We start from the raw sequence: 522,681 nt of genomic DNA, 5'->3' as shown, positions 1-522,681 counted from the left end.
CCCCGCGCGGCCCGGCCCCGCGGCGAGAGGACACGGGCTGTCCCCGCGCCGCGGCCCCGCAGCCGCCCCGGAGCGGGGGTGGGCTGGCGGCGGCGCGGGGAGGACTGGCGGCGACGCGGACGGCTGCCTTACCTCGGAGCGGAGCGCGGAGCGGGGGTACACCCGCTTCTCCCAGGCGGGCGGAGGCGGCTCCGCACAGCGCCGGCTTGTCACCTCTCCCGCCGCGACCGCGACGGCGGCGGCTCCTCGCGTAGGGGCGGTCCGGCCCCTCCCTGCCGGGCGGAGCCCGGCCCGCCTCCGGGACGGGCCAGAGCGTTTCCTCCGCAGAACAACGGGGGCAGCGGCGGGCGGGCGGTGCTGCAGAGCAGCCAAAATCCTGGGTTTGCGTCGTGTTGTTCGGCTTCCTTTTGACTGCTGGAGCTATGGCGTGTCACCGGTTACCGTGGACGGTTTTCTGGAGGAAACAAACGCGTGTCTTGGCTTCCAGGGCTTATTCTTCCCGCATTTTGACCCGAATTCGTGAGCAGTTTCTGTTCCTGTGAAGTGTCGTTCACAGGAAAAATGGGCTCTCCTCCCCTCGCCCGCAGCAGCCAGCGCAGGGCCCCGATACCCCTCTGCCCCCGTTCTCCCACAGGCCGCTGTCCCTGGAGCAAAGGTTGGCGCCTTTCCCTGAAAAACATGGAATATTCCCCATCCAGAAAGAGGGGCAGCTGCAGAGATTCCCGGTTTGCCTCCAGCCCATCAAACTGTGCTTGTGCTCCTGCGCCAGGTGAAGCTGAAGGTGCGGTGGTTCAGAGGAGCTGTCGGAGCACTGCCCGCTCCTGGCGGGCGTTCCCGGCGACCCCTGGCCCCCAGCGAACCCCTGCCCTGAGTGCTGGCAGGGCTGCAGCCTCCTCTGGCAAACCCCACAACTCATTTCCAGACACCTCAGGTCTCTGAACAGGGTCTCCAGAAAGCCAGGCAACATCCAGGGGTGAGGCCACAGCTGCCCCATCCTCGATGGATCTTAGCTGCTGCAGCATCCCAATGTAAGGATGGTGGAGCAGGAAATAAATCAGAAAGCAGCTGCGCTTCAATTTCAACTAAATTCATTTAGACTGTCCCTGAGGTCTTTCACAAGGATCAGTACCTGAACTGCTACTGAAAAATGTGTTACATTTTGAGAAGAAAAGTAACCCTTTCAACTTAGCCACATCCTTTTGCGGTTAGGAGGCTGAGAAAAAGAGGCAAAAAGAAAAATCTGGGGGTTTTAATTTTTTTTTTTTAATATTTAAGTAATGAGCAGAGTGACAAATTATTATTTTAAGGCTAATAGGAAACCAGTTCTAACCAGTCTGTTCAAGGCGACCCCATGGTTAAATGTGTTTGAATATACCCAATGAAATTATGGTAATATTGTTCTACTTTGAAAGGGAAATAGAATAAATAAACACAAAGCCAAGCTAGAGCCTAGCTGAGGATGCCACCAGGTAGAGTAAGCACCCTCCCCCACTTTGTAGTAGGAGATAATGGCTTTGAAAAGGGTGAAAAATAAAATTTAAAACTCTGCCGCTGCTCCAGCATAACCCAGTGCTGAATATGGTAGCCCCTAGGTGACCAGAAGCAGCAACAGCAACATCTCTATTCCTCCCCGTCTTTTGTATGATTTTGATCTTGGTGAATGGCAATTTTGTGAAAGAAAATAAATGAGATTGTAACAATTTTTTTTCCTTGGCACATTGTTTTTAATCTTCATTAAATGAGAGAAAGCAGAACTAAAGAAGTTGTTAAATATGCAAAATGCCTCAACAGGAAGTTCCATCAATGAGAGTTTAGTGCACAGCTGATACCATAAAACACAGGATCTCCTGAGGCCTTCTATTAAGCATCTGTGCCCAGAAGCAGAATTAAATATATTTCAGGCCAAACCCAACACGGGTTTTTACCCTGCTTTTAAAAACCACCCATGAGGAGCTATTCTTCAGGCAACTTGATGTGCCCATCAACTGGCTTTGAGTAAGCCCCTCTTTCTGCAAATTAACTTGATTAAATTCTGTCTTCCTCTTTTGACTGTGGAGGATGTCTGATGTTAACCTGTTTGTGGCAATCTTTTACATATACATCTAAAGCTATAATGAATTATATTTTCCCTTCTGATTTTACTTTTTTATTCAATTTGCCACATTTTCCCAAACTTGTATCATGTTGCTCTCCTCCAGTCATTTGAATGAAACATCCACAATAGGACACTGTAGACCAGCCAAGCCTCAGAAGTAATGAAGAAAGTAGAATAATTAATGGTGACTTTCTTATAGAATTTTTTGCCAATAAATCCCTCAATGTGATTTGTTTTGTTGCAATGGCAATTTCATGCTGACTCATTGAGTAGTGGGTCAGTGCCAAGAGCACCCTTTCTTCACCAGCTCTTCCCTGTATGAATTTCATGCCTTCCTTAGTGCCTAGCCAGCACTTTCCCCCATCTTGTTCATTTTGCATACAAAATTGAGAGCATTTTTTAGTAGCAATAGTTTATCAATGTACATTCTGAAGTGGCTTATTGATCTTGCAGTATGGATCATTAATTTTGCATTTTTCTTTAAAAGATTATTTCTCAATCAGCTTAATGAGGCTTAGTCAATATTATCCTACTTGGAAAGGTGCAGCCTAGAAAACTGATGAGAAGACAAGACAAAGTTAAATACCATTAACTCTTTAATATTTGCAGGGATTTTTTTCGGCCTTATTTGTATTATTAATTTTTACTACAAATGTACCACAAGGACTAAAGGGGTTTTACCGTTTAAACAAGATGTTTGACTAGAACTATTCATATTTTATAAAATTATAAAATGATATTCAGACATTATGCTGTATTTTGCCGAAACTTGTCAGCTTATCTGTCAAATCTTTTAACAGAACACAAGATCCGTGTTTCTAAGCTCCATTCTCGCCTTCCCTGCTGCACCAGGGGGCTTGCCCTGGAGCTGTCCACTAGCCATGGAATCCAGGAGAGTCCTACGAGCTAGCCCACAGAAGGAACCAGCACATGTCCATTTTCCACCAGCAGCCATCCCCCGCCCAGTAGTGCCCTCATGTGTCTCCACACGTGAATTTCAAACACTGGGATTCCAGGAATTCATTTGACTTATGTGTCACTAGAAACCCGGCATACACAATCTCTCTGTGCCATGCAGCGCCTTTCTCTCTAGCTTAAAATCGGTTTGGGAATTTCCTACTAGGGAAGGATGTATGGAGTGAAATAACTTGAGTCCATACCGGCGTAATCTGTATTTTTATTTGCTTTTGTATAAAAATGGCTACCAAGAAAATCCAACAGTCATTTTCATACCATGGCAAAATCCTAGATTCAGATATGAATTCTCCTTGCCCCTTTATTTTCAAGGCCGCCAGTAAAAAGAAACTTTACAAATTACCCTTTTTTTCTATCTATGTATTCATGTACTGCAGGAAGGGAAAGTTGGCATGGTTTCACTGACATTATGCCTGTCTCCACAAGTTAAGATTAATTTGCTGTTTCAAAGGCCATCAAGCCAGTTCAAGCCTATGTCATTTTTTTAAAGCATAGAAAAATTCAGCTTGAGTATCAAGTTTTCCTCTGTGTGGGCACCAATATATGTACATACAGAGGCTATTAGTATTCATAGCTAGGGCCATAACTCATTATTTTCCCTATTTTTTTAATAGTAAGGAGAAAACATGAACTCATGCAAGTTAATTGTACACATATTTTATTATTAAATGCTGGAGCAAAAGATTACCATAAACAACTCACACAAAGTTTGTGCAATGCTATTATCCAAAGAAACAAAGTATGCAAGCTTTTTTTCATGTATGCAACATTAAATTTGTTCCTATGACAATTGCAGCATCTGCCCCATCTGTTCAGGATGCTCTTGGGAAATAACACTTCAAATATACTCACAATGCATTTATTAGGAAGTTTTGCAGTCTTTCATTATTTCAGGACTCAAGACCATATTGAATCAATAGATTACAGATATACCATGTGCCATGTGCTATCAAATTTTCTCAAGGCACAGCCACAGAGAGCCAGCCCAGTGACACTGTTCTCATCCTCAGCAATCACAGCAGAAGCTGTCTTACCCCACAACAGACTGAGCTTTGCATGCTATGCTCAAAGAAATGGAGAAGCTGAAGTTGACCAAAGGCCTGGTAGGGGTTGGCTTCTTCTTTAATCTGTAGTGGTGCCAAATTGCCAGATGATCCTAAGAGGAAACCATTGCCCTGTTCTTCAAAGGATGGCAGAATAGCCCTTACTTGGAAGCAAATTATTTCCCATTTATAGATTCATTGAATTCTTTGCCACTTAATTCACTGTGAAGAAAAGCTGTAAAAGACAAGTATCTGAGAAGAAAGTTTCTCCATATAATTGCAGAAAATAAGTGCTTCCCACCAATATTCCAGCTCATTTCTAGTGTGTCAGAGTAACCCTCTACCCACAAAGTACAATTGGGCTACTGTGCAGCAGAAAGAAGTCTTTCCTTACTGTGACAGCCAACCAGCTGAAGCCCAGACATACAAGATTTTAATACATTCATTGTTTTAATGAAGAGCTGTAAATGAAATGAACATGCTCAGAGCAATACAGTGCTCATGTCCTTCAGCAGGACTGCAGAGGGACATCTCCGTACTACCTACACATGACTCTTCTCTGACTCTGACTCTTCTAACTCGACCCTGTGATCAAGTCACACTTTGTGTTGCATTGCATGCACATGGCTAGACTTTCTTCTACGCCCCTTAAAGCTGGCCACATTTTTTCTGCCTAGTACGCACAGTTATTCCCTGGTCTTGGAACATGGTGGTGTGAGTTTGCATGCTCAGTATTGTCTGAAGGTGTGTCATGCAATGATGCCATGTGGTAGATAGTCATTAAACAGTGCAAAGGAAAGCAGACTGCCAGTGCTGAGCCTGTACTCTTGCCCTGTGCAGTTTACTTCCATATATGTAACATTGTGGAGTTTTCTGATCCCAAGCTTCGTACTCTATACATACAGCTAGTGTTGTCAGACCCCATGTGTAATTAATTGTATTTAGCCATTTTAATTTGACTTTTTTTTGTTGGATTGTGGCTCTCAGTGAGATGATTCAGACTCACTGGCAAAAGCAGTACGTGCTTTGCAGTATTTACTACCATCTGCAAACTTTGCCATAATATTTTATGTTGTCTAGATCATTGATAAAAGTATTAAGCACAAAAATAAGTTTCTGGGGGAAAAATCATTACAATAGCTTCTTTTGTTTATGTCTTTTCATTAGCAATAACATCTGGAGATCAAACAGCAAGTCAGTTTTTAATCTCTGTAATGTTAATTTCATATAATGGAACTTCTTTTAAATCAAAGTGTTATTGCTGTATTGACTGGGAAGCTTTGAAGGGATCAATGGCTGTCATATGAACACAGTTGTCTGCAGCACTTGGAATCACACAGTTTTCAAAACAAAGGAGGAAACACAGACACAAACTCCCCAGTAGAAGAACTATAGTAACTACTTTCGTGAATGCTGTGTTGACAGATCTTTGTTGTATTTTGACCTCTAATTTTTGCTAATAAGATCCAAAATTAGCAATCTCTTGCTGTGGTTAAGAATAACACTGTTAGTTATCAACAAGTCCTTTCAAACTTTTCAAATCTGATGCAACTTTAACAATTCTTCTGGAATTGCCCATGACCTGGGAAAATGCCTTATTAGCAGCTGAAGACAGGTTCTGTAAGTTTAATTTCAGCAGAACTTGGCCTGCTAGCTTTCTTAAAAGGTGATTTTTTTCTCCCTCTATCTCACATGGCTACGTAATCCCTTTGTTTCAAATACCAGAAAACTGTTGTATTGCTCACCTATCGTATTTCATGTGTACTTGAGGTAAGATCCTTCCTTGCTTTTCTTTCTAATATTTATGTAAAATGCCCTTTTTACTGCATTTAATCCGGTTGCCTGCTACTGTAACTTTTTCTTTTCTTGCTACTTTTAATCCCTGCGATTAATTACTTTGTTTCCCCACCTGAGTCTTTACAAATTGATTTTCTATTTTCTCATTTCCTCATTTAATTTTTTAACCAGGGTGGCTTTCTGCCCAGTAAAGGCTTTACATGCTAATGATATCTTGTCGATCTACATATCCAAGTGGCTATCTTTGAACGACTGGCAGTTTCTCTTAACGCTTTCTACTTCAAAGCCCTGTTCTCTGTCCTTTATGCTGGCAATTAGTCTAAGCTTTGGGTAATTAGCTGTTTTAGAGTTTCACAGATGAATATTGGTTGCTACCACTGCCTGTTTAGGCAAATGGAGTGTAATCAGATTCTAATGAGAAATACATAAACAACAGGGTAATTTTTAGAGTGACAATTAACTATACTTTGTCAAGAGAAGGTCTTATAATGACTCATTCCCTTTGGGAGGAAGGATACTGCATTAAGCAGATTTTAAGAGAAAATAATCCTCCTTAAATGTCATCACTTTTGAGTTTTTTGGGGGGGGGTTTTTGTTGTTGTTTTGTTTTGCTTTGGTGTTTTGTTTTTCCCATGCAAACTATCCAGCAAACATTCCCTGGTTAGAATTAACCAATTGTATTTATTTTCCATCTAGGTGCCTTAAATGTTTAGTATAAAACATATTGTCATTTGCTAAGATTCAAATGGTTTGACAACTCATATATAGGAGAACATATTTCAGGTGTTCTTTACCTTATAGCTTTTTACAGCCAGCAGAGACAACAGCAATAATCCAACCAGGCGTGCATTAAAATAGGACTTACACCCAGGTCACATTCACCTAAATTCAGGGCATCAAGAAATCAGACATAGTCCTATGGCCATGACGCTGTATAAAATGGCAGAAGTTAGTGCTGCAAGTTCTCTGCTGAAGAAGTTGTATTTTTAAAATAATATCTTTTTATTTTTATACAACACTTCATTGTGTATCTGTTTCACCACATGCCTTTTAAAATACCATTTTTGTACCTAAATGTAACCAAACCATTTAACTTTTTAAAATGACAGCTCACATATTTTTCAACATTGTTAGTTCTTGCCAGAGAAGTTTTCTTAGACCCATTAGAAAGGTTGCTAAAGTTCATACTTTACAGTTTCACCTACATCTATTTAATAATTTACAGGCTGGGAATTGCAACACTGAATTCTGTTTCAACAAAGCACTTAACTTTAAGGATTTGTTTAAGTTTATCGCTATTTCTCAGACCACTTAAGTATGTCTTGAAGTTCCAGTGGAGCCTTGGTATGTTTAAATGGTTTGCTGAATAGAGATGAATTTAAGAACACATATTTGTTTTATGGGGCTTTTTGTAGGTGTGGGTTTTTTTTTTTTTCTGGAATAGAGATTTATTCTTCAATTTAGTTTACATTTTTCAGCATTTCTCCTATTAAATGTCTAAGAATAATAGCTGTCTAAGAACTTTGATTTTAAAGTTGTCCAGGAAAAATAGGCAAATGTTTTTATAATTTATCATTTGAACTAGAGAATGAATCCAGATATCCAGTGCCTTATAAACGATAGCAATTTAAAAAAATTTGCAAATGACTCTTATAGGGATATGCTCAATGAATACGTAACAGATCCCTAGAGCTACTGGCACAACTTCACAGGAGTTATGTCAGAATTTTTTACCTATACAGTGTTCTGCAAATGAATAAAGTTTAAATAATTAATTTCCTTCTACATGCAATGCATTGACAAGCATAGGTGCCCTCCTATCTACTGGAGCCTCAGTTATGGTGTGAAAAAACATGTGAGAGTTTCTGGAAGCAAGAAGGTACAAAACGAACATAATCATGGAATCATTTAGGTTTCAAAGAGACCTTTAAGATCCTTAAGTCCACCTGTTAACCCAACACTTCCAAGTCCACCAATAAACCACGAACCTAAGCATCATATCTACAGTCTTTTAAATACCAGCAGGGATGGTGACTCAACCATTCCCATGGGCAGCCTGTTCCAATGCTTAACACCCCTTTCCATGAAGAGATTTTTAATATCCAATCTAAACCTCCCCTGGCACACCTTGAGATCACAAATTTCATCTTGTCCTGTTGCTGATTTCCTGGGAGACCAATCCCAGCCTGGCTACTCCTTCCTTTCAGGTGGTTACAGAGTGTGATAAGGTCTCCCCTGAACCTCCTTTTTTCCAACTAAAGAACCACAGCTCCCTCAGCTGCTCTTCACAGGACCTGTGCTCTAAACCCTTCACCAGCTTCATGGCCCTTCTCTGGTCACATTTCAGCTCCTCAGTGTTTGTTTTTAGTGATGGGCCCAGAACTGAACACAGAATTGGAGGTGTGGCCTCACCAGTGCTGGGTACAGAGGGATTATCACTGCACCTGTCTAAGCCAGGAGCAGCAGGTTTTTTTTCCAGGAGAATGCTGTAGGAAGCAGTATCAAAGGCTTTACTAGAGTACAGGCAAACAACATCCACGGCCTTTCTCTTACCCACCAGATGGATCACCTTGTCATAGGATGAGATCAGGCTGGTCAAGGATGACCTACCCTTCATGAACCCATGCTGGCTGGGCCTGGTCCCTTGGCTGCCCCACACGTGCTGCATGCAGCCCATGGTACTCAGCATGGTCTGCCCCATGACCTTCCCCAATATCCACGTCATGCTGGCAGCTCTGTAGTTCCCTGGCTCCTCCTTCCAGCCTTTCTTACAGCTGGTTGTCACACTGTTTAGCCTGCAGTCAACTGGAACCTCTCCAGCTAGCCAGGACTGATGATACAGGATGGGAAGTGGTTCAGTGATGATACAGGATGGGAATTCTGCCAATTCCCTCGATACCCTAGGGTGCATGCCATTGTGGCCATAGATTCGTGTGTCTCTAAGTGGTACAGCTTGTCACTGACCATTTTCCCTTGGCTTATGGGGGCTTCATTCTGCTTCTCGTCTTCCAGCTCAGAGGGCTGCCCAGAGAACAACTGCTCTTACTACTAAAGACTGAGGCAAAAAAAGCATTAAGCACCTCAGGCTTTTCCTCATCCTTAGTCACTATGTTTCCCTTCACATCCAATAAAGAATGGAGATTCTCCTTAGCCCTCGTTTTGTTGCTAATGCATTTATAGAAACATTTTCTATTATCTTTTGTGGCAGTAACCAGATTAAGTTCTAGTTGGGTTCTAGGTCTTCTAATTTTCTGCCCTGCATAACCTCATGACCTGACTTAATGAAGTAAGTAATGTAAATTCTGACATGAAAAATGACTGTTGAAAACAAGAGGCAGCTAACCCATTTAAATGTTTTAATCCAATAAAATAAAATAAAATAAAATAAAATAAAATAAAATACAGCAGTAGTTTCCCAGCTGCAATGAAGCAGACTCACAGCCAGGTGATTTTGAGTGCCCCAGTTCCAATTACCATCTGAACTGGATATTAAAAATCTATCTGCAATCACAGAGAAAAGGTTTGTAGTGACCAGTTAGGAGCTGCAGATGAGACAACCACATTGGGTGACCCTGGCAGAACATGGAACTGGAACTAAGCAACTATTTGAGCAGCACCAGAAGAGTTTTTATTTCCAAATCAGTAGAGCAATACAAAGTGAAGCAGCAGATGGGAAAGTGATACATGCTCTCGCATCTCCATAATTCACCACTAAAGTACAATTCATATAAATGCTTTCATGTGGATGAATTCAACACTGCACTGTGAAGAAGAAGCACATCTCTGGGTTAACTTATAGAGTATCTGTCAGTAAACAGGGAAATCTTGTACTTGATTTCACATCTTGTACAGATGTTACATATGGAGTAAAAATCTGATTTAGCAACATCCTATTTCTAATTGTGATTTGGCTAGTCTGGATCAAATTTACAGCATGTAGGGTACAAACAGTACCTTAAGTATGTTGAATGTATGCCCTGACACTTAATTGTCCTTGTCTATTTTGTTTTACAAATCTGAAGAGCATTTTATCTTTGGCTCTTCTCCCATATATTTTGTTGAGTGTCCTTTTTTTTTAACCAACATAGTGCAAAGGAACTTAGCAGTGGAAGTTCTCTACTTACCTGTGTTATACTCTTGTTCATGCTAAAAAATTTTAAAATAGCCTTATTGAAAAAAAAACCCCAACAAACAACAAAGAAAAGAAAAAAACCCCCCCCCCCCCAAACAAACAAACAAACAAAAAAATGCAGCTGTGAAACTTGTTACTCCTGAAGCATTACGGAAACATGGTACTTCACCATGACAAGTTGAGTTGTGGTTTGTGATGCTAGGTTATATTGTCTTAGATACAACAAAAAATATACAGTATAAATTCATTTGACTTAATCTTATTGATAAATCACCCATCTTTAAAGGAATTTTTATTTTATAGAACAACATATCTTAAGGGAGCTAGGTAGGGTTGAAATTATATAAGACTATTTCTGTAAGTTCTCATTGGATTTAAAACTGGATTGCAAATCCAGCTGCAGCTAAAAATTGCAACCATGTGAATTCTAAGTAATAACAAAGGTCATCAGAATTTAGCCCTCCTTATTGTGTTGTTTCACCAACCATTAGAAAATGTCCCATTGCTGTGGCACTTGAGATCTCTGAAAGCAAATTCAATCCACTGGAATGATAATACAAAATAAGAGTGGCACCACAGGAAAAATGAGTTAGGGAAAATGGATACAAAATCACTGGATAATAAAAGAAAGCCCTGTGTATGAATTGAGGGGGTTGTTACACAACTCTTTCTGTTACTGATCTTTCTAATAAATTTGGAAAACTGACGATTACATGGAATTACTAACTTGGGGGAAATCTGAGTTTTGGGCCTCATTTTCTCATTGCCAAAACCAATACTGATACTTTTTTACTCCCAAGGAAAACTATCACTGTCTTTTTAAATACTCAATGTCATCTTTTTGCTGCATGATCAATACTTCACAGCACTTACTTCCTCAAAGTGCAAAGCAAGTGCTATGAATTAAATATAATGTTAAAGTTTAGTAGGCTAAGGATTATAGTCATTTAAGACAATGCTATCTAGTCAGAAATTAAAGTGAATCCTCTTGTTTGTGTTATTGATTAGAACTATGTGTGTTCTCTTCTAAGGCTTCTACACCCACCTACATGGGTTTTGTCTGTTTTAATAGGGACTAACACCAATCCTATACCGTCTGATTTCTTCTACACTTTCCCTGCCTGAACCACCATAGAGTTTGTACTCACTTCCTAGCAATACTGCAATACAAACAAAGACTTGTGCCTTAATAATCTCTACATAAGTTTCTTCTTTGTACTGAATATATATGAAAAGATTGTCTGTCATACCATCCTTTCTCTTCCCTGTCTTTTGATATGGATGCACATGTCTATACTAAAGGATTTTCCTACTTGGTCCCATCGAGCCTGCAATAAATACAGCAAATACTAGTGGTAAATATTACTGGCTTTCTCTCTTAGGTATAGGTTTCCTGAGATGGTGCCTCACATGTCAGGAAGAAAAGGCAGCAATGGCACATTTCCCTTGAGGACAAGACATAGAAGCTGTTTGGCTCATATCCAAACAGCCTTGGCACACACACCACAGGTATATATTCTCAGTGCATTGGGCTGCCTGGGTTGAAGAGAGGTCTAAGCAAAAGGAAGACTTTATTTCTAGGCCTGCAACGAAGCTAACAAGCAATATACTAAGCCAGAGCCAGAAAGCACAGATACAATGAGGGATTTGAGAAAACATGTATTCTCCAGGGGAAAGATTAATGTGAGTGACAGAGGCTCTGGAAAGAAAACAGTTTTATCCAGATCTTCATACATGCTGGGCTGTCTTAAGGATTAATACTGGTTTGTCCCTTTCCTGTATCTGAAGAGGGCCACCCCTGTAGTTAGATGAGACAAAAATGTGTATAGGTTGTTTGCTAAAAAAAATAATTTCTAAGCCTCATTTTACTCAATTTGCTAATGATTTTCAGCTTGCTTTCAGAAGACATTTTTCTCATTCTTATCATGATTACCATGACAATGAGAAGTTGACCAAGATGATACAGAACCATCTGATTGCAGTCAAAGGGAGTCAAAAGTATTTACTTTCTGCATCACACAAAAGCTTATCTTTGTGATTCTTCAGGAATTTCTTGGCCGGCTATATTTTTCATTCCAGCTCTCAAGATCAGAATTTTATATCCCTTTTTCCCCATAGCAGTCTGTACAAGATCATCAGTGCTATTTCATCCATGTATTTAAATCCCCACCTAAAATATTTCCTCTGGTAATATTTTTAATAATATTGAAAGCAGCATCCATTTAGTTGTGTGCTCCTACTCTTGCAGATAGCGCAGAAAACCTTTACACACAGTTTGCAGCTGTGTACTAGCACTGCAATGCTTCCAGAAGATCCTTCTATGTTCAGTACATACACACATAGAGAGAGAGTCTGATTCATATTCTTAGTCCTTTAGGATGATGTTTTTTCTGACAAATAGAGAAGTGGATATTTACAATCATTTCAGGTTCCTAAAGAGACATGGAAATGAAGCCTGTTGTACAAGTTCCCATTTCTCATCAGATAGATCCAGACAAAAACCAACAGAGAAAGGGAGAGATTTGGACACAGTATTTTATTATGCTGGAATTCCTTACGAGAGGAATGGTGATACTACAGTCTTCTTCAAATTGTCTTCTGAAGCATGTGAAATGGCAATGAGCAGCGACTGATATTACACTTGCATTATTTACAACCCTCTGAAAGGCAGATTTAAATTATTCTTTTAGTTACTATGGTAATCTAGGAGACCTTTGCAGCTTCCAGCTTTCTGAGTAAGGAATGAACTGTTGCTTCAAAACACTTTCAATATTCCTACAGAAGATTATTTATGATGCTTTTTTTTTTTTTTTTTTTAATCTTTCCCTTTTATATTTGTTTGGTTGGTAACACATTAGATTTCTGGCATCTGGAGTGATGACTTCAACATAATAATTCTGCCACCAGACCTGTAGACAACATGGGTTAAAGACTTTTATCTTCTTGTATTAGGATGTAAACCTAGAATTGCCTCATGTCAAATCATAAAAGTACTCCCGATTAATAAAATATGAGGCAAAAATTTGGAATGTATTCTATTATGATGTTGTATGGACTTTTTCTCCCCATTTTCCTATTTTTTTAAAGTCTTTATTGGAGGATTTGCATGGAAGATAAGATCTAAGCTACTCTTACAGATATACTTCCTATGTTGGAACTTATGAAAAATGTTTACAACTACTACCCTTGACCTTCACTGGAGAGTACTAAAAATTGATAAACTGCTTTAAAATATTACTCTGTTATTCAATTTTCATGCAGCCTCTGTGCAAATAAATAATTTATTTGTTTCAAAAAAGGAGCTGTGAAAAGTGGGAGACTGGAAGAACCGTGAGACCTTAACTCAGAGAGAAGGTGCGATGCCGAGTATTTCGGTACTGCAGGTTTGTGTGCGTCCTCACCGTTCTGCCCACACCTCAGATGAAAGCATCAGCAGGATAAGAAGGTATTTCCTGTCTCTATGCTCCTCTACCTGCCTACTGTCCAGATACCTGAGTTCCTTGTTAGGCATGGTGGAAGTGGGTTGGAGTTTTGTGGTAAAACACAAATCAGTGTTGACATCACAAGCTGACATCACCTGTATCAGGGAATGGTCATCCCGGTGATAACAGCTTTCAGACATTACTGATGTGGGTTTGATTTTAACCACAGATAAAAGGATTAGCTTGAAACTTGTTTTCAAGTTTATTCTTTCAATGTCAGTGAATATAATTTGCATTCCTTTCATACTAGGCATAATTCTAGTGTTGATTAGAAATTATGGTTTCAATTAAAACATATACTTTTAAATCTTCTGCTGTTGCATTTTTTTCCAAGTTTGTAAAGGTAGAGGCTGCTAAACATTCAAGAAGCTTGAGTGGGTTTTGCATTCAAATCACTTGCTTTGTCTGAACTCCTCTATATACCACTTGGAAAAATTCACAAAAATATAACTTTCAAGTTTGTGTGAACAATCATGTTGCAGTGGTAGCTACAATTTCAGGACTCCTGATAGCTTGAGTTGCTTCCCTGGAATTTAAATCCATTACTTATGCAGCATCAAAATGTAAGTAAAATTCATATTGATACAACTCACGTTACTTCCCGGAGAAAGGCATTGAAATAAAAATTTGGATTTCTCCACCTCATTATGGCCCACTCTTCAATTTCAAACTGCTGTAACTGCTCTTTCAAGAGAAAGCATATGGAATGACACCAGATTTTGAGTTGGACATAAATTGTACACATCTTGTTGATCTGAAGGAAATGTTGAACAAGTGAGCAAATATAATTAGAAAATTAATTAGGCTGTGTCTATGCTGAGATTTTGACTTGAACCCTTAAAGCAGTTTTGAATCAAATTCCCTAGTCGGTCACACTTGCTGCACATTGTTGCATAAAAGGAATGGGGCTTGTATATACAAACTGTATTTCCTTCAGAGGAGCTAAATCTCAAGCCCCACACCAGGTGCTCCCCAAATGTGCTCCATCCTCACGTGGGGGTCCAAACCACAGTGCCCAAGCCTAACATCAGACAGTTTCTAACCACGTGTATGCCAGAGACATTTGGTCCAGAGCACCCCTTCAGACCTACTCGGAGTGGAAACTTCAGACCACGTTTATTGAAGACGTAGGAGGCTCAGCACCTAACAGTAGGTCCATTGATCTGCCCCTAATGCATCATGGTGCTGGCTGACACACACATGGTCTCCCTTCTCTCTGCACGTGCAGGCCTGCTGCAGCCAGAGGAGGGGATGTCTCTGCGTGCCTTTGCAGAGCATTGTGCAAGCCGTGTGCTGGGGCTCTTGCCATGGTTGGCTGCACCACAGCTATTAAACCTTGCCCTGGGACGTGCTGATCACTGCTTTAGCCCTGCTACAGGGCTGCTGTGTGCTCAGCGTGCAGGCCAGCTCATGCCTGCCCACCAAAGCCTGCGTGCCCATCCCCAGGGCACTGTTCCACACGTGCTGGATGTGATTCTGCACGGAGCTTCCTTAAGAGCAGGAAGAGCACCCAAGGATGCCGCTCCCAGGCTTGGGGCCTGTTCCTTTTCCCCTCGGAGGAATGTTCTAATGATGGCATGTGAAATTATACAACGCTATCAGATTTCAGCCAAATCGGACCATAGGTCACGTACAACACAGAGATGTCTGGAAAACAGATGCTCCTTGTAGCTTTGGTTATCTAAATGTATGTGGTCAATTGCCTTTCTCTTGTTAATGAACAGAAATCTTGGGAAGCCTTCACACAAGAGGTCAAAACAGAGGTCCGAAGATGTTTTGCAAACACACTTAAAAATGCAACAGCTCTGAAGCTACAATGAATACTTGACACAAAGATTTGTCTCCGTCAATATGCATAATGTTCTCCTTATTGTTGTTGATGAGATATTCAGAATAAAATTCTGAGGCTTATTTTTAAGCCTATTTGTGGATTACTTCCAGCAAGTCGGTTTTACAAAACAATCCTAACAAAAAGCACACGGTGTAGCTCTTTATAGCAGTATATTTCCTATTCCTCTTTTTTTATAGCTACTTTATAGTCCGCCCATCTTATCACATAAAACGAAAAACACTTTCATTACTGAGAACTGACTTTCATATGAAATAGCATAACTCAATACTTTTCTGCGAGGTAGAAAAATTAATCCTCCCTTATTAAAAAGAAAAACTGTTTTCATTTTACTCTTTTCTCTTTATCAGCCAAAGAAAAGATGAACAGAATTCAAACATATGTTCAATATTTCAGCTAAAAATCTACAAGTGTGTTTGAAAAAAAATCGATCTTCAAACAGGCCAGAAGACAGTTTCTTTCTTGTGACACAAGTTTGAAGGACACTTGCCAGACACTTACACACCCACTTCCTCAGCCAGAAAATCTTTTAGTAACTAGAAATTACAGTTCAAGCATACATCTAAGTGCTAAGTACTAATGCCCAATATTAAATGCTCAGCCATCTCTGCAGCCACAAAGAAAAAGAGCTTTGCTTTCTCTTTTTCTGTCTTGCAGTTACTTCAGCTGCTTGCCTGCACTCATCTTTTCCTTTCTTATCAGACATAGAGACATTGTAAGACTAATATCTATAACAGCTTGTTCAAAAAATAGCTTTTTTCCTGCAGGGTACAGAGGACTGGATGGCCAAGCAGTAAAATTTGCTACTGTGAGATCTGTTCCTACAAACTAAATGAGGGAGAAGGGAAAAAAGATTACTAATCTTCTTAAAAAAGATAAATTCTGAACAAAACCTTGAAATACTTCCCAGCATTTCACAGAGTTCCATTTTCGTAAAATTGATCTTACTGCTTAAGACTTCAAGAAAATAAAAGGAAAAAAATCTTAAGTTAGTAACTCCTGACTTTCCCAGCCCAAGATAAGTCATGGTCAGTGTGCTAGAGATCTTGCTGGTTTTCAAAATTACTTAAATCAGCCAAAATAGTCCCGTTGGAATCAAGAAAAAATTAACACCATCTAGTCCTAATGTGACCTCAGCTGGAGTCCAGCGGACAGCTCTGCCTGACTATGCTTAAGAGAGAAGGGCTGAAATTCCAGCAGTTGCAAATGATATTCAGATAATCCAAGGAAAGGAGAGCTTGTTTTACAAGAGTAAACTAAAAGGCCTTGGATTGCTTAGTCTAGCAAAAGGGTGAGAGTCGGGGAATGTGATTCATATCATGTGCCTGGACTTGTTCCAAGCTGTGTGGATTCTGAGCAGCAGGCCAGAACACACGAGCTCGTTGGTTAACGGGAAGGCTGAACAGATCAAAGTCATGCTGGAGTCTCTCCAACAGTGGCCTGCTGATGTGCTTGCCTGCCTAGCAAAGCTTTTAGCTCCTTAAAACTCACGAAAACTTCACCTTTCAATCCCTTGGACAAATTCAGCTGAACTGTAGTCATTGCTTCAGAAGATACTGACTTTAGAGAGGACTGAAACAGAGCGACTGACAGGCACAGACAGAATCAATAGTTTCTTAGGAAAGCAGCTATGGACACCTCATTAAAAATGTATAGTGACAGTAAACATATCTAAAACAAGGAAACAATGGGGAGACAGAGAGGTGAGGGGAAACAAGAGATATTTGCATACACTGAATAAGCCAGGAGAGAAAACAGCTCATTTATGTCGTTGATCAGCAGGAGCAGTGTGTTACCTTTTGAGTTTCTCCTTTAAACAAATGTAGACTGCAAGTAGGAACCTCTACATAAAAGATACAATAAGCAGCATACTGCATTATTATTTAAGATTACAGCAATCACAGTTTAAGGAATTGCATTGCTGGAAAAAAAAATCAGCAGTGTGGTTAGTGAATCTGCAACACAGTTTGCCTATAATAAAAATGCTACATTTTAGCATTTAAACACTTATTTTATGAAAGCTGGTTCACCAAGGTACCTAAAAAGCAAAAGAGAGGGGTGTCTCTGAAGACCTCTACCCCTTAACTTCTTAAAGAACCTTATTTTGGGAATGGTTATTCAACTGACATCCAAAATTGAGCTACAAGTCAGTTATCCAAGATACATGAATTGAACATGATACTTACAGTGAAGTATCTTCTCAAGTCCTATATTTTTTTTAATCAATACCTTATGAGCTGTAAGAAAGCATTTAGTAGGAAACCATAAGAGTATGCACCATAAGAAAGCATTTCCTTTCTTTTTACACATGCACTGTGAACAACACAATATCCTGGTCCCCAGCATTGTAAAGTGTAGATCCTTCCCACATACATTCAGCATTTTAACATCCCACTGAAACTTTTATATCTTGTTAAGGAGATGACTTGAAAGGATGAATGATCAAATAGATTTAAATAGCTGCTGTCATTCATGAGTTTACATAAGACAATGTTGAGGTTTTCTCCCTTACATGTAATGAGGGAATTAAACTCTTTTTGCAGTCAGATTTATTTACAGGAAGCAAGAAAAAAGTTTAACCTGCTGTAGAGTTCCAGACTTGAAGGACTTGTAGTCAAGAATTAAAATATATTTGAAATACTGAAACACTATTATGTTATGCTTATGGATTTTAACCAGCAAGAGACATTGGTGACACTTTCTGTGAGTGTCCAACTTTTATTTAGCACTAGGTGTCAGTTGCAGTCAGTACTACAGATGTCAGTACAGGAAGATTTTCTCAGGGGGATGAAGGCAATGGGAAATAGTAAAAGAAGACTTAGTGAGAGGTGGAGGGAGTCCTGTACCACCTGCAAGAGGAGGATTGCCAGGTGGCTTCTACATCATTTCTGTGGAGCATGGCTTCTGAGAAATACACACACAGCAGAGAACTGGGGGAAAAAAGGGTGCAGGGGATCCCAGGTCATGCATGGTCAAGTACAAGGAGGATTGTTTTGACATCACTCAGCAGGGTGATGTGTGCAGCACTCCAGGTGGCTCAGAGACACCTTCCTCCAAATTGCTGAAGATGGCAGCTTTGCCTTCCCATTGCCAAAGGCAGTGCATGGCAAACAAACTGAAATCCAGATGCTGGAACTCTCTCTTGTCTTCTGGATTTCTACCAGTGAACACAAGCATAACAATGAACATACCATGATCCTCTGAAAAACATGTCCCTGTGAAGAAACCACATGGAGATGCAGAATTGCAGTTTGACAGTTTTTACAAAGGTGGGGACTTCTTTTCAACAAAAGCCTAACTCCTTAACAAGAACCAAAAAAAACCCAAAAAAACCCCAAAAACAAAAAACAAACAAAAAAAAATCCGAAAACAAACAAACAAACAAACAAAAGTAAAGAAAAAAATTAAAAAATTAAGACCCCCAACAGTATATTCTAGGCTGTTTTGCAGTCTAGTTCTCCACAGAAAGCCTGTCTAATCTAGCAATTTCCTCACAGTGACTCCAGGCCAGTAACTGAAAATTATCAGGAAGACCAGCACACAGCCATAAAGCCCCACTGAACTGGACCACTGCTCAAGATCAGGTCTACCCAGCACCATAATTACAGCAAAGTTTTTCAGGTGAACACAATGTGTTTCAAAGAGAATGATCTATTTAATATTTACAATATTCCAGCACTTATTCGAGACATTAGAGACTGCACAGCTAAGCACAGTCTGGGCAGATGGACTGAATGATTCAATGTAATGAAATCCTTTCATTTCCAGCATCTGTAACAATGTCTCCATTTGGCATTTGTGACAATGATCTTTGCTTGCTGTATTTTGGATTAGTTCTCCAACTGATATCCTTTCCAAGTATTAGCAGACAGAATAATAATAGCTCATCGTTGTAGATGGCAGCAGGCATAAACAGTAGGAGACACTAATTATCACCTTTTTGGTGTGCAGCAGCAGAGACCACCATTAACAGAAAAAATCCCAAGGATAACCCTTCACTATCAAACCTTCTTTTCCTACCAAAAGGTGACTTAAAAAAAAAAAGAAAAAGGTTGAGATTATGCCAAATTTGATTTTTTTTTGTTTATTTTTAATGCAGTACAGAGGCATTATGGAAAACTATTTTTTGATCCTCCAACTGGCAGATTACATTTGAAATTATGATTTGTTGTATGTGGATAACAAAAGGAGATATGCCACTGGAAAGCAAGCACAGGAAGAAGGAAGGGACTTAGATGAAGTGTCTGCCTATATGTTGGTAGTGACAAGACTAGAGTAAACTAAGACAAAAGGACAGATGTCACAAAATCTAAAATTCTCCTTACACCTCTGTCAAAACCTAATTTTTTGATGTAGCCACATTATCTTTTGCTTGGTGTGACAGTAGACTAATATCAACTCTTTGTTGCCTCCATTGCAGCTTCTTATTTTCATTATTACATTAATAAATCTGCATTTTATGCTACAAGTACTTGGGGCATTATTGCAGGGAAGACTTTCAAAAGTGTAGAAATTTGTGGTATCAAACCAGTTCATAGCAATTGAAGAAGTGTAACATTCATCATAAGCATAAGGTTCTCTATCTGTGTCATGCCTCCCAACTTTATTACTCTTAGACAATTTTTGTCAGGGTTTTAGAAAAGGTAATAGAAAGATCATGTTAGCCCTGAAGTTCCCCTTGGAAAGACATAGTTTAGGGAGTCTTCTCTCAAAAGGAGATGTGATTTAAGGTGAGGCTATAAGAATATACTAGAAACATTTTTAAATGTTTGGGATATAATTGAACTTAAATCATGTAATGCTACTTTACTCGGGAGATCTTTCAATGCCAAATCTGCATCTTGAGGTAATCAAGCAATAATTCTGCTTTATCAGTTTCATCTATTTTAGGTTTTCTATTTGTAATCCTGAAATTGACCAGAGGTGTTGGAAATAAAGGCTGCATAGCAGCCATTTGGGAAAGAGTATGCATTAAAACCAAAATCTTTTATCCCAAAGAAGATTTGACACTGATCCAACTGACCTGTCGCAGCATAAACACATTGCTGCTATACCACGTCAGCTTCTGCAAAACTGACCTGTGTGATTTATTGGCCTGTGTGTTTGTAATCTCATCCTCCGGGTTTTCAAGGCTAATGATTCTTCATCTGCCTCTTGCTGGAAGTTCCTAATAGCCTTGGCTATGTATCTGATGTTTGATATATACCAAACCAATCCAATTTGATTTTTAATGAAGCACCCCAGCTCTGCTTTTCAACAGTATCTCATACCAAAAGTTGGATGAAAGCTCTTGAAATCTCCCTTCTGATGAGATTCCAGGAAGGAGAATTCTGGGAATTCACACAGCACAACAAAGCCACCTGTGGCAGGTGAGGTGTTCAGCATGGGTATCCTCCGGCTGTTTGTTGATTACAGATACTTCTGCATAAAGCATGTTCTACCACAATTTGCCATTCTTGAAGAAGGCTGCAAGTCACAGATTGCTTGGCAGTTTAAGAAAGCACTGCCACTGAAAGAAGGGGTCCCCCATCTCCTCCACTATCCGAGCCTCATTCCCACTGTGAGCACAGCTGCTTCCATGGCTCCGTGCTTGGTGTGATGGGACATGGGGACAGGACATGGGGACAGGACATGGGCTCTGGCTCTGTGTCCGCCTGCAGCCGGGCCCGTAACCCAGCCTGGCTCATGGTGTAACTGCACAAACACGCACAGCTCCATAAAGCAGCAAGCGAGCAGCTGGGGACCAGTGAAAGCTTATTTGGGCTTAAAGAGTTCCTCAAATTACAGACTTGGCTATGAGCCACACTCTGTGATGGCTAGGAAGGCTTGTCAGGTCCTGAAAAGACCCCCAGGAACATCAGAGGGACTTACCCTAGTGAGGCAAACAAATAACATAATGTCCGATTAAGCTCAATGTCGCTGGATAACATGTGTGAAGGGAAACTTGAAGTTATTTGGAATCCTTATTCAGGAATGACACCTGTTTACTACTAGAGACAGCTCTAGTGAAAGCCTTTCTTCAGTATGCAACCATATTCAGAGTCAAAACCTGCCCTTATATTGCCTGTGCAACTGAGAAAAAACACACACAAAAAATTACTATGTAGCCATTATATTAAAAGAAAACAGGTTGCAGCAGTACTTTCACCATCTGCCAACAGAATGCAGTACAAAACAGAGGTTGTGGGTATTGAGAGGAAGGCAACAGGACTGATTACGAGTGGAGAAAACCCATGCATGGGTAGATTGAAGTGATTGGGAGAGTTCATTTCACAAGGCAGACATTTAAAAGAGAACACGATAATAGCAGTTAAAGTAAGGAATGATACAAGCAAGATAGATAAAAACCTTTGTTGAGACAGCTCTGTTCCCTGGCTCAACACAGGACTATGGAGACATTCAGTGAAATTGTAAGGTAGCAAATTAAAAGCTGATAAAAACCTAACACCCTTAAGCACAATATGTAATTAGAAGATGTGGTGCTGATGCAGACTGTGGGGTGCATGAGGTAATTTGAGGTTTCCTACCCTTCAGTGAAAGAATAAGCTACTTAGGGTGCAGAGTAAGGTAAAAACCCACGAAGTTACACAGTTCCTATGGAGCAATGACTGCCACCAGCTGCTGCCAGAGAGGAGCTTGCCGTCTGTCCCGACTTGTAACCATCTACCTCTTGTCTGCTTGAGGGGCTTGCATTTTGACAGAGAACAAGGCTTGCATCTTCTTAGTTCTGTGAGAGATGTCTACTCAAAGTCAAGTACATTCACGTTATGGGATTCAATGCATCCAGGCACAGAATTGTGTAGAAAGGGATTTCCTAAGAGTTGACTACCAAGGGACTTTTGCTGCCCACAGAGGAGATACATAATCACAGAATGTGTCAGTTCTGCTTCAGGACAGATAAAGGGTTATGTCTAAAGGTTTAGGCCAAGTTAGTGTACCCAGCTCTGGGTATGGAGCTGAAGTGACAGCCCCCATTTTCCTGCTGTTGGGCAAGCAGTGAAGACCAATACATGAAGTCATCAAAACAAATCACCTTGGAAAACAAGATTTAAGTCTGTATTTGTCATAATTAAATTTGAAAAATCAGTGCATGAAACACTTTGTGGCATGGACAACACACACATACACATTTCAAAGCAGACTGCTGACATTATCCTGTAGACAAATGACACAACAATGCTGGACGCAGCTGCACTTCACCCATTGGTTTGGGATAGAGACCTCACAGACTCATCAACACCGTGTGTCCATCCATGAGCTGGGCTTTTCAGATCTCATGGATACTCCCCTGGGGATGGTCAGTGAGATGGCAGGACAGGGTGGTTTGTGCACTGCTTGTCCACCACTCCTGCCTGTGGCACCTTTCCCCTTTGAGGGAAAGGAGAACAGAAATCTCTATAATTTTAGTCATGAATCTACTCTATTTTGGAGGCTGGAAGTGAGACCCAGAGAAGTAGTAGGAGCAGCAGTAAATCTATTTTGGTTTCTCTCACTTTAAATTTCTGTCCCATCAGCACGGTGCATAGCCTTTCATATATGGCAATCTCCTCTCTTCTTTAGACGAGTTTTTCATATTAAATAATGTTTGGGGGTTTTTTTTCTGTTACATTTCTCTGATGATTTGGCTTAGGAAGGCATACGGTTTACTCCGTCTCATTATGGTCAAATTTTTGCCTTCCTGTGATATGATTTTGAATACATATTTTTTGACTTCTACCTTCCATCCTCCATGTGAGGAACAGAGCAGCCCTGTAGTAATTTTTATATATAGGACATGCAAGGTGGACACATGCTCTTGTAGTACTTAGACATTTTTAACAGGGCTTCAGTAGGGCTGAAAACACTTGAGGATCTGGACTTAGTTATTAGCACAGCCTCAGCCAGATCACGTTACCTTAGTTTGCAGTAGTTTGTCAACATTCTGTGAGAGCATAAGACAAGACAATCATCTTTAACAAAGTCCTTGCAATTTGATACAGAGCACAGCAACTGTCCAGAGAAGGTTAGGACCTACTTGTTGGAGAGCTCACCAAATAATTTTTTTACTATCAGGGTAAGAAATTTTATTAAATGAACCAGAAAACAATCTAAATTGATGAGGATAATCAATTTTTCTACGGAGATCTGTGGAGCTATTTGTACAAACCAGGCACCTGCCTGAAAGTCTGCAGATGACTGTGGAAGAGTACATTCTTGGGATTTTATGATGACAAAGCTTTGCTAAGACAGGTACTGATATTGTCATTATAGCATTTGATGAATGGCAAATCCTTCTAAATTATCTTCTCCCCTGAGTGTTGAAACTTAATCTCACGATGATGTTTTGATAAAACAGTCTTGTGTTCACAGACTAGTAAGGGGAAGAGTTACACCCAGACTGCCAGTATTTGGTACACAAGTTGATAGAACAACTGTAGAATTGGCACCCTGAAGCTGTCAGACCTCACACTTGTAAGAGAAGATACATCTTGCTTGGTACTAATGGTGTCTGCGCCAAGGACTGTTAAAGTGTCTTGAGTTCGTGGAAATGTTGGCAGTAGCACTGAACAAGATCTTTATATTTACAGCAGTACTAAATCCAAATGACCTATTCAGAAATGTAGAGGTCATCACATTCATTTTGTAACAGCTTTTGTTAAGTGATATTAGCTATAAAAAAGCGCTCAAAATTGATGTTATTTTAGGCATGTTTCTCTCTGAGGAAAGCTGAAGACCATTTTGGCTCCTAATCTCAATGTATGTCCTGTCATTTTTATGAAGGAGAGCTACAATAAGCCAGTGAAGTCAAGCAGAAAATACTGGACGTAAGTGAGAAAGATAAAAAGAAATCCACTATTTCTCCACATGGCTCAAATAAAGTGAAACTGTTAGGTAGTTGGAAAAAAACAGGCTGTGTGTTTTGCCAGCAGAAGCACAAGGTTCAGGGTTTACCAAGAAAACCAAAGCAGAGACAAACTGCCTAACTTTGCAATGTCAACACAACTTACATTCAATAATTAAGTGTGAGACTGACCTAATGAGACAGGCAATAACCATATTTCAGGTTCAGTGGTTCTCAATAACCGCACTGGAAGAATACAGCCGAGACTGGATTCAAGAAGGTTATTTTTAGAAGCAGTAATACTAGTGCATTGATTAGAAATAAGATCCTTTTCTCAGGTAATAAGTGTTTTAACCAAGAAGTGCAATTTCCCAATGTTTTGAGTCATGACGATGTGACAGAAGTCAGGACCAAAATCTTATATAGGGACATATCTCTGTTAAGCAAAAAGAAGAGATTAACTTCTTTCCTGCTTGAGGGAAGAGAAAAAAGATATTTACTGTATTTACTATGTCATAACAAAACTGACTGCAAGACTGTATTTTCTACAGTACAATTGAAAACCCACTGTCTGCTCCTTTGGACAGGGAAAAAAAAAAAAAAAGAGAAAGAGGTTTAGGTCTCACTGAAAACTTGGTAAAAAAGCCAATAGCATGATCAATATTTTTGATAAGACATTAAAACTAGATATGTTTGTATCCTTGGTTTGTTGAACTTAAGATGAGGTTCAAATTAATCCATTGGAGTTTTGTGAACTGCTGTTTATATGCATTCATCAGTAGAAACATTTATGGCAACTAGAACAGATAAAAATTGGGTATTGCAACAGCAATACATGTAAGAAATAAATTCAGTTGACCCCAATGGATGTAAAATATCTCTGGGTTTTTACTAGTGCACAGTGGGATACAAAAAAGCATTCCTGCTGGTATGCTAAACTGTTCTGTGATCAATAAAACGGTTTCAGAACATGAGACTGGATAAATAAAACTGTCCCTACAATTAATGTCTTCTCTTCTCCCAGAGTATTGCACTGCTCTTCTCTGCCTCTGAACTTCTGTGCTCCCATTGCACCACTGTGGCCATCTCACATTTTTATCATCTGCTATTTTGTTCTGCCTTCTCCCTTGTCGTTGTTTTGTAGTGTGTCAGGGACACAGGAGGAGGGAAATAGTGCTGTGGTTTTATTAAATGGCTACAACTGGGGGTGAAAACCCAAACCCACTAACCAAAACAAGCATCTCAGCTCTTATCGGTGACCCATTGTGAGAGCAATAGAGAGGAAGGAGACCTTGAGCTATTAACAGTGTGGTAATTCTGTACATCTACTTGTTCCAGCTGTGCAGCTCATCAAGATCCAAAGGACTTTTGATACAAAATCCTAAGTCTGACAAGAACTCTTACTGGGCAAAATGACATTTGCCAACCAAAATATTCATGTCTTTCCTTCCCTCTTGCTGTTCTACTGACACTCCTTTGCCGGTCGTGTTTTCTCACCTGTGGGCGAGTGAGTGGGTTCGTGAGTGGGTTCATGAGTGTGCCCCTGTACTTGGCACATCCACTCCTGACAGCAATACCCTTTCATGACATTTTACTTTTGGACTTTTGAAAACAGAATCCATTGAAAATTCACAGATTATCAGACCGCTGTCATCTTCAAAACAGCTGATTTCCTGGAGTTAAATACATTTAACTCCATTAAATGCAGTTCCTTTGAAAATTGTCTTACATATATTTAAATGACCGACCCTGAATATGACATGAAAGTGTTTACTAACCTCTGAACCAACAGCCAATAAAGAGCTGCAAGTACAGCTAATTTGCTACTGAAAGTAGTTTGTCAGTTGCTAGGAGGAGGTCTTTGAAGGTTAAAGAGGTATATTTAAAGGAATTCAAGTAAATTCCTGATTGCTGGGATAGTTCGGGAAGTCCTGGACATGGCAAAAACTAACATGCTGCTTACTTAGTTTTACTGAGTGAAAGACACCTGAGGTTAATTCTTCCTTTTCTATGCATTAATTTTTATAATTATGGTATCACAGAAGGAGATTTTGTGGGGAGTATATGTTGAGAGAGATGTTATTTTGAAAAGATTTGTATCTGGCCAACTGGGAGCAAGGGTAGGGGAACAGGGAAGCTTCTGTCAGAGAGATTTCCAACAGAACTCAATGAATGGATGACAAAAAAATATAACTGTACAAGACAGAAAATATGATAGTATTGTAAGCTAGACAATACTGTAGTATATTATGTAGTTCCTTTAACCAATGGAATATAAAAAAAAAAAACAAATAAAAACTCTGGGTTTTTCTTCTGAGACTCTGTGTTGCTGAGCACAAATGGTGATTCACTTTTCCTACAGGAGCGACAGTCGGTGGTGATGTACGTAATTGTGCATACAGTGTACTCAAGTGCATAAACAATCCCTGTCTCCTCTCCACAGGCACATTGTCTCCACGTTTTCCTATTCTGCTGAGTGTACAGCATGGCAATTGTTACACAAGTTCTAAAGAGAAAAAGATTTGAAGTAAACCATGCCAGACCAGATATTGATTTGCTTCAGTGTGGAGCAAAAATATGTGTCTTCATCACTTACTATAGAGAATGGGTGAAGGAAGCCTCATTCTTCCCTCTGTTTGAAGATGTACTTTGGTTTGCTGAAAGAGAGGGAAAGTTTGTCCTAGATCTCCTGCAAATTATTGAGCTCAACACCTAAGTAATTTCCTCCATGTACCAAACTCAAAGCAGTTTAGTATCTGCTTGAAGGCATCTAAATGAAGCACCCCCACTGAAAGCTTAGCTCCCCATGGTCCCTATAGGGAAAGTGGAGGGAGACAGCCCTCTAGAGGTGTGTGTTTTGCCCTATTGAGATATGAATTCCTTTCTGGAAATACATTATGGAAAACATCAACAATCAGTATTGTCATTAAAGTATTTCAGTAAAGTAACTAAAATGAGATGGCATGAACTTTTCCCAAACAGAAAATCCCTTCCTGAGATTTCTGTTATCCAGGACTTTGAACTGTTGTTGTCAGGTGTCTTCAGTCACTGCTCAGGATCCTTTTAGAACTTAGTGCAGGTGGAGGATGTACCCACACCTTCCCTAACATGCCATTCTCACCTGCACCTCAAGGACTCCTGAAGCGAGCACAACAAAGAAGCTTTCATGCCCAGGTCAGGGTGATGTGTGAACAAAGCAACCAAGGCTCTTTGCAAGGTTTTCCAGGGCAAGGGGAGGGGAACAGTGATATTAAAAGGTATATTGTTCTGGAATGCTTTTGTGTATTCCATACTCTCTGTGAGCAGATCTTCAAAGGCTCCCAGTTGATGCTGGAGTACCTGAACTTCTACCAAAACCTAACTTAAAGTTAGAAGCTTGATTGTCTCTGTACATCATGGCCTAATGACACTATGTTCAGGGACAAGAAAAGCTTATTATCTATTTATGAAAGGCCATGTTTACAGGCTTGTAAATAATGCAGATAAATTTTATTTAATAACAACAATAAATTTTAGTTCTGCATCCTGTATCAACAGTAAGTGGCTGATGTTTGGTATTGCTGGTGCAAACAGTGGTTCCCACAGAACAAAATAGATCCTAAAAGGCCAAATTAATTTGAGGTTCATCTTGCCCTAAGGGAGTTGCAAAAGATGGCAATACTGTGACTTAGAACCGCAGAGAGACTGAAAAGGAAGAGAAATAATGCTGCTTGTAAATCATACCTCAAAACTGTGTAAGTTTTCCCCTTCTGTATCAGCGTGACTTGAAAGCACAAATGATTTTTACTGAGAGTTAGGCTGCATGGTGCATATGGCATCCTAAAAAATATAACCTGTTGTCTTAAAGCTTTGATAAAGTAATAAAAGCCCTGAAGAATCATATGAGCACAAAACGTTGCCACAGAATTTCTTGGTCTGGGAAGGAAACAGTGATTTGGGGTATTGCCATGGCCTGACTGTACAGGAGTCAGTGCCGAGTGCTGCAGAGGAGCTGCTCTGATGCAGCTCTGAGCCAAGTTCATGGAAAACATTTCACTGTCTTCAGTGAAAACTGGACTCAGGTCTTGATTCTGTGATAAAAGGATAGTCTTTCTCACCCATGGTAAAAAGGCAGGCTGAGTTTTTCCCTTTTGTGGTTTTTCACTTTGGAGATGCCCTTGCAAGCTTTTATCTATTCTAGGAGTCCCATGAGACAAGAACATTCATGTTGATTTCATGGAATGGACTGAGAAGTTTCAAGAGGGTTTCTGAGAAGCACTTTATGCCTCTGGCTAAAATCTGAAGTACAAATCTACAAGAGAATAGAGAATTAGGCTAAGAAAAACACACAAAACAGAAAAGAAAACAAAAGAATTATACAAGAGATGAAAACATGGCAACAGCAACAAAACCACATTTATCTCTGAAGCCATAAGCTATTACATTTTATTCTCTGTAGAGGGAAGAAAAAATTAGAATTCTACTTAGGTAACTACAATGGAAAGTCACGGAAGTAAGGGATTGAAAACAGATACTGATGGATCTAAATATTCACTTTTCAAGGTAGGGATTAGAAAGCTCATCCTGTAATGCTCTCAGAAAACTTCTTACCTAATGTCACCATCATTTTAAAAGGAACCTCATTACATGTTTGTTACTTGAGGAAAAAAATGTAGATAAAGTTTAAACAAAACTAGAAAAAAAGAGCAAAGGATAGACCCTGATTTTTATCTAATCACTCTTTTCTGAAGGTTTCCATCATACCAACATCTGAGCATTCATGCATGGCAGCCAGACCTTCAAAATATCCATAGAAGATGCTAGAGTTTCTCTTATTTGCTCTTAGAGGACATTATAATTTCTTATCACAAATTGTTTCGGACTGGAATTTAGCCTCTTCCACATGAGTTCTTTTTTCACTTTCCACTGTGGACTATATTAGTATCTGGAGAGTGCACTGGAAGGAAAAGTAGTAGGATAAAAATGAATGGTGTTTATTTTTTCTTTGATTAGATCAAACAGCAAACAGTGTGAATTTGGGTAGATAAAGGACCTGTTGTTCCATTTTTGGGTGAGATTAACTGCTACATAACATAAAAGCTTGCACAGTGGTCTAGAAAACTGCAATCAGACTAAAAAGATAATAAAATGTTTTGGACAGAAATACAAACAATGGTGAATAATGAATATCTAGCCATCTATAATTCTGACAAAGGTTTTTCTTTGAGGCTATGTGTTAGAATTACATGCACATACACATGCTCAAAATACTGCAGAACTCAGCATGATTTATGCACTTGATAAAATGTCTCATAGTAGCCCAAAAATAGAATTGCACCAGGTGCACAACAAACAGACATGCTACTTTTAAAAAACTCAAGTAAGCCAACTGGAGTGGGAGCCAATGAGAGCAGATGATCAACATATTTATTTTGAAAGCAGCCAGAATGCCTCAACCTTCCTCAGTCACAACTATCTAAACTAAGTCATGGCAGATTCAGCTAATCCCTGTTATGACTCTGTTATCAGGTGAGAGTAAGAGTAATTTTCACTCAGGCCAGCTTTCTTATTTCTCATGACTCTTATGATTGTTTACTTTTACTGTCCATGGTCAGATGAACCTGAGGCTTCTTGAAGTCATGACCTAAGTTCATACAATTCGATGTCCAAATAAAAACATGGAGAAGTAGACAAACACAGCTCCAATAGCCCCAGGCTCCATAAATACAGCGAAATAAGCCAGTGACACAAAGAAGTGAGTTGATACAAAGTCCAAGGTAAGGGGACATAATTGCTCTGGTAGGGCTAAAAGAAAGGAATTACACCTCCTACTAATACAGAATTGTCTTTGAATGAGGTAGACTCTACTGTGAATTAAAACTGGACATCCTTTCTCACTAACTTTTCCTAAGCAAGGGAAAATATCTTTGAATACTTGTATTAAAATTTTAGATTTTAATTTAAATGTTTGAGAAGTAGAAAGATAGAGTAATTTTAACTTATCAGAGAGATATGTGCATTTTTTTAAAGAAATAATCTGGGTAGTAATTTTTTTTTTTAAATCATAGAATTATAGAATCCTAGAGCCATAGAATGGTTTGAGTTGGAAAGAGCCTTAAAGACCATCTATTCCAACACCCCTGCCATAGGCAGGACACCTTTCATAAGACCAGGCTACTCAGAGCACCATCCAGCCTGGCCTTGAACACTGCCAAGGACGGGGAGTCCACAACTTCTCTGGGCAACCTGTTCCAGGCCCTCACTGCCCTTATATAAAGAATTTCTCCCTAATAGCTAATCTAAACCTACCCTCCTTCATTGTAATGCAAACATCCATATGATATCTAAGTATGGGCAATGGTAGAAAGGAGGGGAACAGAATAAGCACAGATTTGGTGATAAACAGCAGTTTTCCAGAATGTAATTCTAGTGTCAGACTAACTAAGAGTCAGCCAAGTAGAAATTCTGCTGTAGTAAAGTTATCATTACTAAAAGTTTGAAGGCAGAAAGTAAATGTCCTGTCTGATAGTTGTAAGGACAATGTATTATTTGATCAAATTGATATCTTGACTTTTCAAATTTATGGATGGTGAAAGCAATTGTTGAAAAATTAGATGTGTGGACGTACTTTGTAGTGAAGACAAATTAATACAGGATCAGAGAGGAGAGTCAGATAGGAAGAGAAAATACCAGAACAAGAAAAACAAATCTGGACTTGACAGAGGAAAAGCAGAAATCAAAGGGTTTATGTGAGCAGAGAAAAAAGCTAGGGGAGTGTGACAGGGAGGTGAAGTACAGGAGTCAGACAGCAGAGGAGGAAGCTTCGTGGAAACACCTTAACCATGACACAGTGATTTTACCTTGAGAAAAGGTTGGTGGGTGTAGGGAGACAAGGTAAGGAAACCAGAAAGAAATCAGAAGTGCAAGGCAGGTACAAGGAGACTGGCAGTGCAGAATGTGGCCACTGTAGACTTCAAAAGGAAGCTGTTGATGTGGATTTCAGTGGATGTGTTGTGTTTGCTATGAGAAAGGTATCAAAATGGAGACCCATTTAACAATGTAGATCCCTCCTGGAACTCTGGTAGTGTACTTTTGTTGATTAGCATTTTAATGACTCATAATAAAATATAATATGCGGATGTAATCTGTGCACAAATGCTTGAGGAAATGAAAGACTGACTAACAACCACTGCATAATTTCAACACGGAGAAGTTATTGCCCAATTCAGATGTCAAAACTATGCAAATAGAAATGCCTTGGTCCTACTAGGTTAATGTTCAATTTGTTTTATTACCATTTCAAACATAAAGTAACACAGGCAATAATATTTCTGATTTGGATATTTAACCTTTATTCCAGTAATTTCTCTTCTGGATGAAATGAAGCTGAGAGCTAAAGCAATCTAATTGAGAACAAGGTTTGTCACCTAAGTTCCGTGATTATGCAAGCACCTTCACATAATAAGTCTGACAATACTTTCCCTTAAATCAATATTTCCAGGACAAAAAGGTCTGTGGTAGACCTTCAATTCCTAATTTATTGAACATAGCAATTCTCGAGTCCTGAGCTCCCTTAGAACAATAGATAGCAAAGCTGAGAACCGCTATTACTTCAGTAAAAACCAGTGAATTTGTTCAAACCTAAGCTATATCTAACCACAGCCACAGGGTCCCCTGCTGAAGGTATGTCATGTAAACTCCTAAGAAGAACAAAAACATCTTTAAAAAAAAAAAAGAACTTTAAAAATTAATCATTTTCCTGCCCCTCAAAATATTTGATTTGCATGCTTCATCAGAGTAGAAATGGATTTTGAAATCAGTTTTCCATCTAGTTGGCAAAGGTTTTGTCTTAAATGACTTTCCTTGCAGAATGGTATTTAATGTTCCCATGAATAGCATGAAGAGAAGGGAATACAAAGTACCGAATCAGGGAAGAGATAGTTAAGTAAATAGGGAATTTAAGACAAGGAACCATTAAGCACACTCCTATTAGTTCAGGAGTGAGTCCTTTTCAAGGACAAGGGAAAAACAAAATGTACAATGCAGCTCTATGGCAGTAGGTTTAACATTTTAATAGCTGGCATGCTGCCTGTATCTGATGCACTTGTTCAAATAGGCAGATGCTGGATTGGATAAATGGAAGGGCATGTAAGGACAGGGAGTCTAGCTCCTTGCTGCATTTATTATCGCAATAACTCACCGACTACAGAATGTGGGAAGAAAGTTCCCTGGATGTTAAGAGAGGCTTTACACTGACAACTGAGGTGGAGGCTGGTGCTGTGATTAATGGACACTAGAGTCGCAGAACAACTGAAATTATTCCAAGTCCAACTCAACCACTGCTTCCAGCACTTACTGGTAGAAAAGTCTCTTTCCCCCTGCTATCAGTTCAAATACCTTTTTTTTTTTTTTTTGACTGGTTATGATGGATGGCATGGCTCACTAGAGGCACCAGATCACCATATTGCTGGTAAAGTCTGATAATCAGTAAACTGATGACAAGACAGCTCACAATTTTAGAGCAGAAAGATGTCAGGTTTTTCACCTTTTTTATTATGTTTTAGCGCTGACATTAAATTTTCTCTTACCCAAGCCACTGGGGATATGATTTTACTGCAAAAAATAGAAGACTCTATTTCTTTGGACACGATCCTTCACACAATTCTGAGCGGATTTGAAAAGAAAAGCTAATTTTTAACCAGCGTGCATTCTTCTAGTCCTTGACGGTACCCCACACATTTTATGTACCCAAGATGCTCTTGTTACTAAAAACTGCGGCGAGATGGAAGCGCTGGCCGTGTCACCTGGTTGCTAAGGCACGGCGCTGCGGCTCAGGGGCTGCAGAGCCCCTGCTCGCTCCAGGGTGAGCGCCAGTCGCGGGCGGGGGCGACGCCAGCCCCGGGGCACGCCGAGCAGCTTCCCGGGAGCCACATCCCCCGCCATCTGCCGCTGCCATGACCGACGTCACAGGTGTCCGTGAGTCAGCACTGCAGTCCGTCCTGCTCGGCGCAGGGAGAGGCTGAACCAAAAACTCCCGCAAGGAAACAGCGCAGCGGCCGACCGGGCTGGGATGCGCGCAGGGATGCTCCCGCCGGCTGGCGACGCCAATTGAAAAGGGAAGAAAATGTTGATTGGCTCGTGCAGCCCTGGATTTTGGTGGGGTGTTCAAATACCTTTTGGTGGTTTTTTGTTTTTCTTTTTTTTCTTTTTTTTTTTTTTCTTTTTCTTTCCGTTGAGTAATGACTGCTCTCTGCTACTTGATAGCCAAGGCTGGCAGCGCTATGGCAACCGGGCTGCGGGAAGGGCGGAGGGGAAAAGTCGCTTAGCAACTGGAAGCTTTAGGCAGGCAAGGCTGGTTTAAAACACAGCAGTTTAAAAAAAAAAAAAAAAAAAAAAAAAAAAAGCCACAAAAAATCCTCTCCTCAAAACAAACCCGCAGTTGCTACTAGAGATGACTAAAATACAGATCTGAGGAGTTCAGAATTTAGAAGAAAATAAAAGAAAAAAAGTGCATGACAAAGCCAATGAAAAAGGAGATAACAGCTTGGAGGGTGGTGGTGAGGGGGGGAAGTAGAGATATTTTACACTGATCATCCTAGATACAAGCTTCATCAATGCAAACAACAGCCCTAAACCAGCACAGGATGTCAGATGTTTATATTCTTCTGCAAAGCAGAACTCCACAGGCATCACTTTCTTGGCCCCCCAGGCTTTGGCCGAGCATGCAGAGGGGCTGGGTGCATCCCTAAGCCTGTGTATAGCCCCCGGGCACGGCTCCCGTAGACTCCTGGCACACCCAGCCCACTGCCAGCGGGGCCACCACTACTTGGGGAGGTGGAGGGAGCAGCAGCCTGTCTAGTCTTACCCTCTCTGGCTGTTATTTATAGGCTTCCTCTGGCATGATAAGGGCTCTACGGTCAAGAAAAAAAAGTAATATGAGAGGTTATCCAATGCACCAATTCAGATTTTTAGTAATAATTTTTTCTGAGATGTTTTTCCAGTGCTCCAGGCACCCTGGCACTTCATTAATAATGCAGTAAAATCCCAGCAACATTACATTAATCACCCTGGTGGGAACCCAGCCAGTCAGGCACCTCTTTTTCAGCCCTCCATCCTCAGCCTTCTCTGAGCACTGTCTCAAACAGAAGTCTTTCACTGCATGCTTGGAAAGCTGCCCAATTTGAGCTATTTTGGACTAACAAAGGGACAATTTCATCCAAAGACACAGAAACCCCACAGAGCTACTGCCCTCCCCCTCTCCAGTTCAATGGGGGTTGGGTGTTTCTGCTGACCAGAATTGGCCAGGCAGGAAAACATAAAAGGAGAGGCTGCCTTGGTCTAACCTTCCCCTTTAAAGTCTGCTTGGAGGCCAGTGGGAAGCCAACTCACATCTGCAGGTATGCAGAGCCACAGACTCCTCCAGGAGTGCGGGGCCCAGCAGCTGAGCTGCGACATTTGGCGTTGTTTTGTTAATGCAGAGAAACCAGCTTACCATTGGAAAAACCTGATCAGGCAAAAAAATCAAAACAGACACCGCAAATGTGTCAGTCCGGTCAAATATCAGCGTGGACAAGCCACAGGCAGGTTGGCAGGTAGATCTGGATGGCAGAGGTGTTTTCCCAGCCAAGTAACCCAAGCAGCAGCCAGCACGAAGACTCTGCCCGAGCTCCCGGCCACTCTTGCCCCTGGCCTGTCCCTGCAGCCTGTCCACTGCTGGCTGTCCCTCTGCTCCCTCGGACCTGATGGCCAGCAGCTCTCTGGCCGCAGCCCTGCCACCTCCCGGGCTCCAGGGCTCCTGAACCGGTGTTTTTAGGGCTCACAATGCTGCGGCATTTTTGTGTTCGCGTTTACCGGCTGCATTGTCTCCCCAGCAGATAATGCTGACTAAATTGATACTTTACAAAGGCACAAAGGAGTCAGCTTGTGACTGATACACAATACTGGTTAACAAGACACATACAATGGTGGTATTAGTGGGAGGAAAGAAAAGCTCAACTTTCTGTCAGTCATAGGTTTATTAGAAAGTAAAGAGTTGTTAGCATGCAGGAAAAGCTCTTTACATGCATGAAAATGGTGCCAGTTTTGAAAAAGGGAAGTAAAGGAAAAATTAATCTTGCTTTAATGCTGGTGGAGGAACTAACTCAAACTCTCTTCCCTCAAGAAGCAGGGAACTTTCTTAATAGAATTAAGGATTCTATTAAGAATTAATAAATTAACTCTTGTTAATAGAATTCTGAATTGTGTACACCAAAATAACAAGATTAATTGTAGAAAATGGATTTGTAAAGAATTTTAAAAACTTAATGGAAAGCTCACACAGTCTTGTACATCTATATGGAAAAACAGCAATCAATGAAAATCATTTTTTTTTTTCTTTTCTTGTATATACTTTGTCCAGAGATGGATACTGTCAATCTGAAGTTTCCTGAGAAATGTCATAGATTATTGTAACACCAATGACCAACAAAAGCTTCTAGATTTACAAGAAATAAATAATGTGAAAAGTGCATTATCTTTTCCATTTGTTTCTTCTAAATTTTGGTTTTTTTTTTTGAAGATCAGGGAGTTCTTGAAGCCAGGGGATATGAGAAGAAAGTATATAAAATGCTTTAAATCCTCCAGTCACACACAGAAAATAGAGGCTGGAAATTTTTCATTTAAAAAAAAAATAAATTCAGTGATTCTTGGGTTTAAAAGTCCAAGAGACATACCAGCATGCTCTAGCAGCTAGGTGTTGATTTCATTTTTTCCTTTCCAACAGCTTTGTGCTCATCAGATGGGCTGTCAGAGTCTCCAGCACAGCCTGCGAATCCTGCTCCTTTATTGCTGCACAAGTTGTACAAACCTTATTGCAATTCTGTTTTTCTTGGAGCAGAAATGGCAAAATGTAATCCACCACCTCTCATGGTCTTACAAATCAAATAGACATTGATTTTAACCATGGCCTATGGAAGAAAGTACCACACTCAGAGCAGGATAGAAAAATCCTGTGAATATGTAGATTCACTCATCTCTTTGCACTCTCACTTAGCCTTCCAAATGAAAAAAGTCCCAAAATTAGAAAAGCCCTGGTATTAAAACATGTAATTCACATGGATATTGTGAAGTGCACAGGCACTGCCATTTACTGGGCTGCTGGCTGCCACTGACACCAATGAGATACTGGACTCAGCTAGGTAAGCTGCAGGTGTTAGGTTTGCCTGGCTTTGTCATAAACAGCAGCAAATAATATATGTGTTGGCAAGGACAGGCAAAACAATCATTTTTTTGTTAAATGGTAACTTTTGGCCAAAGATAGTGGTATGATCTAATTTTAGCATAATGCTTACTATTTGTTTGCAGTATCAATATTCTCAATTATATAAGCCCTTAGAGGACAGATGAAAACAAAAACATGGAATAGTGATATGTGCCACTGAAGGTTGTTGTAATAGATGCAAAACAAGCTATACTTGCTCAGGCCACCTATTTTCTTTGTTAAATTTTGAGTATATAATCTCTAAAGTTTAATGGTCTTCAATAGAAGTTTCTTGCACTACAAGAAGTCCGACCCTTTTCTCCTTCTATATGCAGGGACACTGTTATTATGGTTATCATGGCTGGGAAAGCCTGTGAAGAAAAATGTATTGCCCTAGTACCATCTAGTGGAGGGAGTGCTGGAGAGAGATTTAAATGGAAGGAGAAGAAAAAAGGGCAATTATTTGAGGTGGGAGCTAAGCTCATCAGGGCCGTGACAGCTGTGGGGGAAAGAAGATGAGAAATAGTCCTCTTCTAATAGAGATTAGTAAATTATCTAGGACTGAAACACCTTTAAATGATACAGACCATCAAGCTTAAGAATATTTTGAAATTATACCCTGTTTTTCTGAAGAAATCTAAAGGCAAACAACATGTCAGTGATACCACCTGCTTCCTATTTGACAGGAACCATCTGGACAGCGAACACTCTAAAGCCAAGGAAGTCATTGCAGTCTGCAAGGCAGAATAGAGAGCTGTAATTTAAATGCCCGAATGTCACCTGCAATGTGAAGGATTACATGTGGCCCAAGGGCACAAAATGGAAAGTGTGCCTGTAGCTGTAAGCCTTGCGTTAGAGGAAACAATGAGTAAACATGTAATGTAGGGACTTGAATGGGCTACTCCTCACCCTTTTTCTGTTTGCAATGACCCCTAGACAACAAAGAAAGACCTTCCAGAGATTAAACTAACTTAGAGGTGGCACAAGCAAAGTAAAAGTAGTGAAGAGCCCGGAGGATGCACCTCATGATATCGTTCACAACCTGGACAGCAGTGAAGTAAACAGCCTACGCACACATCGACTGACTTCTGGCTGCTGGCTGCTAATCTGACTCTGCTTTCCCTAATCTTCCTTCTCAGTGCCCCATCATCCCTTCTCCTCCTTATTTCCTTCTACCCATCCATTTGGTTCCTAAAAATTAAATTAAAATTTTTAAAAAGTAAAGAAACAAACAAGCAAAAGCAAACAGAAAGAGCACTAGAAGAGTTAAGTCCCACATCCCATTGCAGCAGGGTAGAGCTCTGCACAAGTAAGAATAAGATTCAATGGAAAGAACAGGTCATTAAGACAAAAACAGGGAAAACATTGGAAATGAAAGTGTGTAATTTGCTTCTGGAAGGTGGAGCACTGAGTGAGGCAGAATGAAAAGAGGATGAGTTCAGTGTTGCTGGACTAGCTGGCAACACTCCCACCTTCAGACTGAGTGCTAATTTTTAAACTATGTAAAATGTCTCCTGGGGCCAGAGAGCATATCTGAAAATGAGACCCAGGGGGTGGAGAGCAGGCTTCAGTGATGGGCACTGAGTGCAGAAGTGCCTCAAGGTGGTACTGGGGCAAACAAACAGCCCTTTATTTGTATTCCCTAAATTCCCTGAAGCAGGCTGATCAAGAAAAGATTTATCAGTGACAAAAAGAGGAGGGAATCACTATCAGGAAGCAAGGTGATGGTGTTCACTTCAGTCTTGGTCCATAGCTGTATCTTGGTTATGGTTAGCATGATACGTCCAAGATATTTTGGAATCAAACTTTACCTCACACTTTCATCAGGAGATGCAGTAGAAGATCTTTCCCATGTCATTTTCCCAAAGATATAAGTATGAGAGTGTTATCTCCATAGCAATGGCCCACAATCATGCCACTGAGACAGGCAGCCCTACCTGACACCTACAGCACTCCCTCAGAGAACTGTAACTCAGCCTCCACCTCCTTCAGCACCAAGGAGGAGCCTTTGGCATCCAGCTCTGTACTGGAAGACACTGAGGGACCAGCCCAAGTCAACATCCCCTGTACTCTTGGTTGTCCATAGAGATGCTAAAACCCCAGTGTGGTTATCTAGAATGCTTGTTGCACAAGCATTAGTCTCACACCTAAAATGTGGGCCTTTGTGTGAGAAGATCCTACTAGGTCCAACTCAGAATATTCTATGATTCTATGATTTTATGATTATAGGATTCAGCTAGACTGCTTTCTCTGCAAAACTTTAGCCTAGAGGAGCTGGCATGGCCATGGCATCAACGCTACCAACTGCAGCCCTGCAATATCCCTGGGGCTAAGACTGCCACTGAAAGAGAGGAGGGCGTTCAAGTCAGCACATGCAGAGGGAAGAGAGGTAAAAAGCAGGAAGAGCCCATCTGTCTCTGCCATGTGATGAGTCCCATGGTACTTCCCTGCTGTGTCTGTAGGCTGTACTGCCAAGTGAATGGAGAGCCTTGTGCTATTTCCAGTGTCTTGCTGGGAAAAGGAGACGACATTCAAGATCAATAATAGAGCTTTGGCTTGGTTTGCTGAGGAACTTGCTGGCAATGTGCTGTGCTGTTCATTGGAAATATCTGGGAATGCAACCAAAACCCCTTTGCTCCCTGGGAATTGCCTTTACTGGTCTGGAAATGGCTGCAGAATGTCCTGCACAAGTAGTTTACTTCCTTCTCCTAACACAAGTGACTGCCTTTGGCGGGAGGGAATCAATGTTCCTGCAGGATTCTGAAGTCCCAGGTAGCTCTGCCCAGAGCTGGTATAAAAGGTTTCTCCCCAGTCTTGGTGTTTTGCCTGCCTCAAGAAAGGAGCAGTGCCTTCTTTGTCCCAGACAGCATCCAAGAGTCTCCTCAGTCAAACCTGTTTCTTCAGAATCCTGTCCTACACGTGCCAACCTCTAACCAGAGCAGCACCTGGAAGGCCAATATTTGGCCACTTCCTCAGCTTCCTGGACACCAAAACAGACACTAAATCTGGGGCTGAGCTGTGGAGGGTAGTGGACCTCTGTAAACTGCACTATACTCCCAGCTGAAGTCAATGGGAGATGGACTGGGCTGCTGAGCTCCTGGCTCTCACCAGGGCCTGGGCTCACCTGGGCAAACTAACACACTCCAGGGCACAAAGTGTGACTTCTTCTATCCTACACAAGTTCCTAATGCTATCCCAGCAGGTTTTATAGCCCCACAGGTGCCATACACACAAGCAGCTTCATGTTACACAGCCACCACCTCGGCACGCTGCAACACGGGTTATAAATTCCTGCACATGTCTTGAATTGTTCAAAATCACATCAAAAGAAGCATTTTCCATTGGACCACCTAGGCACCACATGGGATGAGATAAGTCACAGGGACAGGAGCTGTGCAGCATGGATCAGTCTGTGCTTACCCACTCAGCCTCAGTACTGAGGATTAAGTCCTGGCTCTCTTCTATTTAGCAGTGTAGCCACAGGGCCTAAGTAACCTTCTTCAGTCCTATCACAGCTAGAGTTGTAATAACATAATCCTATTATTCTAAATATAGCTCAGGCTCCAGGGATCACTGTGAAATTCAGCCATCTTCCATAGGTATACTTCCAGACCATCTGAAGGAAAAGATGGCTGGGTTCAGCCTTTCTGAAGAATAATTTCAGGTTGGTTTAGATCCATACTGTGCATCAACAAATACAGTCTAGGCAAAATATCACATTTATGGAGGTGTGGCATTAATTTATTCCATTATCTTTTATATTTGAGGTGATTGCAGGTTGTTTTTTATTTCTTCTCTCAAAAGTACAGTGTGGCATGCATATGGCTGGGGTACTGCATTTGGAATTACCAAAATGATAAAATTAATTTATTAGGCTTTTCAAGAGCTCTTAATCTGTAATAGTAAATGAAACATCATAGATCCAACAGTTACATGTTAGCAGTCAAAGTGAAGTTAATTCATAAAATAAGGGCCGAAAGACTTGGTCAGACACCTATTTACCTTAAGAAAGAGCTAAAATATAGATTAATGCTGCTTGAAGAAGATGTCAGATTGATATCATGAAATGTCCATAACCAATAGAAAAAACCTACTCAGTTAAATGGATGCCATCTGTGTATTCTGGCATTTGGTAACACAAACCGCTTTTGATACATTTGGACTCAGAAGCAAAACTCGATCTGATGAACCTTCCAGAAATCATAAAAGACTATGAATTCACAGTTTTCAGCAACTCACATTTCATGCTTGTAACTCAAACTTTGTTTCCATGACTTTATGACAGGAACAAGAAGTAAGACTATCTTTGCAGCAGCCAGCAAATGTCTTTGTCATTGACAAGGATTCAGGAAAGAAACAGGAGAAGGTGCCTACAAGAGGCTCAGAGCCAGAATACAGCACAGCAGGCAGCTCTGATATGGATCCAGCCTGCTATGGGCTGCCCTGGGTCTGGGTCAGCTCTGTTACTTGGGACTGGACAGTAGCACTGGGGCATAAAAAACCATTTCTTTCATCACAGTTTTTTGCATTTGGAACATAAGCATCTACTGACTTGATTCAGCCATGAATCAAAAGTATATTGATGTGATCTATGTTATGGGAACACTAGTTTAATTTATATGCCAGCTTAAATCTCTGTGCTTACCTCACTGATTGATTTTTCTTAAGTCTTTTATAGCTTCTTTTGCCAAATAGAGACATGGAAAAACTTTCTTAAGGCATATTTGTTTAGAAAAAAATAGTGGTGGTGTATAATTTTGTGAAGGCAGATTCTATTGGAAGGTGATACTCTTCACAACTTTAGTTATTGCAAAATAATAGAATCCTAGAAATGCTATCCCAAACATTGCTGGAGTGCAATTGCTTTTAGAGGAAGGCTGGTGATTATTTACACAAATCTAGCAACAATATGTAATAGTTTTGTATTTGGCAGACAACCAAGGAAATGCCACCAGTGTTTGAATTTACCCATTGCCTGTCTTAACCCAATGTGATCCAGAATGCTGAAGTTAATAAAGCTACTCTGTAGGGGAAAAAAAAAAAACATTTTAAAAATTGGGATTTGACATAAAGAGAAGTCAGGAATCTGGATTTCCTTGCTCTCCAGCTGTGTGCTTTTCAGGAGCACTGCAACTTTCCTCAAATGAACACAGAGGACCAAGAACTGGCAGTGCCTACAACCAACCATCATTTCAGCGCTGTCTGAATCAGGGGGCACTTCCTCCCTTCAGGCTGGTGGGAGTTTGGTGGTGCTGGGAGGTGGCAGACTCTGCCATGACCAAGCATGATCTGCAGAGCAGTGGAAGTCAGATTTCCAGTAGTGAAAGAAGAAGTGTCTGTCTCAGGCACCTAGGCATGGGTGGGATGTGTTACATTCACAGGTGCTTTTTGTAAACCACAAATTAGTCGATTTTTTTTTTTCAAAGCACAAGAGAAAACATTTTAGAAATATACAGTGTTGATTTTCAGTGTTTTCAGAGTAAAAAAGGAATTACTAGCTCCACAGAGGAAATTAGGCACTGGAGTGCTCTGTTTTCCACTGAATAGCTAACATAAAATGCTTTAACATTCATTGTAGATGAACTGGGATCCAGGCTGCTATTATACCATAGAACTGCCAAGGAAGAAACTGGCTTCAGCTTCTGAGAAATGAGTGCAAGTTGTAGCATCATGAATGACGCATCAAAAGAGCCTGCAGTGAAAGCCTGATTTATGGCAACTCAGTGTTAACAACAGAAATCATCTTCCTGCTTGGCATTCAGATATGTTGGAAAGCCCTAAGCAATATGGGTAATGTGTCCAAAAGTCTGTAAACATCAGATATTTGAGTCAGTAAATGATAAAAAGGATTTTACAAGATATTTTGTGACAGTATTGGCTGCCCTAAAACTTCTTAAAATTCCATGTTGTGTATCTGTGCTGAGTAAGCCACATAGTAATTTATGAACTTAGCAGTGAAGTCTTAAGTATATAGTGACATAGTAGTTGTGCTTTATTTTATGTATGATAATGAAACATTCATCTTACACAATAAACTGTCCTTCAAAGCAGTAAGCCTTGGTCCTGGATGCTTTGTATTGGTTTGGGTTTTTTTTCCATTGAATTTGCTGAGAAGTCTGCTGGACACTGCAAAGGCAGAAGGCCAGACATCGTAATTACCCTTCTGCCAGTTGAAAGAATTTTATGGGGATATTGAAAATATGAAATGCTTTGTTGAATAGCTGGCACTAATGTCTTCTTTTTAGGAGCTTAGAGAGAGTGTGGCAGCTCCTTTTCATTGTTTGTGGAGAACTTTAGCCAAAGAAGGACTTCATAAACAACTGCCTTGAACAGGATTTGGTAGGTGCAACACTATTTAAAAGCTAATTTAAATGTAATGTAGATCTCTACACACTCAAAAGGGCTGTTTGCCTTCTTACCTTCTGGTTTCCAAAGACAGTCTTTGTCAAAATATACATACAACACATTTTAAAAGAACAGCTGAGCTGGGTTGTTCTTCGTCTAAAAATTAAAGGGCCCCACCATCATCATCATAAATGATTCATTACCTTTGAGGTTTGGCAGGCTTTTAAGGTCACCTCTCTTTAAATTTGAAAATGCTTGCTCACATTCAAGTCTTCCTGCCAGGAGGACTCAATTCATTAACTTGCCTTATATGGATGGCTATTTCACTGTTACTTTAACTGAACTTTTATGCTGGCTGCCTGCTGTGTCCTGAGTGCTGTGAGCATTTCAGAAAGTAGGTACATGCTGTGAAGGCAGCCCTCTCTGTAAATAATGTTCCAATTAATAAGACAATTATACAGCACTGCAGTACTTTATTGGTGTTCTCTGTTACTGCAGCCTTGGTCAGAGCACAATAGTGAAGAGACCATCAACATTTTCTTACAAGCCCCTCTCCAGAAGCTTAGACTTAGAAATTCATACCACTCTGGAAATTCAATGTAGCCAAGAAGCAGAAAGGCATGGATTTTACAGTGTTCTGATATAAAACTCTTTATAGATTATATGAGTAAAATTAAAATGGTCGATAGGCATTTGGTTTAGTGTTTTTTTTTGGTTTTTTTTTTTTTTTTTTTAAACATGAAATGCTTTCTACTTTATGGGCTGTGAGAATAAAAGCAGACTGGAAATGTATCTTCAGTTACATTTTAAAATGTTTACTATGACTCTCCAAAGGCATTTTAAACTGAAATTTTATAGGTCATTAGTCTGTTATATAAATGGGTCCTGGAACAAATGTAGATTGAAATTTCTAAAGTCCAGGCACAACCTATAAAGACCTGGGTAGAATTTAGTTGCCCAGCACAAAAGATCCTGCATTCTCCTGCTGAGCCATCAGTGTTCCTCTGGCTGAAGCCTGTGGTCTACAGCTGCTTTGCTCTTTTCATTTAAAGTTTCCCAAATACCTCAGTTTATATTTCTGGTCACAGAAAGCATTCCTCTCTAAAGCATTTGGTACCAATGTCATGTCTCAGCCCAAAAGAGATGCAAGAAGTAGCATCTCTTTTCCCCTCTGGGCCCCAACACTGTAAGGAAGCCTCAGACTTTGCCCTCCCAAGTAACACCTAAAAATGTCAGTACTGTATTATTTTGAAATGTGTGAGAAGGAGATGCTGCCAGTTTTCCATATGACAGCTTTCTCATAAAATAGTTAGAGAAGTAATGGAAAAAGGAGTATGTCTAGGGTGAGACCAAGAAATAAATGGGAAAAAGAAAGAAGAAAGAGCAGAACTTATAGCCCTGTGGCAAAATCATGCAGAGTAGGTGAAAGCTTTGGGTCTCTGTACCAAATACAGATACAATCTTCCATTCACCTGTAAGTGAATTTATTGGTATAGACACATATATAATCTGGGAAAATGTTCTGAGAATCCTATACAGTGCATTTCAGATGTGATCAACACAAAAAATATTAGTTTAAGTAACATCAGTATCATTTTTCCATGCTTCTGTTGCAGTTAATTCAGTCACTATGAACATTTGAATTCCATAAGGTGTAGAATTCTTTTTTTGTGTATTTGTGGAAAGTCCAGTGCATTGGAGGTCTAATACTCCATTTGGATCCTTCAAGTCTGTCATAATATTTAATAAGTATCAGGTTTGCCCATCTTGTGCACACATGTGCATTTTTCAGATTATCAGGAAATCATGCTCCTTTTCTGCCCTTATCAGCTCTCACAGTTTTACTGCAGATTATTTACTGTGGCTTAGGTTTCACAGTATTAAATTTAGAACACACACTTCAGAGGTTTTTCTAATCTATTTGATCTAAAATCCACTGCAGAAATACCTGTTCTCAGCACCATTTATCTGACAGGTTGAAGCTGTCCTTTAAGCTGACCATCAGCCAACCCACTTGAATTTGTACTATTGTTGTCAAAGGATGAGGAAAAAAAAAGTTGTTCGTGTGCCTGTGATCACTTTTCAGGAGCCCTCCAAGGTCAGCTACTAAAATCCCCTCCAAATTCCTCCGGACTCAGTTTAGGTGCCAGTGGTGAGGGGATCTACACCTAAGCTGTTAACTTGTATTCAATTGTACCCCAAAATGGTTTCGTCAGTTGGTAAAGTCACTGGTGTTTCAAGATCAAGTGAAATAACTTACTATTTGTTTTATATTGTGGTGTACCCAAAACTGCTCACAGTACTCAAGGTGAGGCTGCACCACTGTTGAGTAGGTATAAATAAAAGTTTCCCTTAGGCTTTCTGGACATGCAGATGTCCCCTTTGTTGGGTGCCCAACAAAGCAAAGACAGTGCACTGGTTTCTGTAGGGCCAGACCCAGAGGAAAAGCAATTGCAGAGAGGAGAAAGAGGCAGCATGATGCAGCGGGAGACACAAATAGACCTTGGTAAAATGATCTTTCTCTGCTGGAAACATTCCTCTTCTAATATATTGCCTCTTACTACTGTTGGTGCAAACGTAGGGAATGGAAGCTTCTGGAGGAACCCAGGTTTCCTCGTGGGAAAGCGTGGAGGCGGCTGTTGTGGGAGAATTTCCATGTGTGTATGGCTGTGGGGAAGAGGGTGATGAGGAGGGGGTTGTACCCATGAGCCAGGCTATCCTGCAGGTCTGCGTGAGATGTTCTTGCTCGAGAGTTTAGGTGAAAAAAGTTGTGACAGCTAAAGGAGGTTGGGCAAGGAGGCACGAGTGAGCCAGCTTCCACCACTGACCCCTTTTCCACCAGGAACCACTGGAGAGCTGTCACACCAAAAGCCCTGATGTCCTGCAGACTGGGCACTCATGACTAATGGGGTTTCTCCACGGCAGCCAGGGCTCAGACACTGCACTGGCTGCCAACCATCACATCATGCAGCAATTTTACAGCGGGGTGTCATGCACAGAGCCCAGTGCCTGTTATGGAGGTGGATGTGGCTGGAAGTGCTGAGCAGAATGGCTATTTTTGTGCTGCCACTGTTACACAGCTGAACAGCTGGTTCTGTGCTCTGACAGTCACTGAGGGAAGTCCAGCATGTCTTGCGAGAAAGGAGTAAACAATGAAATCTGCATGAGAGGTTGTAATGCCCAAATAGGCCATCAAGTTCCTTTAGTTTCTTTTGGTAGTTTATAAGAGAAGCAATAGAAGCAGAAGAAACAGTAGGAAAAACAAAAGTTATACATCTACTTTACAAAAATATATGTCTGTATTTTAAATCTCTTACTCTTAGGTTTCTCCAGGCACAGAGAAACCTTTTTGGGGGTTTGCCTGTGACATTACTTTTTCTTTTCAAAGTTGTAGTATTTTTCTGGAAGCACTTACTCTAAAATCCATAAGTTCTTACAAGCTTTCTAAAGGAAATCCCAGTCTTCCGATGAATTTTGTGGAGAGAGTCTGTTATAGTTGGTGCCGTGTGTGATTACTCTGCAGACTTTCCTTTGCTGTACAACCCAAGGACTTTGCCAAGAAATCAGGCCAAAATGATTACAACAAATTTATTTATAACAACCAGAAAAATTAAGTCTTATCAAGTGATAGCATTATCTTGTGGTAATAGACAAACTCTTCTTTGTTTGAAAAAGCTAAATTGTGTATAAAAAAATTCAGGCTGACAACTAAAGCATAACAGTTGATATATGGAAGATGATTTGGTTTCCAAGGTTTAGTGTATTTATTGCTGCTCTGAAAGCTCAGACAGACCTTTAACATGCCTAACCAGTGGGCCAACATGTAAGATGCTTGCAAGCCTCATAATGTTTCCAGCAGCTCCATTTCAGGCTGTTGAAAACCTTTAGTAATGCACCACAATAACTGGTTAAAAGGAAAACATACTGTTCAAACAAATCTCCATTAAACTGTCATCTTTATTTTTGTACTTCTTTTATTGCTGTTAAGGGGATTTGCGTGATTGCTTCTCCTTTATTTATTTTTTTTTGTCTCTCCATTAGGAAGAGGTAGCAAGTGACTCCCTAAACAGAGTTTTTCATGGTTTGAATTGTACACAAATTGAGCAAGCACTGTACACAGAACATGGAAACAGCACACAGCAGTGCTCCTTTTGTCCAATTAAGCAATGTGGAGTCTTAAAGCAAATTGAACTACAGCACTTCACATACATATGTTATGATAACTTGTATTGTACAAAAACTTAGGTCTGCTTCCTGCTCACAAGCAAATAGCCTTCACCTGGGCCAAATACACTGCAAAGATTCTGACCCATGCATAAATAACATATAAATATCAAAGTGGAAGGGTAGTAAGTTTATTAGATTGAGATACAAATAATGAACGGTATCACAATGAAGTTTTTATTGAAACCATAAATGAAAATGAAGTAACAGAAAAATTCTGAGCAGGCCATCAGAGGAGTATTTTTATAAAGGCCAGGGGAAGAGCCCCTTCCTGGGGTAAAAGCCTTCCTGGGGTTCCCATTGCCTCCTCCTCACAGGGCCAGGAGTGAAGCCTTAGGCAGACCCTCTGGAAAAAGTCAGCCAGGCCCCACAGGAGGGATGCTCATGGTAGGGGTGGGGGCATCCAGGTGGTGCTGAGAGGAGAAGAGGGAGAATTTGGCTGGTGAGAGAGGGAGGAAACCCAACCCTACTCCCAGGTGTCCATCAAAGGGCAAGTGGAGACACAGTCACTGGGGACAGCAAGGAAAATGTCACTGCCAAGTAATGAAACAGAATTTTCCCACAAAGCACCACATAAAGGTGGCTAAGCACTGAAGATGTTTGCCCAGGAAAGTGGAGGATCCTTGGAGATTTCCCAAATGAGACCAGTGCTCATTATTGCTGTTCTCTGACAAAGTGGGTACCCCGGCAGCTCCCCTGCCCTTCACTGTGTGCTGTCACAGAGCCCTGTGAGCTCAGAGATGTTCTGCCTTTGTTCGGACACATTGTTTAAAAATCCTCCCTGGGAAATGCTTCCAGCTGGCCTTACCGCCCATGCCTCCGCTGGGCCTGCTGAGTGTGGAGTCCTACAGTGAAGGTCAGAATATCCTTTAAACTGCACAGTATCCACCAACCTTTCCCTCCTGCCAAGTCACTTGCTCGTGACTGCAGGGGAAAACAAATGCGCGCCCTTGGCAGCTGTGCGGCTTTCGCTGTGCCACGGCACTTAATGACATGCGGAGCATCGGATGCAACAAGATTTTCTTCCCACCCTCTGCTTTTTTTGGTAGCTCTTTTGCAATTGTCTTCCCAGTCTTAGCACTCATTTCACTTCTTGTCTCAGTTTCGGAAATCTTTAGTGCGGCACCAACTCCACTTTTTTGCTTTCCTGTCTGGAACATGAGATTAAGTTTTTAACAGATAAATTATTTGTGTCATACTTGCAACTCCGAGTCCAGTGTCTAATTGTTTCTTTTAACAGAAGCAAAGTCTAAGTAGCTCCAGGGCAGTTTTCCACCATAAGGCCTTGGTGAAAAAATTGTCAGTGCTTTCCATCTAGGCTTGGTAAATGAGGTTGACAATCAAAACCAGATGAGAATATCTTTTTGGTAAACAATTTTTTTACCTTCAAAATAGTGCAGTATCAGCAGCCCACTGAAAAGTGTTTTAAACCATGACACATAAAGTTCTCACAGTGTAAGAATGGTATTAAACCATAATATTGGGAATGCCAGTTGCCACTGAAGAGTATGGTCAACTATTCAAAAAGTTGTTTTAAAGCACTGACTGAAAATGCCCAGTTGTCAGCATTAAAAGGTCATATACTCACTCCTTTAAAGACAGAAAATAACCGAAGAGTTAATTCCCTTCTAGCTGCACCTTTGTAATTGTTCCTCAATTTTTGTAACATTTTATTGACTTTCATTGACAATGCCAGTCTTGGTCCCTGTTGAAAGGCAACCCATTTCTGTTTAATCAAAAATGTTAATTGATCCTTGAACAGGGAAAATACCAGGGATAAATCCTGTCTTCTGACAAAAATATACACATATATTGTACACACATATCTATTTATAAAATAAATATGCATTTATATGTATAAAAAAATATACACATATTTATTTTCTAAACAATTATTTAGGCAAAGTCAGAGGGGAAACATACTGAAATTTGACCAGAGTATAGCCAAGAAGAAGTCTTTTGACATTTTGGTGCACATTTTACTTTATAGTGATGAACCTTTGAAAAAAAAGATTTTTTTTTTTTCAACACCATAATATATTTTGCTTTGTGTAGCCCTAAGGCTGCAGTGCATATGTGCATGAAGCTCAGAGGCTCACTGTATAACTTCAGCAGTCACACTCTCAGCAAGGTATGGAGCAGACTTTGGTAGATGACAGCAGGTAAAGCAAGTCTGACTGCAAACATAAGAAAAAGTTCTTGCATTCATATCACTGGGAGCATAAACAGTTGCAAAGAGAGAGGAAAAAGCCCTTTCCAGCAATTATTTTACTGTCCATATGTATTGCTGTGGGAGTTTTCCTTTTGAGCTTTTAGCAGTGAATTTTATTGTGGGAACTATTATTGTTAGTTTTGGGTAATATTTTTTAGAGAAAGCAGTCAACATAGCAAAAATGCTGGGTTTATTTTTTCCCCATCCCAAAACCACTTTCCCCAGGTTTTTTATCTGGCATTAGAATCAGGTTGGAGTGGGTAGCTGTGGTCATAAGCATTGCAGACAAGTTTCTGCCAACCCCTGAGTGGGTGGCCAGCAAACTACAGAGCTCACCTGGGAAATGAGGTAACAGGGTTTAACTTCTTATATGGACAACAAGGTTTTAAACCTGAATATCCTGCTTCTCATGAGCATACTGTACCCTCCATGTTATAAGAAATAGAGGATGAAGTGGGGGAAACACCCTCAAACTTTCTTGCTGATGGCACAAGACCTTGAGTAACTGAGCCCAGCACTTGAGGGCAAGCTTCACTGACACTCTTGCTGTGACCTGCTGTTGAATGGAAAATTACTGTAAGTGGGAGATGGCACAGCCCAGCTGTTTTCATTAGTCTTCACTGCTATGTCCTAAAAGAGAGACACAAAGCTCAGGAATATTGCCTTTCAGCATGGCAAATATGTGTATAGCTACTGTATGGCATCCATAGAGGCATTACAGTCCTGCATAATAGTTCCATTTCAAGAGATGTAAAAAAGGAAACCCTTACATAATGTTTCATAATCACATATTTCATTCAAAATATGTCTGTAAAGCCCAATTTTCCTGTCCTACCAAACTTCTGCTCACAGTAAGGAAAAGCATGAGGCCAGCATAAGTCTCCCACATCTTTTGTTTGCCTGACAGGCATGTGGCTGTGCAATGAGCTGATAATCAAAGGCTTTACATAAGAACAGCCATAATTTTTCTGATCCCTTCATAAAACATATAAGCCTTAAAGAAATAATTCAAGTTTGAGTCTATGCTTCCAAAGGACGTTTGTGGGTGTTTTGGTTTTTTAGGTTTTTGTTTTCTTTGTTGTTTTTTTTTTAAAAGGATGAAAACATTACCACCTAGTGGCAAGGCTTCAGAACATAGCAAACCTAATGTGAAATCTTGGATCAAAAAATACGTATCCTGAGCTTCTGTGCTCAACAGGAAAAGAACAAGATGAAAAATAATTATGAATAAAAACAGGAAGGGGAAAACTGGGCCTAAATATGTCAGCATAGGGGTGAATTTCTGAAATCCTCAAGTTGAATCCTGTGGCTTGACAGCGGCAACCGGTACATGCTGGTTGTAAAATTTCATCCCACCTGAACTGGACAAACACTGCATATCATGCAATGAACAAATAAATGTGAGATGAACCCTACAATTAGGAAGCTGACCACACATTGTGCTTTTGCACATGGACTATTCAGACCAGGTAAATTAGCCTACATGTGATATAAAGAAGAGCTGGTGCTGGTGAGAGGAGCTCCCAATGTGAAGCAGCAATCTCAGAAAGAAGAAGTGAGTCTGGAAAAACAGCAGCATGTATCTGGCCTGAAGGCATAACCCAGCAGTGGGGAAGATGTAGGACACCATGGATAGCTTGCAGCCCATAATGCCTGAGGCTGTTAATGAAGAGCAGCAGCACAGCAGAACCAACCTGACTTTCTGCTGGGTTGTCCTCAGTCAGTGCCTTGTCCCTGCTGAGACGGATGGTGACACTTGGTGACCACAGTGCTGGGGTCAGCCAGGGAGCAGGTGGCTCAGAAAGCAGAGTAAATCTCTCGTTTCTTAAATAAGCCCCAGTTAATCCAGAGCCACTGCAGGTTGCTGTTCAATGTGTCTCACCCATGAGAGCACCCTATTTCCAAATCATCCTTTTCAACTAACTACTATTGCCAATTACTATGGCAATTATGGTTGAATTAATGAGCTTTCCCTTTATATTATCTAAACCTTTTGTTTAATTAGATTTATACACGTGCCAACAATTTTACTTTTTTTTTTTTTTTGTTACATACTACCACGATTTTGCACAATCTGTGATTAGGTGGATGCAACTCACTGAAAGAAGGTGTACATTGACTTCCTCTGGAGAAATTCAAGAACTGCCAGGCTGACATACAGTCCTGACAGGGTTATTAATGGCACTGCTAATTTGATAAATCTGGCATTTTTCAAAGATTCTTCTATAAACAAGCATTTAATGCTTGACTGATATCTCTGTTGGAGTGGGTATAGAGTGAGATTCGGAAGGAATGAAATCTGTGGCAGATGAGTATTTGTGAAATATCTCGCCTTCAGCATCTCTCTCAAATGATGTCCCAGTTGTGTAATTCTTCTATTCTGCTTTTCTCTTGAAATTGTATATCCACAGAAGACATTAATTATAAAGAAAATTGGTGTCTCTTTTTGCAAACACCTTCTGGTTCTAGTAGCAAAACTCTTGGGATCCAGACACAAATGGAAGCGTTTGTGTAATTATTATATCAAAATAAAGGACTTTTTTTTTTTTTTTTTTTTTTTTTTTCTTTTTTTTTTTTTTTTCTGTCAGGAAAATTATCTTATGTGAAAAACCCTTTGAAAGGCCACTATTTGAGAGAGGAACTGATTTTTATAGGAGATCACAGCCAGATCTTTAGAGGAAGTCAGAAATTACTGTGGTTTCCCCACATTGTTAAAAAGCAAGTTTACTGTGATGTACAGTGAGAGTTGTCCTCACCATGAAAGCAACTAATATTTCTTTTCAGGGAACCTGGTTCTTAACTTACTGGGAAAAAAAGGCAAATAGTACAGGTACTCCCACAGATTGCCATTTTGCAGGCATTTTTCCTGTGCCTGGGCACTGCTCTGTTCTCCCAATGGACTGGTCTCAAAGAGACTCTGAACATGTTATTAAAACATAAGTGCGATGTACTGACACTCTCGATTGCAGCAACTTGTCTGCAGCCTTTTGAAAGCTGCAGCCCTCAGTGCTTGGGGGACAACTGTGATAAAGTGGTTGCACAGCTTCTAGAGAGCTGCTGAGCAGAAAGGAAAGCAGGCCTTGCCTGCATGGCTTGGGCTGGCAGCCTTCACACTCTCAGGCACTGTCACAGAATTTGTTCTTCACAAGTAAGATGGATGGCCAAGAAATTCTCCTTTAGCCCCTCAGTACCCAAATTTACTATTAAGTTTCCACGGATTAACGTATCAAAATGGTGACTTTTGGACCAGATTGGCATAATTTACCAGGCTCCCAAAACACATTTCAAAGACTGAGCTAAAACAAACCAATGAAACAAAACAAAACAAAAAAAAAACCTGTACCAAAAGCACACCAGTAATACACATTTCATTAGGAATTCCATATACCTTTCTTTAGGGACTAAGGACAAGGAGTAGTTAAAATATCTTGTTTAGGAAGGAGAAGGCTCTGAGCGTGCTTTATTGCAGCCTTTGAATACTTACAGAGGGCTTATAAGAAGGCTGTAGGGGGGCTTTTTACAGTGGTAGGACGAGGGGCAACGGCTTTAAACTGAAGGAGGGTAGTTTAGATTAGATATACAGAATAAATTCTTTACTGTGAGGGTGATGAATCACTGGAACAGGCTGCCCAGAGAAACTGTGGCTGTCCCATCCCTCAAGTATTCAAGGCCAGGCTGAATGGAGCTCTGAGCAACCTTGTCTGGTTCAAAGTGTCCCTGCCCACAGCAGGGGCAGAGGTGGAACTAGCTGATCTCTGCGAGTCCTTTCCAATCCAAGCACATTCTATGATTCTACAAAAGTTATCATTTTCTATGTAGGCATTTTAAAATCTCAAAATAAAGTTTTGACTTAGTAGCAATTATGGTCAGCAGTCACTCTTCCCTCACAGCTATACACTCTTAACTAAGGATACCGCATTTCAGTAGAGAAACCAAGAGGTTGCTCAGGGAAGCTGTGGATGCCCCATCCCTGGAAACATTCAAGGTCAGTTTGAATGGGGCTTTAAGTAACCTGATCTAGCTGAAGATGTCCCTGCTCATTGCAGGGGCTTGGATTAGATGACCTTTAAAGGTCCCTTCCAATCCAAACTGTTCCGTAATTCTATATGTTAGGCAAGGGTGACATCTACTGTCCGTCAGCACCAGCAGCCCAGAGCGGATGCAGTGCTGTCCCACTGGCCACAATCCTCACTGAGAGGGACCGATGGAATGTCTTAGCTCATTTCCACCCTCAGGTTTTCAGATTGTGTTATCAGCTAAAATGAATGAGAGACAGTATTTTAGTAAATATTATTCAATCAGACAAACTTCTGGTTGATGAACAAAAATGGAATTTGTAGCTGTAATTCCCAAGGCGCACGTGACCAAAGCAGTATGACTAGCAACTCAAAACTGATTGATCAAGAAAGTGGAAGCTCTCAGTAACTGGGGGTGTGTAACCAGAGAGCCAAATCCTCTCTCATTTTGAAGAGGAATCTGCAAGGTGTGAGAATCTGGGCTGTGCAATCAAACTTAAATTAAATACATTGAAGCATTTTGATACTGACAACAGATACAATCTAATCTGTGAGCAGATCCCAAGTCCTCTCCATATGGACATGTGTGTGACCTTTGCCCTGTCCTACACTGAAATACCACAGTGCAGACTTGAAAAAAAATTCCAGTTATAAACAAACCTGACAATTTGCTTATCAGAAATAAGATTAAACAGTAGAAATATTTTTCACACCCCAAGTCAAGTCAAATCAGTAATTTCAGGATACAATTTTCTATCTAAATACAGGCTACTTTCTGCATGTGAATGCTCAACATAACCAAGCACACAGACATGTACACAGCCATACATATCCAGCTCTTAGGCATTAAGAAAAAATATAAAGGACTGCATAATATTGAGGACTAATAAAATAGAAAAATTAAGCTCTTTCAGCTGAAAATTTTGGTTTGGCAGCCTCATGAGAAATAGGGAGTGAACAGACAAGCCTGTCTGGTAAACAGACCTCTCTAGCTGTGGAAAGGATTAAATGTAACACAGGGTAGCTTTTCTATAAGGTCTGTCTTTCTGGAAGCAGTAGGACACTTAGATACTTCTCATTCTTGAAATGATGGCTTAGTCTTACCCTTGACTTTTACAGCTTGCAGACTTTATAGGAGCAAAAGGTCCTGGAGTCAAGCAGGTTGTCAGGGGCATCAGGAGGCCTCCAGTGCAATTGCCTGCTCCCAACAGGGTTGGCACTAATTTCAGAGCAGGTTTCTCAGGACTGTGTCCAGCTGGGATTTGTAAATCTCCAGGGATGGCACCTGCACAACCTCTGCGGGTGGCCTGTTCTACTCCTTGGATGTCTTGAGGGAGAAAAGATTTCTTACCGTGATCTCCAAATGGTTCCAAGAATATTTGACTGAATGGCATTTTTGGTTTTTGGCCACAAAAAGGCAATGATAGAGGCAATAAGGGAAGACACAGGCATTTTGAAACACCCTTGGGCCTGTGGGCCAGCTGAGCATGCAAGGTGAAGACTACACAGATACCAAGAATATGCAGACACTGGGAGACTGGCCAAACACTGCTTGGGATGAAGAAATGTTTCACAAGAGGTGATTATTATGCCTAGATCTGCACCCTCATTTACTCTCCCACTGAACATACTCAGCGTTTGGTAACTGTGCTGGATGAGGATGTCATATGCAAGACTTTTATTCTTGTCTTCCAGTGAAAGAACAGAAAGGCAAAGGCAGTCCATGGAAATTTTAGCTTTTTGCCTGAGCTAATCTTCCCACAGCATAAGATCTTCAAGAAAGAAAAATAAAACACACCAAAGAATAACATTTTCTATCTTGTTGTACAAGGCCTCACAAATATTTTTGGCATTCTTCAATGATTTTGTTGTTTTGCTCCAAGAAACATTTACAAAACATGTGGAGAAATAAATTGGGAACAAACTTATGTTCTGGAATATCAACATCTGACTTGCAGAGGTGCCATGCTGGGTGTGGATCCATCCAGCATGCACCCATCTACCCTGTCCTGCAGTCACAGTGATACTTCCATGGGGGTAAAGATGTTACATCAAGAGCAAGAAATCGAGGTGCTGGCATCCACCACGTTTTAGCAGTCAGAGTTTCCCACTGAGTGCAGGAAGGAAGTGTTCGGCACAGGAAGGGGAATGAATAGCCGGAAGAACGCATGGTGTAGGTGCCTCGGTGGTGGAAACTGCTAAGCTGCCAATGCTCACAGGACATCTGCACCCTGGGAATTTTATGCAGAATCAAAGGAAAAGGAAAGCTTTTGCCAAAGGAAAAACTGTGGGTGTGAATGAAAATGCATGAGTGTGTTTTGTGCATGTTTTAAGTTGCCTTGATGACAACTGGTGAATGCATTTCAACGGTAGGCCCTTAAAATCTCTCAACTGCAGGTGTAAAACCTCTCTGCTGGGAAAAGAGGGGGGCAACATAGCAGGAAGGAAGCCTATGTCCAATGAAGTCAGATGATATTTATTGGGGGCATCAAGGGCAATTAGCATCTGACCCCCACTGATGCCCATAACACTTCTGAGAACCTCATATCAGTCAATGTGAAATCTGGCAATCTGACAGATAACATCTTTGAAGTCTTCATTTAAAAGGGACCCAAAACATAATGACAGAGTAATTTCAAAGTCATTCTTTGCACAGCATGAAAATTGTTCAAAATTGTTTACAGAGAGATTACACAATGTATCACATGGTATTTGTGTAAAAATACATGCTAAGGAACATTTAAATTTTAGCAAAGAATTTGAAATGACTAAATTATTTAAGAAAACCTCTTTCCAAGGAGAAAAAAGCAACCAGGTTTTGCTGGGAATGACAGCAGGAGGATCCTACTTTTTTTTTCTGACAGAAGAAGGCAACCTCTAGCAACTGAATCACCTTAAGGTATTTATATTTTGGCAGCAAGCTGGAGACCACATAGCCCAGCATAGTTACATCTGAAAAGCAGAAGAGACACTCTGACAAGGGCTATTCTATGGAGGATTTCCTTCCTGAATTTGTGTGACAGCAGTCGCTTGGCTGCATAACTTCACTTTTCTTTATGACAAAAGTGGGCAGCACAACACATTCATTCTTCTGTTGTTGCTGATGCAGCATCAGCATGGGTTATTTTGTGATTCTTAGACCCTACTAATTGCAATTTTTTTTTCTGCTTTTCGTAATCTGGGTGATGGTTTCCTAGGCCAGTACATCTCTTTATATTCCCATCTCCCACCAGTAAGAGGCGGAGAAGAATATTTTTTCAATTTTTAAAGGGAATAAGGATACAAGGATCTCTCCTCCCATCTCTCCCCCATGGCAGGGCAGAAAGTGCCCAGCATCATCACCTGGGGCTCCAGAAACAGTAAGAAGGAATATCTTTGTGATGAGTGGATGAAGAGACAGAAACAGTAAAGATTCACTGATTGCTGCAAGAGAATGTTATGTCTTGGAAGGGTGGAGTGTGAAGAACAGTGCACCCTTGACACCTCAGCAGAATCCTGAGGTAGCTTGGGCAGAGCTGGCTGGTGCATGCACACTGGGGGTGCCTGGGGTGTCTGTGAGTCCGGTACTGCAGGCACAGACATGGCTCCAGCCAGAGATGTGGAAACCCAGCAGGGAAGCTGGAGGACCTAGAGTTCCACCTCACAAAGCCAGTGGCAGGATGAAGAACAGGTGGAAAAGGTCAGATGCTATCCCAGAATGCCTAAGAGACAAAACAATTGGAAAGAAGTGTGAAAAGAGATTGCATTATTAAATTTAAATATTTCCACAAACAAAAACCAGCAATTGCTAAATGGTCTTCTCTCTCCTTATAGCAGTGACACATATGAAGAACTTGAAAGACTGAAAGTACAAACTAGAGAGTCGTACTAAAGTCTGAACATGATTTCAGCTGTGGGCATGATTTGCCATTAGAACAAAATATCAAAGAAATAAGAAGATTCTCTCTCTCTCTCTCTCTCTCTCTCTTCAAATCAAAATGGTCCTCCTAGTAATAACTAATAAAAAACCCCATGCTTAATACAAGTTATGGGAATTCAGAGCTAAAATTCTATGGCCTTGAGTGTACATGGTCTTGGGGATACAGCCTTTTAAAATGTATTTTCTAGAGACTTTTAGATTGTATTTTTAGAGCCTTTTAGAATGTATTTTCTAGAGCCTTTAAACCCTATGAATCTGTCCTGCAAAGTTGTCTGACAATATAATCTCATGTTTCTCTGTGACTGTACTAATACTTATGCAAAAGACACTCAACACTGGTTCAAAAATTCCAAAGATAAAGTACCATATTACTACAGGCAATTGTTTTCGTAGCTACCCACCCCCACAAAGAATTACTTGTTCTTCACTGCCACCCTGGAGTGGCATATCTTAAGCTACACTGATGCCAGGAATCTCTTCCAATGAATAGGATCATAGCTATTGCCTGTTTTTGTTTAAATATGCTCTCAAATAAACTAATTAATCTCTAAAGCCTCAATGTCTTGCAAGGCATGTCACAACATCTCCCAGTACTCCATTTATTCCTGAAGCTCTTTTCCAGCTATTCACAACTTTTCAAAATCTTTTCCTGCACTACAAACACTAAATCTGAGATGAAGAATTCAAGTAATGATGCCACTCTAATATAATTTGAATTGTAATGCCAGAACAATATCCAATCTTATTCCAAAATACCACACAAGAGCAGAAAACTTTTCTTAGACAATTAATTGAAAGATAATAAAAAAACCCTCTATCTCCTATATATTGACAAGAATTCATAAATAAAATGCAGAAACTCCTTCATCCAGGTACATAGGGATAAGCGGGACTCCTGACTTCACACACTTGGTCTCTCCATGACTCCCCATATGCCCTTTGTAGCATGTACAATTTCCATGATGCAGAGTACTGAAATTAATACCATCTGGCACCCAGACACATGGTAAACAGTGATTTCAACTCTTTCTGTAGACAATGGTGGTTCATATCAGCTATTACTCAGGAATTTAGAAATCCAAAAGTAATGCTCATTCTCAAGGTGATGTTACATCATTTACACGAGAAAGAGTTAAGGAGAATAGATTGTTTATGACAAATAAGCTGAAAATGGCATGTGAAAATTGCAAATACTGAAAGCATCAGGTAAACAGGACAGTTATGCAGCCATTCAAAAAGTTATATTTATTAAATAGTTTGAGCCTGATTCATCATTACATTATGCAGTACATAATTGTTCATATCTCCAGGTTCACATCTCTTATCATCATGAGAAAGTAAATGATGCCTTCAAATGAGATCTGAGATGAAGTTCAGTGTTGGAAAGCATTCAAGTTTATTTCAGCCTCATCTAAACATTTCTCTCTCAAGATAATAACTTTCCTACCTGTTCACAGAAGTTTGCAAATATTTAATCAAAATCAAATCTGGAATGCTTATGCTTTTGAAAGTGCTTCATTTCCAAAAAAAAAGAGAGGTCTGGAACCAGCTTAAAGATCACTGCTCTGAAACAAGGTGGAAGTCCACGCAGACCAGTCAGCACAAGTCAAAACATTTTGAAGAGAAGATCAAGCAAAACATGCAAATATTGGCACTACAGGAGATCTCTGCAATCATAAAATCATAGGATTATTTGTATTGGAAGGAACCTTTAGAGATCATCTAGTTCCAAACACCATGTCATGAGGTCACCTCCCACTCAACCAGATCCCCATTCAACCTAGATTTGACCACTTCCAGGGATGGGGCATCCACAGCTTCTCTAGGCAACCTGTTCCAGTGTCTCACCACTCTCATAGTAAAGGACTTCTCCCTTAGATTTAATCTAAACCCTTCCCCTTTCAGTTAAAAGCCATTCTCCTTGTGCTATCACTACCTGTCATAATAGGGTCACAGCAGGGTCATTGTAGCACGAACTACACACTGGAAAACGGACTCATCCCATGAAAGCTTCAATGTCCACACTGTGGTTACCCTGGAACATCTAGGTGGGCCATGCTCCCTCCAATTCACTCTTCACAGGACATGAAACCCCTGCTGTAAGACACCCAAGAATAAGCACTTCCAACTCCAAAGGAAGAGGAGATTTGTGCCAGACCCTTCTTGAGAGCTGGTCATCACATTCAAGGAAGTGCTGGTCTTTCTCCTGCTTTATTGCCTAGTTATTTGGGGACTGTAAAATGCTCCAGATCACAGTGCAGGCTGGGTGTTTTTATTAACCATAATGAAAAGGAGCACATAGTTTGACATAGGCTTCTTCATTCATATAATCATGGAATAGTTAAGATTGGAAAAGACCTCCAAGATCACCGAGTCCAACCTTTGATTGAGCACCACCATGTTGACTAACTTAACACTAAGTGCCATGCCCAGTTGTTTATTGAACATCTTAACACTAAGTGCCATGCCCAGTTGTTTATTGAACATCTCTAGGGACAGTAACTCCTGCACCTCCCTGGGCAGCCCATTCCAACATCTAATCACCCCTTCAGTGAAGAAATTCTTCCTGATGCCCAACCTGAACCCTCCCTGTACAGCTTGAAGCCATTTCCTCTTGTCCTAGCGCTGGTTGCCTGGGAGAAGAGGCTGACCCCCACCTTGCTACAGGCACTTGTAAAGCACAAGTTGTAGAGGGTGATAAAGTCCCCCCTTAGCCTCCTTTTCTCCAGACTAAACACACCCAGCTTCTTCAGTTACTCCTCACATGATTTAATATCTAGACCCCTCTGAGTAAGGTTCATGTTCCTTCTCTGGACACACTCCAGCTCCTCAATGTCTTCCTTGTAGTAAGGGGCCCAGAGCTGAAGGCAGCACTTGAGGTGCAGCCTCGGCAGTGCTGAGTACAGAGGAACAATCACTGCTCTGCTCCTGCCGCCACTCTGTTGCTGACACAGGCCAGGATGCCATTTGCCTTCTGGGCCAATGGCATGTTCTGGATCATGGTCAGCTGGCTCTTGACCAGCCTCCCCAGATCCTTTTCTGCCAGGCAGTTTCCCAGCCACTCTTCTCCAAACCTGGAGTGCTGTGTGGGATTGTTGTGGCCCAAGCGCAAGACCTGGAACTTGGCCTCACTGAACCTTCTAAATTTTACTTCAGTCCATCAATCTAGACTCTCAAAATCTCTCTTCAAAACCTTTCCTCTGGCCTCTGGACAAGTCAGCAGTAAATGAAAGAGTCACGTAACATGATCAGGGTAGTTATCTATCATTCATGCAATCATTTTCTCCATCAAAACCTGTCTCCACCTGGGTTACCCTCACAATCACATGGTCTTAAATATCTCTCTCAGACACAAGACCCATCTGAGCCCTGGTTTCACAGTCCTTGCTCTTCTCAGTGTCCATGCAGAGGGACAACAGGTCCCACCGGCCTCCCAGTTTGGAGAGGTTTGCTGTCCCTGAGAGGCAAGGGTTTGGTCTGAGCTCTCAGCATCCACCAAGCTCTCTGCAGAGAAGTTCCTGCCAGTTCAAAATCCTGCTGTTTCTACATCCTTCCCCCCATCTCCCACCTCTGCTGTGCTCTGGGACTCAGAGGATGGGAATCCCTTCAGACAGGTGCTGAGTTGGTGCTGCCTCTCACTGCCTGAGTGCTGCTGGCTTGCATGCCTCACTGAGGGCTGGAAGCAAACCACTCCAGCCAAACTGGGCAGGTCACAGGCAATCCCAACAGATTCTGAGAGTGAGACAGGGTAGGTCCCTAAGTCCCAAACAGGTGTTGGAGGCCAGAAGGCAGGACAGGTGACACCAGCATAACCCTGTTACTGGGGACTTGGCAGCTAGTCTGCAGGTAGGTGAGAGGGGGCAGAGCTCTCCCACTTAGCACCATGGAGCCCATGCTGTCCTCACCTGGCAGAAACCTGGGAACAGAGTCAGAATGTTCCCACAGCTTGCCTGATAGCCCATGGGGGCTTTACCAGCCAGTGTCACTGCACAGATCCATGGAATTTAGAGGCAAACTGCCAGCTGGGGTAAAGTATTTAAGAAACCATCTGTGAAGAGGAGAAAAGACAACACTAGGGGTTTATAAGTAAAATGCATCTTTAGATTTAGAGGTAGAAACTTGGAGGCAGGGGCAAAGTGGAGATGAATAAAGGGTTACAAGATGATGGAAGTATGACACAAATTAAACTTACCTGAGATGCACCCAACACTTGAGTTAAATCCACATGCTCTTTCTGCATGAAAATATCTCCTGAATTATAAACGGTAAGGAGGGCTCGCATCCCGATCCCTAAGTATATAATTTGTGTCTTTTAAATCTAAGTCAGTTGAAGAGTTGAACACTGTGAGCCAAATTCTATTTAATTTATGCAGCTACACATCTGTGTGAAATATAGTCCAATTACAGGCACTAGGTTACTTTGCCATGGCTGCAGCCATTTGGCTTTTATTTCCAGCAGGCTGTAATTAAATTATCGCAATGCAGAAGCAGACAAGTTTCCCTTATACGTGACTGCAATTAAAGACATGCAATCACAACATTTTTTAAAGTGACTCCAATCAATTGGTTACAGTAAAGAATACCATGTAATAAAGCGGTGACTCCACCATTAAGACTGAAAGAGGGTTTCTATTTCAATAATCTAGTTCCCTTCCAGTACGAGTTCTGCTTTTGGATAATTTGTTTAAAGTTCATTATGTGTCTACAGCATATATCATTTGCCCTCAGCTTGGGCTGCAGAAGTGCCATTATGGCCAATTACTTAGTGTGATAAAATCTGCCACAGTACAAACTGTTCCTTAATTAGATTTAAGTTTTGTCTAAATTCTATTTGTAATTCAGACAGCAAAATAACAAGGCCAGCAGCAATGACTCACTGTCTTCTTCCTTTGGCCCCTGTTGTAACCTGTTGTAACCTTTGGGCAGTTCAGAACTGACACCCCACACCCACATGCTTTTCTTGCAATGCTTGTGCCCATTTTGGTGTTTCCATAGCCAGTGCAGGGCTTGGGGGTGTGGTCTGGCCTCTGGGGGAGTTCCTTGACCTGCATCCAGCCATGACACAGAGCACATGGATAGTGAAGGCTCCAAAAGCCCCTGAAGTCAAGTGGCTGCCAGTGGGGACCACGCAGTTGAGTGTCACTGATGTGCTTTTTGGTGATCACAGGCATTTCCCCTCTGGCCTCTATGGTTTGCTACAACAGCATGCTGGTTGGTGGCGAGCAAGCTGCTGACAGGATGAATTCTCACAAAACCACAAAGAGAGCGGTGTAGGGAGCAGCTCCCAGCCATGTTGGCTCCCTAGCGGTGCACTGTGAACAGCGGGATGGGCACAGCCCTGGTGCTCCCAGTGTGTGAGAGCACAGCACAGCTTGTGCAGGGTGCAGCTGCTGCTGCCAGCCTGGTTAACCATTAGCCACAGCAGAGGCTTCAGTTTTGTTTGGAATGATGGCATTGCTGCACAACTGTGAAGTAGAACCACTGGATTTATCCAAACTGCTCCTGCACTATCCCTAGCCATGACAAGAGGTTTAAAACAGTTTTGCTCTTTAAAAACCATTGCCAGTGTTTGGCATACATCTTTTCAGGCTCCAGATTCAGTTTTCAAAGTATTTTAAATATGTTTGGACTGAATGTTCTATACAAATTTGAATCCAAATCCTGCAACCTTTTTCTGTGCGACCTCACAAGTGAGGGTAGAAGCTACAGCAAGAAAATTCAGAGTGAAACAAGAAACAGAAGCAGTGATTCAGTAGGATCCATTTAAACAGATCCAGGCCACAGTAATCTGAGGACAGGCATCATCCTATAAGAAGCTGCATTTCTCTGGAAAAAAATTGTGCTAGATGTATTAATTTTGTTCCAGCAGAACATTTGCTCCATTTTAGAAGAGGGCACTTCTTCACAGAAAATATATTTACTGAATGTCATGTTAACAGTTATTTGTTATGTGCATCAGTGACCATCTATTTTCTGCTGCAGAGACTGTGTACCAGGCTGTCTTTACATTCCCTGAATCCTGCTCAAGTCCCATATTGTATCTTGCAATTGGCTGCTTTACAAAATTAGATGAATTTATTTTGATGTTTCAGAAAATTTCTATCTAAGATAGAAATTTTGTCAAAGCAAAACACCATTTAAAATTTTTACAGGGATAGAAATTTACGTAGCAGCTAATGACATGCCTAAAAATAACTTATTTCTTGGCAACATCAATCTTGTTATTGAACTAAAATAATGAAATATTCCTCTATCAGTGGTTTCTAAGAAGCAAGAAGAAGAATGTAAAAATATTAACCAACCCCAGTAGGAAAAAGAATGTGAAAACATGTTGACATCCACCTTGGGTTTTTTTTTTTTTTTTTTTTTTTTTTTGGGGTTTTTTTTTTGGGGTTTTTTTTTTTTTTTTTTTTTTTTTTTGGGGTTTTTTTTTTGGGGTTTTTTTTTTTTTTTTTTTTTTTTTTTAATTTAACTTAACCAACAAGGCTGCAAATGCCTTTTATGGAACAGTTATGTTCTGGAAATAACCCTCTATACTTTTGGTCAGTAGCACAATACAACCAATCTGTCCTTCTTCTCCATTTGACCCCTGATGAGAGCAGAAAGTGAACATTGTGTACCAGGGGACACACATCAAACACTGTGGGCTTGGGAATCCCTTATATTACAGCTTCATTGTGCCTGTGTTGGCCCTTTCCTGAAATATGCATTTTAAAACAAAATATGGTGTATCTAGATATGATAAAAGGCTTCTAGATCAATTCTTATCAACAGAGCAAGCTTTCCTTATTTATAAAAGTCACTTTAATAGGAGCACTGATGAGCAGCTGAAAGACCTGATTATAAGTTGTTTTTAATGAGATGTGAGGGATCTTATCTGTCAGTGAACACTAAACATTACTCTTTTCCTTAACAGCTAGGGAGAAAAAATGAACACAACAAATGACAACTTAGCCAACTTCATCAGCCAGCAAGACACTGAAGGTGATTTTCCCAAATGCACTGTGTGGAAGTTGGTGTGAAGACTTTGTACCTCCACATTATGTATAACTTGATCTTCCTGAGAAGTTTCATTGTTTGTGTTTGCAGCTTCAAAATGAGACCTTGAAAGAGGAACACCATAATCAGGCTGAACCTGGCACTCACAGACCTGCTCTACCTCACTGGTCTTCCCTTCCTGATGCACTACTGTGCCACTGGGGAACACTCAATTTTTGGTGAATTCATGTGCAAGTTCATCTGCTTCAGCTTCCACTCCAAATTGTACAGCAGCATCCTGTTCCTCACCTGCTTCAGTGCCTTCTGCTATGTAGTGATGGTTCACACGATGAAGTTCTTCCACATCCAGAGGAAGAGGTGGACAGCAGTGGCTTGCACAACCGTGTGGTTGATGGCACTGGAAGCTGTCAGCCCTGTCAATTTATTTTTCTCTTCAAAAGGGAGACAAAACAGAGGAGACACAAAACATAAGGTCCTCATGCCTCAACCTTACCAGCTCTGCAAACCTGGGCACAATCAGGGGGCTGCTGACCAGTCTGGCCTTCTTCTTGCCCTTGCTCACAGTGACTCTGTGCTATGTGCTCATCATTGCACTTTGGCCACTGGCCCCACACATGGGCTTGCTACAAACAGAAGGATCTAAGTCTTGCTGTTGTTCTCTCGGTGGTACTTCCTTCTCTTCCATGTCTTTTGGGTGGCTCTGTTGTCTAAGATTGGAAGAAAAAGCTTTCATTAAAAAGCTTTCATTAAAAGACTGCTCTCCATGTTATCAATTCAAATATTGTTTGGAAAGTTTTTCTTCCAATCTTAGGCAACAGCTCAGGTTAACTACATCTGTGTCCAGTCAGCTGTCACATGGAGAATAAATCCACTCTGCCCACTGTGTCTCTTGGCTACTGGCTCCACTCAACACATGCGGCAGGCAACCTATTGCTTTATGTCGTGGTGGGAGACAACTTCCAGCAAGTCATGCTCTTTCCTTCAAGGTGTAAGTGGAACAAATACATCCAGGAGCAAGTAGTCCAGGAGAAAAAACTACATGACCAAGTCAGAAATCACATTAAAGTTGTGAGGGAGTCCCTTGAAGCAAATTGCAGAAAAACCAGGATGCCTTTGGTGCTCTAAGCTCCTAAGACAGTTGTGTTGGTATGAAAGCAAGAATTGCATCTGACTTTGCCCTCTCCCTGCAGCAGAGGACTTGTCAAAAACCTTTCTTGGAAGCAGTTTTATATACACCTCTCCTAGCAACCAAAGAAAGAGGAGGGAAAAGACAAGACTATAAGCCACCTCAAAGGCAAAATATAAAACCATCCAGCCAGACTGTTCCCGAAGACATTTGGGAAACACAGGGTTCTCTAGCTCTGGGCTTTGCTATTGATTACAGAAACATAGAGAGCTTAGTCTGGACATGAGAACAACTTCCACTGATTTCAGTGTTGTCACTGATGTAGTGCTTTGTTTATTACAGCCTAAGTAAAACACAGCAGATATTGTCACCGTTGCTGAAACCACTGAATTGCACACCTAGACTGCTCCTAGATAAATCAGATGTTTTCAGATTGGATGGAAGTTCAATGAACTTCATCATAGGGCACTGAGCAATTTAAAAGAAATCTCTTGGCCTAGTGGAGGATGGAAAGAATAGGAGAGGAGGACATACATGGTGACTATGAGGCTATATAAGTAAATATATATATATATATATATATATATATATATATTAAAAAATATATATAATACTTATATAGACTTATTTATATAGGAATAGATTATTTATATATTCTTATAGATATATTCCTATATATATATATACTTATGTATATAGGAATATAAATATATAAGAAAAGGAGAGGAAGACATACATGGTGATGACTACAAGGCTATATAATTTTGTATGTGTGTATCTATATCTATATATATATATATGTAAAAATGGGGAAAAATTAATGAAATCATATTAGTGTACAGAAAATTATTATAGACAAGTACCAGTCTGCTGTATGAATCTATCAGCTGTCCCAGACCATTCTGATTTCCTACTACAACAAATTAACAGGCTCGTACATGAAGGACAGGATGATGTCACATATCTTAACTCCAGAAGAAGTTTTGGCTGAGATGACTCTCTTGTGTATAAGCTAAGGAAACAGTCTGGAGGAAACTACTTTCACTTGTTCCTGAGTTCATGCTCAGAGTCAAGAAATTAGTGATTTACTGTCACAATAAGGGGAGTCACAGAGTGGGGATTTGACCAGTCTGTCCTGGGTTCAGGAGTATTTAGTGTTTTCAGTATCAAATTGGATAGTGAAATAAAGTCTGGTTCTTCTATTTATATATTTACTTGAAGCTGAGAGGACAAAATTAAGCTGAAAAATTACAGCTATGATCTGCAGAGACACAGACTGCTACTAAACAGTGACAGGTGCAAAGTTCTGTGTTTAAGTAGAAATAATGAATTGTGCAAGCACAAATGGAAAAAAAAGGAAACCATTATTTAGGTAACAGTTTTGTAGAGAGAGATTTGTGGTTACTGTGAATCATAGCCTGGACAGGACCTGACTGTTTCAGTGGGCTGACAGCGTCTGCTGTGGCAAAAAGAGCAGATGTATAAATAAAAAATAGTATTTATGATGCCTTGTGGATATTTAAAATACTTTATTAAAGGACCATCCGTCAGATATGTCTTTCAGAAGCACTGCCACAGACCTTTTGAGGTGTTTTCTAGTTCTTCTGCACTGTTGTCAAAGGCCAAATTTTACAGTTTACCAGTAGGTAGTGATCAGTCTTGGTCAAGCTACCTGGTTTCACATATGCATGGTTAATTCAACCTCAAAAGCTACACAACACAAGGTGATTCACACAAAGTAAATATTTTCTGACATAGATTCATAACATCCCAACTCTCCAACATGGGTAAAAAGTACAAACACACTGCATAAATTCTCTTCTTCCACATCAGTGGAAAAACAAGATGTGCCTACCACTTACACACATACATCTGAAGGAGTGGATTAAAATTATCTTTTTTGCTCTGTCAGAGCATTTTTAATTCTTGTTCTCAGAAGCTCTTCCCTCTCAAGCCCAAGACAAGCTTATCACACACAAGCAGAAGCTCTTCAGTATAACTACATGTTCAATATAAAATGAAGCAGCTGAAGGTAAAAATTGTGAAATTGAAGTGTTCAAGGCTTTCCATCTCTAACAGCAAGAGTGACAGTCTCACAGTTTCAGTGACTTGGAGAGGTGCTACTTTTTTGTCCCCTCCTCTCTCTCCTTAATAAAGATGTTGTTTGGTTGCCCTCATCCTATCTCACTTGCTTATCCACCACATCTCTAATTTATTTTGGGCTAAACTAGCTGTTTTTAAAGTGCCAAGGTAGATTAGGGAATGGTCCTGGAGCTGTGGTTCACTGGTAGACAAAAACCACCAGGGGAAGGACAGTCATGTCTCCCAGTATCATGGCTGGGTCTGGAAAAGGAGAAAAGTTCAACCTCAGTAGACACTTTTAAAGGATTCAAGGACTGCTTAGGTGCTCTGCAGGACTGAGAGATCATTATCTCATGCAACTCATTCCTTTTGCTTACTGTGAAGCTTGATAGCTTCTATTTTTAGCTGCTGTTAAGTTTACTGCTGAAACAAGGATAAGTGCTTCAATTGCAGCAAATAGGAGACACTTCTCAGGCTCTGTACACAGTGTGACAATATAGCTACATAAATTACTGCACTATTGCAGGATAATTCACACCACAGCTATGCTCCAGTGAGCAAGCTTCTATCAGAAGTCTCTGGTAGGTTTGTCTGCAAGGACAGGCACACCAGCTCAAGCACCTACCAGCAGGCTGCTCTCTGCCTGGGACTGCAGAGGGACCAAGAGAATAACTCTGCAGGGCAAACCTCCCAAGGGAATGTCAACTCTGATGACATTAAAGGTGAAACTTGGGAGCTGCCAACTGTTTCTGTGACAAGACAAACCTTATTCCTCACAGTGACTCATGTACTGTCACAGATTGCAGCAGAGATATTTTCTACCTTTCTTTGTAGGTAGGCAATCAACAATTTTTTCCCTTTTCTCCCCAATTCATGTGTTCTCAAAAGAAATTAAAGCAAAAAGGCCTTCCTCATATTCAAACGTCCCAGAGAGCAAAAATACTGACAGTAATGTCCTGCATAAAAGAGAATTCACAAAATCTGTACTAATCTGGCTGCTCTGCAGAACACCTAAGGAGAGAGTTGTGTAGAGGACTGCACGTAGCATCAAAATGAATAACTAGGTAAAGAGCTAGTGGAGAGAAAGGTTAAAACAGCTTGGAAATGGTCTACTTTCACAATGCTGTGTTGGATATTGCTGTGACAGAAGGCTTCAATTTTGTCCTGATTTAATAGTATATGTATGTATATATATATATATATATATATGTATGTATATGTGTATATATCTATATCTATATCTATCTATATCTATACCTATACCTATATCTATATCATCTATTTTATATCTATCTATCTATCTATCTATCTGGGGTGTTGCTGCAGCAGCTGTGCAGTGTAACTGCCCAGAGCCATGATCCACCACAAGTGGTGCAGGGCAGTGCCCACCACTGAGTCATTTAGGCCTCACATAGATGCTGCCATTTTGCTGATAAGGCTAAGTGAGCAAAATGAACTTTGAATGACTGCTTCCATCTGCTAAGATGTTCTGCTGTGAAAATGCAGGTTGAGTGAACCTAAACTTTAAAGCAGCAAATGACTTTTTTTGAGCACATCACTGTTTGAGTCCTACCAGCTCTGAACTCAGTTTGCTTTTCCCTGCCAGCAGAAAAGGAGTAGAGATGTAAAGGAAAATACTTTGTGTGTTCCCTTATGTTTTGTGACAGTAGAGGTATTCAACACTGCCAGCTAATGCCACTTCAATGTAAGTGCCCCAGAATTGAGTCAAGAAGGGGGAAAACCCATTCATACTAAAGAAAATGTATTTCAAGGCCTGTTTTTTAAATAGCACCTGGAAAAGAGCAGTACTTCTGACTAAGGTGTCTTTCTGGCTTGATGCCCTAGCCCACAGAGTGCTGTGATAGAGGACAGAGTGAGTTGGATGCCTCCTAAAGCAGGAGAAAAAATTGCATTCTCACTTTCAGTCAGAGCTGTATTTTGGAGAAAAGGAGAATGGGATAATTAAAGTTGGTAAACCAAGGTGCATATCTTTCCAAAACAAAATTTAAAGCTGAAATGCTGATTTTTTAAATACACAGAGGAAAAATGATTTTTCAGAGCTGCTGTAGGCAAGTATAAGGCACAGTACGTTTGATTCATCCTTGCTGGAACCTTAAAAGGCACTTGAATTATAAGGTGTTATCTTCTAAGATTACTCCTTGGTTTCTTTACTCCCCCAAAAGGCTGATATCACTGATTTCTGAACCAAAAGAGAGATGGTTGCCTGGAAGCTATAGTACCAGTGATGCTTTCCACTCTTAAAAGAAAAACAAAAATTCTGAGTTTCTGTTTTGTTTATTTAAAAAAAAGTGTGGTTTCAAATTAGTTTATTAATTTCCTTCTATTTTGTAAAATAGTGCAAGAAGATGAGATGAAGCAGAAAGAAATGCAACTTTGCACACAGATGTCTAATTACTAAATGCTAATAAAGCAAGCAAGAAAATATAGTTCCTTGAGAAATCTTCCTTTATGTGTTTTCTTTTTTTTTAAACACAGTTGTATTTCCAGGATGATCCCTGCTACCCAGGCCAGCAAACCTGACAGCAGGTTACTCCATCTTTCTCTTCGCTACATCCAGCTTAAGACACATTCAGTTGCTTTAGACCCATCAGCTTTCTGGAAAAGTGATTAGGAAGTTGATTTTGTCCCCTTTAACAGTTCTGCTGAAACCTTTGTTGTTCCCATTTGCCCCTGAATGGCACAAGATGAGTGGCTGAATCCCAGGACCTTTCCAAGACAGCTCCTGTGCATCTGGCAGAATTGGTGTTTTCTTGGCAGATCTATGACAAAGTGTTTTGGTACTACCATGAGAACACCCTGTGATATTCACACATCACTCCTCTAATTTTCAAGGATTTTCATGGTGCCAGCTACTGTGCAAAGTGATGCCCTGGACCTGCAGCTGGCAGGGATAGAAAACACCTTCTCTGTAGGTGCCTCAGAGGGTATCCAAGGTAAAAACTCTGCTCTGGTTACAGATCTGTAAAGCTGGCCAAAAAAAAAAAAAAAAAAAAAAAGGAGGTGGCTTGGCACAAAGCAGGAAAGCATTATGGGTGGATTTATTTCCAGCCCCAAATGATCCCAAAGGGACAATTTTCTACGGAGTGAGCCAGGCTGGCCTGTCACTTATGGCCTCAGCAATGAAGAAGACCTGGCAGACAGTGGCACACAAATGCACTGTGCAACAATTTCAAGCATAAATCTTTTTAGAAATTCTCTTTTCCCTTCAATTCATGGCGTTTTTTATCAACAGAAAGTTATCTTAACAGACAAGGCAGCAGCACCTGCCTAGAGGAGTTTCCTCACATTACCTTTCTGCAAGTAAGCTGCTCTGAGATGTTTATATATCATCCCTATTTTACAGGTGATGAAACTGAAGCACAGGGGAGTTAAGTGACTTGCCTCCAGTCACAAAGCAAATTAGCAGCCAAGTGGGGAACAGACCAGTTCTCAGCCCAGAGCTTTTACAAAGTGCATTTTTGGCTTAGGGAAAGATTTTCAAGGGAGTCTTGATTGCTCAGTGGTGGCACTTCAGTAATAGAAGTTGAGTTAGAGCAGTGTCTGCACCGCCCAGGCCCTGCTTCATCCCCAACATCATATTCTGTATCTGTGGAAAGAGCTATTTTCTTTCAGAAAAGGTTTCAGGGAACCAGCTCATCAAAGTTGATTGACTACCACTGTGTGTGACCTTAGCCAAGAGCCAGTGATTAATAGCTGTATTCATCCTTTATAGGTTTCTATAAAGAATTTTCTAATTTGCAGGTTAACACAAAATATTAGCAGTATACAGGGAAACCTTTCTGGCTGAAATGTAGGTAGCAGTTTTGTAGAGAGAGCATGGCACCACGGGTTGGGAGGTTGTTCTTTGTGGGGTCCTAAGGTGAGAAATAGATTCCATAACTTCCCAGCTGCCTTCACCCAAGGGAAGGGTACCACTGCTGTCCATGCACGTGTTCCAGCTCTGGGAGAGCACAGGGTCCAGCTACAATTCCTCAGAGCTGGGCCAGGCTCTCTCCCTGGAGACACTGATCCAAATCCAGCAACCCGTCTTCTGCCTTCAGAACTTTTCTTCTACTGGGAGAAGAGCAAATGGAATTAAGATGTAGATTTATAATATGTCTTCTAAATTTCCATCCTTACTTTGACTCAGTATGAGTAATACAGCCACACTTGCTTATCAGAGCTAGATACCTGTCAATGAACACCAGTGAAAGATGAATCTGTCCCTCTGCCACAACAAAATTCCAGCAAACACAGTCCCCATTCTTTCTGCCAAAATGCAAACCTGCATCTCACTGGGGGAAGAGAAAGACAGGAATGGGGCATTGACTTTGCCGGGAACACTACGAAGATTGGCCGTGCAGTAATTCCAGGCTGTGCCCAAGGGACTCCACCCTTCTGTACTTCTGCAGCTGGGATCTGCAGGTGTAATAATTCAAATTCCCACTAGAGGGTAGACAAAACTTTTCCAGTAAAAGGATCGCTCTGGAAAAGCATGGAGTATGCAGGAAAGCAGTGTCTGATTTGGAAAAGCAAATCTGTGCTTGAGAAGCAGCAAAGAGTAGGAAAAGGAAGAATATATTTATACCATCTGCAAGAGCAAGGTGGGAGCATTGTTCCAAATTTCTCTAAAGAAACATAATCTCTGCTTTATACTTTTAAATCAAATACAGCTGGAGTGGCTATGTTGTTATAAATACGTAAGCTGTAAAACAGATTTACAGAAAATACAGATTTGTGATTTTCAGAAATACAGCTGGTTTTACCCCTACAGATGTCTTACAAACACTGATAGCGGCCAACTAAGAATTTCAAATATTTAGAAAGGATAAATACAGGGAATTAGAGTTTATCCACTTTGGGAGTGAATTCAGCCCCTCCTGATGGCCTAGCCAGAAATATCAAATGGTGTATTTCTCTCTCTCATTACTGACAGTCTACTGTTGCAGATAGGGATGTCTCGGGATCTCCTCTGGTCAAGGTGACCCTGAGATGTGTTAAAAGTCTCTTTTCCCCAACCCAGCTGTCGAAGAAGGAGTCAGAAGTCTTCAGCTGTCGTTCTCAAGGTTGTTTATTATTTCTTATCTAAAATATTTTTTGTCTGTCCTGCAGGTCAGTCTGATGCACACTGCCCTCTCACGGGGCTGGTGGTGTCTTTTATATTACAAACTACGTATTAGATATTTTGATACAGTTATTTTCCAATACCCATCACCTATGTTAGACAGTGACTTTCTCCTCTGCACCAATCCCAAAGCGCCACCATCACCCAGAAGATGGAGGCTAGGAAGAAGAAGGAAGAAGGACAGGACAATGCTCAAATCCCTCCATCTTTTCCCCTAGACCCCCATAGTAAAATTCTTCAAAACTCCACCTTTCACCCTGTGACAACTACTGTTATGCTTGTGTTTTCTCCTCACACATTTCTCCACTGCTGAAATGCAGCCAGGTTTCTCTGAACCTCTCTGCTGGAGGGGAAGCATGGCTGCAGGCACCAACACATCTTCCTCTTCCTGCTCTCCCTGAAAGAGCAGCTTCTTTCCTGGTGAGATCAGCTGTCTCAGGGAGCTCCCTGCACTGCAGACAAAGGCACTGTGAAAAGGTATCCTCACCACATATCTGACCACTCCAAAGCAAGTTTTCCCACTGATTCAACAAGCCAATTCTAGAGAAGTTAAAGCAATTCAGAGTTTATTTTCTGTGTTTATTTATTTAGTTTCAGATCAACAAAGATGTCCTAAGACCCCGAAATGTCACCTCTGTGAGCTAAACGAATTTTTTGAATGCTAAGCAAAGATTTGCTTCAATATTCTGAAACATAACTTGTTTGTGTTGGCAGAGGTAAGAACCAAAAAAGAAGAAGAAGGTCCAGCGAAGCAGCAGGGCTCTCAGAGCCATTCCTGCAGCTGGGACTCCTCCCACAGCTAGGATAATTAAAGGCTGAAGTAACTGGACTTCAGAAGACCAGCATGACAGTGTTTGCTGTTACAAGCACTGCATTTATCTCATCTGCCCCCTAAATAGGTGTGGGCTTTTGAAAGGAAAATCTCTGTTTCCCTTCTCTTCTGGATGTGTCCCGTGTGGTCCCACATAATCTGGCGGGCGGCAACAATTCTCTCTCTGGCTACATGAGCTGCTGAAACTGGGTGCCACTACAGGCAGCAGTCTCATCATTTGTCACATCAAAGGGCTAAACAGGAGATGTGCCCCAAGTAGGATTACATTTGTGGCCCTAGAGAGCTAAAGAGAGGAGCCCTTTGGGCATCCAGACAGGTTTTCACTGCAATAAGGCGCATGAATCCATGGCAAAGATTTTCACAGCGCAGTATTGGGAGCAAAGGAAGAAGTATTAATCCTGAAATACAGCCATGCCAAATGAGGTTAAATGATATATTCTCTATCTGACTTGTACTGTAAGGTGTGAATGATGGGTCTGAGGCATGCTGACATGGTCTAAGGAGAGGTATCTGGAATCTGAAGTAGGGCTGCATTTGGTTTCATATTCCCTGTGGTTATCAATACCTCTACCACCTGTCCTTGCCATGATAGCTGCAAGAATTACTTCAAATGATGCACATCTCATGCAAAAATCTCCTGTATTCATCACTCTGAAAAAATAAAGAATATTTTACTGAAGAAAGAGTTATTGCTATACAAAAGTCTGTGATATGAGGTGAAAAGTAAAAAATCCCTCTTTCAGGGAGTCAAGAAGCTGGATTTGGTAAAGAGCAGATGGATCTCAGCAGCTGTGCCCTTTCACCAAGTAGTTGCCTCAGGGTGGCAGTTGATCTTAAATTTTGGACAAAATTTCCTTTTCTTATGTGAATTAAAGATATCAAAAGAGAGAGAGATATTACCTTTATTGTGGGATCCTCTTTTCTCTTTTTTTTGTGAGGATTTTGTAGCTATTGAAGGCTCTTCAATTGGCTTACAAAGCTAAAACCACACACCTGGCCTCAGCTGTAGAGCAAGTCTTCTGTTCCTGTCTTCCTGGGGTCCATGAAATGCACCATCTCATCAACAAAAGTTTCCACACCATTGCTCCCAAGCAGACATGCGAGGGTGAAATGCATCACCAAGTAGCATTTATAAAGTGATTCCATAGGATTTTCTACAATTATAACAGTGACTTAGTTATATATTCACAATACTCACAACACCCGTATCATAATCAATTCACACACATACACACAGGCAAAGGGACACCTATATCTGTGCATGTAAAAGTACCCATCCAAATTTCCCCTTGGAAAATACAGGGAAATACAACAAATCCCTGAGTGTTTCTCCACAGACAGGGATTGCACCCTGAGGAGAAGGTGTGTGGGGGTGTATCAGCCTAGGCCTTGTTGCCAACAAGGAGCAGCTGAGGCAGCTGTGGTTGTTTCACCTGGAGGAAAGGAGGCTCAGTTTCTACAATTCCCTGAAAAGAGGGTGTAGTGAGGTGGGGGTCAGCCTCTTCTCCCATGTAACAAGTGATAGAAGGAGAGGAAATGGCCTCAAGTTGTGCCAGGAGAGGCTTTGACTGGATGCTGGGAAAAATTCCTTCTCCAAAAGGGTTGTCAAGCTCTGGAACAGGCTGCACAGGGGAGTGGTGGAATCACCATTCTTGGAGGTATTTAAAATATATGTATAGGTGTCACTTAGCGACATGGTTTAGTGATGGACTTGGCAATGCCTGGTAAACTGTTGGACTTTATGATCTTAAAGGTCTTTTCCAACCTAAATGATTCTGAGATTGTCCTCCACCTAGGCTGGCAGAGGCAACATGATACTTTGCGCCTACTTACCAAAGTGATCAGCAATCACTCCTTGCTGTCCTGGAGACTTCAGCTCAGTCCAGCTGCTGCCATGGTAATGCTGAAAGTTATCTGTGCATATGTACTAGGGGAGTGTATTAGGAAAGAAATTACCCTGCCCAAGATGAGAGGTTCATTTGACCCCTGAATTAGGATTGACTGTCTCAGTATCCAGTTTATTTGGGAAGAAATCAGACATGTTGATTTCAGCTAATCAAGTAATTTTTGTCAGAATGCTTCTTCCCTGCAAACTGTTGAATCAACAGAATCAAAAAGTTTCATGTGGATGTCTTTAGTCTATTAAAGAAGTTCATAGAACAGAGGTAGGCAGAACAGAGGGAAGCCCCCCCAGCTGACCAAGCAACCCCAGACAGAGAGCAGGGCAACTGATGAAGGACAGGTCTGCTGCTTCCTCCATCAGGATGGTCCAGCTCCTTTCTTGGGATGGAGCAGGCTTCCATCTGAAATGCTCTGTAAGAGGGCAGAACAGACACAAAACTTGGTAATTTTGAGAAGCAAAATTTGCTCCTTTTCTCAGATTTTTGCACAAAAGCTAGCACTACTGGGAGCTGTGGCTAAGCTACTACTCCAGGCACTGATAATACTGATGTGAGTTTATAGCAGAGAAGTGCAAGGCTCAGCTCTAGGATATTTACCATGACAAAATTTTCCATCCAAGTCCAGATTATGCAGTGAGCTCACCCTTATTATATTCACTAGCAATTTGGGCAATGGAGTAGAAAGTATACCCTTTAAGCACACCGATGACAAGTGAGGGGACTCCAGGCTTTCTGGTAGACAGCATTAGATTCAAAGCAATTTACAGAACATGGAGAAATGGTCTAGAATAAAACAGAATGCAAAACAATGAGGACAAATGCAGAATTTATGTTTGGGGATTAATCAAAACTCTACAAACTGGACTATGCTTAGGCTGCAATACTGCAGTAAAGAATCAAAAGGCTGCTCAGGACACAAGCTGAACATCAGTCAGATGTCCTCTGCTGTTGTGAGAAGGGCAAAGAGCAGAATGGGGTGTAGAAATAAGACACAGGCTTCCAGGTAGGATGATTAACCCTACTGCTTTTGTAATGTGTCTCCTGGGGCAGCATGTCTGCTCCAATACTGCACTTTGAGAAGGAGGGGCACCTGCTGGACAAGGAGCAGAAGAGAAGTTCAGAAAAATTAAAAAAATAAAATTTTGTGAGATTGAGTGTTGCTCAATCTAGGAGAAGGGCCACTAAAGGAAAAGTGATGGTGATCACACACCTGACCTGTGTCTGGAAAACAGAGTGGCCCCAGCTAGGATCAGGAAGGTGCCCGGCATGAGACAACTCATCCTTTGGGCACAGAGAAGCAGAGTAGTAGTTTGGTAGAGAGAGAAACTCAAAAAACATTGGAAAAGCACCTGCTGGGACTGACAAGGATATAACCCTATCTGGGGCAGCAGATGGATTGCATGTCTTGGGTTTTCTTCTACCCCATCTCCTGAAATGCCATGGGAAATACCCCTTTGAATCATGACAGAGGATTTCAGGAGAGACCATCATCCTCCTGCATGCACCAAGAAAGCCCCTCAGAGAGGGGAGATGTCTGTGCTCAGGCCTTTGCAGGGACTGTGCCATGAAAGACAATGGATTAGGTGCTGCTGAAGTGGGTTAAACTGACTTAAGAAATCAGTGGCAATGCACACCAGTTTAGACCTCCTTAGAATACAATGTGCAAAACCTGATAAAAGTCTGGTTAGAGATCCTTTCCTCGGCTCCCTGAAAGCCATCAGACATGGCAACATGAAGCAGGAGAGTTGTATGTTGGCAAAATGCAGAGGAGTGGGTAAAAAGCCTTACCCCAAACAGCCTGAACATGCAGAGCATTGAAATTTTTATATCCTTTAACACAATGTATCATTTCATTTTATCAGCAACTACTAAGCAGTTCCCTTTTAAAAAATCAGAAGCCAAAGTCAAGCACAGAGAGCTTTTTCTGTCTTTTCTTGTGTCATCTTCTGTCCCATGGTGATGTGATTTCTTCCATTTCTCTATTATTGAAAACCTCGATAAATACAATAGAATGATATTCACATTTAACAAGGTGCTGATGTTTTAGCTGAATCTTGTGCCCTGATGGAGACAAATATGATACATCAGCTTACAGCAGAGCCTCCCAGCTGACCCAGGTGTGGTGAGTAAGCCCAGTGCTCTGGTAATTCAAGTCCTGCACAGCTCAGAGGGAGATCCTGAAGCATTTGGTGAAAGGTGGCATAGAAAGGCAAAGCAAGAGAAAGTCTCTGCAGAGAATAGCACCTCCCTTCCATGTATTTGATTTAGAGAAGAACAAAATAGTCAGGAAAAAAAAAAAAAACCAGGTTAAAAAAAAAAAAAGAATGAAAAGCATGAATTCCACAGGTTCAGTTTGCATGAATTATCTCTTTGAAGGCTATTTTAGCAATCTGCACCTCCAACCAGTCTGAATTGTTGGAGAGCCAGTTAATGGCCTGGGGATAATAATAAACATCATTTAAAGAGCACAAGACTCTTTCAAATGCAGGGAAACTGCATGTCTCTCAGGATGAGGCTGGCAGAGCTGCCTCTGCAAGGAGGAACCAGAGGGAGCTGCCTTCCTGCTGACAGAGCAGCTTCCATATCATGAGGGATGGAATAGGAAGTGCTTGGGATGAGGAGCCTGAATACCTTCTCTGTTGTACAGCTCTCTGCCTGATAAAAAGGGAATTTGCTCTGAAAAATACAAGACCTTTGGCTCTGTGGTTAAGTGATGGTTAAGGCATTTCCTTGTGGATTTCTGCTTCTGTCTCTTTTGTCAACGAACATCCTCATTTCAATTTGAGTGAAAATTACTTCTGCTTACTGCTTTGTAATATCAAAATTCTACCTGATAATTTCAGGTACCTGTTTACCTTACCAGAAACAAGTGCTAAACAACTGCAACAACTAATTCAGTGGTACGTAACTTCAGTATGAAGCAAATAAATTACAATTTTGAAATATGAAATGGCTGAGTTCCCTTCCCTGTCCTGTTTGTGCTCCTCTTGGCACCAGCCCCACTGGAAAAGGCTCATTTCCAAAGCACAAGTGTAATTTCCAGAGGTGGGAACTGAAGGGGTTAGGGCTGCAGGTAGGAGCAGACACGGGTGGTGCTGGTAGCAGGACCAGCCAGGGTCCTTCTGCCAAGATCCAGGCAGGGCTTGTGAGGGATACTTGCCAGTATCTGCCTAATAAGAAGGCTCATCTTTGGCTGTGTACATGAAATTCATGTGTTGAGGGCTGTGATGCTACAAGTCACTTTCTGAAGACAAAACCTTATTACAGTGACCAAAGGCAAAGGGCAGACTTTTCTTCACGTGCCACAGCATCCTGCAAACTAATTACAAGAGCAACGGCACCACAAGAGAATATATCTTCAGTGACTGAAAACTTGCTTATACACTGGAAGCCACATCATCAGCATTCTTTGCTGAATCCTCTACTGGCCCATTACCGAACACCAAGGAGCCTGCTTTGTCTTGGAACTGAATAAAACCCAACAAAATAACGAGGCAGCAAATTGGTCCTCTCTGTTTTCAGTCCCACTGAACTGGGTCATTTTCAGGAAACAGGCTATTGCCTGAAACAATTATGGCTGTTGTCACATCTCCAATGAGTTTAGTTTGGTTTTTAGTGTCTGCTGGGAAAACTTTAACTGGTGCAGCTGCTGTGTTTAGGGCCACTTCATAGCTGGGTGCTCCTGTGGGGCTTTTTATTCGCCGGTTTATGCTCTTGGCAATGCTGCACCAGAGTACCTGAGCACATGCTGGCTTTGAGCAGATAAATTGTCCCATTGTCTTTCCTCTCCCTATTTCCCATGGGGCAACACACCTTCTGAAAGTTTAGCCTTCATGTAAGGGCTGCAGTAGATTTTATCTTCTATGCTCTGTAGTCGATGAGCACCAATTCACTTTGAGGACTAATATTAGGCATAAAAGAGTGTCTCAGATCCATATGGGCTATTTTTGGGACTCTATTGAACTACTTCTGCTCAGCCGATGTGGCAGCAGCACTGCTTATATTCCAGATTATATATGTAATTTTTCTAAGGTAAAATATCCCTTTCCAAAAGTTTTCATTAACAGTCTCTATTTCCTAAATAATTAGATGACAGCATTTAACTGTGATTAATTTAGAGTTACAGTGCATTTAGGGATTAAAAAATGCTGCCCTTACCATTCTGTCTCAGGGAAAAAATACGAAGGGAGAACTGGAGGTGATTTCCCCATGTGATGAAGACACACGATATCATTCTCGACAGAACAGAGCATCTCCCAGTGGGTGGTCTGATAACAATGGTAATTAGGTATTCAATCACACACAGAGTAAGATCAGCCCAACAAATGCATGTCTGCTAAGGGAAATAACTCATGCAAAGATTATGTGTTTGCTGAATCAAAAGTAAAACGTATAATGAAAGCTCTTAAGACTCTGGAGCCTAACCCTTGCCAAAAAAAATGCCTGTTCTCTTGCATAATTATTAACCAGAGCCATTTCTACTGCACCACATTGGGTGCTGTCATGCCTGAAGGTCTAATTCTGAAAGGAGTCTTTCAGTCATGCCTGTGGATTTTAGGTCAGGTTTTGTGAAATGAGGATGGCCCCTGTGCTGTTTGTGGACCCTCATGCCTGCAAAGCCTAATTACAGTTAAGTTCAGCAGAGATGTTGAGACAAAAAGCCCTGCTATAGCCTCTTCCACCCCAATGCCCACAAAAGGCAATAGCCAGCCCATCTGGAGGAGAGAGACATTGTCTGGAACCAGCCACAAGGCAAGATAAAAATACTGGGCATTGTTCTCCACTTCTGTATTTCAGACTGGAAGTTTTTGAAGGAGGTTGCGTGGCCCAGGAGGGCAAACCCATCAGTCATCCTGTGCATCCTGTTCACCCTGCCATCACAGAAGGAAGAATACAGTATGAAAAAATGATCCTATTTGTGACATCACTCTCTGATAACTGGCTTTGCCTGTAGAAAAAAGTCTCAAGAGGAAACATTAATCCTGCCACCAACTCATTCCAGTTTCCTTTCTATACAGCGACTAAGAGCCACATTAATACATTCACATGAACTCCATAGAATTTTGTTATGTCTGGGAAAATGTCAGCCCCTCTGACTAATTAATCCAGCCTCCCTGGAAGGCTGTTGAAACACAAAGTGAGTGCTGTCCCTTTGGAAACATTGCTGGAGACCAGCTTCAGCTGGTGACAGATTGCTGGGGACAGTGAGTGAAACACAACTTCACAGCAGGAACCCATGCACAGCTTCAGTGCCAGCCCCAGCCAACCTACCTCTGCTGTTGTCCTCTTGCCCCCAGCCAGTCCCCACCGCTGCTCACACAAGCCCTGGAGCACACACACCCACAGAAAGAGCCATCACCTGTCACAACAGGGCCATAAAGCCAACACAAGATTAAGAAAACTGGTTTGGCCTCAGCCAGCTCATTTATCCAGCACATCCCATGATTGCACAAGCACTGGGGTCATTGAAAACAGTGTGGTTTAGGATGTCAGGAGGAAGGTGGTGCTGCCAGCTCTTTGACTGCAGCATGCAATTAGAGTCACTTAAGCTGACTGTGGAACTACAGGGTATTTTGATTTCCCTCCAATGCTTGTAGAGGGGAGAAGGGTGAGGGCAGTGTTAAAGTACAAAAAGCCCCTTGTTTTTGTGAAGGATCACAATGGTCTACCAGTGGGCCAACTTAAGAGGTCCATGGACATGAATTGGAGAAATGGCTGGTAAAGAGAAAAGGTCCACAAACTGAGGAGTTGAAAGTCACACTGTAGAATCATCCCTTATCCATCTAGATCCCACATGAGGCCAGATAAGCCATTTAAACATGTGGTCCTTGTTAGTTTATTCTCAATGTCCCTAGTGCCTGACAGGAGTCCTGGGGCCAATGTTTCCAAAGGTCTCTGTGCAATGAGGAGCAGCTGTAGCCCTGGTGAAAAATACAGGAGGATGCAGGGATGCAGGGGTGCAGTAGCCACAAGGTCCTCCAGCTGATGATGGGACAAGATTTGGGCAAGCTAAGGAGCATATCTCCATCTCCATGCAGAGCAGCTCTGTATGAATTGACCTTATATTAGTCACCATCTCCCAAGATTGGTCTGAACACATGTGTTTTATTTTCTGCTCTTCTCCTGTCCAGAGTTAGAAATGCAGAGGTGACCCCAGGGTCTGCTTGAGACCCCAGCACACCAAATCCCTGTCAGGTCTGGGTCATGGCACCAGGAAAGCCCATTTCTGTTTTACCTCAGGCACTGCCAGTGCCAAGGAAGAATAAAAACCAGCCAGTGCTGCACAGGTTCCCATTGCTCAGGGGTATAATGGATTAAGTAGTGAATGCATTAAATGATCCCTAACTATAATTAGCTCCCTCTGTGCTTGTAACGCTACAGCCTCATACAAATGGTTTCTAATGACACATGCAGTGCCTAGGAACAGGGTAATAGCTATTTAAACAGTTGCTGATCCTTGAGCTGGTACATGACAGTGTATTTTACAATTATTGAGAAACTTTGGACATTTTTTAAAAGTGCTGTGGGCATTGACCTAGAGAAAAGCTTGGTTAGACGAGAGCAGAGAGGGTGCCCTTTCTCTAATGGTAACAGATAGATAATGATCTAGGTGTCAGACATTACTGCTGCCCCAGTCTTGATTGTCCCCGTTACCACTCTTCCCTGCAGTATGATTTACAAAACAGATAGCCAGCTCCCAAATCCTGCCCAGTACAGGAGAGCCAAGACACTCCTCTGAAAAATGCTCCTATATGTACATACATACATAATGTTCAGGCATGAAAGCTTGCTCATTTAATACTGCACTGTAAACTCATCAGTAAGAAAAGACTCATCAAATGTACCAAGACAGAAAGGCTGCTGGCCTCACTGGGCAGCTGGAGCTTCTGTGCATGGACCAGGTTGCTAGCTCAAGGGCTGAAGACTGCAGTTTCAAAATTCAAGATGCAATGACTGTTTTTAAATAATAATAATAATCTCTTTTGATCTTGTTCCTCGAGCTAAGGATAATAATGAGATTATTTATTCAAGAACAGTCTTTTGGCTCGAGAAGCACAGAAAATTGCAGATCTTGTGAATTATGAAGCCCAAAAGCAAAAGCTCAAAACAAGTTTACAATTTCAGCTACTCCAGTAATAACCAGCCAACACACTGTTGATATTTTATTCACCAAAAATAAGCAGAAAGAATGCCGCATTTTCTGAAAAGCACATCATGCCAAAAGAAACATTCATTTATTTCATCAGATGAAATTTGTACTCCATTAGAAATTTGATTTTAGTGAAGACATTGTGTCATAACACCTTTCACCTGACCTTGAAATGACAACATGCCTTATTCACTTTGGCACTCAGGTTTCACTTCACAGGAAATGGAGAATAAATTTCATCTTTCCTAAGCACAAGCACTCACACATACCTGCTAATTTAAATGTGATTTGCTGCTATTTGAATACTACAGGTCTGCCTCAGCACACAGAGCTGCTGCCAGCAAAGCCTGATCTGCCCACTGAAGGCAAGACAGGGTGAATGACAGAGGGCTAAAGAGGAGTCCTCCAGCCACCCAGTTCTAAGAGCTGACACTTGAGCCAGTAACTGAGGTTTTCTGCCAGTTTCCTAATTCACATGGAGCCTCAGTCAGACAGGGAGTGAATGTACATGGCTGCAAAGCCATACTAAAACCTGCTTCACTGCAAGGAAGACATAAATACATTTCATTTGAGCTCTTTACTCAAAGCAATATCAGAGGGAGAAGCAGAATTGCGGGTTTCGAGGTAAGCAGTATTTCTCCATTTTCAATTTGGAGGGTTCAAGATTGTGGTGAAGAACCGATCAGCAGTGCAAGAAAGCCAAACTGGGGATAAATCAAATATTCTAGTAATTTGTCTTACATGATATGAAATATACTGGAGATGCATAAATGTGGGTGACAGTGGTATCATTGAGCAGCAGAAAAGAGAGAAAACATGCACACCCCTAGCTTTTGTGATTGTAAATCTGGACTGGTTTAAAACAAGCTTGACAGCCTTTCCCTAGTACATTTTTTACTACAAAGCTTCTATACCAGATCCAACATTCATGTTATAAAGTATTACCATTTTAACTAAATTGTGGGGAAACTGTTCAGATATCACTCTGAAGTGCATCTGAGTAACAAAGAGATAATCATCTTGCTGACTTGTTATGATCAAATAATGCCCGTTGTGTCCCATCTTTAATGAGTGGGTTTGTCAGAGGAAATTGGTCATGTTCTACCAGTTATTGGCATAAGGAAGAGTCATTCAAGTAACATGTTGAACACTGTGAACTGAATCACATTTTCCAAGACTGAATAAGGTACAATTCTGTCTTTTTTCCAGGTTTAGTGGGTTTTTTTTTGGTTTTTGGTTTGGTTTGGTTTGGTTTTTTCTAATGTGTTGATTTCACCCTGGATGTTTCATGTGGCACTGGTTAAGTTTAAAGATGGTGTTTCTGGGACAAGAGAGAGGATCTAGGCTTGATAGTACCCCGTCTAGCACTTTATCAACTTTCTTTAGCATATTTTCTCACATGGAATTGGTTTGAATCCGGAAGAGTGGTGCTCACCTGAAGTTCTGGAGACACACAGTGGCACAGCTCTTACCTCACTTGAGATATCCAAGGCTGAGCTAGTCACCCTGGGCTACCTTTTGTATCAGTGGAAAGAAATAGGAATGCCAAAAGAGTAAATAATTTGTCTTAGAAACCTCAGTTTTGGGTAGATACATTATGTCTTGGAGGAACTTACTTCTGTCCTTTGATGATAAAATAAGGCTTAGGAGGACTGGCTCCAATTTAAGCATTTAACTTTCTGAAACCTGAAGTTAGATGATTTTCATTTTTTCAGGTAAAAACACTACCAAGAAATGTTATGTCTTTAACTCTCTGTGGGGAGATCCAAATCGGCTATGTCAGACAAGAAATCATTTCAGAGACAAGTCTACCTAGCTCCAATTGGCATAGAATGGGAAGCAAGCTTTCCCTCTGTGCTTTCCATTTTCCTCTGCCTTTGAGAAACAGTCTTTAATAAAGTAAATCAATTTTATGCCACTATGGAGCTTGGTTAAAAAAAAAAAAACAAAAAAAACCCAAAAAAACCCCCTCCAAAATAAAATAACGCCTCTCCCCCAAAAAACAACCCTCCAAACAACCAAAAACCAAAATATTTATAATAGTTTTATACTCTGATGACTCCAAGAGAGTAAAATCATGTTCAGGGAACAATCTGTCAGGTTATAGGAGCATCAGGTCCTGAGATCTGTAACTAAACCTAACATTGTTTGGCTTTCATGAAAGCAGAATGACATCTCTGTTCCTCGAGCACAAAACACTGATTAGCTCAGATCAGTGAAGATAATATATGGATATGGTTCTACTTTCTGAAAGGTTAAGACTGGTTCACTTGCAAAATCTAAACCCAAACTCTCTCTAGCTCTCTAAATGTGTGCTTCCTACCCCTGAAGATTTGCAGATAAGCACTAATTGTCTTCTTCAATGAAGGAGGCTAAACAAAGAAAGAGTAAAATTAATAATTATCAAAATTAAATGTAAAAGAGAGGAAAGAGTGAAATTAAACATTTCAATGGTGTTATCTAGGTCAGACTAGGTACATTAGCAAATCTTCATTTCCTCTCACTACTGTGCCCTCTCAAATATACATTTTCCCCAGCAACAAAAGGTTTAACTGACAAAATTTGTTCCAACAAACAAATTAAAAGTAAACATCTGATTTTTGTCTTAAGGAGACTCTGCAAACATGGCATTTGAACACACCAACAATTTTACTGCTCAGCCCAGCCCTGCAGACCGACTGACAAGCTGCAAGAATGAAGATTTCTTACAGGTGAAATTGTATGTCTCTGTCCTTTACAGCCTAATCTTCCTGGTGTGCTTCCCAGGAAACATTGCAACAATTTTTGTTTACTGTGTTAAGATGAGGCCCTGGAAAAGCAGCACTATCATTATGTTAAACCTGGCTATCACTGACCTACTCTATGTAGTCACACTTCCTTTCTTTATACACTACTACGCTAATGGAAACGACTGGATTTTTGGAGACTTCATGTGCAGGTTTATTCAGTTTTGTTTCTACTTCAACATGTACAGTGGTATTATCTTCCTCAGCTGCTTCAGCATCTTCCGCTTTTTGGTAGTTGTGCGCCCAATGAAATCCCTTTTTCTTCGGAAGCGGAGATGGGCAGTGGTGACTTGCGCAGTCATTTGGATGGTTTCCCTGGTGGCCCTCAGCCCCCTGGCCATCCTGATTGTCCCAAGTAACAGGCAGAACAAGACCGTCTGCCCAGACCTGGTTGCTGCTGATGACTTCGTCACAAGTCGCTGGTACAACTGGGGACTGACTGTGTTTGCCTTCCTCTTGCCTTTGCTCACGGTGACTCTGTGCTACGTGCTCATCTTTTGCATCTTGGCCACTGGGCTCCACACACAGGCTGGCTACAAACAAAAGGCTCGCAGACTCACTGTTCTCCTCTTGCTGGTCTTCTACGTGTGCTTCCTCCCCTTCCATGTCATTAAGGGGATTCATCTGGAGCTCCGAGTGCAGCCACTTAGCTGCCACTTGAAAAAAGCTATCCTTTTAATGTTTATTATAACTAAACCTTTATCAGCGCTAAATACTTTTGGAAATTTGCTGTTCTATGTAGTGTCAGGAGATAACTTCCAGCAGGTGATACTCTCGCTCTTCAAGTTTTGGACAAAAAAGAGTTTGAAGTAGAAGAAATTGATGCAATTTAACATTTATGGAGGAAGGATTGAAACCTGCCCTCAACCAGCCAAGCACAATCTCCCTGCCATTAGAGTACTCAGGATAACCCAGCCAGTGCCAAAGGAGAGTTAATCTGTTCTGGGTTACAAACTGATCATCAAAGGAGAAAATTTATGATTAAAAATAAAAAGTTTTAAATAAAATACTAATAAATAAAATGTGAAATTTCTCAGAAATGTGTCTGCAGTTGCTTCCTAAATCCATGGTAGCTCTTTTGGAAAATGGCCCATTCTGGAAAAAAATACTACTCTATTAGTGCCAGATAGAGATTCAGGATGGAAGTAATGCTAAATTAATTTTATTAACTTAAAATATAAGTGTAGTCTGAGCTAGAGACCTGTCTGACTTTCTTCTTAAGTCATGGAGAGTGGTAAGACCCTCTGGAGATCAAAACCTGTCTTAGGCCTGTAAGAGGTTCATCCCACCTCCCTGGAGACATTGACAGGGTAGGAGTATGCATATAGCTAATCACCTTGTCCTCCTTTTATAATTTTCCATTATAATGGAAAGAAATAAGTAGTTTTAGAGTGTGATTCATTGCATTATTCTTGATGTCTGCATTTGGACAAGGTGAATCCTGACCTAGAAGAGCCTGTTTCTCCCCACTGACTGCAAAAGGTAAGTAGATCAGACACAGACTCAAATGTTCATGCCTGCTTTTAAAGAGCTGAGGCACAGCTCTAGTACTGACTGGGATGGATCACTCTCCAGAGGTTGCCAAAAGTGCAGCTTACACAGTAAGACTCCGTTCAGTGCCTTTAGTGATTGCCTGAAGAGTGATGGTGGGGTAATACAAGATGACTCTTACAAGGATTTCCCACACTACTAATACAGAATCTGTGGAACAACAGAGCAGTTTTTCTTGGAAGGGACCTTTAAAGGCCACAGAGTTTGTCCCCCTGCAATGAGCAGGGACATCAACTAGACCAGGCTGCTCAGAGCCATGTCCAGCCTGATCTTGAAAGTTTTCAGGAGTGGGACATCCACCCCCTCTCTGGGCAACCTGTGACAGTGTCATACCATCCTGATTGTAAACAATTCCTTCCTCATATCGAGTCTGAAATGGCCCTATTATAGTTTTAAACCATTACTCCTTTTCCTATGGGTAAAGTCCCTATTGAAAGTATCTCCTGATTTTTCTTATAAGCCCCCTTTAAGCATTGAAAGGCTGCAATCAGATCACCTTGAACTTTCTCTGCCACAGACTGAACAATCCCAACTTTCTCAGCCTTTCCCCATATGAGAGGTGCTCCAGCTCTCTGATTATCTTCATGGCCTACCTCTGGATGCTATCCAGCACTGGGGCTCCAGACCTGGACACAGCACTCCAGGTCTCATGAGAGTGGAGCAGAGGGGCAGAATCCTCTGCTGGCCACACTTCTTTTGATGCAGTCCAGGATATGGCTGGCTGTGAGCCTGCACTCCTGGCTTGTTTTTCATTCACCACTACACCAAATCCTTTTCCACAGTTCATAGGAAATCAAAATAATTTTTGCCCGTTACATTATTCAGTGAAGCTCTTCTTGGACCAAGTAAGGAACAGCTTTAAGTAATAGCATATATTACAGGCAATATGGGCTGTCTCAGGGGGAAAAAATAGACTTGTAGAAAAGCGTGAGTCCAATACTTGAAGATATACCTAGAGAGGTCCCAGTACCAGCTGAAGTACCCTGGCCAACAGCAATACAAAAATATTAGCAATATAATATTCAGAGCCCAAAAGTATGATCACAGAGTGAATCCTACAACACATTTTTATAACAGCCTTATTTCATGTTTCATTACTTTTGCTCTCTTCCCCAAAATATCCATTAATCAGTGGGAATACGTGCTGCCTCAAGCTTCTCATGCAACCCTTCTCCTTATGCAACCCCTGTATGCAGCTCTATGGGCTGTTCTTCAAGTGACCACCAGACCAAGACCCCTAGAGCACCACCCCCGTTAAGCACATGTCTGAGTGACTGGCAAACAGCCCGTGACTCCCCTGTGGCATAGGGAGCCCATTTCCTGCCTATCCCACAGCCAGCTTGGGAAGAACGAGAGCAAACACAAAGCAGCAGGCTTGCTGAGGGAGTGAGAGGAAATAAAACATCCCTGACATAGGAAGGAGCAAGATGGGGAAAGGAGCAGCAGCATTTCTCTGGGCTAGGGCAGAAGATGCCTGTGAAGAAAATATTCTGATAGAAATCAGAGGAGGAAGCCATTTTGCTCCCAAAATAGGCCATTGTATTTTAATCCACCCTTAGCTATTCATCAAGGTGACTTCAAAAACTTCTGCACAGCACAGCATGATTTCCCCTGAGACCACTGTCCAGCCTCAAATTGTGGATGCGGTCTTATGGTGAAGAGGGAAGCTAGCCATTAGAGGTGTTTCATGATGCAACCATCCAAAAGATGTAAAGAAAATGTCTCCCACAACACATGCTGCATTGATTTTGACAGTCTTCCAGGGGCAGCTCCTCCTTCTCCACTACACTTGCAGTGCTGCTCTCAAGCACCTGCTCCTGAGACACCAGACATAGCAGACACACCTTGAGAAGGCAACGATGAACATGACATTTTAGTTAGTTTTTAATTTTAAGTTATTCTATCCAAAAAAACCACCACTTTTGGGGTTTTTTTTAAGTAAAATCAGGCTTATACATTATTTTTAACCCTCTACTCCATATCAACACCAAGTTTTATTAACTCAAATGAAGTCCTACTTAATATCTACAGCATGGAGTCTGGTTCTTTTGGTGTTTGAGATAGAAAAGGAACTGCCTCTGCTTTTGTAACAATATGTTGGTAGGTTTTGCTTTCAACTTTAAATGAAGCTCTGTATTAGCTCCTCTTCAGCTCTACTTAATGTTTTCTGGATCAATTACTCAGCACACTCATTTGTTCATACATCCAGGCTATGTACTCTTTTTATAAATGAAAGGTGCCTAGAATATTTTTCAGGGATGGGGCATCCACAACTTTGTGAACCTTTTTATACAAACAAGGGAGAAACCATTTCAAAGAGAAACCCAGGTGCTGCCTTCAGCATGACAGTGGCAGATTGCTGCCATATCTTGATGCTCAGATTTTTGGCATACCCTGATAGCAACATGGGTCTCCAGGACCTTGCAACAGTGCCACTGAAGAAGAGAACAAGGCTAGTTTTGTAAGGTATATAAACTGCATTCAATCCCTATCTCTGAGGAGACAAAAATGTCCATTTTAAGAATTCTTAAAGAGCCCAGCAGATAGTCCAAGTCTACCTAATAAAATGCCCTGTATTTCCCAATGACTTGTGGAGGGGGGCGGGAGGGCAGAAGGGACAATGAAATGGGGAGGGGAGGAAAACCCATATCAACTTTGATGATGCTCTCATCTTGTCTGAATGAGTATGATACAAACACACACACACACACTTTCCTTTTGCTTCTTTAATATAGTTTTCGTATTTCTCTGGCAGCTTATGCTCTGGGATACTTCTGCAGACCCCACAAAGGCAGGACAAATGGGTCCACCTGCCCAGCACAGCTGCGGGGAGGGAAGGCCCTGCACACAAAGACTTTGTAGACCAATCCACAAAAACCAAGTTAGACGGTTACACTTGGTTTAGAATTGTCACCACACAAGGAAGGACATACAAAATGCTCTGTAGTCCTGCATCAGAAGTGGAGGACAAGAAGCTTATGCCACTTTATCAGCTGTGTCCATTCCCAAGGAGTAAACCTGAACCTCAGTTAAACACACCATTATACAAGCACTGTATTGAAAAACTATGACTGCCAGTAACCTTTCTTGTTGTACGTGTACAAATCCAATGCAAATAACCCCCTAGAATTTCCCCACAGATCCAACAGCGGATTTCCACTTCATAAAACTACCTACCCAAACATCAGCCTCAGTGGCTGCTCAGGGGTTTGCATATGCAAACCCTGAGGGATAGAGGCATGATGGCTTAACTAAAGAAAGCACATGCACTAGGTTGAGAACATTAGCCACAGGCATTAGCACAAATTGGCCACAGGCATTGGTAGAGGCATTCATCCATTAGCCACAAATTATGCTGACATTTTGAATCTCTTGTCTAAAGCCTTCCCAAATTCCTGTGATGTGTTAGGCCAGGCTGACAGGGATGGTGACAACACCAAAATAAAATATTAGAAGAGTTTGGGTTGAAATGGACCTTTAGAGGCCATCTAATCTAACCTGCCTTGAGCAGGGACACCTCCCAAGTTGCAGCCTCTTATGCTGGGAGCCCCAGAGGTGAATCCAACACTCCAGGTGGGGTCTCACTGGGATGGAGTGGAGGGGGAGAATCACCTCCTTGTCCTGCTAGCCACAGTTGCTTGGTGCAGCCCATGATATATTTGGGTTTCTGGACTGCCAGCTCACATTTCCAGGACATGTCTAGCCTCTCAGTAACCAGTACCCCGAATCTTTCTTCTCAGCAGGGCTGCTCTCAATATCTTAATCCCCTAGCCTGTGTTGATACTGGAGACTGCCTCAACCCAGGTGTAGCATCTCGCACTTCGCCCTGTTGAAACTCTTGAACTTCCCATGGACCCACTTCTTGAGACTGTAAATAAATCATGTTTTTGTATAGTAGCAGAAAATGAGCATGTGAGGGATTTCTAAATTTTATGTAATTCCACTGGGGAGGTACACTGGATCCACCAATCACACCAGGTTGCAGCATTTATTCTCACTGCTGCATATCGCAACCACAACAGAAAGTTTTGCTCCTAAGTTTTGCTTCAAAGTTTTGATCTTCAGAAGAGACTTGAGCAGGCCTTAAGAAAGCAGTCTGTTTTGCTCTCTCTTCTGACCAGCTGGGCAGTTTCTCACCAGAGATACGAAAACATGGGAGAAACAGGCCAAACGGCTGCGTTTGTACCATCATGATTCTCTTCCATTACCCACAGAGGCGCTGAACTGAGTGCATCAGCAGACATGATCTGGCCATCCCCAAGGCTGCAGGGCTGACAACTAGTGCAAACACAGAGGAACAAAATTTCTACAAGAACCACCACTGCAAACCAAAACTCCTTGTCCTGAGCAAATGCAGGTGTCTGGTTTTCAGAATGGCTCTGGTACCTTGGCCCCAGAGAGGGGGTCGAGACATGTTCCTATGACTTGCTTTTCATGTCCCCTTGATCCAGATGCAAAGACAACATCCCTCCTTCCCTGCCCAGGTACAGCTGCGTGTTGGAGATCAGGGCCTGGACTTGAGGCACAGAGATGCTGTTGTTTTGGGAAGGTTGTAGAAAACATTTGGGAATATTTTGGGAGCATTGTGGAAAGTGGACATGTAGAGCTAGGAAGGGTGGCATGTAGAGAGATGTGCCAGAACTCACCACTCCTGGTAATGTCCCCTTGGAGAAAGATGTAGAGGCTTCCTCTTACCTGCCCTTCCTTTTATGTGTGATGGAGAAACAAGCCCATAGCAGGGAAATGTTTTCTTTCTCACTCCTACCTCAAAAAGAAGCCCAACAACAGCGAAATCTTTTCCTTACATGAATTGAAATGTGCATATGGAAAACCAGGGCTAATTTATGCCATTGGGGGTCCTCTCTGGAAGGGGCTGATACTGCTGTGCAGCTGAGCTGTGGCTGGGGACATCCTGATGCTGTGGTTTGAGCACAAGAGGGAGGGACAGTTTGCTGTGAGCCCAGGATAAAAAACCAGAATGGTGCTGCTGATTCACCAATAAATCAGAGCCAGACAAGCACAAAGACTCGTTCTGATCCTGCAGCTGAATGACCCTCCCATTTAGCCACAGAGAGTCACTGCATCTCCCCCTAATTATTTCCCCTGCCACATTTTATCCTCTTAGAGTTACAAGCTCTTTGGGGCAGATGTCTTAGCGAGTATTTGCACAGCAGGACCTGAATCCCGAATGGGCCCTCCTGGCATTGTGAAAATTCAATCAAGGGCTTGAGCCATAAAAATGTAAACGATGTAGCTACTTATCATTTGTGCGTTTAGAGACACATAAACACACGTATGCAGATACAAATGCATGGGGAAGCAGTGCCTAATGCAAAAATAGAACTCTTTTAAAGCAACAGCACTATGTTGTGCCTGAGACTCTTCCTCTTCATTTTACTTGTCCCTTTTCTCTCTTGTAGAATAAAAGTAGTGTGACACTGAGGACAGAAGTCAGCTGAAGAGAAATCCCTTTTCAGGACAAAAAGCAACTGCTAAAAAAGTAGTCGCAGCAATGCACAAAATCTCCTCAAGCAGTTTAGAAATGTTTTGTGATTTTCAGATATAATTTTCTGCTGTATACAAATCAGTAAGATTTCACTGCTAATTTGAGGACCATTCTCTAAAAATGCTTATTATTTATACCTAATATCAATAGCACCTAAAGCTATATAACTTTTTTTTTTTTTTTCTTTTTTTTTTTTCCCATGGAAAATAGCTGTATTTTACTGTATATAATACTCTGTAGTAAAATGGATTTGAGGATTTGGATATGTGTTCAAGGGCAGGCTACTCAAGTCTGGGGTATTTTCTTGTGTAAATTTTGCTCTTAATATATTGGTATTTCAAGATTATTTAAATTGATTATCATTATTGCTCCACTGCAAAATTGAGTGTGTCTTACCATCCCAGCAGTTTAGGCTTATTCACGTATGTAGAACACAAAGAATAGTCTTATCTGACCTGCTTAAATATATAATTTACATTACATAGAGCTGCATTGCTCCCTTAAGGTGACTATTTTTGACCTATGTACTATAAAGGATGTGTTTTTTTCTCCTCTGGGGGAAAAAAAAATTGTCTTTTATCCCTTTTGTTTTATTTTAAATTTTCTCCTTTTTTTTCAGTAGTCATTCTGGTTAAAATGTCCTCAACCAGCTCCAGATAACATAAAGGCCTAGCTCTGAGATAGCTGTCAGGAGTGATTTTATAGTCAGTTGGCAGAATTGAGAGCTTGGAGGGACCAATTATCCCCCACCAGGTGGGTCAGATGAACTGTGCCTTAGAAGTGCCGGCACAGGGAATCAATGGTGTCCCTGCTTCTGATTTCAATGCTGAGGCTTTGGGACAATGACAGTGGTCCACTGTGTCTCATCTGTAGGCTGATTGTTATTTCTTATAAAAGGTTTGGCAAAAAGAAAAGGGGTAGGTTTTGATATTGTGACAATTTTTAGAAGTATTTTTGCAGGGCATTACACTGAATTTTTAAAATGTTCTCTGGATCATCATCTTCAGGTAACCTAGTTTAAGAAGTCTGGATTATATTCAAGTGTCTGGCTAAGTGAGAGGATACAGTTACACAGAAAACAGTAAAGAACATACTGTATTTGCCCTCAATATGTATTCTATATATTGAAAGAATATATAATGGAACACATAGAACCAGAAGAAACAAAAATAAATGTAAAAACTTTCAAGGATGAGACAGCTCAAATATGTGGTACATGACACTTGGGGTACCCCAGGCTCTGTCCCCATCCCCAGCCCTCAGGGCACATCCCACTACCTTCCTGCACACATCCACAGGGAATTCACACCATTTAAAGGGTTGTAAGCCAGGTGCTGATAGGACTCTGCTGCATGGGAAAGTAAGGTCAGGCCAAGGCAGGGGACTGTCCTAGGATTTGGATTTGGACACCAAGGAAGAACAAGAACAGAATTGGTAGGGATGACTGGAGCCCTTTCTACAGCTGAAGAGAAAGAGCCTGCTGAGTTACAAGGGGAAAAAAGCTGGAGAAAAAAATAAAAAGGGCTTACAGGATTTGAAAATGTGAAAAGCTATTTTAAAAATTAATAAACAGACAGAGGGATATACAAAGAAAGAAAATAAAGACTCCTGTGTGTCAATACAGGTGCACATACACACACACACACATACACACACAGAGTGAAGCTGTTCAGAGGGTTATGTTGCCCTGTGTCCTGTTTGTGCACATTTGAGATGTCACTGCTCTGTATCCCTCCAAACTTTTTGAATTTGCTGGAGAACTTTTCTGAATGGCCCTTAGAGTAGCTTGTCCCAAAAGGATTTTTCATTAGACACCTTTAAATTGCCATAGCTCTGAGATGGGACACACTGTGACTGACACACTAAATGGGTAATTAAAAAAAATATTAACAAAACTCAGAAATACAATTTATGGTAGATTCCTCCCTGTAATGTAACCAAACTATTAAATTTCTTCATGAAAGTTCTGAAGCACATAATTTTCAGTACTGAAATTGAGGGGCTGCCAAGTGCCTGAGAAATATGGGTGGCAGGGAGATTAAAGTGAATGGCAGCCCTCAGGATGACAGCTGCTGGAGAGATATCTTCACCACCTGTGAAACCTGCTCCTGCTCTGACAAGCATTAATGCTCATTCCTAATACTTAGTAATCTCTAAGCTACATGTATAGTTAAAAACTGACACAGCTGAAAATTTGTCTCAACTGTACCCAAGCAATGCCTGCATCAAAGGCTAGAGCATAAAAATATCCTCCCTGTACACGATGATAATTGTTTACATAATAGCTTAACCAAACATTGTGAGAGGAATGGGGAGGACAGAGCTATAGAGGGGATGTCTGTGGCTTATTCCTTGTGTCCTGACTCTTTCACTGTCTTGTGGATCCAGCTGTTTTTTCATACTGTCCATTCAATATTATCTTGGTCCTCTACAATTTATGAAGACATACCTACCAACCACAGCAACAAATTAGGAGATTAGAGAGTTCCTTATCTACCCACAGGATCCATGTTTAAATAAGCTGCCCTAGCTTCTCACAATCTAAGTTTATTCAGACACTCATAAGGGTTCATAAATACAGGTTATTCTGACAATTTTTCCCAACTTTTAGAGTGTTGTTTCCTTAAGAGAATTGTGCTCTTCTTCCATGCTGGGTACTCTTGAGAGATCACTGGACAGAGTCCTCTCTAGTTCAGCCCAGCAGATCATGGGATACCTTGCAATGACACAAGGAAATCCATCTGCTGAGGATGGGACCTTGTTGCAACCTAGGGCACAGGGAATATTTCTCTCCCTGTCCTCACAGGTCCTGATTCCCAGGAGAACACTACTTTTAAACTTTGTCCATGAGGAAAACTTCCAAGACTTTGGGATGAATTGGAATCTATGAGTGTGTGAAATAGATAGTAGTATAGTTTATCACAGGACAAAAAACTTAGAGTTTTGGGTTTTTTAGTATGGAAGTAGATAGAAGACAAGATGGAGGACTTTGGGTGTTGTCTGAGCTCCTTCTTGTTCTTCATCTACTCCATTTTCTACTGTGTTGGTAGCACAGAGTGATTGGTCAGAAAGAGCCACAGTGCAGATGTTGCATGAACAGACAAATAAGTATTAATTTTAAAAAATGCTCTAAAAATTAAAAATAATTTTTAAAAAACCTTAAACCTGTATATCTTGTAACTTTTTAGTAGTAACTTTCTCTTTATACACTAAATCTAACATGTAAACAACATACTAAACTATTAATAAAAAAAATCCCAACAACCTAGAAGCAAACAAAAAAACATCCCATTCATCACTCAGTTCTAACACAAAACTTTTAAAAAGTCTCCCCATCAAGAGAACTTCAAAAAGGAGTTTCCACAGGACCTAAAATGTGCCTGCAGCTCAGAGGATGGAAAATCAGTGGCCAAAACATGACATCTCTCTATCAGCAAGAGCAGAAAGGCAGGTACTCTTGACAGCAGAGGGAGGAAGGACTCTCTTCTTATCCTACCCACAGCTCTGACCCACACTTTGAGCTCATCCACTGGGACCTACCTCAGTCAGTGCAAGGAGGCAGGCATGCCCACAGGGACTTGTTTCCTCCTAAGCCAGCTGGCATGAGGCACCTATGGAATCTCTTATCCAGGCACCTGGATGTCCATTTACATATCTGTGCATGGACAACACTGGGGAATCATGGAATGATTGGGTTAGAAGGGACTTTCCAAGATCACCCCCTTTCACTAGCCCAGGTTGCTCAAAGGCCCATACAGTCTGGCTGTGAACACTTCCAGAGATGGAGCATCTGAACACTTCCTGGGATGGAGCATCCACAGCTTCTCGGGGCAACCTCTGCCAATGTATTATACATACAGGTGACGTGTATACAAACATCACGCTCAAAACACACTGAAAAGCCCAGACCTTGATCTCACTTTGGTGAGGCCAAGAGTGTTTCAGCCTGAGTATTTCTTCCAAACAGCCCTATGTCACAGTCCATGCAGGGGGACAGGGTCTGAACTGCCATCCTGTCATGGCTAGGTGCTGTGCTGTGACAGTCACCAGTCATCTCCCTACCAGCTTCATCATCTCTCCCTTCCCTGCAAAATTCATGTACTGGAAACCTCTTCTTTTTCCCCAGAGCTCTTTACTTTCAGATTTGCCTTCATCTTGCTTGCATACCTGTGCGATCCATTTTATTTTCCTTTTAAGATGAAGATTTTTTTATTATCCAGCTTTCATTTCCAAGGCACTGGTCATTTGTCACAAAGTATGCACGTCTATAAATATTGCCACACCGCTGTCACCCTCACTTGTGTGGCAGTGGGTTTTCTGACACAGACCAATGGCACTGGAGCTGACTGGGACCACCACTGGCAGCTCTTGCCTCACCAGTGAGACGGCGTATTTGAGTATAACTACTGACCTGTTGACAAGGTCAGAGGAAGGAGAACCAGAGCAGTGATGAGTGCCAACACAGGATAGTTCCCAGTTACTGCCAGCATCCTTGCTCATCCGTTTAAGTAGCTCCACCAGGGCTTGTTCCTCCACATGCTTTGCAGTCACCAGCAGCGCTGGTTATCAGATGTGCTTCTCAGATGTGTGGGAAGCATCATGCCAGAAGCAGCCCTCAGAGCAAGAGAGTTTATTTACCTTATTCTAGGCAGATAAATGTTTTGTTGAATGTGGCTGCAGCTGTCATAGGATAATTAATGCACATGTCTTCTACCCATGACTTCTTTGAATAAATATCTGCGCCTGTCCCAAACATGGCACGTCAGTTACATAGATTTGTCACCAAGAGATAAATTAATCCTGCCCTCAAATTTATGATTCATGTGCTACCGTAGAAAACCAAATGCTATGTTTAATTAGCTCCTGGACTAATTACTTAATTTTATTTTAAAAAAAATCCTCTAAAGCATTCCTAGCCAAGTATTTGTGAGACTACTGCTGGTCTGAAAGGTACTAATGAGCCACCAGCAGAAGATAAAGTCAACAGCAGATCGAGCACCTGGGCAAGCAGCATCCCTCCAGGACAACACTGCAGTACAATGGCCAGTGATGTTTATCAGATTGATGACTTTGAGATACACAGTTAAATAATGACTAAATGCCCTACTTTTACTGAATGCTTCTTTTTTATCAGCATCAAAAGGACCTAAGAGGTGTTGGGACTTAGTAAGCCTCAACTTTTAAGTAGTCCAAAGCAAAAATTACTCTAGAACCAAGACTGCATGCTCAAACCAGGGATGAAAATCTAAGTGTATTAGAAGTGGTAATGTTTATCTGGTATTTTTTAATTAATTCTACTTTTAATTAGTATTTCGGTGCTCTGCAAACTCCCAAAATTGTTCCCTGCAGGCTCTTTTTGAAGTGTTTGGCATCTCTGATGAGAGTTACACATTTTCTCTCCTCTGACCTGAATCTTTAGGTTGAAATTATGAGTGCTGTCTCTATAGTGGCTGGAGGGCAACCCTCCAAACAGCTCCAAATTCACCTGATTCCAGAAGCTGGGGCTGAGAAGCAATCAGCAAACCTCTGGTTCCCAGGATCCCATTAAGCCTAGAGGGAGTATCTTCACCCAGGTCCGTGTAGAGGTGACAAGTGTCAAGAGACAGACCCTACACCAATGGCTTGCAGAAAAGCAGAAAACATCCTCCACCAATGCTGTGAAATCAGCTGGCCCTAAGATACAAATGCCATCTGTGCAATGCTTAAGGTAAGCTGCCATTCATAGATCTAATCCCAGCCAGCTCCTATCAGAGCACAAACCCTCCCAGCAGAGCTGCACACAGCCTCAGAGCAAGACTGGGACCAGAACAGCTCTCAGCAGTGTATTTCTTGCACTCTGTAGCATACATTAACTGGCTAGGAGAGTCAGTGGATTCATGTGTCCACAGTAAAAGCCTGGTTTCACTCCTAGCTTGTTAGCTGGGATCACTTCTTGTCAAGTAATAAACATCACTCTAATTAAAAACCCTGGGCCCAGTCCTGAGCTGCACCACAGCCTAATTGAGGACTGCAAGCACCCACCAGGTAGTGTTTATTTGCCACATAATGCTTATTCCTACACCTGCACATTTATATTAGAACCCTATTATTTAAATTGTAAAAGTTTGTTTAAATCCCTTTCAGAAGCAAGCAGTACAACAAAGCAGAGCAGAGCAAAAAAAGCCCTGTATGTAAGCAGCCTGAACCTGCACAGTGCAAGAGCTAGAGCACTTCAATCCTGTGGTGTGTTCACCTACAGACTGGACTCTGGCAGTTGTGAATAACCTTCAGCTCTTTGGGCCTGTGGAAATTATATAGTTTGTGACTAACCCAGAGCCAGAGGATTTCTAGTGAAGGTGCAGTCCCTCTTTGAAAGATGAGAAATAGCACCAAGAAATTACTGCCATAACTAATAAGCAAGCAATAAAATATCCCCCTATCCAGCTCCTTCTGCCATTCTGCTCCTCACTGTCATTCCCATCATCTCCTTATCATCTTTCTTCCCACATCACAGATATTTTGAATATTTATTTAGCCTGTGGAGAATTGGAGCATAACAACATGATAAGGAATACCACTACTTTTTTGGTCAGTAATTCAGTTCCTTGAATCATCAGGATAAACTACATGGCCTTGAAGAGTGTTCATCCACATGAGAATTGGATTACAGTCTCATAAAACAGCACAGTGCTCCTATTATCACCCAAATAAAGCTGCCATAATTCTGGAACAAATAGGTGGAAGTAGTCAGCCACCAAGTATCCAGTGCTGAAGTGAAGAATAATAAGCTGACATACAGTTCTCAAGAAATTTCTCACAAGGAGGCAGATTTAAAGCCCTGAACACCAGGCTTTTTATGCACACGAAAACACACACTCATCTTTTATATCACTGTCTTATCTAAGGCGCTGAGGGCTTAGAGACAGGATCCAGGTGCAATGCTTTCTGAATAGCTAATGATGACAAAGCATCCACTACATTATCCTCTCTCACAAGAGGGTACCTGACAAGTTTCTCAGCATTTATAAGCCAGGAAAGGAGCTGGTTTTGTTGCAGCTGCCCAAGATTTTACCTGGCTCAATACAAAATCCTGGTTGATTAAAAACATCTCACTGCAGGTTTTTGCAACTTATGGCTGAAAAATGAGCTGGTGAAAGATAGGTTCTTCCACAGTGTCAGCTGGACCCTGTTCTCAGTAGCTGAGCCACTAAAAAAGTAATTTTAACTTCTTCATGTGTCTATAAATGGGGACAAGCCCATTTTTCCAAACATCTTCACAGAAATACCTAATGACAGTGGTTTGTAAGTGTGATGTGCTGTCACTATTCTTTGTCATCTGGATATGGTGATGGAACTTACTATGGGATTCACCCCACAGTAAGCATGGGGGACCATGCATTTACAAAAGAAGGATGGACAACCCATTTAAAAGGGATTTTAGCCAAAAGATCAGACCCTTCTCTTTTCTAGAAAGTGCTCACACAGCTGTTTCACAAGGATCATTAGGAAAGATGTACCTTCAGGACCAGGTCATGATAGTAAAACATAATTTAAGACCTAGTCATCCCTCACAAGGACAGCCTTGGCCAGTGCACAGGCACCAGTAGGGCACACATCCATTTCTGCCTCCCCTCTGCCCTCTCCCTGCTCCCAGCCCTTTGTTCCTGCTGCTTGCCTTGTGCCAGTGAGGGACAGATCCCCTGTGGGCCATCTTCCCTCACATAATTGCAGAAAACTACCTCAGAAAGAACCTCAATTTGTGTAGTTTCCTGCTGGTAGAGCCAATTGAAGCAGCTCAGCCAGGAGTTCAAAAAAAAGCCAAACCTGTACAAGCTGATAGAGCACAGAAGGAAAGAACCAGACAGACAGAGGAGCAGGGAATGGACTAAAGTTTCCCCCTATCAACCTCAAAAAGCAATGAAGAGCCATGAAATTGGCCCATCTGCCTGCAGAGAGGGATGTGAATGAGCTCATACAATCCCCAGGCAAAGAATGAGCCTTTCTGCTGTACACAAGGAGGCAGTGTCAATCCTACAAGCAGCATTTTTGGGATTTGTACCAGCTGGTGGTATCTGCTATGGATGCCCACACTTCGAATGGATGCTAAAGGTTTCAAAACACAGCTACAGGAGCAAATGTACTGAGAAACCCGTGATGTTCAACTTGTTTGGCTTAACAAAGAAGGGGCTATGTTGTGCTAGTCTGATGTTAGGTGTATCTTCATGATGAAATCAGTGCCAATAGAAAATTCTTTAATCCAAAGAACAAATGCATATCAAGCACAGCCTCTGGGCAGGGAGCAGAAACTGTATTAATTGAGATTCAAAATGAGATGCACAGACACACTCGATTCCCCAGTACTCAAGGTGTTTAAATCAAGGCTGGATGCCTTTTTAAAGGCCATGTCATAGCTTAAGAAGGAGTTACAGGCCTAGTGCAGCAATCTCTTGATACAGTTTTATGGCGTGTTAACACACAGTCCCTTCTTGCCTTTAAAATTTCTGGAGGACCAAAATCAACAACAAAAGTTGAGTCTGTTTTTGCACCGTGTCCCCTGCAGCACGCAGGATTCCTACAAACCAACCTCCACTTGCTCCAGTGTGCACCCAGCTCTGCTCCCCAGCAGAGTGAGGAAATTGCTTACAAGAGTAAATAATATGGTGGTAAATCCAAGGAGCTGCCTGGACAACCGTGTACGCTGGTGCCACTGCTGTGATGGGAAACACAAGCACAGATTGGGTCAGACCTCTCTGCCCTTGTCTCAGCAGGCATCCTGTGCTCTAACAGCAGCACCCTGTTCCTCCAGCTTCCCAACATTCTCACCTCTTGCTGGTTTTCTGCCCTCACTCAGGGCCTTTTTGGTGTTCAGCTATGGAAGAATTCCCTGTTCGAAGTCTGAGCTGCTGGGGTTTGCCCCATGAGACACACGCTGTGGGTCCACATGCACCATGATGCTGGGTCTCTGTGTGTGTGAGACATGGGGGGTGGAAAACTCTGGGTATGGACAAGGCCAGTGCTGCCAAACCATGAATGCTAGGACATGGAAACCACACCGCAGAGTCCTTCTTGCAAGGTGCACATCACGCAGGAGTCAATTGTATCTGTCTTTCCCAGCATATGCAAGCATTTCCCCATACTCCAGCCAGGATGGTGACTGAGTTTCAGTGCTTTGCAGTCCTCTCAAGTCTCTCCAGCTGGCATACGTGAGGTCTGATCCTACTGTCAGTGCTAAAGCAGTATTTGAGGTGCTGGAGCAAGCAGAGGCAGCCTGCTGTGTGGTCACTGTGTGCTCTGAGGTGTAAGATTGCTGGCCCCGTACAAGCTCCTGCTCAGCAGTCTCCAGCTGCCAAAGGGAATATGAAAGAGTTGAAGCAACCTTGGAAGACAAGCACCCTAATAGTGTGCCCCATTCTACACATGCTTTCTCTTCCCTGAAGCAAAAGGGGGGGCCAGCAGAAGGCACTCCCCAGTCTAGAGGCCACCCTGCCCTCCACATCCATTGCAACAATGCCCAAGTGACAGGGTTTATTCACAGAACTCCAGTCATACTTCTCGTCCTTATCCCCATCCTATTTTAGGACCTGAAGTGCTCAGCTTACCCTTGCAGCTTTTAACACAGCCATAAGCAGCTCCAGCAGCAAGATGTTTTTTCTTAATCATGTCTGCTTCTTTTGCTTGATGGAGGAGGCTGTGGAAGCAGTGTGGGGTGTTATGACATCCAGTGGTCACTCAGGTACATCACTGCTTCTTCCCAACATCCCTCTCCCCAAATTAGGGCCACAAAAAGGTGCAGGGGTGAACACATCTCCCTTTGTGCTGGAGCAAGGTGAACGCACAGTCAGCTTCCAACAATAATGCCATACTCCAGGCAAACAAACCTCAGCTCATTCCAAAACCTGTTTGTTCCTAAGCATACTTAGCCAGCAAAGTGATAACTTGCTAAGCAAAAGCTATCCATGAATCATACCTCAGGAGGCAGAGATACTTTCTGAGAACACCAACAAGAGCAGACTGATGTGCCCTGTGAATACACAGATTCTGAAAGGTTTCTCTCCTATTTTCTCTCTGTCTAGCTCCAGCAGAAGTGGATGGACAAAAGCAGCAGGGTACTAGGAGGGCTGAGGAGCACCAGTAAGCAGGACCCAATAAAGCTGCTTGCAGAGCAACATGAGTGACTGATCTTTTAGGTTTCCATGGCTAATTCTGGGGAAGGCATCAGCTCTTAATTGAGCATAAATGGAAGAAGAGCAATCAGAAAGCAAACTTAGGAGCAATGGTATCAGAATATATTTAGTTTTCCCCAAGGAGAGACAGTGACATAACCAGAATTATTACTCACTGTTTTGCAGAGGAACTGTTCTTCCAGAGCCTGTGAGGTGGTGGTTGCTTTCTCAAGTGCTGAACTCACTCCACTCCCACTCATGTCAGCAGATTGCCTCACAGGTAATTTAAGTATTTTAACCCAAACTACCTTTTCCCCCCTTCATGAGTGTTCTTGCCAGCGAGTCTTCCTGAAAAGCACAGCAAGAACAAGATTGCTCAGGTTTACAACACACTGGGAAAACTTGAAGTAGGAGCAACAAGGCAGCTGCTCCCCACCCAACTTTGCAGTAAGGACCTGCCCTCTGAGGAGACATTAATTTCTCAACTCCTGAGGGATGATGGGGACTTCAAAACCTCTTTCTGGGACTGAAATAATAATTATTTTGTGATCAGTCTTAGCATAAGATCTTCGTATGTGTTTCGTGAGAAGACAGATACTAAAGAACAATGTAATTTCACAAAGATGTGGAGAAATATCAAAAGATAAATCTTTTTGAAGCTGGGCATTGCTCAGCCTGAAAGCCTAAAGCACTTCCTCCTCTGGTAGAGGTGGCTGCTGGGGCATGCATTTGTCATGAGATCTCCATTGAATTGGACATGATCCTGGTTGGAGGGACTCCTGGACCCCAACAAAGGCACAACACCTGATCTAGCAGTCCCTTCAGCAGCTGTTCTTTTGGTTTGGGCTCTCCTTCAGCCTGGTGCACCAGACTGCAGGCAACCCCACTGGTTTGTGAGTGGCTTGGACATCTTTGCCTCAGCAGCAGCTGCCTCTGACAAGCCAGGGAACAAGGTGAATGGCCAGGGGGAGGTGGGAAGAAGCTTCTGCTGTTCAATTTTAATCTGCAATTGCAAGGCTGCCAGACTCTGTCCCAGTTTAGGCAGATTGACTCCCACCTTTAACAAGAGGAGGTGAGGAAATGCCTCTTAAGCTGTCTCTCATCTGTGTCTGGCTGTGACTGCTTTTGGCCCATTGCATTGCAAAGTCAGATGTTAAAGGTGATTTATGCTAACATGTCAGATATTGCATGGAGAAAGCCTGGAATCAATGGCTGGATGGCTACCACAGAAAACTGAGGGGCTTGAGAAGCTGTCCCTGTTCTGGTGTGAAGTTCCTCCTTCCTCCTGTCAGTGTGAATACTCATCTTCTGTTTCAGCACAGCAACAACAAAAAAGTGTTCATTTAAACTCTGTGAGGGTGGCCAGGAGAAGAGCCTTTGCACAATTAGGCACGGCTCAGAGACAGTCTAAGTGCTTTAGTGCCTCTTGGCTGCTGGTAGCTTCTTCCCAGCTGAGACACAGGGTCTGACTATCTGTTAATTTGGATACAGGAATTACAGGCTGAGAGCTATGCTGGGCCAGATCCCAGCCTCCATGTGTAATGTCAGTATAGCTATAGCTGCATTTCTGGCATTTGTGGTTTTATGTATGTAATCTGCTTTTATGCACTTTTATTTCCATACAATTTTATGCAGTTTATTTCCATCAGGGCTCTCTTAGTAACATTTGTCCAGATGAGAGCTCCTGGTATTCCTCCAAATCCTAGGACACCAACATCTGAGCTCAAATTAAAAGTTGGTGAGGGGTCACTTTTATTTTGCTCACTTTGGAAACAATATTTTTTTTAAAAAAATCTCTGTCAGGAGAAGTGCTAGAAGAACTTGGGAGGAAAAGTTGTGGTATAAAAAAGCACATCATGACACTTAAAAGTTCACCTCAGTCACATTAAATGAGGGAATGTTTTAGGGTTTGGCCCCTCAGCATTAAGCTGTGGATGAGACCCCAAGCGCATGGCAGGAGCCAGCAGCAGCATATTGCTGGGATAAGCAGGGGATCAGGCAGCAGGGACCTGCAGTCACCTCACCACAGGCAACAGCATCCCCTCACCAAGCAGCCCACGTGTGTCCTTTGAAGATACCTTGTAAGCCAGTTTTCTTCTGGCATGTTATCTTCCTCTGTGATGACGTGCCTGTTTATCAAAAGCATAGACTGTTTCCTAAATCCTTTCTAGCTCACTGCAAACAGCTTCACCTGATGTCTCAGCCCTTCACCCACTGCTTCCATGTGATTTTTCCCTTTCCAGCTTCTGCTCAGCCCCCTCCTGCCCAGGACATAAAGGCTTGTTGTCGTCTTTGCATTTAAGCAAGCTTTTGCTAAGAAGAGGTATCTGAGGCATGCATATACTGTTTTTTAATCCTTTACCTCCCACACATCCCTCTTTTCTTAAACCAAGCTGTTAATAAGAATACAGATTACTGCAGCCAGAATTTATAGTAAGAATTTGCAGTAGCAAAATATAAATTTGAAAAAGTGGCAGCAGCATGATCAAACCTCAGCTCTGCTCATAAACATCTCTACAGTGTATATTTTCCACAGTTTGCCTACCACAGCTTATAGCCATAGATATAGTTTCAAATGAGTAGGCCTGTTTTTAAGGATTTCCTGCCTGACAACCATCAGAGACAACATTTCATATCTCAGTGTCATTAAGTCTGCAGTAACTGTGAGGTCCCAATGTGATTATCATATGTAAATGGAAAAAAAAAAAAGAAGAAAAAATAGGCAAACAGCCTCGAGAATCCTGCTGAAAATGGAGAATGCAATTCTCCACATCCTACAGATTCACTTCAGGGAGGAATTGAGCAACTGGGTGTCCCCCTGAAATGACAAGCATAAAATGAAAAGACTGAAAAACTGCCTCTCCTTCTTTGTCAAGAAGAAAATTTTAATCCAGGTTTGAAAGATGTGGTCTGGTTGCCCTTGACTGCTTGTGGGAGAGGCCACAGCCTCACTGGGGGCATGGGGTGGGTGTGAGAGAGCACAGAGCTGCCTGACAAGCAGGCAGGCACACACAGAAGCGGGAACAGCCTGCAGGCAGTGTCAGGCCAGGTCAGGTTTAGGACATGGAGCTGGTAGCAGGGCAAGCTGAGTTGGTGCTCGATTGCTTTATGAACCCCCAGTCAGTTCTTTGTCCCTTCAGCTCCTGTTCAGGTGTCTCTCACTCCCCTTTTGCCCACCCTTTTCCAGCGCAGACTCATGGTGGCACAAATCCCACCAACAGCAGTCAGGTGTGCCCAGGCACTGCCAGGATGCTCCCAAGGCTCTGTGGACCTCCAGTCACTGTGCCAGAAGGGTTCAGGGTCAGCTGCAGCTGCTCAGGGCTTGGCCAGAGGAAAAGCACTCCACCATTACCGCACGTCTCTCTGAAGGGGTCTTAACCTTCCTCATTCTCCTCCTGTCCTGCCAGGCAGTGGCACAGCAGGAAGCCCGTCACTGCAGGCAGTGCCAGCCTCAGGGCACGGAGGGGTTCTGCACAGCACCGTGGTGGTCTGCACACTCAGCCATCCTCTTGTGCCGAAATCTCATCTGGGATCACCTCAGGTCAACCTTTTCTGCTCACCCCAATGGTGAGTGGGAGCCACATACCCCTGTGTGTACTGTGTCCCTGACAGCTCCTGCACAGCTGGAACCACACTGCACTTTCCTCTTATCTTAATGTAAAATAGCACAGAAAGGATCTTTTAACAATACTTTACCATGGCTATGTTTCTAAAGGTACCTTTCTGAGTCCGTAGCTTACATATGTGTTACCCAGTACCCACCTGCCTCTCGCCTTTGACCAAACCTCATAATGGCTGCTGGTTTTGAAATGCTCTTGCATCTCTCCACTGCCCACAAGTCATGTCCCTGCCTTCTCTTGTATGAAGTTGTAGCAAAGGTTTGTAGGCATTTTTCTTTGCAAATTCTTTACAGTTTGCACCCAGCATAAAACCTGACAATTAGGCACATTTTAAAGGTGTAGTTTAGCCTAAGTACATTAGTCTCAGATGATTGCAGTACTACTTCTTCAAAAAGCAGTAACCCATCACCAAAAAGGCTTCTCCATTAGTAGCACTTATGCTAGTTGTGCATATTTAATATAAAATTGCCCATGAGTAAAATGGCCATTACATCTCTCAATTAAATTGACATACACAGGTTGTGCAGGTCTCACATCACCTTTGTGCCTTCATTCACTGCTCCTACAAACCTCCATAACACAGAGCCTCTCCTGATGGTTTTCCCTGCAAGGGACAACAGGGAAGGACATCCCAACGCCCCCTGATTTCTACACCATGTGGTATTCAGTGCATTTGCCCCTGTTCAGATTGGGAAATGAATCACGGCCAATGCAAGTGACAGCAAAGGAAAGTAAAAACTTATTAGTCATGTTTCCTGGAGAGGGTGAGTTTCACACTGCAGTCTCACACTTCATAGCTAAAAAAGCACGAGGCATCACAACACAGTCATTATTTAAAGATCTGTTTCAGTCAGTGGATGGCAATGCTTGTAGAGGCAGGGGAGACAAAGCAAGTTACATTCCTGCAAGGGGCGCGGACCACAGTGTTTAGACAGCCTGTGACACTAAAAATTGACAGCCTGCCAATGGATGCTGCCACACCTGCAGTCTCTGCAGACATGGGGGGCGGGCTGATGGCTCTCATGGGGCTCAGACAGGGCACAGTCTGCAGAGTGAGTCCCTGGGGTGCAGAGGAGCAAATGGAGAGCATGCCTGACGCTCTCAGCTATGCCAAGGGACTGCGATCACAGAGACTTCTAAACTTTCCTGCTTTATCACCTGCTCTAAGGAAATCTGAACTCCTCAAATACAGCAGCCCTACTATGATCTAGTCAAAGTAATTTTTCTGCTGGTCAGATTCCTGGCAGCTGAATGAAGCTTTGTACTCTCTTCTTATCAAACTCTTTAATGGGGTTTTGACCCAGACTCCTCGATCACTGCAGCTCTTTGTATCTGTTGCTGCAGAAACTCCAGGAAAGAGTGGAAATCTTTGCCCTCAATTGCTGTCCTCTTCAGAATAGGCACCTGTTCAGTGTAATGAACACACATTAGGGCTTTTTATCACAAATTATTGACTGCTCCTACAAATCTGTTCAAGGTCTTGGGCAAATGCTTCTGGTGTCTCCCAGCCTGCTGCTGCCAGACTGGGCAAACAAATGAGGTATTTTCTAGTGGAGAATGCAGCTGGCTACATCTGCACAAGTGGCCCAAACTGAGGTGTTCTTATTTGTTAACGTTCTCCTCAGCAAAGTTTTGACTTGGCTTTCCCTCAGACTCTGCCTGGGGATAGTTTAGGGGCTGGCACATTACAGGGAAGGCTCCTAACAAGTTGTGCAGGCAAGCTTAGCCTGGTTTGGGAGGAGGGAGCAGTGTCTGGTAATGCAACCATGAGCTGGTAACCCTGCCTCCCACAGGACTGAAGTGCAAGTCATGGCACAGGCACTACAGGCATTATTTATGCCCACCCATCCTTCTCTTCTGTCACCATCTCAGGTCCTTCAGCAATGAAATTTCAGCCTTGGACACAATGTTTTCCTCAGAGGAACTGTCGATCAAGCTTTCAGCCCCGAGTCTGAAGCTCAAATAAGTAGGGAAGGCAGCTATCCCTCAGCTTGCCAGAAATTACGAATAAAATATGCAACCATGTCTACTTACCATCATTTCAGCAGTGGGCTAATGAACTGAACAGCCAGGCCAGGCATAACCACATTCAGGCTGCTGGCTCTAGGGAAGGCCTTTTCAGCCCTTGGGTGATGTATATTCAACAACAACATAGCCTCTGTGTGCTTGTGTTGACCAACACACTGACTGCCTAACCACACAATATCCTAGGTTTTAACTTGCTATTCTGTTGCTATCCCCTGCACAGTTTTCCTTCAGGCTTTTCCTTCTTCAGACTTCAGGTTCCTAAAACCACCGTGTTTCTTATTCCTTAAGGCAGATCCTACTAAATACAGTATCTAAAGAATTCAACTTGCTATAGTTCTCCCAGAAACATTCTTGATATTCATTGCTTGCTTGGCAGATGGCATGAATTTGATTGCTGATTTACAGAGCTTAAAACCAGTGTGGTATACCAAGACAGTTGGAGAACAGGACACAAGGTCTCATTTCCAGTTTAAGTGAAAGAAATAATTAAATACTCTGTTTTATTATAGCAGTTCCTATAAGGCCTCTTTTATGCTAAATAACAGCTTCTGTATTAACTCAGAAAAGGTTTTGGAGGTCCTAAACTTTATGTGGCTTCCACTTCAACAAATCAGAAACTGGAGTGAGCGATGTAAATTAAAAAAAAAAAAAAAAAACCAAATCCTAACCACATCTTACGTTACCATCCTGTCCTCGTCCCCACAACCATTTCTACCTACCACAAACTCCTCCAAATCCCACAGCCTTGTCCCCACAAAGTCTTCCTTCCAAGCACCCAATCAGCAGAATCATTAGATGATGGACCTCTCCAAGCAGGATATACAGTTCCATTGCACTAGACCTGCCTGGCCAAGACTAGCTCTTGACCTTTCTCAGTACCAATGACAGATTTGTGTCTTCCTTTATTTTGTGGGTGGCTTAGGCTCAGCCAGCAGTGGGTTACAGAGCTATGGTCTCAAGCGTGTTTTTTGTGCCTCAACAGGGACCCAGAGATGGCGATTGCAACAGATAGCTCCACACAGTAAATCTTCACCTAAGGTAAAGTTGCAAAGCAAAGTGCACAAGACAAAATGATTCAGACCTCAGTGTGTGGTAGAGGAGGGGAATCAAGCCTCTTCATATTCAGGATGATTCTCATGGAAAAAGCTGATGTTTTCATCCTTGTTTTTGAGGTCTGTCTCATGTTAAACGGATCCACCTGCAGGCCTAGTGCTTAAGGCACCAAAAAAATGCTGAAGTGTGAGAGCTGCATACCAAACACTGACCTTGAAAGAGCAGCTTGAGTGAAAGAGAACATGTCTCTGGGTGCTAGGTAATTGATTTAACTTTAAGCAAACCAAGATTAAATGCAAGATCTCTGTGGCAAAAAGAACGTGAGGTCAAACCCAAAAACCCCTCCACACGGTGACGAATTGAAGAAGGGCAATCCAAACAAACCTGGAGATCTCAGCCAACTACTCTCCCTTGGAAGGAAACTTCTTCCTTGTTGAGATGTGCATATAAGAGGCTGTGATCTCCTTCACATTCTCCCAGCCCAGCTGAAATTGGGGCAGAGGAGGCTGCTTACCTGCTATTCATCCTTCTCGTCCACCCTCAGTTCAATTCTGCCCTCAGTTGAACTGATGGGCATGCCAGGCTCTTAGGAAGAAAGATCAGTAGGCTCAAACTTCCTTGGACCACAAGAATTTACAGGCTACATTTATGTATTTTAATGTCACTTCCACTTTTATCATGTATGCATAGAGAGGTGCAGAGCATCCACGCACTTTTGCACAAGACTGGCACAAGAGCACGGGGAATGAAGCACCCTGGTGTGGCTGAGATGCCCCACTGGTGCTGGATGCCCAGGCAGAGGGAAGGTAGAGGCTCTGAACACTGTACACCTACGAAATAGCTTTTCAGACCAGCTCTTTCAGGGTTCAATATTATGAGTCCCACTGAAGGCCTCTGTGCTCCCCACCACCCCCTAACTCAGCACTCTAAGTGCCACTTAGGAGTGTAGTGTCAGCTTTAGGCATTTCCTTGTGAATATCAGCAAACCTGTTGTGTCAGTGGCTGGTAGTTATGGAAATATTCTGTATTTGACCAATACTACCCTGGCCATTGGCCTTTCCACAAGGTCCACTCCTCTGTGTTTAGGGCAAAAAAATCTACAAGGGCACCAAGTGACTCATCTCTCAGTCACACAACTACATCCATTAAAAATCCTACAACTGAAATAATGATTTTCATCTCCTTTAAAAATGAGATTTATTGAGGGGAAAATATAAAAGGTAAAAGACTCTCTCCTGTGGCATCTTTCTAAAGAAAGTGTGTAAACTTTACTTCAGCTGAAGGCTTTACGTTGTTCCTCTTGTCTCAGACAATCCAGCAGGGACAGGACTTGTTGCCCCTGGGAAGCTTGTGTCCACCTCAGTGGCAGGAGAAGGGAAAACCGCGATTGTTTCTCTTAAGCCTGGCATCAGTAAGAAGCCTGGAGGTCTTAGGAAAGCCAAGCTTAGTGAGCCTCTTCCTCTGGGTGTGGCTGCTCACAGCTGGCACTGATCCCACCAGCCCAAACCTTAGAGCTGGTCTGCCAGAGAATGTGTTTTGTTTTCCCATTACCTTGTGGCCATGGCCGTGATGACAAACAAATGTCTTTTTCTGTGCCAGGTTAGTTTCCCTCTGGCAGGAGATATTGTGGCCATGAGCCACCCAGACTGCTGTAATCGTTCCTGAAGAGTGACAGCCCACCTGAAATTCCCCACCACATGCAATGTTCCTCTCCCCCCAGCCCACTGCATGGCAAAGGGGCTGTTAATGGCCCCTCTATATACACAACAGCAAAACATTAGCATTACCCAAACAGAAAAGATAAACTCTGGGAGTTTGCCAAAGACTTAATTAATAAGCTAAACTTCTTTCCCTCCTCACTGAGATCTTAGTGTTGTCAGAAGGGCATCAAGGATTTATCTTTGTTTATTGGAATTAATTTATTTCTTCCCCCAAATGACAACTGCAGTTTGGTTAAAGCAGTCGGTCTCACACTAATTTATTTGTTCTGTGAATAACTTTCAGTACCCACAGAAGTTATCAAATTAAAAATTGTCAGTTTCTATAATGGTCTGACCTTTTCAATCTGACAAAGTTCAAAGTGTGGCTCAACAGGTTCCAAAGGACAGCTGCTAAGAGCAGCTGCCCACACTGGAGCATCAATGTAAATGTTCCAGCAGGTAAATAGTCACTGGGAGGGCTTGAGAAAATATCTTGCTAGGTGAGCAAGAAGAAAAAGTGCTATGTGTAGAATGAATTAAAAAGGATATAGCATTTTAGTGATGTATCCTAGGGAAAAGACAGAGCTCAGGTATCTTTCTAATCAAACTCAGACACTGAAAGGTAATCTATCTCCATACTCTCAATTCAAACAAGGGGAATAACTAAAAAGCCAAGCTTGCTTGAACAGAAGCTATTAACCCTGTATTGCCTGCCTTTCCTTTTTAGCAAATGTCTATTACCAGATATCTTTACCAAGTTTAGACTTCATCAACACTGAGAGCCATTGTGACACAGTCCATGCAACTGTACCCTTGGAGACTGTGAGCTTGCTGCAAGATGCTGCTTGAAAAGGCAGCCACAGTGTTCCCTCTCCCCCTGCTCCCTCATGTCAGCTACTTCAGCATCCACAGAGGGAGTGGGGGTCAGCTTCAGCCCCTTCTCCTGGTCACCCAGTGTTTGCCATCTGTACAATGGGTACATGGCTGCTGGCTATGGGTCAGAGGCAGGGAGGGCAGAGAAACCTGGCCTCCTCTCTGCTAGAGGGGTTCAAGAATGATTTAAATAGACCCCAATGACCTGATCCTGTTTCATCTGACATATGTGAGCAACTGTATGCAGTGCCAAGGCTTACATGGGGGCAGTGCTGGGTTTTAGCCAGACACAGACATGGTAAATCAATGCAGGGAAGGATGGGGACTAGCCAAAGCAGTGTGTCAGGATGGACACCTTGGGCTGTTTGCTGTCATTAGCTCTAACATGGAATTGCTGGAAGGGTCTGGGGTTTTGTTTCTCTGTTTGTTTGCAGTCATTGAAAGCACCATATGGGATTCCTGTGACTCCCAGAAACACGTGACCTCTGATGTAAACTTACCAACACATGGTGGTGTATACTTTACTAATGGTCTTCCCACTAATGATGCAGATTTAAAGCAATAGCTGACAAGTCCTTGTCCAGAGGAACTGTTAAAGCTCTCACAAGTTAAAGTTTGGTCTCTCACAGAGACCAAATCTAGGGAGGAATTAATGCCAAAGCTCCTGATTCCCTGACATAGCTGAAGCAATGGTGGAGTTAATGCACATGGATCTTTGGGATTTATCTCAAATCTGTGATGAGCAGGGGAAAAAAAATAATGGTGTCTCTCTTGCCTTTTCAAAGTCCTTGATAAATTCCTCAGGGAATAAAGGTTTTCTTCTGGCCTCCTGGCACGACAGTTACCATAGAGTTTAAACAGTAATTGCTCCATGGGATGCTCTGCATCAACAGAGAACAGCTTTCGTCCCTTGGATTTCATTTTTTAATCAGAGATTCAGCCATTTTACTAATATATAAGAGGCAAAGTTGAAAGCTAAATGACAATGCACTCCACTTACATTATTTCTTACAGCAGTGGGGGTCTTTGCTGTTTTAAGTATTTGAACACAGATTTTGGGAATTTTAACAATGCTTGCCAGAAAAGAGGGAGGGCAATGAGAGGAGAGAATGAGCAGACAGCTTACTGGTTAATTACAGCTTAGAAAATGTCATGCCTGGTCCCTGAGATTACTTTGCTTTGATTACTGTACTTCAAGACTGCATCACTGGCTCTACAGACATCTCAGAAAACATTTTACCAGCGGAGTTAGGAAGCCAATAATTGATGTCACCAGGCCTCCAGCCATTCCTGCTGCCTACCTGGCATTTTTCCTCCATGTGGTTTAGGGTTCAGAGTACAGTTACCTTTTGTTTACTGCAAATGCTTCCTTCATGAACACTGATTCTGCCTGCCACCTGTGCATTTGACCTGGTAATGCAAGCCCCTCTTGGCTTCCCTCCTCCCCACCTTATATCACTGTAACTTCCTTCCAAAAGCAGGTCCAGACCCCTTTTTTTCCCTCTGCTGGGCTTGTTTGCCTTTGATGAACTGTAAAGTCAAAGCAGAACGTGGGTGGCTTACAGGGAGGGTCTGTGGTAATTACAGGCTTTTGAATGATACATGGTCCAAAGAAGTTCTTAGTGTGCAGGTGAGAACATGGGAAATGTCCATGGGATGCAATTTTCTCTCCAATAATGAAGTTGCATGGGGACAGATGTTGTCAGATGTGGTCTAGACTTGGGAGGCTTTGCTTTAACTAGGTTTTACTTTCATTCTGACTTTTCAGTAATACTTTGGAGTGTACTCCAAAAAACCTTGAAGGTATTCCCTTGATGGATGGTGCACAGGTGTGGCCGCAGCTCTATTCACAGAGAGCAGCAGGCACAACTTCCCCAGGATTTTTCCTGGACAAGGCAGTGAGAAATCTCAGAGAAGAAGAAAAACAATTCTTCTCTCTACTTGCTGCATCTGTTGTTTCGCACATGTGGAATGTGTTATGGAGATTGTTTACAGAAAGGGATTTGTTAATTGGCCACTGGTGATGGTTGTATGGATTGGTTGACCAATTAGGTCAAAGCTGTGTCGTGACTGTCTGAAAGGATCATGGGTTTTTCTTTAGATTAATATAGTATAGTTTAGCATGTATAGCATAGTGTTAGTATGTAATATAATATTTTACAGCTTAATAAAGCAATTATTCAGCCTTCTGAAATCACTGGAGTCATTGCATGTTATTCCCCAGCTGGGGAATGCCCTGCAACAATACACAGGCATGTATGACTTTTTTTTCCATACTGTATTCCTCACCTGACTCCTCACAGACGCCTCCCCATGGAGAGGCAAGAAGGTTCCCTGGGTTTCAGACAAGGTTGTCTTCCTTACAGCTAATTGACAGACTTGAATTTACTGTCCACTGAAAGGAAAGTCAGATATATTGTTGCAGACCTTAAGCCATCATCAGCTTGAGGTTCCTTACCTGGAGGTTTAGCAAGAGCCAAAGTTCTGCACTAGATGCATGAAGAAATTCAAAATTCCTACTGCACGGAAGAGCCACCTTTGACCCTCCAACCCAACTCCAGAGACACGCCATACTGATAGGCAGGCAGCTTTTAAAAGAGAAATGCCTGCTTTAGGAGAGAGTGTATTGATATTCACCACATTCTTATAGCCTGGGCATGGGAATGCACCTCCTCATAGTGCTGTATTATTTATAGGTTAGCCCAAACACCAGGATATTGAAGTAAGGCTACAAGACTTTTTCAGTTTCAGAAACAGCTCATAAATAAGAAGTTAAGTCTTATATTTTAAGAAGAAACACTAAAGTTCCTGTCCCTGAGGTTTACAGGAAAAAGCTGAAAAATATATGCTGCGCAATGCTGCCAAAATCTATTAATCTGACTCTTCCCCGGCTCTATTGTACCTCTATTGTAAACCAACTTGATCCCATGACTGTCCTGCCAGCAGAGGGGAACCAGGTGGCTGCTGCCTCTGCAGTGGAAAGGGTAAAGCAAGGGGAATGATTTACCCAAAATGTCTGAGTCCTGCTGCAACAGCTCCTTCCTCCAGCCTTCTCCTGCTCATCTCCATTTCCTGCCACTCTCCAGCACCTGACTGCAAGGAGAAAGGCATCCACCTGTCTTTCTTCTGCTATTTTCCTCCTCCTAATCTGTCAGTTTATGAAACCATGTTCTGCTCAGGATGAAGGCTTGCTTCCAACAAATGAGGAACTGGAGTTATTTACTTCATAATGGCTTTGGTATCCTTGAGCACCAACCCTGGGTTAGCTGCATGCTCCTAAGGAAAACACAGCACAGACCCAGACCAGGCTGTAGCAAGGTATTGTGGCTGATCCCATTTTTTATGGCTTCTAGAGTGGATACCTTCTCACTTATGTATCCTACTGCAGACACCAGAGAACTAACCAAACCTCAATTCTTGCACCCTATTGAAATATAAGCATTAAACCATTATAATTATACCTTTGTAGTACCTGTTAGGATGGTAAGTTTGATTTTTGAGCTTCCAAACGAAAACAAAATTAATGAGATTTTGCAGCAGTAAAAATGCCTCCCCCCTTATTGACAATCTCTGCATGTAGCTCGGCCTTGCTTCCTACTGCGTGCAAATAATAATGTGGCTATTGCTGCATTTTTGCTATAATTTCTAAAGGCAGCTGGAGCAAATGAAATCAGAAAAGGAAGTTTATGGTACTTCACATTTTTCTGTGTAAGGTTTCATGCTGTGTTATACACTGTTCATCACTTTCTCCATACTTTATTTGCTGTGAGATATCTGAAATTCTTTGTCTTATCTGATCTATGATTTAAGATTCTGACCTTTTCATCTCTCTGTAATTTCACTGCCAACTCACTCAATATGCCTTTGTTTATAACCTTACAGCAGGGAGACCAAGACAAGATGGGAGTTGCTTATGCACTGGAAAGACAGAAATTTCCATTTGCTAAAAATTTGTGTGTGAAAGAGGGAAGCAGAGATCCAATTTCAAAAGTTTTTAAAGAATCTGGAAATACAGATGAGAAAGAGGATTAGACACCCTTTCAAACAGGACTTCCTGCTAAAAGAACAAATGCAAAAGCAATACCTTTCTCTTAATGCCGACCTGTGTGAAAAGCAATTTCAACACTAATAAAACCTGATTTTTCAGCTCCATGGTGAGAGCAGCAGAATGGCAGCACACATCCCAGCACTTTCATCAGAATGGTTGGGGAGGCAAATGAAGCCTTTATATCTGCTACTGAGATGTCATATCAGCTTGCCTCGAGTTCTGCTCCCCCGCTGCCAAGGCAGGTTGCAGAACGAGCTCTAGGGATGCTAATTTGTGCTGCAGAATAGCTGCTAAATTATTCAGGGTACTCAAGACAAGGGCTGAGTGTGAATAGCAGAAGACCCTGATGATATGGAGTGACGGCAATAAAATGACAAATGAAATTCAGCGTAGATAAATTTAAAGTGAGGCACCTGCGGGGAAAAACCCAATTTTGACTTCCCATACACTGTGCTGAGTTCTGAGTTGACTACTGATACTTGGGAATGAGATCTAGCCATTGGAATATATAATTTTATGGACATGTCATATTTGTGCTCAGAACTACTCAGAAAAATCCAAAGCTAAATTCTAGGAAATATTATGAAAATAAAAGTAAACAACACTTAAAACACCACTTGTATTCACCTCATATGAATCCTTGGTGTATTGAGTACTGTGGGCAGCTGTGGTCACTCCATCTCCAAAGAAAGATGTAGCAGAATGAGAAATGCAGCAGGCAAGCTCAATCAGGATAACCAAAGACATGGAGACTTACTGAACAGTCTTATGCTCTAATACCTGCTCTGGACAGAGGGGAGGGAGATACAAAATACAGAGACTCACAAAATCAGTAGCTGCATGAAGAGGAGCAGAGACTTGTTGCTCAGTATTTCTCCAAATTTAGCAGCTAGGTGTGCTTCAATGAACCTAGAAGGTGTCCAACCTGAAGGAACCAAAAAGTTGGTTTTTTTATAGTAGTAGTAGTTTTTCTATTGTGTTCATGAAACTTTCACCATAGTTAAACTAAATGGTACTAGTTGTTAATATTTAAATCCAAGGAGCAACTGAGTAAATTCAAAGAAGAAAAAAAGTCCAAGAAAAGCCCTCTAAATTCCAAGATGCTAAATTTGGTCAAGAAGTCTTTGACCTAAAAATGATTGGCAGCTAGGAGACAGATTGTCATATATAAAAATACATATATATATATATATATATATATATATATATATATATATATATTTAGACAGACATGCTTTCCTGCATATCTATACATATATTTACAAGAAGCCACTCAGGCCTCTGTCAGAGAGAGGATGTGGGTCTCCTTGGCCATAGATGAACTCCTCCAGAAACTGTTTTTAAAGTAAATCTTTATTGTTTGGGTGATGGGATGATATTGGCAGATGCAGATGAGCAAGGCAGATTTCTCAGCTACAAAAGTCACTGTAAGCTTTAGTTCATCCAGTGATCATGGTATCATAGCAGATGAATTAGAGCCTACAGATATAACTAATCTGCTTTAGATTTGTTTAGTTTACCTTCCTTTGTAGTATACAGAAATAAAAAGACAGACTAGTATGTCTAGGTTTAAGTAGGTGTTTCAGGAAATGAATCAGCCTCTACTAGTGTCTATATTTCCTAAGTCTGGGACAATTATTAGTCAACAAGAGAGCACATTTTGCCCAGGAGTACCAGAAATACATATTTCCTACATATTAATTTCTTCAAATAGTTATTCTATTTTGTGATTTATTTAAATAGATTTAGATGTAGCATAAACAATGTCGACTGATAAATCCTGGTTGGAGTTTATAAATAAAGATGCATCTTTGAAACAAAATCTGGCAAAGACAAGCCTGTCTCTGACCTAGGAGAAATTTAAATTCAGCTCACGTTCTGCTGAGCTAGCTGCCCAGTTGATCCAAATAGAAGATTTGATCTGGTGTGATAGACACACACACAAGAACTCCACTGCTCCCTCAGACCATACCTGGGTTGTGCAGCATTAAAGTCTTCCCAAACTTCTGTATTGGTAGTGTTTATTTTGCTGAAGTTCAACAAGGCCAGGTGTAAGGGTCTACATCCGGACTGGGGCAATCCCAACCACAAATACAGGTTGGGCAGAAAATGGATGAGAACAAGCCCTGAGGGAAGGACTTGGGGGTGGCTGATGGATGAAAAGCTCAAAATGAGCCAGCAATGTGCTCACAAAGCCATCCATATCCTGGGCTGCATGAAAGCAGTGTGGCCAGCAGGATCTGATTCTGCCTCTCTACTCACTCTAATGAGATCCCAGCTGGAGAGCTGCATCCAGTTTTGGGGTCCCCAACACAAGAAGGGTGTGGACCTGCTGGAGCAGATCCAGAGGAAGGACCAGCTAAGCAGATTTTCCTGAAGACCTTCACATCCTTGCTTGCCCTTTGCAGTGGTTGTCTCTTTGGGTCCCTGATGCTCACAAGCTGCCCTGTCTCCCTCCTCCCCTTATTTAGTATTTCTTTGCTACCTCACTCATTACAGTGACTGTTGTCATCACCTTCGTACAGAGGGTTCCCAGATCTTCTCTCAGTCCTTAAATCTCCCCCTCTGATCTTTGTTTCATCTTCAAATGTTTCTAAACCTATCCACTTGGAAGCTTCAATGCTATTCCATTTCAAGCGCAGTCTTTTTGAAAGTGAAATGCTGCTCCATCATTCAGTTGACGTTCTACCTTCTCAAAAGTATATTTGGGGATTGTTTTCCCCTCTATGAACAGAGATGGAAAAGACACATTTCTGGGATGAGACTCTTCTAAGCTGTCATAACCATCATAAATGTCCAAAGCAGGCCAGATGCTCATGCCTGATGAAAGTACATTTGCTCCCATCACCCACAGGGAGGTCCCCAGGGTTTGCCTGAGGGCATTGGCTCCAGCTGACCTCTACTTCTGTAAAAGGAATCTCATTCAATGTGTGTCACAGTGAAATGAGCTGCTTACCCAGTGGAAAAATTCCTGCAGTAGCTTCCAAGTCTGAGAAGGGCAGCCTTCACTGCTGTCCTCTCACTGCTACACATTTACATCACTCTGGGCTCTCCCAGGATGGTGAGATTTATAGGTCACTGACTTACCTCCATATTATCTAATCTCTCTTGCTCATGCTCTGAACTTTATTCGGAATGTGAGCAGCATACTCACAAATTTCTTAGCAAATGTTGAAAGGTGTCACACCTTTGGTAGAGTCTAGAGGTAAAACAGAAATAAATGTGAATGAAATCTTAAAAATCCCAGCCTTTCTCCAGTCATATGTAATACTGGGCAGCAATGCTGAGTCTCACTCTTGCTTTTAACTGTGACATAAACTACATAACTGCACAATATTCTGATGTACTTCTTGAAATGTAACCATGTATGTGGCAAAAAATTACCTCTCTCCTGGTAGCAAAATCAATTTCTCCTTTGGCTACATAGTAGAATTTATCAGCAATATAGACATTTATTTCACTTATTATCTTGCTGCTCCTGCTTTATAACTGCTTTCACTAAAGTGCAGGACCCAGAAATACAGCAACATTCATTTTCCTCCTCCATCTCTCACACTACCCTTCAGCATACGCAATTTTGTGCTCAGAACTGGTGAAGATGATGGACTTTCAGTTTGCAGACCACTTGTCTCAAGTGACACCCCCAAATGCTACAAACACTGCGAGAGAAGTTTAGGCTCCTAACCATAACTCTCAAGGAGAGACACTGTTGGTTGGACATTTGCAAGTGTCTGAGATATCTGCACAGGGTTTACATATGGGACAAAGCCTCTGTTCTGAGATCTGTATTCTTCTGCAGCAGCAGCTGAGGGTCAGATGGACAACTTCAGAGCACCATAAGCAGCACTGGATTATTCTGTTTAGCAGCCTGTATTGCTCCTCAGGAGTATGAACTCTCCATGCCATCTTGCCTTTCCCATCAGGATCCAGCCTTTGGCCCCACTCAGCCAGCAGCTTCTGGGAGTCTGGTTTCAAACCACAGTGTGAGTTTATGGAGGCTGACATCTGTCTCCCAGGAACTAAGTTAGTTTCACATCAAGAACCAAGCAAGCAGTGAGATACCATCACCACAATTTAGAGAATTCTGGAGGTTACAAAGCCACCCAACACTTTTGTTTCCTCAAAGTGATATGAGTGGCAGGAAAATTGATAGTTGCAGTAGGGATTTCATGGGTGACACCAAAAGGGGCAGTAAAACATTATCTAACACAATCCTGCTGCAAAGCATATGTATAATTGTAAGTTACTTTTTCCTAATTATTAATTCAGAGCCTTTTCCTCATCCACTGTGTGAGTCACCTTTTCATAAAAGGAGATCAGGTTGGTCAGACAGGACCTGCCTTTCAGAAACCTGTGCTGGTTGGGCCTCATGCCTTGGTTGTCCTGTACATCTGTGAAATAGCACTGGAGCTGATCTGCCCCTTGTCCTTCCCTGGCACTGAGGTCAGGCTGACAGGTCTGTACATCCCTCTTCCAGCCTTCCTTATAGTTGGATGTCACAGCTGTCAACTTCAAGTCAACTGGGACCTCCCTGGTTAGTCAGGACTGCAGATAAATTATGTAACGTGGTTCAGTGAGTCCTTCTGCCAGCTCCCTCAGTACATTCAGGTGGATCCCACCCAGCCCCACAGACCTTTGTGTATCTGAGAGTGTAGCAGCTTGCTGACTATTGACCCTTGGATTATGGGGCAACCTTCTGTTCCTGGTCCCTATCTCCCAGTTCAGGGGGCTGGATATCCTGAGAACAACTGGTCTTAAGTACCTCAGCCTTTTCCACATCCTTTGTCACTGTCCTCACCCACATCCAATAAAGGATGGAGATTCTCCTTAGCCCTCCTTTTACTGATGATGTATTTAGAGAAACATTTTTATTGTATTTTATGGCAGCTGCCATATTAGGTTCTAGCTAGGCTCTCACCCTTCTAGTTTTCTTCCTGTGTAACCTCCCAATATCCTTGTAGTCCTCCTGAGTCACCTGCCTTTTTTTCTAAAGGTCTCTACCCCGAGTTCCAGTCAAAGCTCTCTGTTCAGATAGGTTGGGGTTCTTCCCTGCTGGGTTGTCTTTCAGTACATGGGGACTGTCTGCTCCTGTGCCTTTAGAACCTCCTTCTTAAAGATTGTCCAGCTTTCCTGGACTCCTTTGCCTTTCAGGACTGTTTCCCAAGGGACTTTGTCAACCAGGCTCCAAAGCAGCCCAAATTCTGCCCTCCTGGCTCAAGGTAACAGCTCTGTTGACTCACATCTTACTTCCTCAAGAATTGGGAACTCTATCACTTCTTGATCGTTGTGCCCAAGACAGTCTCCAGCCATCACATCACCCACCAGTCCTTCTCTGTCCAAACAACAGCTCCAGTGAGGCCCTGCTTTGGCTGCCCACCAGACATATCAGGAAATTCTCCTCCACACACTCCAGGAACTTGCTTCCTCTCCACTGCATTGTATTTCCAGAAGACCTCTGCTATGTTCAAGTCCACCATAAGAGCAAATGCTAACAAATGTGAGTCTTCCCCCGGCTGCTTATGGAACATTTTATCTGCCTCTTCAGCCTGGTTGGCTGGTTTGTAACAGACTCCCACCAAGATATTGTTGGCCTTTCCCATGAGTCTTACTCATAAACACTCTTTTCATCACTGTCAACAAACTCTGGAGAGTCAGAACACTCCCTACCATACAGGGCTACCCCACAGCTTTCATGTAGGTAGACTTCAAGAGCAAACCAGCAGTACGAGGCTGACAGTGCAACAACACACTTCAGCTTCTCATTATTCCCCACAGAGCTCAGGAGATTATCCTGACAGTTTGGACTGCTCCTCAGCGCTGTTGGAGCAGAAATGAAGTCCAATTGGAAGCAAAAGATTTGGTATCAGGGCCTAATATAATTAAATAATAAATTCTAGCAATATGATTTTCCTCCATGTACATTTTGTTAAAAACACACAGTAGATTTTTACTATGATGTGAAACATTTTCAGTCATTTTCATGGCTATGTAGATAAGATAGAATCTTTAGTGATTCAAAAACACAATCAATGTTTATTTGTTCTCATAAGTAATTCATGGACCCAACAATATTCAACAAAACTTCATTTTTAACAGATCTCTTAATGAGCATCATTTTACAGAAAATCACCAACAAATAAATATATGAAAACAATTGCTTTTGACATCACAATGGTTAAACACATTAAATAATTCATTAAATTGTGCTTTACGTCAATGAAAATCCCTAGGTCTACAAACTATCGTTTAAATAGGAATGGAAGTATATATGATTACTCACAATACAATCTCCCAGTAGCAGAATTCACAAACATTATTGCACATAAACAGAAGGAAAATTCCTAAAGAATAAAGTAATTTACAACCTAATAATTTATTTTTTCATCTTAAAGATGGCAACTGATGTGAGTTCTTTTTTTTTTTTCTTCTCTTCCAACATTTATTTGAAATTACAGAGCAAGTGATATGGCCAAGAGGAAAGTCAAGGACATTGCAGGCATGGAACCCATTTCCCTCCACAAAATTTAGACAAAGAAAGTATTATAGGAACCAAACTGAAAGAAGTGCTACAGTGAAAATTTGGTACCTTTTTCAAGCGTGCTTTTTTCCCCCCCACATATACAGAGGATACAGCCATCAACTCCAGCTGAATGACTTTATTGTGGCTGTTCATCTTTCACATAGTATTCCCCACCAGTCTGGAAACACTATAATCCTTATCCCAGACAAAAAAAAAAAAAAAAAAATCCATATGTATCAGGGAAACAGCAACAGAGGGAAGAAAAAGTGAGATATGAATAAACAGAAGTGCTCGTAACTGATACAAGAGTGCAGGTGGGAAACAAGATCCCACTAGGGCAGAAGGAAGCATGTGCTGACAAGAAGACCAACTTAAGAAACCTCCTGATTTAGTTATGGATGTCAGATGTGAAATATCTCCAGACACAAAGGTAATGTGACCTGCCTCTGGTTGAATGGGTATGATGCAGTTAGGAAGTGTGGCTTTGGATCTGACTTCCATCGCTTTTTTTTTTTTTTCTGCATTTCTGTTTTTACTGAACAGCAAGTAACTGTTGCATATTGGATAGAATCCCTAGCAAGGCTATGACAGCCTCACTATTAACACAAAGCAGTGGAAAATACTCAACATTAGAAACACTGGGGTTTTTTTCTCTTGATGATGAAAAAGGTTTTTACTGTCAGCACTGGTGAGCGGGGAAAAGAGGACAAATTTTCATTCCTTAATAAGGCCATAAGGCCACACGGTGAGTGCTTGGACTAGACATCAAATTATCAGGAACAAGTTCTAATGACACAACATGTTTCTTTGCCCACTCCAAGCCTACGGTGAATTATAACTGGAAAAGGCAGTGCTGGGAATGTGATGGGAGAGATTAGCAAGTACATCTCCATTACAAAAGAATGAGATTTGTTTCAGCACCACGGTAGCAGAAGCCAAATTGCCTTGCTTAAGCAACAAAATAATGCCAGGAAGATGGACAGAAATCCTATAGCATTGTTGCTCACGAAGCTTTAGAAAGAAACATGCTGCTCCCTGATCTTATATGGGCCAATGTAATTATGGTTTATGCTGTCAGAGCAATGAAAACCTGGAATAACAGAGATATGAAGCAGAACCTTTATTTTGCTTTTGCATTACATTACTTCAGGCACAGTGCCCAAGAGGAAAAAAGCTGCAGGCCTGTGTCTTAGAAGTCAGCCTGAAGGTGTTTCCAAACTGCTTTATTTGTCATGTGTAAGGAAACTCTGCTAAGAAAAACAGGATTGTTGGTGCAGTGAGTTTGCTGGATCTGCAGCTGGAGCTGGGGAAGGAGGCGCCAGGTCCTTCAGGCACAGAGCTCTGGGTAAGGTCTTAGCTGCTGACTGCCCACCCCTCCCAAAAAAACCCTGAAACAACAAAAGAAGCAAACCTACACCTGCACAACCAGGGCTGTTACACAGGCTCCAGAGGAAAAAAATTCCAACAAACCAACTTCAATTTTAACTAAATCCCAAGAGTTAAGGCAAATTCCATTAACATAGATGCCACAGCACATTAACAGATCTTCAGGACCCTAATCTTGACTCCTGGGAAATGACTGATGAAAAAGGTTAGGCATCACATTAAGATGTTGCCAAACTATTCAAGCTAATATAAACTACCTAGAAAACATCTTCGGTTTTCCTCATTAGGCTTTGTTTTGTCTCAGGCAGAGGGAACAGTCTGGAGAACAGTTGGTGTGCTTAGACAGCTGAAACTGATACTTACAGTCACTGGTGAGGCTCTGGGGAAGTATTTCTGAGCGCAGTCTCCTCTCCCTTGAAAAGAAAAACACTGCATTTTCTAAATGAAAAATGGGGTCCCAGTTGCCGTGAGCAGCAAGGAGAAGTGGCCTGCTGAGCAAAGAGGTATGTGAGGAAGGGACAACTTTTTTTGCATTTTGGAGGAAGAGGAAAGAATGTCCTACAGAACAAAAGATAAGTTGGAATTTATCTTACTTCCTTGCTTACCTTGCTTCTTAATGTGAATTTGGCCTTGCATCTTTCCTTCCACATGGCTGGTTTCTCCCCTGCCCTTCAGGGTCTCCCCAGCACTCTGAGCTACCTGTGCTCATGGGAACAAGAAGGTCATTGGCAAATCCTGGAGACTGAGCATCAGGTGCCAAAAGCATCATTCCTTCCCCTCTCATGCTGTTTGGTCTCCAGCAAGATGTGGCAATGGGCACAGGAATGGGGAGATGCAACAGTTCCCATCATCCTTGAGCCACAAACCAGAAAGCTCCTTCCCTCCACAGGGCCAGGGCCAGCCCAGCCTAGAGCCCTGGTGCCAGCAGCCAAGATGTCAGATCACTGTGAATTACCTGCACTATGCTAAAGGTGCAATAGTGCCAATGAGCCTTAGCTCTTCACGGACCCACTGTCCTGCAGCCAGGACACACAGAGCGAGCTTCAGACCTCAGCTGTAAAGATTTCAATTTAAGTCTTGGAAGGTTGGTGTCCATACTGGAGCGAAGTGTCAGAGCGCCTCTTCCAGGCAATGGGGATCCATCCAAGCAGCACTGTCCAGGAACCCAGGGAGCTCCTCAATCTTCCCTAAGGCAGACATCCCATGCTCAGACTGAGAACAACAATCTTCCTTTTCCCTTCTGAATGTGGAAGTGGGAGAAGATGTACACAAACCATGAGTGGAAGAGGTATTAGGGACCAAACCCTACCACTACTCACCCCCAAGTAACACACTGACAATCAGACGCAAAGCAGCATATTGTTAATGAACTACATTGATAATGAGGCATCATCCTGGTAGCCCTCTTCACTTCTTAATGCTATTATGATATTTCATGTTCAATGTATTACTGTATGCATTAACTTTCAACAGGATCATTAGACTCTATTTTTGATATTCTGCATAGATAAGTAGCAATAGCATTGTCAGAAGAAGAGATACAGCATGCACAAAAAAAAAAATCCAACTTGGAAATGAAAGGACAAATTTTAAAATTGAGCCTCTTTTTTCTGTAACACATTATTTTTTCAACCAACTGGATAGAAACCTTGAATTTTGAAAACAGGTGAGAAATGTGCATCCACATCATGTACTCCAGTACTTCTAATTAGCAAATCCATAAGGTAAAAGCCATTCATGCATGCAATAATATACTTTCAGCATCTTGATTTAGCAGCCATGTTGAGGCACTTAGAGAAATTTCCTCCTAACGCTTTACATTTATGCCAGAAGAAGAAGGAAAAAAACTCTCAGAAGATCTATGGTGCACAGGATCCTCTTTTTAAAATTTCACTATTACGAATGGAATAACATAAAATCTTGGAATGAGCAGATGCAGTTTAGCCACAAGTATGGAACACATGGAGGAAGAACCCATTGAATCATTTTCTAGACAAGGAAGAAAAACAGATACAGATCTCTCATCATGAAAACAATAAATTTACAAAGAATCCTCATATAGAGTAATAAATATCAAGACTTTCCACATATCCATTATGTATCCTATAAAAATGAAAGCTGATTTTTTTTTCTAGCCACTACTGTAGTTAGAGAGAAAACCAATTTAAACTGTATGCACTCAGCATCAATGTATTTTAACAGACAATATAATAAACCTGCCTACCTTCACAGACAATGTATCTCCAGGCTTTTATATCAAATCTGGAAAATGTCACACTAATATTTAAGCTGTTCCTTCTCTCTTTCCTCTTCCCTGGAGTTTGCTTGACCCCTTTTGTGAATGTGAAGGCAGATTTCATTGCCCCCAGCCAGATAATCTCTGGGATGTGTGTTCAGCTGCCACGTGGACCTCATTTCTCAAAGCTCTCCTTTGCCACACACACTTAGAAAGATGGTTCCTACCTGGCTGGGCTTGGTACCCTCAGCACCTGCAGGGAAATAAGCCAACACCTCCACCACCTCACCTATAATCCAACTCTCACTGCTGGCCTTTGGAACAGAGCAAGAAGTGCCCCAATCCAACACTTCCTCTGTCTTTTTTAATCCCCTCATCAAATTCTTCCCTTATTCAAAACACAGCATGTAGAAGTTTGAAGGGCAATGTGTGCACCTTCTCCATTTCGTTCACTAGAAAGTTATGCACTACAGTTGTAATGAACAGTACGAAATAAACCAGCTTTCCCGTCACAAAAAAACCAGTCAGGTATTTTTCCCCAATGTATCATTCATGTCTGCACAAGTTTTAGTAGCTCAGATTGTACAGGGTACATCTGTTAATGCAAAGAATCTCTCTCTCTCTCTTCAACCCGTCCTCATAGCTTAGGCCTTTGAAGGAAGTCTTTTCTGGCAGGAATCTTATTCTACTGCCATTTAATAACACTAATCAATACCCATTGAGAAAAAAATACATTCTCACTGGCAGAAACCAAGAAAAACTGAGACAAGGAGGGGGAGTTGTTAGACGAGGTCTCATTTACCAAAGCAGTAGGTCTCCCTTGGCTAATTCCCAGGTAGCCACGTTGCACAATCTGATCCTCTCATTGGTTAGGCAAGAAGGAGCAGCATCACCACCTTGCAACCTGACTATTATAATCTTCAGTAACAGCTACTTCTGCTGCCTCTTCCCTTGGCCACTGGTGAGCTCTCTGCTCCCGCAGCAGTCGCCGCTCCTCTCGCCTCTTTAGCCGGTTCTTCTGATGCTCCTCTTGCTTGGAGTACTGGAAGCGCTGCAGGAACAGGTCCTTTGCGTATTCATACAGCTGCATGTCCAAGAAATTCAGCTCCTCTATCCGCTGCCGCACATCCTCGCCGATGTCCACATTCGAGGCCCGCGTAACGTTGAATTGGGTGAACGGGGAAATGAACTTTAGGTTGAATGTCCTCTCAAAGAGATACTGTGTTTTCCTCTGAAATTCCGTCAGCCCGAAGAAGGCCATGTTTTTCAGATTGTTCTTGGCGCTTTGGAGAAGAATCATATTTCTCTCACTCTCATTCATGAAAGTCAGGTTGTAGCAGCCCACCAGGCTGAGGTCTGCCAGCATGCGCACCTGGCGGTTGCTGGCCAAGTTGTAGCTACAATCCATGAATTCCTGTAAGCTGACTCCAGACCAGTCATCTCCTTCGTAACAGGTAGGCAGCTCGTCTGGTGTTGGGCTTCTTCCATCGCACATATGAAGGGAAGTTTTCCATGTCGCACCCCTCTGGACGTGTTTCCATTCACTCAAGTACCGTGACACTGGATCCCTCAACATGGTGATGTAATAGAAATTCCTGAAATATATAATTAAACACAGGTTTAAGATTTCAGTAGATTTTCCTATTTATTCTCCAATAAAACTATTACCCAACACTGGCACCACACCCTTCATTTTTTCCAGTGCAATGTAGGCACTTCAGGTGACTCTTTCAGAGACAGTAAAATCTTCATAAATACTGTGAATAAAATACAAGATAAATTGGGAGAGAGAGAGAGATATGAAAGGAAATAAGCAGTTATCAGAGAAACGGAATTACTTTGACCTATCAAGTGTTTAGTGATAGTTACTTTACATAGAAACCAATTAACTGAAGTGTGCTCCCCTCCACATTGAAGTATTAACCACCAGCAATATCAGAAACTGTGTGAAAAGTGATTGAAAAAATCCTGCACTTCTCTTCTGGACTGAGACATGCACGTCTCACAAGATGCAGGGGTTGATAATCCCTACAGCACTTGGGCATAACCTAAGAAAAGCTTAAGCAATTTCATGTGGATGGTGTAAGTGCTAAAAATAACACCACGTGGAAGAATGGCATGAGCCACCTACTTAAGAAAAACCCTATTATTAAGTGGGTTGGAGTGAAGATAATAAGAAACCAAAAATCCATTCACATGACTTAATTTTAGACAAGTGCTTGATTGAAATTAGTTATAATCGTGTAGAACAAAAGCATTTGTTGCTGTAAGGATTATTATTATTCAATCTCACCTGTCAAGAATACAAAAGAGACACCAAGATATATTGATCTGAAATAGAGAAAATAACTATGGAGCTCACATTGTCAGTTCATCCTTTTGCTATTAAATTCAGGTTGTATGTCTTATTTATGGCAATCTGAAAGGGACTGCAATTAAATACATATCAAGGAAACTTTCACAGATTGAGTTTGTTTTTTTTTTTTTTACTGAGGGATGTTTTACTCAATAATAACTCACCTGAATTATAAGGTGATATCATAAACACAAAGCAGAACAGAAATACTTATGATTTCTCTCAGCTAGAATAACCAGAAGAAGATTCATGACTAAAATTAACACATGATCTGGTACAAAAATAGGCTCATGAGTTTGCATGACTCATCTTACTGCAAACTACACATTAATAAGTCATGAGCCCTAAGATTTCTTAAGAAAAGTCTGATCTCAGTACTTTTTCTTCAGCCTGGAGAAGGATGAAGAGAGTAAGCAGGAAGCAGACAAGGATGAAGGAAGTATGCAGGAAGCAAGCTTGCTGAAGACAAGCTACCTGTAAACAAACCAACGTTTTGGAAGTGTCATTTCACACAAGAGCTAACTCCAGCAAAATAAAAAATCTCAAAAATTTTAACATCCTCCAAGACAATTACTTTGCTTTTTCAGTTATCACCCACTTCCTGTCACTAATGATTTACCATCTCCACAAAACTTAGGTTTATTTCCCCACATACTGCTAAATATGCAGATATATTTCCAAGTGCAGGCAAAGCAAAGGGAAACAGGTCTGAATACTTCATTCTTATTCATTCTGAATTTTCCACCTACAGGACCTAGAATATATTTTCCAGAATAAGGTTATGAGACCAAACTATGGACTGTGTTCTGCTGCAGGGTAATTTCCTGAGCTACTATCTAATGCAAACAGCTGTTTCAATACTTATTTCACAGCAGAAGTTTTACAGGTGGATGGATTTAAACTAGGGAGTGTAATGGATGTATTTTCACTATCACTTGCACTGGAAGCCAAGATTTCTGTCAGCATCAGATGACACTTTGAAGGATGATATTTCCAGAATCATTTGGAGCTTGGGTCTTCTGACTGCTGCTCACACATGGCCACATTGCACATCAGCTGTTTTGGTCCCTTTCAGTTACTTACACTGCCCACATCAACAGGAACCCAAGAATCACACAACCCTTCACAGACAAGTATTTCTAAAATCCCTCTTCTCCTGCAGAGCAGGAAGTACCAGACATCCTCCTGTGTGCTCTGCAGGATTGTTCCACTATGAAAAAGCAGTCTTTGGGCACTTCAGGCACAGCTTTCTCTTTTCAGATTGGATGCTTATCTCATCTTGGCTCTACACTGCATGTATGAGAGCACATTAAAAACTACTTTTCATTTTACAAGGAAGAAAGGGGACCCATTTCACAGGTGCTGTGCAGATAAAACAGCCCAACTCTCAAACACCCGTTAGCTCTGAGCATAAGAAACTGTTGTTGCAACATCCAGCAGGCACTGAGAGGGTTGTGACCAAAAATGGCTGAAACTCCAAGGGAACAGAGATGGAAAAAAATGGACAAAGACTCAGAGGCAGCTGGAAACATCTACATCAACAAAGATGGGGCATTGGCTCAGTCTTTGTATTGCTGCCCCTCCTCTCTTTCAGGTAATTTTGGGTGTTAATATGTGGTAACAGACAGATTTAAAAGTTGCTCTTGACAGTTATTTATACCTCTAATAATAGTTCTGTCCTTCCTCACTCATCTCCAGCAGTCCCAGTCAGGTATGACTCAGAGCAGCAACAATTAACAAAAACACCTCCTTTGCATCAATCATTTCCCTTTCATCCCTGGATATGTAAATGTGTTTGATGTGCAATAAACAGGAGTACAAAGCAAATGCATGGAAATGAGAACAGTACATCTTTGGTTAACATCTGCAGCTTCCCTTCTGCATACCGGGCCACAAACCTTCACCAGCCTGCTGCTGCTCCTCCTTGCGAGTACCTAACTTCTGCAGCTGTTTTCACTGCCCAGATAAATCTGCCACTCATTTCTGCAGCTTCCAGAGAGTTGACTTCTTGTGTTATCCAAGAATAACACAATGGATGGATTACATCTGGCAGACAACCTTTAACAGCAGCTGGACACACATTTAGTTTCTGAGGGGCTGATAACTTATGCCACATTCGCAGTTTACAACCTTCTGATTAACCTTCTGGCTGTGACCCTCTGTCACCCTTTTAATCAATCTGAGGTTGGAAGACATTAAGATTTCTTCCAGCTTATCCTGGACACTGTCCAGATGACACTGTTGTGTGCTACCCCTGGACTGGGGGGATGCTACACTGAAGTTGTGCACCAACTTTTCTTTCATGGAAAAGGGTGTCACGTCTCTAGAATAATGATACACGTAAACACATGAAAACCATAGGCATTTGTTTCAGTTGTAAAATTATATAAATTATAAAATTTTCTTAGGAAATGGTTTTCAAACTGTTTTCAAATGTTGACATTTATGGAGTAATTATAGAAACATTTTGGAGCCCTCAGTGCCTCATACACAAGCATTCAATCACACTGGGAGCAGCCGAGGAGTCAGCTCATAATAAAGACAAGAAGCAGGTTAAAAATACGAAACAAGATATAGCCTTTCTTCACTGCTCAGTAAAATAGCATAAAGTTAGCTAAACACTGAATATGCTTGAGTACAGATGTGCTCTTGTTCTTAGTGGTGTAAATGACCCTCTTGCATCACCCATACTCACACTTATGGCTGTGTTAAACTCAGTGGCTACCCACTGTGGGAAATACTGAGCAAAGAATTAAGTAATGACTTCTATTACCCTGTTTGTCAAAGCAAACTCATCACAGACTTCTTGGATTCATTTTTATAGACTCTCATCATCGATTACTGAAACAACTGGCACAGATACCCTCAGTGCTTAAAGGTTAGCCAAAAAGAATATACTGGTATGTCAGGGAGAAGATATTTTTCAGAAAATATTCCAAGTTAATTAAAACCCATACAAACTGTATCTATAAATTTATGTAATCAATATCTATATCAGCATGTGCATGTAAACATTTACACTGAAATCTGGCCATAACCTGCATTTGTCAATGACAGAGAAATGACAATAAATGCCTAAGTGTGTGTTTGCCAATGTATCCTGTGATTGTCTGTATAAACACACAGACATGTAAGAACAGTCTAGACTGAATTTCAAACACCAGCCCACTAGTTGCAGTGTTAGCTCCTCCTTAAAGGAAACTTTATGCAGCTTCCCCAGATTAAGCAATCTCCTTTTGAGCATGAGGTACTGAAACTAATGTGTTCTTGAAGTTGTCATTATGGGATAGTTGATTTTTTGGACAAGTGATGGTTACGGCAAGGGTCTGATGATCCATGCAAGGGCTCAAACAAGCACCAGTGTGAAGTGTGAGCTGCACACTATTGTTTACACTGGAATTATGAAGTACTTGGTAATTCCTAAGGCTCTAGTCCTACTTGCATGAAATCCAATCTCTTCATTAGCATTAGGCAAAGAAAAACTTTAATTAAAAGAACAGATAAAATGAGCTTCCAGTTATAACCTAAGAACATGTATTTCTTCCACATTATAAGGTATTTTAATATAAATACTCTAATCTTACATTAATCCTTCAATAGTATTGCTCTGGTTTAGAAATTAATTTCAGAGGAGCAGAGTCTGCCATAAGCAGAGGTGATCCCAAACCGGGGCACTTTGCCTCTTCTATCACCATGGAACAGATGTCCCAGCTCAGGGAGATTTACTAAATACGTGAAGGATCATCGCACACTGAGAACAGAAACATCCTGTGGGGCCTCCTGGGGAAGAAGGATGAATGGCATCTTCATAAAAGGAGAACAGTGTGCTCACGGCAGCGGATGCAGAGACAGAAAAGTATTTGAGGTGGAGAAAAAGAGTCTCCAGAGATTATTTTGGAAAACACTAGCAGACAGAAGAAAGAAAAACCCAAGTGACTGAAAAAATCCAGGTGCATCATAAAACTATCCACATTCTGCTTCTTCCTGGTAGAAAGGAAAATAAAAGCCCTGGTCAAGTTTATGTCCCAAGTGGAGATAAGAAATCAGAAGCTTTAATTGTGGAAGTGAGTGTGATCCTGAGGAAAGGTCTGAAATACCCACCAAAAGCCATCCTGTCAGCACACTTCTGCTACCAACAGAGGTTGTGGCAAGATGAAGGCTTAAGAAGGATCAGCATTATGTGAACACAAGCCTTATACTTCCCAGTTTTATCTTGAAGCCCAAATTCCCACAGGCAGAAACAGAGTTAGCCCACAATCAGTAATCTCTCTTTGGGCAAAGTATTGTCAGTATGGGTAATGGCAAAAGGAAGAGGGTAAACAAATGAAACAAAGGTAAGTATAATGCAGCACTTGTACAGTTAGGGAATGAGAACATGCAACAGGAATGATGGGGGAAGGCAGAAAGCAAAGAAACATTGTCAGGCTGATCTGAACTGGTCAAAGTCAGTGAAATGCAGATGCATCAGCTTGAGGCTGGCAGCATTTCTGTGTGGAGTGTCTCTGCATTCATGGTGTGTTTAATTTACAGATAAACTGCCCAAAATAACAAGAACAGGCTGTATACTTATCCAGAACAATGGCACTGTAACGAAAATCTATGAAACAGTGCACAAAATATATGCATGTCCATCTGGCTGCAGGAAACATCACACAGCTTATCCACCAAGCCAGACAGATAAACCCAAGCTGTGCCACAAACTTTTGCAAAGATGATGCAGCAGGAGCACATAGGCTTCTTAAGCTTAGTGTCTGTCACAGGATGCTAGACACTGTGATGGAATGGTTTTCTAAGAAATCCTTTACATAAGTTTGTGAGCTTAATACTATTATCTGTCCATTCAGGTTTTCATGGGTTTCTTTACAAGACTATTACTGAAAGAACAGCCACCACCATTAAAAAGTGAAGGTTTATCTGCTCTTACCACATGCATCACCTGCTCAGCATGCAGCAAAAGCACTTAATTAGCTGTTTTCTCAGAGGATCTGAGCACTCACCACTTCTGCAGTTTTTATCTGGGATGATGAGCGCTTTACTTAAAACAGTGGCTGTAATATTCTATAGACACTTACTCCACATTAAAGGAGATCTTAGCATAGTTAAATAAAAGAAAAATAAAAAAGCCCTACTTTAATTTTGAGGTATAAAACTACAAAATTTTAGATGTGTCTCATTATTCCTCTGAGGTTTTGTTCCATGGCTCTGAATCCAACTGGAGTAAAAACTGGTCATTGTTTCCTATTTCTGAGTTGGCCACAAATCTCTGCTGTTAAACTTATCCTTTTCATTACCCCAGTGGCATAAAGACCAGCTAAATCCATACAACATGCCTGCTCAGAGAAGGGACTGGATGCTGCTTGCAGGGTAGGACAGCTAATTGCAGTGGTCCACATGTGAGCTGTGCATCGAGGCAAGCTCTGAAAGCAGCAGGGAGCTGCCCAGCACAGGCAGTGATGTGTGTCTGGCCATGGCAGGGGCCACCTCTGGCATGAGCTGCATCCCTTTAGAGGCTCCCTCTGCATCACACCGTGTACCTTGGCCTCAGAGGGAGCTTAATTGCTGGCCTGGAGGTGCCTGTGCTGTACAGCTGTCTCTGTCTGCAAGGTGAACCCTGCACTTGGAGCCAAAGGGTCCTTGACTGAAGGGATGGATTCACAGAATGCAAAGTTCAGGCCAACACCAAAACCCAACCACTAACATAACATTTTGTAATGAGGGAGAAATAACCACAGAGAACCTCCATTTCACAACTCTTTGTACCTATAACACATCTACCAGTCATGGTATAATATCTTTTTAAACATGCTTAGAGAGTTGGAACATTCCCCACAGTAATACAAAGTTTTTAAGCAAGTTCTGTATTGTTTCATACAAACCTCCGATCCAGCAGTTAGAAAAGCAGTCCATTATAACTTTGTTGTCCTTGCTGACACATCAGTATATCAGTGTGACAGAGGGAGGGCTGGGAGTCAGACAGCTGGGATTGTATTTCTGGTTCTGGTAAGAAAAGGAGGTCGCTAGGGAAGTAATTTGTGGTGACACAGACTGTTACAGGCAAGAGAAATGTGGTGATTGGGCACTGGGAAGCACTTAAGAAATGTGAAATCTTATATTTCCTTGCATGTTAGGAGGAATACTCCCTGTCACTAACTTCAGCTTCTTTTACAGTAATTCACTGCTTTCATCACAAAACTCCCAATTTTTCTGTTTAGCTATTGCAAGCCTTTTTTTTTTTTTTTAATATCCTCTGAAATATCAGATTAAATTCTGTATCCATGCCATCAGAAAAACCTCAGGAAAGCTTTATAGCACTGGTGTTTTTTTTGGTTTTTTTTTTTTTTTTTTTTTTGCACAGTTGTTGATCAGAAGATTAGTGTCCTACACCTGATTAAAGAATGACAGATGACAAGGAGTGTCTTCAGAGATCACTCACTCTTTGACATCAAACAACTTTTAACAGTAGTGATTTAGGGTAATCCAGAAGGGTAAAAGAAAGGGAGTGAACCTTTGGCAGCACAAATGCTACACATACAACATTAGGAATTTTTCCACCTAAAGAGTTCAATTTTTCTTGATGTGAAGCTAGAACAAATTCAATAATGGCATAGAGCCATGCAAAGATATGAAAAGAATGAGATAGTAGGTAAGCTATTTTAACACAACACTGGTTCATAGATTCATATATTACAGAAAAAAAGATTATTTTCAAAATCCAGCACTACATCTGTACTGAAAACAATGGTAAAAACTGCATTTATGGAGACCCTAATTTTTATTTTTGTTCTTAAATACTTCAGGAATTAAGACAACTGGCCTCAGACTAGGCAAAACGACAATTTATTTTTAAAATGTTGTCTGCTTTTAGACCCAGGATATGTGATTTTGTACTTTTTTAAAGTAATGAATAATCATGACAATAATAATCACATTCTTGACATATCACATTGCCACAAGCCCTTCAAAATTATCAGTGAAAGTGTATCTTGGGACCTACTGCTGCAAAAGGATGGTGGGAGGGCTTAGAATTTTTTTCTTGGCATAGAAGGATATAAGTTTGTGAGGATACAGACTTTAATGATGTATTTCAAAGATGTGACGAAGACATGAGGTGGAGATCAAACAGCAGCCTTTCAGCACCAAAGAGGCCAGTGAGAAGACAAAGCAAGGCTTTTCACTCTTGTGCATGGTGGGATAGCTAATGAGGGACAATAGTCATAAACGGAAAAAGGTGAGAATAAAAGGAAAACAATTTTCATTATCAGAATAATTAAGCATTGGAAAGCTTTGTCAGTAGCAGCTCTGCATCCTCCACCCTCGGAGATTTTGAAGATCCAACTGGACAGAGCTCTGAGCAACCCCGACTATGCTCAGTGGTGGCCCTGCTCTGAGCAGGACGTTGGACTTCTCCTGAAGTCATTTCCCAGCCCTGGGGCTCTGGGATTCTGAATGACAGCAGAAAGTCTGCTGTCACCAAATGCACAGTCCTGTCAGACAACACAGAAAATATGAACCAACTCAACAATTAAATTATCCCCTTCTCCCTTGTTCTGTCCTGGCCACCCTAGGAACAGTACAGAGGATTTTTAGTCTCTTTTAAGAGACTGTGAGGTTTTTAATAAGATTTTAACTAGGCCTATAACACTCCAAATCAGCACACCCTGAATTATTGAGCATCTTCATGAGTACTTATTTCAGTGACATGTTATTCAATATAGACCCTCCAGAAACTGGAGAGGACAGTGCAGCCACTACATGTTCCTAAAGAAACTAATTCTGTTCACAAGTATCAAGTCTGGATCTTGAGCAGCTCCCAGGCTAATGAAATTATGTAGTTACCCATGGTTTTGACCCCAGTATTTTAGAAAATGCACATGAACAGCATAGGAGTATGTGTGAGTTCTCTGAGCTAATATAGGTTTTTCCTGGGTGTCGCCTTCAGGATTTAGGCATACATTTTCAAACACAGAGCATAAATTTGGGCATTTTACTCTATATTTAAACATGTAGGGAAGCTCAGCCTCACTGGCAGTGAAGAAAATAAGAGTAGTATGAGTAGATACAAACAAATTTGCTGATTTATTTAGGAAAAAAAGCTCTCAGAGACACCTCAGTGCCCTACCTACCCTTCCAGCACAGATAACAGCACTCAATTATCCCTTTCCTAACCACTTTTGAAATATCTTTTTCATGCCGTTGCTCCTACTGAAAATATCTTGTGAAGGTTGCTTCTTACAGTTAGGAACACAAGTCTTATTCCCAGAAAAACCTGGTCTTGGTCTACTTAGATCCAGTTGTTCTTGAGTTAACACTGCAAATACAAAAAGGAGATCTAGAAATGTAACATCAGAGAAGGAGAAATAGCATTAGAGCTGAAGATCAGAGAGCAATCACACCTCTCAACTTTCAATTTACAAAGCTGAACTACTTTTTATTGTCTCCTCTGATAAGAAAAGTCCTAAGTGACCAAACTGCAGTCCCCAAAACCCTTGGGTCATGCTTAGATCCTTTTACTGAGTTTTCCAACATTTCAGCTTTTCATGCTAGCTTTTGATAGGGGACTTACAAAAGTAAGGAGCTCCTGAGATTTGTTCCAGGTTTTGATCATCACAGCAGTCCTTTCCTGGCATTTGAACTTGCACACTTCAAATTTCACTATACATGGCTAGAACTGAGCAAATTTCACACAAGGCTTTAGAGGTGCCTTTTACAATAAACATTTCTCACCTCCCCTGGCAATGTATTCTCTGATACACCCTCACATTGCATTTTGGTTTTCATGGGGCCACATGACTCTGGAAACTCATACTCACTGTGTCACTGGCTCAGATGGTCCCTACCCATGGCAGGGGGGTTGGAACTTGATGGTCTTTAAGGTCTCTCCCAATCCAAACCATCCTGTGATTGTATGAAAATGAACACTCCCCATTTTGGCTGGTAAGCACTCAGTTGATAGAAGACAGCTGTTTCTGCCAGCTTCAGATGCAGGAACCACGCACTCTGCACTACCAAACTTCATTTCCCCTACTTTTATTAAATCCTCAAATGTCATTAAGCAAATTCCATGAATATACTTAAGATTTTAGTGCCAGCGTCGTTAATGGAAACATAATATAGGGTCAGAGTTAAGACTAGCCCTGGAAATTCATGGATAACTTCCCTTTAAGTACCTCTTTCAGCATATCCTGTTTTGCTACCAGCTTCTTGTTCACCAGAAAATTCTTATGCTCAGCTTCATGCTTTCTGCCTTGTATAATAACTTTGCACATGTTGGTCTATTAAATACTTTATTAAAGGTAAATTTCCATTCTGCTATCAGAGATGGATGCTGGATTTACATGTCACAGCCCAGAGGCTGGTGGCCCCAGCTCTTTGGTGCATGCAAGAACACAGAGGTTGGTTAAAGATAAGGAAATGACAATTTGTTTCAGGGTGAAGTGGTCTGGAATAGAAATGACTAGATGAAGTGATTTGGTGGAAAAACAAACAAGCTTGATACAAATTGTAAATCATTTCTTGATGAGACACAAATCCAACAAAGTTCCCTCCAGTGATTTTTGTTCTTTGCCTAAATTATATCAAGCTCAGTTGTTTTAAATATTCCTTAAATTGCTGAAAGGAGTGAAGTAGCAAGAACCTTGCTGAAAGAAATACAAATACAAAATGCAATAATAATTCAAACAATGAGAATTGCATTGTTCTGTCAAGCACATGCACAAAACAATCCTTGTACCTCTTAAGAAACAGGGTGTGAGCACACACAGGAGAAAATACCATTCAAAAGCAATAATGTGCAGTGTCTTACAAGATTCTTTAAAGATATGCAAGGCATTTGCGCGCAGGAAAATAAGAAATCTTTTGTGGACAAGACTGGGAAAGGAGGAATTCATTGCTCACATCACCCCCATCCCCCATACTGTGCACAGGTGATCGTTGTGTCTCAAAAGGACCGAGTAAATCCGAGGTACACATGACCTCTTTACTCAAAATTGTTTCTTTTTTCTCTGCCTCTGCCAGGCCACTGCACAGAATGGAACATGAAATAAGGGTGCATTTGCACTGCTGTCCTACCCACCTCCTCCCTGAGCTGCCTCTAGCCCCAGCCTGGGGAGGAAGCTCTGAACTTGCCTTTCTCAGGAGGATGTTACAAGTGCAGGGGAAATGAGCTAAGGGGATGGCCCACAGCAGGAAGTGGCAGCAGAAAATGAGAGCTGGCCAGGGAAAAGAAAGGTGATGACAGACAGGGGCCAAGAGAAGAGAAAACCTGAAGACTTGTGCCTGCTGCACAAGGGACCTACAGTTTGAGCTTGTTTTGCCAATATAGCCTTAAAGGGTTACAGAAACCTGTTTGGGAAGAGACTCTCTGATACCTAGAGTCATGGGTAACAGCTTAGCATAACAGAATTCATAAAATATCCCTCATGCACACAGAACAAACCACAAAACCCTCCTCACAACCAGCACCTGCCAAAAAGGTTAGAGGAAGTCCCTGTTTCAGAAGGACTCTCATGGGGTGAGCACTCCTCCAGCTCCAGTGCAAAAAGGTGGGGACACAGAACTCCTGCCTATCCAACAACTCAAACAACATAAGGCCTTTCATAATGGTTCTAAAGGAAAAAAATCCCTGCATATTTTCATGAAGAATTATGAGAGATCTGTTATCACAAGGGTCCTGGCTGCCTGCAGGAATACATTTGGTTGGTAAAATTCAGTTTCAAAGAGCCCCTGAAAAAACAAATCAAATGTAGCCAGATCCTTAAATCTTCTGATATTTACATTTCTTTAGTCAGAATTTGTTAGGTCTAAAGTAAAGCAAAATTAGTTATTTTAAATACAACTACAATGTTTACTTTCATCCTCTTCCTGTTTTTTGAAGGAGCTCTTGCTATCCCATTTTATTCTCTGGCTTGGTAACACAGCAGCACCAGTGTTCCTTTGTAACTGGCTTCACTGGAAACCAGTTTGTGCCACAAGTGTAACAAGGCTCCCTCCCCAGCTGAGCTTTCTCCGATTTCAGCTAAGAGCTCAGTTGCAGGCACTCTTTTCCAAGTCTGGAATGCTCAGATAAAAGTTCTGTGGGATTTTTCACTGCAATGCATTTTGAATCAGTACAGTAATTTTCCTCAATTAATAAAGTAATTAACAATTAAAAGGGCTCAGTAACTGAAATCCCTTTGAAAGTATACACTCATTTATTCTCTCTAAACTTTGCCTCAAATCTTTATTAATTCTGACGTCAAGCAAAATGACCATAAATTATAAATGATCATCACAAAATCCAGGCATCACAATTATTTTCTTGTCCTACATGCTGAGTTTTTAAAGCCTCCCATAAGGTAAACAACATGGTAATACAGATATAAAAGAATTTCAGGTGATTTTACCAATGAATACATTATAAGAGAAGTGTTCCCTATTTGTACATTGAAATAGTTCACAAAACCTAGGGAAATTACTGAGCTGTAAAACAAAAATGCTATTTTTTTTTCTCCTAAAATTCCTCTTTTTGTAATGCAACTGCATGATTTTACCTGTAAGCCAATAAACAAGAAGATGACAGGGTATTTCAATTGAATACTTACATGACAGATGGCTGACTTTCCATTTTACTTTGTGTTTTACTAAAATACTTCATAGCATCTGAGCAAACCCCTAAATATTTGGTGTGAATATATAACTCTAAGGAAACCTAGAAATGTTCGGTATTAATAATATAACTCAAATATAAGCAAAATTGCCATTTTCCTTCTCCATTGATCTAATAGGTATCTTTGCACGTATATAAATACATGTACACACATACATAAAATCTCCACAAGGGGGCCATCTAATCTTCCCCAAATCTTCGCAAAACCTTAACTTGCTTTCCAAAAACTGATGTCATAAAGCTTTTGTCTACAGATACTATGGTATCTTAGGAAAAAAGCTTTTTACCAACTAGAAGAGACTTTGTGATAGAATTTCATACAACAAAACCTGTAGTTCGAAAGGGAATCACTCTTTATGCACAATTCCCACTATATACTTGGCATGCAAAGAACTTAGATCAAGCTTTTCCAAGCTCACTATTTGCAATACCCAGCCAGAATGAGACCTTTTACACACACACACAGACACAGAGCCAGCTCACATGCCAGGGCTAGGCAGCCTCCAGGATGCAGCCTGGTTCTGTGTTTTATTGTAATTTGTAGGCAAAGCCCAAAGTCAGCGACCATGAGTGATTTCAGCCCTGTAACAACGCATCCGTAGGCACCACAGTTAAGGTACAAATGGTGTTAAAGTTATTTGCACTGTCCTTTCAACTCCCTGCAGACATGAAAAACAAATCTTGTTTGTCATACCTTGTTATCTGCTTTAATATTCTGAATGTCTTACAGACACAGTGTTATAAGTCCTCATCTTCTTAACTCAGCTGTAGCTCCGTGATGTTTTTATTATTTACCATACCTTTGACCTTGGAGTACCTAGAAGAAATGGGACTATCTCCTTCTTCTTAAATCTGACCTCAAATCTTAATTAAGCAGGCTTAGTCACACATGCCAGGCTATGGACTGCACTGTATCATCAGTTGTGGATGTTATGCTCTGAGAAAGAAGCTAGTAAGATGAAATAAAGAAGTCTAGGCTTCTAAACAACTTCTATGAAGGATTCTTTACCTTTCAGAAAAACTAGATAGAGATTATATGAATTCAGTCCTGCAGATACAGCACAAACCCACCAATCTGCTGATTCAATCAAATGAATCTCCGCATCTTGATCTGCAGCACAAACTTTAAGCAAAGTTTCCACGATTTCTCAGTGATAGTGCTGTATGATACAGTCATGTTTAACCCTTGTCCATGACAGAGTTCAGGCTGCTCCAAAACTTATGCATTCACATAAAATAAAACACATAAGAACCTGATGGGTCTCCATAAGAACACTGGCTCAAGCAAGTCATCATGGACTTGTGGCTCTGTAACTTTCCTGTGGCTCTGTAACTTTCCTCTGAAATGGACAAATCCTAATCAATGATGCACGTCTGTACAGTGGCAAAAAAGCACTTGCCAGTCCCTTCAGGCCATGAACTGACTACTTGAAGCATGACATTTGATTAGCCTTATTATCTCAACCCATTTATACATAAATGTTTTCAGGGCCCATGAAGCCATCCAGCCTTTATTAAAATCCAGCCACATTCTCTGAATTGATGTTCCCTTCTCTTCCTTCTTCATTTTTGTCTGTAAAGACAAGAAGGAATGTATTTTTATTTTTATTTTCTTTCCTTTCTTTTTTTTTTTTAACCTGTGGGTTATCATCTTCACAATTTTATTATTGTTAAATAAACTTCTCCTCATAGATAAGTGCAGCAGACTATTGCCATACATGCTTACATATGCAAATAGCTCAGGCTTTCTAGTCTTTCCCCACAGAGCTATTTGACACTGAGACTCAACATGATCTAGCATCTTTCTGCACTAAAGGCCAGGGGAATCGTGTGTGGGACTTCATTTCCAAAACTATTTCTCATGGAAATTAATGAACATCTGTGCAGATGCTGTATGTGAAATCAGACAGCAGACAAAGCCTATCTGAAACTGAACTTAAGGTCTAGAAATACCTAATGGTAATCATGTTTATCTTTAGATTTCTTCCTTTCCTTTGAAGAGTCAAAGTGCTCTTCAGGTCACAAAATTTTCTTGCTCTAAAAGGAGTGGGATGATGACAGGGTTATGAAAGCTATTTTAGCATAAACAAGGAGCAAAGTTGCTGATGTGTAGCCTAAGTAACACAAAGATTGAACATGAAACATTCATTAGGATTTCTTTAAAGACTCTGCAATTTCAACAGAAATTGCTTTCTGCTTCATATGGAATATTACTGTCAATACAAGTATAGAAGTGACGTAAACAGAAAAGCAAAATTCAGGTTAAATATTAAATATTATCATGAATATTTTTCTACAGTTTTAATGCCTTCAATATTTCTGTCTTTTATCTAATAGAGATTACATAGTCTTGGTCAATCTTATTTGTGATACATATATTGAATATTACATAATTTAACATCAATTAACACCTGTGAATTTAAAAAAGAAATCTTATCAGAGTTGAGTAACTGAAGATGTGCTGCCTTCCTAGAAAAATTAGCTAAATAAGAGAAAAGGTTGCAAACTAAAAACTAATCTGGTTATCTGGTTGGTTTTGTTTTGTTTTTTTTTTCTTAGAAGATGTTCAGTTTCATTGGGCTTTTTCTAAAGCAACATTTTTGTTTATAACTGTATAATTTTTAATATATAGTAAAACTATATATCCCAGTAGTCTCACCAAGTGCTGTTTAGCACTTACACCCCTGCTCTCCCTCTGGGGATAGAAGCCACTCTATGTTCAGGCTAAAGAACAGCCCAGCCTGGATGAAAATGAAGTTTGCATGCACACAGACCTTTATTCATGACACTGTAATTTGCTCCATGGCCTTAATAAATACACCAGCATTAAGTATTCTCATACAAACCACAACTCTAAAAATGACTCCCTTCAGACACTTTTTCCAGTTGTTTCCAGTTACACTGCTTTTTCTACAAGGAACAACAACTAGTACAGGCTGGGTTTTATCATGGAAAACCCACACTTCCTAGCTTCTCTCTCATTCTTTGGCACCACTTTGTTTCTTTTTCCCTCTATTTCTGCTCTTTGTTTTCCCTCATTATTTGTGTCCTCACACAGCAGTAGCATGACTTTATGCCTGACAGAGCTGCAAAGGAAACAGAGCATTTCCCTGTACCACAGACTGTGGGCTGATACAGAAGAAATTCAGCCTTCTCCTAGCTAAGTTGAAGTTTAAGCCCATTTGCTCCTGCACCAAGTTTCTCTATACAAGGAGCTGGCTGCAGGGAAAATATGAGTGGCAGTGGGAAGGTGTCACTCAAAGCCCCTGCCACCCACAGAGCTGAGGTGCTGCTTGTTGGGGCGGCACAGGGGCTGTGCAGCTGGCTCAGAGGGCAGGCTGAAAGCTGGAGCGTGGGGGACAGCTCTCACCTGCAAGTGTGTTGCTTTAGCTGTGTGGTTGCTTCCCCACAGGCCATTTTCAGGTACTGCCCTCATCTGTGCCCGTCCTCTACAAGCTAACTTTTTTTAATTGAGATTTTTTAATTTTAGCTCTTTGAAATTGGAACTGCCTCATTTTTGCAACCCAGGCACAGAGACTCTCTGAGGACTCAGTTTAGATCCCTGGGCATTAGGTATATTACTGTTAGCTCAGGCTTCCTTAACGAATCTGAGAGCCAAAAATTATTTTGAAAACCTTGGTAAGCAGTCCTTTCCCTTCCGCAGGTTTACCCCTGTTATTTAGAGTTATATATTGGCATAACCCCATCATTCAGCATATGGCAAGTGGCATCAGTGTAACTTTCAATGCCAGATATCCTAAGGCACATATAATACTACAGTATTGCAATTGTTATTTTAACCTAACCTGGACTTAGCATTGCTTCCTAAAAAGGCCTTAAGACAATAATGTTCTATAAAAACAGCTGAATTAAAAATATCATGTTAAAAAGGTGTTGAAGAAGCGACTTGACATTTCAGATAAACCCACCAACAGCTGTTAAATACAGAGAAATCTTCAATAAGTAAGAAATTCTCAAGCTTTCAATTTTTCAACCAGGGGAGTATATTCAGGGGTATCATTACATGCTTACCTCATTCTTATACTCCTTGGACTCTCCATTTTTGCATTTTTGGAGGCAAGGTGTTAGTTTAGCTGGACCCTTGGTCTGACTCAGCTTAGCCATCCCTGTGCTACTTCAAGCCACCCATATAACCTAACTTTTTTCCCCGACATTGTGAGAGAAGTATCTCATGTTGATGAGTTAAGTCAAAGTAGCAAAAAAAAAAAAAAAAAAAAAAAAAAAAAAAAAAAAAAAATCTGTACTGTTTTAGTCTTATGCATAAGGAAGAATCTGGATGTCATGCTTGCCATAGAAAATGTTCTCTCACCTTCAACAAGAAATCTGTTTTCTGTTTTCTTAAAAATGGATGTGGGTGTTACAAATGGCAGTTCTTTACCATTTTTAAAAATGAACACTTTCCATTCATTTAAGAAGAGACTATCAGAAAATATATTATTACCAAGGGTTGGTAGGAGGCAACATCAAACAGCATGTCAGCTCTGAAAGAGAAATGAACCATGGAAACAGACTGAATGCAGGAACCGACCGCTGAGGTTCAGCACAGAGGACAGGAGCATCCCATTGAGGCCACGGCACAGAAAGGCAGCTGAGGCTTTCAGGTGGGCTGGGAAATGGCTCAGCCCCTCCTGACTACTCCACTGCTGCTCCGTTCCAGGTCTGCGTGTGGCTAGGCAGCCTGGCACTGCAAATGTCACCCATGGCAAACCTGGGCAGCACGAACTAGCTAAAGCACATACCAGCCTCCACTGGCTTTATGTGTCCACATGTGATATGTGATGGACACAGGCAGACGCAGAACAAACCAGCCTGGTATGGCACAAAACCAATTTGCTGACTCCTTCTGAACTGAATTGGCACAGCGGTTTTATGTCAGAGGAGCAATTTACATCATTGTTCAACTCTGCTTTTGAGCACATACTAGAATATCTAAAGCCGGTTCAACTGTATGGTCAAAACAAAAAAAAAAATTGTGGCCTCTGTACCTAACCTGTTACAGCCATGCAGGAGTTACTCTGGATTTATGAGTGTGCAAGCACACCAGGGTGATCTGCTTCGTTCTGCTGCCCTGGGCACTTCTGTGTCTGTCTCAGCTTACCAAACCTCTGCAAGTCTTTCCATGTAGTACACATTTCCTTCTGCCAGTCTGCTAGAACTATATGAATGAAAGTAATTGACACAACTAAATTACTAAATTCCTTAAATGTTGAATATCACACATAATATTTAAAGAGTACAACATATTTAATTACAGAAGTGTATCAATTCTATGATAAAAGTAATGTATAAAAGCCTCCAGTACAAGGTGAAATATTGTCTAGGGAGTTGGAAAATGCCAGAAAGAATATTATTTGTGCAGCTTTTATTTTGCCACTATAACACCCTACTTATTTGCAATGAAAATTATTATTTTTCCATAGAACTCCTGCTTTGTTCAGTGCACTGAACAGGCAGTGCTCAGTAAGATGCCTGTTCAATATTTCTTTTTATGATCATGTGAAAGCCCATAGTTCAGTGTTTTATTTACAGCAGATTGCACAGACTCTGCTCAGGCACAGAATATCACATCTCCTCATTGCTTTTACTATCACAATCATCCTTGCACTATGCTGTACTTTATTTCTTTTTGATCAGTATTTTCTACAACTCCTATTAAAGTCATATCCTTGCACTTTTGCACACCAAGTTTTGATTTCTTTTGGGACAAAAGGAAACATAATCAAAGACTGGGGAAAAATTCCTTCTTGTGTACAGGAAATACACAGTTGCAATGATCTCATAAGAATGGGAAAGGCAAGCTTGAGTCTCTTAGGCTATAAAAGAAAATGAAGAAACATCCCTCAGTTCCTACACACCACAACCAGCTTTTGACAAAAGCAGACCCGACTGTTATTTGGTGTGGCACTCACATCCACACGTACCGTGTGTGCCACAAGGATCCTGAAGGATCCCACTTGTGCTCCCCAAGAGGGATGCAGGGGAGGCTGGGAGGAGACACAGCCAGGACAGGTGACCCCAACTGATCAAAGGGATATTCCAGACCACAGAACATCAAGATCAGTATGTGAAGTGGAGAAAGGAGGAAGGAAGAGGTGTTTGGAGTGATGGTGTTTGTCTTCCCAAGTCCCCATTAGAGGTGATGGGGCCCTGCCCTCCTGGGATGGCTGAACATCTGTCCACCTGCAGAGAACAGTGAATTAATTCCTTGTTTTGTTTTGCTTGTGTGCATGAGTTGTGCTTTCCCTGTTTACCTTTGTCTCAACCCATGGGTTCTCTTGCTTATACCTTTCTGATTTACTCCCCGAACCCACTGGTGGGGGAGTGAGTGAACAGCTGCATGGGGCCTGGTTGATAGCTGGGGTTAAATCATGACACTCACTTTTCCTTTGGAAATGGCTGTCTCATATTCTTCATGGCATCTTTCAGGCAGTACAAATCTTAATGAGGAAATGACTGACATTAATAAGGCAGTAATGTGTTTTCATAGCCTTCACTTAGTGGCAGATGCTTAGAATAACTAAGACACAGATAATGGACAATTAACAGAAAGAGGATTTGGTTTTGTCCACCTATTTCTCCTGAAGAAATATATTCCTGAATGCAAAAACTGTATTCAAATACTTGCTAAGGAAAAAAATATCTAATACACAAGGAATATTTGAAACACCCAAAAATAATACAAAGTTTTCCTTTTTTTAATCCAGAGGACATATGGATGAAATAGGTATTGTCAGTCAGCCAACAAGTAACATGAATATCCTTCAAAAACATACTTCTAGGCTACACAGAAAACTTTATTTTAAATTCAGCCTAGCACTTTATACTCACTAACGGGCACAACTTCATAGCAAAGTTACTTAAAGACAAAAATAACAGCTCAATTAGATGGGGACCAGTTGGCCATCTTGTCGCCATTACCACCTTGTACAAAGTTAAAGGCGTGTCTGTGCACTTTGCTGAACAAGGACAGCCTTTAACTGCCTTGCTGAGCCAGGACATCAATTATTTGTGGACATTAAAAAAGGTATTATCTAATCCATTATGTAGAGAGACAGTTGTTAGCACAGTAAATTAGCTGGATGATAGGTAGACTATACATGCTCGGAATTAAAGCAATCACAGTGTTACTTTCTCTGACAGGGGTTTATTCACTCAAAGAGCAAGTAAATTACGTAAATATGAGCAAACAAATAATTGTCAGAGTAATATCTCAATTCTGGAGATGTTTTGGATTCATTTGAGTTTGAAACCTGACTGCTTCAGGCCTCAAAAATCTGCAAGAAGACATTATACCTCACAGGAGCAGAGAAACAAAGGTTACAGGAGACCAACTTCTGTCCAAACACTTGCAAGAGCCCAGGCTGAAATGCAGAGGTGAAAGGATAGGTAACCCCAGTGAGGCACTGTGTGCCTGACTCACCAAACAGCATCTGTGCAAAGGTAAACCAGGAGAGGGCAAGCCAGTGTACTTTCAAAAAGACAGACTTCTTCAGTTTAATTTTTCAGAGAAAATCAATATTTTTGACCTTGAAGATACTGAAATATGTCCAAAATAAAATCATGTGACTCTCTGGGATACAGTATCCATGATTATAAATAACATGATATCTGATATTTGAATTCTTCTTTTTCAATGACTGGAGATATCATCTTTTTTTTCCAGGCAGTCAAGTTTTTGGAGATTCTTTGGATACAATGGTCTCCTGGTCTTTGAAGTCTGTAGGATACTACTGAACTCTTGACATTCTCTTTCTTTCTTGAACTCCAGTAAATTGAAATACAGATTTTTGTGAGATCTCTTCTGAGATCTACAGACTCTGTTGGTCAAAGTTCCTCTCAGTTTTCCCACTAGTGAGCTCAGAATTACCATGCCTGTATTTTGCTGTGAACCACTGAAATAACTGATCTCTGTAAATGATTTTTGCTTTAAATGTCCTTGCTCTGGAATCTTGTGAGTGCACTCTGTCAGTGCACTATGAAGTAGCACAGATCTCCATGGTTTGAGAACAGCTGTGTCCAGTCTTCCTTACTCTTTTGACATTTTAATTTAATTTAATTATGTGGATGAAAAGCTTCCTCTGGGGAGTCTGGCACTGGGAATAGAAAACAGGCACCATACATTCAAACACAGATATTCTTTATCTCTTATCTCTAAAATGTCAGCCTCCCCTATTTCTAATCTATATTGTAGGATGAAAATGGTTAGTGTAAACACATTCAAAGTGTAAACACATCCTCCATTTAACATACAGCCATTTGACTCCTCCTGACACCTACTCTTTCTCATAGGACTTCTAGGGTAAGACCTACTCAACCTGCTGTCTGTCACTGTGAAATTCTGAGTCTCAGGCAGTTTATCTGCAGTAAGCAGAGAAAAGCAGGTTCTTTCAGAGATGATTTATCCTCTCCTAAGACAGCTGTCTTCAAGACATGGAATGAGTTTGTCTCTGAAGGTGTGTTCCAGTTGAGCTCTACAGAGTTATATTCACTTTTGCTGGCAACCCCCTGCCACAGCCACCATCACAATTCTTGATGTCAATGATGTCAGATCAAGTGCAACTCAGTGACTGGCAGGCAGCACACGGAATGACGCCTGCACTTAGCAGATACTTCTTTCCTTACAGCAAATGGTGAACAGCATGGCAGCCATTCATAGTCTTTGATGGCCAGCTGGAAAGACATTTCTCCCAGTTAACATACATTATATTACATACGTTATATTACTGGAAAAATTACTCAGTTGCATCACTTTTACAAAATGCTGAGTTTTAAAAGATGTCTCTCTGAGTGCTGCTTGTGGTGATTCATTGTTGGACTGAGTTCCCCAGCTTTGTAAGTGTGGCTGCACAGCAGTCCACTGAGCCATTGGTTTATTGCCTTATCATTCAAAATAAATGATGGCCAAATTAATTTTTCAAACTTTTGTGTCAGAGCTTTTGCCAAGACCTGCTCATGGCTGTCACTTGGCAGAGGACATTACGATGCCGTTTGGCATGTGCTTGGTAGGTGTGGAGTTACTCAGGTCCTTCTGCTTCCAATGAGAACAAAGAGCATTGAGGGCTTCCCTTGAGAAATGCAGTAATCGGTTGCCTGGGCTTAGGGTTTGATGAGTGATAGCAATTTTGTCCATAAATTATAAGCTCAGACTCCATGAGTTTTATAAACAGGATGGAAATCAGGCTTTTAAACGGGTGTCTAAGATCTCAGTAGAAGACGACTGGCTTCTCACACAGTGGATAATTGCAGGGATTTCAGTCACCACAGTTCAGGTATTAAAGGACTGCAGTAAATGATACAAATTGCTGTAAAATCCAATATTGTCCCATAAAATAATGAAAAAAATGCTAACATTTCTCAGCTGTTGACATGGTTATACAGACTGGTAATTAAACAATAGGGGAAAAATTGAAATTAACATCAAGTCTGGAAATACTGCAAGGAGGAATTGATAACGGGTGCCATTTTGATCACTCTTATTAGATGAATTGTTATCCAGTATAATATACAATGATTAAATGCTTTAAGAGAAAAGGTATCAAGTGAACTAATTATCACAATGACAGTAATTTGGAAGATACTAGTTAACTTCATGAAAACAATATAAAGATACTTGACAGAAATTAGTAAAAAAAAAAAAGTATAGAAATACTACAGAACAATGTATTCTGAAACAGTATTTTATGGACAGGAAACATTTTAGGCCTTAAAAATATCCACATTGGATAGGGCCCTTAGCAACCTGACCTAGTGCATGGTATCCCTGCTAATGGCAGCAAGGTTGAAAAGGTATCTTTAGAGGAATCCTTGCAACTCAAATCATTCCACGAAGATTCTGTGAATATGGAATGAGAAATGCTTTTTACATTTATATTTTGGCAGAAAAAGGGAATTTTGCCACTCCACACCCAGAAATATCCCATTGTATGGTACAACTTTTCTGACTTAAGCCTATTAATGTCTCACCTAATTACAAGATTTTGGGATAAGAAAAAATACCAAAAAAATTGAGGATATGGCAGTTTTGATAGGACAAGAATAAATCTGTGTAGCTGGGCTACATTAACTCTTGCTTCTTGAATTTTGAAGACAATGAAATTCAGCTACTGCAGTTTTCTCAGGACCATGCCCAGTTGGATTTTGAGTGAGCGTTCCTGCAGATGGAGACTCCACAACCTCCCTGGGCAGCCTGCACCTGTGCTCAGTCACTCTCACAGTGAAAAAGTGCTTCCTGATGTTCAGGAAACACCTCCCGTGTTTCAATTTCTGCCCATTGCATCTGGTCCTGTTCCTGGGCACCACTGAGCAGAGCCTGGCTCTGTCCTCTTTGCATCCTCCCATTCACAGAATCACAGAATCACTAGGCTGGAAGAGACCTTCAAGATCATTGAGTTCAACCCAAGCCCCAACACCTCAACTAAACCATGGCACCAAGTCCCACATCCAGTCTTTTTTTAAACACATCCAGGGATAGTGACTCCACCACCTCCCTGGGCAGACCATTCCGGTACTTTATCACTCTTTCAGTGAAAAACTTTTTCCTAATATCTAACCTATATTTCCCTTGGCACAGCTTGAGACTGTGTCCTCTGATTTTGTCAGTTGCTGCCTGGAGAAAGAGACCAACCCCCACCTGACCACATCCACCCTTCAGGAAGTTGTACAGAGCGATAAGGTCACCTCTGAGTCTCCTTTTCTCCAGGCTAAACACCCCCAGCTCCCTCAGTCATTCCTCACAGGCCTTGTGTTCCAAGCCCTTCACCAGCCTTGCTGCCCTCCTCTGGATGCGCTCAAGCCTCTCAAGGTCCTTCCCAAACTGAGGGGCCCAGAACTGGACACAGGACTCCAGGTGTGCCCTCACCAGTGCCGAGCAGAGGGGCAGAATGACCTCCCTGCTCCTGCTGCCCACACTATTCCTGATACAGGCCAGGATGCCCTTGGCCTTCTTGGTCACCAGGGCACACTGCTGGCTCATGTCCAGCCGGCTGTCACCAGCACCCCAAGGTCCCTTTCTGCCTGGACACAGTGCAGCCACACCGCCCCCAGCCTATAACACTGCAGGGGGTTATTGTGGCCAAAATGCAGGACTCAGCACTTGGACTTACTAAACTTTATCTTGTTAGACTCTGCCCATCCATCCAACCATTCCAGGTCTCTCTGCAGAGCCCTCCTGCCTTCCAAAAGATTGACACATGCTCCCAGCTTAGTGTTGTCCACAAACTTGCTAACGAAAGACTCAATCCCCTCATCCATGTTGTCAGTAAAAATATAGAACAGAAGTGGCCCCAGCACAGACCCCTGAGGACACCAGTGGGGACTGGCCCCAGCGGGCTGCAGCACTGCTCACCAGCACTCTCTGGGCCCGGCCATCCAGCCAGTTCTGAGCCCAGCATCCAGCCAGTTCTGAGCCCAGCAGAGTGCTCCTGTCCAAGCCATGGGCTGCCAGCTTTCCCTGGAGTATGCTGTGGAAAATACCTTGCTGAGGTCCAAATAGACAACATCCACAGCCTTTCCTGCATCCATCAGGCGGGTCACCTTCAGGTATTGTATGTGTTGGAAAAATCACTCCTGAGTCTTCACTGATCCAAGGCCAAACAGTCTCAGCTTTCTCAGCTTCTTCTCATACACCCAGTGCTCCAAAACTTAATCATCTTAGTGATCCTTCACTAAACTTGTTCCAGTACGCCCATGTCTTATACTGGGGTGTTGAGAGCTGGATACACCACCACACCACAAATGTGGTCCCACCTATGCTGAGCAGAGGAGAAGAATCACCTTCTTTCTTAATATCAGTGGTTGTGGAATAGGGTCCCTTAAAAATGATGCAATTTAAAACTTTATAGTTTAAAGCTCACAAACAAAGCAGTGAAAGAAATCCATTAGGGAAAAGTAAATGGCTAAACAGTAAGGAGAGACATGACAATAATTTATAACCCTTGTAAATTAAACAGGAAAAAAAAGATACCTCGATAGTGGCAGCAGTATTTGCTCTGAAAAATTATGGCAACTGCACTAACTTAAGCCACTTGGATTTGTATTAAGTATAACCAGATCTAAAGCACCGGGAATAGACACTGGCAGTAGCAGAGGGAAAAACAATGTTAGAAAATGCAATATGTCTCTTCCATTTTTAACTTCTAGGAACATGTGTTGCTTCCTTTCTGAATGCTAGCAGATGTCAGCACCCTGCAGACTGGTTTCTCAGTGGAGGAGAAATCAGAGTGGATATACTCTAAAGGCAAATTGAGTAATTTACATTTAGACACTCATCCTGGAGCGGAGATTGTCATAAATAACACACAGGCGATCCCTTCTTTCAAGACACTCAGCCAAACTCCAGTGCCCTGTTCCCAGGGAGCAACTTCAATCAAAGACACCGGCCGAAAGCAAACTCTGCGGCCTCTCACACAGAGATGGCCTCATCAGAAAGGTGTATTAAAATGTCAGCAGGAAAGAGATGCCAATCTCTGCCTTTCCTAGCACACAATGACATTTTGAAAGCAGTGCCACCTGGTGACACCTGCCAAACAACACTCTGCTGCTCAGCGGAGCATACACCGCCTCAGAAATACCTCAGAGGAGGGGCTGGAATTGACTGAAACCAAAAAGAAGAAAAAAAGAAGTGGCTTTTTTATTTATTTCCTTCTATAATTCCTTGTCTAGTTTCCACATGCAAAAATCTTTTCTCTTTTTCTGAATAGTGGTGAGAGCAGGGGATGGTTTAATCACTGTCATCAGCTCCTGCCTGCTGGCACTGTAATTTATCTCAGCAGAGTGCAGCCCTCCGCTGTGATAAGCTGCCGTGCTACCACAAGTTATGAATCCTCACTACACAGTGAGGCTGACCCATAGCCAACAGTACCAGGCTTGGTACAGAGCAGGTTTTGAAGCACGGGGAAGCTGATGCCAGACTGATCACACAGCCTTTAAATGCTGCAAACACCCAACACAATCGGGAGCAGCATCTCCTCCTCACAAGGCCAACGCAAGTTTTGTTATGCTGGCCACCATGAGAGCCAGCCTGCCGCGTCAGGAATGGGGCCCCAGACAAATTTGTACACTGGGGTTTAGTTAGACAAGGTGAGTCAGCTTTCTTCTGGTTTGTTTTTTTTTTTTTCAGTTTCAGTTCCACATCAAACTATAAACTGTAAGTATAAGGGAGCCAAGAACCTGCAGGCTGAGAGGCAAGCCAAAGCAATACCTTCTCCATAAGCATCTCAAAATATGGCAGGGCTGTTACACAAAGCAAAAACCTATTGCTTTAAACTGTCATATCCTTCAGCTGCTGTAAATGTAGTCTTTTATCTGTCCTCTGGATCTATTTTTACCTGCCTATTCCCAAGTACCAAAATTCAGCCAGCAAAGAGAAATCTGTTGCTGCTGAAGGTCTGTGCAACCCTAATTCCCCTTAGGTCTTGCTATGCATGCCATCCTCTGTGTCCACTGAATGATTGACATTAATTACTTCAATCACAGCATGTACACTAGCTCTGTAAAAAAGGAAGAGGATTAAAGCAGGAGCAAGTGGAGGAAATTTTCTGTGGGAGGATGCAACACCTCCAGACTCAATAGCAACTTCTGCTGGCACAGTGTGTGCTGCTAAAACCGATGCCCACGCTGTGACCTACCCGGACACTTGTAAGCATCCAAACCATCACGGTGTTTAAGTCCAAAGAATGGACGTGTCATGCCATCCAAGTAGGAATGAAAAGAAAAGAAGCTTGCAAATGCTTCGTGTTGAAGTGTTATTTTTCTTCCTTTTCTCACTTGCAAATCAAAAGACCTGATCACAAAAAGATTAGGAGGGGTCTCTGAAACACAGAACACCCAGTACACACGCATATAATAAAAACAAAAGAAAAGGGAAATCACTTGTCAAATTTCCTCAGACTTCTGGGTGTTTTTTGAGAAACAAATGTTCATTGAATTTATGGGAGGTGGTTTGATATATTCAATCATCTAGTTGCTGAAGACGAGGGCAAGCCAACAGAAGCCAAAGCACCATAATGAGAGGTTCAAAGCTCTTTAGCCATTTTCTTGTTTCTCTTTAAAATGGGGATTTTTCTTCCTATTTAAAGAGCGATTAAAACAAAGAGAGAGCTAGTGTCAATTCATGCTCTGGATCTAAATATTTTAAAAGCCAAGCAATAACACTGAAAATATCTGGATGCATATATTCCACCATGAGTCATTATATTTTAATATAATTTCGGCGTCTGGCAATTCACCAAGTGCATCACTATCCACCCTGTGAGATAATTAAGTTTAAAAGTCTTAACAAATGTAAAATAACACATAATGAAACAATCTAAAAGCTATGCATTCACATTTTCTTTGGAATATTTTCTGATTACCCTCTTGCAAATTGTCAGCTACCCAGTGATAGTAAAATTGTTTGAATAATTTTAAGAGAAAAATCAAACACATTAACTTTTAATAGTATTTTATGAGACTCATAATTCTTTGGGATGTAATAACCTCTTATCCTACTGCGATTAGTCACTGGGATCCATCATGCTGGTCCCCTGGTTACTCAAGACAATCTAAATTTTGAGTAATACTGGAAAAGGTAATAGAGATCCAAAATTAATATGATCCTTTGTGCTTATAATGTTATCCCTAATGGAAGTGGGTTTTTTATAAGAATTAAAATTTATCAAGGAACAAATTGTGAAGATCCAGAAGATGGCATAATTTGTAGGAGATAACACTTTGATGGGACTCTGGTACAAGGATTTAATAATTATCTTGAATAACCTCTGTCCTAATGACAGAGGTTATTCAAGATAACCTCTATTGTCAAGGCCAGCAGCAAGAGGCAGGAGGACAGTAATCCCTCAGCTTGATGGAGTGCAGGGAAATCTCCTAGTAGCGTTAGCCAGCCCAGAGCTCACCAAGCCCACCGTCCTAGGCTGTGGCTGGTACTCCATGTCTCATCAGGAAAAAAACCCAAACACCTACCATAGAAAACCACCATATTCCTCTTCCATTCTTGTCATCAGAACTGTTTGCAGCCCTGCTTATCAATTTAATGCCTTGACTAATTTCACCCCAAAATAATGTTTGTTTACATAAATCTATTCACCATGGTAAAACAGCTCGCGCTTGAGTGTTTCAAACGTTACCCTATTAATGGGAGACACGGTGGCAAGAGTAGATGTCCTGTTGAAAATTAGCACATTCTCCAATTGCCTGTGTTAGTCCTGCCTGTCGGTAAGTGGTGATTAACACCCCGCTGGCTGCAGCTGTACTTCTGAATATAGCTTCTCTGAGTAGGAGGATGCACAGAGAGTACCTCATTACTATGTCTTTAAAGCTGTAAAGCAAGGAATAATGCAAAATAAATCCTTTAAACTAAAGGTCATAGACTAGAATATGTTGGCACGAACACCTGCTCGCACTTTCTAAAGAAAAAATCACAAAGACAAGTGATTTATCTACTTTTATTTCATTCCCTTTCATTGCAGGTACGCAGAGGCCACACAACTGGATGTTAATAATTCTCAGCCACAGCAGTATGTTTTTATATAATGCCAGAAGAAAAGCTTAGGAGTTTAGCTAACAGGCTGCCTTGCTGGCTGAGACAGTAGAGCTGGCATTAGCTATTTCTTCTCCTTGCCCCAAGCTTTTTGTTCACTACAGATTGCAGGAGAACAGACCAGTCATCCGGGTCCCTCCACGCTTCCAACTGAAAACTTCCAGTTCAAGCCCACTTTGTGTGCACATTCAATCTGTTAACTGATAGGTAAAACCTGGCTGTATTGCTAAGTTACAAATTCTAATAACTGCAGACTTATATGAGAGAAAATTACTGCCTGACAATGTAGAGAAATCTGCAGGGTCACCTTCTCAATAGATTTTGGTTTCCTTGTGGATAATGCTTCTGACCAGGGAGGATGTCGGTGGCTACCCTCAATCTTTATCTTTCGCTCACCCAAACTCAGAAGCTGTGCAGTCACACAGACAAGGATAGGCAACACTGCCAGGTGTGAAATCTAACAGTGTTTTGGTGTGGTCCCATCAACTCCCCTTCCAGGTGGAGATCAACCCTTTGCCTTTGCCAGACACACCCTGGGCTCTGCAGGGTGCTGCAGGGGCCCAGCCCCAGCACGTGGAGGGGGCATTGCCAGGCTGAGAGCAGGCACCCAGTCCTTTTCCAGGAGAATCCAGCACTCCTTGGAAAATCTAGTCCCACACATGAACAGCAAATGTATCTAAAAATATAACGACAAATGAGTTAGGAAGTCTTCTTGCCCTATTACCTGCTGTGGGCATGCTGAAATGGATGCATCTTCCACCACCACTCCCTTTGTCACATAGGTCTTGGGCAGATGTCAAGGAAGAAAAATAAAAATAAAGAGAAGAAAGAAAATATGACTTTTCCTGGTGAAAGAGTCTGATTCGGAAGTACTTGAATGGGAAAGGTTTTTATGCAACTGAGCCTTTGCAAAGCAAAGCAATGTGATCCCAATCTCCCACTGCTTCAGAAACAGAGCACAGCACCCCTTCAGATCACAAATGCATTGTCAGGCAATAATTTTCTCTCATATAAATCTGCACTTACTAGCTTTGCACCTTAGCAATTTTTTTTACGTGTCATTTTATGGATTGAAAGTGAGAACAAATAGACAGACATGCATTAACTGTCCCCAGAAAACACCACCTCTCACTGCACAGAATTATCCTCCCAGGCACAGGGTTCACCCATGCCCAGACTGGCCAAGCAGACTGAAGAGAACCTTTTCAGGAGAGAATTGGAAAAACATTCACTTTGTGTTTCAGTGACTGAAAGAAACAGTATGTTGGAGACTGAGCAAGAGCTCTGAGAGCTCTGCAGAGCTGTGAGATGATGTCTAAAGTCCTGGCTGGTGTACTGTACTATTTAGAAGTTGAGGACAGATTTTCTCTGGTTCCCCGTTGTCTTGCTGCTCAACCAAAAAGATGTCAATGATACCAGTCCTGACAGCCTCTGTGATCAACCAACATCTACCTTCTACTCCAAAACACTTTACAGTATTATTATAATTTCAGAAACGATCACGTTTCTATAAAATTCAGAAAGCACTGCTGAACACAGAACCTGTGCCTTCTGTTGTTTCTGAGCTGGCTTGTTCAAAAAGCAGGAACAGGGAGTCCTGCTGGGACTAGGGATTATCCTTTGTAAAATCTTGGTTTGAATACCCCCACTGAGATGAAAGCTCTCCCTTTCCACAGCAAATGAAAAAACATCCTGCTGGACCCTGAAAGACCAGCTTCTTCCATCTCCCAAAGTTCCACTGGTACTGCATGATGAACAGCCAGCAAAAGTCAAATTCAAGTAAGACTCTGGTATGGGCTGAAAGAAAATAGGCAGAGCTTTCAAGAATTCAAAGTTCCTGTGGAATTTGGAAGCTGCGTGTGGGACACCACACCTTAATTCAGTAGGTTTATTGGCAGATCCTGGAACCCTCAAGATCTGAGAAGCCAAGGGCACCGAGTATAAGTGGAGAATGGCAGACAACTCTCTACTGCCCACCCAGCATCGGTGCTCCCTGTGTGTGCTGCCTCCAGGGCCTCAAGTGAACGAGCTCTGCCTTCCCCTCATGTGAAACACGATGAAAAAGGTCAAGGATATGATGGAACGAACCACCTAGGCATACAGCCTGTCCTGGCAACCCACTGGGTGTGTGGTATAATTCAGCTTTCTAAAGTGGCATTTAATATTTGCATTTCCCTCTAATACACATGGGATTACCTGACAAGTCACATTGCACTACATATTCACCACTGCCCATCAGGACAATTAAATTGCCACCTAATGGGGAGAAGATCACAAATTACAGGGAACAAACCTGATGTAAGAGTCAAGCCTGGACTATTGAACATTTTATTTGTCTTTTTACTTATTTAAAAAGAGATAAGAATAGTCATGAAACATGTGCCAAACTGCAAAAATTTAGCACAGCTTTCCCTCAACATGTCATTTACAGAAAGAAGCACAGAAAAAAAATCATTATTAGAAGAACTAAACATATTTCCAGAATTATAAGAAATAGAATATTTTTTTCTTTTGAATACTTGGGACACACTCACTCTGGTGGTGTCAGAAGGCTTTAGATTAGACTGATAATGTAAATATGCCAAACTTGCCCACCTTTAGAGATGCAGTACAACTAAGATTAAGAAACACGTCACCAAGAAAAGCTTACGTACCAGAGTCTGCAGATTTGCAACGGGGATTGGTAAGGAATTCTTGGGGAAAAAGTCCTTATGGAAGAAAAAAATGAGAGAAGTTCAGAAGAGAGAGTCCTGATTGCAGCAGTTCTTATTTAAACCCAGGAAGTATTTGGGGGGTGACACCCTCTGCTTCCCAGCATTGTTTTAAATCTGGTGATACCACAGGCATCTCTGGTTGTCTCCAAACAATTGAGTTTACCTTCACTGAAGACCTCTGTCCCCTGGAATGCAGAAATCTAAAGGAAGATCTAAAATATCTATGATTTTCCATTTTTTTTGGCTGAAATGGTGACTAGAGAAAGCCCTCAGGCATCAGCAAACAACTTCCCTTTGGAAAAGCTGCCCAGTGAGATGCCAGAACCAAATGTGAGCCTCAGTCACCCATCATTAGGGTAATCCTGTAGGGTAATGCAACCAGTGAGGAACCAGCAGCGAGGAGGTGCCACTCCAGCCTGAGCCACTCTGGCACAGACTCTGGGGAGATCCTGTTGCACTTTTTAATATATATTAAGCACAATTGTACTGTCTTTGATACCATGAAGAATTATTGTTCTTCCTTATTGTAAGGAAGGCATGGCTTGCCATGAGCCACCAAAGTCATTATGGAGATTACGCCTGCCTGAAGATGAGATAAAGAACTTAAATCACACCTGAACCATGGCATAACTGGATTTTCTCAATAATGAGAAAAATGTTTAATTAATCATATATTTTTTTACTTTTCAAAGATTATGTCTTTTTTTTTTTTTTTTTTTTTTTAAGGCCTATGATTACATTTTTTAATTTAAAAAGGGGAAAGGAGTACAATTTTTTGAATGTTTCCATAATTTCACCTAGACCCCAAAGTAATTAATTCAGTAAGTTACTTGGGAGTATCAATACAGACTGTCAAAACCAGTTTAACCTTTTTAAAATCTTCCTGATATTTTCACAGTCATTAACTACAACACAACAGTAAGCTTCTGGGAGCTCCACACTTAGCTACCTTTCATGGATAAGAAAGGTTTTATTTAAATATTCATACTAAATACATTCTCTCATGAAAGAGTATGTCTCAAAGCTACATTAATGCAAAATATGCACAAATAAATGCATCTGTGTGATTTGTGGTAGCTTTTTGATGCATTAGAATGAAGACAACAAAAACTATGAAAAAATCTGATATTTTTCTTAAAAAGAGGTGCTTCCAGAATACATGCATAGTTAGTATTCTCCATATGCACAGCACTCAACTAAAAGATTTTCAGAAACATCCTCATTCTGTGTCATGGCAAGAAAAAATACAAAACATATTGGTTATTGAACGGCTGGCATGAATTTCTACTGCATATAAAGAAGCATTAAATTTCATCATGTGAGTTACCCAGCTGCCTTAACAAGAAAAAGTGCAAAGGATCACATTTTCTTAATTCTGCAGTATGGATTCTTCATGAAGCCATTCTGCACAATATTTATTTATTCATGCCATATGAAACACAAAACTTCTCAAACAGAAGGAAAGGAAAGCACCATTCAGAAATAATTATGGTCCACAAAGTTTAAACTGTTCTTTAATCAGATTTTATATAAACATAGAACATTTAGAATAGATGCTTACGAACTGTTTGAAACATTTCGTGCCTGGGACTGAATGCCATTCCTGCTAGGGATTGCCTTCAGGAACACACCTCCAGGAGCACACCTTCAGGAACACACCTGCTACCTTCTTGCTGTGACAGAAAGGGTCAGCCCAATCAATCCAGGAGATCGATACAGCTGTAATCCTAATGTTTGTTTTGAAGCACGCCCTGCTATTTGAGAACAAATACAAACAGAAAACATAACTTTCAAGCAATTCATTGTATAGAAGGGGCAAGCCACTCTCTCACTACTCCCTAACTAAATTTCAGAAGCTTCACTCTGTCACAACAGTACGTTCATGAGCACTACCAGAGATGCAAGAAAACAAAGAGAAGCTGTGTACAAGTTCAGCGCTGGCTGCTGGGCCAGTGCAGCAAGCAGGTCTTTGGGGAAAAGCCTGAAGGGAGAGGGAAGCACTCAGTAGCAGCTTGGTGCCGTGTAATTCATCACTGCACAGCCACAGGCTACAACATATGGTGCTCTCAGTGAAGCACCCGAAGGCAGCTTGGTAGGGCTCTATGAAGATCAATGATACACCAAAGAATACCATTAAAAGACACATTCATCTTTCTCCAATCAATAACAGCCTTAAAATGATCTCCGTGACACACTATTCTTACAAGCATTGCTGCTGGGCTTCTTCAGCTCACTTGTCATCCTCTGGCTAAGTCTTATTACTGCCAGCTACTCCACATGCTCCCCTTAGAGGAGGAATTTGGCTTCCCCTGAAACTTAACAGACAGCATGAGGAAATATAAAAGTGACATCAAGTTCAATGAAGATACTGAAATGCATTCAGTCTCTTCAACAGCCTCTGATAGAAATGGTGCATGTGGCAAGCGACTTTTTTGTGTTTCTATTAGATCAAAAAGTTTACTATTATACACCCTTCATAGATTTTAGCAAGCCATTGCCAAGGGGATTCAGAATTAATCAAATGTATCTCAGATCTGAATAAAAAGCAATTAAAAACAAAGACAGAGCTGACTAAAAATGCAAAGCATAATTTATCTTCATGCACAAGCAAAGGATTGTGTGAATATGTGTTCTCTCCATCAACAGGAATTCTCTCCCTCCTGGGATGGGCTTTATCTTCTGCATGGAAAACCAAGGCTCAGTCCCTGGTGCAAGGATGTACTTAAGTAGTACCTCGAGGATGCCAGAGTCCCATAAGTTTCTTGACCAGGCTGGCTGGTGTCCCAACTCCTGAACAAATGGAAACTGCTAGTGGCCTGTGTCCTTGCAGTTCAGCTGCCCTTAGGGTACCTCCTCGAGCACCCTGCAACCTCCTGGAACACAACAGGACAGGTCTCCCTCTGGTCAGAGGAGCACAGAGAAGGGAAATACTTTCCTTGCTTTTTGGAAAAATAGATAGGCAGTTTCCTTTTCCACACAGAAGCATGCCTGTGGGTCCTCAACCTTCCCACCAGGAAATAGTCTTTCTAGGAAATTCAGTATTTACTCCCTGAAAAAACAAATACTATGGTTTTGCCTTGGCCGAGAGAAAACAGGTGCTGCTATTTGCCAGGGGCATGGGGCTAACACATGAGTTAACACATCCTACAGGAATTCCTTTTACTTTTGTTGATCAAGATACTAAGTCAAGACACCTTAAGCATTAATGTCAGAGTGACATTGCTCATCTGCTTTAAAATGAGCTTGGTCAGCGTGATTAAGCAGGGTTTACCTTCACAATCTTGGGGGCAGTAACTCAGAAGCCATTTAGGAAAGGCCTCCCACAGACAACATCCAGCAGTAACTCTGAGAAACTTCCCTCACCCATGCCACACACTTGTCCCTAAATTCACCACATCTGATTTACTGCTCTTTAGAACCATGTGGAGCACACATAGGAAGCCCCTCGCTTTCCTACCTAGCTGGAGTTTAGTTCTGCCTCATTAAAAACATCACTGTAGCTATATAAATGAGATTTCATTAGCTTCTTGACAGATATTCATTTGGTAGAGGTCACAGTCATGACAATATATGACTGTTTCTCCTGGACCTAAAACACAGCTCTGCCCAGCTATAAAGTTAGATTTGAACCTACTGTGCTGGGAAATCCAAAACACAGGCATATGTTTGAATTTAGAACTGCACTTGAGGAAAATTCTAGTATGGACTGAGCTGAGAGGCTACACCCCCAGAGCATGCAGAATTAGTAGCATTGCAACTGAGGCTTTGCCCAACATGATTCTCCCATCTGATGCCAAAACTTGCAACTGTGAAAAGGTTTATATATACTTAAGAAACAATTACAGCTAGTGATGCAAAAATAATTCCCACACCAGAAATATTTCAGAAATTAGGAGAAAATATAACTCGATTTTGATTATAATTAGGTTTCCTGTGGTTAGTTAAATGCTTTCTCATTTACCCTTTCATTCTAGTAGGGCAATCAGTCACCTGGTTCTTTATGAAATGTGCACCATGGTGTACAGGCAAAACTGGCTGGAGACAGTCTCAGGACCAGATTCTGCAAATGTGATGCCCCAGGCAGGAAATAGGCATGGGGCACATACACATTAGAAAAAAAAAAAAAATAGTAATTAAGCAACAAAGCTTAGCTCCACTTACTTTATTGCTTAAAACTAATGTAGTTATTATACTGAGCAACAGGACTTTTAATTTCTAATTACTGTATTTATTTTCCTAAACAGATTTCAAAATTGTTGCAAAAACCTGGATAAATGTTTCGCATGAGCAATTAAATATTAAGACTAAATAAACCATATTCATCAGACAGTTGTGTTAAACTATGCAATTATTTAGGAAAACCAAAAATGAATGAATAGTTTGCATTTCTAGCCTTCAGGAAAGAATCACTTTTGGAGTTTCTTATTAAAAGTGTGAGGATTTTTCCTGTCTTGTAAAATTCAGACTTGAGCTAGTTTAGAGAGCTGCTGGCAAACCAAATCCATATTTGTGGTAAATGTGAAAACTCTAAAGAATGTTCATTCAGCAGTTAAAATAAACTGCTTTTGGGAATAAGACTTGAATAAAAGAATAAAATCTCATTGAGATTTTATTTGCCTTTGAAGGGAAAGGAAATTTGGCAGGAAGTTGAAACAGAACATAATGAAAAAAATTAACTTCTCCAAATCTTTCTGTATTTGGTTCCATCCCATTTTATCTTCTCTGCTTTGCAGGATGAATAAATAAAAGATATTTCCACTTTTAAAGAAACAGATTTAGAGTAGTTTTAGTAAGTACCCCATTTACTACAAGGAGGTAATTAAGATGGGTCTGTGTGATTAGGTGCTTTGCATAGGCTCCCACTGAATCCACCAGCAACTCATTAGTGCTGCTCTAATTCCAAGACCATTGTCTGCATTCCCATTTAAACACTGTATTTCACCTGTATTGAAAATAAAGTTTAATACATGCTTTGGGTTTTGCTGTAGTTTTTTTTTTTTTACTGGAAGTTGCACAGAGACGGTAGGGGAGCATCTACCCTCAGCTGCTGCTACAGCTTCCATTTTGCAGCTCAGTTCTAAGAACCTCTTCCTGTGCTGTTCTTAACTGCAAGCATCCAAATAACATTTTAACTAGAAGTGTTTCCTAGATCACGACATTGATCTTTCATTGTGGTTTATCACTTTGAGACTGGAAACAAATGAAACCTTTTTTTTAACCTTTAACTATTAGCTGGCATGAGAACAGCTTCAAAAAATCATGCCAACTATCCCCTAGATAATTGTATGTATTTGTGCATCCACATGTGTTCATTTCAATGTATTATCAGTATTAACAAGCTGTTCCCTCTATTGAGTACAGGGAATACAAGCAATACTCTAAATGTTGATGTTGTCACATCTAATTGCCCAAAATAGACCTGACAATATTCCAGGGAAAACCACTGCAGGTATCACTACACCTGCTCACTGAGGGAAGGCTAATGAAGAGTCAAAACAGAGCACGGAATGCCAGAAAACACCAATGTTCCCACCTAAGGTTTAAATAACATGGACTTTATCAAAAACTAGTGCTTGCAAAATTTTGACTTTATAGATATTCCCCTCTCAGCTGCATATGAAGCAGTGGCTCCATGTAAGCACAAGTGAGCAGCTTGCCTGGTGCTTGCAATGATTTTTTATTGCAAGCAATTTTCCCTTTGCACTGCAATATCTTCCAGAAAGGGAAAATTTTATTGGAAGGCTTACATGACAAAGCCACTCATACCCTAGAAATCCAGACATGTTTTACAACTAACAGTTTTGTAAAAAAAGAGGCAATTTTAGAGCCAGAAACCCATGAGTACAAACATTCACAGACAATTTATAATTCTGTACCATAAATAGCTGGTCCATAATTCATTGATGAAGAGTTAATGAGAATATTTGTAACTAATACCCATAAGAAAGATAAGGGCTGGTATAATGTGGTTTATACTTTCTTACAATACTTTTCAAGGACAGCAGGGAAAGGCTCCTGACAGCAAAAAGCAACAAGAAATATTGCACTGACCTACCAATTTCCTACAATCCCATCAAAGTAATCCATGTGTAGAGACATTAAAGAACAATTTGTCCCAACTGACAATTTCCAAATAACTAGATGCCTTTTAATTGCTGGCATCATTAACCTTAATAGTATAATTGTATAGCTCCAAATAATAATAGCAATAGTAATATAATTTCCTCTCACTTCCAAATTGTTCAGCAAAAACGTGATGCACAGAATAAATTCTAAGAAGGAAGAGAAATGGAAAAAAGTTTCTAACAGATAAGAACAGGAACTTTATCAGTTTTATCTGTCAGCTCACAAGCTTTAAGGAATATCTTCACATAAACTTCCTTAGACAAGTAATAAATATTAATAATTGCCAACCGCCTACAGGTTTTAAGTGACCTTTTCAAACAACATGTCAGCACTCCCTATTCTGAGGACACACTGTGGAGCACTGTATAAAACCAGAGTTGTCTTGAATGATTAATTCCAGGGGAAACACAGGTTTCAGCAACGCTACCTGCTACAGTAACCTCTGCTGGAGACTTGCTGACATAGTCCTTCATTGACAAGTTTAACTATGCATACAAAAAAAAGGAGGGATGTTCTCTCCCTAAACAGACCAAAAGGCTTTTCCTACCTAGGCTGGAGCTCCTGAGACACTCAGGGCTGGATACTGGTCACTGCAAGTTGTCTCTGCATTCAAAATGGAAGGAAAAACATATCTAAAAGGCAATTCAGATTTAATGTTCTCAGTGACCCTCTGGGGGTAATAGGTGGTTAGTCTGTACCTAGCTGGTGGTGAGATGCACTTGGATTAAAATGATCTACCATGCTTTATAGCATGAAAGGCAAATTCCTTTTGTCAGATAAATCTGACAAATAATTGTAAATAGCTGGTATTATAAATAATTATAAATTATTTTATTATAAATATCTATTCTAGTGGCTTTGGCACAGTCAAGTTTGTGGAAAGGGAAGGGCCCAATAGATCACTTCATTCTGCTTTGGGGAGCATAATGTAGCAAATGTCTAATTCAGCACATGAACCTCTGGGTAAGGAGAGCTGGCCTTCAAGGGGAGGCAGCTGCTCAGTGTCTCAATACGTCCATAAGTGCTGTTTATGCAGTTCTCCCTGTCAGTGAAAACCACAATTAGGTAACCTGAATATTAATCTTTGAGAGAAAACATCACTAGAAAGCAAGGAATGAGGAAGAACAGCCTCCTGGATAATGCATGAGGCTTGCCCTCATCTGTGTTCCTATTTTGGCCATTGTTACACTCTTCCAGTTGTCCTTTGCCAGCCTTTTCATCATCTTTTGACTCCTTCCTCGCACATAAAACAGGAATAATAATTCTCAGCTCCTTTAGGTAGTGCTTTGAGACCCATTGATAAAAAGCTAATCACTACAATGAGGTTTCTACTGTAATTATAATTGTCCTGAAAGGCATTGAAGTATACGAAGAGAATAGTCCTTACATTTTGAACTGTAAAATATGCTTGGCTAAAATAATTATTTAATCAAAGTGTCATTTCCTAAATGTTAAAAATTCAACAAAGCGGGAAGATAACAAAATTTCTGATTCTTGTACCTTCAGTTCTGCGTTAAGTACACTGATTTTTCAGAGAGGAGCCACATCCAACAGCAGTGAACACTTCCTTTTGAATCTATATTCTGGATGAGCAGTACTGTTATACTATAATATATATTTTATATATATATATATATATATATACTGTTAAACCATACTGATGCCTGAATGTATTTCCAGGGAAGAGTGCAGGGCTTGAAGCTCTCATCAATTCCTATAAAATCCTTATACTGTTGTTTCTGAGTTTGGTCTGGCCCATGCTGGGGTTTCTGTGTCTACCCCTTCTGCTGCACTACAGCAGGTAACAGCTAATCTCCACAAGCCTTTCTCCCCTGCAGTATAATGTGATCAGTAAAACCTAGATAGGCACTGCTCTACCTCCAGATAGGATATTTGATTTCTTGGCACAAAGTCAGTCAGCTTCAAAGTCAGCCACAGACATACTTAATGCCCTAAACAGAAAAGTTATGGAGTGGTTGGAGGACAGGTGTATGCACAACCTCCAGTACTTTTTAAATTTAGCCCTTCTGTTGAATATTGCATTTTCTTCCCCACTCTATGTTCAGAATTGATGCTTATATCACACCATATCATATTGTGGGACAGATCTATCAAAAAATCAAAAGGATTTGATTCTTGTCATAGCATACACACATAGGTACTCTGACTTAAAAATGAAGACAAAACAAAACTAAAACTTGATTAACAGATGTTTCCAGAAAGGCTCAGCTCAAGCAAAGCTATCTCCAGTGCACTATGAATATTCTTGTCAAAAGGGACATTTAAACATTGTGGCTCTCTAGAGCAGCCTTGCTGAGATCCATGTGGCAGGAGTGTTATGCATGATACTCTCAACAGAACAGTTGAAAGCTTGAGATATTCCATAGACAACCTGTAGCAATCTTGTCATCAGTCATCTCCAAATTTTATCCAAACCACTCTCATAAACTGTTATTTAATATGACTTTGTCTGCAGAGGTTTCTAGGAGAGCTCCTGCTTCTAAACAGGCAAAGGAAAAAAGAGCTGTTGTTAATCTTTCATGCTAAGAAAACAAGATTCAGCTAAAAAAATAAAATTAGTAAATCAGTTCAGTGTAGTGAAACACAGCCAAGCCTGCTGCCTATTTTTTTTTTTCATTTTGTTAATGCCAATTTTTGTCTTTCTCTTGTATTTTTGTAAATACCAAATTATTCTCTTTTTAGTTGCATGGTTTAGGTATACTATTAGGACATGGACATTGGGGTATAAATGTTCCTCTGTAAAACACTCTGTAAATCTGGGGCAGATTGTGTTTTTGCTTTGCCACTAAAAACCTCTTTTGTCTTAATCTTCTCTGTAGACAGCCTTAAGGCTGTGTATGAGAAGAAAATCATCAAAGAGAAGCATGCAGATTGTCTCTTATAAAATGCTGATATCAGCAGAGCACAGGCTTTTTGTACACAGAGGTGATATTTTCATCCATTAATGCCTCAACCAAGTATTAGTGGTTTTTCTCACCTGTAAAATTGTGTCTTATTTTTAGGCTGCAGACTAGCAGCCTACATACTGGGAGATGGCTGTCTATACTGTATTTGCTACATGCTGCATAGCAAAAGAGTTGACATTTCCTGGGAACAAGCCACCACACTCACAGAGCTTCATGTTACATTTGATATTCAGGGATGTTCTTCATTACTTTGTGACAGCTGTTGCCAAGTTTTGCTTCAGAATGCACTGTAAGAGTGAAAGCATACCGAGATCAAAGGTAAGCTTTATAAAAAAAGACTGCTGTAAAAAAGTTAGAAGAGGAAAAAGTTTGCTACTAAAATCACATAACACTGCAGAACCAGATAACTTAAACAAGCTCATTTCCCTTGAGATGAAGACGAACTAGAAAACTGACTACATGGGACCTCTGAACTGAAAAAGATTCTTCATTCTGCATGTGATCAGTCAGAAACAACTATGTAGGGATAGTCATGATCAAAAATATCTGCTTTGTGCAAATGAAGGTTGTACCATATGTTAAAAACACATTTTTGACACTTACAATGAACAATGAGCAATTCTTCTGTTGATATACTTCAAGAAGCTGCTAAAGACTATAACTTTAAAAGGGAGGTGATAAACAAGATTAAACATTGAGGAAAAAATATATAGACTTCCAGGAGCTCTCTCTTAATTTGATAAAAGGTCAGGAAGTTTCTCTCCAAATAGGAACAGCTTCTCTCCAAATCACAGCAACAGATGATTTGACTGGGGCAAGAGTGATCTCAAGAGCCATGCCTTTTTCCTTTGGGTCTTCTGTTTGCTCAATAAAGCCAGGAAGAGTTGTTCCACATGCCTCTTCAGACAGGCCTAAATAATTGTGCCCTTCTGCAAAGCTCTCATGAGGAATCAGCTGCAATTCATGAGACCAAGGCACTCATAGTAGTTCAATTGGTGTGTTACTGACTGATATTGCTCTTGATTTTTGCCATTATAACTAGAGTTTTCCAACTTCTTTTCTCCTTTGGCACATTTACCAGTTTATAGATACATGCATACACATTTAAACACTTGTGAAGAAGTACAGTTTAGATTTTGATACTTAGTGGATCAAAGCATTCTGCAAGGACAAGGTAGGTTGGCTGTAGGCTTCCTTGCTTAAGCCATCCAGATGGCCACGTAATCCAGCTGGATTGTTCCTATGTGACACAGAAAGAGAGGACTGATAAAATGAATATGAAAAATGATGATGAAAGAAGAGTTAAAGGGGAAAAAAAGGCTGACTGCTTCAGGCTGTGCCCAAGAAGAAGCTATTACACCCATTTGCCTGCAATCACTTAGAGTGCTAAACTGCACAGCTGTGATGTGGCTTGGTGGTCTCGTTCTCTGCTGGCATTGTCTGGAACTTCAGGGAAGGTAGTGGGCCAGTAAATAGTAAACAGCTCATAGTCCCTGAAGGGTACTATGATCTTTTTGAAGGAAGTATCTGTCTATTCCTATGGAAATACTGGAATATAATTTCCCAAAAGACATATTAACTACTTATGTCCAGCTTGCTGTATTCAGCCAAAAGTTTATTATATTCAGCTCACAAGTTCCTTCTCACCCTCTCAACAAAATATACCTACTTCCCCCGAGGCGTTTCATAAACAAGCTATTTGCACCAAAACTCAATGTCCCTTCTAAGTAAGTCTCAGCAAAATACCAGTCGACTCTCAAAATCAGTGAAGCCCCATCAAATGCAGTCAGCATGGAGGAATCTCAGTGGTCTTCAACAACACTAGAAGAGGTTTCTTTCTTTAAAGAGGCAGCAGGTCACCAACACGGTAAATTCTAGAACTTAACAAGAATGAATTTGCACTGAAAATTATAGCTCAAGTAGCAGTCAGACTCCTTAAGAAAAATGCTAGTAGGTCTAACAGCATGCATAAAAATTTCTCTGTCCAACATTCAAAGGATTCCTATAAAAGCATCTGCCAACCCCTGGAGCTCAGATCATTTAGAGAAATAATGTAAGTGAACATCCTCCCTTTAAATTCAGTTTACACATTCACTCCAGTCTTCTGCTTCTATTTCCTGACAGGAAATATATCTAAGCCAAGAGGAAAGAATTCAGTTTTATGGGACAGTGTGATCTTATTTGGTTTAAAAGCTTCTGATCTATAACATGATAACAAAACACACAATGTGGTTCCTGTTTACTTAATGCACTTTTTTTTCCCCCAGGAATTCTGGTAGTGTCATAAATATGACTTCTTGCTTCTATTCCTTTAGAGATATTTCCATTTTTCAGTAATTCTAACAGAACTAAATTGTTAACATAAATTTTGCCTTCTTTCCACTAATGTTACCAATCAAACCTATGGGATAGTAAGCAGTGTCAATGCTGTTGTGAAAATTTTTCCTCTAATAACTCAGTGTGGATGGCACTTTTGTCTTTTGAAAGAGGCCGAAAAATACACTGTTCAGGGAAGAAATATCTGGCACCTCTGCATATCAGACACAAGCTCTCATTCTGTTTTTATGGCCACTGCCAGCTTGACAGGTAGAGCAGAGGGCCAGCCACCTCCTCTACACCTTCCCCCACTGCGGGGGTCACCAGGTTGCCCTGGCCACCAAGCTGCAGCGGGGAGGACGGGGCTGCTTGGGATGCACAGGTGAGAGAGACACTGTGCTTTTTAGAGCATTTGCACTCAATCCCTCTTTGGTGTCTACTGTCCGTTGTGAAACTGGCTCAGGAAAAGACACATGTCTGCCTGGTGTCCTGTCAGATGTGAATCTTCATCAGGAAATCTCTATGGTTATGGATTATCTTGTCCACTGTCCTTCTGGAGGTAACTTTGCCTCAGGTGGTCCAAGACCTGGCCACCAGCACCAACATACATGTGAATTCCCCAAGAGTACCTTGAACTTTGATCCTTCTGATGGCTCAGTGAAAAAGGAATAAGCCCTACTTTTTCCCCTGTAAAGCCATTGGATTGTCAATCACTGGAACAGACTGCCCAGGGCAGTGGTTCAGTTATCATTGCTGGAAGTATTTAAAAGATATGTAGCTGTGGTGCTTAGGGACATGCTTCACTGGTGCTGGCTCTTCCTGTTTCTTCCCTCATCCTTCCCTGCAACTGGAAGGACAGAAGGGAGCCTATGCTCCTGATCTCTTATCCAATTGTCCCAACACCCTGAGTTCTCTCTTGATCACCATTGGGATTCTTGTTGCAATTTCATCGCTGCCAACCTGAAAAACCAGTAATGGACAATGATCTGAAGGCTGTATCAGGGTGAAAATCTTTCTCTTCATATCTTCAATGCAAGCCAAAAAGGAGGCAGCAGACTTCCCTAAGAAATGGGTCCAGGCTGCACACTGGGGCCCTCAGGAGACAGTCTCCTATGACAGTGACCTGTCTTTTCTGCTTTATGGAAGCAGTTTTGATGACTTAACCTCAGTGGCACCACCATGCTTGGATGAACCACTGCCCTCACCATTGCTTAGTTCCACTTGCACAACCTTGTACCTGTGATTTTGGGGTGATGTGGGGGAGTTGCAGGGGAGATGTGCCTGCTGTGCTGGACTTGTTGACCTTAGAGGTTTACCCAGCCTAAATGTCTGTGATTCTAAGTCCAGCTGTGCAATTTTATGATTCTTGAGTGCACTTAGCACCACCTGAGTTACACCTTGGCAGAAGCACCTGGATGGATGCTGTGCTCCCAGCACTCCAAAGGAGCAAAGGAAGGCTGAATGGCAGCAGCATGTGAATGACAGAGTTTAGGACCACTAAGGAACCACATCAAAACTACTGGGAGGAAGTCTAGGTATCCTCAACAGAAATTCCGTAAGTGGTGTCACAATGCCACTGTTTTCATTTGGAGAGCAAAGACAATAGAAGAAGTAAGAACAACTACAGTTTGTCTTTTTTCAATCTGACTAGAGGCCACACTGCTTCTACATTTGCTTTTCCTAAGTTTTAGACAAAGTAGTGTGTAATGTCTGAAAGCTGCATAAGAGTTCTTATCTACTTGGTTGAAAATAAAAAAATAAAAAAAAAGTTACTATACAGAACTGGCAATTTTTTATTGACCTTTCTCTAGGAAGGAAAATAATTTTTAACACCTCTCCAAAATATTAAGATAGTTTTCCACCTTTCTATCATAGGCAAAAATCCTTAACTCCTGTGTCAGTGTGCTCAAACCTAGGCACACTTGAGGCTCCTACAGCTCCTATAGCGATCCAGTGTCTTATCTAAAAGGTTTGCTTCTCCACAGCAGATACACTCCTTACAATAGGTATCATTACCTAAGACTATACTTACTTCTCAGTCTTACACAATATTTTTAGCAGAAGTTCAGACACTCATTTTCATTGATTGTGCTACAACTACAAATTCATGCTGCTTTCTGTGAATTCCTCCATTCCAAAAAAACCAGTAGGAATTAAGATCCAACTGTGGATGGGGCAGAGGGAGACTGGAGTGTGTTCCTCCAAAAGAGTTTAATTGCCTGGAAGAGGTCACAAGGAGAAATGGCTTTTCCTCCAGCTCACAGGTTCAAATACCACCAGCGAAGTGGTGAGAATGCAAAGCTTAAAATTCTCATTTAGTTCCCTACATGAAGTCTTCTTATCCTTGACTTGTGAAGAGCAAGATGAATTTCACTGATGGAGAATTTCAGGACAGTGCTTGATACATACTGACTTTATAATTAAAAATATACAACTGAAGGAAAGATGGTCATAAAATGTTGCCTAGGGCTACATCTAATACATGATGTTGTTTTAGTTTCCTCCTTACATTATATTTTTATCATCAGCCCAGGGAGTTCATTAAATCTGTAAAGCTGTTGGAGGTTATCTGACAGCAGATTGTATTACTAGAGAGAACTATCGATCCAGGGTACTCAGTCTCATTACAGCACACTTCCATAAAGCTTGCAAGAGGCAGCAATCTGTTGCTTCTGCACTGACTACAGTTATTTCTCATGGATGGAATAATGAAATGTTTTCTGATGTATAATCATGACAGATTTTATCTGGAATGAGTAAAACAAGTAAAAGTCACTCATAAAATATAGCATGGCTGGAATCAGAGGAAGTAAACTCGTCTGCTCTTCCATCAGATTGACAAATAACTAACATATTGTGCAGCTCCTTGTATGTGACATTAAATCTCAATCAGTTATTTTCCTACTGTGAAATTAAAATGGAATTATTTATCTGGAATATCAAAAAGGGCACTGCATCATGAACTCCAGTCTTGTTTTGATGCACTATCTTTCCCCATAAAGACTAAAAAATGCCAATTGAACTCCCTTATCATTGAAAATTCAATATATGAAACCTTTAGCAGCACAGGAAATTACCACTTGAATTTTTAAAGCAATTATTAAATAGGGTTTACATCAAAACCTAATGTTTGTAACTGGGATTCATTAGCTTGAAATTTGTGAGGAGGAACTCAACTTAAGCAAAACTGCAACCCAAAGGACTCAGAGAAACCCCTTCAGCAGGTTTTACATAATGAAATACCAAATTATATATACCAGTTTATGTTACTATATTGACAGCTGGCAGTACTATATTCTGCTAAAGCAGTGATATGGTAATTTCAGTACTCTCAATTTAATCAAATTTCAGTATCTGGGGCTGAAGTTTTCAAAGACTAATACATGCACTTTTTTTTTTTTCTTTCTCCAGGAAAGTCAGTGTTAAAAAAAATTTTAAAAAAATCTCTGTATCACCCAGTTGAAATGTAAGAATTTACAATCACTTTATGGAACAGCCTGAACATGATTATGCTTTGGAATAGCAAAACACAGCTTAGCTGCTACCCGAGTGCCAGGAGCACATGCACACTGAGGTGTTACCCAAATGTGGCCATATTGCATCACTCCCATAAAAGAGCTCATACATGTTGATCCATGCAGGACTTCCCTCCTTAGGAAGGGAAGGGCAGTGGCAGAAAAAGGTCAAGAAAAGCCTGGGAGCACACTCCCATGGAGAATTTAAGATTTAGGGACCTCTCAGCAGTGCTCTGCTGGCAGGAGAGAGAGCTGGGTGAGAAACTCACAGTTCCTCAGCCTGGCTGCTGCTCTGCTCTCTCTGCCAAGAGTTACCTGCTGCCTCCCAAACTGCAGAGGTCTGCTCCGTGCTGTGGGTGTGAAGGAGTCTCCTGCTCGGGACTTGTGTGAGATAGCTCACATTAAATGCTGTATCTTGGCACCTCGCTCCACCTTCTCCCTACCCACGACCCAGCACACTTTAAAATATTTAAATTAAAAAGGCAAAGATGGCACAGTACAACTGGTAAATGAAGAATTCTGTATGCAACCGCTCATCCACCTCGTAACAAAGTTTTTGTCATTATGCACTATCTCAGTATAATTACAAAATAGGCTTGTGTCAGGGTAAATATGCTCCAGATTCTGGATTATAAATCATATACATGAAAGAAGGAAATTAAAACAACATGAAACTGCTTTACTTCTGGCAATCCTTGACTTCCACATGCTTAATTTGACACAGGAACACTCTTCTGAAAACAGGGTTTTTTTGCATGTCTAGCTCTTATACTATTACCATATATATTGTACTTTCATTGCATCCTCTAAATGTCTGTTTGGTATTCAAGTGCTGCTTATAAATAAATGAAAAAATGTAATTTAACCTGGAAAACAATACCCTACAGACAGACTGTATGAAAGGAGTAAAAATGCAGAATGTGAGCTTGTGGCATCAACAAGCAGGAAGGAACAGGAACCGTGTACCAGGGCTAGGGTTTGAACTTCAGTCACATCACTTCTTATGGTTAGAACACACAAAACCTTCCCTCTGCTTTCACTGGGGGGAGCCCACAATAGAGACCTTCCAAGCAGAGTTCCTCCATCCAGTTACTCTGCTTTATGAAATGCACAGAGGTAATAATCTGAGACCTTTTCACCTCTATCAATTTTTTTACAGCAGATTCACTGAAGAAAAACAGTCAGACAGATATGGTACAATCACATAACCGAGAAAGGACTTTGCTAAAGTGCTGTTGAGAGAACAGAACATAACCAGCAATCAATAACCCAAGCACTACAATTTGACAAGCGAAAGACAAGAAAATCTGAGATGAAAGACAGCTTGTTGAAGAGACTGCACATATATGATGTACAGCATGGTCAGTTCTATAATTAGAGAAGCGTAGAAACCTCTTTTATAAAGGTGTCCTTAGATGTTACCAAATAATTTCACAAACGGCTTCCTGATGCTTTTGCACAGGGTGGTTTCGGAGTTTAGATCACTATATCAGAGCCTTATTTCTGAAAACTTGACCTCAAACTCAGTGGCTGCTTCCCACTGGACTTTAAAATTGGCTGAAGCACAACAAAAATTCTATCAGGTCTGCTACTGCAATAAAGCAAAAGCATGTTATACAGTAGATTTCTTTTTGCCATAAAAAGTGTCCATTCCTTCCATAAACTCTGGACTGCCACATTTAGTTTTTATTTTCTTCTTTGGAATGTAGTGTCTTTGTTTATTAGAGACCCCACAAAAGATAGGAAAGTGCCCTTCTCCAACAATTAATGAATGACACGGTGTCTCTGTTCTCTGAAAACTGGCAAGTAAGTTGAACTGAATGAAGAAGTGTCTCAGACAATGCAGCAGAAATATGAAATATAGCATTGGGTTGGATAAATAAAGCAACAGTTAGAAGAATGATAACGTTCCCTCTAACTATCCCATGGGTGGGAACAATATCAGAACATCATATAGCATTCTGCCATTTTCCTTTTACAAGAATTAAATAGAAGTGGAGAACCTATGTAACACTTCACTGAGAGCTGGGAAAAGTTGTTATGGTGAAGGACTTCAGAAGTTAAAACTCTTTCATTTTCAAAATAAGACCAAGAAGAGATTTGATTACAGCAAAGCTCTACCTTTTCAGGGAGAAAACGCCAATATTAAAGGCCTATTTAACCTAACGGGGAATGACTTAACAAGAACCAATGACTAGAAGCTGAAGCTAGATAAATTTAAATGAGTATTAATGCCTCTACTTCTAGCAGAGAACCTTTGAAACAAACTACCAGAGGAAGTGTCAGTCACTCCATTTATTGAAATTTCAGATGAAGGCTGTATGACTTTCTGGAAAATATCCTTCGGTCAAACAGGTCAGGGTTCCACAAGCAAAGCTTTTCCTTAGGAGTGAAATTGACTTCTTGAATGCCAGCATTACAGCTGTCACATCCACATCCACTCACATACGCATACACATCAACACCTTCACTTTTGTAAGACTCCAGCTCTTTCCAAAGTAAGAAAAGCTTCAGTATACTCTATTAAGAGACTAAAGAAGCCAAGGCTAAATTGCTCATTTTCCCTTCTCTTTCCACATTAAAAGTGAGGCAGGATATAGCTCCCATTTAGCATTGTCCCTCGGAGGGGATATTACTGCACTCCCAATACAAAGAGCACATGTTCTTAGTGGATCACCTACTGCTCTTTGATACCAGCCCCATTCAGCCACACACCTTACTAATGGATAATTAAGCCCTCTTTACAACAGTTGGAAAGCTACTCAGTGGTCTCAGTCACACAAACTGTCCCACTGCATAAATCCTGACTGATGTCTCCAAATGGGCACTCCTCTCCACTTGGAAGAGGCTGGGCGTGGTTCAGGAATAATGGCAGTGCCCACCAGGGTGATGGTAAAATGTCTCATCAGTGTGCAGCCTCACTCCTCCAATCTGCCACAACACCCAGAAGGACAGAGCAGCAGTCATATGTTAAGTCATGTGTTTTCAAAAGTGTTTCATTAAATAATGTACAGAAGGTTTCCACAGTGGTGTTTTGACGTACCACTGTATCACAGAAAATGACGCTGCAATACATTTATGTGTGTTTCTTTACAGGATGGTTAACTGATTTTTATATTAGAAGAAGGCAGCATCTTACTTTAGGTGCATATTTTATTACACTATCATTGTAACCTCACTGGGAAGAGTCTCCACATTTTGCTAGATAATGCTTAGAAATTGCTAAGTAACACAAACCGGATAGGTCACTGTACTGCAGCCATAGTCAGCTTTCCATCTGACCCATCCTGATCCTGAGCCCAGAAAAGCTCTTCCACCTTCTTTCCCCTGCTCTTGAATTATAGAATCACAGAAAGGTTTGGGTTGGAAGGGACCTTGAAGATCATCCAGTTGCAACCTCCCTGCCACGGGCAGGAACACCTTCCACTAAACCAGATTGCTCAGGCCTTGAACACTGCCAGCGATGAGACATGCACAAATTCTGTGGGCAAGCTGTTCCAGTGTCTCACCACCCTATTCCACCCCAAAGTCATCCTTTTCTCACTTAGCGAGGTTTGATCTGTGAAAAGTTCACGTGAGGGAAAGAAAACTGTGAGATGACCCACTGCTGTTTATTCTTGCTATCTGCTGTTTACTTGGGTGATTTTTACAGTAAATTGGTATAAAACTGGCAATGGAGATTTCACCACCAGCCACATCTCTTCTCTCCTACAAGACACTGCACACAGCTCACAAAGTTGTGATGAGCCAGCCCAAGTGTATTTATTTCAAAGACATCCATTCACTGCTTGATTTTCTACTGCTGGCTGTGTTGCAGTTTAAAAAGTGCACCCTTCTCATGAACTATTTCTGACTTCAGTGATATCCCCTGTTATTTCAAAGGGAGAGTATTGTCATTCTACAAATCATACAAAATATTTTTATTTTACTCACTGCAAAATGTCAACTCCACAGTTTTCTATGATTCCAAAAAAAACCTCTAAGTTTCTCTTTGTTTTATGCTCATCTTAGTGGGGATGCTTTCCTCTGTTTTGGCTCAGGCTTTTCAAATAAACTGTGGCAGGCAATTTTGCCAGGGTTAAAAAAAACACTTACCTGATCTGTCACAGGCAGTCTTAAAGACAGATAAGCTAAGTCTGTCTAAGTAGTGCCTCCCACCCAAATATTTAAATAGCAAGTTGTTTAATATGCTGTAATAAAAACCTGCCGGATCCTGACAGCTCCAAATTTTGCAAAGTAGAATGCAGCTGATGGAAAAATAAGGACTAGGCCAAAATGTTCTGTCATTCCAGCATCAAATGACTGCACTACAGTTTTTACATGACCCCCATAACCCAGAAATAGAAATGCAAACTCTAACTTCCCTTGTGACAGAGGTGACTCATTGTATCTCCAAAAAGCAAATTATAAAGTATCTTCTCCCAGGTTTGAGTAAGTTTTCTAGGTGTTGCATTTAGAAACACTTCATATATTCTTTGAGGTATTTATGACCACAGCGGTATTTCCTGCGTGTATAAAAGGGAATACTGCTGGCATGAATACCAAAATTGAATATTTAAGTGTATTCATTTACAAAGCCTTCTTCAGCTTGGCTAAAACATCAAAACACTGCTTGCCTTGTTGCTAAAACTAATTTCTTTCAAATTTTCTGAGTATAACCAAAGAGTCAGTTCCCAGTGCCCCTCTCTTAAACGACCAGAAACTCTGATCAGTGGGTAAGGGACAGCCCACCAAAAGAGCTCCTTTCCCAGCCACAGATCCAGCCTGAAGCAAACCCAGAAAAATATTTCTCTGGGATCCCACCACCTCCTGCAAAGCTACAGCTTGAATAGTGTGTTCATTGAACATTCCCTAATAGGAGAACTCTACTCAAAAATTACAGCGTAAAAATTTCAAATTATTTTTGTGAGTCTGCCAGTTTTAAAGAGGTGCTTAAAAGAGATGTGAGACTCCCCAGTATGCAGAATTCTTGTATCCTGCTGGCTCACAGTCCTACATGACTACCCCAGCATATGCATGGTCTTTCACTAGGCATTATCTTAAATTACCTAAAAACATAAGTATCTCACCTACAATCAAAAGATGTCCTGAATGACCATTTCTGTATCTGTAGGAACAGTTCCTACTGATCATGGGCAAGTGTCTTCTCTAGGTACAATCTGTAACTGCAAAAGAGCAAAGAGACTTCCTCAAAAACTGCTCAGCCCAGCACGACTGATAGGGAAGAGTGTGTATTTAGCAGAGTAGGGTAGCAGATTAATTTCTGTCCTCTCAAACCTTTTACCAAAATGATAAAAAAAAAAAATCTTACCTGAAAGATTGGTGTCATCACCTCAATTCAGAAACAGTGGAACAAACCCAGGAGATGTCAAGGCATCTAAGAGCTTGTGTTACATGTTTTTATTCATTAAGCATTCTTCCTAGTTATACTATCTGAAAATACAGTAAGGATATAAAAATATGCATTCTGTCCATCTAAGTGTAAGCCAGGCCAGAAGCCAGGTTCTCAGATTTATAATCCTGCCATCACTGAAATAAACTGACAACAGAATACACAAACAAAAAAAAAATCATAGTTTTCATTATACCTCCTCACCTTCAAAGTGCACCCTTTACAATGAGGTGCATTAAAAAGGAGAGAATGCTCTGCTCTTTTTTAAGTACTAAAGCCCAGGAAAAAACCCATCAAGATTTAGAGGAACCACTGATAAATAAATTATAATACGACACTACAATTTTTAGGATGCATGGGTTTTTTATTAAAATCAGCCTTTGAGCACCAAAATGAGAAATCACAGGAAATTAGACCTGTGTTTCTGCTGCACTGCTATGGCTCTGAAAATACAGGGTCCCTGCTGATTTACAGCACTGGCACTGTCGATTCCACCACCTGACTACTTACAGGCTTTGCTGCTGGTTTGAAATAGTGCTGAACTTTGGCCAGTGCAGGAGTTTGATTACAGAGGCAATGTCTCCTGGTCCTCTTCATTATGCTGATAAAACAGCAGCCAGCACTTCACATTGTGCCGAGCTTCTACTTTAATTACAGGATTTTTACTAAAGCTTGTCTTTTGGTGTCACTTCAGGAAATGTGGAGTCTGCAGTGTAATGTAAAAACAACTAATTGATTCTGTACCACTGTGCCTGCATCACTACTTGCAATAGATTATGGCTCCTGATATGTAAAGTGTGGAGAAGTAATATAGTGATATCCACTTGCTATGTAAGTAAATATTCGGTATGAAGAAAGGCCTTTTCCTGAATGGTAATGCAAACACTGAATTAATTTATTTTATTGTTTTAGATAAAACTTTTTATTAAATATACAGAAGTTTTATATGGAGAACACTTAGAAAAATGGCTATCTATAGATGGTGACAGATTGCTCAAGTTTAAAAACTGAGTCAAATGCTGAATTTAATCAATATGTGATTGTGATGGCAAAGTCAGATTCATGAACATTATTAGAAGCAGACCTGCTAGGAATAAAAAAACCCAATTTCTAACTAGAAACCTCATATGAATGCTGATCTTTCCAACTTTATCAGAGATCAGAAAGAAATAAAAACACAGCACTGCACTAAATTCTCTCATGGACCACTGCATTCTTACAAAGTATTAATGAAGGTCACAGGCTACGGGACATTACAAAGAGTTCAAAAATTAAGTGGTTTCTGCTTTCTTTTCAGGCATCTGTCATTTTCAGGAATTATTTTTCATTTCCCTCATCATGTCCCCATGGGGTAACCTTGCTTACCTGGGACATCTACAGACACACCCACCAACAGCCAAAGCAGTGGTTACAAACTGGCCTTCAGGGTTACAAGCCATATGACAAATTTGGATGCCTAATGACACCATTTTGGAAGCAATGAATTGTGCCCTAGAAGTTTCTAAGAGGCCAGACAAATAACTGGAGCAGATATCTGCAATTACAGAATCACAGAATATTCTGAGTGGGAAGGACCTGCAAGGATCCTCTAGTCCATCTCCTACATGAATGGCCCATACAGGATCAAACCCACAACCCTGGCATCATTAGAACCATGCTCTGACCAACTGAGCTGATCTCAGGGTCACACAAATCCCACCCTCAGCGTCACTGCACCTGCTCAAGCCTAGAGACTTGGATGCACATTTTTCCTACAAAGAGGACCAACATTTTCAGGTATAAGCACAGAGGCACCTTCCCAACTGTACTACTTCCAATATAACACAGTTAAGTGGCCTGCCACAGCAAAATACACTTCCCAACCAGGAGGCACCTCCATGTGACAGAGAGAGTGTCTTTCTCCTCTGATGTAAATGCCTTGCAGCAAACAGGAGCTTGAGCTCCCTTACCCTCAGGTTGAACAGCATAATCTCCTTACTGCTTTACAAGCAGTACCACGCACCAAACCTAGGGTAGCCCTGCATGTGCTACTGCGGCTCAACACTTGCTGATGGATTTATTCAGCCACCATTCCCCACTCCATGGGGGATCACCATCACCTCAGCCAACATTTCTAGGATGAAAAACCAATCTGTCCCAGAAAATTACTCTTCTAAGTACACTTTCTACAAATGACTGGTTCTGTTTTCAAAAGTGACCGGCCATACAGATAATGAATGTCCTGATGTCAATAGCAACACTCAGCACCAGACTATAAATAAGTGAGGTCTAATTCAGTCCTCTCTTTCCTAAGTGTAACCCAAGTCTACCCAGTTACTACTGTGAGTAAAGCTGCAATTGTTCAAGAAGCCTTCTGCAAAATTATTTCTTTGCAGAGAGAGACTGGTAAGTGGCCATTTAAAAACTAAGCAAAGCAAAACAAAAACCCAAACAAAAATTGGATATATTTTTGCAGAATTTTTTGGGAAATGAAAAAAGTAAAAAATAATTAAAAGGTGAAAGGCAGCACTTCACTTCTCCTCACCCCTGCAGCTTGTCCTATGCTTCAGTGGGCTCAGTAGAGGCTGCTGCATCACCAGCATGCAGCATGCTGGATCATCACTTGAATGGGAGCCAGCCAGCCATGGCAAGGATAGACTCATGGGCACTAAGCAGAACAGAAAGTCAGTTTTGAGGTAATTACATGTTGAATGCCCTTCTTAACCCGCAGCTGTTGGGGGCATTCAGCACATATGGTTAAGGTTGATGAAATTTTTCAAGTCACTGAAGTTTATAAGGTTACCTTGGCAGGCCACCCAGCTTGAATTTTTTTTTTGCTAGAGTACGAAACAGCAGAGAGTGAGAGCATACTGTTTACTGATTGTAGAAGGGGAATGCAGTCATGCTGTGTCAGAAACTGCTCAAGGACCAAAACTGAACCAAAACTCCTCAGTGCTCCAGGGAAAATGACTGAGGGAGAAGACAGACAGGAATAATTATCCATTGCCTCCTATAAAGCACCTTATCACTGTCTTGGCTCTTTCCATCCCTCTCCCCCAACCTCAAAAGAGAGGGAAGCATTAAAAAAGAAAGATGCTACTTCCCTCTCCGGCTGCTGCATTCCTGTCGATGTGGGTACCTCCTGCAGTGAGTAGGGGAACTTCTTAGAGTGCTCAGACTAATTTTCAGCTCAGGGAGGAATTCTGACAATATTTTTTTGAAGGAAAAATCCTTGAGAAAGATCACTGGGGTTTTTTTTGTTGTTTTTTTTTCCCCCAAAGAAACACATTCACAGGAATGGATTGACTCACACAGTTGAGGCCACTTGCCATCCCCCTTAGATTTTTGTCACATATTTTATGATCCCAGGTGTGTGGCTTCAAATATAACTGAAGTGTTTTGCCTTAGAAAGACATTATTACTTACAATAGACTGAAATAATTTGGAGTTCTTCTTTCTAGTCAGCTCTTGGGACCATTCCCCACTGTCACAGAACTGAACCCTTGTCTTTATGAGGACCCAGGCACTGAAGAGCTGTCAAGAATAAATAAGGTTTTTTGGCCTTGGATGCTGCCAGGAGAATTCCCCCCTTACTTACCAATTCCTCTTCTGTTATTCTCTGTTAATAGAGGGGCCTCAGTCACAGCCTCCAACTAAAGTAGCCATGACCCTGCTCCAAAAAATTCACTCTCAAAAAGAAAATACATTCTACAAATTTTCTTGCTTTTTCTTTTGAGTCAGTCTTTAAAACTGTGTTTGTCATGTGTCTACAAGCAGGTTTTAAAAACAGACATGTACAACATTATATGAGGCAGTAAGACATCCGCTGAACAGTACACAAAGTCAGAAGTCATCTAATTTGGAGGATCTGAAATGATCTTTCCTAACAAAAGGATGAGCTTCTTTTAATTTTTCACTCTGTAGGAAGGCTCCAGTGTTCAGCCCTGTACAATACAAGTTCAGTGTTATTACAGAGTATTTCCATGCAAATCACTGTGGAATTGCATTGGCATTTTCAGATAACTAACCATGATAAATGTGTTGCAAGCTGCTTTACAGTTTTTTAGTGAGTAAAAGTGTAGATCTGTATGACTCAGAAGAGGCATGCTTTGGACATGGAAAATTTGTGTTAAAGCAACTGTAGCAGTAGGACAACCTTACTGAGTCCTTGCTACTAAGATTTCTTCAAGACCTGACAGAAGAAGATGTAAATAGACCTGCTTTTTGGAAATCTTATACCTTTTATCTAGAAATTAGTTGCAAATCCTTGACTGAGTTTAGTTTTGAAATACAAAGGTGTAAAGTGAAAAACAGCAATCTGCAATTAAAAGATCTGGTCCAGGTACATAAAATCATCTCTAGAATCCAGGATTATTGCAGGAGTTCAAGGAAAAAAGAGGCTACGCATATGCATGGAACTGATATTGTGGAATATTCAGTCAAGACTCAAACACATTCATCTTTAGTGCAGCTGATCCCAGCGAAGAGTTACAGGGCATTACAGACACTTAAAACAGCCACATACTGGCCAGATGCCTGCTAAAATTGATAACTGAAGTATAGTTAAACTGATATGTATGCATACTGTAATCTCAAATACCTATGTGTTTGGTGTAACATTGAACTTGAAAATTAAGTGAAGCTTTAAGCATGGCAGGTGAAAAATTACCCATATAATTTTTCCTTTTGAAAAACCAGACTAATTTGCAGTGCTAATCAGTCTTGCAACAGAGGAAGAATAGAAGCCAGGCATAATGGGCAAAGGCAATCAACAGTCTCAGCCATCTGAAGGGAGGTAAAAAGATCTTCAACTTTAGGGATAGAGATTGAGTTACAATTTCTGCACATGGAAAACATTCAGCTATGATAGATGTACGTCATCTCTACGGGATAATGAGCTGAGTCCCCAGGTATTAACCAGGAAGTAAATGGGAATCACCTTATCTTAATATTTCCTATGTAAAGATTATTACAAACCACTCACCCTATACCATGATTTTCAAGAAAGCAGGCTAATGTATATACTGTATATAATGTATATACTGGATGATGGAGGTTAACAACTCTGGTGATTCTGCTGTCAGTTGCTTTATTGCTGGTCTGTACTTTTAAGGAAGAAGGCAACAGCAAGTCACTGCTGGGACAGAAGTCACAGCGGTTTCAAGAGACCAGGTAAAGTCCCAGGTAAAGTCCATTCAAAGCCCTTTCTTCCACAACAGGTACAAGAGCTGTGTGCTAGGGTAGTTTAGATTACTACCCAAGAGTAATGATGGTGCTCACCAGCCATGTGCCTTAACACCACATCCTAGTACACGCTGTAAGGTCCATATCAGACGGCACCATACAAACAGACTAGCTGGGGCTCCTGGAAATATTTAGAGAGTAGATTACCAGTAAGGGGTTGCAATTACTGCATATAAAAAAGAGTACCTAAAAGTTCAACCAACTACATAGTCGAGCTTACTTCAAGTGAATCAATAGGGTTTCCTGACTCAAATGCTACAAATAGTTATGAGGGACCTGCTCCACCCTCTGCACCCAGTAGAAGAAGTCTCATGACTGGAAGAGCTCGTTGACAGGTTTGTTGCTGCAACCCCTCCAAAGGATTTGGGATCTACCTTATTGTGTTTTGCTGCTGAAAGCGTCTCTGTTGAAAAAGGAAGAAGATGCCTTATAAGTGAGTGAGTCAACAGGATTGGAAGAAGTTAGCCAATGATTTTGTCTGAGAGGGATCACGTCAGAAATATCAAAAACACAATGGATAGAAACTGGAAAGTCAGAATTTCATTCAGACAAACTGGAGACAAACAGACTAATGGAGCAGGCAAGCTTCATGGTTCAAACCTCTGTGACTTCTGTAGCGCCATCACTCAGTGTTGAGATACTAATGCCCAAATGCTGTGCTCATGGAAAAGTCGGACTACAGCGAGTACTGATTTCTGCCAAAGAAACAGTTAACACCAAAGCACACACAGTTTTAGTTTAAGTTCTCCTGCTGTCTACAGGAGCTAATTGCAATCACAGGCTTCTTCCTTTCCCAAAGCACTAGCAATAGGTGATGGCAACATTTGTCATAATTATCCTTTCTCAAGAAGCACAAACCAAATAAAATCACCACAACACTGGCTGTCTTGAAAAGGTATCGGGATGATTTATTTATATAGAGACTAAGATGAAGTATAGCCCACACTCACAATATAGTCATATTCACTAATCACACTGGGACACCACCAGCACCTTCTCCTTTGAAGAACTGGGCAGAAAGAAACCAAAGGAAAAAGGCAGGCTGAAAATCCCTCCCTGCAGTGATCTTATGTAGGGGCACTATATTTGTGTTGTGTATGAGGAGCTTCAGCAGACCCATATGTTGTTACTATTCCTTTAGCCATCCTTTAAGTGTTCAAACTTCACTGCTAGTGTGGGAAGTGTGTGACAGATACACAGTTAGTATCTCCAGTAATGATACAAATGAATGACATTCTATTCAAACAGCTTAGACAACGGTAATAAAAATAAAAAAGCACATTAAAAAATAAAAGGGAATGTGTGTGTCAAATAAACTACCTGGAGGTTTGAAAGATGGAGGGACAATTTAAAGTGTGCTATTAGAGTAGCAGAATTGAAGTGAATGTCAGGCAAGTTTGAGGCTAACATGCTCATTTTTCCTTTGATTGCAGCATTTCACAGTATTTAGCATGTGATGGAGAGCTTTCACTTATTTATGGAAAGAAAAGTAGAGTACAAATTATTAATAGCTCATCTCATTCACTAAGTGTTAAAAAGTAGCAGGAGGAGTGAGTGCAAAGGCTGCTTAGAAAGCTCTCATTTAGGAAGTTTAAAAGGAAGTCCCACATTCAGTCCAAGCTAATAAAATACCTTTGAAAGATAATACAGCTTAGTGGCACCACTTCAGGGCAATCTCTTAGAAGCATTCCAGTGATACAAAAGGAACTAAGGCAGCGTTCCAGCCAGTGCTCTGCCATTTCAGTGGCTGTCAATAGCATCCTAGATTTTCAGCCCACCATGTAAGAGTTCTCAAAATTGATTCCCAAGACAAACCACCCAGAGGAAATATTCACCTGCTTTTCCTGAACCAGAGTTGGAATCTTCAAGTAGCCTGAAAACTGGCAAAACTAGTAAAGACATGAGGCTGGCACAAGGAAGAGCCAACTGGGAAATAAAAACCAAACAAAACCAATCCAACCAAAAAAACACCTCAAAACCAAAGTAAAGGTATGTCTCTGTAAGATACATATCCCAGGGAGTTCCCTGGGAAGCCTAAACACTGGAGCAAAAACGCACGTGTATTTCCTCTTCCACTGCCCAGAGGGACAAATTCCACAACTGTAAGTCTCCAGAATCAGGCCAGCACCACCCATCTGCGTGCCATTCCTGAGAAAACTTGTTAGGTTAGGAACTGGATGTGAGTTCTGGTGGAGATGCCTCAGTCAGTAATTCATTGCACCTCCCGTACTTAAACTATTCCTGACAGATGTTTGTCCAACCAATTCCTAAAGAGCTCTACCAGCTCCATTGCTTTCTTCATTATTTGTACTCTTAAAAAGTTTTCCGAGTATAACCTGCAGCTGGCACAAAATACCAATTCCTTACCCCGGACAGAAACTAAGTTTGTTGAAAACCTCCACAGGTGCACTTAGTTATCTGTGTTTTCTTGTATTTTTAGAAGCACACCTACTGCTAAGCTTGTGTAAACTAAAATGAGCAATAAGTAACCATGACTTACATTTTAAGACTCTCTAAATAACAACTCAGACTGCCAAAGAACCTCAAGTCACACTTTAACTAACTGTATAGAAAAATCACTTCATCCACAAGCAATAAGCAGACACCACTGAGAAAAAAAGCACCATCTGCTTAGCAGAACTCCATGACACTACACAAGAGTTTATGACAAAAAGTGAAATGCCAGGAGGACAGCAAACTGATTTTTAAAAGTTCTGCATCTATTACTCAATAGCTCTTCTCCCAGTATGTAATTCTAGTAACACCTGCTCTCCTCTGTGTCTAACATCTCAACATTTTACTCCTTTTAGCTCTGTCAATCCATGAGATTTATGGCAGTGTGTGGTGTCCCACCACTAAGCAGAAGGGAGTACCCAAGATTCATAGATGCCCGTGGTGGAAAAGAAATTACAAAAGTCAGAGAGTCCATGAAAACTTAAGAAGTTTTATTAGTAAATTATACATGCGGCATGGAAATTGGTATAAGCTGGTCCCCCCTAGTATAAACACACAGATGTGGATTTTGAATATGGGGTAGAGTGAAAGAGAAAAAGAGAAGAAAGAGGGAGGGAGGGGGGGGGGGAGGGAGGGAAGGAAGGAAGGAAGGAAGGAAGGAAGGAAGGAAGGAAGGAAGGAGGGAAGGAAGGGAGGAAGGAAGGAAGGAAGGAGGGAAGGAAGGGAGGAAGGAAGGAAGGAAGGAGGGAAGGAAGGGAGGAAGGAAGGAAGGAAGGAGGGAAGGAAGGGAGGAAGGAAGGAAGGAAGGAGGGAAGGAAGGGAGGAAGGAAGGAAGGAAGGAAGATCTTGTGAAATATGAGTGAGTTTTAGTATCATCAGTTTCAGAAGAATTGATGGCTTGGGTCATGAAGGCTGCATCTTCAGCAGAACTCGGCAAAAGCATGCAAACTAAAACAAAATTTGTATCAGGGGCTTCAGTTTAGAGTTTCAGAAAGCTGAACTGAACCAGGTCTGGTTTGACCAAATATAAAGTTGTACCAATAAAATAAGGATAATAAATTCAGCTTGTACATATGTTATTCTATATACATCTGGAAATTTCTCTTAGAAGGATGAAAACGAAATTGTGTAAGACGCTTTCATAAAAATTAGCAGTCATACTGGAAAGACATACTGGTTCACATATACCCATAACTGAAAGAGCTGTATCAGTCCAGAAATTTGTCCTTAGATAACAGTATGTAAGAAGATGCTTTTTTTTTTTTACTCCACACAAATAATGCTTCATAGTTCTTACAACTAAGCACAGTTCCAGCAGGAAAGATTGAGAAAAAGTCATGCAACATTTTTACACCACAGTGGTTAAGGCCACTGTTGCAAAGTCAAATCCTTTCCCTGTCTAGTTCAGAGTAAGGACATAACCTAAATCTTCTCCATCCTCTTCCTGTTCATAGCTGTCATTCTAGGGCAGCTCACCATAGCCTTCCTGCTGAAATTGTCTTATTTTATAAGACCAGTTGAGAGTTTGTATATGCAGAAAGGACTTTGACTGTAAATAGATAGAATGTAGGAGAACAGAGATAGTGGTTAAGGTAATCTCACCCCTAAGGAGTTACAGCTGCACTAATTATCAAGAATTAAGAACAAGCCTGCCCATAATAGGCCACAGCTGGATCCAATTAGGAGGGGTATTGTAAAAGAGTAGGTTAGCTAGTTGAGATGTAAAATGGACTTTGTTGGCTGTGCTGAGAAGTTGGAGTCAGTGCTGTGAGGGGCTGCCCATGAGAAATCACCAAGAAGGTATGAAACCTTTGTAACAAGATGGCAACATTGACCTTTAGGCAAATGGACTATTCATTTAGAATCTGCAACTGTCAAATTGATACACCAAAGAATTTAATAAGCAGTGAAAGAGTCTGGCCAGTCTCCCACTGTATGGAAGACCAGAGGTAGGAAGACCTGACTAATGAATTCATGCACTTACATGGTGAGGACATCAGGTACCATGCTATTACACAAACCATGGATTGCTTCTCCTGTTTTGCTCTCAACAGTTTGTTTCTCTAAGGTATTATTGGAACTGCTATTTTCACTTGAAAACAGTAATTTTTGATGAGCAAACATTTTCTTGTAAATCACTTTCCAGCATATTCTCAGTCTCGTTTTAGATGGATACCTGTCACATTCTGAACAACCTTTACACCCTCAGACATTTTCCCATCTAAATGCTAACTAGAGGTGATACTGCCTACTTAGAAAAGTCATATGAAGTCATAGCCCACATTACTTTAACAGCAATAAAAGGGCAAGTAAATGAGGAGCTGTGCTATTAAACATGATGAAAATAATAAATGTTGTAGTGCTTGCAAATGGGCTGGGGAGTATTTTGAAGTGCAAGCATTTTTCTTCCCAGTCTAGAACAGAGCTTGGTAATGAGGAGCAAGGTGCCAGAAGCAGACACATTGCTCTGAGACACGCTGGAATTGGTGGATCTTTCCAGCCTGCTTACTGCAGATTAGGCAAAGAGAGTAATGAACTCTCTGCAGTGCACTCGGGCTGAAAAAACTACCACCTACTAGAGGACAAGGAAGATTTCAAGGAGAGACTGGCACTTTACAAGGAAGGACCTGGGATTTTGTTATACCGATAACTTTTATAGGAATGGCTGAAAGTGGGTATCAAGGTCTTTTATAGTCAGGCAATAAAAAACCAGAACTATGTGAGAAAATCTTCCGCCGTAGCTGAAAAAATGTATCTGAAGCCAGGGGGGAAAAAAAATCAAACCTTTTAAAAACAGAATGAAAAAATGGCTATTTTCTTCTTGGGGATTTATATATCTTTTTAACAAAAAGAGAAAGAAGAAGCCCTCTCAATTTTCCAACTCTCCTTGTTCAGGTACATCCTTATGGTGCAGATTCATCCTCCTACAATAGACTCAGCATCAGGTTAATCAAGTATTGTTTACATCCTGGCCTTGCCTTCCTGGCATTACTCTGGGCTAATCCACTTAGGTCCCAGCTATCTATCTGCTGGCCTCAATCTGCCCCTCCAGCTCTTTCTCAAAGCAGGAGATGGAACCTCTTCTACATAAACTCAGGCTAATCCCACACTGATCATGGGAGCTCTGGTAGGTGGAGAGGAGGAGGTTTTCCGTCCTCCCACCTTTAAAATATGGACTGATACAGATTACAGGTAATGAATCCCTGAAGGACGACAGGTCTAACTATTCCCTGATAACCTGCTGTTAGGCTTTCCCAGTGGGGAACACACCTTGGGCAGAGGCAGTTTGCTCCCTGGCTGAAGGAAAAGAATATGCCAGACACAAAATAAAGGCCAATCTATATACCATTCATCCATTTAAATAACACTGGGAAGGAAAAGGCCCCAACAAACCCAAAACATTTAGCTGCAATAGTGCAAGATTATGTGCAGGCAATCCCTAACCTTGATAAAGTCAGCACAGGAGGAGAGGAGCATTCACTTGCACTGAAAATAACCATCAGCTGGTACTCTCTGTACTGTTTGCTACAGTTACTTTCAACTAATTTACTTAGAAACCATAATCACCCATCTTGTCATGGCAGACATTAATTAACTACAACATTTAGAGAATTATAACAGTCAGCCAAGTGTCTCAGTTTTGACAAGCAGTGCAGCCAAGGTAAAGCCAACTGATGCAAGCCACTGGATTTCCTTCAGAAGAAAGTCAAAGGGGGTGAAATATACTTCAGGAAGATCCACAAATGAATACAACCCCCAGCACAAGGAGCAAAGCATGCATCACTGACACTGCCCTCAGCTGCAGCACACTTCATTATTAAAGAAAACCAAGGCACTGCAAGCCTTAATTTCCCTCCAAGAAAAGGAACATGGAAGAGTGAGACTGACACAAGCAGCTTAGCATACTCTGGGTAATTAAGTCACAGCATTCTCTAGGGTGCTGTGATTCAGATGCCATAACTTTGAAACACTGGAACTTCAGCAGAGAAAAAGACAATTCAGTTTGACTTTTAATTTGCTGTTATGCAATGATTAGTTTATTCTAGAGTTAAATTTTTATGATTATAGTTTCTGCCTTCTCAGTCTTCACTCCCTTTCAGAACATATATGTTCTCTGTTTTCCTGTTGGTTACATCAGTTTTCAAGAAAATTACATTGATATTCCATATGCTTTGGTTTTTTTCTAACATGACAGGTTTTTTAGTTTCTTCTTCAAATTGATTTGATGAATGGTGGCTTTGTAATCCCTTTCTCAATAATTGCTCACATTAATGGAACTCCCTCCACTCCTCCTAAGCTCATTCATACATCCTGGTCATGCTATTTCTTCAACTCTGGCTTTGTCACTGTTGTGAACTTGATTGTTGGGTACAAAACCAAAGCCTTTTCTGGCTTTCTGGAGGGGTAAGGCTATACAAACAGATAATATGAGGCAGTGTGTTCCAAGACTACAGAGCTTTGAATGTGTTAATCTAAAATTTAAGAGCCATCTTGCCTTGTGGCATCTTTGGACCCTTCACCTCAACCCCTTTACTTACTTTAGCTGAAAGAAGCTTCACTTCCTATTAGCTTTGATCCACTTCGTAACAAATCAGAATTAATGCAGGCTAAGGAAGCCAGAAAAAATCAGAAATGAATTTCCAGCATCCCGACATATAGCCTTCAGGGAACTTATCTGGCTTGGTCTCTAAGTCTGCTACAAGCTGCTAAGACTTCAGTGGACAAAATGTAGTGACCGTAACTAAAAGGAAACAACTGAAAGAACTCAAAAACCCTGATGTGATTTAGGTTTAAACAAGGACATAGACATTGGGAAAGGATTTGATTTGTGGTAAACATGAAAAGAAATAAAACTAAGTGTGTGTGTTGCTATTTCACGACCCACTGTGCAAACATTGCTGTAGGCATGGTGGGTTTTATTGCTCATTAGTAAATAATCAAGTTAAAAATAAGATGGTTGGGAAACTGCTGATTGATGAGGAATAAAATAACATGACATAAACATCTGTCTCCCAGACTAATATGTGTTAGTAGAGGAAGACATTGCTAAGGCACTTCAATGCTCAATGCCCTGATGAGATAGTGATTACATTGTGAACAGTGTAATGCAACTACAGCTGCCATTCCCTTCCCCACACGGGGAACGTTACAGAAATGTGGGTCTGGATTGTTTACTTCCACAATGTCTTTAATCTCCTAAGCCTTCCACAGGGCACAAACTTTCCTTCCACATAAAACTCTGCCCCCAAGCAACAAAGCTCTTAGACTTTTGCTTGGAGCATGAATCCCTCCTTTAGTGGAAAACACTTTCCCAGCTACAGACAGTGACAGCTGACATGCCCTCTCACCTCAGGCATGTCCAAATCTACTCTGTCAAAACCACAGATAGATCTGTGCAACAAAGAGCTTTTAAAGCTTAGGCATTTAAGAAAAATATCCCACACAGGTATCCCTATTTCATTAAAAAAAATTTTCTGGCAGAGAAAGAGCAATACACAGACTCTTCCACCAAGGCATCTTCTTCAGTGGTTTCTTCTATTAGGTTTCACACCTACAGAACTAAAATCACTACAAATTTTACTAGTGAACACCATTTTTTCAATTTCTACCGAACTCAATTTCTGTCCTCCAAAGAGGACAGAAATATAATTTCTCCTGGGTGCCACCCACACCCTGCTCCTTTGGTCTGCCTTCACATTGAGAAGAAAAAATCAATGCAATGACCATCGCTCTACATTTTTAAACCCATAAAGATCACAAACAAATAAAAAATAGACTCTTTTCCCAATTAAACAATAAAATAGCAAGCAAGTATCTAGCACTGCTGAACAGCCTGTCCTCAGAGGTCAAACAGTATTTTGGGTTTTCCACACATGGAGAAATAAATATGAATAAAACTACAAAGCTGAATAAATACATGGCGTAAGAGATGCAAGCAATTTTCAAGATGTCAGCATTTACCTCACATCATAATACACTTATTCAGATTTTAATAGGCTGATTTCAGCCTATTTTAGTGTTACTAGCAAAAAGATACAGATTTTGTATTTAAAGAATCTACCTGCTTTCCCTGGCCACACAACTAAAAATTTATTTATGTAAAAATTAGATTAAAAATACCACTTATTATAAAAAATATTAAAACTTGGCTCAAAAATAATCAGCTTGATTTTCATTTTACATTTTAGTTAAAGAATCAGTAAGGGAATGAAACAGAAGCAGTATTTTCAGAATACAGAATATAATGTCATACGACACAATGCTCCACCTGAAAAACAAATGCACACACAGCAAAAACTCTCTGAAAAGAATATAAATTAAGATTGCTGACAGATAATGAGTGAAAACAGTATGAAACAAGGATAGATAAAGAAAAGTCCAGAATGGTGCTGATGTCTTGGATTTATGTAACATCCTCATTAACAATTTAAAAACAATAAACAGTTCACTAAGCTTTAAATTGATGTATTAAACGGGGAGTAGGAAGCAGCTAGAACAGGAAGACTGAAAAGAATGGGCAGAAAACACTGCCTAGGCAGAACACAAGGGATAAACATCTGTGACAAATAGGCAAGACTGGTATACCAAAAGAGACAGAGACCACAAGACTGGGAATGAAGGCAGAGACAGGCAGAGAACAGCAAACTAAGATTAATCTGCTATGCAACACAGCTGTGGCAAAGGCACAGCAAGGCTGCCAGTTTGCACAGACCATGAAGTCTGCAGCCAAACCCAGGTCTGGCAGACCACCAGCACAAATGGCTGCTCCTTCCCCATGCCTGCTTGCCTTCTGTGAGCACCACCAGCACAAAGGTTTTACAGCACTCACCACACACACACTGAGCCTGCGGCGCGCGCACCGACACGAGCACTGCATCACGTCGGGTCTGGTGGCCGTTCCCAGGGGGGCTTCAAGGTCAGCTTCAAGGACAGCTCCCCTCCTGTGGTACAGGAGGCCTTGTAACACATTTCTAGTGGGGATGTCCAGCCAAGGAGATGAAGCTACACCTAACCTAAAGCAGTGCTCCCAAAAGACATATATCGAAAATAGGATGAGCAATATGGAATGCAATCAGAGCTGATGAAAACGCCTCCAATTATGTAATTTAAATTACTTAGGAATATTTGCTGGGAAGTAATGTTGCATAAAGAAACTAATTGAAGAGATGACTTAAAAAGTTTCTTTTTCAGTTTTCATCTGTCAATAGGCAAAAAATTTCTCAGGCTGACTGGGACCTCTGCTGCAGCCAAGAACATCTGCAGGAATTATATAAATCCCTTGCAACTATGCAGAAAATTAAACTAGAAGATCCCAATAATTGCAAGTGATAAGGCATCTAAAATCCAGAGTGTGTTTTTATCAAATAGAAGAGTTGCTAGCTATACTTCCTCTGTACAAGCTGAGACTTCAAATGGAGTCTCTTCACCAATAGTTTGGGAAGCTGAACCTCCTGTAATTTGAGAGAAAAACCAGAAAAGGTTTTCAAGAGCCACAGAAAGGAAGTTCCTCCTACTCCTACTGACACTGTGGAAGTTCTTCCCTCAACTGTCCCACTGGTTGATTTCCTAAACTTTGAACATTTTTATATATATGAAGAAGCTTTGTCTACATTTGCTAGAAGTAGTATAGTAGTACTTTAGGGAGACAAAAGAATTAGAAGATCTTGGCCACACAAGATGGAGTCTTGCAATGGTCACACCCTTTTGTTCTAATGAGTCTTTCACAATTCACTGTTTTCACATTTTATGTTGCTGCATCTTGTTGTTGTAGTTGAAGTCCTAGTTTCTGTATTGTGTGAATTACATATCTTTTTTCCCTGTTCCACACTTTATCATGCAGACAAAAGAAATACATTTCTGTCTCTTTTGAGATTATCTTCTCAAGGTCAGTTTCCCAACTGCTCCTGCTGCCAGTCAGCCCAGAATGCACTAATGTACAATGTCGAACTCTGAGCATGATTATCATCCCACTGTATCATAATTTCCGTAATGAAGTCAGAGTAAAAACTCTCTTACCAGCTGCCTCAAAATTAAGAGATGTGGAAGGTCTCAAATCAACTGCCTAAGTTCATAAATTGATTACCACTCTCTTTAAAACTGTATTTACTAAAGCAAAAGTACTGAAATCTCAGGAACCCTATTGTCAGCATGCTTCCCTTTTGAGATCGCCATTTCCCCCCAGTGAATAAAGTCAAACCACCAGAAACTGAGAGAGTTCTTCTGTTAGTGGTGGTTGTGCAGATGCTCTGTATTAATAGAGTCAGTTGCCCCAAGGAATTAGCCATCTATATTCATGAACTAAATGAAACCGTATTCATTGAGCACATGATGACAGCACAGTTGAAGAACAGGTCAGTTCTTGTATTCAGGACTAAATCTTTGCTTTCTATTCCAGATGAAGGATATTTTCTATGGGTTGAATATTCCACCCAGACTCTTTTCTCCTTCACCAGAAGACTGAAGCCAGTCTTCTCCGTAACTGTGATTTTAACTAGAGTCACTAGATAGAAGTATGGTTCATGGTGACACACAAGAGTACAATGAGAACTGATTTAGGGAACTGGTTTAATGATGTACTAGTCATTAGTAAGGCAAAATGCAAATAGCAGGTACTTTTGGAACCTATATTAGATGTCTTTCATATCTTAAACGGTATCTTAAAGCCAGGCTACTTTATTGTGGCTATGTTATCAACAAGGGGTTCAGCAGTTGGTCCATTCATAGATCCATTTGAAGTCAGTGAGGTGTTCAGTACACAGTGAAGGAGAAAAATAAAAATGAACACGTACAGAACTGACCTGAAATAAAATTTCTTCATAAAGAAATGAAACAGCACTGTATGGTCAGGTGCTAAGTACGGTCTTTTATTAATTCTCTTTTTAAGGTGTTTACTTCCATTTTTATCTTTGCACTACATCTTTCCCCCTCTTCAATGACTCTACTGTGACACACATGAAACAGCTCCTGCTGTGAAAGGGGTTCAAAGCTTCCCTTTACTCTGAATGTTCACTTCATGAAATCACCTTAAAACCAACTGGAGAGACCAACCAAAGGAAGAGCAAGAACAGATATGTCATTTCCAGCACGCAGAGATACAGTCATCAGATGTTGCAGTCATGTATTCAGCCTTGAAATCGAGGCACTTCTGAATGTATTCATGAGTACATGCACCAATTGGTCCAAAAGATTTCCTTGGTCTGGATAAGCTCCAGGACTTGGCCTTTCTCTGGCTCCTCTGGTATATCTCTTTGGAGCAGGATCCCATCCTATGATTACGTTGCAAAAAATGAACCCATACGTTATTTTCAGGAAATTTTCTGCCCTCCCATTCCCTCTACCCAATAATTCTGACAAACACACCTTGCTTCTTGAATGTGAACACCTTTGTCTCTCTTGACTGAAAGTATAACATCTGTAGTGTCCTATAAAGCTCATTGTATACACAGACCTGGTGCAGGAAGCCGAAACATATATCACTATTTCCCACTTCCCTTGCTGCTTGGGAGCATTTACTGACAGATGCAAGCTCCTTCTGTATCTCCAAGGCATGGTGGGGATTGCTCCCACCTTCTGGCCAGGACACCACTCTCCTCCTTACCCCTTTGACACAACCCTGCCCAGGGAAGAACTGCTCCTGTTTCATTCTCTCTTGCTCAGATCTTCTTATCATTCTCTGTGAGTCTGAAGCACTCATATTCCCAGATATGAGTTCTCTTGTTCTGCAACTAGATATTTACACTGCTCCCAATCCCTACTTTGTGTATCCTAACATGATCACTGCTTATTCATCATTAACATCTCCTCACTATTCCTCATTTACCAGTACATGGGCTAGAACTGGCAGGGAATCCACACAGACCAAGGCACTCTGTGGAAAAGTCCTTTCCAGGATGCGAGACTTTTGCACAGCTGGTATCTCAGTGGTCATGGCTGTAAATACAGAGGGTGCAAGATGGTACAAAATAATATCTGTGGCATTACATCAAGAAATACAAAAGACTTCTCTGTTCCCTCAGCCCACAGAAACACTGTGTTCTATTTCCACATCACAGTTTTTTCCACATCTCTGGAGACAACATGGCCCCTTTTTTCCTTTCAAGGTCTCAGCCCAGCATCATACACATGCTAATACAGAAATTAAACATTTGTTGAGTAGCTTTAGATAAGTTTAGCAAACAAGAAAATAAAGTAACTAGACTTACCCCAAGGAAATTAATATTAGAATTGTTTGCAACCTTGGCACTGAAGTTTTAAACAAAATAAAGTACAAGTAAGTCCTCCAGCAATGACTGTGCCTGCCAGGTATGTAGGGAATATACCTTTTCACTCTGGATTTACAGTTTCCCATTTGATATTTAGATAACTGTATAACATTATTCATTATTAAGGCTGGATTCAAATCAGTAACCTTCAGAAGGGAAGTTACATATCCCATTTGTTACTCAGTTCTCCAGATAAGTGCTTCTGCCTCAAACTCAAAGCTTTGATGACAGAGAAGCACTGTTCACTGAGGTGTTGCTAATGCATTCCTGAGTCTGGCTAATTACACACAATCAACTGATTCTCAAACATCAGGATGCCAAATATTGCCTTAAATCACTACCACTTGATGGGAAACTTTCTATTGCTTGAAGAGGTGAAAACAGTTGAGTTAGTAATGAAAATAAAATCCAACATTTTGAGACCAACCTCCTAAAGGCAGCTACACAGAAATTAAGGCCTTTAACCCTCCTCCTGTTGCACAGAAAATAACTTCAGCTATTTTTTTTCTTTCTTACAAAATCGAATAAATATAAGCCTTAAAAAAACCCACACAAAGTATTTATATGTGTTCAGTAAAAGTATTGTTAAAACTCTCACCTGACTAAATTGTATGACAACACACTGGAAAACAACGATGCTAGCTCTTTCTCCCAGGAACGTGATTCCACACAGAATTCCACATGCACCATGGAACAGAATCAGCCTTCTGCAGATAATCTACCAGGACTGTAATCTAAAATCAGCTGCTACCTTCACTCTGGATCAACTAATTTCACTTTTATCTGGAGTTCTCTAATATTTGAATTAGCTCAAATATTGCTGATTAAGGCACCCTGAAACATCAGGATAATTAACAGAGGAATCCGGATGTGGAAGACTGTTTCTGTGTTTGTAAATCCCTGCAGATGTGCAATAGCAACAGACATAGCAAGATGACAAGGCCAAGGAAAACAGCAGCTAATAAAACAGACCAAGATGAAACTATTGATACAATAAATCCTACAACAGCAATAAATCAAACAACTCAGCTTTGTTTCCCAGGCTAAAAGTATAATTTAATTAGGTGCTACAAATCTAGATAACTAGCACTTGACCTATATCTGTCAATATGGTCTAATGGTGACAAACATGGAAAGAATTCATGTACCTGGAGTGAGGCATGCCAGGCTTTGACCACCCTCTCTCCAGGCACACACCTGCCCCGTGCCCTGTCACCCAAGACACAGCAGTGCCATTCCCTGCTTTGCCACCAGGCTCTTGGTTGTGCTCCTCATCAAGGGGTTTAGCTATCTATACTGGGACTTCTGAGTAGGTCAATTACCTGTGCCTGAGTCAGGTCTTTAAAACACCCACATCTTCATGTTTTATGCTGTTAACACAAAATACACCCAGCATTGTACCCCAGAATTTTTTGGGGGATGAGTAACCTGACCAGTGTCCTTCACAGTTATGACTGTTCACTCATTTCTAATCAACCTTTAATAAAGCTCTATTTTGAAACACTTCATTTCATAATAAAAAAAAAGGAGGGTGGAAAAAGAACCCCTAAACCCAAACAAGCCAATTTTCCATCAGTTTGGACATCCTTAGACTAAAATCAAGATTGCACCATTCACGTGTTTATAGAGAACATTTGTATAAGGCTCCTGGAAAGGATGAAGGAGGATCTTTCAATGGTTTGAAGCACACAGTTAAACCTGAAAAGGGTGAGAATTCAAGATACAGCCTGAACTGCAGCACTTGAGCTCCTTAGTTTAAGGAATTGCTTTGCACTGTGATCTCCTGTGTAACTCTCCCAACATCTGTTAAACAGAAGTCAGGCACCAAGATCACAGGTGTTGATCTAGGGAAACATAATACCCCCAAGAACTAAGGCTTTCTAGTTACAATGCAAATGCACACCACCATCATCCATTCGTGTGCAGGACTTCCAAATATTTTTCCCGATTCTCCTGAAATCAAACAAAAATGCAGCACTGGCTACCATTCCTACGTGAAGCAGAGATACCCCCTTGGAAAACAGGCATCTATATATTGACAAACTGTCATCTCTGATGAAGTCAGGAGTAAAGTGCTCTTAAATCAACCTTGGAAGATAAAACTTTTAATGGTAGCTTTGCATTGCTGTAACTGGAAATGGATCTGCGGCTTTGTATTTGAAAGGCCAAATCCTTCTACTCCTTTGTTCCCTTTTTTTATTTTCCCTTCTCTTTTCCTTTCCCCTTTTTCCAAATTAACATTTGGAACACTTGAAAATGCTAATTGAGTTTCACTTCATTCAGACAGGAAATAATGACCTCAAGATAATAAGACAAGTTAATAGTCCCCTGCAGGTAAATTAACACAAGACCAAATGCTTGAAGACCTTGAGGATCACAACTGTTAAACTTAAGTATGCATTCAAAGCAACCCTGAGCACCTAACAAAGCAGGTCACAGATCATCAATCAGAGCTGCTGAAAAAAAACTCTTCAAAGAAAGAAGTGCAGAACACATGAAGGTAATGTCTTTTCAACATCTCCTTTAACACAGCCAACTGAAAGATGCTGTTAAGTAAATACATAAAAAACCCACAACCTGCAAGCTCAATGTGTATGAAAAGGTGTGCTCAATGAAGTAATTAACTCATCCCCAAAATCAAAAAGATGTATTTCAGTAGGTCATGCATCAGAAGCAGATATGTTTCCATTGCAATAACATCGTATTTTCTTTTTGTAATCACTTTATAGGGTACAAAATATTAATTTGATTACAGCATATCCATGAAGATGAAATGCTTACAGAAATCATAATGCTGCTTGAAGTCACAAAACAAACATTTCACAGCCCATAAAGTGAAAAGTGCTATGAAAGTGCCCGAAGCACAATAGTCACTCCACAAATCACCTTCATGTCAGAATAGACAAATTTGTGTAACCTAAAAACACTCATAGAAAAATATCCTCTCTCTTTAAAATACAGCTGTTGACAAATAAATGGGTAATTTTCATAAACTACTCAAGTTTAAATTCATAGCCCTCTATTATAATAGCACCAATTTGTTTTGCAAGTTAAAATATGTTGCTGGATCATGTAGAAATTAAAAAAAAAATAACACTGGTTAAAAAACGTAAATTATTATGAGAAATCCAGAATCTGCGCGTTCAATGCAGTTTCAAAGATAGCACTGTATCTTATAATCCTTTAGGATGCTAAATTATCTTAGTGTTTAGAAAGGAGAAAAGCTGTTATTTACAATCTTCTATTTTTAATTTGAAGTTTTTCCCTTAATTACTTTTTGTTTCAGCACAACTAGCAGGTGTCAAGAGCATATTTTCTTTCCTTGCACGAGTTCATCTACAGTTAAGACACCAGCTCTGAATTGAAAAACCTGAAAAGCTCATTTTCCTCTCCCAACACATGAATATGAATTATCTGGGAAGAAGGAGGATCTGGCAAATTGAAAATCTGCAGGACATGCACAGATACTCATGGGTGCCCAACAGTACAGGTAGGCAGCAGAGACCTTTCTGACAGAACATTGTCTCCACTGAAGAACTGCTGCAAACAAAACCCTGACCCTTTATCTGCTGGGACACACTGCTGAAGTCTTTGCATTGATAGCTGATGAGATATCCAGAAAACCCAGTCCAACAGAGACTAGAAACAATAATGACACTCACTAAATCTGTTGCTTCGAACTGGAAACCTGACATTGACAGAACTACGGTAATAAAGATATAATAAATGCAATCACTATAAATGTGATGTAAAATTCTAGCTTTTCCTGTAAAGCACTTATTTCCATTCAAATGGGAAGGGCACAAGTTATGAGAGAAATAACAAGCAAACATGAAATATATCAAACAACATTATCTGTGTAATAAAAATTAAAGAGAATAATTTGATTGGAGCTTGCTGATGATTAAACCACTTGAATTAATGTTCTGCATAAACAGCATGCTGGGTTTGCAAGGCGAGGCCTCAAAAATGAATGTGAAGATTGTTTCAATTAGAAAAAACTATATATCAGTGGGTTTTCCTGTTCTTTGCTCCTTCTTCTGGAAACAAATGCAAAATAAGATTAAAAAAACCCCACATTTAAAACATACTTGTTTATTTTATCACTACTGTCATTACATTAGGCTGTCATTAGAGACTTTAAACCTTCTGTTTAAACCGGTTCACCCTTTTCATTTCTGTGCTATTCCCTAAGTGGCTCAGTTTGCTTTTTCAATGATTTTGCGTTTTATCCTTTCTGAAGATTACAAAAAGCACACTCCAAAGAATTTTCTATACAGTTTTGTCAGTAGTGGTTACATGCATCATAGCAGTACTTTCCCAAACAGCACTGATACTGTCTCGTGGTTTCTGAACAAAGCTTTTCAATCAAAAGGCTGCATCATCCATGTTCAGGATGGCCCCTGAGGAACCTGAAAGGGCTTCCAGAGAGACTACACGCAACTGCACACAGGTCATAGTTACAATGACTGGCCCACAGCAAAGAGAAAAAGGTGCTCTGGAAAAGAGTTGATATTTATCCCAACATTTTGCTGCCAGTGCCCCAATCTCACATGAAAAAACAGAGCACCTGCATACGTGCAAATGCATCCCACACCATTACAGCAGCAGTGGTGCTAGTCCATGCATCATTCCAACCTAAACAGCTCAGTTGCTTTCTCCATAGTGTCATTCTAATTTTCAATAAAAAATTATTCCCCTAAGCCCTGTGCAACATCTCATGGATCTGTTGCCTTCAAACTAAAGAAGAGTTCAGACTTTTATGAGAAGTACTGTGGTGGACACCAGTTTTTAGAACCAACAGGGGATTAGGTTTAACCTGAACAAAACACTTAGGTAACTGGACCACAATTGGAATAATACAGATCAACCTAACTAGGTGTCTCTTCTGCTAAACTAAATGTATATATTGATTCTCTTTCAATCAGTTTAATAAAGTTAACTTAGAGTAGGTCTCACTCACCTCACAATGGAGGCCTCCAATTAGTCTGAGAAACCTAAATCCTTGTGTTTTCCAGACTTTGTGGCATTACCCGAAAACTACTTAATTCTACCTCACTCTCTAAAAATGAATCCAAAAAGATCTGTGTAATATTTACGGAATGTTATGCTACCATATAAAGCACTTTCTATAAGTGCCCTCGTACAGAGATAGGGTTAAAAAAACTCAGTTTCATAACTTTTACACAATTCAACTCCAGATGTGGCATTAATTTTTTCATCCAGAGGGATCACAGTTGGAGTTGCTCTGATTTGCTTATTTATACCGAGGAAACACAGGTGCTGCAGTGTCTTGTTTAGGCAAAGAGGAGAGAAAATGGTACAGCATTTCCACATGAAGTTCTGAGGAAATATGCATGACTGAACCCAAATTTAATACAGATTCATATTGTCCTTGTTTAGATGCACATATGTAATAGCCAGATTTAATAATGTCAGAGATCTGCTCACAGAATTTCAATGCTCAGTGGGCTTAGTCAAGTTGAAAAACTCATAAGTCTGCGGGAAAATATTAGGCATTGTTCAACTAAAATCTTACATGACAATGACTGAAACAAGGTCATGAAAAAGGCAGTTAATTTTAGTATTTCCTTATGTAGTTTGTCACTTCATCTTTCACAGTTATAAATATTCATGGGAGAGCAGAAATAAAAAAATGTTGAAAGGATTTTTTGTTTACTAAAAAACATAAATTTGCCTTCTTACTGTGAACTCTCACCTTCATCCGACTACCAGTAGCTTTGGCTACTCACTTTTTAAATTGGTTTTTTAAAAAAAATTTTAACCCTTCCCCTTACATTCTTCTCGTCTGGAGAAGAAATGGAAATTACCATCTCTTTTGGTTCCTTCTTTAACAGCAAGTGTTCTGTTGTTATGCACATGCATTACTAAATATGACTACTTTGACGTGAATTTATGAAGACTGACTTCTGTTTTTAGTGCCTATGTCTCTACCTACATTCTGTCCTGCTCATCTGTTGCCTAGTCAAAATTGTCTGAACTTGAGCCAGTTTGTACATTGCTTTATAATGCATGCCTGAGTGAGACCTTAAACTTTAACTCATATTCTAAGACATTATTCCTTGCAGAACTGAATAAAAATATTCTTAAAAGGAACAGTATTGGGTAAAAAATTATCCTACTGCCACACAAACAAAATGTCCAGGGACCAGACACACACTGGGCTTTTTCCCACAGATCTGCAAACACATTTCGTCCTGTAGGTGTGATGGTCCCAACTAGAAGTCATCAGCAAATTTTGAGAATGTTTGTGTTTCTTGGTAAACTTTCAGATTATAACCCTCACTGGAGCAAGGAGTGCAAAGCGAAACCAGGTGGCACTGGGAGATATTTGGGAAGAGAAGACATGGAGCATTTCAGATCCCTTGTGCATCAGTCTGCATCACCACCTCACAATTTTTCTCAGGTCTGATGAATCAACCTGAGGCATGAAAGGACAGGACTTAGAGAAGACAAATATTCTTCATTTAGCTTGTTTTCAAGTTGGCCAACTGAAGTCCAGGTAGACAGCACTCATTTTTTTTAAATACACATACAGTAGGTATGTTTGCCTTTTCTCTCATTAAGACAGTATGAGGCTGTCACTCCTAGTGACAATCAGCAGTTTCCTGAAGACTTGAACTTTCTGCACACACTGGAAATACATTTAATTCATAGTTTTACATCAGTCTTTACATCAACTTCTTCAATCTTTAGAAAAGCAAGTAATAATATTCTTTTAAGAAACAGGGCTGAATCCAACTCACACTAATTATGTGTGTCACTTAGTCATGTGGACTACAGCAGAGGAGTAGGGAGCAATCTCTCAGACCACCATTCTTACACTTCTTCTTCAGAGCAAGTAAGTCCCTCTGGAAGTATAACTGGAATATCTTCTTGGCTCTATTAATGCACAAGAAATTTGTGCATTTTGAGAGGGAGACTAAGCCTGCTCAATTTGTGCAATTACTGTGAGAGAACAGGGTACCAGCCTGAAAATGGAACCTTCAGTCAATCAGATCCAAGAATGGATTTTGCTTTTATCAGTAATGGTGCAGTTTATGTCCATATTCTGAGGAACCCTGAGCTGGGAAGATGAGTTCAGCATCCTCCCCACCCATTAAACCAGCTTTCTTGTTGCCGGCTTTCTCACTCAGCCCAACTTTCACAGCACAAAAGGTGACAGCTCTGCTGAGGACACCTCAAGACTAATTCGTTACCAGGGAATCGGTCAGGCCAATTCCCTTACCAGGAGATTAGGTCATCCATCTCCAGGCTGATCAGCAACCAGAACCTGTGTTCCCCACTCCCTAGCCAACAATAAAAAAACAGCCTCCCACCAAAATCCATTTCAGATCTGCCCATATCTCGTTTTCTGGACATCTCTTGAAGATTTATACACTACTTTTCTAAATCCATCTGGCAACACATGCAGGGCCTGAATCTTCCCTAGGCCACTGGAGTTAAGCATTTAGGGACCTTAGTGAATATGCAACAAGTTCAAGAATGCAATTAGCTATCTCCTGAAATTCATCAGACTGGGTGTCTGTCTGAGCTTAAACTCTAGGTATTGAAATCTTAACACTGGGTTTTGGAGTCTAATCTCATCCATGGTCATCTACAAATCACAAGAGCTGCCGCATAAACAGCTCACGATCCAGGCCTCAGCTGAATTTCTAGAAAAGCGGAAATTATCTGAAATCTATGGCTTCAAACAGCCTATGTAACCCTGAACTAGCTGTATATACAAAGTGTGGGAAGCAAAATCAATAAATAACTCAAAAGGTCACCTAGTCATGAGTATGCACAAATTCCTTCCTGACAGAGGTGCTTACCAACTTTTAGCACTGCCTATGGAAACTACGGCAGTTCATCCATTGCAGCATTTCATTACCCTCACCATAAGATAGTCCTAATATCTAACATGATTTTTTTTTGTTTTGGTAGTGAAGTTTGTGATTTTGCCATCCAGTCCTTTTCCCCATGTAGCAGCATTTATGCATAAATACTATGTTTTAATACAAAGATTTCCTCAATTCATTGAACATCTCTTAAGTTTCCAGGTATCACTGACAACAAAATGATAAATCTCTGCTTCATAAAGTGTAATAGCTGCTTCATTAACTCAGATAGAATAATTATAGTCATTTGAACAAACCTGAATTACACCCATCCAACTAAGCAAACCAGCATGATCCAGAAAGTTCCCAATTTCAATTAGCTGTTATTTCCTATGCCTGAAAGTACTGTGACCATACTCACATAGTATTTGAGGGCTGCTGTTCAGTTCTCCGGACCAGTAACTACATTATAAAAAACATCTTAGAATATGGAAGTCTCCTAGAAGAGACTAAAGGACTGAGGGTTGTTGGACAACTCATACTTTTGCTGGTTTGTTTGAATTAAAATTGAAGGTTTGGAAAGAGAACCTGCCATTTTCCCTAAGCCTGACTGAATATTCAATGATTGTGCAGAAGGCAAAGCTTTCAGGACAGAAATATTCTCTAAGCCAGGGGAAAGCAAGCAAAATGCGAAAATGCTGTTTTCTCTCATTAGCATGGCCTTAACTAGCCTTAACTAATCAGGGCTTCTGATCATTACATTTTCTCACTTATTTTGAATAAATAAAACATACCTTATGTAAAAAAGTATACCTCTGCATCTTGAGTCTTGAGTGCATCTGCCTTTAATTGTCAGTAAAGTGTAAAATTTTTAAAAAATGCAGTAATGAAGGAATGTCTATAAATCTAATCAACTATGACCCATTGCTCACCACTTTCCAACAGCTAGGGAAAAAGGAATTGAGCTGTAAAATTTGTTCTGGGCAGGAACTTGGCATCTGCTATCAAGTCAGAGTCCAGAGAAAATTAGCATCATGAATTTCAAATACATTGGCTTATCTCACGTAACTCAAAGCCCAGAGATTTGATTTAAATAATAACGGGCTAAGTCCTGCCAGACAGTCAGACCCATGCATGGGACAGGAAGGATTCTGGCAAAGAGAGAAAAGGGGGTAGAAAAGTCCCAAAAGATTTTGCTTTTGTAGGGTGAACTGTTTCACATCTATTTTCCAATGCTAGAAGCAGATGTAAATACCATTTAATCCATTTCTCTGTCTCTCCTATCAAGTACTATTTAATAAAAAGCATTTGAGCACTGCATTCATCAATCTCATCCTTTTTGATTGCACAGTTTCAGACACTGTGATAGATGAAGGCCTTTTGATGGCTCTCTAAAAATGCTATTTTAATTTTTATTTAGGACTCACCAGCAAACAGCAATCCTGTTCTCTCAAAACCATCTCCCAGCTTTAGAAGATATGCTTGAAGCTAAAGGACTGGAAAGGTTAGATTCCTCATATTTGATAGACCAATTTTATCATAAATAAGTAGCAAAATGGAGAGAAATACTGGAATTTCTCATTAATAATTTATCCAAAACTACAGACAAGTTTACTTTTGTTTAAGAAGAAAATATCTGCTACGGTAACAAAGTGTGTTTCATAACATTGTAAGATCAAAGCATTCACAGAATTTACAGTAAAAGGAGAAGGTGAAATACCTTCTCATCAGTATTCTGCAGCACTTTGTTATCCGAAATGCTCTTTTCAAAACACTTCTATCAGTCATCAGAGATTATACTCTTTAGGGGAGAACAGAATTAATGTGGCATTTGCCTTACCTCTCTTCAAGCTAACTCATGCTAGAGCAATTCCGACGTCTTCTGTGTCAACTTGTACACCTGCCATTGGCTCAGTATCAGAAGAAAACACTCCTCACTTCTACACAGCGGAAAAACATTTTGGTTTCCACATTTTCAAGGAGCAGTCAGAAGCATTTCATCAAACCTGCGAAAGGGCTGGGATTTCCAGAGTGGGCCAGGTTCTTCCGTGACACAAGCCAGATATGAAAGATTGCTCAGCACTCAGCAGCTCAGGAGAAGATGCAAAAGTAGATTAAGTACTTAGCCTATGGTTTTACTCATATTAGATACTGTTTCGGTAATTGAGTTTGTAGAGTCCTCACCTATTTTCAGTGGTGACACCTTCCCCATAATGTGTGTTGCCTTCTTCCTAACCTGGAAATGAAACTCAAGATAATTTTAATAAGGAGGTAATATAAAAGGGGATCTTTATTTGAAGGCCTTCAGAGGCAGTTATGGAAATATGTCCACAAAATCCTACCCCTCCCGGGGGTGAGTACATTTTTAAAGGTTTTAGGAAATTAACATAATTGATAAAAACCACTAATTAGGAGGACAAGTGGTGATGCAATTCTCCCCCAGGTCAAGCCCCTTCTCTGGAGCCCCCCTTCACCACTAGTTGTACTTTGTCCTTGAAGAGTTGTTCTTGGCCCTGGTTCCCAGGAAGAACCAAGACAGGACAGGGGCCTTGTACCTCCTGGGGCTTGGAGCTCTGAAATTTGTTTTGTATTTCTGCTTAAGGAAAGGCCATGGAAAAGTACTGGGAAAATGAGTTACTAATACAATAGACTACAGAGCTACAAATATATGTTTGAAAAACCTAAAAAACACATAAAAGAAAAAAAGGCAAAACCCAAACCGGCATCATGTGTATATAATTGCAATGATTTTGACAGAATAATTCATAATTGAAATTTCCTGTAACCTCATTTTCCCTGTACAGCACCATTTGAGGAACATGAGAGCAGTTTGAAGACAGCCTCCTTATCTACAGTATCTGTCTACTGCCTGTCCTGATCTGGGGAAGACGTCACTCAGTCTTTTGCAAGAACAATTGGTAAGATGAGTCAAAGACGAAGGCAGGACTTGGAGAGGGCAATTTCATCCATAGCAAAGATGTAATGTTTTACTTATATTTGGACAGCCACTCCAAATAATCTCTAAGTCCCAAACAGCTCTTTCTATTCATACATGTTTTAGGTGCTGTGATTTCAGAGATCGTTCAGTATGTGGTGCGTACTTTGCAAAGCAAACACCAACACATAATTATCTCCCATAATTATTTAAATACTTCTCAAACAATTTCTTTTCTGAATTACATTACTGTGCAACTGGAACCATTACAAATGATCATATTGTTTAATTAGCCAGTTTCTCCTAATTTCTTCTACATTTCAGATTTTTAATTAACATTTCATAGCTCTTAAACTGAGTGTAATTACTAACAGCTCACATGAACTCCAAACTAAAGTTAAATATTTTAATAAACTGCTATTCTGAAAACTGTAAGGAAATTTAATATTTAATAATTAAGCATTTGTTTGGCTAAAATCCTTACCTATTCCAAATTAAGAATTAGTTCAACAGTCAACAAAAAAAATGAAATAAAATGCCCAAGCACACAGCAGTCTCTGTTTCAGAAACTAAAATAACAACATATTAAAAAAAAAAGTGTATGCTGCATCTCATATAAAAAAATGCATGTTCTCATTTTCAGTTTCTAAAAGAGATGGAAGGCAGAGTTTTGACTTGGGTGAAGATAAAGGTGATAGAGAAGTCTAAAAAGGCCAAATTAATGGTGGGGAGCTACCATTTTGGAAGAAGGCAAGGCATTGATTTGTACACTGAATCAGTGAAAATGCTTAGAGTACAATCCAAGGTTTGGGAGGTATAGCAGGAGATGTTCCTAAAGATAAAGATATTAGAGAACTAAATAATTTAGATGTGATAGACATTAATGGGAAATTATTAAGAAAATCAAGAAAGCAAACTCAGCAAGGCTGAGGGGAAAGCAAAAGAATTTTGCTATTTTTAGGAAAATGCTATTTTAAGGAAAGGATTAAGTGTAAAGGGCAATCACCTTGAAAAGTGGAATTCAACCTACCCAGGGAATAGGTTGAAAAGGTCTCCTGGGAGAGGAGCAGAAAGGATGGAAGTGTTCTGGAGAACTAAAAGAATTTTATTAAATACAAAAGCAAAGAGCTAAGCTATTGCAGAGGAAGGGTACATAGCACAGTGAGAAAACAATATGACTGCTTTTAGAACTCTTCAGCAACCTCAGATTAAAAAACACTATACAGAAAGCTTAAATAAGGACACCTATTTATGGAAAAGGACACAGGAACAGCACCAGCATGTAGGAGTAACACTGCAAAGGTTATGACACAGGACAAGTTACAGTTTGTAAGGGACATAAGAGGCAACAAAAAAGGTTAATAGAAGGAATAGACAGTGAAACACTTCATTTCTAGAATGGGAAAAGAGAACACACAATGAATAAAGCAGGGAAATCTTAAGTATTCAACACCTACCTTCTTTCAGTCATTTATTCTCCCCCACTCCAAATTAATTAATCCCACTTTAACAGTTGAACAGGATTGTGAAGGAACAACCTGGGAATTACTGAGTAGTAGTTATCTGAGTCAGGTTATGTGAAATGCCCCCTACACTCCTTTAGGAAGTAGGTGAGAATGTCTCTGAACCTAATCCACCTCAAAATATTGTCAACAAGAATTTGTTTAAAGGCAAAAAAGGATTTGGACTGAAATTCCTTCTTTAAGTAGTTCAGAGCAGGAATTTCTCCCAAAGTCTCCCTTTTTTGGTAACACTCCTATAGCAGAGTATTACATGAGAGCCTAAAATAGTGTCTTTAATGTTTTGTTGGAGCTGTTCCCTCTTGCACAGTGAGCTTTACCAGCAAATGAAACAGACAGCAAGAAGAAAAATACTCTCTATTTTAGATGGCTGGGTCCAAGTCCTTGTCTCTTATCCATAGTGAAAGCATGCCAGTAGGAAAGGCAGAAGATGAGATCTAGTGCTTAGGTGTATTTCAGATTTGGAAAATTTCTGTTTGTGCCCTTGAGATAGAGAGAGGAACTGAATAAAGTTCTCTCACATCAAGGGTGAATGCCCTAATCACCAAATTAGTTATGGGATTAACAAATAGAAAACTTCCAATTAAGCCTTGGATTTTTTCCAGCCACAATTATTTGATGCATTCAAATGCTTCTGAGACTTTAAATCACACTGTTCAGCAAATTTGCAGTTTCTTAGTAAATATAAACATACAGCCCTAATGAATATTGCCTGAAGGTGAACAGAGAAGGAAAGAAAACTTATAATTAGTTGAGCCAGAATACAATTTTCTGACAAAGTGTTCAGCTGGCAGTTATGGCCTTCATCCCTGCCACCCCACTTTCCCCTGGCTTCCTCTAGTGGACCTGTTCTGCTTCCAGAGGAAGCCTCCAGATTGGAAAGCACTTTGCTTCCTGCATGGCATGGCAGAACTGCAGAGCAGCAGCAGCTACTTCACTGTAATATCATTTACATTGCATAAATATGGAAAATCAAACTGTATTACTTCCTAAGAAATGCTTTTAAGCTCCATATGTTCCTAGCACTGTTCTCGCTCACCTGTCTCCCTTCTCACCCTCACATTTTTAAAAATAACACCAAGTTATTATTCAGTCTTTGTGATAGAAGGCATATGCAGAGCACTAATTAGCAACAAAGGGTGAGAACACTGTATTAGCGAAGTTTTGAAAATATTTCTTATTCACACTCATTACCTCACTTTTATCAGGCTCACATCTGAGTCAGGAATTTCACCCAAACTGCTGTTCAAGGAGCAATGCAATAGCCAGATGGCAATGGCAGCATCCATATCATCTTCATATTCAGTGCTCACTGAGAAGGAGAGGAATGAAGCCACATTTAATCCTCAGAAAAGGTCTGGGGAAAGCAGTGCAACTGTTCATCAGCTTTGGGCTTCATCACCATTCCTCCTGACTGCAAACCATCAATGTACTGCAGGGGATTGCAGCCAAACATTCCAGAACTGCCAGTCTGTCTGTCCATTTTCGGTGTCTATAAAATATGTTATCAAAGCCATCTCCACATCCTTTCCATAAGGAGACTAGGAATTGATAGATTTTGGTGGAATTAGCTTTCCTTCACCTTTCTCATAGTTTTGCGTAAGGAAACCGCTGTTGCCAAGCTATCATTTTAAACTGCTAAATTTGTGTGTCAGGAATATTTCATTTTTTCCTTATGGTTTAAGTCAATTATCCTAAATGTTTCTGCTATGTGCCAGTTATGTTTTGCTGTTTGAAAGTGAAACCTAAACTACCAAATATCTTATTTTTCACTGTAGGACAAAACCATGTTTGTGGTAAGAGACACAAAGTTCTGTGAGTAACAGTCTAAAGTTTTAAATCCTTGTTTGTCATCTGGGGTAAATGTACAACTGAGATTCTCTGAAAAGCATCTTCAGTATCCATCAGGCTCTAAGAAGTTTTCTCCCAAACAGGGAATTTTGGCTTAAGAAAGCACAGGTTTAGGTATTTGCTTCCAGTTAGAGCATGATGGGGTGCACCATTCTACATGCATTTTACACTCAGCAACCCCACAAAGACTCTTCCAAAAATGAAAGTATTTACATTATTGACACAGGAATGAGCAATAGGCACACAACAGAATCAAGCCAAACCTGAGGAGCACGAGTGACAACTCACTAAATAGCTCAGCCCCATACTGTATATGCTGAATTACTTGAATTGCAGCTCAATTTCACACAGCATGTGATAGAAAGAGGAGTTCAAACAGAAGAGTGAATATCTGCTTCTAAAAGACAAAAAAAAAAAAAGATATTAATACTCACGTAGGACTAGATATATTTAAGAATTTCTAAAGGAATTTCAATATAGTTCAATTGTATTTGTTCATAAGCAGCAGCACAATACAGGCAGCCTGTGATTAATATCACCTACAGAAAATGAAAGGCTTGCAGAGAGCTGTAATAGTGGTTAATACAATAGAGACAGAAATTTGTTTTAATGAAAGTTACTCTCAGCCTTCAACTAGCTTGAGAGGCCAAAAACCCCTCTCAGGATCTGTATTGTCAAACTTGCAGGCTTCATTTTAGGTGCCTAGAAAAGCACTCCTCAAGGAAGTGGGAAAGAGGCAGGTGTCCCTGAAGGCTTCCAGAAGGAAAACCTCTCTGCCCAACTTTCAGCCTTTTTGTCATCAGACAGGTTCACCCTAACATATTTTAAAAGATTCATCTCTAATCCCAGTAGTTAATGCTGTATTATTAAACACTTCACTTTAATTATGAAGTAAGTATTTGTCAATCTTCTTTGCTTTCATTCTGGATGTGATTACCCTTCCAGGTCTCTGCTGCCAAAAGTTAATGGCTTGATTTCAGAGGTTGGTAGATGCTATTTTACTGTAGAGTATCTGCCCAGGCAACAACCTACCACCGATAATAGAAGAAAAATATAGGAATCAGCCACAGAAAAGTTGCAAGAAAAACATGATATGCTGGGGAAAAATAGTAAATTTAAAATGTATGATTTTTCTCTCATTGTACATATATATCTGCAGATTACCTTGATCAGTAAACATTTACTAAAGCTGAGAGAAACAGAACAAGCAAACATTCTTGGCTGGCCTCAGTTATTGTAACCAAAATAGACCAAGTTACAGAAAAATGTATTTTTAATTTCATCTTGACAGAGAAAGAAAATGAGGTTCATCTGTGTGGTTCCTAAAGTTCTTCCAAACCAAAAAAGCTGTGTAAGAGTTATTATTAGTTACATAAATCTTGGAAGCTTGTGGCAATCCAGACTGTGATCACTGATGACTGCAGAGCAGAAATCACAGTAAAATTTTAGCAACAAAGTGGTTTATCTACCTGAAGCAATAATAGCTACCCTACACTCCCCCTGATAACTTCAGCTTCCACTTGTCTGACCTGTTTTAGTTCCTTGTTTCCATCATCATAAGATTTCATTTGACCTGTGGGCTCAAACAAACAATTCAGTGGGGGGTTTTTTGGTTGTTGTTGTTGTTGTGGATTTTTTTTTGCCTTTGTTTTGGTTTTGGTTTTTTTTTTTTTTTTTTTTTTGTTTGTTTGTTTGTTTGTTTGTTTGGGTTTTTTTCCTTTTTTTTTTTACAGAAAAGCCCATTCATCTTTACAGAAGCCCATTGATCTTCACCATATATATTGCTTCTCTCTCAGAAGCCTCTGTTTCTCCACTCTCCCTTTCCAGGCATCACCAGCCCTCCTCTTCATCCTTCTCTAGTTACCTTCTGGCATCCAGCTTGTATGGGATACATAGTGCCATGGGAATGAAGTTTCAGCAGAATTCAAGACCTTGTCATGCCTCTCCTGACAAAGCTGTTTTCAGTTGTCTCCTTCCTTTCCTTTATGTAGCCCATGCTGCTGATCCCTGTGTCTGGATCATTCCAGTATTTCCTTCCCCTGCACCTGTTTTTACTCTACAAGACACCTTTGCTAAATACTGAAAAGTATCCCCAATGATATTCACCACCACTGATTCATCCACTCTTCCTTTAGCTCAGTCACCCTCTACTTCCTTTTAATACCTTCACTTTAACTCCAAGAAATCTCACACTGACAGTCATTGGGACCTTTTCGATGTTCAGGATTTTTTTCCTCAAAATTCCAAAGCATTTTGTGTCCTTGCTTCTCTCTCCACATCTAATATTTCTGATTTATTTGAAAAATACCAAATGAAAACTTATTTTGGCCATTTTCTTTTTTTTCAGTCCTACCTTCCATGGAGAGAAATGAGCCAACCTGGCTCTGCCATGTCTCACATCTCTCTCTCCTATAAAACCTGTGCTTCCCACCTGTCTTATCAGCTGGGATTCATCTCACCCCACTGTTGACACATCTGCACTGTAAATGTCTACAGTGCAGCCTGTTAGACACAGATGGTAATTTTTTTTGCCTTTACATCAACAGGGAAAAACATCCCCTTTAGTCCACAATTCACCTTCCACCAAGTCACTTTTTAAAAGAGGACAAATGAGCTGTGCCCCAAAAGTCTCTGCTTTTCTGCATCACCCACAACAGGAACCTCAACAATGAAGTCAGACAGATGTAGCTTGTTAAAATTAAACAACATAACAAACCCCCAGCTCTCATCCATATCTGTCCTACAGGTGCCCATGCAAGTTCAGCATGACTCAGAAGCTTGTCATGCCTCCTTCCATGTTTCTTCTGATCACCACCACAGTGCAGATCCTGGTCCTGCAACTTGTACATCGGACTTTGATGTTTTTAAAACTCTTTCTTTTCATCAGGATATCCCTATGTCCTGCACATGTTTCCAACTCAAATCAAAATTGCTCTTTAAATCTCTTCCCATGGTTCTCCATTGCCTCCAGCCTCCCAAAGCCAGGCCAATGGGAAATTGTTGTGCAAATGTTGTTTATCACATCACCGTTTAGAACACTGCATGGTATCAGTAACTGTAACAATACTGTACTGCTCTATTCCTTCTTCTCCTGAAATAACTTATTCTCTCATCTCAAATTCAAATCACTAATTCTTAAGGACAGAGATATTTCCATTCTGCATTCACCTATCTTGCAATGGGATACTGTATCATGACTATGCCTTTGAGGTATTATAAATATAAGTAAATAACAAATACAATAACACAATTACATTGGTTTTGCTTACAGCTATGCAATTTTTCTTGGGCATTAAGCAAAAGAAAAATGAGACCTAGCAAATGCTTCTGTGGAACTTCCTCAAATTAGAATATTTCCTTTATTAGAAATGCCACATAACAAATAAGAGAAGAGTAATAGGAAAACATTAGCAGATTTATAAAATGACCAAAAAGCACAGATATAATTGGATCTAGTTTATTTCTAATTTGTAGGGCTCAGAATACTTCTGTAATTTTCTTTCCTGTGTTTTCCTGATTTGGTTTTGGTTTCTTCATTTTGCTGTAGCTCACAGACTTAAAATTGACAGCACTAAAAAAATAAGGCAAGACTACAAAGTTGTTTTCACAGATTTATCCAGCTGTAGGAAAAAAATTACAAGAATGTCCTACTTACTTTGATATTCTGAAACTGTAAACCTTCCCAGGTTTTCAAAAGTAAGGTTTCAAGAGCAATTCTTTCTGTTTGTAACAGGTTATTTAGTTACTCCAATCTGTCAGTAAAAATCAGAAACTGCCCTTTTGGGTGGCAGGCAAAAAACTATGCAAGGTCACCCCTGCAACCTGAAGTTTTTAAAGATCTCTTAAGCTATTTTACAGTTCTGTTTATAAACATTTACAATAATAAGATTTTTACTACCCCAAAATAAAATCATTATCTTAATGCTGAAAAAGCACGAAGATATAAATGGTGCAGTCTTTAATACCTAAAGTATCATTGCCATACTTAACCACATAGCTACTAGGTTATATATGTACCTATGCTTGCAAGCAAGGCAGAGCTCATTTGCACCTCTTTAATTTGATGACTTTTTCTTTTCTTTAATTGTTGTTGATTGAAATCAGTGTCTTAATGTTGGACAGCTCTGTCTTTTGTTTACTGCAAGTGATAAAGGCAACCAGTGGCAGTATTTTTTCTCAGCACTATAAAACAACACAAAATACCACTTTCCAGTTCTTCATTTTTTCATGCTACATAAAATACAGCTGGAAATTCACTTAAATTCCAGTACTGCAGTTCATATGCAGACAACAGGCAGCTTCTGGCAAGAGAGTAAAGCTTTAACATGTAAGATAATCCTGTGTTGGTTATGGGATATAAGGGTTTTGTGCTAAGGCGTGTTCCCTATGAATTGGCACTTGCTCTGTGAGCTGCTGAGTTAGACACTGGCCTAACTCTGTGTGCAGACTGCATCAGCTTGACCAAAATTTTTGGTTTGTCAATAGGAAAACTAGACAAAACCTGTACATTAAGAAGTAAGAATTGTTCTGAACGTGTTTTTTGTGATAGTCTCTGTGTCACATTCAGCAAGGGGAGTTATAGTTTCCTAAGATGTCTAATATTCTTCTCACATTTCCTCTCCCAAGTAGTTACTGCACTCCTTTAAATGACTTCTGAGAAAACTCAGAAAATATAGTGCAATTTATCCAACCTACATTTCACAAACTTAAAAAGGAATAAAAATGTTGTTAAAGCTGCATAAATGACAACTTAATCCCACATCAGGTAGAGGTAAACATAGCAAGAAGCCAAATTAAATGCCATCTCTTTTTCTGTTTTTCTCCTTGGACTGCCACACACCAAACATTTCATATGATCTATGAGGTTTCCAGGATAATAAAGCAAAAAGATACATTTGTATAATTCTTTTTGTATTTACAGCAAGACAAATTGTCTTGTTTTGAAACACCAGGGCTGATTGGAGTTGTACAACAGGGTATAAAATTGTCATTGCAGCAGTCTATGCTTGCATATAGTCAAATATCATACTGACAGTACAAGAGGAGTTCATTGTGCTTTGAAAGAATTGTATCTGTACATTGTTGTCTGAACCAAACCCCTGAAATCTTGCCTTACACTTCTAATTTTCTAATTTTACTCTGTTTGCAATGTGTAGAGATTGATCCAAGATGCGAATGCAAATCTGGAAAAATACCAGAAAGTTATTTTTACCTATGTTGTGCTGGCTCTACTAAGTTGTTTTGATATTTACACAAAACATGTTTTCTGTTTGCAATTTTTCTTCTGTTTATTCTGTGAAAAACTAAAGCGATAGCCACCAATGTTTTCAATGGTGGTGCCCAAAACTATCCTTCCATATTTAAGCTTATGGCCTCCATTAAAACCAGACATATTTTAGAAGACATTGGGAACTAAAGTGTTTTCAGCAATTTGATCATTATCTGAAAATCTTGCATCTTACAGACCTAATAAGACTGGATGCCTACACATGGCACAGTTTACACAGTTCACTGTGTAAACTGCACTCACAACTGCTCCCCCTCACCCTGAGCTCTGGGGCCCTCACCAAAGCCCAAGACCAAGTAGCATCAGCCCCTTCTGCCACCTTGTGCAGTTGTGAGTGGGACCAGCTCCCTTCACGAGCAGCACAGGGAGACAGCTGGGGCAGATCCAAGGCTCCACAGAGCTCAGTGCCAGGAGGCCACAACTGCGGAAGGTTGGAGTGCAAGCATGGATAAACTCCTAGCATGCACCAACTTTTGATTCATGCACTTTCTAGTCCAAAGGGGACTTTCTAGTCCAAACTTTCAATGTGAGTGGATTTTTCTTTCATTAATTTGCTCAATGCCTTCTTGAACCTCTAAAAACTTAGAGCATCCATTCATTGTCACCCGAGGGGAAAACGTTCTGCAGCTCAAATAAATGTTGCATGCAGAGGTATTTCTCTGATAGAGTTCTGCTCATTTTTGTCATCTATCTCTAGAATTACTATTGACAAGATTTCCTCATCCTATCCAAAGCACTCTCTAAAATGAAAAAGACTGTCTATTTCTAAAAAACTCCACTTCCCTGAAGTGAGAGTCATGAACAGGAACTTATCATTCCTTCCCAATGCAAAGCAATGCAAATCTAATAGGAGTAACTAGGAAAACTTCCCAGCTTGCTTGGTGAAGGTGATGCCCCAGGTTTCAGCTTTTATATTTTTCAGATTCTGTGCTGCTTTGGTGTGTGGGTCTGGGCCTCAAGTAAGAGGATAGTAAGCTCTCTTCATGGAGAAGGTAGACAAAACAATTCCTTCTCTAGCAGGGGACCAAGGACAACCAATCCAGATCTCAGGTCCAAGAGCATAAACAATGGTGGACTGAAGAGAGAAAAACAAGAAGGATGGGAATTCATGGGCTAAAGCTGCAGTTGGACAATTAACTCCGTTATGCTAATGGACCAAAACTTATACAAGTGTGAGACCCTGTGACTGGTCATCCAGTTTTTTATGACCATTTTGAGTTCTCCTGGGTTATAGCCCTGACTGGGCACTTGTGTTGCCCAAGGTGGATCCACTGAGGACTCCTAATAAATACCTGCTTTGTTCTTCAGCTCCGTCCAGTCTCTGTTCAAGGTCAGCCTTCACAAGGCATCAAAGGCACAGAATGCCCTTCAACATCTGTACTCCATAAGGAATTTGAGCACATAAAACTTCGTAAGAGGGTCAGCCCTCTGGTATATAAACCACTGCTTTCATTTTATATTGTCTGTAAACTTACTAAGGGTGCATCCTGTCCCATCAGCCAGGTCACTAATGAAGATGTTAAGCAGTAGTGGTCCCGTTGTCCAGCCTTGGAGCACACCACTGGTTACTGGTCTCTGGTTGGACTTTGTGCAACTGATCACAACAACCTTTTGAGTTTGTCAGTTCAGCCAGTTTCCAGCACACCTCAGCATTCACTCACCTAGAAAATTAAATCTCCAACAGACAATAACATAAACATTCTCTGGTAAACTGAGTTGGACAGAAGAACCCAGAACGTTTTGGTGCAAAGTGCATCACTTTGTAAGTCAAATACTTCAGCCAAGGCTCGTTCACTTTCAGCTGCAAGGTGCCTGCTGTGAGGAAGACAGTGGGATACCCAGTGCCATAGGCATTCTCCATGATGTTCAGACTCCCACTGTACATGAAAGCACACTAATGACGCTAGTCTTATCTTAGCTTTCCTTCTCTGAGATAAAAGAAAAGGTCCTTAAGTGGGATGTAATATGTCCTAATACAGTACTGAGGCTTTTATCAGTAGCATATAAAAATTCTGATTCCCTTAAGCAGATTATTCTATGGCCATGTGGATTTTCTGGGACATACTGGCCATTGTGATGTCTGACAGGCATCATGTTCTTCACAACTTCACTGGGAGCGACAGAGCTTACAGCAGGTCCTGAAGGATGGTCTTCAAGGTTCAGCTGCTTTGCAGCAAGCAAGCCTGCCATCATGGTGTCTCCCTCTGTCCAAAACTCACACAATTTTTATAGAGCCTGACTGGGCCATTGGTCAGTCCGATGTAAAACATGAAAAGTATTCCACAGGCCTAGGGGTCTGACACCTGCTGCTTAGAGCTCTGCTGAACCTGCAGGATCCACACGGTGGTACAGGACCCACAAACTGGCACATCACGCTGTCCATGTGTCACACATCCATCTTGTGGTGGAAAGACTACAGCACCAGCATTTTACAATTAGCCACACAAATTCAGAGGCTACGTAAAAATGGGATCTAGAAGTTTTTAATCTGTTTAGTGTGTCTATGCTTTAATTTTTTTCAGTGAAAATGGGATTTCAGTTAAGGAAAGAAATCAATAGCAGCTCTGCCTTTGAGCCTTGTTTGTGAGGGCTAAGTGACCCTTGAGCCCAGTAATCCATAAAGGGCCTGTTCCCCATTCTTTTCTGTTTCTCATTTCATACCTTCGATCCTCCCAAAATCTTCTTTCCCCAGGCACTTAGGTCCATGATTAATTTGGATATTTCACACTTTGCTGTGTGTGTAAGGTTTACTTGCAATCATAAATGAACTAGGCTATAAATAAAGTCATCACTGTACACTGATTCATAGAGCTCCTTTCTTTTTCAGGTTGGTTTTTTTTCATATATCTTAAGCAGCTGTACTACAAAATGGCAGCCTCAATTAAAACAGGATGAAGAGACATAGGGCTAACTTCACCTTGTCTAGTTATTTGCCACCAAACAAAATGAATATAAAATTGCCACTATTTTGTTATAATACAATTTCAAAACTTTTGCACCCACAAGTCTTGAGCAGCATAATTTCCAGCTATAATCTTACAATTAATCTTTAAAAACAAACCCATCATTATGTTTTGCCCTTAATAAAGCCACATAAAAAAGAAATAAAGGCACGTAAAATGCAGATTCTTAACCAAAGTTATCTATTGCCTGGTTTCCAAATTAAACAGTTGCAAATGCTGAGATAACTACAAATATCTCTCTTCCTCATTGTTTCAATTCAAAGCAATTCCTGAAGAGCTGCAAGTTCACTTCTGTTTTTCCAGGGATCACTAAGTTTCAGAAAATCCTGGAGTAGCAAAGGATCCCAAAATATTTGCAGAGGACAAAGCAGTCCGGCATTAGACTGCTGTCTGCTGATGGAGCATAAAAGCCACACAGGTGAGAAGTAGCTGATTGTTTGAGAAGAGGTTGGAAAAGGATGATATTCATCATGTCAGGTGAAATATACTACATCTTATAGAATATTATATTATAATATAATATATAATAAAATATATTGTCTTTCCCTGAAAATCAAAGCTGAAAAATGTATGGGAAAAAGACTCCAATATGAAATGAAGGCCCACAGAAAAATGTACTAGGAGGAAGAAGCAAGGGGAAAAAGAATGTTCTGTTTAAAAGACCCCAGGTAGTATACTGCCATCACATAAAAAATTCAATTTTCTGTGTTTGATTAAAAAGCAGGTTTGTGTAAATCTCTCATCAGAAACCAGAAATTAATCATTTAACAGACGATTCTACATACTCGTAGGTGGAGGGCATTTCCTTTATTTTCTTTTTTGCCAAGAGAGATTAAAGATGACATGGGAGGAGGATGTCAGCACTGCTGCTTCTGCACAGGCTCAGTTCAGGAATCACTTTGGAAACTACAAAGAGTTGGTGGTATCCTGAGTTTCCTTAGCAGAAATCAATGGCATGTCCTACTTAAAGTTCTCAGCTCTGGTGAAATATCCTGTATGAAATATCCTTCCCTCAGTAAGTGTCCTGGTGTATCTCCATAATGAAGCACTGCCTGTGCAGGAAGGCGAATGCAATGCTCACTGCAGAAATAATGCTTAATTTTTCCACATTCAGAATGGGCTTATTCAATGTCTACACTAAGCCTAATGAACCACTAATTCCAGCTTGGAGGTCCATTAGGAAGTAAAGCCTTTGCACACAGACAAAAAAGTAAAGTTATGCCCCTCATTCAGGGAGGTAGATGGGAAATGAGGAAACTGCAGGGAAAAGCAAGAAAACAGAACTTTTTCTTAAGTCAGGAAAATATAAAAGAAGCAAAAAATTTCAAAAGATCTTTTAGATCAACTTTCTTCTGTTAATAAAGATTCAGGAGAACTTCAATAAAACAAGTAAGTCCTACACACCTTCTGGAAACCCTCTGCAGTTATAAGTTACAATGATGAAAAAAAAGGTGAAATGAGGTTAGTGTAGACCTGGTTCCATCCTGCCATCCTGGACAGACATTACCATAATTATTTATGACATATTCCAAGAACACTCTAGGAAAAATTACTTTAAAATTAATTTTAATGTACCTTTAGATACAAAAGATTCACATCATAAAGACAAATTGACATCCCAGGTTAAAAATGCTCTTCTAAGGTAAAACCCAAATGCATGTCTCTTTATGTCCTGTTCAGCATTCAGCATTATTTTTTAGGGGGAGTGGGGATGGGTTTGTTTTGGTTTGTTTTTTTCCCTCTTAAATACAGTCATCCAATCTAAAGCTTTAATGTAAAACTTACATGGATGTTTATAATTGCACTGAAAATAAAACAGATAGAGCCATTTAGCTCAGTCGAGCATGAGGAAAGATGGCTGGGGGTAAACCAGCAGTCCCAGCTTTCCTGGAGCACTGACAGGCACATCAAACACTAAGGGTTCAACTTCCCCTTTATACATGACATTGTGCCATTAAAATCTGCACAAAAAGCTATTTGCAGTCTATAAGGAAACCATAAGGTTTCTTTCAAAGTTTTTTTAAATATTATTTTAAAAGTGTTTCTCTGCAAGTTCAATAATTCATGGCACTGCTCACAGAACTGGTCCAACACAGAAGGCTTGTCATCAATCTGATTTAACATGAGCCTGTAGCGGCCAAAGAGAACTAAATCTTGACACATTTCATTTTTACACACTGAATTGTCCAATTACATTCTATCTACTAAAATAAACCCCAACACAAAGTCATATCTCCACTGATAATCATTCCTTCATGCACTTTTTGGCTTTACCATGGTTACAGATACAGGTATGGTTACAGATACAGGTCAGCACACATCATGCTATAGATTGAACAAAAATGTAGGCATTTTCAAAAGAAGAATGCAACCTCTTGGACTACCAGATGCAATAGTCAAGAATATGTAATCGCTAGAAAAATAAAAAAGGATTTTAAAGGAAAGCAACTGGATTTCTGTGTTTTAAGAAATAGACAATTCATACTACAACTGTCCTTTTATTGATTGTGTGCTATGTGGATTAAATCCTATAAAAGAATGAAAACACAGGAAAGTCACAGAAGTAATCTGATAATTTTTTTTGATTACATAAGAAAATGATTATTATTATTTTTCATGTTGTTCCAAATAGGCATTTATTTTTCTCATTAGCAGGATAAATTAAGTTATATATTTTGATAACTGTAAAGTAGTTAATTTGTTTTCATAAGCTTCTACAAAATTTCAACATGATCAAATACCATTTATTTGTAACTAATGATTTGGGAAGCCTCTGTTGCAAGATCCTTTCAGCAAGTCTGTTTTGGGCATGCTAATGACAAGTACTGTCCTATCCTTTTAGTCTCTGCAGCATCATTCCCAGAAATCTGTATTGAACACCTTAATATTTTTCCAGAGATACAAGCTGAGTACTTAAACCACTTAAATGACACACTGAGGTCAGCATGTCTGTTCTTGGTACAAGCATCCCACCTTCCTCCATTTCAGGGCTCTGAGAGCCCATCAGGTTCACCAGCACTTGTCATTTTCTGTTCCTTAAAGCACAAATAGCTCTCTACACAGGAGACTCCCAACAAAGCAAAGCAAATACACAAAACCAACCAAGCAAGCAGTCCCATCGTGTAACAGCCTATCTGCTGGGCTTGGAGGGAATTTGCACTCAGATCCCTTTTCTTCACTTTTAGAAGTGGGAAAGCAGGAACCAGGCGCAAGGAAACAAGAAGGAAAATTGCTGCTTATATCTAAACTTGCAGACCTTGTGGAAACATCACAGGAAACTCTCCTATGTTTTGTCACAAAACTCACCACATGGGGAAATTTCCTCAAATGCCCTTTTCTAGGGGCAAATTGACAATCTCAGCCCTTATTTCTACCCACACACAACTACCTTGATGCATAATCGCTTCTAGTTTACATTAAGATCCAAGTTGTGTGGCTACTGCAAAACAAAAATGCATAATCATTACTGACCAAACAGAGGTAATTTGTGCTTGAGGGTAAGTGACAGACACATCTCATGACAACAAGCAGGTTTGCATTGATCCCAGCTGGATTATTGGGTGGGAAGGCAGATGCCTTGTGCGCTATCACTCCTAGAAATCAGACCCCTTACAGTCCCTAATTATTTCCCTCATATTAATTTTTTTTTCTCAGACGTGAAACTTATTGGGATGATCCTTCTTATTATACACAAGAAAAAGATGGTGCAGGGGTGGAATACCACAGGTTTTTAGAGGCCTCCCTTAATACTCACACTCTTCTTCAAATACAATGGATCCACTCCTTGTGTCCTTTCTTTGTTCCTTTCCAGGCAAGCACTGGCAGTATAATAAACTGCAAATTTTGCAAAGTGGTGAGCAGAAGCAGTTAAAGAGTCTTAAAAATAATAAAATAAAATAATAATAATTAAAAATGCCACAGAGTAATATGGCTTGCAATTGCCAGCTAAGAAGACCACATGGGAAATCAACTCCTGCATTTTCCCAGCAAACAGGTTCATCCCACACTTTAGCGCCTCCCTAATAAGTCTATTTATGAAAAGTAGAAACTAAAATCCAAAAAAACCACAAGGAACAGACCCGAAGATACAACTTGAGAAGTTCTCAAAAGTGAGGTAATTAATCATGGACAAGCTGAAAAAAATATTTGGTGGTAAACTTTTAATCAGCACATTTAAAAAAACCTCAAGCCTCTCTTTGGAAGCACATGTTGAGACTCATTTCCTCAGAGTAAAACATACTGTGGATAAGCCTTCTCATATAATGCCTTTGAATCACTCTTCCATTTCATCAGTTTGTTTTCAGAAGTTGCAGTACATGAACATGTTTTGATGTCCCAATATCCTGATGTTTTGGCAAGAACTTTGCTTTACTGCCTGCCTGCTTAAAAGCCAGGCTGTCAAGACTATGCAGCATTTCAGCGCTAAGTCTGGTGTTTCTTATTTAAATACTTTGCTACTGAGATGCTCTGGTACATGTCCTCCTTGTGCTCCTCTTGCCTTCTCTGAGACTTGTGTGGCAGATGGCTCAAATGGCGTGACACACGCCTGGTGCGGAGAAGGAAAGTGACAAGTTGGGTGGGGCTTTGAGCAGCCTGGTCTGACACGGTGGGAAGGTGTCCCTGTCTGCACCAGGGTGTTGGGAACTAGATGACCTGTAAGGTTCCTTCCCACCCAAACCGTTCTATGAAACCATTGCTGGAGCCCTGGACACGGCCCCCCAGAGCCAAGGCTCCTGGGCTGAGGAGAGCCACGTCTGAACGTGAAGTTGTGTGGGTTTGGATGACTTGATGCACTTCGTGGTATCTTTCCTCTGTTATTTCTCAGACCCTTTCTTGCTCATGCACCAGGAGAAATCAGGACTGTGGTAAAACAGAAGTACACAAATTGAGCTGCAAGCCCATATTTTTGCCTTTTCTTCCCTTTTTTTAAAACTGTTTTCATTCTTTTGAAATCCTTCTTCTAATTTTCTTCTTTAACGGAAGATTTTCAGTCTTACACCCAGAAAAGGGAATTTGAAAATAACCAAATGAATCATCCTCACATGAAAGCTAACTGTTAGCAACACAATTTTAAGCAAACACATTAAATTGTATTTTGGCTAAATTTGTGCACATTCTGTACAAATCACCTAAAAGAGATTTCTGTTTCTCATAGTCCACTGTTCATTGATCTGGATTTCTCTGAAACATTAAGATTTCCAAAGCAATTCACAAAACAAACAAACAGACCAAACAAACAGAAAGATATTTGTTCACGCTTGCATAGTACTTTCTGTGTTACCCTGTCACTTACAAAAAATTGATCTGGATTTCTCTGAAACATTAAGATTTCCAAAGCAATTCACAAACAAACAAACAGACCAAACAAACAAAAAGATATTTGTTCAGGCTTGCATTGTACTTTCTGTGTTAACCTGTCACTTACAAAAATATATTGAAAATAATATCAAGAGTATCTACACAAGCAATGTGTTAAAATGTGAAGAAGTTGGTGGAGTACAGAATTATCTAACCCCAGGACGTGGGATATTTATTTTGCCCACCTCTGTGGTTTTATTTCTGTGTTAACACTGTATTTACAAAACCTTTGCAGCTACTCTGCCCTGCAAAGTAAAATACTTTAGGGAATTGGTATCATTTTGGTCCACCAAGCATTTACATTAATTTTGCATTATGCATGCAACCCCACACTTTCCCATTTACTAGTTACAGAGCAAACTTTAACTGAAGTCAATAATACACATTAATAGCCTCCAACTGTATGTTTACTAAGATATTCTCAAGTACTCAATGCATAGCAAGAACAGCATGATCATTTCACAAACCATTTCATCTCAATGTGAGGATGTGTGCATCTCCCTATTGTAAGAGCAAGTCTACAATACCAATATCTAACATAACACTGAGAGAACATTCTTTGTTTTCTAAATCTTGTCAGCTCTCAAATGCTGGAAGGCATTGTGGGATGAACTGGATTGTATTCTTCCATTAAGAATATCACCCAATGGAAGAAAAGGTGATGTTACTTTGTTTTTTTACCTTTTTTTTTTTTTCTCCTTGATGGAAAGGCAAGGCTCCCCTGTTAAGCAACCTTTGCCAGAGACTAATTCACTGGAAAATTGCTTCTCTAGTCCTAGCTCTTTTTTCTCTAGAACACCATCTGATTGTCTCTACTGGCAGATTAATATACACACATGACAGACATGGCCAAGAATTACTTTGCCTTTTCTGATTTCAAATTACATATATTAATCATTGTTCTGATTACAAATATTTTCAATATTTGAAGTGTATTTTTCTAATACTATAGCTATCCCAAATCATTATTAGAAATGTTAAATTTGTCAATGCACATTTTTTCCCAGCTTAGTTATGATTCTCTAAGGCCTTTACACAGCCAAGCACTGGGATAAGAAAGAGCTCCAAATAAAGAACCCAATACCTGAGAGGAGAAAAGTTCTTTAAATTACTCTAGGAACAAATGGCCAATTTCTTTGGATAGCCAGAGGTGGGCAGGTATGAAACAACAGAAAATTATTTTCCAAATAATAACCAAATAATTGAGAGAAGAAACTTTGTTATGGTGGTAAAGTCTGTTATTTTTTTTAAAAACACTTACAACCAAAGTGACTGTGTGTTAAAATGCACTTCAGATGGAATCACCAGCATGAACAGCTTACCTCTTAAATAACAAGGAAGCATCTAAATAAGAGCAGCTTAATAGAAGTCATGTTAATAAATTCCCTTCAGTGACAGCACTTGAATTATTATTGAAAAAAAAATTAAAAATAAAAAAGTTCTTTTAGTGCAACTGATGTGCTGTCTCTTTCAATGAAATTTTCATTTGCCAGTCATTACGATTTTGGTGGAAGACTAAATTATTTGCTGCTTGTCAGTGAGGGGCAGAGTGTAGACAAAATGTAAGAAGTTGACAAGTTAGATGATAGAAATGAATAAAATTTATGTTCTTATGAACCTAATGGCAAGTAATTATCTCTGAACTGGCAGTACAAATGTGCTTTTTCATCATGAATATCTGACGTGCATTAGAAATTTCCAGAAGACATATTATTTATACAGTAAAGCAACAGAGTGGAAAACTTGTTAAATATATGGCTTCTGCGCCCAGCATTTAATAGAAAAGTTTAATTGAGTGGTGAACCTTCTAGAAATTTTTTATGCCATGTTAAAACGCAGGTGTTAAAAAAATCCAAAAAATTACCCCATAAGTCCCTAAGTCAATTCTAATTTTTTTGTTTGTTTGTTTGTTTGTTTGTATTTTTTTTTTTTAACATTTACCAGAGTCCCAGATATGACTGCATTGTATGTTCTGGTCACAACCTGTAGCATTAACAAAGCACGCTATAAGAGGATGAGTGTGTGTGTGCGCCTCTGTAACACAACAGACAGTATGACAAAATACAGCACATCCTTGCACCAGTATTAAACTGTAACTCGGCAGCCAGAAAGTTGCATATATCAGAATCCTGGTGGACTGTGCTACTCTTGTTCTTTCTCATGTGCATATGTACGCTGACACTCCCAGCACAGAAGTCTTGATTCATACTTTTTCTAATCTAGGACAGGAGCTGTGCCTCATTTGGATGCACGGCGCTCTAGTCAGCATTTTGTGTATGACCCTGTACCTCGATTAGCAAACAATGTTCAGATCCTGCTAGAAAGACAGAATGTTTAATTTCCTTGCAGACGGTACAACATTATTCATCCCTTAAGTACTTAAGTGGTTCACTAATAATTTATCCTCACAATATCCCTGAAAGATGAACAGCTGGTATTATCCAAACTTACAGATGAGAAAACAAAGCACAGGAAAGTCAAGGTCAAACATAAAGGGAGATGCCTATTTTGAGCATCTAGACCCAGGCCACTGCAGAATGCACAGCACAACACCGCTACAGCTGCAAACATTCACGAGCAGCTGGAAGGAGCCACCAGAGGAAAGCACAGTGAACTCTTCCTTCTCTGAGCAAGTATTTTGCCATTAGAAGTTTCATTTAGCCGTCCTGAATATAAGAAAATAGTTTTCTTACCTAGAAACATCAGGAATTCTTAACACGCCTTGTGCATTAGTGCTGAAAAATTAAATGCATGTGGCTTGGAAGTTTTAAGAAGCAAATCAGGCCTACTCACTATATTTGGTTTCAAAGTACTTTTGCAGGAACTAAGTATTGTGAAGTTACGTAGGAGTACTACAAGTTCAACCTGTACAAAACTTATCTCAAAGAACATCTTATATACAAGTGGGCAGGATTTGCTAACTGATTTTTGGAGCTGATAAATCTAAAAGTGACTAAGCAAGTGTGTCTGATACTTCAAAAGTGTTATTTTTGTATAATTGTACTTCATAAAAACCCTTGAGCACCGCCTTGCAACAGAACAATGCAGAAGAGGACAAACAGTCCTCCACAGAACTGACAACTCAGTGGATATAAAAAGCTACATTGGGCAGACTGCCTTGTGCTCTTCAGCTGCACTGCACTGAGTCCTTCCTTCCCAGGAGGAAGGAGGTAGGTGTGATTTGAGAAAACAGCACTCTCAAAGGATAACAACTATTCTCACAGGTACCATCCCAATGTTCTCCTCCCAGAAGAAGCCCCTGTGCTCTCTCATAAGCCATTCTCTCTAGACTCTTCCATCCAGACACCTAAGAAGAGGGTATAGCCTGCCTGGATTTCTTCCCAGTTTAATACATCCCCCATGACAGGTCATTAGTCTCAGGACACAGAACGTCTTATTACTAAGTGGGCACTTAGAGAGTACAAACAATGGAAGGAGCTCAGTTAAGTGAAAATCAGCTTGGCTGAAGTTTTCAGTCAACAAAGAAGAAAATCAGATTTTTTTTTGCAATATTTGTCTTCACTGTCTGTCCCATTATGAAAATATGTTGAATTCTGCTTGAGAATATCAAACTCTATAGTACATCAGTCCTAACAACTTCAGTATTGAAAGGGAATAATTTCAAAAAGGAGAACCCCCTCAGAGCTTGCTTCCTAAGGCTGGTACAACGAATGAATTTTCCATTGCATCAGATGAGAAACACAGTACTCTGAGCAAGTTTGCTTTCACTTCATTATTTTATGATTTATAGAAAAGGCATTTTATTGACAAAAAAATTACAATATTTATGTCTTTAACCCATATAAGGCTACATGTTATTATCTAACATCCATCAAAGGCCAACAGGTATCAAGAAATGTTAACTTACTTGTGTGTGACAGAGGAACAGTATCAGCAAATATTACAGGACAACAGCATTAGTGCACATGCACATCCTTCCGCTCATAGAAAAGTTAAATATAATATGTTTCCTAACCAGAACCATCTAAGAAATCAGTCTGTACTTAACACACAGCCTAAACACACAACAAATTCTTTGCTGGGTTTGTTGTCTGTGGGTTTTTCCCCACCAGCAGGAGGAGCTCTTTGATTGCTCTTGTGTAAAGCATCTCACACTGTCCCACACACCATCCCTGTCTCTGAATTGGAGACACATGGACTTCACAGATGGGCCCCTTGGCAAATAAGGAATGGGCTGGATGGTTGCACTAAGAGAGTTGCAGTCGATGGCTCAGTGTCCAGGTGGAGACCATGAAGATTGGTGTTCCTCAGGGGTCTGTTTGGGAGTTTCTAACAGTACTGTTTGGGTACAGTTTAACACCTTTTTGGTGACCTGGACAGTTGGACTGGAGTGCAAGTTTGCCAGCGATACCAAGCTGTGTGGCGAGATCAACATGCTGGAGGCAAAAGAGGGACATTGACAGGCTTGGGAGACGCCTCTGTGAAACTCATGAAGTTCAGCGAGGCCGAAGTCCTTCACATGGGCCAGGGCAATCCCAAGCACAAATGCAGACTGGGTGGCAAATGGACTGAGAAGAGCCCTGAGGAGAAGGACTTGGGGTGTTGGTGGATGAGAAACTGGACATGACTTATCTGCTCACAACCCAGAAAGCCAACAACAAAGAAATGTGGCCACCAGGCCAAGGGAGGGGATTCGGTTCTTTCCTCCGCTCTTGTGAGACTCCACCTGGAGTGATACATCCAGCTCTAAGGCTCCCGAGATAAGGACAAGGACCTTAGAAGCAAGTCCAGAGGAAGGCCACAAAGATGATCAGAGGGCTGGAGCACCTCTCCTATGCAGACAGGCTGAGAGACTTGGGGATGCTCAGCCTGGGAAAAAGAAGGCTCCAGGGAGACTTTAAGTCTTCCACTACCTAAAGGGGACCTCTGCAAGAGAGCTGGACAGGCTTTTTTTAAAAAAGCATGTAGTGACAGCACACAGGGGAATGGCTTTAAACTGAAAGAGGGCAGGTGTAGATGAGGTATTCGGAAAAGAAATTCTTTACTATGAGGGTGGTGAGACACTGGAGCAGGTTTCACTGAGAAGTTGTGGATACCTCATCCCTGAAAGTGTTCAAGTCAGGCTGGAGGGGGTAGGAGGACTGGAACTGGATGACATTTAAGGACCCTTCCACCCCAAACCATCCTAGGAATCTATGGTTTACTAAAAGAAAATTTTATCAATTCAGTTTGCTGGAGGTTTACAGCCTCTCCTGAACAGAGAACAATTGGCAAAGAATTTAAGATGTATGAAGGTTGATCTGGACGAAGGAAAAGGAAAAGGAAAAGGAAAAGGAAAAGGAAAAGGAAAAGGAAAAGGAAAAGATCACTCAAATCAAATGCAAAAAAAAAATAAATCCACACAAGAACAGCAAAGACAGTATTCTTACTCCATTAATTTCGGGAAAAAAAAATCCAAAAGAAAACAAAAAACCCCCAGTCATTTAAAGCACACATTTGTGGGCTTCTCAGGATGTGGGCTTCTCAGGAGGACTTCCAGTATGGGAAAAATGTAAAAATGCTGAAGCAACTGCCTGAAGTCAGTTACTGAATTAACTACCTGAAGTGACAGTACCTGCGTTTTCCCCCATGCATAGCAAAAAACAACAAAGAAAGTTAATTTTCTGAAGTCATAACACTTTATTGATTAAAATAAATTGGGTGTTCTAATAATAAAATTTTCAGTTAAAAAGTAAAGATCTCATGCCTGCTACTAAGTGTAGGAATATGGACAAAAGGAATGTTTGAGCTGGGCATTAAAAATGAATCCTCAATCTCTGAGAAGTGAAAGGTTCCCTCAAGGTTTCTATTACTGTTTCTCAGCAGGTCTACACATGCTGCAGCAATTTGGTGCTCACAAGCAAAAATACTGAAGGTTTAAGGTCAGTCTCTACTGTCCTAGTAGGAGAGAGAAGATAAAGCACTGAACAGCAGCTATCTTCAGTTATCTAGGATTATAAAAAACGGAAGGATCCCTTTTTATTTCAAACCCATGCTGGGCAAATCGGGTTAGCTCTTAAATCAGAAGACTCTGTTACACACCTTTCAGCAGAGACATCATTACAGCTGTCACTGCAATTGTTTTCTTTTATTTTCTTCAGAAACCATAGGCAACTGTACAATTTTAGAAATTTCCTCTATTACAGACAGATACCTGTTTCCCTTCCCTCTATGTGATTTGAAGGACAATAGATAAACTCTCTTATTCAATGAATATGTGACACTTTCACCTTTTCCTTTATCTTTGAATTTCTATTTTTACCCTTACCCCTGATTTCTAAAAAAATGTGCAGTAGGGTCACACCTGTTTCCCTTAAAATATTTCAAAAGTACTAATTTTACTCCATATTTTGAGCACAGTACTTCCAACTACATCTGTACATTTGGTATTTACTAAGTCAGTCTGTGAAGATGGACAGAGACATGCCAATTTATCTCTATCACCTCTTACATCCACGTGAGGATGGACACAAAATGCCCTCTGGAAAGGCCATGCACTTACACATTCCTATCCTGCATATCCACATTTGGCAGGATCAGTCCTGTCCATCATTGTTGCACCAGAATACCATAAGGAGGGCTTGTACAAGAACTTTTTGGACTTACCCTGCCACTCCAAATGACAATGTCCAAGTCGTTCCCTGACTCTCAGTGAGTCACTGCCCCATGCCCATCCATCTCATTCCTTTTCATCTACTCTAAACCTACTGCCTGACCCCAGTGTACGCCATATTTTCATTCTGCCTAAGGACTCACCCTGCCATTTCTCTCTAGAGCACTTTCTCCCTGGCTGACCCTTATGCAGGGAAGCAAAGTGCAATCAAAGCCCTTAAACAGCATCCCCACCTTCCTTCAAATTCTTCATGAAAACACATCTTCTGTGCTCTTCTGCAAAGCAAAACACCCTTGCACTAAGGTCCTGAGGCCACTGGTTATTCAGGACCACTCAGTAACTACTGAGGACTACTGATTTATACATGCAGTTCTACCCAAATCACCCTCCTCAACAGGAAACTCCGTTGTCATCAGGCTTCCTGAAGCTACGAAGAAAGTGCATTTTGTTTACCTGTTGAATCCCTCTATAATCCTAAAATTGAAGCTCTCTGGTTGGTTTAAATTTTATTTGTAAATACAGCCTGCATGATTGTATAAACCTCTGGCTACTGTCATGAACATTATTACAAATAGCTGTTGCAGCCTCCTGCTCCTGGGTTGTAATACTGATCTATTTTTAAAGAGAAAATTATAGCGTTTCTCAATTCTCTGAATAAACTCAAAGGATTAACAGATACTGAGAACATTTTGGTAAAGGTATTAGCAAACCATGCCTAGTGTAGCCACCACCTTTACAACTTTCCTGCAACTTCAGTAATTCTTTTAAAGACACCTTTTAGAGTTAAAATCATTTGCAGTGATCTTTCTTTTCACATGAAACAAAGAGCTAAGTACCAATTTAGCTCACTAAAGCTTAATCATTAAGGTAAGGTGACTAATTTAGCCCTAAAACTACCTCCAAAATGTCTTTTGCATCTCAGCTACCTAATCATAAAGGGGCCTATATTCCTCTGTTGACTACAGGAAGGGAAGTATAAGCAATTGCATCGCTAATGCAGGTACTAGCACCAAGTCAATCAAAGCAAGGTGAGTATATACCTCATGCTTGTGCCATCAAGCTTAAACCCAAAGTCTATGTGTTTGATAAAAGGCAACTAAAATCACAACATTACATATTTTTATAAAATCCTTTTAGAGGCCGAGTAACCACTTCAGACCCTACTCTATGATCACCAATTTACCTTTTTTTTTTTTTTTGGAGAAAAATAGTAAGTCCCAGTGCTTTTGCCAGACAGTGTAATAGGATAATTTAAGACTGAGGATACATGCTGGAGACACGTTCTGTCTCCACTTCAGCAGAGCACAACACAGTTCAGCAGGTTAAGGCAGATGAAGAATGGAATCTGTGAGAGCTCTTGTTTTGATGTGAAGCTGAGCTCATTACAACATGCCTGAAAAGTCCCAGTTTCTAAGCAGAATTCTAGCCTGGGCTTGTCACTTATTTACATCAATGGAGCCCTTTGGCCTATTCCTTTCTCTGTGTATTTTATTTTATCACACACAGGGAGTAGTCGCTGACCTCATTTGGACTACACTTTCCTCTCAATTGACTTTGAAGAAAAACTGTATCAGCATCAATAGGCAAATTTACTGGTATCCACTCAAGCATGACAAAAGGTAAGAGCTCATGTTCCCCTGCCCTGGCATTCATCAAAGCCAGAGAGACAGACACAAAGGAAAGGGCACACTCCAGTGACACACACCCAGTGATGGGAAACCTGCCACAGCCTCAGCCCGGTGCTTCTCAGTCACAGTACATGGCAGTCACACAGGCTGCTTAGCTTAACCCCTGGAAAGATGCTGATTTGCTGTGATGCATATTTAACAGCCTAGCCACTTCAAGAAACAAATTTTGTCCAGTTGGGCAGTTAGGCTGGTTATGTCCACCTTTTCTCTTTGAATGACAAATAATTAATTTGATAAATGTCATCAATATTAAAACACTTGCTTAATTTCAGGAGGGAGAAATACAAATATTTCAGATTATTTCTATTTTATAGTAGAAAAAAAGACTAGAAAGTAGAATTTAGAAAGACTAGAAAGAAAAAATAATAGAATAGAAGGAGAAAGTGCTGAGTCTGTTGGTCCAACACAAGAGTTACTATTTTGGGGATTCTTCTTATCTGATTGAAGATTCAGAGAAGCTCCCTTTTTCATCTTTTCTTTTGCACTGGCAGTGGTGATAAAGGAATGAAGTGGAGGAAAAAAAAAGATTACCCTGCGCTGTTGAGCACACCACTGACTTTACAGGAGAAAAAGGAAAAACTGTCACCTAAGATTGGGTGTCCTGCTCAGAAGCAAAGCCTCTGATCTGTGCCACCCTGCAGAAGCAGAGAACAGACCTACTCAAATAACTCTGCACAGCATCCTGCTCAGAAGCAAAGCCTCTGATCTGTGCCACCCTGCAGAAGCAGAGAACTCAAATAACTCTGCAGAGCGCCGCTCATTAAAGGGAACCATCTCAGAACAGGTGGAGAAAGAACAGGCAGAAAGAACAGAAGAGTCAGAGCAGCCCAGGCACCAACAAAAAAAAGCCACTTCTGTGACTTGCAAAAGAAGAGATTTCTTCTCCCTCACTTTCCCAACATTAGTGAAAAAACAACAACTGGATAAAGGGGAGAACAGAACAGTAATTTAATGTATGTCAGGGAATCAAAAACTCCAGACAAGGCAAGGGATTAACTAAAGGATGTAATGGAAGGACTGTGCTGGATTAGGCATTTCTGTACCTGGTGGGCTTGTTCAGCATTTGAACCTGCTGAAACACGTTCAGTATTTTCGGAGGGGCTGTGGGATTGAGCTGGGCTACCCTTCAGCTGGTTCAGGCCCTTAACTAAGATGTGTGGCCCCAAAAGGGTTCACACTAGCATAGCTCAGGGGAATGAATGAGCAGAAACTGCTTTTTTAATTGGTAGAGCTTCCTGAAACAGTATGTACTCTGTATGGAACATGTTCTGTTTCTGCAGCTGACAATGGCAATTTCAGACAAGAAACAGTTAGGATGTGGGTGCTTAATGGCAAAATGTTGGTTCTGCAGACTTCAAGTTAAGCTGCTTCCTAGCATGCAATTTTAACTTCATCTATTTAACTCTGTTCCTAACACCTTAAAATTGTATGTATTACAAACCCTACAATTTTTGTTTCCTGCCACACTTTCAAACCGATATGCATTAAGGGAGTGATCTGTAACACTTGGGCAATGACTTTCTGACATCTCATCTGTGTGTCCCTCTGCAGCACGCCTGTAGAAGTCACAGGGACCAATTCCATTCAGAGATCCTGCCAAAAGCCCACTTGTATTCTTAAAAAGCAGTGTATGTTCCTCATGCATTAACCACCCACTACTGTGTCCTTTTATTTCCTTTTGCTTCACGTGCTTGGCACGCCTGGCCAGCTCTAATGATGCATGGGATGGTGGAGCAGGGAAGAAGCTGTGGAATTCCTTGGCACTGTCCTGACAGGAGCCTTTCTGGGAAGCATGAGCTCATGCTACACGCTTGCATCCACAGCTTTCTGTCCTATGGCTGTCACTGTATCTCACTGCATGGACTGATGCACTGGGACTTCATCAATTACAGAATTTGATGTGGCATTTCTGGAAAACCATGAGATCTGCCACTTGGTCCTGTTGACCCCCTCACCACTGTCATTTTCAGCTCTAGATTTTTACAAAGCACCAACTAGCAAATGCTGGGAAACATCATACTTTTATTGACTAAAATGTCATGCTTAACCCCGTCCATGAGAGCACCCAGCAGAAATGCCTTGAAAAGCAATCAGCCCAGCTCCAAAAGCACATCTTGAACAGCATGGTGCTGCATGCTTGTGAGTAACCCAAGATGAGGCCTGCAGAGATCACCTGTGGTTCTCCTTGGTTTGTTTTTGTCCATCGATCCATCTGTTCTCTTAAAACTGGCAAATCACTTATTTCATAACAACCACCACTATCAGAATGCATGTCAGTGTTCAGATGAAGGGGACATCAAATGATAGAAATTATGGTGAGACGAGAACGTTTTTCTAATTCTGAGAGGACAGACTTAGGCAGCTATTTTGTGTCATTTACGTCACTCTCTTTTTGGTTTCATAGCCATGTGAAGCAAAAGGAAAGGATGAGTGTCCCAAATTCATGGACAGATCTAAAATTAAAAGCCTACAGTAAGACTGCAGCACCAGAGCTGACCATAAAAAGCATGCTTGGGGGATGCTGTGCCCAAAGCTCTGCTCCTTCCAGTTATGGCACTATCCTAACTCCATTATCAGCTACAACTAGCTGATAATGTACTTGAACTCACCCAAGGGAATAACCCAGTGAATTCTCTAGTTTATCACCTTATCTTTCAATATATGGCAATCTACTGGGACCACACCACTGCCTATCCCACAGCTCCCATCTCCCAGTACATTTCCCAACAACTGCACAGGGGTTTATGCCACTCAAGAAGACAGGACACTGCAGAGCTCCAACTGAACTTCATAAACACATGCATGTGTGTTCCATATTATTATAATTTTTCCAGATATTTCAAAACAATATTGCTTGATCCTATCCTCTGGTGATGCTCATAATTGCAAAAATCTCAATTTTTGTACACTTCAGCTATCTTTATCTGTCTGTCGCTGAGTTTTTTTGGGGTTGACGTTTGTGTAACACCATAGAAGCTGATGTGGAGGACCAGATGCTCACACAAGCCTCAAGAAGAACTGTTTTATTCACTGATTGAGGAAATTGTACCTGAAGTGTGTCAGGACAGGGTCCTATCTGTGTTCCAGGTGGTAACACCTAAATTCTCTGCCTCAGGAGAAGAAAGTAAATAATCCACCATCCTACGCTGCTCTTCAACATGCAGAAAGCTGGCTGCTTACATAACCCTCAGGACATGAGAAGTCCTTCATTTGTCCATCTAAGCAAGCTTTTATTCTCAGAACATTCCTCACACATCTCCCTCCAAGTGTGACACAACAAGCGACAACTTGCTGCTTTGCATGTCACCAGCGCACAAAGTCTCTGGGACATTTCCTGCACCATTTTTTGACCAGTGGAAAAGATTTTTGTCTCTTTTGGATTTAGCAATCATCCCAGGTACTAGGTTGACCCAAATCAGTGGCAGGAACAAGACCATCTAAACTTATGCCTGACACAGCACTACTCCAACCAAGGGTGTAGCTCTGAGCGATGCCCACTATGGTGCAGTGCTGGTCAGCAACTGGCTTGCAAATTGACCATAGGTCTGTAGATCAAATCAAACATTTTAATTATATTGTATTTTGCATGAAATCATTACATCTCCTATAATCACCACCTGTAAAATTACTGTAGGGATAGGGAACTTTATAACCATCCTTGAGGCAGCCAGGCATTTTATTCTGCCTCCTTGGCATCATTCATGTCTTACATTCCTATTAAGCAGCCAGGTCTGACACCTGTCTCTTTAACCCACTCCCCCAGATAACCACATACATCTGCCTGTAAATGATTAACACTCCCCTCTCGTGAAGCCACATATCTTTGCGCTCCAGTGAGAATAATTGCTTAATACTATTGCAAATAATAAAACGTGTCATTCAATCCTTGTAATAAAAGCTTAAACTCCAATGTGAGGTGACGTGGGTGTAAGTCAACATCAGCAATTTGGACTCAAAGGCAGTTTAACGCTATTCATAGGTTCAAAGATGAGTAAATCTTCTCCTCTGGCTCCTACACTCTACCATCATCCTAGTATTCAGACTTCTGCCAATAATAACCTACTTGAACCCCACAGGGATCATTCTTCTTTGTCTACTTTCTCCTTTTAATTTTGGCACATAAATTACACTAGCTTTGGTTGACAGGGAAAAATGCAAAGCTGATGTGTAGAACAGTGTAAATAACCCATATCTAATAGCTTTTTAAAAGTTTACTTCTTCAGTCATCCTTACTGTTGGGCACATGTAACCTCACAAAGGAGTACAATATTCCAGAAGACATTTACCAGTGAACTCTTATCCAACTGTAGTGTATGCTCATTTTTTAAAACAGTGAAGGTTTCTAACATATATTCAGACAAGTGTTCTGCCCTCTGCCACAGATTTCCAGCCCTGAATAACACAGCTCCAGAGGTGAACATTTCTCCTGTATCCTACCATGAGATACTAATGTAAGAAAGGGAGAAACACTGAGGAAACATAGATATTGTTTTAAATTGGGCTGGCACTATTTAGTTGGAAAACAGTTTTTCTTCATATTTCTTAATTTTCATAGGATAATATGATTTGTTTCTATTTCTAAAAATCTCTTCATAGATCCATGATGCATGACCTTTCCTTCTTTCACTAGAATGATATGTTCTTAAACTGAGCTCATACTGTATTTTATGCTTCACAACTGCTGCTAGAAATGCTCCTGCTCTTTTCCCAGGATCAAGCTAGCCTTTGCTAGAGGGAATGCTTGCAGGTGCAAAGAAACCAGAACTCCTGCCCTCAAAGTGCTCCTAATTCTGGGTGCAGGAGTAGTGACATATGGTCCTTGTACCTTTGTGATGCCATTTTTTTAAAGAAGAGAACTACAGTAATCAAATCAAACTGGTAAATTTACTGAAACAACAATAGGAAAGGACATACAGAAAGATAGGTGAGTATCCCCTTACAGGGAGGAAGTGCCATACCAAAGCATTTCAAGTGTTATCCATCTACTATTTACACAGACCTTTTTGTGAAAACACTCTCATTGCCTGCAGTTTATCAGCCTTGCCCAACCTACCCAAAAGGTGATCTAAGGGCTCATATGCCATTTCCATGGGAGATGGGACATTAAAATAAAATATATTCCAGCTCTTTGATTCCCATTGATTTTGTGGGTAATACAATAACCAGAATGAGATAGCTGAAACCAATAAAAACTGATTTATAGCATTAAAGGCATTCTTTATAGCACTTATTTATGGTACATTACATCTGAAATCCAATTTCACAGGCTGCTGTTTGAAACTTTCTGTTCAATCATAAATACACTACATACAGCATAGCTCAGTGCCACAGAGTCAGATTACACAAATGCCTATGTTCCCAGAAGGAACTGCATTTCTGCTGTAAATGAGTTTGACAGCAATTTTTCCCAACCAACTTCCAACCAAAAAGTTCCAGGCAGCACTCAATAAATTTAGAATATATGGTTACTCCTTTAGTCATAATAAACAACTATTTATTAACGTGTTTCAGTTATTGAAAAGGCATTAACAGAAATCACAGAAAACAAACTTGGCATATGTTACATGACAAACCACTGAGTACATTTAAGCATTGTAGCAAGGACATTGTTTTAAAGGCACACACAAGCAGGCACGTGTTCCACTCCCATTTATGGAGATGGGAATGCTACAATCCTTCTCGCCTAATTTTCAGAGTGAAAAAAAGGAGCTTCCTCAGTGTATCTCAAAGCTGCTCGCTTCAAAAGAACATACCACATTCAGGTCACTTACTATAATCACTGTCAAGAAAAGGGCAAAAAATCAGATCTGACTTTCACTGAGACTGTCATTTGAATCTGGAGCAAGTTCTTATTTATTTGGAAAGACTTTTCCCTGAAAGTAAAATCACTGCAAACGATGTATGTCAGGCTTTACACAAATCTAAGTTGAAAGATGTTTTCTCTCTGTCTCTGATATGAAGGCAGACTTTGTCTTTGTGTGATGTTTCCTTTCTTGGTTATAAAAGATTATTTTTAAAGATGGAACTACATTGACATGTTACAAAACAGAGTACCTGTAGTGTTAGTAACTGAAAAACTGATGGACAAAAAAAACCCAAAAGAATTGTGCCATATGACATTTTGCTCCTCTAGAGACCCAACTCCACAGAGAAATAGAGCAAGACAAAATTGTATCTCCAAATGTACAGGAGTACTTCTGACCTTTGACTCCCCAGCTATAACGCCACTGAATCCTGCAGGGAATAGAAAATATATCAATATTGTAGAAGCAGACAGTGGCTGAAGACCTAGTGAGAGTAACAAAAAATTGTCGACTGGTACACATTTTGGGGGTAGGGAGGGGAGGACGGGAAAGGAGAACCCAAATCCCAGGTTTCCAGCTCAGAGCAGACCTGACCCAACACGTGTACTTTACTCAAACTTCTACAGGAAGCAGAAGGGAGGGAAGGACACCTTCAGTAAGGAAACTTGAGATTGCAAAGCATTAATAATTTAATATCTAGACTTTCACCTCCAGAACACCAATTCAAATCAGATCCACGTCAGCGGTGACCCAAAGTTATTAAATGGCCTGCATGTTGAAACAATCAGATAGACTTAATTGGTTTCTAGTGTATATGAAATAAAGTTGGCCACTACCTTTGACAATCACAGCAAACTTTACAATGGTTGAAGGCAGCAGATGAGAAACACTCCCCCAGAACTGTCTCCCCTCTCCAGGGCATGCTGAACAGCTCCCAGGAGAGACACTCCCTCGCACCGTAAAGAAAAGGAACCTACCTGGTGTTAAAGTAATGTAAAAAATATATCAATGAGAGCTTGTCAGTGTGTGGTACTTTTCCAAAGAGTAATCACTGTATAACATGGATATTTATTTAATTTTGTTCTGTTTTGGGTGGTTTTGTCACTGAAAGAAAGGTTTGGCCACAAAACCATGTATTGAGCGAGACTGCACAGTTGACTCACATGGATCTGAGCAACCATTTGACATCTTGTGTTGCTCTAGATTATAACCCAGATACTGCAGCTGCAGCATAGTGGACCCAAGGATCATAAGGGGCAGAATGGAAAAGAACTGCAGAGTCCATTATCCAGGTCCTGGTCACAGGCAGAAAAACCTTCTGTTTTCCTTGACATCACTTAAAACCACTTGTACCTGAGAAAACACGTATCTTTACACCATCTTAAAAGGCTTCTGGACCTAAAACACAGACTTTGGAGCCTTGTGGAAAAAAGCATTCATATACATTTCACTGGAATGAAAAAATATCACAGCACCTATTCTGAGTTTTAATGAAATAAAATTAACTAGGTTTAATCACAAACTATTTACATACAAATTGAGATTTCACTTCAAGACAAGACATATCTAAGTATGTATTTCCAATTTTAATGATGTCTCCAGACCAAAACCCCTTCCATAGTTTTCCTGCATAAAATGCTCCAAAAAATATTTTTCAATTTTTCAGCAATCCGTGTTTTGCTTACAATGCAGTTTAATTTGTAAAAGAATTTATGATGAGTCTGCTCAGCATATTAAATGCAGCATGCTAGCACTTTGATGACCTTTCCCATGGAAAAATGTCCCCGCCCAACCCAAGAAAAAAAAAACCCTACAAATTCTGTGATCTATCTCAAGGACAAATTAATAGGGGCAGTAAAACTTTGCAAGTTAGAGAAAAGATTTCAGTTAGTTGATCAAAATTTAAAAAAGGCTTGAGGTCTCTTGAAATACTTCACTTAAATAAGTGTACAATATTAAACACATTACTGTATACAATGCATAAAGGACTTAGAAAAGGACTTAGAACACTCATATTTCTGAATTCTTCACTAAACCATTCTAATGGGGAAAGAATGAAATTTATATTGGATAGTTCACTGAGAAGTCCCACTTTATACAGAAGTTCAGTTAAGATGATGGAATGAATTTGAAAATTAATTAAAACAATAGATCTATATTTTATGTTACAGATTGCAAACATGCAAACATGTTCTGTTCCAGTGAAGTACACTCTTTGAAAAGAATATAGAAGTGTCAGAGGGATCCAAAATTACAGTAATAATGGTAAAAGACATGAGAATATTTTTTAAGCAGATAAATTACTAAAACTATAAATATTGTTATATTTTTATGCTTTTCCTATAAGACAAGATAAAATTCAAAGATAATACAATTAAGCCTAATTAAAGGAACTTTAAAAAAAGATTAAATACAATACATTCCCACAAGATAAAGAGCAAGCTAGGCTGCTACAAACACAAAAATACAATCCAAAACCACTATAGATTATGACAACACCTTGAAATTACCCAAATGCCTTTTTGTTATTTTCTGTTAAATGAAATGCATAGCTCCTTATACATGCACAAAGTGACAAACGTAATGCTGATGCAGCTGTAATGCTTGACATTGACACACAGCTTTTCTCTGGATACCTGAAGAGGAAATTAATAGCATAACAGACATCAAAGTTAACATCTCAAGAAATCTAGCTCTACCTGCTTAACCAAAGAAAAGCAACAAAGAATCCCAAAATGGAGTCACCTGCAGCAGAAATTCAAACCTCACTGTCCGCCTGTGGATTGGTGAACAGGGCACTTCAGCAAATCCTTAGTCTCCAAAATAAGGGCAATTAAAAACCACAAGTGTTTTCTCTGTTTACCCTTCAAGTTCACTGTTATCAGGCTTCAGAAAACTTATTAAAAAAAAGGAAGAAAAATAACAGAAATGGAAACGTCCGCATATCACTTCTTGAGTTCTCAGATTCAGTTTCCTTGAATAGCAGTTACCTCTCCCATGCCCTCTCTCATGTAGGGATCATGGTCTGCTTGAGAAACAGCCAAGAGGGCAATGAGACATACAACAGCTGTACAGGCCAGGATCGATGTCAAAGATATCTGTATGTGGAGCCAGTTTCTTCAAGAGAAGTTCAAAGATGAAGAAATGAGTCACATTGAACATTTCACACTGAAGAATGGCACATAAATCTCAGAGCACATTACCTAGAATCCCACCTAACCACAGAGCTGTCGGGAGTCTTGCCGGCACTGTAAAAGGAGGGCCAGCATCTGATTCTCTGTCCCAGCAGCAGCTCCATTTCCTTTTGCGTTCATCCCATCCAGCCCAGACTGGATGAAGCAAAATGATTTGGGGGGGGGGGGGGATTTTCAAAGGACATGAAAGGGCTCTGCTGCACTAAATAAGAACAGGGCTTTAAACAAAAACTGAATAGGCAGGTGAATGCCACAGCAGGCAACAGGCAGCCAAGTGGCCACGCTGGAGAGGGTCAAGCCTGCTCAGGTGGTGTCAGAGAACTGCACGGAAGAGGAAGATGAACCATGTGCCTTTTTGTCCACAACACTGTCTGAGAGCAGTTCCTACAGTGAACTATCCTCAAGCAAGACAAACCTATACCTGGTAAAACCATCTGCCTCCAGGAAAGCGATGCATACCCCAGGAATGCCTCCCTCTGCAAAAGACAACGGGTGACTGCTACAATGACTTTATCATCAAAACTAGATGCCTTAGAAAAGGGACAAAAGGTGGAGAGATGATCCAGGGCCAGCATGAGAAGGGCATCAAAACCATTGGGAGGAACATTTTCATATCTCTTGCGTCAGCCTGGAGTTGCACAGTCTCAAATCCTCTGGGGCTGCAGGGAGGAAAGGGGCACTGAAATGGCCCCACAGTGCCCTCCTGCTTCATCCCCTGAGACAGCTGGAGTCTGACAAGCCACCAGCTGGCAAAAACCCAGGCCAAACCTTTTCACTCTTACTTGGTTCCAGCTCTCAGGGAAATCTAAAATATATATTTTCCCCAAGTTCTAGAAGACAACTAAAAGATTTTTGCCAATGTTTTCCCACTGGTATGTGGAGGAAAGTCTGAAAATCACCGTACTAAAAGTACACAGCACTCACCAATTCAACCTGAATTTACAGTATTTCTACCTCCCATAAAAAGACCTGTCTTGCAGTAAAGTAGAATATAAAAAATATAAAAATAGTAGAATATAAAAGAAGTAGAATATAAAGTATAAGGAAAGAAGAGATAATGCACCAAAAAGCAAATTTAAAATAGTACCCTAAATGCTCCAGAGCTGTTTTTGATGCATATTATGCAGTTTTCTAATTTTCCCTTTTCATTAAAGTCTCAGTTCAATACTGTGCAATCTACTATAATTCAGGGACTGAAAAAATGTCAGTCTCAGCAAATCAGGGTGAAGATTTAATAGAATCATGTTGAAGCACACAATAAACAATTATAATTATTAAAGCAAACTAGACTTTGTATTTCATTTTCATTTACTTCACATCTAAAGACTTTATTATGTTTTATTCACTAATTCATAAGATTGAAAAATTTGTAAGGCACTTTAAATTATTGATGTGACTTCAGTTTTCCAGTGTGCTCAACATATTTCTGGCCTCATAATCAAAAGCCTAGAGGCTCTGAATTTGTTCAGATAACTCCTATGCAGCTGTTAGAGAAAAGAAGTGAGACTCCCCAGATGAGCCACCACCATGCAACACAGAATTATCATAGAATCATCATAGAATCAGAGAATGGTTTGGGTTGGGAGGGACTTCGAAGATCATCTAGTTTCAATTTCCCTGACATGGTCACGGACACCTTCCACTACAGCAGGCTGCTCAGAGCCCCATCCTGCCTGGCCTTGAACATTTCCAGGGATGGAGCATCCACCTATACGAGATGCGACCTTGATTTTACAGTCTAAAATTACCAGTCTTGATAGTAGCTGCCAAGGGGAGCCATCCCCTACACACTGAGTATGGAATACTGAGTATTTCCTTTTGTTTCTGGAGTACAGGTGATCACAGAGGGCCACATGCTAGCATTACAAATCCTGCATATTTGGAGGGCTTCACCACTCCTGCAAAATGTTATCAGCTTTTAATAAGGGAATCTCTATATGGCAGAGTGATTTTCTTTTTCTTATTAACCACGACAATTAAACAAAATATACTTACTTGTTAACTCTAAATCTTTCAGGGAACATGCATCATATTGTGAAAATTATAAATTCTCACTTTTAACTGACTTTTCCCTAATTAATAACCAAAGTGCTTCTTGTGTTTTTATTACCATTATTAATGAAGTCCATGAACTCATTGAAATTGGGAAAGCTACTGCATGCCAAAAATGCTTCATAATTATTCTAAGTTAATGAATAATTTTTATAGCCAGGTAGATCAAAGCCAATTCACTTAACTTTCAGTTAAAAGTATTTTTAAATGTTATTGTTTGCAGCAGTTGCACCAGATGGCAACCAAGATGTCCTGCTCTTTTTTGAAAGTTCACAACATCCCTTTCACCAGTCTTCTCCACTGCAATCCAGTATTAAATATTTCTGAGAGTGTCTGACTGATAAAACAAGTCATACCTACTCAAGAGAAAATATTGCCTAATATGCACAAGCTCGCAAAGATCTTTAAACTGCATCCACATTTTTTCATATTTTTAAACCAATTTTTAATGTTTATGTCATCATCAAGCTCGTAGGGGCTTGAAAGGATTAAAAGAATAAAAATAAGTATCTGACTTGTAATGACCTGCAGAAATAGCACAGAGGTGTGCAATCAGTGCAAGTGAAGCCAGTACCTGAGAAACAAATCTCATTAATCTGTCGAAGCCTTCTGCTCAACAATGAAGCTCTGTGGAGCTGTCCTGCAGTAAGGGGAAGTGAGATCACATTCCCACCTTTGACTCCACATGACTCATTAGGATTTAGAGTTACACTGCTTGAACTCTGACTGTAGGAGCAGCAGTGTACAACTGGGCAGGTGTAAGCTCACTTTGACTGTGCCTTTCTAATGCAATGGGGTGGGTGTACAGCAATCTCTGGAATTTTCATGGATGTTTGTATTGAAAAATCTCATCCCATATACAAACCATCTGGGTACTGCTGATGTGTTGCTAAGAGGCTTCATGGGTTCCCACTCTATGCTCTGCGGTTTCTTGACTGCAGAACTGAAGATGCAGGCAGGAGACCAACCTTCTCTGATGACTTCCCTGCAGCCATACGCTAGAAAATGTTCCCTCTGAACTTCTCAGAGTCCAAGGAGAACTCATACTTCATTTTTTCTCTTCCTAACAGATGCCCAGCAGAATAACCTGGACAGAGATGGCAGAAGGCTGACAAGGTGAACAACAAGGCATGAAATTTATTCAAACTGGACAAAATATATTTTCAGGCAAGTCATTTTCCTAAACAAAACAAATGCTGAAACTGCCCATTATGAAAGGGAAATGCTCTCACACAGAGCAAGAAATCCAGGAAGAAGCATTTCAGCCCATGAATTTTTAAATATTGTTTTCTCCAAAACAAGGAGAGGGAAAGAGGAAGAGTTTGAGTTCCTGCAAAACTAGACTCAGAAGGAGGAATTGAAGGATAAGGTCCTATTTCACAAATAGGTGCTAAAGTAGGATGGTAAGATAGTTCAAACTGAATTGCATAACAGCAAACAGCCTGCCTCTAGGCAGAAGCACTGTGGAGCTTGCAATTTATGTTGTGAGGGAAGAGAACTGCAGAAAAACCTCATGAAATAGAGAGATTAGTCAATAAAATGGCAAGTGAAATTCACTGTAAACAAATGTGGTGCACATGGGGAAAACAGTAATCTGAACCATGCCTAGCAATGAGATCTTAATGGGCTGTTTCCACTCAGAAATGAGGCTGTGAGATAACAGGGATTTTTATGAAAACATAAGCTCTGGACAGATCATCTGCATTTACTCCAGGGTTGGTGGGTCATCCAAACCAGATGCCATTTTCTTCTAACAATGTATTCAAATGTCCTTCTGCAACATATTTTTGAGATTCTAAGGCTTTGGCTGTAATTTGCCTTGTGTTTCTGCAATATGACCATAATCACACTGGAAAGATTAAAATGCTTTATTAGGCCTATTTAGGTAAATCCTACTATGCAGTTTATTATCTTCAAATAATATTATGGTAAATTATTCTTCAGCCATCCTCACATCTTAAAAATAACATCAGAACACTCAACATTACTTCCTATTTTTTTTAAAATAAATGCAAACATACCCAGGACTTATCTTTCACTGAAAGGGCTTTTCCTACTACCTTGAAATGCTTATTAGTTAAAAAAACACTCCCTGGAAACCTTTCACAAAACAAAGGAGCAGTGCTTATTTGGTTAGGCAGAACAGTAATGCATATTTACAGAACTATGAGACTCAAATTCTGTCTGCTGTTGCAGCAAAGCACAAAACTGAGCTCCAGTGTCAGAGCACACTGGCAACCACACACTGACTCCTTCTCCATTGCCCCTGTTTGGTACGACAGAGGAGAAAAAGAAAGAAATTAAAAAATGTTTTGCACAAGCTTCATGCTACTGAGCCTGTCAACTCTGCTAACCTCAGCAAAGAGAAGGGTCAGAGCAGCCTAGGAGCAATTCAAAGTGTTCAAAATCAGGTTGGATGGGGCCTTGAGCAACCTGATCTACTGGAAGATGTCCCTGAGTATGGCAGGGGGGGTTGAACTAGATGAACTTTGAAGGTCCAGCACCAGTGATTCCACAATTCCATGTTTCTGTTGAAATGAAGACTTCAGCAGCAACAACCCAGGAGGTGCATGCAAGCAGGCAGAGTAAGCAGAACACAGCACACCTTCCTCACTCACTCACTCACTCTCACTCATTCACTCACTCACTCACTCACTCTCACTCTCACTCACTCACTCTCACTCTCACTCACTCACTCTCACTCTCACTCACTCACTCTCACTCTCACTCACTCACTCTCACTCTCACTCACTCACTCTCACTCTCACTCACTCACTCTCACTCTCACTCACTCACTCTCACTCTCACTCACTCACTCTCACTCTCACTCACTCACTCTCACTCTCACTCACTCACTCTCACTCTCACTCACTCACTCTCACTCTCACTCACTCACTCTCACTCTCACTCACTCACTCTCACTCTCACTCACTCACTCTCACTCTCACTCACTCACTCTCACTCTCACTCACTCACTCACTCACTCACTCTCCTACTCAGCGCAGGGGACTGCCCAAAAGAACGGGAGGGAGGACAGTGACAGGACCTCACTCTTCATTCCCCCTTTGTAACCCCATAGCAACATCAGGGCCACTGTTGAAGCCAGATAAGAGCAAGTAGCAAGACTGGAATTACAGCAAAGGTTAACAGAAAGGTGTAGCTCATGCCAGCTGTCGTATTATGCTTTGTCTTTTCCTCTTCTCGAACAGCTGTCCTCTCCCTGCATAGGAAGGAAACCTTTTTCATGATGAGGTGGGTTCGTGCCATGAAAAATCTAATGAGTATATGAAACAGCAATTCATTATCTACTTAAATATTGCACTGGGTTAATCCAGCAAATAAAAATGGAGCATGAAGCAGATGGCCCTTTATAGTTCTCATGATTTCTTAAATATTCCCTCCCAGTGTACAGTCATTTTTGTATTTAACATGAAATGCACAGCTTACACCACGTGCACATTATGCAACCATTCATACAACCTCATAAACATTACATCTTATAGAGAAATTATTTTTTTATGCCTCTTTTAAAAGGAAAAGCTGTATCATGTCATGGCAAAGCATTCTCAGACGTCTTGAAATAATTTAAGGTAGCTGCCAATAGCAAATGATAAATCCACTAAACACAAATATTTGCTCAACCCACTTTTTGGATATATATTAAAATTCTGGGTTCAAGAAATAACACAGGAAAAGCATTTTGACATTGGATTTGGGTGCAATATTTCAACTGTTTAGTATGTTGCAGAACACATGCCAGGAAAATAGGTATCTGAGCTCCTCTCTGCTTCATTAAAGCAATTACTGTCCACACTGAAATAGCAACTGCTGCTTTGGATTTCACAAAAACCTATTCTCTGCCACTGAAAAAAAGAACATGTAAAAATCAGTGATTGTCTCTTAGTTGTTTGCATATGTGACAACCCAGTCCAAAGCTGTCCATATTCCTTGCAAAAAACAAGACTGTGCAAATACCTTAAAAAATACACTTCCTCAATTCTGTAACCCACATAAAGTGAAACCTTTCTAAAAGTAATTTTTGTTATTAAAATGCACTAAGATGCTAACACATCAAATGCAATTAATATGCCACAAATTAAATCTGCTGCGTGCAGAAAGCCAACAAGAGTCTCATACACCAACTCATCTCAATTACAAGTAAAGCAGCACTTATATACATATTTTGCAATGTGACATTGACCTCCAGATAAAAAACAGAATGTAACCATTATCAATTTTATACTTTTGTTCCATTTTTTAATTACTATATTGGTACTATATTAGTGTAATCCAATGTGTAAACAGTGCAGCACCCGGGAATAGACAGGAATGCCTAGACAGAGTCTGAAGAGCCTCCATGGAGAAGAAGCTGGGAAAAGCAAGGAAAAAGTCTGAAAAAAGACCTGGGCACAAAGAAGAGACAAAGCAGGACAGGTCAGAAGAGCTTGATAAAAGGTAGGAGGGATGTGGGCACCCAGAAGCACACTTTGTTCCAGAGCTGGAATTAACCCCAGGATTTCCAGCACTGTAGGCCAGTTTGTACAAAGCTATTGAAGAAGTCATTCAGAGAAAGGAGCTGCTGACTGCTAATTTAGGTTTAGCAGCAAAACTCTGAACTGTGCATCTCAAATTTTTTAATCCTTACCATGATCTATTTCTGTACTGAATTATTTGCTGCTTTCTTCCTAATGGATCCTCTAGAACTACTGGAAAGTGCAGGCACAAAATTGTGTTGAAACAACCTTGTAGTGACTTTAAGTCAAGCACTCCAGAGATATGACAGCAGGAATCTGGTTTCATCTGCCAATTTAACTTACTCCCCTCCATGCACACAATTATAATTTGGTCCTTAATTGTCCCATCAGAGTAGTTCATGAAGGTTGGATTCAGATGTTGGGATCTGTTCGCAGACTGATGCCCAACAAATTCCTGAAGCAGCAGTCTGGCTGTAGGGTGACAGTTTCTGACAGGCACAGGAGGAGATATTTGGCTTTTTAGGCAGACATTATGCAGTGACTGAAAACCAAAAAGGTCAGCTGAAAAGATGCTTAGGATAGGTAAAACCACCTGAGAGGCACAGCAACTGGAGCACACTGATACCTGCCCAAATGCACTCCACTGTTTGCAAGCAAAACTGATGCGCTGCAAAGCAAGTTGTTGCAGACATTTCGTACCAAAGACATGACAAAAATCCTAACAGCAAGGTGTCAAAAGAAACCTTTGTGGGGTTTGGGGAATAGAAAGAGACATTGCACTGATCCTGCTATCACAATCCCATGTTTTTCTGATGGTATGAATCCACATGAGGAAGCCCCCAGGCTAAGTCGATTCCTGAAGCACCTGAAGGTTGAGTTTGAAATAAGTAAAAAGCTCTTAGAGTGCTCATAAGATTTCTTAGTATTACATGGTATTTTACAAAGCAAAGAATTTAAAAACCATGGTCCTACTTGCCTAATTGTGATCAACTCAAGCATAATAATTTCCCCTGTAGTTCCTCAGTGGCTCACTCCCTTAGCTCACACTTGGCAAAACATCACTGAGGCACTGACAGAACTCACAAATTTGTGAGGCAAACAAATCTCACTGTGACCAGGAAAAGAAATTTTTTCTCACATGACCAAGATTATAAAAAAAATACTACGGCAATTATGGAGAATAGGCTGAAGAAGACTATCATAGCAGGTTACTATATTTAAGGGAATGCCACACTACCTAGTGAAAAAGCAAGGAAGAGATTCTGTATGAAAAAATAGTAAGAGATCATTTAATTGGAGGCTGTGTCACAGGCACAAAAATTAAGTTCGCATGCTGCTTTTGCAAGCTTATTATGGTCTTATTACAATTTCTGTATTTGCAGCAAATTTATATCAATATTTCATGCTATACTGAAGTAAGATAGATGCATTTAAACTGAAAATAATTGGTCTTCTGCTGAATTTATTTATATTCAGCAGTTTATATTTGTTTTTCTATTTCATATATTTAATTTGCATTTATTTTGGCTAGCATAGGATATTTAAAATGGGTATTATAAAGTCAGAGATATTCTTACAGCATGAAAGAGATTTAGAGAGGAAAATTTTTTCAGTTTAAAATTGGAGCAAGCATAATTGAATAATGAGAAGAAATCTGAACCATCTAAAAGGATTATAATTAGAGCCCAAGTCAAAGATGACAAATTTCACCATTTAGAGAGATCATGATGAAAATGGTAAATATGAGTTGTCATGCTTTAATTAAAAAGGAGTGAAAATGGCATGAAAGCATTCATTGTTAAAATGTTCTTAGCACTGTAATTATTTTTATTGATTAAAGTAATTATTAATTCATGAACAGGCTCTAAAATGTTGATACTGTAATTCATGAAATGAAGAAAGGAATATGCCATCTCATTTATTCATGAAACCCTTGTATTTCCATAAATAGATTTTTATAAATGCATGATAGCTAAAAAGAAAAAAAAATCACAGCCCAACCTGAGACAAACTCCTGAACACATCCAAACTTACAGAGTGCAGAGCTCACTGAGAAATCTACCCTTTGCTGTTTGGCCAGCATGAATTACACCATTGCTCAGCTACTCACTGCATCTGAATGGTTTTTCAGCAGAACTGCCTTCAATGTATTACCCTGGTGACAGGAATAACACTGATACATTACAAGAAAGGGCTCTCTTCCCTCAGATCTGTCCTATTCTTCCTCCTGGAGATTTTTTGTGCCTGGGTGGTACAAAAAAAAAGTATCCATATTTCTAAAATGTGTGGGACATTTTAGACCTACATACACAAGCTGGTGTGGATGACAGGGAGCCCCTGATAAATCACTGCCTTGACACATATGAGCACAGCAGTTCCCACCTGTGTCAGTCTTGCTGTGCATATTGTGTCCTTGAACACAAGGAAATGGCAGCTTCCCTGGAAGCACCAGCCTGACAGAGGTCAAGAGGCGTTGGGACAATGCTTTCAGGCACATAGTGTGATTCTTGGGGTGTCCTGTGCAGGGCCAGCAGTCAGACTCAATGATCCTTATGGGTCACTTTCAACCAAGAGATTCTATGATTCTGATTTTATGAGCCTGTTTTTTTTGTATGGAAGGTCAAGAGCCAGAATTCCCATCCCCTGCTGACTGTAGTTCAAAGGGCCTTATTCTCAAAAGGGAAAAGTTCTGGAATTCCTGGCAACTGAATGTGGTGGGAGGTAAGAACTCTATGAGCACCCCTCTGTGGGATTCACATTCTCTGAACCTGAGAGAAGCAGTGAGAGAAGCAGAGAAAAGAATGATCAAAACAATTCTTGTCTCATTTGCTGTGCCTGTGTTTGGGCAAGAGTAGAATGCAATACGGACACTGTTTACCCAGAGTGATGGTGTTCTGTTTCCTTGGCCTGTCAGGGCCAAGCACATGTCCAGACTGACGGTCAGCAGACAGTCACAAGATTCTGTTCAGGAGAGTTGAGTGCTTCTGCAGTTTCAGTTTAGATGTAGTATAGTATAGAATATATATATAGAATATATATATATTCTAGATATATTCTATATATATTCTATACTCTGGCATGCTGCTGGCAATAACCTACACGCACCAGAGACAACAGCCATCCTCAGAGAATTCTTCTGGCATCTTCTAGAACACTTTCCCTGTGCTAAGAATTTCAGTGCTGGCTGCTGACACCTGAGTGGGCAAAAGCAGGCACTGGGGGAAGCTCCTGCAGGTGCACAGAATGGGAGTGCACAGACAGCCAGGTGAGCAGCTGGGCTGACTGGGTGACATGGGGGGCTCTGCACAGCAGGAGGGGTGCTGGGAAGAGGTGTTTATAATGTCCTGCAAGGCAGCCCAGGACAATGTCTAAGCCTTTTCTGCCTGGTTGCTGTACCCTTCAGATACAGTTGCAGGGAAGAGGTGCCATAAAACTGGCTTTGGGGTCTGCACTTTGTCATCTGACGTGCTCTGAAAAGAACCTCGCAAATCTGACTCCACATCAGCCTGGACAGCATCTGCTGTATTCAGCCAGTGTGACTTTAGATGTATTCCAAGGGTGCTCCTCCTCTTTGTTGACAGTCTGCAGTGCTTAGACTCTTTCTTTTTGCATTTATTATTACTATTATTACTATTGTTTATATTTATTGTTATTTATTTTAACTCTGTTTCATTTTTAATGCCACCCTTGTGATTGATTAATATCACTTTGCTTTCATTCTCCTCTCCCACCCAGCCCTGCTCCACCTTTCCACTCATTTCTCATCTCTGAGCTCTGGGGTGGGGAACACTGCTGCACCTGCAGCCTCTGTCACCCCATCAGCCCTCCTTGATGTGTGGAGGCAGGGGGTGCCTGCCCATCCTTCTGAACGTTTCCTTCCCTCTCTACCCGGACAATCCTGATTCAAGTAAGCTCATGGACAAGCCTTTGCACCTCATGTCTCACCAGCAAGCCCTCATTCTGGTGGGGGAAAGCCTTGATGACAGCCCCAGTGAGGAAAACAGGCTGATGTTGATACATTGGTGTCCCACAGTGCAGGGCAGGTCTCTGACAGCCTCTATCACAGATACAGCCCTAGTGCTGGCTCTGCACATTTTACACAGAAAAAACAGGCAAGAATTCACTGCTTTTGGAAAAAAAATATTATTAATTGAAAAAATTATGGTCTTCTGAGGCACAATATCCCTGTTGATACTGGTTACAGGGACACTGGGATGATGTGGGGTGAGGTGAATCCACAGATACCAGTTTTTCTGTGAAGAGGCACCATCAGTCAGAGAGCAGCTGAAACAAGTGGGCAGAGTTGGGAGATCTGCACGCTGGTCCTTCTCCTGTCTCTGCTTCACCTCTACCTCTTTGATCTTTGCTTTTCCAGAGCTCGTCCCAGTGCTGCTCCACGTCTCTAGTGCCCCCTGTGCAAATGCATTTCAGAAACAACTATTCATTGGCATTAATTGAGAGGACAGTTGAAGGACTGCACTGGGGAAATCTCAGCAGAGTACTGCCAGCAGTTGCTTTGTCAAGGCAGCAATAAATAACTGCAGCAAAAAGCCAACTCACATGTCTTTCTCCCTCAGCCATGACAGGCATATGCAACATGCAATTACCCAAAGCAGCAGTACACACAAGCCTACTGTCGTCCCTAGAACAAAGTACATGTCCTGCCATTTAGGTTTCTGAGTCTTGGCCTCTTCAAAATTTTGTCCTGCAGGAGAAAAGAAAACAGCACACGTTACTGTGCTCTGTGCTACAAATAATCTCACAAGTGGCCTCATTCCCAAAAGAGCAAAGTTCTGCAATTCCTGGGAACTGGGTGTGGTGGGAGGTGAGCAATCTCTCCTCCTAACCTGACAAGACCACAAGCATCTCTGCTGGCAGCAACCTCCACACACCAGAGACAGCAGTCATCCTCAGAGAGCTGCTCCTCTTTCTTTCTCAACACTGTCTGCAGCCCTGACAAAGCCTGCTGGTCCCTGCAAACCAAAACTGCCTGCACCTCCTTTGCAGCAGCCAAGGGCCCTCTCTCCTCCAGTGACTGGCAGGGTGCTCTCCCTCTCCTGGCTCAAGAGCAGTTAGCTCCTCTGCACATCCCAACTCCAGAAGCAACATCAACAGCCACACTCATCCCACCAGAGCTATCAGTCTGCTGGCTGAAAATCCGTCACAAGCAAAAGTGCCTGCAGAATCTCTCCTGGATTGTCATTCTTGCCTTGAAGCTGGGTTTGCATGAGCCAAACACAAATTCAGCACACACCTGTTCCTGACATCTGGATATTCACATCTGCACAAAGCAACTCTGACCAGTAATTGTACAACTGTGGCAGCAGCTGCCCCTGGGACTCATCTAGGAGCTGAGCTGGTAGCAGATACTGTGCTGGACCACCTCTGTACTCTGCAGCCCCTGCAAGGTGTGAAATTGAGTGTCCCTGCAGCGAGGCTCTGACTGGCCCCTTCCTGCTGCACAGGAAACTCAGAGTGCAGCTCCCCAGGTCCTAACAGATAACAGAGGGAGTTATACTAAGTGTTTCCAGTTTCCTCCAAGCCTTTCAGGACCTTCTTTGTAACTTCAAGTGTCTGCTGCAAATCATTCCCTGTTGTAGCTTTATATGAGGACATTAACAGAAATTATTAAGTTATATTTCACACGAACAACATGGAAAAGGAAAGCTTGCTCTGTGAAGTCAGTAGAGACTCTCAGATACTCACTTGTGGGATGCAAGCTGGGAACCAGCAAAGAATCCACCTGAGAATCTGGAAAAGCCCCCTCTCTGGCCACATCTACAACCAAACACCCAAGAGATGTACCCATTACATGTTCTGCTCTCCACTGCCATATCTGAATACAGAATGTGCACAGAGGTCATGTAGTGACAGGGCACACACCTGGAGGTTGGCTAAACATAGCCAAGTGCTGGAGAATGCACTGCCAAGTTTCTAGTCCCACACTATCACTCCCCACCCCTCTGCTTGTTAGGAACCCTTCATCCCCCCTAAAGTAGCTGCAGCCCCCCCTCCTCGTGGTGTGTTTGCCCTACACTGCACCGTGGAGCCTTTCTGGCTCAGCCAGCCCTAGCTCTGCTGCTGCTGCCAGCCTGAGGCTGGGTGCAGCCTGCCTACCTGCTCCCTGCCCTTCTGTTGGAGCAGACTGCGTGTCCTGGGCTTGCAGGAGCACCAGAAAGAGGAGGAGACACTGGGTGAGGACCACGAGCCCCATGCCCGCAGCATGCTGTTGTTGCTGCTGTTGTTGCTGTTGCAGCATCACCCACAGCTGGCACAGAACAAGTCACAGGGGCTCTGTGACCTCATGGCCCCATGGGGCCGTGACCTCCACCAGGGCTCCCCAAGGTGCTCCCATTGTCTGTGAATTCCTGAATCTGCCCACCGTTGGATTTCCTGTTTCTGCATGAGCACAGAAGCAGCAGAAGTGGAGAAGGGTGGACCTATTTTGGGAGGCAGCACTGTGCATGGGAGTGCAGAGCCACTCAGGTCCTTCTTCTCAGAAATCCATATCAAAAGCTCTCTATAAAGACTGCATAAAAGAGCCAACTGCAAGTGCCTTTTGACTATTTTTGTCAGGCATCATTCTATCAAGAAACCAGCTTTTCCACTCTTCTTTTGCTACAGTTTCATTACCATTAAAGACACCATTTCCTATCTCTGCTACTGTCCTTCTAAAATCAGCATGCCGCCCCTAGGCTTATCCCTAGTGAGACAGACTTACCCCTTTCCCCTTCAAATCTAGTTTACAGCTCTCTCACCAAGCCATGTTAACTCCTGAGCAGAGATCCTTTCCCCCTTTGAGAGAGGTGTACCCCACTGCAGCCACCAGGGCTGTTAGCTGACCTGTGATCAAAACCCTCAAAATTCTGCTGGTAACAAGAGATTCTGCTCAGAGCCAGGTATTCACCTGTGGGATTTTCCTGTTTAACACATTGAATAATAGCAAGTGTCAGATTCTGCACTTGCAACAGGGAGACCTGGATGTAGGTACAGACTGAAGAATGAGAGGCTGGAGAGTGGAAAGAGACTGCTCTGCTCTGTGCTGGTGTGGCCTCACCCTCAAGTCCATGTGCAGTTTAGGGAACCACAATAGAAGATATAAAACTATAAGAAACCATACAAATGAGGGCTACAGAGATGGTGAAGGGTCTAGAGACACAATATGGTGTGGCTGAGGTGACTTACCCTATTCAGCCTGGAGGAGAAGAGTCTAAGAGGAGACCTCACAGTGGTCTGCAGCTCCCTCATGGGGGGAGGTGGAGGAGCTGGCAGTGATCTGTTCTGTCTGGTGACCACTGACAGGACCCAAGGGAATGGCATGAAACTCTGCCAGGAGAGGTTTAGGTTGGATACTAGGAAAAGGTTCTTCAACCAGACCCCAGTGGTCAGGCACTGGAACAGGCTCCCCAGGAAGTGGGCATGACACTAAGCCTGAGAGAGCTCAAGAAGTGTTTGCACAATGCCTTCAGGCAAGTGGTGTGATTCCTAGGATTGGATTATTCTTGTGGGTCACTTCCAAGTCAGGAGATTCTATTATTACACTTGGTAGGGGGTTAAAAAATATATCTGTTGTGATATTTAAGGTCATGGGTTCTCAAGTGATGTCTGATGTGAGGAGAGTGGGTTTGTATAAAGATCCATCAGCTGTGAGCCAGATGGATACCAATCCTGCAACAGGATATGACTGTAAGCAGGATGTCAAAGAGATTTTAATTATGCAACAACTTAAATCTAAGTAGGAAGAAAAAAAAGAGGTGGGGGGAGAACTCATTTTGGAGAAGTCAAGAATACTTTGTGTGACAGATTGCTGGATTCTTTTGTTTAGAAGGCTAGACAAGGGTCATAAGTGAGAAATAGAAGGGGCACAGCAGCTACTCATTTGTTTTTAATACTCACAATTTTTCTTGTAGATTAGCTTTGCATCATGCTGGAGTCCTCGAGGAAAGAGCTAGAGGGGTGTTGGGTATGGCACACCATGGTCAAATCACTTGTGATTATCTAATTCCTTCTATAACATAAGCACCCCAAACACAAACTGGAAAAAGAGAGTAAAAGCTTGGTGATTCTTGAGTTTGTCACTGTATTTTAAGAATTCTTCTGCCAATGCACTTCTCTTGACATAAGACTGTAACTACAAGCCATAAAACACTCTGAATGGACAAAAAAAGCAAGCACTGATCCCTGTTCATGGGCACACAATAACTTTGCAAACTGCCACTTCAGGGCACTGGAAACAGAAATGGAAAATACCCCAATAAATGAAAATAGAATGCCTGATCACTTAAGGAAGATCTCCTTACTGTGCATATTCTGGACACATTTAGGTACTATGCCTACACCTCTGAGCTTGTAGTGAGTCAGCCACGTACCCCACACTGTCAGGGTCCACAGCACACAACACACTACCCAGCCTACAGCTACTAATACTGACAAAATAAGGAGTCCCAAGAGTGCCAAAAGGAGTGAACTACAAGAAACAGATGGTCTCTAATGGAACATATTTGCAAAGACAACACTGGAATTCCTGCAAAGAGTGCTGTCAGCGATTGCCAAGCAGCCACCTGATGCCCAGTGTGATGCTATCATGCAAACAAATGGAAGACACAGTATCCCAACACCCAACCTTTGACACTTCCTAAGGCTAACAATCTTAGAACCACACAACTTTGACTTTCTCTATAAGGTTTGCCTTAAATAAGACACATAGAACATGAATAGTCCTGTGATCCTCAAGTTCCAGGAACACTATGGGAATAATCTCTGTCATGTGAAATAGACACTTAGGAAATCCTGCAGAGCCCTGTTTCATTGAGGACCATTAATACAGCTGAGTAGAATCCTGCTTAGCAAGCTCTCTGGAATCCTGAATGCTTTGGATTAGTATCCTCCGGAAGGATGGGCACCAGAGAGACTTCTAAAGCTACAACTGCCAGTCCTGAGGAAGAAATTCCACACTGAAAGTTGCTTCATGACAAACAGGACAAATCAAAAAATTTCCAAGAGCTTCTTTTAGACCTCCTAAGTTTCTGTAGACATAATGATAAAGAATAGAGACAGACATCTCTTCCCATATGTTTTTACAGGAAATTATGACACAGCCTTAGTAAATGGATATGATTAATCATTTATAGAAACATTCTCATTTCTGACAGCACAGGAAAAGAAAAAGGCATAAGTAAAGTTAAGATTCTCACATCTTTTCCACACCATGAAAAAGACTACCATAATCAAGGCTCACGGAGAAGCCTGTTTCTCCTGCAGACGAAGATGGGAAATTGGTTCTGCTAGAACTGAAGACAGTAAGAAAAGCTCAGAATAGTCAGTATTTGGGCTACGACCAGTTTTCAGAGGTATTACTGCAAGGGAGAAGACCTGCACACCTGCATTACTGAGAGGGAGAAGACTAAGCAGACAGAAGAGAGAATGGCCAGAAGAACTTCATACCACACACGGCCCTGGCTGTCAAATGAGAAAATCTCCCCCTTTACTGCCTGAGCTGTATTGCTGCTTCTGTAGTCACTTTGCTTTGCACTGGAATTTTTTAACACCATTTTGATCTACTGGTACTATAATACCCATCACCCTATTTATTTATTTCTTCTGGACAAAATTTTGTCTGGCTAACTCGCCCAAAGAGACACAAACTTTGAGGAAAGAAAAAGAAATCTTAAGATGAAATGCTTACGTACCACTCATTTCTCTAAAAGTGTTGGCAGCTATTTGAGTTTGTATTTAGGATAAACACTCAATTGCCTACAGTTTCACAAAAGAGAAGAAAAATATTAAGGAAGCTAGTTTTCTATTTTGAATTGAATTGCCCCATAAACAGAAAATATTGTTCTATTTGTTCTTTGTCCAACATGTCATTTTTTCACACTTTTGTTTTAGTTGAAAATATAATCTCATGTGACACTTATACTACAGATTTTAAAGACAGGTACCTGCCAGGCTTTGAATCTCTTCAATGAGAGCCGGAGGTAAATAAATACAGTGTCTTTAAAAATGCATTTATTAACTTTTCATTACCACACTGAAAACATCAGTGATTAAAGTATTCTTCAAAGAAGCTGCTACATCATTACATTTAAAACATCCCAAACCACTTCCTCAATCACACATTATAATGTGTATTGCTGGAGTTCAGTGATGTCCACACTAAACAGAGAAGTTTAATCATTTGTAGAAACATTCTCACTTCTAAAAGTGCAGGAGAAGAAAGGGTCACAGCGAGGCTGGATTCTTCTCTTTTGAAAAACATTGTTGGAAATGCACATGATTCCATAAGCATCCTCTGGGTAAGATACATTTATCATTAGCACGCCCTCAAGCAGCTTTCACAGGCTGCCAGGAACACTCAGAGCATTCTCCCATGGACTTGGTGTGCACAGGAGGCAGCAGAACAGAGAAATGGAGTGCTCCTGCCATCGTGGTTAGGACTGGTTCGGGCACAGCCACCACGTACCAACAAAGCACTTCTTTAATTGTTATTTTTGGCACTGTGTAGTAAATGGTCTTAAGCAAGAAGGATTTTATGAGTGTGAGCATCCCATCGCTCTCCTTCCAGCTCTACCCAGAGTAACTCAAGCTAACACATGTAGGAGAGTTTATCCTTACATAGTCCTAACCCACTGGACAATTCATTATATTTGAAAAGTGAAGAGCACTTACTTTGCAATTAAATCTCTCAAAGAAGGAGGTGCTACTAGGACTCCAAAGCCTTTATAAGTTAGAAGCCTTGACTTCTGCATGAACCCTCTTATCAGAACAGAAATCAGACTCATAGTCTTTCAAGGACGGAGACATGAGGGAAATTGAATGATCCTACAGAATTAAACACTGCTCTGAAAAGCTGTTGAAAATAAAGCAAGTAGATGCTTTCACAGACCTGCAAGCATGAGATAGCAGTGAGTTAGTCTTTGTATCTTACTTTTACAATACATATAAACCCCAAACCATTTCCTTCTAAACTGCAAAAGTAGATTCCCCTATTGACAGGGATGCTAAAAAACCACCTTCTACTACAACAGAAGCAAATTTTAAATACACCAAATTATAAAAGTACCAGAATTTAATTTGGCAGTGAAATATGATTAAGCTTCCTGATTGAAATTAAATAAGAAAAAAGAATTGCAGTCTTGCATGTCTCACTGATAAAAACCAAGGAAACCTCAGAGCACCTTCTCACCACAAGAACATTTCCTCCTCATCTCCTCCCTTGCTTAATTACTGAAATCTTGAGGTACAAACTGTACAACAGACACAATGTGAAAATAAAACTGCTCTACCATATATTATCAGAACAAGAAACCTCATCTCTTTTTTCTTAAAGTATCAGCTATTTTTTACAGCTACTAATTATTAGGTAGGATAAGGAAGAATTCAGGAAAAAAGGACATAAAAAGTTCAGAGCGGCTTAGCACTGAAACAGCAAATAAAAAAGTATTTCTCATTAATTCCTTTTCCCAGTTTTACCAGCAAAAAAACCCCCATACCAATTATTTTAAAGCACAACAACTGTCATGTTGTGCATCAGTTCAAATTCCACAGCATTTATATGTATCAAAAACACATCTGCAGACAGCATGGCAAAAGATACGTTTGCAAGTCTCAGCAGGCAATCACATGGCTGAAGGGAAATGCAAATGTAGTCCTGCTCACAATCTACTGGTCTTTTGATGAGAAGAGAGGCCAGGATCAACCAAAAGAAGACATGTGAGAAAGTTTAAAAAACACTTTTCTTTAAAATCTCTGTGACTTTCAAAAGTTTGGTATTGGTTTCTTTGAAGGAAAACTCAAAACGAGCAAGAACAACAGACACAGTTGTTCTTGCTTCCAGATAACAGGAGGGTTGATGCAGTCATATTTATGGACATTATGTTGAGTGCTTATATGTGTCTTTTTATACAGAGGAACATCCAAATTATTCATTTAATGAATTTAAAACACGTATTTCCTTTTTATAGGATCCTTTTAGAAGCTTGAAGGCTATAGCAGCAGAAAACCACATAGATTTACCATAATTTAGCGTTGTTTAGTAAACCATGCATCTGTTGTAAATCCTATAGAGCTCGAACACAATCTCAATAAATAGTCACTGAAGAGATTTAATTTATGGACCTCAAAGACCCTTGATTATTGGATTCTTCACAGACATAGTAGCAAACCTACTACATTTTATTTAATAGCAGAGATGAAATAGCAATGAAAAGGAAATAAACTACTGCTTCTTTTGTCCTAAATATTGTTGTTTTATATACAGCTTACAGTCTGGTTTCTTTGGAACAGAACTGCAGGTTTTTCACTACAATGTAAAAATCCAAACAAAACAACACCAAGCCAAGAAAACTCTCCAGCCTCACAGAGACCTTGTAAAATTTGCAACCAAACCCACTTTTAAAGCAGAAAGGACAAAGTTCAGGCCGTGTCCCTTCGAGCACATTTAAGTATGTGGCCAGAACTGCTGTTCTACAGAACTCTTGCATCACTAGAGATAATTCTGCACATGCCTTTGATGACTTCTGCTTACTCTACTCACCTGAGCAAATTCCAAGCACGACTGCAAATGGCAGAGGGGCCTTGGTGTGTTTGCTTTTTTGTTTCCAAAATAAGCCCACAAGACATAAGGTGAAGTGCTTAGAAAAAGAGATCTTATCACTGATTGATGTGTAATTCACTGCACGTTCCCTGCTCAGCAGGAGCATTGCATTTTTCTCCTGGATGGTGTCTCCAAGCACAAGGAAATGCCAGGAGCAGCCAAGATCTTTTCAAACAATGTCATCTCCACCAGTCAAAAATACTTGATCTTCCTTCCTTCCTTGCTGCCACAAAATGGAGAGAAATTACATTTATCAAAACCCAAGCAGGGTGTATATTAATAAGGAAAAAATAAGCGAGGAGATTCTGGACTTGAAACTTCTCAAGTCCCTCTGCACCCTCATTCACTGTCCAGCGTGCACCCAAAGGGGAAAATGAGTGCCCTGGAAACCTGTTCTTAAGGACTGCAATATATGGTTCTGAGAAAAGGAAGGAGCAGTAAAGTGAAGCAGAGAATTCTGATGTTTTTATATTTATTCTGATGTTTCTGATGGCTTTGTATTTACAGCTTTCTAAGTTTTTAATCATTATAATTACTGTATGTTTTCTGTTAAGTTTTCTATGCAGTTCAAGCAGAAAAATTGAAAAAATAAAGAAAAAATAAATTGAGAAAAATAAATCCCACTGCATTCAACAGTGTATCAGACAGTGACAACACCTTCATAATAGATGCATTCTTGGTGAAAGAAAAGGCTGTACTTTGTATTAATTTTTCTGCCTGAAGACTAACAAGTGAAACAAAATAGGGAAACACCCCTCCCGCTTGCTGTACCAGTAACATTTTGTTTAGAAGAATGGACTAAACTATTCCCATTAACTGGCTCACTCAACAATGCAAAATTCTGGAAAAGTGCTTAAAAATAAAATCACTCTACAAAATCAAGGGAATAATTTTTGTTTTCATCCAAATTCAAATGCAAATATAACTTAATGAAAGGCCTATGTTAAAAGCTGATCACACGACTTTGGAATCCCCCTGAGCTGTTTCTGAACACTCTCTAAAAAGCCAAACACGACCACATTGCTAGTCCAAGTAATTCACAAGCTGACAATTAACAGGTAAGAATCATTCTTTCGTTCCAGCTTTGAAACTGCCTCCTACAAAAAATGTCCATGATTTCTTAACATCTTAGGACAGAGAATCGTATTTTCTATTCATAAAGAATATTTTTAGGAAGAAATTAAATTCACAAACCAGTGGAGAGTTCATGAAAATGAAAGAGCCCATGAAAACAAACAAAAATATTTATTTTCCTATAACTGCAAAATATATTACTGCTGTGGAAAAATTCCAAATTCATACTTGGGTAGGCAATAGAGCTGACAGAGTGAGTCCCAAATATTAGGAAATTGTAGGCTGGTGAAGAAGAACCTTGGGACTGAGGAATGCTGACTCAGCCTCACCTCCGCCTCGCTCTAGAGCCTTCACTGAAGTCAGCGTGCTTTGTGCAGCAGAGAGCGAGATGCACAGCAACATTCATACATTTTTATTGCCACTGCCTTCCTTATACTAGGACCTGTCATTTTTTGAAAATAATTATGATTATCTTTTAGCAAGACAAACCTAGCTGAGATTGAAGTCACTTACATGATTTCGTGAGCAAATGTAGTGAATAAAGTAAATAAACTACTACCATGAAATTTCATCTTTATTGAATCTGTTATTCTCAATATTGCAAAGGTTATGAAAACATGCTCTGTATCCTCACAGTAACTTGAAAAAAGCAATTTAATTACTTCCATCCTATGTAATGAAGTTTCATCATTACCTTTGCATCAAATCCAGATGTATCCTTCATTTTAATGTGCTATTTTTAATTTTTTTGCTTCATTTTAATTTGCTATTTTGATGGACTAACTTCACTTGGAAGTCTCTTTTGTCTTCTTAAGAAGAATCAACTAAGAGCTCTTCCCATAAAAAGTTTTTTGATTGATGAGCAGATGCTTAGTTCCTAGTGATATTTCCGAGGTTAGTCTACTCTAAATGAAACAGATTAGCTAAGTTTTAGCCGCTGAAGAATCATCTTAAACAAAGGTCACAGAACATCTCACTATGCAATTAATAAAGATTCAGCTAGTAATTCCTTGATCAAATATTAGTATTTTTGATTGGTCCCAGAAGAAATATCCTTCTTTAATGCAAACCTGGCACATGAATCAGAGCCACAGCTGCTGCCTGATATAATCAGTGTACAATACTCTAATCCCATGAACTCTGACTCAGCAAGCATCTGCTTTCCAAATAAACTTTATCAAACAACCTTTTTTCCTCAGATTTTTGTCAGCCAGGGTTTAAAAGGAAACAAATTTAAAACCCTTTTGCAGATGCACTTTGAAGTCAAGTACTGTATCTTACCTTCTTTCCAGAAGATATTCCCTGGGAATTTGAATGGTTATGACACTGAGTTAGGCTGTTTAATTAGTAAAGAGGACACTGCTAAGTTTTTTTTTAACATTTTATTCAGGCTACAGTTACAGGATTTGTTGGATCCACAAAGCTTGATGTGCAAGTTTTAATTGTTAGTGGTTTACTATACCAACAGTCCCTTGAGCAGTAGAAATTAAGTAAATTTATAACAACCATGTTTAAGTCTGTACATTGATTAACTGTCTGCTTCTAAGTACACACAGAAAGACATAAATAATGGAGGTCCAGAGCTACCATTCTCTCCTACTACCTTGCAATTAAAATCATAGTTCTGCAATTGCAAATTTCCCATGCAGTTTATAGACTGCGACCTTTCCTACACTGACAGAAAAAAAATTCAGTCACAGATTCTTTCAGAAATGAACAATATTGATACCAAAACACACGGACCTTTCAGGAGAGGCAGAATGCCAGTTTCTTCTCATCTTTTTGCCTTAATGCTTTTTGAAGTGCAATCATTTGGATTGTAAACAAGCAGTAAGATCATTCTACATAGCTAAGGGTGAGCCAGAAAGAAGGAACATCACAGCAACATCATCTTGCAAAAGGAAAAGCACAAAATTGTAGAAATGGTGACATGGAACATTATAAATCTGGGGTCCATCTAGCCTTCTTCTCAAACCAAGACTATGACCAGCATTGTACCATTAGGTCACCTAGAGTTTTATCAAGCCAAGTCTTGAAAAATCTTCAGGAATGGAGACGTTGGATGACCTGTCCCAGTGCCACATGATCCACCCACTCAAGTTCTTTTTCTAATGTGCAGCCTAAACCGCCTCATGCACCATCTGCTGTTGCCACTTGTTATGTTCTCCATCACTACTTAGAAGACCTTGCCATATCTGTAAATGCTTCTCAAGGCATTCCTTCAGAACTGGAAAAGCCCAGTTCCTCCAATGTCACTCACACAGGATGTGAATTCCAGCTCCTGCTCATTGCAAGTAGCCCTCCTTCAACACCTGTCCAGTTTCTCAACATCCCTACAACACCAAAATCTCATGCACAGCCTCACAGAGTGACACACAGACAAATAAAAGCTCCTCTCAATCTGTTGATCTCATTCCTTTGTACACACCAGCGAAGAACTGCTGAGCAGAGAGGGTGTAAGGATGCAGTCAATACAAAAGAAGCCTTGGCACAGCACAGACATTCACATACCACTGACAGGGGCAGGTGCAAGGTAGAACAAAACACAGAATACAGGGATGCATACACAGAATACACAGAATGAAGGCTCCATTGCTTCTTCTCCCAAATTTGAGGCAGGCCTAGTTTTCAAACAGTATGGCTCCACCATGAGGAATATACTTTCTCTTCACCTCCTTTATGTGTTGGCTTTTATTGCTAAGGGTTTGCTATGCTGTCTTTGCCAGTTATAACAGGACTTAGTATGTTTGCCTTAGATGGCTGCCTGTTTCAGGGTGGATTAATTCCCCCCTGAAAACATCTCTCTTACTCAAATGAAAGTGGAGGGAATCTAGAGCTCAGATTCACTGTGCCTGTGTCAGAGCTCTACAGTATAGGTGTCTACACATGAATGAGTCATTTGGGGTGGATGCATACAGCCAAACACTTTCACAATCCTTTTTTTTTTAAAACCAATATAAGCATCATTTTCAAAACAATGTTACATTATACCCTCTAAGTTATTGACAGGTTTGAAGATAAACGACTACAAAATTAAAGAGCTTAAAGAGAAATTAGTCCTATAATTGGTTAACTATTGCTCTTTACCTGACACATACTAAGAACATTCCATATGCATTCAATCATTATGGATTCATTAAAGATAACTGCCACATTGATATAATCTAAAGCTATTTTCTAAAGAGAAATAAACATAAACAAACCTCCATTGTAAGATTCCATCTTTCTCCAGGTGTTACACAATTAAAATAAACCCTCTGTATTTAAAACGAAATGTTAGAATTAGCATAAGCAACTATAATTGAGGTTACAACATAATAAATATTATTTCCTATTATTTCTAATAATTGCTAAGAAGTTCAGAGTACTACTGTCCTAGTTGAATTCAAAGATATGATTAACTAGTACAAAAATAAAATAGCTAATTTCAGTGGAGGAAAGCTGTATGAAAGTCTGTTTTAGTGCTATGGGACTGAGAAATCTCACTGTCCTAGGACTGACTTTTAGCTTACTTAAGTATCACATTCTCATTTTCCAAAAGCTACTTGTACAGCCCAAATCAGCTCCCAGTTACATGCCATACTAGTTTTACTGATGCTTGACTTTTCAGGGTTTAACCCCAGCTAGCAACTAATAAGTACCATGCAGCTGCTGACTCATCCATCTCATCTTCCATAGGGTGTGGATTGAGATAAGACCAGTTTAATAACTGAAATAAAACTGTTATTGTTGATCACATGCATTGAGACCTCATGACATTCATCTTGCCAATTTATTCCTAAAAATTGGATCTCCCCTTCGGTCTCTTGACCTGGCTTTGCTCTAGGGCAAAACTGGCTTTATGAGGGATTTGGACTATTTTCTTTCTCAAAACTTCCTCTTCTGTTACCTCTGCTGATGATGCCATCACTGTATTGCAGGTTTTCCCCAGCTTCACCCTGTTCCAGTACAGTCTGCATCAGTCCATGGCAGATGGCAGGGCTGTGTGTCCACCCCTGGGAATGTCCATTCCAGGTGCACTGGACACCTCCTCAAGTGAAAGCAAACTGTGGCTTGCACTCTGCCACCAAAGGGATTGAGAAAAGTCCATTAATGATATCAGCTGTGCTTTACCACTCGGCTGCTTCTGCCTCAAGTTCCTCTTGAAGGGAGTAGGACATACCCACTTTAAATTGCTGGAATTAAGTACCTGCCCCTATAATCCCACACACTCTGCCACTCTTGACTAGCCAGTCTCAGGACAGATCCCTGGGTAGCATTCTTAAACAGCTGTTTAACCTTAAATAAGACCTGGAACACATTCAGAAGAGAAAGCAAGAGGAACATGCTGGTTTGAACATCTCAAGCATATTCAAAATTCTGAAGAGCTATTGTTACTATCCTGAAGGAGAAGAGAAAGGGAAGTGTCTCTGCCATGATTTGATCTCAGAGGAAAAAAGGTAAAAGGTAAAAGAAACTTATTTATAGTTTCCTGGAGTACAGATATGACTGCAATGCTGAGTACAAATACCAGATTAGTTTCAAGACCAGCAATTCTATCACAGCATAAACCAGTGTTTGTTACAACGTGATACCCTTAGTCCAGTTCCCACAGGTATTGAACAACACAACAGGGAACATGTTCTGCAAGTAAGGGATTACATAATGCAACTTTAAGAACAGCCACATCATCTTTGAGAGCAAAGAAATTGTTGTGACTATTAAGTATAATGAACACTCATAACAAATTTGTTCTAACACATTCTAGGCAGATTTGTTGTTAACTCAATCCACTGAGCCTCACATTGGGCATCAAAAGAACTCTCCTGGCTTAACCCAGTTGGCAACTAAATATCACACAGACACTCACTCACAGCCTACACAACCCCCATGGAATGGGGAGGAAAATCAGACAAAAAGGTAAAACATGTGGGTTGAGATAAGAATAGTTTAATAACTGAAATAAAATCAAATACAATTATAACATAAAAAGAGAGATTTATAAAAACAGGGAGAAATAAACCCCAAGCAGAAGAAGCAAGCACAGCACAGTTACCCACCACCCACTTGTGGTGGGTAATGGACGCTCAGCCCATCTCAGAGCAGTGATCACCCCCTTCCAGCCAGCTCTCCCAGTTTATATACTGACTGTGGTATTCCATGGTATGGAGTGACCCTTTGGCCAGTTCAGTTCAGCTTCTCCTGGCCGTGTTCCCTCCCAGCTTCTTCTGCACCTCCTCGCTGGCAGAGCATGGGAAACTGGAAAGTTCTTGACTCAGGGTAAGCACTGCCTAGCCACAACTAAAACTTCACTGTGTTATCAATATCATTCTCATATTGAATCCAAAACACAGCACTGCAGCAACTACTAGGAAGAAACTGAACTCTATTCCAGCCGAAGCTATGAAAGTCTACATTATTACTTTAAATCTGCTACCCATTAAAAACTCCTGCACTTCTATAATTATTAATAACAAGTTCTTAGCTGTAGTTTCAGGCCTCATTTAATGATACCCAACTAGAAGGTCACACTCCAAGTCCTGTCATCATCATCACTAAGGATTTAAACTTCATGCAGGTCCTACAGATACAAGTACTAAGAGATACAAGTACTAAAGAAATCCATATGACCTCCTGGTCTTGGAATGGCAACACAAAACAGGACAGCATCACAGGGTTCTCAAAACATTGCCCTCATGGGGGAACAGAAAGAGGAGTTGGAGAGAGAGCCTTCACAATCCCCCATCTTCCTTCAGCCAAAGAGGGATAAGTGGCAGGCAGTGTGGGAGACAATGCGACTGTCCTGGAGATGTGTGTTTCTGCATGCAGCCCTAGAAAGAGGAGTTGGAGAGAGAGCCTTGACAATCCCCCATCTTCCTTCAGCCAAAGAGGGATGAAGTGGCAGGCAGTGTGGGAGACAATGTGACTGTCCTGGAGATGTGTGTTTTTGCATGCAGCCCTACAATAAGGGACAAGATGTACACACAGGAAGTGTCCAAGGAGTACGTGGGCTGCAGAAGAGAGGGGAAGCAAGAGCTCTCTGGCCGTCAAAAGAACAAGTGGAACAGGTAGAAAGGGAAGACGAATATCAATGTTGGCTACTCAAGAATAACATGAAAATGACAGACTGACCATATGCTGACAGAGAACAACAGTAAACAGGGAATCACAAGGCAGGGGTGGGTATCTGGGGAGTGAGACTGAAGAAAGCAACAGACAAATACAGGAAAGAAAGTAACACTGAAGGCTCAACATGTTATTTATTTCAGATTTATGTGTTTTGATATTCAATTGTTGAAGGCAAGATTTCCTTTTTCCTTGCCTTTTTGAAGACCAACAGATCACTTCAGTAAGCTATGTATTGCTAGCAGTGTACAGCAAGGCAGCAATTTGGGGTGTACAGGCATACCCTGCACACTCCTCCTCAACAGCAAAGCAGAGAGAGGGAGAGGAGACGACCTTTCTTCTGAGGAATTGAGCACAGCAAGGAGGATCTACCTTCCAGAGCCTGCAGTGTCTGCAAGGAGAAAGTCACAGCGCAGGCTGGGGGTGCTGCAGCTTCACACAGAGACTGCCCAGAGCCAGCAGGCAACATCCAGACCTCAGAGAGTCAGATAGAAGGAAAATTCCTCAGTATCAGAGGAGTGAGTGCAGCATTTGCTGCTATTTACAGCCATTAAACTGCCTAGAAGCAAACACCTTTTGAACAGACGCTGGTTTTAAATCAACAAAAATGCTGTATACCTTCTTTTCATTCCATCTTATCTAGCTACTCTGAGTTTTCTGGATTTAAGAAGTTACTTATTCTAGCTTTGACTCAGATAAAATCATTCTTGAGTTCAAAAGCTTTTTGTCTCCTTCAGAGAGCTTATGAGAGGATAAAGATCTATGTACATCTACCTCAAAGGTCTGGCTCAAAGATTTATTCACAGGGCAAATCAGGAAAGAAGGAACAAGCCTTCATCTGCAGAAAACCTTGTTTTGCCATGAACAGGTTTACATTTAGGATCTCCCAAAAATTAACTCTGTTATTCTGTGACTCTGCCAGAGCAAGCTACTGCATAAGCACGCACAAGGACACATCAACATTCTTGAAGGACAAGAGAGCTGGAAATTAACTTCACTTCAGCCTAGAAATTCATGGGAGACTGTCTGAGCTTAAGACAGAGCAGTGCAGAAAAGAGTGGAATTGTCCAGTGCAATTTAGTTTCATCCCATGGGTTCCCCTCCCAGGAAATGTTTGTAGCTTCCAGCAGCTGTGAGGGAAACAGGGCTCAAGCTAATTGACTGCCCTTGGAAAGAGACATACTGGCTGTGTGAGGCAAGAAATGGCAGCAGCCGGAACAGGAAGAGGTCTTCCCTGTGATTTGGGCATTCCAGGCAATTCACAGCACAGCAGGTCTGACTAGGTTGTGGGTTACTGATGAGATGCTGCTTCACAGAGACTACTCAAGTACCTAAGGCAGAGGGATCCAGTATGGAGCATTTCCCAGGAACCTCTGTGACTTTCTGTGCTTAGCAAAAGGAAAAAACATCAAGTGTAAGTGGTGTCTGAACGATGTTCTGTAACTGAGGAGAAACTGTAGGTATGGACTTCTGTGGGAAATACAGAGACAGCTTTTAAGGCAGAGGTAGAACAACATGTACAGTACATGTTTATTGGTTTACTTGTTTGTTTATTGGAAACAGAATGAAGTCCAGTACCTTGTCTTCAAGTTAAATCACTCATGAAGAAAGGATGAGTTGGAAGCTGATTTTGACTGAATTAACCTGCCAACTCATGGCATATGTCACTTACCTTGATTCACTTTCCTCTGGAATTCTCTGAAGACGCTCCAAGACAAGTGGGAATGACTTTGAAATGAGGCCTCTACAGTCAGGGATCACTTGCATGAGAGAAAACAACCAGAGCCCAAGCTTCTGAAGTGCAAGGGTCTGTCATTACTCAACAAAAATTGAAGAGAGGTTGTTTTATTCTTTAGAGACAGATGATAACATACTACACTTAGGTCACCATTTTAATATTAAAGTCTTGGTCCTCTACTCCACAATAGTGTGTGCTTTCATCAAAGTTTTCCATGGTTTTTTTTTTCCCATGTTGACAACAAAAATAAGCTTAAACTGACAGAGAAAGTGATATCTTGCTTTCTTAAAAACACAGGCTCCCGTGAGCAATCAAGCAGTTATTCCAATCCCAGATCTCCATCCTCCTAGGTTTCCCCAGCATCTTTTCTTCCAGAACGGTGTGCTCTAAGTTGTATTTGCTACAATTCTGAGATTGTCACTGGAGCAAATCAGGAAGCCTCAGTCTTTAAAATGCATTTAGCCAAGTGATAATAGGCAAGCATTGGCTTGTAAATGTTTACTGCTGTTTCGTGCATTATTCCTCCCTTGTTAAACTGCTGCAAAAAGATTACATGCAATTTAAAACCTGATGGATGTATAAATACCAGAGCAAGAGACATACAAAATTGTTACATTACTGCGAAAATGACTGAGACCATGTGAATACAGAAAGCTCCATAAAATCCTGGAAAAGTCTCTGATTCAGTAGAGTGGAGTAATATCTGAACAAGTTCCCAACATCGCATTGTTCAACTGGACACAAGTTTCTATACTCAATAAAAAGACTGTAGGAAAGACCAATATTTTTACTTTGTTCAGAACACCAACTAAGCCCATTCCTCTCTTTTCTGCACTATGTATAAAGCAGTAATCAAATCTAAAATACCACTTAGTTTTTTTCCTCAGCTATATTAATAATTCTGTCATGAAACTTTAGCTTCATGAATTTAATAGTTTGGGGACACTGACATGTAAAAGTTTGGAAATTTTGCAATAAAAATGTAAGAAAATGTTATTTGCTTTAAAACAAGCCAGAATAAAGTTATTTATCAATACAATTCTGCTACATTTTGTTTGTTTTATTCCATTATTCAAAAATTTGAAGCAGCACTATTACTTTTTTGCTAGACTGGATGGCTACAATCAAAATGAATTTTCTGCCTCAACTCACCCTTTTATTCCAGACAATTCTAATTAGTTCTCAGGAATGGAAATGAAAGAAGTATACAAACTAAAAGATATTTTCTGTCACATCAAAGCAAAATACCCCTACATGCCTGGTCTCAATGAAACCAATATGCAGCAACCCCAAGCACATGGGTCCACTGCCATTCCAGACAAATTGGAGGCACTATTGCTTAGATGGGGGTTCGCAGACTGAATTTAAAAGTTGCTTCAGCATCCAAGAACAGCCTTGTTCTGAAAATCACGTGAAAATACTCTGCTGGCACGAGCTAAGATAAGACATACACTGAACAGTTTCTCCTCACTGGTCTTTCCCAAAGGAGCAGCCTAGCACTCAATACAGGCATATGCAGATAGAAAAACAAATGAATTTTCACACTGGGCAAGATCAGGAGGAACACAAACTGGGTCAGCTGTATGTGGAAGCTACAGCAAGGGATGGAAAGTCACACAGTGCTTCGCTATCCCAGCCCACATTTCACCCCTTATTTATGATCAGACACCAACACAGCTAAACTTTATCACAGCTAATTTAGGTGTCACAATTCATGTCTCAATATTTTGAGTTTTTGTCACCCTGAGTGTACCTTTAAGATCTACAGGGAAGAAAGTGGATCAACAAGCAAGACCTGCTGCCCAGTGGATGCTTATCAATCCACTCAGACAACAGTAAGGCCAGTGACAATTAATTACAAATTGCACTGGCTACTGATGTGAGAAACTCTGGTCTGAAAAGAACAATCTGATAGCTAGCATAGGAGTATCAATCATGCAGACCAGCAAATCAGACAGCAGAAAAATTGTAAATCTTGAACACCTCCCAGCCTTTGGGAAGAAACACCTTTTGGTGTTGAAAGGTAAGCTATACTTCATCAGCTTCATATTTTTCTAAGAAAAACAACAATAAACCAGTTTGACAGAGACAAAACTGTTGTACCCTTAGGGATTGATTAGTTCTTGTATGTATTCAGCTGTCATTCTACACAAGAGTCCCTGATACCGATGTCCAAGTGCCGATAACACAAAACTCAGAGGCAACTACCTGGCAGAGTAAGGGACAAGTTCTGGCACATGGGTCTTGAAATACACAATTTGCTTGTGCAGCATTAATTTGTGATTCAGTTCAAATCACAGAACCAGCATCACCCAAGCACTCCTTGCAGCTTTCCCAGCAGCAGCTGTGCGACACATCTGCACTGACAGTGCTGGCAGTGCATCTGTGTTGTGGCATCACAGAAGCAGGGCTTGTTTGCTCCTAAAATTCTACTTGTTGCTCAACATTACCAGGCAACACTACTCACCCCTTGCACCTTCTACAGTCAGGAGAGCATAACACCTCCACAAGGTGACTTACTTTAAGCAAAGAGGCAAAATAGCATATTCAGGCATTTGATTAAAAATCTTGATATGCTAATGGCAACGCTATAAAGGAAAGCAATTTTTAAATTTTATTGTAAGTACAAAATCCTTACAAACAGCTGAATGTTTGTAATGCTGAGGAAACATAAAAACACAAGAAGCATTATTATTTGAACTCAAATACTCTACCAGCAGGGTATTTTTGAGTATTGCTGTAAATGAAAAATAATTTTCAGAAGACTTATTAGCTCCTTTCCCTTGATGACACTAATTTTGAGGACATTAGAAGAGACAGTACAAGACCTGTGTCAATCTTAAAGAATCATAGCTCAATTAATAGGAATTAGAAAAATTGTGCTGTTATCTTCAAGTTTGAAAGAAAAAGGCTTTGGGCTCAGTTATGGAGGCATTAACACGTCAAATTAAAATTAAACATGAAAAATAGGAATAGACAGTGGTGTTACAAAACAAATGCCTGGATATTCTAAATGGAAGCAAAAATGGGGGAAAAAAAGATCCCCTCAAAATAAGTATTTGCTTTTAAAATGGTGTCATTTCAGTGTCTATGATAAATTAAAACTTTTTAAAGTAAAATTGCAGGACTAATATTTACAAGGTTTTTAAACACTTTATGTACATCTGGACACTTTAAATGTTCCCTACCACACTTGAAGCATTAACAAAGCAGCTGGTTACATCTTTCCACGTATTCTATACTGTTTTACTCCTTAAGTTATCTTGAGATTTCTTTTAATGAAATTTGCTCTCCTGATATCCATGAGGGTAGAAAGAGATGCATTCATGTGGAATTTCGGAGAAGAACACAGAATAAACTATATTATGTAACTGAGCTGGTCACTAAAATGCAGGTAAAAGCAGGCAGCCAGGCAGATCTGAGATTTTCAAGAACAACAACCAGAAAGCAGTTGTCTAATCTGCAAAGGCAATATCCAAAGGCCTATCCCACATCAGGAGGAGTGACTCAAAGCCAAATGGAGTAACACCTTGCTTCTAGATAAAAAGCTATTGGGATTACTTTAATAGAGAACACTTAAGTAATCATGTTTGATGGGTAAGACTGCATCATTTATCAAAAATCTATGCTAAAATTTAATTTTCCATGTGAGTCAAAGACAGCAGTGGCAGCACTGCTTGTTGTTGCTGAGCTGTGGCTGCTGATGCCTTCTGAAGTGGAAATGATGGATGCCACATGTTCTAGCTGTGATTAAATTTGCTTTGACAAAGCAGCATGGAAATCTGATTTTCAATAGACTCTTGCATTTCACCCAGTGCTGAGTAAACAGATACACAACATAATGCTATGTGGTTGTCAAGCTGATGGCTAATTCATTCTGCCAGTCCAATCAATCTACCCATTAAAATATTACCTGTCAATATCAAGTAAGTTCAGCCTGGAAATTGCATGGAAACAGGAAGCTCTTTAGAAATAAACATTGTGAAAGCCAAATGTGTCATAAAGCTATTTCTCCAGGTTCTCCCAACAGCTTCAGTCAGCCCCAGTAAAAGGTCAGCAGCAGCCTCTTGCTTCAGCATGCTCAATGCTTCTCAAACTTCTTACCATGCCAAAGGACAAAGGTACAATGTACCAAAATCCACTTTTGCTGTGCTGCTGCTTGAAGAGAAGGAAGCAGAAAATCACATTAAGATTACAGCTTATATACCTGCTCCTAAACTGCCTTCAGTGGGAGACATCCTTCACAGCTTGACTGATAGGGGATAGGAATTGGCAAAACACAGTCACGAGATTTTTCACTACACTGAGCGCAGGCACCCTCACATAACCTTTTAGCTTTACCCTTCATTTGGAGGAAATTAGGATATTACCCACTAATCTTCATGGGCAGCAGTTCTGTGGACATTCCTGCCCTCTCCGTAGCGCCTGAGTGCTCCTGCCAGCTGTCATAACCACACATGTGTGATGCTCCCAATATAATCTCTGCTTTCAGTATTCAGCTCCTCACCACACAGCAAATCAACATGGCAAGTACTCTGAGGATATGCTGAGTATATCCTCTAAAACTCCCCCCAAAAATATCAGTGTAATGATTTTTGTGTTGGTCTTTCTCTCTTTTTTTAACAGAAGGATGTTTAGAATCATACTGCGGTTATTAAATTGTAAAACAACCCCTAGCCCTTTGACAGTGTCAAACAGAGCAGTAATTAGTAAGCTTAACTGAATGAGGATGAAAAATATAAACATGCCAATAAGCACTAGCAACCATTTCCTATTCTTCCTAGTCTTCTACTATTTGGACCTTTAGAGCTTGAAAAAACAAGTTGATCTAATATAATCTCCTTTCTAAGAGAAAGAAGAAAGAAGATTTAATTCAAATTATACCAGCAGAAAGCTGAAAGCCCTTGGTTCATGGTCACATAATATGACATGAATTTCTGGACTTGGACAAAAAATCATAATTGAATAATGTTTGTTATTTACAGAAAAATTAAAACATACTCTAAGTTCTTGTAGGTTTTTTAGGAAACTTGCTTTGTTTTCAGATAGTTCTGTTGAAAGCCATCTTTATTCAAAGTATTAATTTACCACATCTAAAGTAGGCAACACAGCTACAAATACCTGTAAGAAATGAAGTGAGTATCTAAATGAAAACAGATTTAGCCTACCTACATCATGGTCAAATCTGAAAGTTTTCTTTCACTTTTCTCCAGGTTTCTTCAACACACACTGAGGTCTTCTGCATGCTCTATCCTGAGAGACAGTCCCAACTGCAGAGCCCACGCCTAGCAGCATGCCTTCACTTTCACAGGCATTTGTCCTCTTTGCACTCCCCTGGGGCTTCAAACAGAATTATGTCCCTTGAAATATATTTACAGCCTCTTCTCCTGTCCTCATAATTTCACTACTTCTCCTTTATTCAGAAGGGAGTCTTGGCACTCCTCTTTTTCCTTCCTCAGATATGTAGAAATTCCATGTTAGACAAGGTGTCATCTCTCAAGTAGCCAAAATCAACTGCTAGACTGGATAACAGAATAAATGCACTTCAGAAATAATGTCTTGAGGGGGCAAACCAGAGAGCTCATGTTTTTCCAGAACTCTGTTTGTCCTTAATCACAAAGATTCACTGGAATCACAAAGTCTTACTGCTTTGAAAAAGAACTAGAAATCCCTACCCACTCACCCTAGATCTGCCAGCAGATCTTTTCTGCTGTGTTCCTGCTGACATTTCCTGCCAGAAGACTATGAAAATTGAGCAGCCTGAGCTATGGTTACATTAAGTATTTGTGGTGGATGATTTCTTAATGAATAAATGATATGCTAGGCAAAGAAGAAGAAACATCACACAAGGCACCTGGAAAGTTTCCAGCAGGAAGAACGTAGAAGGGGCTGGTGTAGTCCAGCTTAATGTCCCAAGGAAGAGACACAACATGTTCAAAGGTCTAAAATCAGAAGCCCTGGAGCATTTGAATCTGTTGTATAATTTTAATGGGACACGAGATAGGAACTATTCTCTACCTGGCATGTTACAAAGATTGTGACAAAGTTCCTAAGTAGAAAGAAACTACATGAGACAACATTGATAGAGGCAAGAAGCTCTAACTGGCACAAGAGACACGGTTTGAATACTGCAGACTTCTAATTCACCATTAAAGTATTAGACTGGCTCTATCTTAATTTATTCTACTAAAAAGGTCTAAGACTTCGGCCCAATTAATAAACGCTGAAACCTGAGGCACCTTCATCAGCAGCTATGCAATTATATACTGTACAACTAAAAAATTCTGATGAAAAGCTTCACTCTACAGTGCTTCAAAAATGGTTCTTAAACTCTTGTGTGATTAATTTTAGCAGTTTCAAAAGCACTTTCCTAATTAACTGCCTCCTGTGCCTAAATTTCTCTGAAAATTTTCAATTTTTAATTATTGAAAATAATTTTTGAAGAGCCAAACCCACTGCTAGAGTGTAGAAAAATATCAAACTTAAGCTCTGGGTAAATATATAGCAAATACAAAAGCATTAATTTGAGTGTCAAAAGAGACTGGACAGGAAAAAAAATGAGGCCCACTGAATAACTGTTAATCATGTCTTAACTAGATTAGCATTACAGCTAAGAGATAAATTAACCAGAAGACATGAAGTAGTATTGTCCCTCTCAACACCAACACAAATAGAACCATCAAATTTATCTTTGACAAAACAGAAACATCTCTTGAAATACAAGAAAAGGCAAGGTAATATTAAATGAAAGCAGAACAAAACACTATCACCAATAGCAGATAGAAGGAGAGATGGACGAAAGGTACAGCAAGAATAAAATCAAGATATGAAAAAACTACAGCCAAAACAAAAACTCACAAAAACTTACAATAACAGAAAACTTAAATATGTCAACTCCAAACATTTTCCTTAAGGAAACTTTATAGGAATAAACTCATTATAAGTAAACTGAAAGACCCAGGAGTGAATTAACAAGGGGTTCACTAGTTTTATCGTGCAACCAGCCACTGAATATATATTTTTTGTTTTTACTTATTTTTTAATACGCTTATTTGCACTCTAATACTTTCACAGCTATGGATACTTCAAAATGAAGGAATAAGCTTTAGCATGTAGACTACACCCCAAAACATTTGGTATGTTCATTTTTCAGTGCAAATTATGTGTAATTGTCACCAGTTCATATCCTACTGCTACTAATTGGTTATTAGGTAACTTTTCAGAAAGCAGCCATACCAAAGTAGCCTGGGAGCTGAATTTCAGAAGGGAGAGGAAGTGGGAAATGGGCCATTCAGTGATTTTTATCTTGAAAAAATACAGTATCATTTTCAAGCAAGCATTTTTAGAGGTTTTTGCTCTTCTCAACACAGATCTACTGCCATGGGTAGCTGATGTTATTCTTGTGGAATTGTGTACCATTAAGGTGTTGAACAGTGCAACAAATTTCTTGTTATCTTGGTTCTAGATAGTATGATGTGTTTCTCTAGGACAATAACAGACCTGCTGCATTGTGTACTACACTTGTTTTGTTTCCATTTTTTGATTCTACAAGCAACCTTTCTGCTCATCTGGGCAGACTTCACAATTTACCATCACTATTGGTTTCCCATTTCAAAAATAATCTGTAAACTTAAATTGCTTTTATTGTTATGCAGTGGTAAAACAATATTTTGAAAACATCTATAAATTCAGAAAGCAGTTTTCTAGCCAAACAAAATCAGACATTTGAAAAAATGAACATAATTGAATCCAGAAAACATGCAGGTCCACTCTTCCACAAAGATTCATTTGATTCTAGATAATACATTCCTCGGTGAAAAAAAACCCCAATCCACAAGTCAAAATAATTTATTGATTAGCAATAGACCTATGAAGGAGGATGAGCCAAAGTTAATGCATTACCAGTGATAAGGACACCTAGGAAATATATTATGCCATTCACTAAGATAACAAAATAAGTAACTTTTATATCAATTTTTTCTTTGACTGAGAGCATTTTGATGGCTGGCATTGATTAATACATTGGTTATAGCCCTAAGTTTTCATCTGACCACCCAAAATCAACAGAAATTTTATTGCTATTCAACCACTGCCAGGAAAAAACACAGGTAAATATAAATCACAATGTTATCAAAAGCCCACAGCAGTCAGAAACTGGATATGAAAAAAAAATATAAAAAGTTTTATCCAGGAACAGTTTATCAGTGATAAATAAGCAATATGCCACTGAGTCTTGCAACATAAATCAGGAAAGAGATGGCTGAGACAATGTTAGTCTGACTAATACCTTAGTTAACAGAGCACATCAGAGACCTCACTTCACCCTCAGTGCTCATAACTAAATATTTAGTCCTTCTGCTCTGCAAGTCCCTGTCAAGGTCAGGACACCTCTCCTCGCCACCGCCAGAGGCAGAGGAATGAGGGAATTGTCACACACATATCATTACCAGCCGCCGTGTAATCTGTTCGCTGCACACATCATTATCTTCCACATTAAAAGCATCGTAAGGTTAAACAATATAGAGCATAAAGCTTCCCTACCAACTGATACACCCAGGAAAACATTCACACATAAGATACAGATGGATAATGCTGGGCTGTTAGTGCTGGGCAAGCTCTGATAGCTTTGTCATCAGGTATTTTGCATACACAGTTTCAAATTACAGTGAATTAATATTACAATTTTTATAAGCAGATAAAATTAATTCTTTTATTGTCAAATATTAGCTCTCTCTTTCACCCTTAAATTCATGCATGAAATACGGAGGACACAAGCAAGACTTACAGCCATAGCAAGAGTATGTTAATTCCCTCAGACACTATTAATGATTCACAATCTAAAAAATGTACAAATCATTTTTGCACAGTACTCTTTTCCAGATACTTGTTCACTCAGAACACTCATACTTGAATTCCAGCTGACAAAACATTTGGATTTAAAGTTCTTTAGTTAGATTTTATCTAAGTCTCTGATTTGGAAAATAAGTGATCACTCTTAAGTTTGTCTCAATTTTTAAGTGACTTCATCAAATTAAAGCCATTGCAATTCTGAAGCAGAAAGGTTAAACAAGGATTTGATCTAATTTAACTAACTCAAACTTGTTCACTTAGTGAATTCAAAGAGATGGAAACTAATTTAATTAATCTACTTTAAAAATCAATTTGGATTAGTTTTCCTGAATGACCCTGAGTAGACAACCCCCCATTCTCCTAACATGGATAGAAGTATTACTCTGCTAGCCTGCACATATCGATATGAGATGATTAGTTCTCAAATAATAAATTGCAGAATCAGCTAACAAATATACCAGCTGACAGCAAAATTATTTACTTCTCCAGGTCCAGCCTGGAGAAGAGAAGGCTCTGGAAGACCTTCCAGCAGCTTTATAGTACCCCAAAAGAGGCCTACAGAAAAGCGGGAGAGCAACTTTTTGTAAGTTGACAGGACAAATGGTAATGGATTGAAAATGTAAGAGGGCAGGTTTAGAATAGATATTAGGAGGAAGTTCTTTACCATGAGGGTGGAAATTCCTTACTGTGAGGCACAGGTTGTCCAGAAAAGCTGTGCATGTCCCATCCCTTGAAGTGTTCAAGGCCAGGTTTGATGAGGCTTTGAGCACCCAGGTGTAATGAAAGATGTCCCTGCCCACGGCAGGGGGTTTGGAACTAGATGGTCTTCAAGAGAAGACCCCTTCCAACCCATTCTATGAGTTTGGCTATATACTGGTAACTATCAATGAAAGAGCAATGGAGCAACACCAACCAGCCAACAGCAGCCAAGCACACTCCCTGTTCACTTAATTCCAGGCCAGCATCAGTGACAGACTTCAAGAGAGCCAAACAAAGAGCTCAGATGGGGTAATGGCAAGGGTGACTGTGTCCTGTCATCCTCAGGTGCATATTCCCAGAGCTCGGTAGATATTCCCAGATCTGCATCACCTCCTACATGTCCTATACTCAACAGAGGTAAAGAAGATAGCAGCTAATACCAGAGAGAGGGACATCAAGAAATGTACTTCCCCTGCTGTAGCTTGGCATCTGCCTTGTGGTGTATTTTGGTTTTGAGTTTTCCCTTTCCCATTAAGTTTTCAGTGACTCACAGTTTGCATCCACACTTGCATAGCTTTGTCTGATGGAGTACAGAGAACTGAGATTTTCTACATTTTTCACAAATCTATATTGACTGGAACAGTTCTCCATTGCCTACTGTAACCCACCAAATTATTAGTTACGAGCTGGTAAGGCATTTCTGTAAAACATTAGATTTTTAGATCCCTCTACAGCTGGTTCTTGCTTGTTTCCTTAAAATTTCTCCCAAAGGTTTTCAGATGTAAATATTGACAGTTGTTTTAACTGGAAGCAAGCATAAAGTAATTTAGTACCCATACACAAGTTTGCCCAGTATCATCACATTTGGAGTTCCCATTTTTCTTGCTCTGTTTGGGGATCCTAATTTTTAACACAAACATTTGAGAAAACACAGTTGAACACAAACATCTCTCAGATTTTCTTCCTCCTCTTTAAATTCAGCAGATATAAATATACAGCTAACAAGTAAATGTTTACCAACTAATAAGCATTCAGCCATTAGGATGATTCTTGTTTACTTTTGCCTTGTGGCCTTTATGCCTTGTAATGTTTTTATTCTGTGCCATGCTTTGCCTGCTGTGTACAAGGAGGGGAAGGCATTTTTCTACTCTACTATTAATTGAAACATATATCATACATTCAACATCAATAGCAATGGCAGGGGCAATAAAGCCACAGAAAAGCATCAGCATCAAATGCTGCTGGAAGAGAGTAAAAAAGACTTAAGAGAAAGGAATATAATCTCCTTCACACCTACTCCCATTGGACGTGGACTGAAAAAAAAGCTGTATTTGAGTTAGATGCAACTCTTTTGTGACATCCTAACAGTAAAATGCAGAAAAAACCCCCAATTTTTATCTGCACTCTTTTATGCACTAACACTCCTAATCAAATACATAGCTCATATTTATTTGACTCCCTGCCTTTCCATTTTTATTGTTTCCCTGAATATTCTGAGTGCATTAATCAAACAATAAAGTAAACAGGAAAAGAGATTTTCCTCATAAAGAAAATACATTATTTAGTGATTCAGATCACATTTGTCTTTCTAAAACTTACATTCAGATGCTTTTCTGAGAGTAATTTAGATTTTAAAAAAGGATGCCAAAACAAATGTGTTTTAATGTATCTTCAAAAGATCCCAAATTAAATCCAGGGTCTGTACTGTCCTTTAACCACTTTAACAACACAGTATTTTACAATATTTGCATGGCTAGACAGAAATAAGAGGTTTAGAATGTGATTTCAAAGTGTGACATGAACCCAAGAGGTTTTTCTTCCATTTAAAACCTGTAGCATTTTAGGAGCTCACATCATCTCTTGACTCTCTAATGTTTGTATATTATATAATGAGCATTTTCAAATAGATGAAGACATACTTCTGAACAAATTATATTCAGAAGAATCATGTAAATGGAATGAGAAAAGAAAGTATCTGAGTAACATTCAAAGAGTCGGCCTCCATACTACCTGTTTAAGCTCCAGTGTTAACAATCAGCAGCTCTAAAACTTCCCCATACATTAGAAAATCACCACCCTCTGTCTTCTTAAAACTGTGTAAGGTTTTGCACATTAGATATCTGTCTGCAGGTACATCTGTACACACTCACATCTAAGAAGAGCTGTTTGACTTAAACACAAACCTACCTGTGAGCCACAAACTTTTTTATTGCTGCTATGGAAACAAAAACATAAATGGACGGAATAAGGATGCCCAAGTGGCTGTTTCATTAAACTGGATTCTCTCACACCTCTTCAGAGTATTGTAATGGCAGTCATCAATTCTGGTATTCAAGGACAGCAAATGATTTATAGCTGACTACACTAAACTAATTAAAAGCATCTTGCATAGTGCAAGATGAAAATACTGTCATCTGCTCGAAGCAGGGCGAAGGTGAAAACCATGCTGCAGAAAGATCTACAAGCAAGTTTCTTACTTGTTAGAACTGAATACACAGCAAGCCAAAGTCAGTGCTCCCAGTGTTCACACAGATGACAGATTTGTCATTCAGAATAATCAGATCAAAGGGAAAACAAGATGAAAATATATCAAGAGCTCTATTTTCAATAATACTATCTACAATCCCACATAGTAGTTTTCCTCAGTAAATATAAAAGTCCTTGATTATAATTACAAAAAGCTAACAATTAACCTATTTCAGGGTATAATTTACCAGGTGTTTTTACAATTTTTTATGATAAAAAGAACTGCTGATTTTTAATGAGACTAGTGCAAATAAATTTAAACTCTTACCACCACTTTATAGAAACATCATGGGTAAAACATTAAAGATGGCAGTGTATTTTTCCTTTCATTCTATATATTTTTGGTCTAATTTAAGGATGCTCTTTTCTCTGGCACAGCAAGTTGCCACCACCTCTCTTTTGAAAGTTGCAGTCTTCTCCAGGTGTTGCTGGATGCAATCAGCAGGAGTCATGGCCAAAGGCAACAGGCAGAGTTTATATACTGTGTGCCCTGGCCAAACAAGGAGGCACACAAACAATATGAATAGTCAACTTGTTTTCCTAGAAGCAGCGTACAACCTTGCAATTAAGATACAAAAAGGTGTGTCCAATGCTAGAGCAGTACCTTATGTGCTGCCTAAATTCCTTGGGAATGCTTATGGGACAAAGCAACATCTGTTCCTGACCAGCAGTACCCCCAAAAGTGCATGGAGGAGGCTTGGCAAGACCACTGTTATTGGGAGAGACTGTCAAGCAGGTGGGGTAACAAGAGTCCCCGACCCTTGAAGCACCAGATTTTCTAAACTGATCAAAATTTGTGCCATGTGTTATCATTATTTCTTCTACAGAACTTGCCTGGGGTTTTCAGCTGAACTTGAAAACAGACAATTATAAAAAAATCTGAAGAAAGAATGTAAATTTCTGCAGTAAACTCCCTAGGCTGGTGTTTATTTTTCTCCCAAGCAATTTCTGTTCACTTACAACTATACAGAAATATGCCAACCACTTGATCATACTTGGCAAATTAACAAAATCTAATTATGTATTTGGTTTTATCATGCTATAACACATGCTAACATGGAATAAATGATTGGTACTTCTTGTCATCTATCTCAAAAGCAAAAGCTATAGCAAGTAATATGTAAAATTTAAAAGTAGGCAAGTGGAAAAAACACAGAAGTACTTAAGGTGCCTCACAAGGTACAGAAAACTAAGGGAGGATAGAAATACACAAAGTACATAGGGTACACAATCAACCATTGCAAACATATTACATTGACTGTTTTCATTTTATTATCCAGAACAAGGTAATAAAGAAACTGAATGACAAAAGTAGTATATATAGAATTAATAAAGATATCATTTTAACATATTTTAGTTTAATAAATCATGAAGGGTGGGGTTTTTTAATTTCTAAATAATTTATAATTAACCATGGAGGTTGTTGCATGTACATACGTGCAGAAAAGATACTGACATATGTACATCTGTTATCCATGAAATGAGATTACATACTTACAGGAGCACTTGATTACAACTGGTAAGATAAACAGACCACAAACCCCTGCAGTGCTTCACAAAATAATCCATGACAGATGCTCACTGTGCAACACCACCAGGTGTGGGATACTGGAAAGAAGATGTTACTGGTTTATTCTAACACAGCTGTTCCTGATTTTCTGGAAAAATCTGACCTCTTCAGGAAACACTCAAAAGCTGAAAAAGGTTTTGAATGAACAAAGGAAAGGAAAGGGTAATACTGTGCTGAAGCACTCAAGTATAACACTTTTCTAGGCAACAGGAAGAAGAACTACTAGGAAAAAATTCTTTGGTATCACAATGATCAACTTCAGAGTTACAGAGAAAAGGGCTCATATGAATGCTAGGGATGTTCGGGGATAACACGAGAAAGGCTTTTAAGCCAGCTATTTACAATTGAAAATCTGTTAATTAACAGAAAGCCTGAAGGGATAACAAAGGATTGATGGCACTCCAGTAAAGGATGGAAGGCAGCACTTCCCTCTCAAGGAAAACTTTTCAGAGGTGTCATCAGCAGAGGACAACTGTACAAAATTCACCATCCTCCTGCCTGCCCCCATTTTCTCCAGTGCCACTATAAATCAGGCCAGTATTGTTCCCCCAGGAATCCTGCCAGCTTCCAGCCCAACTAGATGGCGGAGAACAGATGAAAAAGATCCAGAAGGTGATGGAAGGCTGTTGTGCCAGGGAGGGACCAAGTCAGAGTCTAAAAGCGCCCCTTCAGTCATGGATCCCTGCCACACAAGACAGTTAATTTCCAGAAGACACATGCCGTGAGTTGAGGGGAAAACGTGTGATGGTAGTGAGACAGGATTTTGGTTTCATTATGTCCCCTGCAGAAGTTCACTAAGAAGGAAATGCAGCTGGTGCTCCGACCCCAAATCCCCACAGATCAGTGAAGGTGTGCATTCTTCCCCTGCAGCGTGGCCGACTGCGCTTCGGTCAGGAAAACACCACCCAGCACTCATCGGGATCCCGGGGACAGAAATGACAGAAACACTATGGCTGCATGAAATTGCCACCTTTAAGAGCAGGCTTTTTCCAGCACAGAAAGGTGGCCCTGGGAAGAGACCTTCCAGCTGCCTGCATGTATTTGTGTGTTAAAAGGTACTATAGAAACACTTCAGGTGTCACTCAGCCCTCCATCCTCTTCTCTGCAAATTCACACAGTGGTCGCATATCCATCAGGAATGGCCAATATGTCATTGAACAGGTGAGAGGTGCAGCTGCTCAGCCAAGCCAGAATCTAATGTTTTATTTGGGAACCCAACACATATTACCCTCCAATGCTGAATTAGAGCTTCAGTCTGTAAAATCTACAGCATGGACAGCAAACTGCCCCTGTTTCACCACTGCCCTGCAATACCCTCTACTGCCTACATTCTCAGCAGTAGGGAAATTCTCTGCTTGCAGCTTTCTCACACATCTGTCACAGCTCTCCAGCTCTGTAACACTTAAACAAAGGTGACTACACTACCAGTCCCTCACATCTACATTTGTTGCTCTTTCTTAAAATGCACAACTACAAATTGCCTTCTCCTTCTTTTTGAACTTTTTTTTTGGTGTGAGACAACCAACCCCGGATTGTGCTGCCCTTTGAATCAGCCCTTCTCACTGACCATCGAAGATGCAGCAGGCATGAAAGGTCACATCATCAGAGCTCCTTATCTTTAATCAGACATCCATTTCCCCCTCTGCTTTAATCACTTTACATCTCATTTTAGATCTCAGTAGACTTCTTACCTCCTCCCCATTTTTTTCTTTTCCTTTTTTCTGTTCCCTTATGTGACAGAAAGCTCAGCTGCACACACACAGATACTACTACTTATTTCTGTACATATGTTATTTAGGCCTGCACAGAGCTCTCAGAGAATAAATACCATGGAAAATAAAATAAAATAAATAATTAAAAATTAAAAAGTACATCATATCCTCTGCAACCTCTTATGCTATATTTTTGAGGACAAGCAAAGGAAGCTGAGACTAATTTCTGGTAATGAACAGAAAAGAAGCAGGAGATGAGAAGGGTCTAGTCAATAATCCTTGATGGGCTGGTATCCTGTAAAGATCTGAAGTGTCTTTTACAACTGAGTGAACCTGACTACACTGCTCTTTTGAACTCTCTCCTCCCACACACAGCAAAAGAAATGGAAGAGCAGTCTCACTGAGACCAAACTGTCTTTTAGCTCAGGATCTTCAGCAACAGGACAAAGTGATCACACAGAGACACATTCCAGGGATATGGTCCCAGCTGGATGCAGATCAGCACTGTCCTGAATCACAGGCATATCATCTGTGTGCTTTGACAGAGATTTTTCTGTGTTCAGTGACACATTTTTATTCCATTTTACTCAATTTCACTTTGTTTTCTGAACCCATGTAAATGTCTGGAGCATGCCATATCCTCGACCACCCTACCCAGGAAGCATCTCCCTTTGCTCTGAACCTGACATACATTAGCTTTGCTTGTTGCCTCTGACAGTCCGCTGAGAGACATCCTGAAACTCCTCACCTTTTCCATTTGTGCTTATTATATTCACTGCTCAATTCTCTCACTCCAAGGATGGTAAGTCCAGCTTTATTTAATCACTTACTTGTGCAGAATTGCTTTCACGCCTTTTTTTTTTCTTTATTATTCTGCATTGTACTTTCTGCAATGCTATTTATTCATTGTCAAGATGGAGGGGGGGGTCAGAACCATACAAGTTACAGGTCTCTGCAACTCTGTCTGCTTTGCTTTTTACTCTCCACATAATCACCCCCAATATTCTGTTTATTGGACTACCATTGAGCACAGAGGCACTGTTTTTATGGAATTACCTCTTATAATGCGAAGGTTTTTTTTCTTGAATGGAAATAGAATGTTTAAGAACTCACTGCCACTCACATAAAGTTAGGATAATTCTTCCTTTTCAATGCACTCTTCAATATTTCATCTGCCATCCATCACCCTGTCACTCAATAGTTTTAACCATATATTTCAAATTAGCATTAAATTCAGTAAACATCCTTCTTACTTGTTAGTGTCACTTAGTGAGCTTGCATAACTTTGGTTATATTAAGCAGAAAATAAGCTTGTTTTGTTTTTTCAAAACAAACAACAAATACCTGTTAGCTCAAGTAGCATTATTTCACCCTCCAGTAAGAATTTACTCAGATGATTTATTACTCACACACAGTGCTCTGATACCTTAGTGTATTCTATTCTGCCTGGGTGCAATCCAGGTAGATTTTCTTTTCTCCCCTCCAGGTAAATTTGTTCAGACAGGCTCAAAACAACATTAACAACAGACTGTTTTTACACTATCCAACAAAGCTAAGAAGCATTCACAGGAATTATTTCAAGTATTCGTAGATGCTTTGTTTTCCTTGTAATTCATTTGACTCTCTGCCTGCAATACACATCAGCAGCTGACACACCAGAAGATACAGCAAAGCAGCAGCATGTATAGGTAGCAAAATAATACATTAGTGAAGAAAAAGATGAGATGAGTTAATGGATAGTTTTCCCTTCTTTGATCCTCTAAAAAGAAATATTTACCCTTCTAAAAAAAATAAAAAGAGATCGAAAAGTCTGTGACTGAAAAGAATTTTTACTAATTTACTCATGAAATAGAAACTTTTTTTACATTTTCTCCCTTCTTTTTCCTGATCCAAAGGCTGGGGTTGATAAGGGCTTTATTTATCTGTTTATTTTCTTCTCCACACCTAGCAGCTTCTGGGAATATTGCAGGTTTTAAAGTAACAGGACCATGCCTAAGATGTTGGCAGCACACAGCCAAGCTATGGGCCCCTGGACTGCAAGCTGTCAGGCTGGGCTGGTGCCACAGCCGTGCAGTGGGGTGCAGCACACGAGCAGCTGGGCACCCAGCAGTGCACAGCCTTCTTGGGCAATTCTTAAACCACCCAAAGAAGCAACTGCAAAGCAGAAGCAGAAAACCACAGAATGGTAAGAAAAATCAGTCAAAAATCAGTCTTGAGAAGGTAAGGAAAGACAATAAATTTCAACTCAGTGAAAAATTAATTTGGGAAGCAGAGCACTGATTTATGTGCTGGATTGATTTGTCCATCCAAACGGCAAGTCAAGGTCCCAGCAGAACAAATCCCCACTTGTTGTTTCTGGATGCACAAACTGGGCACCACGTGAGCATTCAAGATCCCAAGTCTGGAATCCAATTCCCACAGGCAGACAGACCTAAAAGATGTTTCATGAATGTGCAAAGTCACAGGCTGAGTTTGTCCAGGCAGCTGCCACAGAAACTGAACGGAGGCACACCACTCTCCACTGCAGCACAAAGCCATGTGACAGGCAGAGGTGTCTGGAAAGGAGCACTGACAGGCAGCACCTGGCTGCTACCCAGCCAGCTCTGCAGCCTGATGTGCACATCTTCTAAACATATCAGTGGACTTTTTTTTTTTTTTTTGTTCGTTTTTTAATTATATGTTCATGCATCACAACATATTTTTGTTGTTGGATAAAAGCCAAACTGCCCTGCTGCTAGCAGGCTGTGTCAAAATGGAAATGTGTTATACAAATGATTGAAGCGTTAAGTCATGCAGTATGTATGCTGTCCAAAATATTAAAGGGTCAGAAAACTGTAGGGTACAAATATACACATCTTTAATTTTAGGTTAAGATGCAGGCTTCTGAACTTAGGGAACAAGTTTACATATTTCTTACCAAACTTCTACCTCTCTAAATTTCTGAATTCGTGTGCCAGGTGCCACTCCAGTGGCTACTATGGATCATGTAATAGGTCTAGTTTGCTGCACATGGTCCAGCTTCCATGGCAAGGAAAATGAAGGAAGTCCTCAGAGAGAAGCTGTGGGCAGCAAACCCTGTGAGAGCCACTGGCTGTAACCAGGACATCTGTGTATGCAACAAATACAATTTATGTCATAGTATATATAATGGGATATATAACAATATGACTGTACTCACAACAGGGGCAGTGGTAGTAAGTAGATCTTGCTGAACTAACACATCTAAAACTCAGGTGAAAACTATGTCTGAGGCTAGTGGCATCCATTTTTCACTGACAGAATTTTATTCATAAATAGAGATTATGTTTATCCTATTTCTTTGTCCATTTGTGTCCCTGTACACTCCTAGGAAAAGACGAGTCAGCATCGCCTTCCAACCAGCTCCCCTTTCTTCACATAGCACAGCAGACAAGCAGAAGACAAAAAGATTGCAGAGCCATGGCAATTTTTGTATGGGCTGTACAAATGTTACCTCCTGCAACAGACAAAACATCACAAAAAAATTTCAGGTTTCTTTTCCTGATCTTAAAATGCCAGTCATGGAAAACAGAGCCATCATGGATATTCAGTGCCTACACCCACACAGGCAATGTTAGGTATACACAAGAATAAAAGAGATTGGACTCTTAGAGGTGTGGATCAGATTCTGCTGTGGACTACCTTTAAGCAATTTCCCATATTCTTTTTATTCTCAGAGTTCCTGGTTCTAATGAAACCTAGATTAGGGCAGCCTAACAGAGGCATGCTCTCACTTAAGAAACAAAATGATTTGTGGGGTTTCACTTCAAAGGAAGCCTAGTTTAAAAAACTGCAATATGGCATTCAATCCTTGAATCCAGCTACCACATCTTTTACAGACTCACTTAACTTCTTGCTTGTGATAGGCAAGAAACTACAGGAAAAAAAAAAAAAGAAAAAAGAAAAAAGACATTTCACCTAAAGGTGGGAGATAAAATTGGAATTAAATACCACCAAGATCTAAGAAAAATAGTTTTCCTTAATATAAGGTTGAGCTGATATAAGTGACCTTGTAATGTTAAAGTGCATCTTGATTTTAATATACTTGTTTCTTAACAGGCTGTGTAAATCAAAAGCAATGAATAATTTTTCCCCACAGCTATTAGAAAATAAAACTTTCAAAATAAAATTTTTGAAAGGCAGGAAAATGAACTATCTGCAAGTGAAGAAAAATAATTAATGGAACTGTGATGGTGAAATATCAGTAAGCCAAAATTGTCTACCCAAAGAAATTTATTACTTCTAATTGCTTCATTTAGCTGACTTAAAAAAAAAAAAATAACAACCAAAAAAACAAAAAAAGCCAAAAAAACCCCAAAAACAAACAAAGAAAACAAAACAAAAAAAAAATAAAAACACCCACAAAACACCACAAATAACCCAAAAAACCAAAACCTAATGTATAAAGTTAAAAGGTAGGAAATATTTTTCAGGTTGGTTACTAGAGAAGAGATCTGGAGACCAGAGTTTAAATCAGGCTGAGAGATGACTAATGGGGCACGAGGACAACCTGAAGAGCTTCTTGCCGCTCTGCACTTTTTTTCAAGATTGAAATTCCTTCTCTGCCTTTCCTCTGAGTAATAAATATGTAAATACAACCTGGTGGCAGAAGTATAGAGTGTGGGGATTAAATAAGACTCGTGGTGAGAGCTGAAGGAGCTGGTTACAGAGCAGCCAGGCTGTGCTAAATAACCTTTGCTCTCCCCGGGTATGGTCTACTGCAGAACACTTTCTGACAGAAACCTACTAAAACAGTATGTGCAGCCATGGCTTCACTCCTAATGTCCCAGCATAGATCAAAAAGAAGGATTCAACTAAGTCAATGATGGAGAAAAACTAATTTCATGGTAAAATAATTCTAAAATATATTTAAGGTACATTGGCAAGGCCACTTTAAAGGGAATCTGCATTACAAAACATGTAAGAGAATTGAAGACTACATTCTCAAGTTCTTCTGCTGCTAAAAAAACAGTTATTCTTTATCACTTTCTGACTACAGCATTTTATGTAAACAATTTTCTGAGAAGAATACTTCTTCCTTTCTCCAATATTTTGGTTTTTAGACAGAATAGAAGGCACTGCCGCTTTTCCATCACCCAGAATTTCTACTTCCCTCTTAGAGGACACAGAAAAATAGGATGAAGAGAAAAATTGAAAATAACATTTAAACTTACGAAAAAGCAATTGCCAAAATGTGAATCTGTAACACCTGCCTACGAGAAGTTACTTAGAACAAATGTAAAACTGTGTTTTCACTTTTACATATGACAGTATCAGAGGTCACTGCAGAAAACTTGTCAAAGCAGCTGCAACTGAATTTTGCACATTTAGAGAGCGAGAAATGGAGGGCTGCTCTGCACTCCCTGCTGCAGCAAAAACATTTCCTGGAAACACAGCTTAATTTGTTAGCAAAAATGGAACAGCCAGGTTTTCAAACCTGTGCTTTTCTAAGCACAGAATATTCAATGTTTGAACAATACCTGTGATCCTGAAATGAGGAACTTAACTTTTCACTAAAACATAGAGTACCTGAAAATAAATATCACTCCTGATCCTAGATTGCTAGTGTATTCACTACCAGGTAAAAAAACCCCAACAATCTATCAAATTGTTAGTATATGAGTATTTAAAAAAGAAGTTTAGCATATATTGTTTCCAAAAAACAGAATCATAAGGGGGAAAAAAGTGCTAAGACCAACAGACAAGAAATGCATATACATTTAACAGGGAGTTTAATTAAGGCATAACAGTGCCATTTGAAGTCCAAATTTCTGATAATGCTCTTTTATGTTTGCAAAGGCAAACTGCATTACAGAAATTACTTACAAAAAAACATTTAAATATGCTATTTTTTCTCTCATTTATGTATCTTGTAACTGGAGAAGCAAGTCCTTTAGCCAGAGAAAGCGAAATTATTTAAATTATATCACTTTTCTGTAATTGTGAAGTTTTCTTATTATTAAATATGATGCTACTTGATATAGCATAACTCAGATGTAACATCGAATTTTCATATCAGAGACAAAATGAATTATGAATTTAATTTTATCATTAAAAAGAAAAACAAAAGAAAAGATGAAATGGATCACACATGGAAATAAGTGGGTTCATTTTCATTTCATGCATATTGTGAAATCAAATGGTAAAAAAATGGTGAATTATGACACCAATCAATTATAATTTCTTTAACACCTGTTACTGGCATGTAAGATGCATTTCACTGTATGAATTTCAAAATTATTTACCAAGCCCATGGTCAGCTGCCCTACCAAGGCTCTGTTTGCCTAGAAAAAAAAAAGCTATGGAAGAAGACCATAACTGAAGGAGCATTTTTCTTCCCTTTCTTTGTAGAACCAATTTTACTCTACCATTCTCTTTTATAGACACAAATCTGTAACAACAACTTAGGTGGTTCCTTTCTGTATATCCTTTCTCACCCCATCAGGTGCTGGGAATACAAAGGAAATCCCATAAATGCCAGGCTGTAGAGCATCTTGACACATGTGATGTGATCTGCACTGCAGCCAAGCCAATCCTCATCTGATTCCTGACACCGATCCATGTCACCCGTCCCAGAGTGCCACTGGTCACTACAGCAATACTGCAGAGACCAAGCACTACTTGGGCTCCACAGCAGTAAACCACAATCATCTCTGCCTGCAATACTCCCCACCTAGCCACAGACCTTTTTCTGCCATATTTTTCAGAAGAGAATTTTAAGAATACAGTTATTTTCACGCTTACAGTTAGGATTATTATTAGCTTCTTGGTTTTCTCGCCTTGAAGGGAGTTCCCAGGTGTTAACAGAGCCTTGCTCAAGCACTGTCTTAAGCCACAGACTGTGCTGCTGTCTTATCTGCTTCTGCCTGTGTTCTGTATTCATTTCACCAGCTCCCCCTGTATTCCCTGTTTGTTTTGCTAATGGACTTGCTGCCATGGCATCCATAAAAGCAATACTAATATGATCAGGGAAATTCAAGTCCCCAAAACGCAATCTCAAAATGTTTTGCTTTCTGAAATGGGTTGTTACTATAGCAAGCCAGAAAGTTTGCAGCTGAGAAAATGCCCAGAGCCAACCAAGAAACACAAAAGACAAAACTGGACACTGCAGCTTGAACACCAAACATAGTTGTGTGGGAATCTGAGGTGTTTGCTAAAAAAGAAACAAACTATGCTGCATCATTGTTTATTCTGAATTTTAATTAGTCACTTCAGATAATGAGAAAACACTGATAACCTTTCACAATTAGACTAACAGACTGTGCAAAGCACTCGAGTCCTATCCATTGTGGAGCATTACTTTTTGGACCACATGACTGAGATGAAATGTGGCTCTAGGCAAAGCAATTAATCTCAATTTACCCCAATTTCTCTCTAAGAAGTTATCCTGTTACTCTTTTATCTCGCAGACAAATTTAGCATTAGTAAATATTCTGAAGGTGAAATTTTCCATCAATGGTCTTCCAAGGACTAACCAACTCTTAGCTCAGGATGGCTGTTTTCAGTTCTCCCTGTCACACAGGAGGGATGACACAAGGCTCTTGCTAAAAACAGATGTGTTTCAAACAAAATGCTCACACACATGAAATCACTATCTTCCCAAACGAAGAAGGGAAAAACTTGCCAAAATTAAGATTATGAAAAATATTACTCTCTTCTAGAAAAGTAATTGGGGGAAAGTCAAGAGACTTGTACAGCCTTGTACATATTTTACCAAAACTTGCTTTCTATTGTACCTCAGAGGCACATGATGATGATGACATTTCCACGGCTGAATTAACATGGCCAACATTCTGCAAAGTAAATAGACTCCTATTGATTAAATTAAGCATGGGGTGAACTTAAGCTGTTCTATCTGACCGTCAGTGAATGTTTTGCTGGCTGGGAATGTCCCAAAAGAGGAACTGAAGTGCTTGGAATCGATACTGTCCAAACCAATTGTTTTTCGCTGTTCCCAAGGACAACCCTGTAATTAAGAAGCAATTCCCTTAAACTGTCCAGCACAATACACAAGGATGACTGCTTAAGACAGCTTCTCAGAGATGCAGTTTGCACCTTGCCTCATGGGTTTGAATAATGTTATCACCCAAGCAGGCTCTCAAGTGTATATAAAAGGCTTCACTGCAAATAAACTTTAGGTCCAAAGAAAAACACCTCTCATATTTACATGACGCCTTCCTGAAGAAGTCAGGACATAAGCAGGCATCATCTCAAAGAAGTCAGGACATATTAGATAAATTACATAAAGCCAAGTTAACCCGAGGTGTTAGGTTTGTAATAACGTTGATATCTAGGAAGTCCAAGCTACATTGCAGAACTACAGGTAATTTAATCCACAGAGATAACACTGGTTATACATTTGCCTAAAAACCACTGCAATATTTTGGCCTGAGAGATGTTGTCTCAACATATTCCAAAAGCGTATTCACTGATTTCTTCACATCAGTAACTGTGATACATCATCACAATGTGCCTGTTCCATCCATGGTTCCAACAAAGAACTCCTTCTCCAGATCTGAGGTTTCCAGAACATTGTGTGTGCTTGGCCTTATTGTACCTCCTCACTCTCCCCTATACTTACATCATTTATCTGCCCAGAATTTGTAAGAATTCAAAAAGAAAAAAACTCCTGAAATTTAGATTACAATAAGGTGCGGAAATGGTTAGTTACTAACCAAAAGAAAAATCAAAAAGTTTACCTTGAATTTCTAAAAGAGAATTCATTAATTGAAATACCTTAACACAGGCTTTTCTCTTTTTTTTTTTTTTTGTTGTAATTTTTTTCCTTTGTTTGTTTGTTTCTTTATGGTTTTTTTGTTTGTTTCCGATCTAGTTTATCCCTATGAAACATTAACTGTTTTATAAGCTGGCTCTAAATTTACGAGAATTTGGAGTTACAAGTCATTTTATTAGAAATAAACATTATAGTAGAATATAAATAAGTTATAATGATGTTCAGCTAAACAGGCAAATAATGCTAAATAGTAAGGTAAAATTATATACAGTGCTTGAAAACAAGTTTATGACAAATGTTTGAATCTAACAAGTTTGTTCACATGAGCTATTTATTAGAATTACCACCTGTCTTGGCAAAGACTATTCATTATTTAGTAATTCTAGTAATTAAATGGTTTAATTTCTAACAGTAACTGATAAATTACTTGCAAATCATTTTTGGCTTGTGTGCTCATGCTGAGAAGCTCTTTTCAAAATATTAGATAAATTGAAAAAATACGTATTTTAGAGGAGAAATTTACCCATAACCTGATGTATTTCTGTTGTGTATCTCGCACCCTGGAAGGGTGCACAGAAAGGACTTCTCAGAATGAGTAATAGAGCACAGCAGCTTGGAAGAAATGAAGCGCTGTAATTTTGCCTTTTTATTCATAATACTTCAATGCCCTGCAGACCCACTGCTTCTCACCAAGCATTTGAATAATGTGTGGTTCCTGAAGTCCTGCAGCTCCTTCATGGAACATCATCAACTTTGTAAAAAGGAAAGGGGCTCCAGGTAAAAAGCAATTGCTCAGGTTAGATGGTGCATTAAAAGTTATTTCAGCTGCAAGACAGAAAGGGTAAATTGTAGAAATGTTTTTTACCAAAGGAGATTGAACATCATGAAATCACATAAGACCTGTGAGATTGAGATGTTTACCATTTATCAGGCAAGATAAACAAGGCAAAGCAAACATTAGTTAGAGATCAGAACAGAAGACTAAGTTCCTCCAAGTTCAGAAAGCATTTTATGTGACCACTGTTCCGCAACAATATTCCATCAGCTCCAGGGCAGGTCCCCAGCAAAGTAACAGCAAACTAAAGCAGTGATTAGACACAAATAAACCTAAGTCTGTATTTATGGTTTATACAAGGCCTAATGATCAGTTAATACTATGATTTGCCCAGGAATTGATGCAATGTGAGGAACAGAGCAACACACAATGAGGTTTTCAGACTAAGAGTGTATACACATTGCTGTAATTTCAGGATAATATCGAAGACATCCATCTTAAGGAAAAATACTTTGGAAGCTTGGTTCCCTTCTTGTTTTAATACTTGCTTTAGAAGTAAACACAGGATCAGAAATTTGGATTAAGATTAGGTAGAGCCTGCTTGGAGCTGATGATGTGCATGTTAATGAAGATGCAGAGTGATGCGACTTCCCGTACGTACCCTGCATTCCAAAGATGGTTTAGCAGAGGACCAACAGCATCTAGCTCCAACACATACACACACAGACCCTACAGAAACCCCTCAAGTATGCACAGGCACAGGAGAGAAAACAAGATGCCTTCTGTTTCTAAGGCAGAAAGGTATGCTGGGCTTAAAGAACAGAGGGGTAATTCCAGGGAGCAGCACCACGAGGAGAAGTTAACGGAGCTCTTGCTCCTGAATTGCCCTGATTTGTCACCCTGCAGCTATCTTCTTAGGGAAGGGAATAAACAACTTGGACCAGAAGACAGGAATGCACAATTGTTCCATCTTGTTTTAGTGATCCTAAACATTAGAGCTCCCAGTGAGACCACTGTGCTGAGACACTTAGGGCAGTGTCTGTGCTGCTCAGGTGTTGGAATCCTGGATACTGAGAATTTAAACTTTCTGTGCTTAAGGGCACAGACCCACAAGAGAAGACTGCATTTGACCTGAGGCTGTGGAGAAGACTTCCAAAATTGATTGATAGCATGGGGACTACAGGTGTGTAGTTGGTTAAAAATGTGTAATATCACAGGGTGGAAAAATTAAATTTTGAGGTTTTAGAATATAGAAATAAATATGAAACAAGATGGAGCTTTTAGGGAGGAGGCAGGTTGTTCTTCTTTACCTTCTTCCTTCTTCTTCGTGGGTTTGGGTGATGTTTTGTAATTGGACAGAAAACTCTGCATTGCAGGCTTTGATGGATCAGTTATTGGGTTAAAAGGGAAAATAATCTAGGTGTCATTTCTTAATTGGACAGTTTAGTCTTAAAAGACCTTGCAACAAGAGATAGTTAGCCATTTTGTGCCTTGCTACAGAAAGGCTGCTGAACTCATGGTCGTGAGGCTGTTTCAATTATAAGAAATAATAAACATCTGAGTCCAAACATGAACTGCTGTCTCCAGTGCCTTCAATCCAGACCCAGAGAAACCAATACTCAGGAATCATGGTGAATGCACTGTACGCATCGTTCATTCTGTCACTTGTATGCAAAGTGATCTGTACACACTTCAGAGGTTCCTCAAAGAGTGGCATACTCAGAAATATTCAAAATTTGTGTATGATGTACAGATATCTCTGCTAAAACTGCTTGTACTGCTAGAAGTTTGCACAAGCAGACTTTGAGGCAATAAAGAAATTTAATTTGGTTTATATTAGTTAAAAGTGCTTATATATTTGGGGCTTGATAAAAATTTGGGAAAGGTTAGGATGACACAAGGAGACTGTAACACTAAAATTCTTTGCAAGCACCACTTCACATCTATCAGCTTTGTTTGGATTGAGCCCTTAGCTTTTTGAAGAGAAGAGAATCAATTTAAAATCAGGTTAGGATTAGAACCCAATGGCTGTATGGAAGAACAGGCAATTCTTATTGCAAGCTTAGCAGGATAACTAGGAATGAAAGAGAACCCTTTACTTAACATGGGAAGATGCTATGAAGTCCTGGGGAGGAGAACCTATGAACTACCTGCATTCAAGAAAGGAAAATATTTTTAGAGTAACCCAGTAGACCAACACATCATAAAGAAATGGATAAAGACAACAAAGAATAAAATAGATATCCTTAGAACAAGGTGAATTTTGCTTTTCCCTTTAAACTCTCTATTTGAAACAAGTAAAAAGAAACCGAAATAGCAACAATGAAACTTTTGAAGCAAGTATATGAGGCAGAACCAAGGACCCTGCACTGAGAAAGTTCCATGTATAACTTTCTGATGTGGAAAAAACAAAGCAGTAAATCAATATGAAAAATCCAAGTAAATAATCTTTTAGCAACCATAATGCCAGCTAACCCTTGCCCTTCTGAAATTTAATGCTTACCAAAGGAAGATGCTGTATAAGACCAAAGATTTTTTAATCTGCTTTTCTGTTCCTGACAGTGTCCAGTAGTGAAAGATCATAAAAATAGGCCAAGCTTGTAATGCTTTTTTTTCTTATCACAGTGGAGATTTCAGTTCAGGGATTTCCTGATAAAGAGATGGTATCTTTGTGTTTAATAACCCTCAGCAGGTTTCTTTTTTTTCTTCCTTTACCTTTTATTTTTGTTCATTAAGACTTTTAGCGATACAGGAGCATTCTCTTGCCAAAAAAACCCAAAAACGCAGTATTTCATTAATTAATGTGAAAAACTGTCTCAATGTGTTTATGTTGAACCTGCCCCCTGCTGACATTTAATAACTCCAAGTTCTTATATTAAAAAGCCAATGACAATCACATCTCATATAAAACTTTATTCAGCTAGAACATGGTTTTACAAATGCTTAGAAGATCCATTTTCCTTGAAAACCCAGACAAAAAAATTGGTGCAAGACAAGTAACAGTAGAATTTTTAATATATTGATTTCTTTCTTGTGCCTTATTCTAGGTGATTGCTTGGAACACAATCTTAAGTGTGCATTATTAGGTTCAGAGTCATGTTAAGACTTACATATTTATTGGCCACATCTTAATTCTATACCAATGGTTTATCGTTCTGCAAGCAATAAACAAAAATGATAAGACATTCATGACTGCATGAACATGAAAGGACAGAACATGAAAGCATGAGCAGCCCCAAAACTTCTGGCAGAGAGATAATGATCCAGGGGAGCTTGCAGGAGAGGAGAAAAAGCATACCAAGGATGCCACCAGTTAATTTTTAATTCTTCCTGTGCAATCAAAAAGCTAATTAAGTTTCCCTGCTTGAACAGCATTTATATTTACAGTAACTTGTGAGACTTTCTTTTTTAAGATAGAAAATACAGACTTTATGAAGTCAGAGCATTTGTTGAAGTTGTCAGGCTAGTTCTGTGGTATCTTTATATTCCTTTTGTAAATTTTGAGAGGCTACAAAAATAGCATTTGTCAGAGACCCTACACCTATATTGTAAAACCATAGCTAAGTGTTAAGTAGTTAATATGATCAAGTAGTTTTCTGTTTACAATTTCATATAACAATTTGCTTTTTAGTTCTGTCTCTCTAATAGAACACATAAAAGGTCATAAAAAATGTTATGTAAAATAACATACCCATTCTCTCTGTAGTGGAATAGCTTACACCCCAATTGCTGATGACTTCAAAGTTCTCAAATGTGAATCATAGATTTTTTTTTCTTTTTTTCCCAGAAATATTAAGCATTGTTCATCACTTGATGAACAATGTAAAAAACAAAACCTACAGGGAAAAACACCCATGAGCCTTTCTCAACAATAAAATGTATACAATTGGCAGACTTTTGCAACATTTCAAAATGTCAAGAATCCTTTTAGATACTTTAAGAACTAAAAACAAGTACAAGTAAAGCAATTCACTTCCCAAACACTTTTAGATTAAATATTCCTCTTTGCAGAGTATCTTTTCTATTTGATTGTGGCAAAGTGTTAATTAATCCAGCACAACAGATAATCTATTGCAACATCACAAAAAGTATCTTAGACAATCACACTGTACATATGCATACGCTTATGTTTCTTTTACAGAAGGAAAAATAGCACTGTCTAGATTTCTCAAACTCATATTGGGAAAATGAAAGCAGTCAGAACCAACCCACTCAGCACTGGTACAGCCACACCTGGCTCCAGTACTGGAGAGAGACCAGCAAAGGGCCACTGACAAGAGGAAGAGGCTGGAGCAGCTCTTCTCCGATGAGAGGCTGTGAGAGCTGGGACTGTTCAGCTGTAGGGAATAGAAGGTTTGGAAGGTCTGGAGGATCTCATGATTGTATATAAATAAGGGGAAGGTACAAAGAGGAGGCAGCCATCACTCCCTTCCCTGCTACTTCCATCCCTAATAGTGCTGACACTGGACACTTAGCAAAAGGATGTACCATCCTCATTCATAGAGCAATTTTGTGGAGACTGTGGTTCAGGGATTCCCAGTTCCCATCATCATGTTTAACAGTCTTAGATGGAAGTATCCATCATGAATTCATCTAATTGCTTTTGAACCCATTCAAACTTTAAGCCTCCACAACACTCTTACAGCAATGAACCCTGCAATATAATTATGCACATAACAATGAACTACTTCCCTTCATTTGTCTTAAAGCTACTGCTTGATCATTTCACTGGATATGGCCTTGCTTTTGTACCACGAGAAAAAGCAAATAACAACTCCTTCTTCAACTTCTCCATGATATTAATGATTTTGTATACTTCACTCTTAATTCTTCTGAGTTATTCTTTTTCTAAACTGAACAATTCTTTAAAGTCTCTTTACACAGAAACTGTTCCTTCTCTCTGATGCAAGACCTCTTGGACTTATAAAAGAGCATGATGCTTTTCACTTACACTTTCTTCTCCTCTCATGATCATTTCCTAACATTGTCAAAACCCTCCAATAATTCCTCCTTTTCAAGCTGAAGAATGCAATTTACTCTTTCTGTGTGCAGAATCTGTTCCATCCTTTATATAATGCTATTACATCCTTCTTGAGAGTGGGAGACAAGACCTGCATCCAAGTAAAAGCCATGCACTGTAACACAATGGCATTTTAGTTTTTCAAAAGCTGATGCTACCTGAACTATTCTGTTTTTATCCTAGATTTTAAAACATAAACTTTTTCTACATTAAAGTAGAAAACTGTTCTGAAAAACAGCGCAGGTCAAGAGAGAGAGAGAAAACAAATTTGAATTTCAATCCAATCAATAGACAGCTTTTTTAACAAATCTCAAAACAGAGTGAAGACGTTCCTCTGACAAACACCAGCCAAAAGGATCATAAAAGCTAATAAAAAGTCAATACCACCTTGAAGAAATGAATGTTTTTGCTGGACCATTTATTACCATTAAATGGTGCACTGGCAGATAGATTGTTTTAAGCCAACCATTAGCCTTGCCACAGAAGCCTGGCTCTTCTCAGTCTCTGACTTTGCCGACGTGCCACACACAAACAAACTGTTACCTGGATGACAAAGCTAGCTCTGCAACAACAGACACTACAGCTAAAGCCTGGCAGTATTGTTCCATCAGTACTCATCCGTGGAGTATTGTGTTCTGCAGGCAAACTCGGGCTGTGAGTTTTAGAAGGATTTTTCTTTTCTTGAAGGCTTCAATCTTTCTCTGCTGTACCAAACTGCATAACCATCATGTTTTGGAATTAATCTCTCTAGCAGGCAATTGCATTTTACCTCCATGGATATTTCTTTAGTCACTTTCTCCAGATGCCGTGACCATAGGTCTCGGACAAATTCCTCACGAATTTTTTCAAGCCTGGCCCAGAGATGATGATCTGAGCAGCTCCATCCGTGGCACATCTCATGTGCATGGTCTCTCTGAGCTCCTGTGAGCTCATGGCACACTGCAGTCACCATCTGCACAGAACTGAGCGAGCTCTATGCTAAGATAGAGCAGTGTATTTTGCAAGCACTGCTCCTGCTTCTTTGGAGTCTCCAGCACTTTCCTTTCCTCAAACTATAGAAGGAAGACTGTACTGCCCCTTGAGACAGCAGGGAAAAGGACTTCAGACAAGAACTCAGAAGAATGAAGAATGTGAACAAAATAAATACACAGGACAGAAAGAAAAAAAAAAACACAATAGAAGTGAATGCAAAATGGTAGTGGAAAGAGAGTATGAAGAGAAACAGAGCAGAGAAGCTGGAAAATAAAATTACAAGCTTAAAAAAAAACCCCTACAGACAAAAAACATAGATATGAACATTTAGAGTTCATCAGGGAGAAAAAAGAAAGCTATCATGGGCCCTGAGAAAAGGGTTATGACTGGGATTATGCTAACTGGAGAGTAATTCTTCATGAAGTCAGCTCTGTTCTACCAGGAGGTTTGCATTCTTTGTTGATCTCTCTGGTATGGTCTATCATTTTCTAGCAATGGTATCTAAATAAGGGAGATTTTCCCAACTTGGCTACAATAAGTAAATGTCTGAGTGAAGTCACTGTAAACATCACTCCATTGTCAGTTTAGCTCTTGACCACCTTCTAGGACAAAGTCTAAAGACATGGCACTCTCTTCATCCAGATGCCTGCTGCACCAGAGATGATCCATCAAGGGGAAGGAAAGGAGAATCCACAGAGATTCAGCATATTCAGACTTTTAAATCTGGACATCTAGAAAGCTAAAACACAAAAAGGATGCTAAAGTTTCAAGTCCAACATTCAAAGGTCAAATATGAGAAAAGAAACCCTACTTAAGCAATGTTGTCATCTCTTTGTTAAATGCACTATGTACATGATCATGTACTCTTCCATTAAACTGCATAAAGGATAGATGAATCTGAGAATGTCAGTTATACTTGTCTGCAAAATCAGCCATATGGATCTCTTTATTTCTGCTGTCACAGAAGTTAGATAGTGAGTAATGACTGAGAGAGAAGACTTGAGAAGAAAAGCAGATTCAGTGTGGTTTATACTTTCCAGAACTGGAAAACTGTATGTGATTTCTAACATTGTTGTGCAATCCCCATATAAAGTTGATCAAGGCTCCTCTTTGCAGATAATCACGAAGATGCAAGCTCTTCTCCACCAGTTAAGTCAGGTCTCTACATCAGATGATCCAGCAGTCTCCATGAGATGTCTTTCTGCATCTTTACTACACCCACTGTGACTGCTTAAGGTGTGATGCATTATTTAATAAATCCAAATAGCTGTAACTGCCATTGATACAAAAACACAGCAAGATATTACTAAACAAAAACATTCAGCTCCAGAGTTCCCAAATTCTTCTGGCCAAAATTATTTATTACAATATCTGTGCCTTATTTCCTCATATGTTTGCAGTGATTACAGAACCACCTCACTGAACAGGGATGCTCTAAAGATTGTTTGCAAAGATCTAAGAGATTGCTGTAATCAGGAAAGAGATGGTGTTTTTTCTAATGTGCCTTTGATAACCTGACATTTTACAGTGAGGGCTACAAAGAGCAGCTCAGGGAAATGAAAAGATTGTATCTGCTGTAGGATGCATCTGTCGTACATAAATGACGCACAAGAATGCACAATGAACATGAGCATACAGCAGTGCCTGTTCCCTCAACAAGACTAACCCTCTGGGATAAATGAGATGGGAATTTTTGCTGTTGACAAGGTGTTTGGGGAGTCATCAAATTTTCAAGAATGATTTCTTAAAATGTTTTAAAAGTTCTTTTCCATTAAAAAGAATGATAAAGGATCATATCTGTGCTTCTAAATACTCACTATAAACAAGGTAAAAAGTAAAAAAAATTACCAATATATCATTTATGATAAGAAGAAAAATATAATTCCTTACCTACCTGCAGAGGGGAGAAAAAAAACCAAAACGGATTTATAAACATGAGCAATTCAGACTGATTTCATATCTCCCTAACTCACAGAAGTCATCCACAAGTGAAAAAAAAAGTCTGTTATAAAACCAAATGCCCTATGAATGGCTCTTTAAATAGAACACTGTATGGCTTAAGCACCTACATTTCATGAAAATAAATAATTCCTTCAGTGATTGCAGATTTTTATTACTTTCTGAAAACTACAGATACAAAACTCCACAGAAGTGAATATGCAACACAGTGAGTCATCTGAGAAACAAATTAGTTCCATTTAATTCTTCAAGGTTACTTTATAAATTAAGTCTAATGAGATGTCTGAGTCATTAATGCTAGAAACGTCAAAGGAATACATTCTGCTCATAAATTTTCGTGATTTTGAGTTATATAAAAAGTGTATCCAGTTTTCTGGGTTTTTTTCAAATTTGTTGCCCAAGTATCTGCAAGCAGGTGATCACAGAAGCATGTACACTGTATTTTGAAAGACATTAATAACTTCAATGCTCTGACTAGGATACAAAAACAGTCACATGAATTTGTGTTTCTTAGGGCAGCAAGAGTGTAACCAATGACAGATCCAAGAACAGAGACCTTAAACATCACACGTGCATGAATGCTGCGTAACTTCACAAATTACAAACCATACTTGAAAACCAGATTATCTGAAGATTCAGAAAGCTCTACCATTGCTTTCTGAAGAGTGCCATGATCCTTCTCAAACCTGGGCTATACAGCGTTTGCAGGGAGGAAGGGGAGAATACACTCCCCAACTTCCAAATCACGCTTCTCGTTTGAAAGCGCGCATCGCCTCCACCACTCCATATGGAAGCAAGAGCGACTCAAAGCGCTCGTGCCACATGTAGCTAGGTCAGATGGCTGGCTGTGATTAAATTCTGCCTCAGCTTACTGACCTGAATAAATTCCATGGCATACGGAACAAGATGATAAATTCTCACCCAAGAATACCAACCACTTTCTCTAATAGCTGGATGATGTAGAGTGATTCAGTGTTACTCCTGGGACTCTTTTAAAAGATAATCTTAGTCATGGCTTGTGTGTTGATTTGGACTGAATAACTCGCAAATTTACCACTGGGATTGTGAAAGGCATGAGAAATATTTGTGATAAATGACTGTAAAGGAAAAGCAACCTCAGAAAACCTTGAGAAATATTCTCTCCTATTCAAAACTACCTTGTTAATTTTGCATCAAAATATTTTAATCAATGTCATGGACAATTTGTTTTATTCCACAGAGAATGTGCCAGTGATGCTGACTAATTCCCCTGTAAATATCAGGTGATCCTGGTTCAGCACATCACAGCACAGAATTATTCTGAAGACTATAAAAATAGGCTTTCCAGACCTTTATTCCTGAATCTATTTCTTTCCAATATCTACTGCACCATTTGCCATCACCAAAGCACAGTAATCCACTTTTGAATACATAAAGAAATTTGAGCCCAGCATGTATCCAGATCATTAACCATTTCTTCATTTATTGTTGTTTGATGGATCTATTTTTAGATCTTCCTACTGAAGGTATCATGATTTCATAAATTATTTCTGCTTAAGCCTACTACTGTTGGGCTCTCTTTAAGGAGAATTAGGGTGTAACTTACTGGAATCTTAATTCTCCGTGCTGGGGCAGAGACACATAACAGCGGACCCCGACATAACTTACTGGAATCTTAACATTTTTTCCTTTAGTCTACTTACACATATTACACAAACAGTCTCATTAGTACCTTTTCTACTCATTTTATATATATATATATATATAGTTCAGAAGTGGCATAGAATCCCAATGACACTGGAATGTAGAGATGAAATATTGATGGCCACTTAAAAGATTTCAATCCAACATTTGAGCTGATTTGCAGTATGTCCACTTCCACTTAATCTATTCAATTACTTCCACAAGGTAGTTATGAACCCAAGCTACTAAAATAATTTGAAGATTGCATCTTCTATTATATACTACTGGCTAGATAAATTAGCATTAAATATCAGTGATTAATACTGCTGGGACAAACTTCATAATTAAAAGAATATAAAGGATTGAAAAATAGAAGCATTAGCATTTCCTGTATTCTGGTATTGATGCAATTGTTTATATACTTTTGCTTTTACATTCAAGTCTGTTTCTTTGAGAATAATGAGTCAGCAGTGCCCTGGCAGCCAGGAAGACCAGCCATGTCCTGGGGAGCATCAGGCACAGCATCAGCAGCTGGGCAAGGATTGTCTTGCTCTGCTCTGCCCTGGGGTGGCCTCACCTCAAGTGCTGGGGGCAGTTTTGGGTGCCACAATATAAGCAGGACATGAAGCTATCAGAGAGCATCCAGAAGAGGGCAATAAGGACGGTGAAGGGGCTGGAGGGGAAGCCAAATGAGGAGTGGCTGAGGTCACTTGGTCTGCTCAGCCTGGAGATGAGAAGCCTAAGGGCAGACCTCATTGTGGTCCTCAACATCCTCGTGAGGGGAAGAGGAAGAGCAAACATTGATGTCTTCTCTGTGATGAGCAGAGATAGGACTCAAGGACTCAGCACCAAGCTGAGACAGAGGGCATTCAGCTTGGGTATCAGGAGAAAGATTTTTACCCAAAGGTTGTTGAGCACTGGAACAGGCTCCCCAGGGAAGTGGTCACAGCACCAAGCCTGCCTGAGTTGAAGAAGTTTGGAACACGCTTCAAGATATGGTGTGCTTCCTGGGGTGTCTGGCAAAGGGCCAGGAGCTGGACTTGATGACCCTGATGAGTCCCTTCCAACTCAGCATGTTCTATGATTCTATGAACACTAAATGCAACATACACAGATTAGGAAAATAATCAAAAATTCTATAGTAGGTAGATCTAAAGAAGCATTTAGTGGACTTTGGTGCACAAATCAAGAGTGTGATGCCACCTCTATTCTTCATGCTCTCCCTGTAACACATTCCTATGGTCTTTCAACATGCCAGTTTCCTAAGTATCTTTAGGATATGTTGTGCATGGGTTTGGTTGTTTCCAGAACTGAGCAACTGGATACCCATCTGATTACACTAGATTTGAAGCCAGGAAACTACAGAAAGCAATGCAAGAGCTCCCTGAGAAGCCAGTCACAATGTCCTACTAAGTACCAAATTCACATACCATCCCCAAACCAGAACTAATAATTTCCTTTTTAAAATGGAGCAGCTGGAAGAAAAATTTCCACACTTATGAGCCTCCCATGATCATCTCTACACACAGGCTGTAGAACTGAAACTCACATATCTTACTGCTCTGAACAGCTCTGCACACCCCAGGTTAGACTGAAAAGGCCAATTCTTCCCAGTACTCTTGAAACTTGGCTAACAAAGCCAGAACTAGGGGAGAAGGGGTTTTTTTGGGCACAACAGGCTGGGGCAGGGTAGATCCTGCAAGAATGAAAGAGAAGGTCAGGGACTGCCCTGTGCTGGTCACAGCCACATCAGCAGCTGACAAAACAGACCCATCACCTCCCATAACTATTCATCTTATTTCTTGATACTGGAATCAGAAATTGCAAGTTAATATAAATCAGCAATAATTTCCCAGTTCATGACTGGTTTTGCTCATGATGAGGAGGCAAAGGTTCTTCTTTAGTGTGTTCATCTGCACCTTGGATGATGTTCAGCTTCTGTGCCTGCAGAACTGTATGAACAAGTGAGATGCGAAGAAAACCTCTTTTCAAGGCTTTGATGGATGGCATTAGGTTATGGAGTCAGAACACCAAATTACTGTTAAAAGTGCCTTCCATTTCTGAATTAATTTAGATACTCTTGTAAGTTTCTTCATATAAATTACATTCTTTTGGATAGTAAGAAATACAGCAACCAGCCTGTGGAACAGTGGCACCAGAATTTACTGTGCTGTTACATGAAAGGTACTGAGGACATCAATTCCTCAGGCTTCTGGGCACAGAGTGAATCTCCACTTAAGATCCATAAGGAACCACAGGGACCCATAACCTTTCACATAACATGTCATACACACAATTTTCCACTCAGCTACAGTTCTTCACAGCTGGCCTTCCAATTTTATCCTTTCAAGACAAGTTGAAAAATATGAATTCAGTATAATGAAAGTCCAAAGCTCTCAGCTCTCCACCTCCTGGTTTAACATTTCTATCAAATAACAAGGACAGTGTTCCTTTCCACATGTTTTTTTCCATAAGTTTTCCACTTCTACATTTCCTCTATGCCATTTTTGAAGCTTTATTTTCCACAAACTTTCTTTTACAATGTATTTGGGTAGAGAGACTGGAGAGTAAACTCACCTCTTTCCTAACCATTTTTAACATTGCTCTGACTGGTACTAAGCACAGCACCAGCATTTTCAGGCCCCTATCACAATGATTTCCAGATCTCTTTTCTGAGTGCTAATGGATAATTTACAGCCCATCACTGTGTTAGCAGCAACGTTTTTATCCCCTTTACACTACTTTGAATTTATTACCACAATTTTAATTCTTGCATTATTGTGCAGTCACTGAGTATCATGAGATGCTTCGGTAATTCTTTAGTTTTAATTTAAAGCTTTAATTATTTTATGCTACAGAATTATGTCTTTTTAATGACTATTTGTCATTTTTCCAGATTCAGAAATATGTTGAATAGTATATATTCAATGAAATTCCAGTTAGATCCCCAATCATAATCTGCTGCCAGATTTGTAGTAAATTCCCCCCAACAAAGAAATATCATGTTAACTCCATACACAGTCTCACTGCCAAACTGAGTTTACAAACAAAACTTCCTACTCAATGAAATAATGATGCTATCTCCAACATCCTAAAGCCTCAAAGAAATGAATTAACTGGAAAAATGGAAATCAGAATGCCTAGAAGATGAGGGATGACAGTATTCCAGGGATTGCCATGACTCCTAAGATCTCTTCGGTTGATCCTCCTGCTTTCTCCAAGTGCTCTCTCAAACAGGAGTTAATACTCCAGACAACACCTATGTGAACAACTGAGTATTGCTTTGAGGAAGTGTCAGTCTTCATGCTGAAATACTTGGGTTAAACTGGAATGCCATGACTAGCATCTAACCCAGCAGCAAGAGCAGTAATTTTCCTCTACCCCTACTCACACAATCCTTTGGCATCAGTTCTAGCATGTCTCTTCATACGCTGATTCAACTCATTAGCCAGAAAGAGGTTTTATTTATTTCACTAGCCTAGTTTCTTTCCAATCTGATGAGTTTAACTCTTAGGCAAAGCAGTGTGGGGAACATCACAGACACGGAGTGGGAGCACAACACCTACTTCCTTTGATATGAATTCTTCCCATCCCACACAGCCCCACACCATCAGGGCAGGGAATAGAGCAAGCTGGAAGAGCAACTCTCTCTCCCCCTCCCATAACATATTAGATTTTACCTCCAACTCAAGAGACAAATATACTCACTGAAAACAAAAAGTTTCTTTTTTAAACTGAGTCTTCACTGCATTACCAGAAAATAAATGTTTTTTTTAAATCATATTAATAAATGTCAGGATCGTATCTAGAATTACTACATCAAATTAGTCATCACAAAATTATCATTTATTCCTCTAGGAAATATTAAGATTAATTGCCTGTAAATTCCCAAAGACACTGAATACTAATAATATCACTGCTAATGTGCATTTACTTTAATTAATCAGTAAACAAGCCTGTGGTCTTGAGACAGAAATGTCCACTCAGTATTTCATGGAAAGTCTTACAAGGTATTGTGATCAGAACATTATTTTTCTATCATTTTATAACAACTGTTGGTGCCTAAGATCTGGGCATTTCAAAGTGTATTTATACTCATCATACAATCTGATCATAATAAGAGTTAGATGGAGGCAAGGTTTAGAGTGATTAAGACTGCTAGAAGTAATTTTTTCACTTGACTGAATGCAATTAACATCTAATTCCTCTCCAGAACCACCACCTGATGGTTATCAGGTAAAACCACATCAGATACCCCAATCCAAACTTATTCGCATCCTTAATGGTCGGACACAGACAAACCTGCTCAAAAGCAGAGTGACTGTGCTCCAACTTTCCAGTGCAGCTGTCCAAGCATTAGTGCCTTCTGCTACTCCATGACTTTGTGTTAGTCACAGTCAGTGGCTGATGCTGATCCAAGGTGTGCAAGTTAAGTAACCACTAATTCATCCTGCTCTCAACAACCAGGCTCTGGTGCAGCTAAATCTCCCAGAAACGTGCAGTCAATTGTTATTAGATTATTAGTAGAGCCTCCCTGACCTTTGCTGTCTTGAAATTAAGCTGCTCAGGGACTGAAATAAGCATCTCATTTAGGTGCACAGTAGTAATTTCATCTTAAAGCATAATGCCTGTAAGCCATTTATAAGTATTTTCTAAGGTATCTGTGACTGTTACTTAGTAGCTGACATTTCCAAATTACACACTTCCTGAACTATTCCATATGGGGTAATATGGCACCAAATTCAGCTTTTCATGCTCTTAGCTACATGGAACTTACCTTCCCTAATATTACAAAACTCTGTGCACAAGTTATTCAATGCACCTTGAAGGGAGTTGTTAAGTGCTTCCCTCAAATGCCTACAACAGCTATTTTGTCCACAACAGGAAGCAGTGTTCAAAATAAAAATTATTTAACTGCTGAAGCACATTAAGTTGTCTCTCATCTGTGTATATGCAGATTTGCTGGAGGTAGGAATTGTTTACTCTTTTCCTACAGCCTTTAAATTTGCAGTAGGTAGCTTTTAGCACCTCACTGCATTTGATCATCAGGGTTTTAGGACTCATTTAATCTGGAGATAATACTTAGTTCTCTATACTGTGTTCACCTATGTAAGTAAAAAAGTTAGAGAAACACAGTTTACAATTACCTAATTTCTACCCAATTTCTACAGAAATATTGTAAAAAATTTCTCAAATCCCTGCAACAGACATTAGGAACCATATGAAGAAAAATAATTGCCTGCTTCACCTATAAAATAAAATATTATTAACCACATTAATATAAGACTCGGTTTATGACCTACCTCCTTGAAGTATACCATCATTTGGTATTTTCATTTTGTGTTGCCAACACTGTTATATGAGAGTCTTCAAAATAAAGAGAGGAGTTTAAGGAATGATGCAACATCTTTGGAAGGCTATCATTACTCACACAGTTGTGAAATCTCTTTTAGGGATCTGAAGCAGTAGGTGGTATGACGCTGTCAAGTGACCTCTACTAGGTAGAGGTCACTTGACTTGTTTCTAGTTTCTCTCTTTTAGGGATCTGAAGCAGTAGGTGGTATGACGCTGTCAAGTGACCTCTACTAGAAACAGACTTGTTTCTAGTTTCAGCCTCCGTTTCTCTTGCCTAGAGGAAGGACGACATGGAGGCTGTTTTCCTGATGTTTTCTAATGACTGTTTCATCCTTTGCCAGATATGGTCAACAGCTGAGCTTTGCTGATACTGGAGAGACCGCAAGAGTCTCCTTCACCTCTCATCATGAGCTGTGATGCTGATAACTCATAACATATGAGCAGACTGTGCATCACCCAACCAGAAGATGACAGTAACATGCCCAAACTCAGTTTTGGACAAATACTTAGATCTTCAAGTCTGTCAACAGAAACAGCTAGGGGTGAAAGAGTAAAAAAAAAATACAAATATTTTTGATTTTTATAGGAGATCAAAATGGAAACCTACACAGCTGCTATTCCAAGGACCATAAGGAAGGTAAGAGGAGAACAGAGATCTGTAGTTGCCGCATAACTGGCCTCCCTCCCTCAGAAACAACCACAATAACAATGAAAATGGGTCTCATCTGCCTTGCTCCCTCCTCCTACAGGAAGGGATGTGATAGGGTGGCATGGACAGCCGAACAATTTTAAAGCCTGGACTTACATGAACCAGGATCATCTCATCCAGATTTCAACCAGAACAGGAATTGCACCCACCCATCTGTGCTCTCTACACAGTTGCAACAATCTCTGACATGCAAATGCAGCATCCTGTTGTTTATATTAGCAAGATCAGAAAGTAATTTGCCTCATAGTTGAGACTGAAAGAGATGAAACTGCTTTTCTGCTCTCATAATGAACCGGTCAGTAACTCCAAGACTCGTATGTAACAACTGGCAAGGGTAGATGGCCAAAGGTTTCAATGGATATGAAACGTGGCAGACAGCCAACAGACATGTGGTCCCATCTGAGGGCAGACTGCAGGAAGAAAAAATAAAATCAGGAGGACTAGTGGACCTGAGCTTTGGAAGAACAGTAAGAGAGTAAAATCAGATCATCTTTGCCTGACACAGTCCCTAATTGAGATTTAGATGCATGCACAACAGGTGCGTAGTTAAATATACATGAATTTATAAAGATGCTGCCTGCCATTTGAAGTGGCACTACAGCATCTGTCCCACCTCCTGCCTCAGGCTCGAGAGTGACCTAGAACCATTGGACACACTGGACTGTGGGGAGGAATACTCAGCACCCAGTGTGCTTGGCAGACATTTCCAAGTATCTCTCATGTGGATAAACCAGTAAAATGTACTTGATGTAAGTAATTAACTATTTCTCCCTGGTGTCCCTGCAGTGTGACTGTAATGCAGAGATGGTAGCAAACAGATGTCACAGGAACTAAGAAATGCTGGGGCTTAAATAAGTGTTCAGAATTATTCCCATACTTAACTACAGTGGAACATAGAAAGCTATGAACTGCCCTTGCCCAACAGGACAACTCCTATAAATGCATTTCTAGAACTAAGACAAATAGTTGGTGAAGCCTGCAAGGACAGTGAGGCCAATGAAGTAGGAAAGCATTTCCTTGTAGCCTAGAGATCATGTCCTTATGGTCACTAGACCAACAGTATTGAGCCAAATCTACCCTAGTCCTCTAACAGAGAAAAAAATAATCAGAAACCAAAACTGAAAGTTTACCTGGAATAGAATCCTAACATTATTTAGTTTGGGAAAGACCTTTAAAATTGAATCCAACTGCAATGATCCTGCACAAAACTTAAGTGTCCAAAATCGTCTCAAAAAGTTATCCAGTCATGCCAAAACTGGAATTCTTTTGGATCCTCCCTTCAACTTTTTGCCACGTTTACTTGTTTCCATCAGGGGCAAATATATGACCAGTAAACATTAAAGAATAAGGGTTTAATCCAAATTTCCATCAGAGTTCAATGAATCATTTATTGAACAGAAGTTGTTATTAGCTTTTGATATTAGGAATTCTACAAGTCAGTATCCAGCCAGTGTCCACCCATTCCATTAAAAAAAAAAAATTAATGAACAAGTAAGGTGTGTGTCACAAAGCAGTAAGATAAGCCTAACCTTTTCACCTCCAGACTTTGTATTAATTAGTCAACACCATGACTTGAGATTATTTTTCCTATGAGAACGTAAAAAGAGAGTATGAACTACCACTGGCAACATGAAACCTTCTGATTAGAAATATCATAGCACTTTTGTAAATATGCTGCATTCAGACTGTGTAAGAACCTAGTGATCATACTTCTCAGAAAACCCTTGAAAATGTTGTCCCTCAAAAATAAAAGTTCTCTAATTAGTGTCCATCCTTAGACAACCTACCCAGAGAAAAAGAAACATTTTACACAAAACAGAGAAAATCTTCTTCCCTGCTGCAGAAAGAAAAGAGAAAGGAGGATTTTTATCAGCTTGAGCCAGAGAAACTTTATTTATCTTGTTGATAAGTTTAGCATGGTAAAACTCATACCACTGAAGTGATTGTCCTATCTTTGCATCATCATATTCTGAACCGGCTAGTCGTGCAAACATGACAGGGCTTCAAATGCACTGACAGTACTGCAGACAAGCAAAACTTAAATATGCATGAGGTGAATCAAGCACTCATTTACAGGATCACTTGGAAACAACCATCAGTGACACAGATCTCTTGCAGTTTTGGGGTTTTTTTTATTTGAACATGTTGGATAGAACTTCACATAAAAACGTAAGTACTCTTCTTCTGCATTAATTTTGAAGGTTGGAAAGGATAAGAAAAATTAGCATTGGTAATCACATGCAAACAGATCTGACATAATTTTATTTGAACAAAAAATAGATTATTCAAAATAGCACAAACAGCAGGTCTGAGATGGATTAGTGGTAAGTAATCCTCCCAATACCTCCTTGTAACAGCTGATTACATTGTTTGCAAAACTGCAGGGAAGTTGTCCTCTGCTTTTCTAAGAAACACTCCTTGTAATTTAGTTTGTAACCATCATACCAGACTAGGCATTTTATTGCCCCAATTAGAGCTGTCACATCTTACAAGAAGGTTCTGGGCACTTTTTATTCCTTCTGCTGAAGGGTCCATCACCTTCAGCTACTGTGACATTAGAGATGGGCCTGCATTACCCAGCTGAACCAAAAGCAAAAGATTCCAGCATTCATGATTACATACTATGTTGGAAGATAACCTGCAGAACTACGGTACACTTATTCTGAGTTGCTTTCTTAGGGAATTTAGTCAATTCAGCATTTGGTTTGACGGAGTAAAAGCTCAACAGTCTGCATTTGTTCACAGCAGGCCCAGCTGTACTCATCCAACAAAATACTAGCAGTGATTTGTTTTATGCTAATACAAATTTTTTAATCCACAGCATAGCTACAGACCTTCAACATGGGGGTCCTGTGAGTCCCATAAAAGCCTTCAGCAAACTGTGTTGCCTTTGCAAAAAACAGTGTAGTTTGTAAAGACAGGTAAGATACTAAGGTGCAACCTTTTGAGTGATTAAATGCCTCTTCACGAGTCCAATAACCAACTGCAACAATTTTCTGTAGGTTTGCTCAATCTCTTGTGGTGCAAGTGTAACAACAGTTCTCATCCCATAAGTCTATGTTATTTATCACAGCTGTCCTTTGTTCCTAAAAGATCTGAAATGAGGGATTTCTGCAATCTCATTGGTACAACCAGTGATACACACTTCAGAATGCAGGAAGAAAATTATTTATCATTTTTGCCCTTTTTCCCCCTAATCAACATTAAAATTTTTCTACCTCTTTCTAGTCATAAGCCTGTAACACAGTACTAATTTCTCTTGATCTGAATGGTTTTTAGAATCAAAACCTCACTGCTTGTCTCCATTTCTAGCTTGGAAGTAGATACTTTCCTTGGTGCCCTTTCCCTTACTCTTTCCAAAGGAACTTCCCATTTCCTGTGTGTATCTTCCTCCCAGGCAATTTTAAATACAGTTTCCCTCAGCTCTGGGAAATTAGCCCTTTTGATAGAAGCTTGTGATTGGACTTGTGCTCTATTTTCCTACACTAAATACAATCAGATCAAAATTACTGGTCCCTAGGCAACCATCAGCTTCTAATCCAGTGGTTATTTCATTTTTATCCATCAAAATGAAACCCAGAATTGACTTATCATATATTCAGTGCAATACCTTTTTGCTTTAGCAAATTATCCTCTATTTTCCAGCAACAATAGCTTGTTTTATGTCCAACTGCACGGATCTTCCACTAAATGTCTCTTAAATTGAAGTTCCCCCATAACACCAGCATTTTATTAACTGTGAATTACAGAGGTACTTAAAGTAACTTTTCTCTAGTATCATTTGATGGTTGGTACAGATCCCTCTGGCAGCATATCGATCCACACACATTGAACACCTCACAGTTACTTTTTCAGCAACACTCAGAAAGGTAACGAAGTCCTTAAAAGTCAGAGCGATACCTGACGTGTTATTCTCTCCATCCTTCACACAGTGACTAATTCAGTTCAAATGATCCTGATGGGTATATAAAACTTCTTATCACACCTTCTGCTTCTTAAGGTAGCTACCATCATTGAGAAGAAGGAACCTCAAGTTATATTCTCCGTAGTATTTGGAGCTTCACTGTAACTCTCTTAGATGTGGCAAGTTGCAGTCTGTATTTGCCTTTCTTACCAACCTTATATAAAAATGCTAACTGAAAACTCTCCTGGTTATTTGTATGAAGTTTTCAATCAAGGTCATTGATCTTCTTCCTGCATGTTGCAGATCAACTAGTTTCTGTGGCTTTTCTGACTATAGATGCAACCTAGATTTCCACAAAAATGGACTTTCAGCTTTTCTTCCCCAGGAGTACCTCCTGCTTAACCTCCAGAACCTTCTGGAGTAACAAAAGAAGGAATGCATAAAGACTCCCAAACAATATTTTAAACTCACTTCCAGATTTTGGTCTTTTTTTTTTTTTCCTTAGTTTGGTTTTTTTTTTTTTTTTTTTTTTTTTGGTTGTTGTTTTTGTTTTTTACTGTAAAGCATACATTTGTCTTCCTAGGACAATCCCTTTGGGAACTATTAAGAACATGCTTGGTCCATACCTTTGACTTCATTAATCATCAGTGACAAAAGATCAGCAATACTCTTTTTTCCTAAATCAAATAGGTCGTGCTCATTTAGAAAGAGAGAGTTCAAAACCAAGTCATAATACAGATGTTCATTGAAAGGCATGGGTTTTCTGATAAATTAGTCTTCCCCTATATTTAAACAAATAAACCCCTCCTCCTACACAAAACTGTGTTACATGGTTTTATTTAAAAATTAAACTTAAATACTGCCCAATATCAGTTGTTTTGTAATCTTAATTCTTACAAACTACTGTTAAGGATTTTTTTAAAAGCTCAAAATACAGTTGTCCCCAGTTTTAATAAGAAAATATCTAGCCTGCTTTTCAGCTTGACTTTGGTGTTCCCTGAAAGGAAGTTGGCTATTGTCCATCTTAACTCATGTAACATTTTGTTGCTTATGTTTAATGTAATTGCAAACATGATGTGCATTCATAATTAAGCCCAAAGGGTAAGCCAAGAGCCTGAGACATGCTTGAAAATGCTAAAATCAGAGTGGCTAATCTCTTCAAGAGCAAAAAGTGGAAAATATACTACTAATGAAAATAAACCAATAAAAATATCTATTATAGTGCAAACATGCTGTGACACCATTGCCCATGACATTGAAAAGTATATAACCACTTTACTAATAAAATTAAATTATACTGGTTATAACAGACATGAGTCTGCACAGCCTGCTTAATGAGTCAAAATCTAATCAGAGGAACCTGTGATAGTCTGCTGCTGTCTGGACAGACCTGAAATGCTGGAAGGCTTTCACTGCTACACAGCAATAAATCTTCAGAACCTTGCAACACCACTTCTGGTACTTGCTCCTTCCTCTTCCTTCAATCAGTCTGCTGAAAACGTAGCATCTAACATTACCCCAGGAAGCCTTCCCAAAAAATGCCCAAACACTTGAATAACTGTGGATGCATCTCACAGACCTTCTTTGGCACTATGACCTTGTCACAGACAAATTATGAATAGCAGACTTTATAGCTCTGGGCTGTGAGAAGGGGGAGCTAAGATAGAGTATGCGCATGACTGATTGAAGGGGAGTAAACGTTTGCCTGGAAATTACAGCATCCCAAAAGTAACATGAAGAAATAACCCTAAAGACCAATGCCCAAAAGTAGCATGAGGAATTACCAAAAACCAAAAAAAAAAAAAAAAAAAAAAAAGGGACATGAGAAGAATCATTCAAAGCAGTGCAAGATTCAGAGACTCAATTAACGGTCAGCCAAGAGACTGGTGCTATATCCTGGCATGGTGCAGCAATTTTGTCTGCAAAGGGGGAAGGAGGAAAGGGGGAAGATCCTCTCATGATCTGGAAGAACATCAGCCAACAAGACTGACAACTGTGCAGAAGCACTGGAGCCGTTTTCTTCATTATTGGAGCTGGGACAAAACTCCATGTTGGTCCCTGACTTGGACCATGGCCAGAACAACTCCATCCTGCTCAGTGGCTGAAGCCCAGCCCAAGTAGCCTCCATCTGCCAGGGATGGAAGAGCAGGAGCAAAACTCCTCTGGATAGCCACAGCGTGGGCAACTGGAATAGGTCTTAGGCAGTGCTATAATCTGTTAATGCTTTATGCAGCGTTTTCTTCAGTTTTACTGCTTTGCTGACCTCAGGTACTTTAAGCAGCTAATGAAATAAGCATTCCAATGAAGCAAGGATGCCACACGCACGCTCATCGATCGGCAGCCACCGCTCTGCTGGGACAAAGCTCAGCGCGCGGCATGCGGGCAGGAGGTATTGCAGGTATCCAAAGCTTGCGGATCAATCCCTGCCCTCCAGAGCCACAGCTGCCTCCTGACAAACTGGGAGAGCACATGGGCAGTGTGAGGTTGCCCCGGCAGTGCATAAATACCTACATTAGTAACTCATTAGTAGAAAGCAACTTAAATGTTTCTCAGTAATTCCCCACCACTGCACAAAAGACCGCGATCTCAACTGTGCATTTATTTTACAATGATCATGTGATGCTTGCACAGATGACCATGGCCACTCTTGGAATACAGCATGGTATGCCTTGTTTCCCTCTCATAGAACATACATAACCAAGAGAAACTGTGCTAATAGGCACCAAGAATTATGAATAATAAAAACGGAGACCAAAACAAAACGAAAATCTTTGTATCTAGCTGACTGAAGGAAAAAAAAATCACCCACAACCCCAAGGAAAAAAATCCTTAGATTTCTCATTGGGCAATGGGTGACTAATTACCAGGAAAGCATTACCAAGCTGAGGAATACTAGGATGGTAGCAACTCCAGGGGAAAAAAAAAATCTTCAATATTCGGTATCCCAGAGGATACAGAACAAACTGGAATACCTTATGGTATTATGAACTTATAAATCCACTGTAGTAAAAATATCAAAAGAAATCTTGCCCTCATGAATTATTTAAAAAATCATATTTTAGTGCAATGGTATAAGCATAATAAGCACTATACTGGATTTTACTGATCATTCTCATCCATAGCTAAAGGAAAACAAAAATGGAAGTCAATAATTTTGACAGGGGACAGATTCTGAGGAAGAATCTAATAAAAGTGCAATACGCAGAGGAAAGACTTGACAGCAAATGGTATCAGTCTATCCAGGCAATAATAGGAGAAGAGACTGTAATAAGTGCACAAAGCCCCTTTTCCCATAACATGTTTCATCTTTTTCCCACTTCTGTAGCTCGAGGTCTACAAAATCTACCATTTTACAGCAAACACAAAGGACTTAAGAGCTGTTCTGAGACTGAAACTAGAAACCCGAAAACAAGACCAACCTCACACACGAGCACAATCTTTTATATTGCAAAAACTATAAACTCCAAGATGCACTGGAGCTGAATAAGACAGTCTGAATTAATGAAATTATGTGAAAAATGGACAAAAACCCAATAAAGCTGAAACTACCAGACACAGCAAATGAGCAGCAAAAGGGCTGATTACATGAACTTAAATACTAAGTTGCCTTAAGACCAGCATGAAAGGTGACAGAATGAAGTTCTCTATGCTAAACCCTGCTTGTGCAAACATTAAACTCACAACAATCCACTAGTGAGCAGGAGTACTAACCTTAATATTTTGATAATAGAGTGAGAAGTCTCATCCTACACATACATTCACCAAATATTTTAACATGATAAATTTTACATGACTTTCATACATTATGGAAAACCAGACCTCGACAATGACTCTATTGAAAAAATTAAACACCTCCCCCCCCAAAAAAAACCACATTAAAAGGAAAAAGGAATTGTTGACATGTTAAAATACACAGTTTCAGCAAGACTACAGAAAAACATGGAAGGTACTATCAAACCTGCAGCTCACTGTCCAGTCTGCAGTCCCTGCTCTGTGCCTGCTTACCATAGCAAAAATCAACAGACGTCTCATGGTAAGAATTTTATAACGCAAACAAATGTAAGAGGACTGCATGAATACAAGAATAAAAGGGCAATCAGAAAGGTAAGTTTGACATCTCTGTGCATATTCTTCCCCAGCAACAATGTCAGGCAATAGCTGCAGGCTTTCACACAAGAAACATGACAGCTAGCAAAAATGGAAATATTGCAATTTCACCTAAGCACTGTCTGCCTCCCCAGCTTCTTACTAGGCAGTTGAAAGTTGTGTGAGGAACAGCAAAACTGTAAGCTTCTGTCTCTATATTTTTTTTCAAAAGCACAGGGAACAGGGATACTAAACAATTCTCAGAACAAAGGTGTTAAGTAAGTCAAATAGAAGACATTCTAGTTGATGCAAATAAACATCAAAGAATTTTCATTCATATTTTAAACTAACAATTAGGAGAGCAATTATTCACCCAATCTGTTCATTTAAGAATCCGTCAACTAAAGAGATTAACGGCCTTATGGGCACGGAATATGGGGCAGCTTTGTGCCTATACCTGCATTAGTTCCATTAATAAATGCAGTCTTAGCATGTATTAACATTTCTGAGCTGTCACCTGTGAAATTTGCAGTAAAGAAAGCATTCACTTCTCCCTTGTAAGATACAGTAACTACAGTGAGGAAAGCCAACTCCAGGGATTTATTTTTAGCAAACTAATCATTATGAAAAGGTAGTTCATTTTTCTTTACAAGACTAAATAAAATAAGTGAGACTATTTAAGCCACAATATTTACAATGTGACTGTAAGATAATGGGCTTGTTACCAGTGGCAATCTATGGCACAGTTACATAAGATATGTAAGCTACATAAGCAGCATTCTACATAACTCACAGTAGCTATTGAGTTTTTTCATTTCTCATTCACAAGTTCAAATGGCAAATATGCATCTCAAATTCAGCACAACTTCTTACTGCTTACCACAAACCAGTGGGCTCAATCTATATAAGGGTTATATGACAAATCTAACCTGCATTTATATAACCTATAGAGAAAGATAGCTATTAGAGCAACAGAGTACTAGAAAGGGCAGACAAAGGGCCAAGCACTTTGACCATAATAACCTGCAGAATTTCTGGAACTGTATGGAGAAGGGATTAAGACACAGCAACACATCACCTTCAAAACATTCTGCAATGAAGGCATGTTAAAAACAGTCTGACACAGCCATAGCCATTTCAAGGAGACCTGATGAACCTTTGCACTCTTGGAAAGTGCATCTGTATGAGAACATGCATCTTTTAAAAGCATCTAGGAAACAACATTGTGCCTATTTCATGTCCACAATGAAACTACACATTAAGTCAATCCAATTTTCATGGCATTCTTTACGTCCTAAAAATGAATTCTTTATTCTGAATTTTCCTTTGTTGATATTCTGCCATAACAGCTTTAGACAGAGCACCACAACTGTGCTGTTGTGAGCACAAATCCTCACAACATGATCATGCTCCAGGCATTTTATTCACAAAGATTATTTGCTAAAGCTGTACTCACACCTGCATTAATTTTTTGGTAGAAGTAGAATATAGATGCAGCACAGCTACATTTCAGTAAAATACACGTCTGACCTACAGACTGAACTGCAGGTTGTCTCAGGTTTGAATAAGCCCTTACACAGCCAATGAAATGAGGGGATATAAAGGCATTCCCCCCACCACACAGCTTAAGAGGCACTCTCCATGTATCTGGCCATACAGCAGACACTTGTGAAGGAAACTTGTCTTTACAGTGTCTGTAACATGTGAAGGTATGTATCAGGCTCTTCCTTTTGCTGTACACATGCAGCAAAAGCACTATGTTATTTTTCCTCTTGATCCTCTCTCAGCAGGGTGCTATCAGGACTATGAGTAAGCCTTGAACATGCACTCAATCAACTTAAACTCATTTCCATTGTTTACTGTCCCTTGCCTTCTTGTTTCTGTGCACATTGTCAGTACAGGTGACTTCAAGTGTGACACATCCAAACTCTCAGACTGGGATATAAATCTCAAATTTTTTTGGCAAAACAGTGACTAAGAAACTTATTTAAGTGGAACGCTCCTCAGTACACTAACATGTTGCGGTGCGTTTTGAGCTGGGGGCAACCCGGGGATGTCCCCGGAGGGCCCCCTAGGCTGTGAGTTGGCTGGCAGCAGCAGGCAGGCAAGGAGACTCCACACGGCTTCTGATCAGATGAAGGTTTATTTGGGGTCCCAACCCCGGGTACAGCATGGCTACTGAGGGAAAAGGGGGGAAAGGGGGGGGGGGGGGGGGCCGTGGGGGGGGGAAGGGGCAAGAGGGGGGAAGAGGCTGAGAGAGAGGAAGGGCTAAGAGCCAGATGGATCCCCTAGCACAGCTTAAGAGGGGAATTGAAGGGGGCGCGGAATCACATTGGGCCAATGGGATTGCAGATACAGGAGGGTTCAGGGCAGGACCACAGGCTTAGAATGTACCATACATTTCGGAGGGGTGAGACAGAGCATACCATTTAAATAAAATGGAACACAACACAAACACACTTCCAGGGCAACTAGAACTTGTTTCCATTACAAATGGCTAGGATTATGAGAAAGGCTAGGACTGCTTTGTACTTATCAGGAATGACAAAGGCTTTTTAATAAAGTCATTGATATGCCCTGACTTCCTGTGAAGAACAATCCCAGAGGTAATTCCAGGTTAGCTGGCTCTGCACAGTCTTGGATGAAGCTGTTATCTCACTGCATAACTGCTGAAAGGACACTGCTGAACTTTTTGGCTTTTTAGTTATTTCACATTTACAGAAAGGCCACCTGATCCTGGGCAAGTAGGACTGCCTCCCACACACAGCATGTGTGACAAGCATGTCAAAGCCCCTGGTTCCACAGGGAGAAGCTTGGGGAACAGCAGAGATTGATGAATTCTGTGACTCCAAAAAACCCCAGGAGTCATGCACATCAGGAAGGGACTTGAGACAGACTCACAGAGAATTCACTCTGAGTGACAGAGGGGCAGAGGACAAGGGAAAAGAGACAGAAATGTCTCAATCTTTTTGTAAAGGTGATAAGCACCAGAAAGACCCCTTTCCTAATTTTGATCCAGGACAAAAAGCTCCCAAGACAATCTGACAAAATGTTTGGCAAGACCATGACATGTACCAAAATCAAGTATATTGAATGTGGATTATTGCCCTTCTAGAAGTCAAATCCCTTGAGAGAAAAGAAGGGATCTTGCACCACTCTGTCAGCTGATGTAAAATTGAACCTGTGGAAAACTGCAATCATGTGCTTCAGAGTGCCCTGAGCTTTAATGCAGTCAATATTCTTGAAGGATGAGTTCCTCAAGAGAAAAGCTGTCACACTCAGTCTGGGGAGGTGAGAACAGAATGTCCCTCAAAACACTTCATAGCCCTCCTATCTGCAAGGAAGATCAGGTTGACCTTGGGAAAAGGAAAGGTCCGTTATTAAAGCGCTTCCTCTATTTCCTGAAAGTGGGATAACATGACCTAAAGGCAAAGCCTAGAACTGGCTGTCAGATGTGGGTTTGCCTCTCTTCTGAAGCTTGAAGGCAGGTCCTAAGAATCATAAAATGAGCTCTTGCAGCTAGCAAAATAACCTGTAACACAGATTTTGGAGTTACAGAAGCCACAGTTATCATGACAAACTTCATAATTTACAGAAGAGTAATTAAGTTTATTAATTTATTCAAAAGACAGGAGAAGTATCTATAACATCTTCAGGAAGGCATTTGAAACCTCCTAATATAAACCTGTCTTTTGCCCAAACAGAGGTATAGAATTAATGCCCCCACCTTTTGAGTCTCAGACTGATGGTAATCCAACACAGTGCTCATAACTCAAACCTCCAAATGCTTTGTGCAATCTGCACATAGTCTGGTCTCATCTCCCTCTTTATCCCTTTCAAACAGCAGTATTGAGGTAGATATATAGCTAGAGATAGATAAAATAGATAGATGATTGGGAGATGATAGATAGATAGATAGATAGATAGATAGATAGATAGATAGATAGATAGAGTTTCTATGTCTTTCTGCTTTGTTCAACATGATTTAATTTAGTCCACCAGTGAGTCCCCTTCAGCCCATGCTTTCATTCATGAAACCATCTACACATACTGCTCAACTTAAGAGGGGCTTCAGTTATATCCAGGATTTGATCAAAAAGCACACTCCATAATGGGTCAAACCTGGGCACAAAGCAGTCTCTCCCATGGAAGGTTTTCTACTACCCCACGAGCAACCATAACCTCTATAAGGACAGTGACACCCTCTGAACAAACATTCAATCCTGTCACCAGGGCAGCTGGATCCCAACATGTACAAACTTCAGTACAAACATCACTAAAAATGTGCAGAGGCCACATACAACAGAACTGTCTTTTGCACAATCTCTCCTTTGCTCTGGCAAATTTACAAACCAAATATGGGCAAACTCTCAGTAGGTCTGTGTTGCCCCACTTCCATCAACATCAATGAAGCTATGGAAATTTAAGGCAGCAGAGGATCTTGCATCAGAAAACTACATGCCATCCTTCTGAAAATCTTACATTGCAATCCACATGAAACAAATCATTTCTGCATAGCCCAAATGCTAAATATCTGTTTGCCCTTGCTCTTCACTGTACTCAAAAAGACAATGGAAATCACACATCCCAGATGTTTAGGCAGGAAGACAGACTCTCAAGGGTTTGGTTTTGATGCTCACTCCAAGCATTAAATGCTTAACTAAACCTGTCAAAATCCCTTGCTGCCTCATAATCTAAGCACAGAACACCTGGAAATTTTCACAACTTCTTGTGTTACTGATCAAGAGTAAGATGATGAAAATAAACATTCAAAGGTTTTAACTCTATTTGGATGAAATAGGCATGAACAGTTTGGACTCTTGGCCAAAGCTCCTTTGAACATTAAGAACTGCATCTTGGAAGGAATATGAGAGTTAATTTCACAGTAAAGCCTAAGAGTCTATGCTCTGTGCACAATACGGAAGGAAAAAAACCCCTTAACTCTTCCTATTGAAAAACAAAAGCTGACCTGTGCTTAAGCAAAGAAGGCATGAATTTATGGGGTTGAATTATCAACCTCTCACTTTTACAGGGTACTGAAGGACACAGAATCAAAATAGAGGACTCTGGATGCTGTTCCTCTAAAAAAGCAATAGAGACATTCATAGGGCCAGCAGGGGGATCAAAAGCATCAAAACTATCAATGAAAACAAATCCCAAGTGTTGGAGAAAAAGCACTCCTCTATGCTTTGACACACATTTTAGCACAGAGTTATAAAAACAGGGTGCTCAGAACAGATACATCAGTTGAGTCCATCAGCTTCACAATTTTTTTCTTTTCATATTCAACACTGAGACTGGCTCTCTCTTCACCTTCAAGAACACAGGCAGCCTGTGCCACCTGGACACTTCAACTTGTCCTTGGGTGTGACTGAGACCTTTTTGGCCAAGTGCTTGCATTCTGAATTTTGTTTGGAATGTTCTTGCTTTTCCTTTTTCCCTTGCTCCTTTGTTCCTTGCTTTCTTTAAAAGTTCTATCAGAACCCTTTTCGTTCCCACCATGACATTTATCTCACACTGCTCAGTAAAAGACAGTTGGCTAAAATGAAAGAATGGATGAGCAGAACAAACACTGATTTCATTTTAAATGTATTCTTTAAAACTTTGAGCAAAAATATTCTTCCTTTATATATCATTGAGCATGACTAAGTATGACTCAGGTCCAGGTAGAGATGCCTAAATATTGCTGACTTGCTCTTCTACTCAGCAGAGATTTAATTGCTCCATTCAGAGAACCCTAAAGGAGCAATTTGGCTCTCCTGCGACAGATACCTAAGACTGGTCAGCTAATTCACTCTTTAGGCTCTGTCACTGCAGTGATTTGATCTCCTTGGAAAGGAATGGCATGCTTGAGGATAGATACCTAAATTACTGGATAAATAACGAAATTACAGGTATTCTCATGCAGTCCCTCAACTTGGTATAGACAGTCAGGCTTTAATAACCAAAACAATGCATCTGTTTCTTTGGTGAGGCACCACCTCAGAAGAATTCAAGCATGTTCATGCCACTGGAAATGCCAGCTGAGGGTTCTAGATCAGACCAGGCTCTGCTGGTCCCTGCTCACTCACATACTGAAACAAGTCAGACACACTGCTGACAAAATGTGGGTGTGAAGTGGTGTCAGTGTTATTAAACCTGTCTAATGTAAAGGTAGATAACATCCTTGTTACTCCAAGTTTTCAGCCTTACTACAGTACAAAAATTAGATCTATTTGAAAGTTTTAATCCAAAGTTTTGATCTTCATATTTGTCCCCCATATTGGTGTTGAAGTATGAGCAATGTTTAACAGTCTCCAGCATCTATTCCAGAAAGATCATCTTTTAAGAGCATTAGTTGTAGAAATTGGGTCAGCTTCCAACTGTCTGACAGGTCTTTTATTGCTGTTGGAATACATCCAAAATGTGGAAATGTCACATGTTTTAATACTGTAACAACTGATTACCAGTGTCACAGAATAATACACTTTTAGGTTGCGAAAATAGCCTAATAACACATAAAGGACTAATGAAGCAACTTAGCCAAGGCCATTCCCTCTATTTCAGTGTATTTTCGTACACTAAATTAATATAGGTATTTCTCATTGACACTTAGAAGAGAAATTATTATTTTATCTCTAAACCAAGGAACCAGCTAACCTACAAGTAGACTGAGAAAACTGTGGAACAGAAAAGTCAGTCAAACCCTATATTGAAAACACAAATTTCCTACTTGAGAGCAATACTTTTAAGGTAGAAAATTTTTAAATCACAAAGGTGTTATAAATATACACTAAAGAAAGTTATTTAAATAGTGCAATGTAAACTACTTCATGGGGCACACAAGAAATACAGGTGACACTATGACATAATTAAATGAAGATGTTAATGGCTTCAGCAGTGTCCTGGGCGGGTTACGTATGGTTGGCCCTTAAAGTGTTTGTGGCTGCAGCAATGGCAGTGCTCAGCTGCTTTCTCCTCTGTTTCTCAAGACAGCCCAAACTAAAATGCCACTGTTCCAACCTTCTCAGCTCTCTGTAACATCCCATAAATGAAAAATGCCATAAGTAGACACAGACACATACAATGAAACACTTTGTTGTATTTATCTTCATCCATCTGCATAAAGCAACAGGCCCTTAACCAGAACCTACTTCTTCCCATGGAATATCCTCTGCCAACACCTGCTGCTGCTTCCTCCTATGAGGACAGAAGAGTTAGACTCAAGACCTTTCTGGTCCTCTCAACACGGGCTTTGAAAACACCTGATAACTTAGTAATATTCTTGTTAAATACAGCTATTTAAGGCAAAAGATTAATCTAATAGCACAATATACCAACATTTATTGTTCAATGCTCTAAATGAATGCAGTTATTATCATATTGTCATGAACCAACTGAGATGCACCAACAGAGCCTATGTAAAAATAAATAATGTTATTTAGACCTTCTTTAATTTTTACATAAAATCTTTCCCATGTTGCTTGATCTCCATGTGATCTAACAAGGGTGGTCACATCTCCTACTCCCAAGGAATCCACTCTCATGCAGGTTGAAGCCCATTTGATTACTACAGGCTTGCACAGGTACTCTTTTCACACTGCAAGAGAAATATAGAAACAACACTTTGAGAAGAAGAAAAAAGCAAATAAAACCAGAATAAGTTATCAGTGAAAGGCTGTGGTACAAGCTGCTTTACCTTACTGGATAATCAATAACACTACTTTCACATCTTGATGATGTTACAACTACTTGTACAAAGTGAACTGGAATTTTTATACTTCCCTCCCTTGGTTAGTGATATGTCACAGTATTTAGAGTTACCATAAAGTAATACATCGGTTCATCAGCACTCATACATATAGTATTTGGGAATAATGACCATAAGGACCATTTTAAAAAGCAATAAGCTATTAATGCACATGTGCTTGAATAATTTTGGTTTACAGCATTTTATCTTGCAGTAAGTATTTTAGAAATGGGGGGAGAGGGGTGAGGGGAAAAAAGCCAGGACCAGATAGAAACATCTGAGTCTCTATATTTCTAATTTCCACATGATCATGAAATAAGTCTTTTAGAAGCACTGAGCATCTATTTCTTATTCTTTAAAATAAAGCCCTGCTTTGCATAAACAGACAATTATTATAAAACCAAATCAGACTAGTGCAGAATGGCATTATTGCCAGCACACCTAGACACATTGCCTTAAAAATATAAACAGCTGCCAGGCAATTCTGACTGCCCCACACATGCATACCAGCTGGAAACAAAAGGATGTTCACAGGAGTGAAGGCAGTCCCTCAGTCCCAGCCCCCAAGACACAAACCATTTCAGCTTTCCCACTTTTCCATCTCTCAGCTCCTGTATTTCTTTTTTTTTCCCCAAACAAACACCATTTGTCCCTTTCCCCCTGCCAGAACATTGGCAGCATGGTGAAAAAGAAGCAAGGAGCAGAACGTCTCAGTTTTACACTACAGATTTCTTACTTTATACAGCAGATTTCTTATTTTAGAGGAATACATCCAAAGGCAGACTTGTTACTAAGATTTTGGGTTGTAACAGACATCTCATTTTACACAGCACTAGATACCAGTATATTGACAGATAAAATGATAGGACAGTTCTCAATAGTCTTCTACCCTTTTCAGTCATAACACCTTGTTTAAAAGGATACCCTCCTTTAAAGTTCTCCTTTTTCACAGGATAATATTAGTTCTTAGTAAATTTGAAACCAATTAACCAGCTTGCTGGGCTTTTTGCTGTTACCAAACAGCTGATGGACTCAAATACAAGCCAGTGCTGTTACTGTTTGAAAATCAAAATGATTTGTGCTGATTAGTCTGCTGCTGTGAGATATTTACAGCAATACCAGCATACTTTATATGGTGTCTGCATATTATGTAACTCAACTTGCTTTGTACACAGTAAGCACTACTATAAATTTAATAATAAATTCAGATTATTTCTTTTTATGGACATATTGGATCTGACTCAGTAAGATTACACATACTATTTTTAGTCCTGAATGGTAAAAAACATTAGAGATAACTCTTAGAAGTGGTTTCCAAGCACAGCTTTCACATTCTGAAAAGTCCACACCATATTTTTCACTTCACAAAAATGACTTGGTGATCCCTCTTGTCCTCCCCTCATTTCATTCTCATTCAAGTGTAATGAAGCAACATGAAACTATTTTGCTCAAAACCTCTCCATTCTCCAATCTTATTTTGCACTGTTCTTGAAGGAAGGACAGAGGCCACAGTAAGGAGCAAACAAATAGGCACGAATAACTAGCATGGGCACAGAGTAGAAAATAAAACTCAGTAGGTGGTTTTTTTTTCCCATCATTCCCAGAAAAAAACTTCATTGCTAAAGCCTGGAACATATTTAGGCCTTAGGAAATGCTCTAGAGATCAACTCCATACCCCTTAACACTACAACGGAGATAAACATGACTTTCAGCAGCAATAAGGCACCTACTAACAATACTCCAAGAATTTGTGTATTTTAATAATTATACTTTCTGCTCAAATATGTAGAGGACAACAAAACCAGGCAAATTGTTGACCTGTATCTTGTTTCATTCCCAAAGTTCAAAAATCTTAATGTTTACATACTCCACTGCTGTCAGATTTGAAGAGCAAAGAAACAGTCACTGTGGCAAATTTTAAGATCTAACATTGCTGATTTCTGGATGCACCACTTATCCTAATTTTACAAATTGCTCAGGTACAGAGATTTACCACAGCTGAAATTACAGGAGTCTATAATAACAGCATTTCTTCAGGATAAAATTAGAGGAAATGTTCTTTCCTAACCTTATACAAAAGAAACTAAATTAAGGGACATTTTGTCTTTGACACACTATGATCTGTGGTTGCATTAGTTGTGTGAGATGAAACAGTGGAGACCAAGAATGTAAGAGCATGAAGAAGTATTTAAATTTTGGAAGAGCTTTGGAAATGAAGATCCAGAATGCTCAATTAAAGGCTCTATTTTGACCATCTCTGATTCTGTAGATCCATGTATTCCCACAGACAAACTAACAGTAACTGCTCTGTCAATATCTAACTGAATGGGACACAGAAATTACAAACTAAAAGTCAATTCTAGACTGGAAGTGGAGGAGGAGGGTTGTCTGGAATTTTTGTTTTCAGTAGGGAAAGCAATGGTTTTCTCTCTACTATCACTGTGTATCTACTTTTCAAAGTTCTTCAATTTTATGCATGATCACTCCTGTGGCTGAACATTACAGTTTCTCAGAATCCAGTTTGTGATTCTGAGTTTTATCACTGTAAAAGGCCAGTTCCTGGTCGCACTCACTTCTCACAACACTATGAATTTTGCTTTCATATCATGCTTCTGTATCTTACTTCAGGAGCAGAGTTTTACTCAAAGCAACTTTTACTCAAAGCTTCCCAAAGCTCAGTGTCCAAGACAGTACTCTGAGATGTCGAGAAGGTCAGATGAAGCAACAGCCAGCAGCTTAGCTTTCCTGACAAGTTTCCAGGGGGAAAAAAAAAAACAACAAAAAACCTAGGAAATGACCAAAAAAAAGGCCCCCTCTCACATCTGACAGGAATGACTCTCCTTAAAACAGGAATAATGTGCTCACACAAGTACAAGCTTAAGTGGGTCACAGGCTGACATGAGCTGACATTTTGCCCAAGCAGGCATGTCTCTGCCTGAAGTATCTTACTGAAGAAGTATTTTGGGGACAAAATATTAGTTTGAACACAAAAGCACTATTACAGTTGATTCAGCTTTGAATGGTGAAGCAAGAGGGTCCTGCAGAGGTGGACAGATGGACAATAATGAAATTGAAATGTCCCTTGCACAGATATTGGGATCACTAATGGTTTTTGGGGTTTTTTTCTGTTTTTTGGGGTTTTTTGGTTTTGGTTTTTTTTTTTTTTTTTGGGTTTTTTTTTTTTTTTTTTTTTTTGTGATCACTACTATACCAACTGATTTTTAGAAGACTATACACCAGCAACATCAACTAAAATTAAATCCAGAAACTTACACACACTTTGAAATATTGTTCATCCCAAACTCAAAGCAAGTTATTAGAGGGGGGGAAAATGGGCAAATAAGATTTTTTTTAAATGGTGGTTACATAAAAGTATACAAGAGATGCACTGTGACTCTTGTTTATATCAGAAAATGCTGAAGAAGAACGAACAGTAAGTAGGCCTATTGGTCCTACTAGATCTAAGTGGGAAAAGAAAACTATTTCTCACTGAAAATTGTAAAGATCCATGACTTCATTTCCAAGGACTATCTTGAAAAAACAAATACAGATATATTAATCTTCTAGACAGGAACTGGCAGCATACAAGTTGGGGGAAAAGGCATCTTAGAGGAAGGTTTTTGCTTTCATTTATTTTCCAAACAAAAGAGATCTTAACCATGTTTTCAGAAGATGAGAAAAAGGAGGCACCAACACTGGAAACAGTACTGAGGACTTATTTGCCTGAGAGGTACAAAGGTATTGATAAAAACTTCCAGCACTGACTCCCAGCTGGGAGCCCCAAACTGTAATACAGCTGCACATGGTGTGATAATTGTCACTGCTAATGTCCTCAGATCACAAGAGTCAAGCATATAATAGAGATACAACTTAAACCATGTCACGAAAGACAATGAGAGCTGAATTCATTCCACTCTGACTCAGGAACAAGTCTTACTAATGAGGTGTGCTACTCTCACGTTGCAGGACAGCGTGGCTGGGCAGGTCTGACACTTTTCAGTTTGTAGTCCTGTCACAGTGTAACCTGAAGGTAATTTCAGTAGAAAATACAAACCCATCTCCTACTGCTTGCATTCAAATCTCATCTTCACTCGACAAGAAGCAACTCCCCACCATGACCTCACTATTTCCACCTGGAGGCACAGTGTTTCCAACTGAGAGCCACAAAATGAGCTGATAGTTTTCCTAGATACAAACAAGTACAAAATGTTCTGAGGTTCACTGTGGAGATGGTATTTCAATTGCACCACATGCATCACTCTGATACACTAGGTGACCCTGACTAAGGACAGAAGACAGGGCAAGGGAGAACAGACTTGTTGGCTTAGGATGGGATACAGGAATTAATATTTTGCAGGAGACACAGTTGAATTAATGCTTGAACCAATTAATTATGTCCCCCACCTCTGCAAGTCGTACTGCAACTCATAAAAACTCACAGTGTCCTAGGTTTCTACATATTAAATGTTTAAAAAGTATATCAAATTGTGAAGGGTTAAAATTTATAAGTATAGACCAAAAAGCATTTACTGATGATAAACCATTCACTCCCCCTCACCCAGGAACAACTGTTTGAACCCCCTAAGCAGTCTATGTTCAGAACAATTCCCTGGGAAAATGGATTAATGGGAACACTGACTGTGAGGCTCTCAAAGAAGCGTGGCAAATGTGATTTCTGATCAACTGTGTAATTCCACACATGTATCACTCTCCATAGTATTTTACCATATTAACACATTACTTTTACCTAGTGTTTCTCCTACATAGAGGAAAGACAAGAAATGTACCCACATGAAAAGGTTTTGCACTTGACAACAAAATGAATGTTCTGAAACTACACTAAATTTCTTAAACAATAATTAAGCACCAAATGATCCATTTAAAAATTCACCACTACCATTAGAACAAATTAAATTAAGCCAAGATTAACATACTAAGTTTGCTCAACCCAAAAGCAGATAACTTCACATAGTTCCTGTTTAGCTATGTGCAAACTATTTTTCAAAATACCTGACCGTAAATAACTTCACATAGTTCCTGTTTAGCTATGTGCAAACTATTTTTCAAAATACCTGACCGTAAATAACTTCACATAGTTCCTGTTTAGCTATGTGCAAACTATTTTTCAAAATACCTGACCGTAAAGAAGGGCCAACAACACATGGAATTAAGTAAATGAGATAACTTTGACTTATATTCAAAGCATAGCAGCAAACTAGCTCTTTATCTTTTCCCCTACAGTAGTTATGATACTCCATTTCCAAGGCTTTTGCTGATAAAAATTAAGTTTTCACATTCTAACATATCCTAATACCCAATTTACAAAGCCGTGCCCCTTTTGACTAGCCCCTGTGTGTTACTTGCTGATTCTTGTGGGGGAGAAGTAAGGAGGAAATTTCCACAGGATTCTTTAAATATCCAGCAAGTCTATTTCACTGAAAACTATCGTTCACCTGGGTTGAAATTTTTAGCACTCCTTTGACCTTTATGTCAATGAAAACAGCAGGATCTAGGCAGCTGAAAGACTTCAGTACAGTAGGTTATCTTCTCTGTATTACTCAAACCAGGAATGCCCAAACACAGGGCCATTATACAGGGCTGTAGGTTAAATAGAGATGTTTGAATTATTCACAGAAATAATACAAATTTCAATACTTTGAAGTGGAAAAAAACAAACCTAAACATTTTCAGATCCACATGCATGTTTTACCACATATAATTGAAAAAACTTAGCTTGTAAAGAAGGAAACTCTTTTCTTGGGGAATTTACATTTGTTACCCATTAGTGACCATGAAAATGATACACAAGTAGTGTTTGCAAGAATATTTAGAGATTCAACACTTTTCACTCCTAACACTGAAATGTTTTTTTGTTTTTACTATACAAGCAATAATTCATAGAACAAGCTAAGTAGGGCCATCCTTTCAAATGGTCATCTTGCAGTGAGGTAGGAATTAAATAGCTCACATTTTTATATAATGGTAAGTGCAAATAAGGACTATGCATTTAGCTTTAAAGAGTTTAGAGAGAAGTTCAAAATCATAAAAAAGATGCCAATAATAAAGAAAAAAATATCCCAGCATTTCCCACGTTCCAAATGTTTCAAAATACGTGAGCTTGTTCCACATTTCACAAAAATATAAAATTAAAGTAACTTTGTAAGAAATTCCCCCTAAACCAGCTTCCCATGAGATGATTACTGATTATTCAGGAATATAGAAAGGCTGCAAAGTTTTTAAATTAAAAAATGCTTAATAACAGACCAATTTCCAGTACAACTACTATTTATGTTATTCAACAACCAACTATAGACACTGGCACTTATAATTGCCTCCCACAATCTGTATGAAATTGCTATCATACACAATTTCAGTGTAAACTGATTAAACAGCAACTAAAAAGCCAGGCAAAACACAAAGGCTGAAGACTTCAGTATTGAGCCTGAGTAGCAGTTTATGCTACTGATGATACCTAAGAGTGGTCTCTGATGTGCCCTGTCCTCACAGGTGTGATGTGAAGAACGGAGAATACTATAACTGCTCTAGAGGATGCAAACTCCCAGCACAAACTGACCAACATGACATTGCAAGTAACACTTAAATTTCAAAGACAATGCAAGACAATCTTTTCAAGGAATTCAGACAGGTCATTTCATTGCCAGCTGACATAGCCTTCACATTTAACATCACTTACACTTCTATTCTATTTATGCTATTAGAAACCTACTTATCCAACCCACTCATTCTAACCAAATCTGAAAGCTACCTAAAATTAATTTTGACTAGTATATCTAAACTTCACCTTACTGTCAATTCAGTGATTAAGCCATAATTCTATTACACATTTATTTAGATTGTATCTGGAAAGGAAGCATATCAATAGGGTAAAGGATATTGCAAGCAGCTTCTGAGATTTCTACTTAATTTTTCACTATTTACAGTAAAGGGAATAATGCAAATAAACAGATGGAAATTGTTATCAAAGAAAACTAACAGCCTCTTTAAAAACACCTGAGCATTTTGGAGGGGCTGGTACCACTTTCTTTTGACTGCCCCATCAGAGCCACAAACTCCTCAGGGATGAACCTAAAACTTATAATTTTTCATAGTTTAATACAACACTTTTATTTGTGTTAAATGCCATTGAACATTGACAATTAACAGCTCTTCATTAAAATGCTGGTTTTCTACAAAGACACAGAAATGCCAGAAGCAAGTGTAACTCCTATTCTGGCCGGCTCATACAATGCCTATACTTGGCAGGAACAAATTAGAATCTCCTAATCAATATCTCTACTCTGCATACATTTTTTTGTTGCTTAGTTGGTGAGGTTTGGGATTTTTTTTGTGGGGTGGGTTTTGTTTTTGTGGGGTGGGAGTTTTGGTCTGTTGCTTTTTTAAGGAACAAGCCATTCTTGTAAACTACTTCATCAAACTGGACTTTAAAAGGCTTTTTCCCAACACTCAGGTGACACTACTCCTCCCACCATCCTAAAAGACACCCGTGCACAGGTTTTTTGGGAGGGCAAGGTAAACCATTACAGATATTCAGAAAGCACATTCTTTAGCAATGTACACCATATATCACTGTCTTTGCTGACAGCTATCATGCATTACAAAGCTCCCAGTTATTACTAGGAACCGACATATACTCCACCACTTCAGCCTTAGCCAAAAATAGTGGTTGACAAGATTTGAAAGACATACAGCATGCCTAAGCTATCCAATAATGAATAATTTAAATCCTGTGCAGAGACAGGACATAAATCAACCAATTTTTTCACTGAAAATGAAGTTGACAGCCCATCCACTGAATGGCAAAACTTGCTCCTTAGAAGCAATTAGACCCTTCGTCAGCAAGGTCAAGTACATTGAGAAAGATCTACTGGACCACAGGTACTGATGTCAAAGTGGTAAAATTGAAACAAGTGTCCTGTGGCTTATTTCTCTTTCTCCCTTCATGAGAAAGAGTTTCTATTGCCAAAGATTCTTTTTTAATCTTGTCTTCACTCCCAAGGTCACTATGTCTTTGTCAAAGCTATAAAACCTGGAGCACAAGCGTAAAATTAGGAACAGCATCTTGATTTCTAGCTTTGGGTTTGGTGGTAGCCACACTGAAATGCTTCTTATAGAACAGTTAATTAGTCTGCATTTTAAAGATGCTGAAGGATAGAGCACAAAGAAACAATATGTACTGTCTAATTTATGCTTGGCAGCAGAGCAAAAATATACAAGATATGACTGTGCCATATAGCTACAGCTCATGGCAAACCCTGTCTTGCTTTAACACAGGTGAGAAGAATGCCTACTTTATGAATGCACACATGGAGGAGGGAAACCACCATCAATATCTCTGCTGCAGTTTTTGGTGAACACCTGCCACGACTACACCACAAATGCCAACACACAGCACATTATTAACACATCAAAAAAAAATTGCAGTCCTAATGGGTTCACATACTTATTTGTCATCCAAAGGTGACAGATCATAGCCTGGCAGAGGCTATGGTTAGTCAAGAAGCAGCAACAAAGTGTGAAGTTTCCTTTGCTGGGCAGAAGAATTTAAAGATTTGGGGGAAAAAAAAAAAAAGAAGTGGTGTCTTGAGAGAAAGAAGAAAGGATTGAACCCTGGGTGGGGTTTTTTTTTTTTCTTTCTCTACAAAGTCAAAAATAGAACAGCAATAGGAATTTCTCCCAAAAAGCAATAGAAATTCAGATGACCCTCAGGCCACAGGGCACTGGCCTTTAAAGCAGGTCCTGTGCTGTTTTCATATCCCATTCTGAAACTACGAGCTGACTGTGCAGCTGTTCCAGAAGTTATTACAAGAGAATGACTCTGGCACTGATGTCGCCTACACGTGAAAATTACTGTTGAAATAAGAAGAGGTGGAAAAGGGAGAAAAGATAACAGATGTTGTTCACAACATACAGGAGACCTACAAAAATGCAATGCAGTTCAGAAAATTCATATTAAGGCTCAAACTAAAAAGTTACTGTTGCTCACTTTAGAAAGTGGAGGTGGCTGTTAGATGCAGAGAAGAGTGTAAGCAACCAGAAGTGCATCAGAACAGAATTAAACTAGTTGAGGGTTTTATTACTATGAAGGAAGCCTAAGCATTGAGACAGAGTACTCCAAAGTACTTGCAGCACGGAGTTTGGGTGCCTGGGAAGCCGGAACTGTGCCAAATTGGTTTCTACTGGTAGGTCATGATCAAAGGGTTCTTTCCAAAGCTGCCTGCCTGCAGTGCACACCTGCAAGAGCAGTGCTCCCCAGTTGTGGCAATATCTGCAGCAATGAGGAATAATCTGGGATTAAACAGCAAAATGAGCTGACATCTAAACATAAGAAGGCTCCTTCTCTTTCTTGGAAGCAAGGATACCGAAAAGTCTCCAAAATTAATGCTTCCAAGAAGCTTACAGACATTGGGATTGCAATTATTTCACTAATTCCAAAACACAAAGCTTCTTTCTTTTAAAGCCAAAATGAAATTAGAAGACAATATTTCAGCACAATTAGAAGTATTACTTGGTTAGTACCAGAACAGGGCACTCTTATTTGCCAAGCAAGAGGTTAAGTATAAAGCTGTGAGCATCAAGGAATTTATTCAAGTACCAAGGGAAGAAAAGGAGACAGAAGCTGAGGAGACAAATGTTGTCAGACAGCTCTAAAGGGAAGAGAGACTTCAGACTGGAACTCTTTCCCACAAATCCCACAGCTGGATAACTCTAATTTTATTCAGGAACTATTAAGAAGAAATTGCTACAGAGCAACAAAGAGCAGCTGTTCTAAAATGTCTACAGAATTTCAAAAAATTAGTTTCCCTTTTTCCTTCTTTCCAGCATAATTTATTTTATTTCTATTATGTACACAGTGTACAAAAATAGTGATAAGCTTATTGAAATCACAGTAGTAGTTCAGGAGTTAAGATTTAAAAAAGAATGCACTACAGTAATGGTAATGTAAAGTGAATTTTTTCTCCCCTTTTCACTAATCTTCATATAAAGCTTTATTTGAATGTTATCAGCTTCAGCACTGGTTAATCACTTTCACAATTCTTTAATATAGAATTAGTCTCCATTTCTCAACAACTGGTGGAAGGTTATGCCAATCCAAATGAAGCAATTACAACAGAAATCAAGACTAACCATTTACATTTTCATTCACTGTAACAGCCTTAAAGTGTGATTAATCAAATCAGTCTTCCCTTTTCAGCCAGAGCTGTAATTGCTAAGTGCAAATTAAAGCATATTATATATGACATATGATACTTAATCTGAAGACAAATTTTTATTGAGGTTTAAGTCAAACTTTGTTAAATGAGTTAAAGATATCCACTGAATATATCTTAACATTACATACATGCCCTTTGGGAAAAGAAAAAATATTACAAAACATTACGAAAATACTTCAAGCCCCTTAGATATTCCAACTGCTTTGATCAAAACACCCCACAAAGAGCAACAGTAGTATCATGCTTGTAAGAATATACAGAAAATCTTCACAGTTTCTATCATGCAGTTCAAAAGGGGACAGCAGATAATTCTGGAATCCTAAACAATTATTTTTCAGCAATGATGTACAAAACTCCTTCACAATGACAAAACGGAACTACCAATTCTGTGAATAACTCCCTACTGGAGTAAGCTGGTAAGACTTCTGGTATTTTAATAACTGTTGACAACTGCTAGAAAAGCCCATTGCTATTACTGTCCCCTAAGCAAACAGGGGCAAGAAAATGACACCAGTAAGTGATCTAAAGGATAAGAGTTGATATTCTTATTCAATACCCTGATGTTCACTTTACCCTCTTAATTTTGCATCTATTGATAACCATATTGATGCTTTCTGATGTGGTTAAATAGACCTCTTTGTTCTACTACATGTATTGACAAAATCTAGAACAGTACTGTCTCAGAAAGGCAAACAGGAAAAAGCAGAACCTCTGAAAAACCTTCACAATCTAAAAAGAAAAAAAAATCCCAACCAAAACATGACACAGTAATGCTTTTGGAGGATTTGCTACCTACAGAAACATGATGTGGGATATTGCTTTAGGTCAAGGAGAAAAAAGACATTTGGGGTTATAGTAATGGAATCCATCTTCAGTGCACTGAACAGTCAAAATGCAACGTATCTGAGGATGTACAATTATGAAGAGTTAATCAATTACCTTTTTCCTATGAAATAATCCTCCACAGAAAGCATTTGCTTCAACCCAACAGACTTTACTATTTACATCACAGAACAGCTAATATAATTTGTATTAATAATTAAACAATATATTTGATAGATAGACAGATGACATCTGTTCAGCGTCCTGTCCCTTAAGTACACAATCAGTCCTCTTAAAAATGAAATCTTACCTGAAATAACTACACTGTTGCATATTACAGGAAAAAGTGTGTTGTATCAGATAATCCAATGTTTCCCACCCAGTTCACATTATAAGCCATGCATTTAGAACAGAAACACACTCGTCACATAGCCTGTGACAGCCCCACTGGACAGCACAGTCCCTGTACATCCTGCACATCCCATACAGGATCTAGCAGGTGGAGGATGACCAGCCAGCTGGCTGACCCTACATGGAACAAGATAGAGGAGGGCAGAGGTTAGAGACAGGCAGAGCTCCCCCTCCCAACAGGGAGAAGGTACTGTGTCATCTCCTAGCTGCAGCAGTCACAGAACAGGGAATCTAGCACCTTTGGGAACCTTCTTTTTCTTTCCAATCTGAGAATTGGCCAATAGCTTCAGAACTTATTTTAGGGAAAGGAAGATGCATTTGACAAGTCAGCTGACAGACAGAGAGCAAGCCTTTGACCTCTACCATGTCTCCATGCCTTGAAACCAGGATGAAATGTCCTTGTGAGTAAAACTCACATAATTCAAGTGTGAATTTGTTCTATTAAATTCTCATTTTTCATTCACTAAGAGCAGTGTTTCTTACATATATCTGAACCATCTGCACAATAAAGAATATAGTTGATGCTAAAGGTGGATTTCAAGAAGCCTTAGCTGCTACGAGGCATCTGGATGTGAAAGCTTAATTCAGACTTGCCTATTCTACTGTGTGATACCTACATTCTCTCTGGTACCTGAAGTACACTTTTAAACTTAATTCAAGACACAGTTAAACCACTCTGCAATTACCACATTCTCATGTTTTTTCCATTAATTGTTGAATAGCATTTCTAATTGGATCTCACTAGTTTAAAATATTAAACAGAAAAAGGAAAATCACCTAATTCCATCCACGCTGTATTCCTGTCATTATATACATTTCAAATTACCAGTTTAATACCTTATCCCACTTGCACTCATCTGTCATGGCCAGCAGGGTACAAAGGGAAGAAGAGAAAGACAAAAAAGGGAGAGAGGAGAATGAAAAAGGTGCAGGACTGTAACAGACCCCTACCTCTCAATAACGTGGCAAGACAGCATTTCATAGGCTGGCTATGAGTCCAATGGAAAATAGACTTTTACTTCTGAAATCAGGAATTTTTAATTGCAGTTTGCCTTGTGCTGCTTAGAGGAGGGAAACATCCTTCTCCACCCAAGCAGCGTCTGGGATCCAAAGCTGAAACCATTCATGAAGAAAGAATCACCAGATTCTAAGCTGTTGCTCATCAGAATGACTCTTTACATGCATACTATGCTATCATTTGCTGTACATATTAAAACATTTCTCATCCTCTGGAAAAGTCTTCCTTTCATGACACAGTCTACCACAACTGCTACTTGTAATATTCTACAGAAAAAAAAAAAAAAAAATATATATATATATATATATTCTACAGAGTATCACTCTTTGCTTAAATACACTCAGATGCTTCATGAAATCTCTGGATTTACAAAGTTTTCTTTGAAGCTGTCTTAATTACAGGAAGGCTTGTGCCTTTTTTAAATTAAGAGTTAAGAGAAGCCAAGAACAAGATGATTAGTAGTCACAACATTAATCTTTTCGCTGTACCTAACAACTTCATTACTATATAAACCCTTGTGGAGTTGCTGTTCTATTGAGCTGATGTTGATGTACTTGCTAGGGAGTTACTTCTACCTCTTCTGTTCTCCTCTGAGATGTAACAGATGGGCTCTCAGGAAATTGAATCTGATAGGAAACACACTCACTGACTTCAGTGAGCTCTTACAAGGCTAAAACAGAAAAATAAGGTTCTCAAGTGACAAAGAAACTCAATACATTTCATTTAAATACAAAGGCTTCTTTGGCAGTGGAAAAGAATTCCTGCTTCAGCAATGAGTTTCAGAAAATATACTGTCTTTTAATACTATTAGTATCATCACTTAATAAAGATGTATTTTAACAATTTTCTGGACAGACTTTACATACACTGCTTTCATCACAGGCAAGGAACAGCACCACTCACAATGCACACTGAACAGCAGATTCCAGCCCTTAACTCCCCAGCACAGTTGAGCAGCTTCATGCTACATTACTTTGGTAATGCAAAAAGAACCCAAAAATAGAGACATTTTTAACTTGGACTGTCTAAGTCTCCAGGGAAATGAGGCTTAGGCAGTCCCTCATCTGTTCACTTGTCACATTTAAATTTGCTGGCCAATTTCAACTAAATTTGATAAAGAGTTTGGACACTCAAAAATAATTAAGTTCCTGCAAATTCTACAAAAATTAGAAGCTGAGTACAAAAGAGACATCTACAAAATGCTTATAGGTGAAAGCAAAGAACTTTTAACCAATCTACCATCCATCACCTCATTAATGAAATAAAACCATTCAGCATGTGTTGTATTTGAATATTTATTGTGTTTATGCATATTTGAGTAAATATTCACCGTATATATTCAAAACCTTACAGGACAAGCTGCTCTAGACAGCCCTGCTTGAGGAAAGGCGGTGGACTAAATGATCTTTCCTGTCTGACCTGCAAAATTTTGGGGTGGTCTGGTGGTGTCACATGTGTAGTTTTAGAGAAGCCACACCAAATGATATTGAACAGGGAAGGAACTCCAGGGGAAGAGGAAGACAACATCATTGAAAGGTGAAGGAAATAAATCCAAAGGCAACTGAGTATTAGCCATCATGCTATTAATGGTCCTTTTTTCTTTCAGATTTTCACTGAAGACTGTCACTTCACTCTCCATGTTCTATTAGCAGAATCATTGTGGAAATAATCTCTAAGGTTACAAGCTACACAAATGTCATTACAGTAGTGTAAAATGTAATTTTCATAGCAAAGACCATTCCTTTAACCTTCTACACTGATGTGAATGTACCCACATTAGGAGTTGCATTTGAAAACACATACTCCTCATTAAATGAGGAAATAAATACAAAAATGTAGAGATGAGGCTTAGACCTGTCATTTTGGTGAAGGAGAGTACTGGAGAACAAATTTTGAAACAACTACAGGGGAGAAATAGTGAGAATCAGTAAACTACAGCAAATGGGGAATTTAGAGATATGGCTGAACTTTTCTAGCCTAACTGAATGCTCCAGAAGATTCTTGTACAAGCAAAAGAGTAAGAGTGGGGTCTGGGAGATCCATGGCTGGGTCCTCCCCACCAGCAGAGCACCCATATGCACATTTCCTGGACGAAGTGTATACTCTTTTGTGAAGGAAGCTGAGAAGACAAAGGCATTGAGTAGCCAACTGCAGGTTCAGGGTGGGACCCTGGTAAGGAGAAAAGTGACAGATCACAGGAGCAGGATCAGCCCCTACTGTGGACATGGAAAAGGAGTCATCTGCAAGTGAGTTTGTCATCTAAACTCCTCTTAGAAACAGTGGGCCACCAAATCCATTAATTCATGAGGACTGGAAGAACCCCACCCTAGTCAAGTAACTTGACCACACGAACAAATAGGGTAGAAGAGGGCTTCAGAAACCTAGGAAACACTAGGCTTAAAAACACCAGGCTTAAAATCTGTGTCAAGGCAAGCTCACAGAGCAGTCTAGGTGCTGACAAGGGCAGTGACAGGCTGTAGGAGTCAGAAGCTGCAAGGCTGAAAAACAGCATCAGTGTTGGAAAACATGGAGAACAATGGAAAACGTGAAAACCTCACAGAGATGAGTGCTTGGATGGGGCACAGGATCCAAACAAAGAATCATAACTGAGCTCAAATTGAAAGAGTGTAAGGAAAAGCAAACTTGATATGGTTTGGATTAGGACACCAAGGTCCTAAAACTGCTGAAGGGCTACTCTGGCACAGTGTATTTAGATTCAGCACTCCTGCAGGAGTTACAATAGTTGAAGGGTTCACTAGAATTGTGCTTAAAAAAAAAAAAAAAAAAAAAAAAGCTGCATGAAAATATCACAAAATTTTTGCAAAATATTATAGAATGGAAAAGAAAAGCTTTGTGGGTAATCTCAGCACTATTTAACAGCAATGCTGTAAAAGGTAAAATGACAGAAAAGTGCCTATTGAAATGACAAAATTATAATTCTGACAGGCCAACAAATTAAGGCAATAAATCGTACCCAAAAATACTTAAGGAACAATCTGGAAAAGACACAAAAAATAATAATGCCACTTTTCAGCTCTAAGTTCCATCACACTGGAAGACTAATATGATTAATGGATACCAACCTTAGATAAGGCCTGGGTAAGCACAAAGCAGTAAACCTGGCAAATTACTCCACAGAAAGTCAGAGGAGCCACTCTGAAATACATGTTAATGACTACACAGACGAACAGGACACCTTGCAAGCTTTTGTAAATTGGTATCATGACTGAAAAAAACCTTTAAAGAGGATTCCATATGCAAGGAAAACAAATTAAAAATCGCATCAAGCCCTTTCAGTGTCCTTCACAAAAAGCTCTTGAAGACACAGAGTAAGAGTCATGTTGCTTGGATATGTAACTTTACGAAGGCAAGAAAACCAAAGAAAAATAAATTGGCAGAACTCCTCCTGGAAACACACTGCCTAGAAGTATTTTATGGGAATCTCTTCAGATCCACTCTACTCTGTTATCTATAGACAAACTAATTATTCAGCAGCAAGAGCAGAGAACATCATAGCCTGGTATAAATTCTTGGAACAACTGCATCTGCAATAGTCTGGGCACTTCTGATTCCTCTTAGTATTGAAAGGATGTAAATGGGAAAGTTACTGAGAAGGACAGCAAGCACCTTGAAACACATGGAATATGCTAACCTAGGGAATCATTAAGACACCTGGATCCTCAGCCCAGAGAATGAGGTAACTGAGATATGATGGTAATTTATAAGATAATGAATAACATGAAAATGGAGACATAACAACTGTTCAGTGCACCTTCCAATTTAATAACTGAGGAACATTAAATGAAGTTAATGCGTGTCAAGTTCACAGAGGGCTTTCCTCACTAGTCATTATTCTTGCTCAAATACCTGCAACAGACATCAGAAGTTTCAAGTTTAAAAAGCAACTGGATGTGATTTTTGGACTACAACATTTTCAAGCAATAAAAAACAAAATCCACCATAGGCTAGGAGAGTATTTTGGGGTCTTTGTCCAGTCACAATGAAAGTCACTGTCCTATTGCCAACAGGAGATTTTAGTCAGTGCAATATCTGTATATTTTACTGGCATATTTCAGTAAAAAGCATTGGGATAGCTGCCATTTTCAGACACACTGACAATGCAAGATCCTCTGATTTTGTCCTAACCATCAAAGCTATATTCATCATATTGAGAATAAGATTTTAAGAAGGATTTTGCCTACCAAAGATACAAAGAAAACTTGGCTTTCATATATGACTAATTCAGAAGACAGACCTACTAGCGAATATTTATATCATCCCAGATTTTTATGAAAATCTGTAGATTACAAATAAATCTTTATAAGAAGTTTCTGTTACATAACCAAGCTGTGTTATCGACTTCAGAAGGCATCACAGGAACTAATCTCAGCTCTTTATATGCAAAGCAATACTTCAATTATGTCTCCTTGGCCTTAACTTTCAAGCTAGGCAGGAACGAGTCTAAGTAGTAATATACGTAGAGCAACCCAAGTTTGCACCTTTTTCTGTAACATATTCAGCCTAGACATAATATCTCAGGAAGCAATACTTTAAAATCTTCATACACTCCACATTAACAAAGTAAGGCAGTTATATGAAAGTCCAATATAGTAAAAATAGCTAGAGGAAAAGAGAAGAGAGTAGCAGGGGGAAGCAAGATATGATAATATTATATATCCTCAGTGACATGAATAAATTTTTTTTGTTTGCATTTAATCTCCATATAGCCTTTTTCCCCAGCTCTGAATTTCATTTATCACTGTATGCTGATAAGCTGTCAACAGTGGCAACACTTTCATATATTTTTGTGCAAGAACAATAAAAACATGACCCTTATTAGGACTTCTCAAAGGGAGAAAAAAGCCTAAAACAAAACAGTAATTCATATTATTCTTATTTTCCATCAAATAGAAACAGAATTTATTCCACAGAAACAGCATATTCAAAGTTTCCCTTGGGGCAGGAGGGGGAATGTTACTAAAACAGAGACAAAGGGGCTGCTTTGCAATATATCATAATAGGTTAACCAAAGTTCAAACTGTGAAAACTTAACATAATACATGTCTTACAAAATGAGAGAAACACTGAAAAGATTTCTGAATTATCTTTTAGGAGGATACAGATATTGCTATTTTAAAAAAAAACTTTTCGTCAGGAACAGCTTCTGAATCAAAACAATACTTTCAAGAACGTGAACCAAAATCTGCCTAGAGAGCAGAACAGCATCTGTAGCAGGACTTGCATTTATTTCCATTTTTTAAAGAGGTTAATTTAATAGTTTTGCTCCAATACAAACCAACAGGAGAAATTGAAGAGTACCTAGGACTCCCTGCACAGCACTTAGAACAAAATCTTTGAACAGTTCTCACTGCTACAAAGAAACATGTACTGAAAATACGTTAAAAAATTTAGCCATGCACTGAAGTTGTTGGAGAATATAGACTGTTCACCATCTCAAGATCTAAAGGCTAACTGTTGAGTTCCATGATGATAGTTGAGAAACTCCAGTTATTTTTACAGAATACCTTTAGAGACAAATCCCCAGACAAATTACATAGAAAGTAATTACCTCTAATACTGCAACAATGCCAACAACCAGTCTTTCCTTTAACATGTTTAGTAAACAAATTCCTGGGACAGATAAAAATACTCTCTTTAAGCAGTATTTGGTCTTCTCAAAGCTATGCAATAGAGACTTCTACATGCATCCTTAACATATCCAGGTCAGTGTCATGGATGAGCATATCTACATCATCCTTTCACTGTTCCAGGCTGTGCACACTCCAGTATTTGACCAGAAGGTGCACGCCGTGTACACAACTTACAATACACACGGACATACAAATCTCCACAACTAACCAAAAGACAGCTGTCAAGGCTCTTACCTTGATTTGCATATTATCTTGCAAACACAGCATGTTAGGCAAACCTTTTGATTTTTAGCTGATAGATCCTTTAGCAGGTTTTTTTTAGTCCTCAGAACTGCTAATCAGACAGGCCTCATAACACCTTAGGATGGGTTTTGATGGCACATAATCACTTCAGGTAGATGGTGGCACATATATCCACTCCTAGAAACTTTATTTTTTCCACTTAGAAAATCAGTCCAAGAAATTCTGTCACAATAGAGCTGTCACAATAAGAGCCTTCACATATTCTAAAGGCAGGCAGAGTTTCTGATGAGAAACTCTGCAGAGCACTCAAGTCCCAAGGGAGAACCAGAAACATGGCACCCCCATTCCTTTGGCTGCTGCCAGTGACACAGCAGGCACTGGACAGAGATGCTGTTGTATCCACAACTTCCCCATTAGCAGAGGCATCCCCTTGCTCTTTGATTTGACTTGAGAGGCAAGAAACTTAACCTTCCTTTCCTCTGCAATGGCTGCTACCTCTAGTTTCTAGTTTCCAAGCAAGAATCATGACACCTGACAGCTCCTGGGAACAATCGCGCCCACCAACCCAGAGCCAACACAGGAATTTTTAGCAGGCCTTTGAAAAACAGCCCAATGTAATGAGTGTGTTCCATTATTGTCATTCAGGTAACAGTTTAGAAAATGTTGTCTTCCAACATCAGTTTCACGCCAAGAACTTCACAAATTAAATTAACGTAATTTGTTGTAAAATTGTGCTGACACACACGATCACCTTTAAAAATTAACTGTGTTAAACATACTTAGTGTTAAAGATACTTTGTTATTCATACACATCATGTTGTTTACAAAAAATAAACCCATGGAAACGACTTTGAGGGAAAGAGGGTCTGTTTATTAGAAAAAGGAACTCTTAATGAAAATACACAACTGAGCTTCATGCAGTGCAAGCAACAACAGTTACTAATTTTAGTAAAATTCTCACAGTTATTTCTGTATTAAGCTTTGGTCCATGTACACTACCCACACATTGTTTGTATTCTGTAACCATGTGGTTATAACCTGATTTAAACAACAGCGTATAACATACAAGATGGCAAGGATCTACATGTGGCATTTACTTAGATGGTCTAAAAACCAGGATCATGGATAAAAAAAAAAATAAGCTTTTGGACTACATAATCTCTATCATCAGTCAGTTTAGCCCACCTGAATAAATGCTCAAGACTTCCAGAACTCTTGAAACATCAGTTAATGTATTTATTCTGGAGTAATTTTTCTATGTTAAGATTTTATTGAGGTCATAAAACCCACTTAATTCTGACTTGTGCTTGGAGATAACCCGATGCTTACATCACCACCCCCTTTAAAAATAAAGCCAATTTTAGTTCTAGCCATAGACCTACCAGCTTTCACTTGTTCCTAACAATAGCAAAGGCAGCACAGTAATTGTGTGAGAAGTCAGGAACAAAAAAAGAAGAGTGAAAGGAAAAGAGATATCATTTTTCAAAGAACATCTATGCTGAAAGTCTTCTTAGGAAAAAAAAAAAAAGGTAATCAAAAAAACCCAGCTTTGCCTGACATCAGTTTTTAGTGACCTGATTCTCTTTGGAATGCACAGTCGTAAAAGGTAACTTATAATGTGCTCACTTCTCCTCTCCATTTATCTAATAATACACACAAGCAACAGTCTTTTGAAACCTTTCCAGAAACACTGTCAGGTACTTAGATCCTGCTGAAGACAGAGCATGGAACTACACAAAAGAAAATCAGCATGATAGAAGTTATGTATGCCTTAACTTTTTGGGGATTACAAAAAGACAGGAATAAATAGCCACAGTAAAGAGGGAGTAACACAAAAGAATGCTCACAAACAAAGAGCTTTTACCAAATACAAAAAGATACAAGACATACTTGATAAAAGGTGAAATCAAGAATCATTCCAACTGTTGAGTGTATTCCACATTCTGGCTGGGGTTTCGTTTTGCCTATTACAGGTAATATGCAATTACCAACAAACTTCATTAATAACTGACACATGATAAAAAGATTTGCACCGAAAACATGCAAAAGCCCCAGCCTGGGTAACCTTAACACTTTAAAATGAGTCATTAATTGTATTAATGATTATGTTCCTTTAAATAAGGATTTTGACAATGCCATCTTGGTACACAAGGTCAAAAGACATGTGGCTCCAAATTTCAATCAACACATGAGCTAGCTGAATCTCTGAGAAAAGGATGATAGAAAGGGAAGACCATACTTCTCTTAAATTTAATGTGGCAATAAACAAAGCAAACAGCTAGCTAGTATCATTCTAGTCAACTTAACTTTACATTTAGGCCTCAAATTCCACCAAAAGGTAGAACACCAAAGAGGACGGAAGGAGTCCATGCAGGAAGAACTGGACAAGAGATTACCCTTTATTTTATTTTCTTTACTGGTAGTACCTGAATGTTTTTTTTCTACATCCCAATGAATTGTGCACCCATCCCACCTTGGATACCACTGGTCTCCAAATCAATCTCTTACCTAAGTACTAGTCTGCAGAGGCACAAGAAAAAGAGCTGTATATTCACCAGTCCAGGTTATTAAAATGCACAATGGAGACAGCTTTCTTGTTCTTCAGAAGCAACCTTGAGTGGTACTCAACCACAGCTCAAAAACTACAAGCTGATAGCAGACACCTCTCTTGGCAGCATTTCCATTACATCTTATATAAGCAAATTGTCTGGATTTTTCCAGTCTCTTTTGTTGTGTTCCAGACTTTGCCCCAGATAATGAAGAGCTGACAGTAGAGCTGCCTTGCTATTTCAGTCCTACCCCCGAACAGCTGGTGTGGAAACACAGGCAGCAAATACTATTACTCAGATAGGGTGAAATTACATCTTATAATTCAAGTCATTGTCTTTAAAACAAACAAACAAAAAAAATCAATAGGCTATTTCATTGTCAACTAACGAATCACTGAATAACACCCAGAAACTTAATTACTTCTCCCTATTAAAATAATTTTAACCAGAGTGGAAAGCAGGATTTCTCCTCTGCCACACACTGCTTAAAAAGTGAATCAGCAACAACAAAAAGGAGAAGCCATACAAACAGCAGGACCCCTAGGAAACCACACTGAACACACGTCAACACTTCCTAGAGAAGAGCTCTTGAACAAGAGGGGGTATCATTTGTCCTCACAATCACAATTTTAATTTAAAAAGTACTCTCCAGACCAAATTTATTGCAAAAATAATGTATAGAACAGTACTGAAGAGTCACCATCTGTTACATGAAGCCAAAACCAGGTATCAAACACAGATTTTGTATTAAGCACTCATACCAAAGCAAGGCAAACATTCACCACAATAACTACCATGCTGCAAGGTTATCATAGTAGGAGTGATCCAGTTAAACCTCTCTTCACAGCTGGGTGTCCACCCCAGAAGCTTCAGACTACATAGCCTCACTCAGTCTTTTCAACCATGAAACCTAAACTGACTAGTCAAGTACAGCCTGTTGCACAAAGACTGAGCTCCAGAACCAAATGCAAACATGACACCTCAAGCCCAAGAATGCAATAGTAAAAAAACCCAGAGGCCTTTAGGCACATTCAGGAACTCCAAAGTTTATAGAAGATGACTTTTAATACCTAATTGCTGCTATGTCAAATCTCTACATGACTGTCTCTCTTTGGTGGTTTCCCACAATGATGAAAGCAGCAGACTCAATTTGGCAAATAGACAAATAACAGTCACTAGAAACACCATCTACTTGGATTTCATAAATTCTTTCTTTTTCCTTTTCAGGGTTTTTTTCACCCCCTAATCTCAATACCCTACTTAATTTCAGATTCCTTCCTTTTAATGCTTAATTCAGAAAATAAAGTAGTTCAGTAGGACATGAGGCAATTTATATCTATTCCCACTGCTGCTTCCTCCCAATTTGAGTGTGTATAAATAAACATATAAAGTCACTCAAAGGGAAACAGCAGCCCCCAAATATCCACTGCTTTAGAACAGCATCACTTCTGGCTGCACCAGAAAATTGCGTCCCACCACAATTTCCTGAAGTGCATTGTCATATAACACAACCTCTGTTTACTGCTAGACTGGCACAGCCCACCCAAATCTCCTCAAACACAGGTGCTGGCCTGAACTTAGTAACAAGTTCTATATCCATCAACTAAGTGGGAGAGAGATCACCCTAACTCCTTTAAGGGGGGGGAAAAAAAAAAAAGCCAACCTGGATACCTTTTCTCCCAAGCAGGTAAGAAAACCAAATGAAACCAATATCAAAAAGAAATAATCAGATTTATCTCCTGAAACAGTACTTTGCTCCTATTACAAGCCTCCAAAGCATATACGTGGTGCTGAAAGCAATTTCATACAGACTCATTCCTTTACAATGTAGGTTAGAGTGCTTTTTAAATTACTAGTCCTTGAAAAGACTCCTTTTAACATCTGTAAGGCATTTAGACATGCTTTCTACATAAGAACAGTTAGAAATCTCACAGCAGGCTCAAAATCAAAATTTATGCTCATTTATTTATAGCTGAGTTACTCTAAGACTTTGATCAAGACAGAGCAATAGATATGAAACAGTATTTTAAAAGAGCTGTTGGGTTCTCAGTTGTAACAACCAACTCAACTGACGCAATTCAAACTTCATTTTTCTATTTCTCACCTTTCTAATGTTCTGAAATGCTCAGTGTAACATCTCCTTATTATAACCTGATTTCAATAGCTTGCAAGAAGCAGCATTTTTCTCAGCTCCATTTTAACAGCTTTGCTGATGCACACAGCACACGAGAGAAACACAGCCGTGAAAAATGATAAAACAAGCCACTTGGATAGACTCAGCATCTTGCTCCCTGTGAAACTGCTGAAAGGCATCAGAAACGAGAGATCTCAGAGAAAAGGTGCTGGCTTGTGATTATAACTATGAGTAGGAACACAACTGTGGGGTATGTGCCAGTTGTAACCCTGTCCCTGATCCGCTCTCCCTTTTTGTTAACACAAGGACAGATGAGAAATCTCATTTTTACTGGCTTGGCACCCTCCACACTGCCACAGGATACACCATGCTCAATGCCCATCTGCCACTGCAGAGGGCACGGTGAGTGGCAAACTTGAGAGTAGAAAGAGATCTTAATTTATTTATGTTCTAGGACAGTTTGTCTCTTATATATCAATGCATTGCAGGTGCACCCATTGGTGCTCAGATTGCACAAGTGCTTTTTTAATCAACAGGAAAACAATGGCAATGCTGAGTATTTCACAGGACAAAAATATTATCAAAGATACTTAAACTGGGAACAAAAACAATAGAGCAGGAGAACCTCCTCTTTCACAGCTATGAAAGATAAAGTGATCTGGCTTGCATCTCCTTTCTTATTCACCAGAGACAACCTATATGTTAATGACATCTACAATCCAGGTCCAGTGCAAGCCTACTCACACAAGCTATATTTTCCTTTGGCCCTTAAGAAATTATTTATAAACCCACAGGAAGCAGAAATAGTTCATTTGTGAGGCTCTCAAACCATCTAGGAAACAGAGAAAACAACTTCCAGATTCCAAAACATAACCATTACCTTGGTGGCATAAAAAACCTTGTCTTCTACTATGTTACACAAGGTGATCTAACATTTGAAGAGTGCACATCTTCAAACCAGTGTCATTCAGGATATAAACTTGAATGTCGTTGGAGTTACTTGAAACAAACTAATTCAGCTTATCAACACTAAAATCACATACATCCAGTGCTTGTCATTGTGGCAATCTGGTATGTGTTCTTTGCCTTTACAGTATCTATGTTTTTTTCCTTCATGCACCACAGTGTTTTAATTGACTTACAGATACTGGACACCCCCATATAAAATGATAAGCAAACATGAGTTCATTCTTACAACTAACTTTGTACATACTCTTTGAGAAGTTATTTTGAATTCAAAAAATGCTCTGTAATCTATCTAATTACTGGACTCATCAGCCCAAAATGAAAAAATACGAACACAGAAGATACATATTACAGATGTACGGAACATGGTAACCACTAAATGTCAACATTTTAGTTGTCAGATCTTGCTTGGCAGATGTTTACTTACAAGCTTCACTTGACTCAATAGGAGTTTCCATAAAAATATTTTTTCCTATCTCTTCAGAGCTGTTTTTTCCTCTATTTGAAGGAAAACTTACAGCTGAAATTATTCAGCACCTATGTGCTTTATACACTATACAAAATTAAGTAGTCATTTTTCTATAGGGAAGGAATACAACAATCATGTGCAAGCATACTTGCACATCTGTTATTTTGAACATTGTTTTTGTTTGTTGCTGGAGGGTCCAAAATCCCCAAATAATTATTGCAAAGGCCCACTGCAATCCAGTTGTATAAACACAAATAAACCTAAGATAACGCCCCGAGCACTAAGAGTAATGACAGAGGTGGAAGAGATAGTTTAGTCAGGCATGAAATTGATTTTGTAATAGCAAATATCTGTTGCCTTCCATGTGCTAAGTAAATAATTCTAAAGAAGAGAGTAAAGATAATAATAAAAAAAATCATTACCTGCTCCTACTAAATCAAATGAAAGACTGAAACCTGTTCTTACATTGACCCTGAAACCTGTTTAATAGCTAATTAAAGCAATTACTCCAAGCATTACAAAATCCTTAATCATCAACAACTTCAGATGCAGAGAAGACTTTTTTTTAACTTTCTTCAAAGTTATTAGTATTTTCTTTAAATGAGAAGTTTATGTCAGCAGAACTTTCACCAGTTCTCACTACATTGTTAACCACAAACACGAATCTTTACCTTCAACTAATGTGGTTAACAGAAAATATTCTTCACAGACTTTACCAGATTTGACTGTTCAGCAAAAGACGTATTAAAGTATTCAGTAATTTCAGCATTTTTCTCAAAAGACTTCAACTGAAAGGTTACTGAAAGTAACCCTAAAACAGACTTTTATTCCTCCTATTCAGAAACAAGTTTGGTAACCAACAGAAATCCAGTATTATTGCAAAGCAATTAGCAAAACCTCTCTTCTGGACCTCCCCACACCAGCATCTAAACTTCTGGACTCCTTCACATTGCTCACTCTTTTAAGCTTCCTTCAGTTACTTTTCTCCTCGTCTCCAAAGCCACCTGACACAGCCTCTCAACCTGCATTCCTTCATTTGGAAGTCCCAGCCACAAACAATATTTTTAGTTTTAATCAAGCTTTATGTTCAGCAACTTTTCATAGCCTTTTAATAGCAACTAGTTCTCCAGTGCTGTTCTCGGTGCTTACTGGAGTTAATTACGCTGCTGTTTTGAACACTGATCATTTTCAAGTTAGTAAATGTTGCTGTGCTGGAACAAGACACAGAACAATAACCAGAACTAATGGCTTGGCCCTTATGAGGTGTTCAGCTTGACAGTATATCCAGTCATAAATTAGATAACTAAAAGGTTAACAAAGGCAAAGGCAACTTTATTAAACTTTACCTTAGCTTTGGTACTTCTGCCTACACTTAAAAACCCAATATATTCTTGAGTAGATCATTAAGGGATAGAAATACAGTACTAAAAACAAGAAAGAAACTCAGTCAATCCTATTCAGTTAAGATCTTGAACAATTTTGAGTTGAGGCAGGGGAAATCCCCAAATGAATTCCAAGTTGGAACGCATGACCACATTGCTAAAACAGAAATGCTCAAAACACTCGTTTAATAATGTTGTCTTCTATCCAGTTCAGAACACCCCCAAAACCCACATTCAGCCATTAACTGACATCTCCTGCAGAAAGACAAGAATGAAGCATCAGGAAACGCTGAAAGGGATCAGTAGATGTTGGTAGAACAGCAACATCTTTCATTGGCAGTAAGTGCACTTTTCTAAAGTTTCTATACAAAACATTGTAACTTGCAAGCAACTCCTGCTGCCTTTTCTCCTCTCCTTTATGGCATGGCACTAGTTAGAGCAAGGGAAACCTGCCAACACAAGAAAATTGAAATAGAAATCTCAACTGAATTGCCCACTCAGTTAAAAACCATTTAATACATTATTTGAAAAATCACCTACCTTTTTTTCTCAGTTACAAAACCCATTCCTAATGTGTCTTAAAAAAATAATAATAAATAAAAGGAAGGACAAGTATTGGGCAAAAGAGTTCAGAAGAGATTTAATAAACTGTCATGCAAGTTCCATCAGCTAGTTCATTCATGCAATAATAATCCAGACAGACAGATAAAATAATAATTTATTTAAGGGACAAATGTAATTACTCAAAGTAAAAATATGTGTAATTATAAAAAAAAATTATTATATATAGGGCTGCCTTATTAGACAAAGAAGCTTAGGTAGTTTGTTCCCAAGTTAATAAAAAGTTCTTTTGGTGTCACCAAAGAATTTTAGAGACACAAGACAATTTCACTCTTCTGCAACAACCTGCGTCAACACAGTTTCACTTTGCAACTTTACTTCTTTTTCATGCGGCAACAAATCATCTGAGTCGACTTTCACTCCACCCCCTCCCTTTTTCTTTCCTGTTGTTGTTAAATAAAATCCACACTGCTTTCAAACTCGATTTTGAGTTCACTGACTACATACCCACCAAAAGGTACTGGCACATCGACAAGCAGAGCCTGGACTATCACACTTCAGGCACAAGCCAGCGAAGACCACATGCTGTTCTTCCTTCAAGCTGACTTGATCACAGAATGGGCCACATTGGAAGGGACCACAGTGACACCTCTTTGATTTTTACCTGTTTAGAGCAAAGATTTCCTTGTGCTTTCAATCCAGTTTCTTCTAGTGAAACACATTCTGTAGATGGGTCTAACAGGGCAGGCCCAGGGTGCCTTTCAAATTAGAGCCCACTCAAAACCAAGCTTTTATCTTTCTGTTCCAACAGCATCAGACAAGTTTCATCTACATAAAACCCAAATGAGCTTTCTTTCATAGCAGTAATGAATATCATCATAGCTATTTTTCTACTGCATGAATCTCACTTGGAATTTTTAGCACAGCAATTACAGTCAGAGGACGCAAATTGTCCCAATATCTATCATTTCAGGCATGATAGCTTTACTTACAATAGAAATTACTTCTTTTAATGGGATATTACAGTAAACACATGCCACTAGATTTTCTGTTTCAGGGTGTTCCTGATATGATTAAACTGTTTTAATCTTTTATCAAAATGAAGTGATTGCCATTTCACTCTCTCCCATACCTGTATGCAGCATCTCTGTCAGACAAATTTGAACTTTTATTAACCTCATATATACTCGTAACAACCCTGCCTATTCTCCACAACCGTTGCAACATCAGGGATGGGCCCATAATCCTAGCTTGCAAGTAAGGTGAAATACTTACTACAGATGTGCATTAGGACTTAGTAAAATAAAGACATAGTACCATAGTGGTATTCTTGTTAACTCAGATTTTAGTGGGCAGTGCTTACTTTGATAAGTTAGGGTCTCTTTTCCCTCTACCCACTCCTTAAATGGTTACCTGGGAGAAGAGATCAACCCCCACATTGCAACAACCTCCATTTGGGTGGTTTTAGAGAGAAGTAAGGTCTCCTCTGAGCCTCCTTTTCTCCAGGCCAAACAATTCCAGCTCCCTCAGCTGTTTTTCACTGGATTTCTGCTCTAGATCCTCCACCAGCTTTGTTGCCCTTCTTTGGATATGCTCCAGTAACTGATGAGAGGGACGCTTCAGCCACCAAGTGTGAAAAAAGCACAACAAACAAAGGGCTAAGCTTCTCCATAATAAGGCAAAAAAAGCAGTTGGCAAACAAGACATCAGTGAAGAAAAATTTTCAAGAGAGCAATTCAGTAAGTGATGTGAGTACAAGAGAAAAGTCTCTTGTGATGGTTTTGTTGCAGTTTTGTGCATTGATGGAATGGGCCAAACAAGCAGCATGGATATTGCTTCTTTTAATAGTTTGCTAGAGTGAAGTGGTATTTTGCTAGAGGCAAAAAGAACTGAAGAGAAAGAATTAAAAATAAATAGGCCAGAACGAAGCGTATTTTCAATTTCAGCTGCAAAACCAATGTAGCAACAACTTTCTCTTCTTTTAGTATGAAAAATAATTATGGCATATTGCAATGTCACCAACGTAAAACAAAGACTGAACACAAGGGTCTGTGGCACTTGCTTCTTTCACCATTTCAAGAGAAAATTGTTTGCTCTACTGAGAGGTTTCTTTATGCATAGTAACATGAAAGTAGAAAACCAGCATGTAAGTCTGATATGCTCAATCTCTATATTTAAGTTTCCACTGAAATAAAAGAAAATAATCTTCACAACTAACTGAAAATTTAAAGACGTCTCCAAAATAAGAGTGCTTGCTTCTCTTGCTTGTAGTGAGTATGATTTTATTTGCACATGGTTCAGCACTTGTTCCAAAGTGACTCTGCATACGCCCCGAAAAGTGCAAACCTAAGTCATGAAGGTCAAATCAAATTCCAATATCAGACAAATAGATCTATTGACCATAATAAATGCATTTTCTGTTTTGTTCCTGAAGCCTCCAGACACTGGAAACAAACCTTTGGGGAAAAACAACCTATGGGTTGACTTCTATTGCTGTTATGGGTCCACCAACCCTTAAGACAAAAAGAAAAATAATTTCACTGCCATTTCCTGGTTTTACATCTTGCCAGGTCTATTAAAGACAACTGGAGTTTTTTCCTCTCTCCACTGCAATACTAACACATTAGTTCTCAGTACTATTTTTGCAGGCTGGAATAAACTAGCTCTACACTTCTCCTCTGGAAGTCACACACTTTACACATTTTTCTGAATAATGTTTCCTCTTTAAAGATAAGGAGTCTTTTCCTTACCAATGTCATCAACACCAACTCTGTAAGCTCTTGAAATTAGATACATACCAGGTAAGCATTAAAAAAATAGCTTAAAGGAAAAAAAATAGTATAAAAGTAGGTACTAAGATTTATATAAATATACTAATTACTACAGATTAGAATAAATTATCTTGTCTCTTGATTTCTCCTTTGGAAATCGCATACTCCAGACCCTAAGTATTCTTATTTCTTTCTTCTGTACTTTGTTTACCTGAATTGTGTTTCTGTTTTCTGTTCGTCTCTCTTACACTGCCCAAAATGGGGCAGAATAATTCAGAGGGTTAGCAAGGCTGAACATAACAAAAACTTAACTACTTGTGCCACATGCCTGCAGATGATGATCCTTTTTATGCAGACCAATATAAATTCACTTTCATCAAACGAGCCTGACATCATCAAATAGTGATTAGCTGCAGCTTGTGCTGGTTGCAGCTGGGACACAGTTAATTTTCCTCACAGTGGCTGGTAAGGGGTTGTTTTGGATTTGTGCTGAACAGGGATTGATAATATAGAGATGTTTTTGTTAGTGGTGAGCTGAGCTTACACAGAGCCAAGGCATTTTCTGCTTTTCCTTACTGCCACGAGGGCAAGGAAGTTGGGAGTGCACAGGACCACTCCTCCAAACTATCAAGCTCCCTTGAAATTCTGAAACCATCTCTTCAACATCCCAGCAGATGCTCTCACCTTGGTCACAAACATCCATATAATTAATAAACTAAACTAAACATCCATATAATTAATAAACTAACTACTGATGTCTTCAGATAGATGAGCCTCAGGACTACAAAGTAATTCCCTGCAAAAGTACATTACTGAAATCTGTTCTGCATATAGTTTGCAAACAAATTTTGGACCAACTTGCATTCTTCTTCTCTGAGCCATTCTTCCCCTGTGTAACTTGTGAATATCCCATTTCAGGAGCTCCCTAGAGCTCCTGAAATTAGGTGTGGACAGCTCCTAATATTTCTTTCCATACCTTCACCAAAACTTGATATGTAGAAGTCAGGTGATTCAATCCCACCTTGGAACTTCTCATTTTTAAAGAGAAAACATTACCTTACTCAGAATGGCAATGCTCTGCTTTCTCTATTAGCTGAGTTTTTATTAGATTTACTTAAACACTCAGATTCCCCCCAACTGATACTATCCACTTTTTAAAGTTCAAATTCAGAGACAGAAAGGGAACAGGAGGGCTGGTAAGGTCAGTCCAGCTTCATAACCTTAAACACACAAACCAAATGATATGTAAGTCAGCTCACAGATGGTGTCAGTCGATACCATTCATAGGGTTTTGAGCACAAAGCACATGGCATTAGAACATCTAGAAGAGGATCCAAACAATTCCATTTTAAGAAATATGTCTACTGCGTACAGCCTTCATTAAAACACTGGAAAAGCACCCTGCTGTAATATAAATTAGTGTTTTAGCCCTTTGAATTTTAAATGGTTTGGAGTTTTGAGTAGCGCTTTCCCGAAAGATGAAATACTTAGTCTGGCGCCAGTTGATCTTCAGGTCACTTAAATCCAGAAACTTGGAAGATAAATATATACTTCACTCCTGGTCTCATCAAAAGCCTTTAAGGTGAGTAAACACATTTTGAAGTCTGAGCCTCGGTGTCTCTGATTCTTGATTTTTGTATTTTCTTTTATAGATTTCAATACTCTTAAAATGTTCTTCCTCTAGCAGTACCTCTTCATGCAATGCACGATATATTTACACCTTTGTTTCTGGAAGTATTGCTCTTAACGCTGGCACAAGTGCAGCAGAAACAACAGTAATCAATTTGATTTGGCCTTATGAAACAAGTGTCATTTTGATAAATGATCCTAATTAACTTGATATTTCAGGTAGAAAGTGTATTGAGTTAATGTGTTGGCATCTCTCTAGTTATAGTCAGACAAGTACAGATGTTGCAATAAAGCAGCAGTAGTACATTATTAACTTTGCAAGTCACTCAGACTGCATTCACAAAGTTTGATCAGAGCCACACAACTCAGCAATTGAAAGAAAATGCTGATTTTAAGTTTTAATTATTCAGCAACATACAGAAGTAGTAGTCCCAGGAAGTTTCAAAGCTATAGGTCATTCCTTGATGATCCCTCTTCAGCATGGAAATGATTAATTAGTATAGTGGCAGCACAGTTGTTTAGAAAACCTTGCTTAGACTCCAAAAGACAAAACCTGTGTTTCTTCTCTTTTACATAAATCTAATTACCAAGTGTCCTGTTAAGGCTAAAAGACATCATACATTTACATAAACCTAATTACCAAATGTCCTGTTATGGCTAAAAGACATCATACATTTACATAAATCTAATTACAAGATGTCTTGTTAAAGCTAAAAGACATCATATGTTTATGCATTACTTTCTTATGCTGTGCAAGTCTTTGATCTGTGACTCACGGCTGGCAAATACAAGTTTAGTTTCCATTTAGCAATTGTAACAGATAAAATAAACACTAATCATCTGCTCTGAAGTCAAAGCAGTCTTACATTTTCCCCATTTTTCTACTGAGTCCTCTGCAGCTCTAAATCAATTTCTTGTGCTTACCAATTGGTACAGACTTGCAGCTTCACTTCCTAGCAAAGCCCAGCTCTCCTGCAGGACGGGAGCAGCTTTGTTACCTGGCTAGGACAGGCAACCACGAGCACCGCTGGGATGCCACGCAACTCCGTCACCGCGAGTTCGCGCACTCCAGCGCAGGCTGGAGCTGACTTCTGCCAGAACAGCTTCCTCCTCAGACACCCCTGGGCTACTCAGCCCCCTCTGGAATCGACAGGGAGCTGCCAGCCTGCTGTGCAGCCAGCAGTGGTTGAACTCCAACACTCCTTCCCACTCTCAAACACTTCTTGGAAACACTTGCAGAAGCACAGAGACTGAAAAGGACAAAGTGCCTCCTACCTGCAGCAGGCTTCAAATGAGTTTGGAGAACCATGCCCCAGCTACTCTAATTCTCAGCCCTTCAGAAATGGTCTTCCCTTTTTTATCAAGTTTGGCCTGCTAAAAACAAGCATGTAAGGCTGAAGATACCTTCTGAGGCTTCTTACATCCAATTACCCATCTCCTCAGGGGTTTCCTCTGGCAAGACAGCTGAAAGAAGTGGTTTCTCAAATTTTTTTTCAGATCCACAGAAAGGTGTCTCTGGAGAAACAGTTTCTGTTCTTAAAATCTATCCATCAAAAATCAGGATAGTTTCCACAGGTGTTAGCCCCAAAGAAATATCCTTGAAATTAGATCAGTCTACTTTCATGTTGTGGACCATGAGGCAGAGGGGATCAGTCACCAGGGTTGTAACATTCAGGCTGACACATCAACTAAGACAGCCTAGAAATGGATGTACCATGGGCTTGACAACAGATGAAAATTACTTCAGGCAGCCATGCCTCTGTCAAACTTAGATACCTCAATACAAACACAAAAGAATAATAAAAAACTGTACGCCACAGAAAAATACATACTTCTACACAGTAATGAAAACAAAGAAAAAAGGTAAAAAAAGTACAAATTCAGTAACTTCAGTTGGCTACAGCAGTAGAATACTCTTCTCTGGTCACAACAAAATGGAATATTTAGGCATCATTATTCTAATAGTAAAACTACTGAAGACTTCCACAGGGGTCACAGACTACCGTGTGTTTGTCCTCAGCTGGTACTGCAAGAGGGTACCCCTGAATCTCAGCTGGGCCCAGAACCAGCTGTTTTGATTTCAGGTTGGCATATATGAGTTTCTAATAAAGCGCAAATCATAAGGGAAATATGTAGTAAATACCTGGGATTTTTTCATTACAAAAGTTAAAATTACCAAGGCCATGAAGTTCTAGAAGAAAAAAACTTTCTGTATCAAAATCACACCTTAACCATGGCTAAATCTGTTTAATTTTAATTTTAAATATTCCTTTACACGCAATGCATATATAAAAGGGACAGAGTTCAATACCAATAATACCCAATGCTTAAATAATCCCCTATTTAGTTTAGTAATTTTGCTATTCTGTTGAATCACTTTGCAATGAAAGAAGCATCTGTGCACTAAGAAAAATATTTGAAAATAGCATATTAGTCCCTCTAGACTAAACTTTCTTTTGAATTTTTTTCCCTACCACAGACAGCTAAATCTTCTTGCACCGCTGACTTGGAAGCAGGAAGATGTAAAAGCTGCAATTCATTTCACTGCACCATCTTGTGGTTAATAGTAGCAGCCACAACAAGAATGATCCACAGCAGTATTGTCAGATGTTGACAAGACCTCTGCACTGCCCCACACTTCTAGGATTTAAACTGACTCCTTCAAAGTGTGCCATGGAAAGCTATCTGTCTCACTGCTTCAGCCAGGTTCCAACAGAGGGCATAAAACAATGAAATTTCTCAGTTTTGGAGTGTTTATTTGGCTATGCAGCAAGTTTTAAACATCCACAATCATACAGCCTTGTTATTTCACTTCCTTAACAATGGATTTTACTCTTTCCTTCACTATGGTCCCTATAGACAGCTGTACATTACAAATGCAACAAAACCCTGACAAAGTTCAGGCAAACAAGAGGACAATTGTGTGTCATGTAGCATCAGAATGTGGTGTACCACCTTACACCTTTGCTTGTCAAGACTGAGATGGCAAAGAACAGGTGCCAGTTGAAAAAACTTAATGCACAACAGCTCCTTTTATATTCATTTCATTGAGAAAACTGGAAGGCATTTGCAAACAGCCACAGGCACTGACTATAGTGGTTATATCCCCTTCTAGAATCCTCTTGTCCTTGTAGAGGAGGCAAGGACAATTTTCATACTGGTGCATGAACATGAACATATATGAGCCTTAACACGTTTTCAAAACCACTCCAGCATTTTTATTGTTTTCCAGTATTCTCAGGCCAAACTGAAAAAACAAGACAAGCAGAAACCTTACAGCCACATTTATCAATATCTTAATGCTGATATTGAAAGGAAATAGAATGTAAAGTACATGGAATTGTCAAAGGGAATACAGCTGTTTTACTACATAGAGCAGAGAAGGAACAAAAACCAGTGAACACTTCACTAGATCAGTTGATGCAGTCTTACAAAAATTAGTTTTTGATGACTATTAATGAATATTCAAGTAGTTAATTTTTGGGAGGCATTAAGGCTTTGCAACTAAATGACAAAAAGCTACACTGTTGAGTATTGTTCAATAAAACCACTTTTAAAAACTTTACAAAATATCAATAAAGTATTAACATCCCAAGAGCAGAGAGCTATTAGCTCATTCCTAGCAGTGAATTTAAAACATTCACATCTCCTTGAAAACCATTAGCCATCAAAATATTTATGCACAAGCTGTTACTTTACTAAAACTAGACAGTTTTTCTATTCAACAGTGGCAAATTAAGTAGATACTGGTATAAATGCAGAAAAGTACTTACAAAAATCACAAAAGGGAAAAGGAGGGAGCATGCTCACTACTGATGATATGAAAGAAGACCCCTTAAGAGATTAGGTTTAAATAGCATAGTTGTTCTTTGAAAAGTTACTAACACAGTAAATCTGTATGAATAACTTTAAGTGTACTAATACTGATTCAGCAACACTTAAAGCCATCAAAGCAATTACTGTCTGTAGTGGTTTGATGCTGGCCAAGGGCCAGGCACCCACCAAAGCCACTCTCTCACTCCTCTATACTGCTGGACAGGAGACAAATACAGAGAAGGGTTCATGGGTTGAGATAAGGATGGGGACAGATCACTCAATTACTGTCATGGGCAAAACAGATATGAATTTGGGATGTTAAATTAATTTATTGCAAACAAAATTGGAGCAGGATAATGAGAAGCAAAAAAAAAGCTTAAGAAACACCTTTCCTCCATGTGTCTGTCCCTCCCACACTCTACTTCCTCCCCCCAGTGGTTCAGGGAGACAGGGAATGGGGGTCATGATCAGTTCATCACACACTGCTTCTGCTGCTGCTCAGGGAGAAGATCCGCTCGCCTGTTCCAGCGTGGGCTCCTGTCTCCACTGGTCTGCAGGTTCCTGCCAGGACCCTGCTCCAGCATGGACCTCCCTCTGGTTCACAGCCTCCTCTCAGGCATACACCTGCTCCAGCATGTGCTCCTCCATGGGGTACAGGTGGATCAATCTTTGCATCCCCATGGACCTCCATTGGCTGCAGGGAGACAGTCACCTCACAATGGGCTGCAGGGGAATCCCAGCTCCAGTGCCTGGAACATCTCCTCTGCCTCCTTCTGCACTGACCTTGGTGTCTGCAGAGCTCTTCCTCTGACATATTCTCACCCTGCTCTTCTCTGGCTGCAATTACAGGAAGGAAAAAAAACTTTTTTTTCCTTCTTCTCACATATGTTATCACAGAGGGATTACTACCATTTCTTATCAGCCCAGCCTTGGCCAGTGGCATGTCTGGAGCTGGCTGCCATTGGCTCTGCTGGACATGGAAGAAGTTTCTGGCAGCTTCTCACAGAAGCCACCCCTGTAGCAGCTCCACTGTGAAAATCCAGCCATGCAAACCCAATGGAGTAGCAGTTAAAGCAGAATAATGAGCTCTCTTTTGGGTACCAAGTGCAAATGAAAGGAAAAATTAACCATACTAAAACTAAGTGGATTTTTTTTTTTTCTCAAACACACCAGCCAAGTAGCAAATACCGTTTCAACACAGCATTGTTGGGCCACAAAAACCACCAAACCTCTCCATTAGTCTACGGACATCCCAATCAACTTTTATCCCATATGCCACTTGCCCATATGCAAGTACTTTACCTACAACATTCAAACCACTGAACTGAAATCTTTCATTATTCTATTGTGCTCATGCTCTGCACAAGACGAAGATCATGGAGCTTGTTCAGAAACAGTCACACTTCCCTGTATCTGCAATAGCAGCAGCCAAAGGTACTGCCCAGACCCATAACAAAGGCATTTAGCACCTTCCTGCATAGATACCTTGACAGCTGTTATGCAAAAACCTAACATCACTACTCCTTTATAAACTATTTGCTTCCTAAAACAAACTTAGGTTTCTCTTAGGTATTTCTTCCTACAGTTTACATCAGCATCCTACATGTTGTATTAAAATGCTTGTACTGTCCCATCTGGAAAAAGCCAAGGGAAATAAATTCTTACCTAAAATTTGTTTGTAACATTAAATTTAGCTATCCAATCTAAAATTATATTTAAATATATTAAAATCTACGTTAGAGACTAATCCAACTAAAATCTGTTCTGCAAAGCTAAAAGCTTGCTGTTTAAAATGCAGAACATCCTCTAATAAAATTATGAAGTTGCACTAGTGTCTGGCACAGGAAACTACAAATTCCCAAAGTGGTAACCCAGTTTTGCCAGCACCATCATCTTCTGCAAAATAAAAGGCAGATTTCTGTCATTTTATTTTGTTCAACCAGTTCCACTCATTACACAGATCCTTTGTAGTTAAGAATCTGACTGGGAGCTAAAGAGCAGGAAAACTTTATGCACTTTCACATGAAGAATGAGCATTTTGAGGTGGACATAACAACACCTACACATAGATCCCACATATACAGCAGTATGAAAGCCTGTGTCCAATGAGAAATAATGGGATTACCACAGTCTAGTTTCAAAGAGCCTTTTGAAAGATGAAGTAAAGGAAATTTCACTAAGAAATAGAGGAAAAATCTGCAGACATTCTAATGCACTATTAGCAGGCAGCGTTACAGACATCATACAAGAAAATAGATTTTTAAAAGTAAAAGGTTTACCAAGCATGAATACAGAAAAAGTCTAAGTATCTTTTCAAAAACAAATGCAGCTTAATATGAGGCAAAAAAAGAGAAGACAGGTTTATGTGGGAGGAATGATACATCACATACCCTAATAAGATGGATAGAAATGCACTTCTCCATTTGTTATCTTTTTCTACAAGGGTAAACAAATGAGGGCTTGGTTTCATTCACTAATAAAAAGCATATGTACCATTTTATATCTTAACATATTTCTATTTAGGTGCACACCATCATTTAGTTCTGATGAGGACTGCATATATTTCACATCCAAGTGCACAGAACAATTAATAAGACAAAGTAATTTTACAGAAGCTTCTCAATTTAATAAATCCATATTAGGTTCCAATATGGATGTAAAGACAAGATCTGTTACTTTGACTGCTATCTGAGAAATACAATTAAAGCCTAATTTGTTGAAAAGCACTTTCAGGCACACATACAGGATCTGATGGGCATGCAATTAAATAAATTATACTTTCAGATTAGTAGATTAAATGATAGGTAACAAACAATCTTCTAGGAAAATCAAACCATGTGCAGGTATTTTCCAACATCATTTAAAAAATCTAAATGTCATTTTACCTGCATCAGTTGAAAGCCTTTTGATCAACTAAGTGGCAATATTACATCCCTTGCTGGCTCATTTTTGTCATCTGGTTGCAAATTATTTTTAAACAATATCTGACAAATACTTTGCTTTACTCTTCCAGATCTGAATCGGGATGAAGAACACATCCAGACATCCTAGAAGAAGTAAGGGGGGGGGGGGGGGTGGGAAGTGGAGCCCAGTATCTAGAATAAGCCATTAGCATGATCTTACATCATGGCCCATATCTGGTTGCACTTATTATTTTTGCTCTTTTCTTGAAACAAACACTGTACTCTATTTTTGGAGCTCCAAGTCCTACTTAAGACAAGTGAAACCCCTAAAGCAAACCCAAGAAATCAATGCTCACTACTGCTGAACAAAATGTCCAGAGTTACTATGATACAAGAAGTCTGTGCTTTCTTATTGCCGCACAAACTTATTCCTACCACTTTACATCCTCCCTCCCTACCACCCCCTACAGTGATTAGCATATCTGGAAAGGAATGATGTATCCATGTGGGAGAGGGGAAGAGTCTAGATTCCAAGTAGTAACTATACTGAATTAAAATTCAAACTACTTCAGAATTCTCATGCTTTATGATATAAAACTTTAATTATTAAAGAATCCAGTATCTTTTTTGCTCTGAATTTCATTCTTCCTCTTTCCTGACTTTCAACTGCTTATGCTATATACAGGGCATACAATGAAAGAAACAATAAACACATGGCAGTGTATTTAGGAGAAATAAATTATGAATACAGAACTATATGCACACTACATCAGCATTCATATTAATCTTAAGTATCTCCAGAAAACAACTATCAAGAAATGACATTCAAATGGGCAAGACATTCCTATTCCTTAATTATTTATGACAGTACTGAAGGCTTCTTGGAGTGAAAATTTAAGCTTTTTATAGCCTATTTAAGACTATAAATTCACACACAAATAACCATCTTCAGTTGTTGAATGAATGGCTGAATGAAACTGAAGTTGGAATTGTTGTTTAAAAAAACTTGATCTAGATAAATAAAAACAAGGGACTGGAGAAAAACAGGAAGTATATATATATCATGATGTCATTCATCAGTTTGGCCTCCTTTCTAATAGCACATACTGCAAAGCACTAAAATCCTGGCATCAGAATGAACTTAAATGCCACACAGAAGATCTAATACAGAGAGACTTACAGGAATTAGAATGGTTTCCATAAAAGATAAATAATAGATTGCTGTTGTTTGCTTTTATGTTATTAAAAAATTGTAAGTCTCTGTGGCATGTCTATGGACATCTCATCTATCCTCCATGCTGAAGAGGGCAGTCAGTAAAATAAGCCAATAAAAAGTCAAGAAAATAAGTCACAATCAGTAAAAAACATCAAATTCAGCAAATCTTGTAAGTCTTCAGCAGTGATTGCCAGAGTTCGTCTACACCAAAACTCAGAAGGGACTGGTATTAATGGACTTGTAACAATCATTGAAATGGAGATGCCAAATTGCTTCTGGCAAAAGAGTTGAGGAAAAGAGAGAGAGCATAATATTATTGCACACTGACCCTACAGAAATTGTTTTCCTGGCTTTGCTGCTTGGTTGTTTTGATTTTCTTTCTTTTAAAGGTTTGGTAGTGAAGACATCTAGACAGACCAGAGAATTTCACCCAGCATGGCAAATATTTTTTTTCCATATGCTTTTCTCCATGCTAGAATGCATCTTGCCAACAATGACAATTTGCAAACATCAATAAACCAAGCTGCATATGAGACACTAGAAAGCTTCAAATTAGAAAAAAGGCCACTAAAGCTATAAGTTATCCAGCAAGTCTGCTTTGCACATCACCAAATCAGAAAATAATTTTGGTTGGACAGGACTCTGGACGTCTCCTGTACCCAAACACATGCCCAAAGGCAGTCTGATCAGATGGCACCAGCCAGTGTCCACTCGTGAACATCTCCAAGCACAGAGACTTCAATAGTGAGACATTCCAGCCCAGTATTTTGACCATCCATGTGGTTAAAAAAACCCCCAAACCCTAAGATTCCTACTCCCCAGACACAGCATTGCATATGCTTCCCTGGCTGCCAAGCTCTTCCAGAGGTTGGCAAGGGCTCATGTTAGTTGCCCATAGGGAGGCACCCCAGGGGACAAGGTGAAGGCACCAGCAGGCAGTATCAAGGATGTGGCTGTCCTGTAACCACACTGCTGCCCTTAGAGGCCTCTCAGCTTCTGCTTCCCCATCTTGTCAACCTGAGCCCATTTCCCTTCTTGCCAGCCTATCGTCCCACCCAGCAGATTGGCCACTTGCTTGACTTGCCCCACTCAGGCACTTGTATCCACCCCAGGGGCCAACCCAGCACCTCACACCACTGCTTGGCACACCCAACTGCTTCATATGCATCCTGGGAATATTTGCTTTTTCTCTGAGGTAGCAATCTTGAAATATAAAGAATGTAAGTAATAGCAACAACATCTGTGTAACACAGCTGAAAAGTGTCTGCCATCTTCAGAGCTCTGCTGGCAGAAATGAAACCCACAGAAAACCTCAAGTTGTCCAGAAAAGCTGATGGAGAAGACAAAATGTATTCACTAACAATAGCCCAGGCAGGAACATAGAGGGGATGAAAGTGTCAGGAAGACAAGATGTTCTCCAACATTGCAGGGAGAGCCAACAAAAAAAAAGTACCTCTTGCATACAAGAAATACATTACTTACAAGCGTATATTTCATCAGACCATTTTTTTAGGAGAGTCCAAAAGTCCACAGGATCTTCCCTTTTCTGATGGCTATGGGAACAAAACTGGGGTTTTTTTTGGTGTCTTGCTCAGGCATTGCCTCTAGACAGCATGGCTTTCTATTTCAAACATCAACTACCAGCCTGCAGTCTGGTAGGCTTTTCAAATCCTATCACTGGGTGGTGGGATTGATGCTTGGGTGGGTGGGAGATACATGGAAACAGAAGGAGCAAGGAAGTAACTGAACTAAAACAGGAAACAAGAGTGAGGTAGGAACATGACACAGAACAACAGGGGAAAAAACCAGTAAGAATAGCATAATAGGAGCCCAGAAAAGCAGGGAATATGTTCTGCAAATCACAACCACAAAGTAAAAAGAGGAGATAGGAAAAAAGTAGGGGGAAAAAATCCCACAAAACAACAAAGAAGAAACAGCAAAAAATCTTCAGGTATTAAGTAAATCTGACTTTTTGCTGATTCCCAAGTTGATTTATACTTCCACCTATTAAACTTAACGCTCCAAAGCCAACACAGCCTTTATGCTCTATGGGTTAAAAGAGTGCAAGTTTTTTGTTTTTTTTTTCATTGGTATTTTGAATCTGTTTCTTCCTGGTGAAGGAAAATATTAGCCAAAAATTTTCAAGGATGAGTGATTTCTCTAATGCTTTTTGACTTCTTAGGACTGCATGCCTTGTGTTTCCACATGCATACTTTTTCCCTGCTGGAAAACATTACCTGTGAAAACTGGTGAATCCTAACTGCAGATCATGACAGCAAATGGTGAACCATGACAGAGGCAAAATTTCACATCAAATATGATCTGAGCATGATCTAAAGCTGCACCTGTGTGTGATAGTTCTACAGCTGCTAAGCTCAACTGATTGATTGTAACCCACAGCACTGATCAGGCTGGCAGAAGAATCAACAGTCTCAGCCCTCCTAGCCCCCGTTGTTTTCCTCAAGCTGTCTTCCTTCCCTTACACGCAGCTGCACAAACGTAAATATAGCTAATTTTAATTGAGACAGATTTCCAAAACAATTCAATTTACAGCCACATGAGTTTTGGGGTTGAGGAAGAGGAAGGCTGGGCAAGGAGAAACAAACATTAGCACAGTAACTCAGATAAAAGAGAAGTGACTTTTTTTGAGGAAGTGCCAATTTATCCTGGCTGGAAGTCTTCAGCTGTAGTTTCATACCCATTTTAAAGTAGCTCACAGGACTACCATCCATGTGAATGCCTACTGCCTACAAGATCTCCTTGAAGACAGTAAAGATAGAATGTGCTTAACCACAGCACATATACTTTTTAGAGATTAAAATAGGGAGACATCTTGCACCATGTACCTAGTCCCATAATAACCCCTTTATCAGTTTCCTTCACTTTAGACATTTTAGAAACAAATAAAAAAACTTTTTGGTAAGACCACATTTCCAGAAATGGCTGTATTGGTCCTGCACCCCAGCAGGAGTTTACTATCAAACTCTCCTTATTGCCATGAAGTGGGTTGTTCCCCCACAGCTGTACAACTAAGGGGTGTGGACAAAGCAGCGAAGCATCAGCTTTGCCTTTCCACATTTACCAGTGCCTAGAATTTATGCTAAGTTATATTTGACCGAGCATGCCAATCAATACATGAAGACACTGCAGGATAAAACCAGAAAAGCTTCTCCTGTGATGGGTATTTTATTACAGAACAGGCCACTTAATGAGATCTTCCCAAAGACTCCTCTAACGGAATCCTTAACGTTTCAAGGATCTGAATTAACACCTTGTAGAATTAAAGTATTAATTAGACTACAGTTTGAGAGACGTTGACTACTATAATAAATTGCTGTGGGCATGAAGAGCTTTGATTAATCTTACTCTCCATATGCTTATACATAACATTAATTTATAATATCCTTCAAATAAAAGCCTGCCACATTTCAATAATCTTTCAACTAGAAACTTTTAAATGGCACATAATTTTTTTCAGAAGCTACACATGGCAGATTCAGAGCAGATATTAAACCATTTTATCACAAAGAATAAGCTTTACAGTTCTGCTATACACAAGGAATTCTTACAATACGATTCAAACAAATCTTTGGTATTCTAAAATGTACCTTTTTTACTACTCTGCCTTAAGAAAGCAATGCTGTAATTCACATGCAAAAAATACTTTATTAGTCTGGGGGGGTTAAATGTTTTGATGTTTTATCAGTAAGGTAGAGGGAAGGTTTGGATTCATTTGGGGGATTGTTTTGTTTTGTTACGTTTTAGGGGGCAATTCTTCCCACTTTCTTAATATTTTGTACAAATTTTCAAGATATAATACTAAACTAGGCACAGAAGCACACAGGCCAGTACATTCACACAAATAAGCATATGTATCACACATGACTAGATATGAAAAATCCCCAAGGAATTCATCCTTGTACAAGTGAATGTTACAAAAATCATTCGGTGCACACCAAAAATGTTCAGAGGTAGACCTGAACACAAAGGAATGGGTTTCTTGTAGGTTACTCTCAGAAATAAAATAAAATCTAAACATGTAACAATAAGATTCCTAGCTGGGACCTCTTATGCTGATGATGTAAAGATGAGCCTCCCAACCCAGACCACAGAATCACTGAGTGATTTGGGTTGGGAGGGATCCTTGAGAATCAGCTAATCCACCTTTCCTACCACAAACAGGGATATCTTTCCCTAGATGGGATTGCTCAGAGCCCAAGATCATTCTGTGATACAATGAAACACACACATGACAGGGTCTCAAAAATCAAACTGCAGAATGAAGAAACATAAGAAAATCACATTGTGTAAAGCAGACAGAATCGCAGAGTACAGTCACATGCTTGTGCACAGGTAAACATTCATACAGCCAAAGTAAAAGTCAAAACTTTAAATTAAAAGAGAGAGTACAGATCAATGTGAAGGTTCTTTTGCAACGTTCTTTCTCCACGATTACAATGTACACTGATAACTTTAAAGTTTGGCTAACATTTTAACAATAAATTCACAGAAGGACCAATTTTATATAATAATTTCAATGACTTACATGCTTTAAAGTGTAAGAAAAGGCACTGACCAACCATTCACAACACTGGCAAACAGAATCTGCTTCTTGTACTGGTAACATCTAAAGAGTTGTCAAGTCATTTTGACTAATATTACAGTGAATCAAAAGCATTCAAAATAACCACTTGCTCCAATTTTGTTTCAGCCTTCAGCAGGCTACCTAAGTGACTGAAATACAACAGCTACATAAAACAGAAAAAACAGACAGAACATTTGGAATACCTTCTAAGCTTTAATTCCAAAAGCATTTTTTAAATATTAAACTGTTCCCACTTTATTGCCCCCTGAGTCAATTGACTTCCCACCAAGATTATTTAAAAAAACCAAAACTATTCTGTTCGGTAATGTCAATTCCACCAGAAATAGACTTCAATATTGATACAAAGCTGACTGCTAATACAATAATCTCCCATTTTCATTTTGATTTATAACAAAGCAGTCTAAAATGTACTAAAGGCAAACGACACACCAGAAGATTATTTTGTCAAATTGCTTTCTCATGCATTTTATGTAAAGAAAGTGCCTCTTAAATAGCTTTATGTGCTTAAATTCAATTTAATTTAAATAAAATTTAAAAAATAACTATAATGATAATATAAGAATTGGTGGTCTTACTGAAGACTCAACAACTGGAGGCACAGCTTGGGCTACACATGTGTGTAGAAAACAAGGCAAATGTGAGTTGTGGATAAAAATGCCTTCCCTGAAAACTCAGCACTCAATGATTCTGGCAGACAAGTGCCTTAAGTACTTCTGGCACCTTTGAATGGCTCTGGATGAATTTTCTTTCCATTACTTTGTCTAGCTGTGTTTCAAGAGGCTGGTTTCAAAAGGAGCAATGCCTAAGGTAAATAATCTACTCTTTTATTTTTTCTCACAATACCAAGGAAAAATTTTAAGCCACAGAAAACATACTAAGAACACTGAAAGAGGCTTTTCCATCTTTTTAAGTACACTGAAGTCTCCATGCAAACTCCAAGGAAGTTTACAGCTGGAGAATTTGTTTTCAAGAAGCTAAGGGTTAGTGCTCTGTCAGATGTACTTGTGGAATACACACAACCTGAAGTGTTGTGATAACACTGAAAGTATTTTCTGCAATACAAATTTGAAAATGTTTTTATCTCTGAATAAGCCTTTCCATAATAATTGCAATATTCTCACGGGAATAATAAAAAGTTACAAATACAAGATAACAATGTTGTAAGTGATTACTAACAGCGTTTCCATCAGACAAGAAATAAACTGTATGCTGTTATTCACACAACTTCTAATCAAAGACAAGAACCTCTTGAAAACTGCCAAAAAGAAAACACTCTTGCTGGTGAAGTATAAAACTAAGAAATACAACATAACTCTTTAAAATGCAAAAGAGCCAAGAGATGAAGATTTTCTATTCATTACATATGACAATATATTATTTTTCAAGCACAACAAAGCCCTCGAAAGGGAAATACCATACCAGCTTGGGAAAGGCTGTGGAGAGTGTACTGATTTCTGCAATTTTCTTCACTCCTTCAAACAGCATACTCTGATTACCTCTGCACCACAACAGGCAACAAGGGGCTAAAACATGAAGAACCACCTACTATGTACCACAGCATGGAGAAAAGGGAGGTAACAGAACAACTTCTTGAAAACATAAATAAAATTTTGAAACAGCAATTGTCCTTTGAACAGGTCTAAGACTCATTATATTCAGCTCTGTCTGACCCAGAAAAAATGGTTCAACCTAGTATTTGGAAGCAAAGAACCATCACAAAACTTAATTTACAGTTGCTAAACTGGCTAAATTGTTAAACAGGTTTAACAGATTCACATGTCTAAGAAATATTTTTCTTACTTTTCAGAACACTTAAGGCTAGCAACTTCTCTTTTGCATATTTCCTAGCTGGGCATGAGGGAAGGTAAAAGACATTCTGGTTAAACCTATATATACACAACTTGCTTGAGCTGCTGACAGCACACAAACATGGGACTTCCAACAATTTTTGGAAGAAAACCTACTTTGATCCAACATGGCCTTGAGAAGAACATCCCAACTAGACTTAAATCCATCCCCAGGAATGTAATATACAGAGAGAGGTCTCTCACGCAAGATACAGATTGGATATTTACTAAAGTATCCATTTGCAAGGGCTACTCATTTACTCCAATATTGATTACTTTCATTCCTTTAAGTAGTTAGTAGCAGTATTTTTAATAGTACACAATAAAACCTGGCAAGGAGCATACAATATGTAAAGTCTAGAACAGGAGGTTCACACTTCTGATTTGGAAATGAAGCATTGATAGGAATGGTTAAACTCTTTTAACTTCAGGTTGTAATAATTTGGACCCAAAGAGTTCAAAGGCAACTTTCTTCAAACCACCGAATTTCTTTCAGTATTTTATTATGAGAGAACAAATGGGTTATAGAGTATGGCTAAATGACTCCTATCATAGTCCATTATCATTTGCTAAGAAGTTTTGTCAAGCTTTTGCCAATAAAGCTAAAGCTTACCTTGTTTACTGTCTGTATAAGGCTTAGGAGATATTCTGAAGAACAACAGTAGATAAAATGAGATGTAGATATATAAGTAGTGTAAGGGGAAAATTTCTGTAAAATCACTTGGGTATTATTCCAAGAGAAAGATAAATTTTAAAAACTCTGCTTATAATTGAAATGCTTGAAATCTTTAATATATTAAATGGGACCTTTCATAGAAGATCACTTGGATGTCAGGAATTTGCCTATGAGAACTCATGCAAACATAATAAAGTCTGAAAAAACAGAGCTGATGGATGTGAACAGTCCCTTAAGGCATCTAGAATTTAGCAGCACGTTTAATCATCAATTTTAGAAAAGATGTATCGAAACAAAGTAAACAAAGTACCCACGAGTATACTGTGGCTTGAAAGGGCTTTTTTTTTTTTTTTTTGGTGGCTGTCACATCAGCTCCCCCTGAAGAGCTGTCATTACAGCATCACACACTAGCAGAGAAACAGAGAAACACACGATCCACTCCACCTATCAAAGGTTTCTCACCCTACTGATAGGAGAGGGGAATGCCATCATGTAATTCCTCTTCACATCTTTTCTACTGTAGTTGCAGCTTCCAGACTTAAAGATGCCAAAGTACAGCCACATATTGTGCTCATGACATTTTACCAGCTGGCAGCTGGAAGAAGAGCTCTGACCAGGAACCAAAACTGGGCAAAGGAAGTTTGCTTAAATATAAAGTTAGCAAGAAACATTATTAAGGTTTTTAAGATTTTATTTCTGCCAGTAAGTTTTCTTGTACACACCTAAATCTGAGTACACCCATACTTTAGAAACATCTTCCATGATTTTCAAAGAATCCTTTCCCTAATCATTGATTAGGAAAGATCCACCCCAGGGATAAATCTGTTGAACTGGGCCAGAGATCCTCAATGTGGAATGTTGTGCTTCTTATTTCTCTTGCCTTCTTATTCCCAAGTTATTTTCCTTACCTACCTCTTCTTCTTTTAATCTGTCTGTGATTTAATTGGAGTAAAAGACTAAATCTTCTCCTGTGGATCTGCAACTACAGAGGCAATCAGAAACAGCATCTTAAAAAGACAGATGCTGCAGTCTTCTGCTTGGCAGCTCTCCAAGTGGCTAATAAAACACTTTCCTATGCCAACCTAAGCCAGAAGCTGCGAAGTAAGGGGTCAAATAATAAAACACAGGATTTTTTCCTTTTAATCTTCCAATTGGATTGTAAGCAGCCCTGCAGAGAAGGACTTGGGGATATTGGTAGATGTGGAGCTGGACAAGAGCCAGCACTGTGTGCCTGCAGCCCAGAAAGGCACTTGTCTCTTGGCCTGCATAAAAAGAACCTGTCCAACAGGCTGAGGGAAGTGATTCTTCTTGTGAGACCCACCTGGGTACTGCACCCAGCTTTGGGGCTCACAACATAAGCACATGGACCTGCTGGAGTGACTCCAGAGGAGGGCCACCAAAATGATCAGAGGGTGGAGCACCTCTTCAGTCAGGAAAGGCTGGGAAAACTGGGGTTGCTCTACCTGGAGAAGAAAAGGCTCCAAGGAGACCTTATTTTGCAGGCTTTCAAACTTTAACAGGGACTTAAATAGCAACAGAACAACAGGTAATAGTTTTAACTAAAAGAGGGTAGATTTAGAGTGGATTTGAAGTAAAGAGGGTGGTGAGACATCACAGGTGTCACAAGGGAACAGGGTGCCCAGAGAGGTGGAAGGTCCATGCCTTGAAACATTCAAAGTCAGGTTGGATGGGGCTTTGAGCAACCTCCTCTAGCAGAAGGTGACCCTGTCCATGGCAGGGGGTTGGACTAGGTGATCTCTCAAAATCCATTCTAACCTAAAACATTTCATGTTATTCTATATTCTTACACTTTCCAAATCATCTCTTGGCCTTAATAGGGTGTTGAATTTTTTTGTGTGAGGTACACAAGCATTGCAGCAATGAGAACCTCAGAAAAATCCACACAGAAATTAATAGCCTCCAGTAAACAGAGCCTGGGACTCAAAATGAACAACCAGGCTAAGATAAAATATTGATTAATGTCTTAGGAAGTGAATATCATCTATCCTCTTCACTGAATGAGACAGGATTGGGGATGGGGGGGGAGGGGGGGTGTCAAGGGAGCAGAGAGAAATATATAAGTGATTATGCAGCCAGAGATTGTATCACACTGCCCATGCACAAGGGGACAAAAGGGCAAATTAAAAACATATCACCTAAATTATGGTATTTCTTAAGCATTACGTCAACTTTAAAAGTGTTCATAATTAGCACTGCAGTCCTTTCTACTATCAAAGCAGATTAACAATGAATTTAGAAACATCTTGAATTATTTCATATAATTCATTGTATTACTATTCAAGCAGGTAGAAGACTAAAAAATACTGATCATTGTATTATTTCACTTTACTTTTATCAACACTTTATTCTTTCATTTAAAAAAATCCTCAAATGTTACCTATAAAAAACAGAGGTTTTTTTTAAGAGTTCTTGTATGAATGCATTAGGCTTCAATTAATTTGCATATGCAAACATTCACACTACTGTAACGATCCAGCATTAAAGGAAAACAAGCATTTTGCCTGAGGAACATTTATGTACTTACAGATGTGTACAAAACTAAACTCAGTGTGCCTGTGTTTCTCCACAGAGACAGATGCAGCCTCCACTGGTAAGGCACTTGGAGTATAAACAGAGAAACTGATTTCAAAATGCTGAAACACACAGTGCTGTTTCTTAGGCACTTTCTTTCCTTTTGGTCATATTTCAACTTTTCCAAAATACAATATATTTTAAAAAAATTAACTATAGATGCCACAAAAGACATGGAATTCTAAACAATGTCTGTAATTAAATCACACATCTTGGATGTATAATGTGACCTGGAAATCATGAGGCATCAGTAATATACACCTTGCACAAACAGAAATGAATACAGTCCTAGAAAATCCACCAAGCTGAGCTTTTGAATAGAAGATTCTCTGCCTACACATAAACTACTATTCATATTTAAGACCACTTCAAAAATGTAACTGAGCATGCAAAGTCATTTTTACTCAACCCAGAGGTTCTTAGAAGACATTCAGAGTCAATTAAGATACAGTGGTTTAAATGCAGGCAACCAGTTCTGTTTCAGGCATCCTAAGATAACATCCCCCTCTTCCTCAGTCTCCAGGTTTTTGTTGAAGGTACAGCAGGTCCAGATAAATCTGCACCTTCATCTCATCCCCAGGCAGTTCTAAGTGCCTACTGTACCCTAAGGGAACCAGAACTATCAGCTCAGCGGACACGGGGAGGATCTTAAAACAAAAAGCCTCTCCAAAAGGTTTATACAGCCAATGCCTGCCTTCAGCTCTGGAAATGGAGTCCCTCCTTGAAGTTTTGCACCCACAACTTCTAGTCACTTTGAAAGAATGCTAGTTTGAAAAAGTTAGCAATTCCAGTACTATCCTCACTTAATTCATCAAGCTATTTGGTTTTGATCTCATACAGCTGGGTTTTCTTCTTTGCTTGGTGCTTCTATTATTTAGTTTATTCTCTTCCCATAAGTGACTGACTCTGTTTTCCCCTGAAGTACATTCTGCTGTCCCCTCTCAATCCCACAAGTGTCTTTATACTTATAAAAAGTTATGTGTAGCAGACCATTATCAGTGAGCAAGTACACCTGACTCATTCCACATACAAAATAAATAACACTTCTTTAAAATCTACGCATTCTAGGTGTAATTTCCGCCCACAGTCATCAAGGCACACATATATTGTAAAGCTGGTTTCCTTAGTAATGCAAAACAATGACAAATAACTAATTTTTAAAAAGGCTAAACATTACAGCAACTGTGAAAATCAGTACTGATTTAAGGGCAATAACTATTTAGTCTCACTTCCTGTCTTCCACAAAATAATCTTCCTAACCTTTAATGCAAATCTAAAGATGTCTATTCATTTCCCTAAACATTTGTACTGAAAATTATTAGCTCTTGAAATCATAATGCTATTCTTTGTGGTCAAAAGAGTACATTACCATGAACATTAGTTCACTGTGCATTAAGAAAAAAAAAAAAAAAAAAAAAAAGACTGTTCAGTATTTTGCTTTTTATAATCCTTAAAATTTCAGAGAAGCTCTCTCATTAGCTAGTAGCTCAATAGTCATTTATTTCCTGCTGTATTCCATAAATAATGTCCGGCCATAGAGAACAAAAGAAAGTGATCTGACAGCTAGTTTAAAAAATACATCAAACACATTTTATACAATTACCTACAAGAAAAAAAATAATTACTGCCATTATAAATCAACTAGACCTTTGAATAGTAGATGCAAACCTTCCTCTGAAAAATTACTGCTTCAAATAAAAAAAAATGTAGAAGGATACAACACTTCATGTGGACTTCCAGTTATGCCATTCTAGCAGAATACTGTTCCATGTTTTACAATTACCAGATTTTTTAAAAAATTAACCTGGACTATTATAGCAAATTTAAAAAAAAGAAAAACTATCTGAAATCTGTAGCACTCAAACAAAATACCATTATCCTTACTTTCCAATGCAAATAAAAGAAGGACTAAGCTCCCTTCCTGTTCACCATGTTTGTCACTTATAGAAATTAGTGTTTGGGGAGGGCAGAAGATTTTGGTGCCAATATTAAAAAAAATAAAAAGGCATTCTGGGCAGATTGAAGCACTCACAATTTCAAATGAGGAAGAATTTCAAACAGTGGCATTGAGGCCAAAAGTCCCTCATATACCACACTCTCATTTGATAAAGATTACCTTGTTGTTAGTATCACCTGAAAGTCAGAGAAACCTGAGCCACTACCTATTTTAGTGAAATGCTGAAAGCAGTCTAACACTGCCAGTTGCCACTTAGCAACTCAACAAAACATCTTAAACGACAGATAACACTGCCTCAAAAACTGTAAATATCAAAATAGCTGGTTATTTTAGATCTTACTTGAAAGGATAAAGTTCTGAAGGAGTTATCAAATAATCTGAAGTCTGTGGTTCTGTGATATCTCTGAACTAGTTAGCTGAGTTTTTAAGAAGGGAGGATAAACAGACATTTTCTTAAAAGTAAGCAAGTAATTTTGATTAACTGGCAAATTATTTCTGGAACACTCAATGAGTATTTCTACTAGAAAGTGAGTATACCTCATATTGTGTTACCCCCCCCCCCCCAATTTCTTTATTTGAGAGAAGTTTTCTTTCACTGGTATCACTTGAGGTGATCTCAGGGTGGCCTCTGAATCTTCGTAGCACAAACTGTAAGTTTAGTTAGTGGGACTGGTTCCAGATGAAGAAGCATTTGAGTCAAGCAGTCTGAAGTACTGAGATCAGTGGAAACTGAGATCAGCTCAGTGAGTGACCTCCCCATTTACTACTATTTCTCAATAGCAGCACAGGAATAGGGGAAGCTACAGATAAGTATTCATCCCATCTTCTGAAACAAGGATACTGCTGACATAATGACTTTAAATCTTATGCAACTATGGATATTAGCATTCTCTGCTACTATAAGAAGTATCTAAAATAAAAACAAACAAACCAATAAAGCATTCTCTTTCAAGGAAAACATTTTTTCCCCTTCCCTTTTATCCAACAGCCAGAAGATGCAAATGTAGGATATATTATTTGACAGGACTGCCCAACATATGTGACTGAATTGCCAAAGCATGCACCAGGGACACTTATGCAATTGTAAATATAACTCTGTGTGCGCTGGGGGAACAGTTTGCCTACAGGCTAGGCAATAACAAAAAGACACATTTAGCATTTCCTAAATTAGAACAGATGAACTTCAGAGTTTCATTTACCCATGCCTATAAACATAAAAGGCTCTTAAATCCATATAAATCAGAATTTTTGTTTTTCTCAACTTGTCAGCACTGAAAAACTAGTCTCTGAACAGAAAAGCAAATGTGTTAAGATAGCTATTCTAAAATACGTTGGTAATTGCAGTCCTCTTTCCACCAAGATGATACGCCTAGGTGTGCCTTCAAAAATTAACATCAAATAAGCTACAGTAAGGCTAATCTGCAAGAAAAGAATCATTCTCAACCTTAAACAAAATGAAGTCTCAAGTCCCACAATAAAGTGGGATTTAAATCTGCATGTAGGTTCTGCGTAAGTAGAGTATGATGTAATTAAGTTTACACACACTAAGCTTATCAGTTAATTGCACATTTTATCAATTCCTCAAGAAATTTAAGAGAAAAGCAGTTGTTGAAGAAGCATTAGACATTCATACCATCAGCTGCAGGTACAAAATTTGCTTCTATTAATGTCAAATAAAAAAGTTTTACAGTGTCGTTATGCCATTATTATTTACATCCAAAGCAGTCATTAATGATGGTGGTACATACTGCAGTGGAGAAAAGGAAATACAGCAAGGGATTCCTCACCTGAGTTCCTAGGAAGCACAAGGAAGCCCTGTAGCATCACTGCAGCTCTGGAGCTGCTTTTCTGCCTGCCTCTCCTTTGCTGCCCTCCCCACAGGCATTCAGCCCGAGAGGCACGCAGTACCAAATAGTATTTGAACAGTACTATTAAATCCTGTGTCTAGAGAGGGGACCAAAGTACCTTGACCCTCTCCCCCCACTCTCTTCTCTACACCCAGTAGCCAGTCACTGTTAAATAAGAAAATAATAATCTACTCTGATTTTAATAGGGCCAAAATCACTCATGACCTACTTTCAAGAGAAAAAAAACTGAATGAGGTGTCATTAGCTTAAAATTTCTTCCTACGCACTTCCAAAATATTAAGGACATTCTTTTGTAACAAGTTGTTCTCCACAATACACTTCTTACCTCTTCTCTCTAAAATACATCCACACATATGTACAGGAACAATATAAGGGGTGCAAAGGAATATGAGCTGACATAATAGGAATAAAATTCCACCTTGATTGCTCTGATCAGAGCTGCAAAGGAAAAAAAGAGGTCACTTAAGAGCTGTAAAGAATGTGAAGTCACTGTCATTGGGGGAATAGTGAGAATAAACAAACACTATTTTCCTGTGTGCAACTGACATAAATGGTCAAGTACAAGCCTCTGTGGCAAGCACGCAGGAAAAGAGAAGCATAACAAACTCATACTTAATATTATGCTAAAAAGATACAAATTCATGTTCATCCTTTACAGAACTCGATGTTTTCACTATTTCATGAGGTTACAGTTTACTGGACACAATAAAACAATTCATAAAATGCCATATGGCAAAAACTAAGCCAGCAGTTTGCAGGAACGAGATGGTAAAAAAGGAGATGTCTTCCCTAAACACTGAGCACTCAGCCATTAAAAATATAGTAAAGAAGCACACATGTGACAGATCGGGACAGATGGCAAGCAGGGAAGCTACAGGGCAGCTAAGACTGACAGTGTTCCTGACAGCTTCAGAAAGCAGAACCACAGTCAAGCATCAAAAGGTGACTGAGTAAAGATATTTTCTCAGGGACGCTGAGGAAAAAAAATCTCAGTATGGAAAATGCAGATTGTCTCAAGCTGGGGAATCACTACAAGGGAAGAATGAACAGGGTTTGAAAGAAGGACTAAGGAAAAGCCAGCACACTTGAATAATGTGAAGCAAGCAGTAATTTGTTTTTCAGCCTTGTAACTGACTCTCTTCAGCCTGAGGTTTTCCTGGGTTTATCTAGTCAGGTTTGCTGTATTTGTTTTATCAAAGTTTTTAGATTCACCGATTGTAAAGTTCAATCCCTATGCTAGATATAAAAACAGAAATATTGATGCATATAGAAAGTAATTCCAACTAAATGTACTGTCTGATTCAGGGTCCTAAGTTGTATATCTGAAGGAAAAAAAATCCATCATTTTTTTAAAAAGACTTGTAGTTGAAGGTTTAAAATTACATTTTCAAGAGCCAGTGTGGTTTATCTTAAAAATGCCAAATGAAGGTAAAGGATTTCTTTGCTTTATACATATTTAAGAACTCACAGGTAGTATTTCTAAGCATTGCTACCATATGTACCTGTGCTAACAACTGTACTACTAAATAAAAAGCTGTCAGAATTTGCAGATTCAGAACTTCAGCTGAAAGGGATTTACCATAGCAGATGTATCTAAGCACATCTTTTTATGCACAAGTACTTTTCATTCCGACATCTCATCAAGCCAAAAATGCCTTTTCATTATGGAAAGGATTAAAAGGTGCATATACATGCAGCTCACAGAAACTTCACACGAAGTTTACTGTACTCCATGATGATTACTTTGATTCAATGGATTTATAACCCATCTATTGCAGTGCAAGTGTCTGCATGAGTCTGAGTCTGAGTGCTGTATGGGCAATTAAGACCAAGAAACTTGAAGATGATGTGATAAACCAAGTACCCGTAAAGGCATGAAAAAACTGGGGCATGAAGAAACTTCTTGTCTCCTTACCTCAAGACTCTATGTTTTATTCAGGCAAGTTACAAGGATTTCACTTCTATTATTTATAAACTGTTTCTCTATCAATGATTCTCAAAATGATCACTCTATTACAAGGAGTCCCTTAATGTACAAGTTTTGGACAGGCAAATGCTAAGAGTCCAAGAATTTGAGTTGTTTCCAAAACCATGAAAAATATACCAGGCTCACCTATTGTGAGTTTCAAAAGCTGGGAAGAGCAGTTCCAACAGTCTCCATGACACTTCTCTGCCAAACTACAGCTATCCTTCAGTTTCTCCTCTCCACTCATGGCCAATTCTGAAAGGCCCCAGTCTCTCACAAATATCCACAGCCTTATTGACATTTGCTCTGATTCCACCACTGCAGTCTACCTAAGGTTACAACACAGTGCATCCCATGTCATTTTTTTTTCCCCACCAGTCCTCCCTCACACAAGCCTAAAAAAAGGATGCCTCCTGTATGCCTTCCAAATATTTTAATTCCCATGTCAAATTCAGAATTCCTGTCTTGAGGTTACCCATATTTCTAACCATGCCATTATCCTTAACTTTCTCTCCCAACCTAGGCGTGTCTGATGATCAACTACTTCAACTGAATTTGTCACCTTTTTTTGTATCTTCCAAGTCACGATAAACAAGTAAGCCAATAAACAAATCAACCATTTGTCACCCAGGGTTCCATTTCCAAAGACTGAATTTCACTTAAGATTTTGGACCATCAAGTCTAACATCCTAGTTTCTGTATACAATACAAACACTTAAAGCCTAATTGCCAGCAATAGCAAAAAACAAAAAAACAAAAAACCAAAAAAAAACAACAAAAAAAAAACACACAAACCACCAAAACAAAGCAAACCAATCAAAAAAAAAAAAAAAAAGAGTTAAAGTGAGAGCAGCAGGACAAACAACACTCAGCTCAGAGATAAAACTTTTTTTTACACTATCAGCCCAAGTTCCACACCAAAAAGCCCCAAATGAGACACTTGGCTTACTACCATTGCTGCACAAGCAGAGATAAAACTAGTTCATTTACAGCATGAATTTCTGCACAACTTTCAGTTACATCTTTGCCACACTGTCTTAAAGCATAAACAGTGACCGAGAGCATTTTATTGCTGGAGAAGTGCATCGGCCATTAATCAGTTCTGAATAAAATCGGAAAAAAAAGGCTGAGCCTGCTCTAAGAGCTTTTCAGTAACAAGACACTGTTGCTGAACTTCTCATTTAAGAGATTATTTTTCTCACAATGGCATTCCAGATCTAGAAAACTAATCTTAAGTGCTGCAAGAAAAGTGTATTATAAGATCTAAAAATAAATTTTTAATTCTTCATTTGGAATCTTTTCTTAAGATTGTGACCAGAAAAAGGTTTGAGAGCAGAAAACCACACAAAGATAAATATGGTTACCATTTTTATCTGAAGCATACTACAACCACTCAACTTCCCTTGCAGACATGTTTTTAACCCCTTTCTAGATCCTACAACATTATTCAGGCATGATTTTCTATTACAAAAGCCACGTGGACTTCCCACTGTGCTGTACTAGGCAACTATTTGCTAATTCTACTTCCTGTAATAATTTCTCCTAGTTTTCCCATTGCAGATGATAAGCTTATTGTTAAGTAGTAGGAGTCTTTAAAAATTACTTTCAAATTGTTGAAATGCCAAGTTTTAAGCAGAGGGACACAACTATATTTACTAGTTTGGTAGATTAATTCCTGAGCTCTTTTCAATATCATCTAGTTCTGGAAACTGGCGCTTTTATATACCATCTGGCTTATGTCTCTTTTTTTTTCATCCCTCCTTTTTCTTTTTAAGCTTGTTCCATAATTGCTTCTACCAACACTTCAGTTTGAAGAGAGATCCTCTGATACATCCTCCATAATGAAAGATTCCAGTTCAGAACTTCTTCAAGTTCAAAAATGAACTTGAATACAAGAGGTAACAGCTGCTTTTTTGATAGAGCTTTATTTCTAGAGGATAGAAGGAGAGATGACCTATTAGCCCTACGCATTCTCCAGTGGGCTTCTGGTTCACAGTGTGTTTCAAAAAGATTAATTTTATACCTCCTGCAAACTGTTCCTCAAACACCTTTTTTAGCTGAATGTATGCATTCTTACCTTACACTGCCAGAAATTTATGAAGCTTTGTATTTTGCTCTTGCAGACAAAACTTAACTTTTAAAAATGGTGAAAACTGCTGTGTGTAACCACCTTTTACACTGCTGTTTAACTATGCCATGCCAGTTTATTTTTGGAGTTACTATCTTTGATAGGTGCGTGCATTTCCTCCAACACTCCCACATGGCATCTTCAAGTAGTTTCCATGCCACTTACAAGTATTTTACTTTTATAAATTTTCTTTAATATGGTTTTTAATTTTAAATCATTTGCTTTAGAAAAACAAAACCCACAAAGCAGGGGATTTTCAGAGAAGGAGGGAGATGATCCTGCAAAAAATGTAAATACATTTTACAGAATGACAGTAACACTTCAAACCAGATCCTGCACACAATGGTCAGAAGCACATACAAAACTGCTTCTCCCTCTTCTGGTTTGCAGACTAACTGCTCCATGGAACACTCACTAACTGTGTCCAGCAATTTAGTCCCCATATCAATCACTGCCTCCGCCACTGCTGCTGCCACGCAGGCACCAGGCTGACCAGGGAGCAATACAACCAGGAGGTTAGAAGAGAATGAAAGGACTCCAAAGAGAAAGAAGGGGAAGAGAACAACCACACAATAAAGTCAGCTTGTGTGCATTTACACACCACATTGCTCATGGGGCTCCAGGACTTCGAGCAACATACGTGATTTTTCATGAGCTGCTATTTCCCTTAATTTCAAACCCGTGATTATAGAGAAAAGAAGTAAGAATTCAGATACTAGATATGAATTCAAGAAGTAGGAAGCAAACAAATCTGTATTAAAATATAATGAGAAAGCATGTGCTAACTGCTTAAAATTAGCTCTCAAAATTTTGAAGCTAAAATTTGACTACTGAGATTGAACAAGTCACTGAAGAGCAAATACACCTGCTGAAAATTAGCTTGATACAGCAGTGTGCTTGCCTGTCTCTTGTTGCAAACAGATGTTCTATTTGGTTTCCCTTGCATATTGCTTCTCTCATTAAATCCTTTTTTCCTCTATTTAACCCAGGAGCATCTAAGTTCTCCTCTTTACTTCATACATTTTCAGTCCCATCAAACCATCACCTTTTCTCCCCAGGTTACAGGAGCCTCCTGTAACACCTCCCTCCTTTGCCTCTGTGGCAGGGGGACAAAGCCAGGGCCCATCTGCCTTCCTTCACCTGCTGGGAAGGACTCCCCTTGATGCCTCAGATTGTAGCTTTTATGGTTTTCAGATTCTGTGCTGCTTTAGTGTGTAATTCTGAGCTTTATATTAGGGGATAGTAAGCTCTCTCCATGGAGTTGGTAGACAAAACAATTTTTTCTCTAGCTGGGGACCAAGGACAAATGATCCAAATTTCAGGCCCAAGAGCATAAACAACGGTGGACTGAAGAGAGAAAAACAAGAAGGATGGGACTTCATGGGCTAAATCTGTAATTGGACAATTAATTCCATTGTGCTAATGGACCAGAACTTATACAAGTGTGAGACCCCATGACCAGTCGTCCATTTGGTGACCATTCTGGGCTCGTCTTGGGTGTAGCCCTGGCTGGGCTCTTGTGCTGCCCAAGGGGGATCCATTGAGGCCTCCTAATAAATACCTACTTTATTCTTCAGCTCTGTCTAGTCTCTGTTCCAGGTCAGCCTTCACTCCTTCAGTAAGAGAGCTTACTATCCCCTAAAATGAAACTCAGAATTACACACTAAAGCAGTACAGAATCTGAAAAATATAAAAGATAAAACCCTGCTCCTGCCTCAGGACGGAACTGGTGTCTCGCACCGCAGAGCTGGTTTCAGTACTGCCGTCGGACAATTAATGGTAAAACACAGTATTGGTCTGCCGTCACTGTCCACGCTAAGCTTAAATACCTTCTTCTCTAAGTCACTGCAAAAGTAAAAGACTGAGGCATGTGCTACTGAGACAATTTGCATTTGTTTAATGCTTTATCCCAGGACAAACTGAACACAAATAAAAAGGAAATAATTATAAAAGCCCTCTGAGCAGCAGCTTAAGGGAAAAGACAGAAACACAGAGTTACACAAAAATGCATCTTTTCAATCCCCTGGCTTTTGAGGTAGGAGGAAAAGACAGTTACTTTTTCTTATCTGTTTCTATGTACTGCAACATAAAAGAGGGAACAATAAAAGAAAGAATTTAGGATAGATTAAACTGGCCAGTTCTGGTAGCTCTTGCAAAGCCAAACAGCTAAAAGTCCCTTTGAACTTCGACAAGGCAGACAAGCTCAAGAGCTGATTCAAGCCTGCAGCTTGCTGGACACGCTGAACAGAGAGGAGCACTACTCCAACCAGCTCATTCTGTATGCACAGCAAGCAGGTACAATGCAAAGGGGATGTGAGTCACACAAGAAAAACATACAAAACAAAGGCAAAAGAGCTGGCAAGATAGAAAGGACGGCAAAGGGGAAGAGTGGGCAACATCAGGCTACCAAGAAGGTAAATCGGAAGTGTAGAACGTGACCTAAATAATACAAGAAGTGGTAGGTATCTTTATAGAAAAAAAAAATACAAAAATAAACAAGTGATTGTGAAAAAGAAATCTTGCATATTCTCCATGTCCTTTTAAGCTTTTCTGCTATACATATATACAGTAAAATGGGAAAATCCTTTAGGCATAAGTAGAAATTTACCTCCTGAAAGGATACACAGCTTGCAATTTGCCTTAAAATATCAATGCAATTCCAACAACTCTATTGCTAATGAAGACTTCCCAATTCACCTTTTTTTGTATTTTGTTTGGGTTTATGCTTATTATTTCCATTGAAACTACCTGATAATGTTCTGGAATACAAGTAGCAGAGCACGAAACAACAATGATAAACTTCTAGCATCCCCACTGCTCTCCTAATCAAAGCCACAGTTCTGTGTGGCCGCACTTAAGCTTCCCAGTAAACCTGTAAGTCAGATGCAGTCCATCAGTTTTCCTATTACTCTACTGCAAGGCCCAGCAGCCATTTAGATGGCTGGTACTGACCCATATCACAGTGGGATTCTTGATCCCATTGTCAGGTATCTAGCAATTTAATCAAAATGAGAAGAGGTATAGCCTGATAAAATTAATCTGCACAAGTCAGAGGCAGTGCTGCAAAACTCAACATACATTTACATGGTCCTGGAGAGCAAAACAAAGACTTTGCTGAAGAAGGTAATGTGTTAGAGGGCCTGAGCTGTTTAGGAAAACTTCAGTTACTCCTTTTATTTTGGCAGCTAAATTCTCTGTTTGGAGGAAATAATTTCAATGGGTGTTTTCAGGCTTTGAAAACCTGACAAAAAGGCATGACCACTTTAACACAGTTGAGCTGAAGCTTGTGACACAAGTCTGTCTTGAAAACATGGACTTTAAACCTTTACTTCCTGTAAGTAAAGTGTTAAGCAGAAAAAAATAAAGATGCACACACAAACTAACTATTTGAGATCACGTCTTCTGAATCTTTTCTGCTTGGCACTTTAAAGCCTTTATAATCCACTTTAAATAAATGTAAATTTCTTTGCCTATATATTTACTGCTTTTTTTTTTTTTTATTTTCTGAATTCTGTATTTGTCTACAGAAGCTTTGAAACTTCCACAACAAAATCTTTACATATGTTGAAAGTTCAATCCAGTAATTCAGGGAAAAAAGGCAAAACAGTTATGTTCTTTCATTACAAACTCTGGGAAGTTATTTCATGTTAATACATGAGAAAGTTTTACACTACCATTTAACTGTGAACAGTTTAATAACATTAGCATTATAGATGGAAGTTAGAGCTCTGAAGAGCACCATCTGCAATATGAATACGGAAACTATAAAAATGTTAACTTTATGGATAAAAATAATTCAAATATAAATGGTTGACTCGGGTATGAACATACCCTGAAATAAAAAATAAAAAAAAATAAAAAGACAAATATGTGACTATCTCTTATTTACTGAACTGCTACTCAAGTACTAATTACCTACTAAAATCAATCTAAAAAGAAAAAATGTACACTCCCAGGCACCAAAGAAACATACCATCCCATTGTTACAAGAAATGTACAAAACAACATATTTTTTGCAATACATGCTTAATGCCAACTTTACACTGGATTTCACAGATGCATCACAGCCCATGTAAAAAGTTATTGCTCTAATAAGTTGTTTCTTCCAACAAACTAACGTAATGTCCACAATGAAAAAAATAATTGCATGTATCCTTCATTTATTTAATAAACATAGCTTCTGAGCCTATTCCAGGAATTCTCAAATTGAGGAATAAGAAACAGTTAAAATACTTACTTCAATACCTTCTCATGCTGCAGCATCTTCTCCACTGTAATCTTTCTTCCCAATTTCCAAAAATAAAAACCAAACTGCACACCTAGCTTCAAGAAGGATTCAAGGAACTGCAGACTGGTGAGTCTCGTCTCCATCCCTGGAAAGGTGATTGAGCAACTTCCCTGGAGCAGTGGATGTTGTTTGCATTGACATCAGCAAGGATTTTGCCATGGTCTCCCACTGTGTTACTTGAGGCATGCTGGTGAGACACGGGTACTATACAAAATCCAGCTGGTGGCTGATGACTTGTGGTGTCACTCAAGAACTGTGATGCCAATGGTGCTTAAAACTCTCTATTAATGACCTGGATGGTAGGACAGAGTCTACCAGTCAGCAGGTTCAGGGGTAACCCCACACTGGAGAACTGTGGTGATGGGAAACTCATGAAGACCAACCATGGTAAGTGATTAACTGTAAGGATGGTAGGACTGAGAAGCTGTGGACTATCTCTGAAAATGTTCATGGCCAGGTTGGACAAGGCTTTGAACAACCTACTCTAGTGAAAGGAGTCTCTGACCATGACAGGCAGATCGGAGCAAGATGATCTTTGATATCCCTTCCAACACAAACCATTTTATGAGTCCAAGATTCTAAGTAAAAGAAAAAACTTGCTCCTGTGGTGAAGCAACACCCGAGACAGGCTGGGCATGCAGTGGACACAGCTCTGAAGAAATAGATCTCGGGCTCCTGGTGGACACTGCTGATTAACAGCCACCAAAATGCACCCTAGGGAAGTGAAGCAGGCTAGCCAAGGATCGAGCTCTGTTGGCAGGAGCAACTAAGCAGGCTGGGGCAAGTGACTTCCCCTCACTCCGCCTTTCAGCAGTGGTAATGCAGCACTTGGATTAATGTGCCTGATTTTGAGCTCACCAATAAAAGGCACACCTTGGTACAGTGGGAACTGTCAGCAGAGGGCCACGCAGATGGTGAAGGGACTGGGACAGATGACACATGAAGAGTCACCAGGTGAGGCTTGTTCTGTCAGGGGACAAGGCAGCAACCAGGCAGACCTCATTACTCTATTCAATTTTCACATGGGAGTAAAGTCATAACTTGACTCTTTTTAGATGCACACAGCAGTAAGACAGGACGAAACCAACAAACTTTGGAAAATGGAACATGCTGAAGAGAAAAGCTCTTTTTCCCATGAGGGTGGCCAAACACTGCAAGAAGCTGCTTAGAGACCCTGTGGCACCACCATCCCTGGAGTTACTCAAAATTTCTGGGCATAGCCTAGAACAACCTGCTCTAGTTAGACTGATTTTAAGCAGGGGTTTGAGCTACATGACTGCCAGAGGTCCCTTCCTATGTAATTCTATAATAAATCCAAATGACTTGTAGTAGAAAGCAACATAAAATATTTCATTGAGTTACTCTTGTCATCTGAACCTTGTTAAGTCAGGAACAGAAATGACCTAGTAGCCTGACAGAGGCATGAAAACAAAGGTTTTGCAGTTATAGAAGCTATTCATCACTTACATTGGGAACTTCTTGGAAAATAATGGTCCTACTCCTATCACTAAAAATTAAAGTCTAATTAAAGGATGAAAACAACACCTAACAACTCTGCTGTTAGGGATTTACACTGCTGGAGCTAAGATGCTTAATTTACTATTTGGCTCTTTTATTACAACACTTAACTAAAAATAAAATATCTATGTTAAACAGGAGCTCAAACTACCTAGTACTCGGAGTTTTTCATTTCCTCAGTATCCTTCTCTTCCAGCAAGTATAAAAGTAACATATGGAGAGCTTTAAACCCTAAACCATTTGTATTGGAAAAAAAAAAAAACTTCAAATTGCATAATTTTGATCCTTCCTTGACCTTCCAACACTGCAGTTACTTCTGCTCTCTCCAGCTCTCTTCCAGACTTCACTCTCACTTGAGGCTCACAACTTATACCTACACTGCTTCTCCTCTTTCTTCTCTTCCTTGGAGGAACTCCTCAAGCAAACACCATCAGTTGCTATTCCTCCTCACCTCTCTCTCTCTCAGACAGAGCCTGTGTGCAAAGATACATGGAATAAAAGTAAAAAATTGCAAGCAGACACTTTCAAGTATGCAAATACACAAACACAGATACAAATGTATTTGCTACTTAAACAAAATCCAGCTTACAAACCAAATGGAAATTTCTAAGTCAGCAGGTTCTTTACGTTGACACCATTAGAGAAATAAGAAAAATTTTTATTTTTTATTAGTGCTTTTTGAAGCACTTTATTTCACTGACCTCACTTTCAATTTAATTTATTTGCAGAAAGTAGCTGGTCTCAGAGATGTCAGCTCCTCCACACACATCCCCTGAAGGGACCATTTCTTTCCAGTATCAAAGAGCACCATGTGGCAAGACTTCTCATCAACATCAAGTTACTTCAAAGAACAGGAAATACTCTTGAATCAATTACGAATATCATGGTTTGTTCCATCCTTTGGAAACTGAAGTTGCATCTGCTTATTGCTTTCCCCATCCCAACATTATTCTTCATATGGTATTCAAAGTTCATCCACTATTATGCCAGTATGTTTGTTATTTCCATTGTGTTTTTCAGCACTCAGAGCCACAGTCCACCCTGCATGAGCCTGTCACTTTCACAACTGACATATAACCGTATTAGTATATTAGTGCATATGACTGTACCACATTTACATCACGCATTTTCTAACAGATTACCAGTAAATAAAGAAAAAAAATGTGGGTCAAGACACTAAGCTTAAACACTGTTTTTTCTAAGATGACTTTTAAGCTGTGAGACACACTCCAAATCTTTTTAGAAGTACACATAAGACCACCTAAGTGTTAGCTTCACAGCAGAATCAAAATCCTAATAGGCCCTATCGTTACAAGGACCCATTTTATACCTTTTCAGTCAATACATATTGAGATCGCAAGCACTGATCATGTAACAGACCATAAGTACTTCAAGAGTTATTGATTTTGCTACTCTAGCAATTTCTCTGAAAGAAGATTCATGCCATCTCAAACAAAATCCCAAAATACTTCTGTTAAGTTTTCCCCTTAAAATAGTAGTTGTTTCAGGGCTGAATAACTGTATCTAGCAGTTGTCCAAATGAGACTCTTAATTCATGCAATTAGCCTCCTACACAGTGTTTAAAACCTTGCTCAGCAATAATAGAACTTTAAAGGGACTTAAAGTTACCTTCTGAAGCAACTGGGAGCACAACGATATCATAGAAATTTGGGTTATAAATACTTCCAGAGAACAGGCAGCAAATTGAATGCAATACTAAAAATATTAAAGAATACAGGCTTCCCCTTGCTCTCATTGGATCTCATTCTGCACAAACAGCAGCAGAGGCCTTACATTACATATAAGCTCAATTCACTGCCATGGCTTCACAAAACTCTGGGAGGAGATGCTTTACTCTTGCTTACTTACAAGTTAAGTAAGCAAGAGTAAAGCATTGAAGTTTACATTGAAAACTGTCAACACACCTCAAGGGAGAAATCATTCAGTTCAACCAGATCTTTACACTTTCTATTCAGCTTCCCTGTGATCACCAGAGCTGAGCTGGTAGAGACTTTTTTCTTTTCCACAAAGAGTTCTCAAAAACAAAAACCTCCACAAGCAAGCTTACAGTTTTATTCCTGTTTTTGCCACTGGCTGGGTCTACAGATCTGATGTCTATCCGTGTAATGGCGTTCCACAGCAACTTTTCCCATTCACAAGGTAACCTTTCCCATTCTGCCTCAAACCAGTACATATCCCAATGCTCTGTAAGAATTTAAGCAATACCATACTCAAGAGGATTCTAAATTAGGCAGCTGATTAATAGAAATATAAAAAGCACCACAACATGAGAAAGCTAAAACAGCTCCTATGTCTTATAACACTGTACAGCCCTAGGGGATGCTCCCGACACTTTCACTCTTTCCTTCTCCCACAGGACTTCTCTGCCTGGCTTCTGCACAAAAAAGAGACTAGCTCCTGCGTTGTAAAGAAAACCTTATTAGACAGCCTATTTTCCAGAAAGAAATATCAGAAAAAGGCCAATTTGCTTGGATGAATCACTACATTCTCTTCCAGACAACTAAAACTGCAGTTCAGGTGATCATTTTCATAGCATGCATCTTCCTGGCTCAAAACTTACTCTGTTCCAGTTATCCATAAATTACAATGACAGATGAATAAGAACTATCTGTTCCCATTTGAAATAGTGCTGACCACTCTTTTATCATTCCTGGCAATTAACAGTAAACATGAGTTCTAGTCATTTTTTGTAGGCAACTTATTGAGATTTATAGCAGTATCTTCAAAAGTCTGAAGATGAGACTTGGGTGAAAGATTTTTCAGGGTTGTGACAACCTTGATGCAGAAAAGTTCTGGTACATCAATCATTTGTCTGCTACTCTGACAGGAAAAAACTCACAGTTGACACATACATTGCAAAAGTAGTTAAGGATAGTTGCTAGTTATTGCCACAAGTTCTAGACAAGTTGTCTGTAAACAAATAGAAGAAAAATACAGCATTACTATCTCAATCAATTTGGATCAAAACAGCCTAATTTCCCTCTAAAATACAGCAATTGACTTAAAATAGGAACATTAAAAAGGAAATGCTTTTCAAAAAAAAAAAAAAAAAAAAAGGACAACTTTAATCAACATCTCCAATTACTCCCATAAGCCAAAAATTCCAGAGTTTAGAAAAGAAAATAGGATGTGGCAAGGACAGAACTCCCTGGAAAGCAATTTTGAGAGTTATCAAACAAAAGATTTATTACAAAGGGATTTCATTCTATTCAATGTTTGCATGAGCAACATGGATGCTGAAAATAAAGCCATTTTTACTAAATGTGCCAATGATGAAAAGCTAGGAAGAACAAAAAACTTAAATCAATGTTGCAAATGAAAGAAATTGACAGAAGGGGAATGAAATCCACTGGGGATGAGCACAAAACTCCTACAAAAAGACAATGGACAATACAAGTAATAGTCTTCAATAAAATGAATAATGTCTAAATCCCAAGCCAACACTCAATATCAGGCAACTGCAAAATGGTAAATATCAGTGAAGTGTACAACCACAAGCACAACTTTCAGAATAAGCCAAGTAATCTTTTCTGGTCCATTCTGTACTACACTTAAGAGACAAAATACTGTACTCCCACTGAAACACCACTTTTCAAGAAAAAACTGGCACAAACCCAAAGAGTAAGCCATTCTTTGTGTTCCTGCAATAAAGACAGAGTGAATTGGATTTGGTTACTATTTAAGCAGGGAAGCTTGAAAGAGGGCTTCCTAAGAACCAAAGTACTCAGAAGGCTACTGCAGAGAAAACGAGATCGATTTGTTCTCAGGTTCTCAAAAGACAGGAGATGCAATGGGCTTAAAATTGAAGTTAACAAGATTCACACTAGGCACTTGGGGAAGACAACACCACTTTTCAATTTTAAGGACAATTGAAACCCTTGAGCAGATTACACTGGAGACAGGTAAGGAAGTAAAAAACCCGCAGTCAGTCGCAGGTCTATAGGAAATTGTTTAGTCTTTGTCGTTCCTTACATTTATTTAAAAAACTATTAAGAATTTACTGGCTCATTTCAGTAGAATATGCTAAGGTACAATAGAGAATTTGTGCTTTTTTTCAGTTTAAATATTTGTGACTTTTTATTCTCTTCTCTCCACTATCTTCAGCATAGTCCTATTTTTCAATTAACACTCTTACATTTTTGTGATGATCAGTTACCACGGCTGCAAAGACCAGAGTCTGTCTTATGTTCTATTATAGCTAGAGCTTGAAAAACACACAATAGTTAAACAAAGGAATGCAAAAGAAGGAAAAGGAATTCCACTAGTATTTTCTATTCAACTTTCCCCATTTCAGGACTCATGAGTTTATTGATGATTTACACTTCCATAGAAAAATGTAGCATATGGCAAGTTAAAAAGGACAAGGAAATAGACAGTATAATGGAAGTGAGTAAATGAAAATCAATAGTTTTGAAGACTAAACTGCATTAACAATAAAGCTGATGGGGTTTACACAACTTGAGTGATTTCACTGTTTCATATTAAAAAATTAGACAAAACTTTCAAGTGTTCTTTCAAGTGTGTAGTTTCATAGATTGCCTTCCTAGTTTAATCAGAGTTCAAATAAACAATAATGCATAATTATTCATTATACGGCAGGCATTATCAGCAAGGGATAAGAAAGTGCCTTGATCAGGACTTATCAGGTTCTCTCAACCCCTCCTCCATAGAGCAGAGAGGCAAAGCAAGCCCTACCTCACCCCCCAAGGATTACCTGGCAACCTAACAGAGGCGACAATCAGTTTGGACAATGTCTCTGCAATATTTGATGTGCAACTCTCCTTTTCTAGTTTTTGACACCAAGTCCCAACTCACAATTCTAGTCCTTCCCTAGTTATCAGTGGATGGAAGAACTAGCCCTCCAGAAAACAATTCAGCAGGTCTCAGACATGTCTGAGACCATTAGAAGGGCTGCCTGTGTTATTCTATTCCTCCCCACTGCCTGCAGAGGCAGCCTAATGCCACTCAGACTTGACACCAACTCTTCCCTGGCATACCAGGTTAGACATCTCACTCACATCATTTCTCTTCCCATTCTTCCCTCAAGCAGTGTTGGCTAAGATTCCATGGTCTCAGCTTCTTGGTACCTCTGAAGGAAAGCCAAGTTCTGGGGGTGGAGCTGAACACAAGCATCACCAACCTCAATGGCTTCCTCAAAGGGCAATGCAAACCCATAAAAGCCTGTTTCTTTAAAAATAAAATTTTAAATTTAAAAAAAAAATTGAAGGCACTATCCAGATAGCAGCTTTTGTAAAGGTGAAAGCTACACATTAGTATGAAAAACTAATAGCCTGGCTCTGTAGAGACTTAAACAGGTATTTTAGCAGAAAATCTCACATCCCGAAAATTAAGACATATGCAAATGTTTGAAGAAATAAGGTCTACAGTTTTTGTCTTGGTTTGGTTGTTTTTTAAAGCAATGTCATTCAAAAGAATTACTTTGTTTTCTAACAAAAGAGATAGTTCTACAACTCCACAATAGCATCCAATAGATTAAGAACAAACAACTTTTCATACTGAAGCTGGGACAAGGCACACCATACCATTAAATCCCATAGAGGTAAAAGTCCATGCTGACACTTGGGCTTAAAGAAGTTCAGATTTCTACAGCACAGTATCAGTTTTTGCCCCATGTTCCGTCTTGGGTCCTGAGACTTCAAAACTCCAACATTAGGAAGAGGAAAAACCAAGACAAATTCTCTAAGAAACAAATTTTCACTATCATACACTAAAAATCCTTTATTCCCTCCATTGCAGAAGAAGACAGACTGCATACACAGGGATCTGAAAGAACACATTCTATTGACACCTGCTAAAGGAGAAACAAACAAAAAGTCTGAAATACACAAAACATCTTCACTGCATCAAATGTATGGCACAGGCGATCAAACACCCTGGGAGCAAATCTGTAAAAGTTTGTCCTGCCAGCCACAAAGAAAATCCATTGTCAGATATTTAACCAATTTAGCCTAATTTTCTGACACCATAGCTGGAAGGCAGAAGAGAAATGGTGAGTTATTCAAGGAAATCTAGTGCTTCAAATACATGCAGGAGCTTTAAAGGAAGACTTGAAAACATTCAGTATGCTTCACGTTAGACCATTAGACTTGTATGCTAGTTTCTTGCCTATTTTAGGTATTCAGTCTCCTCAATTCTCCATTCAGACATTAAAAAAATACTTAAATGCATGCCTCTGACAGTACAGCAAAGTAGTTCCGGCTTGATTCCAATTTCACCAGGAGCAAAGACATTCACAGCAGAGGTAATCCATACTTCAGGGTTATTTGATTCCTTTTAGAGTTCCTTGAGAAGCAGAAGGCAAGCTACATGGTTATAATGACAAAACAAAGGGAAAAATGTAAAGGTGTCTCCCAACGCAAGTTATAATACAAGAATAAACAAGTATTAAAATGATGCAATAAATTATTCACAGTGCTTTCTTCACTTATGTAAAAACAAATCAAGAAGTGCAATCTCACACTAGCCAAATAATCAATCCACTAATTAAAAAAAAAATCAGTAATCAAAAAAAATTCAGAAAAGTGTTCACCTCTAATAGCAAAGTATCACTACATGTCTTTTTTTTTTGTCAAAGTAATTACTAACTGAATAACCAGTATGACTGGCTGTGTAGTTCAACTTGAAGTTTTAAATTTACCTAATACAAGAATGGTTTCCTGTAATAGTACTGAAGCCACTACTCCAATTTTATTGCCCATTTGTAATCTTTGTAATTGAATTTAGCACTCAGTTGTTTACCTACTAATATTCTTCATGAGAGAGAAAAAGTGGATTTCACTGGCAGACTATGTATTTTCAGACATTTTTACAAGTATTACTCTTCCTCCTCCTCTCTCTTTTACATTGCAAGTTTCTTGAATATTCCTTAAAGCTCTACAGCTACCACCAAGTTATTTTGTTCTTGAAGGCATTCACAGCATTTCTCTTCCATCAGCAAATACATACACTTCATACTCAGCTAACTTTTTTTCATAAAATTGTATGAATTACCTTAGCAGTATTCTGCAAATACAGCCCAAGTCCACAACCATCCACAATAAATTCAATTATCCTGACTGGAGTCTTTCCACACGCAACTAGCTTTGCTGTATGGGAGGGCCTTTGATTTTCACATCAAATAACCTTCAAATTATTCAACAACAACAATAATCAACTCTATTGTCTTGATGAATAAACCCTGTGAAAATGAGCCCAAGAATGTCAGGGACTATACATGTTAAGTGAACAGATACAAACCACAACGTGGAAGTAATTCTACTGAAAATTTAAAGTTTGTGGATTCATAAAATCAAGATGGATACTAAAATGAAAGAACATAAGGTAGCTGCCAAACTACGTAACTTTTTATAAATATATTCTTCCTGTATTTCCCTTAATATTTTACAGAGTTGAAGTTAACAATTATTAAAGTGCAGAGGTTTAAGCGTGAATTCAGCTCACAACTCCTTAATACATATGCCCCAAATCAATCAAACAAATAGAGACAGATTCTCATGCTAGCCTGAATAATCTGACTGAACGGTGAATAAATCAGAACAAAGACCAAAACTTACTGAATCACCAAGAGCTATCTCTTATCAAGAGAGAGATCACCCCTCTGACAATTATTCCGTGTTTAGAACAGGCAAGACCTTGCAAAAGACTCAACAAAACCACACTATAACATGCAGAGAGGCAGCATGCACACAGAATTCCCTTTTCCACTGTCATCAGGTCACCAAAGGGGCATTCATGGTGCGATTTCTGCCAGCACAGAGCCTGCCACGCATGGTCTCCCGACTTTGAGCTGGCACGGAGAGCGAGCGGTCAGCACGGCACGGGAAGCACAGAACCTGCCTATCTGCCAACGCCGAACGCGGCTGAGAGAGAGTTTAAGGGCTTCTGGACACTTCCAACTCCGCTAGTTAACAACATTCAGCACCTGCAACGATCCATCAGATTCTGCAGAGGCACTCTGCTTGCTGCAGAAGAGCGTAGTGATTTGTTAAAGACAAGTTTCGAAAGGACAAGCAGGCAGGAGAAACTTGCGGGAGCACGAGCGGAGTTTCCCTCGCGCTAACCCGTAGACAAGGCAGCTGCGTGCGCGCTGCGCGGAACCAGCAGGGATGTGAGGCAGAGCCACAGCATCGCCGGTGACACACCGGCGAGGCAAGAGCCCACAGCAGACCCTCCCCCGGAACACCAGCCTTGCCCCGCCGTTTGTTTCCCATTGCCGACGGCAGCGGACAATTCTCGCCCTGCTGTCAGGGCGCTGGGAAAGGCGGGATCTGATTTGGAGCATCAGGAAAGCAGGCACTGACCTGAGGGTGCGGTTGCCGGCGCAGCCGCGGCGCTCCATGGCGGCGGGCACGCAGCTGGTGAGCTCGGTCCAGTCGGCGTGCAGCCCGCAGCTCCAGCCGGTGGAGAAGCGGGAGAAGAGCCAGGTGTCCTTGTCGCCGCCCGGGCGGTGGCAGGCGCACTTCTTCTGCCCGGCCCGGCAGTAGCAGGGCTGCTCCAGGTGGATGTTGCGCACCAGGTGCCGCCCGAAGGTGGTGCCGCCCGTCTTCTGGATGTGCAGGAACACGATCACGTCGCGGCCCCGCATGTCGAACCGCACCCGCCGGCACAGCTCCCCCCGGGCGAACGGGAACTTAGCCGCCAGCCGCGGCATCGCCGCCACCTCCTCCTCCTCCTCCCGTTCCTCCGGGCCCCCCCCGCGGCGGGCGGCGGAGGCCGGCGGGCGGCGGGGGCAGGCGGCGCCGGGGCAGGCGGGCGACACGTACTGGTAGACGATGAGCAGGAAGAGCAGCGCCAGCAGCGGCGGCAGCAGCCACCTGTTGAAGCGCTCGTCCATGGCGGTGCGCGGGGGCAGCGCGGCGCGGGATCAGGCGCTGCCGGCCGCTGCCGGGGCGGCCGCCCCGCTCGGATCCCGCAGCCGAGGGGTGCCCGGCTCCCTCCCCGACGGCATGGTCCTGGCAGGCGGGCGACCGCGGCTCGCTCCGCTCAGCCCAGCGCGCCGCACCGCATCCTGCCCGAGGCGGCCATCCCGCTGCCCGCGGCTGGGGCCGGGCGCCGAGCGCCGTGCCCGGAACGCGGTGCCCGGCGGCGACCGCACAGCTCCGCTCCCGATCCCGCTCCGCCGCAACTCCAGCCCAAACACAGCGCCCGGCCCCCGGCGGGGCGCCCCCCCCCCCCGCCCGCCGGCCAATCGCGGCCGGGCCGGCCGCCCAGCCAGCCAATGGCCGGGCCCAGCACGCCGGCCCTGCCACCAATGGGAGCGTGCGGCGGCCCGGCGGGGGCGGGGGGAGCCGCCCCGTGCTCCCCTCCAGGTACCGGACCGGGACCGGCCGCGTGCGGGGCGGGGCAGGAGGCGGCAGCAGCCAATCAGAGGGTGGAGGCGGGGCGTCGGGCAGCCAATGGGACGGGCCGGGGGAGCAGCCAGGTGAGCGGGGCTCCGCTCGACTCCTCATTTCCCATGGCTTTCCCGTCGGGAGTGCGTGTCTGGCACTATTCGTGCTGTCACGCCCGTCATTATAACCGCAAGTGCTTCATACAAGGGGGTCGGGCGGCGCCGAGCACCCCAGAGGTTAACTTTAGGATAGCTGGTACGCGGCGCTGCTGGTTCCTGCGGTCTTCAAAGCAGCAAGTCCCAAACCATGGGACCCTTTGCGAGCACTTTAACCTGCCCGAGGCAATAACATCGGTTCCCCAGCAGCGCAGCTGCTCCATTAAAATGTCAAAAGGTTACTTTTCAATCCCTCTCGTGTATTTACAACAATCCGTATCCTGAAACTGTGTTGTTTTCCCTACTGAAAATTATCCTTTTTTTTAATAGACATTCACATCTTTAGCCCGCAAATCACACTCAGCTGAATTTTGCCAAAAAACCCCCGCACTGTTCTGCTTGAATTGTGCTCCCCATAATGTTAAGTCTGTTACAAACACTTCATATCCAAAACCAAGCCTCATATGGCTCCTGGATTACAATACATTAATATGCAAAGCATTTTGTCTTAGAACTGATTGCACATCTTGCTTATTTAATTACAGAATACCTTTATTTACTGAGGGATTAATTAGGTATCTGACAGTGCTAAAGCAACTTTTTTTGCTCAACTCTAAAGACAGGTTCACCTCTGCAGGGCTGATAACAGAAGAGCAGTGCCTTCCCATGGGACCACTTCACTTTAGAAGTTATAAAAATAGACAAATGTATTTTAAACTGAAGATTTTTATATAGAAACCAAGAGTACCTGGATTTTTTGGGGTAGAGTATCTGCTCCCATTAGAGCTTGCCAGAAATCATAAAAATTATCAGAAAATGGTCTAAACAGAAGGAGCTCAAACTGTAAATGTTGAGAGGTGTCCACAAGAACAACAGCCTACACCACCCACCTCCAAACACCTACCACACATGCACGCACACTCCCAGTGTCCCACAGTAGTGGTAACACACCAGTAAAAGTCTGACAGTTGCAAATTTTTGGGTCTTGCCAAAACATGAGAAGAGATTGTTCACTTCTACCTTCAGTGACATTTTTTTAAGGAAAATGTCGTGGGTTACTTGGTGAAATTCACCCTTGTACAGCCATGCACCGTGGTACTGGCAGTCCTTTCATCCTTTGGAAGAAGAATTCAGAGTCTGGTCAAATAAACCTATTTAGTCTTCTGCCTCTAATGACAAAAGATGTGCACTCACTGACTCTTAATCAAGTAGAAAACAGCATTTGCACCTTGAAAAATCACCATGTTCTTTGCCAGCATGAGCAGCAGAGCACTCACCTTTTCTCCAGGGAGACCAGACTCGCTTCTCTGCTTTGGCCACCACTGTGCTCACCTGCTTTCTCACTCCCTGTGCCTCCAGAGTGTGGACTTAGTGAGTTCATCTTTTAACCTCTTTCTTTTACTAGGTGACACAAAGCCTGTCCTAGAGAAATTTAAATATTTAGATGTGTAAGGTACAGAAGCATTTTGTTCCCATCTCAGCCTATTCACTACTTAATAAGAAATACGGCTAAATTCATTTGAAACAGAAGTGATGCTAAGGGATTTAGATTCAAGTATCTTTTCTGATGCTTTTAACATGATGCAGAAATATCATAATTTAAGATTTTCTCATTAAATACCACTGGTAACACTGTACCTTCATCTCCATGAAAAGGAGCTCAAACTAAAGTTACTAAACAGAGAAACCTTCAATTTCACTAGAATTTTAAATTCTTATTTATTTAAACTTACTCAAGCCAGTTACTGATTCATGAAGACTGGTAAAAAAATTAATGAAATAGATGTACAAGAGAAGTAAAAATATTTATAATGTTTATCTGAAATACTTGACTTTAAAAAGATTCTCATTTTTCTGAAACTAGAAGAAGTTACTTGCAGTAAATGAATTAATGTGTTTATGCAGCTTTCAAAGGCAGGCTTTTACTTATGAATTTGAATGCTCTTAATGATGGTCTGTGGACCACACTTTATGTAAAGTCACAAACCATGGCACAACCAACAACATAGAGTTTTCATTTGGTAGTATTTTATGTTCTCTTTATAGAGGCCCACATTTCTGTGCAAGTCCCTGTGGGATTAAGTTCTAATAAAATCATTTCGCTTCTTTGCAAGTCCGTGGCTGTAACTCCTTAGCACCAATGAAGCAATGAAAAGGGTCATTTGGACACAGTAGTGTTCCCATTGATTTAATGGGATCATGACTGGGTTCAAAATGAAGCCCTAAAAGTTGCAAACACTGCTCAGTCACAACATTTTCCCTTTCAAACATAACTAATCTATAAATCTCCAATGAGACTTTAACTACAAGGAAAATCCAAAGTCAGTTAAAAGCTAATTTTGAGATAATCTTACAAAATCAATGTAGTTTCTGTGGATTTCATGATGAAACACTTACATGTAAGACTTAGGATTCTCTTTTTTTTTTTCATAATTCTCTAAGATCCTATGCTGACAGCATATATCTCAGGGTTCACCCTCCAAGCATTCTAATAAAATAATACTGGAATGACCTGTTCCTTGTGACAATTTTAGGCAGAATACCTTTACCTGTTAAAATTTACATGCCAAATCTACAGTAATTTCTACCAGATATAGGCTAATATGTAAAAGCGTTGCACAGAAAAGTATTTCAGAATTCCAACACAATATGTCCCTTGTCCTTGCCAATTCACAGGTAACACTCAACACATTTTCCAAGTTGCTAAAAATAAAAATTGGCATACTTACAGTATATTTTAAAGGATAATGCAGTACTTGCTAGTCTGAAGCACTGGGCAAGTGAAACAGTGTCAGTGCCAACATCAAGGTTTGTACAAAATGCATGAGTAAGCAAGTGATATTTTATGAAGCAAAGGTACAAAAACATGATTTCATTTAGCAATTACATGTCTGACAATGTTAACATCTAATAGATCTGTTAATATAAAATTAAAGTGACACCTACCTCATATTGGTTTCTTTCAATTATTTATCACAGCTTGACCTGTGCTGTTTCAATACTTGTAGCCAGTTGAGACTTCCAATAAACCAATTTTTCATCATGCAGCAAGTCCCAGGTGTTTCCCTTGTCATGAGGATAGAAATTGTTAAATTAATAAATGAACGCTAACTTCAGTAATTTGTCTAGGATTAATTTGTTTCAATGTTTAAAGTGTAAACCTCCCTTATTTTCATCAGATTAAATTCTAGTATGTGCACTTATCAAACCTTCATTTTAATGGCACACTGAGTGCCTTATTCTTCCGTGTAAAAGAATTTATTCATCATACTGCCAGCAGTCCTTCTTCTTATAAAGTTGTAACTCAGCATAAGGCTTGTTACTTTACATTTCTGCTGTTTGCCATTCTTTTTCTGGGTATAATAATCTTATTATACCTATGACCACCTTTAATTTCCTTTACTCAGAATGCAACCACTCCAGAAACAATGTTTTCAGCCAATGTCACATATATTCCAGTCCACATGCAGGAGCTTTTGCAAGTCATTCCTTACACCAAATTGCTGCATATTTTCCTTATGAGAGAAAGAATCAGCTATATCATGCTTTATTATCCTATATTGCTATATTGCATCAATTATGCTTATATTATTAGTAGTCATAATTCCACCTCTATAAGATGCTGACCTTGGACAACTGGAACATCACAAATTGCTTCCCACATTCTAGTATTTTTCTTTTTTTCTCTGTTAACGACCATGTAACTCCTCATAGGACTAATACAATACCTTTCAATACCTTTATTTAGGTTACAATGGTTGTGAAGGTAGTTTCCCAATAACAGAACATATCTGAAAACTTTGCACTACATTTTTAGAAAATGCCAAAACAAGATATTTAAAGACAGATTCCCCTTCCACCAGGCAAACTTGGTCATCTTTTGTTCTTTCACTCTTGGGCTTTGCAACAGGGACATCTAGCAGAATAAAGAATGACCAAATGTTCCAACCATGTTTGGGCATGTGCCAACCAGCCAGCACTCTCTCAAACAACTCCTAGGTAGAATTTGGGATTCAACCACTCCAGAAAGCATTTCCAACCAGCACTCAGTGACCAAGATTATTTCAGTGTGGGTCAGACCATGTCATGCTATTTGGTGTCAGTACCCAAGACAGTTTCTGAACGTGTTTAATTTACTAATGGAGACAACACTGCTGAGTGTTTCCAGGTTTCAATTTAAGACAGAAAAATTTGTGTTCACCCTCTTGTATTTTGTACTGTGGCATAACCAAGTTACACCTACAAAACTCAGCTTGAAGTTACAGTGTGTTAACTAGCAAAGAAAATCTCTGGCATGTAAGGCTGCATATAGGCTTACTGGAGTCCACTGCCCAGACATTGGAGAGGCACTCAGGGACCTATAATCCCAACTAAAACAAGGATGATGCTAAGCAAATTAGCCAAAGGGCCTCTGGCTGCTGTGGCCATTCAAAAGATGTGTGTGGCTTCATGATGTGGCCAGCTAGAGTCAGTGAGTAGGAAGATACTTTGAGTGAAGCAAGAAATATTCCAGTTATTGAGAGATGCAATATCAAATGACAAGCAGCCAAAGGGAGAAAGCAGAGTATGAAATGCAGGGTGTTTTTTTTTCTAATCCCAAATCCTAAACACAGGGTGCTTGTGTATGCTATCCACAATCAGAATCTGCAACATGGAGACAACATGAGGAAAGCATGTCACAGGACATAGGAAATTGTCATTTCTTTTCTGCCTTAGAAAGAAAAGGGATTCCTTTTCCACAGATTCCTTCCAGCCCTCGGCCTTCTGAATCCTGCAATATTTATGATGCAATATCTAGAGTGTAGAGAAGCTTTTGGGTACTTATTACAAATAAAAAGCATGTCACCTGCACCACATTCACACATATTTTTCCACATTTGGGTCCAAATGGAGATGCTTCAGACTCAGTCACTCTGATAACCATGTGAAAGAGATGCTGCTACATTTTCATATGGTGTTTTGGTTTTTCGAGTAAAGAACAGTCTAGCAGGATGTGATAAACTCCCTTGTTTAAAGATCAGGGTGTCCAAGAAGTCAACACTCAAGTTTTCATATTGCAGCTTCCTCTCTGATCATGGAGGTCAATACACAGAGAGATACAGCTCTTCTGAAATTGGTGCATGCTTCCTCCTGCCCAACAAAAACTAACAAATATCCCTGCCAACATTCCCCCCAGGACCCCAAAACGGCTCATACGGCAATGTATAGGAATTGCAAGACTGTGTAATACTGCCACCTGGTGATAAGCGTCACAGAAGCATTTTCTTACTCCGACCATCACACAAAAGCCTTTTGCATCCTTTCAAGTGCTCTTAATCTGCAAGGGTCCATCAAGCATCACTTATCCAACTATCTCTGCTTGTGCTTAGAAGTGAAATTGAGGTTTTCAACGTTATGAAAGCCATATCTTGTCTTTTCCTTCAAAACAGACTTCTAGATATGCCATGGACAGGCATAGCCTATCTTGATCCAAATCCCCATCACAACTCCATATGTAGTCTAGAAACTTTAGTGTCTTTGGAGAAAAAAAATCTGAAATAATATTAGAAATTATCCACTAGACATTCCCTCTCTCCTTTTTTATTTTTTTAATCTTTTCATTCTTTGGGGTGTAATGTGAAAATAAAAAATAATTTTTTTTTTTTTTAAACCCACCAAAAAAAAAAAAAAAAAAAAAAAAACAACACAAAATACAAAAGGCAAAAAGAAAAAGCCCCAGGAGAAACAACAAAAAAATCTTCCAAGAACTTTCCCTCTCCAAGATGGAAAAAATTATTTCTGTAGTACATGATCTCTGAGTCCTTCATCTGATCTCTGTGGGATACAGGTGAAAACTGAAGGAAAAACATGGCAAATGGTAGATCAGGCTCAACTTCTAGCACCCCTGTCTGGCTTTCACAGCTGTCTGCAAGTCTGAACCTTTCTTTTATAACTGACCTCCAACTCCTTAGTGAAAAACAGCAAGCTGAGAACTGCCATCACTTTCTGGGTTGCTGCGATTTCATACAAGACCTTTCTTGGATTCTTTTCAGAAAGCCAACCTGCACCCTTTGAAGTTTAAATTCAAGAAATGCACTTTTTAATGCACTGCTATGAGAATTTTTAGAATAATTCAGTCCTCTTCTTTGGGGATTTTTCTTGGCTCTTTCTTATTTAAATATCATTCTGTAAGCACCTAAAGGCATGTAATCAGTGGTTCTTCCCTAACTTACGGCCATACAGAGACTTAATGTTTTCTCTTTGTGTATTCATAATATATAGGAATGGTAATATTTATGCTTTAAATTATCCTCCCAAGATCAGTGAAATACTGGTCCCATCATCAGTTAAAATCCAGTTGGACTTCTGGAAAAGGCTGAGTGGAATTCAGGTTTAATGCTGAAGGGATCTAAGTTATTTCACAGCTGAGGCTGCAGCAGAATTACTCCTATTACCTCAAATCTGGCCAACCTACAATAGTCACAGCACAGAAAACTCACTAGCACTGTAGGTGAGAGGTTAGAAACTCAGTTTGAAGTCTCAGTTTGAGACATCCATCTCTGGCACTAATTTATCTTATGATCTTGGATTAAAGTATGTTGGGAACTGTAACTACCACGAGAACCAGGAATTTTAACCTATAATGGCAATGTGTGGTAGCAAATGTCAAGACTAAAATAGCTCTCCTAAGCCTCAGCAGAACTATCTGTTGGCAGTCCATTCCAGTTGCAACAGACCAGTGACTACGTAAGAAATATGAGAGGGAAGAAAAATTGTTCAACACTGTGACAAGTTCCAGATTAATAAACTGTAAACTCAGAGGGAGAGTTGAGGTGAAGATTGCTGGAGTGCTCAGATTAAGAATTGGCAAAAAAAAAGGGAATAATTCTTTGGCTGTCAGAAAAAAGGCAATCAAAATACAGATTGGTGAAAGCAGCTTGTTTGACCAAGAGGTCTAAGGGCACCACACATTGAAGTGGTTCAGTGAGAAGCATGTACTACAAACTACCAACACTGCATGTCATCTTGTAGCAAAAGAAAAACTGGAACAAAATAAGAATTGCACTGCTAAGAGAAGACAGAGATCGTCTACAGCAGTGAAGTCACACTGTGGCTTGCAGACCATTGGTGGTGAGTGAAATACCAGAATCTGATCTGTAAAATGATTAGCAACCTTGTACCCTGTTCCATAGTTTTGTGCAAGTATAACTGAGAATTGACAAGCATTAAAATATTTGAATTGATGTTTATAACATAAAAAATCACATGCTATAAATGTATTTTATCTAAATACAGATGTTTTTAGCACAATTATCATAATCTCTCCCAACTGCTAAGAAATAGTAGGATGCAAGTTGTCCAGACATTTTATAATTGTATTCCTTTAATAAAGTGGTTCAGAATCCCAAATTTATAGCAAAACTGTGGGGAAAATAGAAGCTTGCACTTTCTTTTTAAAGGAAGACTCTTCGAAGGATTCTTTTGAAAAAATGTGCTGGGGCCTCCAGCAGGCAGGATCTCACTTTTCATTATTTAGTATCACAGAGTAGACCTATAATTTCATCTTAATCCTTTCAGAAGGCCCAAGTTTATCAGCCTAATATGCTATAGTAAATTCCTGTTGACAACTGACAGTTATCAAAATTATAGTATGAACAGCAGTATATCAAATATGAATAACCACTACAAGAAGTGTATTTCTGATTTAACCTCATTTAATGTAGGAAGTCAGGACAAAAGAATAACAGGAAACCAAAATAAAGCCACGTTTTCCAGACAGAAACCTATCTCTATTACAATTTAATAGACAAACATAACCTTCCCTTAGTTTGGGTGTCAATTCTGTGTGGTTACCATAAGGTAATCACATAGAATTGTGACAAATTTATTTAATTTATAAGGATAATTTTATTTCAGAGACAAAGTTATTCAAAAGAGGATGCATCAAGATAGCATTCATCCAGCACTAATCCTGTTGCCTTCTTTTTTCTTTTCTTTGTCATCAGTGTCCCATAATTTGGATTTGCACATTGCTCCTTCAGCAGTGCTAGAGAGGGGGGAAAAGCTCATCCCACTGCTCTTCCTAGCAGAAGGACACAGGAGATAGAGGTAGCAGCAGCTGACACATCAGGGGTTAAACAATTTACTTTTCTTTAACAACACTTCATTTTTGCCCTCAAAGTTTATCTACATTAAAATATTCTAAATGTAGTGTGTTTCTGTAAGTCTAATTATATGCGGCATGCGAAAACATATTCGATAATCACATTGCTAATTATGTGCAATCACTTCAATACACAGGTGCAAAGCTCCAGAAATATGTATATTTTAATCACCTTTTATATAGATATAAACCACAACTTTTCATTTAAGTGTTCAGTGACTACTTTTTTTTTTTTTTTTCTGGGACTACACTTCCTTGGATTTTTGACTGGCTAGGGCCAGAAAAAGAATATTAAGCTATTACAAATCTGGAATTTAATTTATATGTGTATGTTCCAGTACTAAAAAAACTGTAATTCCTTACTTTTCCATGGTTAATGAACATTTTGAAACACACATTTTATAATTTATTGATGGACACAACATGCTGACTTCAGAGATATGGGAATCATAATTTTTATTTTCCTTCTGGGAGCCTTAATTCTCACAGTGTTCCTTTAGTATAAATTTGCCTGGAAAATCATGTATATGTGCATGGGAATGTGTCTTCTCCAGTTTGGATTAAACTTGAAGGACCTTCTTAATGGTTTAAAAACAGAAGGTCATAAAAATCTTGAGCAATAAATTCGCTTTTGTTGTATTTGTAATAGCTTGTGGCCGCACTTTTTGTTTCTCTTTCATTTACATGTAACTGTTATTTTTTACATTGATTTTTAAAGCTGCCTTCACGAAATGGATTGCAATTATCTTTGTGTGTAAATCATAAAAACTGAAAATTTTATATACTCAGATTAACTGAAAAGGACATAAAATATTAATTTGCATAATTCAGAAGTAATATTTCTATCTTCCCTCTAAAGATACTGAGCATAAATTACTGGAAAAATAGCTTTAGATGACTTGTCCGTAAGTATTCTTTTTCACTTTGGGAAGTGAGCTGAAATGACCCCTGAGAGACAAGAAACTCATCTACTGGTCTGCCTCTAACATTAACAAAAGGACAGACCAACAGAGGGGACACAGCAAAACCAGAAAAGCAGCATTGAAATTTCTTCCACTGGAAACAAATCCGTCATATTTCACACAATAAAGCAGCCATCCTTTTCTGTTTTGCTTTAGCTACACAAATTTTTAATTAAAGTAAATTACACTAAGGAGTTACAGAATAGTTGTTACGAGTATTACACATGCTAGCCACCATAACAGCATTTGACAAGGCTTTCACTAGATCAATAAGCCAACAAGAGACTCTTCTATAAAGTCCTTTTTAGAAATAGTGCTATAGCTTAAGGTGGGTGCCCCCAAAAAAGGACCCCGAATAAAGAAATTACTGGGCAATTATACTCTTACAAGTTTCCCACCCTCATGCAACTGATTGGACCAGTAGTAATACTAAGCTCATGATGAAGAATGGGGATCAACATGAAGCACAGGGAGATCCATCTAAACATGAGGAAAAGCTTCTTTATTGTGGGGGTGACAGAGCATTGACACTGGCTGCCCAGAGAGGTTGTGCAGATACTCAAAATCTGCCTGGACATGATCCTGTGCACCTGCTCCAGGTGAACCTGCTTTGGCAGGGGTTGAGACTATGTGACCTCCAGAGGTCTCTTCCAACTTCAATCATTCCATGATTCTGTGATTCTGACCGGGGTCTTCCCATCTTTCCTTGGGTCCCTTCACAGTCTCCACATGGCCATTTCTCCTCTCCTCTCTAAGGTTGCAGCTTCTGCTGATGATTGCAATTTCCTTATCTTCTGACTTGAACTGGCTCTGGGGCCTTCTTTTACTTGACCACAACATGTGTTCAAAACATCTAGGTTAAATTTCACAGCTTGCAACCTACAACTTCAGCAACTTTAGCTATTAATGCTAAGCCAGTTCGGTATAAGTAGCACACCAAATCGCACCACACAGTTTAGGCTGGATGAAGGCACTGAAGATCAGCTTGTTCTACTCATGAATAAAGCAGGACCAGCTTCAAAGTCACCTCAGGTTGCTCAGCACCTTGTCCAGTCAAGAGTCACAGCACCATAAAAAACAGGTGTAATTCCATGTCACCACTCTGAAATTAAAACAACACAATGCACAGGGGTTTGGAAAGTAATTTTCATTTGGTGAAACACTGGAACAGATTGGACAATAGGTGGCAGTTGCTCCATCCCTGGAAATATCCAAGGTCCGTGGGGATGGGGATCTGAACAACCTGATCCAGTGGAAGGTGGTCCTGCCCATGGCAGGGGGGATTGGACTAGATGATCTTTGGTGGTCCCTCCCAACCAAACTATTCTATGATTCTGTGATTCTCTCAAGAAGTGCATCACAGTCTTTGCTCCTGCATTAGAGGTGCACTAACAAGACATTCAATGGGAAGTGAGGAATAAACACGAGATTTGTCCTGCCAGCTGCTCAGTCACACAAAGTCTGCAAGGCAGCTGGTCCTGGCACCCAGCTCTGCTGTGACCTGAATGCTGCTCCCTGCAGAGCCAGGAACAGGCAGTACTGCACAAGTTACCTCTTCAAGAGCCCGTGCTGCCTGCAAGGCAATGGTTTCTGCTGAGTCTGTACTTCAGCCTGAGCCAGGAGCTGCTGTCAAAGAGCCCTGCCTCCCAGCATATGCTACCACTGGAGCACTCTGGATGGTGCAGTCTGCACCCTGAGCAGGTGGGAATAAAATCTGAATTCTGACACAGTTTAAAAAGGGCAGAAGAGTTTGTTCAAAGAAGAACTGCACTTGGCTTTAAGTAGACAGTACGTCATGGTTCTGCAGTCCTCGCTTCTGTCAAAGGTGACTTGGTTGAGTGCACATTCAGGACTCACTGGCTAATTTCCCAACTTACATTTTTTAAGCATTCTGGAAAGGATTCAGAACTCTGCTCACTGATCTGACTAAAAAGGAAAAATCATTTATATACTTTGTTGTACAGGTACATTTTATCTTTATATTTTCTACCTTGCGTGTAGCAATAGCGCCTTTTGATCCCTACATGATAGGCCTACAGTTCAAATCCTACTATCCTATTCTGGGAAATAGTGTATTTTCTCAGTGAATACACCTTCACACTAAAGTCTCTTTTGGTGATGGTGCTGGTGTAGCACTATGTGGCCAGAATTGTCCTGAGGCATTTCATTGCACATACCAGCTTCTCAATTAATGTAAAAATACACAACTTTGTGCATTTTATTTATAAATATTCTATCTTCTGAAGTTATAATCTCCCAAATAGTTGCATGGGACATATCAGGTCTAAAATACAACTATGTGGCTATTATTTGAATTATCACCAAGGGTGATTTAATAGCCTTATTGTACATTTTAGGCTAAATTATAAATCATCAGATATCACCTGTGCTCCTTTCACTGAGTACATAGATTCCTAACTTACAAGTAGAAAAATAAGGAAAAATGTACTTTTTTTCAACACCCAAAAACCTCACAGCATATTGTAAATAAGAGATTAATTATGAGCACATGTCAGTTAACAACCAAGTTTGTTAGCTGGCATCAGAAGTGCCAGCTCATGCTAGATGATGAGCTTGACCCAGTAATAATAAGCTAAGATTTAGCATAGACAAACTCAGAAAAACCCGGCAACATTGTACATAAGCCCTGCTTTTATCCACTGGTGCAGTTAGTTGCTCAGATTTGGCAAGGTAGGAGCCAGGGCAATACAAAAATCAATACAAGCACACTGCTGGCACAGCAGAGCAGTGGCATTGCTTATGAACTTGAGCTGGTGTATCCAAATGGAGCTGCATTCCCCACTACAACCATTCTACTATTCTCCACTACACGGTACAGACATGCCCAGAGTTTTGTAGGAAGTTATTTGACCTGGTCCAGGAAGCATATTCTACAGATCTCTGAGGTGGATAATTTTAAATAAGAGGCCATAACTCCTATGTTTATTTCACAAAGCAAAATGTTTCTTCAGTTTCCTTTTTTTATATTTTCCCTTTTTTTTTTTTCGCTTTTCAGTAAAAATTGGAAAGGGAAGCATGCTGGCAGCAAGCCATTTACTATCACTGCAGCTGTATGCATGGGCATGGCAAAACAGCATAAATTCTCATTGCTAGAAAGTTGTCACTGAGCAGATTCTGTGAGCTGTTAAAACCAGGCTCATGTTACTTTTGCATTCTTTCTTTCACTGGCCCATCCCTGTAAATCAAAACGAAAAGTTAACAGGCTATGAAATACATTTTGCATGGTCTGCTCCAGAATAACACCATGTTGAGATATGCTAATCAAATAACCATGGCTGGTCTATAATGGAATGGGCAAAAATGCATGCAGTACAGCATCCTTAGTCTTTTCAGGGAAACACCTCAAATGCCTGTCATAGTAGTGACTTTGACAGGTTCTGAAGAGATTGGCCTCCAAGCTCACACAAGATAAAAGGATGCCAGCAACTACTGCTCAGGAGGCCACCGGTTAATAACCATGTAACAGGAATGTCATTTGATTAGTGTTTGACATTTACATTACCTCCAAGTAAAGGAGAAAGGGAGCCTTTCCCCAAGAAAATTGTTTTCAATTTGTTAAGAAAATAAAGTTTTATTTTCAGCTAACTGAATACGCTGATGAAGCTCAACTTATTTTTACTTATTGCTACTGTTTCTATAAAATAGATATAGCTTACTGTGACTTACAAAGCATTTGCATCTTACTGAGAAGCATTCATTAATCACTCCCTCTATTCACACTGAAACTGCTATGATAATCAATTCCTATTTGCACAGCTGCGATATGAATAATTTTAAATTTTGGGTCTAATTGTTTTTCTGTTCTGCTGAAAAATGGTTTCAGAGTACTAAGGGGTTTTTCACACACACACACATATATATGGAATGTATGTACAAGAATGGCCAAGTGTTATTTGAAATACCTAATTAAATAAAATTCTGCTGCAGAAATGAAGATTAAGTCTGCTCTCCATCTTCTAGGTTTGCATTTTGCTTAACAGATTAAAATCTGCTTTTCTCAAATATACAGAAACAGGTTTTTTAAAAAGTATAGTACTGGCTCTTCGTGGCTAGAATGTAGTTAAGATACCAAAGCAAAGGAAAAACTGATAAATATGCAAAAGCTTTTATAAGGAATGCAATGTTCTCTTACAACATGGTATTTCTTTGCAAGGAGCAATCCAAACTGCATCTTAAGCAAGGGATTAGGTTGCCCAGAAAGGTTGTGCAGGTGCCTGCCTTGAATTTTTTTTCAACACCTGACTGGACCTCAGACCTAACTTTGTTCTGAGCTGGAGGCTGGACTAGAGACCTCCTGAGGTCCCTTCCAACTTCATTTTGCCTATCTATGATCATAAATTCAAGGCCCCTAATAAAACAATAACCCTAAAAGCGAGACAGAGATATTTCAGCAGAGAGACTCTTTCTAACAGAGGTTTCTGTATTTAAGCAGAAAGGATCTTTTCTCAAGAAAACTACTGGACTAACTGTTTTCTGTAGCTCACCACAGCCTAATGATCAGACCTTTGATTCAGAGCTACTGTTTTATCTTGCTATTGAATTCAAAGCTAGTTATATTTCCATAGCCAGTGTCAGCCAATTTTATTTACTTTCTTGTATGGCAAATCATAAATTGTCACAGCTCAAGATGAAACAAGCACAAGCTTAGGAGTTCACATTTAAGCTACAATAGCAGACTCTTCAATATCAATATAAAACAAAATACAACACAGCAACTTTATACAGAAAAGCAATTGATAGATAAGGGTAAGGTGGGTGCATCCATCATCACATTGAATCACATGGAGATATGAAAAATGCATGATAAATGTATATACATGGGGAATGTGCTATGTACATCTCAGTATTGCTTGAAGAAACATAAAAAAATCAACTTGTAACTCCTTTAACCATAGGATTACTTGGGCTGTCATGTTTTTTGGTAGATGGTCGATATAAACCAGCTATGCCCTGTGCAGAAGAAGTGTAGCATGAGCTCTTCTACATTCATCAAAAGTATTTTGAACTTTGCTAGGGAGTGGTGGAAGTGTATTTTATCAGTTCATCACATGTGCACTTACTTTCTATGAATGGAAGAGTTTGGCCCCATACCTGGGTTATTAGCATAGAAAGACAAGGGGACCAAAATTACTCATCCATACAGTACTCTGGCCATGCCATCCCTGTTAGCAGCAGCAAGCCCTGAACTTTCAGTATGAAAGAAATTAAGCTGCTTAGCTTCATTTCACAGCCCTTCTCCATAGAAAATATGCTGGTTTTTTTATTATTTTTTATTTCTAATGGCCTTACACATAAACCAAGATAAATACTTCAGTGGTTTTCATTATTTATGCAGAGGTGTATGTACCAATTTTAGGTAAGGTTTACTTAACTTGTTAACATTAAAGTTGGCATAACTGATGTGACACAGTGGTAGCTGGAAATTATCTGAGGTCTTACAACAGCACAAATTTGTGTGAGTAAGTCCAAAAAAGATCAACCACAAAGGCCCTAGGCTGAATTTATACATGAATGACCCTCAGGAGGTATTTTCATACTTTGACATTATAAAGACCCAGAAGCAGGCATTCTGTGAAGGCAAGTTCCTGGACCATAATTTGAGATGAGCACTAACCATCCAAACTATAAAATCCATAGCCTTCTCCCCGGAGTTATGCCCTTACTGGCTCCCACCACCCACAAAGCAACTTTGAGCAGTCAGGAGATGACTGTGTGCAAAAGAAATTAAAGTGTATGCAGCAGTAAGACATTCCAGGTTGCAGCTTCGAGTTCCCATGAGTCACATTTTGGAAAAGGCAATGCCCCCTATTTTTAAAACAGCTGGGGGATTCTTCCTCCATAGAACAACTGTGCAGAGCTGCTCTGTATTAGCATCCCACAACACAGCTCCAGCAGCACCAGCCTCTCTTAGGCCTGGAAAACTGGGAGAATGTAGCAGCTTTGTTGAGGAAATTAAATGAACTTCGGAGATTTTGAACACAGAAGAAAATAGAAATTAGAGAACACGAGTCTGGAAATTCCAAGGTAAGCTAGGCAGAAGGTAGAGGCAGAGTGAAGTCATGCTTCTTGAGGGAAAAAAAAAAATCAGACAGGAAACAAACACATGTCAAAATTTGGAAAACTTGGAGGAAGGGGAAATTAAATGCCTTTCTGTCAGAGAAACATCCGTACGTGTATATTATGTCTGAAGCTGCCCACCCAGGGTAGGACTTTGACTACTGTTCGTAGGCTGAAGGCCGAGGGAGAGCAGTCCGCCAGGACACGGTCAGCGGAGGCTGGGGGAGCGCCAGGGCAGGCGGCTGCTGTCCTTGGACACGGCCGTGCCCTTCCTGCACCCACCGCCACCCAAGCTAGGGCACCCTGCGTAAATCACACACTTGCACTAAACAACCTGAAACCCAAAAAACTGAAAGAAAAAAATAAAAAATAACGGGATTGCCCCGACGCCTGCAGATGGGGCGGGTCAGGCGCGCCTCAGGGCACAGGGGGCGGTAGCGCTGTTTCTGCGCTTGCGCACTCCTGGCGCCGCGTGTCACGGCGCCGGCCGCCCCGCTATTTTTTTTTCCGTCAGCCCCTGATTGGCCTCCGGGCTGACCAACAGCGCAACGCCGAGGGCGCGGCGCAGCCAGTAGGAGAGCGGCATGGCTGTGTGGGCGGGGCGCGCGCCGGGGGCCGTGCGGGGCTGGGCGTCCCCGGGCGCCGCTGCTCCTCATGGCGGGCTGGGTGCCGCTGCTGCCGCCGGCGCTCCTGCTCGCCCTGCTGGGCGGCCGGCCGTGCCCCTGCGGCACCGCTCCGGCCTCCTCCTCACAGCCCGTGACCGCCCGCCTGGCGGCGAAGTGGCCGGCGACCCCGCTGCTGCTGGAGGGGGCGTGCGTGCAGCCTCCTCCTCCTCCTCCTCTTCTTTTTCCTTCTGCTCCTCCTGCCAGCACCGCCCTGTCCCGACTGTCTCCTGGGGAACAGGAGGGCGGAGGGACCCCCTTTTCCCTCCGCTGAGCGGGAAGGAGGGCTGGCAGCGTTTCTCTCTGTCGGAGGGTGTGTTAAAGTACTTTTTGGATGTGAGGCTGAACTGCTTTCTCCCCTCGCAGAGTGTTGTGGAGCGGGCTGGCAAGGCTCCCCCACGCTGTGAGGGGCTGTCCGAGCGGCTTCGTATTCAACCTGCGTTTTGCAGGTCGCTGGGTCGAGGATATGTAATGGGCCAATTACACAATCCCTGCCTTCCCCTGGGTAACATCTTCGTCTGCCCCCAGGTAGTTTGTGCGTTAATTAAGTCATTATAAAGGTGCTAGTGTAGATGTGAGCCTGTGAGAGTGAAACACGGTGAAATACTTTTAAAAGGTATTGTTAACTTGTAACTTTAGCTTTGAGAAGAGGAGGCTTTGGGATTACCTGATTTCAGCCTCCCGAAGGGAGCATACAAGAAAGATGGGAAGGGAGCCTTTTTTTCGAGGGAGTGCAGTGAGAGGACAAGGAGGAATGGCTTCAAACTGAGAGCAGGTTTAGATTAGATGTACGGAAGAAATTCTTTACTGTGAGGGTGGTGAGCCACTGGAACAGGTTGCACAGAGGAGTTGTGGTTGCTCCATCCCTGAAAGTGTTCAAGGCCAGGCTGGATGGGGCTGGGAGCAAACTGCTCTAGGGGGGGGGGTCCCGGCCCATAGCAGGGGATTGGAACCAGATGGTCTTTAAGGTCCTTTCCAGCCCAAACCACTCTGTGATTCACAATAGAAAGGGAAAATGTTTTCCAGTTTTAGATGCTTGTGGCTCCCCTGCCCATTTGGCTTAAATTTGTTTTGTTTTTGAACTTACTTGCTGCTGTTTGGAGAACACCCATGAAGGGCAGAACAGCAAGCTTCTGTAATCAAAGGAGAGGCAAACTTCCAAAGTAAAGATTAGAAAACAATATAGTCATGCTAGCAAATGGAACTTTTTGGTAGACATAAGCAGGGGGAGTGAAAGCAGCTGATGTTCCTGTAAGGAAAACCACAAATCATAGAAATGTTACCTGTAAATCATAGAATCACAGAATGGTTTGGGTTGGAAGGGACCTTAAATACCATCTAGTTCCAACCCCCCTGCCATGGACAGGGACATTTTCCACTAGACCAGGTTGCTCAGAACACCATTCAGCCTGACCTTGAGCACTGCCAGGGATGTGTCATCCTCACCTTCTCTGGGAAACCTGATCCAATGCCTTACCACTCTTACAGTGAAGAATTTCTTATACATAAGAAATCTATCCTAAATTTTGTCTCTTCAAGTTTGGGGAAAAAAGAAAAAAAAAGGAAGGGTGGTATTTAGTATAAAGTAAACCCTACCTTTAATGGTTTGTAAGGATTAACCCATGTTTGAAAGTGTTTCAAAGATTGACAGTCTCCTTCCATGCAAAGGAGATGTCATTGGTGAAAGCCTGTAATTTAATGAAAAGCTATAACTTGACAGAGAGTGTGTTCTTATTTGTATAGTTAGCAACTATTTAATAAAATCAGTGCACTGAACTGATTTCATTTATAAGTGTATATTGGAATATCTGTGGAAAAATAAAGTGAACATTTTGTGGGTTTTCTGTAACAAGAGAAAAGTCCGCATGCTTTACAGCTCTGATTGTTGAGTTTGGTTGATAGTACTTAGTTCAAAATATCTTTTCACCAAAATACAGCTCAGTTCAGTGTTTATGCTCTGGAGATGGTTGTTAGTCATTGGATATCTAACATTCAGTTGCTGATGGGTATTTATTATTTTAAACAACTCAAGGTTTTTGCTGTGGTACGCCTTTGGACAAAATCAACCTATGGACAATTAACTTTTATTTTTAAACAGTGAATTTATTGCAGAAGATGGTAATGAGAAGTTTTGGCAGTTCTTGGAAACTGTGCGGGAATTAACAGTTTATAAGCAAGGAGGTAAGTTATCAGCATGCTGGTTTTTAATGTGTTATTTTGTGCTGTATTTAACTTTGGGACACAACACATTAATTAGTTCCACACAGTCATGCCTGACTCTTCCATATTGCCTACTAGGTAGGTTTCTTTCAGAAAATTTTAGCAAAATTTCCCCTAAGATAAATACTTGCAGAGGAGTTGGAAAAAAAAAAGGAAGACGAGAAGGACTGAACTGCTCTTACAATATGGAACAGAAGTGTTAAGATTAAAGATACCTACCTGCTTACCTGAGTTGCCAAGAGCTTGTAGGATATTGAGACTTCATGTTTTCTGTAAGATGGGTGCTCGCAGGGCATAAAATCACACAAATAACTAAACTGAGAATGCTAGGAAATGCTAAAGGAAAAACTTAAAGTTACCAGAAAAGGTTTAATACTTGTACATAGCATGGAGGCTGCTTTCTAGCATCAATACTGATGTCTTAGAATAAAGACGAAATAGGACTAAAAAAACCTTGCATGATTAGCCAGAAGAATATTAAGTTTTTAGAAGTTTGGAGAGAAGAACAAAGCATATAATCCAGCAAAAGATACATACAAAACCACCCCAGAAGAAACCTTGGAGAGAAGTTTACTAGAAATGTCCATGGTAATGAGAAACTGGGAGGCTGATGGGGCTTTACACCAGGTTGGGCAGTATTAGAGCTGCTTGGCAGGTCTACAGATGAACAAGGTGAAAAAGACTTCAAGGTAAGGCTGCTTCTTTCTGCTCTTTATTTACAGAACAGTACAACTCTTTAGGCATGAGTGTGAGCACCTAACACTACCCCTGGAAGAAGGGGAATTAAATGTTAAATTAATAGTCATAAGCTAACAAATTGTAGAAAGATTATGCAGAAAATGACAGTGAGAAGTGCAGATACATGAAAAATGCTGTATATGGGAGAGAGAATTTGAGAAACAACATGTTTCAGCAATTGTGACTGACTGAATACAACTTGAAAATGTGCATCTGATGACGTTATTTGAGTGCTCAGCAGTGCCCCAAGCAGCCAAAAGACTTAAAAGATTACTAGGAAGGGAACAGGGACTCACCTGGTAAACATAATTTTGCTGCTCTTGATTCCATGGCGTGCTTTTATGTTGAGTAAAATGCGATGTTTGACTTAACTGTCTCCCTGTGTTTTCCTCGTTGTTTCTTTAGAATGGAAAAAGTACAAGCAGAAAATGTACAATGAACCATGATTTTAATTAGACAGAGTATCAATTGGGAAAATGAAAAAAAAAAACCACCCAAAAATTTCTGTGAGATGATGATCCCAAGGTCAGAAGTATATGCAAAACCAGAGAGAGTCACTAAGAACAGAATGCCCAGGGTGAATGCTGCTAGAAGCCATCCTTTATAAGGCATGGGAACATGGAAAATGGAAGTAGGTGCAGAATTTGACCTGTGGTCAGCTGCTCGTAGCATTTGTTGAGGCAAGTGCTGTTGACTAATGCCATTTAAGGACTTTTTCAGTCCACAGGACAGTGGCATGTGTTACACCCTCCACAAGGTTGGGAATGACACAAACTGGGAGGAGAATGTGGAAGGTAGGACTGTAATTAGAGGGAACTTGGCAGGCTGGAGAGACAGGCCAACAAAAACACTGGAAAATTCAGCAAAGGTGCTTTACAAAGTCCCTGCAGGTGGGCTGGAATAATCTCATCAACAGCATAATCTTGGTGCTGATTGACTAGAATTGTTTTTTTGAGAGACAGAATGGGGATCCTTGCAAACAGTGAGAAGGCCAACTGCATGCCAGTTTGCAGCAGCAAGAGGGTAGCCAACAGGTCAAAGAGCATTTGTTCCACTGTATGAGGCACTTGTAAGACTGAATCTGGAGTGTTGGGGCTCCCTGTGAGAGGAAGTGCTGAGAGACCTGTGAATGAACCTGAGAAAGGAAGGAGTAAGGAGAGACCTCATATCTTCAGTTTCCTAGTAGGGAAATGTGCAAAGGAAGTGGAACCAGGCTCTTCATGAAGGTACACAGCAGTATGAGAAAAGAGCAAAGGGCAGAAGTTGAATTATGGAAGTTGTGGTTAGATATTAGAGAAAATGTTTCTGCCATGGGATTGGGTATAAACACTGAAACACTGCTCCAAGAGGCTCTGGAATCTATTAATTCAGATAATGCAAAATTCTACTGCATCAGACCTTGAGCAGCCTAGTCAAGCCTTGAAACTATATCTCTAAGTAACAGTTTGGATAAGGTGACCTCCAGAAGTCACTTTTAACTTACTTATTGTTTTTTTCTTACGAGTGGTTTAGGTGCAGTTGGTATTGCCTTCAGATAAGACTGCTATATTAGATGATGTGTCAGGGGGTTTTTATCAGCCATCTCTTTTTTGGTTGCTTAGACACACTTTCCAAGGGGTTTAAAGCTTTAATGACATTTATTATTAGTGACGCAGATGTCTGTTGAAATTAGCTGTTAGTTAAATACCTACTTCACCTGGATAAATTCTGTGATTGAGAATAAATAAATTACAGTAGGATGATCTCCTTGACCTCTCATGCCAATGAACTGTTAGATGCTGGCAGTTGGCAACCTTGAGACTGTACTAAAATACTACTTTAATTAGGTGTATTGAGTAGTTGATGTGTATATTTATCTGTATGGCCAACACATACCTATGACAATAACACAGGAAATTTTGAAGTCCTGGCACCAAAGGGTTTTCCTAAAAGTTGAATCGTAGTTGGGGTAGTCTTAATCCAAGAAAATAGATGTTCTTCATGAACAGGAAGTTTACATTAGATGTTTACAAGAAACTGCTTAGCTTGAGTGAAGTCTGGTACTGCAAGACGGCAGTGGCACAGTATACAGTGAGGTGTGTAATACACAGCATCTGAGGAGAAGCTGGTCCTCTGTATGGTGTGAAATACCAGTTCTGTCTTATCTGCTGCATGTCAGGACAGATTGATGTAGAGGGATGGTCGTGATGTGTTAAAACTGAAGTAGCAACAACTGCTTCTGTAAATTAAAGGATCTGGCTGAAAAAGGATTGGTTGAGGCAATTGACTTTTCAGTTTTTGTCTGAGCGATGCCAAGAGTAGACAGGATGAATAAGCAGGAAATGAAAGCATTGTTTGTTTGTTTTTCTAAATAGAAACATTTTCATAAAAGCTAAAGAATTCCTAGATTTGAAGTTGAAAATCTGGATTTATAAAGGAATTCAATGATAGAGTTGTATCCAACATACAGTTTAATGTTTCAGAAGATTTGTAAAGTGTTAAAGCTAGAAGGCAACTTAAAAAATCAAGTAGGGTAGCTTGCTTTTTTTCTTCTAAATCCTCCCTTGGTTTATTTTCAATCTGTTTTTTTTTTAAATCAGTTCTCAGGACTTGTTTTAAATTTAGAATAATCATCATCTCTTGTTAATTTGCTAATTTAAAATATTTAGCAATACTGAATTAGGTTTATTAATGGTCTGTTTAGCTGTGATATTTGTAGCAGTTTAATGGATTTGGTAGGAATTATCTGCATGGAATTTGGTGAAACATTTAGTCTAGTGATGTATTTGATGGTTTTAACTTTTTTCCTTTTTAATATGAACTCAAATCAACCTTGGCAGCATCTTGATTATACCATGTGGAAAACATGAAAAAGTTAATGATGGGATACACTGTATTGAATTAATGTCTTCAGGGAACCTGGACAACACTGTTTATATCTACTTAATGTGCAGCATATTTTCTGCCAGGCTTGTGAAATATTAGGAAAGGCAGATGATCCTATTTTGAGCTGCAGGTATTTTATAGAGAAATGAAAGCTACAAAAATTTCATACTAAAACCAGCACTTACAAAGCACTGAAGATTGCATTTTAAACTTGCTGTTGCTTTTTTACCCCTAAAGGTTAATTTGTGATCACTGAGGGAAAGTAAGTAGCCAGTTCCCTGCTGACTAATTATCACTTGAGTGTTTACTGTCTTCCTAAGTGCTTCAGTTTATATATTGAATTTTCTGCAGCCTCATAAATATATATTAAAAACCAAAACAAAACCAACATGTAAACATATTTTCTCTATGAAAGCAATTTTCTCTGAAGAAAATGTAACTGTATATTTCATATAAACAACCATCATGCAAATTATTTTTTGCAATATAGAAGACTACACATTATTCACAACTAAATTAAAGAAGTATTTTTTGTGTGTATATAAACCTTAAAGATTCCAGAGGGACCAGTTTCACACGCTGATTTCTATACTAATAATGCAATAAAGTATTCCCTCTTTACTGGCATCTTGCTTGGATGGCACAGAGATTTGACTGGCCAGTGATTGCCTGAACTGCTGTTGCCTGAGATCTCTAGTTCTGTAGCTAATCTGTGGATCCAGATATTCATATCTATGCACTTGGAACAATCCTCATGCATCCACCCCACCAAGTAATTACTCCAACACACTGTGTTCTTCTGATTAATTATGTCCCTTAGATATACTCTCCCTACCTCCTGTGCTTCAGTACTTCGAATTCTGAATTCTTGTGGGTTACCAGCATATATTCAGATTAATTTTGTGCTGTGTGTGCATGAGGTCTGAGGACCTGTGCTATAATGCTTCCTTATCTTTTGTGATTGCCCTGGTTGTCTCTTTTAATTATGTTTAACTTGTCTGTGATAAAAGATACTGCTGTAAATGGTGGATAGTAAATGTCAACATTTAAATGTGAGTCTGCTTCTCTGGCTGTTCAGTTCTTGCTGTAGTCAATCTAATCAATTTGGCTACAGGAGTTGAGAGAGTTTTTCAGCAGACAAATTAAGGCATCTTCAGAGTGAGCTTTTCAGGTGCCTTCATATGTCTGCAGTCTAGAGCTGTATCCTGTTAATGTGGTCTCTCATTTATTTTAAATTGACTCTGTTAATGATTTAGAAGTAATATGCTGTCATACAGGATTTTATAACCAGAAGAATCTGGTTCTTTATGGTTCCCTGTAACATCCTAAGAAACTTACTATGAATTCTACTCTTTTGGCAATTTTAAAATGAGCTTGGAGGGCAGGTAGTACCAAATTTAAAGGATTTGGTACGATGTGAAAATAACTTGCAATGCTCAAACCATAGCTCTGATTAACTGAAATTAGCTCAGTTGGTTAGAGCATGGTGCTAATAATACCATGGTCACAGGTTCAATCCATGTACAGGCTTTAAGAGTCCACTTAAGTTGACTGTAATGTTGAACTTGAGGATCCTTGTGGGTTCCTTCCATCTCAGAATATTCTGTGTATGTAATAAACTCTAAAAGTTGGGCTTGCATTAGATAGCTCATAGCATTTGGCATGGATTCATGTGTCTTGGTGAAGTTCAAGGTACAGTTGTATTCTAAGTGAAGCTAACAGTGTTAATAGAAGTTGAAATAGTAGGAGTGTATGATTTGATAGATAGATCCTCAGCAGATAAAAAGGCAGATAAAAAACCCATCCTTTTTATTTTTACATATTAAAATCATCATCATTGTAATCGTCTTCCAGGAAAACAAGTCAGCTGTTTTAAATACACCAGTCAAAGCACAGATGAAATTTGTGAACCAAAAAAATTAAAGACCTGTGATAAAAATATTTTATTGAGGTAGTATATTTAGAATTACATATTTAATGGCTCTTCATTGTCTTTAATAGGATGTTATTTAGGCCAGGTGGAGAGGCAGGAATTTCAGGTTTAATTTTATTTTTGTGGAGATAATTTGAAGAAAATTTGAAAATACAGTTATTGGAAAAAGCTTCAGTCGGGAAGGATTTGTTGTTTCCAAATTTTTGTATTCAATGTTTTGAATGTGTGAAGCCAAATTTATCTCATTTAGAATCATATAATGAATGATTAAGGTTGGTAAAGACTTCCAAGACTGTCAAAGTCAACCTTTGACTCAGTTAAACCATAGCACCAAGTGCCATGTCCAGTCACTTCTTGAACACCTCCAGGAATGGTGACTGCACCACCTCCCTGGCAGCCCATTCTAATGCTCAACCACCCTTTCAGTGAAAGAATTCTTCCTGATGTCCAACCTGAACCTCCCCTGGCACAGCTTGAGGCCATTTCCCCTTATCTTGTCGGTACTTGGCAGGGAGAAGAGGCTGACCCCAACCTGGCTACAGCCTCCTTTCAGGTGGTTGCAGAGAGTGATAAGGTCTCCTTTGAGCCTCCTCTTCTTCAGGCTAAACATCCCCAGCTCCCTCATCTGCTTCTCATAGCACTTGTTCTTGAGAACCTTCACCAGCTTTGTTGCCATTTGGGTTCTGCTAGGCTATGTGTAGGTGTAGAGAACACAGATAGGTTTTTCATCCATTGAATTTCATGTAAGACAGTAACAATTATATGTCATGGATTAGCCCCAGCCAGCAGCTAAGTAGCACATGTCCACTCTCTGTCCTCCCCAGTAGGATGAGGAAGAGCATTAGGAAAAGGCAAAACCTGTGGGTTGAGGTAAAAACAGTTTAATCATTGAAATGAATTGAAATATAATAATAATAATAGCAGCAGGAAAAAGAGAGTGATAAAACTTCTCTCAAGTGATGCACAATACAATTGCTCATCACCCACTGACTGGTGGCCAGCCTGTCCCCAAGCAGAGATTGACAACTCCTGGCCAGCTCTCCCAGTTTATATACTGAGCGTGACATTCCACGGTATGGAGTGGCCCTTTGGCCAGTTCAGCTTCTCCTGGCTGTGTTCCTTTCCAGCTTCTTGTGCACCTCTGTGCTGGGAGGCATGGGAAACTGAAAAGTCCTTGACTCAGGGTAAGCACTACCTAGTCACAAGTTAAAGCTTCAGTGTGTTATCACATCATTCTCATATTGAATCCAAAACACAGCACTGTACCAGCTACTAGGAAGAAAATTACCTCTATCCCTGCTGAAACCAGGATATCACATAGAATTCATTGGAAGGAGCTTTCTTGAAATGCAGATTATATACTTTTCTAATGTTAGTGGTTTTTTTCTTGTGAATTGCAGCAAACTGAGCCTTTCTAAATAATGAGTTTTAAGGAAGAGAAGGCAGAAAGAAGGTACTAGAGGCTTTGAGAGGAAAAGATTTTTTTTTTTTTACAACAATGACAGGGTTGTAAAGAAGAAAATGAGAGGATCGAAGCTGCTTAGTTATGAAAATTGGGTATGCCTGTAGAATGAGAATTGAAGGTTAATTATTTCCAACCAATGTTCTGTATTATCACTTTTGTCATTCCCAGACACCATCCACCTACCTTGTTACTCAGAGTCTTAATTTTGACTTTGAAAATACAAGATATGCAGGGAGGGGGGCAGCTACTTCACATATTGTATCCATTCTCATACTCTTGTTTATCATATATTTTTAAGGAAGAAATAGAATATGTGAGAGTAGCCCAAAGGATGACACCTTTAGAAGATTTTTATTTATGAAATTTATGTGGTTGGACTGTTTCAAAATGAAATGTTAGGAAATTATTTGTAAAATAATGCTCTATTCAGGCCTCTCTGTAGTTTTTTGAGTAGGTTTTGATATTGCTGAAAATAATTTCAATATTAACTAGTGCTATTGAGCTCTTTTGTTTTTTGTTTTTGGTTTGGGTTTTTTTTGTGTTATTAGGCCTCTGGATTGGTAAGAAAGGAAACAGTTATTAGTGGACAACACTGAAGACTTTTGAATGCCAAGCAGCACTGGCATTAGTACTTGCTTATTATGTAGTGTAGGTAAATATGCCACATCATTTAGGGCTAAATACTAAAAGTTTGTGTTGTCTTTTTTTTTCCTCTCTTTGACAGATTCAGAGTACTCCTATTACAATTTAATCTTGAAGAAAGCAGGACAATTTTTATCCAATTTGCAAATCAATCTGTTGAAGTTTGCACTTTCCATACGGGCTTACTCTCCAACTGTTCAGATGTTTCAGCAGGTGACAGTATTGCCTGATATATTTGGTACATGATTGAATGAGGTATTTTGGCTAAACAATGTTCATTGTTGCAGTTCAGTAAAATATATGCCAGTATCATTTGGAATCAAACGTGATAAATATGATGCTTTATAAGCTGGTTATATTGACAAGAACAAATATCTATGTTCAGTTGTATGGATACCATTCCATTTGCAGTTGTTCATTTTTGAAAACTCGGGTCATGGGGATTTTTTGCATTACTTCAAATAATCCTGTGGGAATTCAGACATTTCCAGAGTAGGACATTTCCTACTAGCTTCAAGTAATTTATATTTGTTATTTAGTGGATTTCTCATCTTTCTCATTGTTTTATTATTTAAAAAGTTGAAAAATTAGAAAAACTTGCTTTATTAATGAAAAAGTGAGAGGACATAAATTCACTCTGCCTCTAAACCTAAAAATGCTACTCCTCCTTTTGGCAATGCCACCTTTAGGATAAAGTGAGAAGTCCATGTTTCTGAAAGGTAATAAGCTGTAATAAAGTTAGGGAGGCTTGCAGGTGTTCTCTGGAGGAATACCATCATCTCAGACTCATGTCTTTTTGTTTTTACCTTTCAGCTGGTGCATCCAGACTCACTGACATGTAGTCACATGATTCCACTTCATATTGGAATAGCTGAGTAGAGTTTAAAAAAAGGCAGAGAATGGGAAAGAAAGAGAATCAAAAATTAACATTATTTGTTTGGGATTTATTGGTTTAGAAGTCTAATTTTTTGATGTTAACGTGATTGCTGATAGCAACCGAAGTTAAAAATGTCTCAGAGTACAGGCTGTGATTTTAGCTTGTGGAGATGATTTCTCAGTTCTGGCTTTACAGAACATAAATGTACTTTTCATTTTCTGGAGTATAACTGCATTTAATACAGTATGTCTCACAAAGGTTATAGGGTCTTAATCTTCTAATATTCCTCCCCCCCCCCCCCCCCATGTACCCAGTTTTGAATGGGCTTAATTAGAAACACAGCTTAATGGCAGCTGTTGAGTTATTTTAATCAAAGGAATGTGAGTTTAAGTGCAATCAAAGCATTCTGGTTGAGTATAATTGTTGAAATATTAGATTGCAGCTGATGAACCTCCACCAGAAGGCTGCAGTGCATTTGTGGTTATCCATGAGAAGCACACCTGTAAGACTAATGAAATAAAAAAGCTGCTGAAGAAGGCTACTAAGAGGTAAATATAATGATCTGGTTTAAGAGGAAAAATAGATTACTAAAGAGCTTAATATCAGTAGAGTTCATCAGTTATGAATCAAAGTAGAGTAGGTTTTAAAATAAAGTCATAGACCTTTGATCTCTAATCGTATGGACAATTTTGTATTTTTTCCTTTTTTTTTAACATGGGACAGTCAGGTTTAAGTTACAGTGTACTTTCTATAGAAACTTAAGAGTTTCACATGTCTGACACAGATCTGTCAGCAGGGTACTTTATAGTCAGTGTCACTGCAGTTGAGGTTGTCTGGGATGCAAGTGCTTGGCACAGGAGTAGAAGAGGAGTCTATCTCATAGACAGGGCATAGAAAGGTATAACTTTTCCTTACCTCTTCCTGGATTTTCTACCTATCAACCCTTTCTGCAGTTTTTCCCTGTGGTAACTAACATCAGTCCAGAATTAGTTTGAGCTCTGAAATAAAAAGTGTAGAACCTATCAAAATACCAGTAACAGAATAATGAAAATATAATGTTTAATCTCAGTTTAAAAAAAAGATATTATAAAGATATTCTTTTGTGGGTTTTTAAGACCTTTGTGTAATGTTTTTTTCTTTTTTCCCCTCCCTTCAATGCTCACCATGATACACATTAGTGTTCATACCCTCAGCCACTTCATGAAGATATGCAGAACTGAAAGATTATTTAGTACGGTGTATTTATTGGATTTTGCTTTCTGTCAAATATAAATTGACAGGGGGCGGGGAGAACCCTGAAAACCTATAAATTTGTTTCTTTGGGGGTTGGCTGCTTCTGAAAATAATTTTGTATTCTACAGGTGTGATTTCTGGTGTATTCTAAGTCCATTGATACAATTACAACCTACTAAATCATTGTCTTTTGTTTATTCAATAGCCAGGGTTTCTATAAAAACAACTCACTGTCTAGGTTACAGTATCTCATTTTTACCAATTATATTCTTCTAAAAAATGTCTTTGTTTCCTAGATAAAAGCCAAAATATACTACAGATCATTTTATATGTTGTTGAATTCTTGTGGCTGTGTATTAAGGCATCACGAGACCATAATATTTTATTGCAATGTCTGAATATAGTAAACTTATAAAGCAATTAACTGGATTCAGCACATTCGCCTCTCGGGAGATATTATTTCCAAATTTACAAAATTCTGGAAAATCACAATAATAAACAATAGAATCCTGAATTATTTAGAATTGAGAGAGTTAGACTTGTAAAAATCATTAAGGACTTGCAACAAAACTGAAGTTTCTTTATTAAATTGGTCTTCTATTTTCAATAACTTTGCAATCAGTCACATCACACCATTCAGAGTTGGAGGGACAAAATCTTGATAAATCTCACCACCCCAAAAGTAATTGTGTCACTCAAATATTTAGAGTACGTGGAGCTAAACTCTGAGAAAAACATGTTCACATTCACATGTCCAGGTAATTGTTCCCACTGTTAGTGCCATTGGTACTCTGGGTAGCAGATGCTTCTCCTCTTCTTTGTTTTCTAGCAGGTGAACAAGTGATATAAGGGACAGTGTGCTGTGTCAGAGCTGGTTGCTGTAAACCAGTCATTGTTTTTCTCCCTTTTCATAGAAGAGATATTTTTGACTTTTTGATTCTTTATATTTCAAAGTATTTTCCTCTGTGTTTCATTCTTTGTCTTGTGTCTGTCATGACTCTTCCAGTTCAGCCAGGCCATTTAGGCTATGCTTTTCAGTTTTTCACTATATTTGGATGAGGATGCTAGAAATGTTCTGATTTTAGGGACTGATAATTTCAAATTTCACTGGAGGAGAAAGAAGAGGCTGCAACATTCTTTTTGTGTAGATTCATCATCTCAACCCAACATTCAGGAAGTCTCAGGCTCTTTGAACTAAGGAGAGCCCAAATATTCTACATGTCAGGGTTAAGGTTTTGCTTCATTCAGTCCTTTATGCAAAGCAACTGTGGTTATGTCTTTTGCATTTTCAGCCATGTTGCAATGGTCTGTGTGGGTCTAATTGGAAAGACTTTGTGTGAAGGTGCAGTGGCTCCAGAGCTCAAGGGTTCTGGGCATGTCAAAGAACACGTGGTTAAATGGTTGGGATTGCTTATCTTGCTAGCTGTCCAAAACACAACACTAAGGTTTCTGGGGCTGTCACTGTGAAGAGCAGAACCATTAACAGAAGTCACATTTTGCTCAAAACAATCAGTGCCTTACATTTGTCAGTACATGTTTGCTGTGTTCTATCCCATTGCTTCTGCATCCTATCCTGGGCACTATCTAGACAAGCATATAGTTGCCTGTACTACCCTAGTAACTGATTAGCAAGTGTGCCAAACTCCACATCTGTTTAATTTTTTTATCATTTTCTTTTCATCTGCCCAGCTGTTCTTCCTTGTCTTTCAGGCAGCCTTCTTATGAGCATCTCTTATGGCAGGAAATTAATTACCTTTCAGTTCTAAGAGCAGGAGAATCAATTCCTTGTCACTACTATTCAGTGTTGAAGAGAAACAAAGAACAGAGGCTTATCTTGGATTTACAAGGGCTGAACACTTCTCAACCCAAGGTCATTAGAGGAGCTCTGTGCAGTGTTATTTCATTACAGCACTTAATATTTTCATGAAACAAGTTCATTGTGATATGATACTCTATTCAGGTCATGGCAGCACTCAGTCACCACCTTAGCTGGTTGGTTGAAGTAGAATAGATAAAGTTAGTTAGAAAAAGAGAAGGTCACTCAGTTGAGGTCTTCCACCCTCTCCATGAAAGTGGCAGCTTTCATCTCTCTGGTTATGAGAGGCAAGCTGCGCATGTCACATCCCACACTATGCTTTTATTAGGGCAAATCTGGATCAGTTCTTCCACAGAGGTTACTCATTCAAGAGTTATTTCCTGGTGTCTTCTTATTGCAAAAGTTCCATACCTTCTTGGCGAGTTCTCACGGGCAGCTCCTCGCAGTACTGACTCCTTTTTCCTTACAGCATAGCCAACAAACTAACTTCTCGACCAGCCAACCTACTCTTTTACAAGACCCATAATTGGATCTAGCTGTGGCCTATTAAAGGCAGGCCTGTTCCTAATTCTTGATAATTAGCACAGCTGTAACTCCTTAGGGGTGAAATTACCTTCATCACTATCTCTATTCTCCGACTTTCCATCCGTCCACAGTTTCAGACTCCTGGATCTCACCTATTTGGTCTGCCTTGTCCTGTGATAGTAGTGGGACAGTTTGCCTGATATTTCTGTGATACCCGACTACCTGCACCCAAGTTAATTCTTAAACTGGGCCCCTCTTATTTCTGCCTTACAAATGAGGTCCTCGATTGCATACCCACCAAACTTACATGGGGCATTGATGTTAAAACCCTGAGTAACCTCATACAGATTGCTCCTGCTTGAAATGAGGGTTTGCAGCACATTACCTCCAAAGGTTACCTTTGTAAATTATTCTGTGGTTTTTTACATTGAATATGTTCCAAAGATCTGCATCACAGAAACTGTGGTGTTCTGCTCACACCTTTCGAGTATGGCTCTTCAGTGAGTGCCTACCACACACAGTTCTGTACTGTGTGTTGAGTTAGAGTTTCTTAGCTTGTCTTGGGCATGCTTGGAGAGAGTTTACTGGTCTTTTGATTGTCAGTGCAAAGGCAGCTTTGAAAAAGTGTGCTCATCAATAATTAGTACCTTGAGGATATTACTCAGTCATATCCTCTGTTACTTCTCCATCTTTCCCAGGTTTTACTCAAAAAATGTCTTTATTCATCTAAGAAATCATTGCAGCGTAACTTTTCTAGTCCTGGTTTTCAATTAGAAGGGTAGGTAGGCAGTCAAAATTTGCAAAATTAGCTAAATTAACAGAGCCTGATGGTTTCAAAATAGTATAACCCCAGTTAGTTTCCAGGTGTGTTGACAGCTTTCTCAAACTTCACAGAATCTCCCTCTGCTACTCTGTTACTGATTGCTCTGTGCATCTCTGATAGATGTAATGTATCATTCAAATTAAAAGTTTCAAGCTTTTACCGATGCACAAAATCTCCAAGTGCTATGCTTTTCATATGCTTTGTGTTGTGATTTGATAAAATATGTTTCAGTTATTTATAGCTGATGCTGATTTTTTCAGTTTCTTACACTTTAATTTGTGAATTTGTTGTTGGGTTTGTTTGTGAGCAGTCATGCTTATTTTGTGATGATTTTAGCATGGTTTGTATATTTTGTCATATAAACACTTACTAGTTTTTTTAATTATGAAGTCGAAAAACTGCCACTGTTTTAATTAAATTTTCTGACTTCATAATATCACCATTATTTGTTTTAAAACAGACCCAGGCCATATCTTTTTAAGGGAGACCATAAATTCCCAACTCTCAAAGAGGATGGCCCAGTGGTTATTCTATATGCAGAAATAGGTACAAAAGACTTTGTCAAATTCCACAAGATTTTATCTGAGAAGGCACAAAAGGAGGAAATTGTTTATGTTCTCCGGCATTATGTTCAGGTATGCAATTCAAATCATTGTTTCAGTAAACTGTTAGCATTCTGTCTTTGCTTGGCTTGCTTTTTGACAGAACACTTTTCCTACATGTATTTTTGCGTTTACTTAAATTATGTGCAATACATTTTCTGATGTTAAAACTCTGTAGGTAAGTAATTCGTCAGATACAAACTATGAGGCCAGGAAAGCATGGTAATGTTACCAATCCTGCATGCAAGCACTGATTGCATTACTGATCTTGAAATGCCTCTTTTTTGGTTTTATGTCTGGTTTTTGTACAGTGTAAGATCTCAGGCGAATCTTGGTGCAGCAGGCTGAACATATTAGTAACTAGAATTAGAAAAATGGAGAGTAGAGAATCAAACTGAGAAACTACCAATTATATTTTTTACGTATTTTGGCTGAACATATTAGTAACTAGAATTAGAAAAATGGAAAGTAGAGTAGAGAATCAAACTGAGAAATTACCAATTATATTTTTTACGTATTTGCCACATAATTTCATGTTCACTGAGATACAGCAGCATGAACTATCGTGGCCAACATCACTGACCAGTTAAAAAATGTTTGTGTTCCATAGTGTCACTATTTGAAACATTATGTTTCTGAGTTCTTAACTTACTCTTCTGCCCAACACAAAACAAGGGGAATAAACACAAAAAAAGGAAAATACCAGTACATGGACCTGTATTGTCCCCAGTTTTGATTATTGGAAGGCTTTTGTGATTTATATTCAAAGTACAGCTCTTAAATTGTGAGACTAATCTGAGAATAATCTGATGGAGTGAGAGGTTGCTGTGATTTTTGTAGACCAGGAATTTCGGGGAGATGAGATACGTAGTTTGCAGATGACTTTGAGTTGTTTGCTCACAGTAATGAAATAGAGAATTTGAGGAACCCAAGTCTTGAATTCAAAGTTGTATGAGGTTGAGTTTTTAATGAACTTTGTTCTTTTATTTCAATGAAATGCCTACTTGCATATTAAATGTCTCATTGCTCTGTTTGGCTTATGCATCATGGTCTCCCCAAATGTGTGTTGTCTTCTTGCCTGCACCTTTTCTCTCTTCAGACCTCTCTTCCCTTTTCTTCCTTCTTCACAACCTCCACTTTTGTTCTTTGGTACATACTGGGATGGCTTCTCTCTCCTTTTTTACATTAAATACCAGAAGAGGGAACATTGATAACAGAAGAGGTACGGTCTTTCTGCTGTCTCTTTCTTTTTTTAACCAGTATTGCTGCAACTATTTATGGAGTGCTCTCTGTTCCCTCTGCCTTGAGTTTTGCTTGGAGGATGGACAGAGAAGCCTCCCAGCCCTGCTGGGTTTTCACTTGTAGTCTGGAGGATTCTCAGTACAGAATGGTTCTTAGAAATTGCAAACTAAAGCTCAAAAGGCTTTCAAGAAATTGCTGCTGTGCATGTGCAAATTGTATTTTGAAAAGGGGATTTGCATACATTTGTGTAAAATTGGGACATGTATTCTGAAATAAGTATGTTTTGTGTAATTACACTATTGAATGTCAAACTTCCACTCCAAAGTTAGAAATACCTGTTGTTTGTTTTTAGTAAGTGGCAACCTGTTTTTCACAGTGCTACTTTAATACATTTTATTAATACTCCTTGCAGAAAGTGATTAATTGTTTTTTATCAAACTTCTCTGATGCAAAAATAGAGTGTTTCCTCTTAACATCCTGGATGTCTGGCAACATTACAAAGAAATGAGTATCAGCTGAAAATGTGAATTGTGAGGCATCAATAATTGTGTAGGGTGCTATGAGCTGTGCCTGTTCTTGTCACTCTTCAAGTATTGTGTGGAGACTACAATTTTGACCGGCCTTTCTGTGATTTGCAGGAGATAAAGGACATTGTCACCTTCTTTTACATGCCTTCTCAGTGGACTGCCAATATGCCTCACACTTTGAATTAAAAGATGAATTTAAGTAATGACTTAAATGTCACAACATTTTAAAGTTACAAAATTAGCTGTTGTTAATCTCCTTTAAATACATTTTGTAAGTTATGGTTTTTTTTTTCTTCTGTTAAAATAACATCGTCAAGCAGAAACCAAATTCCAGGAAAATGTATTTATCTGGATATGGTGTGGAACTGGCAATAAAGAGTACAGAATATAAAGCAGTAGATGACACACAGGTTAAAGGTATGTGGGTTTTTTAATTGATTTGATATCTTGCTGGAGATACTATTGAAATGCATTAAAATCTTCAGTTTGTAAAATATTCAGTCATTAATGTTTTGAAGGTTATACTTAATTTCTGTCTACAGAAGGAAATCTCAGGTATTAGGAACCAAGAAATCAAAATACATGAGAACATTTGTAAGGATCTGTGCTTAGGACACAATTAGGACCAATTATCCTATTATGTTAGGATCAATTTTCTAACCGCTAATTGCTGTTTTCAATGGCTCTTCAAAACACAATCTGGTCTTTTTCCTCTCAGTAATTTTTAGATAGTTTGCCTTTGTACTTCAGTTACTTTATGATTGTTGGTATCATTCATATTCTAATGGCTACAGTATCTACACATTAGTGTTTCAGGGCTGAGGGTTTTTTTTTTTTTTTTCTGAATTTCTGTGGAAATACTTTCACAGTCTTCTGTAGGAAAGATGTGATGTACTATAGAATTTGGACTGGTGCACATTACAATGTATAGAAATAAGACATTTACTGTAGAAAGTGGTAACTACAGCATGGGGACACAGAGATATTACTTTGCAGGGACATTCACAAGATTAAAGGAAAGTTAACTCTTCTTTCGTAAGACTAAGGTTTAATGACCTTTGAGCCATGTCAAAAAATAGTTTAGGTTTTTTTAAGGGGAAGAAGCTGATCTATGATTTACATCAAATGCCAGCTGGAGATTCAAGGGCTTTAAGGTCATCAGGATTTTCAAGTGTAAATCTGGTAGTAGTTGACTGATGAGCGAGTTATACCTTATCATTTAATCAGACTGAGAAATGGCTGTTTTGGGAGGTGAACTGTTAAACCACACCTATTTAATTTTATATAAAAATTGTTACCACTGAATGAATTATATGAAAAATTAATTTTAATGTTGCAAAGTTCTGTAGAGTAATTAATTTGGATTCCAAAATATGTAAGTATAAATTGAATTAAAACTACATCTGGGAATGAAACTTTGTGATTGTATGTTTCTGTTAATTGTTTTATAATTCATAAAAACATAATACTACAATAACTTTCTTGGTTTATATTGTCTACTATTGTCTATAGGAGCAAATGAGACAAAAGAAGAGGAAGATGAGGAAGAGGAGGAGGAAAGTGATGTCCAAGGATTTCTCTTTGGCAAATTAAAGTGAGTTGATATAAGTTATAATTAAACTTTTACATTTGTTTCTGGAACCTCAACCAGCTGGGGTTTTTTTTAATAGAATAACTGAGATTTATGTTGGAAAGTACTTCATTGGGTGGAAATTATAATTTTTTTTATTTTTGTGTCTTGTGATCATAAAGATGCAACGGTTGATTATTCTGTTAATTTCAATGTATTGCTTTTAGTTTTCTAATCATCTTACAATGTATACAGTGAACTTTTAAAATTAAAAATGTCTGCCTAGGTAACACTAACAAAAACTTAGAGCCTTGTGATTTCACATTTGTTAGATAATTAGAATCAAATTGTTGGTCTTCAGAATGCAAGAATAGCACAAGAAATCCAAACACGTGCTGTATCTCCATAAGTTGTTTTTAAGAAGGATAGTAATGGATTTCATAGAGTTAAGGAGTGATACTTGTAGGAAGATGGGCTTATTTCAGATACCATCTCATTCTGGAGTTTGTATTATCTTCCATCAGGAACTCTTATCTCCAAGCTGCAATCTGTTAAATGAAATTGAATGTTACCCTACTAAGCACTCCTTCCAGTCCTCAGCTGGATTCATTTTGTGGTATCAGTCATCTAAAGTGCTTCCCTTTTCCTGTAACAGATCCATGTCATGGATCATAAATATTTTTCTTCAGCAAAATACCTCAAGGTTGTGGGTCTCCTCTAGATGTCATTCTCTCATTATTTAAAACAAAAAGTAAACTTGTTTGTAAATATTGTCACTAAACTGTAAATCTCAGAGTTCAGAACTGCTATTTCTCTCTAAATTCTTGGGATCCCATCCCCTGCCTTCCTGCCTTTTTGCTCTCAAACATGTTGAGGTAGAAGTGCACTCAGATCTTGAGACTTCCCTGTTGTTTCACCTATACATTTGAGACTATGCACAGCAGGTAATACCAAATGCTTATGCCATATCCTTATCTGAGCTTTTTTCCTGTGTTTTGTTAGGTTTAGCTGTACTTAGTCTCTTGATTCTCCACTGTGACTGATTTGTGAAGCTGTCATATAATTCTATCTTTTTGACGTTGTTTGTAAATTCATTGGGTTTTTTTTTCTCTTCTCCTTTTCACGCAGGAGGTGAAATAGATGTTTCAGTAGTCTGTAAATTGTCCCTCTGTTACAGCCATGTCAAAAGTTTTACTTTTCTCGGCTATGACATAGTTATGAATGTAAGCACAAGACATAAAATGTTCAGAAATTTAATGGAGAATTTTTTCAAGCATATCTTATAGCAGGCTGAAATATTTGTCCTCAAAACTTCTTTACCTACCTATTACGTTGTCAAAACAAATAGCTAAGCTTTTGTGTACCATATTCTTTAGCTCTGACAGATTATTTGTTTGCTCAGTAGATTGATTTTGTCAGTGCTGTCAATTTATAAAACATGTTTTCAACATTGTATTGCCTATACCTCTTGTGGTTAATGCCACAAAGAGTGCATTCAGTTACAGTCAATATGTAGTACAGTTAGTTATACATCATCCTATAGTAAGTTAAATAAACAGTTACCTGTATGACATGTTAATACTGTCCCATCTTGGACTTCATTTATTCCATCTAAATTTATGTGGCAGGTTTTGAGACAGATCACTACAAAATAAGTGAACTCCTGGTATTTAGTAAGAATTTCTTTAGAGAGGGAGTTGTCAAGCATTAGGACAGGCTGGCCAGGAAAGTGGTTGAGTTGCTATGGTTATGCTATGGTTATGCCTGGTTAGATGTGGCACTCAGGACATAGTTTAGTGGTGGACTTGACAGTGGTGGCCTAGTGGTTGGACTTAAGGACCTTAGAGTTCCTTTCTGACCTAAATGACTCTATGGTTCTCTTTAACTGGGGTTTAGCCCTCAGAAATCACCTTTTTTCACCCAAGATCCGTATTTTTGTTTCAATAATGAATTAAAGTTCATTCTTGGTTGTTATCCTAAGAATACAGTATTAGCTGTGAGCAGTACTAGGGATAGGAGCAGCCATTGATGGATATAATTGATTCTTTTTTGTAATAAAATGTTTCATTGTAGACAAATGCATCCTAATTTGAAAAACAATCTGATGGAGTTTAAAAAACATCTAATTGAAACTACTAACAACATGGAACCACTGAAGGTTTGGGAGATGCAGGGTACGTATTGCATTTTATTTTTAATTAACACAATACTCTAATATTTCTTTTGTTATTTTAATGTATTGACATTATGATAAAAGCTTCTTTTAAAAGAAGAGACATAATTTCATGAAAAATCCTTAATACCTCAAGTATTTAAAAGCCATGTGCTGATACCTTGTATTTGTATGCTAGAAATTCAAGGAACATTGAAGTAATTTTATAAGATGGCGAGATATATTGCGTGTTTTTCTGCCTGATGTATCATCTCAGGTATTAAAATTTGTTTTAGATACTTTTTTTAGAGGTCAGGCAAAAGATACAATTTTGACATGACTGCTGGGTTGGGATGAAATACTTGTTAGGACAGCTTGTTTCCTTTAATTTATGAATTTTATCAGTGTACTGAAGTTCACGCAGATGCATTTTTTTAAAGATAATATCAAGTGGAAGAACATGCTTTTGAAAGCTTTCCTGTAGAAAAGGAAAACAAATACATTGATTGCTAAAGCTTGAGTGCTGATGACTTGCAGGACATACTGTAGCTTGAATTAAATATAAATCTCTCATAAAATGTAACAACATTCAAGTTTATGCAAGTAAATTTCCCCCCTTACAGTCTTCAGCTTTAGAGGACAACCTGATTAAAGTTGGTTTGCCTATATATTAGTGCAGTGAAGGAGACTGAGCAATCATCTGGGCTTCAGTTTCCTTTGGGACCCTGATGTTACAGAGCTTGCTAGCAATGTCCAGTCTGATATTAGCTGTGTGAGATAATTGTAGTTCACTTGCGGTCTTTTATCAATGAAGTGCAACTGCAGGATTTATCTTTGTCTAAAATTAAAAACAATTGAAAAATATTGCTTTAAAGTTCTCTTGAGAAATCTCTTGCATTGGAAAAAAAATAGGAAAAGAAAATAATGGCTTGGACTATTTTTCTTTTTGTGTGTGATGGAATGCCACTTGGCTGATATTAAAGCTGAAGCAGCCATGAAACTTCAAACCCTTTAATGTCCACCTTCAAAAGACAGTACAAGCTCTCTGTTTAGTGGTAGTCTTTTCTGTGGTGTTATGGCTACATATATAAAAAAGGAGACTGGTGCTGCTCCCCAAGAAACCAGTTCTTAAAGTTGGAAGTAGTTAAGTGCTGGGATGCTGTTAATTTATGTCAGGAAAACTTGTACTGGTTTATGGTGCAGTCTTCAGCCCCCACATTTTTTGGTGCAGTTGTTTTGATACCCTTCCTGCTGACATGACAGGGTGCTTTCTCTAGTTCATTCTTAATGACTAATTATAGTGGCTGAATTAATGGCTCAACTTCTCTCTGATTTCCTTTAATTAGCTTCAAAGTAAAAATCTAGCTAAATTTAAGCAAAACTACTTCAGCTATAGGGCATACTTCTATTTATAAATGAACCTAAACACCATTCAAGAGTTGCCTTTCAAGAGCTTTTATATTTTAGGTAAGTAATTAGTAAGTACTTTTTCCTCAAGGTGCCTTACACTGTGCTCTCAGCTGTGTTAGGATGCTGAAAGGGGAGGTCTCTAAGTGGCAGCCCTTACCAGAGATAACCAAGGAGGTAAAAAGATGTAGTTGGCCTCGCTGGTATTTGAATATTTGGATCCTAGCTGTTCAGCATAAAATGGAAATTATTAACAATTTATGAAGGGTATTAAGTGTATGACCCAAGTTTACAGGTTCCTCACTGTCTGCAGTAACAGCAGCAACTGGGTGTTGTTGCTTCAACAGATCACAATTTATAGGCCTGTTGAAAGGGTCCTGAAACCTACTTTCAAGAGTGATTTCTTTTCTTGTTAAAAGTATTAAGAAATAGAAGTTGACATTCCACCTCTTGTTCACCTAGTTTTGTCATCCAAGAAGTATCTTATCAGGCTAAACTAGGAATGTCTTATTCACTTTGATTCGGCCTTGCTTTTTTTTTTTAAATTCCTAATAGCTTCAAGAAGATGGTACAAACTTTTACTAGGCAGCATCCTCTATGTCTTTCTGGCCAGCACTTGATTCGGCCTTGCTTTTTTTTTTTTTTTAATTCCTAATAGCTTCAAGAAGATGGTGCAAACTTTTACTAGGCAGCATCCTCTTTACTATATGTGGCATCAGCTTTCCTCAAACTGAATAATCTGAGGCTTTCAGTTTTTGTTTAAACATGTTAACTGGAAAATTCTGAGGAAAAAGTATCACTGTATGAGTTAGTTATGCAGATGTATACAAGGTATATGGAAGCATCTAGTATAATACTGATTAGTATAATACTCCTTAGTACCAAAATTGGATGTCCTAGTCTTACATGTCAAAATTTGTCGTGTTCAAATTAGATTCCAGAGATAGCTAACTGAATTCCATCATTGTTTTTTCAGTGGATAGATAGATAAATTTTAAACTGTCCCATTATCTGAAAATCTTTGTTCTGAAAATAAGATCCCTTTAAAAATGTGCTAGGTGTTTATGAGAACTGAAATTCTAGGCTAGTTTGACTTTCCATTTGCAAGTCACCATTTTCTCTGAAGTTGCTGCTCCTTTGAAAATTGTACAATTCACATGTTCCATGTAGCTTTCTGCATTTAATATATTTGTCATCTAAAAAACTTGTGTAGTGCTGGATCTGGAAACTGCTCTTGCTCCTGCAGTTATGGGTGTCTGTGGGTTGGTGTCTATCTAGATTTCAGTGTGGTACTACGCTTTTGATGATGGCATAATGACTTGTGATGAATGGTCTGGGCTTTTTCAGAATGTTTCTGTAAGTTTAGAAATTGCATATACTATGTGTATATTCAAGAAAGTGAAGCAGAATTCTATAGAAAAGCCTGAATTGAGTATTTCCAACTTTCAGGTGACCAGTTTTTCAACCTTAATAATGTAACTTTCATAATTGTTGAATCAATGACTGAAACATAAAATATGCAAATAGGGAGAATGTGTATATGGAACAGTTTTCTGACTGTAGGCAGTAATGATTGAGTGATATTTCCAGTGATTTTTTTAAAATTTGTTTTTCTTCTCCCATCCTAGATCTTAGTTTTCAAGCAGCTACTCGAATTATGTCTACCCCTGTTTATGATGCCTTAAAGGTAATGAAAGACATTGCTCAGAACTTCCCAATAAGAGCCAGGTATGGTATTTAACCTTTTTTTTTTTTTTTCAGATGCTATTTTTATGTTTGCATTTGACTGTAATGGCAGTAATGCAGATTTATATCCAAATCCTGCATTCACATATTCATGTTTGACAGCTTGCTAGATGGATTCCAGGTCATTTCATTGAGTAGAAGATAACTCCAGGGAGAGCTCATGATCAGCCTCTTAAATGTTTCCTGTCTGATGCAGGAGATCCCATGAGGACATGCTAATCATTACTTGAGGCACTGAGTCCTCATGGATTTCACTGGACGGATATTTTCCCAGGTGAAAACTTCTGTTGGATTAGTAGCAGAACTAGTCACAGTGGAAGAGGCAAAATACCAATAAATTTTGTGGGGATCCACGCACATTAGTTCTAACCACAGTGTTGCTGTCGAGATTGGACCCTGGCTGTTGTATGGTAGTGTTCTTACTGGGGAAGATCTGTCTTCCATAACAGATTGCTAAATAAAAATTCAAAAGAAATATTAAATAAATGGACATGTCTTGATTTTAGCTATCCAAATATGAAAAATTGTTCTTCCTGTAAGCCAGTAGTATTGTAATTGAGAAATGCTTTTCTTCATACTTACTAAGTTCTTTATGTAATCCTATCAGCAATATTTTCTTGAATTACTGAATTAAATGTGATGCTAAATAGGGTTCTTAACGCAGCGTGCTTTCACATTTTGCCACTCTTGTTTAATTATCACAGTATTTCATTGTCACCCCTGATTGTCTGTTGGAGAAAATCTACACCATAATGGAAATACTACCATTGTAACATCTTGTGTCAAGGAAGCAAAATGCCTTTTAAAATGCCTGAAGCATAATTATTATGAAATAGTATGGTATAAGTTTGCACTTAGATTAGCAATCAGAAAATTCAGCTTTCCAGTAGGAGATAGTGGAAGCGTACATAATGTCAAACTTCAAGTCCAGTTCTGTTCTTTAAAGGACAGGAAAAAAGCCATTTTGAAGTGTGCCAGGTGACATTTAAGTCATGGATTTTACAAGTCATTAAATCGTTACCTTCCACTTCAGCTCCCGTTGTGTATTTGTGGCATTAGAGAGCTCAATTTACCTACTCTTCAAGTATTTTCTGGGTAAAAATATAAGAAGACTTTAAAATTATTAAAAGAGGAATCACTGTTTCTGTCCTGCATAATTTATTGTAACATTCTAATCTACCATGTTATTTTTAACATGAGCGATTACAAATATTTAAATAATTAAATTTACTAGGTCTGCACTGACAACTTAAAGGGGCATTGTGTAAAAATAGTGCACAGACTAAATTTCATTAATAGTCTAATCGTGCTTAACCTGATGAATCAAAATACTAGTTTGAAAAAAAAAAAACCAAAAACCTAGAATAAACAGGAAATCAAGAGATGTTGCTTAGTCACTTTAGATAAATAGCCAATCATTATAATAATTGTATTTTTAAACTGTGTAAGTTTCAGACAGTTTTATATGAAAACAACCATTTTTATTACACAAAATTTGGTTTTAAAAGGCTGTATGCAAATTTTGGAACTGTAGTTATGAAAATAAAATACTGCACGTTTCTTAAAAATGGGGTTCCTTAGAGTTTAAAAAAAATTAATATACCATTCCTCTGAAATTTTCTTTCTGAATTACCACCTGTATTTTTGTGTCTCAGCATTTTAAGTTGAAAAGGTTAGTCTGAGGTAGATTTTACAAAATGTCATCAGATGCAGACAGTGTACTGGCTGATATATGTCATGGCAACATTTTGATAATTCATTTTATAAGGTATTTTTCATCTTTTTGTTATAATGTACTTGTCATATTATTGCATTCTTAAAGAACAGATAAATAAGTATTATAATGCTCTGTTACTTGCTATTTATTAATCATTCACAAGTGTTAACATTATGACCCTGTGAAAGGTTTCCTTTTTTCCCCCTCAGCATTCAGTACTACATGCATAAAATGATAGAGAATATTTCAACCTTAAGTGATTCAAGAACATTCCTACATCATGTAGAAAGATAAATAGCATCCATTTACTTTCAGCCAGCACTGTTTCTCTTTAGTTAGAGTCTTTCACTTGACAATTACAAAAGCATCAGTAAAAATTTTGTGAAGATCTGAACAAATTGAACAAAAGTCAGAACTCCAAATGAACAGATGTCTTTCACAGGTATGCCTGTTACCTCAGGTTGGTAGGGTGTCCTTTTCAAGGATCAACCATCGCACTTTCTCCATAAAATTATGCTAGAATCCTGCAGTGTCAACTGCCATGCATGAACAAGGAGCTGTTTAATGATTCCTTGGGTTGCTTTCCTATTACTAGAACATCTATCTAAAGCTTACCTTTTGCTGATGGATATTTTGCTTCCTTGCTAATGTTGGAACAGCTTTGTATTTTCCTTTCTGTCCTTTTATTATTTTCACTTTTTTGTTTTATTTTCTGCCTAGCTACTTACAGTAGGAGCCATTTGGAAATACACAGGTTGTCATTTTTATCTGTGCATTTTTTGTCAATTGAGTATACTTTTGAGAGTTACAGGCCATACTATTTTTGTTGAGTTCAGCATGATAAAATTCAGATTTTTAAAGTATTTTTGGAACTTTATTTTAGAACTCTCTAATACCAAGCTTGGAAATCATACTGTTTGCTCCTACAGTATGTCTCTTTGGTTGCCTGGAAAACTTGAACAGTTATTTAAAGAACTGATTTTATGTCTTACTTCTGACATATTGTGAGAAATGTGGAGTATACTGGAAAGATCTATTCTAAATCAGTTTCTTTAGGGTGGAGATGAGAATTTATATTATGAAATGCTTTATTTTCCAGAAGTTTGAAACTGGTTTAGCAGGATCATTCTCAGTTTGCTTAGTTAACTTTCAGGTTTAAGATGACTCCAGTTTTTCTTGAAGCCCCATACAAATTCGCAAAAACATGTACAGTCCTGTTTTGAACAAATGTTCATATAGGCAACTAGAATATTTATTTTGGCATTTATCAGGACAGTCAGATTTAGGTTAGTATGGTTAGGTTTTTTTAAAACATGGAGAGATTTATTTGCCTCTGTAAGTGTTTTATGATAAGCCTGATAATTATAAACTTCACATACAATACACTGTGGCAGGGGAAGATAAAATAGTCTTCCAGAACATTCATCAAAGGTAAAAAAGACAAATCGATGTGTTGCCTTCAAAAGATGGAATGACTAAGGAAACTAAAACTTCTGTCTGTCTGTGAATGTTTAACATCTTCAAGGGTCTCTATCTGCAAATCTCTTTTTTCTGTCTCAGCTAATTTTAAAGTGGTCATTGTTTGCAGGTTTTCCTTGCCTTTGTCCAGACAAATCCATGGCTCTCCATGGTGTAAAATTGAGTACTGTGGAAACAGTAATATTAACTTAAAATATGCAAATATGGTATGTATTTAGGCAATAATTTAGATGACCAAACAACTTACTTTTTTATATTATGCATCCAGAAAAACAAGCCATGAGGAAAGATTGAGAGTGGTAAACAATACATTTATGGTATTACTTCAAAAAACAATTAGCCTGAATCTGAAACAAGGGTTTACTAGAGTAAAACAGAACTATATTTGTCTTAAAAATTCAGTATTTATGATACTGCATTACTCTTTTTTTAAGACTTAATTACAACATTCTTCCATTGCAGTGCACTGGATGTTTAATTAAAATACCAATTTCATATAAAATAATGCTTTTTAAAAAATACATGGTGGTTGAGTGATAAAAATATTTTATTTTAACAGATCACTTACAAGAGTACCCGTAGACAAGAAAATGCACAAGGAAATAGAAGAAAACCAGAAGGTTTGTTTTTATTTCTTCCAGTGGACATTTCAACTACGATTGTATTGCTGCTTTTAGAGATTGTTTTACTGTAGCAACTTTCATGGTTTATGTTAGAGAAAAAGAGCTAATTGTTCTAAAAATCTGTTGTGAAACAGGTAACATTTAATTATGTAATTCAAGTATTTCAGTTTCTGCTATTCGTGAAACTTTTTCCATTCTCTCTTTTGGTTTTACAGAATTAGGCAAGGCCAAACAATTTTCATGGAGTGTTGGGTTGAGTCACAGATTGTGTGCTGGGAAAGCAAAATAGGTATCAGTTACTTTTTCTGTGGCTTTGGTGTTGAATCTAAGCCTGCTGCTTATATTATGGTCAGCAAATGTGAACTTTGAGCTTTCCACACTCTCAGAATCACACATGCAGCTTTTCTGCAAGGTGTTTTCAACATCGTCTGTGGCAGATGGTGGTTTTGTTTTCATCCTTGATTCACTGCATCTTTTGTGCCTTGTACTGTGTGAGGAGTCCCTGTTCCTGTGATTTTTGACTAATCTGAGATTTATTCTGAGATGCCATTTAATATTTGTTGAATTCATTATGTTGGTCTCTGTTCAGTTTGGATTTTTTCTTTCAAGTTGAGTGTTGCAGTTAAATGTTAGGCACCATTCTTGTAGGACTGATCATGTGAAATGACATCAATGACTGGTCAAATGAAATGATTGGAAGAAGTAGCTTAAAATTTGGATCTGAAACAAATTACAGTGGGCATGTGTGGTTGCTCAGCTGAATCACTCTTATTATTCCATAAATGTATTAACTACATTAAGAGGATTTTATGCACCTATCACACTAAGTTTTAATTTCACGTGAGGTCACATCCTTCCTGTAGTCTAAAGGCCTTTAGACAGCTAAAAGCTGAAATTTGTTTCATTAAAGTAAAGAAACTTCCTGAACACTGCTGCTTGAGCACAATAAATTGTCATGTACATTCTTGAACTGCAGTACATCCATCTAGCAGCAGGAGAGATATGATCCCATGCTGTGTGTAACTGGATGATTCCCTCTCGAGATAATGAAAGTTGAATAGGAAATGCAACGGGAGGAAATAAAGTTATTAAAAGTGAAAGACATGTGATGATTTAGGTGTAATGAGTTGATACCTAAGCAAGAAATAGACAAAGAACTGCTATAGATAAAAGAAAAAAAATAAAATCTCATTAAACTGAACTCACAACTTGCAATGCAATAATTTGCTGAAGTTTAGCAAGAAAATACTACATTACTATTATCAGCCTTAAATTCTAGTGTTGGATGCCTAAATACTCCTTCCATCAACGTTTTTATGACAAAGTCAATGCACTTCTAGACAATCAAATATCTAGCATCAAAATTGTATTAAGAATCTTATCTCTGATTTATGGATATCTCTAAGTATCTGAAGGGAGGGTGTCAAGAGGATGGAGCCAGGCTCTTCTACGTCGTGCTGAGCAATAGGAAAAGAGGTAATGGGCAAAAACTGTTGAATGGGGAAGTTCCACCTGAACATGAGGCAGAACGTCTTTACTTTGTGAATGACTGAGCACTGGAACAGATCGCCCAGAGAGGTCGTGGAGTATCCCTCATTGGAGATATTCAGGAATGCGTATCTGGACGCTATCATGTACAGTGTGCTTTAGGATGACCTTGTTTTGGGAGGGAGATTTGACCAGATGACACACTGTGATCCCTTCCAACCTTAACCATTCTGCAATTCAGCTCAGTTCTTTTCCTATTTGCGTTTCTTACTTGCATTTAACTGTGTGAATGTAACCACACTGCTTTACAGAAATCATACCATTTTCAATGTTCTCTCATTTTTGCTCTTGTTTGTCCAGTTACAGGTTTATATCAGGAGTGATATATGAGTTGCTTGCTGTAGGCATGCTTTTCTTAAAGTACATTTTTTTGTTTGCATTTACTTTGTTTAGCAAGTGGGCGCTAAATTGGAAAAAGAATACATGTTTCTCGTGTCTTTTTTGTGTTTTTTATTTCTGTGTTGGGAATTAAGGCAGATCTGGAAATCTGAGTGCTCCTTCTGTCGTGAGTTAGAAAATACTACTGCTGTTGCTCCTGTCACTTATCTTGCTGTAGACTGAATGGTGTTGTGCCTCAGAGCTCTCTGTAGGAAAATGATAATACATGCTTTACTCCCTAAATACCACCTTCCTTTTGTATTTGCTTGTTGTGGATCTTTTCTTCTTTGCCAAGCAAAGATGCTATCCCTTTCTCGTCTGTGTTCTTTCCATGTTCCCTTTGTTGGACGAGATTTTAAGGTTCTAGTCTGTTTTTCCTAATTCCCTGAAATAACTCAACTATGAGTTTTTCAGAATTGAGAGATATTAAGTCATTGAGAAAGCTGGTTTCAAGTGGAGGGACACACATAAGGTTTCCCGTTGCTGAATGGATATATAGAAATAATTTAAAATCTTACAAGCTGTATTTCTGTATGTGTGTATTTTCACTTTCTGTTTGCAAACACTGAGAATGTCCTTTTCTCTGCCTTGTACAGGCAGGGTGTTTTCATTTGTGTCCGTACATCTGAAGTGTATTAAATAGCACTCATAAAAATGTGGTCATTATTTTTTCCAACACTCAGATAAAAGAAGAAATTGTGTGGAAGAGATTTGATGTGTCTGCTTCACAGAATTACTTAAAGGTGTTTATATATGTTAGTGTAGGCATATACCTAAATAAGTAGCAGTACTTTTTACTTTTTAGCATTTCCACGAAACACTTGGAATTCAACCTGGAGAAGCACGTTTATTTCTAAATGGCCTTCATATTGACCTGGATTTTCAAGATCCCTTTAGGTAAGATGATAACATTTTGTTTGAAGGTCACAGAATTACTAATAATATTGGGGAGTTGTGCTCCTGGTCCTAATCTCACCTGCTGCATTTTGGAGCAAGGAAGTGTTCCAGTAGGAGGAATACTGATTTACAGTGGTTTTGCTTTGAGTATGGACATTATATAAGTAATTGAGACTAGCCTTTTCTCTTGGAATGTGTTTTCTTATTTGCTTATAATTTTACAACTCACCATGTCAATTTAGTTTGGAAATGGAAGGAATCTAACATGTTCTTGTAAAAAGATGTGAAAAGCACTTTATAAAAAAGTAAGTAATGCTTTCATAGCCCTGTTACTTAATAATCAGGAAAATACAGACCTGAAGGCAGTCACAAAGTCTTGCCAGCTGTGTTCTGCTGCGGAGTACTTCAGGGGTTTTTTTTTTTCTCAAATTTGAACTTTCAGATTGCAGCAAATGTTCCATTGGGTCTTCTGGGAAGTTTAGGGTGTGGCTGTGTGTTTCCTATGTGCTGAGTTCTGCCATGATAGAGGCTTGGAGTTCATCTGTGTCTCCATCACTTGTTGCTTGCTTCTCTACTCACTTGCAAAGCTGCTTCTTTGGGTACCCCAGCTTGGATTTCTGCCTCAGGCAGGACAGTGCAGCAAGAAAACTTTCACTCTAGTGTCCTGCCACTTCTCACTAAAGATGGATAAAATTACTTTGTATAAAATAGGTCTAAATGAATAAAAGAATTGTATAACCTGTTGTAATTATGTTTTGAAATAAGTTAGAGGCATAGTGTTACGAACTGATACTGTTTTTAACATAGGCTGTGGGAGAATATAAAGAGAAAGCATTCCTAAGACTATTAACATGAAAATTGTTTTTAATTTTTAAAATAATTTTTATGTCATGACAAGAAATCTTTGTAGACATTATATACTTTATCTTCCTGAAAAAGCATTTTAGAGACTCTTAAACTGGAAGGAAAAGTGATGCATGGCCTTCATGAACTTGGAATCAAAGGGGAGACCCTGAGTAAATTTATGAGGTTGCATGTACATCCTACAGATAATAATTATGCACTAGATATTCGTCACTCTTCCATAATAGTAAGTAACTAAAGTTATTTTTTTTGAGATTACATCTTTGATAATTCTTTTTTTTACTGCAGTTGAAATACTCTGCATAAGGCCATATATCAGTTAGCTGTTTAAAATGTTTTCAAGGGTAATATCCCTTCAATATTTTGAGTAATTTTCTCTAGTTTATACCTTATTAAAATATTAAGATATAGGCTATTTAAAGGAAAATAAAAATATATCTAGAGTAGTTGCATGCTCCAAACTATAAAATTTGTCTTTTATAGCAATTACTATAGAAACATAATACTGCATAATATCCCATATTATGCAGGACTTCTAAGTGTACTTTACAAGTATGATAAGTGAATTTTGGCCCACTTAAATATGTTATTTCTAGCTGTCCAATGACTGTGGTTTTTACCCTTCTTCAGAATTTACACAGGTTTCATTACAGAGGTTATACACCAGGGGAAAAGGCACAAACCAAAACCACTACAGCACTGAAATATTATTTTCTTGCACCTGAAAGAGCCACATTTCACTCTTCTGTTTGCCCCAGCTTGCACAGAAAGGACTAGAAGAACAAATCAGCCACATGTTAATTGGCTATTTTGATCTATCTCAAGTTCTGTTGCTGCATTCTAAAGAGAAATACTGTACATGGATTACAAGATGGTTGTGCTGTATTACACACATCTGTGTGATACGTTGTTATGATGTTTGCATTGTGAAAGTAATTTTCACAGTTGAATAAAAAATTGTTTTATTCACATCCTTTTACACAGTACTAATGGTCCTTTTTCCTTTTCCATCCAGTATTAGTTTTTGTGTACTGCAGATAAAAACAGTTTGATTAAAAAGAAAAAAAAAAGTTTAGAAGCTATTTCCTGTTATTATTTAACGAAAACAAGGGAGACATTCTATATAGTAGTATTATGCCCCCATATTTTTCTCAGTGTTCAATGCATGTTTTCTAAATGGCAGCCTTTTTTGTTTTAGTGGATTAATAATATAGAACAAGATCAGAGCTATAGTACATGGCCTGCAAGCTATCAGGAACTGCTAAAACCCTCATTTCCTGGATTCTTACATGAGATTAGACGAAATTTATATAATTTGGTAAGTTTGGATAACTTTGGTTTTTTTTCATACTGTATACATTAATATGTGGGCAGACAGTTTATTAAAACACACATGCTGGATTTATTGTTTTCTATGTGGATCTGCTAAGAGTAGTGAAAATACTGCTTTATCTAGTGAGTCATATGTGGTTGTTAGTTTGATTTGCAGAGGGATTTGGGCACAGTTTTGTGAAGAGTTTTTATGTTCCTTTCCATGCTACGCATGGAAAATTCACTACTGTCAAAGGATGAGGGAAGGTAATGATAGCTGTCCATGGTTTAGAGATGGTAAACTGAGGTACCAAGATATTTACGTTATAAAGCATACTAATTATTAATGTCTTGTAACTTAAGTTTTCCTCTGTAAATAGGATTCTGTATCACTTAGTAAGCTAGGGAAGCAGCTATTACTGATTCAAATTAAAATTACAAAAGGTGATCTTATGAACCATAGAATCTTAAAATGGTTTGGGTTGTAATGGACCATTAAAGGTTATCTAGTCCAGCTCTCCTGCAATGACCAGGGACCAAAACTTCATCCTGCCTGGTGTTTAATTTAAATAGTAAATGGTGTTTAATTTAAATGGTAAATGGATGTAGTTCCATCCACAAATTCTCTGAGCAACCAGTTCCCCTGTGACACCTTTGGTGTCTCGCCATCCTCATTTCTTCATATTCAGTTGAAATCTGCCCTCTTAGTTTAAAACTGCTGCCGCTTGTTCTGTCATTACAGTGTCTCTGCTACTGGTAAAAAAACCCTCTCCTTCTTGTAAGCCTCCCTATAACATAGGAGAAGTGCTCCAGCTTCTGATTGTTTTTGTGGCCCTTCTTTGGACCCACTTGAGGTCCATGTCTTTCCTGTGCTGGAGTGCCAGAGCTAGATGCAGCACTCCAGGTGGGGTCTCACTATGGCACAGGGACAGAATCCCCTCCCTGGCCCTGCTGCCCACGTTGCTTTGGATGCAGCCCAGGACACGTTTGGCTTTCTAGGCTGTGAGTGCACCCTGCCGGCTCAAGTCCAGGCTCTCATCCACCAGCAACCCCTACGTCCTCCTTGGCAGGGCTGTTCTTGATCTATTCATCCCTCAGCCTGTGTTGATAAACTGGGGGTTACCCCAGCCTAGACGTAGCATTTTATACTAGGCCTTGTTGAAACTTGTGAGGTTCCCATGGACGCACTTCTTCAGCCTGTCCAGGTCCCTCTGAATGGCTTCCCATCCTTCACGTGTGTCAGCTGCACCACTCAGCTTGCTGTCCTCTGCAAAGCTGTTGAGAGTACACTTGATCCCTTTGTCTTTGATGTAGTTGCTTGAAGTGATGCAAAGTTTGTGTGTAAAAAGACAATGAAAATACCAGCAATAGGTAATAAAAAAGTGTAGGTTTATAATGAAGTGTAAGATGTGCGTAATATGAAGTAGATCGCATTACATACTCAGGATTAAATGTAAGAGCTGTACTATAGAAATCCATAACACAGCATTTCACTATAATCTGAAGGGGGGGTTCAAAATTTTTGAAGTTACTCTGCTTCATTTCAGCTACTCTAGCAAATCTGATGAGTTGTAAGGGGAGTTTGCAGTTGAATAAATGAGATACAGATGTCCATTTAAATCTACATAAGGATAATTTGTCTATGCAGATACATCCCAGTTTTAGATTCTATGCATGCCTGAAAGATCTGAATTTATACTCCAAGCTACATTAAGTGAAAGTTTGACTACAAAGATAGGTGAGACAGGGAGGACGAAATCTTCCTGAAAGCTCAATTTTTTACTTGAAGTTTTTAACCAGAATATTGCTGATTTATTTTTTGTTTGGTTTTCACAACAGAAGAGAGTTTGTCAAAAGATGTAACAGAAAAATCAGCATTATATCTTTCTAAAATAAATATGGAGTTTATTAATAAAAGCAAAGTAATGGCACAGAGTCTTTCAAAGGAGAAGAGTTGGATCACTTGGTTTGAAGTTCAGTGAATGGTTAAATCCTGTTTTCACTGTTTGGTCCGAATTCCGTAATTCTGATGTTATTTTCATCTATAGTCTTAGTGTTTTCTTACAGTGAATGCTCTAAAAAATTGAAAACAGCTGGGGCGTACAGCTCCTTTGGAAATTAATGTTATTGTCGTAGATTTTATGTCTGAAGGAAAAATAAAAACACATTAAGAATAAATATGGGATGCCTGATATGTTTTCTCTTCTTAGGTACTTTTTGTTGATCCTGTCCAAGAAGATACTGGTGATTATATGAAGCTGGCAGAATTATTCTATCATCATGATGTACCACTAAGGTAAGGAAAACTGAGAGTCTTGAGGAAAAATCTTTAAATAAGGATTCTTCCTTTTTCTTATTCATTTTCTATTGTACTAGATGAGGATGTGAATTCAAGTTAAATTCAATGCAACAACATTCTAATAAGGCACATTGATTACCCATTTGTCAAGCTTACTCAGGTATTAAGTATTCTTAAGCAAATAGATTGCAAGGTATAACGTACCTGAGTGTGCCTAAGATGAACTGCAAAAGCCTGATAAAAATTTATCTTGTCAAGTAGTCCCACTGGGCGCCCTTGCGAAGTTGCATTCTAATAAAAATTTTTGTTTTGTAAAATATGCTTTGAGGGTATCTTTAAAATTCAGTTCTTTAAGGCGCAGTTGCTTTATCTAATGTTGTTTCAATATACACTCTTAAAGACCAAAGTAAGATTATCCTCACCAAGTTTGGAATTTCTAAAAGTGAACATCATTTGAGAGAGAGACACTTCTGAGGAAGAGTCTGGTTGATCTGAGATACCTAGTTGTAAGAAAAAGTGAATTGGTCTCAGAAATGGGTGTTTATTTCCACAGTTTATAAAAGAAGGATATCCACTGATGAATTGCATGTTAAATATTTAAAATCCTCCTGTGAAATGACTTTTTGTGTCCTCAATTTACGGGTGTTTAATTTTACTTTAATATTTTACTAGTTCTGACCTTTTTTTGTAGTTGTTTTTCTTAATTTTTTTATCATTCAATTACAAAAGCATAATGAAAGACAGGATGCAGTGTTCTGTGTGTCTTCACGGAAGGGTTTGGGTTGGAAGGGACCATAGTATGGCCTAGTCTCAGTCCAGGCTTTTTACATGAAAACAGTATCAATGCACCACCTCCAATAAGCCTTTTTAAATCCCAAGCCTCATATTCCTTTGAGTTTTCTTTCGTTTAATGGAAATGTAGGGGTTAGTAGTAGGTGTGTTTAAAACTGATGTGAGTGGAAATGAACGGCAGTGCCAGGGGGGTGGAAGGCCCAGAAGGTTAAAAAGGGGAGAGAAGGGCTGGTAGAGGTGGCACACACTGATGATGGGACATCAGTACCCCAGCACATCTTCATGCATCTACTCATGATATCACTGTCAGGAAAAATAAAAGACAGACAATGCCCACACTGAAACAGTCTCAAGCCATTAAGAGATGATGGCAGGAATGTAAAGAATTAAAGCCTTCATATAGCTAAGGAGAGAAAATACTGTGATTAAATCCTATTGACTCACAGGAACCTTAATTATTGTCAGCTGTAAAAGGTATATGTAAAGTCAGTACATAGGTGGTAACCTAAGCATACTGTAGAGCTGATGAAGGATGCATGGCTGGTATCCTGTGTCATCACACAGTCGTGGGAACACCACCCAGGTACAGGGTTCCTATCTCTACATGCTGGGCAGATCACTTGAATGCAAACATTTTGTTCTTCTGTGTTTGTATTAGAATTTGTGTGAAGCAGATGTGTTAAAATTTATGATCTCTTTTTATTTTTTTTTTATAGAATTGGAATAGTTTTTATTTTAAGTACAAAAGAAGAAATTGATGGAAATGAAGATGCTGGAGTAGCTCTTTGGAGAACTTTTAATTACATTGCAGAGGAATCTGACACCTCTCAGGCCTTTATGTCGATAATTAACGTTAGTTCTTTCACAAGAAATCATTTATTTACTTCTGGTTTATAATTTTTTGATAGTTAGGGTCTTACTACCTTGTGATATCATGAGATGTATCCATTTACTTTATACAGAAATGAAGTATTAAAAGCATGTATAGCATTAATAGTCTGTAGAATTATTTGCAGAAATACTTTCCTCTTTCATCAACCAATTTGGTCTTGTAATTTTGCCTATTGACAGGCTTTCTTCAATAATATAAAAAAGTAGGTGCATGCCTTTCATCTTTTATTATTATGAAAATTTTTTCTATATTAATATTAACATAATGGGCCTGTCTTTTTTTTCTGTGTCTTTTGGAGTAGTTTGTGTCATTTTGGCTATCATATGAGATTTGAAAAACCCTTTCTTATTGCCTAGCGTAGGAAATGAAACAGTAAGATAATTTCTTTTCTTTGGTCATGCTTGAGCTGTCCATGGGTGCAGAAAGCATAGAAGTATTCCAGGGTTGCAGCTTAATGAGCCAGGTTAACTTTGTGAGAGAATGCAGATTCTCATAAGACAGGAATTTCAGAGATGAGAAATGAATGGAGGAGAAATAAGGTGAGCCATCTGTGTAAAGGGTAAAAGTTAGAGAATATGGTATTCATACTTAACAGTTTTTCTTCCATTGTTTTCTGGTTTTATGTTTAGTGCCTAAAAAATGTCATGGTACTATGGGCAAATGTAGAGAGCTTAAGATTAAAGGAATTGAAGTAACTAGGAATACCTTGGAAGAGAAATCCACAAATGTTAGGGAGCTGACATGCATGGGTAACAATTATCCAGGACTAGGTCAAGAAATACAATTTACAGAGTGCTTTTTAAAATGTTGTATTCCTCTCTTTACTTTGTTTCGTAAGATAAAAAGGGGGATGATAAATATAATTGAAAGATAACAAAAATAGAAGCAATCAAATAAACTTTGAGCTATTCAGAGCTATAGAGGAAAATATTGTTCTTCATTTGAAGAAAAATGAATAATTTTCACTTCAGATTTTACTGTATGTATGATGAAAGTAATAAAATATTCTTTGAAATAAAATAACAGTAAGGAAAATTGTCACTGTAAAAAAAGGATCACTGACTAGTTTAGGTTTGGATTAATACGGCTTTAGGTAACTACCCATGTTAGTTAGTTTATAGCGAGAATTTAGATTACCTCTCCAATTAGTAGAGAGAAATAACCTTTCACATTTAGCTCACATACATGTATTTCGTTGGCCACTTCAGATTTAGACTGAAGGTGTAATAATAGATCAGTCGGAACAGTGCTCTAATAAAAAATTGTGTATATGTGCAATGCATACTAAAGCAGTATAAAAACTGCAGTACAGCAATAAAAGCAATATGAAATTATACCAGTGTAAAATTTGCTGCCACACTATAAAAAGATTATACTTATTTATTGTTTATTTATTTCTATTAATTTTATCAAGTTGTTTGACAACTTAACTATATTTTTAATTTCTTAATACTTCATGGTTTACAGATATACCATGAAGTGAAAGATGGAAATGTTCTGACAGTAGATGATGTGAAGCATGTTCTTAGGAGTGAGTACCCCCATGCTGATGTTCAGAGTATCCTGGGTGTTCATTCTGAATACGATGAAGGGAGGAAGGTATGTTGAGAGCTGTGCTGAGTAAGAAATACTGCAGTGTATACAACTCAATGCATTTACTAATCCTAAGTGTTGCTAAATGTTAAAGCAAATAAACACAACACCTTTGAGTCAAACATTTCTTCAGCCACCATTCGGTCAGTAATGGAAATGTTGTAAAGGTTTCTACATTACTACTCTCACTATGAAAATTTCTCTTTCCTGCTGCTTTCAGGAGCCACTAGTATTTTCCAGTAAGCATGTCAAGGGGTCTCTCTTGAATTCTGCTTTGTTATCAAATAAAGCTTGACTTACAAACATAAAAACCTTTTGAACTTTTGTTTAGGGCTCTTTCCTTGGTAAAAGCAGAATTTACTGTCTCAGGGTTCTTCTCCAGTGTTATTTGCTTCATTTTCATTTTTATTTAAAATAAAAGAATAAAAATGTTAAGCAGGATAAAAGACAATTTCTCAGCAAGATGTTAAAGCAAAAGTTCACAACAAAGTATATGGATCTGTAATTTCCTTTGGCATTCTGTTTGACAAATGAGTCCCCTCTGTCCTGTTGGCTTTCCAAATGCTTTCTGTTTTGTCCCTGCCACTGATGACAAGGTGTGACAGTGAAGAGGGCTTGGAGATTAGAGTTGATCCTCTCTTGATACTAGTTTCGTTTCTTTACTACAGACAGCCACAGTCTGTTTAATCCTGTGATATTTCTGATTTGATCAGGCAGGAGCAACCTTTTATAAGAAGAGTGGCCTGGGCCAGCTGCCTCAAGCGCTGTTTAATGGCGTGCCCTTTCCCAGAGAGGAGATGGATGCGGCAGAGTTGGAGACGCTCATTCTTCAGAGGATTTTCGATGCCACCGGCTTCTTCCAGCGGGCGGTGTTCATGGTATGCTTAACATTTCTGAACGAGTGCAGGATGAAGCATTTGACAGTGAATTGTTTCAGTCGTGTTTATATGTTACGGTTTTTAATCATGAGATGGCTTGAAATTAGTAATATCACATTACAGTCATTTGTGGTCATAGTTTTGAAAGAGTGTGTTGAAATTATCCGAGGCTGAAGGATCAGCATATAGTCATTATATGGATTTTTTTCCACCAGAAACTGAGAATGTACTGGAGTTGTTCATTGAAAAATGTATATCTGATATTTTGGAATACTACCTATATGACATTTATATGGTTTTGACCTGACATTGTCCATAACTTGGTGTATGTAGAATCGTTAAGCTCAGTTGAAAGATTTTGTACAAATACTTGGTCTTTTTTGTCTTAAAAGTACTGATTTTACATTTTTCTATTACTCCAGGGTTTGTTAGATGATCAGGTAAATGCAGTGGATTTTCTTATGGATCAGAACAATGTAGTTTCCCGTATAAACCCCAGTATTCTTGGAGCAGAAAGAAGATACATACATTTCAGATCCACTTCTGGTAACTCCTTTTCTTGGATATTTTTATGATTTGTGGGTTGTTTTTTGGTTTTGTTTTCACATTTTAAAGTCTAATACTTTGTGTTTTACATTATGCAGTTCCATTTCATGTGGAAGATTTCTCTACTTTCTCCTTTTTGGACTCACAAGATAAAAGTGCTGTAATTTCAGATAATATGAAGTATTTAACTAAAAAAGGTAATGAATTTTCTGTATAGGTTATCTATCTGTTCATCTACGGCTATTACAAATTGTTGAAATTTACCAGTAAAATATCCCAAGTAAGTCAATATTCCAAGGATTCCATGTAAATTAAATATTTCTCAATTTCCAAGTATCTTCTTTCAGGAAGCAGAGCATATCTGAATATTATAAACCTAAATTAATTAACGGGGTAGTTAGTTTTTGTGGCTTTGAAATGGGATGGATGTTGTGACTAGCTGTTTTTGTTTTACAAACATGACCTTAAAAACCTTTGCAAGACTTTTGCAACTTTGAAGGTAGACTCAGCTTCCATACATATGGTTTTACTTGAGGATGTTGAAGTCTGTTTAGTTTTCAAGTGACTCTTACTTGCAGCATTGTCAAGGGCAGAATGTATAGTTTGTATGTTTATATCAAAATTAGGTATTTGTAAATTTAAGGAATAATTTATTATGTTTCTAATTTATTAAGTATCTCCTTATTTTTCTTCTAGTTAGATGGTTTAATTTTGCTGAGCAAGCCTTTGTCTTTCTGTAGAAAATAGAGTTTATATTCTGATTAATTATGACTCATTTATGCATTTTTCTTTGTTAAAACTCAAATGTTTTTGATGTAAAATGTTCTCGTTGCATATGCAAGTACTTTTCCTTGAGTGAGAAGAAATTACAACAATGTGGTCATAATTCTGCATGGAATTTTACAATAGTCTGTGCCTTATGAAACAGCTGCTCACTTACATCCATCCTTCAAGGGACACAAAAACCCAGTTAATAAAGTGCTTTCCTTCAGTGATTTTTATATGGTATTTACAGAGTTTTACTTAATTCATTATCAGAAAAAAAATGCCAAAGACTTAAATTTCTTTAAAATAAATTTATTTGACTCTTTGATTCTGTGTCTACAACCACAGGGACATCCCAGTGAGCTGTCAAATGAATGGCTTTCAATCTGTGGGTTTATTTCGAAGATTGAGATCTCTTGTGGAAAACCTATAACCTTTTAAGCTGGAATCTACATTTCAAATCTCTCTCCCCAGTGTGTTTCTCTAGACCACGGCAGCAGTTAATAATAACCTTTTCCTAGCATCTCACCAGAACCCTGGGAAATTTCTATCCTTATGCATTATGTTTTAGGGGATGTTTGGTAGACCTGAGTAGACTGATATTCTACAGATAATTTTGCAGAATTTTTCACCTACCATTGCTCTTCTATGGCAACTAAAGAACAGGAGACCATAGAGCAAGAAAAATAGAAATTATATGCATGTACGCTTGCACAGTAGTTTACTTTCCTTGAACAGTATTTAGTATATTCCTATTGGTGTCCAGAAGTGTTTTTTCCTGCCTTTAGTTGAAGGACTTTCCCTATCCTGCCAGGTAAAGTGACTGGCCTAGTTTATGTGGTCCTGTAACTACTTAATTCTTTTCATTCCTGACTATATGATCAGCCTTTATCAAATGTTCACAAGTAACCTCTGGTAAAGCAGGTTTTGTTAATTGGAGCTAATTATTTAGGGCCCTCTTGTCTCAATGCTGTAACAATGGATGAGCTCTTTTAGTCTCTTTCTCCAATTAACATGATAAGTTGCCTTCCAAGAATATTACTTCAGTTCAGAGGGTAAAAGATTCTGATGTGGCAAAGATTATCCTTACAGCTGAAGTCAGCAGTCAAACGTACACATTATTTTAGAAATGACAAAATTAATTAATTTTGTTTTCGTTAGTCATGAGAAGATTCTCCAGAATGTAAAACAGGATTATATTTAATTTTCAGATGAAGATGCATTGTATGCTGTTACTGTCTGGATTGTTGCTGATTTTGATAAGCCAGCTGGTAGACGACTGCTTTCTGATGCCTTGAAAAGCCTGGTGAGTTTCTAGCAGGCTTTATTAAAATAGTTATTATGAATATGTTCTTAACAACTCTCTCTGCACATTGAAAAATCATACTCTTAAATAAAAGTGTAGCAACTTTGTTGTTGGTCAGATGCAGACTTAAGAGATTGTGCTTTTGTTTTACTCAATTCTTGAAGGGAAATCATCATTTTGTTCATGGACTTGTGAGGCAGGAGACAAACTGTTACACTGTGTACTAAAAGGGTGAATTTCTTCCTTGTTAGACTTGCTCCCATCGGGTAGCCCAGAATGTTACCTGGAAGGGCTTTGGGATACTGCCAGTTGATGTGAACCATTAAGCAGTGTTCTCCTGTATTATGTGGCACAGCTGTGGCCATGAAGCAACCATTTTCCCCTGTACCTTTCGTGTGCTTCTAAGATCAATTTTCATGTGTGTTTTAATATGGTAGGAGGATCATGCACATTTATAAGTTTCCTTATTTTTAAGTTCTTCTGTGTCAATAATAGGATTTAAGGTAGGAATGTCTGAAATATAAATATACTTCAGAAAGTATAAATTTCAAGTCAATATAAAATACAGAAGGACCCTCTGTTTGGGACAGGTTAAAAGAGTGCTTAAACTGAAAGGGAAGGCATCTGGATTTTCTAATCAGGAATAAAATAGGAACCACCCTAAGGGAACTGGAAAATTGGGGTGTTGCCAAGAGAATGTGATAACAACTATGTGTTAGAAAGAGGCTTTAAAAAGATAAAGAGGAATATTCAGTACAAGTCCTTGTTACAGGAAAACATTTAATTTCTTGAACTGCTTGATTTATGTCTCAGGCTTGACAGATGTACTCCCTCTGTAGCTTCATTTTTTAACCCTCTTCAGCAGGGGAAATGTGTCGTGGCTCCCACCTAAGAGGTGAGAACCACCTGGGCGAGTCCCCTTGTGTTGGTGAAAAGAATCTAGGAAGAAAACCAAAAACATTAGATAAATTTCATGTGTTGCTTGGTCTAGTGATTTTCAAATTTCATGAGAAATAAAACGAAAGAGGGCTTTTTTTTTAAGTCCATTAATTTTTATTGAGGTTATTTACTCCTTTCTAGGGCCTTTTATCTCTCAAGTCAAGGTCTAGTATAATTCCTGATAGTAGCAAAATTGGCACAGTCGCCACTTGCTCATGACTTGCCATCAGCATTTGAAAGAAAGCATGCAAAATCTGGTGGTAAAAATGGCTAAAGGAAATTAATTTCTAGCTATTCCAGCTAATACATGCTATTTTGAAAACTCTGATAAATTTTCACTTCCTTTGTAAAAACCTTGAGCTGTCTTAGCTGGAAGAGACCACTCGAGGTCATCCAATTCAGCCTCCCATTCAAAGTAGAATTATTGACTTCATTACATCAGGTCAGCTGTAGGTGTGTTTGAAGGATTTCTGAAAATCTCCAAGGAGATGACTCTGTCCCTTCCATTTTCAAATTATTCTGGTGTTGCACTGCTTTCCTATTGTAGTTCTTTTTTGCCAGGTCAAAATTTGTGAACATTACCTCTTGTTACATCCTTTGGTGGTACCAGGAAGGTTTCAGCCCTGTCATGTTTTCACTCCCCCTTCAGTAACTCTTGGTAGCTATTCAAGTTCTCTGTAGTCTCCTCTTTGCCAGATGGAGCAAGCCCACATTCTTCAGTGCTTCCTCGTAGTTTTCTGTCCACCTTGGAAGTACTTTGTGGAAGCCTCTCCAGTGCTGAATACCAGTGATTGCATGGCTTATTGTTTTGTTCCTTCCTGCATTGGAGTCCACTTACCTTTTCTTCAGTTAGTGGTGTTATTTGATCCTACCTTAGACACACACTGGTAAAATTTGAGTGGCATCGCTGATTTTAGAAAGTGAAGGATTTTGCTGCTGCTGACCATTAAAGTGATAAGTGGATACATTTTCTTGCATTTATTTTATGCTTAGTTCAATAATTTTTGAAAAGTAGACATCTATAAAACTAGTTCTGAAGTCTGTAAATGAACACTTGTTTATGTCCTTTGTTAAAAACACGCTTCTGCAAAATGCTTAAAGGCAATTTTTCTAATAAAGAAACTTAACACTTACATTTAAAATATTTATCACAGAATAGGTAAATCCTTACTAATCACATTTTTACTCACAGTTGGAGTTCTGAATTAGTCATTGATCTTTTCTAAAGACAAATAGCTGCAAAAAATTAAATACTTAAGGGCATTTCACATAGTTATGCATGATATGAGTACATTGGGTAACAGCAGATGGAACTGTAAAATTATTTATTGTTCTGTATTTTTCTTTTCAGAAAACAAGCAGTCATACACGAGTTGGGATTTTGAATAATCCTTCATCCAAAATAAAGGAAGACAACACAGCCATTGCAAGAGGAATTTTGGCTGCTTTTTTAACCCAAAACAACAGTAACTTAAAAAGTTTCCTAAGTAAACTCAGTAAGGAAGAGACAGCAAAATCCCTTGCTGCTGGAACTAAAATTGTTAAATTCCTCATCCCAGTGAGTGCAAGCTAAAGTAGATTACTTCCTTTTTTATTTTACATATATCTTATTGGAAGGAGGTGGTGAGAATAACAGTGTTTGGCCAAATGCCATGAAGTTTAAATATACAGTTTCTTCTCAAGCAGATTTGGATTTTTTGATGACTTTCATGTGATTGAGAATGGAGAATTTCTTTAAAGGGAGAAAATATGACACTACTGAAAAATTCAGAATATGGGTACCAAGATACAATTGAGACCAAAATAGTCTAATATTTACTTGTTGATTTTTTTGATAGCTCTCTCATTTAGTTAATTTTTTTAATAGCTTTGTCATTTAGTTAAAATTTAGTTAAGTATTAATGTTTTTCAAGAATTTAGACTTCAGGAAAAATTAAGATTGCAAGAGAGTGGAGCTGACTTATGAAATAACTTCTGCTATGAAATAACTACTAGCAGTTGTGAAATAACTACTGGTTTTTGTCTCAGAAGGAGTTATAAATTTTAGTCTTTTTAGATAGGAAGAGTTGGGAGACTAAGAGAACTCTCTGGAACCATATTAGAAAATGAATATTTTTTTGAGTCGTGCTCTTGTTTCATTGTTGAATAAGTTTTGAAAGACATAAAGGTCTCTAATGAAGCTGTGTATGCTAAGTATGTTACTAATTAACGTCATTTTATTAATTGTATCTGAACGAATCTGTTTGCTTTGTCTCTTTATTACTAATGAAGAGATACATATCAGAATAATTTTGACAGGTGAGGCACAATTCCAGTGTAAGTTTGGCAAGTTTTTCCCCACTTTGAAAATGAATTATGTGTCTTTCTGGATGATGTTGGCTTCCCCAAAATATGTTCAAATTGTATCCAACGGCCATATTAGAATGACTGTTAGGTTTTTAGAGTATTACGATTTTTTTATATCTTTTTCCTAAAAGTGGGAATACAGTTGAGTTGGTAACAGAATGTTACTTTCCATGCACCTCTTGTGCTGGATCATGAAAAAATTGCTTAACCTCAGGCTCAGTTTTGCTCTCATGGTTATTCACAGTTGCCCCAGGGTACAGACTGCACTCTTGGTGCTTGTGAGGTGTGGCTCACCACTGACAGTTTTGTGCTTACACTGAAGCTGAGATGGCTGTTTTACTTTGATTTCTGGTTACCACATAACTTGAAGAAAATCTTTTGATTGAAATTTGAATCATTGAAATTTTCAATCTTTGATTGAAAATTTAAATCTTTGATGAAATTTATTTTTCCTGAATCATTCCAGCATCTCATGCTTTACCTTTTTGCTTTAGGGAATGGATGGTGATACTTTTGAGAAGAAGTACAACACTTTAGGACTGGATTTAATTAAAACTCAGCAGATGTTCTGCCAGGAGGTTCTGAAGCTGCTTCCTGGGCAAATGGCTGTTATTAGCAATGGCAGGGTAAGAAGGAAATTAAGTCTCTCAGTCTTTTTTAGGAGGTTTTTTACTTCTGCAACTTCCGTTTCAAACTAAAGAAAATGCATTATATTGATTTCCCATTTATTCAGGCAGTTGTTAGAGAATGGTATCAATGTTTGCCTTGCTTTTTTGTTTTGTTTTATTCCTAATTTGTTCATTAGCTCAATTCCATTGAAGCTACTATGTGTATGTCATTCCCGCAGCTATTTTAGAGTTAATCTGACAAAATTCTCCAAATAGGTTAGTATCTGATTTATTATTTGTGATGTTTAAGGTTTGATCCTGAAGTTATTTTTATTTTATTATGTAGATAAATGTTTATAAATTACATTGAGTAGTTAGTATTCCAAGCTCTAAAGAACCACATTTTAATAAATATTTAGTTGTTTTATAGTCTTAATTCTTGATATACAGATAAAAGTATAGTAATTTTGTTGTTTCAGTTTCTTATATGTATATGCTGAAACCAATAGCCTTAATTACAGTTTGTCAGTAGATGATCCGTGATCAAAAAATATGATTTTGCATTCAATATTCAGTGTTTCTTAAATGGCAGTCAATGCCTTACATTGCAAATACAACTTACAAACTACATTTTAGTTATTCTATTTTTGATTTACTCCACCATTCTAAAGAAACAGAAGGAAAACTATGTTGGCATCTGATAACTGGAAATTCTTTAAATTTAGTGAGTTTAGTTACTCCAATGCATCCTAAATGCTTCTGAGATGTAACTGAAATACTGCTAAGAAACACACAGAAGGCATTTTTGTTGATGAAGCCTTAAAGAATTGTTGGCTTTTTTGTGTCAGCTCTCTCATAACTAAATTAATGAATTTATTGTATAAATTATTATTACTGTTCTCCGTGCCTAAAAAAGCTAAAATAATGTCATATTTTAAGTTTTGGGGAAATAAGTTTCATTAAAATATTTGGATAAATTTAATAATGTATATTCATATCTCTGTGTTTTCACTCTAAACTATTACTTTTAAAAAGACATGGGATATCCTTCATTTCTGTCCTTGCTATTTCATCACAGAAGTTTTGCTTTTATGAGCAAATTAATTTTTTCTAATTGACTTCTCCAAATTACCATAGTATTTCATAATTACACTGTGGTTTCATCTATCTCATGCATCATTAATAAAAAAAATCAAAAGTGGAATTTGTTATCTAACCTCTCATTTATAGGAAGCAGTTGAATTTGGAGGAAGAGGCATTTAGCACCCAACTTATGTAATTATATTCTACATCCTGGGAGCCCTGTAGGTTATTGAAGTTGTCTTGGGTCAATTTGGCCTGATAGACTGAGTAGGAAATCCAAACAACAGCCTCAAAGCTATTTTCTGGGACTCCAAGGCACTTTCCTTTCTTTCAGACACCAAAAAATGTAGTAATCCTGTATCCTCTCATATTATGCATTTTGTATCCTTTACTATTCTTTCTATCCATTCTATCCATTGCTTCATTTGACAAGTGGTAGAAGGAGATTATGTTTGTAGAATTAAAAAACTAAAGAGTGTGGTAGACAAATAGTAATTTCAGTTGAAAATATTTTACATAAGATAGGTTTTTCCTAGAGTTATTTCTAAATAGTGTATTCCTTAATAGAAGGATGTATAATGAAAAATAGCATGGATATTTCCATTGCAGTCATTCTTCCTGATTGATAATTAACTGTAATCATATAACTGTAAAAGCCTAATCCTGCTATGTTGCTATGAAGTTTAATTAGTTTTATAACCAATAGTATTGATGTATATAGAGATTGGGGTTTCATATTCAGTATTGTGCATTCATTTAAAATATTAGTTTATTTTTACTTACAAACAGAGCATTATTGGGACATTCTACACTCAACGTTTTTTTTCTCTGTCTAAGGTACTGGGTCCTTTAGATGAAAATGAATTCTGCGCAGAAGACTTTAATTTGTTGGAAAAGATAACATACAGTACCTCAGCAGAGAAGATAAAAGCTATTGTCAAGGAGATGGGAAGCACTAGTAAAAGGTAAAATTCTCTTGCCTGCTAACATGTGTGCAGCTCTGCGGAATTACTCCAAATACTTTCCCTACTTTCACTGTCCTTACAACCAAGAGTACAGCTAACAGTAAACCATTCCTCCTAGGTTTGTTTACGTAAGAATAATTGTAAAGAATAATAATAAGCTTGGTAAAATACAGTGCATCTTAAGCCAAATCTGAGTATTAATATTTGACGTTATTGTCTTTGGGAATTGAATTTGGGAATAGTAAGGGAGCCGGTAGAGGCATGGGCTGATGTTGTGCCCTGACACCACAGTAGACAACATTCACACATCTGTTCACTGAAAAGTGTAAAGATGAGATGAGTTCAGGCCATCATCTAGTCTAAGGATACAGCTTGTGTACAAAGAAGAAAGCAAAATTATATTATTCATGCAGTATCTCTTGACTTTCTGAGTATCATTTCTGTTATCTAGAAGGACTGGCACAACTGAAAGAATCATTACCAGAAAAACAAAATCAACAAGAGGTAGAACTCAAAGAGATAAGTAGTGAGAGGCAAAACATATTTAGACAAATATTGTGACTTAAAAACACTGAAATGGAACTAAAATTTCTAAGGAAACTTCAGTAGGAAATTCCAATAGAAAAAATTGAAAGATGTGGCCAGACTTGAAACCAGGCCATTTATGTCTGTTCCTTGATGTTGTCATAAATGGGAAAATTTTAAAGAAAAAAATCAGTAAAGAGCTAGAAATGTCAGCAGGTCTTGACCTCATATACTCAATTCTCTTGATTCTGAATCAGGTCTCTTTGGCAAATTTGTGACTAATAAAAATTTGTCATTAATTCAGGTTTAATTTGTCTTGTGGACCAAGCCCCACATTTTCATCAAAGTCCCACATTTTCATCAAATTACACAGATTTGAAGACCCAACAATTGATAAAAATAATTGCTGTGAGGCTCTTAAAATTAAGTGTCCATTTCACAAGGCTTCTCTAAGGCTGTAGTGGTTCTTGGGCATTGTCATGCTAAAGGTTTAGCTCCAAGCTACAAGTCCTGAGGTGCTAATCACCTTAGAGTCAAGGTCTGGGATGTGGGCTTCCTAAGTATCTTTTATGCAAAGAGACTGGCATTAAAATGTTAATGTTTTACTCCTTTTCTGATGAAAACCAAATTATATGTGGCTTATTTAATACAGTGGCAGTGACTTGATTATGAAAATAGATGCCCTGCTGTCATCTTTGCCTAAAACAGAGATGAGACAAGATGTTGAATTACTCAAAGAACAGCACAGGTCAGTTTTGTCATGATAATGCACTTAGAGTAATTTTTATTAACATTTGAATGTACTGATGATTACACAGTCTTTGGAAAGTTGAGTAAGCATTCTAATTTTAAAACTGTTGTATGAACAGCCTGCTCATTTGCCACAGCATAATGCATCTTTACCTTTTTCCTAATAAATTCATTAGTGATGCCTATTGATTTCCCAGCCTTACCCTTTGCTGAAAAGAGAGCAGAGGGCTACATGTATTACATATGGTAATGCAAAACCTGTGATCAAATTACAAATTTTTATAAGAATTCTTGTAATGCTGTTTCCAAATCTCTACTTGTTTTTGTTGCTAAAGGTGCTCCAGTTTTTGTGCTGATGGGCTATCCCTGTTGGTGAAGGCAGGAGTGAAATCAGTGGTAGCCTTTTCTAAGAGGCTGACACCTTTTCCAATGTTGCGCTAGTAGCAGTCAGTACTGTGCATGTGTTTTGTGGAAAACAAATTCCGGTTGTCCCTTTTCTGTATTTACAGCACATCATAGAAATTCCTTCTGCTTTTTTTTTTTATTTTTTAAAATGAAGTTTACTGACCTTTCCTTCCTGTAAGAGAAATTCCTTCTGCTTTTTTTTTTTTTTCATTTTTTAAAATGAAGTTTGCTGACATTTCCTTCCTGTAAGTACAGAGTACTTTAACTAGGGTCTGCTTGACTTAGCCTAATCAAGTCTATCAAACTGAATTATTTTCTGGAGTGCATAAAGCTAGTCCAGCCTATCAAGTTTCACACTTCTCAAATGCCATTTTTCCCCCTCTTTTTTTCTTTTTAAATAATTTATGTCACCACCACTGCTTGTCTGATCCAATGATTCCAGATCTCTGTGAAGAGAACTGTAAACAAATGACAAAGAGGTCCTTTTTAAAGTCTTACTGTGTTGTATTTTACTAATTTTGTTTTAGAGAATGTATCTAATCACTAACCAGTATAGAAGTATGTAGATTAATGCTATATTTTTTACTCCTGTCCACATTTAGCTTTTCTAATTGTATCACAGGGAGCAATCATGATTATTGCTTGAAATGAGGGAAGTATTTTCTTGAGCAGTAAAATCTTAAACGCCTCTAGTATTACAAATCCGTCTCTAAAAATGTTTGTCATTTCAACAAATTCAGCTTTGAGTTTTTGTGTCACTTGTTTTGAATACTTTTTTAACAGTGTAGTAAAAGTCGAGCCCCAAGAGAATGACCCATTCTATGATGTCATTGCTATTGTGGATCCATTGACAAGAGAAGCACAGAAGATGACCCATTTATTGATTGTAAGATGGTGGTAATTTTTTATGATTTGCTTATTTGTACTGCAGTTGTTACTAAACTTTTTCTAATTTCCACATACAGTGTAGTAAAGAGTAAACAAAATTTGGTTATTCTTTCTTTTCCTTTAAAATATGTGTTTAGTTATTTTAGTTCATAAAAGAAGCTGAGGATGACCTAGTTCATCATTATGAATATCTCATTTGAAAGTAAAGTTCAGATACCTCATGGTCCAGTCCTCTTAAAGTGAGCCTGTAAGTGCTCTCTACAGTCAATAGAAAGAAAGGAGGACATTGTGTACATAATTTTTTGCATCTCAAAATCTCAGGAGATAGGTGCTTCTTTTCATTAAACCAGATTACCTTAGTTTTCCAAGGCACCTAAATGAGGTGGTCTAAATCTGACTTGTAATATCATCATAAGAAGATTGGGCTATAAAGCTTTCAGATCTTGGAGGGATATTTCTCAGTTGATTAATGCTACCAAGTATATCTAGATAGGCTTCCATTGTGTGTAGCTATTGATCTTCTAAAGAGAAACTGTCTTAAAAACACAGCTGCTAAAATTATTTTCTTCTTTCACCTACTGCAGAATATCATTGTGTCTCAGGTTCCTTTATAGTTTCCCATAAAAATGTAAATTTTTTCTTCACTTTATGGTCTGTTATAATTCTGAAGCCTCCAACTTGATTTTTGCTGCATCCTATTTTATCTTTTTTTTTCCTGCAGTAATTATGCAAGTTTCATAAATTCTTAAATTGATTTTCCCCCTTCCATTTTCATACCCTTTTATATCAAATGTTGAAGCATCCACTCACTCTTCAGATAGTGGAGCGAAGTAAAACATTTTTTAAAATTCATGAAAAATTTTGCTATTTCAGGGTTCTAGAATACTAGCTTATCTCTAGAACTAGATCTCTCATTTCACCCTTCTCAGTGAAAATGAAAGCTTGATATTACCAAATGAAAATATTTTCAAGTTGAAATGGACTGGAAACTCTCCATTTAGTCAGAAGTTCATATTATGAGTATAAATCACATCAAGGGTCTTGTAGCTCAGAGCAGAAACCTCGATTCCTCTGAGCTCAAGAGGCTCTCTCATGCATGCCAAGGCAAATGACTCCCATGGTGTCCCCAGCTGTTCAGCTGTTGCAGATCCTGCTTGAGTCACAGGAGCTCTAGTTGTATTCAAGAAGCCAACCCTTAGGAGAGGCTAATGAAATGCTGTTGAAAGTAAACAAACCAGAAATATTTTAATGTAGATTAAACTTACCAATAATAAAAAAATTTAAAATAGCCTGGAAATTTTTATATATATACAGTTATTATTACCTGGAAAGCCACTATCTCCTGCTATGGAAACAAAACAGACATACAAATACAGCAAGCCCTAAACTCAAAGTTCTTAAATGAATGCCTTTCTGATTAGCTTACTCTACATAGGTGGTTTAAATACTATAAACTTGAATCACTGGAATATATTTACATGTAAAGGCTCTTTTTTTCAGTTACATAATTGGATTAGAGCTGAGTATATTGGAGTGGTAACTATTCATGGTGCAAAATCTGTTGAGTAACTACCATGGTAGAACAGATGATTCTTGCATTGAATATGTCTATGTAATGATTGGGGGTTTTTTCACACTGGTGAAACTATTGCATTCCTTTCTGTCACTTAATAGCTACTTCAAATAAATCTTTTGGTATTTTTTATATACAAACAAAAAGTTACTCATATTAAGTGGGATTGAAATGGAGAGAGATGTAAATAGCTATAGGTAGGCTGTAATCTAAACTTCACTGCTTAGTCTGACACTGGCAGTTTAAGGATGGAGGAAGGTATGAGTCAGAGCACAAATGAGAACTCAGTCAAAGCTGCTGTCTGTTTTTAAAATATGTACTGGATTGTATCATAAGAACTGCTCTAATCCTCTCCAGAGTGAGGCAGGTACCACCTTCCCTATGGTCTGTGTTTCCTTTTTATCAAAAAGTTTTGTTACAGACTTCAGCATCAAGTATTTCCAGACAAGGCAGAGTCACTGTCCACTGTAAATATTTAAATGCCAGCCATAACTTTACCATAGTTAGGCCACATATGTTCTCAGCAGAATATATGGAAGAGATAACTAGTCCTGAAGTTATGAAAATGATCTCTAAGGTGATGAGAGAAAGTAGAAATCCCTTCTGCTAGAAATGGAGGACAGAATTGAAGAGTTGTGGATTTTTTCCTAATGGTTGACTAAATGGTTGGATGAAAGATTATTCTGTATACTCCTAAGATTATCCACCTTTTTTTTTTTTTTTTGTTCCAGTAGGTATCCAGTAATTCCAGAAAGTGGAGAAAAATATCAAATATTTTATATTTTTTCTTGTCAGTTATCTTTTGCCTTTTCTCCTTTATTCATTCTGTCTTCAGTGAGGACTTACTATTCCATGCCTAAAGTAAAAGGAATCCCTTCTGGTGATCTAGTCTGATTGTCTATATAATGCATGTCACAGGACTCCTTTTTCACAATTATTATTTGAAGTAGAAATAATTTTTTAATCCATTCCTAATTTAAATATTATCAAGCAGCTGAGTACAGATTAGAGCTCCTACTGAGATTTTCCAGTGGCTAATTAACCTTACTGTTAAACTCAGACTTGGAATTACAGGTTTTTGTTTAGATCCATGCTCTAAGCATTGATGTTCTCATCATTTTGCCAGTTCTGTTGAAGATTCTGTTATAAGCTTGTTTTCAGTGCAGATGCTTTGTATTATCCTGAAGTTCACAAACAATTCCAAGTGACTGGTTGAATAATCATGGTTTACTGAGTTAATGTTCTTCAGATGAGTTGTGGTAACTCAAGTAAGTGTCTTGCAAATGACTTTTGATTGTGTACATGCACAATAAAACTAGCTCTTGAATAATTTTCAGGCCTCCTGAAATATTTCAGCCATGTTTTACAGTGCTCCCTGAACTAAATTTCCATGCTCTTTGCATTTTCTTATTTAAAGTAGACAGACTGAACTCTTCCAAGTGTCCTATAAAAGAGTCTTCTTAATTTTGTCACCATTTTCATGTGTTAACTCAAATGCCCTGGGTTTTGGTGTCCTCAGAAGCCCTAAATAATAGAACCAAGTTAAGTATTTCAGAAGTTGTATTGTTGAAAAACACACAGATAATGAATTATTGTCTTATTTGTCATTTCCTATTTGAAGTCCTTTGAAATGTTAATTAAGAAAGGGGTTTTTTTGCTACTGTATCAAATTTCATGGTCAGCTGATGAATTGAGATGATGCATCAGCCTTCTGCAAGATAATTTCATTCTGTACACAAAAGCCTATCAATGCCGATTGCTGAAGAATCATTCATTCTTTCTATTGGGATGAGGTTTTTGTTTAGTTTGAAGGTAAAGTCCATACAGGCTTTTATATTCTCTTTATTCTGAATGGTAGATAGATGTTTGAGTCACTTTGACCTCTATTTTGACTTTGGTCTTATACTTAGGTAATGCTTTCTCCTCTTATGCTTCCAGTGGTCTTGGGGTCTCCTTTCCTGCTTCTTCACTTGCACACAAATATGCTATTCCCTAATCTTTGTTTTTTATTCAGTAGTTTTTCAGTGATGGTATTCAGGTGACACAAAAGATAGGAATAGAACAGGTCCCTCGGGCTAAGTAGAGTTCCAGCATTGTAATAAAGAATGTGTGTAAGCCAAGGGCTGAACTGAGGAAAGAAAAATTGCAGTCGTAATAAAAGGGATTTAATCATGACTATTGTCTTGCTTTGTCCCAATTTATTTGCTATTGTAGTAATTTTAGATATTAGCCTTACTAGTATTGGTGTTGTAACTTAGCTTGTATGTCTTACTGGCCTTTCTAATATCCATAAATGTAGGCACAACTGCTTTATGCTTTCAGGTAAGCACTTTGTGTCAGAAACCATAGACATGAAGGTAATTTGATAAAGGTTTTTTTTTATGAATGCTTTAAAGAAATTAACAACTTTGTTAGCTTTAAGCAAAACAAAACAGATTGCTCACAAAAATAAGAAAAAACACTGTCCTAATATTACGGTTCCTATATAACAGCATCCAGAACATTACTGTTTTAGAAATGAACAGATGAAGAAAGCGAGAGAAAAAAAATAGAAATATGTTAACTTACCAAAATGTTTTGAAGTTAATTGAATGATTTAATACATTGTTAATCTATTGCTGACATTTAAAGTTATTAAGTAATTGAAGTTCTCTGAACTTCACTGTATTTAACGATTTTCCATATACAACTATTTTAATAAGAGTGAAAGCAATTGTTTTAAGACTGATTGTTGTATTAAAGGCATGTGTTGTACTTAGAGACCTTCAAATGTTTTAAAATCACAATGGAACAGTGGTGATAATATCATTTACTCAAGCACTGGAAAATGGGGAGAGTTGCTCTTGAAAAAATTGCATGAATAGGAGAAGACATTAATATTTTGACTATCAAGAATATCATGTGCTAAATCATACAGTTTTAGGAAAGGGTATATTTTTATTTACAATATATAACAATAACCTTTAATATACAGATATATTTACATTCTTTTAAAAGTTTTAGATTCCTGCTGAAACTTGAGAAATGGCAGGATGTCACAAGGGTAACTTCGGCTTATTTTCAAAGTTTGGTGGTTACCAAGAACATTTTTTACAGAGATTTTTTTTTCTGTAGGTACTCAAGGACATTATCAATATGAAACTCAGGTTATTTTTGAACTGCAGATCTAAGCTGTCCGAAGTGCCGCTGAAGAGGTTAGTAGTTCATAGCTTGTCGTGCTCATTTTGGAAAAACAACCTTAATGGTGTATATTTTCTTAAAAAGGAAACTTTGCTTTGTGTTTCTGAGTTATTTTTGTTGACTCATTTTCCACTGAATGTTACCTAAGCAGTTTGCACTTGTTTAAAGAAAAGTTCTTGTTCTAATGTGTCAAGCATGGTATCACAGGGAAATGATCTAGTGCATCAAATGCACCTCTCATAAATAGGCCTTAAATAAATCAATAGTCTTTTATGCCTGTGAAAAGTTGCAGAGGGGGATCATCTGTCAAAATTGTTCCCTTCTTTACAGCCCACTCTTTGTGTAATGAATTGTACAGATGCAGTACTCCTAAGAATTTAATTCATCTGAATAAAGATACAGTCTGCATTTGTTATATTGAGATGTTGTTATATTTCATTGAGAATATGATAGCTGAGTGTATCTACTATAAATTGAAGTTTCTTTTATCTGTGTGTAAAAATCAGGGTTCACTAATTCAGTGATAGACATGTACACTGAAATTAATTCCCTCCAAGAGGATTTCTTTCCCTCTAAGAGAAATGTTTAAGTGTAGCCATCTCCTTGGCAGGTATTTTACCTATAATTCTAACACCTGTATTACTAATTACCTGTTGGAGATGCTGGTGGTAGTGCCTGTCCTTTAGCCAGAGGGTGGCAGAATTAATCATTTGCCCACAAAACAGAAGTCCTTAGTTTTTATGCATCTCTTGTTCCATAAGAGGGTCTTAATTATCAGTCTTCTGAGTGTCTTCTTGTGTGAACATCATTATGATGGCTTTTGAAGCTGGGCGCTTTGCAGGTTTTGGTGCCTGGTTCTTTCCTTGTGCTTGGGAAAAGCAATTTTACATGTGGAATAACTGGGGTAAGAGCTGGAGAGGAACAGAGCAACCCTACCTTTCCTCTGCTCTATCCTTGCTGCTGCTAGTGACAGTAGCCATTCTCAAAGGCTTTTCTTCCAACAGAGATTAGTCCTTCTGTATAGTTCAGTGATGCAGATTCTGAGAATTCAAGGCTGCTACCAGTCAAGCAATCTAGATGCACCTCTTGGGTATTTACTTTCATAGCCTTTAGAGTGTTAATGGAAAACAGGCACATCCACAAATTACCAAAAGTGTATAGTTCTGTGTTCATCTACCAGCCCATTTGAGATGCTGTAGGTATTGTCTGATGATATTCCAAAAGAAGAGGAGCCACTTTGCCTCTAAATTTCATCAGGCTTGGTAAATATTCACTACATTTTAAAATATTTTAGAAGAGCTTCATGTTTAAACTTTGTATTTCACTAAATGTTGGTGTTTTGTCACACTTGTTTCCAACAGCTTCTTTCGTTTTGTTCTGGAACCAGAATTGACTTATGGAATCAACAAGCACCTTCCTTCTGAACCTGTAGCAAAATTCCTAGAATTGCCAGAATCACCTCTTTTGACCCTAAACATGATCACTCCTGAAAGCTGGCTGGTTGAAGCAGTAAACAGTTCCTGTGACCTTGATAACATTCATTTGCAGGAAGTAAGTAATAGTTTGCAAACACTGTAAAACTTGTGTTGGCCCCTCTACTTCAAGAGGGAAGTGGAAATGTTGCAAGATTTGTCTTGTGTCAGTTCTCCTGAAATATTTTATTTGGTAATTGATTATTTAGGCAATATTTTACCATTTCTATTGTCATCATCTTTTCTTCCTTTTCTCTCTTAAAAAAAAATGTCTTAAAGGAAAGCAATGGAATAGAAAAAAATCAGAATGCAAAGTACAAGTTAAAGCAATATACCTATTATGTTGAGTTTTATGTTTGGAGAAATACTGCATTTAAGATAAAAGTAAAGCAATTAAAGGATTCTTTGTGTTTCCTAGTTCTTGTAACCTAGGTAAGTCTTCATATAAACTGGAATATGTGACTGTTTATTAATGTAGTTCAAAATTTATTTCACCCTCTTTTAGTTCACAATTCTTTCAGTTATTACTTAATTCTATTTTAATCCCCCATTTTCAAAATCATTAGATTTGTTTGAGTCAATAAGCTTATGCAAGATATTGAGGGTGTTTGATTGACCAAAACTGTGTATTTGGAAAGTGTATTGTGAAAGTAAAGCTGGGATTTACACAGTCAGTGGAGAGAAGGTCCCTCCAGAGAGTGATCCTTCCTCTTTGTGTTGGATACCTGTTCTATAATTGAGTTCAGCTCCTGTGGATGGACTTTTCTTCAGGTTTTTTTGACTGTGGGAGTTACCTTGTGGTAAATCTCACACAACATGTTTTTGACTAATATTTTGCTTCTCCCACATAAGTAAGTGACATAATTTATTGATGAAGCATTCTTTCCATAGATAAAAGGGGCAGTTATAGCAGAATATGAGCTGGAATATATATTGCTTGAAGGACATTGCTTTGATGTGACAACTGGACAACCTCCTCGAGGGTTACAGTTCACTCTGGGCACAAAGAAGAATCCTGTCATGGTTGATACTATTGTGATGGCCAACCTTGTAAGTACTTAGTGCAGGAACAGTCATTACAATTGCACACTTCTTGTGAGAATTCTTCATGAGCATCTTGTTCTTTAGATCCATTTCTCTGTGTTGCAGGCTTAGTGATGCTAAAAGTAACAGGCACGTCCTGGAGCTGAGCTCATCTCCACTTTGCTGAGCTTTCCCCCTGCTTCTCTCTTGTGATGCAGTATAGGTTTGAATACAACTTAATTTTATGCTCTTGCCTGAAGTGCCTAAACTGGCAGCCTAATTGCCTTTAGTAGGTGGTAGGAGGCAGTTATATTCAGGCTGAGATTCCCTGACAAATGTAAGGTATGATTCACGTTCTGATTAAAATAACCAAATAACCCTTTTAGTTACACAATGGTCCAGAGAAGACTCCCATTTTAGATGCTTCATAGGTGCTTAGAGCCTTGGTGGGACATACCCACACCTGAGAATTTCTCTCATCATGCAAAGTAATTATTTTTCATGTTGGCAGTCTGTAGAGCAGAAGACCATGTGACTTCTGAAGTGAAAGATTTATTTTCTATTGGCTAAGGGAATTCGATAGGGAAGGATTTTGTTGAATAAGACATTTTACCTATCTGCTATTCTCTAGTCTTTGTAAATACTGTACCATAAGGAATGAAATACTTAATAAATTGTGAATCTTTGATTTTTGCACAATTATTGAATATGGATTCAACAGTAGATGATGTTTGGCATGATGAAACTTCTAAAAATTCTTCACATTTCAAAGCTTGCTCTCTGTGACTTTAACATAGCAGTAGCTGTTTACAGTGTTCCTAAAATGGGAAGGAATTGTGTTGAAAGTTGTTCCAGACAAAAATTTGGAGTTTCAGAGAAGCTTTTCAATTTAGGGTCTGTTCAATAATTTATTTCTTTGCTGCTCTTTTACTTGCTGTCCTTGAATGGACCTGCAGGAAGGGTGATAGTTGTTGCATCACTGACACACTTCTTTCAGGGCTAGTACAAATGTTGAGTAGTTTATTTCTGTATATGAAAATGATTGAGTCTGAAATGCAACCAGGACAAGTGCCTGTCTTTTTTACTTAGGGGTATTTTCAGCTGAAAGCAAATCCAGGTGCTTGGACACTGAGATTGCGTAAAGGAAGATCTGAGGAGATCTATCAGGTTTTTTCGTAAGTATGAATCCATCATTTGGAAATAAAAATTAATCACATACTTTGAAAAGATCTGACAACACTGAAGGAAAGTGAGTAAAGATAGCATTAAAAAGTATAAGATGCAAATGATGATTTAAAGTTTGTAAGGAATACCTTTTTTCCTTGTATTGTTAGTTGTTGTTTGATGGCTTCATGTGTTTTTGAAGGCATTTCAGTATATTAATGCACAATAAACCTAAGCTGTTCAGCTAGACTAGATGCCAGCAGTGTCCCTTACTACACAGCTACCAGACATTTTCCTGTCAGTTCCATGCATGGTTAGCATGATCACACAATGGCGCCAAATTCTGTAGAAATATCACTTATGTTGATTAATATTTTGGAATTCCCAGCATACATAATATGTAATTTCAAGAGTATGTCCAGTGGAGCATTGCTCTCGAGAACTATCTTGATCAGCTGGAGGAAGTACCACGAATTTCCCTCTCACAATTTTTTCCTGCCCTGAGGATGCCTCTGAATGCAGTATGTTTATAGGTGGCATCTTTTTTTAACAGGAGCATTGTAGTCATTTCAGTTCTGGACTTTTTTCTTCAATTAATTCTGAGTGTTTCTTAGTTGTCTAAGTTATTCAAGGATCACTGTGGCTACACCTCCACCTTAGGATATCAAAGCACCCTTCATTTTGAGACCCTGGCTGCATGTTGACTGTGCCACATTTCCCTCTCTTGGGAGAAACCTCTGGCCATAGAAGGAAAGTTGTATTCCTGCAACTGGCATTTAGGTGACATCTTTATGGCTTCTAGATCTGTAATTTCCATGGTTGATTTTCATGTAAAGGAATATATGTGCTCACCATCATTCCAACTATTCCTTAGAAGAATCGCTTTTCCCCCATGCTTTATGTAAAAGCACAGACCTGTAGCCTATGAGAGCTTTCTCTTGAAGCTTTAGATGTAATCACTTCTGGAGGAGCAGTATTGTTTATTTAATTTCTCCTTCAGTTTTTCCTTTTTTTTTTTCCTTTTTCATGTTATCCCTTTTCCCCTTCCAAGTAATTGTGTGGTTTGAAATAGGTCTATTTCCTATAAAATATTTATTATTACTTGAAGCCCAGGAATACATAGTTCCATATGTTGTTAATTATCAGCTACTATGAAAAACCAAAAAACTTAATGAACCCCTTTGTGGTTTTGAACATTTAGTTAATATCAGTGTTACAGGGAGAAATATAAATGGGATGTTAGATTAATTCTGTTTGTTTGCAATTTTCAATTTATTTTTTTTCAGAAATCACAATCTGTTGAAAAAGCAGAAAAACATAGTCCTTACCCTTAGAGGTTCACCTAATCTCCACCAACTGTATCTGTGCCATTTGTCTAATTTAGCATTTAATTCTTAAGAAATATAAAGTGATTTATATAAGATAGCATGGTTTAAAAAATAATGTAATGAGGTGCAGTTGGGTTAAATAATGAAACAAAATGAAACAAAACCACTCTACTTTCTAGCCTGGATCAAAGGAAATTTAAATTATCTGCTGAGGTTGTGCTCATTTTCCCTCTGTAGCATAAATGGGCTTAATTGAACTCAGCTAAGTTACTAAAAACTAATACCTCATGAGGAATCTAAACAATGCAATTTATTTAATCTCATTATTCCAACTGTAGACTTAAGGTGCAACAGGAAAAGTGTGTTTGTGGGGCTGCACCAGGGTCTTTGATATTTCTTTTACAGTATTAATAGGATGAAGTTGCTATCAGAGCTCAGGCAAGTGTTTGATAGGATGGAATTTTGCTAAGAGCTGTTGCAGTATATTCTCCATCCACATATATTAGTCACACCCTCTCCTGTTGAACTGTGAGATGAACCTGTTTCCTTTGAGGCACAGGCCTGTACATTATGAAGGGAGTTTTAGAATGTTCTACATCTCAGTATTTATCTTACTTGCTTCTCTCATAGTTGGAAGAAATTTATTTTTATTATACATAAGTACATAACATTTGATATAAGCTACCTCTTTCTTCTTGAAGACTGCTTCTAACAGGGATCATTATATTGATGCAGTCACACTTGTAAATCAATTTATTATTAATAAATTACTATGAATATTAGGAAAATAAAAATCATTATACTCAGCAATAATCTGAGCACTGCTTATTATTGGGACTTTGTTGGTAGGAAAACAATTAGGTGTTGTGAGATAAGATTGCAGAAAATTATTTATAGCTAAAGATATATGTAAAATCCTGATTAATATTTTACTTTTTAAAAAGGCAGGTAGATATATTAGATATAAGATATATTATTATAATTTGATGTCATGCTGACTGCCTAGTCAAAGGTATATCTTTTATAATTTAGGAAAGGAGCTGTATGTTTGTTTCTTGGGCTCGAGGTTTTAAAGGATCTCCATTTCTTGAACCCAAATTCTTTTGTCCCCCATATGGAAAATGATAATTTGTATTATATTGGTACTTACGTGTATTTGTATTAAAAGCATCTAAGTGTTTTGAAGTTAAAGTTGGGACATAAATAGTCTGCTAGACATGTTTTGCTTTTCACAATTACATAATGTTAAGGTAGCTGTTATTACATATGTCATAGTGCTGTCAGTATGCAAGATATTTTGCTTAGATTTAAAAAGGTTGTTCATAGTAGGACAGAAATTCATCAAACTGAGTTCTGTGCAGAGTAAAACAGTTGGCACTCAGTAGAGATGGAGCCCACAGGGAAGCATCCATGAAAGAGATTTAGGGAGACAAAGCAATGTTGTTGAATTTACATCCAAACCAAACACTCTGAGAATATTGCAGAGACTTTGGAAAATCCTCTTTATCAGCAGAATCCTCTGTATCTACCTACAAAATTCATAGCATAGGGATTTTGAGGTAACTGAGTGAATAACAGAGAAAATATTGGCTGTGTGAACACTGGGGGCAAAAATGGAACATAGCGCTGGATGCTGCTATCAGCAGTTTGTGTTTGGATGAAATTTTACTATTTTAGAACTTTTTAGTAGCACACTTTATTTAAAATTGAATTAATATCTGAGCAGTATACATCCCTGTGATGCAAAGACCATTGGCTGGGTGTGCATATGTAGGATATTTTAAAAGTGTGAAAATAAAACTACAATAGAGTAGAAAAGTTCAGGTAATTCTGAACATTGTTTTATTCAAGGATAGGCCATCTCCGTGAGACTTTGTGATTACAGGCACATTTTACAAAAAAAGTGTATTAAATAGAAAATTGAGATGAATGTATAAAATCCTGCAGTGTTCAGGTAAGTGGTATGATACACACTGAAACAAGATTTAAATACTTCTGTTTTCTAGGGGAAAAAAAAGAAGCCTAAGGGGGTAGCAGATTACTTTCTTAAGCCCATTTTTTGTGTGGGTAGCAAGAGGAACCTACATAATGCTGATAAAAGACAGGAGGGATTGAAGTGGAAATATATGAGCTGTTGAGTTGTAAAAGCTAGAAAATTTCAAAATTATGTTGTTATTATATTGTATCACAGTAACATTTTTCATATTAGCTGCTCTGTGGACTGCAGTAGTTTGGAGACGCCTGAATGGCTTTAAAGTGATGTTCAGTAGGGCAGAGGTTCCTGTGGTGCTTGCACAGCTGTGTCTTCAGGGGCACAGTTTCCAAAGCCAGCCAGTTGAAAGCCAATATTCACTATCTGAGCACGGTGGTGAAGCCTTCCCTATACTTCTAAAAGCAGGTCTATTTTGAGGTCCATTTAATGCCATCACACAATTTTTAAGATGTTTTCCATATTCGAAAAATAAATTGTTGTTTAATATTTGAATATTTTATATATATATATATATATATAATATATAATAATGTGTTTAGCTCTAGCTTACTACAGTTTTTTGATTAGTAAATTTCCTGTGAAAATTCAAATTAAAAAGTAAAGGCGATGACTGTGGCAATGTCCAGTGATGAATAAAACAAAGTTTTTGAAGTCAAAATATAATTAGATGCAAGTGACATAATTTTTTTCTGTAAATATCAGCAATTTTAGACATTATTCTCTGAGTAAACCCAAGTAACAATGCATATTTTAATGAGACAGTACATTTGTCTGGGCTTTTTTTTCCTCCTCACAGCCATGAAGGAACAGATTCTGTGGCTGACCTGACAGACATTATTGTGGTATTAAACAACTTCAGAAGCAAAATCATCAAAGTTCAAGTACGTATGCAGTGTTTCCTGGTATGAAATATGACTTAGGCTTATGTGTCTCAGGCTATATTTAATTGAAATATGTATACTGAAATATATAATTTAGATTTTGTATAATTAAAAAGAAGGATGTGCAAATTAATGTAGTTAATTTGATCCAATCAGGTTGTACTAATTGTGTGGGAGATTTGTTAAATAGATGTTAAACATAGATAACATTTATCTCATCTAGCTCGAGATGCCCAAGTGTGTCTTGGTGACTTAAATCCCTTTCTGCTTAGCAGGAGAGAGTCCAAAGGACTGCTCATCCCTGTTCAGATATGGATTTAAACTAGGAGAATGACCTCTTGAGACATCCATTTCCAGGAGAGATTTTACACAAAGTCCAGAGTGCAAGTTAAAATTAGTTGTGTTGAATGTTACCCTAGGCGACCAAATTTGTGTCAACAAAATTACATTACTTTCATTAGATGTCTTAAAAACAGCTAATGGAGCACCACTTATAGTAAGGAGAAAGATCCTCATAATACACTATATTTTCCACTATATATTTTAAATATTTTTAAAATATTTGTAAGTATTTTAAAACACCAGACATGAGTCTCTTCCCCAGTCCTGTAACTAAAAGTTTCCAGAAGCCAGGGAAAATGTGTGAGACTCTGGAGCACGATGAGCCTGTCTTTAAACAACAGAGAATGGGTAAAAGGGTGCCTAATTTTCCTATTTTGACCCAAAATAGAAATACTATTTTATGTGAAAGATGGTATGTGTATTAAGCGTATAACTAGAATATGTAAGCTCTGCCATTCAGTTGAACTCTAGAATCACTTCACTGATCTGTAGGATGTGGCTTCAGGAGCATTGGCTAAGAAGACTCATGATTTAGTGTCAACAGAAATCTGTGTTAGCTTGACAGTATAAACATGTGAAATTTAATATGACTAGATTCACACATTCAGCTTGTAAGAAGCTATTTGGTTTTCAAAAGCAATTAGATTTCTTTTAATCAAGGAAATTGGGGTGGTAAATGAAATTAATCTTGAACCATTACAAGCATCTGGATAAGACAGCAGAAATTGCTTAAGTTGGATGCGAGAGCTTATGTTTCAGTGATAAATTTGTCACTTTCTCCCTGTGAAGGGCTTATGAAAAGACAGTTTCCTCTCAGGTAAGTTCCACTGTGAGGTGCTACGCTTCTGCCAGCTAATGGCTGGATCATAAACTTGTGAGGGAGGAAAATGAGATAAAATTCACCACGCTTGTAGTTGTTGTTTGCATGAAGATGTACAGAGGGCTTGAAACGTGCTGGCTGATTTATTAATCACCATATTTAGTGGCTCTAGCCACTTAGTACACCATAGTGAGATAATCACAATACAAGTAGTAATTACCATCAACTACCTTCCCAAGTTATACAAATGCATTTATTTTACTGACTAGGTACAGAAAAAGCCTGATAAAGTGAATGAAGAGCTTCTTACAGATGGAACAGCAGGGAAAAAAGGAAATGTGGAATCAGTTGCAAGGTAATGCATAACTTGATTCTAATTCAACTGTTCCAGGACATGTTTATTATTACTCATAGCAAGTAAATTTTCTTACTTGATACTGATACAAATGTGTAAAAAGTCTCTCCAGGGGATTTATAATGTAAATAAAAAGGGGGAAAGACAAGCTATAATGTCATGTAAATCTCCTTTTTTATTCCCTTCTTAATCTCTCCTTTGTATTTCCAGTTTCTCTTCATTTTCTCCTTTGGCTATTGTTTCCATTTTACGGTGGCAGGAAATCGGTCTCAATGTGAAAATCTCAGCTAGTTATGTGGTACTCAGATATGTCAAACTAAACATCAAAAAGCAGACCAATTCTGCTTGTCTGCTTCTGGACATAATTTATGAAATCTCAAGTGTTTTTACCTTTTACTTTTGAGTTCTTTAAGTAATTGTAATAAGCATCTCAAGCATTACATTTGGGGCTAATAACTTTGTAGTATTTCTAATTTGCTGTTTTGAACAAGACTCAAAAAAGGTTTTCTTCAGTTTTCAGTAGGTTGGACAATGGTTGTCAGTCACAGACTGCTAAAGGAAATAAAGAAAAGGCATAGCAGTTCTACTTTATCTACTAATCACTTGGCTCCAGTCAGTCCTGTACACGCCTCTCTTGGTAGATCCAAGCCTGGCTTCTGTTCCAGCTTTGAATGTCTCATGATGGAGGCCTCTTGTGCCACAAGTACCTTCAGACCTGAGATTATGTTGAGTGTCTGTGGCTGATTTTGTGTTTATCACCACTTATCCACAGATGATTTTATTGTTACAATGTAATAGAATCACAGAATGTTAAGGGTTGGGAGTGTCTTTGAAGATCATCTAGTTTCAAGCCCCCTGCCATGGGTAGGACCATCTCCCACTCGACCAGCTTGTTCAGAGCACCATCCAGCTTGGCTTGAACACTGACAGGGATGGGGCAGCCACAGCCTCCTAGGGCAGCCTGTTCCAATGTCTAACCACCTCACACTCAAGGATTCCTTCCTACTGTCTAACCTAAATTTCGCTTTTGCAGTTTGTACTCACATTGACTAGATTCAGGGACCCTCCCAGACTACTATGCTACGACTCTCAAAAATTTCTTCCACACTGGACCCACATTGCAGCACAAAGGTTCCTCTGAAGAATGATGTTAGTTGAAGGAATTTTTCATTGACTTCAAACTTCCCACTTCTAATTGGCTGCATCAGAGGATGTATGTGCAGAGATCAAAATCTTAGCTCCTTCTAAGAAGGTTACAAGGGCAGAGATCTCTGAACCTTCCAGGTCTTGCCTTTTTGTCACAGTAGCATTCGTCATGCTCTTGAGCTTGGCTGGGCCAAGGAAGCCCTTTACCCAGTGAAGTTTTTTTGCTCTTCCCAGTGATTCAAGGTTGTGGCTCAAGGGCATGATTTGAGGCTGTCAGCCTCTTGCCATCTAGGATCTTGTCAAATACCCTTTCTTTTTGTTATCCCAGAACAAAAAGAATATCCACCTGCACATTGTTCACTACAGGAACCCACATGTGCTCTAACATGGGAGATGTGCACACCACTTTGCCCAGGCCCTTTCATACCTGAGCTGCCCTTCTCCCACTGACTGCTTTTCCCATGTGACCTTAAAGGTCAGCCCAGCAGCTTTGGGAAATTTCTGCTTTCTGTAAAGCTTTGCAGAATCAATATTTTCAAGATCCTTGCATCAAACCTCAGTTTTCTTTTTTCACATGTGATGGCTGCTTTATAAAGAGCTTGACAGTCTTTCAGTCCTGCTATCACTAAATATAAGTCATGGGACAAAAAGTCAGGAAGAAAGGAGATAGACTGCTTGGACCTGTGAACTGCAGTCTGTTTAGCCTGTGAGAGTTCAGTGCTGGTTGAGAGGTTTTCTGTCTTCTTTGAAGATGCCACACCATGCAGACAATGCCACTCCACTGATGTCTCTCTCTTTCACCATGCCTGAGTGAATAGAACGTGGGTTTCTCAAAAGATTATTCACACCACTTAAACACATTGCAGCCTCTCAGCTTTGTATCACTGGAGTGATCTGAATTCTTTTGAATACATTGGAGATCTGAGACTTGTCTTATTTCCTCTTAAAGATTGTGAGGATACCTATTTTTACACTTTCTAAAGGATACTTTTGAAAGGGATGTAACCAGAAGAAAAAGTAATAGGGTGACTCATGCAATCTAAGTGTGTGAGGAATGACTCATCTCACAAAAAAGACTATTGAGGTAAATTTCCAACAGTATCAAATGGCTTGATAACCATTTGATAACTGTAACCAATCTGGCTCTGCAGTTCTGAGATCTGTGAAGCAGTGCCTGAGGGAGACTGCAGCCACCATCCCCTGCCTCTGTGTGCTGGAAGGCACGAGATTAAAAACCAGCCCTGGTAGACTTTGGTATTCAAAACAAGCAAAGAATGCCGTGCAGCAGAAACAGAAACCTCTGTACAACATACTTCAAATACATAGGGTAGCTTCTAGGGACAGGAAGCAGAGTAATCTGAAGAAGAATTCAACCAGTGTTACAAAAAACACTGGGAAATCCCATCACCACAGGCCTCTGAAAGTTATGAGTGTTCTGGGGAACGCTGTAACTCCTAAGCTTAGGCATGTGCTCTGGAAGTGGAATGTAAGTGTAGAGGATGTGTATTTCTTTTGTGTGTTTTCTTATTTTCAATTCTCCATGAGCTTAATGATAATTTAGTAGGATTTTTTTTTCCTGCTGAATTTTTCTGTATATAATTATTTATAATAATTCTTAGACTTTCAGAAGAAATTCCAACCGATGAGAAGGAAAAGAAAAGTGATATTCTTAACATTTTTTCTGTTGCTTCAGGCCATTTATATGAACGTTTCTTAAGGTAAGGAAAGGTAAAAGGGGAAACAACAATTTCATAACAATACTCTATATTTTCTTAGTAAAACTAAGCAACCTAAAGAAACTGACTTTTTAAACAACATCTGAATAATAAATTTTCAAAAGCGAAAGAAGTTGTATACAGCGAGAACTAAATTAATCCTTAAGAACAAAGTGATTCAACATATAGATGTTCAAAAATACCATGATTCTTTGAAGTCAGAAAATGTCTTTCATTTATGAAGTACAAACATAAAAGATGACGTTCATGCTCTGTATAAAGACACAAGAGAAGTGACTTCATTAGAGTTGTGTCTATTTGTGTTTTATACAAACTGGATTTACTACATGCACATATGGCCTTACTTATCTCAGGGTCCTTTCATTGAGCAGTGACTGCTTTTAAGGAATTCTTACAGTGTTGCCTGATCTCTTCACAACCATCTGTGTTACTTTTCTGATTTGAGCACTGGTGATTTGATGGCTGAGTCATCTGAAGTTTGAACATTGTGTTTCTTTCCTTCGACCTGCAACCACCTTCGTAAAGGGAAAGACACATTTACTTCAAAGGAGAAAAAGTAATCTTAAAATGTCCTACTTGCTGCTTTGTTTTATTTTCGAGTTCATTATGGCTTGATTTTAAGGCAGACTTGACCTCTTGTAAGGTTCTAAGTCACTGCTTATCTCTCTGGTTACACCAAATCAAGGCCACAATAGTGAAAAATAATTGAACCTGAAACAGTGATTCTTACAGTTATTAGGGGTTTCCAGAAGAGGGGGTCTGTGTTGAACTTTGCTTTTTTTTATTTTCAGCAACCTATTAAACTCAACCAATAGATTCTAAAATAAGTTATTTCAGTGGCCAAGTTAATATTTAAGGTACTAACCATTATTCTGATTTAGTCAGGCACCTCTCCTAGAATAAAACATGTTAATAGATGCACTTTTGAAATTGTTCCTTCTACTATTGCTTAGCCAATCTGGATCAAATAAGGCCATCTGAAAGTGCCCTTGAACACATGCTCTTTGAAGCTTTTAATTAGAATTAGATAAAAATTTCTACTTAAATTGGGTTAAAGAAATTATACTTAGAGTTTTAGTACTTTCTAAGTGCAGTTGAAATTTAATGACCCATGTGTATTTGTTTGTTTATTGTAGACTTGTATTTCCACAGAATTATGATGCTTTCTGTCCTACGTCATACAAAAACACCAGTTAAATTTTGGTTTCTGAAAAACTATCTCTCCCCAACATTTAAGGTAGGAGAAGTCTTCCTCTTTCTTTTTTTATTTAAAATTTTAAGTAATTTTGTTTTAATTTCAATTGACTAATTGTATAATTCAAATGAAATTTTTACAGTGGAATATAATCCTTGAATCTTTTAAATATCAGTGTTAGGTATAAGGTTCTTCTCTTCTGGGACATGAAGCCCAGTGATAAATTATAATAATTTATTCTCTTTTGATAGTCTCCAAGAGTTTACATGAAATGCTATTTCTATTGGTGTAACTGAGGATACTGTTAAAACTAAAGGAACATTTAAAAGTAATAAATTATGTAGTCAGTAAGGCCAACACAGCTGCAGCTGCCTTGGAGCATTCACTCCTTTTCCTTTTGAGTCCTTGTGTGTCTCATATATGTGCACCTGATGTTTTTTTGTTCTTCTTTTTGTTCTAGGATGTAATTCCTCACATGGCTAAAAAGTATGGGTTCAAGTATGAGCTGGTCCAATACAAGTGGCCCCGCTGGCTTCATCAACAGACAGAAAAACAAAGAATTATCTGGGGCTACAAAATTCTTTTCTTGGATGTTCTTTTCCCTTTGGCTGTGGATAAAATAATATTTGTTGATGCTGACCAGGTAAGAAAAAATAATGGCATATTACTGTACGAGGAATTAATTTGGGCTTAAACTGATCCAGTTTCATTCTCTGTGACCTTTTTATTCAGATGTTGGTCTTGAAAGACTATTGCAGTTGTACAGACAGAACCAGTGGTGTTGCAGAATGTAAAAGTAAGAATTTCACTTGTCTCCAGTCATGTGGACATTAAGAGTTTCCCTGTCCTGAGTTGTCGTGAGTTGTCTGTGTGGAGAGAAAAGTGCCTGGAGAGATGTGTGTGACCTTAAAGGTGCATTTCACTGAAAGCATATTGGAGTGATTCCATCTCTGGGCTGATTGTGAGAGGAATTCTCCACTATGGACAGTGTCTGAGGTGATTTGCACCTTTGGAAAAACTTCTAGATGGCTGAAATTCTTCAAGATTAATCTTATCTCTATTTTAAATTTGCATGCAGTCCTTCATTCAGGAATGAACATGGTATAATGTACTGAAAGACAAAGTGCTGTCTCAGAAGAGGCATTGAAGAGTTTATCACAAGGTTATCAGAAACCCTGAGACAAATTCTGATGTGTTTCGGTCCCTTTCCAAAGCTCAAGAACAAATTAAACTTAGGTGTAGCCATGCAGACTGCAACTCTGCAATTTCACCTGGATACACCATCTGGGAACACTGGTTGTCTGTCTTAACTACTGTAAGGACTTCTCTGTGCTCCCAAATAGCAAAACTTTTCTTTACCACTGATAAATTAGGTAAGTGGGATTTGAAGGAAGAAGGATTGATTAGCAAATAAAGGGCATTTGTAAAATGTCATTAAAACCTCTTTTTGAAAGTGCCATTGGATACAAGGATTTTTCAAATGATGCAATAATTTTGGACTACTCAAGGTGGGTAACAAATGAGGAGGATTTTTTAGAAGGGACATGATTGGTAGATTTCAAAAGTTATGTTTCTTAATTAAAGAATTTTATATTGGGCAACCAGAAACACTGGTCTGTGAATTAAAAATATTACCAGTTTTATATAATTTATTTAATAAATGTGTTACACAGATGACCACTGTTAATAATATAATAAACAGTAATAAATAATAATTTTTGAACAATAATTTGGCAGTTGTCTCCCAGTGGAATAGTTTATCTATACCTCACTGATATAGCATCTGAGGGGCTTTTTTAAATTAACATTAAACATTGTGAAGCCTGCTGCAATACCTGTCCTCACAGAAACAGTACTAAATTATATTCTTGTTTAGATTGTGAGGAGTGACCTGAAAGAGCTCAGAGACCTGGACCTGAGTGGAGCTCCCTATGGATACACTCCTTTCTGTGACAGCCGCAGAGAGATGGACGGCTACCGCTTCTGGAAATCGGGGTACTGGGCTTCACACCTCGGCAAAAGGAAATACCACATCAGGTAGGACAAGCCCTCGCACACTTCCTGTGCAGTTTGGGAGTTGGATTAAAATCTGGGTGTTGGTGTTGAGGCATTCAAGAGCCATTCTCAGTAAGGGATGAAGAAGGCAGGAGTTCTGATGGTGCGCTGATTTCACCGCTTTATGGTAGTTTCAGCCACTTCATAAAGAAAAATACCCCTTCAGGATGGGAACATGTTTTACTTTCTTGTTGCTTTTATTACTATTATCAAAAAGAGAAAGAAACACAGAAATCCTATTTCTTTGGGTTTTTTTATTCCTTTTAGTGCCTTGTATGTTGTGGACCTGAAGAAGTTCAGGAAGATTGCAGCTGGAGACAGGCTTCGGGGCCAGTACCAGGCTCTTAGTCAGGATCCAAACAGTCTGTCAAATCTAGATCAGGTATACATGGCTTTGAGCATTTTTGGGTTCATTTTCTTTATCTTTCTCAATATGTATGGAATAGCTTGTATCTCATCATAAATGTTACATAATTCCAAAACTGTTTGCCATTTACTGCTGTTTTAGCCTATTTTCAGGAGTGCATATGAGCACAGCTCAGAAAATTGCTTTTTTTAATTTAAAAATGAGGAAAAACCCCAACTTACAGAACTTTTCACCTTTATTTGTAGTTGTTCTACAACTACAAATGTAGTTGTGCATTTATGTTTTTTCTGATTACAAAAAACCCTACATTCTGATAATGGTAATTATGTTCGTGTTGTTGAAACAAGAGCTTGTTTCCTTTTTCTTTTTTTTTTCATTAACATAAATTAAGTTTTCTTTTGTAAGCTAACTGCAAATGCACTCTGGTGGTTGCTGTACATGGTCACCTTGCAGTGGCTGGAGTTTGTCTCACTTTGGGTGAACCTCAGAAGGCTTCATAAGTGAAACTGTCCCTGCTTTTGGTGTTTTCCTTGTGGAATTACTTAAGCACAGAAGATTTTTACCTGCCTCTAGCAGCAACAGGATCCCATGGCAGCAAAGCCCACATTGCTCAGTGCTTTTCCAACACCCCTGCTCTGCAAGCAAGTTTCTCTCTTACATAAGGACATTATTGCTGCTTGCATTTTTTTCTCCAGGAATACAAGTAAAAATTGAAAATAGCAATTCTTATGATACTGGACAAAGAAAAGTGGGAATACAGCCACACTAAAAACTCAGACTTGACTGGACACCTGCAGCTGAAGCAACCTTTAGCTTTATATTAAGAGCAAAAGGGTGAAATAACAGCAACAGTCAGAGTTCACATCTTTCTGGACAACAGAATGAATTCCTGGCCCTGATCACCCATGTAGAGCCCTGATGAGATAGAGCTGTGTGTTCTCCAAACAGTCTTACCCACATGTACAAGGTGTCTTTCAGAAAGACCTTTTAAGATTCAGAGGTTACAGGTTTTCACCATAATGCTGGTTTTCAGAAAATTGGTTTTATCTAATGTTCTCAAAATATTAAAATTCTCATTTTAAGATTCTTATATTTCCAATTACAGCTTTAATACATGATAGCATATATCTCCTATAAGCCTCTTGGATGAAATCAAAAGCCACTTAAGGACCAGATGTTAAGGTAGCTAAATCTTGGCAGAATGGAATTGGAATTACTTTAGAAATATTTTAAAGTAGTATTTTCATAATAATCTGCTTTGACTGTATTGATTGGAGCAACTTGCTGCCTTCATTGCTTCTTCTTACACAAAATACAGCAATACTCCTAGAAATACAAACCACAGTGCAATGTATTTGAGACCTGGAGAGCTTTCATCTATTGCTAAGGATGCATTATAACTCTTTTATTACTATTTTTGTTTTAAATACCTGTCTGGAGTGCTCACTGCCCTTCTCAAAGAAGCAGCAATCTCAGCTCTCCGTTAATCTCCCAGCAGTGCAATCTTCATGGGTGGTAGTTAAGGTTCTTAAACCACAGAAGAGAAGTAGATAGAAGGGGAAATGATAATTTTAAATGCAAAGGAGAATAAGTATGGAACTCCTATGGAGAAAAAATTAGACATCATAAAAACTAGACTTGCAGTACAGTAATTTTGTTCAGAGGGCTTTTTGTATTCTTTCTTTTTTTTTTTTTTGTTTACTTTAAATCCTGAAACTAAGAGCTGACTTTCTACTTTTTACTGCATGTAACAATTTTTAAATTGTCAGATTCTAAAAGTACTGTAGTAACTCAGGAATTGTGATTTCATTTAGCAAGTCAGAGAGGCACAACAGAAAACCAGTCTCTCTTCTTTCGAAACTGAAATGGTGGTGAACCATTCCAAATGATGATAAGCTACCTTCCAAAAATTATAAGTTTTTTAAAAAATGAAGCATTTCAATTAATGTTGAATGTTTTTGCTCTCCATATAATTTGATGTAATTCTTTGGTACTAATGTCTGTATTTCAGTTAAATTATACATCTTTCATAATGCAGCAATAAGTGCTATTTTATTCTGTCACATTTAGCAGTGTGAATTGGCTAAATAAGTGACTAACACTTGAGTGCTTACATTTATTCTAAAATACAATGTAAGGGTTGCACATGTGAGGGAGCTTACAAATGGATGTGCCAGTTGCTGCCCCTGCTCTTTGTAGCTCTGGCCAGAGTAGGTGCCTGAGGTGTTTCTCATTTATAAATGCTGTTCCCTGCATTCAGCCAGATCTTGGCTCAGAGTTTTCGTGACAAGATTACCTGACTATGCAATAAAGGTAAAGAAAAAAAAAAACCCAGAAGTGAAGTAAGGAACACAGCCAGAATAGCAGTTTAAAGCTTTCCCTTCTCAAGCTCATTTCTGGAATCTGTTTTCCTAGAAGTTGTCTCAATTTAGAGTAGTGCCATAATCTTGTACTATATGGTTTTTGAGTCAGGGATTTTTTTTCAAATTTAAGGAATGAAAAGCTGGTTTCTATTCAGTGCTAATTTATGGTTTTACAAAATTTTTACAGGATCTTCCCAATAATATGATTCATCAAGTAGCCATTAAGTCTCTCCCTCAGGAGTGGCTTTGGTGTGAAACCTGGTGTGATGATAAATCCAAGAAAAAGGCTAAAACAATAGACCTGGTGAGTTGATCCTGACTTAAATGAGTTGTATAGATTAAAAATTTTGCTGTGATTTTGGGGCATTTCAGGTTAAGTGTGTGTCATGTCATGAAGGCAGCCTTGCTGGAAGGCACTTCAGCATTCCATCCCTTCCTCTGAGACCTCTCCCACTTGCTCTGTACCAAATCTGCTTATATTTAAGCTGAAATTTTACCAAAAAATTAAGTGTTGTTGTTTCTTAACCAGATGGGATTGAGGCTTTTCATGCCCATACGTTTATTTTCCTTATAGTTTTTTCCATAGTCAGCCAAGTTAGTGGAACTGTGACCAAGTGCTGTTACCTGTCTGGGCACTATGGGCTGCTGCTGTTCTCCCCATATAGAAGCTTCCTCCAGAACCTTAACATTGTCCTGGTTTTCTTGGTCTGTTTCACTGCTATGAACAGGAGATAAAGCAAAGTCTTAAAAGCATAATGCTCAGGACACTATCCATGTTTAGGAACAAGAAAGTTTCTTTGGTAATAGAAACAGAGACAAAAATCTTTTCCCTGTCATTATTATCCCCAGCCCATTTTCCCCAAATTTAGATTTTTTGACAACACACATACACTATTTGTGATGCTTTAGATATAATTTGAAAGGAAAACAGACAGTTGGAACTTGATGTGATTTTTCAGTATGCAAATAGTTTTAGTTTTCTTCGTGTCTTTACTGTTAGAATGAGTTTGTGCTCTAAAGACAGGTGCTCTCTGCTCAAAACCCACATCAGGTTCAGTTTCCATGTGCCAGTGTCAATCTTGCATCTCTCTGGGTAACTTTGCCTAAGTCTTAGTAGTCTTGTGCCAGCCAAGGCTGTGCTATACTGACGGTCAGCAAAAAGAAAAGTATTTGCAATTCATTTGGGCTAAATTCTCTGAAAAGGTGTTATTTTCACATTTGCTTTGTTTACATCTCTATGTTTTAAACTTTCAGTGCAACAACCCCCAAACCAAAGAACCAAAACTAAAGGCTGCTGCCCGGATAGTTCCTGAATGGGTTGATTATGACTCTGAGATCCGAAACTTAATACAGCAAATTGAAAGAGAGAAGAAAAATCTATCATCATTATTTCAAAAAGGTAATTTACATGCATATTCAGCTGTTAGCTTTTAAAAATTAAATATCAGTCTAGCTGAAATTAAGATTGGGGTCAGTAGGCACAAATCCTTGTATTTGTGTCATTTCCCTTGCTCTTAGAGAAATGGTGTGGGGTTTGATAGTTGTGTGATGCTTCTTTACACAGGAGTTACACTGACAGGACAAACCCTCTTGTTTCGTGCCAGAATCTAAGAGAAAGCTCAGTGGTCCTGTTCCTGCCCCTCAAACACAACCAACAGTCACATTATTTTAGCCACAAATATTAAGTAAAGCACATTAGCTTAGACTTCACTTGGATAATCTAAAACTCATGTCTATTAAGCAGTTGGGGACTGAGTATTAATTTGCCTCTGCATCTCTCTCTTTCCACGCTTATCTATCCAAGCCTTTTTCCACTAGACTAAATTCTATTTTAGTTAGTTTGGGAGTGAGGTTTGGTTTTTTGTTTGTTTGGGGGTTTTTGTTGTTGTTTTGTTTGGCGCTTTTTTTTTAACTGAATTTGTTTTAAACTGAATTAATTCAATAACATGAAATAATTAAATAACATTGCCCCAGACAAACAAAACCCAAAACAAAACAAAACAAAACAAAACAAAACAAAAAAAAAAAAAAAAAAAAAAACCAAAAAAAAAAAAAAAAAAAAAAAAAAAAAAAAAAAAAAAAAAAAAAAAAAAAAAAAGCCACGAACACATATACAGGACTCCCAGTAAGACTTGACTTCTTGGACTAATGTGAAACAAAATGGAAAAATGATTTTAGCTCTCAGGGTTGAAGAAAAAATTAGCAGATAAATATTTATAAGTCTTGAGTGGAGGAACAAATTCACTTTTCCTTTTAAAGAATTCTTAGTGGGTTTTATTCTTTGTGAAAGCTTCTGGTCAGCTTGTAGCAAGGCTCCAAAAATGAAGTTCATGTTGCTGAACTGACTGATTGGAAAAAACTAAAAGGTTTTTTCCACATCTTACAAACCCAGGCACTGTCTCTAGGTAACTCTTGTGTGTGTTTTTTCCCCTTTGGCTACAGGGCTCAAGCACGATGAACTTTAGCACAGCCCGTGACCAGCAATGGTGACAGCTCCAGAGTCTTCTGGGAAGGACTGAACAGAATTTACAGCTGTTACATTGGCACTCTTTGCAGCATTCTTTAATGTGAAGTCAAATATTTTATAACTTAAAGTGTTATTTAAAACATTTTAAATGCAATACAAAAATGAGAAATCCACAGGTATTTGGGGGTTTGGGGTTTTTTAACCAGTATGGAGCAGCTTTCCCAACGGCTTTGCTTTTCTTTTCCTTCTTTGAAGTACAGTTTGCCCAGAGGACTTTGGAACGTGAAGAAAGATGTGTTCAGCACTGTCAGTCCGGGCGAGTACACACACATTAAATATGTACTTGAAAACTGTTTTGTGCATATTCCATGCATTAGGCTACTCTATTTAAATATCAGAAATTTTGGTTCTATGCCCACAGTTTTGTCCCTCAAGAAATGCTGTGGTCACAATAAAGAATTTCATAAAAAATAAGACGTCTAATTTAGACCACACAGAGAGAACTCCACATGGAAGCTAAAGCAAGGAATGACAGTCTTCATTTATTATGCAGGATTGCTGCACTCTTAGAGATTTTTTTAAACTAACTTTTTGATTCTTAGGCTCCTTTTGGCCACTTAAATATTTGTGTGTGATAAAATTCCATTATGGTTTTGGTTGAGGTGATTTTCTGACCAGCATACACTGCATCAGAAGGTCAGTACCTGAAAGCTGCTTCTACTCACTTTTGATTATCATCATCCTGTTTATAACTGAAAAGAAAATAATAAAATACATGAGTATTTTTGGACTATCAGTGGTGTCTCCTGTAATTTTCTAAACCTGTACTCACAAAACTGTTGCTTTAATGGAATACTGACATTTTCATCCCACAAAATTGCAGGGAAAAGTTCTTGCAATACATGTATTTGAAAATGGGGAATTTGTGTCTCAAAGTGAAATCTAGTGCCTTAAATACACACCCTGTTGTTCAGGCTGTGCTGGTTTCAAAATGGGATTGGATGAGACCACAGATTCTTAAAAGAAATCTTCCAGTTTAAATGCTTGAAATTACACAAGACCAGGTAATTTGCACTTAGTGAATCAGCAAGAATTGCACATTATTTCCATAGCAGGAAATAATTGAATAAACAATGAGAGAACAATGACAGTGGATTTTGTATGCACTGTCATTGTCCTCAGCTGTTGGTTACTTAAAGTTTCTTACTGTAAGAGCGAGTATTTAAAATCACTTGTTGCTGATATGTTTCAAGCCATATTACTAAGGAATGTGAGACATGCAGATTTTTTTACAGCTCTTTGCATTTTCTGTGGTTTTGCCTTTGTGTATTTTGAACAGTTTTAACATGTCACACACAAGTTTTTAAATGTCTGTTGAGAGATTTCCTTTGTATGAAGTACCTAATGGAGTATTTCCTGTATAATCCAAGAGCAAAAGTCAGTAAACCCTAATGTCAGTTCTCTTTATGTCTGACCCACTTCAGTGCAGGAGCTGTTTTGTTATGCTTGTTCTCTTAATTACTTCAGGATATCTTGCAGCAAGTCAAACATATTTGAACATCAACTTTAAGTTGGTATTTTTGTACCACAGAGATGGACTTGTAATTGACTTAGCAGATGCCTGTGCACCATAACTATAACTTCCATGCATAACAAGGAAGTAACTGATTTGCCACAGCAGAGCACAAAAAACCCCAGACTGTTATTCAACTGTTTGCTGCATTATTTTATTTTCAAAATATTTTTCAGATTTATACTTCCATCCTGCTGCCTGACTCTGCAGCAGCATTTCATGTGGATCTGCCCTGGTATTCCAAGCTTGAAGCATATATTGGAAAACTTGCTTTAGGACAGAAGTTAAAGGTTCTTTAAGAAACCTTAGTTCTCTTTAATTATGATTATCTGTGTGAGCATGTTATGCAATATAAAAAGTGGGTAATTCATGCACTGACTTCAAGTTCATTTTCTCTGTTGCATCCCATTCTTTTTAAAACTGGATTACCTCTACTGGCTTTAAAAAAATAACTAGTTCTTTAAATACTATTTCCTTGAGATTGCTTAAATGATTAAAATATAATTTTTTAAATGTAATTTGCTGGAGATATTTTGAAGGTGTAAAAGGTTTCATGCAATTTTCTAGTGTTTTATATATTTGTACAAAATGTTCTAGTGGTTTTTTTCCTGCATAATACTACTTCCAAAGAAAGCTTTTTTTTTTTGAGATATACAGTGGTTTATAAAATAAGAAAGGTCCCACAAACCTACTCACTGCTTTTTAAAGGTCTTTTTAAGGCAGCACTTTGAGTCATCAGCATATTATATTTTAATACTAAATCCATGGAATTGTGTATGTTGTACAAAATATTAAAAGGGTCCACTGGAGAAAAAAATACAGATTAGTTTCTGTTCTCCCTTTTTGTATTACACAATAACCATTTCCTACTTGATTAACAGAGCCAAAGAAAAAAATGGCAGCAAGTGCTCAGCTTCCTTTCCTCTACAGAAAGTGTTTTTGCAGGGAAGCAACAGCGATATTCAAGTCATGGCATCTGCTGTGAGGTGAGACGTAGAGCTGCAGAGGGAGCTTATTTTTTATTTCCAGCCTCTGTGCTCTGCACTGTGAAAGAAAACACATCCTGGTTTAGAGTGTTGCCAAAACATGGTGCAACTCAGTAAGTAAGCAAAAGAATATTTGAACTATTCAAATGAAGGGTTTTTACAATTTATATTCCTATGACAGTGTGTTTTCTGTCTTGATCTTCTTGAGATCAGCTGGTAAGTTTAACAGAAAATGAACAAACCAGGCATTAGTGCAGTGTTGTTGATGAGCCAGAGCTTTAGTATTAAAAATATTTCTCAGTAAGGTTCCTTCTAACCCATTCCCTGAATCAAATACTTGCCTTCAGTCTGAGACTTCATGGAATCACAGGATACCAGCTTGGAAAGGACCTCAAGGATCACTTGGTCCAGCCTTCTTTGGCAAAAGCACCTTTGGTTCAGGCAAGATGACTCAGCCACCCCATCAGGCAAATCTTATTATCCAGCACTGGGGAATCCAGTATTTCCCAGGGATATTCCAAGGGCTGGTTGTTCTCACTGTGAAATCAGCACTCACCAGAGCTTCTACAGTTGCTGTAGTTGACTTCTATACAAGGTTCTCTTCCACACAGAATGTGGCTGCTTCCTCCTCCTGTCCCCTGCCTGCACAAGTGCCCTGTGCATTCCCGCACACCTCCAGCTTCAAACCTGAGGAGCAACATGAGGAAAGAAGGGAAGACAAATACACAGCAGTGCTTTCTTGTCATCATAAATATCTTTATTGTGAAAAATACCATAAAATAATTCCCACAGTTCTAGAAAAAACAGTTCTTGCTTTGTAGATTTATGATTCCATAGAAAGACATTTTATAATTTGAAACATTTGATAAATCTCTGGCTAACTTTACTTACCCTTCTTAAAACATGAAACTGCTACTTAGTAATTTGCTAAGGGCAAAGAAAAAATTATCCTCCCATTAATTTTGTTGCGGCTTTATGGATAAAAGTGTGTATTAGAGAGCAAACAATACCTTAAAATAAGGCACTTTTAAATACAACTAACCTGCTATGCTATCCTGGCTAGTTTCCAGCAAAGCTCCTATAAATCACAGCCCTAAACAGAAGAATAATTCTTGTTCCAAACACCAGTCTGAAAACTGAAATGATAGTGTGTGTTAGGGTTTGTTGTTTTTTTTTTTTTTAAAAAGTTTAAGCTAACACATTTTCTGCATATGTCACAAGTTTGAGCTCTTCAGTTTGCAATTCACTTTGAATCTCTTTTAATATTGATCAATTACTATATCAGTATTCTACCAAGTAAAATATGCTTCCCCCCCACCTTCATTTTAAAACAAGTTGGAAACGAGTTTATTAAAACTGAAAGAACTCCACAGAGAAAGTTTGCATCTACATACAGGCCAATGATGGGAACAATGCTTCATGCACATCTCAGGGTTGACAAACTACCATGAGACATTTACTTCAATGTTCAGTTGCTGAACATTATTGCACTACAGACACCCACGAATAAATAAAAAGGCGAGTTCAGCTTCCTCGCGTGTCGCCTGCATCATTAACACTCAGCATGGGACCAGCACTTCATTTGCCAGAGTCATGTCAGGAAATGCAGCGCGGAGTTGGAGAGCCTTGCAACATAACGGTTTCTTTTAAACACAATTTTGTCTGTTTTTCCAGAATACCTCAATGCCCTTCAAAACAGCACCGGGGTGGTAACACTTGTGCACAGCAGCTGCTCAATACCAGGAAAGCCTTGTTCTCCACTGTCACATTTTGCTATTGTTTCCAAGAACCTGTCTTCCAACAAAAGGAATCTATGAACAGCAATCATGCATTAATCGTCTTCCTCCTTCTACTGACTACATTCAAGCTTTTTTGTTCTTGAAATGTAATTTCCCCATTCCCATTCATTTTCAAAATGCACATGGTCCTTTTTTGTTCCTCTCTGTCCCGCTGCCTCCGAGAAACAAACCCACACTGCTCCAACATCAGTGCCTTATATGAAGAATTTACTCATGAGGGAACATCTTATTCCTTCTCTAGACAAAAAAAAATTAAACCTCAGGAAACTATTCTCTCAGCTCCAGCTTTTACAGCTGCACAAGGGCAGTCCTTTGAAAGAGAACTTACTGCCAGCAGTCCCCTGGCACACAAGCACAGCTGTCTGTAGTCTTTACTGTGACGTCCCATAGCCCAGCCACTCCTGCATGTACAACATCGGGCACATCGCTCACGCTGCTCGTTCAACACTCATTTAAAAGCAGCCCCTGCTGTAGTGAACAAGGCAACACAAAAGTGTTCCAATGGCTCACACACAACGGCAGGGCCAGCGCAGCTGGTGGAGCTCACCCCTCCGGGCGCAGGGCTGGCAAGAGCAGCAGGAGGTCACGGACAGCTGCCTGCCCAACCTGAGGAACTGTCAGCAAGCAGCAGGGGCACAGAGGCCAAGCCCACAGGGCAGCAGGCTCCTCACTGTGCAGTCAGCTCCTGTGTCTGAGCCCCAGCCCCTGAGAGCTGTGCCAGCCTTGAGCGCTCTCTACAGCCCTGAGCATCTCTAACACTTCAAGCAAAAATGTTTCCGACATGTAACAAGCACAAGCTGAACTTGTAGAAAGTTATTCAACTTAGTGAACAACCAACCCTGGAGTTTAAGAGGCTGCTGTGGTGGTTTTGTACCATAAACCATGAGAAATCACCACACTACCTCCTCAGTTTGAAGATAAATTTCTGAACACTGACTTTTAAACTGCTGTTGAAAAACATTTTACAAAGCTGCCTGGCCTCGCAATTATGTTGGTGAAGTACTTGAGGCAGGAGCCAAGGGTTCTGCTTCTGCTACAGTAAGAAACCCCTCCCTTTCAGACTGAAGGCCTTATTTGCTTATTTCATTTGTTTTACTGAGGCTGCTTAGGTTTTCAAGTTGAAGTGAGAGAAGACTCCTATCAACTGATTATTGTTTTCCAGTTAAAATCCAATCAAGACAACACTGATGAACTGTAATTCTTGCATTCCAAGAAAATGGCTGCTGATGAAACTCAGTAATTATGTCAGTAATTATGACAGATGAAGTTACAGAAGGAGAAGACTCCTCACTCCTACCAGCTGCAGCCCTGGTAACACCACACAGTGCATTCACACGACTCCACCAACTACACCCAACCCATTTTAAGTCCGTGCATATAGAAAAAAAAATTAGAAACAGACTTTTGGCTAGTGGGAAGTGAGTCCCTCTTTTTGCACACAGCTGTCTCTGCAGTACCAATGCTGTTACATGAAACATAAAATTACTACAATTTCATGTAGTACTAACTCCCTGTTGCATCATCCAGCAGAATTGAAGTTGTATTGCAGTGTAAGGCTGGAGTTAATATCACATTCCTGCAGTACTCACATCACAACCTGTCTCAGTTCTGACTTTATGTACAGAACCAACAAATTGCTGCAGAGTCAGGGAAGTGTCACATCAAATTTTCTGCTCAAATCTGAAGCAGATATTTTGTTGAAGTGCAAACTACTCAAAAATCATACCTAAACAAACACCCAAAATCACATTCAGAAAAGAAGTGTTCTGCAAAACAAGTCTTTCCCCCCATCCCCATCTCACTGTTGATAATTCCACCAAGGAAATCACCCCCAATTAATTTCAGGTTAGTGAACAACAAAGTGAGCAGGTATTTCAGATGCAGTTACTCCCAAGCACTCTTTGTCCAGAGCGATTGTTGGGACTGGTTCAGTGCGCAGCCTCTTCCCCACCTCTGGCACTGTCACCGATCCAGCAGGTGGTCACTTGCGTTTCCTCTTGAAAATACTGGGAGATGGATCATTCTGCTGAGCACAACCAACAGTTTGTTAATGTAGAGACTACTGTAACTACCCTTGTCTTGTTTATTAGGCCCCAATCCACAGAAATATTTACATGCATTTTTATCTTTAAGCATATACTTGAATTCTAAATTTAAGTGTTGTCCTAAGGAGCATCTTACTGTTTTTTCCATTCGTAGGAATAAACGTGTCCTGCATATCCACAGCAAATACATAGGCAGCACAACCCCCATCAGTGTGAGCTTGTCAAGCTCATCACAAACCAAAACCAACAAAAGAAAAAAGGAGCTTCCTTCTAGTGCAGTAAGACTCTGGGTTAAGGACAACATTATAGAAATTAAGATTTTGGGTCTTGAACTGAGAGACTTTTTATTTTTCAATGAATTAAGTAAAAAACAGCAGCAGCCACGCAGAAACAGTCTTGGCTCTAACTGAAGTGAAATTTGAATGTAAATGGTCCTCCTCCAGAACCAAAGGGGTTGAATCCTTGCCATGTGTTCCAGCTCCTGTGGAAAGGGTTGTTGCCGCCCTGCTGACTCTCCGCATCCAGTGGGTCCTCTCCTGCGTCAAACTTCCGCCTCATTTCTGGAGGAAACAAAACCAAGGTGGAATCATGGCACAGTAACAACAGGGTTTCCCCAGAGTACTTAGTTGCTGTTATAATCAAAATGCAGTTTGCAATAGCACTTGAAGCAGGAGACACACATATCCTTGACATGAGTATATCCAGAGTTGGTCAACCCTAGAAATCTCTACAAGATGTTATCCCCAGAAGAGACCTTCAAAATATAATTTTTATTTGAGTTTTAACAAAAGTCACTGAAACACAATAAGTACAGATTACATTTTACTTCCTGCAATAGATTGGATACAAGTACTAGTGTACTGCTTTCTCAGTAAGAGATGGGTAAGGGCAGAAAGGGAAAAAGCGAAGCTGAAGTGCTTGTTATGACTTACATGTTTGTTTCAACCTTGATGTAAAAAAAGTAACTAAATATAAGAAGCCACTGCATCATTACCTGGGTCAGTGAGGACTTCTTTTGCAGCTGCAATATCAATGAATTTCTTCTCTGCTTTCTTTTTTTCTTCCTCGCTCTGGAAGTTATCAGGGTGCCACTGGGATGCCAGCTTCCTGTAAGCTTTTATGATTTCTTGCTTTCGAGCATTTCTAGATGAATAAAATTACAGATAACTTCATTTTCTGATTGCTCATATGCCACACTAATGAAGTTTAAAATAAACACTGAGACACTAATTAAGGGCATCAGGAAAGTTATGAGGTGCTGCTAACCTTCTGCAAGTGGCATTGAAGACTCTTTACACAAAACAAAGGAAGCAAGTTGCAACCTTAAGCAAAGATTTCTCACTCCTTCACCACCTTCCTTCCTTCACCACCCATATACTTCTCTTGGAAAGATGCTACTGCCAGTGACTCTGCAGAATAGAGTTCTCAGTCTGAGGAATTTACCATCAGATGAATAACAAAAAACACACCAAATTAGTTCACAATTGGAAGGATGACCAATACTAGTTCAGAACTTTGCTTGCTCCTCATTAGCAAGGGAAGTTGTTCAGTCAGTCCTTTAAGACTCTTCCAATCTATCACACTATGCCACTATTTGTTACTTTTAGTAATTCTTGCCAGTCTTCATTTCTTCCCCAACTCATCAAAATGACTCAGGGTCATCTATACTAAGAATTTCTTCCTAATTTCCTCTCCTCCTGCTGTTGTTTTTCAATTCCTTCTAAAGGAATTGTAAACAAACACCACTTTACAAGCTGAGCACTAAAAATTAGTACAGCAGAAGAGTGAAGATAGCAAGATACAGAACAAAAATTAACACTCAGCAGAACAAATTCAAGTGATCAGCCCTAGAAGTACTGGTTTAAATAACCACCTTTCACACCATCATCTCTGGAATTAGTATCTCACCTTTTCACTCCCAGGATTTTATAATAATCCCTCTTCTGTGATTGCTTCAGCATTCTCTGGGCACGTTCCAGCCCTTCCCGAATCTGCTGGTCATTTTCACTTTTGGCTTGAGCAGTCTCATAGTCCTTAATAGCTTTTATAAAAAAAAGTCAATGAAAAAAGGTTTCACTACTCTACAAACTTTCAGTTAAAGAACTCAGCCACTCAACAAAACTGAAGCTTCGTTATTACCATACAGAAACAGCAAAACTTGAGTTTCAACTTTACATGTTTCGGGGGTTTTTTTCTAAATTAGAAAATCTTGGAATAGAGGAAATTCACTTTCACACATGAATTAGGTAATTTTCTTTCTTTAGGTTCATCACACTTGTGGGAAATAAAAAAGAAGGGAGAGTACCAATGTAGGTCACAACATTCTCTGGACATTACTACAGCCACAAGGATGAACATAATGAGTATCTCGGACTGGGATGAAGAAACAGAAACCAAGAAGAAAGATTCAGTAATTAGTACTTGAAAAGCCCACTGCACATTAGTCCCACATTGTTGTTCAAGTGAAGGAGGATTTAACCAGAGTCCTTAAATGAATACTTTCTTCTTCCCCAGTCTGCACTCAATCAACACAATAGAAAGTCTCTTCCTCTTTAGTGACTATAAAGACAGATTTCAGACTACCAGTAAGTTCACATTGTTAGCAAAAGGCAAATACTGCCTTTTTACACCTCTGCATGCATAATATGCAAACAGTTATATTTTAGCAGGTTTTTTTCCCCAAAGGCATGCTCTCACTTTTATTTCAAGAGTTTAATTTCTCAGGAATGAAAAGAAGAAAATAAAATTTTTAAGAAATTTGAGGTCTACACTTCAAGTAAATTCTATAATTACTGCAAGTTCAAGACACCAAGTTTATACATCCTTTAATTCCAAAATTTATCAAGGGAAGCAAGTTGAAGTCTTTAATAAGATTGCTCTTCTTTCACTGTTATAATAATCCTCAAGGTCTCATTCGCAGATCCAAGTCTCTTAGGTTTCTCAAGTTAGACAAAGTACTTGCATCAGATTACTTCCAAGCAGATGCCATTTCTCAGCAGGTGTTACATTTGTTTTTCACTGTTTCTGAGCAAGACAGCAGGAAGTGCTAATGAATTTGTATTACCCAGACATCTGATACCACTGCAATCGTGTTTCAGTTACTGAAAAAAAAAAAACTCTCCAAAAAGTGTTGCCAGAGCCCAAACAATTTCCTAGGCTACTACAAACCAAACGAAATTTCTATACATTTTCACATCACAGGACACCGCCTTTGCTGCTTAAAGCATTCTGGCTTCTACTGGTATTTTTAATAATTTGTCCAGTCATTAAAAAAACCCCAAAACAGGAGCGTGCACTAACACTTGTGCTGAATATATGCTATCAAAACTAGTAAGAGCAGCAAAAATGCAGAGATTTCATTATGCTGCTTTATTACACCAATAATGTTAAGCCCCACTGAACTTCATCTGATTCAGGTAATTCTAGGAGGGGCTAGCAGAATGTCCTGCCAAATGCAGGTCAGATTGCTCAGCCTCACTGAGCACCACATCACCTACAGCACCATTGTGGGAAACCTGCTCAGGGGTCAACTACCTGATACCATGACCGTATCAGATTTCTCTTCTTTTTTTCTGAATCAACTTCCTTATTTAAGGACCGCAAGCATTAAGCACAAGGGAAGGTGTTTCAGTGCTGCACACTGCAGAGGGAATGCATCCAGCACACTCTGCAAGTACATATTGCACTTTCCCTCCTTAATTTTGATGGTACACTTCAGTATAGGTATTTTCCTCTTTCAGAGAGCTAACTGCTCTCTCCATCTGAGGGGTGAAGGTTAGAAGCAGGTGGAAAAGGATGGCAACTTCATGACCACAAGAAGTTTGCTATGAAGCCAGGAGACTTATTACTAATTCCTGCTATGTCAAGTGAGATATTTAATCAATTCTTTTGAGTCACTATTTCTAAAAGCAGTAGTACCTCAGAAGCAAACAGAAGAGTCACTGCTGCTTCTTACTGGCCTATTTCAGAAAGCTTCCTTTCATCCTGCTCCATAATGTGAAAGGAACAACTATTCCCCCAGTGTCACTTTCAGTTTAAATACTTCAGTCAAATCTAACTCTCATTATTTCAGTACAAGAATCTTCATGATCTCTCAAAAGGTAATCATATTATATCTCTAAACAACTTTGCTGGCTTTGGTATCTTGCCTGAGTTTTTAAAATGGTGACATATTAATTCTGTATGTGGAATGATTGCCAATTTCCCATCAAACAGGAGTAACTGCAGACAACCTTCATCCATGCCAAGACAGTTAAGAGAAATAACAGAACTGTTTATGCTCTTACTGAAACCTATACAATAGTAGAGTGGGGAGGGGAAAAAAGAAAACACAAAAATTAGTATGTTCTGACCAATTTTGAAACAGCAAGGCAGGTTTTTTCCTTTTTTCACAAAACCTGTCCTCTAGACAGATAGACTCCTGTACTTATGAGGTATGCCAGAAATGGAGTCATTAAACATCTGTCTCTGTAGACAAGGCCTGGATCCCATGTGATTATGAAGTAATTAAAACCATCTCATGAACCCAGCTATACAAAGTGAACTGCATCTTGAACACTTAACAATAATCACCTTCCAAGTTCTGAATTACAAGTACTTTGAAATTTCATACCTTTAACAGGAAAATAGGTGCCTCCAGCTTGAAAATATTTTTGAGGGAAGAATGAGAATCATTTTGCCCTTTTAAATATGAGACTACAATTTTAATTGCTCTGGTGTTCTCTATGGCAAAGAGAAACCAGCCATCAAAAGATAAATGAAGACACCTCCAGGCAGATGAACAGTAATGGGCTGTAATGCTGTTGATGGAGGCTCTGCTGGAAGGCAGAGTATAACTACATCCACCTCGCTGCTTTCAAGGGCAGGAGGAAGGCACAGGAGATGTTACACAATCTGGAGTTCTGCTCTAGCATGGTTCTTCACTTGGAACCCGGCTAGGCCAAGCCCAGCAGGCACCAGCACAGGAAATAAGCTCTCACAGATCCCAGCTATGAATTCTCTGTTTCCTTACATCCTATAACAGGGAGGCATTTGCCCCAGCACAAGACCAGGCTGGCTGTCTGCATTTGTGCAGAACTTTGTTAAAAAAACTTTTCTTTCTTCCAATTTGCTACAGTTTGAGTCACCTCCCTGGAGGTATTTAAAAGTGATGCAGATATGGCACTTGGAGACATGGTTTAGTGGTGGACTTGGCAGTGCTGGGTTAATGGTTGGACTTGATAATCTTAGAAGTCATTTCTATCACTCCATGTAACAGGATGCATTGTACAGAAACTCCATATGGAAAATGCAGCCTCAGGAATAGACTCAGTTTACTCTCTGAGCAACACTACAGAGATCCATGGAGTAGAAGCAATGGCTGTTACCGTCTTCTGCCCGCAGCACATGCTAGAGAATAGAACAGTATTATTTATTGCTGCCATCTCAAGACATGAAAATAGAGCTCCTAAAATGGATTTACATTACCCTAACTCTAATTACCTTTTACCTCTAAATGCAATTCTCTGACACTGCTGATTATATAAATGTCTCTGAGCTGAGTAATCTGCACAGTCTCATAAAACATCCTGTATACAGTCCACTGTTGTAAAGACAACTCTGCTGTAGATAAAACAAGTACATTCCACTTACACTAATCAAGACAAAATTACCATCAAGTATTTTTGTAAATCTGCAACTACCAGCGCTAATTAAGGATAACATGTTGTAGAATCAAAGTGCATGTTAAAAAAAAAACCCTTTGAAATGCTGACTACATTTTAAATGTCCACATTAAGTATATGCCACCAGCATACAAGCGTACCTTCTTCATACATGTCTTCTAGCAAATAAGCTTCTGCTCTGTCTTTCAGGGCATTCACATTGGCTGGCTCCAGCTGCAGAACTTCTGAACAAAGTTTGATGGCTTCTGTAGCCTGCTGATTCTAGAGAGGCAAAAGTAAAACCAAACTCATGTAGTTGTGGAAGTTTTGTTTCATGTTTGTCTTGAAGACATTTAGAGGGAGATAAGCAGAATTACCTTTGATAAGCAGTGACAGATCCTTTCTTTGGCACGAGTAGAATAAATTGGGACTTCTGGCTCAGTTTTCATTACAGACTCATATTTACTGATAGCATCTTCATACCTGTTTAAATCATAAGGTGTAATATCATGAAATGTAATCACTACCTCAGGGTGTTGTGTTTTATTTAAAAATTCTTAAAATTCATAGATTCTCCCATCCTCCTACCAAAGGACCTTCCCTTCAATAGCCTTAAAGGTGAGGGGTGAAACAACAGTACAAAGAAAATGTGCAGGCACTTCAAGAATTACATTCCCGTATCCTTTTCTGTGCTGGGAGACAGAAGAGCAGGCACTAGGCCTGTCAGGCTTATGCACAAGGTAACAACAGCAATCCTTCCCCATGCACAGCCAAGGGTCTCCAGATTTGCTTCCTGTCCAACATGACATGCCACTTCAAAATAAGCATCTCCCCCACTGATACCTGAGATGGACTCAGCTCTGTGCTCACAGTAAGGGTCCAGACTATCTGCACACTACAAAAGGTACCTATTCACAGAGGTACAAAAAAGCTTCTTATGCCAGTTTTAATCAGGGAAGTTTTCTCCTTTTCTTCTTCACAAGTCACACAGTAAAGTGTTACTTTGCTGTGAAGGCCTCAAAATGCTAAAGTTACATGGTTTGAGCAACAAACAGATTAGAACATTTACCTAAAAATACAAGAGTGAGATTGAATTCACAGGTTGCTACAAGTTAGAGAAATGCAAACTCTCAGACTCCCTGAAACTTCGCTGATGCCGGATTAAATAAGTGAAAAGAGTCCAAACAAACTTCTGGCTTAATAAAAGTGGCATCAGTTGTGCTTATTCACATTCCTGATGTACTTCATTTAAAAAAGCCACCTTGACAATGTCTAATGATTTCTTCGGGGTCCTTACAGCTGAATGTCATGTGTTTGGGAACATGTTTCTGCTGCAGAAAGAACTTAAGTATGCAAAAGGGACACAGTGGCATCAGAAGGAATGAGAATAGAATAGTTGCTATGCAAGCCAATATTTATTTTAATTGTAATTTGAGAGCTCTGCTTAGTACCCACTTCAACTGACACATGCAAAAAGCATCACTTTAATCAGCTCCTCAATCAGTAAGTTGGTGCCTCAATTGTAGGTTTTTTCTATTTTTTGTCCCTTTTATATAGCAGTGAATACTTACCTGCCTTCTCTGATGAATTCCTCTGCTGACTCGATCTGCTTATTTAGTTTCTTTACTTGCTTATAGAGAGAGAAGCACTGCTTATGGTCTTGGTCCAGTTTCAGACACTCCCGGACCTCACTTTTCCCAGGGAGGTAAGGAGAAGTGGGAGAAAAAAAAAAAACAAACAAACCACACCTAGGTCACCACATACTATGAAATGTTACCTGAAGACACAATGAAGCATATCCATAAACTGTTCAGAACAACACTTGAGTTCTTTCACAGATCTTTCCATCCAAATATTAATATAAAGTAAGACCAAAAAGAGTCTTCCAAAATATACAGGGATATTTATCTGGGTTTGGTTTTAATTCTTTTGTATTGCCAAACACACAAAAGACTAAATGCTACATTAATAAATGCTACATGACTAAAGAGCTGAAGAGTACCTTTGAAGAAAAAGGCACTCTGTGAAAGAAATTATATTCAGCAGTTATCAGAGGAATAGATAGGAAAATTACCATCAATTGTAACTCAGATATATTACAAAATTCCTACACTCAAGTGTCACTTGAAGTAGAAAGCTCAACTAAGACACAAACCTCCTTGATGGAATCTCAGCCAAGCCTGAGGCTGATGTTTCACCATGTTTAATCAGACTCTGATTAAGGAAAATATGTGTCAAAATAGTCCAAAGTCTAAAAAAATCCCCATAAAACCTCCAGAATGCAGTCACATGAAAGAATAAATGTTTTGGATCCCATAGAGTCATCATAGCACAACCACTATGTCAATTTCAGGAAGAGATTACAAAATCTTGTTTTGTTCCTAAGCACAGACAAAAATATCTTACTATTTGAAAATAATTAGGCCTTTAAGAGGAAGAAGCTAAGGGAAGGACAAGAGATAGCACTCAGCAAGTCCAAGAGCTATAGAACTCTTGCTCAGCATATCTCATGACACAAAAATTAATGGTGTCAGATAAGAATAAAGAGACTTATCCCTTTCTTTCTGATTCCGTTCTGTTCTTCAACAATGCCCTCAATTGTGCTTTTAAATACCACCTATACTTGAAATCACTGGGCAAAGCGATGGTCACCTCCCAAATGTCATCACAGAAGTGACCTATGAACTCACAAGATTAAGTAGGCTCTGGAAAAAGAATGCCTAATGCAAACCAATTACTTTCATGTTTACTTTTGGCTAGCTATAAAATGAACTTTTGCAAGTATAATCACATGCAGTTTCCATCTGCCAAGAAAAGAAACACAGGCTTTTTTAGTTCTCTTCACCTTATTGAAAGGACTCTGTGGCAGAGATCTTATTAGAAGGATTCTGGAGATGAATGCAGCACATCTGAAATTATGACTGGCACAGAAACCACTTCTGTGCAATAGGAAGAATCCCATCATTTGTGCAGCTAGGCACAGAGCACAAACTGAACAGTCCAAATTGGACAAGGGCAGTTATCTGCCAGATAGACTAGGGACATATGGGAATAAGACCTTAAATTTAACTCAGTATGAATAAAAGGACAGGGCATTATCAAAAAGTCATCCTGTCTGCAGGAATAAGAGGCAAACAGCTTTGCACCCCAAGTTCTTCATACTTGGATGCTCCTGTACTTCTTATTTATTCTTAAGCTTGCAACACGAATGTACACATCTCCTGTTTGCATCTTAAACTTAACTTCAGTAGAGATTTAAGGTTAAAAAAGCTCCACTACAGAAAATTTAGAGAAGCGCTTCCTTCTAGGAGAAATACAATGAGAACAGCACTTGTAAGCAACTCTGATGGAGAGGGACTCTGGCTTCTGTTTAAGGAAACAAGATACTTGGAACCATTCATGGCTGGTCTTTCCAAGAATAAACATGGGCTTCTTCACTGCCAATCAGTTTCTAGAAAGGAACTCCCTTAATCAGATCTAGACCACAGTTGATTCTCCATCCAAACCTCACACAAGAGATACTTCATGGTTTATCATTACCTATATAATTATATTTTCTGTCTCAATTATAATGATTACAGCAAATAGTAAAATTACCTGAGAGATAATTCATGGTCCCCCAGCTGATAATATATTCTGCTGATTTTATAGAAGGCTTCAGTATTATCATTCTTTAATTTGGCAGCAGCTTTCAAGTCACTAATGGCTTTGCCTGGTTCCCCTTCCTTTATGTAACACTCTGCTCGAAGTTCCCGTAGCTCTGCATCCCAAACACAAACCTTGAGAAATCAAAATTAAAGCTTGTTTTTGGTCCATAACACTTCACGTCTTTTCTTCCCCAAAAGAAAAATCCCATTTAATTTCACTTTGCCAACTGAACAGCATAAGGTTCAAGCTGCATGCAGAGCTCATGAAATTAGCATCTCTGCTTCCTGGTGGATGCTGTGATGCACCTGCCCAAATAGAAAAACAAAGGCCTGAAAATTTTGTAAATGATGCAATGAACTCATGCAGAGAGATGAATTAAATCTACTGGCATTGCTTAAACTAGGACAGTCTGTTGAGCCTCCAGGAAAGGATATCAGAATCATAAATTATTGTATCTTCCCAAAAGAATAGAGGTAATGAACAGCAAGGACCAAGCTGCCGGTTGTCCTCTAGGAAGCAGCCTGTGGGTAAGATGCAGCTCCACCAAGTTTGACCTTAATATCTGGATTTTAACAATAAAGAGAGGTAAAATTGTCACAGTAACGCAAAACTAATTACTCACAAGGAACTGCCTATCAAAATTTGATTTAGGGAATTAAATCTGTCTAAGTCTTATCAGTTGTTTGGAAATGATCCTCTTAGAGCAGGCTTTCCTGCTTTTCCACATTGCCTCCCCATAACCCAATTCCTGCACTGTAGCAGTTTCATCACCAAAAGCTCCAAGGCTGTAAACTCCAAGTCAACAGCACTAATTTGTATGTGCAGAGTCGTAGGAGTTGACTGTCTTTTAGAATATTTCTATATGACACACAAAATGCCCACACAATTGAGTTATTTACACTTGCACTATCAGGCAATTTACACCAATTAAGATTCAACAGGTAGAGATACCTAAGGAACAAGATGAAAATTCAGCTAGCTATCTACATTTTTAATTTTGTAGGGGTTTTTTCAATCTTTTTTTACTCCACTTTCTCAAGACAAAAACTGTCGCCATATATGCAATGAAAAATCCAGATTAAAAAATCCTGTAACTTCTATACTTGATGAGACTCCATTGATTTCAGAAAAACTTCTTCCCAGCTTCCCCAAGAAGAGCAAATTGTAGAAAAACAGGAAAGTATAATCAATAAAATTATCTGTAATTGAGGTTTCACTGAAGTATCTTTAAGACAGACTATGACTTCTTCTGCAGCTAGTGCTCAGCCCTCTCCTCTCTCCAACACTATTACAGACCCACAGTGCTCAGCAAAACTAAACTGGTTACACCAAAGTTATCTTCATATCAGTAAAGAAACTATTCAACAAAAACAAAGATGTCAGAAGCTCTTACTTTCACAGTACCATCTGACTTAACACTTACTGCCAAGATTTCATCAAGAAGAGAAATAGCAGCTTCGTAATCCTCTTGCTGGTAGGCAGATAATGCTTGTGAATGTAGGCGCTGCAGCTCGTCAGATTTTGTCAGCTGAGTCTGGGCTTCTTTTTCCTCATTATTGCTAGGATTGGATTTGAGCTGCAAACATGAGCAAGGAGAGAGACTCAAATGCTTGTTCAAGAATCTCATTCAGTCCCACAAATAATCATATCATGGAGAACTGACTAAAGCTGAGAATAAAACGAGTTTCAAAACTCCACTGGAAGCATTTCTACCCCTGAACTTCAGAAGAAACATTCTGAGATGCAATGCAAGATGTCAGAAGTCAGAAATCCAATTTTTAATGCTTGATCAATCATCACCAAACACATCATACACAACAGCCACTGTCCCCCATCACCTGCTGGATGTTGTGAACCTCCTTATAACCTAATTAATTCACCTCTGCTATCAGCTGTTAAATGCTGGATTTCTCAGCAGCAATAGACAGTGTAACCATGCAGCATAATTGCATCTCTCACTTTAAGCACTATATATATTTATAACTTCATAACAGAAATAAATGAAACATGTTCCAGACAGTTGTTACTGTGAAGCTGTGTTTCTCACACTTTCCTCACAAAGAGCGGCTGCAGCAGCAAGGTAAGTGGCTACAACCAGGGAAAAGACTCAGCTGGGCAGTCATGCATTCTGTTTCTTACACAGTTTTAAATAAGTCTAACATTTTGTCTACAAGGACTCTCATTTCCCTAACCCCTCTCTCTGAGCAAGTGGAAGTCGTTACATTGTACTTGCCTCTTTCATTTAGGGAGGTTTATCTTTTCAAAGAAAAATTTTAAAAAGATCTTTCAGGCAACTTTACTATCACCCAGGAAGATACACATGGCCAGAGAGAATCTCAGCCATTCCCTTGCAAAGTCAGGGAATTTGTAGCATTACTGTAGCTTGAAAGAAGCACCAACCTCATACTTGTTGCTGATCAGAATGACTTTCAAAGTTTAAAAGGGACAAATCACCACGACTTTTTTTTGTTTGTTTGTTTTTAAATAAAAAATTGCACTATCTTGCATCCTATACACAGAATGTGAACTGAAATCACTCAAAGACATCCAATATTTTTTTCTTTCCCCATTTATCTTGAAGTGGCCTCTTCCCTTTTTCTCACCAGTAAGAAACACAAAATACATGCCTTTCAAGAACTGTCTCTAACATAATTCAACTTCAGCCCTCAGAAGTCCTTTACCAGACTTTCCCCTGGTTCTACCACTTCAGTATATGAAAGGAAAGAGCCTAAATGAGACATCAAATCATGCACAGGTCCCACACTTTGTCTTCAATTCCTCTTTATAAATCTTTTTGAACCTTATGCAGTTTTTCATTTTACCTGGCAAAAATCAAGTTGTACTTAGACTGAAAATTCTCCTTTATTCCCTACATTGTCTTTCAACAAGAGGAGAGGAATGTGATCGAAGAGTTTTCTTTCTTTGTAGCATTCTCAATATAAGTCTCATAAAGCTTTTCTTCTGGTTAGAACTCTGCCTATAAGCCCTTGATGCTGTGCATCCACTCTCTCCCTAAAATCTGGAGCTTGTAGCAGCGGCAAATTTCTGCACCTGTAATTTCAAAAAATACCAAGTCTACAAAATTCTCTGAAGTTCTGAACTCTTTAGTTTCAGAAGACTTGTCTGATTTCTTCCTTAATTCCTCAGCATCTTCTTCCTAAAAATTAAAAGCCTTTGATATGGATGAGCCTTACACTTCCATAAGAACTTATGATAACACCATACTCCTTAGACTCACGGTATGTTTCTTGTAATGTATTTGGAGAAAATGTCAGTGGAATATGAAAAGCAACATTACAATCATGGAGGCAAGTCCAACAGTAATCAAGACCATTTGAGTGAATCATCCTAGGCAATTATAGGTAGCACAACATGTCCAGTTAAAGACAGGGAAATTTTTCAAGGTATCATTCAAATGAAAGTCATTGAGTGTGTGCTACAGTATGATGAAAATACATACTCATAAGCTCTTATTAAGTAATAGCATATTGCTATGATGTTTAAATCATTAATGTTAACTAAAGCAAAAGGAAGCCTGCTCATTCAGCTTGTGAAAAACACCCTGAAGGGAACTGAGGGAACCTCCATGGTTTGTGGTATCTAAGACCGAGACATCCATACACTCACGGACAGTGCACAGAGAAAAGCCCTGCCCTGATAACACATCAGGTAACAGAGCTCAAATGACAGACAGATAAAAAAAAAAACAAGGAAATATTTAATGACCTTTTATTCTTTAGCTCAGAAGCTACAGATGATCACTGTAGCACAGAGAAATATATTTGGAAATATCTAATGTTATATTAAATATCTCTGATGTGGTTAAGAGAGCCTCAAACCCAACTAGATGCCTAGTAACTTAACCCAATTTGTTTAACTTACGGTGCCATACGACAGCTTCTTCCACCTACATCCAAAACAGTACTATTACACATACCAACCAACCATGGAAAGCTGTTGTCCCATGAATTTTGCAACAGGCAAGGGTTTAGATGAGAAAGCAATTTGCAGATGTGCAGAGCTCAGTCACTTGGTCTTGGCTGACATCTAGTGGAACTAGACGCAGTGCCTTCAGTGTCAAGCCTTGAAGTGTTTGTTCTTCCAAGGCAGACAGAATTGTGTATTTAGGACACTTAGATTTACAATATTTATTGCAATAAATTGCAACTGTTACAGTCAGTCTTAAAAAAGACTAAAATTTAAAAGAAATGTAACAATTCGGTCCTTTCCTCACTTTCCAATAGACAAGGCAGAAGTTCTGTTCTAATTCTGTACCTTCTATAAATTCACCAACTCAAATGCTTGTCATTTCCTCTGGAACATAAGCAGAGTCACTGACAATACTGTAAGGCACATACACAGGGCTGCCAGGATTTGCATTGTTTTTGTCACCTTTCCAGAAGGCCTTCCATCAATGAAAGTATGCCAATATCCCTTTTACTTTCAGTAAAAATGACATGCTTACAGGTAAAAAACATTCCAGGGCTTTCATGGCTTGAGGCCCTGGACACGAATGTTGATGCACCCACAGATCTGTCCTGCTGACTTCTATCAATCAGAAATCACTAACCCAAATGGAAGGAACTTGATATTAAAGCATATGAGCACTAAACCAAAGTTGTAGCAGAGAAATAATTACTATTCATATAGCACGACCAACAACTTTGTAAAATCAGCAAAGGACTTCTGCTTACTTTTTGTTTCATGTGGAAAACCTGACCCATGTAAAAAATTTAATCAGCTTGATTCATGTGTTAGCCAAAAGGAGAGGTTTCTAGAAATGCAGTATTGCTTAATACATGAAGGCATAAGTCTGAATCACACCCTCTATCCAAACCTCGCGATTAATTTCAGCCAACAGGAAAGTAGAGAGTCCAAAAAAAAAAAAAAAAAAGATAGCTAAAAATAACACATGAATACGGAATCTCAAGAGGCTCTGCTCCCAAAAAGGAATACTGTATCCTCTGCAGCTAGGCATTTCCACTGCCAGCTCTCTCACACACTGCCTCACAAGACAGCCAGTACTGATATGCTAGAGAGGGGAGGAATATACAGAGACTCTGCTTAACAATCAATCATTTAAAGATATTCTGGGTGCCCACCATGAAACCTTCTCCTGATACTATGAAATGATATAGAAAGAATTTGAATACATTAATTTTCTTTCCTTTTCACGAGTACACATTAAAGGACAGGTTTACTGTTTTATATGAAGAACAGTTATAATGTTTTTTTTAAGTTCTACACAAAGCCACTGGTCTGACAAGCTGCAAAAATTTACCTGTCATCCTTCCCTCCATTTAGATGGGCTGAATTTTTCTTGCTTTTTCTCCCTCAAAAATCACTGCATCTCCTAAATTACTGAGACCCCTTTTAAGGAACATGACTACAAGAGAAGGAATGGGAAATCTGAAAAATTTAGAAAACAAGGAAAACCTCAAAGAAATAGGTACTCTACTTAAAAGATTTCAAGGTATGTAAGCACAATTTAACCCACTCCACACATGAACAATTTAACCTATTGCAAATTACTACTTTAGTATTTACTCATTTTGCTTGAATATATTGTACTTAATATGTATTTATTACTTAATATTATTATGTACTGAAAATTATGCTTTCCAAACCAGACCACCCTAAGTACACAAACAACATTGTTCATAAAAGGAACATGGAAGTCAGATTGAGAACTAATATGCTTGTTTCCTAAATTAGCTTCTGGGAAGAAACTCTGTTCTACTTCAGACTTAAAGCCTGATTGAGTATTGTAACTATTTGACTGACCAAAGGCAGCAAATTTTTGCAGCAGGTTTAGCAATAGGAAAAGATATTCACAGTTGACTGGAGAAACAATTCCATATGTAGCATTAAGCAGTACTTCAAGAAACAGGAACTGCAAAGAGATGCAGACACAGACTCACAAGCAACCCTGACACTGCATAATTGTTACTGCAGCAACTGTGTCCTCAGTTAATCCAAGCGGAACAACTCTCTCCCACATCTGCAGACAGCAGAGCTGCGCTGCTATCAGACCACAGGCTCCTAAGAAACTTACTGAGGAAGAAGCAGCCAGAGGTGCCATTGCTACGTGGACTTCAGAATAAGCTGCTGGAGCTCTGCTACAGACACAAGAACTGCCTGGTGCATTTCTACCTGCAAGAGCCATTCCCCGTAGCTGTCCTGCAGAACATACAGAATAACCACTCCAGTTTTGTCATCCACACTTACTAGTAAGATTTCCATTAAACGGCTGCTATCTGGACCACACAACTTCTTTTTTCATCACTCTCTTCAGAGACAGCCAACAAGACAGCATCTGTTACTTTGCAAATTCTTCTTATTTTGGCTTAAGGGACATACCAGCTGTTCAAACTAGCAACTCTTGAAGAGCAAGCAAGAATGAAGAATGTATCTTATTTATACACATATTTACATGAATTTTGTGCGATACAGAGAAAATCCAGACTCACATTTTCTGAGGGCTTTTTTTTCTGGGGTTAGATCAGTTTACCTGTGCAGCACAGGGCTGAAATGCACAAAATATCCATCAAAACTAAAAACAGCCCAAGTGAGTTCTAGGTATGTAATATCCAACTACTTGTAGCTGGAAACTACGATTCCTGATCACGGAGAGAAAGTACTGTCAGACATTCATGAATATAGAGAACTCCACAAATGAGATAGAGGGATGCCAGGGAAATGTGAAACTGATTTAACTGCTCAGTGACTAAATTAAGAGTCAACAATTCTTTTGTAACCAGTAAAAAGAGATAGGAACCTGCAACGGTTGATCCATGACATCCCTAGTGACTTCCCAGGGAGACATGAATACAACCAGTAAAAAGAGATAGGAACCTGCAACGGTTGGTTGATCCATGACGTCCCTAGTGACTTCCCATGGAGACATGAATCTAGTGATGTAAACCAGAGTTCAACTACATAATTTTGAGTCCCATATCACTTATTTTTGAATGAAGGCTGCTCCCTTCAGCTATCAGCAAGCAGAGATCATGAAGTACCAGGCACACACAAGAAAGACTTTCCAAAGTGCTCCATTGTCTCAGGCAACACCACATTTCATCTGCATCACTATACTGCAACTTCACTGGTCATTTGTTCATACAAGGTTGTTTAGCTACTATGCCTGCAAAGAACAGGAAAGAAACTCAGGCCTAGATAGCATATATTCTATAGAGCATCACAGTTCTGATGTGACCCTGGCTCAGAAGCCAACTTTAGAAGTAGTTATGTAGTTCAACACTGGTCTCCAACTTACCACATTTTTGAAGTCATCCTCTGCTTCATCGAATTTTCCTTGCTTAAGCAGTAAGTGTCCTCTTTGTAATCTTGCCTGAAATGAAACATAACTTTTTATTTACAAATGGGAATTCAGCAAAGTATGAACACAAGTTTCATTTTAGTATAGCTAACAAGCTGAAACAGGGATCATGACACTCATTCTTTGTCTTTTTGATTTAAAAATATTCTTATAAGGCCTCTTCAATGGCAAAGGACTGCACTGCACCAGGGCTGAGGGACAAAAAGCAGACAATTTTTATGAAAAGAACTCATGTGAGAAGTTTAACAAATCACAGTGAATGTGACTACACCACTTTCCTGATTATAACTACTTACAGATAAAATAAATAGAATAAACAATTCCCACATTCAATTATTTCATTAAACTCTCAGAATAAGAGAAGCTATGTGAAAAGAAAAGTCAATGATTTAGAAGACTTTGATTTCTAAAATGAATATTTTCATACAACAGTGAATTTAACATTTGCTCCTTTATTGTCAGCTGCACAGGACATGCCACTGCCCACAAAAAAGGGAGGTGAGAGAATCAGTTGGAGAGGACTTCAGCATCGGTTTCCAACTAGCGAGGCAGTCTCCACATACAGTACACAGAATGGAGAAAGGGGTAAGCAAATCTGACCTTGCAATAGTCAAACAGAAATGCAGTGAGATTAGGACAGTTACTGTGGAGAACAGATACCTCAAATCTAACGCTGTTTAAGAGAAAAAAAAAACCCAGAGGCATTTGTGTGCTTTCGTCTCCCTGTCCTAAATGGCAAAGCCTTGGTGAACAACAGAATAACCACAAGTGAGAGAAGTGTTTAGTAGAAATCCATGAACTTAGTAAAACTAGTAGTTGTTCAAATAACTGGCTAGACTGTACTCAACATCGCTCCAAATTAAGGCACATATACCATTGCTATTATTTTACCCACTTTAAAGCCCTCTGATAGATAATGTATTCTCTATTCCTGTTAAAGTCTGAAAAAAATCACAAACGTTCTTTGAAGCAGTTTTTTTCCTTACACTTGAACAACCTTCAGTTCCAGTAATACTTACTGATGTGAAGTCCTGCTTTAATTCAACCACTTTACTTAAATCGCGAATTGCCGCTTTAGATTTGCCCATGGCTAAGTACACTGTGGCTCTTCTGTAATAAGCAATGTAGTTCTCAGAGTCTCCCTCTGCAAATGAACAAACAGTAATCAGAATACTATCTCAAAGCTACTGAAATTTCTGGTACAGTAGAACAGTAATGACTAAAAATAAATCACCTGACTTTTAAGCCACTGGAAACAATCATATACATTAATAAGACATAAAATTTGCAACATTATGCAAGCAGTATTTTCTGTGCAGTTTAATTATTTAACAACAAAGATTACACAAATACTGTAAATGCCAAATAATTGAGAGTGAAAGTCAAATATGCACGTGTTCCTGGGCTTTATATGGGAGAACAGCCTCTCCGTACTAATGCTTTATCTCCAACTGCAGGCTACATTTGAAAGTCCATTAATTCATCATTTTCCAGCCCAGGTGCTGATCACCCTATCAAATAAATGCAAATACTCCCAAAATTACTAATATGTTAGTGCAATGTCAACACAGACACTAACTCTTTATATCATTCACTGAAATACCAGCAACTTCTTTCTTCAGTAATAAAGTGGGCACCAACATTCCCTCTAACCAGCAGATAAATGCACACACACTACCAACATGAAGGCTAACTTCATGGCCCACACATTCCATGTTGTCTCCTGATCAAAATTCCAAGATCCAGCAACTTCAACACTCTCCAAGCTAGCACATACTCCTGTACAAGAGGCAAACATCACTCTCTGAAAACAAGAATAATATTCTTAGCATTCTTCTGTATGCAGTATTTCACAGAAACAGGTGACAGTTACTGTGGGTTCTCAAGGAAAAGTAACTTCAACCACCGAAACAACCCAATGCTGGAATACAGAAAGCCTTTTACTATACAGTTCAAAACATAATAATCAATCCAGAATTTGTAGACAAGAACATTAATATCTGAGGAACAGAAGTAGTATTTTTCTTCTTCACATCATTTGAGGTTAAAGTTGAGCTTCAAAATAAATGGAAGATACAGCACCTCCAAAAATCTTATGATCAGCAACAAAGTTTCATAGCCTGCCACCTCCATGACCAAGAAAAAGCTATCTGCACTCTTCCTCTACAATATCTTGGTTGTGAAAATGCTAATCTCCAGAACTGAAATTTAACAGGCACTCCCATGCTGTATGCCTCTTTGTACGTCAGCATTATAAACATCAAATAAAGTCAACTGTTAGCGCCCTTAAAAAAAAAAGCAGCATTGAGTCCTAAAGGTGTAGGCTAGGTAAAAATCCACAGCTGAAATTAAGGAACTTGATTAATACACAAAAGATGAAAGGTAGGAAAGAGCTAACACAGAAAGCACATTCCAGCACCAGATGATTATCTGATACATAGTTTTGCCTCAGTACCCCAGCAGCAGTAATGAACAGCAATTGACACTTACCCAGACAGAAAGCATAAGCTGGGATTGAAGAAAGAGTTGAAAATTTAACTAAAGAGAGGCAATATGGACAGCAGTTTTCTTTTATTTCAGATGTTTGCAAAAAAACCAAAATAGACTGGCTGAGGCAAGACGGAAAAATCTATTTACCTCAAAGTCTACAAGGATGCAGTACAGGAGGAAAGAATTCTTACCTCCTCACAAGCATAGTTGGCAAATCATGCTTAAAATCTTTTGAAAAAGGCAAAATCCAAAGAAGTCTGATGAAAATGAGGCAATCAGGCTAAAATCAGCATCCAACTAAGAATCCCATAAAGGTCACAACTGAGGTGGTCATACCATATTTCTACAAACTGCTCAAGCACCGCTGGCAAAGCAGTGGGTTTCACCCATGCAGGCACCTCACACCACTGCTGCCTCTACAACACCACCAGGACCTGCACAGCCACACACTGAACTGGTCTCATCAAATCACAGCTCAAGTTTGCCAACCAATAACAAAGGAAAAAACCACGCTGTAGCAGTAAATGTGCACAGACCCCGCAGAAATGCTTTGGCGGCAGCAACACACAAACCAAAGGAGTAACAAACTGCATCTAGGTGGAACAAGGAACTTCCATAACAGAAGAAAAGGGAAGTTGCCTCCTCCCTTCTCTTTATATAAGGGACGTTGATCTTGGAGAATACAAAGAAAATATTAATAATTCAGAAGCAACCCATGTTTCATTTACATGTCACTATTAAAGTAAGGCATAAATTAAAAAGTATCAACAGTACAACTCATCAGTGTATAACATCTTAGTAATATTCTTTTCACAGAGAAAAAGAATGCACTTGTACACATAACAAAGTCCAACAACTTAAAACAGTACCATGCAATTAAGAAACTGTAGTGTTAATGGACACTGCTCTTTACCGGTGCTGTCTCCATGCTTCAATTAAAGGATTTTAATCAGCTAAGTTGCTCTAAAATTCTTAAAAGCAAACATTTAACTTCAGTTTGCTGAAAATGCAGAACACCAAACAAGAACGAACTCCCTATTTGACTACAAGAGAGGGACAATTTTGCTCTCCACTGCCAATTCAGTATCTCAAACTTGCAGCATCAGTTTCACTGAGATACCACCTACTTCAAGATTTAATTAAGAAAAAAGAAGAAGAAATAGAGTGACTATTTTAAACACTGAATTTTTTACAGCATTGGAGAGGAGAAAGCATGGATAAAGTCAGCCTTTCAAAGACATACTCATACTTTGAAATACATTACAAAGATGAAACCTGATCTTGATGGGATTAGACAGACAGGGAATACCTCATCAAATAATATAAATCATCACTCCTTTCATATAGCAAGCTTCTAGAACAACAGTGACTTAAGTGTTTATGTATCATGTAGTTAATTTAACAGTTTTCTTTTATCAAAACCAAAGCATAAATATTCTACTGCATCTCTGCTGGCTTCTGTCCAAACTGCTGTATAAAGATTCCCCAAATTCTGTGACTCATGGAATGCAATTTGCAAGAAAGCAGAATATTTAATGAAGCAAACAGTGGGAAAACCACACCCAAAGGTATTTCAATAGAAGAGTCACCTCCCTGAGATACGCACCTATAGCCGCATGAAAGTGAGACAAAGCGTCCGCCAGCTGTCCAGCAGCCAATAATTTCTTCCCCATTTCAAGCTGTTTTTCTACTTCTGCATTTATTCCACACTCAGCTCCTTAAAGAAAAACAAAAAGATCAAAGGTTGTGAATAACATTTTGATTACATCAAACACATACAGTGATAATACAATACACATAACAAACCATTACTGATAGAGGCAGAAGTCGCATCCTCCTGCACTTTAGGTAACCTCAGGTCTTTCCCAACCTAAGGGATTCTGAGACTCTGTAAAGCACCCTGCAGTCTAATAACCTCATAGCATGTCCCAGTTAGGATGTGTCAAAGTACACAAGACATTGCTTTGCACCCACTGTGACCAAATCCACACATTCAGTAACACAGTCTAACTTTCAATTCCAGAAGAATCTGGAAAGCACTTGTAACACACACATGCAGCAAATGCACACAGGTTCTAAGTTAAAATTCATTACCCTGAAGGTAACTTAATACTTAACTGAGAACTGTTTGGCTACTTAGAGATTGGCTTCTCATCTACCACACTTGTCTCATCTTCATAATTTCCAGGGCAAACTTCTACAGGACTGCAAGTTTAGACAAACAATTAAAATTCTCGCTCCTTTTTCCTTCAACCAGTAGCATGAAAACCATACTAAAGTGGTAAGTCTTTGAAGCGCCAGTCTGAGTTTAAAGCTAATAAATTGCTGCTGCTCAACCAACAGGTTGAGCACTGTTGAGAAGAAACGAGCAGCCAAGTGCAAGTACGCGCTGTACGTACATCAACTCAGCAACAGCTTTTTCATTTGTCCTGCTCCCGGCAGTCTTCAGATCAGGGCAGAATTCCACTACAAATTACCCACCAGCTTATGACTATTAAAAAATTTTCACACTAGAAAAATTTTCATTCATTAAGAGGATATCCTATGCCTAGATTTAAGCAAGGCAATATACTGAAATCCTGAATAAGCACATTATATTAAAACCCAATTATTTATAACTTATTTCACTCAGGTTTTGCACTGAGCTGATTCAGATAGGCACTTTAAATACAAAAATGCAGCAGCACTCCAAAGTTGTTTCTTAAATCCAAATAAAAATGTTACAGTACAACTCATTGAAGGAAAGTATATCCAAGCTTCTCACACTGAAAGGTGGTTAAACAACAATGTATTTGTAATGAACAAACAGGAACTTCTTATCACCAAATCATCACAGTTTTAGATGTAGGAGCTCTCAACACCTGGGATCTTAATTTATGTTTTCTTTTCTACTCCATTATACAGCTCACAATTCTTTTAATTCCACATTATAAGAAAATCCTTGAGCTGTCTATACTAAAATGAACAAAATCCCCTCTGCATCCACTAGAGAAAGTTCTATCTGCTGAAAGGCTGACAACAAGTCAGCACACTGGATTCAAGGGCTTCAACTCAATTATTTGTTTTAGAACAATGACAGAAAGCAATGTCTTTTTAATTAATGGAAATTACTTCATTAAGTCCCAAATTTCCAGTGAATATTTTTTGTTTAAGTAGATGGATTTAAAACTGCCTACATGATAAATAATTATTATTTGAGGATCTTACTAAATGATTAATTTTAAAGGCAATTCTAGGCATGTAAAAATGTATTTCCATTTTATGTGTCCAATTTGCAGCAAAAAAGGACATTCTTCCTGGCCCACTTTCCTTCACTAGCTTAAAGCTTCAACCATCAAGTAGTCACAAAAAGTCAAAAGTGTCATTTAAAATGACAACAAGTATAAGAAACACAATGAAAAACTAAGAACTGAAAAAAAACCTCACCACAAATTTCACTGGCTTTGGAAGCATGCTAGCAGTAAAGCAGGTATAAAACTATAAACAGACTGACAGATTTAACATGACCTAATACCAACTAGAAACTCTTTTCGTCCCTTCTGTGTTTGCCCACACACAAATACCTGAAATCTTTCAAAATTTGTCACCGGGAGTGGTATCCTAGAATTGGGCTATTAATTACTCTTTGATGAACTTTCCATCTACCCAAACACAGCATTCAATTCCCACAGTCTCAAGCATCCTTGTTTTACATTCAGTCACATCAGGATAGCTCCAAGAATACATTTTTCCACAGTAAGATGTACCTACACAATTTAGTGTCTTTCAAACATATGTACAGCACAGTTTTACAGTTACATAATACTTTAGGTGGAAGAGCCATCTTTTTCCTTGAAAATAATGAAGACAATTACTAAAACAAATTAGAAAGGTGCCCACTGGTAGCAAACAAGTAATAAAAACAGGAGCAACACGGATAAAGAAAGAAGCAAATTGTGAAGTCCTCTACATACCCTGTAAAATACATTAAATATTGACATACATTAAACTGTACATTAAACCTTGGCTCTGCAAGTTGCTGGACATCATAAATTGGTGCATGAATCTCCAGGAGCAGCCTGCATCATCAGCCTAACGACGACGAAAAGTGATGTTTACCATAACTACTCAGGAACACTCCGCACTGACCTGATGGTTGGGCTGTTTATTCACAGAAATCTGTTGCTTATTCATTTTCTGGCTGTAGGCAAACAATTGCTCCAAATAAAGCAGCCCACAGTAGACATCTGAGAACTGATAACATAAGCACAGGAGCCCAAGGACTCAAACTCTCTGCAACCTATTTGGGTACCTATGCACTCTTTGGTCTGGGAATGAGCCTAAGAAGTAAAGTTCAGCTGGAGCAAAAAAAATCACCAAACCTCACCTCACAGAGCTCTTTACAACAGATACACATTGGACGAGCTCGGTACCACAGGCCCAGTGGAAGAAGCTCTGCATACTCCACCAAGCAACTAAATTTACCCAAGAGATGTGCAAGCTTCCCATTACTTTTAAAAACTTCCATGTATTTTAATTTGAATATAATTTCTAAAGACTGCCTAAGTGTTAAATATTCACCCTGGGCCTCAAAAAACCACACACATGAGCTGTTAAATCAAGTCAAATATTCTGGATAAATTAAGAGCCTGTAGTCCACGTGTAAAAAAAAAAAAAAAAAAACCCAACACAAACAAACCAAATAAACAAAATCCCCCAGACTATTTCCATATAATTGGTACTAACCCTGACAACTCTTCAAGGGACAACAATCAGAAGGCGCAGGGAAAACAAGCAGGTGCAGCTAACCTGTTTTTCCAGTTAAATACACTCACTTCAAATAAATTATAACTTCCTGGTAGGATTTTTGTTTTATTAGGACAATTGGTGCTAATATGTAGGCACCCAAGTCTACAGACTTGAACTATATCCCCGTATAATTGGCCCCATCCACACTGCAAAGAACGCAAGAAAGCCCTACAACTTGAGTATAGTTTTAAGATGTTACACACTTCTGTTTTTCCCCCTGTAGAATTTCCACCTACTTTTTTTCTAAATCTTGTTTCCAAGCTGAGTAACAAGATTATGAAAATAAACAGAATTAGTTCCTACTGTGTACCAAAACCGGTTGTTTGAACAATAAAGCAGCAGCATGCATGCCATTAATCTTAATTGCATTCATCTAAACCTTTATTTTTTCCCCACAGAGCTTAACGATTGCCTTATCTTGTTAGGAGAGTGGAAGATCCTGCTTTTGCAACATTTTTTATCAGAATGACCCTGAATCTCAAGTCTGCTGTTATTTTTCAACAGTTTGGTCCTTGCTTTAAGTGTATTCACTAACATGATTTTGAAGAATTACCACTGAACTAAGATATGGACAAGCACCAACAGTTTCAGAAGCAACACTTCTGAGGTTTACAAGGTTTTCAGAGTACACAGTAGAGATACGTGCAACTTCCACCCATCAAGTTCTCACTCCCTCCGTCTGCAAAGGAAGTTGGTAAACACAGCAAAGACTGGCAGACAAAAAAAAAGCCCCACCCTCAGTACTCTTTGTATTTGGGGCGAATAAAAAAACCAAAAAAGCTCCCAAACTTAGGGGGAAAAAAAAAAAGGTGCGGGGGAAACCACTTAATGCTTGTGGTCTGACAGTAACAAAATGAGCTCTGTATACTCAGAGCCCCTTTATTCTTCCCCATATTACATTTCCTTTCTTCTGCTACGAGGAAGGAGAGGGGAAAAAAATGAACAACTCTCCTTTATTTCTCCTCAGCCACCTCTTTTTGTTGTGATAAGTGTGGACAAACAGCAGTGAAGAATGAATCTTACCAAAAGAGGATCTGTGCCAAATTCACCACAAATTGAGGTGAAGAGGAGGAATCAAAACCATTTTTACTAAGTGTATTTACCAGCCAGATATAAATAGTATTCATTGCCATCAACTGTGAGATACAAAATTAATACAGAATGACTCTTCCAGATTCATGAATCAGATGACAAAAGGCAGACTTCTATTATCAAGACATCAAGATACAAATTTAAATGCAACTATGAACACCTTTGAGCTCAAAGACTAGCAATATTTGTGAGGAAAAAACCCTAGATACTTAAATAACATAACCCCCCCAAAAATTCTCTAACTATACATTCTGAAAAATTAACTCATGAACTAAGAAGTCAATGAATTCAGGAATAAGATCCAGTACCACCACTTCTCATTCTATTACTGTACTCTATATCTTTATTAACTGAAGTTAAGACAACGTCCCCCAAAGTAGGAAATTGCTATACCCAAATAGCCATTAAACCACATACGTGAAATAGGTTGGCAACACTAAATTATGAATCCTCAGCAGGAGCGCCACTGCCACAATCTAAAGGGGGCGGGGGGAACAGTATGCTCTGACCAAACTTACTATTTGTCTTCTAACACTACTAGAACACATATTATAAAAAAAAAATAAATAAAAAAGGCAATTTGACATCACAGTACATGGTCTAATGCAGGGTGACTCTGACCAGCTGAGCTATTCTTTTATTTAGTGTATCAACTGAATTTTTAATGCTAACCTGTATCTTCCTTAAGCCCATAGCCTTTTTCTGACTACTGACAGCTTCAGTAGCACTTCCATCTGCCACTGGCAGGTAAAGAATGTCCCTCAGGTGAAACCCTGACTGTAACCACCACTCTATAACAGAGTTAGAAACTTAACAGCAGCCTGTGAATAAAAGTCTGGCTACACAGGTGTTGCTGGCAGTGTTCTATGAAAGTAAATAAGCTGCACAAAGCACAGATAAGCTAAACTTCAAATACCAACGCTGAGGTGGGGAAAAAAAAAAAAAAACAACAACAAAAAAAACAATAGAAACCATAACAACAAAACAAAAACAGAACCAATTCAACGCAACCATCAAAAGCCTCAGCGAATCTCTAAGCATGGTACTAATACTGGCTGCGGCTGAGAAGGGCAACTAGAAAAGCCTTTGAACTTCGGAACTACACAAAATCCACACGGGAGTGCGGAATTCACGGTAGCACTGGTGGGCCAGTGCTGTCACACAGCTGCACTCGAGCGGCCGGCGGCAGCCCCGGCCCGTCCGTGAGCAGGCCGGGGAGCGCCGAGCGCACACACTGCGAGCCACCGCCAGGATGTCCCACTAACCCCAACAGGTCACGGCAGCGGCCGTGCCCTCGTTACGCACCCTTCGCCGCAGCCCCGAGTGATGAGGTGGCAGCGCTGTACCTCCCTCCTCGCACCCTTTCCCGAAGTATGTCCCCCCTCAAGACAACATGGGCCCGGGGAGGCGAGGAGTGTGGGGTGTGTGCCCCGCCGCCATGGCGGACACCGCGCAGCCCCGACAGGAGGGACGGAGGGAGGGCGACCAGCCACCAGCCAGCACGGCCGAAGGCCCACCCCGACGGGCCGCGGACGGCCACGGCACAGCCCCCCGGCGACGCAGCCCCTTAGGGACCCCGGCCCGGCTCACCCTGGTACTGCAGGTCGAAGAGAACGAGCAGGAAGGGCAGCGCGGAGCCCAGGCGCCCGGCGGAGGCAGCGGGGGACACCATCTCCTCCTCCTCCGTCGCCGCCCCCTGTCCCGACAGTGGCGGCTCCGGGCCGGGCCCAACCGAGCGGCGGCTCCAGCTCCTCCGGGCAGGGTCGTGGGCGACGCTGATTGGCCGCGCCGCGCGCGCCC

The 522,681-nt window shown here is 39.3% G+C and overlaps 5 protein-coding genes and 1 pseudogene across 9 annotated transcripts in view; 3 read left to right on the top strand and 3 right to left on the bottom strand.

Annotated features, from left to right (window-relative positions):
• The window catches only part of MBNL2 (muscleblind like splicing regulator 2), a 106,640-nt gene extending 106,369 nt beyond the window's left edge, over positions 1 to 271 (bottom strand). For 2 of the 5 annotated variants that reach the window (XM_041423425.1, XM_041423424.1), the window contains exon 1: positions 133 to 268. The gene's annotated coding sequence lies outside the window, so the exon portion shown is untranslated. Of the gene's footprint in view, positions 1 to 132 lie in introns of all 5 variants that reach the window. The other 3 variants (XM_041423423.1, XM_041423419.1, XM_041423426.1) reach the window with 3 other exon arrangements.
• A 63,785-nt stretch (positions 272 to 64,056) lies between these two features.
• LOC121345994 lies at positions 64,057 to 65,251 on the top strand (annotated as a pseudogene).
• A 19,715-nt stretch (positions 65,252 to 84,966) lies between these two features.
• On the top strand, positions 84,967 to 85,941 carry OXGR1 (oxoglutarate receptor 1). Its single transcript, XM_041423418.1, has one exon. It carries the CDS (start codon positions 84,967 to 84,969, stop codon positions 85,939 to 85,941), a length of 975 nt encoding a protein of 324 aa, XP_041279352.1.
• A 40,739-nt stretch (positions 85,942 to 126,680) lies between these two features.
• HS6ST3 (heparan sulfate 6-O-sulfotransferase 3) lies at positions 126,681 to 396,743 on the bottom strand. Its single transcript, XM_041423375.1, has 2 exons — positions 396,211 to 396,743; positions 126,681 to 127,386 (listed from the first exon to the last, which is right to left on the bottom strand). The coding sequence occupies exons 1-2, from the start codon at positions 396,741 to 396,743 to the stop codon at positions 126,681 to 126,683; spliced, it is 1,239 nt and encodes a 412-aa protein (XP_041279309.1).
• A 16,467-nt stretch (positions 396,744 to 413,210) lies between these two features.
• On the top strand, positions 413,211 to 491,672 carry UGGT2 (UDP-glucose glycoprotein glucosyltransferase 2). Its single transcript, XM_041423427.1, has 39 exons — positions 413,211 to 413,387; positions 415,336 to 415,420; positions 423,185 to 423,315; positions 424,415 to 424,527; positions 428,837 to 429,011; positions 431,068 to 431,164; positions 432,260 to 432,341; positions 434,391 to 434,491; positions 437,505 to 437,604; positions 441,378 to 441,438; positions 444,173 to 444,264; positions 445,204 to 445,354; positions 446,327 to 446,446; positions 448,650 to 448,735; positions 450,247 to 450,382; positions 451,890 to 452,021; positions 452,729 to 452,893; positions 453,316 to 453,439; positions 453,538 to 453,636; positions 455,416 to 455,510; positions 457,801 to 458,007; positions 459,290 to 459,421; positions 461,324 to 461,451; positions 462,629 to 462,724; positions 463,915 to 464,017; positions 468,707 to 468,786; positions 470,134 to 470,323; positions 471,136 to 471,294; positions 472,357 to 472,442; positions 476,549 to 476,633; positions 478,065 to 478,150; positions 480,916 to 481,014; positions 482,185 to 482,269; positions 482,688 to 482,870; positions 484,104 to 484,264; positions 484,550 to 484,664; positions 487,200 to 487,316; positions 488,267 to 488,411; positions 489,455 to 491,672. Exons 1-39 carry the CDS (start codon positions 413,232 to 413,234, stop codon positions 489,475 to 489,477), a joined length of 4,581 nt encoding a protein of 1,526 aa, XP_041279361.1. The 5' UTR covers positions 413,211 to 413,231; the 3' UTR covers positions 489,478 to 491,672.
• Positions 491,673 to 492,773: 1,101 nt separating this feature from the next.
• Positions 492,774 to 522,675, bottom strand: DNAJC3 (DnaJ heat shock protein family (Hsp40) member C3). Its single transcript, XM_041423370.1, has 12 exons — positions 522,472 to 522,675; positions 516,608 to 516,718; positions 513,531 to 513,655; positions 512,449 to 512,523; positions 506,596 to 506,748; positions 505,122 to 505,303; positions 503,096 to 503,215; positions 501,902 to 502,007; positions 501,686 to 501,806; positions 497,791 to 497,923; positions 496,877 to 497,025; positions 492,774 to 496,442 (listed from the first exon to the last, which is right to left on the bottom strand). Exons 1-12 carry the CDS (start codon positions 522,551 to 522,553, stop codon positions 496,285 to 496,287), a joined length of 1,515 nt encoding a protein of 504 aa, XP_041279304.1. The 5' UTR covers positions 522,554 to 522,675; the 3' UTR covers positions 492,774 to 496,284.
• Positions 522,676 to 522,681: the final 6 nt, after the last annotated feature.

This window comes from Onychostruthus taczanowskii, unplaced genomic scaffold (genome assembly GCF_017590055.1).
Source record: "Onychostruthus taczanowskii isolate IOZ18803 unplaced genomic scaffold, ASM1759005v1 scaffold77, whole genome shotgun sequence".
NCBI classification, from domain to species: domain Eukaryota; kingdom Metazoa; phylum Chordata; class Aves; order Passeriformes; family Passeridae; genus Onychostruthus; species Onychostruthus taczanowskii.
Note: the sequence above shows the minus strand (reverse complement) of the source record. Positions and strands in the feature narration are given on the sequence as shown.

Excerpts from the sequence above, each read along its gene's own strand:
- HS6ST3 (XM_041423375.1), bottom strand. The coding sequence starts at position 396,743 with ATGGACGAGCGCTTCAACAGGTGGCTGCTGCCGCCGCTGCTGGCGCTG. Across the intron at positions 127,387-396,210 it reads GCCGGCAACCGCACCCTCAG|GAATTTCTATTACATCACCA; the intron begins GTCAGTGCCTGC and ends TATATATTTCAG.
- OXGR1 (XM_041423418.1), top strand. The coding sequence starts at position 84,967 with ATGGCATTTGAACACACCAACAATTTTACTGCTCAGCCCAGCCCTGCA.
- UGGT2 (XM_041423427.1), top strand. The coding sequence starts at position 413,232 with ATGGCGGGCTGGGTGCCGCTGCTGCCGCCGGCGCTCCTGCTCGCCCTG. Across the intron at positions 413,388-415,335 it reads CCCCGCTGCTGCTGGAGGGG|AGTGAATTTATTGCAGAAGA; the intron begins GCGTGCGTGCAG and ends TTATTTTTAAAC. Across the intron at positions 445,355-446,326 it reads TTCGTCACTCTTCCATAATA|TGGATTAATAATATAGAACA; the intron begins GTAAGTAACTAA and ends TTTTTGTTTTAG.
- DNAJC3 (XM_041423370.1), bottom strand. The coding sequence starts at position 522,553 with ATGGTGTCCCCCGCTGCCTCCGCCGGGCGCCTGGGCTCCGCGCTGCCC. Across the intron at positions 513,656-516,607 it reads TCACTTTCATGCGGCTATAG|AGGGAGACTCTGAGAACTAC; the intron begins GTGCGTATCTCA and ends GTTCATTTGCAG. Across the intron at positions 497,026-497,790 it reads AAAATCCTGGGAGTGAAAAG|AAATGCTCGAAAGCAAGAAA; the intron begins GTGAGATACTAA and ends TTATTCATCTAG.